This window comes from Lemur catta, chromosome 1 (genome assembly GCF_020740605.2).
Source record: "Lemur catta isolate mLemCat1 chromosome 1, mLemCat1.pri, whole genome shotgun sequence".
Classification (NCBI taxonomy): Eukaryota; Metazoa; Chordata; class Mammalia; order Primates; family Lemuridae; genus Lemur; species Lemur catta.
Window position 1 is genome coordinate 162,789,286 of NC_059128.1, and position 576,716 is coordinate 163,366,001.

General features: G+C 44.1%; 5 protein-coding genes and 2 pseudogenes across 10 annotated transcripts; 4 read left to right on the forward strand and 3 right to left on the reverse strand.

Annotated features, from left to right (window-relative positions):
- Positions 1-18,037: 18,037 nt before the first annotated feature.
- Positions 18,038-18,566, reverse strand: LOC123643659 (annotated as a pseudogene).
- Positions 18,567-44,723: 26,157 nt separating this feature from the next.
- Positions 44,724-249,023, forward strand: RFTN1 (raftlin, lipid raft linker 1). The gene is made up of 10 exons (XM_045538264.1): positions 44,724-44,921; positions 65,298-65,450; positions 124,239-124,425; positions 146,298-146,406; positions 177,439-177,820; positions 185,424-185,627; positions 194,843-194,958; positions 236,903-237,006; positions 240,215-240,296; positions 247,656-249,023. Exons 2-10 carry the CDS (start codon positions 65,306-65,308, stop codon positions 248,058-248,060), a joined length of 1,734 nt encoding a protein of 577 aa, XP_045394220.1. The 5' UTR covers positions 44,724-44,921; positions 65,298-65,305; the 3' UTR covers positions 248,061-249,023.
- An 11,649-nt stretch (positions 249,024-260,672) lies between these two features.
- On the reverse strand, positions 260,673-293,792 carry OXNAD1 (oxidoreductase NAD binding domain containing 1). 3 transcript variants are annotated; one of them, XM_045538285.1, is made up of 8 exons: positions 293,637-293,792; positions 291,900-292,042; positions 291,554-291,617; positions 279,485-279,591; positions 271,330-271,471; positions 263,071-263,313; positions 262,170-262,278; positions 260,673-261,501 (listed from the first exon to the last, which is right to left on the reverse strand). In XM_045538285.1, the coding sequence occupies exons 2-8, from the start codon at positions 292,016-292,018 to the stop codon at positions 261,347-261,349; spliced, it is 939 nt and encodes a 312-aa protein (XP_045394241.1). In that variant the 5' UTR covers positions 292,019-292,042; positions 293,637-293,792; the 3' UTR covers positions 260,673-261,346. The 3 variants fall into 3 exon arrangements, with proteins under 3 accessions (XP_045394241.1, XP_045394226.1, XP_045394234.1); XM_045538270.1 differs by having other exon boundaries at positions 291,900-292,026; positions 293,637-293,721; XM_045538278.1 differs by lacking the exon at positions 293,637-293,792 and adding an exon at positions 290,964-291,152 and having other exon boundaries at positions 291,900-291,924.
- LOC123643173 lies at positions 265,845-266,274 on the forward strand (annotated as a pseudogene).
- A 5,250-nt stretch (positions 293,793-299,042) lies between the features above and the next one.
- Positions 299,043-352,193, forward strand: DPH3 (diphthamide biosynthesis 3). Of its 2 annotated transcripts, XR_006731695.1 has the most exons (4): positions 299,043-299,291; positions 299,816-299,890; positions 303,587-303,812; positions 351,855-352,193. XR_006731695.1 is itself a non-coding variant. In XM_045538316.1 (3 exons), the coding sequence occupies exons 1-3, from the start codon at positions 299,184-299,186 to the stop codon at positions 303,650-303,652; spliced, it is 249 nt and encodes an 82-aa protein (XP_045394272.1). In that variant the 5' UTR covers positions 299,043-299,183; the 3' UTR covers positions 303,653-304,036. The 2 variants fall into 2 exon arrangements, 1 of the variants encoding a protein (XP_045394272.1); XM_045538316.1 differs by lacking the exon at positions 351,855-352,193 and having other exon boundaries at positions 303,587-304,036.
- Positions 329,596-379,996, reverse strand: GALNT15 (polypeptide N-acetylgalactosaminyltransferase 15). 3 transcript variants are annotated; one of them, XR_006731689.1, is made up of 11 exons: positions 378,745-379,996; positions 359,664-359,830; positions 355,930-356,134; positions 349,261-349,428; positions 346,514-346,631; positions 344,654-344,848; positions 339,891-340,022; positions 339,400-339,504; positions 339,078-339,139; positions 336,777-336,920; positions 333,888-333,975 (listed from the first exon to the last, which is right to left on the reverse strand). XR_006731689.1 is itself a non-coding variant. In XM_045538309.1 (10 exons), the coding sequence occupies exons 1-10, from the start codon at positions 379,287-379,289 to the stop codon at positions 329,596-329,598; spliced, it is 1,845 nt and encodes a 614-aa protein (XP_045394265.1). In that variant the 5' UTR covers positions 379,290-379,996. The 3 variants fall into 3 exon arrangements, 2 of the variants coding, with proteins under 2 accessions (XP_045394265.1, XP_045394253.1); XM_045538309.1 differs by lacking the exons at positions 333,888-333,975; positions 339,078-339,139 and adding an exon at positions 329,596-329,657 and having other exon boundaries at positions 336,773-336,920; XM_045538297.1 differs by lacking the exon at positions 339,078-339,139 and having other exon boundaries at positions 333,635-333,975.
- Positions 379,997-527,914: 147,918 nt separating this feature from the next.
- LOC123643724 (PRELI domain containing protein 3B-like) lies at positions 527,915-538,811 on the forward strand. The gene is given in 3 exon segments (XM_045559443.1): positions 527,915-528,188; positions 538,256-538,582; positions 538,585-538,811. Coding segments are annotated over 3 exon segments (828 nt in total).
- Positions 538,812-576,716: the final 37,905 nt, after the last annotated feature.

Consider the following 576,716-nt stretch of genomic DNA (forward strand, 5'->3'; position numbering starts at 1 on the left):
TGGCTAGCTTTAACTCTATCATCTTGGTATTTGTTTTATGTTTGTTCTATCTGTTCTTTGTTCCCTTTTTCCTCTCTCTCTGCTTCCTTTTAGACTGATTGGATTAATTTAGATTGAGTGTTTTTATGATTGAATTTTATTTCTTTAATAGACTTATTAGCTTTAAGTCTTTGTTTTATTATTTCAGTGGTAGCATACTTTTTTTTTAAGGGGTAGGGGGTTGTGAAGAAGGGTGCTCAGTTGCTTTGTTTGTTTTTGTTGAGACAGAGTCCCACTCTGCTGCCCTGCGTAGAGTGCAGTGATGTTATTGTAGCTCGCTGCAGCTTCCAACTCCTGGGCTCAAGCAATCCTTCTGCCTCAGCCTCCCAGGTGGCTGGGACTACAGGCTCATGCCCCAATCCCCAGCTGGGTTTTTTTTCTTTTTCCTTTCTTTTTGGTAGAGATGGGGGTCTCACTCTTGCTCAGACTAGTCTCAAACTCCTGAGCTCAAGTGATCCTACCACTTGGCCTCCCAGAGTGTTAGGATTATAGGTGTGAGCCAATAGCATATATCTTTATCTTATCTTCAAGTGATATTATACCTCTCCACATGTTTGAACTGTACATTAACATACTTCTATTTCCCCCACCCAGGCTTTATGCTATTGTTTTCATTTTTTAATTTATATAGGTGATATACCCCTATGATACATAGTTATTATTTTTGTTTAATAGCCAATTATCTCTTATTTGGTAATTTTTATTGTGACAAAATTACACAAAATTTACTATTTTAGCCATTTGAAGTGTACAACTCAGTGATGTTAATTACATTCACAGTATTTCACAACCGTCACCACTGTCTACTTCCAACACAATTTCATTATCCCAAACAGGAACTCTGTGCCCATTAAGCTTGAGTGCTGGGCACTGTTCTCCAGTCCTTTCAGATGGGTCTTTCCCTGCCTCAGGTACTTTCCTCCTATGCATGTACGGATCCGCACTCTGCTGACTACTCGAGGGGGACGCTTTACACAGCTTTGGGGCTCTCTTTCCATATAGCCCTGTCTTCGATGTACTCTGTCTTAACAACTCTAGCTGCCTTGATCTCCTTGGACTCTCAGCTTTCTCCTCCATTCAGGGAGTTCCCTGTCCTAATTTCCCCTCCTCATGCTGCAGCCTGAAAAGCCACTCGAGGAAGTGAGCTGGTGCGATCGTAGGGCTCGCCTTATTTGTTACCCATTTTTCAGGGATCGCTGTCCTTCGTTGCCTGATGTCAGGGTCTTGAAAACCATTGTGTCATACATTTCATGTTTTGATTTTGGTGTTTCTAGTGGGAAGATAAATATAGTTGCTGTTACTGTATCTTGGGTGCAGGTGGAAGTCCTCCCTATTTATTTTGACAAGGAGGAAAGGTGCTTATTTCAGTGTGCGTAACAACAGGGCTGCCGCATACAGCTGGTTATACAAATTGTACATGGCAAAATTCTAGAGGACACTGTCTATAATTGGAGTCAACTGTAGATTTGTTTATTATGACAATCTCCCAGCAAGTGGCAGTAAAGTGTCTTGAGGAAGGAGTGGTTTGTACACAAACCTGCCATGTGGGCAATGGAAGGGTCTGCATGATAATTACCTGGGCCTGCTTTTATGGACTCTGACATAGAAAGTCTGGAGTAAGACCCTGAAAACGGCATTAAAATTTTGAAACAATCACAAATTGACAGAGAAGATAAAAGTACCGTACACTTTTAAAGAGTAAGTTGTTGAACTGATGTGCTCCAAATAGTTTAGTCTGTATTTCTACAAACAAGGGCATTCTTTCTTTCTTTTTTTTTTTTTTGAGATAGAGTCTCACTCTGTTGCCCTGGGAGAGTGCAGTGGCATCATCACAGCTCACTGCAACCTCAAACTTCTAGGCTCTAGTCATCCTCCTGCCTCAGCCTCCCAAGTAGCTAGAACTTACAGGCATGTGCCATGATGCCGGCTAATGTTTCTATGTTTTTAGAGATGGGATCTCGCTCTTGCTCAGGCTGGTCTCAAACTCCTGACCTCAAGAAGTCCTCCTGCCTTGGCCTCCCAGAGTGCTAGGATTACAGGCGTGAGCCACTGCACCCAGCCAAGGGCATTCTTTTATGTAATCACAATACAGTCATTAACATCAGGAAAATTAACACTGACACAATTCAACAATCTAATCCTCAGACCTCATTCAAGTTTCCCCAACTGTCCCAATAATGTTCTTTAAAGCAAAAGGATCCAGTTCAGAATCACACTTTACATTTCATTGTCTTGAGTCTTTAGCCTCCTTCAGTCTGGAAGATTTCCTCAGTCTTTCCTGGACATCTTGCTTATGACACTTTGGAAGATTACAGGCCAGTTATTTTGTAGAATGTCCTACAATTTAGGTTTTTCTGGTGTTTCCCTTGATTAGATTCAAATTATGCATCTTTAGCAGAAATGTCACAGAACCGATGCAAGTTCTTCTCACATCCTGTCAAGTGGAGCACAATTCCAATTTGTCCCATTACTGATGCTGTCAGCTTGAATTACTTCATTTAGGGGGTGCCAGGCTTCTCCATTGAAAGGTACTCTCCTCTTTCTGCTATATATTTTGTGGGGAGCAACACTGAAACAATATAAATATCCCTTCCTCCTGCCCAATTCATTCATTCATTCGTTTGTTTATACCTAAGTGGACTCAAGATTTCCTATGATATTCAATGTGTTATGAAACATTAATATAAATCTTTATCTTGATTACCCCATTCTCCCATCGATACCACACCCTCTCCCTGACACAAATGTCCTCCTCATCCCACTTGGGACCCAACGCCGTGTACCAGGATAGCCTTCATCACCCGGTTTGGCCTCTGAACCCGCGCTCTGGGCCGTGTCCCCTCACATGGAGGCCCACCGCACCCCACTTGGGCTTTAAAACCCCACGTCATGCAGCTTCTCTGCACAGATGCCCTCTCTCCCCTGCTGGGGATCTGCCACCCTGCTGCAGGCCACCCCCTGTGCACACACCCTGCCCATCCTGTGCAGGATCCGACACCCTGCTGGGCTGCCCCTCCCTCGAGCCCACTGCCTCACCCTGCGCAGGCTCTGCCGCTGTGCTGGCAGCACGCCTGTGTGGGCACCCTCCTCGTTGCCCTGCCTGGGCTCTGACACCCGCTGTGGGCCACTGTGCCACCACGGCTCACCCTTCTTCCACCCCGAGGCCGGTGTGGATGCCTGCCTTGCTCTGGCCCAGCTGACGGTGTGAGGTCTGAATGGCTTGTTAAGGGAAGGCAAAAGGGAGAGGAAACACGACTGGCATTTTTAGCAAGTTCCCGAGGTGATTTTTATGATTTTGTTACAGCTGATGAACACACATTACTTTGAAAAATATTGAATGAGAGGGATGGAACCCAAATCCATTGATATTAAAAATAATTTGGGAATGGGATTTAGAATGTACATTGACACATAGGTGAGAAATGGCTCGTTATTTCCTTTAAAATTTTTACCAGTGTTAAGAATAAGTAATAAGTAATATGAGATTAGGTGTACGAGAGGGTCCCAGATGTGAGCAAAGCAAATGATTACACAACAGAGCTATAGTTATTGTCAGTTTTCCTGAAAATTCCATAGCTAAGCTTTCTATGGATAATGACAAGGACTGACTGACTGTAGGTGCCTGATTTCATAAAATGTTTCTGAATTGGACTGTAGAAGGGCCATCTCCTGCCCAGGCTCAAAGGGTGATACTATCAAAAGAAACAGTAATCAACCATCTGGAAAGCATTTGGAAGTCATTCAAGTCTTTACTTAAATCTTATGCAGAAAGGCCAATGGAGAAATCACACGCAGGATGCACAGTAAAAGCTTTGCACCAGTCCGCTATCGCTGTGTAACAAACCTCACCAAAACTCAGTGGGGTAAAGCAGCCATCATTTATAGTTGCTTATCACCCTCTCCCTCCTCAAGATGCCCCTCATTAGGGTACCTGCTCTCCTCCAGAGCTTTCTCTTTCCTGAACTCTCTAGTCGACTCCCACTAGCAACCCTGCCTCCTTTGGCATGCTCTTCCCAGGAGAAAACCTGTTCTCTCCACTTTCCCATTTTCATTTGCGTCTCCACTCTGCTTCCTAACTCCAGCAGCTCACAAAGGACTCTTGGACCAAATGGGCAAGATACAGAAGTCTGTGGGGAGGCGGCTTGGGAAGGTTCACACGTTGCGATTCCTCCTCACCACAGTCCATTGCTAACTACTGACGTGTTTGGGGACTCATGTGTTTGCAGAACCAAATCAGAGTTGTGGAGGAAATATGGAAATATTTCCCCGGCTACGTAATTGTACCAAAGCTCCCCTTGATAAAGCTTAAATGTCATTTCCAGACTAGGCTAGGTCCCCTTGAGGTTCCTGTGTTCTATATCATCCATAGCCAGTACCACTAAATGCTTATTTGTGGATCTCCTAGCTGATGCCCTGTTACTTAACCATAAGCACCTCATGGACAGGGATTGTGTCTGTATGAGTCACCAGCTGTGTGTCCATCTTTCCCCCACAGCCAATCCACAGGCAAACGCTGTCAGCCCTGCCCCCACCCCATGCCCGTATCATCCGCGTCTTGCCACTGCACGGCTACCCCGAGGTATACCCCTGCACCTTGCGCTGGATCACTGCCATGGCCTTCTAGGCTGCCCCACTGCTGCTGTGCCCAGCTACTGCCTATTCTCCACAGGGTGGAAGAGGGACCTTTGAAAAATGAGCAAAATAGACAGGAGTGTTTCTCCCGTGCTCAGAATCCTCCTGAGGCTCCTCACTCTTGGGATCTGACCTCTGGCCCCAGTGGGCAATTTCAACCTTCCTTTCTCCCTCCCTTCCCTCCTTCCGTATTCCCTGCCTCCTACTCCAGAATTGATGACATTCCATGACAGGAAGATCTGCGTTTGTCTTAGTCATTGCTTGGAAGAACCTAGCACATAATAGAGGCTCAGGACATAGTTATTGAATGAATGATTGACTAAGCACAGGGATGATTTTTTCTTAATGCTGTCCCAGCATTTAAGAATTATTCAAAGTAGATGGCACAGTTTTAAAATAGCCAAATACTGCTCAGCACTGTCAAGTCCACAAAGCACTGCCTCACGTATCATCTCATATGACCTGGGTGCCGTCCTGAGAAGGAGCCAGGGAAGGAGGGTCCCTTCCTCCCCACTTTACAAAAGATGAAACAAAGACCCAGAGAGGTGGAGGTACCTGCCCAAGGCCACACAGCAAACGTGTATCCTCAGAGTCTGACTCTGAGTCTGGCATTCTTCTCAATGGTCTCCAGGGACTGTCTGGCTCTTGGGGGGATTCCAGCAGGGAAGGAGACTTGTTCCAAGGAAGAAGAGAGGAAGAGATAGGGATGAGGAAGGGAGAACTGACTACAGGGAAGAGGCTTTCCTAGGCCTCCTCCAGGCTGAGCCTCTCACCTCAGGCCCAGTACAATGGTGATTTCAGGCCACTCCCCTCCCCCACCCCAATTCACGTCACTAGATGCCCACTGCCCTCTCCCCAGACACAGGGCCCTGAGCCCCCTTCTCCACACAGCACCCCAGCTGGAGCAGGCTCCACACCTGGCACCCACCTTCTTGCATGGCTATAGAATGAACAGAAAGAGTGCAAGCTGGAGACCTGCAAGCTCAACTCAGTCCCCACGGATGATTTCTTTAGCCCCTGTAGTGTTTAAAAACTTGGGCCAACATTTACAAGCAGGAGATCCCACATGGTTGGTTTCTTTTGGCAAACAGGAAAATCTGGCCACACCTCCAGGCCGTTCTCCCCTGAGGCCAGACGAGTTCACCGCAGTCCCCACTATTTCCTACCACCTCCCCCACCCTGAGGGCAGCCATCAACTGCAGCTCATTTTTATGCTGATGCTATAATTTTTCCTAGGGTTGAAAAACATACCTCTGAACCCAAGCCTATACCAGAAGGAGGAAAACAAAATATGTAGGGCCGCATGATTTTATTACTTGGTGACTGTCAGTAACCTGAGTTTAAGAGCCTTGGTTACATCCCACTTTCAAATACACCCTTTCTTAATCCTCTCAACAATCTTACAAAGAATGCATCCGGAACCTCCGTTTAGGTGAGGATCCTTGAGTTCAGAGGGGTTAAGGGACTTGCCCGGGGTTATAGAACTTGCAGATAACGCCACCAGCGCCAGCATCCGCACGAATGGCATCCCAGCCCCACACCGGCAACCTGACGCGACCGCCCTGTGTGATCTGCCACATGCCCACTAGGTGGCGCCTTAAACCCGCAAAGCTTTCCAGGACAATGCCTTTGTGGAAACTGGTTTTCTGCCATTATTATGGGATTTTAAGTCAGAATGGTTTTTCCTTTCTTTCTTTCTTTTAAAAAAAATGGTCTTTCAACACACAATATAGCCTGGCTTTCAGGCTAGGCGTAAAATGAAATTTGCCTTAATCCATCGCCAAGGGAAAGAGTGTTTATGTGTCACAACTGACATCTGTTAAATTTTAAATGAAGTAAGAAGCAATAAGAAGGTCTGAAATACATTCTTTGTTCAAGAAATGGTGCAGACACTGATCGGCTGCTCCATACAATTAGGAATAAAACAAGCACCTTTTTCCCCTAACAAGCGCTGCTGAAAGCCCCAGTGAGGGGGGAGAAAAAGAGGATGGATGGACTTGCACTCCATGAAGTTAACACTTCTGTTTCAAGTTCAAGCAAATTGGCTGGGCGCAGCGGGGCTGGCCACACTGACAGCCCCATTGTACCTGCTCTGCCCTCTTTCCTGCTCCTTTTCCTGCAAGTGTGAGAGAATGCGAGGGGCCTCACCCCCAGTGCCAGATCGGTTTTGACCACCAGTGTGCTATGGTGAATCTATTCTTAAATCAAAACAATTTGTTTTTTTGTATTTCCCACTAGCAAGGAATTTTGACCCAATCACGCCAAAGTTAGCGCTTGCAATCTATTATTCACACTTCATTATTAGCAATAGACCGAGAACAGATATAATTCCAATATGTAGTTAGAATGGCAGTTAACAATTTGCTCCTTATAAAGATGTACTTAAGATCATCAAAGGAGAAAGGGAAGCCCTGCCTATACAGTTAATTATAATTGTGGAATGGTGTATTTTGAGTATTGGGATTTTTTTGATAAACATGGGGATTAGACAGAAAGCCCTTCAGTTTCAACCCTTTATTTCATCCTTTCCCTCATGCCTATGACAGTAACAATGAGCGCTTCCCAAAGACCCACATACATTTCCCGGCCTCCCCTGAGTTTGAGTTGAGCCGTGTGGATGAGTTCTGGCAGATGGGAATGTGAGTGGAAGTGAGGGGTTGCGGGCTGAGGCATCTAAGAACCAGTGTGTCTCTGCCATCCTCTCTTCCCGGCCACACGCTCCAAATGGTGTTCCTTCAAGATGGTGGAGTGGCTGTGTGGAGCAAAGCTCCCTTCCCCTACCCACCTGTGTCGGACATGTAACAAGACACAGAAATCATTTTTCTTGTGTTAGATGTTATTCAGTAATAAGAACTTGTTGAAGCATAGCCTAAACTGTCTGAGAAGACAGGACTGTGTCTTGGATCCTTGGAGCCTGAGCACCAATGCTTACACTGTACCTGGCCCAGGGTGGAAACTCAAGACATACTTGTCGAATACATGACTCCTTTTGACAATCTCTCCTTTGATTGTTTGAGACAGTTCAGTATCCTTGAATAAACGCTCCTTTCCGGTCAGGGTAGTTTGAGTTACGGCTTGCCATTTTCACTAAGACTTCTGCTTGACTTAGGGCAGCCAAGAAACGTTTACGATTCTCTCTTTCTGTCTCTCTCCTGTTCTGGAATCTTTTTTCCCCCCGATATATTACCCTTCTTTTCAATTTCCTCTTCATTCTTTTGCCTTATGACATCCCAGTTGGTCAAAATGAAGTACAAATGAAATACATACAGATATTATTTTTCATTTCTTTTATTTAGGATAATGTTTCAAGTTTAATAACAACTTTCTTATTTCAAAAGCATGATATATTTATTAAAGAATAATCAGAAAATACATATGGGCCAAAGAAGGGTGGGGAAAATACCTATAATCCCAAATGCTCGGAGAAAAACATGGTTCATACCTTACTGTGTGGCTATAAAAATGGTATGATTTTTACATAATGGTATCATATTATACAAACCATTTTAAAACCAGTTTTTTTCCACTTAATAGATCAAACATCTTTCCATGTTGGAAAACATATTTCAGTAACACTATTTCAGTGGCTACATGATATTCCATTCTGTGGCTATATGACAATTTTTCAAGTTCTATATTTGTTAAACATCATAAATACTTACCAGATTTTTGCTCATATCTTTTGTTATTTTCTTAACATAAATTTCCAAGCATGGAATTTCTGAGTCAATGCACAGGCACATGTTAAAGACTTTTAATACATACTGCCAAATTGCCTTCTAGAAAGCTTCTACCAAATTACAGAACACAAATGCCCATTTCCCTGCATTCTTGTTGAATATTATGACTTTAAAAATATTTCCAATTTGATTAAACTCATTGCTATCACTTATATTTTTTAATTATTAGTAAAGTTATTAGTTCTAATAATTTTCATATGTTTGTTCTGTTTTTCTATTGAGATATTACTGTTTTTTTATTGATTTATAAGATCTCTTTACATATTTTGGATATTCCTTATTATCATATGTATTGCAAATATATTCCCCAATTTTTCATTTGCCTTTCTTATATACAGACATTTATTTTTAAATTTTATATAGTCAAATGTATCTAGCAATCATTTCTTTATAATTTCTGCCCCTGAAGTCATGTTTAGCCAGGCCTTTCCTACCCTAATATGACAGAAAGATTTACTTATATTTTCTTCTAGTTCTAGTTTTGTTTTGTTTTTTCATTTTGTTTTGGTTTTTTAGACACAGTCCACTCTGTTGCCCAGGCTAGAGTGAGTGCCATGGCGTCAGCCTAGCTCACAGCAACCTCAAACTCCTGGGCTTAAGTGATCCTACTGCCTCAGCCTCCCGAGTAGCTGGGACTACAGGCATGAGCCACCATTCTGGGTTTTTTTTTTTTAAATATTTAGTCCACTTGGAATTTATTTTAGCGTATTAGTTTTGAGCCAGTTGTTCCCAGACTAATTAATCTATCCTTTTCCAAACTATTATAAATACCAGTCTTTGTATATGGTAAATTTTGATTTCTGGATTTCTGGTCCAATAATCAATTTTTTCATTCCTAGGTTGCTAATAAAATTCCCAAATTATAGTATTTTTGAAATATGTCTTACTATCTGGTAGGGTTGGTCCCTTTTAATTTTTAAAAATTATTTTAGTTATTCTCACAAATGTATCCTTCCAGTAGAATTTAAAAATCAATGTGTTAAGTTAAAAAATTAGAGACATCTTAAATTCTCAGGTTGATTTGGAAATAACTGATACTTTGACAGCCCTGAGCTTTCCTGTTCAGGTGCATGATGTTTCCCTGCCTGTCAAGTCTTCCTGCATGTCCTTAGGTCAAGTTTTGTATTTCTTCTGTATTTGGTCCTAAGTATTCCATGACTTTTGTTGCTTTTGTGAATCAGTTTCCTCATTATATTTTCTAATTTTTTATGGCTGAATATTATTCCATTATTTATCCATTCATTCACTGATGGATATATGGTTTGCTTGCGCCTTTTGTGGGCCATGGTCTATCTTTTTTAGAGAAATATCTATTCAAGTCCTTTGGCCATTTTTTAAGGGATTGTTTGTCTTTTTTTGTTGATTTCCTAACTTTTTGAAAGGGAGAATGTTAGCTGGCAGTTGCTCTTTTACATAGGATGCTTTCAAAAGCAAAAACTAGAAGATTCAACACAAAATTACTTAAATGATGAAAATTTTTAAATGTTTGAGCGGTTAGGTATGGTTCTAGCATGTATTAATTTGTTTAATTCTAACAACAATACTACAGGGAGGTATTATCAGTGTCTCCATTTTACAAACCAGAGAAGTCCCAATTCACATAGCTAGGAAGTGGTAAAGTTGGAATTTGAACCTGGAAAGTCTGATTCTATAATCTTATCTCTGAGTGACTCCATAAATAAAAAGATTTATTTTCTTGGCCAAGTGCAATGGCTCACGCCTGTAATCCTAGCACTCTGGGAGGCAGAGGCGGGTGGATTGCTCGAGGTCAGGAGTTCGAGACCAGCCTGAGCAAGAGTGAGACCCCGTCTCTACTAAAAATAGAAAGAAATTATCTGGCCAACTAAAAAATATATATAGAAAAAATTAGCCGGGCATGGTGGCGCATGCCCGTAGTTCCAGCTACTGGGGAGGCTGAGGCAGTAGGATTGCTTAAGCCCAGGAGTTCGAGGTTGCTGTGAGCTAGGCTGACGCCACAGCACTCACTCTAGCCCGGGCAACACAACGAGACTCTGTCTCAAAAAAAAAAAAAGATTTATTTTCTCACATCATAATAAGTCTATAGGGAGGCAGTATGACCATTGATTGGTTTATCAGCTCAACATAATACAGGACTCAGGATTTTTCCATCTTGTTACTCTGCCACCCTAAGCATGTTGCCTTGGCCTCAGGATTCTCTCCTCATGGTCACAAAATGGCTGCAACAGTTCAAAGCATCATATTCTCTCCCAGCAACATCCAAATGACAGAAACAGAAAGTCTTATTGGTTTCTTCTTTTTTAAGAATGGAGAAAACTTTTCTAGAAATACCTCCAGCAGACTTCTTATTGGCCAGAATTATGTCACATGCCCCATCTTAAACCAATCACTGACAAGGGAAACAGAATTATAATTATGGACACAGACTATTCAAGATTTGAACCCTGAGACTTCAGTGGAGTCCAGTCTTCCAGAACTATCTGCTGCTCAGTTCCTGAACAGAATTAGTTTCCTGTTAACAAAGAAGGTAATAGTTGGTGGGTTGGTGACCAACAGCTTCTTCCATAATTGTCATTTACACTGAGGCTGAAGGCCAGTGACATTTTCTCTGTGGGATGGTGATTCCTCACCTTTGATTTCTCATAGGCTCTTTGTCTGATGTCTTCTAGGCCACTGAAACAATACATGCATGAGAATTTGAATTTCTGCTGCACAATTGTTCACAAAACTGTTTGCCAGCTTCTCTTTTCTTATGTATACCTCTACAGATCACAGGGGCCTGCATCTCTTTAGGCTGACCTTTGCGTATTCATATTCATTGCAAATTTAAACGGTGAACCCTAACATTCTTAATTTCCTAGCTCCCCTTATAAAAATCCCCCAAAGCGGTACTTTATTTCACATGCTTGCCAGACCTTAATCCAAAAGTGAAAACTGATTTACCTTCATGCTGAAACTAAAGCTACACAAAGTTCTTGGCTTTAGGGACACACTTCAGTGCCCTCAGTGGCACTTCATAGCACAGATTTAAGTTAGGAGCTTCCCTGATATTTTTTTAAATGTCTTTGAACTATCCTGGCTAAGAAGAAATGAACAGAGCTTTCTTTCACATTTATGCAGGTCACAGGAGACCCTTCTAAATGGACAAAGTGAAATAATCTTGGGACAAAGCATTTTACTCCACGTTCGTATGATGAATACACTACCCGAACATCTGTGAATTTACCTTTCCATTCATTTTTCTGAACAATGCCCCTAATCCATTTTAATATATTTCTGATAATGAAAACAAAAACAAACACACTTAACCTTCAAAAAGGGAGATGAATGACAATCACTTCAGGTTTTAGACAAATAGCTGTAAACATCTGGCCAACCTGATCTACATGATGATCCTTCTGCCGTTGCTGGGTGAGCAAAGTTCACCCTTCCCGTTTACTCTGGAGCTTATGCGACGTGCCTGTGATTTAACCAGAGCAAGCTCAAGTCATAAAGCTTGGTGGTAGTGAGTGTCCCGTCCTAGAAGGGATTCAAACAGAGGGTAGATGACCTTTTGTCCAGGATTCCTGCATTAGTAGAGGTTGGACTTAGAGAACTTATTTAAGGTTTCTTCCAAAAGATTCTAAGATAAGTCAGGAAAAAGAATACTTACATGGTGCTTTACAAATCATAAAACCCTTAGACACACATGTTACCTCACTTAAGCTTCCAAACAACCTTATGAGGTAGGTAGGTTTATTATTCCTATTTTATAGATGAAGAAATGGAGGTTCAGGCAGAGGTTAAGCGACTTATCCAGGGTCACACATTTAGGAAGCGGGATGTCTGAGGGCCTCTGGGTCAGTGATATGTCCGTACTCAGGACAGGACAGGCGTGAGGCAGACCCATGGCCGCGTGGCTGTGGCATCGCCAGGCAGGCAGCTCACCGCTAGGCACAGAAAACCGGCTGCTCTGGCCTTTCTCTCCCCCTACGCCCTAAGGCTGGTCCTCGGCAAATCTTTCTGTCTTCAGGGCCCCCTATGTACTCCTCAGTTACTGGAGGTCGGGGCTGTCCTGCCTCCTCAAAAGCGAAGAGCGTGAAGCCTCTGGTTTCGACTTGCTTGGTGTCTCAGCCCATTCCCAGGGTATTTCCCCTTTAAAAGGACCACAGGCAGAGACACCACAAAGAAGGGGGCTGTCATGTGGGCTCTCGGGCTGCGACACTGGCGGGAGAGGGGGACACTCCTGCTCAGAGGGGTCTCTGCAGTCATGCCCCGTGGGCTACTCCACCTAGTCTGAATTGTGAATTGTGTGAGAACACAAAGGAGAATGCCACTGCTTGGTGGGGAAAGAATGCTGGTGGAGGGGACAGGATGTCCCGTTTCAATTCCCTCGCAGCCCCCAGGCTCTGGCATGGAGGGGAGGACAAATCCCCTTGTGTAAGGGCCTGGGAACCGGGCTTCCTTCCACGCAGTCCTTCCAATCAGATTCTGCCCTATTCTGGTAATTCAATGGGAAACGAATCCACCCAGGAGTCTGGGCTGGCCCCCGATAGGAAGGTAAATATAACAAAGAGAAAGTCATTGCCAATTTTAGAGACCATGTGCTCACAGGAATAAACAGGAATACAGCCCGGTGGGAAAATGGGCGTGTCGCCACACCTTACATCTTACAGGCAACAGCGGTGCCAGAAATGTGCTTTGTGTCCTCTTTCATTTGGGCTGGCGGGGGGGCGGGCTGGGTAATAGAGTATACACAGACTGCTTCAAATATACTATCTTGAGGCTTTTACAAAACCATTCAGTCTTGCTACTCCTAATGCAACAGGAGGTATGTACATTTTCATTGAAACTGGAAGACTTTCGTCTCTCTGCCTAATTATCTTTGACCACACAGGGTGAGCATTGGTCCATTGGCGATGTTTTTTAACCCTGAAGGCCTGAGGAACTGGCTGTTTGGAGAAAGGTGCAGGGCCCGCCTGGGTTGCACAGCTTGGGAAACTGAGGTCGGGACTTTCTCTCACCCAGTCTTCTGACTTCCTGTCCGTGCTTTCCACACACCTGGAGAGAAAGATAACGTGCTGGTACAGACTCTGCTAATGATTTTTACCCAAGGGCTTGCTCCCATTGGAAATGCCCTGGAAGGTATCTGCTGTCTCCTAGGAGGGATGCTCAGGTGTAGAAATAGAAACTGAGGTTTTCTGTCTCCCACACCAAAGCTTTTGGAATGCAGGAGCTTAACGACCTGAGCCTTAAAGGAGTTAGGCACCAAGCTGCTGCCAGAAACAACAGACTTGAAAGAATGAATGAGGTTGCAAGAGCTGGTTCTTCTCACTCCAGAGAGTGGGAGAGAGAGGAGGGACAGAGGGACCATGAGAGTGTGGGTGTTGTAAATCCCATGGGAAGGGAGACTGTGCCTTGCTCCCACCATGGATATTTCACAGTTCCCCAGGGGACATGGGAATCACTGTGAGGGGTGCAGCCTCAGGGAGGCCGTGCAGAGGGGCACGGACCATGAGGAGGTTTTCATGGGCCAGTGGTGATGGAGGGCATAGGACAGTGGGGACTCTTAGAGGCATGACAGAGTGGGCAGCGATTGGGGACCAGGTGGTCCCTGTGAACATGACTGCCATGCAAGATCCCTGGAACTTAGACACAAACCCTGGGGGCCACAAAGCCAAATTGTCCTTTGAACCATATATAGTTGCCATTGTTTTTGTTTGGAAATAGTCAAATAGCAGTAACTTCATATTAGTCAGTGTGATGTCATAGGAAAGCCTGAACTGTCTGTGGTTTAGTTCCTACCGCCCAGCAGAATAAAAGTTTAAAATGGAAATCAAATTCAGTCATAGTCCAACAAAGATAGTTAGGCTTCTCACTCACTTGCTTGGAGGCTGCACGTGGTACTCACTACACTGAATTGCCCCGACAGCACCTTAACACCAAAAAGTCCTTGAGGTGCTGATGGTTCAGGTCTCCTTCCCCAGGACAAGCCTGGGCTGTCTCCACAGCACTCGGCTCTAATTAGAGTAGATTCTCCCCCACTCTCTACCATTTAAGACCAAGGCAGTTTCCAGTATTTGGATGGAGCATACATGGAAGCAAGGGAAGCTTGTTCCTAAAGTCTTATTAAGGTCATATGCCTGTGAGCACAGGATAGAGGAATGTACACAATTTCAGAATACATGCAGGAGCCTACAAACCATCACCTTTATTTTTAAATGGGTTTTGCTTTAGGCTTCTCACTGGGTAAAGTGAACAGGTTGAAGAACCTTGGTCCCCACTGGCTGAGAAATGGTAGTCAAGAAATTGCTGGTTAAATCATTAGCACTCCTCCTGCCCAATACCTGGGCTGATATGTAATGACAGGAATCTGGGAAAGGCAGAGGAAGTGATTGCCAGGGAGGTCAGAAGGCACTGCTCCTCCCGAAGAGCCATATCTAGCCATAGCACAGTGACTTGTGCAGCCATGGGACAAGGATAACACTCTAGGGCCATGGTTCTCAAATCGTGTGCCAAGGCACCCTGAGGTACCTCAGTGAACACAAAGGAACACTGCAAGATAGTTTAGATTTCTGAAGGAAACTCATTAACATCTGTTAGATACTGTGCAAAACCACTAGCTTGAAGTAGGTCACAGTTTCAACATTAGCTCATGACATCATGTCTTTGTGAAGCTGGGTTTCAGATGGTTGCTATGATAAAAAAAAACATGCATTGTGAAAAAAATCAATGTGGAGTAGGAAATGACTATGGCAGTATCCAATCTGAGTCCAAGGTTTGAGCAACAGGCACCCACACAATTAAGAAATTGTGGTGGCCAGGCGCGGTGGCTCACACCTGTAATCCTAGCACTCTGGGAGACTGAGGCGGGTGGATCGTTTGAGCTCAGGAGTTCGAGACCAGCCTGAGCAAGAGCAAGACCCTGTCTCTATTAAAAATAGAAAGAAATTATATGGACAGGTAAAAATATATATAGAAAAATTAGCCGGGCATGGTGGTGCATGCCTGTAATCCCAGCTACTCGGGAGGCTGAGGCAGGAGGATCACTCGAGCCCAGGAATTTGAGGTTTCTGTGAGCTAGGCTGATGCCATGGGACTCTAGCCCGGGCAAAAGAGTGAGACTCTGTCTCAAAATAAAAAAAAAAGAAAGAAAAGAAATTGTGGTTATTTAAAACAGAAATAAAATATTTTTATTTCAATCTATTTGTGTTAATTTTTTTCCAAATAGCTACTAAGTTGTTAGAATATAAATAATTATTAAATTATTTGGACCTGATTAATTAATAAACACATTTTCTGGGTATTTCTTTTGACCTACAGGTTCCATGAAAAATTTACTGCAATACTAAGACAGCTTTGAACTGAGAAAACGTGGGGACCTCTGCCTTAGAAGACGGTAGAGAAGCAGCAACAAGCTAAAACGAACTGGAGTCCCTGGATCAGCCATCCTGAACTGCCCATGACCTCTGGACTGTTGAGAGAGAGAGAAACAAACTTCTGTTTTGTTTGAGGGTCCTTTTTGTACATAGGGTCTCTTTGTTACAGCAAGTTAGCCGTTCCCTAACAAATACAGCAGGGCGCGCAAACATTTGTTGGTGAATAGGCGAGTCAGTGACTTCTTCCATTCTTACAGATTGTGGATTTGTTACTGGAACAATAATGCGAGGTGGCTTACGGAAAAGAAAAAAAAAAAAACATAGCAACAAGGGGCCATGGGAAGTAAAAGGAAAAGAACACCGGACACTTGCTGGTGTTTGACCTGGGGTAAGTTTCTTCAGTGTCAGGTTCCTCATCTGTAAAATGGGAGCCATTTATTGACCTTGTATACCTTATGGTAGTGGAAATTGGATAATAACCATGAAAATATTTTGAAAAGTATTGTGCAAATATAAGTAGTCTTCATTATTGAAACATTTATGAAGATATTACTGACTCAAGGGACTAGCTTTTTTTTTTTTTCTTGCTCTAGTGCCAGGGCTAGAGTGCAGTGGCATAATTATAGCTCACTGCAACCCCAGACTCCTGTGTTCAAGCGATCCTTCTGCCTCAGCCTCCCGAGTAGCTGGGACTATAGGCGTGTGCCACCACATCCAGCTAGTTTTTTCTACTTTTTTAGAGATGGGGTCTCACTCGTGCTCAGCCTGGTCTTGAACTCCTGGCCTCAAGCAATCTTCCCACCTCCACCTCCCAAAGTGCTAGATTACAGGCACCAGCTACCATTCCTAGCCCCAAGGGACCATCTTAAAAGAGGCTTGTTGGTAGGAAGGAAAGCCTGAATTAGTATAGGGTCTGAATAATCAAATCTCTTCTTTCCTTTTTTAAAAATCAAATTTTATTTATTCAAAAGCAGTCCAGAAATACATTTAAGGGTCATCACTTAGAGGCTAAGTTTTAATGAATAAAGAAAGTCAAATTCTAGCCCCAATAGCTTACCTACTTAGGTGGTTTGACTATCAATAAATTTATTTTTTTTCCTTTTGTAATTGAGATTTTATTGGTTGTGTTGAGGATTAGTACAGACATTTCAATTTGCGCACAGTTCTTAACATACATATCGAAAATCTAAAAAGCCATTTATTCTAATTCTTTTTCAACCAGTTATTCCAGTGACTTTCCAGCTTAAAATTTGGAGGCAAATTTTCCTTAAGAGGATATCAAGTGCCAATATCTTCAAATGTTAAATGTTGATAAGCTGTTATGTAAGTCCCACCAATTCGCAATTGACTATCATATATACTCCATACTCAAATTTTCAATCTTTCACAGCACACTAACAAAATTATTAGGAAAACAGGTCTACCACGACCAAAGATGTTACAGAGTATATGAAATTCTGACAGAGAAAACCCTGATCAAAGAGTGATTTTCTTTAGGAAACAAGTCTACTAAAAAACAACATGGGAATAGAAGTAATTTAAAATGTTCAAGATATTAAACACAACCCTAGGACTCCACATTGCCATTTAGTATGCTCTGTATTATAGGATATAAAAACGAACCCCATCTATGGAATGTTAAGCTGATACCCAAAACAGTCAAAGCCTCCCATCATTCAATATCCCACACTAATATTTTCAGATTGTAACAAAAAATAAACAACAGCAAATGATTTCACCTCTTAAAATAAAAAAAAATTTATACTTAAAAAATGGGATGAGGTGGGATTCCCTCCCTTTTAAAAATGTTTCTAGGCCGGGCGCGGTGGCTCATGCCTGTAATCCTAGCACTCTGGGAGGCCGAGGCAGGAGGATCGCTCGAGGTCAGGAGTTTGAGACCAGCCTGAGCAAGAGCAAGACCCCGTCTCTACTAAAAAATAGAAAGAAATTATCTGGACAACTAAAAATATACAGAAAAAATTAGCCGGGCATGGTGGCACATGCCTGTAGTCCCAGCTACTCAGGAGGCTGAGGCAGGAGGATCGCTTGAGCCCAGGAGTTTGAGGTTGCCGTGAGCTAGGCTGATGCCACGGCACTCACTCTAGCCTGGGTAACAGAGCGAGACTCTGCCTCAAAAAAAAAAAAAAAGAAAAAGAAAAAAGAGTCTAATAAAAAAAAATGTTTCTAGAGCTACTAAAAAACTTGCATTTACAAAATAGTTGATAAAAATATTCCTCTGGGTTGTACAAGAAGGGAGACAGGGAGCATGAATAAGACGCGTGAATGATGTTAATCAGACCTGGCTTCTCTCTCTCCTGCTTCAGCAGAGGCTGGGCTCGCCTCAGTTTTAGCTTCTCCATTTTCTGCAGGTGCGCTCTTTAGTTTCTTGGTTAGCCACTGCGGCCTGTTTCCCCTTTGCTCCCCTTTTCCCTTTTGGTTGCACATTTTTTTTTATTTCAGCTCATCATGGGGGTACATAAGTTCAGGTCATATACATTGTCCATGTCCCGCCCATCCCCCTGAGTCAGAGTCCCAAGCGTGTCCATTCTCCAGACAGTGCGCCTGGCACTCATCATGTAGGTTGCACATTTTTGCCTGAAGACTTATCCTTTGCTGCTGCCTTTTTGGGCTTCGTTTCCTCTTTCACAGGAGCGGGTTTAGCTGACACCCGCGCAGATCTCTCGGGCTCTTCCTTCGCCGCACCCTCGGCCACCGAGCTGACCTTCCTCTCGGGCACCCTGGCGGCGGGGAGGGCCGAAGCCGGGCTGCCTGGCCACTGCTGTTGCTTCCGCTGCCGGAGCTGCTGAGACCCCACCATCAACAAATGTATCAAGGTCCCAAAACGTTTAATTCTCCTAAATAGTTAAACGGTCTTCCATTTTATCGATGCCTTTGTTGAGTAAAAACATTTTCTTATCTTTGTCAGTATCATTGTTAAACTCCATTCCTCCTTCCGTGTGCATTGTTACATATTAATAGCAAATTAGTAGGATCTGAGTTAATAACTGTTTTGAGTAACTCTATCAAATTCAAGGAACCCGGTAAAAAACAATCTGAGAGGTGGCCCTGGAGTGAAGATGAGTCCTGTAGTCAACCTTGGTCTCTCGGAGGCTGCCTGGCATCCTCTCCCCTCTGCGACTGTCCCCCTTGAGGGAGCTTCCATCGTGTGGGGCCTTGGGAGGTGGGAACACAGCCAGGGAAGAAGGCTCTGGCTCGCGGGCTCAGCTTTCCCTGAAGACTTTGACTCCTGCAAACCCTGGAGCAGGTGGCGGTCACAGTCTATGTCAGGCCGAGGAGGAGCGTGCATCAGGGAGTTCCGGGGACGTGGTCCTTTTCAGAACCTCCTCAGTTCCGGGATCCCCTGCCTAACATCAAGATATCCCTCCAGTTACTCTCCTTTCCATTCGAGAGAGCCAGAATCAGTTTTCATTTGTATGTAGATAGCCTGACTAATATGCTGCCGTTTTCCAAACAGTTTCTTATCCACACACTTTTTTTTTTGTACTGATCTATAGTGTTACTGAGGCCAAGTGTTTAACAGGAAAGAAAGCAGAACGATTTTAGAAACAAGAGCTCTCAATTCTATCTCGATCTGAGTTGAAGATCTAAGATGTATTTGGAAAAAGGCTGTGTTCTCTTAAAATGTAGCCACGTTTTCATAACTGATATATTGTACCTTTTTCAGAGTCTTCATCTGTGTGCGGCTGTAAAAATTATAAAGAAAAGTTTCAGTCCCCAAAGGAGAATTCCTCTCTGGAAAATTGTTTTTTTTTTTTAAAGTCATAATCGTGTTTCTGAGAATGTTTATCTCACTTTACTAAAACATCATACAACCCAACCTCGTGGGCATTCCTTATTCTGACACTTACAGCTCTGAGCAAGAACGCCATCCATCTTGGGAGAAAAAGCAGAAAGAGAATTTTTCTTTCATAAATCTGCTTAATGTTTCATTCAAAGTGTGGCTGTGGTGGAGAAGGGGGACAAAGGATTCTTCTTGAAAATTTTAGTAGGTGAGTTATTCAACCCAGGCTTTCTATTTTAAATAAACTTTATCATCTAAAAACATTAAGAATTTCGTCCTTTGCATACAGACTATCTTGAGCTTGGAAGCAAATCCCAAGGAAGTGGATGTAACACCAATGACTACATGTTGGCTATAATATTCACTCTGAAGAAGAGACATCTAATTGTGAATGTCATTCTGAATTTTTGGTGTGCAGAATTATTTTGCTTACCTTAGTTTTTGATGCAGCTTTATCTTGCTCATCACCCAGTTTAATCAATCCTCACGTTTTATCCGCTTCTGTCCAACACCACTGCCGCCGTCCTGGCACAGGCTGCCTCGTCCCCTGCTTGGGTTAACACAACCACCTTTTCCCTGCTTTGCCGGCCCCCTTCTCTCTCCCGACCCTCCATTGGCCAGTCCATTTTCAATAGCTACAGAGATCTGTTAAAAACACAAATCTGGTCACTTCATCTTCTGCCAAAGATCATTCAATGTCTTCCCATTGTTCTTATGATGAAAACCAAAATCATTAACAGGCTGAGAAGTCCAGCAGTATTACTTTGGTTTTCAACATTTAAAAAGACCTGAAAGGTGATATAGACACACATATAAATCATACAGTGGATGATTTCAAATTTAGCAGAGCTAAATTTTTAAACTCATAACTTGCAATAGCTTCATCTTTCACTATCAGTAAATAATCTGTCAAATTTCATACTTTTGATGGGAACAAAAACTGAAATGGCAAAGCAACAGAAACATCTGGTTTGATGGAAAGAAGATGTCGAAGCTAAGCAAAAATATGTAAGTTGGCAAGAATTTGAGCCAAGAAAGGATGGAGAAAGCAGCCAAGCCCATCCATCAGGCAGGGCCTGGTAAGAGCCCACATCCAGACAGGAATACACCATCCTAAATGTTGAAAAATGTGTGGGCAAAATCTAACTTTGACCAATAGTCACTTTTTTTTAAGAGAAAGGGGTGTGTGTGTGTGTATGTGTGTGTGCGTGTGAAATAAAAACAAAATGATATGATTTTGGAACAAAATTGTTCAGGCTGTAATAGCTTCCTTGGTGGGCAATTGGCCATGCATCATAAAGAATGCGGTGCCAGAGGGAGATCTTTAATACCAGATCTTTAATATAAACAACTCTATTAGCCTTGGCTTCAGATGGATTGGCCATGGGGTTGACTTCCCCCAGAGCCCCTGCCTGCCTACAGGAAAGGACTTATGCAAAACTCTTTATTTTTTATTACTGTAGCAGGAAGGTATGTATCAAATGTGCAGAGGTCCACTGCTTGCTCTAGGTTGAGGTTTGAATCTGTAAAATCAGCATTTGAAAGGCCTTTGATCTGTGCTGAGGATGCCTTCTTCACAGAGCCAATGAAGTATCTTGACTCTCTGGAGGAAAGGTTCGGAGACTATTACATATTAGGCACTTCCCAAATGCCACACTGTGCTCTGTGTTGTCTCATTAAATTTTCAGTGTAGCCACACTTGTTCCCATTTTACAGAGGAAGAGATGGAGTCCTAGGGAGTCCTAAGAGACACCTCTGTCTCCTCCATGCTCAGCATCTTTCTCTCCTTTCCTGGTGCCAGAACCTTGGTTTTCTTTGAGGAACATGCCTTCCACTGTGTTGGTGGACAGATACCGGGAGACTACAACTCATGGTATCCTTCTCTTCCCTGGACAGTCCTATGCTCTTCCCAAAGAATCAATCTCAGTGGGGTAACACGCAGATAGAAAATGGTTGTAACTGATTCATATCTCCCCAAAAGTATCTGCTACCACGATCCCCCTTCTTTCCTTGCTGAGGCTGGGTCCTGCACTTGTCTTCTAATACTTCCCTTCTGGCTTAGGTTGTACACAGTGGATTTCTGTTGCTTGCAATTAGACAACCCTGGATGAAACAAGAGGGTTAATAGCTTTCCTGCCCCCGCATGTTCCCACTGCTAGTTGCCTCACTCTTTCTGCCTCATCTCCCTGCTGCCTGTGGTTATGATTCCCGGGCACTGGGTGCATATGGGGCCCGGCCTTCCTTCCTGCACAAGGGGGTGGAGGAGGTGGTGCACGCTGTGCTGCCTGGGCACAAGCAGCCCCAGCCCAAGGCTCCGGGTTTGTGTTTCTCAGTGCAGCTGGAATGCACACCCACTGAGCTCCCATCTCAGTGTGACTTGGAGGTGGCCAAATGGTCTGGTGGCCTCCGTGTATTCAGTCCCTAACTTGTTTTTGTGTCTGAAGCTCCACCATGAGAGCTACTAGCTGTGGGACTATTTCTAAAAAGTTCTTGTTGAGTGGCATTAGCTAGAAGTTTGTTAACCCTCGCACGACAGTAGGTATGTATTTAGTATCTATTGATTATCTTATGCTTTATACAATGCTTTTTAATAAAGTATTTATTCATCACAATAACACGTATATACATTTGAAAAATAGTGGTATGACCCTGTGGGAGACACAGAAAAGACTGAGTCCATGGACACTAGGCATGCCAATGGATTTGAAAATCATCTTGCAAAAACTCTGTGTCCCCCCAAAAATGGCTCCTGGCCTATAGATGGAGAACCACTGCATTAATCTGTGTCATATTCATTATCACATCGGAAGGATTCATTTGACAGAGAGCAGGGGCCAGGGAAATAGCACCCAGACAGATGCCTTGTGGCGGAGTCTCCACTGCTCCAGCAGACCCATAGGGATGGTCCCTGGGGACCTGCATGTGGGTTCTGCAGCTACCTTTGAGAGGGCCTTTAATTTAGGGGATGGCTTTAAAACAAATTTTGCTGCCTCATGATTTTGGGTTTTTTTTTGAGCCAACTCTTTTTGAGAATGAGCAGTGGAAATGTAAGAAATGCAAGCCCTAATTTTAGCAACACCAAATTTCTTGCTAAACCTGTCTTGTGCTTGAAAACTCGAGCCCATGGCTAGGGTTTGACAACCATACCCTGCATGCTTTGTTTTCCAGCTGAGTCTAAGGTGCAGTTGATCGTGTGGGAGCTTCATGAGGATGTAGCTGAGGGCAGGCTGAGGGAGTGCGATCTGCAAGGAGAAAGGGAGCATTTGTTTAACCTTGTTTGGGGAGGAGGCTAGAGGGTATAGGCCCCAAAATGGAAGAAAGGGAGATATGGAAAAAAATAATTGAGGGGTCTGACTCCAGCCCAGCCCCAAGGACTGATAATAAAAACTCCCATATATTGGTCAATTAGTCAGCACCAGACACTCTGTATCCTCTTGTTTAGAGCTCCCAACCACTCTGTCTTAGGTACTATTACTATCATCCCATTTTAGAGAAGAAGAAACTGAGGCTTGGATGGTAAGTAATCTTCCCAGAGTCATATAACCAGATCTGTTACTCTTTGAAACCTGGCTTCACACACACAGAGATTTGACGTCTCCCCAGGGCTACACTTCAGGGAAAGTGTGTATCTGTGGGCACACTACATGGCTCCAGGGAGTGAAACCTGAGAAGGACATTATTTGGCCCTTCAATGTTATCAGCTTTGGTAGTTGAGTGAATCAACCAAACTCAAGGAAGGGGCATTATTCTCAAGGAACTAATGTGCCCCCTGGCTATGGAAATTTGAGACTCAGTCTGTAAAATGGGATGGCAGTGCCTCCTTTATCAGAATTAGATTCGGCTAGAACGACAGAAAACACAGAGTAACAGTAGCTTAACAAGAAAAGTATATTTCTCTCTGACATAAGCAAATTCTGGAGATTACAATCTAGAGCTTGTACGGTGGCTTCATGGTCAAGTGCCCAGGATGTCTATATTTTTGTTCTGCCATTGTTTGTCACCACATTTCTTCCACCTCATGGTCTTAAATAGTTGCTCTAGCTCCAGCCACCACATCTGTGTCCATTCACCTGGAAGGCAGAAGGGGCAAAGAAAGGAACACCTCCCTTTAAGATTGCTCCCTTCCTGGACGGTGCACGTGTCCCTTTGGTTGATATCCCATTGGTCAGAATTCAGTCCCGTGTCAAACCTAGCTGTCAAGGAAGCAGCAAAACATCTTTACTATGTGAGGCCAGATGTCTACTAAAAGTCAGGAGTTCCATTGCTAAGAAAGAAGGGGAAAGGGGTACTGGGAAGATAAAGTGAGTTAAATGTATGTAAGTTATCCAGTGGGGGGCTTTCCTGACACTTAGTGTGCACTAGATAAACACCAGTCATAAATCTGTCCTTCCTTCCTCTACAAGTTTCCTGGAAAAACTTTCTAATTTGGTCATCTCTGCTTTTATATAGGGACAATAAGCTGATCAAGCACTTATCTTTTGGAGTTCTGATTATTTCCTAGTATTTTGTAACAGGAAAATTTTTTTAAATGCACCAGTAATTTTTTTTAAGTTCCTTGCTGTTGGTGAAGATTTCTTAGTAAAGTGATGGTCTATATTTTTAAAGTTGTAATCCTTGGCTCTTCACTGTCCCTTATTGTAATTAAGGCCCATTACAGAAGGCAAATAAAAATGACATCAGTATCATCATAAAATGTGATAACTGAAAAAACAAAACAGCATACTAATCTTTTCTTGGCTTTGAGATCACTATTGATGTTCACAGCACTTTCCAAAAGGCAAAATAAGGTCTGCCATGTGTAAGCTATTAAAACTTGTGCAAGTCAGTTCCCTTCCCTAAGCCTCAGTTTGCTCATCTGGAAAATGGGGCTGGGAGGAGTGAATGGAATGATTGACGGAAGAAAACTCTCAGCAGATGGCCTGGCACATCGTAAGCCCTCCACAAAGGGTTGCTCTTATATATTTGTTTATTTTTCTATCCAAAGGATATTAGGCTTAGTTGGAGATTTTTATCCAGGCTTCAAGCTCATGACATTTTCCTTTTGTTATAATAAAAAATAAGCACTTAACAAGCTTTATTCATTATAGCCCAAACCGGGAAACAGCCCAGTCCATCAACAAAAGAATACATAAACAAACTCTGGCCTATTCATACAAAAGAATACTGCTCAGCAATCAAAAGGAATGAGCAAATAATATATGAAACATGGATGAATCTCCAAACCATTATGCTGAGTGAAAGAAGCCAAACACAAAAGAGCACATACTGCACTATTCCACATATTGAAAGTTCTATAACAGGCAAGATTAAACTATGGTAGGAAAAAAACCCAGGATAATGGCTGCCTATGGAGGGTAGGGGAATAGAATGGCTGAGAAGGGATTTGAAGGAAATTTCTGGAGTGATGGTAATCTTCTGTACCTTGACAGAGTTTGAGATGCATGTGTCAGAACTCATCTAATGGTACAATTAAGATGTGTGCATTTCATCATACGTACATTTTACCTTGAAAGGAAAAAAGAGGCAAAAGACTTCAAATAGACATTTCTCCAGAGAAGATACACAAATGACCAAAAAGGGATGTGAAAAGATGCTCAACATCACTAATCATTAGGGAAATGCAAACCCAAACCACAGTGAAATACCATTTCACATCCATCAGGGTGGCTACTATGAAAAACAATAACAACAATTGTTGGGAAGATGTGGGGAAAGTAGAACCCTTGTGCACTGTTGGTGGGAATGTAAAATGGTGAAGACAAGGTAGAAAACGGCACAGTAGTTCCTCAAAAAATTGAAGGTAGAATTACCATATGATCCAACAATTCCACTTCTGGATATAACCTGAAGAATTAAAAGCAGAGACTTGAACAGGTATTTGTGTACCCATGTTCATAGCAGCATTATTGACAATAGCCAAAAGGTGGAAGCAACCAGGTGTCCAATGGCAGATGAACAGGTATGCCAAATATTATATACACATACAATGAAACATTATTCAGCCTTAAAAAGGACACGTGCTACAGCATGGATGAACTTTGAGGACATTATGCTAAGTGAAATAAGCCAGTCACAGAAGGACAAATACTGTATGATGCCACTTATATGAGGTATCCAGAGTAGGCAAATTCATAGAGACAGAAAAGAGAACGGTGGTTGCCATGGGCTGGGAAGAGGGGCCAATGGAGGAGCTATTGTTTATTGAGTGCAGAGTTTCAGTTTTGCAAGATGAAAAGAGGGAGATGAATGGTGGTGATGGTTGCACAAGAGTGTGAACGGACTTAATGCCACTGAACTGTACCCTTAAAAATAGTGAAGATGGTAAGTGATGTTATGTGTTTTCCCACAATTGAAAATTTTTTTTAATTTAAAAAAGAAAAACTATTCGACTCTAGTTAACTATGTGCATGATGAACTTTTTAGGGGGGAAATGTACTGTGTGTGCAACTTTGCAATGCATCAAAAAATATGATGTATGGATGGATGGATAGATGGGTGAACTGATGGCTAGATATGTGATAATGCAAGTATAATAAGCTATAAAATTAGAATTTAGGTGCAGAGTATGTGGAGATCACTGTGCAATTATTTTAACTTTTCAGAGGGTTTGAAAATTAAATTTTGATAATAAAATGTTCGAAACGAATCAGCACTTAAGTAGGACAAAAACGTGACCTGTGTCAATACTTTCATTCACTCACTCAGTGAACTTTTATTGCATTCCTACTATATGGCACTGTGCTGAGCTCTGGCAATACAAAGGTGTGTACTAATAAAACAGTATCTCTGTCCCTTCTATGGAAGCCAAAAGAGATGCCTGGACATAGGGAATGGAGAAAAATTAATTTCTCTAAAAACCTATTCCATCCCTTGCACCCATACCTGAGACCACTTAATCAGTGGCCCCCAGCATGCTGTGCTGAGCCCCACTGCCCCCTCCCCCTGGTCCCCGTCTCCCCTAGCCAAGCCCATCCTTCACAGCTCTGTTCTATTACAGTTCTATGTCTCCAAATAACCCTCTGAGCCCGTTTCTGCACAAGGAACTCTGTCTTCCTCTTTGAGGTCCGCTCACAGGTCTTGACCAAACTGAGAAGGACCAGGCCCGAGCTTGCAGTAGAAATCCGAGATCTCGGGCAGATGTGAGTACAAATATCTGGCTCTGTTAGGCTGTCTGAGAACTGCAGAGGCCTCAGAAAAGCAGAAACCCAAAGTAACCGTAGCCTATGTGAATTTGCATTATATGCACTCTAAACAGCAACATAAAAATGCAAAGTCTCATTTTATATAAACGACACAAAATAATTCACTCTCTTAATTTTAAAAGCTTGCCAAGAATCTGGTAGTATTTCTGAGCTGCAGACCTAGTGGGTGAGAAGGTAGGTTTGTGCTGCTGGCACGGGGAGAAGCCACTCCAGCCACGAAGCAGTCGCCCGTCGAGCTTTGGAAGGACAGCTCTGGGATTACGTAAATTACTCCAGGTCTTCAGGGATCCGTGACTCCTATCACAGGCAGCTTCCCTGGAGGCCGAACCCAGAACACTGACAGTGCAGCTGCGGTCACGGAGCAGCAGGAGGGGAGCAGAGGTGCTGAGGCTGGCAGAGGGCAGAGGGCGTGGGAAAGCGCGCCTGTGGGGAGAGAGCGAGGGTGCTGCTGTCCACAGGATGAGGGGACCCGGCAGGGCGGTGCTTCTGTCTCTCTCTGCACTCCCTGCCCGTGTCTGGCCCTTCAAGGAGCGTTGGCCTGGTGCAGCTGGGGATGTGGAGGCATCCCTGTCACCGGTCACGCCCACGTTTGTTCCGTCTCTGGGTTCTATCCCTGTGGCCTACTCAGTCTCCCGCTTTGCCATTTCTACCCCTTTCCACTGTCACCGCTCTGTCACTCCCAATGACTTGGACAGTCAGTACCCCTACTTCTCCTCTGTCCCCCAACCCATCCTCCACACCGCAGGCAGTGCAGCCTTCTCAAAATGCAAATCTGATCATGTCGACCCCCGCCCAAACCCCTGGGGGTGTCAGGAAGCCTTCTAGGCCCTGTGTGCCCTGCCCACTCCCCCACCTTCTCCCAGCGCCCCACTCCCCCGGCTTCGCTCAGTCTACCACATCTGAGCTTCGGCTCAGGTCCCTGCCACCTCCCAGAAACTCGCAACCTGGGCACATGCTGGTCCCTCTGCCAGGAATATTTTTCCCTTCCCTCTTTACCCAGTTAACTTTGACTCATCCTCCAGATCTCGGATCCAGATCTTTGGCTCAGAGACACCTCCCCTGAGCTCCTAAACCCACTCTGTTAAGTTCTTACCATCCCCAGGCCCTCCACTTGGGAGCATTTCCCACACTGATCACTCTGCATCCTCTGGTGGAATTTTTCCTTCATATCCGTGTCCCCACCAGACTGTGGGTTCCAGGAGGCGGGGACTGGGTTTGGCTCACCGCTGTCTCCAGTCTCTGCTACAATAGCCGGCCTGGGATGGAAACTCAATGTCCCTTGAAGGAAGGAGCAGGAGAGGGAGGGAGAGGAGGAGGAGGGTGTGGCGGCCATGAGTACACACCCAGCAGCCCTCTGAGCACAGAAGCCCGGGTGGTCAAGGGCCCGCTGCTGGGCTGTGAGGCCCGGCTCCACACTGCAGCTCCCAACCCATGACAAGCACAGCAGGGACACTGAGGCAGTCCTGTTCCTGGGCACATGGGACTTCTTGGATGGCATCTTTGCCTCAAGGGCTCAGCCTTGCCGAACCTTCTTCAGACTACACAGCAGTCTGGAATGCAAGTCGTCCTACCCTCTCTCCTTCACTACGTCAGACTTGAATTACCAAGTGACAATTCTCCAAGCCTTGCCTAGCTCCCTCCCCATTTTCTCCAGCACGGGCATTTCCCCTAATAAAATCCTTCAAAGTTTAATCCCATCTTGGCATCTGCTTCTCAGAGGATCCCACTCACACAGAGGGAATGAATGAATGAATGAATGAATGAGCCAGCACTGACTTGGCCCGAAGTTACATCCTGCTTGCCTGGTGACACCTAGGTGGCTGACTTACGTCGCGCTTGAGCTCGTATGCTGCTGTTGATACTTTCATTCCTTCAATTTCTTGCCTCTGCCGTTAGCTCCCTGAGGGGGAATGAGCTTCACGTAGTTTTTTCCCAGGACAGGGAAGCAGCACCCACAGCACGAGGCACAGAGGAGGCAAAGTCCTAGGCATTCGACAAACAGCTACAAAAAGTCTGAGAAGCAACACTTTCTGAAAGGCGGGTTGTGACCCATTACTGGGTCGATTCAGTGAGTCTCAGCCACCATTTAAAAAAATGGAGACAGAATCAAAACAGAAAAGAACAGAACAGAGTGCAACTGTCAGAGAACTTCACACAAAGTAGGAGTCAGTTTTGCATCCTGAATGCTTTGTTTTAGTTTTTTACACGTAGCCGTGTTTGTATATCAGGTCATGAGTGAAATGTGTTTCTTATTCTGGGTCATGGTCAAAAATGTTTGGAAAACTCTGGTCTAGAGGAATCATCTGGTTCAGCATTTCTCCAGGACGCGTTCACCAACCCAAGCATGCCTTTCAAAAGGGATTTCCTCGTCAAATTGCAGAATCACCCTGAGCAAGCGGCTGATTCTCATAGAAGAAAATCTATGAGAATCTCTGTCTGCCCGGAGATACACAAGGAATTAAGGGTACTACAGTCTCTGTCTGCATCATCAAATTTATTAAATGAAGAATTTTCCAAGCATATTTGAGCAATTAGTGCCCCCCACCCCGTATTTGTAGCCACCCGGGAGAACCCGTGACTCTTCTCCAGACACGACTGTGGAGGGACATGGCCCTGCCTCAGTGCATTGGTCACTATGCTGTGGGGTGAGGGAGGTGGTGGCACACCTTCTTTGCGTCCAACCAAGTCTCTTGGTGGCTGGCACCTCCCATCCAACGATGATGCTTTATGCCCCTTCTTGATACACTCAGAGACCCACCGCCATGGCACGTGGACACCAAATGGCTTTTTCCCCATCACACCCTGATAGGCCTCCAGCATGCACTTGCATGCTCTCTCCTGGTCCTTCTGTGCCAATGGCATGCGTCGGTGAGACAGCGGCCAGTCACTGAGGGAGCTCCTGGGCCATGAAGGGAGGGAAGTTAAGTGGTCTACACGGGGACCGGGTTTGGGATCTGAGCTTCATTCTTCATGGTTTGAAAAATGGAGTAAAATAAGATGTTCTGTAATCAAAGAAAGTATGTCCTAATAACCCAATAGAACCTTGCTTCTCTCCTACAATTGGCAAGCAAGTCAGTCTGCCTAGAGGACAGCCTGCGAGTCGAAGAGTAGGTTCCAGACTTGTCACACTAGCTGTGTGACCTGGGAAGCCCCTGGACCTTGCGGCATTCAGTATTACTGATCATATTGACATAGAACAGTGGAGGTGAAAGGGACCTCAGAAGGCTTTTGGTTCATGCCTTTGGTTAAACAGGTGAAGAAACTGAAGCCCAGAGAGGTCAAGTGACTGGTACTAGTCCACACAGCACTTAAATAGCACAGCACAGAAAGGAACTCAGGTATCTGGCTTCTATTCCAGGCCACCCCCATTTGACCAGGCTGTCCCCTTCAGGTCCTCTCTAATGCAGCATTTCTAGCACATAAAGTGATGACAGAAGAGGGGCAGGGAGCATGTGCAGCTCCTCTTAGAGATCCTTACATGGCCTCTAAAACAGACAGAAAACAATTATGGAAATGTAATTGACAGCAGCATTTGCATATTCTGATATCTCTAAGTGCTTAAAAAACCTTATTAGCTTTGCATAAATACATGAGGCATTTCCCTGGTTTCCCCTTGGCAAACTTTTTCCTTAATTCCAAACAAATGGCATTTGCATTATTGGGTGCTTGTCCAACCTATTAACTAATCAAGACTCTTACATGCAGTGGATGGAAATCTAACTACTCCAGTCTGAGAAAGAAGGGGGAATTTATGGGTCACTTAAGTGCAAGTCCATTCACAGTTGGATTCAGAGACCTAAACAAAATTGTCGAGATTGTATTACAGTTCATTCTCTCCCTTTTGCTCTCACGTGCTCTCTAAACTCTGTGCATCTCTGTGTGGTTGTGGACTAATTTTCTCACTCTAAAGATACGTCTTCCCCACATGGCAGGGAAGATGTTTGCCAACAGCTCCTGTTTCCAGCTCAACCACCAAAAATGAGAAGACCTCCTTTTCTCTAAAGGAGAGAAATAAAAAATCCTGGGGAAGAATACTGGTTGGCCCTGCTGAAGCCATCTGATCACCTGTAGACCACTGGGACCAAGGAATGGCTAGGCCCAGGTAATGTGCCCACACCTATGGCCAGAACATCTATCTCCTAGGATCAATAGTGCCCCAGAATCTTATGATTAAGCTTGGGGAGAAGCACTCCCAAAAGCAAAATACAGAGCCAATTTTGAATGGTCAATTAAATTAGGAAAGCTGAGATTGAGAGACAATTGGTCTGCTCAAATTCTAAGAATAAGACCATTAACTAGGGCAAATATTTACTTGTCCACACGTTGTTCACAGGTATATATTTGTAAAAAGAATGCAACACTGTGGATTGGGTTGATTTAACTCCCATTCTCAACCCCTTGCCCATAGCAACCTTTCAGTTAGAGGTGGCCAAGCTACACAATTCTCACCAATGAGATACAAGTTTATGTTTACTCTGTGGTTCTTAGGCAAGCACATCTTTCCTTGATGTGCATGTTATCTCTTCCCTCTTCCTTCTTCTTTCTTATGGAAGATGGTTGTGATATCTGGAGTTTCAGCAGCCATTTTGCAACCATGAGGGAAAGGCCAATAGCATCATGAGTTACAAACCAGGGCCAGCAGCTATTGCCTTCATATATTTGCTATATAAAAAAAGAACCCCCCCTATTGTTTAAACCACTGAAGTCAGGTTATCTTGTACTTGCAGTCAAAATATTCTTAACTGATTCAATGGATAAATCAGATTCATTTGTAGCCAGAAATAAAATCTTAAAAGTTACAGAAGCTGGTATAGGTCTCTATCTCTCTGTTTTACTCTTAGAGTTTTCAGTTCTCCATCATTTCAAACTTTGGGGAAGATGAAGAAGACGCAATTCTTTTACCCAGAGGAAGCTTACAATTAAATAGAGCTTAAAATTTAGGCCAATGTTGAACAAAAAATTCCTTCTCATGTTTAATTCCCCAATGTTTCAATTAAGCCCATTTGCTTTTTATTTCATCCTCAGTAGAGCTCAAGAATGGCTAGTTACCATCTTTTTCTTAATAGGGAAGATGTCTTAATTAAAATACTTTTCCATGTCTGTTGGGTGGGTGTGTATGTGCGTGTTTCAGTTTGTTTTTCCTGTTAATTAGCACCATTTCTTTGACTTTCTTCATAGATCTTATTTGTCAAACTTCTAAATCTTTATGTGAGATTTGATCAAACAAAATCTATAGGCAGAGTTTTTAAAAGCCCGTGTGGTCACTAAAGACCTCTAGTCTAGCTGGAAAACAAAATTGTAATGACCTTTTGGCCTGCTTTCAAATCCCCCGGCCACAAAGCCAGAGCCACACTGCCTCTCCTGGGTGATTGTCCTCACATCCATCACTCTTGCTCCAAATTCTGGAGTCAAGATTATCCCTGGGCGGAGGAATTGGATACAACTTAGGCTCAGGGATGTCTGGCTCCGAATGGGGTCACCTCCAATGGGTGGATCATTTTAACCTTGCTGTTCTAGTTCACCAGTGACTTCCAGGGTTTTTACTTTCCTTTGTTAGAGGTGTTTTCCTTTTCTGATCTTATCCCACTCCTTCTGGTAACCACTCCCTGATTTCCCTGTGACATTGCCTTTCCTTTACTCTCAATCCTTGCTGTTCTAGTGGAATTAACTTCATCTTCGGCCCCAAAGGTGGGTATGTGACCCGGGCCTGGCCAATTTGAGCATCACATCACCTTGGCCACTGTGGTTGGGTCAGAGATGGCCATGTGACCAAGTCAGGCTACTCAGAGCCACTGACACTCATTGATGGGATTTCTGTAAGCTTGATTGGGAAAGGAAAGCCCTTTTGTCACAGGGGTTGCTGAGGGGAGAGGATATGGGCCTGGCATTACTGGCAGTCATCCTGTCATCCAAAGGGAAAAAGCCAGGCCAGGCGTGGTGGCTCATGCCTATAATCCTAGCACTTTTGGAGGCCAAGGCTGTAGGATTGCTTGAGGCCAGGAGTTCGAGACCAGCCTGGGCAATAGTGAGACCCTGGCTCTGCAAAAATATAATATTAGCCAGGAGTGGTGATGCACGGCTAGTCCCACCTACTTGGGAGGCTGAGCCAGGAGGATTGCTTGAGCCTTGGAGTTGGAGGTTGAAGTGAGCTATGGTCATGCCACTGCACTCCAGCCTGGGCCACAGAGTGAGACCTGGTCTCAAAAGAAAAAAAAGTGGGGGGTAAGGGAAGCCTCCTAAGAACTCCATAAAAAGAACTGATTGAAGAAGAGGTGATAGACAGGGAAAGCCATTCCTCAAAGCCCTGGATCCAGCCTAGATCTGTGTGTTCTATTGACTTTCTCATTTCATGAACCACATATTCCACTTTCTCCACAAGCCATTTTAGTGGATTTCCTGCCCTGAGCCCCAGGTATCTTCTGAGTGGGTCCCTGAATCTTCTTTGGATTAGATATCTTGGATGTGCCAAGCATGTACCCTCTGCTCAACCCTTTAACATCTCCCATCCTAAGGACTGACCTGGACTTCCCTTGAAAGTCAGGTCCTTACCTGCTAGTCCCTGTAGAACTCAGCCCTTGAGTATGCCCTCATATCCTATGGTAGCTGAGGCTCTGACTGATGTGCGTGGACAAAGCTCTACTTCCTGCCTCAAGGAAAGACATATGTTGCAGACAGTGTGTGCTCCAGAGCTCCCTGGGAGCTGAAGCTAGACTTTACTTGAAAACACAGTCTTGCTTAGCTTCTCCCTTTCTCTATTCCTTAATAAATGACTCACACAAGAATTCCTATTTCAACCTCTGCTTCTAGGGAACATGACTTGTGGCAAGTTGTAGTTTCCATAGATAGTAGCCACATCTCACGTGCTCTTCTTACATGTGACTCCTCCCATTGGAGCAGAGGAGTCTATGTCCTCTTTCCGTGAATCTGGGTGGGCTTGTGACTGTTTTGACCAACAGAGTATGGTGAAAGTGACTCCCTGTGACTCCGAGGCCAGGTCATCAAAAGTGGTAGAGCTTTTGCTTCTGCCTTGCTCATGGGAGTACTTGCTATGGAACCTTTGGCCTTCACTTGAGGGCTTTGATTAGCCCATGTAGAGAAAACCCTTGAAGAGGCCCTGAGATTACAGAGGGAGAGAAAGAGAAACAGAGAGAGGCAGAGAGCGCTCTGGCCAGCCCCAGCTGCTCAGCATCCCAGCTCCAGCCACCATCTGACTATAGCCACATGGGAGATGCTGAGCCAAAACCACCCAACTGAGCCCTTCCTGAATACCTGATGCACAGAAACTATGAGAGATTTAGAAAATGGCTGTTGTTGTTTTAAGTCAATACATTTGGGAGTGATTTGTTTTTCAGTGATAAAATCTGAAACACGACCTAAGACACAAATCCTCAGCCTTTATTAAATGTGTGTTTTGACCTGATTTTCCCTGGTCCCGTTTGGCAGCTCGAAAGAGTCAAGTCTTGGCAGCAGCTGTTAATGGTACTGCTGACAAACACATGTGGAGAAGCTGCGGCTTCTGGGTTTCTACCGTCTGAAAATGAGACAACACAGGCGCTTGTGGGTTATCATTGTCCTTCCACTGGTACCCAGGAGGGCTTATGTGTCAGGAATAGAGGGCACCCTACTTGCTGTGTGGTCAGGCAGAGGAGTCAGGGGCTGTAGTTTCCCTCCTGAACACATTTTACTTGTAATATTCATAACATTTTCCAGGAAATTCCCAGATGCCAGAGAAAATCCTGAAGCAGCTGCTAACTGTGCTTTGGTTTTCTTTAAGTAAAAATGCTAATGAAGGTTTCTTCTAAGTGTCATAATGAGAACCCAAAATAGGAACTCGAAGCTGAGGTAAGCAGTGGTTCTCAACACGTAGCAGGAACACTTTTTGCCATTGTCCCCTTGTGGGCCACAGGGCTCTCTCTCCAAATGATCTGAGGGTTGATGAGTTTTACTATAGAGGTCTTACAAAGTGTGGATACATGGGTGTGCATGTGTTTGTGTTTTAAAGGGCTTAGAGGTATTTTTCTTGTATATTTCTACCAACATTTTTAAAACATAAAAATGAACGTGAAAAAAATACGGCCCCCTCTTTTAAAAAAAGATATAGTCACAAAATAGGTGCCTATTCAGACAAAACAGTGCCTGATGTCTTTGGCTTAGTTTTGTCTATAGTGGGGACAAGTAAGAAGGACAGGAGGGGGAGATGGGGAGAATGCTTCTGAGGACTTCTTTTTCTTTCTTTCTTTCCGGTTGTTTGTTTGTTTGTTTATTTGTTTTTTGAGACAGGGTCTTTCTCCGTCACCCAGGCTGCAGTGCAGTGGCCCCATCATAGCTCCCTGCAGCCCTAAACTCCTAGGCTCAAGTGATCCTCCTACCTTGGCCTCCCAAACTGCTGGGATTGCAGGCATGACCCACTATGCCCATCCTGATTTTTGCTTCATATTATTAACTTTACACTTAAGAAAACAACCTGTATGCCACCTGATAATTCAGGGTTTACATGCACTGCTCGTTTTCTTGTATCTCTATAGGACCAGGGACTGAGCAGCATGAAGTCTGGGCGAGGTGGAGGGAATGAAGCTGGTCCTGTTTGAGGAAACCATTTCTGAGCCTTTTCTTACAGTTCTTTGTTCCTGACTGTTCTGCTTGGCTATTGCTGCCTAATCAGTAACCTCAAAACATATGGGCTAGAAGCAACAACGATCATTTTGCTATTTCTCATAATTTTTGTGGCTTAGGATTTGGGGAAGTTCAGGCAGCATGGCTCTGGTGTGGGTCTCCCATGCAGTTTAAGTCAGTGAGGGCTGGGGCAGCCGGGGTCCAGCTGGGCAGTTCTCTCTGGCTTCATGGTGTCCCGAGTCCTCTCTGAGGGGGCCCCATGTAGGATAGTCTGGGCTTCCTCAAAACATGGTGGCCTCAAGGCAGCTGGACTGCTTGCATGGTGGCGGAATGTTTCATTAGTGAAGTCCAGCTATCTAGGTGGAAGCTACATCGCCTGCTAGCTTTACCTGTGCCACATTCTACAGGTTCCAAGTGTGTCACAAACTGCCCAGATGAAGAAGAGGGAATTAGACTCTACCTTTTGATCTTTTGAGGGAGAACGGCCACACCTCACAAGCCTGCTTCCTTAGCGTTACCATCTATTCTGTGAGCTACCCAAAAGTCTTCTTATAATGTTCTTTATACCTTAAGGGGACCAGAGCCCATCTCTCTGGTATACAATAAGAACCCTGGCTGGCATACTCTTCATTATTTAAATAGAAGTTCACTTATAGGCTCTGGCTTAGAGCTGTTAAAGTGTGAGTTTCGTGCCGAAAAATCATTAATCTGCCATTCTGCTTCTGTAAAACCTGCTTGCTCCTGCTTACTCAATATAGTACCCCTAACACAGAAATTCCTAAGTGACTACAACACCCATGTTCTACGTAAAATGATTAAAGCACTCACGTTCTGCGTGAAGCGATTACAACCCCCACGTTTTGTGTAAACAAAATATGGCCCGGAGCCCAAACTGCCCAGATCCTGTGACACCAAAGATAACAAAATGATATAATGCTTACTCAAGGCTTTTTGTACACGTTTGCTCAATCTTAATAATTTTCCACCCACAAATTCACAATATAAAAACTTTCCAGGCCGGGTGCGGTGGCTCATGCCGGTAATCCTAGCACTCTGGGAGGCTGAGGTGGGTGGATCGCTAGAGGTCAGGAGTTTGAGACCAGCCTGAGCAAGAGCGAGACCCCGTCTCTACTAAAAATAGAAATAAATTATATGGACAGCTAAAAATATGTATAGAAAAAAATTAGCTGGGCATGGTGGCACATGCCTGTAGTCCCAGCTACTTAGGAGGCTGAGGCAGAAGGATTGCTTAAGCCCAGGAGTCTGAGGTTGCTGTGAGCTAGGCTGACACCACGGTACCCTAGCCTGGGCAAGAGAACAAGACTCTGTCTCCAAAAAAAAAAAAAACAACAAACCTTTCCGTTTCAAAGGCTCACTGCTGCTCTCTGTGCCACCTTTGGCGATGCAGAGAGTAGTTGCTGGCCAGCTAATAAAGACTCCTGATTTGGCTCAATTTGATCTTTAGGTGGTCATTTCTCGCATCTCAGGCCATAACAAGAGCCTCAAACTGGGGTTAGAGAAAACAGGGGAGAGGTTTCCCTCCTGAAGATAATCAGTATAATGACCTTGAGAGGAAAAGAGAGATGGGAAGAAGCCCTTTCCTTGTTATGTCTTGACCACCAAGGTCCTGTCCTGTGTGACTTAATTAGCTGTCTTTTCAAGAAGTGATAACACTTGTAAAATATTGATAATTCTTTAATGATAGCATTAGCAGAGATGCTTGATACTAATGCCTGGAGAGGAAGGCAGATGTTTGAGCCTGGCCTATTGCCATCCAGCTGTTTCTCAGCTGAGGCTGGGTGCCAAAACCGAGGTGTTAGGGCCATTAAAAAGCCTCTCATGTGCTTTCCCCTGCCTGCCATGGCTGTCAGCCTGACTCCATATTTGGTCCTGGAAACTCCAGGGCCCAGAGAAGAGGCACCGTGGTGATTGACAGGGACCTCTATTCCACCACGCCCATTTCAGCTGAGTAGCCAGGCCACTGACAATGGGAGGGAGGAGAGTGGGCCTGCAGCCACTGACCTTTAAACCCTCTAAATGGGATTCAGAAAGGGATGGGGAGGAAGAATAAGTCAGGAGGAGGGAAAGAGCAGGTTTGCAAGAAACATTAATCCAGGAGATAGGCATTAGCTCCTGGTATGAGACGTATGCATTTGTTTATTCACTCATTCAGTTCTTTGTTCATTCATTCATTCATCATATTATTTTATATTTCTATTTCTCATTCTGAGAAATGGGGAAGTGACTAGCTCAGATGACAGGTGTGGTTGGGGAAACAGGAGAGAAAGAAATGGCTACTGCATCAGGCAATGCAGTTATATCTCAGTTAACAAAACCTCTTGGAAGGAAGTCCCTTTATGCAAAGTCATATTTGATGGTGGGGGTTGGAGGAGTGGGAGTGGTAAGCAGATATCTTGAGAAGCTGTGCTCACACCTTAGAGCCTGAACCCTGTGCTAACAGTTAAGGGGGAAAAAACTCTAAGTAGAATTTCCATCTCTACAGCATGGGAAGGGGCCCTTATGTTTGTCTGCTCATAATAAGTGTCAACATTCAACTTTCTAATCTCCCCGTCATCTCAAACACTCATTTATCTCATACTAGCATAGTGGATACTCAGATGCCCTAGGAAGAAAATATACCTTACGTTTCTATAACATTTCAGAGGGTGGAAGAGGTGACAGAAAACTTATTCCTAGTCAACTACAGGATTGGTTCCAGCTCCCCTAAGTGTCATGAGAGTTATGCATAAGTTCTGGGGGGCTCACATCATGCCAAGGCATGAACAGTATTTAGCTCGTGGATCTACATCATCATCGTCCAGGATGGCATCTGTGGGGACATCTTCGCATCTTCTGGCTGCCTCCTGTTTCCACCTGCTCTCTGCAGTGTTATCCCCGGTGTTATCCATGCCAGAGAGGAATGTGCTGCCTTCCTTCTGAGTAAACTACAGGGGCAGGATATTGGCTCATCTTCTAGCAGGGACTTAGGATGTCCACGCATTCCTGCTTGCCATCACACTCCTTTATCCCTCCCTGTGGTAAGAAGGTGTGTTGTGCACTCTGAGAGGTTGGGGAGACTTTTTTCTGCCTCTTCAATTCTTTTCCTAAATTTGGAGTCCCCTTGGACATTTAAAATTCAAAAGTCCAAGCTTTAGAGACCTCAAAAACTGCTTTTCTGCTGAAACAACCATGCCACATAGTTCAGTTGGTTCCCAATTTGAAGAAAAGAGGAGAGATAACAGGAAATATTGGGATTTTAAAGACTATCAATTAATATTTCAAAAAAAATTGTTCCTCCAGATCAGATATAACACCTATTGTTGGCTTCTGGCTTAGTATGAGTGAAATTGAGCAAATCTGGTATTAAAATCAACAGTTGTGATTATTTAAGCCTTCTAATTCATTTATTCATTCAAGCATGTTTTGCTCATTCAACAAACATTTAGAGTGCCTGTTATTTGTCAGGCCCTCTTCTAGGTACTAATTATGGAATGAAAGTTTTGCACATTAAGGAGATTTCAGGTATCAGCAAACATTAAGGAGGAGGCATAAGGCAGCTTGGAGTTAAATTCCACCCACTCTTTATAGCAGACTCGAAGTTATACTGAGTGTATCATTTTTAGGTGGTTCGGAAAAGTGAAGAAAGCACAAAATTTAGACTCAGAAAGCTCAAGTTAAATCCCAGTTCACAATTTATTAATTGTGTCATCTTGGGCAAATCTCTCAATTTCTGTAGGCCACAGTTTCATTTCATACAGTAAACAGCTGTTGAACTCTACAAGTTTTGTGAAGGTAGGAACAGTGCCTATTCATTCCCTGCTGGATCCCCTGTTTCTACTGTAGTGCTGGCACGTAGTAGACCCTAAATAAATACACGTTAAATGAATGAATAAATAAGAGCTCTTATAGCATTTTTGATCATGGGCTTCTCTGACTAGACACCTTGAGAATTACTAGGATTCCAGGTTAATGTGGGAAATGTTCCTCTAATTGGATCCTTCCCTTTGGCCTTCTAGCTCCCAGATATGCTCACGATGCCTTCCAGAACTTTTGATGCATTCTAGTAGGGTGTATCAGTCAGTACAGGCTGGGGTATGCCTCAGAAGCAGAGAACTTGTAGTCGCAGTGGCTGAAAAAGCAAGTCATTTCTTATTCATGTGACATAAAGAGTGCAGGTCAGATAAGGCGCTCAGCTGCTCACAATCACTCAGGGACCCAGGCTGATGAGCAGGCACCGTATGGAATGTTGCCAGGGGCCTTGCTAGAGGGAAGAGAAAGCCCTGGAGGGTCTTGTCCTAATAATTAATTGCTGAGGAAGTGATACAGACTACTTCTGCTCACGATTCATTGGCCAGAACTAGTTATAGCTTCTCCCAAACACCAGGAGCCAGGAAGGGGAGGACCAGAAATATCTGGGAAACGGCACTGATGATCAGCACAGTCCCGCCTTGTGAGGGCATCCTGGACTGGTCCACCAGGTTGTTCTAAGTACAGGCGTGAGCATCTTTTCATACCCCTGGGTCTTCTCACTGCTGCTCAGGGGCCCAGGGCCCTACCCTCCATCTCAAGAGCTCACCAGCATCTTAGGCTATTAAGTGAGGCCTGAACTCGTGGACTAGGAGTTAGTCTTTCTGGATGGTGCACAGGTAGTGCTGTGGCTGCTGTTGATGGGAGTTCATCCCCCATTGCCAGTGGGAAGGATGAACAGCTATTCCTTTCTTCTACTGAAGGTCTGTAGTGCTTTTCCTGGACAAATTCCAAGAGCTGAGCAGTTGTCCATGGGGCTCCCAAGTGCTGTGCATGGATGATTTTCACTTGAGCCGAGGGCAGTGGGTTTCTGAACTCTGACTCTCGCTAGTCCCTGGGTCCTACCAGGCACTGTCTGTGGACGTGTCCCTTCTGCCTCTCCTTACTCCCCTTTTTCCAGTCTTTTACCCATCCATGGAGGAGGTGTGTGTATGGGAGAGCAGGGTGGGGCAACAAAGGAAAAAAAGATATGAGAGGGGACAATGGCTCTGCTTGATGTCCTATTTTTCCATTATCTTTGCATTTTACATTTGGACATTGACTTTTGAAACTCAAAAGCAAGAATTTGACTTTTCTTCTGGCATTGTTAAGATAACCCTCCCTGTGACAACTGTGTCTCTTCCAGCTGTCTAAGTTGATGAGAAGAGGGTTGGCACAGCACAGTGAGAAATACAGCGGGGGTGGGGTGATGGGAAGGGGGAATCAGATTAATTAATATATCAAAATATTACTCCACCATTCATTTAATAATGGTTTATTTCCACAGTCTTCTTTTTTGACATCTGTGGAATATATAGGCTTCACACACACACACACACACACACACACACACACACACACGTGTACACTTCCCCCTTCTCCCTGGTAATAAACCTTGCTCACAAATGCAAGTCCACAAACATGTCCCACGAATGGAATGGCCAGTAAAGGGGTGTGGGTGTGGGTGGTTAGGCTGCGTGAGGGAAACAAGCCGCAAACAGCAGTGCGCTGCACGCGGCATTCCTGAAATTCAGTCTCTAATGGCTCTTTGCTCCAGAGAGCAAATTCTGTCTCCGCCACAGGAGGGCCCCTGCTCCCCTGAACTGCCTGACTCAGACTGGGAATTCAGAAGGAAAAGGAGGAGTGGATTCAGGAGCAGAATAACAATAATTTTTTTTTTTTTCTGTATGGGGGTGAATGAAAGATTCAGCTGCCATCCAACATTTCCTCAAATTGGTGATGTCCGTGGGTGGCATTTTCAAAGTATTGGTTTGACTATACTTTAGACAAAATCCCTGGCGTTGGCTGATCAATGCATATGCAAAAAATACCATAAGGAGCTCTCTACCCCCACCCCAGTTCACACTCCCCCATCACTGGGAAGTCAAAGGCATGTTTTGACACTGGCACAAGTGTGCCCTGCTCTAGCGCGACCAGGAGCGCCAAGGTCTTCCCAGGGCTGTGCCTGTGTGGGCTGTGCCCGTCACGATGAACAAAGGCCGGGGGCTCCTCCAACACCACTGGCTCTGGGGCACGGAACTCCGGCCTCGGCTGTCAGCCTCCTCATAGGCACGAGTGTCACTCTGCGTGGGGCCAGCTTCCCATAACCGTTCAGTGTGGAGCAGCTGGCCAGACTGTCATCTCAAGGGGCTGCAAACCTACTTGAAATATTAACTGTAATGATAAAGATGAATAATTCTTGCACCTCCGGGGCATAGATGAGTTCAGTTATCTCTCCCACCAGCCCTGAAACGTTGCAGTTCAGCTGCCATGTATAAGATCTGAGTTTTAGGGTCCTGTAAATAAACAATTAGGACAATAGCTCTTCAGGTTCCAAAGCTTTTGTTGGGTTCATTTTCTGCCGTAAGTTGTTATTACTCTCTATAGAATAAGGGGGAACTGAATGATTTTGAGCTAAGTTAGGAGCAGGGTGGGCCTGAGTGGGGTGAAACTGTAGGGGTAGGGTGGGGGGGTGCGGGGAGACGGTGGGCAGAATAGCAGGTTAGCTGGGATTCTCCTTCCCTCCAAGCCTCATAGCTAGGATGCAGCAAAATTGCTCCAGCTGCCGGTACCCATGGCCTTAATCATCTCCAGAGTGGGGTGGTGCTGCCGAGGCCAGGAAAGAATTACTCCAGCGGGTGGGGGGCAGGAGGCTTCTTTCACTGAGCTGTTACAAGAATTGTGCAGTCTGGCCACGGCGGGCTTCTTACACTTGCCTAGGCTGGCTTAACTCCTCTCCTTTCCACGGGGGTGTGAGGGGAACCAGCTTCCCCATTAACTTGGGGCCTGCATCTTATCGACAGCGAACGCGTGGGATCCCACTTCTGGGGCCATCTGTGACCTGTCATGCAGTAATAGCTTGGTTTTCCCCGTGTTCGGCTCCCTCCCCAAGTACTTAGTGTTAAATCATAGGGGGAGGAAGTGTGAGCAGAGGAAAAACAGCACTATTACATGACCCCCGATGAGACCGCTGTGATAGAATTAAAAGCTGCCGCCCTAGGACATTCTAACAGATGACATTGTGAGGTTGCCAAGGTAACCCACTAGGATACAGTTCCAGCATCTTTGGGGTTGATGCTGGGTAGGCGAGGTCAGTTAGAGGTGAGGTCCAGCTGCCCAGGGTCTATCCCCTGGCTGGCCAGTCCATGGCAGCCAAGTGAAAAATCAAGGCAGCTCTCCACACAATGCAAACAAAGCCTACGTTTGGCTCCTTGTTAAATATTCCAGGTGAAAGAAAATTAGAACACTCTGGATAATTGTATAATGTAGGTTACACAGAGCCTTAAAAGATCTGGATGCCATAGGCTCATCCATTCATTCCGTAAATGTTTATTGAACACCTACTATGTGCTAGATAGGAAGCATCAGAATATCTGGCAGGAAAGGCCAAGAGTTCTAGAAAACCCTCAAAAATGCAGCTCCAAGCAATGAAAAAAATCATTTAAGACCTTTATACACCATTAGTACTCAGGAAAACACTGAGTGAGAGAAAATGGAAACAATCAGAATAACATATTAACCTAAAGGACTTGGTGTCCAAAAAAAAAGACACCACCAAAATCCAAAACCCAACTGTGCCAAAGTTTTATAGAATGAAAATGACTTGCTTAAATCAACCACCTCCCCCACCACAACCAGAGTATGTTACATTTCCCCCCTTTTTCTCTTGATCTTCTTTTAAATACCCTGGATTTACTTGTGAACTACTGGTTAACATCTATAAATGTTCTTTTTTTTAAAAAAAAAAATGTGGTATTATATATACACACACCATGGAGTATTATTATTATAAATGTTCTTTTTTTCTCCAATCTAGTGGCCATCGAAGGATCAGAACAATTTCAGATGGGCCCTGACTTGCAGCAACTCAAGTCCCCAGGCAGGTAAACAACATGAAAACCCCTCCCTTTGGCTTCATAATGGGTGGTCACAACTATCGGTGCCACTGGACACTTGTCCTCACACACTATTGTTTGAATCTGGACTGGGCCATCACCTGGTCTTGTTATTTTCTCCCAGAGGGCACGCTCAGGTGTTGGGGGGAAGGGGGTACACAGTGGGGTGGTGGAGAGTGATGTCAGGAAGTGGTGGGTGGAAAGGGAAAGGAAAAAAACCAAAGCCAAAAGCAAAACAGTGGTGGGGGAGTGGGGAGGAAAACAGAACTGGGATGGCAATGAAAAAGAAAACAAGGAAGAAAATCTCTGAGAAACTGTAGCAACAAGAAGAGTCTCCCAAAACAAGAGTGCTTCCTTACCCCCTGGGGGACTGTTATTAGTAACACTAGGACCTCATTAAAACCAGCCCTGCACCGGGTAGGCTCCAGCGCCTAAGGACCCTTCTTTGCCCAACCAGAAAATGGAGATAATTAACTAGATTATTTCAGTCTCCTTGTTCCAGCCGCTTTATCGTAATGATAATAATAATGATTATAGCTAAGTTATCGAGTGCTTCCTAAACCCTTTACTTATAATACCATGAGGAAGTGCTATTTGACAAATGAACAGGCCCAGAGCAGTTAAGTCACTTACCCAAAGTCACACAGCCGGTAAGTACAGAAGCCAACTCTGATCATGTGGCTTTAGGGCTCCCGATCTTAACCCCTACAACTGTAATTTTGCTTTAATAGTTTCAGGAAGAAATCTTTTATAATGGGTTCATTGTCTCACATCTTCACTATAATAATGCAGCCCTGTCCCGGCGCTTTATTTATATAATTTCCTCCTTGGGCGCCTCAAGTTGCCAGGCAAGATGATTTCCCGGATCTTCTCAAATCTGTGGACATCTGAAGTAGGTGGAATGGGGTGTGGCAAGGGGGACCGCAGCATTTCCCTTCTCCTGAAGCCCTAACTCACAATAAATTACTTCGGCAGCACCCGAGATGTCCGGGGACGCTCCCACCTGTGGAATGGGGTCCGAGGAATGGTCTCTCTTAAGTCCCCCCCACCCTGCCCCCAGCCATCAGCACCTTGGTGGCTCAAATTCTAGGGGATCCCAGCCTCCCACGCGCTCTCCTGACAGCACACAACCTTAATTTGGAAGGGTCGCGAGGGAGGTTGGGCGAGGCTCAGAGCCCTGGGCGTGAGGCCGCGCGGGTCTCAGTGCGTGGCGCGGAACTCGGCGGGGCGCAGGGCGCGGAGGGGGCGCTGGGCGGGCCCACCGCTCCCATGGCGGCTGTCAGGGGCCGCACGGCTTCCCCTGAAGATGCAGCGCAGCATATTTTGCACATGAGTTCAGAGGAAGAGGAAGTGTAGCCGGCGGACGCGCGGCGGCGGCGGCGGGGGCGCGTCGGGGCTGCAGCCGGAGCGCGCCGGGCGCGGGGCTCAGCGAGCGAGAGCGCGGCGGCCGCGGGCTGCGCCGGGGGACTGACGCGCCGACCGCGGAGGGACCGACACCCGAACCCGCTGCGCCGCCCCCCACCCCGCCTCCGCCCACGGGCGCCCACGTTCTCCCCGCGCCGCCTCCTCTGCATGGCACAAACTTTCCTCCCGGGACAGAACACGCCGTCTCGGGGAGCCCGCGCCCGCGCCTTCTCCTCCGCCGGTCCCAAACGGTAGGTAGGGGCGCGACAGAGTTTGCGGTGTCGGCGGGCACAGGCCTCTTCATCTGGCCCTGCAGACCGGTCCCCGGCGGGCAGGGCGAGCCCCACATGGTGCCGCCCCGCAGGTTGCTCTGCGCCCAGGGTCCGGAGCTTCCAGAAGAGCCCACCCTGGCCCGGGTAGGAGGGGACAGGGGCCAATCGATAGGAAGCCGGGGTCTCGGGCCAACTTTTTTGGGGGGACGGGGGGGAAGTCATCCCTGGCGCGCTGTTGGGAGAGGCACTCCAGAGCAGCCTGTTGGTGATCATGGGCTGTGCAGGCTCCGGGGCGCCTAGGAAGGACGCGGAGGGAGAGCTTTGAGGCTACAGGTGGGTCCAGGACACATTGCTGCAGGGCGTCCTCGGCAGGGATCCGGCAGGAGCTGGCCACGGAGTACAGGCTTCACGGTGCGCGCGGCCGGGCCGGGCTGGGCTGGGGTGGCGCCGGCTGCCCCTCGGCGTGTGCCCTGGGAGGGGGTTTGCTCTGGGGCAGAGGCGTCCTCGCTCAGGGGAAGCGCCGCAGACACTGGAGGCGCGGAGAGTCCCCAGCACTGAAAACGGGGATCCCCTCTTCTGTAAGGGATTTTCTTCCCTTGTCCTAACGCACTTTCCTAGGCTCAGGGGACGCCAGGATGGGTCTGGGTCTGGGCAGGGAGGCGGTGGCGTGTATTTCAGGAAGCCGGCTTGTGGCATGGGCACCCTGGTACTGGGCCAGGGCTGGTGCCCTTCACCTCGGGTATCGCTGTCTTTGGCAGCGCCAGCCGCGTGGAGGCCAAGGTTCTAGACCCAGGCGCTCTCCCTGCTGCCTGTCTGTTGCTCACCCTCAGCCGCCCTGTGTGGTTGTGGGTAGTCCCCAGGGACGCTGGGTGGTGTCAGCGAGTTTCTTTGGGTGCTTAAAAACAAACAAAAAGTATTTTTTTAAAAAAGTCTGGCACAGACTTCTATCTGTGAATGGCCCACCCCAGTTTCCAGCAACTGCCCCCTCTTGCAGTCGGGACAGCTGTTTTCAGATGCTGGACTCGCAGTCACACGGCGTCTTCCAACCCCTGCCATCGTGTGTCATCTCAGGATAAGTAAGGCCTTGCCAGGAAGGAAGCCGGGTGTAATGTGAGCGACCTCTGGGCCTGTGGGTAGGGCCACTATGCTCCCATGGGCCCCCGGCTGCCGGGATTCCTAACTTGTACCTCTGAACAGCTGAATTCTCAAGAAGTTCAGGTGATCCTAGATGTCACCAAACCCCACCAGAAGGGTTAAGCAGCAAGCTGTTCGGGGCTCTTTGGTGCGTGTGTGCTATTCTCAGTGAAATCACTGTTGACTGAGATCTGCATCCTCTTTTGCCTTCAGTGGGGTTTCTGGCCCGCCTGAGTAATCCAAGCCCAAGAGCTGGGACGTCATTCTCTGGCTGCATTTGTATAAGTCACTGGATTGGTTTTTCTTTGTTTGCTTTTTGGCTGCATAGACATGGGGCAAATGGAAGTGGAGTGCTGTGCAGTTAGCTAATAGATTTGGTGCAGGAATTGAAAGAATAAATTGGGAATACAAGTCTGTGAGTTCTTTTTCTCCCTCTTGAGCAGGAATTTTTGGCTTCCATTCAAATAATTGCTTTGTCTGTAGGGAAACAGGCAGAAAATCTTTGGCATGAGTGATGTGAGTTCCTGTAAAGCTGCTTGTGTTCCTCCAGTCTTCACTTTTCAGCAGAATTGAAATTATGTGATCCCATGGCTTGGTGGGCATGGGTGCCTTGCCAAATTTCTAACTTAAGGAGAGAGAGGACACTGTGACTCTACCCCCTCCATCCCATTTTTTAAGATACAGAAAAGTTGCAAGAATAGTGACCACCTAAATACACATGCCTGGAGGCTGTAATTAACATTTTGTTTTAGCGGCTTTATTACACATCTGTCCATCCATCCATTCCTCTATCCATCCATCCATCAGTCCAGATGATTGTTCTATGCGTTTTCAAGTAAATTAGAGACATTGGTACAGGTTGCTCCTAAACATTTCAGCATACATTTTATTATTTAAGAGTTCAATATATGTTCATGGTTTTCTTGAGGTGAAATTTACATACATAGTGAAATGCACAAATCTAGAGATTTGCATAATGTTTTGACAGATGCGTGCACCTGTGTAACCCCAGTCCCTGTCAAGACAGAGAACATTACTATCACCCCAGAAGATTCCTTCATCCCCATCCTCAGTGAATCCCTGCCCCCACCTCCCAGTGGCAACAACTGCCCTGTTTCTCATCATAGGTTAGTTTAGCCTGTCTATGAACTTCATATAAGTGGAATTCAATAGCATTGTGTAAAGCTTTTTTCACTCAGCATGTTTTTGAGATTCATCCAGGTTGTATCAGTAATGTGGTCTTTTTTATTGCTGAATTATATTCCCGCGTTTGTCTGTTCCATAGTTTGTTTAGATATTGTTTTGTTCATGGGCACATGGGTCATGCCCCCCCCACATGCTTTTTGTTATAAACAAAGCTGCTGTGAACATTTGTGTATAAGTCTTCCTAGAGACATATGTTCTCATTTCTCGTGGGTAAATACCTAGCTGTGAGTTGCTGGGTCATAGAGGTGGTTTATGTGAACCTGGTAAGAAAACTGCCCCTTTTCCCAACATGGTATGCCTTCTTACACTCCTACCAGCAAAGAATACAAGTATGAGATTCCAGATATAACACTGTATCTTTCCTATCTCAAAGTCCAGGGTATGATTTGACTAGTGTTTTTTGGGGGCCAGAGAGACCCAGACATTGGGACCACCTGAAACAGTCTGGAGCATGTTGTTTACATAGGTGGAGGGGATGTAGGAAATCCCTGACCCTGCCAGCAAAAGGGTTTAAACTTAAATTATTGTAGGCGATCAGATGAATATTTTATTTTTAGATATCTCCAGAGAAGGGAATTCCATAGGGGAATGTACCCTCCGTTACAAAAGAAGATTGAGCACTTTCTATAAAAAGAAAAATAACCCCCAACCCCCACAGAATTCCACTAAACTTCTGCTTAGAAACTCCTGGGAGATTTCTGCCCTGTTGGTCTGGCTGATGTGAACTTGGTGAAGATTCCCCTTGGATTTCACTGGCTTGGGCGGCTGGCTGTGGAAACGGCTGTTTTTGCTTTGTGAGGCAAGTCAGTTTGGCTTTTTGAAGACTCAGAGAAGGCTCTCCTATAAAAGTGATTTGGCCTGTTAGTGAGAAACAAGGCCTGCCACTACCTCTCTTACTGTCCTGGCTGAGAAAATGGGTCTGTGCCCCTCGGTTGCCTTATACCTCAGTCCCTGTCTGTGGGGCCAGCTGCAGAACCTGGTCTTGGCTGGTCCAGGAAACAGGAAGTGCACCTTTCTGCCTAAGCGGGACCCCAGGATGACATTTTTGCATCCCATGAAGGTGTCCCAGTGCTTGCCATGCTTTGCAGGAGTCAGATGGCAGATGGTGCAGAGTCTTGAGACATTGATTGCACTGTTTGTGTTCTGTTCCCTCATCCTCCAGAGCCTAGTACAGTGCCAGCCACTGGGTAGGGGCACAGCAAACATTGGCTGAATGACTTTTGTGACTTGTGCTACCCATCTTGGTTATTGCCTCTCTGGAGCTTGACAGTGGGTGACAAGATGTCAAAGCCCCAAGATGTATTTCACTAGAGGCCACTTTGCCATAGCCTGGGAAATGCATTCAAAGTATGTGGGCCTAGGAAAAGTTTGTTGACTGTAAACTTTCATTGTATTAGCACCATTCCTTTTTATAGCAGATTTTAAAGTTGTTATTAACAAAAATACTAGTAACTATAGCTATCACTTGCTGAATGCTTACTCTTTGCAAGGCTCTGTTGGGCACTTTATACACATTATTTGGGAGTACTAATATTATCTGCACTTTAGCCTTGAGGAAACTGAAGCTTAGTGAGGTTAACTTACTCTGAGTTCACATTTTCATGTTTCCAAGGACCTTAAGGGGAGAGACTGTGACATTCTGGTTCAGCAAATGCAAGAATCCACCTGTAAGCACAGATTTCCAAATACGCGAAGCCATAGTATAACAATGTGAACTGGATAGTCAGAACAAAGTTACAGGAAATGCCACATTGGAATAATTTTCTTTAGTCTTTGGAGTTTCTTTTTCTTTTTCTTTTTGTTTTAAGCTTGCTGAATTTGGTACAGCCAGGGACCTGTACTCATTTTGGTGGTAATTTAAGATATTGTTGGTTGATTAGGATTGTAATTTTATTGTAGGAACGAAAGCTGTTGCCAGCTGTTTGGTTTGAGTGTCTGTAGTGTCCAATACAGTAACTGCTAGCTACATGTGGCTGTACATTTAACTGTAAATGAAATAAAATTAAAAAGTCAGTTCCTCAGTCTTACGGCCACATTTCAAGTGGTCCAGGCCACATGTGGTTAGTGGCTACTGAATTGGATCGCACAGATCAAGTATTTCCTTCACTGCTGAACGTTCTGTTTGATAGTGCTACTCTAAATAAGCATTTCTTTTTTTCCCCTCAGTTTAAGAATTGGTAACAGACTTGGCTAAGGCTTAGGCTATTTTGCACTGACAAAGAGATAAATTTAGCCAGACGTTTCTTTTATGTTTACCTTTTAAAGATTTGTGTGTGTGTGTGTGTGTGTGTGTGTGAGATCCTTCCATCCACATCAGTTTTTGACATGAATTTCAGTCTCCCTTTTCTCCTTGGCCCCCAAAGAGGCTTTTGTTATTATCATTGCATATTTTATCAAAATGCTTTCTCATAAAAGATCTGTGTAGCCAGCAAGCGATAGCCACTGCTTGAGCCCTGCTAATTCCTTGCTCTCCAAATAAGAATTTGGTTCAGCTTTTAAATATGCATTTGTGTGACTTGCTCCCTACCTGGGCTGAATTCAGGAAGAAAAATCGCTCTCAGTGGGTCAGAACCAAAGAGCTGGAAAATCAGGTCACATTCTGCAGTGATGGCTACCTGCCAAGACTAAGATGGAGGAGACACCATTTAGGGTACTTGAAGGCTCTCTTTGGGATTTTCCTGGGTCTGACCTGCCTCTGGGGGGCAGGCAGTGATGGCAAGGGCTGGCAACTGCAGTGTCCCAGTTACACAGGACAGTGGAGGGATGGTACCTTGGGTCTCCCTCTTCTATGGTGTGCACTACTGCAGAATCAGATTCAAAGGAAGGGGGGAGCCAATCCTTGAGGGTCAGTGGGCAGTGAGGCTGGCCAGAGGTAGAAAATCAACTGAAGCTATGTTTTGTTCAGTTTGTTTGAGGCTGACCCACTCATATGCTACTCTATGATCCTGTATTGGAGATTTCCACACTCTTTCAGCCAGGAAGCCAGATGCACCCACTGACAGCTTTCTTTGGCTTTTACACCTGAAATGTCATTTTGTTGTTCCATAGGCAGATCTCCTTGAGGGTCAGAATTTATTCTTTACAGAGGATTATCAGCTTCCATGCTTGTATGTGTGTGTGTGTGTGTGTGTGTGTGTTTATGTGTTTTGAAACTCCCTACTTTGCATTTCACCCTTCATCCTGAGGAATCCTTCAAGTTGTATGGAATAGCTCTCAACTTCCTCAGATTTGGGGAAACTATTGTAATAGATCTTATTCATAAAGTTGGATGAGAAAAGATTTGGTTGGCCGGGTACTGTGGCTCACGCCTGTAATCCTAGCACTCTGGGAGGCTGAGGTGGGAGGATCACTTGAGCTCAGGAGTTTGAGACCAGCCTGAGCAAGAGCAAGACCCTATCTATACAAACAATAGAAAAATTAGCCTGGCATTGGGGTGCACACCTGTAGTCCCAGCTAGTTGGGAGGCTGAGGCAGGAGGATCGCTTGAGCCCAGGAGTTTGAGGTTGCAATGAGTTATGATGATGTCACTGCACTCTAGCTTGGGCTACACAGTGAGACTCTGTCTGAAAAAAAAAAAAAAAAAAGAAAAGAAAAGATTTGGTTAATAACAGACTTCGGTTAACAGAACATGTCCATATCATGTACTACCAAATTTTGGAAACATATATATAAGAAATCAGACTGTTCATTTAAACACGTCTTTAATTTAGAGAGGTCTTTGGGAATAATCCAATATCTTGTGACACCCTAAGATCACCCTTTTCAGTGTGGTGTAATGATGACTCCAGGCCAGAGCAGGTCAGAAGGAATCTTTATAGTGGATAAAAAGTAATACTAATACAGTACTAAAATAGTTAACATTTATGCTGTTCTTTCTATGTGCCTGAGCTCTTCTAAGCCCTGTTAAATATTAACTCACCTTACCTTATTTAACCCTCACCTACGGGTAGATGTTGCAGCTGTCCCCATTGTACAGATGAGAACATTGAGGTTAAATGGCTTCCTTGAGGCCACATAGCTAGGAATAGGGGCACCAGAAATTTTTTTTTTTTTTTTTTTTTGAGACAGAGTCTCACTCTGTTGCTCGGGCTAGAGTGCTGTAGTGTCAGCCTAGCTCACAGCAACCTCAAATTCCTGGGCTCAAGCGATCCTCCTGCCTCAGCCTCCTGAGTAGCTGGGTCTACAGGCATGCACCACCATGCCTGGCTAATTTTTTCTATATATTTTTAGTTGTACAGCTAATTTCCTTCTATTTTTTTAGTAGAGACGGGGTCTCGCTCTTGCTCAGGCTGGTCTCGAACTCCTGAGCTCCAACGATCTGCCCACCTCGGCCTCCCAGAGTGCTAGGATTACAGGCGTGAGCCACCGTGCCCGGCCGGAGCACCAGAATTTGAACCTAGTTAGTGTTGTCCCCAGAGCCTGTGAACCCAACCCCTGTGCTGTACTGTTAAGAAAGTGAACTTGACAGCCACAGGGGAGTATTCCAAAGGCCGTTTCCATCCTTTATCAGATAAGTGCCTTCCCTATTCCTGAAGGGTGTTGACTGAGTGGGTATTTATTATGCATCTGTTAGGGTCAGGGCATTGGGGTAGCTGCTGTTGGGGATGAAGAAGATGCACTTGCTGTCTTTGAGAAATTTCTGTCATGTGGGAGGTGAGGATTTACCAGAATCTCCAGGGCTCTCCCTTGAACTCAGGCTGGTATATCCCACTGCCCACTGTACACATCCGCTTGGACGGAGTCGACATGGCTACAACAAACTCCTGGCTTCCTCTCGCTCCCCACCTCAGAAGATGGCCGCCCCAGCCTCCCAGTGGCTCAGGTGAACAACTCTACAGGTGGCTTGGACACCCTCTTTTTCTCATCCCCTATTTCCAAACCATCAATATATCCCGTTTTCTACCTTCAAAAAATATCCAGAATTTGACCACTGCCCACACCTCTACCCACTGCCATCTGGTCTCCCTGTTCCCATGGTTGGTCACAGCCGGAGGGACTCATGTCTCCACTCTGCATAAAACTCTCCAGGGCAGGGGTCCCCAGCCTATGGCAGTTGTATAATTATTTCATTATATATTACAATGTAATAATAATAGAAATAAAATGCACAGTAAATGTAATGTGGTTGAATCATCCCAAAACCATCCCCCCACCACCAGTCCATGGAAAACTTGTCCTCCATGCAAACTGTCTCTGGTGCCAGAAAGATTGGGGGCCACTGCCAGGGGCTCCCAGCTCAGTCAGGGCAAAGCCAATGTCCTTAACTCCTGGGGATGCAACGCCCGGGGTTGTTTGCCTTGCCTGGCCTTGCCTGGCCCACCCTCCCCCATATCCCATGGCTCCCTCTGGTACCTTTGTCATGAGTTTGCTTATATGTCACCTTTTGGATGAGGCCTTCCCTGATCATCCTGTCTTTAAAAACTGTCCCTCCTTCCTCTGTGATTGCTATCTCTCCTGACTGTGTTATTTTACTTCAAACATTAAATTTCATATCATATTTTTATTTTTCTATTGTCTGCTCTTCTGATCCTGAATGTAAGGTCCCCAAGGGCAGGGTTGTTCTTTTTAGTGTGTATCTCTTTTGTTTTACTTTGGTATTGCCAGCATTTAGAACAGGCCTTTCATATAGAAAGTGCTCAGTATGTATTTGTTAATGAATAAACAGCTTGGAGTGGCAATCTGGTTAGAACCCAACCCTGGAAGAGGGTCTGATCGTTCATTTTCTGCGTCCGCTTGGTTAGGCCATTGTGCTTAATTTCTGGTCAAACACCAGTCTAGGTGTTGCTGTGGGGGATTTTTTAGATGTGATTAATAATTAAATGAGCAGAATTTGAGTAAAGCAGATTATTCTCCATAATGTGAGTAGGCCTCATCTGTTCAGTTGGAGGCCTTAAGAAGAAATACTGAGATCCTCCAGGGAAGAAGGGATTCTGACTCCAGACTACTTTTGGACTCAAGGCTGCCATGTCAGCCGGGCATGGTGGCTCACACCTGTAATCCTAACACTCTGGGAGGCTGAGGCGGGAGGATCGCTTAAGCTCAGGAGTTCGAGACCAGCCTGAGCAAGAGCGAGACCCCCGTGTCTACTAAAAATAGAAAAATTAGCTGGGTATGGTGGGGTGTGCCTGTAGTCCCAGGTACTCGGGAGGCTGAGGCAAGAGGATTGCTTGAGCCTAGGAGTTTGAGGTTGCTGTGAGATATGATGACACCATGGTACTCTAGCCAGGGTGACAGAGTGGTGAGACTCTGTCTCAAAAAAAAAAAAAAAAAAAAACAGAAACCATAAGACTGTAACATCAACTCTTCCCTGGGTTTCCAGCCTTCTGTCCTGCCCTGAAGAGTTTGGACTTGTCAGCCCCCACAGTCGCATGAGCCAATTCTAAGTAATAAATATCTCTCTTTGTCTCTCCCTGTCAATCTGTCTATCTGTCCATTTCCATCTATCTAGATATGCACACATATGTGTACACATCTGGTTGGTTCTGATTCTCTGGAGAACCTTGACTAATACAGAGGGTCAAGATGGAAAGGAAAGGAATGCCAGGCGGAGGTCCAGTAAAGGAGTGGTGTCTGGAGAGTTCTGAGCAGCTACAAAAGATCAAGGGGCTTAGCCTTGACATGACTCGGGTCGGCAGTGAAGGGAAACAGCGGGAGCAGGACTGGAAAGAAGGGAGGGTGGGGCGAGACAGGTGGAGATTGGGGGTGGGGTGAGATTGAGATTGTCCAAGCTGGACAGTGGTGTGGTTGTGCTTTTTGAGCTGCCTGTGTGGGTGCAGAATTGTTAACGTGGCAAAAGCTGGTGATGGGTATTAAGTAGAAGAGGGGGAGCCAGAGTCAAGGAAGGCATGGGATTGTCCTGGAAAGCCAGGTGTCTTGGAGAGTGAAGCGGAGGGGTGGAAAGCACCCGCCGTGCTGGGCAGGCCAGTGTCAGGTGAGCGTGGGGGCAGGAGCTGGCTGACACCTGGGGTTTTGAGCCTGGATGTCAGGAGGGCACGACACTCCCCACAGAGACGGGACATGCAGGAGGAAGAGCAGGCTAGCGGGGCAGGGTGTCGCGCTTTCTTTCGGGCATATTCTTCTGGAAGTGCTGGGAAAGTTCCAGGTGAGGATGTTGACACAGGTCCTTGGAGATGTCTGCTTGGAGCTGGAGAGAAGACAGGCTGGGGAGAGAGACTGGGGCGCTTCTGCCTGGAGTGGGTTAAGTTGGGGCAAGAGATGGTGTGTGAATGCTAAGGGGGGACAATATCATGCACGTGACTTTTTGAGCACACACATATTGGTGGTTTCCAAATTCTGTGCTTAGATACCCCAGGGTGTTGCAGCAAATCACAGGGGGGCCAAGGGGTATTTTACATTTTTGAGGGAGATGCAGCAATGCTTGATGTGTGTTGGACACCATGCTAACAACTAGCTTGAGCTACTTCACAGCACCAACGTTAGACAGCACCTCACTCCTGATGACATCATAGCTTTATGAAGCTGGATCTTGGGTGGTTGCTCAGAAAATCATTGTGGAACAGGAAGTGAGGGTGGCGGTGTCGAGTGTGGTTCGTGGGTTTGAGAAGTGGTGTAGTACCCAGCAGATGCACACAACCCCTTAGTAAGTAAGTGTGGTTCGTTAAGAATGAAAGAAAAAAAATTTTTTTCAGTTTATGTGTTCTGTCTTTTCCAGAAGGCTAGTAAATTGTTAGGCTGTAAGTATTAAGTTGTTTGGACCAAACTACTTAGTAAATGGAACTCTTAAGTATTCTTTTAGCCTAGGGGGTACCTTCAAAAACATACCAAGAAACTAAGCATACCACGAACTGAGAGCGTCTCAGGATCTCTGTCAGATGTTGTTCTGGGTGTTATATGTAGATTGTAAAATGGTAAATGCAGGGATAGGTGGATCGGGAGAAAAGGATGGGTGTGGAGGCTGTGTCCAAGAAGTCTTATTAATGCAGAAATAAAAGATGTGAAGCAAATAAAGTAAAATGTAAGCATTTGTTAAATCTAAGTGGTGGGTACATAGATGTCTCATTTTCTGTACTTTTCCATATGTTTGAAGTGGTTTGTAAGTAAAATAATTCTAGGAAAGTGGGGCAGGAGGAGGGCTGAGGATGGAAGTTTGGGGGTGTGCCTGTGTTTGGGAGGACAGCAGAGGGGCCTGGGAAGGGGGCGTCTGAAGTAGAAAGAGAGTCAAGAGATTGGGGGTGTGGAACCAAGGGCTCCCATGGGCTGAGTTCTGGACTGTGGTTCTCAGTCCTGGACGTGAGGCTTAGGGAAGCTCCCAGGCCCCGCTGAGCTCTGGCTGTCAGGCGATTGGAGAGGCTGGGAGTGGAAAAAGACTGGGTTTGCTCTACCGAGAGCAATGATTTCTCAGCCCTGGTTGCATGTTAGAGTCAGCTGGGGGATTTTAAAAAATAATGGTGCTTGGGCCCCACCCCAGATGCCTGGGCACCAGGACTTTGAGCAGCTTTCCAGATAATTCCACTGTGCAGCTAGGATTGAGAACCACTGCCATAGCCCAGGGGCTCTCAGACTTTACTCTGAGTCAGACTTCGATGAATTACTTGCTGTTCGAATGTCACTTGTGATTCAGGAGGCCTGGGGTGGGATTTCTAACAAGCTCCCAGATGCTGCGACACTGCTGGGCTGAGGGCCGCAGGTTGAGCAGCACGTTCTGAGAGGGAGCTGTGTCTAGGGGAGCGTGGCTGCGATGGGGAGAGCAGCAGAGCAGACGTGTCCTCTGGAGCAGACCCCCACTCAGACGTTGGTGGGTGGGGGGAGTGGTGGGAAGCAAGTGTTTTCTTTTTATGATGTGAACCCCACATGTATTAGGTATGTTTTGTTGTGTAACAAATTGCTCTGATAGATACCTAGAGGCTTAAAACAACAAACATGTATTATGGCACGTGGTTTCTGTGAGTCAGGAATCCAGCAGTGGCTTAGCCGGGTGGTTCAGACTTAGGGTCTCTCATGAGGTTGCAGGTAAGATGTCAGCAGGCCTGAAGGATCCGCTTCCACGTGGTGTCAGGTTGGTGCTGGCTGTTGGAAGGAGGCCTTCCCTGCACAGGGGACTTCTCCCCCGGGGGATAGTGTCCTTACAGCAGGGCAGGGGGCAGCCCCCAGAGATCTGTGAGAGCAAGGTGGAACCTATGACCTAGCCTTGGAATCACACTCCGTCATTTCCCCAGTATTCTATTGGCCACAGAGGCCAGTCCTTTTCAGCGTGGGAGGGGAACACACAAGGGTGTGGATACCAGTAGGATCGTGGGGGCCCATCTTAGAGACTGGCTATGACACCCCTATTGTTTTCAACTATGAAAATAATGCATGCTGAACACAGAAATCCTGGAAATGTCACCATAATCTCATGACCCAGAGGAAAGTTCTGTTAATATGCGTTCCCTGTCCGGCCAGTTTTTTAAAAATGTGGATTTTATATGCAGATAGATACACAGGCACTTTTAAAAAGTGGTACTGTACAATAATATTGTTTCATATAGATGGCTCATTACTTCTGGCATTGGATCAGGGACACTTTCCACAGGTACGTTTTACTTACCCTTGGATTTCTTAGACTATGTTTGCGGAAGATCAAAATTTGACACCATCTGAATAGTTTTCTGAATTTCGAAGTTTTCATTTATAATTCTGGATTGCCAGAGATGTCGTTGTCATGTAAAGACTTCTTAATTTGGATGATCAGTTTTTCCTTTGGACGACTGAAGTAATAAACACGCTTGAGTCTTCAAATATGGAATTTGAGTGTAGAAATAAAAAACGAGCTTGCCAGCTGATCCGGCATCGTCGCATATGATTGCCCCGTCTCTGGGTGCTTGTCACGAGCTGTTGGCATTTGTTAAAATTAGCTTTACAGGCTGCCTCCGATTAGCAGCAAGTGTGGTAAATGAGGGCTCACTCTTAATGAAACTAATTTGTATTTGAAAATATAACTACATTTATTGCCCCCATTATTTAAATGTGTGCATGCCAGTTGATAGTAAAAATGAATTTTTAAACTGAGGCTTTTATAAATTCTGGCTGAAAAAATAATCTTTTAAGAAGGCGATCCTTTTGACATGATTTTCCAGTGTTTCATGGGCATTTTGAGAAGCATTTCAGAAACAAATTGGCAATACTTTTAAAATAATAATTTCAACATTTCATCATTTAAAATGACACGGGACATTCATTATATCCCATTGCTGATCAGCTTCCTCTGGAGCCAAGACTATGGTGGTGTGCTTTGTGTTTCGTATGACATCAATTTTCTCTGAATGCCCTGTACTTTGTCCAGACTTCCAGAATAGCCAGCCCCACTGCACTGTGTGTCTCTCTGTTCATTGCCTTTCTTCTCCTTTCATCCGTGATCCCCTTGATGGCAGGACCTGGCCTTCCCAGTTTTTGTGTTTCCTAACCGAGTGCCTGACTCAAAGCAGACCTTAAGAAATGTGTGTTTGTACTCACCATCAAATTGGTTTCACTGATCAACACCTAAGAGCACATATAGGAATAACATTAATCGGGTGTCGGGCAGATGTGGGGGGAGGGGATGTGTGTACACATACATCATGAGTGCCATGCGCACCGTCTGGGGGACGGACTCACTTGAAGCTCTGCCTGAGGGGGGAGGAGGCGGGAGCAAGGGCAATATACATAACCTAAACTTTTGTACCCCCAAATATGCTGAAATAAAAAAGGATAAACTAAAATATATAGTACAAATTGGAATAAATTAATGGTTATAATACTATTAATGAAGTAGAATGAAATGTAAAAAAAAAAATGTGTGTTGAATGAATGGATGGAGGAATGAATTTGTTTTTTTATTTTTTTATTTTATTTATTTTTTTTTTTTTTTTTTTTTTTTTTTTTTTTTGAGACAGAGTCTCACTTTGTTGCCCAGGCTAGAGTGAGTGCCGTGGCGTCAGCCTAGCTCACAGCAACCTCAAACTCCTGGGCTTTAAGCGATCCTACTGCCTCAGCCTCCCGAGTAGCTGGGATTACAAGCATGCGCCACCATGCCCGGCTAATTTTTTCTATATATATTTTAGTTGGCCAGATAATTTATTTCTATTTTTAGTAGAGACGGGGTCTCGCTCAGGCTGGTCTTGAACTCCTGACCTCGAGCGATCCACCCGCCTCGGCCTCCCAGAGGGCTAGGATTACAGGCGTGAGCCACCGCGCCCGGCCGAGGAATGAATTTGGAACATAAGTTCCCTCCTCCTGGAGCTGACAGCTCCTGCGTGAAGCTGGTCCACCGTGTACCAAGGATACATCCTACTCTAGGTTTGATTTCGAAAGAATTGATTTTCTAAAACGTCACCATTTGAGAGATGATCTTTGCTTCGTGGTCATTTGCAATGTCTACTGTCCTCTTGCAGTTTGGGTCTCAGAACCTTCCTCTGATTACCTTACTTTCCTCCCTAGAAAGCATCTAGTTCCTAATTGCTCTTACCAATTTCCGCTAGAGAACTGTATGTATATTTTGGCTCTTTTCCCACTGATTCACCATAGGAATGTGGAAAGACTTCCTCTCTCTCCTCTACCTTTGAAGACCTCTTGGAAGGTTTTTCTTGGTACCTTTATACTAGCAACACCTATATACGTAGTTACAAGGGTGTCTGCTGAGAAGACAAAGATAAAAAAAAAGAAAAAGAAACACCTGTACAACTGTCAGTCAAAGCTGATCTGACAATCAACTTACACAAGAAATAATTAACCTACTTTACAATAAGTGTCAATGTGAGGTGACCATAGGAATTTGGAGGGGCAGAGCTATAGAAGTAGGATGTAGCAAGATAAAGTGCTGGGGACGTCTCATCAGACACAGGTGATTTTCAGCATGTGTCTTTTACAAAAGCAAGAAAAGAAGAAATAGCCAAGGAATAGCACCGCTGCTCCTGATTCCGAGGTGAGCTGATGCCCTGAGCGAGCGAGCGAGCGAGCAGGTGGCGGAGGGGCTCGTCTGCTGGTCTGTCAGCAGTCTCACTGCCCACGCACCTCTCATGGTGGCAGCATCTGGCCACCCCGAGGGTGTAAACAGAAGCCCCTGCACTTCCCATATAACCCAGCAACCCCGCTCGGGTATTTACCCTAGGGAATGAAAACTTATGTTCACATAAAAACCTCTATGCGATGTTTATAGCCACTTTGTTCATAATCAACCTGGCTGGAAACAGCCCAAATGTCCTTCAAAGGGTACATGGTTGCAGCAGGGCCCCTAAACGCAGGCTGACTTCGGTGGGGGCAGCCTGTGGGTGTTTTAAGCATACTTGGTGTATGTTACCCATTGTGTAAACAAATCACTCCAAAACTCAGAGGCTTAGAACAACAACACTAGTTTATTTCGCTCAGGAATCTGCGGTTTTGGCAGGGCTTGGTAGAAACAGCTCGTCTGCGCTCCGTGTGGCGTCATCAGCTTGACTGAGGCGGGGGATCTACTTCCAAGGTGGCTCACTGGCAAGGGGGCCGGCAGGTTGTCCTGGCTGTCGGCTCCTGTCCACATGGGCCTCTCCGTGGGGCTGCCCGGGCTTCCTCATGGCATGGTGGCTGCATTCCAAGAGCCCCCGTCCCAAGAGTCAGGGAGTGAACACTCCCAGTTTCTTCAGGCCTGGGCCCAGACACTGGCACTGTGTCATTCTGTCGTATTCTGTTGATCAAACAGCCATGGAGCCCAGATTGAGGGGAGGTGACATAGACCCTACCTCTCATGGGAGAAGTGTCAGTGCATTTTGGAGCCACCTTTAAAAGCTATCCCACTTATCATTTGTCTTCCACCCCACTGGAGACCTTGATCCCTCAGGGAGATGTGCTGCTACTGTGACATTCCCTGTGCAGCCCCTGTGGGCGTCTTCTGCCCGAATCTCGCGACACTGTTCCTAGACTTTTCCCTCTGCCTCCCCTCCCACTGCCCTCAAAGGCCACCCATCCCTCGCTTCCAGCCTCTTGCAGGATTCTAACGTGAGCATGGTTTGGGAACCTCACAGTCAAGTTTACAAAACTCTACAATGATGTAAGGCGCCGTTACATCTTATTCTTCCTCCTTTTTGTAAGCTAGATTTTTCTGATTTGTTTTCAGCGTGGTAGGGACTGTAATAGATATTTCTGGAATGATGTAGAAGTCTTTCCTATCTTAACAGGGGTGGAGGTTGGGGGAAGAATAAAACGAATAAATAAAACGAATGCAGGTGCACCAGCAGGGAGCAAGGTAGGGCCGCTACATAAGAGTGACAGGAACATGTTCACACGAAGATTTTGATGGCCAGCAACTGCTTGCTTCCTGCGTCTCCTTTCCCAGAGAGAACTGTGCTTTAAAAGCAGTTGCTTAGCAAGAGTTGCACGCACTCCAAAGAAATGAGTCTCTAAAGTTGGAGACCCCCAAGGATTCACTGATATTACAGTTTAGCTGCTGGCTGGTATTGAGAAAAACTTTAAACAAATTAAATTTACAGAGCTTAACTGAGCAAAGAATGACTTGCAAGTTGGGCAGCTCTTAGAACTGCAGCCTGCAACATGGTCAGGCAGCATTTGGGTACAGAAAATGAAAGTGAGGTACAGAGACAGCTCAATTGGCTACAGCCAGATTGGTTACAGCTCCGCTTTTGCCTTATTTGCACATGGTCTGATCAGTTGGCTGCCTACAATTGACTGAAGCTTGGCTGTGTGATTGGCTGAGACTCAGCTATTTGTTACAAAAGTTTACTCCTAAGTTAGACTCTCAGTAAGTTTACATACTGAGTTGTGTTGCAGACTCAAGAATGGAGGCATCCTCAGGCCAAATTTAGTTTAATGTACTGTTTGTCTTTTCTGTGTCTGATCACACAATGATTTTCCAAGAGTGACCTTACGTCCTATGATCCCAAGCACAGTGCCCTTTGGGGTGAACTTGGGCAGAGACCTCAAGTTTGGGATAGTTTATTGAAATCTTAAATTCAAAGTTGCGAATCAGAAGTTTTACTAATACTTCTTGGTATCACTCCCCCCACCACCTAACTTTCTCTGAGTCTTTCTTACTCATCCTGGTAACCTTCTCCTTTCTTCTGCTGTCAGGAAATCTCCTTTGTAGAGGAAATTAATTAAAATTAAAAAGTGATAGATAAAATTAAATCATGCTAAAGTGATAGTGGCTACCAGGAGCTTAGTTCATTTTCCTTACCTGGAGATATTTGTGGTTTCAGAGGAGATTCTTAGGAAGAGTAACTCATTCAAAGGAATGAATTTCTAATGCTAGAATTTATATAATAGGGTAACAAAAATGGGAGGATTATTGAGGAAGAGAATCCTTCTTGGAGGTCCCCAAACACTCAGCCTTCCAGAGTGAGACACATCTGCCTGAGTATGTGGCAGGGCACGGCATGACTGCCTTCCCTTGCTTGCCAACCTGTCCACTTCTCCACCTCGTGTCCATTAAATCCTAGGTAGGGCCCAATAAGGAGAGCATGCCCCCATCCCGACAGAGAGAATATTCCTTTCTCCTTCTCAGAGCTCTATAGTGTACACACAAGTGACTTTATTGGAAAAGCTAACATTAGATGAACTGCCAACTGTAAATGTTGCTTTCAGTTTTTATTGGGAAGAATTTACACCCAGTATGTGAACGATTTTGTGTTTTACCTTTATTCCAACTTAACATAGTTGAAGATGTTTCTGCACATCTATAGGGCCACATATTTGTTTATGTATTTTTGAACTTTTCAGTATAATGTAAATGGGAAAGCACACAAATTAATCAGCAGACAGCTCAGTAGCTCAGTGAATTGTCACCAATTGAGCACACCTGAGTATCCAGCACCCAGATCAAGAAACGACATGACTCGGACCCCAGAAGGCCCCTCACACTCCCAGGCAGTCACTGTTCCCCCCAGGGTAACCAGAACTCCGGCATCTAACACTAGAGATTGCTTTTGCCTGTTTTGGAACTCTAAACAAAGGGAATGAGAAAGTAGGTACTCTTTTGTGTCTGGCTTCCCCCCACCCTCATTCCTTTTTAATTTTGACATTCATGCATGTTGTCATGTGTAATCCTAGTTTCTTTATTTTCATTGCTTTATAATATTTAATTGTGTGAATATACCACAATTGATTTATCTATTCTACCATAAAGCATTTGGGCAGTTTCCAATATGGGGCCATCATGAATGGTGCTACTGTGAGCACTCTTGTACATGTCTGTTTGATGCCCATGTGGACACATTTCTGTTGGTATAGACCCAGGGGAGGAATTTCTGGGTCAGAGGATAGGCATATATTCAGCTTTCCTACATATTGCCAGTTTTCCAAAGTGGTTATACCAGTTTACACTCTTACCATCAGTGTAGGGAAGTTCATTTTGCTTCATATTCTTGCCAACACTCGGTATTATCAGTTTTTAAAATGTTGTTAGCTATTCAGGTAGATGCATGTCATTAATATATCTCATTGTGGTCTTCCTTTCATTTGTCTGATGAGTAATGAAGTTGAGCTTCTTTTCATATGTTCCTTGGCCATTTGCATACCCTCCCTTGGAAGTGCTTGTTCAGGCATTTTGCGTATTTGCTATCGGGTAGTCTATCTTTTCCTTGTTGATTTGCAGGAGTTCTTTGGTTTTGGGTGTGAGCCCTGTGTTGAATGGATGCAGTGGCATGTATGAGCCAGCACACACCGGCTCTGTAGAGCCGACTGTGGCATCTCTTCCCAACTCTGCCTTCAGACCTCACGTTGGCAGCTTGAAACCTGTTGTGGTGGGCAAGTTTATACCACAGAAGTTGGCAAACACTACAAATCAGGGCTTTTCCCCTTTCTCAGAGAGCTGTTTTACCAGTACGCCGCTAGATAAATGTATTGCAAACAGCTACTTTGAGGCCCTGGATTAACCTTTTCACTTTTTAAGGTGTGTTTTGAGGAACAGAAATTTTTAATATAGTCCACTTCATCAAGATTTTCTTTTTTGGTTAGAGCTTTTTGTGTTCTGTGTAAGAAATCTTTGCCTCCACCTTCCGGTTTATCTATGTGGCTATGTCACTTCTGAAATATTTTACTTTGCTTAGCTTTTCCCCTACTGATGGAGGACAGCCAGGTACAGTTCTAAAGGTTGTTCACAAAGGGGTAAGCAGGGGCTTGGATCCCGCTCTTGCTCCACTCAGGAAGCCATGGCTGGGACAGGACCGAGTTCCTCAGAGGAGGTGGCCCCTTTTCTACTTCTCACAGAGGCACCCTATGGGCTAGTGGTGGCCCTGGCTCTCTGACACCTGTAACCTCATGCTACCTTTCCAGCCTGTACTTTCCCATCACACGCTGTCCTTTCCTGCCTCCATGCCTTTGCTCTCGCTGCACTCTCCCTCCATCTCTGCTTGGTCACGTGTCACATGCCCTCTCTGGGCCCCTGCCATTTTCCCATCTTTGTTATAGCTTGAATGTCCCTCCTCTCTTACCAGGCTGAACTCCTTGAGGGCGAAGACCACACTGAATTGCTGATGGTGCTTTGCCCATAGTGGGCGTGCGGTCGATCTGCACGAATGAGTGACCCGGTGAGCCTTTGGGCTCTGCCGTTCTGGTGGTGATAGCGCCCCTCTGGCCAAGGTCACTGTTCCCAGCACTTGGAATCCTCCCTGTCCATTTCTCTTCTGCTTTGCCCCAGTGGAGGCCGGTCGGCTTGCTTTTTAGCAGCTAAATATGCAGCCTCTGTACATATCAGCTGTTCTATCTGCAGAACTACAGAGTATTTTGCAAGTAATCAGTTCATGCAGATTGCACATAAATCATGTCTGCTCTGGCCGTTTGGACACTAATGTTCCCTTATTAAGGCATAAGTAAGCCTTCCTGTTCTCATCCATTCTTTCAGACTTTTTTTTTAATTACTGAAAAGTATAGTCTGGTTGGTTGTCACTACTCCACCTCCTTCCACTCCCTCTCCCGCCCCCGCATTGCCTTTTTGAGGCTTAGTTTGTTTTTCAGGAGCTTGCCAAATTGCGTTAGGAAGCTGGGTACCTTGTGAATGTATTAAGCAAAAGGAAATTCTTATCTCTCAGAGGAAGCAGTCACCGCGTTTCTGTGTGTGATATTCTTGGCCAGTTAATATTTTTGTGAAATATGTTCTGATGGCAGCACTGGCACCCCAGAGGGGAGGGAAGTATTGGTGGGGCTCAAAACACAAAAGGAAAATATCTTCTGCTGAAGTTTAGGGAGTGGATAAAAAGTCATTTCATGAATGTCATTCTGTCTAAACAGAGAACTTTCATTGTTTTTAATCCCCTGAAAGATTGGAAGCTCAGCCCACCCTAATATGCACATTATTTTAACGTTTCTCCATTTTCTTTTCCAACTGTAGCTACAGATCTTTGCTCTAATACACGTGGATTTCTGCTTCCAATTTCTCTAGCCCTGCTATTAGTGTTCAGTCAGTTTTCATTTTGGTCTAAAATGACTCTAAGAGCATGGAAGCATACTATTATTCCCTGCTGTTTGGTCTAAAAAAGAAGAAAAGGGGGACTTTTAGACAAGGCCCATAAATATACCACGTCTACTTTTAGAGATGTTTTATGAATGTAAATTTCCTGTCTAAATAATTACTGTTGAGGGTAGAAAGGACTCTGGAGTTTGGAAATTGTAACAACAACCTATTCCCTCTTAGCAACCAGGGTGAAGGTGACACATCTCTTGTATTTTTACAGACAAGCTGACACCATAATGTGCCATGTTGCTTTTTATATCCCTTTTTTTAATCATGTATACCAGATTATAGTGGAACTGAGGCACTCTGAGGTATTATTTTCTTCAGATAGGGGAAAAAAGATACAAAACAGGTATGCTTTGGGTGTCATTTAAAAATCGCAGGATGGCTGGTAATGGTGTCTTAACAGAAAGAGAAGCCAGCCTGGATACTGCACAGAGTCCTCTGTGTTTGGGTCATATATTAAATTATACTCTCGATTTCATAAAGGCTGAAGTCCTTTATGTATTCTTCAGGAAAATTAAGGCGTCTTTTATACTATGGTGTTAAAAAAAATCTCAGAAAAAAAATCACACGCCTTTTTTCCCTTTTGCTGGCAGCTGCTGAAATGGGTTGCGGATTGAACAAGTTAGAGAAACGCGATGAAAAACGGCCTGGGAATATTTATTCAACTTTGAAGAGGCCACAGGTGGAAACCAAGATAGATGTGTCCTATGAATACCGCTTCCTGGAGTTCACGACTCTGAGTGCTGGTGAGTCCCCGGGGCGGGCGGGGCCTGTGGGAGCCTGGGAGGGGCAGGCTGGCTCAAGGGGACAGCTTCCAGAAACCCAGATTTTTATGTGAAACCTCTCACTTTTTAAAAGATAGCAACTGATTAAAATTTTAACAAATGAAAACCATGTGTGAGCCAAGCAGTACACATGGATAGGTTGAATGTGGCCCATGGGCCAACCAGTTTGCAGGCTCTGTTTCGTAGCAAGCCCCGTGGAAAAGAAAGGTTTGCCTTCTCTCCTTGTACCAACCGGCCCGTCCACCCGAATTCCCCTGCCTGTTGCCCACCGTCTTGCAAGAGGGCTTGTCCCTCTGGGCTTGGCCTCACTTCACCTGAGCCAGAGGCAGTCGGGTCACCTACCACTACCACTGTCCAAGGTCTGGCCCCAGGGTGACTGGCAGGGGATGGTCAACATCTAAAGCATTTGCTGAGCACCTACTGTGTGCAGAGTGTTGGGCCGTCATGGGGGGGGGTGGAGGACGTTGGGAGGCATGTCCTGGTAGGGGAGAGAAGACTCATACACATGAAAAGGAAAAGAACTCAACAGGTTAAAACTGTCATTTGGAAAATATGTCAAATGTATATTTGGAAGAGGAAGAGGGCGCTCGCTCTTCTTTTTGGGTCCCAGGAAGTTGAGAGCGAACATTGGGCACTACGTAACTAAGGCATCTTCAGACACTTTCTCCCTGGGCTTCTGGGCAGAAGCCTAAGCTGCTATGAACAAAAAGGAGAATGAGTGGGAGAAGCCCTCAGGTCGGTGGGTTGGAGTCCTGGATCTGCTGCCGAGTGACTGGGTACGTTACTGAGCCTCTCAGGCCTGCGGTGTCCTCATCTGTAACATGAGCACGCGAGTGTCCGCCTCATGGGGCAGTGGGGGAGAGCAGGAGATGGAACGTGCAGGAAGCTCTTAGCACAGTGTCTGGCATGTGGTGGGGACTGGGCATCTCTGCAGGGACACTGTGTGTACCCTTCCGGGTCACCAAAACCACACCTAGCATCTTCCTCCTCAGATTGCTTCCTTCTGCTGCCCTGGAATCATGTCACTGCCATCCTCTTAAATGGCCAGACATCGTGTCCATGCCTTCTCCCCACCCACAATTGCTGTTCCATCACCCACGCCTATTAAAACCATGTCTGAAGACACTTCTAATATAGCTAATGTAACACAAAATTATTTGTAGCACTTGGTCATCCATTTCTTTGTTCAGTGACTATTTGAATGCCTGCAACGTGCTGGGCATTGTAGGATGATTAAGGAAAAAACAAAAGCATGTCTAGGAAAAAAGACAGGAGGGAAGTATACCAAGATGTTAGATATTGATTGTTAGGATGTTGAGATTATGGGGGAGTTCTTTTTCTCTCTTTTATTTTTATTTTTTTTTTTTTACGTTGTGGTTATTTTGTTTTACTAGCACAAAGAGTGATTTTGCTCATAAAACCTCCATGAACATGTGCCGTCCTTGGCTCTCCTGCTGCATTGCTGTCCCTAACCTCTGTGTTTGCTTCCCTGTTTCCCTGCTGTTCTGCATTGTGCTTTCCTTGCTGGAATTATCTTCTGTTTTCTGATTATGCAGTGAACACATACCCATCATAAAGAGCTAGGACAGGACTGGGGAGACCCCACCTGGCCCCCCTGCCCCACCCGTGTCCTCCCACAGATCCCACCACTCCTCTGCTCGGAGCCGTCTGAGGCTCCCTGCACACCGCGAGTGGCACCAGCTCCCTCTGCTGTCATTCTCCCTCCGTTTGTCTTTGGTGTTCTGCTGCTTGCGCCTTGCCGCTTCTCAAGCCCACAGGCCTCAGGACATTTGCACTGAGTTCCTCTGCCTGGGAGTCCTCGCTGGCAACCCCTTAGCCGTCTCCTTACCTCCTTCTCCCTGAAACTTTTCCTGGCCACCTACTCAGCATTTCTACCTCCCCTCACCTCCCCGATCTTTGCCTTAATTTTCTCCAGAGCACTTCTTACTATGTAACATGCCATTTATTTTGCTTCTTGCTATTTCTTTCCTTGTTTGTCTGCCTTCCTTCACTAGCAGTTAGACTCCCTTCCTAGGAGTGAGAGGATTTTCTCTGTTTCATTCTCTGCTGTACCCTCTGTGCTTAGAACAGTGCCTAGCACTTTATGCATAATCAGTACATATTTGTTGAGTGAATATGCAACATATCTTTTTGTATCCTGCTTTTTTGCGACTTAGGACTTAGTGAGGCATGCACCCTGCCATTCATTTGCTCTGAAAGTATGACTTAATGGCTACATATGATTTAATCACTCAGCATACCATAATTTATTTAGCAGTCCCCTTTTATTGGACATTTAAGTTATTTCGGGCTTTGGGCTATTATAAATAATGTTGTGATAAGCGATGTTGTACATAAATCTTTATGCACATTTCTAACTATTTCCTCAGGAATTATTGAGTTGAAGGATGTGAATGTCAAGACTCTTGCTTGATAAGTTGCCAGATTGCTCTCTAGATAGGATCTGTTTGTGTAAAACACACATCTGATTATGCACAACTCTGTGGCGGGTTGCCCTGGATAAATGAAGTTGAAATCCAAGCCAGTATTTTGTGGCCTCTTTCCCACTTGTCCCCTGGAGGGGAACCCCTTCCTGCCTGTCAGGGTCCCACCCACCTGGAATTGTTCCTCCTTGACAACCATCCCATCAAAATTACTCTCTTCTGCATGCCTATAGTTTGTCAATACCATACTTTTGACACTTTTATTACATCATATATTAAAACTATTTGTGTTTCCTTCAGGGCAAAACCCAAGCCTTATTCATCTTTCTATTTGTCTTCCTTGCCGATGCTTTTTCGCTGAGAAGAGCCTGTCTAAATAGTTGGGTCCTCGTAAACCCACCAGAAGTAAATGTTATACATGCTGACTCCTTTTCTCTGGCGGCTTTAAGTGTGTCCCAGCAGTTCTAATGAGATCATTTGTTCTTCTCCACAATGGAGCTAACATTTGTTGAGTGCCTACTGTGTGCCAAGTCCTGTGACAGGACATTATATTCCTGATCTCAGGTGTTTCCTAATTTTTTTTAAGTTTATCTAAGTACAATTGAAGCACCCTGCACTGCACTCGCTTAGAGTGTTCAAACCCACAAAACCATCGCCACGTCACGACGCAGAACGTGTCCATCGCCCCAGCGTTTCCTCATGCCCCTTCTTCACTCCTGCTTTTTCCCAGCCTCGAGCCCCAGACAACCACTGATCTGCTTTCCGTCACTGATTTCATTTTCTAGAATTTTATATAAGTGCAGTTGCATAGTATGGACTTTTTTTGGTCTGACTTTTTTCACTCACCCAGCTTACTTATTTTGAAATTCAGCGTATGTTTTTTGGCTTGTTCATCCCTGTTTTAGTGCTGAGTAGTATTCCGTTGTATGAATGTACCACAGTTTGTTTTTCCATTCACCTACTGGTGAATAATTTGGGTTGTTTCCAGATTTGGCTATGACACATTAAGTTGCTGTGAACGTTCGTCTTTGGCTTCTTATGTCATTTTATCTTTGCAGTGACCCAGTGAGGTATATGGATACGTTTTTGCAGTGTACTTGTATTTCTTTCTTTTTGCAGATGAGGAAACGGATGCTTAGAAAGGTTAAGTAACTTGCCCAAAGATGCAGTGCCAGGAGCAACAGGGGCAGAATGGAAACATAGAATTCTAGAATCTTGGGCACCAAAGCTGTAGTGATGCTAGACTGCAAGATGCTGGGCAAATAGGCATTAATACCAATTGGAACATCGTTGTTAGGAAACTTGCATTGTCATGTAGAAGGGCATACAGATACTCCTCTTCCATAAGGTTTTAGCCTGGAAGATTTTCAGGTGGCACTTGATATGCCTATTTTTCATAGAGAAGATGCTCATTTGGCTCTTAAGCAAATATAAGTCGGGGGAAGCATGTTGGCCCACATCTACCTGGTGGCTTAGGCATGAAGAGCATCATGTGCATTTAAAAAAAAAAAAACAGGATCATAGTTAACACTGTTGTGTTTGTCTCTTGCTTAAAGCTTGTGTCATTGTGGACAATATTGGAACATGCAGCCTTACTTGTAGGGTTGGCAGAGGCAAAAGCAGCAGGAATCTTACAGTGAAGCACATAAGCTGCCAAAAATCTCAATTCTGGATGATTTGATTGGGTCTTAAATTTTCAATTAACTCTGGTCACCGAGGGATGAACCTGCCCTGTGATGGGTTTTGTCGCAGACGGAGGCCCATAAAGCATCACAGTTTCTGCAGACGGTGCCTCATTATGCCTTTTATGTGTATGTTTTGCCAGCTTCTCTATGCCGGGCCACTCCAACGCCACTTGAAAGCTACCTGTGTCAGCTCCGTGGAAATTGGCTGTGTTTTATGTATGTTTGGTGCCGGGGACAGTTGGCACAGTGAGCGATCCGTGCAACGAGGCCAGTGCTTGGGCCTTGCTCGAACTCTCTAGTCCTGCACTGTCCAGCGCAGGAGCCACCAACCACGTGGCTATGTAAGCGTAATCATTAATTAGAATTAAATAAAATTAAAAATTCAGTTCCTCTATCACACTGGCCACATTTCAAGTGTTCAGTAGCCCTTAGTGGCTGGTGGCTGCCATAGTGGACAGTGCAGATAGAGAACATTTCTGTCATTGCGGAAAGTTCTGTGGGACAGTGCTGTTCCAGTCTGTTTTCAAGGGAGGAAAACTCAGTTCCAGGTCAGAATCTGTGCCTCTAGTTTAGAATTACATACGATTTTATCATGAATATTTGCCCTTGGGTTCATAGTGACCATAGGATGATGATTCATTGATTTCCACAAATATTTACTGAAGGCCAACCTTGGGCCAGATGCTGTGTCCTGGGGACATGTGGGTAAACCAGACAGATTTTCCTGGTGGCCTTAGTCACCTGGGGCTGCCATAACAAAGGACCACAGGCTGGGTGGTTTAAACCACAGACATTTATTTTCTCACAGTTCTGGAGGTTAGAAGTTTCTACCTTGGAGATCAGGGGGCCAGCATGGTCAGCTTCTGGTGAGGCCTTCTTGGCTTGCAGACGATAGCCTTCTCACTGTGTCCTCACTTGGAGGGAGAGAGGGAGAGAGAGCCAGCTCTCTGGTGTCTCATCTTATAAGGACACTAATCTTATCAGATTAGTGCCCTACCCTTATGACCTCATTTGACTGTATTACATTCTTAGTCCAAATATAGTCACATTGGGAATTAGGGCTTCAACATATGAATTTTGGGGGACACAATTCAGTCCATAGCTCTGGTCTAGTCCACTACTCTAGACTGGTTCAAACTCTCTTACAGATGAAGAACCAGTACTTGATGTACCAGTACAGTGATGGTGACAGAGGGGATGGTGGGAGCCCCCAGGCTTGATGGAGGAAGGCTTGAGATCCTCATCTGGATTTGGAGTTAGGCAAAAGACAGGAAGAAGAAGAGGGTGGAAGGAGATAATCTCTCCATGCAGAAGGGACAACCTGTGGGAGGGACCAGAACCCAGAGTCAACATTGCATATACAGGGAGCTACAGGCAGTTCACTTTGGTTGGAGTGTGGCTTTTGAGAAGTAAGTGGGGTCAGATGACAAAAGGTCTTATGTGTTGTGCTGAGGGGTCTAGGCTCTCTCAAGAGCACTGAGAGGTTTCAGCTCTCTTCACACAGGGCATGTCCACTACACATGAAAGAGAGCTCAGTGCCGTCAGTCCTACCGAATGGTGTCTTAGTGGTATTTGTTTTGGTAACTTTATTGAAGTATAATTTACATACAATGAAGTACATGCATATTATTAAATAAGAATATGGGTTGATGAGTTTTGATAAATGTAAACATCTGTAGAACTACTACCACACCACACTCAAGATAAGAGAATTTTCCGTTACCCCAGAAAAGTTCCTTCATGTGCTTCCCCTAACTCTAGACAACTGCTGATCTGCCGTTGCTGTGGATTAGTTTTGCTTCTTTTTGAATACCACATAAATGGAATCATGAAGTACATGTGCTTTTGTGTCTGGCTTCTTTAACTCAGGATAATGCCTTTGTGATTCATCCATGCTGTTGTACGCACCAAGAGTGCATTCCTTTTTGTTTCTGAGTACTATTCCCTTGTTTGGATGTGCGGCAATTTGTTTAACCACTGTCTCGTTGAACATCTGGGCTATTTTGAGTTTGGGGTTGTTAGGTGAAAAGTTGCTGTGAATATTTGTGAACAAGTCCTTTGCATGAACACATATTTTCATTTGTGTTAGGTATTAATAAATGTGTAGGAGTAGAATTGTTGGGCTGTTTGATAAATGTGTGTTTACCTTTATAAGATACTGCCCAACTGTTTTCCAAAGTGGTTGTACTGTTTTACATTTCCAGCGACAGTGTTATGGGAGTTAGTAGCTCTGTTGGTCCCTACATCCTCTGCATACTATGGTGGGTTTAAATGAAATTGAAGGGCTTCCACATAAAAAAGTTCAAAAGTAACTTCTGCTCCATTCCCTTTCTCAAGCTTGTCATCCATTTTTCCTCTTAAATTCTTTCTTACAAAACATTCCCATGATGCACGTTTCAGTTTCTAGGATCAGTCCACATTGCCACATTTTTAAAATTCCCATCTCTGTGGTTTTCCTGTATAAGAGGTCTTTAAGAGCTGACCCTTGGGATTCTTTCTTCCACATTGTGCTGACCAGGCTCATACTTGGATTTTGGCTGCCGGCATTTCAGACTTCAACTCTGTATATAAATTTTGGGTGGTCATGATAATAACACAGGATGACATTCCTTACTGCAAACAAGCACATTGTGCAATGAATCATTTACGGGTCCAGTTTTCCTTTAACCTCCAGTCTGGGTGCCGTTAGCCCCAAACACAACTGCAGAAGCAGCTGATAATCATTGTCTATAAAATATGTCCTTTTAGTCTTCCTTCACAGCTGGGAAAGAGATTCATCGAAAAAGATGGATCATGATTTACATGATGTTCTGAAAATTGAGAAATTAAAGTTTTGAGGGGCTAAGAGCTCGGGTGCCTGATGGCTAGTTAGACATCCTGGCACCGTTAGCCTTTCTGATTTCATGAAGGGAGGTGACAGGCAAGTTCTAAGATGTCCAAAAGACTATAAGCCTTTAAAATGAATCATTCCCTTAAAGTAGTAGTTCTCAAACTCAAGGGTGAGTGAGAATGACCTGGAGAGCTTGTTAAAACACAGATTCCCAGGCCCCGGCTTCAGAATCTCTGAGTCAGTGGGTCTGGGGCGTGGCCTGGTAATCTGCACAGGTAACAAGTTCCCGGATGATGCTGGTGCTGCTGGGCTGGGGGCTGCACTTTGAGAACCTTAAAAGGCCCTGTGGAGTACAACTTTTTTTTTTACCTGCATGGAGAAGGCAGAAAAAATGATACTGGTGTGATTTTTTTTTTTTGAGTATAAAATAAATTCAGTAAATACATACCTACCTATATATTACGACCAACTCATAACTTATGTCCTTAAAATGGCTTCTAATATATTTAGAAGGATAGGCCAGAGTTCTAAAAAAAAATAATAATAATAATGTAAGATGGCACTGTGATTCTCAAACTTTGTTTAAAAAATCCCTCTTCCCAGGCTGCACGATAGACCAATTAAGTTAATCCTGGGGAAGGGACCCAGACATCAGCGTTTTTTTGAAACCCAGGGGATGCCAGTGTGCAGCTGAGGTTGGGAACCAGCGAGCGGGCATGTGTGAAGTGCCAGGTGGTTTGTGTGAACGTGGGTGCCCCAGCGGATGACGCTCAGGTGGGTCGCCGTGTGTGGAGACTTTGTTTCCGTTTAGCCCTTGGGGCTGTGTGAACATCCTGCAGGGCGCCCCCAGTTCCCAGAAACCTGGTCTCTTTTGCTAGAACGTTTCACCAATGTGTGACACGGCGTAGGCTGGGAAGCCCGGGTGCAGTCAGTGGTCTGGAAACTTGGCCAGCCATGAAGACGAGCCACCTCAAGGCTGGGCTCTCAGGAACAGCCCCCAGAGGAGGCAAAGCTTTTCTTGGACCTTGAAGGAGAGGAAGGACCCAGATTAGCCTTGGTGGGTGGCAGAGGAGAGGCGGCGCTCCGCACGGGAAGGGAGCAAGGAAAGACAGGAGTGGGATGTGGGGTTCTGTGTCAGGAATAGCGAGGAGGGGAAGGGCGGATAAGAAAGAGCCAGTATGAGAATGTCAGCTTTGCTCATGGGTGACCATGTAGGGTTTGAAGGTGCCCTGGGTAGGTGGCGTGTGTCCTGGGCATAGCTGGGTTTCAGTGGCACCTGAGATTCAGGGACCCAAGTGAAGAGGACGTGTTTGTCTGCTAGAGAATTTACTCCCTATGGTCTAGCCCAGTGGTTCTCAAAGTGTGGTCCCCAAAGTCGCAGCAGCAGTACCTGGGAACCTGTTGGAAATGCAAAATCTTGGGCCCTACTCCAGACCTGCGGAATCACAAACTCCTAGGGGTAGGGGCTCAGCAGTCTGTTTGCACCTGGCCTCCAGGTGCTTCTGATGTTGCCAAAGTTCGAGAACAACTGGGCTGGGGGCTCTGCCAACCACAGTGGAAGGGGACAGTGGAGAAACACACGGGAAGGATGGATTTGGGACTGGAGAGCCTGAGTGGATGGGAATGAGTGTTTGTAAGGTCGCTGGGGCTCAGCGGAAGGAAGAGTGAGAGGTGGGTTTAGGGGACAGTTTCTTGCTGGCCAGTAGTTTTGCAGCCAATGGCTTGGGGCTGTAGACAGCCTCTTCTTGGCTCAGGGGCCTTGGCTAGTGAATATCTCTGTGCCTGTCACCCTCATCAATGGCCAGAGGGTGTAGCCCAGCTCCAGGAGCAGTCGGAACTGTGGCGTGGTGGGGGCCCAGTTACACCCCAACATCTAGGTAGGCCTTTATTTTCAGTTCCGTGGCTCATGGCATTTCACTCTCACTGCCTCTCGGTGGAAGCAGGCCTGTAGGCTGTGGTTGGGCCCCGGCAGTCTCGTGGTCCAGCCTCCTCCTTGGCTCTTTTCTGGAAGCCTTTGCCCTAATTAGGTCTCCTACCCACTCTGTTCCCTCCACTCCAGCTGCCCTTTTCAGCTCCTTTGCTTGCTCTTGCCCCTCTGACCAAGCCCCACAGAAATGACCTAGAGTGGACAATATGGAACAAGTGTTAATGGGCTGATCTTACGTCTGTGCTGTAGCAGGGAATTGGCCAGGATGCACACCTGGCTGCAGGTGCCTGCAGGTGCTGCCCCCTTTACGGGGAAGACCAACATTGGAAGCTCTGCAAAGCAGGGGAAAGAATTGTGGGGGATGGGTAGTTATTTGCATTACAGGAGGATTCTTGGTTTAAAGTGGGTTTCACCATGGGGTTCCTTTAGATAGAGCCTCAAGTGCCCTGAAGTGTTTGTTTTGCCATCCTTTAATGAGGTATTTATTACCTCTCTCTAAATATGATACCTGCAGTTTTAGAACATAACAAATTCATCTATAACATTTGCAGCTCTTCAGCAGAACTGAGCATAAAGTCACTGATGTTGATGGCATTTTTTGTAGGTAAAAACAAACCAACCAACCTTGAAGCGAGATGTCAGAAGCCCTGGAGGAGGGAAGGTGGGTGGCTAGAAGGAAGGCCCAAAACATCCCTTGATATTATAGCATAAGGCAGGGGGCCCCTGTCTGAGCTGGATGAGGGGTGACTTTTTATATCACTCACACCTTAAGCTCTCCCTGGAGGGAGGGTCCTCCTGGTACAGCCTTTCTTCTTAGTGGCAGACAGGCTGTTCTGCCCTGTGCCCTCTCTGGCCGTGCCGGGGGTGCTTGCAGATGCCGTTGTTATCATCATTAGCAGTAGCAACGGTAATAACAGCGGACGTGCCATGCACCTGTGCACGTTAATTAACCCTCACAAGGATCCTGATTTTACAAATGAGACAAGGCTCAGTGAGGTTGCCCAACACCCCCATGGTCCTGCAGCGAGTACGCAGTCGGCTAGAATCAGAACTCGGACTTGCTGACTTCAAATCCTTTGCTCTTTAGCAATGTGGACTGTACCAGACGCCCCCCAGCAATGGCTTTGAGATTTGGTAAGCTCTGGTCTGTCATTCAAAGGCCCCAGCTGTAAAAGTCCTCCCTTCCGTTGAGCCCTGCTCTAGGGAGAATTTGCCTGTATGTTTTGGAGAATATAGGTGGTAGGGATGAGAGTCACAGCTCTGTGTTGTCTTATGCTGTACGGTTTGCAGTGCAGCTTCATATGCTTTAGCTCAATTAATCCTTACAAGTCTAGAGGTGATGTTTTTAGTTTAGTTTGACAGATAGGGAGGCCCCATTGTGGGGTGGTTCTTCCCAGTCCACGTGGCCTGTGCCTCTCGCTGCTGCCTAGGACCTGCAGGGTCCCTGAGTGTCGCAAGCCACATTAAAGGTCACGCTGCCCATCATCTGTTGGGGACCACTTTTCTTATGTACCAAGAACTTGATTGTTGGTTAATAACCCGCTGGAGGATAGTGTTGGCTTCTGTTTGTTTCTGGTTTTAAAATAGGGCTAAGTTTGACCTCTAGCTCAGATTTAGAAGGCCGAGTCTGAACTTAGTTATATGTGGATGGCTGCCACTTGGTCCCAGTTTTGTAAATATGCCAAAATCAGGACTTATCCTGTGCTGAATATAGACTCCTCCTTTGCTGAAAATAGTATGCACAGTAGGGTAGGGAAACATTTTTCTTTCCTAGAAAATTGCTCCTTTGCTCCTCTAGGTATCATCGACGTCTGTGGGACCATCTGTTCCTTCTGATATAATTCCCAGACTATTAGATTAAACAGTTCCTCCTGACCCACTTTCAGCTTCTGTTTCTTATCACTGTTCATTAATAAATTGTGTAGCAGTTTTCAAGGGAGAGTGTGTGTGTGTATTTACTTGATTTCGGTTTGGGTAAAAGCAATTGTTGGTTGGGGTGAAGTTAGTTAATTTCCTACCTGTTTCATTTTTGTTTCCGGTTTCTATAATTGCTAAGAGTTGGTTTTTGTTTTCAAGATTCATGCAAGGAAGTCTATGGCATGAGTTATGAGTTGAGGTCCTGGCTGGGAGGTGTGCTAAAAACAGACCCTGTTTTTAAACAGAAGATGCAAAGAGTGGTGAGGAAGTCGGTTCCCATAAAACATGTCTCAAGGCAGATAAATACGCTTTTACGGTTTGCAGGAATTTTTTTTTTCACAAGATAAATGAGATAATATGTGTGACATGGCTTTAAGCTTTTCTGAGCAAAGCTACTACATACATCTTCCATATTGTTGCTTTTGATGTTGCAACCAGGTCTATTAGCATTAATGTTATTGTTAAATATTCACTAATGGGGGTAATAAGATTAGATTTAAGTGGGAGGAAGGCATTCTTTGCATTCCTTTCTTAATGTAAAAACTCTTAATGCTCTTTTCCCAGCTACTTTAAATCCAGACCAAGAAACAACACTCAGTCTTGTGTGAAAATGGGCTCAGGTGTGTGTGTGTGTGCACGTGCAAGACCCAAGCAGTAAATTTCAACGACTTAAGGCTGCCTTCAGTAAAATGAAATTCCTTGGTGATGACTGTTATCTGTCAAAGCAAAACCAAATTATTTTTCTGCAGGGATTCATAAAAGCAGCCCTGTGGTAGTGGTAATAATTTTTATCTAATTTGGTTAAAGCAGAACAGCAAACAAGTTAATGTGCTATGCACCCTACTAATTATTATTAGTGATATTGCTTCAAAGTATTTTTATAAAATGGCTTTCTCCAGTTTCATTGGGGTCCAGCACATTTTCTAGTTTGACCAGATTTCAGAAGAAAAGAGGCCTATTGAATTTTACCTATGAAATATTTTCTAAAGCAATTCTGGTGTGAAAAGGTAGGTGATTCTGGCTTCAAGTTGCATGCCACCATCAAGTCTAGAAAGTCACTTCCTCAGTTCTGTGTTTCAGACATCCTGTTCTGTGTTTACAGGTCAGATCTCCTGATAAGTAAAAATTGCGTAGACAAGGAGTATCTGCTACCCTTAGCAGTAGCTGAGATTTTTTCCATTCTTGTGCATAAACATGCTTTTCAGGTGCATGCATAGGATTGACTGGGAGGAATATACATTAGCTGACAGCCTCACTGGGCCCTCTTAAAAGAGGAAGGGGATTATTTCAGTCGGGCATCCCGGATAAAAATTCAGAATTAGTTTGTAAGCATGAACACAACATGGCACCGTGAGGAAGGAATGTTGTTTTTGACACAAGATTGGTAATATATCCCTAAGGGAGCTGGAATGCTTATTGGGTGGACTTTCCTTAATGGAGAAAGCAGTCTTATCTTATTTAGCAAGGTTGTTTAGTAAAATAATTCATTGAATATTTACTGATTACCTACTTCTTTTTCAGGCTCTGTATTGAACATGCAGTGGTCAAAAAGATGAAGTCTCTCAGTGTAGGAAACTGTGTCTAAAACACCCCACCAAATTCCCGAGTTATTAATGTCCTAGTCCAGTGTCTATTCTCCCACATTTGGAAACCTGTTGTTTGGGCACATTCCCGATAGATTCTGTGTGTTATCTTGGAGAAGTATCTGCTTTGACTTACCATGATTTCTCCTTTTCCTGGTGGCCCCTGCATGGCTGGGGATTTGTCTGCTGTTTTGCGGGTGCAGGAAAGCCCTGGAAATCCTAAACCAAGTCTAATCCTTGGGCCCACCAAACCGCAGCTTGGAAAACCCCTGGGTTAGTGGCTCAATCAAGCCAGCTTCCTGGGGGTTGGGTGGACTCATCTGAGCTGCTAATGCCAACAGGCTGAGCTTTGGGGGGCTTCATAGGTGCGTGTAAGATGCCCTGGGTGTGTGCTCGTGGTCCATTTTGGCTTTCTTGGTGAGAAATGGCTTGTTTGGCCACAGTGAGATGAGATGAGGCTTGTAAAAGAAAAATTGCTGCTGCATCTACAGCCTTGGCCGAGATAATGCCAGAAGGATGGACAAGGCATGGGGAGAAGGGTGTTTGCTTTTTCTGGACTGTCTTGCTTTATCCTCCAAACTGGTGGCCCAACTGCTCTGAAAATTCCACTGTTTCTTGCCGATCTAGAAACTGTAAATAAAAACAAAATTTACTCCCATTGTTACACAGTGACTTTTTTTACTACAGATGTCATATAAATGTATTAGAGCAAAACAACTAAAATTCAAGAAAACTTACCTTTTCTCCTAATACCCTTCACATTCTTGACTGTGAAGTGTGAAGTCCGAGGTGGCTTAAAGCAAGTGGTGGCACCAGTATCCCAGAGAGGTGAACCAACCAAAGTTTTGTTCTCCAAACTGGGAGGAATGTTGAAGTACTACACAGAGCTTGGACTTGGGAGCCAAGTTAACTGAGGAATAAACAACTTTAAACTCAGCTTTTCTGCTTATTATAAATATTAATAGTACTGTGAGATTGAGCAGCGTGGTGGCCACCTGCCAGGATGGCCCTCAGTGGTCCCCACCTGCTGGTATTCACAGCGTTGTATGACTCTTCTCCTGGAGTGTGACGGAGCTACTGACTTGCTTCTAGTGAACATCCTGGGTACAGCCAAAGTGATGGGTTGTCACTTCTGAGATTAGGCCACAAAACGATCATGGCTTCCGTCTTGGGCTCTCTCGCTGTCTCTTGCCCGCTCCCTCTGAGGGAGGCCGGCTGCCATGGTGCACTGCCCTGTGGACAGACCACTTGGCAAGGAACTGAGGAAGGCCTGCTGCTAACAGCCAGTGGGCAACGGAGGCCCTCAGTCCAACAGCCCTGGAGGAAGCGAATCCCTCCAGCAACCACGGGCTTGAGCTTGGAAGTGGATCCTCCCCCAGTGGAGCCTTGAGATGACTTCAGCCCTGGCCTATGTGCTGAGGCACCCTCGGGAGAGACCTTGAGCCAGAAGCACCCAGATAAGCTTCATCTGGATTTCTGACTCACAGAAACTGAGATAATGTTTGTTGTTTTAAGCCACTAAGTTCTGTGGTAATTTGTTATATATCAGTAGATAATTGGTACAGGTAGTTTATGTTAAAAGTCTGCTCCTAAATGAGAGGCAGCACTGTGGAGTTGTCAGAAGCACAGACTCTTGAGCCAGACTGCCTGGCTTCAAATTGTGGCTCTGCCGCGTATTAGCTGTGTGAGCTTGGGAAAGTCACTTAACCTCTCTGTGCCTCAGTTTTCTCACTGGAAGATGGGAAACGCAGTTTGTGACTTCCAGCCTCTATATTCCAGGAAGATTAGGACGGGTGGAAATGGGTTTTAATTGACACAGCCCATGGTCTGTGCTGCAGTGAGTATAAAGAGGGGTCACATTAGGAGTTTTTTGTGATTCTCTCAAGCCTCTTAAACTCCTGGACCAAGAAGCTCCTGTCTGGCTGAGAGGAATTTTCCACAGGAAGGGGCAGCTGTGAGTCCTTAGCAGCCAAAACACGGCACCTGGGAGATGGGTGCACTGGTCCCTTAAAGGTCTTCGACAAGGGTCTCTACCATGTTCTGCTAATCTGGAAGCAAATGATCACTGTGTTCATTTTTCCATCCTTGTCATTTCTTTGATGCCATAGAGACACATCCATAGCATCTTTTTCTAATTTCATGCCACGGGCCTGTTGAGCAGAGCTCATCTCTTCTCAAGACTAAATTATATGTTTAAGAAACGCCTTCTGCCTCGACCGCAGTTATTCATCAGCCTGGTTGTAAGTTGCTAAGCCTGGCTTCCAGCTGTGAAAGTCAGGATTTGTGACATTTAAACATATTGATGAAATGCAAATGCCCTGTGGTTAGCCTTCCACGGGCCCTAGCAGTCATTTAAATAGATGAGGAGGAGTCGAAAGGGGTGGGCAGCAGAGCCCTCCTTTGAATTGGAGAACTGTTATTCACTGGGTGCTGGCATCTGGTCACCGCTGTCAGTAGTAATGAGGTTTGGCTCTTCCCATATGTCCGCAGTTCATTGTGGGTTGTTTACTTGTAGCTACGACGAGTTTTTTTATTTCTTCCTTTCTTTTTTCTAAATCTGTGTACCTCTAATTCAGTCCCTCCCCTCTAAAAATAAGCATTAATTTTTTTGTCTAGGGAAATATTTATATAAATGACACTAGCACTCCTCAATTCATAAGAGTTTCTTGTGTCTTCTTGCTGTTTTCACTTTATTTTCTCACTAGCAGGAAAATAAAATTGCCTTCGATTGACATGTTCTCCTGCTGGGAACCCAAGACATATTATGCCCTTTCTGTGTGTTCCTACTTGTGATGAAATGGTGGAAAATCCCCAGCAGCCTTAAATGAGATAGGTGCTGACGATTAATCCAGTATCAGGGAGAAATCTAATAATTTCCTCATTTTTCCCCATGAAAGAAACATCATATGAGTTGAGGCAGCTGATGCCATGTGAACAGGGCTGTGCTTTAATGGAGCCACCATTAATAATTTACTTTAATAGTCTAATAGTTGCTGTTTTTGTGACCAAAAATTTGTTTCAGCCCTCACTTTATGGATGAAATGTAGGATCAATTAATATTGAGTGATGACAGCCTCCCTGTGGAGAGAAAATGGGAAATCTTGGTGTCGTCATCCGCCTTATGACTAAGAAATAGCTTTTCTTAATTGTATGGAACAGAGAAACCCAGGGGGATGTAATTCATTTCTCTCCAGCTTGCGATGTAAATTGAAAGTAAAGAAAAATAACCGCATGCCAGAGTGGGGACGTGAACTCAACCACTGAGCTATGTCTGACTTGCGGGGTTCGCTGGATACGGCAGACAGCTCCCCCCAGGGTGGAGCGTCTCCTTCACTGTGGCGTTGCTCCAAGTACCTCTCTCATCACATGCCCCAGGGTGTTTCCCTCTGAGGGGTGACAGAGCCCCTCTGCCTGCAAGCCTTGGCCCCAGGTCTTCTCCCAGCTCATTCCCTCCTGCCCTCCGAGTCTCTGCCCAAATGCCACCACCCCAGAGAGGCCTTTTCCTACCGCCCTGCCCCAAACAGCCCTTCCCTTTGGCCCACCTTTAGCCTCCACTCCCTGCCTTACTTTCTTCTTGGAACTTGTCAGCATCTGAAATCATTATATTTTATTGTTTAGTTGTCATTTACGGTGTCCCCCAGCCATACCTCATGTATGCTCCACGAGGGCGTGACTTGGCCTTGTTCCCTGCCGAGTCCTCAGAGCCTCAGTGCTGAGGGTACTTGTTGAGTGACCGAATGAGTGAATGGCTAATATAAAAACTCCATAATGCAGAAGAACTTAAAAAGTCCTGCACGTGCACACTAACCTTCTCTAAAGGTATATTGACTTCAGGCAGATGACACAGTCTGAGTTGCTCCTCTGAATGTGGCTTGATGCCATTATCCTTATATTTGTGCCGATGGCCAGAAGTCTCGGAATGTAACCATCCCATGGATGTCAGTCAGAGGCAGTGGGCTTTGGAGCAGACCTTCTGCAATATGCCCTCAGAGAACCTAGACATCTCATAGTACCGATCACAATTCCTTATTGGTTCAGTCTTTTCCCCTGCTGGATATGAAGTTCCTTGAGGATAGAGACAATTTCTATCTCATTAAGTGCTCTGTCCTCAGCCTCTAGCACAGAGCTAGATGAGGCTGGTTCTGAGAGTATCAGAAGATGCTGGAGGTTGGCACCAGCTGCTGCCACCAGGATGCAGTGCTACAGACAGAAGAAGATGGCCCTTTCTTGCCTCTCCTGCCAACCAATCTCCACCTGGAGGCCCTACTGGCAGAACCCAATAGCACTTCAGCTGGCGAAGGAGCAATGCAGTGTGCAGAGTCCCAGCCCCACCACACGGGTCAGAGTCCAGAGGAGCGGACTTGGATCTGAGGGACAGCAACTAAATGACCTGCACAGTCCAGCCCTTCAGATTCGCAGCGTCCATATGTCCTTCTGCACATTTTTAACTTGGGACAACAGCAAGACAATGTTGTTTCCGCCTATGATGCATCCATGCTTCATACAATGCGCTTGCTTAAGAGGAGACATAAAGTCCCAATTGGCCTAGTGGGTCAGTTTCTGGATGATGAGAGCTATTTTCTTGGTTTGGTCTTTATGATACAGAATATTCAGATGGGACAGGTGGGATGAGAAGAGGCGTTAGTGTTGCTCAGATATGGACACTGTGGCTGCTGGACTTGGCCTTTGCCCTCAGCCAGCACCTCATGTGGCTGAGGTTTGTTTATTACTTGGCAGTATGATCTGGGGATCCAAATCCTTGGTGGTTCTGTCTCTTAGCTGCTTTAGTTTTCCACTGAGACTCACTCGTGGACATGGAGGTACCAAGCGGTACCCCAGAGGCTCCCCTGGGTGCCAGGCATATGCTCTGCCTTGCCCCCACCATGTGGCAGCAGTTCGGCTTCCCTGCGGAAATTGGGATCATTCAGCCTGGCCAGTACGGTAGTTGCCTTCTGTGCCTTTGTTTCTGTGGCATTCATAACCTAAAATGGCCAAGGGGGAATCTCAGCTTCCCGTTCATGGAGACCATTGCTGTGTTCCTGGAGGAAGCATTCCTCTCTTGGGAACCAACACCTCCAAACCTGCAGATCCCAAAATTGTGGGGCCAGTAAGCAAAATTCTGAGTCTCCGAGGTTTGAGAGGGGAGGAGCTGTTCCTGCTTCCACCCCTCAATGGCCAGCCCTGCGTATTCTGGCTGTGGAAGAAATAGAACTGATTGAGCTTATACTCTTTGTCCTGAAAGAGTGAACTCCAACTTGTCAGGATGTCGTCTCCCAACTGGCTCCACAGGGAATTTTGGACTAATACGTGGTACTTTTAAATACAATGTATGGAATCCTGCAAACACAGTGGTGGCTAGGGCTCTTTTGGCTTTATCACTGCATTGCATGGTGAATCAGTGGTTAAAAAGTGGCATTGGAGGGAATCCGATGCCTATTTTTTTTCTTCATTTCTCTTTGAGCACTTTGAAGTGGCCATCACTTCAAAGCCTATAGACATCCAGGCCACTGTTCCCAGCTTCACTCATCACCCGAGGGTTGTCTGGCTTCCTGGGGGTGTGCTGGCATCTTTCTGATGGGCCCAGGACCAGCCTGTGTTTATCTTGCGGGGAGGAGGGCAGATAGCAGCAGCGTTCACAAGTTAATCAGCGGCTGTTCATCAGTCCCTCACTCTGCACGTCAGGGAACAGCGCTGGTGGGGTGATGAAAAGTGTGGGCTTTGGTGTGTAGCGCAGATCTGGTGGGACACCCATCCCTCCCATTTGCTCTGTTTCCTCAGGTGAGTTACTTAGCTACTCTCTGTCTCAGTTTCTTATCTGTAAGATGTGATATATTCCCTGGAGTTGTTAGAACTGAATGAAGTCATCACATAAGGCATTGACGAGGCCCATAGATAATTCTCAGTAAATGGTAGCTGTTTTTATTATACCAGATGCAAAGAGGAGTCAAATATGAGTACAGGATTTCCTACCTAAGACAGGAATGATTTAAACAACTCTTTGGACCTTCATTTCCTCATCTGCAAAATGAGGGTGTTTGCCCTAATTTATCCCTCTCCGAGGGATGTTGTTCATCCTGTTGGGTGGGTACCTGCATGGTAGGACAGTGTGGGATGTGGCTCAGACCAGGTCACTAGGACCACAGGCATCGGTCAGAGGGGAAGTCAGTGTTCACAGGGGTGAGGGCAGCCCAGAGGGGTAGACTTTGGTGTCCCGAATGACAGGGCAGGGTAGAGAAATGTGGGGAGGCTTTGCAGAAAAGCTCCCTCTCTGAGGTTAGAAGCCAGCAGGGTGGGAGAAGGTAGTAATACTTTGTCTTAATAGAGTGCTTTCAAGAATACAGTGTGTTTTTGTGGACCTTATTTAATCATCTTCGAATAAGGAACTTCAATTCTTACTGGGTTTATCAATGGGTGTGATAAGATGATCAATATGTAGAAATTTGGCACCCTAGTGACCTGGTATTATGGCATGTGGCCCAGTTTCAGGGGTGGGGGTAGTGGTGTCCTCTGGCCGGCAGTGTTGGGCTAATTGTGCTGAAGGCATAGACAGGGGATTCCAGAAATTATCTGTGAATGTGTGTACGTGTATGTGTGCCATGGCTGTTCAAAGTCACTTCCTCAGAAAATCTAAATGGGAAACGGGTGTTATCGATGAGTTCATTTATGGCCAACAGCTATTTCCTAGTAATGTTTAGAAGGGAGAGGGGCCTCTGAGGTCACCCTGCCTGTCTGAACCTGTGCAGATGAGGAAACTGAGGCCATTGGTGGAGAAAGAACTCCCCAGGGCCAGTTAACCTGGTGGCTCCAGCCTCTGGAAGAATCCAGATTTCTTGGCGGCTTCTGGTCTCCCCATGGTTTCACACTGGCCACTTTCCTCAGATTTTGATTGTTTAAGATTGGCATTAATCACTTCAGCTTTAGACGTTGTCACTCCTGGGTAATTAGGAGACAGCTTTAGACGTTGTCACTCCTGGGTAATTAGGAGACTGGAATGTAGGCCTGTGAAGATCATCATGTGTTGGGCCAAAGCCCTCCTCTATTTCAAGAAGGAAGTCACGTTCTCCTGGAATTGGAAACGTAACTGAGAGTTGTCCCTGCCTTGCTGAGGTTCCACACCTTCCTCAGGCCGGTTGTTCCTTATAATTCCAGAATGTTCCAGCTGAGTTCTCCTCAATGCCTCCTAGTCCAGTCCTCTCACCACCCACCTGTCAGACGATCCTGCAACCTTCAGGCTTCTCCAAGTTGGTTAGGGTCTTGTTCTGAGAACTGTTTTAAGGTTCTAATTTCTTCTTCTCACAAAACGAGAACCAGGCCAGAGGCTCCTGGCTCAGGTTTGTATCTATCAATAGATAGATGGATGATCTCAGTTTCTTCCTTATATTCAGTGTTTAATTAATTCCTGTATGTCATTGCTCAGGCCATTGACTCAGTCACAGGGAGGAAAGAGGGCCATGTGGGGAAGGACACGTTGCCTTTCTCAGTGGCTTCCTGTCCCAACACCTGTTGTTTTTTTTTTTAAAGGCAAAGTCCCTTCTAAGCTCCTCAGGCAGTTTACTTTTTTCCCCTTTTTTCTTTTCTTTTTCTCTTTCTCTTTTCTCAGCTTAAACTTCTTTAACCCTGTGCCAGCTGTTAGGGAAATGGGAAGAAAGAAAAGAAAGATGGTGAATACAAGAACCATATTCAGGAGGTGCCTGGCCTCTGCTGACAGAGGCTGCAGTGAGCCCCTCATATTTGAAGATGCCACTGGGGGTTATGTGTGGGGGCGCTTCTGAGGCTCAGTGTGGGTGCCAGCGAAAGTGATGAGGGAAAAAAGGTGCTTGGTGTAAATTTCCCAGGATCACTTTTTAAAAAGGATAGTGAACTTCTAAGCCACATCTTAAGAGCTTTCAAATTCCAAGGAATAAAAGAGTTTAAAATTATTCAGATTTCTATACATATTTTTTCAATCAAATTTGTGCCATAAACTGTACTTTTTATGTTTTTTGCATGTTTTTGAATGCCTAAGGAACTTGGGATAACCAGTTTATAGTGCATGTGTAACTATTTAAAAAACTTTTATGTAGTGTTTTAGCAATGGAAGAGTGGATCCAGGTTCTGCTCCCAGTTCTATAATTGGCTACCTGGGCCATGCTGGACAAGGCACTTCCTCCCCCTGACCTCTCTTTCAGTGGCTACTGTTCATTTAGTACTTGAGTATGCACCAAGTTGCTACATAGGCCTGTATGTGAATTATTGCTGCAGTTCTGAGAGGCAGGTACTATTATTATTGAGATTTTCCAGTAGGAAACTGAAGTGCAGAGAGGCTAAGTAACTCATCTAGAGAGACAGTTTTTATGTTATGAGGCTGGGATTTGAGCCCAGCCTTTAAAGCCTGTGATGATACTGTGCCTCCCACTGCATAAAATAGACTATGACATGCGGTCCATTTTACTTTTAAAAATTTGTGGTATATGGGCATTATAGACCCTGATTTTATAACATATTTTTGTTTATCTTTGTGATTTATTTAAAAATAGGGTTTTGATTTGCCCCAAAGATGGTGCATATTAAGATGGTTTGCTTTATTGTGTGGTTTCTAGGAACAGATGTGAAAAAGTAGGGGACCCCTTCTATATTTAGTTTTTAAGTGTAGTGTATATGAAACTTTTCAAAGCACTTTTTGCTTGCCTAACCATATTGTAGCTTTGAACAACTCTATGAAGTAGGTTAGACAGATATTGAGTTTAGTTATAATAGTTGCTTTAAAATTCTTATTTATTCTAACATCTGAGGTAACTTGGGATTGGTCTTCATTAATTCCCATTTTTCTTGAGAGTGGGTAACGTTTTTGATGACATTTTGTAATTTGGATTGTACTTTGGACATTATGACTGTTACGTTGTTGAGACACTAGATTCTGTTATATTCCTCTGATGAGTGATTTTTGTTTGTTTGTTTGAGGGAACAAGGAGTTGGACTCCAATTTCAAACTCTGTCTTTTGGGTGGCAGCTAAAATTTCTGTTTGTTCTTTTAGGCTTATCTGGGCTGCTTGGAGAGTACCTTGTGCATGCTTGGTTGAGGGGTCAGATAGAGATTTGGGCAGAGTTTACACACAGTTTGGGGTTCCCTTTATCTGGCTCTCTCCATTCTGGGGTTCCCCCTTCATGTTCCAGCAGCTGAAGTAGCCCTGAATTCTGTCTTCTGTTTCTTCAGCCAGTAAGACTGTGGGCTTCTGTTTGAATTTTAGCTGCCTCCTTGGTACAAACTGGGGCCTGCCCTTGGGCTATAAGCCATCAGTAACAAACCCCCACCCATCCCAGTACTCTTCTTGCAAGCATTAACCCCTCCACCATCTGCCTGCCTTGGTGCACACTCCAGTGCCTCAAAAGTTGCTTTGTTTTGGATTTTGTCCAGAGTCTGTAGTTGTTATCTGCAAGAGAGTCAATCTGATAGGCTTCATCAGTCATACCAGAAATGGAGCTGGATGGACAAATGTTACCACTCCCCACTTTGTTTTATTTATTTATTTAATTTTTTTTTTGGAGAAAATTGTGAAACCAATAAAGAAAATTTTAACAGTCAAATGTCCAACATGAGAATAGCCTGCATCATTTCAGCTTGTCTTCTTTTAAGTCTGCGGTTGCCCTTCACCTGCTTCTGGTAGTTTAACGTGCTCTGGATTCAGTGGACTCTTCCCCTGGACATCAGGACCATCTCCACGCTAATACCCAGTCTTTGGCTGAACTAGTTCCTGGAATCCCCATTTTAAAGATGGACAAATGAAGGTGCCAAGGGATCCCATCTCTGGTGACAGAACACAAGTTTCTGGGTCTGGAGACTGGTCCCCTCTCTTCTTCTCTGTCGCTGCCCATCTCCTTCTCCACTCGTGTGGTTGGCTTAGCAGTTGTCCAAGGGAAATTTCTTTTCCACTTCAAGGGCTCTGAGAATATACCAGAGGCCTTCCTGCCAATTCTGATGAACTCCTTGAAAAACCGTTCCTCAGTGTGGGGCAGGCACTGCCGTGTGCAGTGGAGAGGGCATGTTTTAGAGTCTCTGACAGATCCAGGTTCAGATTTCACTTCTGCTGCTTGCTAACTCCATGATCTTGAACAAGTTATTAATACTTAACCTTTCTGAGCCCCCAGCTCCACCGGGTGGTTGTCAGGGTGGAATGAGATAACATATCTGGAGTGGCTGGGGCAGAGTTAATCTTCAGGAAATGTCTCTGTCAACAGAAGGGGTCCTTGGGGACATATTTGCTGTGATTTGTCCCATCTTCCCATGGGGTCGGCCTTGGCTCTGTGTCCAATCAGTGTTGTTGTTCAAGGGGGGAAAAGAAGCAGCTTCACGTTCAAGGTGAGCAAGTGTCTGCCAGGCCCAAGGCTGTCCTTCCTGGAACTCTTGGAGGGGCCTCAGACCTGGGGCGTGTCCCCAAGCTCTGAGTCTTCTCTTCTCCCTTCCCTCTGTGGAGCTCATCCTCCCACTCTCCCTGGAGTCTCACTTCACATCTCCAGTTCCTCACCTGGGCTTTTGTGGAAGGCGGTGGCCCTACCTTTGCATTGTCTCTTGGCGTTGGCTTTTCTCCATTCCTGTAACCAGTGCCCTAGATTTGTCCTGCTTGGATGAGGGTCACAGCTTCACAACTGGCTGCCGATGGCAACTGCTGGTATTATGGAGTGCTTCATATTAGTCAAGATACTGTTGTGGAATACATAATAATAACAACAGAAAGCTTTGCAACTGGCTGCTGATAGCAACTCTTGCTGTTGTGAAGTGCATAATAATAATGATGATGATGGTGCTATTGGGAAGTACCTAATAATAACAACAGCAACACCACCAGCCAACTCAAATAGCACTTAATATATGCCAGGCACTGTTCGGAACCCTTCATATATCATAACTCTTTCAATCCTCATAACACTGAATGAAGTATATACTAGGATTATGCCCATTGCACAGATGAGAAAACTGCTAGGGAGTAGCGCAGCTAGGATGTGAACCTCAGTGCCTACCTCCAGAAGCTGTGCCTTTAACGCCGCAATCAATAGCCAGATATTTTTACATGTAACCTGTGGGGTAGGGACGCTGTTATTCTTGCACTTATTTGGACGTGGGGTAGGCAAGGAACTCAAGGATTGTTCGTGGCCTGTTGCCAGAGGAAACTCCACCTCAGTGGCCTGGTGTCGGATGTGGTTCAGGAGGCTGTGTGATGGGTACAGACCGGCCTTGTGCCCGTGGAGAGATGGCTGCACGCCTGCCCTTACGGGGCAGCCACAGGAAGGGGAAGCGCATGCACCCTGTTCTGACTGCGTCTAATTAGGTGGCAGTTTTTGGTCTCAGTTATAAAGATTTAATTGCTCTATTGTACTGGGGGATCGGGGCCTCTTCTAAGTCATCTTTTATTATTGGTGATAATTGGCTCAGCTTGAATTGGCTTCAGCTAGTCGCAATTTCCTTGCCATTTTAATCTACGATCTCATTTTAGCCTTATCTTTTTTCCTTTTTTTTTTTTTTTTTTTAGCTCAAGTGCTGGGTTGTATGTGAGGAAATGCTTCAGCCTTTCCCCTACTCCATCACTCTGCTTGGGCTGATTTATGCATTAAGCATCAAATCTAAAGATAGCAAAGATATGGGAAACATCTTAAAGTGTTTTAGTGGCTTAGACGAGGAAACCCCACCAAGGGGAGAAATGTGCTTCTTTCCCTCTGTTGGTGCTGTTAGGATCTGATGCCTGATTTGTGGGGGGCGTATTTGACCATCACGGGGTGTAGGCAGACAGCATCTAAGGAAGCCCTGCTTATCCCTGAGCAACTCCAGACAACGCAGCACATCAAAATTTAACGACAGCGAGGATTTGGAAAATCCTAAAGATAAGTTTCCGAATGAAAGAGATAAAAAGCTCATTGCCTGAAAGGGAATGAGGTATGAGCCACATAAATTAAGTGGACAGATTTCTAGAAAGTGAAAAGTGCACAGAGGCATCGGCAACTGTGGGATATAAATATGTCTCCGCCATTATCATTCTGGGGTTGGCAGTCTCCATGTGGATGTTTCTATGCTATGAGTAAGCACTTCCTGAATGCCCCAGTCTTTGAGTCTGGCAGACTTGATTTATGAAGAGAAGATGACAGTAATGAATGGGAAAGGTTTGCTGAGGAATTAGTCTGGGATGGGTAGGAAGAGCAAGGCTGCTTCTCCCGCCTGCTTCCAAAAAGCCTGCAGGTGGGCGCTGCTCAAGTGCACTGGGAGGGGACGAGGACAGTGGCTTTCCCAGTGTCCTTCTCCGTGGGTCCGCTCCCCGCTGTCTGCCAGAGCTGTTGGTTGTGAAAAACCGTCACCCATTTCTTTCTTCTTTCCTTCCTTTGTTGAACTGAACTTTGTTTCCACTCACTGTTACAGGCCTGAAGCTTTTGCTGTTCGTGAGCCGCAGTTAGCTTTGTGAGGGTGGCACTTCCCGTCTGTGGTGCTGTGCCATTCGTCTCTTTCGGCCACTCCTCTTCAGGTGGTTTGCTCTGCTCCGCCCTCAACTCTGGCCGTTCCCTGAGGCACAGGCCTTGCCCAGCTTCTCTCCCCAAGGCTCAGCCTGGGCGGGAATGTGTGTGGCATGGCGCATTTGAGGATCAGCAGGAAGTCCAATGTCTGGGTCAAGTAGAGCTAGGAAGAGTAGTTGGCAGCGACGCCCCCACATCCTGCATGTCCTCCAGGAAAGTCAAATGTGCTAGAGATTAATCTACCTCCAGTAAGCGCCAAACCCCCGTTTTCCTGTACCCTTTATCTCCCACGGTGGCATTTCTCTGCTGACTGCCAGGATTGAACTTAACTTCTTACCTGGTTACTAGTCACTTGTATTTTTAGAAATAAATGGCTGTTTTTGTCTTTAACATTTTCTATTGGAATGCATGTGTGTTGCTTACTGATTTTTAAAGTTTTTTATATATTGAGGATTTCTAATCCCTTGCTCTCATCTCATAACCTTTGTTCAGTAGTTAAGATGCTCTTTAAAATATTATTTGTTATAATGGTTAGATTTCATATATTTCCTTTGTCTTAATTCCTCAACTACATCATTACTTCCTTGGGCTCAGAGACCCGTTTTTATGTTTCATAGTATTATTATATCTTATAGGTGCTTAAATTAAGTCCTGAACTGCCTTCCATGTTTTCAGCTATGAGAAGTGTGTGTGTGTGTGTGTGTGTGTGTGTGTGTGTGTGTCCTTGTATGTCTGTGTGTGTCTGCGTATGTGTCCCTGTGTTCCCGTGTGTCTGTATGTCTGTGTGTGTGTGCTCATGTACATGCACACGCCTGTACCTACCTCAGTATAGTCCTTGCTTTGTGGAGCGGGCACTCTTGTTTGGCAGATAAGAGGTATGTTTTTGAAATTCTCAGGTAATGGGTTGGAAGAAACTCCTGCCTATAAAAAGGAGTGGTTTCTGAGGGTGGTTGATTTTTTTTTTGTATTTTTTTTTTCTTTGAAAATCAGGGGTTAAGGCCCAGAAAGAAAACGGGCCAATGGCTGGTTCTCTGCAGCCGCCTTCTCTGTGGTGATTATCCGAGAGCAAGAGGAATCCTCTGCATTCTTCGTGGCTTCATGAACCACCAGTTGGGGGATTTGGAGTAGATGATGTTGGAGGTCTCTCTGAGCTTTATAATTAATTTTCAATGTTTTTACTATTATAAATAAACAACTATAGAGATGTTATAGCTATTACATCTTTAAAAGTAAAGTAAAATACCATAACATTTTAAATGTAAAATTCTGGAGTAGGAATGTGGTCTTCCAGTATAACTATTCCTTTGTGAGTTGGGGTCACGGGTGGATGCATTTTAAAAGTGTTCTTCATTGCAAGAGCAATTTTCAGCCACTCTTTAGTGGCTGCAAACTGAGTGTGATGCGAGATACAGGATGGTGGAGCATTGTGTATCCTGCTCCCAGAGGCTTGCACTCCAACATGGGGCACTGGGGAGCCATTGAAGAATTCAGAGCATGGCAGTGACACGGAGGGATGGGCATTTAAATGGTTCATTCATGGGAATGTAGCTAAGTTCTGCTTTCACCTTTCTATCTCTGAAGAAATCTAGGCACTGTGAGAAAAAAAACTGTGGAATTTGTCAGGGAGGCCTTGAGAGCCTTTCCTTCTTTGGTATAGGAGTTTGTTTCTTTAAGGGCATGATTCCCTCACTTTTATAAATTATTCTTTCTCTCTCCTATACCGTGCTTTGCCTTCTCAAGCCATCCCTGGGCAAATAGGACTCCATATCTGGCAAGGTGCAGACATGTGCTGTTCTACCTTCTGCAGGCTTTTCTGTGTGTGTGTGGTAATTTTGGTGTCTTGTGATTCCAAAATTTTTAGTAGCCATAGTTGACACAGCGGGGGTGGGGGCTAAATCACACCACTCATTAGATTGCACAATTTTATTAAAATGAAGCAAATTACCATGTGCTTGTATTGAACAGAAGAGGGGGAAAAAGGAAAATGAAACAAGTGGCCTTTCTTTTAAGTCATGTTAAGTTTGGAACTGTATCAGTTTTTTTTTCATTTTTCAATCAGGCATTGTGTGTGTGTGTGTGTATGTGTGTGTGTGTATGTGTGTGTATGTGTGTGTGTGTCCCTCTGAGCTGCCATCCTCTGTTGGGGGTGTCTTTTCCCCAGCTCAGAGAATTGCCTTAATGGAAGCTGTCAGCAATCAAAAGGGTAAAAACTGAACGCATTCTTCAGGATATTTTTCATTGTTCTTCCTAACATGTGCATATTCTGAACAACAACAAAACCTACTATGAGATATTAAGACTTTCTTAATGTCAAAGTGGCATCCTTGAATAGTTGCCTTCTATTATTTGTTTTAGAAGATTTCCAAGGTGACTGCCGAAATTCCCTGAATAGTCCAAAGATAGAAAGACCCCTAGCTGTGTTCCCTGGGACTCTTCCCTTTTCCTTACTGGTACTGTCTGCTTCAGACTCATCCCTCTCTCCCTCTTTCCTTCCTATAATCTTAAAAAATGATTATAATAAATCATTGTGATGGGAAGCAAATTAGAAGAGTAGGGAGGTGGCTGGAGTAAGAATCAAGGGGACCTTACATGCTGTCTTCTCTCCGACGTTAACTTGCAAGTCACCGCCTGTGTCTGAGCTCCAGTTTCTTCCATATAAAACAAGGGCTGGCAAACTTCTTCCGCAAAGGAAAAGATAGCAAATATTTTGGGCTTTGTAGCCGATGTGGTCTTCATCACAACTACTCAATTTTGCAAAAGCTTTTGTCGTGCCACAGCAGCCATAGACAATATGTAAATGAATGGATGTGGCTGTGTTCCAATAAAACTTTATTTACAAAAACAGGCAGTGAGCTGCACTTGGCCTGTGAGTTATAGTTTGCCCACCACTGGTCTAGAATATCAGAGTAAAAAAGACTGCCCTCTTTTTCCTTTTTCCTGTCTTTTTTCTATAGGTATATAACAGGAGAATTCAATGTTGTAGTGAAAGTGCTTTGAAAGATATAAAGAAGGGATTTCTGTTTCTGGCTAAGATTGGGTAATTTGAAGCAAACTCATGATCTCTAGAAGAACAAGAAAAGCCATATAAACTATATATTAGAAAAAAATCTATGTAAAGGCGTCTGAGAAGTGTTGAAACAATGAGGAATAGGGAGGCCGAGATTCCAGGAAGGGGGGAACTGTGGAGAGGTGACCTGATGACCTGCAGCTACTTTGTCCCTGGGGGATTTCTGATTCTGAGTGCTAGCAAGAGACTAGGGACCCACGCTTTGCTTGGATGGAGTGCCGCTGCTCTGGGGAAACCGGCCAGCAGGGCTTTTGGTGGGCTCATGGGACTGGACTGGAGGGACAAAACTGGAGACTTGAGGAGCCACAAATACACAGTTGATTTTACCTTCAAGACAGTTGCTAAGTTCTGAAGCTGTGTGGGATGGGAAGTTCAAAAGAAAAGCAGAAGGCCTCTGGAAAGCAGGAGTGTTCATCAGTCTACGGTGCTGAGACGATAAGGATTAGAGGTCAGGACCTGCTTTGTGAGGGTAGAAGGGCTGGGGGCATGGTGGACACACCTGACCCTCAGTTGAAAGTCCTAGGAGGCCAAGTCCTAGCAGCAGAGATAAACTAGGAGTAGCCTGTGTCTTGTAATAGTCCCTGATTGCTTTAGGTGATCAGCTCCCGTCCGTATCCCCAACTCTATCTGCATGGCAGAGAAAGGGAGAGCCATCTCTTGAGGAAGATAACTTCATCAGAAATCCCTTTTTTAAATACATGATGCCTGATTGTCAAATCAAAAATTATTAGGCATGCCAGTATGACCCCCCAAAATGAGAGAAAAACAAAGAATAGAAATAGATTCATAGGTGATCCAAAATTGATAGAATTGGATTTAGCAAAAAAGGATTTTCAAAGAACTATGATTAATATGTTCAAGAAAATTTTTTAAATGGAGAAAATAGATGAAAATGTGCGAAATTTCAACAGAGACTTGGAATCTATAAAGAAAAATCAAGTGGGCATTCAATTACTGGGAAGAGATATCTGAAATTAAGAACTCAGCAGATGGGGGTTTAACAGAAGATCATATAGCAGAAGACAAGACTAATGATCTGGCAGAAAAGTTCATGGAAACTGTTCAAACTGATAGTGCAGAGAAGAAAAAATGAAACATGTAGAAAGGAGCCTAAGAGACAAGTGTGACACAGTGAAAAGTCTAAGATACGTGGAATCGGATTCTCAGAAGGAGAGGAGAGGGAGGGAGAGAATGGGCAGAAGCAGTGTTTGAATAATGGCTAAGAATTTCCCCAAATTTATAAGAACCTATTTTTAGGTTCCAAAAGTTGTGCAAACTCCAAGCATAATAAATACAAAGAAAAAGCTTAGAGCACTGAATGGATAAACATGTTATTTAAAAACAAACCGTACACTGGCATGTTAGATTTCTGCCCCTGGCGGATGCGACCCATTACAGGGTGAGCCGCCATCCTCATGCTTCGTGCACTCGCTTCCCTGAACCCTTTCCTCCAAACGGACCTCTTTGCTCTTTCTCTCTTGCAACTTCCTGCCTCTCTACCTTTGTCAAGCTCAGTTTGTAACACCAGCCCTTGGTGTTTCCTGTTTCCAGGCACCCTTCCCTTTGGCCTTGTCGTTGTCTTTGTTAACATCATCAGGCACAGTTGAAAGGTCAAACAAGAGCTGTACCCATTAGGGTGATCTGTTAGTTTCCTGGGGCTGCTGTTACAAATAACCACAAACACGGTGGATTAAAGCAACAGATATGCATTCTCTCACAGTTCTGGAAGCCAGAAGCTTGAAATCAGGGTGTCATCAGGGCCATACTTCCTCTGGAGGCTCTAAAAGGGGAATCCATTCTTTGCTTCTTCCAGCTTCTGGCAGCTGCCAGCATTCCTTGGCGTGTAGCCACATCCCTCCGTGCTCTGCCTTCATATCACCTTCTGCTCTGTGTGTCTATGTCCTCTCCTGTGTGTCTATTTCAAAACTCTCTCTGCCTATTATAAGGATGCATGTGATTGTATTTAGGTACCACTGGTATAATCCAGGATAAGCCCCTCTTCCCAAGATCCTTAACTTAATTTCATCTTTTTCCATACAAGGTAATTTCATAGGTTTTGGGGATTGGCCCATCAACATCTTTTGGGGGAGCACATTAAAGGTGTTGTTGTTATAATAATAATGGTAAGTGCTTAGAAACAGTAGTTATGTGCCAAGAACTGTGCTAAGTTCATTACATGCGTTATCTCATTTGATCCTTGTACTGACTCTGTGTTAGGTTCCATTATTATTACCATTGTACAGATGAGGACTGTGAGGCTCAGAGAGGGTAAGGCACTTGCTAAGGTCACACAGCTAGTAAGCAGTAGAGCTAGGATTTGAACCCAAGCACTTGGGCTTTGAACCTGCTTTCCTTAACTGCCATGAGTCAGTAGGCTGGATTTCTGGTTGGACTGCTGCCAGTAGCTGGCTTTTAGACTTTGGACCCTGGACTGTGCTTTCTCATTCTAAAATTGTATGGTCCAGTGAGCTTTTGTCAGGGAAAAAAAATTCAACCTGGATTATTAAGAGTATAACAAATTGTAATCTGCCAGGTAATGAAGAGAATTTGCTTACACTGCTTATAGAGGAAGCTGATGTGAGTTTGCCATTGTGCATTTTGATATTTGCTGATGGTAGAGGAGTTCTGGAAGGAAAAATTACTTGTGGATGCACAGGCCGGATCTATACTGTCTGAATGCATTGAGGTAATTACTCAGATTATTTAGACCCTGGCTGCCAGATAATTGAGGTAAATGGGGTTATTAATTTGAAGTAGCGAGGTAATTTGGTCCGCCTCCCTTTGAAAATGTAAACATGGTCATATTATGTAATTGTATAATTGGCTGAAAGGGCTCTATTCTTTCTCCTGAAGCATCTGCTATTGTCTGTAGCCTGGCCATCGGGTTATAGTGTGATAGTGTGTTCAATTATCACAGACAAATCCTAGGTACTTAGCTTGGGTTTCCTAGTGGAAAATTCATACATATATTTGTATGTACTTATGTGTGTGTGTGTATATATATATATTTTTAATTAAAAATGGAAATATAGGAAATATTTTTAAAGTTTGATTTTTGCTGATAATTCATGTAAGAGTTTTAAGGAAACATGTACCTCCCAGTTAAACCCTTGGAGTGTATTTGAGGAGATTGGCTCCTTGTAAGAGGAAGCTTTCATTGAGCCCTACTTAGTGTCTACATTGGAATGGCCTCAGGAACTCATTATAGCACAGCTAATTCCTCATCAAAGATGGTCAAAGCAAAATTAGATTCAGTTCATTAGCTTCTACCTAAACCTTGTCTGATGGGGCTCATGTTGTGGTTTTGCTGTCGGATCACAAACATTTAACTTGGTCCTTCGTTTCTCTGGCACCGCCCGTGCTGTGCTGCCCAAGGGCCTCCACCATGTGGCCTCTGCCGCGCAGTCTCAGCGCAGGGCACGGTGTATTCTGAGACTTTTCCCGTTTATATCGGGGCCAAACCTGCTCTATCCGTCATTTGTTGAAGAAGTCTGTCTGGTCTAGAGTAGGGGCTGCCTTGTGAAGGGTAAGAAATTCTGGGGTGAGTAGGTGGGAGAGAGTGGGCCATGTCACAGCTGTGGTGGCCACATGTCTTAGATTTTCTGGAACCATCTGGCTCTAAAATATGCTTTACGGTTTTAGACCTTAAATCCTGAATTTTGGCATGGAAAATGAGGCTCAAGTGACGTCTGCTCACATGTCTCTCACATTAGTTATCTGTGTAACAGGCCTCTTACATGACATTTCTACCCTAGCCAAAAAAGGAGAAAACTGGGAAGAAAATTTAGGTTAAAAAAATATATTACCCACCCAACCTTTGATTGAAATGTAAGGTTTTGATCTTGGACAGTGGTGTTGGTTGCTGACATCATCGATCAGATTTTTATTTCCTGCTTTGCTTTGCCTGCCCAGGTGTGGTCCAGAGAGTATGGGGGCTGTTAAGATAAAACCAGGCTCAGGAAATTCATATGACGTATTTACCTGAACCTCCTCAAGTCTTCCCTCTGGGCTATGTATTTATTTATAAGCCTATTGGGCTTTGGGGGAAGAAAAAAAAAAAGAGGGGGATTTTGTTCCTAAAATGAAAACCAAATTTAGTTAATAAGAAAGCTCTCATGTGCAACCATCCTGCCAGCCCCCAGTAAGTGCACAAATATCAGAATAATACAAGAGATAAAAATCACCCTGGGAAAAAAGAAATTGAGATAATTTTGATTTTTTACAGGGAAGGAATTATCCACATAATTTACTCTTTTCCACCATGTGTATTTTACAAACTGCATTATCTGGTTTTATGTAATGTTTGCATGTAATTACTGGACCAATTCTAAAACTCATAAAAATTTAGAACAAAGCTGTGCACACTCCAAGTGTTGAAATAAGTCAATCATTTGGAAAATTCATGTCCTTAAAAACATCTTGGCTTCAGTTATCCGAGAAGAAAAAAAATCACATTGAATTTTCTTAGTTTTCCATTTTAGTTGGCAAATGTCAAATAGCTAAAAGTTATAGGAACAAAAAATGATAAACTCTCTCAACACTTACTGTATATAAATTTTAGAGTTTACTTTTTTTCCTAGCATTTAAATAAGTAATAATGGCCAATAATTCTATAGTATGTTAATTTTTTCATCTTCTTCTCTATCATGATGATATTGACTAGGTCATTACAGATATAAGTGACAGCTATTTAAGGAAATGAATTCAGAACATGGATGAGAATTTTTAGAAAAATTTTAAGAAAATTTTAAGTGTACAGTTGAGTTTGATTTTTAATTTTCAATCTTTTGAGATATGAGAAAATGCAAAATGGTCTTTCACTAGGACAAAGATCTCTTCGTGTAAGAGTTTAGATGTCCAAAATACTTTGTGGGTGCTACTTAGTCTTTTCTGGTTCTGTTAAGACTAATTTCATTCAGAAAACCCAGTAGCACTGGTCTGTGACTTTAAGGGACTTCATGAAGCTGAGCATCATATTTTCAAATTACTCTCCTGATTTTTGTACTTTCAATCTGCTAGAAAAAAAGATGAACAAATTCATTACATGTATGTATAAAATAAAAATGGCTATGGCCTGGGGGACTGTCCAAAGAGAACTGAAGTTTATGGTTTCTGAGAATTATTTGGCTTCTTGTTTGTGTTAATCTGAGTTTCTAGTTACTGGAATTTGACATCTAAATAAGAGGCTGCTACTATGATATGTAAATAGAATGTGTGGGTCGAAATGCTTGTCGTTATGGATGTTGAAAGGACAATTTACGATTTACGAAGACGGAAAAGCTCAGTAAAGATCCGCTATTGAAGAGCTGGTGCAAAGGCAAGCTGCAGATAAATGGGCTTCTTGCGGATGAACAGAATTAATGACAAGCGAAAGGAAAAATTCACCTCACTGGCAGGGAAAATGTTTTTCAGATGTCAGCAAGGACAGTACGTTTCCCTTTCCTCTCTGCCGTAGCCTGGGCAAAGGACTCTACTACCTGAGGCCCCAGCACCCTGAGTATACCTGGACCTTCATAATACAGCAGGACACATGCTCCATCCATCTAACATGCCCGCCCCTGCCGGACTTTGTAAACCTCTATTGAATAGATAGCTCATCTGGTTTCTTTTTCTCTTCCTAGTACCTAGTACAAGCTTGGCACAGAGTAGGTGCTCAATCAGTGTTTGTCTTAGTCTACTTTGTGCTGCTGTAACAAAGTAATTGAGACGGGGTAGTTTAGAAAGAACAGAGATTTATTTCTCACAATTCTGGAGATGGGAAGTCCAAGATCAAGGTGCCTGCAGGTCTGGTGTCTGGTGAGGGCCTTGTCTCCACTTCCAAGATGATGCCTTGTGGCTGTGCCTTCCCGAGGGGAGGAAATGGTGTTTGCACACAGTGGAAGGCAGAAGGGCAAAAAGGACCAAAGTCCCTTCACCAAGCCCATTTATAATAGCACCAATCCATTCATAATGGCTGAGCCCTCGTGACCTGAACACCTCCCAGCACTGTTGCCTTGAGGATTAAGTTTCCAATACATAAATTTTGGGGGACACATTCAGACCATGGCAGTGTCTACTGAATTAAGTCTTAATGGTAAAAAGTATTCTTTGTGTAAGAATTATTTTTATACTCATTCCCTACCCCACTGTGAGATGAGCAATTTAATTTTTGTTTCAGGTAGCACTTGCCATTTTTAATCAGAGGGACTGGGAAAAAATTAAAATTTTATTCTTTAAAATTTATAGAGATAAGTAAATGGTTTGGGGGGTAAGTTTATAGTGCTTATACTTCCGAAGTTTGAGCATAAAACGGTATTGAGACTTTTGGGATAGCTGGTATATAGTAAAAGAAAGTATGATAATTAGCATTTATTGAGTACTTGCTATGTCCCATTCCTCGGTGAGGCACTGAGAGATTATGTGATCTCACCTAAGATTCTTGGCAAGAGGCCAAGCCAGGATTTGAACCCAGGAAGCCTAATTCCAGAGCTTGTGTCTTAACCACTAAGCCAAACCACTTCTTGAGAGCAACCTGCCTGCATGCAGTATTTGTTGAAGGGAATGAATTTACCCAGGTGGGCCTGGCCCTTGGTGGAGACACTGCACAGCTCTGTGTAGAAGCAGTTAGTCATCTGTACTTGCAGAGGCCGTAAAACAGATGTGGTGAACTGTAAAAGATGAAAGAGCCAGTTTTCCTGTCAGTTACCAGAGAGTTTCACATATACTTGAAGTTCTCACAGAGCTGGCATCTGTCATTTTTAAAAAGTTTTTGTTGGCACTCAGTACACAGTGTTTGTGTATATGACAGAAGTGTTTCTTGAAAGAGTTCAAATCTCTGTGACTCTGACACTGTGGTCCCCAACCCCCGGTGGTGGACCAGTACTGGTTGGTGGCCTGTTAGGGACCGGGCTTCAAAGTTCCACCGCCCCCACGTCCCCCATCATCCATGGAAAAATTGTCTTCCATGAAACTTCAGTGTAGGGGGCTGCATGGCAGGAGGTGAGCAGTGGTACTTACAGTCCCTCCCCATCACTCGCATCACTGCCTGAGCTCCGCCTCCCCCCCACCCCAGCCCCCTTCATCCTTCAAAAGATTGTCTTCCATGGAACTTGCCCCTGGTACCAAAAAGGTTAGGGACCACTGTTCTAACACATCTCTGTGTCAACGAGACAGGCCTCTAGGCCAGCAGTTCTCAGAGTGTGGTCTGGGGAACCCCTGGGAGTTCCTAAGGTCCAAACTATTTTCAGGATGATACTAAGATATTTGTTCACCTTTTCCACTCTTATTCTCCCACAAGTGCACAGTGGAGTTTTCCAGAAACTACGTGACACATGATGGCATCACCACTAATGAATGTGTGCTTGGATATTCTGGTTTTAAAAATGTCTTAGTTTTAAATGTTTTAATGTTGATAAATACTGATAGATACAACCCATAAAAACAAAACCTGTTAGGGAGTCCGCAAGAATTTTTAAGAGTGAAAAGTGGTTCTGAGACCCTTTTTGAAAGAGTTTGGTCACTGGAAGGTATTTATTATTTTTTCATAATAAATTTATTCCAAACATACCTGAGTTTACAATTGCCTTCCAATGTGTAAGAAGTTGAGTGAGATGAAATGAGAAAGATAAACTGATTTCCTTTTTGAGCCACTTTACGTCTTTTAGGGTACTCTCAAGTTCCTGAGCAATGCATTTTCTAGAAGGAAGGGTAGTCTTTTTACCTCAGTTCTCCAAAGGTTGGGTCTTCATTCTAACTTGCAGGGCATTATTTTGAAAAGAGCAGCCTGAGTCACTGTACTATTAATAAGGCCGCCTGCCGAGTTCCAAGTCCATTTTTCTGTGTGATCAAAACCAAGCTGCTTTCCTCCTTCCTCGCATTTCATCCACCCTGCGTCGAGGTTTTCAGAATTAGCTGTTCGTAGATGAAGTGCCCTTAATCAGTTCGTCTCACATTACAATGTAAAGTTTCTCTCGTGTTCCGCAGAGAACTTGATTTTCATTTGCTGTCCGTGATCACAGAATAGTAAGTGGGTTCCCAGGAAATTTCATGAAGAGGAATAATAATGCAGAGATGGGGGAGGGAAAGGGGGATGTTGACTAATTTATTAGTTTAGAATCTTCTAATTTCCATGAGGGATGGAGGAGCTCAGTTTGTATTTCTTCTTGGCATCGTATTCTCACAGATTGTCTGCTATTTCATTATCATCTTGACAGAACAGCCAATGTATAATTCTGTTGAATAGGATATCTGTTGTGTTTTTGCCATGTGCATTAATAGTTCATGATTAGATTATTTTGACTTTATTGGCTGATGATCTGGGAGCTCAAGGAGTGATTTAAGAGGACAGTGTCTCTGAGTCCTGAATTTACAGTGCCACTGTCCTTTGGACACAGTGGACACCTCCTCCCCCAGCACTAATATACTGGGCTTTGAGGCCTGTAAGTGGCTGGTGTCACGTCCTCGCCTCATAAATCTTCCAGGCAGAATGCTCCCTGATTCAGAATTTCCCTAACCTTTACCTATGGCCAGCTTCATTGTTTTCTGTCGGCACTGGTTCTTTGCCTGGTTCCAGGGTTACTTTGCACACTTCTCATCCTGGGGTTTCTGATTTCCTGCCCCCACCTGTTTATGGAGTCTCTTCCCAGTGGATTTGAAAACTCCCAGCTACTAGCGTGAGGATTTTCACACACGCATATGAAGCGGAGGTGAACAGATTGTACGCATTTGCCAAATAAGCCTCCTTGGTGTCCTCCCACCCCCTAAAAATAACATCACTCCTCCAAGTGATAGTTAAAGAAAACCCCCCCCAGAGCAAGTTTTCCTCACAAACACACGCCACCTAGACAGACGGTCATGCGCGGCTGTCACTACAGCTGTTCCCTAATCCCAGTAGGGTCCTTCTCCTGAGCAAGGAAGGAGGTGTTTATAGCGCGGAGATGGAGCCTGGCTGCAGCGGGAAGGTTTCTGGCCGCCCGTCTCCATTATCATCCTGTCTTTCCCTACCCTGGGGAGACCTGGGGATCTTCATGGAGACAACGTGGTGGAGAGGACGAGGCTGGGTTTTGCTGTCTTGTCCTTCCCAGTAACTAGCTCTGTGTTTGCTTTGTCCTTTTTTTTTTTAAATCACGTATTGATTTGCTAAATATTACTGAATTCTACTTATGATCTGGCATCACCTTTAACTATAGAGGGAGTTTTAAATGTAAAGACATTGGCCCGGTCCTTTCCGAATGTGCCATGGAACCCAGAAGCCTTAAAGTTTTGGAAGGTTTGACCACATGCAATTTTAAAAGCTTTATGCAGTGAAAAGACAAACAGAATCACAATATGTGTAACAGATAAAGGGCTAATGTCCATCTTATGTAAAATGTTGCTACAAATCAATTAAAACAAGATAAGCTGGGCTGTGGAAAAATGGACAGAAGTATTCTTAGCTGAAGAGTAAAAAATATATAATTATATATATACACACACATACATAAGAAGTATCTTTAAGAAATATATATACATATCCATACCTACGTGGGTAAGAGTAGCAAGTACAAGAAAAGAAAAAGAAAAAAGAAGAAATATATAATATAAAATATCTAACCTAAGAAATGTATACTCACCTAATTACTAGTTGTAGAAATTCAGATTAAATCAATGAGACCATTTTTCATCTATTAGGTTGGCAATGTTGTGGGAGGTAGATGTGGCCTCATTTCATATATTGGACTGTGAATTGATAAGACCAATGTAGGGCAATTGGCAACTCCTATCAAATCTTGAGCCTGTAAAGATATATGAGCATGGGTTTTTAGGAAAGCATTACCATGATAGAAAGCACCAGAAACTATGGGAGTGATTACCATTAGGAGCGCAGAGAGGCGTCAGGGGAGACCTGGTTACCGTGGCAGCCTTCTTAGCTAGGGAAGCTCAGACCAGATAGTACTCATACTCTTTGCAGATGTCTGGCATGACACCCCGTTCACCTCTGGCTTTGACTCTTGTCCTCTGCCTCCCATCTCTGCACTGTGGGCAGGAAGTCCAGGGACACGAAGAAAGTCAATAACATGTTATTGCATTTACTTGCCTGAATTACATTGGCCTCTCTTTGAATAGCACTATTAAAATTTAAACTTGAAAATCAGATTTGCTTTTAAACACTTACTTTATTTTCTGGGTTATACCCTGAAATTAGCATGTCTGGTTTATGGTGGTTATTTATAATCTCTATGTAGCTATTCTTATTTTACTGGTTCTCTCCTTCTAGACTTCCATGGCAGTAAACATGTTGCATACATTCGTGCTTTATTTTTTTCCAATGACAATTATACCACCACATTCATTGAAGAAAAATAAACATTACATTTTAAAGAAAGGTTTTTTCCTTAGCTGTGATCAACCTACCAAGGAAACGTGGGCCCAAGCAGTTGACTATTGATGGAACCTAAACAGATGCAGAGCCTGCCTAGGAAGGAGCACCTTGAGGCACGGACTTGTGTAGAAGCAAGGAGACAGCACTCCTTGGGTTTTAGGAGTCATTTTGTTCTGATCCTGCTGCACTCATTACAGCTGTGGTATAGTGGAAAGAGTACAGGATTGGAAGTCTAGGATTCTTCTATAGTTCTGATTCTGCATTTCTCTGTAGCCAATTGTTTAATCTCTCTAGACATCACTTTACAATCTGTAGAATGAGAAGATTGGTTTAGTTAATTATGGAGACTTCATAGTGTAGAGGGTAAGAGCATAGGTTCTGAATGCCTGAGTTTGACTGTAGGGTCCACCACTTACTGCCTGTGCAACATTAGGAAAGTTACTCAACTTCACTGATCCAGAGTTTCTTCATCTTTAAAATGGAGATAGCAGTGGTACCTAGCTGAGAGACTGAGAATTAAACAAAGATGCCTGCAAAGCACGTAAAACAATGTCTGGTGGACAACAAATGTTCAGTGGAAGCTAGCTATCTTGTTATCATTGTTAATATTATTTTTGTAATACTTCTATTCTCATCATCATTGTCATCATCATCTTTGAGGGCTTTCTCAGCTGTAAAATCCTTTGAAACCATCTGCTCAAAAAAGCAGATTCAAAAGCAGTATTTAAATTCTAAAATACTAACTGGAAAAGAATATGATAGTTGGAAAAGAACAGATAGTGAAGTCAGATAACAGTTGACTCATCTCCATCCTGACTCCGTCGTATTTTCCCACTCCCAGCTATCTCTGAATGCAGGGGGATATCTTCCATTCCTCATCTCACTAAACTGCTTGGCAACACTGACCACTACTTCATGGTCACATCTGAGACCATAATTGGTCAGTAAATCAAAAAAGTTGGTTGGAACAGGAAATTACTTAAAAAAAAAAAGAGTGTGTGTGTGTGTGTGTGTGTGTGTATATATTTATACATTTTATTTTAGCATAACACACAAAACGTACATTCATTCACCAATCTTTAGGTGTAGAGTTGGGGTCTTTGGTAGTGTTTCTGCTGCCTAGAGATCTGTGTCATCTTTCTGCATAAATCCATGCTATAGCATCTAAACATTTCAATTAAAAGTTTTTAAGATGGAGGGAGACTTTAGATGGTCACAAAGAGATCAGAGTGTACCTTGCACATTTTAAAATTACTTTTCCCTTTGCCCTTTATTATTTCCTTAGTTTCATCTACCTTGGCAGCCACTTTTGTTTAGTAGCTTTCTTATGGAATCTTAGGTTTCTTAGGAATAACTCTTGTTCACTACTTATATAGTAACACTCCCCCCCATTCCTCGATTTTGTTTTCCAATGTTTCAGTTACCCATGGTCATTCATGGTCTGAAAATATTAAATGGAAAATTCCAGAAATAATTCATAAGTTTTAAATTGCAAGCCATTCTTATTAGCGTGATGAAATCTCGAGCCATCACTCTCTGTCCCACCTGGGATGTGAACCATCCCTTTGTCCCCCATCTCCACGCCATCCACACTGCCCACGTGTTAGGCACTTAGTAGTCACCTCGGTGATCAGATCCACTGTCTGAGGATCTCAGTGCTTGTGTTCAAGTATCCTTATTTTACTTAATGACGGCCCCAAAGCACAAGGGTAGTGATGTGGCAATTCCCACATGGCAAGGAGAAGCAGTCAAGTGCTTCCTTTAGTGAAAAAGGGGAAAGTTCTCAACCTCGTAAGAAAAGAAAAAAAATCGTTTGCTGAGATTGCTAAGATCTATGGTAAGAGGAAATCTATTTGTAAAATTGTGAAGAAGAAAAAAGAAACTCATGTTAGTAGTTTTACTGTCATACCTCAAACTGCAAGAGTTACGGCCATGGTGCCTGACAAGTACTTAGTTAAGATGGAAAAGGCTTTGTGGATGGAAGACATGAACAGAAACGTGTTTCAACTGACAGCAGTCAGCTTCTGTACTATCTACAGTTTCAGGTATCCCCTGGGGATCTTGGAACATATTCCTTGGATAAGGGGGGACTACTCTATTTCAGTTTGTGTAATATTTTATTAATCTTACTCATTATAACCAGTGCAATTGGCACAACCAGGTTTGAGACCATACCCAGCTAGCTGTGGTAAGCCTATAGGCCAGGTGGTGAAGCAGAAAGTCGTGGGTGTGCTGGAGAGGACCCTACTAGTCTGAGTGCCCAGCATGCAGGGAGCGTCTGCCACGTGTCCTGGAAGAAATGAAGAGCTTTGGTTAATTTGGCACACTGGGTAAGAGGAGGTCACCTGCGAGACTTTCTGCTGTTCCCTCTTCCCTTGGCTTCTACCACAACACTCTCCTGGGTTGCTTCCGACCCCTCTGGCTGCTTCTCTGTTTCCTTCGCCGACCTGCCCGTCTCTGCCGGGCCACTGAATATTAGAGTAATGCTCGGGTGCAGGCCTGCTCTTCTCTGCGTGTTCTCTCATAATGAGAGTTTATCCAGGCCCAAGGCCTCAATGAGCATTTATGCTCAGGTAGATGATTCTCAGGTTTATATTTCCAATACAGAGTACTCCTGAGCTGCAGACCCTGTGTCAATGACCTTCCTGGTGTTTCCTTGAGGATGGCGTGGAAGCCCTTTGCAGTCAGCATGACCAAAACCAGGCAGTGATAGTCACCACCATCCACTCAGGTCCATCCAGACCAGAGCCCTAGGAGCTGCCTTTGCTGTCACTCTGTCCATCATTTCCCGGGCATCTCTTTGGCTTTGTTTTCTTACAGGGTGCAGGGTTGGGGGGTGGTGAGGAAAGAGACTTAAAAATAGGGTCTGCTGAAAATGTAAAAGAAGGCAAAATAACACCTTCTCTTACTGATGTGGAACAGACACTAAGTTAGTTTTATAGCATTTGTTAAACTTACTGTTTTGATTCTGGGTTAGCAGTTAGAGATATAGGTCAATACCTGCCTTAGTGTTGATGAAGCTACTTTGCCTGTGCCAGCCACGTGAGGCAGCACACATGGGGGAGACATGTTAACCTCGACAGGATGCTGGTGGGCTTCAGGTCATGCAGCATCATGGTGCAGTGGGAGAGCCCTGGGGGAGTGGAGTGGAAGCCTCAGGTCCCCAGCCGCCTGCCCTCCCTCTTTGAGACTGTCATGGCTGTGTGCCTGGGCGTGGCCACACACTCTCTCTTCAGCCTCCCCTTTGCTGTAGCTAAGGACAGACATTTAGGGTTTATTTTTTCACTTCCAATGTTTTGTCTGAAATGCTTCCAGGTAGAGCTGCAGGCAAGGTGGGCCTGAGATGGGAGGAGAATTTAGGGTATGAACTCTTGTTCTAGCAGTTAGAAGAGGAATTCAGAAAATGTGAGTTAGTAAGGAAAGTGGAGAGGCTGAAATTATATGACTCCTTAATAGACATATTTTGTTTGCACATTTAATTTTACAAATTTGGGATGGATTCTAGACAGCCATGGAGGGTGGTCAGGGTGGAAGTGGCACATCTTCTGTCTTTGCCTTGTGTGCTGTGCCCTAAATGTGTCCCTACCGCAGTTCTACCTCTTTCCTCTGTCGCACCTCACTGGGGCCTTCTGCTGTCCATCTCCTGCTGGTTCCTGGTCACTCTCAGTGATGGTGCCATTTTCTAGAACCAGTACTCTAGACTTCTTCACTGCTGTTGCAGAAGTGCCCGGCCCCTTCATTCTGGCACCCTATTCCCTTAAGTATCACAGACACCGATAGTAGAGTCCGGTGCAAGTCAGAGAGGCAGCAACCTCTCAATGTAACTTGTGCCTTATTTATTTTTCTGAGTCTTGATGTTCTAGACCCATTTTGGCTTATATTCAGAAATGAATAAATTATGCTCACATTTGGAAGAGAATTGCAAAAAAAAAAAAAAAAAAATACGCCGGTCTGTGGCTTAGGTTAAAAAATTAAAGTCAGGTATGAAACTGAAGAATATTGATGCAGAGCTGGAGTGATTTCAGACATAAGGATCAATTTATGGACCTGATGATCTGTCATGCTTGGTAACAATTTGTGAGGGGATTAGGGTTATTAATAATACTGATGACAATAATGATTTTAGCAGCTCCCTGTATAGAAGAGCTGTGGCTTCTAGGCCCAGGTCTAGTGCTATATATGCGTTATCTCAATCCTCATATTAGCTGAGGAGATAAGTGTTATTTTTATCCATATACTACAGTCCCCACCTCCCAGGCCCTGGCCTGTTAGGAACTGGGCCGCACAGCAGGAGGTGAGTGGCAGGCGAGCAAGCGAAGCTTCATCTGTATTTACAGCTGCTCCCCATCACAGGCATCACTGCATAACCTCTGCTTCCTGTTAGATCAGTGGCGGCATTAGATTCTCATAGGAGCACAAACCCTACTGTAAACTGCGCATGCGAGGGATCTAAGCTGTGTGCTCCTTTTGAGAATCTAACGCCTGATACTCTGAGGTGGAGCTGAGGCAGTGATGCCAGCACTGGGGAGCAGCTGCAAATACAGATTATGGTTAGCAGAGAGGTTTGACTGCACAATAAATGTAATGCGCTTGAATCATCCCGAAACCATGCCCTGGTCCATGGAAAAATTTTCTTTCATGAAACTGGTCCCTGGTGCCAAAAAGGTTGGGGACTGCTGCTCTATAGACAAAATTGAGGCCTGTAAGGGCTCATGACTCATCCCAAATCATACAGCTAGTAAGGTGTGGCACTGAGATTTGAACCCAGGTAATCTGGCTCCAGAGCAGGAACTTTAGCCAGTACACTACCCATCTCTCTGCCTTAGCCAGATTTGATAAATAACCAGCTTTCTCCCCTATAATTCAATTCCAGACTTCTATTCTTTATTTGCCTAATAGTATCTGCATAATTTAGAATGAAGACAAACTGCACTCCGGTTAAAACAAAATAATATTAATACTACTACTCAATTCTTACTAATTTGTGGGAATTCCAGATAATCATGAAGCCTTCCCACCCGCTCCCCAAGGAACCTGACAAGGAAGCACAAGAAAGGAGAAAGCTATGTTAAGTTGAAACATTAAAACCACAGGCACTTATTAAGTGTGTGAGGGAGCAGTTGCATTTCTGGAGTGTAGCATAAATCATTTGGAAAATCTAGTACAAAGCACTTCCAGGGACTCGACATACAACTGACTGGAAGGTCCACTGTCTATTGATATTTCTGCTATAAATGATCTCAGTGGGGTGCTGGCTGGCTGGTTGCCTCCAGCAGTTATTTCTAGTTTTGCTAGAGCAGTAATTCGAAGCCTGTGATCCCTGCATGGGGTGAGAGGTGTGATTCAGGAGGATGTTATGGACCTGCCAACAGGGTAGGGGCAGAAAAGGGTCAAGAACCCAGTGGCTCCAGAGAGGTAAACACTTCAGAAGCTGTGTGATTATGTTACTAGAGATGCTTGAAGAGCAAGTATTTATGGGGCACAGGGAGCAAACCATCAAACGTGAAGGCAGGAAGGAGTTTTGCCTTTTTACTCCAATTTGGAATAGTGACAGCTAGTAAAAAACAAAGATTTAATATGCTTGACGGAAGGTTAGTCATCTGATCCCACACTGAGAGATTTTGGCAGCGCTTTTCCCTTCATTGGTGATACAGGTTTATTTTAGGAAAAAGAAGTGACCTGACTCGTAGCTGTAGCTAAAGGATCCTTAATAAGGAATTAAATTGGCACCTTCACAAACATAGACAAAATACCATGTTTTTATGGACTGTAATAAAATGCATTTAAAAACAAAAGGCTCTAGTGCAGACCTGTCCAATAGAAATATAATATAATGAGACCCATGGATGCCATTTTTAAATTTGTTAGTAACCACATTAAAAAACAGGTAAATTAACTTTACTGGTTTATTTTATTTAACCCTGTATATTAGAAAATTCATCATTTCAACACGTAATCAATATAAAATTATTGTTGAGTGATCACAGTCTTTGTTTTTACTGAGCCTTTGAAATTGTGTGCATGCTTTACACTTTGGGCACCTCTCAGCTCCTATGGGCCGTGTGTCAAGTGCTCAGTGGCCACATATGGCTGGTGGTTACTGGAGTGGAAGGGAGGAAAGAAGAAAAAAAAGGAAGGAAGGAAAGAGGGAGGGAGGAAGGGAGGGAATAAAGGAAATGTCAGAGAAAAATCCAAGGAATCCTTATAAGCACATAATACCTACCAGATCCTCATGGGCAGTCTCGAAGACTGGACTTCCCAGTGGTCCGTTTCATGAATGATCACTGGCAAGTCAGGAAGGTCCATTGTCCTGCCTGGTTAAACATTCCTCTTACCCTTCTTGTACCAATTGTTGACAGATTGCATTTTTCTGGGTGTAAATAGAAATGATTTTCACCAAATTTCTTCTCTATTTTATTATTCTGAAGAACACCCCTGGCCATTTGCCCTCACCTAATCGTTCTATTTGATCTCATTCTCCAGCTTGTCTCCTTTTCCACTGGAATACATGAGAAGGCAGCTGGGGGGGACATGTGTGCATGCATAGACCCCAAACACCAATTACAGACCCCCTTTTTATAGTGGGGAATCAAAATACCTTTTAAGAGCGGCCTCCCAAGGCAGCATAGACACCATCTCTTACACGAGCAAAAAATAAACCGAAGAATGCTGATGACAATTTTGCATGCAAATTGGTTAGTGGAGCCGGAGCCGTTCAACTCGTGTGCACCATTTTCTATTTCCATGCACCAATTTGGGAGTTTGCGCATGAATGCGGTAATTGTTTATGCGGAGCTGAAAATGCAGGTGTGGAAGCCTTTTTTAGAGTACTAGAACTGTCTGGTTCTGTTCTGATTTGACTGAATTTTTTTTTCACTCTTTCATGATGTCATACGTGGAAGAATATTATTCATTAAAATGCATTTTCAATGTGTGGAATTTTTTATAAGCTTCGGAAATGCTTTATATAACTGTACCGCTGAGTATGTGGTATGTCTCCAGTACAGCGAGAAAAAAGAGAAGTCGCCGATGGAAATTTGCTGTTGTGTCTCGGGGGTGGCACCTTTGAACACACAAATGGGCTTCTCTTGTGGGTGGAAGTTGTGCTAAGCCCCCAGAGTGGTTTACTGTCATAAACCTCTTGAAACTAGTCTTGCACATGGTGAGTTTTTATGCTTTCCAACAGTATCCACAGTGAATTATTTTATACTATTCAGAAAATTTTAAAAATTCTCCTAAGTAAAGACTTTATTGATAAGCCAATGTGAAATTTCATCATAGAGTTGAGACCCTGATTAATTACTCAGGAGAAAAAGAAATGATAATATTATATCATGTCTTGTATAGATGCCAAACTGAAGTGAGCGCCCACCCTGGCATACCGTGCTCCTTGGGAAATTTCTCGTTTTCCATTTTCTGGTGTTTGAGGTTAAGATTCCCAGTCATTCCTTGTATACAGGTCTTTGTCCTGTCATTATTTGGTTATCTCTACAAAGTGAAATTGTTATGTTCTTCCTTTGCTTTCCTTGTCATATCAACCTTGGATTTTTCCAGTGGCATGTTTGTGAATTATTCTGACTCTTAGAAGTTTCTTTTTTCTTCTTGCTGCTCTTGTATATCTTGCTGACACCAGTGGGGACAGAGAAAGGACAGATGGTGAACTGGAGGTGAGGTGTCCTTTCTCCGTGTTGGAGCTGAAGTGTAGGGTTGCCTGGGAGATGCAACTGATGCTGCTGTTTAAAAAAGGCTTCCTGGAGATGGGAGATGGTGATGGTTGCATGACAACATGAATATACCTAATGCTACTTAGTTAAAACAGTAAATTTTATGTTATGTATTATATATTTTACCACAATTTACAAAAAAGGTTTCCAAGTTTCCTCTGAGTTCTATACTGGCTGACAGTTTTTTAAGACTCATTACAGTTTTTTCATCTTGGCCTCGTGGCTAACCTACTTTGGGGCCCACAGAGTGTGGAGACCTCAGAGTTCGTCATCCTCCAGAGTGACGGTAGGTGGCAGTTCGCACTGGACTTTCTCTGATGGAAAAGGCGCTGATGCAGTCATGATGTGGGCCGTGGCCTCATGGGAGAGTTTCTTCATTTAACGATGGCTGTTAATGAGCCTTCCCCAGGCACTCTCGGGTTGGCCAGCTTGTTGGTGAAGAAACCCAGCATGGGGTCTGGCCTGGTGGAGCTTATTTAGTGGGGAAGACGGGAAACAAGAAATTCAATGAATAATTTGTATACTTAAGCGTTGTGATAGATGCTGTGAAACAAATGATTGGGAAGTAATGATCTAGAACAGCACTGTCCAATGCAAATATACTTTGAGCCACATATGTTAAGTTTACATTTTCCAGTAGTCATATTTAAAAAAGATAAAAAGAAAAAAGTAAAATTAATAATTTATTTAATCCTAATATACCTAAAATATTGCCATTTCAGTGTTATTAATATAAAAAATTCTCACAGCATGAAAGAAATAGAAAATATCGAAGTCTTTGACATTGGATGTATATCTTACACATGTAGCATATGTAGTTCAGAGTAGCCATATTTTGAGTGCTCAGTAGCCACTTGTGGCCACTGTCCTGGACAGCACAAGTAGAGGGCTGCGTGTATATCAGAGAGAATGAGTGCGTGTGCGTGCGTGTGCGAGAGAGACAGGCAAACAAAAACAGGGAGAGAAAGTTGTGCGGGAGTTAGCGGGGGCTCATAATTAGGTGGTGTGGATAAAGAAAGCCTCCCTTTATCTCCTTTTTGTCTTTTTCTCTCCTTGAATTTGTTAGGCCCATGAAATTTAGAGGATGATCCTGGTCCTGACTTCGGCTACCGAGAAACTTAATAGTCTATTCCACTGTAATTATCCTCTTATGCAGTTCTGTCTGTATTATTTATTTTTGTTATTCTTAAATGAAATTGTGAAAATAAGTAATAAAAAAAGAGTTGATGATCTCTGCTTGCCCCGGCTCCAGTTTCCACCCTCCAATTTCATGATGTTCACCTGCTAGTCGGGGCTCCTTCCACACCTCTTTTGTGTCCCTACGGAACTAGACACATTTACAGGGGGTTGGTTTGGTTTTCACAAAATTGAGCACATATAATGTGTTTATCGCTCTACATCATGCTTTTCTCATTCTACAGTGAATATCCTTCCAGGTCAGAGCTATGAATCCAACTTGTTGAAGTGAAATGAAATATAGAGAGAAACCTCTAAATTTAAAACATTTTCGGGAGGGTGGGGGAGGAAGAGCAATATACGTAATCTAAACTTTTGTACCCCCACAATATGCTGAAATAAGAATTAAAATAAAAACAACATTTTGTTTGGGAAACAAAAATTGCAATTTGGGGCATACATACAGACTGGGGTCATCTTCGGTATGTCTGAAAAACAAAGAAAAAGTTGGAGGTGTTATAGAAAGGAGAAATGTATTTTGTCTTGAAAGGAAGTTCATTGGCACAGTAAAGTTTTGGAGAGCTGGCAAGCAGTGATTGGTGAGTGCCAGTGGTGGGTAAAACTAGTCTTAGAGTCACAGCAGGTTGTGTATTAGATAAAACTGGTTTCAGATTACAACAGACAGTTTCCACAGCCAGGCTTGCAGGGAACTGCATTCCTGGAGCAGTGTTCTGTGCCCAGAGTGCTTTTTCCCCTCGCACCTCAGCTCTGATTTGGTTGAGTATGACACGAATGACCCAGTTTGCGGGATGAACTTTCACAAACTCATTTAAACATTTTCTACTTAACAGTCTATAATATGGAAGAACTGTAGCGTCTTCAGCTATTCTACTGTCAACAGACTGTGTCGCATGGATGTGGGGAATTAAAATGGCACTTGGTTGTTTCAGGCTTGAAAAATGCACCTTGTCCCTTCTTGTTGTGAAAGAGCTGGTGGCCTGACTGGCTCTTAGTGGGACTTTTCAGATGATGGGTGGGCTTTGAGGGGCCACAGGGAATGCCAGGTCAGAATGTGTTTGCGGGCTTGGTACCTGCCATGCACTGGAGGGCTCGTTTACTGGGATCTTCTGCTTTCAACACACCTGTCTGAGGACTTATCAGAGCAATCATTCTTGTAGTTGAAACTGAGACCCCCCCCCAAAAGCACCTTGTAACAATGCATTACTTTTTTGATGTCTTCTTTAAGAACTAGGCCACAGCAGTGTTGTATTTTCAGTACTGATTATTTCTGTACAGTAAGGACTCAATGCCATCAATAGGTTCTTGGAAACTGTGACCTTAGTGGAAATGAAATATAGCGAAACCAGTTTTACCATAGGCTAATTGATATAAACAAGAGTTAAGTTCCTACAACATATTTCTGCTCAGAAAAACATCAGCAAACTTTTAAAGAAAGACCAAAACACTTCTAATATTAAACATTGAAATAACTGTAAGCCATACGTATATTTAAGAAAGATTAATAAAAACCAGTCAGATCATTATTTACCCAGTTACGCCAGTTCAGGGTTGCAGGTGGCTGCAGCCTGTCCCAGCAGCTCAGGGCACAGGCGGGAACCCACCCTGGACAGGACGCCACCCCATTGCAGGGCCCACTCACACACACCCCCACATCACTCATGCTGGGACAGCGTGGACACAGCAGTTAACCTAACGTGCACATCTTTGGGATGTGGGAGGAAACCTGAGCACCTGGACAAAACCCACACAGACGTGGGGAGAACATGCAAACTGCATGCAGATAGCGGCCCTTGCCTGGAAGCTATTTTTTTTCTCATCAGTGTTATAACTAAATAATATTGAAGAAAATGACCTTGAGGACCTGGTGTACAAAGTCTTGAGACTTTGTCATGGAAATCCACATACCACACTCATGCTATCATACTCAAGTAGGAAAACAGCTTAAAATATTGGTAACTAGCTTCCTCTGACTCATGATAAGCTCTTTCTGGATTTGGTGTGTATGGGTTTCGTTAGCACTTTTGAATTCTTGGTGATCCTTTGTGTCTTCCTTTATCAAAAATACTTTTAAATGTATGAAGTATTTTATTAATGCTCTGGGTTCAGTTTCTAGCTGGTTGCTTTTAATATTTGAGTACCCACTACTAAATCTAAGCAGCAGGGGACCTGATGTTTCTTACAAAGCCTGATGAATCTTAGCCTGCATCTTCTCTTACAAAATGGAGTGGCGAGATGAGCAATAATGCCATCTTCTGGGTTTGATCAATGGGTACAGTCAATGGGAATTATTCAGGCAGTCTCTTTCCAAACACCTGGACGCTGAATTTTTTACAGTACAATGTTATGTTTGTGTGTATAGGTCACTGACTATGTGTAACCCTTTGAAATGACAAGCAAACCAATATCAACGTGCTGCTTTCACTGTTCCCCGTTGTCATAGCAGTCTGGCAATTTACCATCATTTGTGGTCTGGTGGCCTACATCTTAAGAATGCATTTGATGAGGTACCTGTTGCTTTGCCAATTACTCCCTAATGGACCTGCAGAATCCTAGCTTTTATATAGGCTTAAAGAAATTCTTTTAGTCTGAGATTCCTTTGTGTGTTTATTCGTGATTCAATTAAGGTATTAAGAATAGTGTTTTAGAGCTCCCACAACTCAATAGTAAAAAAACCAAATAACCTGAATTTTTAAATGGGCAAAGGACCAGAATAGACATTTCTCCAAAGAAGATATAAAAATGACCCACAGGTATGTGAGAGGGTACTTATTGACATCACTCATCATCAGGGAGTTGCAAATCAAAACCACAGTGAGCTATCACCTCACACCTGTTAGGATGGCTACTATCAAAAAGATAAGAGATAAATGCTGGTGAGGATGTGGAGAGAAGGGAACCCTTGCACGGTGCTGGTGGGATGGAAAACAGTATGGAGGTTCCTCAAAAATTAAAAATAGAACTATCATATAATTCAGCAATCCCACTACTGGGTATATATCCAAAGGAAATGAAATGAGTATGTTGAAGAAATACTGTCACTTCCATGTTCTTTGCAGCATTTTTCACAATAGCCAGATGTGGAAAGAACCTAAGTGTCCATCAACAGATGAACAGATAGAGGGGGAAAAAAGTGGTGTATATTCATAATGGAATATTATTCACCCTTAAAAAGAAGGTGATCCTGCATTTGCAACAACGTGGCTGAGCCCAGAGGACATTATGCTAAGTGAAGTAAGCCAGACACGGAAAGAAAAATACTGCATGATCTCACTTATATGTGAAATAAAAAAGAAAAAAATCCATAGAAACAGAGAGTAGAACAGTGGTTTGGGGGCCAGAGAGATGGGAAGATGTAGGACAAAGGGTACAAAGTTGCAGTTATGTAGGATGAGCAAATGTAGAGATTGAATGTACAACATAAGGACTATAGTTAATAATACTGTATACTGGAGATTTGCTAGGACAGTAGATGTTAGGTACTCCTGCCACACAAAAAAAGAAAGGGTAACTGTGAGGTAATATGTTAATTTGCTTGATTGTAGCAATCACTTCGCTAAGTATGTGTATATCAAAGCAACATGTTGTATACCTTAAATACCCACAATAAAAAATTAAAATTTCAAAAGTATAGTGTTTTATGAAAACATACTGGTGGTTGCCAAGGGCTGGGGGGACAGGGAAATGGGGAGTAACTGCTTAATAGATATGAAGTTTCCTTTTGGGGTGAAGATGTTTGAGAACTAGATGGAATTGAGGGTTACACAACATTATGAATGTACAAAATGCTACTGAATTGTCCACTTTAAAATGGTTAGTTTTGTGTTATGAGAATTTGACTTCAAATTAAAAAAAAATACTTTAATGTATGTGGTCTCCTGAGCCTGGATATGTGTTTTCTTTCTTTCCTTTTTTTTTTTTTTTTAAGTTTCAGAAACATGAATTGGTTTAATTAGAAGGTGACAGAAATCTAAATTTTAAAAGCCCTAAAATAAAAGTTTCAACTTGTTCCACAGATTAGAAATGATACGTACAGAAGCTATGGGCTGAAAATATTTAAAAGGTTGAATTCCTGTTCCTTACCTATATAACAAAAAGCCCCACATTGAAAAGCGATTGATTTTAGTGTTTTGCTAAAATTGGATCTGCTGCAAAGCCCAGGCAGATTGATGTTATAGCAATAGCAGTCTTGAAGGAACTTTAAAAAAAAAAGAGAGAAGATTTGGTTGAGGAGTGTCACGGGGAGCTTCACCTGTGAGGGAAATTACCCGAGGGCGCTGTTGTCTCTCATGTTGCAGTCCTTCGCATTGACAGATCCATTAGCGGATGTAATTAGAAAAGCAAAGTCGGACTCTGAATAATTAGGTTAAAGTCACAAATGATTGCTGGTCAAAATAATAGAAGCTGTTGCTGTTCAGCCTATTTCCTGCTTTATAGAGTAGATTGTAACGTGCAGTCGCTGTGTGCAGTGGTTTCTTTCTTGTGTTGGAGGCTGGTACTTTCCCAGTAATAAAGTTTGAAATAGCAAAGACATGGCTTTGGCTCTTCTGCAGATGTCTTAAGGGCTTCGTTTCCAGGGAATAGATAAGGCTGCAGAATGTTTTTGCTAAACAGAACATAGTCATAGCAAAAACCAAATTTACTTTATCCCAGGAGTGTTAAGAAATGTGTGGTTTTGTGGATTATGTTTTCCCCCTGCTTTCATAACTTTCTTTTTTTTTTTTACTCTTGGAATAATGGCTTATTTATTTACATGGAGTTATTTTCTGAGAGAAAAACAAAACATTTATTTCAAAAACCTTTGGACTCCAATGCCACTCAAAATACCTTTTCACAATAGTTTCTATATTTTGATTTTAGAAAAGCCTGTTATGAGTCAGGAGAAAAAAATAAGATTTCCAAAAGGTTTAAAATATAATCATGTGGTTCTAAACTCTTTGTTCATCTTAATGCTAATATAGAAAAGGGAGGAATTAGGAAATAGAGGCCATTGTCAAATACCTGCGGATGTGTCCCTGAAGCCTTTGATGGAAATCGGGGTGATGTGGGAATGAGCGGAGCCGCAGGCTGGTCAGTACTAACGCCTGTTGCCCAGTGCCGAGGTCGGGGTGGGAAGGCGTGTGGGGTGTTTATCCCCCACGTTTATCAAAGGCCCCACCTGGACTCCAAAGCCTGACGGGTCTTGACTTTGGCCTTACAGGGTTGAAAATAAAATTACAGTAATTTGCCTGCTTAAAAGATGAGGAGAATTAACATTTCTGACTTCTTGAAAGTAAGAATTAGAAGTTCTGGCACCATTGGACCCACATGCCCCTTGGCAGCATCTAGGCTAGAAGGACAAAGCACTGCCCCCTTGGGTGGGGTCGGGCCTCAGTGTTCATGGCTCTTTCCCTGGCTTGCGTTTACTTTATCTACCTGGCCGCCCCGGGCCCCGGTTCCTGGCCTTGGGGTCAGCACCAGACCTTCTGACACGTCAGGAGGTGAGACGCAGCCCCTGCCAGCTGGGGAGGAGCCCCAGAGAACTGTCCTGTGCACTTTGTCCTGTGACAAAACCCCATGTGGGGTGAACATGCCGCATTGTGGGAGCACTGTGGGAGCACAGGCTGAATGAGGTTTGCGGTCTGACCATTTTGGATAAAGACGAGGGAACGTGACAGCTTAGAAAGTGGAGAGAAAAGTGTGATCAGCCCTCACTCTGAGCAGGCTGGCTATTTCCTCTCTCTGGGTAGCAATGGCTAAGACAGCCCCATCAGTGTCTCTCGGTGAGGTGACTTATGTGGTTCAGCCCTAAAGTGGAGTCCTGGTCAAAGGCCAGGAGGCCAGAGTGACTTCAGCATAACTCACACCATGTCCTTGTAGCTGTCCTTTAGGATGAAGGGGACCTATTGTCCCCAGCGATCTTCCTTAAAGCATCCCTTTTCTCCCACCATCGTGCAGGCATCTCTTCCCTAGAACTCCCCTGGAAGGCGCTCCATGTTTCTGGGGGTAGTTAGAACAGCGCAATCCCCCACCTAGTGCCTGGGTGGCGGAAGGCTGGGATCTCAGGCAGCAGATGTCTTCTTGCTTCTCCTTCCTCCTCTACCCATCCCCATGTGTGGTTAGTCCTTATTCCCACGTGGGCTGTGGTCTCAGGTAACTCTTTCAGTTCACATTGAAAACACTTACTGTATTATCTGCTGTCACTTTTTAGTTAGAAACTGGTACCTTAGTCTCCAAATTGAAATAACAAAATGACTGCCTTCTAAAGTTTGAAGCTCCTTTTGCAACTGCCTGTTCAGAGTCCTCATTTTATAAATGAGGGACCCAAGAGATGGGGAGGAACTTATATGGCTCGCCCAAGGTTATGTAATTTGTAAACGAAATCAAGCAACTATTTACAAAACAAAATAGTAGAGAGGTTACGCTGGTGGGTAGGGTGAGAAACAGGCTACAATTGGTATGTCCATCCAAACAGATAAATCATCCCTTTGTTTATTTTTCCAGTAATAACATTAGGGGATTGGTCACAGATTTTTTTTTTGGTTTTGTATTTTTAAGGTTAAGATTCAAATAGAATCATGAAATTAAGGCCTTTAATCATATTTACAATAGGAGCCTGTTTTTTTTTTATTGCTTTGAGATTGTTGAGATTCATTTTTATTTGTTTTTTAACCATGAAGCTAAACTTACTTTGACAGCATGCATACCAAAAATTAAAGCCATAAAATTGCTTAGTTTTGACAGGAGATACATCTTTAGATTTTAAGATAAAAATTTAAAAGATAGTATGTTTTATTCAGGAAGCATTCAACTATGAAGCAGTTGATTTGTATTTCTCGTGTACTGATTTGGAGTGTGGAGGTTAAGGGGTGTGGGTGGTGATGGAGAACAGTCTAGTGGCCCTAGCACCATAGTGTCATTACCATCCCCAGATGACCAGTCCCCCTGGCCAGGCACCTGTCCACCATTGCCAGAGCCGCTGACGGTACTGGCTTTGGGCCCTGTGGATCACACACACATCAGCGCATTTCATCCTCACGAGCGCTCTATGACGGATGACAGGCTGCTGTGTTATCTCCACTTTGCACCAGGAAACTCGGTGCTCACATGCCTGAGGCTAACAGCTAGTGAGGAGCACAGCTGGTATTAGAATCCTGTCTTCTAAACACATGGACTGCTTTTATTTTTTATTATAGTATGATGCATAAAAGGAAACATTTTATATAAATTATCAAAATCTTAGTAAAGGCTTATTTTATTATAGCAGGAAGAGTTTGAAAAATTTAACAATATTGAACTGTAGAGGCTGGCTGAGTTTGAGGGCTCATATTTGATGACTCGCAGATGATCTTTATATACAGTTTGATCAAAGAAGAAGAGATCTTGGTGCTGCATAGTATTTTTAGGTTTGATCGATAACATGCAATTGCCCTCCTACCAAAAGTCCATTCAGTTTTTCAAATAAAACAAGCATTGTGTCTGCCGCATGTGGTTTCACCCTTTTGGTTCAGTAGCTCCGTAGTCTCTTGACAGCAGAGGAAGTCTGCGCCTGCTTCTGGTTTCTATAAAGCCCACACCTAGCGACTGCAGGGCCTGGGACTAGAGTACCAAGGGAGACCTAGGGCCCGAATTAGGGTGAGGGGAGTGAGGTGAGTGAGGCAACATTTTAAATAAAGACAGGCACAGTAACAGTGCTGCTGAGTGAGCCATATTAGAGCTTGAAGTGAAAGGAAAAATCAATAATACTGATCTTAGTTTTATTTAAAAAAATGTGATGCTATATTCATCATGAGTTTTTTGCATTAATTTTTATTTTTTAACATACTGCATTAAATATTTATCCTGGTCACTGAGTTTTTAATGCTCCCTTAAATTCTGCACCTGTGGTTAGTGTCTCCTTACTTCCTTCACCCTAGTCTCACCCCTGTCTTGGGCCCCGGGGTGTGCACATGGAGGCACCGTCTACCCTTGCTGCAGACCGGGGAGAAGCCTGAGCAGCTTCAAGAGGGGGCCCGGGGCTGGCAGGGCAGGGAGTTCCAGGGCCTGGGCTGTGTGAGGTTGGGTGTGGGTCCCAGGTGGGCACATGTGCTTGGATCAGTTCCCTTGCCTGTGGAGAGGACAGTGGTTGGAGGAGGCTGAAGCAAAGCTCTGCAGAGCTGGTGAATCTCCGGGAGGGCTTGTGTGGAGACACAGATGGCTCAGATTCTGACTTCATAAGTCTAGGGTGGGGCCCAAGATTCTCCATTTCTAACAAGTTCCCAGGTGGTGCTGCTGCTGGACCATGGCGCTGGACCAGAACCCTTGCTCTGAAGCTCAGGGTGCAGGGTTGGGATCCTTCTAGCCTGGGTCTGAGGAGGTGCTGTGAGACCCCTTGACAGGTTTCCGTGCATGGGGAACTCGGAGGGGCTCAGCATTCTTTACTAGACTTGACTTTGGATTTGTTTATCTAGCAGCATATGCAGAGTGAACCCTTCAAGGGAAAGAGTGCATATTTTCTGCTCTCCTGGCCAGTCTTTTGTCACCGTTATTAATGGCGCTTTCTCCAGGATGCTGAATGCTTTAGAGTGAATCATTGCTATAGATTTTTTTTTCCTGTAAATTTCTTGCGTGATGTATGGAAATGAGAGCTACAGTTCTGATGTTATGTGGTATTTATTGTTAAGTACCCCTAGATTTTGTTTATAAATTTGTTTTTAAAAACAACAAATTATTTTTTTAAAAAATACATTAAGAACTTTTAAATATATATACAGAAGAAAATAAAAATGTGTCATAAATCCTCCATCTAAACAATCCCTGTTGAAGGCAATAGTATTGAAAGTATAAAATAAGGACAACCTTTCCACCCTTTCCTTCCTAGTCCCTCTCTTCAGTTTTAATGTTTTTGTGATTTCTTCCAGAAAAAATATTTTTATTTATGTCTATGTCTGTCCATCCTTCTAACTTTTTTTAAATGCAAGAGTGACCATACCATTAACACTGTTAGGCACTTTTTTTTTTTTTTTAACTTAGCAATGTATCTTGGACAGATTTCTTTATCAGCACTTAACAGATTTACCTTAATCTTCTTAATGGTTCATAGGAGTCATCACTGGGGTGTCCCAGTGTTTAGTCCTCCAGTGAAGAACTCTTTGGTTTCAAGAACAACCTTTTAGTAAATACCTTTGTCCATATATCTTGAAAGACTGTTATGAGTCCATCCACCAGAATAATACCAGTAGCAAGCTTGCTAGACGAAGGGTGTGTGCATTTTTACGATTGAAGACAAACACCCCTGTCCTCCAGAAAGGTTCACTGCTAACAACTGTGACGCCTGTTTCCCCAACACCCTTGCCCACAAATGGATATTATAGAAGTAAAAAAAGAAAATCTGTTATTCTCATAGTGGCAAAATATAAAATAACTAGGAATAAACTTAATAAATTTGTAATATCTGTGTGAAGAAAACTTTAATATGCTCCCAAGGGACCCAAAAGAAGACTTGAATAAATCAAAGTTATGCCATGTTTTTCTTGGAGGTGAATTTGCAGCATGGTGAAAATATTCTCCCTCAGTTAAGCCATAATTTAAACATGATCCAATAAAAATACCAACACAATTTTTGGGAGAAGGGGAAATTCGATGAGCTGATTTTTGAGGATCATTTAGAAAAACAAATTAGGAAGATTCAGAAAATAGACAGGAATATAGGAAGATTCAGGAAATAGCCTAACCCTCTGTTAAAGCATAATATGACTAAAATTGTTCAAAGTAGTGTGTAAGGTTAATGGGTCACAGTCATAAACTTAAATATATTCAGGAATGGAATATATGATAAAGATGACATCTGAAATCAATGAGGAAAAATGGATAAACTTCTACACGGGGGAAATGTTGAATTCATCTTACATACTTTACATGGGATAAATTCCAAATAGATGAAAGATTTACATGCAAAAAATGAAATAAGTATTACAAGAAGTCACAGAATTGTTTTTATAATCCCAGATCTTGCTGCCGTGACATATAACTTAGAAGCCACTGAAAGCGAGATCGATAAATTCAACTTCATATCAAAAATTCTTCATGGCAAAACCCACCTTATGCAAAGTCAAAAGGCAAACAAATTGAGGGAAGATATTTGCAACTGGTATCACAAATAAGAACTGAATTTCCTAATATATAAAGAGTTTTTACAAACCAATAGAAAAAAGGACTAGTAACCCAATAGAAAACTACACAAAGATTACACACAGTTCACAGAAAAGGAAACATAGTGTTAAATATGAAATGCTTAATAAGAAAAGATACAAATTGCATAATAAGAGAAATAGAAATTACCACAGGGATCATTTTTTTTAACCATGAAAATAGCCTGGGCATGGGAAAAGAAACACCTTTATATGTCACTAATGGCAGGTAAATTGGTTCTGTTTATTTGAAAAATTACAATGCATGTATCTTTAACCCAGCAATTCCACACCTAGGAATTTATTTTTTATATATACTATATGTGCACATGTGAAATACATGTAGGAATGATATTTTTCATTAAAGCATTACTTATAAAAGCAAAAGTTTGCATAATCTATGGTACATCACAAAATGGATCTGTGTAAAAGCATGAGGAAGAGCTCTGTGTGCTGCTATGGAATGTTCTCTAAGAAAAGTATACTGTTAATTGATAAAAATTGATAAAAAGCCAGGTGTATAATCTTACACTGCCATTTGTGTAAAACGGGAGGGAGATGTATTGGCCTCTTTACTTGAGTATGAATTCAGTGATTTTTAACACGTATACAAAAAAATAAATAATGTTGGTTTCCTCTACGGGAAAAAAACTAGGAGGTGGGGGCTAGGGCTGGGATGTAGATTTTTCACTGAGTATACATTTGTACCTTTTTTTCTTTTTAACCTTTTTTACCCTTCTTAAAAATAAGTAAATTTAAAATCCAAATTTTAAAATAATTCAATATGTAAAAAATTACCTTTCTTGATTTGTGTAGTTCTAATGTTAAGTTAATGTGAGTGTCTTTTCAAATATTGATTAGCCTTTTACCTTTTTAAGGCAATTTTCTGTTCATATATTTTGTCTATTTTTCCATTTTTGTGGGGGGAGGGAGTGGCTTCTTTGCAAATTGAGGAAATTAGCTCTTTGTCTTAAGTGTCACAGAAATTTTGTTCCAGTTTGTCTTTTGACTTTGTTTATGCTGCTTTTTGCCACCTGGCATTTTTATATCATATTTGCATGTGGTTCTTTTCTTCTTTCCCTCCTCTCCCATCTCCTCCCCTCCCCTTCCCTTTTTTTTTCTTTCTTTCTTTTTTTTTTTTTTTTTTTTTGAGGGGAGTGGAAATGACTTTTTGATTGTGGTCACTGAGAAGACTGACTCTAGATTTAAGACATCCAATTATTAACACCCTTGGATGAGTTGGAAAATGACAGTCTGCTTATAAAGGCTCTTTGGAGACAGTAAAGATGGGAACAAATACATACTTAGCAAGAGATGACCTAGAGGCCCCTCCCCTAGGGCAAACGAGAGGGACCTGGGTGGGGCTCGAGGGTGGTTTTGGTGGGTCTCTGATGAGCCTCTTCTCTCTCCACTGCAGCGGAGCTCCCACGGTCCTCAGCGGTGAGGCTGGCCTCCCTGCGTGACCTGCCCGCCCAGCTCCTGGAGCTGTACCAGCAGGGCTTTGCGCTGGCGGCCCTGCACCCCTTCGTGCAGCCCACTTACCAACAGGAGAAGACGCCCCTCGAGCACATCTTTAGGGCCATCCTGATCAAGAAAACCGACAGGTAAGGCCTCCGTGGATGAATGGTTAACGTCATGCAGTGGCTAAGGTGTGTTGGATGGAGGATGGGGCAGGGGTTGAAATTTGCATGCTGTTCCCAGGGCCTCTGGCCTCTGACAGCTATAGCAAAAAGTTAGACAACCAAAGAGAAGCTTCCTAGTGTCTCTCGATGAAAAGCAAATGCCGTGTCCATCTACAAGTAGAGAGTTCTATTTTACATCCTTTCTCTTCTTTAGTTTATTGGATTAAACTCAGCTGGAAAAACACCTCCTCGGAAGAAATGTACTCCCAGAATGATGCAGCTAGTAAAAGTATACTTTTAACCTAAAAAGCATGGCTGGAAAGCACAGTAATTTTCTTAAACATTGTATACAAACTTAATGTCTTTTCCCAAATTCTAGAAACGCTTTAAAATTACGAACCCACCGTAAGTTCTGTCAGTCAGAAAACCCCATCTGAATCAAATGCTATAAATTGGTTTGGTCTTGATAAAGATTTTTGAGGCTTACCCAGTTGAATGCTTGCTACTGTGTTTCTATTGGGCCTAATTAGGAAAAGAGAGGTGGTGTTGGTCTTTCAAAAGAAACATTATTATTATTATTATTATTAAGACGACAGGGTTTCACTCTGTTGCTCAGGCTAGAGTGCGGTGGCATCATCATAGCTCACTGCAACCTCCAACTCCTGGGCTCAAGTGATCCTCCTGCCTCAGCCTCCCTAGCTCCCCAGTAGCGGGGACTACATGTGCGCCACTACGCCCGGCTGATCTTTCTATTTTTTTGCAGAGGTGGGGTCTTGCCCTTGCTCAGGCTGGTCTCAAACTCCTGACGTCCCAAAGTGCTAGGATTATAGGTGTGAGCCACCACACCCAGCCTGAAGCAGTATAATTAAAAAAAATTTTTTTTTAAACATTGAGAATGGGATGGAGAGTGCAATATGTTTTTGCTGCTTTCATAAAAATAAAAATAAACATTAAAATGAAGTCTGGGAAAGGAAATCCGATTTGTCCTTTGGCCAACTATCGTAGAAGGAATAACAACATGTGCCACATTTGGAAGGGAGGAAAAGAGTGCAGGGCGACTGCTCCTCTTCCTCTTTTTAGCAGTCACTTTGCAGGAAGACAGAGTATTAGGCTGGTGTGCTCACAAGGGACAGCTGTGAGTCATGAGGTTGCGTGACTAAGACTGACTTTTCTTCCCTCTACTTCTTCGTGGTTGGTCAAACGCTGGGGCTCTTAGTCTGCGTCAACACGCATTAGAATTTGAAGTGAGAGGTGATGCGTGTCTTTGCTCAAGTCCAGAATTAACGTGGTTTTGGTAGGGGTGAAACTTTCTCAGTGTCTGCCTTTTATGCATATTGTTCCTCATGTTGATTGGCTGCGGGTCAGTATGTGGGTCCATCCCAAGAGGAAACCATTCTGGGGATGTGGTGGTTTTAAGTTACACTTGACACATGGGATATATGTAATGATGGTAGCTCACATTAATTGAGCACTCACTGCATGCCAGGCTTTGTACACAGTGCCAATGATAAGTATCATTTTATCCTTGTTATCAACCTGTGAAATAAGTGTGATTTTTATTTCCACTGTAAAGGTGAGGAAACTGAGGCACAGACATTGAGTTGTCAAGGTCGCACAGATGGCAGCGAGCAGAGCTTTGACTTGCTCTCAGGAAGGCTGACTCCATTACTTGTATTTTTAACCCTGGCATGAAGCACTTGCTGTGTTCTGTAACCACAGTTCTTTGGAGAACCCCTTTATGAAAAAAAGTGGAGGAGAGGGTATCTTTGATCTTAGTTGAGGTAGTACTTCCACTGCTCAGCCTTTCCACATTTTACCTCCCAGCAGTCTTCAAATAACTCAGAATTCCAAAAAGAAAACAAAATAAAACTGATTTACCATGTTCTGTATAAATGACATGAGGCATCCACCGGGCTCCGTGCTTCTATTCCGCAGATTGTTCTTTTGGCCTAAGTGTTTAGAGGAGACCAGGCCACTTGGGTCAGATCACAGAGTATCTGAGCACACGGCTTGACATGAACTTGACTCAAAAAGTGAAGATATGTCTTTTTTCTCGCCTGCTGTGGAACAACACTTCTCAAACTGTAATGTATCTGTGAATCCTGCAGAGATGTTGTTAAAGAGCAGAGTCTGATTTGGCAGGCCTGGGACTGGCATTTTTAACATGTTCCTGCCCGAGGCAGACACTACTGTTTCCTGGACCACACTCTGAGTAACAAGGGTGTAGAGGACCTAATTCTTGTCTGGCTTCATGCCTGGCACTCAGCATGTTGGAGATTGCCACTTTACTCCCAGGGAGAGCTTCTCTCGCCAGGAATGGTGAGGAATAACACAGGACTCCTGGGTGGAAGGCCTGTGTTCTAGGCTGAATTGGCTACTAGGAAGTGCAGCTGGGAGTGGTGGGAACATCCCTGGATTTTCTAGTTGGCACAGCGAAGGGTTGGGACTACCTGACTACATGATTTGCAACTCTGTAAGTTACCTGATGGGATGAGATGGGTGAGGAAGCTCTTCTTCAGGAATAAGAACCTCCGCTTTGGGGACTAGACCATTCCAAGCCAGCAGTGGAGCAGGGGGTTCTTTACTTTTACTTTGGACAGTGCATGAGTGAATGAACCTATTTTTCAGAAGAGAAAAAATGAGTAAAGCTATTGACAAGCGTGAGACAGTGGCATGCAGGAGGGTTTTCAAGAAAGGGAAGGTGGCAGTCCCCTTGGGATTGAGTTCACTCTGGTCTAGAGTGCATGAGCTCCCCGCCTGGTGTCTTTAATGAACGTCCCAACTCTTTGACAAGCAGACACAGAGAAATTCCTCACTTAACTTTGTGTTGGTTCTTTGCAACTGCCTTTTTTTTTTTTTTTGTAAAGAAAGCAGCAAAAGCTTGGTAATTTACCATGTAAAATAAGGCAAAAATGACCAAGAGGCTCTCCCCCCACTTCCATCCCTGGTAGAATTGGGTGGGGAAGTGGTGGTAGTTGGGAGCAAGGTCATTTTACAATTTTAAAGTACAGGTATTTTCTCTCCTAGCAAATTCAGTAACCGTATCTTTTTGTATCATAAGTAAGAAACCCCCACACTCTTGAAAATAAACAAACAAAGAAACCCCACAACTTTTTCTTTATCATTAGGGAGTTTAAGTAGTAAAAACAAAACAAAGAAAACCTTATGTAATTAATTTTTAATATGACAGTTAAAGTGGTGTTTTTCATAAAGTCTGCCAAACTTCTGACAGCTATAGATGCTGTTAAGAGAAATGACTTAGCTTTTTAAAAAGGAAGTAAATGCCTGGTTAATATTTTTCAAGTAAAGCACAGTGAAGGAGCTGTAGATACACTGTCTAGATTACTGTCTGTCCAAATGAAGTTCATTAGCAAGACTCACCTTGGGATGACTGCTTGAGACTTGAATATCAACTTAATGTTTTGGAAAGGTGAACATAGTTTTTAGCAAATAACTGGGCTTTGGGGTATGCAGAAAGATCAGGAAAAATAACAGAACCATTCAAGCCTGTATTTATTTATTTATTTATTTATTCGTTCATTCATTCATTCATTCATTCAGAAACACTTGCTGAGCTTGTACTCTTTTTAAGGTATTGTGCTAGGAGCTCCGCTTGTGGGATGGTACGGAGCACAGGTGCGGGGCTCCATGAAGCCTGGAGCCTGCCTTTCAGGGACTGACAGTCTAACAGAAAATAGGTTATGTATCTTATGCTATGGGAGTTTGAAAAAAGGAGATGTCACCTCCCACTAGAAAGCAAACCAGGGAAATGTTTCAGGAGGAAGGTGCTTTTTAACTTGGGCCTGATTTCTTCTGGGAAAACACAGGAGTAATGAGCATGAGGTGGGAAGAGTTTATTTAAGTCTTACAATGAAATGTTTTCTAGTGGTGTCTGAGTCATTTGAAAGCATCGTTGACAGTCTGAATTATTAATGAGTCATTCCAGAAGCAGTACTCAGTGTAGTAACGTTCCTCTGAGCTCTCTACCATTTTGACAAATTTAACTCAAATCCATGAAAAATTGCCTGATCCTTTCTTTTGAAAATTCTAATAACTGCCATTTCATTTTAAGATGGCAGGGCAAACCACACATCTAACTGTAAACTGTTCTTGATTCTAAGTACATTGAATGTAGTCAAAGTCAGTTAGGATGAATAGCTGAATATGAAATACTTAGTGAATAAGAGAGAGTTTGTACTTCCTTTTCCCAGCTCTTTCTTTGGAGCACTTAGTGATTGGTAACAGACAATGTAGTTGCATTCACTCTGAATTCTAAGTACAGTTAAGTGATCCTTCATTCTTTGAGGGCAGTTTTCCTTGGAATGAATTGCCAAAGATCTCAAAACTTCATGGCTAAGAGAAGTCAGTTATTAAAATGTCACTTCTGATGTTTCAGGAGTGTGAGTTTAATCTCGGTCATTTTATGGTTGTAGTTGTACGTACAATACAACAATACACGGTGCTGGCCGTTTTTCAGCTGTTGAATTGTTGTTCACACGTGGAGCTAGGGTGTCACTGATGCGTTTTTCATCACTAATGGGTTGCAACCGTTTGGGTACAGCTCCCCTGGAGTAATGCCTCATTGGCACAGGAGCCGGGACACTGGGCAGCTCTGTGGACGTTTCTCAGGGATGCTTTGGCCTAGGATTGAGGGGGCACCTGGGGGAGCTGCAGTTAATGCAGGGGGCGCAATTATAACACTCTTGTGGAAGGTAGAAAATGTGTATAATCAAAATTGCTCTTGAAAATCTTCTTAAGTACCCATGAAATGTACTCATAATGTATTAATAGTGCAGTGTCTCTCTACCTGACCAATGTGTGTCTTCCTTCAAGGCTGGATCAGCTTGCTGTTTCCAACAGTGAACCCCATGGGGTGCTCAGTTGGTTCCGGTCTGTAGTGAATGCTCATTAGAATCACACGCAGGGTGGTGAGGTGCTTGCACCTAGCGGGGCATTTGTGGAAACTGAGATGGAGTGAACAAGAACTCCGCATCTCCTTCTCAAGTCCGTTCTGGGGCACATCTGCCTATTGGGTAGAATAAGTGGCATAAACGTTCCTCCCTTTTAGTTTGATTTTCCTAAGATAAATATGTGTTATGTAATTTCACTGGGCAAAGATGACTCTAAGGAATTCCTAGATCTCAACACACTTACCTATCTACTGCAGGGCTATAAAACATGTATGCAAATTATGTAATTGTCTAGCTAAGTCTTTAGGTCTTGGTTTGCATCTCTAACCCAGAATTTGTTAATGGGGGTGCCTTAGAAAAGGAGGCTCCGTGGCGCTCATGTGCTCTGGGTTTGGGATGATGGGTAGATTTGAGCAGGAGAGGAGTGAGAAGGGCCTCCCAGGCAAGGAGACTGGCCCTGGAGAGTCTGAAGCCTGGAAGAGTAGACCAAGGGTGATGAGGAGTAGCTGGAGCACAAACCTCAGAGGGGAATGGTGGGAGGACATGCGTGAGAAGCCTGGGGCTGGAGCCGGGCCCGGGGGAGACTGTGTGTGGAGTCGTGGTAAGCCCATGAGGACTGGGTCCACTTCTCCATCTGCTGACTTAGCCAAGGCTGCTGAGGTCCTTGTTCTAGACCAGATTCCTCTGATGATTCTTAGAACAGATGCAGTGGGTTGCTGAGAGCCACAGTGAGTTGCTTTGTTCCAAATTGACCATATGCTTGGTGTCCCTTAGACCCTATCAGCAAGCTATACTCCCAAGTGCTTACGGGCAGCCCAGATTATGGAATGAGTCAGCTCTGACCACTCAGGGTCAAATGATACAGAGAGAGACAATTCTTTTGGCTTTTGGCTGTTTTATTTCCAGGAAAGAAAATCTCAGAGAGTGCTGGCTCATTACCCTTTGTTTCCTCTCTTGGGGCCCAGAATCTAAAATCCTGAAGACTCTGCTTTTATTCTAAGACAGGGCTTGCAACAAATTCAAGATGCCTACTGGGGATTCTTGGAAATTGGAGAGCCAATGCCTTAGCTCTGCCCTGTGGTTGCTAGATCTTATACTTTTTTTCAAGAAAAGCCAGAAATCTGGATTTTTATGTGGAAACTTCTCTTTTTAAAATGTTGCCTCACTTTTTTAAGATAGCATTGTGTATCCCTAACCACGCCACTTGCTGCCATCTTGCAGCCTCTAAGACCCTGTGATGCTGACATCAGTGGAGTTCATCATGCCCCCTTTGACCTGCCGATTCTGCCGTTGGCACACAGCAGTTGCTGCACCTCTCAGCCTCTCCTGTTACTGTTTTTTTAATGTCTGCCCACGTCCCCTCCCCTTGCTAAATCTTCTTTCGTCTTTGGATTCCCATTACTTTGAGTGCCAGTTCTGACTGGGTATTGCTCAATAGAATTTTCCTGAATCAAGTAGAGTAAAACCATGCCTTTGGAATTTTGCTTCGATTGTTCACTAAAGGACCATTAATTCATTAAGAGGTGGATCTGTCTTTTGTTTACATATTCACCAGTATCAAAAGTGCATCTGGATAATGCAGCCACACAGCACGGACCCCAAGTAATGGAACACACACACACACACACACACACACACACACACACACAAACATACACACACACATTCTCTCTCTCTCTCTCTCTCTCTCTTCTTTCATTGCCAAAATCACAGTGACTTGCCGCAAGAATATATATCCATTATTTTTCACTCTTCTTTTTCTTTTTAAAAAACATCCAAAGGATGGCCTTCAAAGAAAAGGAAATCTTTGTGGACCTTAAGGGAAGTACAAATGCATTACATTGCCTTTTTTCCCTACCCTACAAGATAACATGAACATTTTCTTTGGCATTTGAAAAGGGCAAAATTGGGAAAGTACAAAATTATATTGGAACCAAAAAGAAAATTCTTTTAAAAATTATAGTCGAAAGTGTCCTCTTCAAGTGGCCTCGTATCTCTTCATGTCTAATTTTTACCAATTACTTTGACACTTGGGAGAATTATAGGGCTTCTAGAAAGAGGTTTCATAATTAAGTGAAATGCACAGGGGGTGGTAATGCCTCCCGGGGTGTGCCCTAGAAAATGCTCACACGCGAGGCCGAGGATCAGCCCTGGAGCTCGCTGATTGCTGGGATCACACGTGGGGAAGAAAAGCAACGGTGGGCTCGGGGATGATTGACACGTGCTGCTGTGATGGGGAAACTGCAGCAGCCGGTTGAGTTCCGAGAGCAGAAATCAAGGAAGGTGAATTCAGAGCTCTTTCTTAAATCAGAGCAGGGAATGAGAATCTGTTTGCTCAGCACAGGAGTCGTTATTTTGGATTTAGATACAAGAAGGACGCCCACTCTGCTGGCGGCTGCCCCTCCGTCTGTTTCTGGCGTGGTATCATCCTTCATCGGTTTTCTTGAGCTTCCTGAGGTGTGTGGAGGACTTGATTAGCTCTCGGGCTGCCACCGTGCCCCCCAAGGAACTGTCCAGCAGTGCTGAGACTGCCTTAATTTAGTCCTCCTATTTTCCCATCTCCCTCTGGAGTGACACCCTTTTCTGGTGTGTTGAAGTTTCAGGATTCACTGTTAATTATTGTGTTTGCACTTTCCAATCTAATATGCCGGCGTAAAGCCACATTCTCTTGGGGAAAGGGTTTTTTTCCCTCCTCCACAACCCTAACTGGCTTGCCTTGTTGCTCCTGTTCTCTTCTTCCAAAGCGCCGGCCCTCATCCCGGTGGAGAGAACGAGAGAGACGTGCACAATTCTGCCTTCTCCGTGTGAGAGCTCATTTTCCCCGCCCCCGTTTAGTAGCTGGCCTTGATTGCCTGTGTCTTTCCCCACATTTTATTATTTTTATTTCTGTCGTCTCTGAGAGCATTAGCATACTAGTGATTTCCAGTCTTTCCCCAGAAGTATTTTGGAATGGCAGAGAATGGTGAGTAGGTACTCAAAACGCAGAAGCACAAGCACTAAATTTCTTTGAAATTTCTTATTGATCTTAAAACTTATGCAAATACTACAGTGCCATGAAATGTCTGTGTTTATTTTTTAAATAAAACAAAGGCCCCTTCCTCCCACATGTACATCCAATCTTTATATAAAAATTGATTCTAGGAAGATTTATTCTGTAGCAATGCAAGGTAGACTACAGGGACACTTAGACATGATTTTTCAGGGCTACATGCATACAGTGTAGGTAATTTCATTGCAAATAATTTTACTAAAGTGATAGAGTTTTGTATTTACATGTCTATCTCATATTAAATTTAGGAACTCAGATTGTCTTTCTATAAATTTTCCTGGCAAAGTCCTTTTTATCTTTGTCAATCAGAGGTAACTTAGATTTTGTGTATTTTTCAGGCAGAAAAGACACAATGGTCATTACCAGCGATGGGTTGTGGGAAAGACTAGTACTAACTGAATTTCACATTTTTATGTACGAATGTAGAAGCAGGTGGTAAATAACTTTCAGATGTATATAAATACATTATTAGTGATTTAAATGTTCTTGAGATTTTCATATGATTATCTCTATAATCTGTCCAACTGGTTTTTATCATAATTTTAATGTTTGAAAGATGGAACCATTTCACAAAGAGGTAAATGCCGTAAATATGATTTAGTGGAGTACATCGTTTCATCTGCCTCCTATTCATCAACCACAAGTTGGAACTTAAACTGGCAATGGAGACTTTAAAAACAAAATTAATAACTCATATTCATGTAACACCTGTTTCTGAGGGTCTGAGAACACTTTGCTTCGTTCCTGCATGTGTTAAGTATTATAATTAATTCTTACTATGTCCTCATGATTGTTGTTTTTGTTGTTAGTATTTGCTGAAAACTTTATGTGTTCAGCAGAGGTTTTACACATAACACTATTTTGTAGCTGAAAGGTGCCATTATCTCCACTTATCTCCTCTTTCTCATTTTAGAACCTAGAAAATAAGACTGAAGAAGTCACTAATGACTTCTCAGTGCTGAAATTTGGGGTGGGTGCGTGGGAGTGTGTGGTGGGTACAGAGCTTAAGTTCCCTCTGGAGACCCATGGTGCAGAAATACCATCTTTTGGCTCACAGGCCCTGGAGCTTATAGCAGTGTCCTCAGAGAAGTCTGAGAATCCTCTGGGCTCTGCAGCACCCCCAGTCCTGGTGGCTGCACTGTGGGACCAAAGGCCTGACTAATCTCCACACTGGCTTCAGGACATAGAGTTGCCGCTGCAACCTGGAGCTCCCCAGGTGGCTCCGTTGAGCAGGCTGGCTGGCCGCGCCTTGTCAGCTTCTGCGCTAAGTGGTTGTGTGCAAGTGATGGTTCTAGGGCCATTAGTGCGTTATTTTCTCTTTCTTAAAAACAAAATCAAAATAAATTTATTAGGTGTCTGTTGTGTCCTCTAAGGTAGTAGTGGCCTTTGTTAGCGAGAATGAAGTGAACATGATCCCTGCTCTAGGGGGGTTTATTATGTATTTCTATAGTTTAAGTCCCCCAAAATTGCTCTGTCAAGCAACCTGGATCTTATTAGGTACAAAAGCCCCCTTTTCTTGTGAAGAACATTTATATGTTTGCAGGCCCTTCTTAGTATGATTTATTGTTTTTGGTAATGGCCATAATAGCTACCATTTATTTATGCTGTGGCTGGATAGAGTCCTTGTTCGTTGCTTCATGATATATGTTATCCTTATTCCAGAAAGCCAAGAAAATGAGCCTCAGAGTGGTGGGTTGTCTAGGTCAATGTTTGCACATTTCATGAGTAGAGGAATCAGGATTTACATTGTCTACTTCCAATACCATTCCTCTTTAATTTTTGAGCCATTAGGGTTAGGGTAGGGATAGAATTTCTCAACCTTGGCGCTATTGACATTTTGGGCCAGATAACTGTGTGGGTGGGGGGAGCTATCCTGTGCATTGTAGGATATTTTGCAGCATCCCTGATGTCCACCCACTAGATGCTAGTAGCAAACCCGCCACCCCACAGTGTGACACAGTCTTTGTGCACATACACACACACACACACACACAAATGACCTGGCTGACACATCTCTCGCTGTCGGTAAGGGCTTTGTTGGGCATAGTGTGAGATTAAAACATCAGTGCCCGCCTATTTGGATCTGATTTGAAGAAGTTTGAAATTATGAAGAAGAATTTTTCAAATGTGGATATACATCCATTATTGTTAACAATGAATCTCATTTCAAGTGTATATTATGCTTTAAGATATTAGCTTATTAATAATATCAACTTATTGTGATCATTTTAAAATATTGCCTATTTCTTCTGTTTTTCATCTTTTTACATTTTCTGTTTTGTATGTTACCTTTTATAATTCATGTAAGATGTTAGTGTAGTGGTACTCAGTTTTTTTCTGATGGGGTGTGTGATTAAAAAAATTTGCTTCTGGATCACATTGGTGGTTCCTGAAGCAGTCAGAGTCTTGCTGCTCAGAGTGTGATCCACAGACCAGCAGCCCTGGCATCACTGGAGGGCTCCCTGGACATGCAGACTCTCCGGCTCTGCCTAGACCTGCCAATCAGAATCTGTATCCTAAGAAGATTCCTGATGATTTGTGTGCACATTAAAGTTTGAGAACAGAGTTAAACTGTGCTTTCCTATAACATAGCCATTAGCCACATGTAGCCATTTAAATTAAAATGAATTAAAGTGAAATAAAATTAAAAACACAGTTTCTCAGTTGCACTGGCCACATTTCACGTGTCAGTAGCAAAATGGGGGTAGTGGCTACTTTATTGGACAGTGCAGATATAGAACGTTTCCATCCCCTAATGCAGTTAGAAGATGTAGGTAGGATGATCCAGAAAAAAAGGAAACAATAAGTAAACCTTAATTTGGAACATATGAATTAAATGCGGGTAGAAAGGAGACTTTCTGTCACTCAACGGGACATGGTGCATGAGAGAGTCTTGTGAAGACCATTCATGTATAGCTATTATTGTTATTTTTGTTTGCAGATATGTAACTTTTCTGAACCAGTAAATGTCAGGCAGAGCTGCTTTTATTCAGTGTTCCCTTTGTGATAAAATATATTAATTGTGCATTACTACTAATACTAGTTCTTTCTATGTCTTTCAAGGTAAAGGAGTAGCCTTGCAGGATTCCAGGGAAAATGGGACCCTCCCCTAAATTCCATTCCTTGGGGCTGCTTTCCTTTTTTCTATAGCCCAGCTTACTGGGGACTGAAATTCTTTCATAGCTACATTATACCGGGAACACTGAGGTACAGTTTGTGTGTTTGTTTCCCTCTTGGCCTTTTAAGGTTAAGGGTGAACTCCTCGTAATGCATAGCTGCTAATTGTTTATCTACCAGGGAGCCAGCCCTGCCTGTAAGCTGCGAGACAGGATGTGGCAAGATTTCTCTAGAATAAGTAGCAGGATTGGATAGTCAGGTGCCCTGGTGACGTGCACCCACTTGGCCGTGCCCAGCTCCCTGAGACGGTGTGTGGTCAGAGCATCACTTGTACATCCCCCCCCCCCCGCCCCGCCCGCGGCATTTTCAGAATGTTCCCGGAGATACCAAACCCTTTTCAACAAAAGTGGTGAGTGTCTCTGGTGAAAGAGGAAGGGAAAATCAGAAGAAAGAGCAGTGTCCCATCTATGGGTTAATTCTTCTCCTTCTTTCTGCTTCCTGCTTCAGAACTCCCCTGATGTACTCTGTAGTTAGGTATTTTGTTTAAAGATCCACTAGAATTTGTTTATTTGACTTTTCCCCCCCAACTATAATATTTGTTAAGCTTTATTATTGGGGGAATCTTTTAACTCCAGCAGCTGCATTTTATTTTTGTAGATTTGGCTCATTTTGCAAAGAGGGGTCATAAAAATTATGGGAAATCTGTCCCTTGTTGTTCTGAGAGCATTTTTGGGAAGCAGCAGTTCATTCCCCTACTCCAAACCACCACTACTTGCAGGGACAAGAAATACCTAAAATCTCTCTCCCTCCCATCCATCCACTTCCAACACAAAAATCTTAGCTCAGCTCTCATTTCTACTCTCCTAAAATATTCTTCGCCTCTTCCTATGTCATACATGGTGCCACCTACTTAATCTTCCCAAATCTGTATCGTAGTTATTTTCTTCTTTCTTAAAGACCATCCATGACTCCCTTTAATGTCAGAATTAAGGCGAGTCCCATCCTTGTTTTCCAGCGTTGTTCCCACTGTTCTGCTTGGCCATGGCAGAGCCCGCAGTCGCAGGTCCACTCTGACAGTGAGCTCTTCCATACGTCCCTTAGGCTGTGATTGCTGACCCAGCGGAGCCACAGGCACCGTCACCTTCATGTACCCTTTGCCCAACTGACCAGTTTATTATTTCCATCATATAACTCATGCTTTTTTTTCAGTTGAGATCTTTACTAATTTTTGTTCTCAGTGCCTAGCATGTCCTTTTGTCCATTATCTCATGACTAATTTCCACAGAGCCTCAAAGACTCAGCTCACATGCTTCTTGCTTTTAACAATTCCCCCTGATCCCTGACACTGGAAATAACTGAAGTCTCATAGCACTTGTTTACATTTGCTTCCTCACCTCTCGTAGACTTTCAGTTTCCAGAGGGCAGCATCTAACTCAGTGCCTTCAATTTCTTGTACGTGGTCTGTAGTCAAGCAGGCGATGGACAGATGAGTGAATAAATATTAACAGATTTTTTATTGTCATTAGTTACACATGAGTTAACTAGGAAGAGCCTTCTTTTTCTTTCATTGACAGATCTTTTTCAGATCTCTTGCTCATTGCTCTCCCTACTACTTAAAAAAAAAAAAAAAAGAGCCATTCTGATTATTCTCTTTGAACCTGGTGTTCTTTTGGAGAGGGGGAACTCTTAAAATTCCTTCCTGTTTCCCAGGGATAGAGAATTTGTTTCTGTCAACTGACATTTAGTACTTTTTTTTTCCTGGTTGGAGAAGTGCCTAGTAATCTAAGCTTGTATTTGTCACGATTCCTTTTGATTATTTCTAAATGAAGCAAAAATAACCCTATTGATAAACTGCACATTCTCTCTCCTTTTCATAACTGAAGTTTAAACTATGCCTGATATCCTGGGAAAAAGAAGACGTTGTTTAAACTCATGGTCTTTGAAGAGATCTAAGGGATTTATGAGCTGAAATGAGATCTATTACATGTTTATTATTTAAAGTAATGTGTATGATAGTTTTAGTCACATGCTTATATTACTTAAAAGTACAGTTTGTAACAGTTTCCTGACAGGCATTTGTTTTTTAGTAGCCTCATTTCAAGTCTTCCATGAGACCAAAATAAGTGTTCAACTTACTAGTTGGCATTTTGTCAGAATTAATTTAAGGATTAACCCTTTTGCCTCTGGTAATTACCAACATTTAAAGCACTCTTAAGTGTTAACAGTACTTGTTGCAAAAATGTCCTTTTAATGGCTTAGAAAAGTATTATGTCCCAGCCACCAGAGCAAGTGAGGACGGTGTAACCGTGTTGGCCTTGGTCTTCCTGGGCAGGGAGGAGCTCTGAGGGGAAGAATCTGCCGAGTCATTGCAATGGTTTGGGGGTTCGCTATTTTGCTTATGATACATTTAGATAACCTGTTCACTCTTATCTACACCCTGGCATTCAGCCTTCTGTGACTCACATAGGAACTTTGTGTCTATAACCACAGACTAGTGGCTGAGAGGTCAAACAAGCCCAAAGCTTTTGGCCTATATAACACTAAAAAACATTGTTTGGAGCCAAAATTTGACAGTTATGACCTATATAAAAACACAATTTCGTGGCTTCTTTAAAAAAATTGTAAGATTTGGCAACCCTGGCCTGTAATTCCTAGTAACAGTTAGGATATAAACTGCCCGGTTTGCCCGTGGTTTCCACTGATCCCGTTGTCCCCCAACACCGGAGAGAAGTGGCACTTGCCATTTGTCATCGCTTTTGCACTGTGACTTTGCTCATGGTGAACTTGAGTTTCTCTGCCACCACAGCGCTTTCAGAAATGAGAATGTGAGAGGGAGTCTGACAGCACTGGGTGTTTGAAGAAAAATAGGAGAGTGCATATTTCTTGGTGGAGGTTCCTATGTAATTTATATGAGAACAATGTGTCTAGATCATGTATTTTGGTTAAAAAAAATCCTTTGCTCATTACCTGTGGCCCTTGAGTTTGCAACCTTGTTTGACCCTCTGGCCCTCCGCTGCCAGGGAAGCGACCACACAAGCCTTGGCAGACGTGACAGTTGTGACGAGTGAGGATCTCCAGGTATGTCTCTGCATGTTGTGCACAGTTTTTATCACAGTGGCTGTTTGTGTATGAGTAATGAGGTCAATGTGACACAGAATAGGTGGTCTTTTATTAGGTTTTTAAACAACTCTGACATCTGTGGCCAGTTGTGTTGACATTTGCATTTCTTTAGCGTGGATCACAAGGGCCCTTTGCTCTCCTGCCTTGCAGTTAGGAAAGGTTTGTGTACAGATGCTCAGTGTCTGAATTTACTTTTGTGTGTGTGTTTGACAAATATTTATTTATTTATTTATTAAACTTGCTCACAGTCAGTTTTGGCCCAAGTTTTAGTTAAAAGCTGTTAAAGAAATGAGGACTGTTTTGGATGACAAAAAAGTTCTGGAGATGGGTAGTGATGATGGTTGCACAACATTATGAATATACTTAATGGCACCAAATTGTACACTTAAAAATGATTAAAATGGAAAATACTATGTGATACATATTTTACCACAATAAAAAATAGAAAGGAGTGAGGAAAACAAGAAGTTGGAAGTACTTTTGAGTTTTTCTGACCAAGAGAAATGTAGACCGCATCCTTATATTTCATTTATCTCTGGTCTTTTTTCTTGAAGGTTTGCTTTCCTCTTAGAATATAGGAGGCTAAATTGCTGATCTCTACAAGTCATTCTTTCTGTGTTTTCCCTTTTCCATGGATTTGCTCCGTTATCTCCCAAGGCAAATCTCTAGGAGAGTGGCAGATAAAATGTACCTGGCCTAGGAAGAATTTTATTATTTTATTATTTTTATTTTTTTGCAAGCATGAAACAAAGTTTATTGAGGAAGGGCGAGATAGGTTCATAGAGCAAGAGCAAGATATAGGTTCACAGAGCAAGAACAAGATATGACGAACGGCCCTCTCTGTCGAAGGGACCCCTCAGTTGTAACAAAAGGACCAATAATTTTAGATTTAACAGAAAAGTTGCAAAGATATTACATACACTCTTCACCAAGTTTCCTTCCTCCATTAATATCTTACATTACCATAGTATATTTGTCAAACTAAGAAATTGACATCAGTATTTTACTATTAATTAAACTGCAGATTTTATTTGTATTTCAGCAGTTTTTCTATTAATGTCCTTTTTCAGTTCCAGGATCCAGTCCAGGGTGCCACAGTGTATTCAGTTGTCATGTCATGATGGCTTTTAAAAACTTAACCAAGCTCTGATGTCTTAGCTGCTTCTCCACTGTCTGCAGCAATCAGAACCACTCTGTTTATGTGCCTTGTTAATACTGTGTTGCTACACTCTAAGAATTTGAGTTCATTTTGTCTTATTCATTCTTGATTTTCAGGGAATCACATCTGTGCTCAGTAATATCCTTTTATTCCTGCTTCCTTTCGGAAAACCCTTTAGAACGCTTGCAAGTAGATCTCCCTCAGCTCTCCAGTGCTATGTATAAGTGGGGGGCCCCAATATGCGAGATGGGTTAGAGCTCTGTTTAGTTAATTTTACCCCAAGCTGTTTCTAAGAAATGACTCTGAAGTAGGATAATGATTTTTTTTTCAAGGAGCCAAGCTATTCTGCACTCAAACCAACATATGAATTTGATAATCTGCCAATTTAACAGAATAACCATATATTAAAGGTAAACAGATTTCTTCACTCCTGTTTCCATAGGGTGGATGAAATCCAGTTTCCCTCTTGGGATTTCAAGAGGATACATAAACTGGAGAGAAGACTATAAATTAGTTAATTGAAGCAATTGCTAGGACGACATGTGCTCTTGGTTTTCTTCCTCTTCCCTGCTTACTCCTTCTTTGTCTCCTTTACTGCTTTCTTCTCTTTTCTCCCCAACCACTTCATGGTAGAAGGTCCCAAAATTAAGCCCTTGACCCCTTCTCTATATTAATGGAGATCTCATCCAGTCTTGTGCTTTAAATACCACCTGGAAGCTGATGACCCCCAAATATACACCTCTAGACGCCTTTCCTGAAGCCCGCACTTGAATATACCTCCAACTGTCCACCGTACATCTCCACTTGGATGTCTTCTGGATCTGTCAAATCCAACATATCTGGAACTAAATTATCAGTCTTCCCACCCAGCCTGTGCCACCCAAGCCTTCCCTATCATAGTTGGGGCAGCTTCATCCATTCTCCCAGTTGCTAGGGCAAAGATCCTTGGAGTCATCCTTGTTTGCTTTCTTCCTTTCACACCCCACAACCTGTCCATGTGGAAATCTTGAAGGTTCTACCTTGAAAACATAGCCAGACTCCAGCACTTCTCAACACTACTAGTACACTGTTGCTAACTCACTTTGAGCCACCATCATCTTCCACCTGGACCACTGAGGTGGTCACTTAGCTGCCCCCTACAGCCAAAGGGATGCTATTAAAATAAATCAGATCATGTCACTTCTCTGTTCAACACCCTGCAAGGACTTCTGTCATTCTGAGTAAAAGCCTCTGTCTTCACTGTGGCCTGGAAGGTCTACGTTATCTAGTCCTCCGTAGGCATCTAACTTTGTCTCCTGCACTTTGTCCTTCCTCCCGGAGCTCCGGCTGCAGGGCTTCTGTGCATGGCCCTCCTAGCTTAGGGCCTTACACAGCCCGTTCCCTCTGCCTGGAGAGCTTGTGTCCTGGACATTACCATGGCTGACCCCCTTACCTCCTATAAGTCTTTGGAATACCAGATTTCACCTTCTCAATGAGGCCGTCCTGACCACCCTCATTAAAACTACAACTGCCTCCTCCCCATTCTCCTTGCCCTGCTCTGTTTCTTCTTCCTTTAACACTTCACACCATTGAACATACTCTGTTAGGTGTTCATGCATGTCTGTTGTTTATTGTCTTTCTTGTATTAGATTGTTAGCTCCACGAGGGCAGAGATTTTGTCACTTCTATCAATGAATGCTAAAGAATAGTGCCAGACACAGAGTAGTAGTGTGATCCGTATTTACTGAATGAATAGTTATAAACTGTGAAAAGTGCTAGGAAGGAAAAGTAAAGAACACAGTTCAGATGATCATAACAGATCAGTAGCAGTTGATATTTGTTGAGCCTGGATCTTGTGCCACTCCCTCTGCTAAGGGCTTTACACATTTCTTTCCTGTTTAATTCTTACAATGATGTTAAGAAATAGCTACTTATAATATTCCCATTTAATAGTAAAGAAACTAAGGCACAGAAAGTAGATTGCCCAAAGGCTCAGAGCTGGTAAATGACACACCTCTAGTTAGCACTAGAACCTGCAGCTTCTAACTAACAAACCTAGTGGAATGTACCAACTTGGCAATAGTGATGGGGAAGCATATTTCATTGTTAGCCATGCTATTCTCAGAGTGCCTTTATTTAAGTGGAGAGTGTTTGGTGTTAATTTTCAGATAAGGTAGGCTGGGAGGCTTTTGCTGATAGTTAACCCTGTATCTCCAGAAATGCATTCTGTGTCCTTCTTTTTTCTTAGTGTTTAAACCCAGATCTCTCTGTCCTTTCCAGAAGTGGAAGCCATCTGAGGAAGTTTGGTGGTTTCCCATGTACTTTTCCAGGATGATTTGATGACATGGCCTTTTGGGAACCATAACTGGTATTTCCCCGCCCCCACAGGAGGGTGGCAAGTGCCTGCTCAGCTGAGAGTTTCAGGCTGATGTTTGCTCCTTAGAAACTTGATTATAGAATATTTATCCCTTGTCCTGTGGTCCCTTCGATGGCCAAGTCATGGCCCCTGGAGGTCACTTCTCGAAGTCTACTTTTGTCTCCCAGGGTGGTCTCTGCCCTCAAGGACACAGAAAACTCCTCACCCAACAGAGGCTGCTGTCAGGTGTCTGACTGGATCCTGTGGGCCTGGGTCTACACCTGGCCAACAGTGAGTAGCTTGTTGTGAGCGTGAAGCTGCCATCTTCCTTTTTGGGAACTGTATTAGTTTTCTTTTTTTTTTTTAATGTTATTTTTCTATGCTCTGTAATAAATTATGACAAACTTAGTGGCTCAAAACAACATGCATTTATTATCTCTCAGTTTCTGTAGCTTATCTGGGTTCTCTGCTTCTGGATCTCATCGGGCAGCAATCCAGGCATTGGCTTGGGCTGTGGTGTCATCAGAGGCTCAACCGAGGCAAGATCTGCTTCCAGGCTCCTTCAGATTGTTGGCAGTCACAGGACTTCCATCCCCCTTTTATTGCAACTGTTGGCCAGGGGCTGTCCACGGTTCCTTGCCATATGGCTCTCTAACATGACTGCTTCCTTCTTCATAGCCAGTAAGAGGGTCTCTTGCTCCAGTCTGCTTATATGTCTTAGAACATAATACAACATAATGCAATCATAGGAGTGGCACCCATCACCATTACCACATTCTGTTGAATAGAAGGAAGTCACAGGTCCGGATTGTACAAAGATGTGAACACCAGGTGGGGGTCATTGCGGGGCATCACTTTAGGTGTGTTCACCACAGCAATCATGGTCCCCTACCTCCAGTGCCGAGCAGCCCAGAAACTCCCTCTGGCTGCCCTGTGGGCAAGCTTTGCTGGTGGATTCCATGCTGTTTTTCATAGGATTAGTGGCAGGGAGAGAGTTTCTGTGTGACTGTGCCCTCCACCCAGCTCTTGCCATTGTCAGGCTGCAGCGGCACCCTCACAGAGTGCCAACTTCCAGCCTGGGCAGCCGTCCTCGGAGGGTTCAGTGATCCTTCCACCTGCGCTCCCCTTAGCCATTCTTCAGTGTTATAATCTTTTTGTTAGGTAGATAGCAAGAGGCATCCGGCTCCCCCAGGAACAGGGCACAAGCACCCTCCCCCACCCCCGAGATAACCACGACATATGGAGGGAGGAGGAATGCACTGCTAATCAGAACTCAGCAGATAACCCAAAAGCAGCCGGGATTCCTGGAAGAAGAAATTCCTAGAAAGCCAAGCAGTGCAGGCACACTAGGTCCTGAAGATGACCAAAAGTAACCTCGGGACAATTATCATGTCATAAGCATAAATCTGCATTGCAGCTGCCCCCTTCCCCCACTGCTTTCAGAGAGGCTCACGGGGGAAATCTGCATGCGTAGTAAGACTCAGGTTATATAACTAACAGCCGTCTAGCAAGGTGATGCATTAGCCATGCCTGCCAGGGAGGGTCCAACCCAGACAATATAAAATGAAAACTTTAGTTAACAGTCAGTTCTTCTGTAGCAACAGGGACCCATTTGCTATCTGTTGGGAAGATATCTTGCTTTTGCTCAATAAACTCTGCTTCTGGCTTGCTTGGCCATGGGTGTGTGTTGTCATTCTTCGACAAGAGTGCACCAAGAACCAAGGACAGACTGCTGACCTGCTGTGGTGTGGTGGTTAGGATTCCTGGTTTTTACCCAGGTGGCCTGGGTTCAACTCGCGGTGTGGGAACCAGATTGTGACCTGACACTTTCATTTTAGATTGTGGAGCTAATTCCTAAAGGCAAGGGGAAAACCTATTACGTGCTCATCTATTCCCCTAGTATGCACTGAATTTGCTTTTCCTGGAAACAGTAGGCTGAGATGTAATTTTTCATGGTTCATCTAGAAAATTCGTAATGCCTGTTTTTCTTGATCTTTTACGCTCCTTTCAGTTCATTTGTAACTGAGTTAATTATTTGATGAAATGAACCAGAGCTTCCTTTCTTGTTATAGAACTTCTTGTTCCAGAACAAAAGATGGTTCTTGTTAGGTCCTGTACTAAAGATTATTCCTTACGAATTGATCTGGGCTATGAGTTGCTTACGGCCTTATCACATCACAGCCTTACAGTCACCTTCCTTTTCATTCATTCTGTGAATATTGTACTGAGTAGATACAGCGTTGACTTATTTAAAATGGCTACAATTTTTCAATCTAATCATTTAAAATCTCAATGAGTATTTATAAATAACCTCATACAGTCTGACGTTAATCTCCACGTGTCAGAGCAGCTGGGATTTTACATTTAGAACTCCCTTCCCGCCTTGATGTTTGTTGTTTGAGACCTCACATAATACACATGACAGTTGTCTTGCCCAAGTCTTCTCCTTCAAACATCTGGAGTCTTCTACCTTAGTTCCTGTTAATATGTCTTTTGTTTGAGGGGGAGGTGATGAGAACATGAGTCTAGTCTCTAACTAAGTTTTAAGGCAAGAAGCCTAGGGTTCAGAATTGGTTTATTCTTTTGGAATTAGTTTATTCCAGGCTTACCAATTTGGAATCGGTTTATTCTTTTACATTTCAAATGTATGCACCTCAGTGCCCTACACCTGAAAGGATATGTTAGAGGGAAATAAAAATAAAAATAAGCTATTAAAGTTTGCTTACCAAATCACAGCTGCACACCTGGGGAAAACCAAATCCTCTGGGTTTTTTTTTTCATTTTTAATTTTCATGTAAATCATACCCAGATGGTTAATAGTAGCATAAATTATTTTAATGCTATATAAGAATCTGATAAATTCATTACAAAATATTATAGCAAATATGCACTTAGAAACCGTTCGGTGAGATATGTGTGTCTCAGGAGTTCCGTGTGACAGTGTCCACCTGAAGCATTTTCTGGCCAGACCGTCTCTCACGGGGGCTGGCAGCCTGGAAAGTGGGCCGGGAGGGCCCCGCTCACTCCCCTGCTGGTGCAGAGTGACTGTGTCTGTGCTGTGAGCCTGGGACAAAGAGCCCAGAGCCCTGGTCACTAATTTCCCCTCCCCACCACCAGCCTCCCCCAAGAGAGAGCACGTTCTGCCAGCCCTTAGCTGCAGTTTCCCTTCTTGTTGCCTTACGCCTGGCTGGACCAAGGAATCCCCTTCCATTTCTGGCGACCATGCGGCTTCCAGGAGTTGCCTAGACCCACGTTCATGTCATACAGGAGCCCCGCCGAGGAATGGCTGTGAGGTGGTAGAATTTCCTTTTGGTGACCACTCGCTGCTGGTCCTCCAGAGCGAGCACCGCTTTGCTCGGTGTCATACCAAGGGCACGTCTGTGTGGCGACAACACGGAAAGCAGCCCCCCATCCGCGTGTGGAGATGGCGGGCGTGCTGGGAAGAATCCACGTTGACTGCAAGACCGCAGGCCTTTACCTCAGACAGCCCTTCTTGGCCACTCTGTTTTCCCAGAATTTCTAACGCTTAGTTGCCTGGTAGTCTTTCTTTAATGCATCTTTCATTTTGATAGATTTTGCTAGGTTGCCCTCTGTAGGGGTTGAACCCTTTTAAAGTCTTTAAAAAATTAATTTTTAATTTTCTAAGTGATATATGAATATATTCTCTTCATTTAAAAATGAAAAAAATTAGAGATTATAGCTAAAGTCACTTTTGATCACCACTACTCCCACCCCACTGTCACCCCCCCCCCCCGCAGTTCCAACACAGGCCCTCCCCATCTGCCACAGGTAACGGCTGTTATTGGTTTAGTGCACGTTTTACTAGTTCTTTTTCTATGCCCTGGCAGATATACACCAATGGGAAATGGAGATTACTGGAGTTTCTGTGTGCATGTGTTGTTTGACTATGGTATGAGTCCTATTTTACTAACCCCATCATTCTGTAATAATACATTTTATATGACACTGTCTTGGAGGTCTTTCTGTGACATAGATCTATATATATTACTTGAGTTTACCATAAATTATTTTTCAACAGTGCCTTTTTGGCAGTTACTATCAGGAAGGAATTTGGGGCTTCATTAAACATCTAGTGGTTCTTTTTAAAAAAAATATTGTGCAAAATTTTAATCTTTGTATGCGTGTGCTTTTCTTTTTCTTCAGATCTCAGAAAACTGATCTTCACAATGAAGGCTACATCTTGGAATTAGATTGCTGTTCCTCCTTAGACCACCTGACAGACCAAAAAATCATCCCAGAGTTCATCAAGAAGGTGAGCACTGCAGTCAGGACACAGTTGGACAGGCTTGCAGGTGTTGACTTTAGTGAATGCACAGGGGAGCTGGCTTAGGGCAGATCAGCCGCACGCGGGAGGCTGTGGCAAGAACCATGACCTAAACTTTTGGGCCGCCCCACGGGGGAGCAGCCCCTCCACAGTTAACTCTGGAACAAGGTGGCTTCACCCATGCCCCCAGGCTGGTGGGACCCTGGATCTTGTCATTTAGGACTAGAATGACATTCACAGCTGACAGGCCAGCAGCCCTACTACCAGGACTCTTCTCAAACCCTCTAGATGGGGTGAGCCCTCAGATCCCGCCCTCCTTTGTCTATGGGTCCTTATAGCCATGGGCCACTCCCTCTCCCAGCATGGGAGCGTGCCAGAGTCCTGCGGCCACAGGCATGTAGTTGTTCCAGGGAAAATTGCCTAGTTGCAGAGAATTCATATCTGCCCAGAAATGTGTCTGGTTTTGAACTTTTCTTTGTGCCATCTGAGGTTTCTTGCCTAATTGTAGGGTCCACTTGAATTTCAATGTGACATTTATTACTGAGGGAATGTCCTTACCCCAAACTGGCGCTGAGCTCATTGCTTGATGTTTTTATTGTTCTCCCTTATCCAGTCTTCCAACGTAATTGGCAATTCCCCACCCTGTACAGATGATTGTGATTTGTTTGAGGTCCAGTCAGGCAGTCAGGGAATTCATTAATAAATGTCATCGGTGGTCAACTTGGGCCAGGAATAGTGCTAGGTGCTGGGATACAAGAACAAAATAGCCACAGCCCCTCCCTTGGGAAGGCAGAGCTTAACCAGGCAGGGAGCAGCTGGGGCTGAGGAGCAAGAGGGCTTTAGGGGTACAGCTGCACCTGCACTGGGCAGGTTGGGGAGCCCTCCCAACAGGGAACAGCATATGTGAGGGCCTGAGGCAGGAGGGAGCAGATGGAATCCAAGGAACATCAGAGGGAGGTGAGGGGTGAGAGAAGGGGCCAGAGAGAGCCAGACTGGGCTGTAAAAGCAATAGGAAGCCACCATAAGGACTTTGCAGAAGAGTGAAATGATTAGAGTGTCCCTTTAAAGGACATTTGTGTCCTTCTTGCCTCCCTCCAACATTTACTAAATGTTCATCCCCCGAGGCTCTGAGAATAGCTGCTCACGCATGGTGGGAGCCAAGAGCCGTAGACTAGGGGTCAGATGATCTCTTAGGTCAAAATGTCTGGTAATTCTCCTAGGATGATGGAGGCTCCTTCTACTCTGGTAGAATTCACATCATTATTTAAGAATTGGGAATAAAGTAGTTTTTGTTCACACGTGCATAAACCTGAGAACACATGTGTTTTTGTAACCTGTGTATCTAGATATCTATAGGGATATCTTCTTTGGATTACAACAAATAAAATACTCTAATTAGTTTGGATAGGGACATCCTAGAGGTGGAATTTACCCCCTGATCTGAATATTGGGGAAAAAATAATTTTAGAAATGGTTTTATAATTAACACTCAGATGCTTGGAATATTTGAGGTAAGTAAGAAAACGAAGGGATGAGGCTCTGTCCTTTCCTTCATATGTGCTCTTTTAAAAACACGTGATTTGGTGGCTTTGTCCCAAACAAACTAGATCATTGTGTGACTGACCCATTGCATTGGGCCAGTCTCGGGTATTCAGGAAACACAGCCTGATTTGTGGGCTACTCGGTTGCTGTGTATTCTGTAGTAACCAAGTGGACGTCTGTCTAACAGAGGAGAACCTCAAACGTAGGGTTTTATGCCCTGAGGTCATTAGCTAGTTTTTATTTAACTTTTTTACTCATATCCCAGCATTCTTTTTTCCCCACTGATTATGAATGTGTGTGCACCTCAGCATCTGATGATTTGTTTGATAATGTGCTAAATAAATAGTTGATGTATGCTCATTTTATATTTGTATAGTAAGTCCTCACTTAACATTGTGGTTAATAAGTGGCATGATGTATGGCAGGTCCTCAGTGTGATTTCATTTAATGTTGTTTCGTTATAACTTTTGTTTTGTTTTGTTTTTTGAGTCAGGGTCTTGCTCTATGGCCCCAGGTATAGTGCAGTATTGTCATCATAGCTCACTGCAACCTCCAGCTCCTGGGCTCAAGCGATCCTCCTGCCTCAGCCTCGCGAGTAGCTGGGACTACAGGCATGCGCCACTGAGCCCCTATATAATAATGAGAAAAAAATTGGTTTAGTTATTTGTTGTTTCACAGTTGCAGTTTCCAAGAATCTATAGACAACATTAAGTAAAGGCTTACTGTATAAGAATTCTGTTTTTAACATTTTGAAAGTGATATACTTTAAAGCCCACCATATCATCCTGCTCTTGCCATAGCCTTGCTTCTTCAAATAAAAATTACTGGACTCAGACGGACTAAAGTGGCAGCACTGAGATTTCTGACCTGGATTTTGTCTGTGGATGTGTGTCCCACAGTCTCTCATCTCTGTTCCTCTAAACAGAAAGGTGGTTTATGGTCATCCTGCCTTGGAGGAGCCAGGTGTGATGAAGTTGTCCCACCATGACCCCCTACCATCAGTGGATGAGGGCTGGACTTGGAAGGACCCAGCATTTCTGGCTGTTGGTGATGCAGCTGCCATGAACAGCCAGGAGAGGAGGGACAAAACAATGGGACTAGGCCCCCTTCCCTCTGCTCCTCTGTTGTGTTGCTGGACGTGATTTCTAGAGAAAACCCCATCTCTATATTCAAAAAGCAGAGGGTCCTTGAATGGCCCTCTCCAGGGTCCATGGCTATTCCAACTGGTGCCAGAATTTTACATGTGTGTAAATTTTTCCGTCACCATATAAGCAGAAGACCATAGGTGCTTCCCGGTGAGAAGTATACTAAAAGCCATTTGTTTTTTTTTTTCATTGTAAATATATAATGAATAGCTTGGGCCCTATTTCTATACATGTAATAGTGACACTTGTTAATTGCCATTCAGTTAGGCCAAGATGAATCTGTGTCACTGGTTGCTACAGCTTGTAGTCATTACTTTTTTATCTAGGTCATTATTTTGTGTGAAATAATGGCTCCTGTTCCTATGACAAGTAGATTTGTCTTAGGATGAGATGGTAATTAACTCATTTTGTCATTGTACCATCACACAGGATAAGCTCATATCCTTCTGTGCATATTAGAATTGAACTCAAACCGATTAGAATTTTTTTTTATAGGAACAATGCCCTCGTATTATTTTTCCACCAAATGTTTTAAATTAGCAGAACCTCTGGATAGAGGAAATAGATAGGAGGAGAGAGAAGAGATTTTATTATTTCTCTCAATTAGGAAAAACAGGGTCATTTGTGGCTGTGTCACGGAAAATTACCTGAAGAGGCGTAATTTACGGCCCCTGCCCATCGTGACTTTTCAGAGGCTGAAGGGGCTGTGTAAAGATGACTCCATCCGTTCACCATGGTCTTTGGATTTCTCTGAGCGCTTTGGCTGGTCCACTGAAATCTGGGTTTTTCCCTGCTGTGTCCTGCTGTGCTCTGCTGGGCTCCACCCAAGTGGCCCTTATGTAAATTAACCAAGGGCCACAGAACATTTGAAATGCAGAGTTATGGGCAGACTTGGAGAGACTTGCTTGCCAAGTCCTAGAGCCAAGTGCTCAAGGGATGAAGAGTTCTGAGGCTATGGGAGGGATGAGGTGCTGCCAGAATTCTTTTGGGACGAAGGCTCGGTGCATCAGGTACATCGGGAACCTACCTATGTGGCTGGCAGATCTGTGGGGCCCTCTGGGATTTCCTGTTATTCAGAGTTCCCGGAGGATTGTAAAGAAGGCAGAGTGGTACAGAATGAAGAGCCTCCATGCTCATTTTCAAATTGCTGTACATTCTTTGGAGTTTCTTGGGAAAGCACTTACATGTTTTGAAACCACTTTTAAGTTTTTAGAGTCGTTGCGCTTGTTTTTCTGGTGTGTGCTTGACAATCTTTCCATTCGAGGGGCCAGACTGGCAGTGATATCTCCCTTCTAGACACAAGGAAACTGAGCTCGGAGGGGCTGAGGACTTTGCCCAAGGGATGGGACTGCTACATGAGGGAGCCCGGGTTGGAGCCTCCATAGGAGGGGCACACGAGTGGGCAGCAAGGGACTTTGGAGCAGTGAGAAGGTTCTGTGGGTGGGTGGGCTGGGGAGGGCTGTGGGGAGGTGTGGTGGGAATGAGGGTGCTGCAAAGTGAGGGACTGAGGAGGCTGAGGGTGAGGCGGGCAGTGCCACTGCCGTGTGGACAGGAGCATGGAATGAAGGCCAAGGCTAAGGAAGAGCCAAGTCCTGTTTGGCTCGAGTGTGGGATGGACAAAGGCAGGAAGCCTGTTCACGGTAGGGTTCTTTTGATTACATGGAGCAGGCCCTACTCAAGCGAGCTCAAGTGTGTCAGGCAGGTGTACCATAAGGGTGCAGAGAATAGCATGGAGCCCCAGGGCAGAAATATAAAAAAAGCAAAAAAAAAAAAAAAAGATTGATGTCTCTCTCTCTCTCTCTCTCTCTCTGATATGCTGCTGGCCCACATTTATGTATCTATACGTTTATTTAAATTTAAAATGAGGTTTTACTGCACAGAGAGAATCTCCCTTATGTGCCAGGCAGTGCTGTGCTGAAGCGCTTTATGTGCACTGTACCCTGAACCCTCCTCACACCCCTCTGAAGGCTTCTCCCCATTTGACAGCTCAGCGCAGAAACTATGCAGTTTTCCCGAAGGTATAACTGAACGGCAGAACTGGAACCCAGACCCAGCGACCGCGTCCATGCCCGTTTGGCCATGCTGCCTCTTCTACAGAGCTTGTCTCTGCGGGGACTGACGCTGAGGTCGGCTCGGGAGGCAGTGGGCGTGACCCGTGTCTGTCTCGGAGCTGGGTTTTGCAGTGCCTTGAGGGCCTCCCCTCAGTGGAGGCTGGGGCTCCAGGCCTTGCTGCCCAGGTTCTCCTGATGGAAGGGGCCTCATCATGCTGGGGGAGGGGGGAAGCCACACTCCCTGGGCCAGGCGAGACTTGGGGCCTTTGCCCTCGGGCCCTCAGCTCTGGGCTCTATGCCTGAGATTCACTCCCTTTCATGATGGAGCTATGAGCACTGGCATAATCCACGTTTGCCTTACACCGGGCCGCTGGGCCTTTAGAATGAAGGCAGTTGAGGAGGCCAGGGCAGACCCCTGCCTGGCCCTGTGGGGGCAGGAGGCCTGGTCACTCAGTGGCCTGGGTTAAACTAGGTGCACTGCCCTTCAGAAAACAAAATGATGCTGCTTATGCTTTAACCTAAAGAAAGGAACCTGACAGATTATTAAAACCCCAATGGCTCCTTTTAATGAAACAGAATATCCTAGATTTCCAGGATGATGAAACTTTGCCTGTGGTATATAAATGACTCATCATTCACTTTCCGGCTGATTGTTGAGTATTCAGAGCCTCATTTCTACAAGTGCAGTGCAGAGAGTCTAATTTTAATTAGTACAAGATGCCGATGCAGAATGAAAAGAAAATTATGTTAAAAAGGCTTCCCTGTCCTCACTGCAGCCCCACCCACCCCCAAACTACGAGAATGGCGACATTTAAAAGAGGCAAGTCTGGTGAGGGGTGGGCATGGGGGGGCAGTGAAGGCAAAAAGTGGGGTGTCATCCCAGCAGCGAGTGTGCCCTCGGTGCGGAAGACCATGAGCTGGGGGCCGGGGGTGTCCTGCTCACTGCTGCGTCTTCAGGACTTAATAAATATTTGTTGAGTTAGTGAATGATTTAAAAGAGAAATTCGGAGGGAGAATCATTAAAACTTTGTGTCATTGAGGGGAAGAGAGGAGACTAAGATGACATCCGGGTACCTCAGGTGTGAGGTGGGGTCATTTGTGAGGTCGGGGAGCACACAGCATGGGGAGCCATGGGGGGCAGAGGTAATGAGAGTGGCGATGGTCCTGTAGAGACGGAGGGGTTGGGGACACTCAGGGAACGTTCCGGAAGGCAGCTGTGGTTGTTGGGCTGGAACTCATGAGGAGATTGGTGTGGAGATGCGCTGTCTGAGGGGGCACTCAGAGGCCCTCAGGGGCCAGGCAGGTGAGGACAGTGAGGAAGCCCTCATGGGGGTGGGGGGGACAATACCACTTGGCCTCAGCTCCTTGCAGCCTGGTGGAATATGGCCCCAGTGTCACAAGATCTCCTGTTGTTTGGTTGAGCGGTTGGTTTGCTTTGTTTTAGAGAAGTTAACATGTTTCTGTTTTCTTGTGGAGTTTCTTGGTTTTTCAATGTGAGCAGATATATCAATTTGGAAGACTGCAGGATCTAGACCAGCGTGTCTCAAACTCTCTGTGGTGTGGGACCTGTTTTCTCCCAATTCACTACAGAGGAATATAGGTGTAAAATCCAGAGAAGAGTAGAAAGGAAGAACTTTTACAAAGTAGGGAGAGAACTGGAAAAGTGTGACGTCACAGATTCTGTGGGAAGAGCATGCTTCAAGAAGAGATTGGAGAATAGCATCTAAAGCAGGCAAGAGGTCAGGTCGGAAGGGCACACTGGGTTTGGCCACCAGAGTCCCCTGAAAAATCTTCAAGAGCCATTGTTGTGGTGTGGAACAGGCAGAGGCCTTCCCGCTGTGAGTTTAAGAGTAAATGTGTTTAGAAGGAGAGAGAGGGAGTGGTTTGTTTTATTAATAAATAGGAGACTTGAGCAGGTGTGAAAGCTGCAAGTTACCAGTACAGTGGGGAAAGTCAGTGGACCTGAGAGGTGATAAAAGATGGAGGCAGGTGTGGGTGGGGCGGGCCTCAGACGCCATCACCCTCCCTCTGAGGCTGGGGGAGGAGGGAGAGGAAGGGTACAGGCTTAGATGTTCCCAGTGGAGGAAAAATGCAGAGCTGCTGCCTGGAGGCAGCTGTTTTCTTATGAAGTTCCTCTCCCACCCTGGCCTCCCTTGATCCTCTGTCCTCCTGCTATTTTTATTGGCCTGTGATCTTCCAGTTCTGTCCAGGGAGGTTAGCTGAAGTTAATTTAGGCCTGAAGGAAGGGAGGGGGTCATCTGCTTGTCTTGATCACTCCCCCAAAAAGGAGATACATTCCTGTGCTTCATTTTTCCCTCTGCAGGAATCCACAACCCAGTACTGGTGGGTTAGGCTTCGTGCACGTCTCTTTGAACAGATCTTTGAGGGCCTGCTGTGTGGTCGTGTCTGGGAATACTGTATGAGCTGGCCCAGGGAATGCCCCTGGTCCCATGAAACCTAGAGTCCAGCTGAGGACACAGACGTGGAGCAGATGGGCACACAATGGATGTGTGACCACAAACAGGTGTGCAGTCTCAGGTGGAACACAGCAAGGGCCCCACTCCGGGCTGGCAGTGCCCAAGGAGTGCTCCAGGAAGAAGTGTTTGCACTGAGATTTGGGGCCAGCAGGGGAGGGACAGCAGGGGAGGGACCGAAGCAGCTTGGACAAGGGCTGTGGGGTGGGAGGGAGCATGTTTGAGGGACAGAAAGGAGGACACTGTGTAGCTTACCTGCAGAGGACAGAAGGGTGAGTGAAAGGGGATGAGGCTGGAGGGTGAGCCAGGGTGACAGAGCAGAGTCCACAGGCCTCTATCCTAAGTGCAGTGGAAAGCCATTGGGGGGTTTAAGAAGCAGCTGGAGAATGATTCCAAATTTACATTTTGGAAAAATCCAAGTGGCTGCAGGGGAGCTTCTGAATTGGGTGCAGGAGTGGATGTACTTAAGACCCTGTTGGAGTAGTTGTTTGTGGATGCCTAGAGATTGTAGCTCAGCCTCAGTGGAGAGGCAGTGGGTTTAAGGAATATTGAGCCAGGCAGACCACCAGAGTTGTGTCTGGACGGGGTGACGAGGTGTGGTGGGGCAGGAGGGGACTGGGATGGTTTGGATTGTGCAGCTGGATGAATGGGGTTCTTTGCTGAGATAAGGAGGACTGCAGGACAGGCGCGGTTTCTGTGGTGCGGGAGCTCAGGCAGAGGTCTGGGCTGGCAGACGGTAGCTGAAACCATGGTCATGGAACAATCGCCCAGGAAGAAAGGGAGGGTGTGAAGGAAGAAGGCCTAGGGCTGAGCCCTGGGTAATTCCAGAATTTACTGCTGAGCAGAGAAAAGAGACAGAAAGTCAGTGGCGAGAGAGATTGGAGGGAAACTAGGAAAGTGCAGGTGATGGAGGCCGCGGGAAGAGGGTTTTCAGCAGGGAGGAGTTGTCTACCCTGTCGGTGCCCCTAAGGCAAATGTCAGAAACAGCCATTGCCGCAGTGGCCTTGAAGTCACTGGCAACCTCTGTGGAAACTGTTTTGGTGGCCTCTCCCCTCCCAGTAGATATTTTTACAAGGCCTGATCCAACGTGTCTTTGGGTGACGATGGAAAACCATTGCCCTTCACCCCGCAGAACTCGTGTGTGTTCCTGTCTTACTGCTAGGATGGGTCCGGGGTTGGTTTTATTTATTTATTTTTTCCATTTTAAAATCTAAGATGTTCTTTCTTTCCATGGGTTTGCTGAATCATCTAATTTGTTCTCCTTAGTGTCATTTTAAATTAAGCAACTGAATTTTAATACCTGACCGGGAGATTAGAACTTGCCCATGTAAAACATAGCAATTTTATGTAATTTTTAGCATTTGGAGCACATGTTGTGTAAATCATAATAAAAGAACTTATAGTTAAATAAAAAAAGTAACTTGGTATCCCTAAATATGCCCCTGAGATGTGCACAGAACAGAGGAGCGGCCTGTTCTTGGCTCTGTGGACAGCCCGCGGCAGTAAGGCTGTGCTGCTTTGTGGTCTCTGCAGAGAAATTGCCTCAAAATTGAGGAAACAGAAACTATCCTAGTGGCCGGTGGGGCAGGTAGGTGACTAGAGGAGAAGCAGAAGGTAAACCGAGAGAGGTGGCAGCTCTGTGCCCGGGAATGCTTTGTTCCAGGGAGAAATTAGGCCTGGGTAGAACACGGGCAGCTCAGGGTGACTTCCCAGCCTCCCGGGATGTCCCCTCCGTTCCACTTGGGAGGTAGCTGATGGTGCAAAGTTCATGTAACTTCACCTGAGGCCTGGTGCTTGGCTTGTGGTCAACCTGGGAGCTCCTGAAGCGGAGGGGCGAGTGGCTGCTTCTCCAGGATCCAGCTGTGGCCATGGGGCACCTGGATGTTACCTTGTTCCTACGCCATTGAGGTGGGTCCCGGAGGAGTCTGGCAGTGGACAAGCCGGGGTCACCACCGGGTTCTGGCTCCCGTTGCCTCTGAGCCGCGCTCGCTTACAGCAGGCAGCAGTGTTCCTCTGTGGCTGAGGGTGAAGCCAAAAGGGCTGAAGGTTTGGAGTTTCTTCTTTCTAAGCCAGTGGATTTTGATATGTGCCCTCTCTGGGATGTTCCTGGGTAAAAGAGCTTCTGTAGTCCAGTAGGTTTGGGAAACACCTCCTCACAAGCCCTCTAGGAGAGTCATGATGTTCCTTAGAATACAGAGTCAAGGCTCTGAACAGGTCCACAACAAGAAACCTGCTTACTTAGTTTAACTTGGCATTTCTGAAATATAGTTTGAGAACTTTCCCCTTGCTTCTCTGCCTCCCCCCAAAACCTATCTGTATTATGGACCATACTTTGGGAAATGCACTAAATTAATGAAGAATCCATTGATCACTTGCCAACCATGGAAAATCACAGGTGGTCAATAGAGGGTGGGAGTCAGTTTCTTCTGTTTTTATTTTTCATTTATTTTTAAAATTTTACTTATTTACTTTTGATTGTACAGTATGTATTTAAAGCGTACAACATGATGTTTTGGTATACATAGTGAAGTGGTTACTATAGTTGGGCAAGTTAATATGTCCATCATCTCGCATAGTTACCTTTTTTTGTAGTAAGACCACCTAAAATCTACTCTGTTAGCAAATTTCCAGTATACAATACACTATTATTAACTATAGTCCTCATGTTGTACGTTACATCTCTAGCCTTACTCATGCTACATATCTACAACTTTGTGCACTTTGACCTACATCTCCCCATTTCCCCCTCCTGCCCCTGGTAACCACTGTTTTGTTCTGATTCTTAATCTTTGACTTTTTTTTTAATTCCACATATAAGTGAGATCATGCAGTATTTTTCTTTCTGTTTCTGGCTTATTTCACTTAGCATAATGTCCCTCAGGTTCATGCATGTGGTAACTGGCAGGATCTCCTTTTTTAAGGCTGAATAATATTCCTGTGTGTGTGTATGTGTGTATCACAATTTTTTATCATTCATCTGTTGGCAGGTTTTCTTCTCTTTTTTAAAATGGGTTACTACTACTGACTGTTCTCCAGCTATACAGGTTTGCCACAGGCTGAAGTATCTAGTACTTTATTGTATTTTCTTGGTTCCTCTAACAAGTCTTTCTGGCCCAGATGCTTGGTGTAACCGTGTTTTCTAATCCTCACCCACACCTCTAACAGAAGGAGGATTTGGAGCAGAGCAATTAAAAACTCCCTCCCCTCTTTTGTCTCTCTAGAAAGCCATGTGCTCGGCACCTCTGCCATTCTTCCTGCTGCTTTAATAACAGACATGGCAACTCATAGTCAGCAAAAACTAGGTCAATTGGATTTGTTGACAGCTGTGGAATCGCAGATAGCGTTTGCTCTGCTGTCTGGGTCAGTCTCAGCTAATCTGACCACTGTCTCTTAAAAGATGCACTAGCTTCTCCCCACCCCCACCCCCTACCCTTTCTGCTTCCTCATCTTTCTCCCTACTCCTGGACTTTTCCACCACAGCTGTTAATCAGATTTTCAAATATATCGATTTTTCCAGCTTTGATTTCTCTTTCATCTCCTCCCTAAGGTCTCTGATCAAAAGTGACATTTTATTCCTTAGCAGGTCTGTCCAGTAGAAATATAATACGGATCACCTATGTATAGTTTACATTTTTGAATAGCCATGTTAAAAAAGTGAAGAGTGAAATTAATTTTAGTATTATATTTTATTTAACCCTATACATCCAAAATATTATATTTTAATACATGGTGAGATATTTTACATTCTTTTTAACCAACTAAGTCTTCAAAATCTGGTGTCACTTGAATCACATCTCAGTTCAGATGCTAAATTTTTAATAGTTAACGTGAAATATCCTACAAAATGAAGTTATGCTTAGCAGAAAAATATTTCATACTGCTTTGGTTTTTAAACTTAAATTAAAATTAATTAAAATTAAATAGTATTAAAACTTCAACACCTCGGCCTCATAAGCCACATTTTAAGTGCTCGATAGCCACATGTGGCTAATAGCGACTGTCTTGGGCAGCACAGTTCTGTAGAATTCATTTATTTAAACAATTTTTAGTTTTCCATGTTTCCTAAGTTGACACAAAGCATTTGTGATTATGAGTCTTGTCAGCCACAAGGGAAGGCGGAGCACAGAGCAATATACAGCATATATACCCAAATATTAATATAAAATAACCGAAGAAAATTTTCTATTTTCCCCATGGAAAAAATTTAAAAAACTGTTTGGTGCCAACTTTAACATACAGCTTTTTAGGAATATATTTGAAATAATTAAATTTCTGCTTCTAATGCCATTAATATTAATTTGGTCTTACGTGCATATGTTAAATTATATAAAATGCATGAATTTGGAAATAGTGCTTTCCCTCATGTTTACATCTCAGGAAACAACGTTATTCCTATACTGCTTTTTTTTATGCATCATTGCATTCAGTGTCTTTATCACCAGCATGATTTTTTTTGGCCATCTCGCACAGGTTTCTAGCTCATCCTATTTGCTTTCATCCAAATTGTTTGGGATTCAGCACTTTTAAAATTCATGAATGATGCTATCTCTGGAAACTATCCTAAGTCATAAGTGCTCATTCATTTAACATTAGAATAGTTGTTTTTTCTCCACCAGCTCATACGTGAATAAGAAATCTCCATAATAGAACCACTTACTCTGCATTGCTCTTAAAAAAAAAGAAGAAAGAATGAAAAAAATCTCTTTTTGTTGAAGATAACATAAATTCAGGAGCATGCATAAATCACAAGTGCACAGCTCAATGAGTTAGCACAAAATGAACACACCTGGGAAACCAACACCCAAGTCAAGAAATGGAACAAGAGCAACAACTCACACCATCCCCCCCACTCCTCCCAAAAGAAACCTCTAACTTCTAACACCAAAGGGTGGCTTTGCCTGTTGGTATAAATGGCATCTTGTGCTCAACACTATCTCTGTGAGATTCATTCATGTCACCATGGTTTGTTAGTGTTCATTTGTATGTAGAATTCCCGAATTGCTCTTTAAAAACCATCTTTAAGGAGATTGCCTATTACAGCACTTCCAAGTTCTTTTTCATGCTGTAGGAATTATTTTAAATTTTTGTTAAATGTATTTCCTTCCTTTAAAAAAAATCAAATCCGTCAGATTACTTCAGGAAATGTCCCAAACTAGCTTTGATTAATGTGTTTTCCCCAATAAGCATTTTGCTATTTTCAAAATAAAGTGACTGAGAGAGTCCCTGTATTGTGAGAGATTTTGTAGAAGTATATAAATGTAAAAGGCAATTCCCTGTCTTCTGAGAAATAACACTTTGGGGAGTAAAATCCAGGAGATACGCAGGTTATATCCAGGCTGTCTAGTGTACGAGTATTTATGGACTATGGATTGTGCATTGGATCATCACGTTGTAGTTACTGAATATGGGTCTAACTCTTGACAGTGGACATAATTTCTATGGTGCTTCTTTCCCCAGATGCCTACTTGGCTAACTCCTTCACTTCTTTAACTGTCCGCTCAAGTTCACCTTCTCAGTGCATCCGCCTTGCTCACCCATTTTTAAAAGAGCAGCTTACCCCCTGCCAACCTCGTCTTGCTGATTCCTTTTAATCTACTCTACTTTTCTTTTAACTACAGTTCTTTTCACGTCCTAAGATAAGTACTATTTTTACTTAGTTATTATGTTTAACAGCGTCGGTCATACAGTAGGTGCTCAGTGAACGTCTGTGGAACGTAAGAGCGAGAGCCTGTGTGTTTCCAAGGTTTGCGGGGCGGACGTCAGAACCGTATAAGAACAGATGCTTCGAAAGGGGATGCAGGGAAGATGAAGTGGACAGAGGGTTAAGACTGTCATACATTTTCTTTTTTCTGTAACTCACAGAAGCTTTTTTTAGTGTTTGGGGTGGTTGAAACTTGTTGAGTAAGCCCTCCCTGGAAGTGACTTGTGAGGATTAGATGTCACCTGTTTCTACTTCATCCTTCCCAGCAGACACGTTTACAAATATGGAATTTGCTGTTATCTCCAGGAAAGTTTCCAAAGTGATTTTATATATATATATGTATATATATATAAACTTTTTATGAGCTGGAACATGTTTTGAGTGCTAATTATGCGCTGTCAGTGAACACATGTGGCAGCTGACGGGTTTACAGCACAGGTCGAACTTTCGCGTCTGCGTGTTCAGAGGTGCTGAACATCCCCCCTCGGTGAAGCCTCCTGTCTGCCGGATTTGTCTGGGATCCAGCACAGATAATGAGCGTGGGAATTTGGACGGTGCTCGCGGCGTGCAGAGGGTGGGGTGTCTCATCTGAGAAGGGGAGTTTATCCTGGCAGGCGGTTAGGCTGCCTGCTCTATCTTCCCCTGACACTGGAAGGTTTCATTTTTATTGCTTGCGATTATGTGAAATCTTTTCTGAGGGTTTTGAGAATTAGTGTGATAGGATTACAGCCCACGTAAGGTTTTCCCCTTTTCTGCCTTTGGGAGAATTCCCAGTCGGAGAGCCAGATGCCATTAGGATCCGAGTGGTGTTGAAGGTGGCTGGAGAAAGCACTCAGACACCACCAGGTGCCCTGTTACTGACACTGACTTGCCTCCTGGAGGAGAAATCTGGAACTTTAAAAGCCCCATTTCAGAGTTTGCTCCTGATTCCGATGAAGGACAACTGCTACCTAATAACTTAGGTAGCCTTTTGGGCAGGGCACTTCCCTTTGTCCAATTCTTGGTTTTCTTCTCTGTAAAACGCAGCTTTGTGCTAGAATGATAACCTTTAAAATTGCCTATAGCTCCAATATTCCATGATTCTATGACCGATCCAGCTTTTAAATGACTTCCCCCTTATTGTCAAAGAGCCTTTTCTGGTTAGTTCGGGTTTATGACAGTGGCATGGTGAGTTTGGTGCCATAGGCCCTCATTTTGTGAATTTTGCTGGGCAAAACTTGGTATTCCCTCTGCTCTTCATCCCATACAGCGATGTTCGTTGATTTATTGGTAACTGCTTTTGCCCCCCTCCTTAACTAACAGCTGTAACTGGAGCTCAATATAAGGGCTGTTATTTTTACAAAGTTTTTTTTCTTTTGTCCTTTAAGGTTAAAAATAAACATTGCCTTCTGACATTCCAGTGGAAAAAATCTGTTGTGAGGAAAATTTCTAAACTTTATATGATTCATTTGTTGGATCACTTTTGACTTCTTAAGTGTTGAAGAGAATGAAAAATAGATTACCCTTATGGAGGTGGTGCTATTTGTAGAAGTAACCCAAGATATGCATGTTGGACAGGAGGCCCAAGTATTAATATTTGAATAACTCTTTATTATAAATTTAGCCTAAGCAATGGTGAAAATAGAATTAAACCAGTGTTTACCATCTAATTAATTACTTCCCAGTCTACATCTTCATTCTGTTATCCTAATAGCAGCATTCCTAGGTTTGAAAAGGTAGCTGGGGGAGGTGGATAGTAGGGATGCTATTGATGGGGGGTGTAGGGGCATCATTAATGGGGGAGATAGGGATATGATTGGTGGGGCAACAGGGATCTTATTGATGGGGGTGATAGGAGTAGTAGGAATATTATTGGTGGGGGTGATAGGGGTGTAATTGGTAGGGTAGTAGGGATGTTATTAGTGGGTAATAGCGGTGTTTTGGTATGGGGTAGTAGGGGTGTTATTGATGTGGGTAGTAGGGGTGTTATTGGTGTAGGTAGTAGGGGTGTTATTGATGTGGGTAGTAAGGATGTTATTGGTATGAGTAGTAGGGATGTTACTGGGCAGAAGTTCTTAGAAAGAAAACTTCAGGGAGAAAAAGGTTGTGATATGGAGGATACAGAGAGGAGAAGTTAGAAAGAAAATACCTGAAGGGATGGAAAAAGTTTAAAAGAAAATGTTGAAATATATTCCTGGTAGAAATAAAGTTAGTTTTTTGATGGAACTATTCCTTGTTCCATTGGTGTAGAAATTTTGTTTTCAGTGACTTCCTATTTTAAATGAGGTGCTGTGTCTACTCTGACTTCTGAGACGCTCCCCAGAGGGCAATGGAGACCTCTCTTTGTGATGCCTTAAGAATAACACAGATGGATTTTTTTCCCTAAGCCTCAAGCACAGGAGTGACTGTGACCCTTTCTGACTCCGATGGTGCCTGGGAATGTGGGCATCATTTGGTGTCGCTTTTGAATAGTAAAGTATCATCATTAATTCATGCTCTGCACATTTGTAACTTGTGATAAACAAGAGCTGAGCCTAAGTTTGTCTACACGTTTGCTAAGCTGATTAATAATGTAAGCCAAGCTGCAGGGACAGTGTTTATTCACCTCAAGGGTACCTGCTTGTTCCAGCAGTTCGGATGCACCATCACAAACTGAGAGGCTAATTACAAATTGCTCTTACCTCTTTATTAAAGCAGGTCCCTGAAGGCCCACTCCTTGGGAGCTTTTGTGTTCTTTGTTTACATTTCTGCATGTTTGAGAGTGCCGCTGACTGCATCTTTTATAAAGGATTGTGGATTTTACACTTTAGGAAAATCACTACAGTCTGGTGTCTCCTTTGGGTACGAATTAATGAAGATTACTATATTTTAAGAGATGTCTATTGCTGTGTCACAAACCAACCCAAAACATACTGGTTTAAAACAATAACAGTCATTTATTTTGGTCTTAAAGATGCAAAGTGGGCAGGACTTGGCAGAGGCAATTAAGCTCTGCTCCACATAGTGTCAACTGGGTGGCTGGATGGTGGCCGGGGGTCTACTTTCCAGATGGCACGCTCACATGCTGGGCGAGTTTGTGCTGGCTGTAGGCCTCTCCACAGATGACTCGGGCTTCCTCAAAACATGCTGGCTGGGTTTTAAGAGCAAGCATCCCAAGAGAGCAAGGTGGAAGTGCACAAAATTTTTATGACTAGGCCTCAAGCGTCACATAGCATCTTTATCACCTTACTCATTGTTGGGGGCCATCACAAAGACCCATAGTGGTTCACCTAGAGGGGACATAGGCTTCCCTCCTTGAAAGGGGAATGACAAGGTTCTAGCAGACCAGGTAGGACGAGAGATATCATTGTGGCCACCTTTGGAAAATACAATCTGCAACATACATGAATTCAGATGTGTTCATTTTCAGTTTATTCTTCTAGGAGAGAACTTTGAGAATACATAAAAAACAAAGATGAAGGCAAGAAATGGAGACAAATTGGGTATTGAATATAAGGGTTACTGGGCACTAAAAATAATCTTTAAATTTGTAATTCTCCCTAGTTGTAAATGCAAGTCCCCCTCACTAGAAAAAAAATAGCCTCTTATTTGTGATTCAGAGGGATCACATATCTTCATGAGATCTGAAACTCTCTCAAATGATTTCCATCTTCCAGAAAAACCATCCCAGGGTTCTCCAGGGTATTTACAAAAGAACAATAAAACATTCATTTCTTTAGCACATTGTAATGAAAGCCATCCCCAAGTACTTAGTTTAACTGCTTTGTTTACCATGGGAGTTTCAAATGCCAGGAGGACCCTGTTACATTTTTGTTGGTCAGGAGTCTTGGGAATAGACAAGAATTTTTTAACCAAGGGTTAAAACTAGGATAGCAGTGCCCAACCGCACCATCTCGACATTTTGTTAAAGTGCCTTTCGTTAGTGCTTTGGAAGCCTATGTAAATCAGGGAGTGGTGGGAAAAAAAGTCACGAATACTGGATGTTAAAGCAGTGTGGTGTGAAGGGAAACATCTGCTCCTGGTTAAATTCTTTAAACTTATGTTCTTTTGCCTCACTCACTTAACTGTGGTGCTGAGATTTGAGTTCCATGAAGACTCTAAAGCTGGTTTTCTACAACATTCCCAGGAGTTTTAATGAGCCCTTGAGGTTCTTAGACCAAGCTTGTAATTCCAGGGTCACTGATATTACCAAAGTATAAAATTGGGGTTGTCAACCTCAGCAACTCCAGGATTCCAGCTGGGTTTTTTAAGTTTGTTTTTATTTTTTTGAGGAAAAGCATTGTGTTATCGTAGGTAGTGCCTTTATGAAAGAAGGCCCATGGGAATGCCTGAGTATGAGACGTTTTTTTACCTTGATAGGAAGTACTGATATCAACAAATTGTTTATTGCTGCCTCCTTTCTTTTTCCTGAGGGGAAGATTGACTTGGTTTATTAAGAGATGGACGAGAAACCCAAGGGCTGCAAATAATTTTAACAAGGATTCTTTCTTGAGACTGTGAACTGAAAATAAAATCCTAAGCTCTCTGCTAACTGAATGGACCCCTCTTGGCCAAGGGGACCCCAGAAACACTTTAAAACTGAGTTCCCAGCCATGATGGGATAGGAGAGATAAAGCACAAATACATGCCTAGGATTTCCCTTCATAAATATTCATGACTCCTCCTATATTTGTTGAATATGTATATTTGACCACCCCCTCGCTCAGTATAAAATCCTGTTCCCTTTTGTCTCTTCTCTGAAGCACACATGCCTGGCTTCTGGCCTGGGCATGGCTTCCCAACCCGTTGGAATGGCCACCCAGCAGGTTACTGTGCTTTATGAGAAATAAAGCTCTCTTTTTTCCAAAGTATAAACTTTGTTAAGTTTTTTTTTTTTTTTTTCGTTAACAAGATGTACCTTACAACCACCTTAATTTCTCTAGGCCTCAATTTTCTTTGCTGTTAAGATGATAGGAGTAGCAAATGATGTGCAAGTTTTCAGAGTCTCAAATGAGTATATTTTCAAAATGTTATTGGCCCCAGATGGATATTTCCTGAATTGTAGACTCACAGAAGTTTCCACGTAGGGGTAACCTCAAATTCTGCAAATTTAATCTTGTAACTATTTATTCCTTTAATAAGTATTTGTTTATGTGCCAGGAATGGTTCCAGGTGCTGGGAACATAGCAGGGCACAAAATAGACAAAGTCCCTGTCCTCGTGGAGCTCTCATTCATCTGGGGAAACCCATCATGGGGAGATTGAAGGGAACAGCGTCCCAAACAGGGATCTGCCAGTGCTAAGGCCCCCTGATGAGAACAGACTTTGAATGGTAAAAAAGCAAAGGCTTGTTGAAGGAGTCAGGAGTGAACGAGGTGTTGAGCTCTTACTCTAAGTGGGACACAGTTGGAGAGTTTAACACAGCAGCATTAACTGACTCTCATCTTTCAGATGGTTTGGAGCCCAACCTAACTGCTGTGGGGCTGTAAGCAGGCCAGCAGGCAGGAGGAAAGTCAGCAGGGGGCTGGTGGCCAGGCTGGGGAAGGGCATATCCAGGAGGGGGGACTGCTTGATTGTGAGCCACACCAGAGAGGATGGGGTGGTGAGGACTGGAAGGGCCTGTGGGATGTGGCACATGAGGGTCGCAGGGGATGGCTGTGGGGAGGTGCCGGTGGGGCTAGCGGACACACAAGATGGACAGTGAGTGGAGGGGAGTCCATCAGGTAGGGGTGGGTAGAGGGGACTTCCTGCTGTTGCTGATTGGTTTCTTTGCTTTTTTTTGTTTTTTTAAAGATAGCTTGAATTTAATTGTATGCTGGGTGGAAAGAGCCAGTAGACAGGGAGAGATGAAGGATATAAAAGAGAAAAGTGGTCCTTAGTCAAGTTGGGTCCTCTAGGAGGCTCCGTGACCCAGGTTTAGCCTTGGCCAGGCCCCACTGATGAAGGGGACAAAGAAGGGAGGGGTGTGTTTAGAGGTGGCCGGAAAAGGACATAGGGTAGGGCTTCTCAGCTGTTGTCTGATTTCATCTCTAATTCATCTCTGGAGAACGATGGGGACATGGGAAGGTTGGGGGGGGTGCCCAGGAGAGGGGAGAAAGCCCCTGCGGGTGGAACACAAGACAGGTGGGTAGGGATGATGGCAGGGTACAGGCCAGCTGTGTGGCCACAGCCTAGGTGGAGGCCTTGAGCCTTGCCTGTCGTGGCCCTGGGTGGATGGATGAATGTGACATTTGTGGGAGGAGCCAGGCAGAGAAAGCCAAGGAGGTAATAGCAGGAGGGAGATGGAAGAAGTGGATCGCATGCTGGGCAGGGAAGGCCAAGAAGACCCATTCATCTGCCATCTTTTCAAGCAGCTTTCTGGGCCTTGACTGCTGGTCATGTTGAACTAGGTGACTGTAGGTCTCAGTTTGCTCGGACAGTCCCAGCTCTTGCCTGTCAACGCAACATAATTACTCATTGTTTCACCTTTTGCTTTAAAACACATCCCTCTTTGGATGATGGGCTATGGGTTGTGTGACCCGTCACCTCAGTCAGCAGACTGCTGTGTCTACTTTAGGTCTCCCGTGGACGCCTCACATCCTTTCCCATGGCGAGCGCAGCTCTGTGACCTCTCCCACGAGCTCTGCAGCGGCTCTTGGGCCCCCAGTCACTCTCCTGGCCTCCTGCCTGCTCGCCGCTGTCACCAGCCCCCACCTCGGTCCATACCACATCCTGTGGGCAGATCCATTGTCCTTTGGGTGGGCCCAATTGTGCCACACTGCTCAGACACCATGACGGCAGCTCAGTGCTCACAGAACAAAAAGGTGAGAGTCTAAAGATTCAAGACTCTTTGCCATCTAGCCCTGGTATTTCACAGTGTGGCTCAGAGCACGGGATATATTCTAGTGAATATAGTGCTAAGTGGTCTGGCAGGTAGGAACTTGGGCTCTGAAGCCAGCTGCCTAGGTTTGAATCCTGCTTGCCCTTTTACTAGCTGTGTGACCTTGGGCAAGTTGCCCAACCTCTCTGTGCCTCAATTTTCTAATCTGTAACATAGGGATAAAAAAGAATACCTATCGTTATTTTAAGGATCAAATGAGTTAATTGATGTACAGCCTTTAAAATGGTGTTGGGTGCCGAGTAAGCTTCCAGTAAACACTAGCTGTCAACATTATGGATTTTCCACACAGGCACACTGAACGTGTGCTCTTCCCTGGATAACTTCTGGCACTTTCTTGCCTCTTCACATTTGCTAGTCTTTCCTTACGGGAATCCTTCCTGCAAACCATTTCCGTATGCACAGATTCCACCTGTCGGAAAGGTTATTTTACCAACCATGGCTTTAGGCAGGCACAAAACTAACAGACTGTGAAGTCTGGCACACATCCTTTGACTCCCACGGGACTGTGATGAGAGTGTCTTTAAATACTTTGCTAACATAATGTTTTGAGGTTTGGTTTATCCACTTCCCCTGTGGGTGTGCGGGAGTATTAATGGAAGCCTGGGGGTCTTGCGGCCGCGGTGGGAGGTGGCAGATGCTCCTGTCAGTTCTTCTCCTCAGTGCTCCCACCTGGATGATGGCAGTTTGCTTGTGCCGAGGTCTCTGCCTTGCTCCAGGACCCTGGTCTGAGCACAGGCAACCACACACATGCCGAATTCTGCTGACGGGCAAACTTTGAGGGAGACCGGGGATTTGCCGGGCCAGTAAAAATCTGCCGGAGGAGCCTCGTGTCTGCTCTGACATGTTGAATCTTGGCATTGTGTGCCTTCTGGTCTGGGTGTGCGTCTGTGGTGCCAGACTGCTCTGCGGAGTGGGAGGCTTGGGGGTTGGACAGTGATTCCAGAAAGTGTTCTTCATAAACAATTTTGAGCAGACCTGATAACCTCTGTGAAGTGAAAGAATGCTGTGTCTGTGCAGACAAATAATCTAGAGCACTGATGCCAAAACAGTTTTGACCAAAATATATCAACTGTATTGTGACAGATAAGGGCTGACTTCCTTAGTTTTATTTGGCTTAAATATCAGTTGCGTTATCTAAGATTGGGCTTGTGCTTTGGGAGGCTGAGGTGGGAGGATGGCTTGGGGCCAGGAGTTCAAGACCAGCTGGACAGCATAGCGAAACTTTGTCTCTACAAAAAATAAAAAAATTAGCTGGGTGTGGTGCACACTCCTGTAGTCCCAGCTACTCGGGAGGCAGGATCTCCTGAGCCCAGGAGTTTGAGGCTGCCATGAGCTATGATCATGCCACTGGACTCCAGAGACCTGTCTCAAAACAAAACAAAATTTGGCTTATATTTTCTTCCTCATTTTAGTATATGTGGGTCATGAGCAAATTTCAGATTTTATTCACATTAAATGGTGTATATACATGATAGATATTTACATATTTATTTTGTCTGCCCTGACATTCTTCTTCTGAGAGCTTCTTTATTTCCACAGTCCAGCTGTATGATTTCCGTGGGAGCCATCTTGCACCCTGGCCAGGGCTGATTGGCCCAGAAGTGGACATCTGACCTAAGCTGGGCCAATCAGAGCCGTTCCCTGGGATCTTTTGCTTTGGGTAACCAGGAAGTTTAGACATTGTAACTCCAGTAACTAAGCTGTTAGTAGAAAAACTCAGGAGTTGGCAATGGCCATATTTTCTGCTACATGGAAAAAATTGATCCTAGATAGGAAAAAAGAATGATGCCAACAAATAAAGAGAATAAACAAACTTGGAGAAAGTTTCCAAACAGTGCTGGAGACACTGGTTCCAGGTTCTCCTAAGTTTAGCTCCAGCCCTACTCTGCTGGCCACTTGGCTGTTCTTAGAGAAAGCAATGAGTTGTTCCTCACAGGCAGGCCTTTCCTTGTTCACTTCCCTTTTGTATCTTTGATTTAGACTTTTGACATTGAGTTGGGATCTTCTGGTGGGTTGGTTTTTAGGGGGTACTAGGAGCTAGTTGAAGGTCTGTGAGGGATGGTAATTTACTAGTACCCTCTCAGTCCTACTGACTCCTAACTCCCAGGCACTGTATTTTCAATGAATTGTGAAATTATAGGTACAGTCTAAGTGAAAGAACTGAGTCAACACAGATAATTCAGGCAAAAGAAATCCTCTTGTCAGTAATACCTGTCCTGAACAGAGCTACCAAAGGATGGATCCTTTCTCTACTTCTAGTAGAACTCTGGGCCCCACCTCTTTCTTTTGCTTTTATTCTTTTTCTTTTACTTTTTACAGTTTGCTGAGTTCTTACAGCATTTATTAAGTTTCCTGCCAAATCACCCCTAATAACAGAAAAGAATAAAGGGATACCTCTTCCCCTCAACACCAGCCCTGCCAAACTGAGTGTAGACAGTTTGAGAAGGATGGAACAACTTAACTCTTAGTCTCTCAGTTACCCCTCAAGTCAGATCAATACATATTAAATACAATAGGGCAGGGATAGTGCCTGTTTGGCTCACTGCCATATCCCTAAAACCTAACTCCCAGAATGTTATAGGTATTCAATAAGTACTTATAGAATGAACAAACGAATGAATGAATGAATATTATTATTCCCGTTGTATAAATGAGGAGACTGAGGCTCAGATAAATCAAATGATTTGACCAATAATGTAACTAGTGATTAGTAGAGCCAAGTCCAAAGCTTTAGGTCTTCAGACTCCTTGTCTGAGGCTCACTGTAAGACCTCTCAGTCACTAAAAGAGAAAACCAAAACACCAGAAGGTCCCCATGATCTTTCCTCGTGGCCCCATAATGAAGCTGAACACCCAGCAGCGCCTGGCAAAGCTTTCAATTCCTGAAGCTAAGTGTTAACACATCAGAACTAAAGGCAGCTTCAGATGAGAGCTAAAACCCATGTTATTTTTGAACTTCTCCTTTCAGAAAGCTGTACGAGAGTTTAGGTGACAAAAGATGGGAAGGGTTGTGTATATATGATAAAATATTCACCGTAAAGATGCATGTGTAACCGTGCAACCCACGACAGTGTTTTTGTGCCTGTTCTTGACATATAGTACATGCATCTGTTTGTGGGCTCCCTGTGTATGTCATGGATCCCCAAAGTCTTTAAAATGTCGGCTGTCATGGAATGGTAGCCTGTGAGTTATGGGGGCAGAGGGGTCAGAGTGGACAGTGGTCTGGTCTAGGGTGTATTTGGGGCATATGTGTGTGTGGGTCTTGGTCTTTACCCCATGTTATATGCCTCTGAAATCATTGTTGAAAACTCTATTTCCATTATTCAGTATTTATGTGATTTATTATGCTCTATAATAGTGCTATCCAGTAGAACTTTCTGTGAGAATGGAAATGTTCTGTATCTCCACTGTCCAATAGAGTAGTCACAAGCCACCAGTGGCTGAGCACTTGAAATGTGACTAATACAACCGAGCAATGGAATGTTTTGTTTTATTTTATTTTACTTAAGTTAATTTAAATTTAAATAGCCACATGTGGGTAGTAGCTACCATATGGGACAACACAGCTCTGTATTCTTACTAAAAAATAATAAGTTTCTGATTCCCAGCATTAATGAGCCCATTAGTAATAGGCATTCCATTAAGTTCATCATATAACTTGTAGAAAGTAAATCAGTTATGGATGTAACTTCCTTTCCCTTTTCCTCAAAACATGGTGGGGGAAATTTCCTTGACTGGAAACAATGGCAGCTGAAAATGTTCTTGCCTCACATCAATCTCTCCCCTAGGACCTGGGACCGATGCCAGATGAAGTCCTAGTTGTCTTGCTTCTGTTTGGGGCACATCCTCTCTCACTGTCTTTTGGGATCCCGTAGGCACCTCTTCATTTCACACTGAGTTGGGTTTAGATGTAGAGACCTCAGCCAGCCTGCCTTGTGCTAGCTTATCTCCCTCGCCCCTGCCCCTGAAGGAGGAATGTGGGGGGAAGGGAGAGAATTGACTTATTCTAAGAAATTGGCTTATATGATTATGGGGGCTGGCAAGTCTGCCATCTGTGGGATAGTCTCACAGACTGGGGATTCAGGTAAGAGCTGATGTTGCAGTTTTGAGTCTGAGGCTTGAAAGGCTAGGCAGGATTTCTGTGCTGCAATCTGGAGGCAGAATCCTTTCTTCTTTGGGAAATCTCAGTCTTGTTTCTTGTAGCCTTCAACTGACTGGACGAGGCCCACCCACATTATGGAGAGTAATCTCCTTTACTGAATATCAACTGGTTATAAATTTTAATCACACCTTTGAGAAATACCTTTATGGCAACATCTAGACTAGTGTTTTACAAAAAAACTGGTTACCATAGTTTACTCAAGTTAATACATAATTTTTTTTTTTTTTTTTTTTTTTTTTGAGACAGAGTCTTGCTCTGTCTCCCGGGCTAGAGTATGGTGGCATCAGCCTAGCTCACAGCAACCTCAAACTCCTGGGCTCAAGCGAGCCTCCTGCCTCAGCCTCCTGAGTAGCTGGGACTACAGGCATGCACCACACCCAGCTAATTTTTTATTTTTTAGTAGAGGCGGGGTCTCACTCTTGCTCAGGCTGATCTCGAACTCCTTAGCTCAAGCTGTTCTCCTGCCTCGGCCTCCCAGAGTGCTAGGATTACAGGCGTGAGCCACTGGGTCCAGCCAATGCATAAAATTAACCATGACACCTTCCTCAGTAGATTCAGCCAAAGCAATCCTGAAACTGTCTCTGACCCTTCATCCATGCCTTCTAGAATGACCTGTCAGCACTCCAACTCCTACTGACTTGTCAGCAGGAGGCTTTTTCGCTCCTTTTCCCATGTTGCATATAGTTTCTGTTTTCACTAAATCCAACCTGTGTCTCCCTTCTCCCTAACTGGTTTCACTGTGACTGATACATGATCTCTAAAACACAAATATGTATATTAGCACATACATAGACACAGTATACATTTGTACTCATCATTAGCAACATTACATTCATTTTGAAAGTAGAGTAATGAGCAATTCCTCCTAGATTTTCTGGAACTATCCCAATGTCATGTTGTTATTTTTAATAAAAGTGATTCCTCAAATATATAACCAAAAATGATTTTTTTACAATGAGTTGAGACTTTTTATATAACAAAATTATTAAAAAAAAAAAAAAGGCAGGCATGGTGGCTCACGCATATAATCCTAGCACTTTGGGAGGCTGAGCCAGGAGGATTGATTGAGCCCAGGAATTTGAGGTTGCAGTGAGCCATGATGCCGGCACTGCACTCTAGCCAGGGTGACAGAGCGAGACTCTGTCTTAAAAAAAAAAAAAAGCTTTTTTATCTCATGATTCTTGATCACAGTTACCATGGAACTTGTTCTTACTTATTATAGAGCAATTGAATGACGTCTTGGATCAGTCAAAATGCCATATTTAATTTCTGGTGCCTAAACCAGCAATCGTTACTCCTTTAATTATTTGGGGTAAGATAGTTCTTAAAGGCAGCAGAAATGAGAAGAAGGTGAGTGAGGGTGTATTTCAGTTTAAACTGGTATCCAGCTGGGCATCTTGTTGCAGATTGGATTATTTAATGAAGTGGAAAGAATGATATTGTTGAAGGGCATCAGGTTGGCTTAGAATACACAGAGTTAAATCCAGGCATTGCCTTTGATTAGCTCTGTGAAGTTTGACCAGGCACATAATCTTCTCTTAACCAGTTTTCCCTTCTGTAAGGTATTATTTTGAGACCCAAATCAATGCACATGAAAGTTCATTGTAGAAGAGTTGTACAGTGTTAATAGTTGTTTTCACTACTCGCAGTTGTTAGAGAAATGTTGTAGGCATGTGTGTGACAGTCCACGTGGGCCTCCATGGCTAAGCTGACCCGGCTACTGTGGTTTGTTCTTCCATATTGGTTCGGTCCCATGCTGATGAAGACGCTGGTGTAACTTGACGTCATGGTGCTATCCAGCAACACATGCTGAGGGCCTGAAGTAAAGTAACCTTGTGGGTGTATGGAGAATGGGAAAGAGATTTCAGAAGCATTGAAGGATAAGTCTGGCAGGATGTGGTGAATGGACACATAGGGTTAGAAAAATGGAAGAGCTAAGGAAGAAGATGCCTGTGTCTCCAGTTTCAGAGACCAGGTTGAAGGGAGACCCATCAGCTGTGATCATCGACCATGTGGGTCTGAAATTCCAAGGAACGCCAGGAATAGGGGTTCAAATTGGGGAAGAATTAATGTATGATTAGTGGCTAAAGCCATGTTTGTAGAAGAAGTCACCAAGGGGGAGTGTAGAGTTGAGGGCTCCTGGCCAAGGATGAACCCTGTTGAGTAGGAGCTAGTGCCGGCTGTTGTCATGCATGTGACTTGCTCAATGGAGGTGATGAATGAATGAATGAGAAATAAACAGGACTCAATTTAGCTATACGTACACAGTCAAATGACTTTATGAAAAAGAGAAAAGAAAGTGCTTATGCTAGGGTAAGGCAGAAAACTACAAGTTTCAAGGCCCCTAGGGTCTAGCCAGATATTGATCTTTATAAAATCTAAATGTGGTCTTCTAGTTAAAAAGGACTACTCACCCTTTCGGGTAAACAATTTGGCAGCCTGTATTAAGCCTTTGAAAAGTTAATATCCCTTGACTCATTAATTCTACTTCCAGGAATCTGCCCGAAGGATGTAAGTAGAGCTTCAGATAAAGATTTATGCACAAAGATGCATCTTCTTCCTGTGGTCATGAATTTCCCTGGATGGCTTGGATGAGGGGAGCATTTAACTTAGGTGTCTTTTTAAAGGTTTTGGTATTATGCAGTACTGTGATGCATGATACAAAGTTTGCATTCCTGTTGAAGGTAAAAGATTGATATTCAAAGAAATCTGGAGCTTTGGCCTGGTACTCCCGCCCTCCTCTGCTCTTGAAGTTATAATACTATGGTGGGAGAGCTGGGGACATGCAGAGCCTTTGTTGGCATGGTATCCATGGACATATGTGATCTAGTCCTTGTGGTTTCTAGTCCAGCCTCATTTTTGGGCACTCCTGGCTTCTCCTGTCATGTTCCAGAAATAATTCTAGAAATTTCCTTCACACACTAGCCTATTGCGTACCATCAAGCTTTTGCCATGATGATGCTTCCTTGCCTTTACATTAATTGCCCTTCTCCTTTTCCCTCACATATCTGGTGAACTCCTATTCATCCTTCAAAGCCTCCTGCAGAGTTGGTTCCCAAACAGGTTTTGTCTAGTACAGTACTTTGGAAGACAAAAATGGATATGAATGCTTTAAGGTGAGGCATGTACACTCCAATTCCATCACGCTGCTCACCTCTTCCTATTGTATTATACCTCTCATTTATTCCACCTCTGACCTACTATGAGAAACTTTTCTCAGCCTCCCCTCAGGCAGAAACAATCACTTTTGTCACTGTCATTTCTATACCTTTACATCCATTATTGCATTTATTACTCTCTATGATAAATTTTTAAAATATTTAATTTTCAATTCTAAAAGTAACATACATCAGGTGCGGTGGTTCACGCCTATAATCCTGGCACTGTGGGAGGCCAAGATGGGAGGATTGCTTGAGGCCAGGAGTTCAAGACCAGTCTGAGCAACATAGTGAGACCCCCTTCTGTACCTACCCACCCCCAAAAATAAATAAAGTAACATGCATGCTCATTAAATAAATTTTGAAAAATTACACAGAAATAGAAAAAAGTTGGGCTGGGCATGGTGGCTCACGCTTACAGTCCCCAGCAATTTGGGAGGCTGAGGCAGGAGGATCGCTTGAGGCCATGAGTTTGAGACTAGCTTGGGCAACATAAGGAGACCCCATCTCTACAAAAAATTAAAATAAAAAGTCACTCGCAGCCCCACTGCCCAAATACAGTGCTGTTTTCATTTTGGTGAATGTTTCCATGCGTAGTTTATGTATGTATATTACATAGTTGTTATAATACTATTCCATAAAGTTAAGAATCTTGACTTTTTGCATAATGTTATAAACATTAATTGTTCCATGTTAGTGTAATTATTTTTAAAGTTTGTTTACAATAATTGGATGGATTTTCTTGAGGGTTGGAACCTCCTATTTTGTATCCCAGTACCTAAGGGCAGTTTTGGTCTGGGCCAGTGTAGGGATTTAATAAATGTTTCTTGAATTCTAGAGCTGAAAAATTAACCAGTTTCCATCCCTACCTTCAAGGAGCTCATTCTGGGAGAAGGAACATAACATACTCATCCATTATTTAGTGTATTTATTCATTCATTCAACAGATACTTATTGAGAACCTGCTGTATGCTGGTATCTCTGGGGACACAGCAATGCCAAATGCCCCGGCCCTCATGAAATGTGTATTCTATAACAGTGATTCTGAAACCTTAGGCAGCGTTGGAATTGCCTGGAAAGCTTGTTAGAGCACTCATTGCTGGACCCCGGCCCCAGAGCTTCTGATGCAGTAGGTTTGTGGTGGGGCCTGAGAATTTGCATTTCCAACAGGTTCCCAAGGGGTTGCTGACACTGCTGGTCTGGGGACCACCCTGAGAACCCCTGGTCTGGAGGTTAAATTTACAGTACAATATGGCAAAGGAATATGGTTGTCCGGTTTGTTGTGGGAGAAGGGCAGAAGTCTATGTCTAAGCCTCTCCAATTCTTCAAGTCTCAGTGGAAAGGGGAAGGCTAAGATAATGCCTTGTGTCCAGAGTCCTTGCCTCTTCCTCTGAATGACTTTCAGCAGTCTCTGCAGGGCCATGGAAGCCCAGGCCAGGTAAGGAGACAGGTTAGAGGTATCTTTTCCTGTGCCCTGTCCTTTGGTGCACTTGCCATACATAGTATCTGATCTTCAGAACAAATGGGGGGATTAGGATTCCCCCCATTTTATAGATGTGAAAACCAAGACACAGAAAACTTAATGTAACCCACCCTGGTTCCCCAAGCCAGTTAGTCACACATCTGGGGCTCCAAGCCAGGCCTTTCTGAAAGCCTTCAAACCTCATGCAGTTTCTAAGACTCTAGTTGAGACTGGCCTGTGGTTGAGCCCTCAGTTTTTAAAAATGCTTCTGGCTGGGTGTGGTGGCTCATGCCTGTAATCCTAGCACTCTGGGAAGTGGAGGAAGGAGGATTGTTTGAGCTCAGGTGTTTGAGACTAGCCTGAGCAAGAGTGACACTCCTGTATCTAACAAAAGAAAAGAAAGAAAGAAAAAACCCAGTCAGGTGTTGCGGTGTGCGCCTGTAGTCCCAACTACCCAGTAGGCTGAGGCAGAAGAATTGCTTGAGCCCAGGAGTTTGAGGTTGCAATGAGCTACAATGACTCCACTGCACTCTACCCAGGGTGACAGAGGGAGGCTCTGTCTCAACAAAAACAAACAAGGCAACTGAACACCCCTCCTTATAACCTCCCACCCATTCATATTAAAAAAAATTTTTTTAAGGAAATTAAAAATGCCTCAGTAGTAATATCTGTTTTCTCTGTGGTAAGACAGTAATAGCAGGACCTAGTACAAAGCTGTCTCCACATTTCATTTGAGAACTATAAAATCTATTGCCTTTCTCTTTTTGCATATGTTGCCAGGAAGCTCAAAGGTAACCTTTGTATGCAAAAGCTTCCCTTAACCTAATGTTCTTTGGTATAATTTCTTTTAAAACTCTTTTCTTTTAAAATTTTTGTTACCTGTGTCATCTTTTAGAAGCTTTTCAAAATAATTTCTAAAATGGGTGGATATCACAGGTTAATGAGTGGAAAGTGAATTTTCAGAATGAAAAGAATGATTTTAAGCACTTTTTTAACTTTAAATAAGAGTAAATTGAGCCAACCATGGACATATGAATGGACATGTCCATGTCCATAAGCATAGGTATTTGATGCCTTGAGATGTGTCTACTTGGTCTTGTGGAGAGGAGAATGGACTTTGGCCCAAGCCAGACCTGACTTTGCACTCTGGCTACTCACTGCTTGCTTTGTGATTTTAATGTCTCTGGGCCATGGTGTCCTCATCTGAAATGGAGATAATGATACCATGCAGGGTCATTGAAGGATTCATCTTAACAACTTAAGCAAAATGCCTAGTTCAGTGCCTGGCACATAGGTCTACACTAGATGGCAATTGCTACATTGTTATTGTTGTCTGACACAGGCTAGACTTTGTAGAAAGACCAGACTTCACACTTGCAACTGCTGTGGACTTTCTCCTGGAATGTGCAGCGTGGAACTAAAATTACATTAGGGTGGTTCACCTGAGGAGAGCTGCCGAGGATTGCTTTTCCTGTAGAGAGAGTAGCTCCATGCTAATGAAATTAATTCTCAAATGGCGATAGATGATTGATATTTTCTGAGGTTATCTGCTTAGGGGTTGGTGACTAAGACTTAGACAGCTCTGAGGCCTCTGACCGCCTTATGCATTTGTAAAGCGCCTTGAGCATCCTTGCCTGGAAAGTCCCCTAAAACCCGCCTTCTAGTTTTGGCTGGCTCTTGCTTGATTTTATTAGGCTATTACCTTCAATTTTTCTTTCCAACTGATGACTATGAAATTCAATTGCTTGGGGCTGTTTTTTAGGGAGAGTGCCACAGTACTCCACGTAGGTGGGCATCCCTGTCCCACAGGGGCGAGGAGGGAGAAGGGACAGTTACCTTGTTGGTCTGTGGGCGCCTTGGCCGCACCCTAGGCCTGAGAGACATGGAGCACAGCAGGGTGTCCGTCGAATGTCCCCTCAGCCTTTGCACAGGAGTGATTTTCCCCACCTCTGCTCTTCTCTGCCAAAACTATTGTCTAAAAAAGGAAGCTCTTTGGGCCATAAAATGCCACCTGGTGTTAGTGTACAGTTATATAGACATACTGTATTTACATAGTAGCCCAATGGGCAGGAAGTAGGTGATTCATCAGAAAGATAACAGAAAAATAAACTCTTACCAAAATGAACTTCCTCTTTCAAACTCTATTTGTTCTAGCTTATCCTTTAAGAACCTTTTTTCACACTCCTAAAAAAAAAAAAAAAAAGCTAATAGGGACTAATGGACTAACACAGTGTTTCAAAGAGAGGTGATCCCAACCCTTCATAGCGAAATGCTTTACTTTTCCCTCAGACAACAGAATTAAAAGGAACAAGCCCTCGCATTTGTCAGGCCGGGGCGAGGGCGCGAGTGCCCTCGAGGACGCGGAGCTCTGCCGTGCAGGCGTCCTTCCCGCGCACACTGAGGCAGCCTCGCCGGCCGCGGTGTACACGTCTGTGCCCGTGACCGACCGTCCCATTCACTCGGTGCCCGTCGTGTTGTTTGCCTTGCAGATCCAGGAGGCCGCGAGCCGGGGCCTGAAATTTGTCGGTGTTATACCTCAGTACCGTTCTCCTGTGAACTCGGCAGGCGGCAGCCCTCGGGTGCCCACTGCCACCAGCGCCGAGGACGCCAGAGATGCAAAAGACGCACATGGGGACCACGCGTCGTTGGAGAACGAGAGCCCGGGGGCCGCAGACGTGTGCAGTGCTCCCCTCGGGAGGGACCAGAGCCCAGAGCCTGGCACAGGCCTGAGGGAGGAAGTGCCCACTGCTGAGCAACCCAGCTCACCCTCTGGAGAGGGAGATGGAGAATTTTCGCCACGGAGGGTGAGCAAGACCCTGGACGGACCAGATGGCGACCCCTTCGGTGTGCGTGAAGAGCCACTGTCTGGGAGTAAGTATGTCAGCGCCGGGGGTTTCACCCGCTTACAGAGAGAGGCTAACAGCTTTTCAGTAATCTGCACGGCATCTTAGGGAAAAATAAATGGAATTACAGTGTAGAGACAGCGGTCCATCAAACAGCAAAAACTTTATCAAGCAGTTATCTGGGCTGCCCGACTGTTTACTTAACTGAAGTTGTGACTTCTGGGGAGAGCGGAACCACATGAAATTGACTGACAGTTGCTTCAAAATGTCACGTTTCAAGTGGATTCTAGACTGTGAATTATTTTATCCCCTGTGCTCTCAGATTGCCCTTGAATTACCTTTCCTTCACACAGGAAGTGTCGGTGTGCCAGGCACCAGTGAGAACGTGCCCTCCACTTTTTAAAACCCTTCCTGAAAGCAAGACAACGAGAAAGCCAGCTGAGAGCAAATGGTGCAGGAAACTGGTGTTTCAACTCATTAGCATGTAAACACCCAGGTTTCGGGGAGTTATATAGCTGAGAAATCAGCACTGTGGAGAGAACACCCTGCCAAGGAGAGGCCACCAGTCTGTGAGTCCTCCTAATCACGTTGCAGAGGCCATTAGAGCATGCACCTTAGGTTGGGGATTTCAAATAACAACACGGTAACAGTGGTAATGCCAGCGTTTAGTTGTGCTTCCCGTGGACCAAGCCCTGTGCCAGTAAGCATTTTAAATTACTCCTCTCTTCATTCTCCCGATACCTGGTGATGTGGGTGAGCTCTGTTCTCATTGCCCATTTTACAGCTGAGTGGACAGGGATTTAAGGAGCAAATGTGTTGCCCAGGCTGGAAATTGGCAGATGTGGCGAGGGAACCCAGGTGGGCCTCACCACCGTCCATTACGTCTCTCTGCATGGTCTTCCCTGTGTGACAGGCTAACGACGTTTACTGAGGCCCTTAACTTCTCCTACTAATTCTGGGAAATCTAGCATCTAGTCATTTCCTGAGAGCGAGGCACTTGCGTTAGCCACGTGCCCCTCTAGCCCTGGGAAGGTGGACAAGTGTCAAGCCCCCCGAGCCTTAGTGGGCTTTCTGTTTAGGCCTTTCTGGATCATCTCCCTGGTTAATGTTGTTATTATTTATTTACTAATTCTTGAAATTAGCCTCTTCCAAGTGATAAGGAACAGTTGATGCTTCGAGAAGTGAAAACAAGCAGAAATAGTTTCTTTTGTTACATTAGAACTTCTCGAGAAGAAAATTAGGAGATGGTTAATTCTGAGGGCTTATTTGCAAAGTTGATTTAGAGGGAGAGGCTGGAGCTGCCTCACTTCTGGGATATATGAAGATTATTGTTTAATCAAGGCCTTGATCTTTCTTTACTATGCACTGGAGCAGAGCCCTTCATTTGTGTGATTTTTCACTCGGTTTAGGGCAAACTTCTGCTCCCTTCATGGAGTAGCTGAGGGCACGTTTAGACCCAGCTTGTGCCTCTGTGGTGAATGCCCAGGTGTTAACCCAGAAAGCTCCATCTTCTCATTGAGAGTGGGCTGGATGTGCGCTCTGAATCCTGAGAACGGAGGCAGGCCTCAGGGGACCCTCTCCCTACAATCCAGGACTGCAGGAGGGTGAGGGCCTGGCCAGGCAGGGTCCCCCCAGGAGACCGCGGCAGGAGTCGCAGAGAGGCAGGTAGCGCAGTGACTGGCAACCCAACCTGTTCACATTCCAGCCTGCTGCCTCCCACCTGGGCAGTAGTCACACACTTACCCTCTGTGCCTCAGTTTCTTACCCTGTAAAATAAGGATAGAATGATCGCTTATTGAAATGTTAGAGGAGATGTACATTTAAAGCACTCAGCGCTGCTCGACCCGTGTGTGTGAGCTGCTGTTGTTGGGGTGCAGGCCCAGGAGCCCTGACCTTCGACCTCCGCCTCTCCTGGAAACCTAGCTCTGAGAAAGGAGGCTGTGGAGCCTCCCTGTGCTCCAGAAACCTCCTTCCTCCAAGACTCCTTTCAGACTTCCTGCCTTCTGTGGTTAGCCCAGGAAGAATTATTCACCGGGGAGACCTGTCCTAACAACCTCCCCAGGTGCCAGGACACTCCTGCTGCCTGGTGGTGACTCACTCTGGTGACTCCCTCACCCAGAGATGCCCCCATGGCTGAACACACGGAAACCCCAAAACACCCACAGCGCCTTGGCCTCTACCCCATCCCCTCAAGTGCCTGTTCTCTCCTAGAGAACCAGGTCCTGCCGCGGAACGGTGGGTGATGTGTGTGTTTCTGGAAGCGTCAGCCCACCAGTGGGTGGGACCTTCAGCTCTGGGAGGTGACAGGCAGCGGGTATGAAGGTGAGGCTGCCCCTTAGCTGTCTGCTCAGGCTACGGGTCTCTCTAAAATGTAGGCAGCTCACTGTTACCCTTGTTTCCTCTTTTGGTGGCATCAAGGCGCCTTTGGATTTTTCATCAGCTGTGGAACACGTGGGGGTACTAGTGGCATGCAGGCCTTTGGGGGATGGACAGGAAGCTGTCACGATGGTGGTCACCCTGAGTGCACTGTTCTGGGTCCTTCCTATGTGTCGTCTCAATTGCTCCTCACAACAGCTTTGTGGCAGAAGATGCTGCTGTTATGCCCATTTCACAGATAAGGCAGGTCTCCATCCCTGCCCTCACACCGTTAACTTTCTCCCTCACAGCTTCAGCATCTGGCCTCCCTGAAGGCTGGATGTCCAGGACCCTGTACCCATTGAGCATGACCTCGCCTGACCCCTGGCTCCTAGTTTCCTTCCCAGGACATCCGCTCACCATCACCCCCCTGCCCGCCGCCCCGCTGCTAGCTCAGCTCAGCTCCGCTGTCTCAGGGCCCCCTAAGGAGGGTGAAGTGTTTTTACTCCCCTTCTGCCAGGTGGGCTTAAATAGGCAATCACAGCAAGACAATTAAAAAAAATCCAGAGGGAGTCTCCCTCCTCTCCCCTCCTCCTCAGTTAATTTATTTCCTGCATAGGAGGCCTTGGGGAGAGGAGAATCTAGGCAGTGACTGCTCAGACAGGACTTTCCAGTGGAATCTCCATCCGGGCAGGTTCCCCCCATCCCTGCGGGCTGGCCCGGCAGTGATTCCCCCTCACCCCCGCAGGTTCTGGGGGAGCCCCGTCCTGCGCTCCTCCCCCTGCTCACTGACTTCTGTGTCCTGGTCTGGGGAAATTCCTTTTGGTTTGTGGTCCATGCTGAGCAGTGATCACCTGAGCCCATTCAGGGACAGCCCCAGCGTCTCTGTTGCTACAGCTTCGGTCAGAGACACACACAGAAACCAGACAGGTTCACAAAAATTCCGGTTCTCATTGCACCAAAATAATAAGCCTTCCAAGCACTGCCCTTCCTACCCTGCACCTCCTCACTTAAATGTCAGCCAGAAACCTGAGCCCGGGATCTCTGTTGCATTGCGGGCTGCAGGCCTCCTCCGCTGCCAGCTCACTGTGAGTGTGTAAAGCTCAGGGCTCGTGCTTTCTGAAATGCAGGCTCCTTCCTCACTGGGTCAGTACCCTCCTCTCCCCACGCCCTCGAGATAGCGGGCCCCACGGTGCCCCCCTCCCAGATCTGCCACCTGCCGCTGCCTTTCTGGCCTTTCACTCAGTCCATTAACGAACAGCTATTGAGCTCCCACCCATGGGCACCAGCGCTTACTCCCTGTGTCCCCACGAAATTAGCCTCTTGTTAGATTTGGGAAAGAGCCCAGGGTTTGGGGTTTGAAAGACTTTTGGCTCTGCTGCTTACTGGCTTGTGATTTCTGGGGGATCCACTTAACGCTTCTGGGCATAGGACCAATGCCACCCCCTCCCACGGAGGTTGGGAGAGATGATGAAGGAGAAAGGCCCTTATAAATACGGAACACGTGCCCTTGGCTGCTGTCATGCTCACAAGTGGTTTCCCGTGGATTGCCGCACATGTCGGGGTTCCTGCACTTTGCCTTTCCTGCTGCCCTGTCAGACGGGCCTCACGCTGGCCCAGAGGTGTCCTGCTATTAGTACCCAAGCTTGATCGAAGTCTGAGCAGCTTGCTCAGATCTAGCAATCTGCATGGAGCAGCCTGAGGCCCTGTTGCCCTCCCACCCTGCCTCCCCTCTGCGGTGCCCACAGCCCAGCCTTCCCAGTGTAGACCCTTCCTCCTCCTCCCCTGCTATGACCTCAGCAGCCTGCATCCTCACCCGGCCCTGGCTGCCCAGCTAAGTCTCACCCACTTGTTCCTTCCAGCGCAGCTGCCTCGCTGCCTCCTCCTTTTCCTACATCTAGCCTTTGCAGCCCCACACGTTAAGCCACACGCAGAACTCTCTCTTCCCTCCAGGCCAGAGGTTTCCTTGGACACCAGGACCCGACCAGCCCCCCTGCTCACCTCAAGTCCCAGGTCCCTGGGCCATACCTGCAGACAGACTGTCCCCTGCCTGAGTCCCTACACCAGGCGCAGGCCGCAGAGCTGGACACCTGCCTCTTTCCTCCCTGAGTAGCCTAGCAAGGCCTAGTGGACCCAGCTGGTATCCCTGCCCACCCTGGCTTCCCCCTCCTGTCTGGCTTACGTCACTCCAGCAGCCGTGTATGCAGCACCTCCTGTATCACAGGGACATTGCTGGGCATGAGGGGTCGGAACCCGATGGGCCAGGCCCCTGGGTGGGGGAAGGGGAAAGACAAGGAGACAGTCTTGACGCCGTGTGGGTGCTCTGCCAGCGCAGGCCTTCAGCCGTTCCCAGAACACTCAGAAACAATGCTTTCCCCACCCCTCTGGGACTTTCTGTCCCACGTCTGGAAAAATCTTCCAGTTGGGGTCATGGCACAGTCACAGAGCATCTGAGAAAATTTAAACAAATGTGGGGCTTTCTTTTTGGAGTCTTTGGTGCCTGCTCATGTGAGGCTGTGTGTTGGAGAATCAGAATATTAAAACATCAAAGAATATCATCTTTGGACAGTTTCTCTTGGCAGGTTTCCATGTGAGTAGAAAGAGGATCATGCCGAGGAGACAGTGGGACAGGGTTTACTAAAGGGTTACGCATCTGAAATCAGGCTTCTCCAATATTTCATTCCTACGAATGCTTTGGAGGCTCTTCATTCCAACAGCGTTTCCTTTTCCTTCCTGAAAAGTTTATTTCTGTCTCTGGCTTCGGTCCTCCCCCCTGGGGAAGATCGCTGGGAAAGTGGGATGCTGTCAGCACCGGCCACCTCGCCTGGCCGGCTCGCCTTCCTCCGCCCACCCCTGCGTTCTCACTTCTCCTTTGGCCTTCCCCTTTTTCTGTTTCGTTACGCATTTGGGAAAGTCGCGTTTCTGTCCTACCACGTGAGTGGGGATCCTTCTGTGTGATCAAGTGTTACCATGTATTTTTGGACTTTGGCCATTTCCAAATTCCCCACTCACTTCTCCCATGCAGAGGCTGTGGGATTTTTTTCTTTTTAATTCTTTTGTGTTTGGGCTTGACTGGAGCAGATTGTAGCAAGTGGTGCTCCAGCCTCACCTGGGGTCACCTGCGGACAGTTCTGGCCAAGCCCACAGCTCCCTACTCTCTGCCTAAGGTAGGCTGTTCTCGGGAATGGGAACGGCCCAGCAGGCCATTGGCCCTGGGGAATTAATGCCTCAGGAGTGACCTTCAGTCCGTGAGGGTAAATGCCCCAGCCTCCTTGCTCTTGGTAGGCCACCCTGAGGTGTGTGGCGTACGGTGTCCCTGGCAGGATTGAGCCCCAGACGCCCCAGCTGCAAGCTGCTCTTTAAGGCACCCGTCATTGGCTTCATCTCCTCCGTGTTCCCATCCCTACCCCTTCCTTCTGTTTCCTGGGATCACTTCCTAAATAAACTACATGCACAGGAAAGCTTACACAGTCTGCTTTTGAAGAAATCCAAATAAAGCTAAGAACTCACTCAGCCCTGCTTGTCCTCTTAGTAACTGCAGCTTTTATTTGAACCCCTGGCACTTAGGGCTGGAAAACACCCATCCTCTAGTTCACTTCCTGCTCCCCCAGGTCCAGTCCGTGGCTCGGGCCCCTCCATTACGAACCTCCTCTGCATCGCTCCATTCCTGAAGTCTGCCTTTTGAAGTCCTGAAGTAGCCTAGTGATTGCCGTACCCCAGGACCTAATTTCTTGTGTGGAACCATTTCCTGGCTGCAGATGACTTCCTGGGAGTCAGGCAGGTGGACTGAGAAAGGCGGTGTGGGGTGGGGATGATGGACAGGCTCGGGTTGGTGTCTAGACTGCAGGTGGTCACTTCCGAAGATGCCACCTTCCTTTTCTGATTGGTTGTGCTGGATGGACTTGAAGTGGCTCCCCTGTTAGTTTAACTGTTGCTGATGACAGAGTCTTACGGCCCAGCATTGATCTCTAGGAATCAGATGGGGCTGTGAGAAGACTTCCTTTGTCCCCAGATGCAGTACCTGTGTGAGCTCATTTTAGATGTTATGTGAGTGAACATCTTTGGTGTCGATGTGCCTCATTGCTAGCTACCCCTTGTTCGTGGCAAATGGCAGTGGTTTGCCTTTAAAGTCATGAAGCAAAGTTTCATTCTTAAATGCATTTATTTAAACAAAAGAAAGTGACTCAATTTAAAACAAAAATGATTAGCTAGTACCTTGGATACTGCAAAAAAATGTTGAAATACTGAAATTTGGGAACTAGCATCCCAGAATGTGGGTCCAGGTGTCTCACACTTGAATGTGCTTTGTCCTTATTGCTAATGTCAGCCATTGTTTATGACCTTTAAATTTTTCTTTGAAAGAAGCGTGGGGATTTTTTTTATGATTCAAGAAGATATTTTTGGAAACCAAAGCATATTCCTGACTAGCCTGTGTAAGCAAAGCTTTTGAAGCTGGGTCAACTCTGATTGCTTGACTAAATGAGTAACACAAAAATAGACCTTCAGACTTAGATTGAAATTCCAGGTATTTGCTCCTGGAGGCTGCCGCTGCTAACTCATGCCCGGCAGCACGTACGGCTCAGCTGCTGGGTGTTTGTGAGTATTGATTTCTGAAGCACCGAGCTATGAATGAAGGACCCGAGAGCTCGGCGCCTCACTTCCAGTGTCTGCTCGGCTGCTGGGCCGACCTGCCACTCCAGGCAGGAGCCCTCATTTACGGGAACATATTTATTTTTACATATCAGTGATGTATTTTTGATGTACTTGATTAAGTATTATGGGTCAGGGCCCAGGAAACACCACTGCAGTTTATAAATAGTGAGTTCAGGGGTGTACACAATTCCTGGAATTAGAGCAGTATTTTTATCTTTGTGTGTCTCTATACTTTTTAAAAGAACAACTCTCACCCAAATATATCTGCTTTTACTTCCAAAACACATGTTTGTATGAATTTGTAGAAATGTCTACTGTGTTCTCTCAAACACCTAACTGTACAAAGAAATCGCAGATAACAGCTATCCATTATGGTCCAGATTCAAAGCTTATGTCCCCCATCTGAAGCCCAATAGTTGAGGTCCACGTTACTTTAAGGCAGCCTCAACTTACCTCTTGGAATCAGGCTTTATAATTTGGCAACAATACAACCTCACAGAGACTTGATCCTTAACAATGTCATTTCTTGAGGTCCCTGAGAGATTCCACTAAATCCAAGGAGGCAGATTTTTATCACCAGTTGACCTTTTTTCTCTCTCCACTCCCTTTACAAACCCCAACAGAAATGGAGATCTTCACCCTTTTCAACAAACCGAAGAGCCTTCAGAAGTGCCGGCAGTACTACCCTGTCACCATTCCTCTCCGGGTCTCCAGAAACGGCCAGGCAGTGAGCGGATTGGACGCCAACTGGCTGGAGCACATGAGCGACCACTTCCGGAAAGGAGGCGTGCTGGTGAACGCGGTCTTCTACCTGGGCATGGTGAACGGTAAGGAATGCACGGCCCTCATGATCTCTGCTTCTTACTCTTGTAATCTCAGCCCTTCCTCAGAGCCTGTTCCCTTCCAGAAGCTCTGCAGCCAGTAGACACGCTGCACTGGATTTCTAATTAACACATCTTGAGGAACTTTCCGTAAAGCCCAGGACCTGTGCCCTCTAGACCTCTCTAGGAGTCAGCCAGGTATCTTCTGAAATGACAGAGAAAGGGGAGTGGTTCCATTTCAACGGGGGTGGCCTCAGTCTCTGTTGTTTTTAAAAGCTTTTAAAAAGATTATTCCCTGGGTTTGTTAATTACCCCCTGGGATTGTGCCATTCCAAAAGTGCAAATTGTTTGTAGACACTATTACAGTTTGAAGTAGCAGTAGCAGCACCTTGGAATTAACAGCAGAGAAATAAATTGAACAGCCTGGTTGCTGTAAGCTCCATGGAGACTCACACTATTCCTGGGTCTCATGGCACCCCACACCCCCTCCCCAGTAATGGGTTATCTCCAGGGGTTGCTGCACAGGGTAGCGCTACTGATGTCAGCTTTCCTAAGGCAGAAAGAAAGTCTGCCCACAGTGGGAAATGTGTCACGCAAAGAAAGGGTTTTGGGTTAACAAGAAGGCAAGTTGAGTCACCAGGGTGTGTCAAGGCTGGGAGGCAGTTTGGGGAGCAGGGCTGACACGCCGGCACGTGCAGATCCTGAGGGCTGCCAGTCAGCAGGATTCCTCAGTGAAACATCACACCAAATTTGTCTATCCCAGCAAAGCCTGGCAGGGGGCATTGACAGCGACAGCACCGAGTCTTGTAGCTGAGCGGTTTTCTCTCTCAAGAATTAAGAGTGTCAGGAATGGAGTCTGGATTCTACATTGTTTGCAATCCTTGAAATGCAAGCAAGCATCCTTAGGATAGGGACATCATTCTTAATTTTGAATGTACATACTTTAAATCATCCCTGATACAGTACAGACAGGTCTTCATTTTGGATGCAAGTTAGTAAATATCTAAATATCAATGGCTAATATTGACATGTTATTATAGTAGCCACAGGCATGGTATAGCATAGTGGTTCATAACCAGTTGTTGAATGGATCAATGACATAAGAGAAGTGATTGGCTTGTTAAGAATACATCTGGAGCGGGGCTGTCCAACAGAATTCTCTGTGATGGTGAAAGTGTTCTGTATCTGGGTTGTCCAGTGTGGCAGCCACTAGGCATTCTGTGGCTACTGAGCACTTGAAATGTGGCTCGTGTGACTGAGGAACTGAATTTTAAGATTGATTTAATTTTCATTAATTTAAATTTAAATTATTAGATGTGGTTAGTGGCTGGTGTTTACATTTCTTTAATACAACTAATGAAGAGTCACTTCCATGCCCTGGAATGGCATGGTCCATACACAAGGAAGCCCTCCACTGGTGCCTGCAAAGTTCCCTGACGCCAGGGATTGCCACAGTCTGTCCTGAGATGCATCACGAAACACCAGTGGCAGCACATGCTGGGGACAGATACTTACAGCCCTCCTAATCAGCATTAGGGGAGGCCAGGGAGAACCCTCTGGCTCCCCACTTCCTGCAGAGACACCCCTTCACTGCCTCTGGGCTGTGGCAACAGCAGCTCCTTTTGTCCCGAGGCTGTGCATCACATTTCTCCCCGGGAAACTGATGGGTCCATTGTTAAAGCTGTGCAGGGAGGTGCTGGAGCTCGCAGATACACAGGTGGCCCCTGAGAACTTTTCCCCTCTTAGGAGAATTGGGGCAGCAAAAGAGAGGTCTTCTCTTTGGCCCCACTGCCTGAGCATTTCGGGTGCAAGCTGAGCCCCAAGAACACCTTGAAAGTTCACAGAGCTCTTTGCTGTCTCTCTAGCAGCTGTGGCTGTGGCAATCAAGGCTGAGTTAACTTCCTCTCCTCCCCCCTCACCCCATTCTCCAACCTGGAGTCCAGACACAGATAATTTATACAGTTTTTTCCTTCAGATTTGACTTGAGCGTTTGAAATGCTGTTATATCCTCCCTCGGCTTTAGCTGCACTAAACCCAGCCTTCCTGCCTTGAAGATAGAACGTGAACTTTCCCCTGGCAGGTGCAGCTGTGACGTCCTCCACGGAGCTCTGACATATCCCTCTGTGCAGCCCGTGTCTAGAGCTCCACCGTAGCGGCAAGGGTCCCCCTCAGGGAGGGCTGCAGAATTTCCAGAACAGAACTAATGGAAACCCGCTGTGATTTTAAATGCGATTCTACCCTATATGTTTCTGTTGGGAGGCAGAGTGTGGCTTGGGAGCAGTGCTTACTGGGTTAGGGAGTTTCTGCTCTGGAAAAGCCCAAGGTTTCCATTGGCCGGGGATGTAATATGCGTATGTGCTTTTCCCAGAATTTTAAAATAAACCAAGCTAATCATAATCATAAAAGGAACCTATTTCTAATGAGATAATTAGTGTCCTTAACAAATAAACCTGGCAGAGCTAGAAGAACATCTTTAAGCTGTTTGCCATCTGGAAAAGCACCAGTCATGACTCTTAAATAGATATTTGTGGTGCAAAATATTTTCCACAGAGTCATAAAACTCCTGAGAACTTTGTCCCATAAATAAGGTGATGTTTCAGCTCAAATTATCCAGTGAAGACTCCAGCTTCTGTTTTTGAGGTTTTACCCACCGGGACATGGAAGGACTCGTACAGTGCTCGCCTTTGGGCTCCTGCTTGTGATGTCCAGGGCTCCTCTCCTTGGGGTCGTTCACTGAGCCTGAGAAGGACTGGGCATCTGGGCAGAGAGGCACGGTGAGGACCGTGGGCACCTCGCAGTTGTCTTGTCTTGGTGCTGATCTAAGCGGTTCAGACATAGCAACTCATTTCATCCTCACAACCCAGTGAAGCAGGTACGGTTATTATCCCTGTGTGATAGCTGTGGAAACCGAGGCACAGAGACATCATGTCATTGTCAAGGTTACCAGCTAGTGAGTGGTAAGAGAGTGGCAGGGAGAAAGAAAGGCGTGGGTAGAGAAGAGCACTGTGAGGAGGGTGCGAGAGGAGAGGAGAGAAGTGGCTGTGTTGGCGGGAGTAGTGGCTTGTTGGCTCTCTGGGTGGGGAGAGGAGGGCTCCAAGGTCACCCTGGGGAGGTGACAGGACCCAGTTAGAAGCAGGAATAGTCCAGAGACCACACGGCAGAGCAGACAGGCACTCAGGAGCACATCAGCCAGAGTCTGCATTTCTAGAGAGCAGGAGAGGAAGCCCAGGAGGAGAGGCCCCCGCGAGCTGGCTGTGGAGAAGCGGTCGGGTGGGGGGGGGGGCCTGGGAGGCAGGGTAAGGTCTTGCTAGAGCTGGCTGCCCACCAGGGAAGACCCAGCGGAGCGGCTGGTTTCTCAACAAGGCCTTCTGGGCCTGCAGAAGCCCTGCTGCCCTCACCAGCCACGACGCTGAGGCTGCCACCATCTCGTCCTGCCCTGAACCCCCCCCCGCCCCGCCTCCTGTCTTTTCCTGCCCTCCCCAGCCCTCCTCCTGCCCTCGGCCTGTCCTTGCCCTCTTCTACCCTGGCAGTCCTCCCACTCTTTGTTTCAAAAATGTCACTTGCAGCTGACTGTCCAAACCAGGATCCACTCGAGCAACCGACACTGCTTATGGTGACCATGTCCTCACTTCTCTTTTTGCCCACAAGAGTCCTTTTTTCTGCCCCTGGTGGCTTGGAAGGAACCTCGCCTCTCCCCCTGCAGTGTCCTGCATTGTGGATCATCTGGTCAGTGCCTCATGAGCTGGAAGTTAGTTCTAAGGCCTTTATAAACTAAGAATTACGACTAGAATGCATTCCAGGGGATGTTGTATTCTACATGTTGCATGATATAGGGGTCACATTATACCCAGATGTGTCTCCATTGCTACCCTCTTAAAAGATTATCCTCCTTGGGCTTTGCCCAATGCCCCAGCTGCATCTAAATCCAAATAACACTTGGCATTTGCACCACACTTAGCATATCCTTCATTACCTTATGTTTGCAAAATACATATGTAAAAAGCACGTACATATTTCAAATAAAATATAGATGTAGGGATATATATTTTATACATATATTTTTTTTAACCCCCAGGCAGGTTGTACATCCTGTACTTTTGCATCCCAGGGCCTGCATACAGAAGGTGACCTGTAAAAGTTCAGTAATGCCGGTGCTGTTGAGGGAAGAAGCTGATTGGGGTGTGTATCACCAGGAACCTGCAGATTTGTTGCAGAGATGAGGTCTCACTCTTGCTCAGACTGGTCTGGAACTCCTGACCTCGAGCGATCCTCCCACCTCGGCCTCCCAGAGTGCCAGGATCACAGGCGTGGGCCACCGCGCCCGGCCCAGTAGACAGAGTCTCAGAGGCTGCAGGAGAAGAGTAGTTGCTTCATAGAATCTACCTCTTGAAATAATACAGCACATTCCCTTTTCCCACATCCTTCTTATAAATCATAAGCTTGGAATATTAAGATGGCCTTTTGCCAGAAGACTGGCATCAAATATTTATACAATACCAGGGCAAATAGCTTTTTGTGCACAGTAGGGAAGCATCTTTACTTTAATAAAAAATGCAGTGATAATGGAATGTTTTCCATAGATGGAGGGCAGTTTAACCTTTTTACATGGGGAGCCTCTGCTCTAAGATAGACCTATTTATACCCAACTCGGTGCACATTATAGTGATGCTGAGCCGTGAAGGTAATGAGGAGACAGGGAGTGGACGAGACCGTCAAAACATGGGGCTCTCTAAAAGCCCAGCTGTCTGCTCTCTGTGGTTCATTGACTTTTTGCTGTTACAGATGACCAAATTTTGACAGCCATTCTGAACTTGCTTTGTGGCTAAGTAGGTGAATCAGCACTCTGGATCCAGAATAGCAGAGCAGCGGCCTGGGCAGGCAGTGGGTGAGGTGGGTGGTGAATAAGCCTGGGTGTGTTCCTACTTCGTGCCCCCTAAGACGGCCAAGCTCTCCCCCTGATCGTACAGCCCTCCTCCCCCGCCTGTGACTCACGAGGAAGGAGGGGAGCCAGGGAGCAGTGGAGAGAAGGTCTGGGTGGGCTGCGAGGGTCTCCTTCCCCCTTCTGGACCCCAGCTCTGCTGTATGGTGCTATTGGCAGGCCAGTGCCATCATAGTGTGCTTGTCAGGTTAGGCACTATAGTACTTAGAGCACAAGGTGGGCACATTTAAGGGGCTTGAAGGTTTTTTATTGAAGAAATCTGTAGGTAGAGACATTGGAAATTGAATATAACATATTTTTGGAGAAGCCTTGAAGAAATATGTGCTGTGTTGACATAATCGTGAAGGAATCATTGAGTGTCTCTGGTCTTGAGCATCCCCAGGTCAGGACTTGGGAAAGCCCCTGCGGTGATCAGGCTCCAGCTGGACCCCTGGACTGTTGGCCAGAACTTCCAAAGTGAGCTGGGCTCCGGTCCATGCTTGTCCTAAACCCCAAAATACTTGAGATATAGTTCAGCTGAAGAGCAGCTGTTTTTCCCTGGTCACTTGTGTAACATGTCTCTTAGGAGGCCATTGAACTAGCATGTGGGCGGGGGGAGCTTCTCAGCAGAGCAGATGAGAGGCCGGCTCAGCACCCGCGGGAGGCCGTTTGCTTACAGACCCTCAGGGTAGGTAGGAGACAGGTAAGAACTGAAGCATGTTACTGGTTTACCCACAGGGATCTCACTTGAAATGGAGTATTATCGTCACTGGATAATATCCGGACAAGGCTGCTGTGCTTACTGCCCTCACAGCTGTGCTTTGTTGAACTGTTCAGACCTCTCAGTTGTTCCGGGATAATCAGGAATATCCCCAGGCTAAGCAAGGTCCACTGCTCTCACGTTTCCTAGGTCTGGGCTGGGCATTATGTCAGTTAGCTATTGTCATAGTAATGCTGCGTAACAAACCACTCCAGAACTCATTGGCTTAAAACAGTAATAATTTATTCTGACGGATTTTGGGGTTGGCTGCTCTGTTGAGGCAGCCCTGCTGGTCTCAGCTGGGCTCTCTCACAGATCTGATGGTCAGCGAGTCTCAGCTGGGCTCCACTGGGACACCCAAGCGTCTTTCATCTTCCTGGAACCAACTGGCCAGCTGGGGCATGTCCTCTCACAGTGGTGGTGGAGACACATGAGGGCAAGCTCCACCACACAGGTGCTTGTCCAGCCTCTGCTTGCACCACACCTGCTAATATCCCATTGGCCTAGCGAGTCACATGCATCAGTCAGCCCCTGAGGGGCTGGTCTCCCCACCGGTCAGGTCAGTCTTGACTTCCTTCCGTCACGACTCTGCTGCTCATCTGGTCCTTGGCTGCCTCTCACTCTCTCTGCATGTCTGAGCACCTGTGCCCTCTGCCTGGAATTCTCAGACCTGCAAGCCCATGTCCCTTGCTTGCCTAGTTCAGTCATGTCTCTACTCAAGGCCCTATTCTGAATGCCCCTTTCAAAAATAGCCACCGCCTCCACCTTCACTCTCTCCCTTGGCCCCTTTATATTTTGCAGTGTTTATCACCTCTGACATTGTGTTATTACGTCCCCCCTACTGTCAGGTGAGCTCCACGGTGGCAGCGACTTTGGCTGCTTGCGGGACCTCCAGTGACTGCAAGAGTATTTGGCACGTGATAGGCACTCAGTCGGTGCTGGGGCGAGTGAGCCAGCGGCTGAGAGGTGTTCAGTGTGAGCCTGAGCGTTTCCAGTAGCGTGTCGCTCACCCTTCTGACGCCCCACCTTGCATATTTAGACTGCGCTAAGGAGGTCCTTTCTGCTTAGATTGTACTCACATTGTCTCCCCATGGTTTCTAAAATTCATTCATTCTACTTCTGCCTTCAAGAGTCATGTAGAAGAGAGAAAAGGAAAATTCTTTTTTGTCTGTGTTGTCTCTCTACTTGTGTTATGCCTGTATTAACTCTTGCAGAAAAGGATAAAAAAGAAAATTCAAATTATACTTAATTCCACCACTTACAACTACTTCTAGCATTTTGTATATTTCCTTAAAGTTTGTTTGTCTAAATATTTTTAACATTTTTTAATTTAAAAAAAATTTAATTTTTTAATTCATGTAGCAGTTTTGTATCCTGGTTTTCCCCCATACTATTGTAGCTAAAGCATTTTTCTGAATCATTAAATCCCCAATGGTATTTTTGGGGGGACAGTATAGTATTTAATAGTACTTAACTATTTTTCTATGTTTGAGTATTTGTTGAACATTTAGAGTGTTTAGGTTTTTAAGTAATTTTATAAGTAATGCTCATAGATGAATATTTGATGATCTTGATGGTTATTACCTCAGGATAGACCAAAAGAGGTAGGATTTCTGGGTCAAAGAAGATGAACTTTTTGTGGCAAACTGGTGAGACATTGTTACATTGCTCTTTAGAATGACTCTGCAATTAAAATTCCCTTAAGCACTGTGAACTTTGCCGTATCACCATACCTTTACCAGCAGTCAGAATTTACTTTTCAAAATTTGCCAACTTGCTAAACAAAAGAGGTTGAAATTTTTTTTCAATATTTACTGGCTATGGAGAGAGAAAGAGTGAGAGAATTAATTAATTGCTCGTTCATGTCCTTTGTTTCTAATGGTGTTTTAGTATTTTCAGCTATTGATTTGAAAAAGTTTTGTATATATAAAGAATATTAAGCTTAGCCTTTTACTTTTGTTGCTGCAAATAATTTTCTCATGTTGATGACCTTTTAATTTTGTTGCTTTATTTTTTGTGACTTCTGGAAATTACTGGCAGTTCCAGGAACTCCAACATGATTCAGAGGACTTTCTGAATTTGTCTCCTTTCCCTCTCTTTGGGAAAAAAGGTCACATTATCATGGATTTTCCCTATTAAAAACTGTCCTTTTTTGAAAGAACATATGATTGAAATGGTCTTTGTATGGGTGTTAGTTTGCCAGGACTGCCCTAACGACATACTACAGAGTGGGTGGCTTAAACAATAGATGTTTATTTTCCTTCACTTCTGGAAGCTAGAAGTCCATGATCAAGGTGCCAGCAATTTGGTTTCTGGTGAGGTCTCTCTTCCCGGCTTGCAGATAGCTACCTTCTCACTATGTCCTCACATGGCTTTTCCTTTCTGCACACACAGGAAGAGATATCGAGAACACTCTGGTTTCTCTTCCTCTTCTCATAGGGATGCCGATCTATTGCACTAGGGCCCCACCCCATCCTAGTTAAAGAGGACTAGGACCTCATTTACCTTGGTACCTCCTGAAAGTCTTTGTCTCCAAATATAGTCACATGGGGGGGGGAGGTCAGGGCTTCAACATATGAATTTTGGGAGGACATAATTCAATTCATAACAGTATGATTGAGCAGTGTTTATAGAATAGAATCTAGGGACCAGGAGGGATTGTCTGTCCATAACCCCATTTCACAGATGAGTGACCAGGGCTCTGAAAGGGTCACTTCACTTTTTGTGATAGAGCCTGGACCCACCTACTTCTGAGCCTGTCCTCTTTCCCATAATTTCTTATCGAGATGAATCTAGGGCATTGAGAAGCCATGTACCAAAAAAGGGCAAAAGGTACCTCCCTTTGTGTATTCTGCATGGGCAGGGACCCTGTTGTATTTTTCTTTATACCCCCATTGCCTAAGACAGTTCTTGATCACGCTATACGTTTCATGTGTACTTGTTGAATTGTACAGAGCTCAGACTGGAGCAGTGCCCAAGGAAACATTGCTAGTGGTCAACCATTTGGGGAAATTCCCCTCCCCCAAGTCCACCTTTGGACAAGAGCTGCCTAAAAGGTCTGGACAGCAGCCCACATCATGCGACCTTCCAAGAATCAGCGTATGTAGGGTGCATCTGATAAGTTCGGATCTGGTGTGTTATATCTATCCCCCCTTAAAAAAAATCTCTCTCACCTAAATATAGTTTCTTTCTAAAAGCTGTCTCTAAATGACTGTGCTTTACCCTGGATAAGTTCTCCCCAGTGTGCATCCTGACACGGGAGCGTGAAAAGGAAGGTAAACGCGTGAAATCAAATGGTGATTGCTAACAATGAAATTTGGGCTCATAAAATCAAGGATATTATTCAAAACCGCGAGGTAAATTAGTCTCATTCATTCTGATGGGGCTAGACTCTATGGCTGTGTGTGCCTTCTTTAATTAACATGCTGAAAAGATGTTCTGATTGGGATTATTAATGAATGCAGTGAAAATGTTTGCTGCTTATAAAAAGGCTTCTGCCACAGACGGTTTACACAACCCCCCCGTCTTTTTCTTTTTCCACAGATTCCTTACATGGCTTGACAGATGGAGTATTCATCTTTGAAGCTGTTTCCACAGAAGATAGCAAAACCATACAGGGCTACGATGCTATTGTTGTCGAACAATGGACGGTCCTGGAAGTAAGTATGGGGTTGGCAGCTCTGCCTCTTTTGTTTGGACAGCGATTGTTTTATCCACTTGCTCCATCCAGCCGTGGGGCTGTTGCTCAGCTGAGGCTTGCTTCGGAAGGGGAGTTGTCCTGCTAGCCCCTACAAGGACCCCCTTAGTCCCCTCAGGCCTGCCTTTCCCACCCCCAGGTAGGAGTGGGTCCTTTTCCCTTTCTGCAGGAAAAACACTGTGTGTGTCCAGCCATTCAGTGGAAAGAGAGTTGTCTTTCATCAATTTGCATATAACTGAAAACTCTAAGTGACATAAATGAGGCCGCATAGTTTGTGGCCTCTGTAATAACCAGAGCAACATCGTTATTGGAGCCAGACCCCATGGCTCCCTCTGCCAGCAATCCTTCGAAGAGATTCATGCACATGAGTTCGCTTAATCTTCACAATGAGCATGTGAGGTAAGTACTGTCATCGCCTCTGTTTTACACATGAGGAAACTGAGGCACAGAGAGGTTACGTCCCTGGTCCAGGGTTACACATTAAGTGCTGAAGGATGTATTGGAGAAATGTTTAACCCATGAGGCTACCAAATTGCTGTGGGCAGGGGAATTCGTCAAGCCACTTTCTGCTGGGACTTTGAGGGAGCTGATTTACTGCTAAGATTCACTGGAGTGTACCTTGAAGGCAGTTGTGTGACTGTGGAGGCATGGACTTTTTAGACTAGTCTCTGGTACACACAGCATCTGGGATGTAAAGGGAGACGCTGTTTGGACACAGAGGACTGATTTCTGAACGCCTTGGAAGAACACAGGATTGGTGTTGCTCTGAGGCCCGCACCCATCTGGGCTCTCCAGGCCAGAGCAAGACAGAGGGGGCTGCAAAGACAGGGGCTACAGTTCTTTCTTAGGCGTGTGGGGACTGCCCCCACCAGACAGCTAGTGCTTGCTACACCCTTGTGCCTGCCAGAACCGTAGCCTTGAGGCAGACCCTGGCCTGGTTGCTGTGGGGGTGGGGGTGGGGAGACGGGTGTCAGACGCCCCCAGGACACTGTTACTCCGCTTTGAAGCTGCAGCAGTTGGGAGCAGGCATGAAGTGCGGAGGGGCATGCCTGTGTCTGAGCAGTGGTGGGAAATAACTGCTTGCGAGTGTGACGGCAGCAGAGTGCTCGGAGAAGCTGGAGTAATCAGAAAAAGGAGCTGCAAAATCCCAGCTCCAGGCCCAGTTAGTATGGGGGCCAGAAGTCCCGAGGGCATGTGTAGTGAGGGAAGTGAGGAACAGGTGGCAGCTGGTTTGCTATCACGGTCCACCAGTTACCCCCACGTGACCCTGGTGCCCATGGACCTCTCCACCCTCCATGCCCCTCACTGGAAAGCAGAGCCCAATGTGGGCAGGTCACGTCACCTCTCAGGGCCCTAAACTTCCTCCAGTGTACCATGGGCAGTTCATCCAGCCCACCATGTGTGGTGGTGACATACGAAATACCGGGAGTAGCAGGTTTAGGATCGTAAGGACTGAGCAGCCCATGTGCTTCTGCTTTCAGTTTACTCTGTGACATTTGGCTATTAACAGTAGCGATGCATGGCTGGCTGCACCCCAAAACATGTGCCAGTGCGGCGTGATTGGCAGGCCCTGGGGACTGTGTAAAATTCCTGCTGTCTGCACGTTAAAATGGCTGTTAAGGGAGGGCTTTGTGGTTTCCTCAGAAAAGATGACTTGATGGCAGGGATCCAAAAACAGTCTTTAAAAGTGGTTCTCAGAGTGTGGTTCCAGGACCGGCAGCGTCTGCATCACTGGGAAGTTGCTAGGAATGCAGATTCTCGGGCTCTGCTGAATCGGAAGCTCTTGGGGTGAGGCCCAGCAAGCTGTGTTTTAACACGCCCTGCAGGAGACTCCGACGCTCACTCCCTCTAAGAACCAGTGTAGCAACGTGCCAGTGTCACCACGTGTCTGTGGCCGGACGCTGTTTGGTGAGACGGGTGAGGGGGAAAGTATCCCCGTGCTTTGTCTTTCTTCAGCCTTTTAAACTACTGTGGTCTTGATGGGCAGCTGAAGTGAAGGCATCCTTTTTAAAGTGTTTGTGGGAGGAAGACAAAGTTACAAACTAAAATAAGGACACAGTCCTCTTTTAAATTCATAAAGAGATCAATGTTACGGGTTAAGAAGTTAGATCGGGAAAGGTTAACATTTATTCGGAAGCTTTTCCTGAATATGCAGATTGGGTTCCAGTAGGTTTATTTGTCAATTTTATTTCCTTCTCAGATGTTTGGCCTTTTTTCCTCTTGCCCTCTTATTTTTATGCATTAAATAATTTGATGTTATTAGTTTTAGGACCTCCACCCCTTTAGGAATGCTGTTTCACTGTTCCCCAGAAATCCTTGGAAATGGGGTTTTAAAGACCGGTGACGGGCCCAGCAGTGTGCAGCACTCACACAGCCGGTTCTGTGCGTGTCTCCCCAACTCCATGCTCAGCAACAGCAGGTTGATAGTTTGAAACTGACCATGATAGAAGAATTTACACCATGGAAATTGGCAAACACTAGAAATTGGGTTTTCTTTTGCCTGGAGAGCCAATTGTAAGCATTTACCCGTGTACCCTGGATGGACCTTTGTTTCATCACATTTCAACACTATAAAGGTGTGGCTGGTATCCAGGTAGGCAGAAACAGATTTTCTTAACTCCCATGAGAGTGATGACAAGAGGATTGATGGTTTTGATGATGTTGTTCACCACGTTTCCCTGCACAGGTCTTCAGACTTGCTCTCCCGCCTGGTGTTTTTGGAGCATCCCCAAATTTCCCACAGTAGAAATAGACTCCTACCTTCAGCAGCACCAGCCTCCTCTACGGTTTGAATGTTTGTGTCCCTCCAACATTCATGTTGGAACTGTACTCCAAGGTGATGGTCTTAAAGGGTGGGGCCCTCAGGCGGTGATGAGGCTGTGAAGGCTCTGCCTGCACGATGGGATTAATGCCCTTATGAACGAGGCCTCAGAGAGCTGCCGCCCCCTTTTGCCTTCCTGCCTTTGCTGTGTGAGGACACAGTGTTTGCCCCGCTCCATCCCTCCCTCCATTTGAAGCACCTAGATGGCACCATCGGTGAGGAACGGGCCTCGCCAGACACCAGACCTGTTGGTGCATGGTCTTGAACTTCCCAGCCTCCAGAACTATGACAACTAAATTTCTACTATTTATAAATTGCCCAGTCTGTGGTATTTTGTTATAGCAGCAGGAACAGACAGAGACAGAAATTGGTATGGAGAAGTGGGCCGTTGCTCTACCAAACACCTGGAAACATGGAAGCAGCTGTGGAACTGGGTAATGGGAGAGGCTGGTAGAGTTTGGAGGTGAACGCTAGGAAAAGCCTAGATTGCTGTGATGAAGTGTTAAGGCGATTCTGGTGAGGGCCCGGAAGGGGAGAGCTGAAGAGGGGGCCTCAGCCTTCTCAGAGATGATCTAAGTGGTCATGTTTAGAATGTGGGTAGAAATATGGAAATGAAGGCCATTCTGATGAGGTCTCAGATGGAAATGAGGAAGAAGGTATGAAAACTGGAGGAAAGGCCATCCTTGTTACAAAGTGGAAAAGAACGTGGCTGAATTGTGTCCATGTCCTAACGCTTTATGGAGGGCAGAACTTACAAGGGACAAAACAGGATATTTGGTGGACAAGATCTCTAAGGAAGTGTCCAGGGTGCAGCATGGCTTCTCTTGACTGCTTATAATAAAACACAAGAAGAGAGAAACAAATTGAGGATGAAGTTTATAATCAAAGGGAAGCAGAACTTAACGATTTGGAAAATTCTCAGCCTGGCTGTGTTGTCAAGAAAGAAGAGGCATATTCAGGAGAGAAAACCAATGGTGGTCAAGCTACTATTTGACAAAGAGATTGGTATGGATAGAAGGAAGCCAGATGCTATTCACCAGGACAATGGAAGAATGACCCTGAGGGCATTTTCAAGGTTATTGAGGCTGCCGCTCCCATCACAGGCCCAGAGTACCAAGGCCTGGGTGACAGAATTATGTCAAAAGGGGGACCTAGGCATCCTGGGGACCTCAGGGCTCACTGCCCAGTGCTGTCTCAAGTTTCTGCCCCATGTATTCAGGCTAAGACAGCTTCTGAGATTGGCATCTCCCAAGGGTAAAACGAGGGGAGATTTCTTCTGGGAAGACTGTACCCCTTGGTTTGTGGGTCTCTCTTCCTCCTTAAAGCTGGTGGAGGCAGCCTTTAGGGATCAGCTCATAGGTCACCTTCTACAGCGTCAAAGACCCCTCTTCTGTGTTACCATATCTGTCTGTGTAAAAGCTGTCATGGCTCCTTCTGTACTCTGTCATTGCTATTTATTTGTTGTATTTATTTATTAATATTTTTTTGAGACAAAATCTCACTCTGTTGCCCTGGGTAGAGTGCAGTGACATCATTGTAGCTCACAGCAACCTCAAACTCCTGAGCTCAAGGGATCCTCTTGCCTCAGTCTCCCAAGTAGCTGGGACTACAGGCGCGTGCCACAGCACTTGGCTAATTTTTCTATTTTTAGTAGAGACAGGGTCTCATTCTTGCTTAGACTGGTCTCAAACTCCTGAGTTCAAGCGATCCTCCCACCTCGGCCTCCCAGAGTGCTAGGATTACAGGTGGGAGCTTTCGCACCCGGTAGTATCATTGTTATTTATTTATCCACCTCTCTCCCACCATTGTGAGTTTGGCCTGGGAATATTCATCGTTGTTCTCCAAGGCATTCTAGTAAATGCTTGCTAAATTGTGTTAAAGGCCTGTTGGTTCAGCTCAAGGTAGACCACTTCTCAAAATTGAGCCTGTATCAGAATCATCTGAAGAGCCTTTGGAAACACAGATAAAACTCTACCTCCAAAGTTTCCCATTCAGTAGGTATCTTAGGCTGCTTGGGCTGCCATAACAAAATACCACAGCCTGGATGGCTTAAACAGCAGACCTTTATTTCCTCACAGTTTTGGAGGCTGAACAGTCCAAGATCAAGGGTCTGGCAGGGACTGGTTTCTGGTGAGGGGGCTCTTCCTGGCTTGCAGATGGCTTCCTTCTCACTATGTCCTCGCGTGGCCTTTCCTCTGAGCACGTGTGCACTCAGTGCTTGGGGCCAGGGGCGGGAAGCACAGAGAGAGTGCGCAGCAATCTGGGGCCTCTTCTAATCTTAGAAGGACACTAATCCTGTCAGATGAGGGCCCCACCCTCACAGCTCCATTTACCCTTAATTACTTTTTTAGAGACCCCATCTCCAAATACAGCCACGCTAGGGCTTAGAAATTCAGTATATGCATTTGGGGAGGATACAAAACATTTAGTCTATAACAGTGGGTCTGAGATGGGCCCAATAATTTGCATTTCTAACACATTTTCGAGTGTGCTGGTGCTGCTGGTGTGGAGGCCACACTTGGAGAATCCCTGCCTTAGAGGAGCTGAGTGCAGACAGCCACGTCACCAGCACAGCCCAGCAGTGCACAGACCAGGACAAGTTTGCCCACAACTCAGCATCTTGCAGAGGCTCCGTCAGACCCTGGCTCTGACCCACAGACAGCCCCTCTCTGCACGCCCTGCCCCAGGGCATGTGGGTGTTTGTCCAGCTCTCACACCTTCCCCCCTCGAGACCCAACTGCTCCGCCTCTCCCCCACCCTTTTGGCCTCTGGGAAAGGTCTTTCCTTTTTAAGCCCTGGTCAGGTCCCTTTTGGCTTCTGGTTGACCCTGCTTTTCTGACAACCACTGTGCTTGCAGGCCAGCCCATGAACTCCTGGGCTCTGGGCAGCTCTCTCTGCTTTCTCCCAGGGGAGCCTGCGCTGCCCCTTTGCTGCCTCTTTACTCCCATGCCTGCTGCTCAGCCCTGCGTGTGGCTGTGCCATTCCAGTTCCAGCCCTCCTCGCTGGCCGCCCTCTCTGCAGAGCCACACGCACGCGCACACGCATGGCATGCGTGCACACGCTGTCACCAGAAACCTGACCCAGCTCTCAGCCCGGCACACAGCGCTGCAACAGGCTGGCCAGAGACCATAGATTCCGGAGCCTGGCCGGGGTGTGCGTCCTGTATGAAAAGTAAACATCCCTTCTTTGTTTTTCTACTTTTCAGTTGTACAAATGGAGCAACTGGAAACAACCTCTCAAAATTGATGAGAATTAAAAGAGAAAATAAGTTTAAAAGTTGTCAATGCAGTGCCTGGCACATAGTAAGCCCCCTGTACCTACTGCTTTCTCTCTCAGTCACCTGCTGTCACCAATGAGACAGCCTCTCCCCCCTCCCCCTAGAGGAGGTTGGTAGGGAACGTGTGGAGTCAAATGCAAAGATTGCGTTTTCTCAATTGGAAATGCACGCCTAACTTTAGCTGAAGTTGTGAGTAGGATAAAAGTCCATCATTAGTGCATTTATAATAGGTATTGTGTTTCCTTTCGTTGAGTTTGCAATGCAGAGTGTGAGCGGAAGGGGCGATTCTTTGAAAGGACAGGGGGAAAGCTATGCAGCCAAGCGGGTGAAGGGCGAGGCGGAAACAGACCCTCTTCCTCTCTCTGAGTCTGTGTATCCCGGAGCCTGACAGCCCATCGGAGTCGGTGGACGCCACTGGGTGCCCCTCGGGCAGTGAGGCTGCTCCATCTTCATCCCTTTCCTGGAGCACGTTCTAGTTCGTCAGTGCTGCTTTTGAAACGTAGTGCCAGAACTGAACATAAGGCAGTAGAAAAAGCACTTACAGCTGATGCAGTTGATACGGTGGCTGGTGGGTTAATTTAAAAACTCAAAGAGCACCAAAAAAAATCATACTCATATTTTATACATTTTATTTTAACATAAAAGATGTAAATACATGTCCACTTGCCAATCTTTTTGAGTTTGGGGTCTGCTGATTGGAATTCCACTTCATCCTTCTTGTATAAACCACACCCAAAGTGTGCTATCTGCGATGGCCAGTGTCAGTTTCTTTAAAGTGCCAAAGGGATATGGCTGCAGAATCCTTCTGTGTCTTCATGATTTTTTTCTAGTCTTTTCTAGCTTCCCCCCACCCACGTCTAATTCAGCCACAGTTATTTTTAAGTGACTATCCTTTGTTGAGTCTCTTCAAAGGATTCAACTTAGTTTTCTGAGGAAACAAAAATTTTTGCACTTATAGTTTATCAGTTTAAATTCTCTAAATTAACACTGATATATACAGGTCTGGGAATGCATAAGAATCACCCTCGATGTGCTCGGTTGGTGAGGTCAGAAGGGTATGGGCATCCTCGAAATCAGCTGCTACCTGTGAGGGCTTGACCCTCCTGAAGCTGGACTTGGGCTCCTGCTGGGACAGCTGAAGATGGAATGGCTTGGGGGCGCCCTTTACAACCTCTCCAACCCCACAGATTTTGTCACTTGTGGCTCAGTGGAGTCAGTTCCTCTCCATCTGCACCTGCATACTCAATCTTTTATTGAACTGATTCCCATTTTGTCTCATCCTATTAGCTTCTTCGCATTTGCCCAGCTTATTAAGACACTTCTGCCCGGGGGTGGTGGCTCACACCTGTAATCCTAACACCCTGGGGGAGGCCAAGGCAGGAGGATCGCTTGAGGTCAGGAGTTTGAGACCAGCCTGAGCAAGAGCGAGACCCCATCTCTACTAAAAGTAGAAAAATTAGCCGGGCATAGTGGCACACCTGGGTCCCAACTACTCAGGAGGGTGAGGCAGGAGGATTGCTCAAGCCCAGCAGTTTGAGGTTGCTGTGAGCTATGATGATACCACTGTATGCTACCCCAGGCAACAGAGCGAGACTCTGTCTCAAAAAAAAAAAAAAAAAAATTCTCATGATTATATCGTCTTACATCTGGGGATCATCTCAGCTTTGGCCTCCCTGAAGGTTTCATATGTAAGGTGGCTCCTGACTGGTCCCAGTGTTGAACAGACTGCACCAAGAACCCAGTCCCGTGTCATGCTGCAGGGATCTCTCCTCCAATCCCTATCACTAACTCAAACCCTTCTGCAGTGGTGTCAGATGGCTCTATCATGCCACCTTACGTTTCCCTATCTTATTTGTCCCTAAGGCAGTCATGAGAGGCTTGGCCAGATACATTTCTGTAACTGAAGTCTACTCTGTCCTGTAACTTGTGACCCTGTCCTGTAATCCTGTGCTACAACACCTTGGCTCTGATTTATTCTTCATGAACTTCTGCAAGTTTCTGGGGATCAATCTTTTGTTTCCAAAAGCTCCCAACCATCTCTTTAAGAATCTACTCTAGGATTTGCCAGGCAGTAACATCAATTTCTATGGTATCTAGAATTCACCACCTTCTGCTCTGGCAAGGAAGCCAATATTTGTTCTTTCTAAACCATCTGGCATTTTTTTCATTGCCATGGTTTCACCAAGATAATTATATTGGCTCTGAGATCATCGCCTTTAGTCGCCAAAGACAGTAGTTGTCTGCCTTTTCCCTGTGATGTGGATGATTCTCCTGTGAATAATCACTCCCATGAAAGGACCAGGAATTAGGACACAAACCCTTCCAGGCTGTAACTCCACCCTTTCCCCTCTCAGAGCAAACCACAGCACAGGTGAGCCCTGCAAGGTGGTGGGGCTAACTGCAGGTGTATTCTAGAAGCTCTGTCAGTACTTTTATCAAATTCTTGTGTCCCACCTCACCTTGGTAGTGACACACCTGTGTGCTGAATAGCATGGCTGAGCACTTCTTCCTTAAAATGTGATTCATCTAGGCTTGAGCTCATTTAAAAGTTTTAGGTTTGCTATGGAGGGCATATTTCCAACATTTATTAAAATTTTAAAGTGCCCACCCTGTCCGTAACTCAGCAATTCCATACCTCATGTCCGTCTCTTATAGAAAAACAAGTGCTTTTGTTCACGAGAAGGCACATGCAAGGGTATCCTCTCAGCATTGCTAGTAATAGACAAAAAGGAAACAGCATACCTATCCATCATTAGGGGAAGGGTTGAACAAGGGATGGCATATTCTTGTTATGGATGAGGTCATTCTGTATAAACTCATATGGAAGGAATTTCAGGAAATGTTAAGAGAAAAATCCAAGTTACAGAATGATACTGTGATGATAATTTTATGTGTAAGCTTCACTAGGCTATGGTACCTGGTGGTTTGGTCAAACACCAATCTAGTTGTTTCTGTGAAGGTATTGTTAGATATGATTAACATTCAAATGAGTAGAGAGCGGTAAAGCAGATTACTCTTCATAGTGTTGGGTGGGCCTCACCTAATCAGTTGAAGGGATTAAGAGAAAACACTGAGGTCCCTAGAAGACGAAGGAATTCTGCCTTCAGAGGACTGTAACATAAACTCCCGCTAGAATTTCTAGCCTGCTGCACTTTGGACTTGATAGCTTTGGACTTGCTAGCTCCCATAATCTCTTAAGCCAAAGATATAGATATCCTATTAATTCTCTTTCTTGGGAAAATCCTGATTAACACAGATGCAAATAGTGTGGTTCCATTTATGGGGAAAAAATAAAAATCTCTCAGACTTTAGTTATATTTATCTCCTTGTAGAAAAGAAAGTAAAATAGGAGCTGAATAATTCCACTTTTTATTGTCTTCAACATATTCTTTTCTTATATAACTTTTTGTTTTGAACATAATTTTAAATGGAGTGAGTGTGAGTGTGTGTGCGTGTGCACGTGTGTGCGTGTGCGTAGGCCCATACATCTCATCTCATTCTAGGCTTAACCTTTCTCTTTTGGGTTTGCCTCACTTTTGTCACCATCCCTGGAGGGTCAGGTACCCGCTCTGTCCTTGTAAATCCATACTCATCATTTCTGCAGCCACATTGGTTTCCTTAGCTGCCTCCAACTTTTATTTTAGGGTGACGCTTCCGCCTGGAGCCAGCTTTCCTGTGAGCATTTCTTGCCCCAGGGCCATATTGAACTTTCCCCTGAACTTTTGAAATCCTTTTTCTTCTTGTCTCTGGAGAGGGCCTCGAGTGCTCTTCCGCTGTGAGGAACTTGACAGAGAAAAGCATGCTTTGTACAATTTGCGTTCCCCAAGTAAGTAATTTCCCTTGCCAGAATGATGGAGAAGAGACTGTATTTAAAAATAGTGACCCAAAAAAGCCACTATCAGATTATCGAGTCCTGACTTCTGATCTGAAACTGTGACACTGTGCTGGGGCAGTGGAGCCCTGGGTGGCTGGCTGTCCTTTTATTTTTTCCAGCCAGAATTTTCCCTCTGTCTCCTCCTTAGCGGCAGCCGCTTGACTGGAGGGTCCCGAAGTGTCGTGTGGATTGTAGCAGTGGCGGGATGTAGAGAGGCTGGGCTGTTGGGCCGCAGCCAGCCCTCCAGCCTCCCGGTGGGGGTGGTGGGGTGGGCTGGCACCCCTCCATGGAAGACTGCGTAGGAATGAGAATAATTTAGGATGGTGGAGATTAGTGGTTACACAACAGCGAACTCTCAGGGAATTGGGAAACCCTGTAGGGTCAGAGAGAGTGACCTGCTCCTTGATGCCCAATAACAAGAACAAAAAGGGGTGTTTGCTGAGGCCCTGCCCCGCGAGGAGCATCCAGGTGAGAAGACAACTTGCTACAAAAGCAGCAGCGAGGCATTCGATGCTAATGGTGTCCTGCTGCCCAGAAGTACCCCGGGAGAAAGCAGAGACTGGCCTAGGCCTCCCAGACACAGTGAGCTCCAGCTGGGTGTTGACAGTTGGGTCAGGATTTGGATGAGTTAAGGGAATTGGGGTGGGTGGGGGAATTCCTGCTGGTGGGAAATGGCAGGGACAAGACAGGCTAGAAAAAAAGGCACGTCTATTAATTTTTTTTTCACAACTAGAATGGTTAATGGATAATGTCCATGTTCTCCTAGATGCCCTGATACGTTTTTACCATTGTGCTTTCTCCTCTATGACCCAGCGCCTGGGCCTCCTTGGGGAAGCCTGTTCCTGGTACTGCAGCCACAGCGCCCTGGGTTAGTCCTCGTCAACCACGGAGAAGTGTGGGTGTGTGAAAGCCCAGCTCCCTGGACTCAGCCGGGGACAGCTCTGAGCATAACTGACCCTCCAGAGCTCTCCACGGGATCACACCGAGTTACTGGTCAAGGGATATTGCTTAAAACTGTGTCTTTGCTGGGCTTCTGCTTTTCTGTCCAGCTCCCCCCACTCCCTTACTGGTCGAACTTCCTTAATAAGTGACTTGCCCATAAATCCTTGTCTTAGGGTCTCCTTCCGGGGAACCTGGCCTAAGACAGAGCGTGTTGTTTTTTAAAAATTCCATGCAGTAATATGAATTACGTTTCAAATTGGGATAAAAATTACTGGGGAGTTTATAATAATTTTAAATAAAATTCTTACAGTACAGAAGTATATAAAGTAAACAGTGAATTCTCCTCTAGCTTCTGACCAGTCACTCAGTTCTCTGGTTCCCCTTTCCTAGAGGCAGCTCCTTCCAGAGGTGACTGAGGTGCGTGTGCACACAGATGTGTGTGTGGTAGGCTGAATAACTCCCCCAAAGTATCAAGTCCTAATCCCTGGAAGCTGTGTTACATTATTTGGAAAAAAAGATCTTTGTGGATGTAATTAAAGTTAAGGGTCTTGAGATGGAAGATTGTCCCGGCTTACCTGGGTGGGCTCTGAATGCAGCCACATGTATCTGTATGAGATGGAGGCAGAGGGAGATTTTACATACACAGAGGAAAAGACAATGGAGACTTGAGAATGCTGCTCTTGGAGACTGGGGTGATGTGGCCACAAACCAAGGAATGTCGGCAGCCACCAGTGCTGGAATGTGCAAGGAATGGGTTCTCCCCCAGAGCATCTAGAGGGAGCGTGGGCCTGTTAAAAGCTTGATTTGGGCCTGGTGATACTGATTTCGGACTACTGACCTCCAGAACTGTGAGGGAATAAATGTCTATTGTTATAAGCTACCAAGCTTGTGGTGACTTGATACAGCAGCCCTAGGAAACTGATACCACATGCACGGACGTCCCCCCAGGGCTGCCCTGTGGAGTGTACTGGACGGTGCGTCTGCATGTGAAGAGTCTGTGGTCGAGGCAGGAGCCCGGGCTTCTTGCAGTGGGTTGAAGGGCACCGTGATGGGGTTTCATCCGAGGGCCGTGCATCAGGGCAGTTGGCCCTGGAGTGATGTGGCTTAGAGGATGGGCCACAATGGGGGAAAGGCAGGCAGAAGCCCAGGGGCAGGGAGTAAGGTGCTGGTCTTGGGTATGGGTTAGGATGCTTTCCACTGTCCACGGCAGAATATCCTACTATAAAAGTGGCTTAAGCCGTGGGGATTTTCCATCTCATCCCACTAAGCAGGAAGTCTGGAGGAAGGCGGAAGAGGTCGCAGTTTTTTCAATGGCTTAAGAATGCCATCAGGGCCCGGTGCTGCCACCGTTCTGCACTCTGGTCCTCAGCTTGTCTACAGGTCTGTCCTCGTGATCCTAGTCGCCAGGTGGCTGCAGCAGTTCCAGGTGTCTCCTGCAGACATGATAGCTGTGAGGAACAGGGGCATTTTTTTCCCCTGCCATGTGTCCCTTTTTAGTAGCAAGTAAAACCTTCCCCAGAAACACCCAAGCAGAGTTTCCCCCAGGGCTCATTGGCCAGGGCTGAGTCACAGACCCGGGTCACTGTCAAGAGTCATGGTTGTGTGGGCCTGGAGGGAGTGTCAGCTAGAAGTGGGGGCTGGGCCATCGAGTGGCTGTCATCGGCGTTTGACACTGAGTGGAACTAGAAAGCAGCGGACACTCCTAGAGGTGCTTTCAAGAAGACTGGACGTGCTGACAGTTTGGATAGTGGGATAATGAAAGAAAGAATTTGACTTTTAATCTCTATCTGCACTTTTTTCTTCCGTAAATTCGATCGTCCTATTCTCTTAGACATCCATATTTCACGTCATATACAAAATTTAGTTATACAAGTAAGTCAGACCTTTTAAAAATTTATTCAAGAAATAAATATCGAGTTCCTACTGTGTGTCAGCCCCTGTGAGAACATGACGGATGGAGGAAATTCAGGCAGGAAGGATTGATTCCCTTTAACTCAAGGGCAGGAGTGCCGTCATTAACGATGAATGCCCATCCCCTGGCCTTTCCACAGTCATCAGTATTTCTCTTCACTGTCAAGCTTCCTGAGGGTGCTGAGGACCCTGAATCACAGGAGCCTTTTAAAGCTGGTGCAAGGGGAGAAGCGAGCGTGCTGTTCTGGTGAAGACTGTAGGGCAAAGTGAACTTAGAGTCTTGCTGCAGAGGAAGAGAGGGTGAAAGAAATGATCATGTTTTCAAAATCCTGTGACAAGTGCAATTTTAAAAAACAGTATGCTTTATAACATTCACTGTATGCCACAGAATGATAAGGAGGAGGTGTATTAGGGCCTTCCAGTAAAACAGAACAATAGGAGATTTTATACATCTACTGAAAGTATACGTAAACAAAGAGACTTATTACAAGGCGTTGGCCCATGTAGTTGTGGAGGCTAAGAAGTCCCACAGTCTGCCGTCTGCAAGCTGGAGACCCACGAAAGCTGGCAGAGTAGTTCAAAGGCCTAAGAGCTGGAGGGCCGATGGTGGAGATTCCAGACAGTGGAGATTCCAGGCCTGGTCCCACATGCTGAGCACCAGGAGCGCCGATGTTCCTGCATTGTCTTCCTCTGCCTTCTATTCTGTTCAGGTCCTCAGTGGTTAGGGGATGCCCAATGGGGGAGGCCACCTGCTTTACCCAGTCCACCCAATCACATGCTAATGTCTTCCAGAAACATCCCCACAGACTCATCCAGAAGTAATGTTTAATGAGATAGCTAGGCATCCCATGGCCCCACCAAGTTGAAGGGCTTGATCTTTAGGCTTTTTCCAATGTGTTTGATATTAGAAAGATGGGAGATAATTCTATGAGAGCTTTAAACGCTTTCTCTTTCTCTCTGTCTCAGTTTGCATAGGTCAGAAGTCCAGGTGGGCTCGGCTGGGTCCTCTGCACAGGGTCTCAGAAGACGGAAAGCAGGTGTCAGCAGGGCTGTGTTGCTTATTAGAGTCTTCAAGGGGAGAATCCACTCCCAAGCTCACCCAGGTTATTGGCCAAATTCAGTCCCTTGCAGTTGTCGGACTGAGGTCCTTGTTCTCTTGCTGGCCGTCAGCCAGGAGCTGGCCTTGGCTCCTGGGGGCTACCCCCATTTCTTCTCGTGCTTTCCATGTGGCCCCTATAGGAACTTTCCAAATTCATAGGCAATTTGAGAGCCACACATAGAGACAGGGCAAATGGCTCTCCAAAGAGAACTGAAGTACATTAAATCAGTGAGCGCAGTTAGAGGATGTTCTTGCAGTTTAGTATTCATTCATTGCCACTCCTTGGCATATGTTCTTTTTGAAATTCAGGAGGCCAAGAATTTTAATGAAACTAAAAAGGAAGGACCTGTGGGTGGAGCGTAACTGGTTGAGAGGCTACGCTCAGCAAGAACGTGCTTTCATTGAGGGAAGTCTTTGTACGTGGGCCCTGTGATCCCTTCCTGTGCCTTGTCCTGTTTCACATCTTTTTCAGGGGCTTGTGCAGAGATCTAGAAGGTGCTGGACTTGAGGAGATCCAATGCTGGGAGCTCACAGAATCTCCTGGGTGGCCATGAGGATCCGAAGAACATGAATGGTCTTGGGCTCACAAAATCCTTCCAGCTGGGCGTGGGGGTGGGGAGGCATGTTTAGGAGCGGGGAGTGCGGAAGGCTCTGGATAACCCACCCATGCCACTGTCAACCAGACCTGCTTCTTCTGAATTTACCTGTTTTTACATGCTGGGTTTCTAAATTAGATTATAGTTGGTATTTGTGGAAAGCATTTCACTACTTTTAAAAAAGAGGAAAGAAACAAAACAAGAAACCTTGAAAATTACTGATCTAATGCACTTTCTTTTTTGGGTAGGTTTCCCTGACTTCTTAAACGCCTTCCAATCTCATTATCTCTTAGTTTATGACTGTTGGACCAAAACCAGCCCAATAAAATGTAACAGAGATATGTTTAGATATAAAAAAATTGTATTTAATTTAAAAAATCAATAATACAGAATGAGAATACCTGATTTGATAGCAATTCTAATGAAAATGAGTTGAATACAGGCCAAGAGTGTCCCTACGACTCCCCTCCAAGTGGAGATTTCCAGATCACACCCCGTGTTTCTTTGTTCTTGTGCCCTCTCTGCCAAGACCCTCCTCCACCTTAGGTCTTCACTGTGGAGACCCTCACTCCCTCTTCCCAGCCCAGCTCTAATGCAACCAGCTTACAGGACCATCTGTTACATGATCACTGGATTAGCTCTCCCTTCCTTTAGAAGTTACCGCATTTTACCTTACCTTAGAGTTATTTACAGTTTGAAATTGCTGTGTAAACCCCTTGAATCAGGGACCAGCCATTCCTGATATTTCATGTTCCCTGGATCCAAATTAGTTCCTTTTGTGTTACAGGTTTTTAACAAACATTGGTTGAATGAATAATATGAGGTTACTACTGCTTAGAAAAGATGTCTTTGGCCATATTTATGAAAGTGCACATAGGAGGTACTTTTCCCCCTGTTCTTCCATCTGGAGTTGGCTGACTTGGAGCTTTGTGATCTACCATGACTGCTGTGTCTGATGAGAAATGTGGGTAGACTGGTGGGTACAGAAGAGGTGACGGCTGTGGGGACACACCTAGAAATGGCTGAAACAACTGGGCATATTCATCTTGCAGGAGAAAAAGACAAGGGCAATCAGGTTCATGTCTTTGAAGGGCTAATTGATGATGAAGGAAATAGACTGTATCTTGATGGTAAGGGAAAAACAATAGTAGGTCCAGTGGGAGAGTTTATGTGAACTCTTCAGGAGTGGGAGTGGCTGGGGCCCAGATTGTCAACTCGCAGTTACTGGTGTGGTTCAGATGTTTCCTCACCGTCTCTCAGAAGTGATCCTTTGGGCAGGACAGACTAGAGCAGTGGTTCCCAGACCTTATTGATCCCTGAGGCTTACCTGGTCACCTGGGGACTTGTTAAATATATGCATTCCCAAATCACTCCGCCTCCCTGGAGATTCAGTCAGTAGGTCTGGGGGTGGAGATTAGGGATTTGCATATAAAAAATTCAGCCATGCCCAAGAGCCACTGGACAGGAAGACCACCCTGATCCCTTCCAGCTTTAATAGCTGGGAGGTGTGGTTGACCCGCGGCTTTTAAATCAGTGGCCTCTGGGGCAGAATCCTTAAGTATCCTCTTTGGCAGAGGTGGAAGAGGGTCATCTCTTTGCTTTGTATCACTTGGCAAATTAGATTTAAGAAGGCCCAAGAACTAGTCTAAAGCCAGAAGGGCTCTGTTTTCATTTTCATAACTTTTTTCTTTTTACAAAAGTGATATGTGGATGGATAATTCCTCAAAATGTTAAACCGTATGACCCAGCAATTGCATTCCTAGGCATGTATCCAAGATAAATGAAAGCATATGTCTACATAAAGACCTGTACGTTAATGTTCAGAACAATTTTATTCATAATATCCAAAAATTAGAAACAACTTTAATGTCCATCAAGTGATGGCTAAATAAAATATGGTATATCCATATAATAGAATATTATTTGGCAATAAAAAGGAATAAAATGCTGATAATATGCTACAACATGTATGAACTTTGAACAGATTATGCTAAGGTGAAAGAAGCTAGTCACAAAAGACCACATACTGTGTGAATCCCTGTATATGACATGTCCAAACTAGGCAAATGTGTAGATACAGAAAGTGGATTAGGGGTTGCCTGGGTGGGGGTGGGGAGGGCGAGTGGCTGCGAATAGGTACAGGATTTGGGGGGGAGTGACGAAATGGTCTAAATTTAGTGGTGATTGTTGCACAACTCTGTGAGTATATTTTATTTTATTTTATTTTTATTTTATTTTTTTTTTAGTTTTTCAAAGTGGCTATTTTATTTTATTTTTTTTTTCCTTTTTTTTTTTTTTTTAATTTCAGCTCATCATGGGGGTACATAAGTTCAGGTTATATACATTGTCCATGTCCCGCCCATCCCCCTGAGTCAGAGCCTCAAGCGTGTCCATTCTCCAGACAGTGCGCCTGGCACTCACCATGTACTCATACCTCCATCCCCAACCCCCCCACCTCCCCGAGTCAGCACCTTCAAGCATGACCATTCCCCAGACGGTGCACAACGCACTCATCTTGTAGGCATACACCCATCCCCTCCCCCCACCCCCCATCTCAGTCTGATATCCAATTGGTATCCTTCCCCGATGTGCTTTTAGGTGATGATCAGGGAAACCAGTTTTCTGGTGAGTACATGTGATGCTTGGTTTTCCATTCTTTGGATAGTTCACTTAATATAATGGGTTCCAATTCTCTCCAGGAGAACCAAAGAGATGTCGTACCATCGTTATTTCTTATAGCTGAGTAGTACTCCATGGTATACATATACCACAGTTTACTAATCCATTCGTGGATTGATGGGCACTTGGGTTGTTTCCACATCTTTGCGATTGTGAATTGTGCTGCTATAAACATTCGGGTACAGGTGTCTTTGTTATAGAATGACTTTTGTTCTTCTGGGTAGATGCCCAACAATGGGATTGCTGGATCAAATGGTAGGTCTACTTGAATCTGTTTAAGGTATCTCCATATTGCTTTCCACAGGGGTTGCACTAGTTTGCATTCCCACCAGCAGTGTATGAGTGTTCCTGTCTCTCTGCATCCACATCAACATGTGTTGTTTTGGGATTTTTTGATAAAGGCCATTCTCACCAGAGTTAAGTGGTATCTCATTGTGGTTTTGATTTGCATTTCCCTGATAATTAGGGATGTTGAGCATTTTTTCATACGTTTTTTAGCCATTCTTATATCTTCTTTTGAAAAATTTCTATTCATGTCATTTGCCCACTTTTTGATAGGATTGTTTGATTTTTTCTTGCTGATTTTCCTGAGTTCTAAATAGATTCTTGGTATCAGTCTTTTATCTGATGTGTAGTATGTGAAAATTTTTTCCCATTCTGTAGGCCGTCTGTTTATTTTCGTGACTGTTTCTTTGGCTGTGCAGAAGCTTTTTAGTTTAATCAGGTCCCATTCATTTATTTTTGTTGTTGCTGTGATTGCCTTAGGGGTCTTCTTCATAAATTCTTTGCCTAGACCAATGTCTGTAAGAGTCTTTCCAACATTTTCTTCTAGAATTCTAATCGTTTCCCATTTAAGGTTTAAATCTGTTATCCACCGTGATTTGATTTTTGTGAGAGGTGAAATCTGTGGGTCCTGTTTCAGTCTTCTACATGTGGCTATCCAGTTTTCCTAGCACCATTTATTGAATAGGGATTCTTGTCCCCAGAGTATGTTTTTGTCTATTTTGTCAAAGATTAGATGGCTATATGAGGATGGTTTTATATTTGGGTTTTCTGTTCTGTTCCACTGGTCTGTGTCCCTGCCCTTGTGCCAATACCAGGCAGTTTTAAGAACCACAGCTTTATAGTATAGTTTGAAGTCTGATAAATCAATACCTCCCATTTTGTTTTTATTGCTTAAAATTGCTTTTGCTATACGGGGTCTTCTCTGATTCCATACAAAGTGTATAATTATTTTTTCTAAATCTGTGAAAAATGATGTTGGTAATTTAATAGGAATTGCATTGAATCTATAGATTACTTTGGGTAGTATAAGACATTTTAACAATGTTAATTCTTCCAATCCATGAGCATGGTATGGATTTCCACCTATTTACGTGTTCTGCAATTTCCTTCCTTAGTGTTTCGTAGTTCTCTTTATAGAGGTCCTTTACCTTTTTAGTTATATATATTCCTAGATATTTTATTTTTTGTTGCTATTTTGAAAGGTATTGAGTCCTTAATTTGGTTCTCCGATTGAATGTTATTGGCATATATGAATGCCTCTGATTTGTGTGTATTGATTTTGTAACCTGAGACTTTACTGAATTCATTAATTAATTCCAGGAGTCTCTTGGTTGAGTCCTTAGGGTTTTCCAGATACAACATCATGTCATCAGTGAAGAGTGAGAGTTTGATCTCTTCTGTCCCTATTTGGACACCCTTGATTCTGCTCTCTTGCCTGATAGCTCTCACAAGGACTTCCAATACTATGTTGAAAAGTAATGGGGACAGTGGGCAGCCTTGTCTGGTTCCAGTTCTGAGTGGGAATGCTTTCAATTTTTCCCCGTTCAGTATGATGTTGGCTGTGGGTTTGTCATATATGGTTTGTATCATTTTTAGGTAGGTCCCATTTATGCCTATTTTGTTAAGTGTTCTCATCATAAAAGGCTGTTGAATTTTGTCAAATGCTTTTTCTGCATCCATTGAGAGGATCATATAGTCTTTATTTTTGCTTCTATTTATGTGGTTAATTGTCGCGCCGCACTCGCCTGCAAGGACGACGCAACAAACTGGAGTTCTTCCAACAGCAGTTTAATGAGGCATCTAGTCTAGTTACATGGCGAGAGACCCTGAACAGGAAGGACAGTGGGCTTATATACCATTGCAGGTAGTCGTGGCGGGAAGTGATTGGTAGAGGGCCCTGACAAGGCTCCCAGCAATGATTCTATTGGCTATGTGCTCACCCGTAATCAGAGACCGCTCCCAACAGCTCCCCCTTTTGTTTTGCAACACAAGCTTTGGGGACTCCAACCTCAAGGTCCGGATCCAGGGGTGGAGTCCCTGAAGCAGGTGCAAAGGCCACCGTCTCCCGTGCAATGAGCAGAGACTCTGGGAGGTGCAACGGCTGGTAAGGGGGTGACACGCCACAATCTGGTGCAATGGGGAAACCCCTCAGAGTGCATGGGCCATGTCACGCTGTGCGAGAGGGGAGGCGGTCTTGACCTTCGGAGCGTAACATTTGTAGCCAGATGCCAGGGGATTGACCACACTCGAGGGCGGCTAGGGCTTGGGTAACCACCACTCAGTCCCTGCGGCGCTGTGCACGAACGCGCAGGAACCCCCAGATCACGAAACCTGCTCCCAGGATCCCCATGAACCCTAGGGACCCCAGGCCAGCCCAGTCCCGCAGTCCTCGGACTATTGACTGAAATGTAGGAAAGAGACCATTGGTCACTGTCAAGTCCAGGCGTGTGGAGTTAATGTGGGTGATCTCCAATTGCAACTGCCGGGTCAAGGCGGTAAATTGACTAGACCAGTGTCCTGTCAACATAACAGATAATTGACGAGACTTGTTGGCCGCGGCGGAAGCATTATCAAACGGTACCGCGGTAATGCATAGTCCTGTGAAACGCCATTCGCAGCCCAGCTGTGCCAGCTGCCATAAGGCATCTATTTGCTCCTGGACCAAGTCCACACGTTGGTTCAGTATCATGATACCACCCTTCAGGTGCGCGTTGACGGCGGATTGTGTGTCCAGAGCTGTAGCCACAGATGCCGATAGGTTGTTCAGCGTCTGTGCTGTCTGAACAGAGCCTACCGCTGCAGCCGTAGCGGCTGCCAGTGCGGCAGTCACTGCCAATGTGGAAATTACAGCTGCAGTAACGCCAAAATCTCTTTGCTGTCGGAAAAGGGTCAAGAAGCTAGGAGCCTCCACCGGCCAAGGAATATGCCGAGGCATACGGGCAACAATTGCCATGGACTGGCTGGAGGCATTCCAGCAACGGGCATAGGAGCAGTTTGCCGTGGAGCAATTGAGAACACCAGGACCAGAGGAAGTAGCAGTGATCCAGATAAAAGGGGGCCAGAGGCAAACAGGTGTGGAGGGGAAAGACAGATTACGCTGCTGAATAGCGTGGACCGACGTCTCAAATGTTGAGGAGGAGTTCCATGTAAGATCGGCAAGGCCCAAAGAGGCATTAGTAGCGAACAGCCGGGGGAAGATCTGGGCATCATGGGTCACCGGCATCGGTCTCGGGAACACCGACAGGATGGCCCAGCGCCGATCCGTCGTCACCGATGCGGCCAGCAGCAGAAAGGTCAGGAGCAGCAGCATCCCCGGCAGCGGACGCCCCATCATCTGCATCCTCCACATCCGCCAACCACTGCACTCGCCGCGTTAAGCGTGCCGGGACCCACACTGGATCAGGAGTGTCCTGCGGGAAAACACAGACAGCTTCCCTGGACCGGCTCACAACCGGATCTGGGCCTTTCCATTTGTTAAGCAGGACATCCTTCCACAAGACCTGCTCTGATAAAGGGGAACCGGGGTTGGCGTGGCGGTCCGCAGCAGAGCGCCCCTGATCATCCAGCAAAAGAAAATTTAAAGTGAACAAGGTGAGAGAGAGCACAGGCTTAGGGGTACGTAAGCCCAAAGGGCTCGTCCCCGTCTCCCCCTTTTGTTTTTTGAGATAGGCCTTTAAGGTGCCATGGGCACGCTCTATGATACCCTGGGCCTGGGGGTTGTAGGGAAGGCCCGTGCGGTGCTCCACGCCTAGGCGTGTGCAGAAATGACGAAAAGCTTGTGAGGTATAGGCAGGGCCATTGTCAGTTTTGATAACCTGAGGTTTACCCCAGGCAGCCCAAGCCTCTAAGCAGTGGGTGATGACATGACTTACCTTTTCACCTGTCAAGGGAGTGGCATGAATTATGCCAGAGCAGGTATCAACAGAAACATGGACATAAGAAAGAGTGCCAAAGGAGGAGTAATGAGTGACGTCCATTTGCCACAAGTGGAGTGGCCGAAGACCACGAGGATTGACACCTACATGAGGTGCTGGACAAAAAGGTACACAGGCCGCGCACTGCAGCACAATATCGCGTGCGGCTGCCCGCGAGAGGCCAAATTTGAGACGTAACATCAGTGAAGGAGTATGGTATAGAGAATGAAACTGGCGAGCTGCCTCCAACGGAGAGCCAACCCAATAAGCGTGAGTGGCATGATCCGCCAGGGCATTGCCGCGCGCCATGGGGCCCGGCAAAAGGGAATGGGCCCGAATGTGCGTTATAAAAAATGGGGACCGGCGCGAATGGATGGCAGCACGGATAGCACAGAATAAGGAGAACACCGTGCTGCGAGAGTTAAGAGAATGGGCTGTTTCCAAGTGACGGACAGCCTGAACAACATAAGCAGAATCAGAGATTATATTAAGGGGCTCTGGCACGGTTCGGAGAACCAATTCAACGATAGCACATTCAACGTGCTGGGGAGAAGAGTAAGCGAAGCGGGCCGTAAACACCTGATCATTGATTACATAGCTACCGGTGCCTGTGGATGACCCGTCAGTATAAACAATGGTAGCCCCAATTAGAGGCTCAGGGGAAGTCAGATGAGGAAAGATAAGCTGATTGCGAAGTGCAAACTGAAGAAGGGGATGTTTAGGGTAATGGTTATCTATGTCTCCTGGGAAGATACAACAGAGTACTGCCCAAGAATTTAAGGAAGAGCAAAGGACTTGAGTCTGGGACTTGGTGTATGGGCAATGAATAACTGTAGGGTAAATACCGAAGTGGGAAAGGGACAACGAAAGCCCAGATAAGGCCAAATCCGCAACCTGCGTAGGATAATGTTCTATAGCACGCCGCAGAGAAGCATGTGAATGAATCCACAGCAAAGGCCCGTCCTGCCAGAGTACTGCCGTGGGCGCCACGGGAGAGGGCAAGAGGCACAAGGAAAAGGGGCGGTCCGGTTGGATGCGGACCAACTGAGCTTGCTGAAGAGCTTCCTCGACCTTAGCGAGAGCCTGCCGAGCCTCAAAGGTGAACGAACGGGGGGACAGTATATCAGGGTCACCCTCCAATATTTGAAACAGGGGGCGCAGCTCAGAGGTTGGGAGATGTAAGAAGGGGCGAATCCAATTGATGTCGCCAAGTAATTTTTGAAAATCATTTAGAGTGTGCAGAGAATCTTTTCGAATTTCAATCTTTTGGGGTCGAATAGAAGAGGGACCGATAGGAGCCCCCAAGAAGGTGCCTACATCGCCTTCCTGGACCTTTTCTGGGGCAAAAGTTAGGCCAAAAGAAGATAAGCTGTCACACAAGGCAGCATAGGCTTTGTGCATCACTGAGGTGTCAGAGTGGCAAAGCAAAAGATCATCCATATAATGGAGAATCTGGACACAGGGAAAGGCCTGCCTCACAGGGAAAACTGCTGCCGCCACATACAGCTGACACATGGTAGGACTGTTAGCCATCCCCTGAGGCAGGACCCTCCACTGGTATTGCTGATCAGGCTCCTGATGATTAAGGGATGGAAGCGTAAAAGCGAAACGCTCCCGATCATTGGGGTGTAGCGGAATGGAAAAGAAACAGTCCTTAATATCAACAATAAGAAGTTGCCAATGCTTAGGCAAAGCGGACAGAAGCGGGAGGCCGCGCTGCACTGACCCCATCAGCTGCATCTGGCGATTGATTGCGCGGAGATCGTGTAAGAGCCGCCACTTGCCAGATTTCTTTTTGATAACAAAGATTGGTGTATTCCAGGGAGAGCGAGATGGCTCCAAATGGCCCATGCGGAGCTGCTCAGAGACTAACTCTCGAGCGGCAGTAAGTTTGACTGAAGGCAGGGGCCACTGAGGCACCCAGACCGGCTCCGCTGTTAGCCACGGTATGGGTATAGCTTGCTCCTCAGTGACCCCTAAGAAAAACCCAGCCCTTGTCGTGGAGGTCGCGGCTCAGGTATAATGGGCTCCGCTCGGCCCTGTAGCCGGGGGCCCAGTCCTTTTCCAGGAACGCAGCCCATAGCACGCATCATCTGTTGACTCTGTGGAGAGAACTCATTAGTCAACCGAAAAGACATTTGCTTTAACACTTCCCGTCCCCATAGGTTGACAGGTATAGGCATAACATATGGCTGAAATGAACCCTCATTACCCTCGGAGTCCCGCCATTTGAGACGGGATGCACTCATGGCCGGGGCAGAGGCATATCCGAGGCCTTGCAGACTATGTGTAGAGGGAACAGTGGGCCAGGAGGAAGGCCACCATCGACTGGACATAACACTGGAATCTGCCCCGGTATCCAAGATACCTAAAAAGGACTTGCCCTGAACTTGTAATGTAAGTGTTGGTCTCTCTCCCAACTCAAGGGTCACATATGCCCCTACACCCCCCGAGGAACCAAAGCTCCCCTCCCCCCGAGGACAGGGAGCACTGGGAAAATGAGAATGAAGACTGGGTAATACTAACAGCTGAGCAATCCTGTCACCAGGGCAGATAGATACTACACCTCTGTGGGCCGAGGCTAAAATCTGAACAGTGCCTGTGAAATCTGAATCTATAACTCCTGGGTAAATAACTAAGCCTCGCAGTGTAGAGGAGGAACGACCTAGCACTAACCCCACCGATCCCGACGGGAGAGGACCGCGAAAATCAGAAGGGATGGGCTGACATCCCATCCCGGGGGTTAATACTGAGTGGGTGGTGGCACAGAGGTCCAGTCCTGCGGAACCCGCAGTGGCTCTCCGGGCCCTGGGGGCACCAGGGACGGCAGCTGCATCTGCGGGGGCACCAGTGGCTGTTGGACCGGTGGCTGCTGGAAGACCCCATACATTCGTGGGCCCTGGGGTCGAGGGCCCCTCCTCCCGTTTTTTGGCTGGTTAAATGTTTTAGAACGAGCACCAGGTGTGGAGGTTAAAGGCTGCAGCCAGCGTCCGTGAAGGTCCTTGACTGACCGACACTCGGAGGCTTGATGACGGCCCTTACCACACCGATGGCAGATTTCCAGTATGGAAGGCCGGGACTCCGACCGAAAGCGTGGAGGTCCCATAGAGCGGGTATTTTGGCTTTTGCACTGTCTCCGAATGTGTCCTTGTTGGCCACACTTAAAACAAGTCACTTCGGAAGTGTCCTTAGCGGCGAGGATGGCAGCCGCCAAGCCTGCATTGGTGGGAGGGCCTCCAATTTCTCTGCAAGCTTTTAACCATGCACTGAGGCCCTTTCCCTTCCAAGGGGCAATAGCATGACGACACTCTCTTGTGCACTGCTCGAAAACCAACTGTTCCACTAATGGCATAGCCGAGTCGGCATCGCCGAAAATCCTTGCAGCGCATTCCACCATCCGAGCCACAAAGTCAGAAAACGGTTCTGCAGGGCCTTGGATGACCTTGGTTAAATTACCTGCAACTTCCCCGCGATTAGGCAGTTGTTGCCAGGCTCTTATAGCCAATTGATTAATCTGGCCATAGACCTGAATGGGAAAATTAAGCTGATTATTCTGCCAACGACCCTGTCCTAAGAGCATATCGGCATCCCAGGCAGGCTGGCCCTGCTGCGCGTTCTGCCGAGCTTGATTAATACAGGCTTCTTGATATATGGATTTCCAATCTAAATATTGCCCCATGGATAGACAGGCCCACGCGGTACCAGCCCAATCACTGGGGGTCATGGCATGCGCACTTAGCCGTTCCAGTAGGCCACGGGTGTAAGCGGCATTGCACCCATAAGCCTTGACAGCTTCAACCAAAGCTTTTAGTTGCTTGTAATCTAGGTGTTCGTGAAAGCGATGTTGATTAGCGTCCTCAAAGACGGGGAAAGCAAACTCCCTCTGTATCTTCTTTCTAGCTCGGGGAGGCACAAACGAGGTTCCGCCCTCCATATTTAGAGGGGCGGATCCCGCAACGGGAAAAGGAGGGGCAGTAGCGTACGGGGGCCGGCGATTACGCTCTGCCTCATATCTAGCCGCCGCCTCCTCCAGCTCCGCCTTCTCCTGCGGAGACAGCCCCTCCTCCGCCTCACGAGAATGCGAACGGGAAGAAGAGCGAGACGATGAAGAAGAACAGGAAGAAGAAGGACGAGAGGAAGAAGAGGAAGAAGAGGAAGCCGACATGTGGAGGGAGGCCATTTTGAGAGCCACCTCCTCCATGTCCCTTTCAGGCGGCGGGCGTCCCCGCCGTTCCTGTTTACCCGCGGACTTACGTTTCTTTTTCGGCCTTTTCCTCGGCCGCCCCGGCCGAGCCGGACCCACTTTGCCTCTCTCAGACATACTATCTTGATAATCACTGAGTACTTGCTGACCTTCCCGGACCGGACCGCTGCAACGGTCGTCCTCTAAACAGGAGCGCACCAGTGCCCACACAGGGAGAACACACTCCCAAAGGGGACCAGACTCTCGGGCACGGCGAAGGTCCTGCTCTAGCTTATCCCAACTCGGAATCGTTAAAGACCCCGAGTGGAGAAACCATGGGGCCACCCGGTCCACGTCCTACACAAAATGGCGCAGGACACGGTCAGGGATAACTAGGAGAGTTCCCCATGGGGTAGGTCACAAGCACCCGGTGCCGGCGTCAGAAGAGGGCAGGGGTCCAAAATAAAGCCGCCCCAGCTGCTGTGATTCTGAACTCACCTCCAAAGAGGTCGTCTCCGCCGGTGCGAGAAGTTCCCGGGTTTCGGCACCACTTGTCGCGCCGCACTCGCCTGCAAGGACGACGCAACAAACTGGAGTTCTTCCAACAGCAGTTTAATGAGGCATCTAGTCTAGTTACATGGCGAGAGACCCCGAACAGGAAGGACAGTGGGCTTATATACCATTGCAGGTAGTCGTGGTGGGAAGTGATTGGTAGAGGGCCCTGACAAGGCTCCCAGCAATGATTCTATTGGCTATGTGCTCACCCGTAATCAGAGACCGCTCCCAACAGTTAATTACATTTATAGATTTTCATATGTTGAACCACCCCTGTATCTCTGGGATGAAGCCTACTTGGTCATGATGAATTATTTTTTTAATAAGCACTTGGATACAATTTGCTAGGATTTTATTGAGAATTTTTGCATCTATGTTCATGAGAGAAATTGGTCTGTAGTTTTCTTTTTTTGTTGCATCCTTTCCTGGTTTTGGTATCAATGTTATATTAGCTTGGTAAAATGTGTTGGGGAGAATTCCATCCTTCTCGATATTGAAGAATAGTTTATGTAGGATGGGCACCAGTTCATCTTTGTATGTGTGGTAAAATTCAGGTGTGAACCCATCTGGACCAGGGCTTTTCTTTTTGGGAAGGTTTTTTTATTGCTGTTTCAATTTCAGTTCTTGATATTGGTCTACTCAAGAATTCTATTTCTTCCTGATTGAGCTTGGGAAGGCTGTGTGTTTCTAAAAATTTGTCCATTTCCTCCTCATTTTCCAATTTGTGTGCATAAAGATTTTTGTAAAATTCATAGATGATGTCATGTATCTCTGTGGCATCGGTTGTGATTTCTCCTTTCATGTTCCTGATGGAAGTTATTAGAGATTTTTCTTTTCTGCTCTTGGTTAGTCTAGCTAGTGGTGTGTCTATTTTATTTATCTTTTCAAAGAACCAACTTTTTGTTTTATTAATTTCCCTTATAGTATTTTTATTGTCCTTTTCATTTAATTCTGATTTGATCTTAATAATTTCTCTCCTTCTGCTGGGTTTGGGGTCAGTCTGTTCTTCTTTCTCCAGCTCTTTGAGTCTATTCATTAAGTTGTCTATTTGTAAGTTTTCTGTCTTTTTGAAATAGGCATTTATGGAAATGAATTTTACTCTCAGGACTGCTTTAGCTGCATCCCATAGATTTTGATAAGTTGTGTCACCTTTGTCATTTAATTCAAAGAATGTTTTGATTTCTGACTTGATTTCTTCCTTTACAAAATTGTTATTCAGGAGAAGGTTGTTTAGCTTCCATGACTTTGAGTAGGAATGAGAGTTCCTGTTAGGGTTCATTATTACTTTTATTCCACTGTGATCTGAGAAGATGCATGGTATGATTTCTATTTTTTTAAATTTTTTAAGACATGCTTTATGTCCTAAGATATGGTCAATCTTAGAGAATGTCCTGTGAGCTGATGAGAAGAATGTATAGTCAGTGGATTTCGGGTAGAATGTCCTGTAGATGTCAGTCAGGCCCATTTGTTCTAGCATTCTGTTTAAGTCTACTATTTCTTTACTTATTTTCTGCTTGGAGGATCTGTCCTGTGCTGTCAGTGGGGTGTTAAAGTCTCCAACTATTAAAGTATTATTGTCTATCATTTGGTTCAGATCAAGTAGGGTTTGCTTTATGAATCTGGGTGCGCCTAGGTTGGGTGCATATATATTAAGTATGGTTATGTCTTCTTGTTGAATTGTGCCTTTCACCAGTATGTAGTAACCGTCTTTGTCTTTTATTACTTTTGTTGGTTTAAAGACTAAGTTATTGGAAATTAAAACTGCCACACCAGCTTTCTTTTGGCTACCGTTTGCTTGAAATGTCAATTTCCATCCTTTTATTTTCAGTCTAAACGCATCTTTGCCAGTTAAGTGACTTTCCTGAAGGCAGCAGATACTTGGTTTGTGTTTTTTTATCCATTGGCCCAGTCCATGTCTCTTGAGTGGGGAATTCAGGCCATTGACATTTAGTGAGAGAACCGATAAGTGGGACAGATTTTAAACCATTGAATTGTAGACATTAAATAGGTGGATTTTAAGATATTTTAATTATACGTCAATAAAGATGTTGAATAAAAGTGGCATATGGTCATTGAAGATAATTTAGGAAATAGAAGTCAGGAAAAGAAGAAAGCAGAAATAACCCTACTTTCATTGTCACTGAGAAGATAATTCTTCCACTGTGTTTTCTCTCTACATTTGCATATTTTTTTACAAAAATGTGATCATATAAATTTTCATATGTAACAGTATTCTGAAAAATGTTTCTGTGTTACCAGGGCTTTTACTTCATCATTTTTAATGGCCATAGAGTACTCTAATATATGAACAATTGTATTTTAATTTATCAAGTTTTTCCACGGGCAAATTTTTGCTGACTTCAATTTTCTTGCTCTTGTAAACCACAAATAATTATTTGGCTTTATTGTTGTACTTCATAGCAGTTTTGATGCAAAAGCCCTTGTTTTTTTTTTAAATAAACTGTATATTTTAGAGCAGTTTTAGGTTCACAGCAAAACTGAACTGAAACTACAAAGAGCTCCCCTGTACCCCCACCCTCGCTGCCCGTCTTCCACCACACACGGCCTCCCCCACTATCAACATGTTGCACCACATTTGTCACGACTGATGAACCTACACTGACATGTCATTATCACCCAGAGTTCATAGTTTACATTAGAGTTCACTATTAGTGTTGAACATTCTGTGGGTTTTCATAAATGTATAATCACGTGTCTAGCCTTATAGTACCACACAGAGTAGTTCTACTGCCCTGAACATCCTCTGTGCTCGGCAAGTTCATCCCCGTTGAACCCCTGGATACTACTGATCTTTTTACTGTCTCCATAGTTTTGCCTTTTCCAGGATGTTGTATAGTCTGAATCACACAAATTGGCTTCTTTTCACTTACTGAAAGTTCCTGCATGTCTTTTCATGACTTGGTAGATCAAGTTCTTTTTGGTGCTGAAATGTATTCCATCGTCTGGAGGTACCACAGTTTATTTATCCATTTATCTACTAAAGGACATCTTGGTTGCTTCCACGTTTTGGCAGTTATGAGTCAAACTTACATAAACATCCACGTGCAGGTTTTTGTGTAGACAAAAGTTTTCAACTCCTTTGGGTAAATACCAAAGGGTATGATTGCTAGGTCATATGGTGACAGTATGTTTAGTTTTCTAAGACACTGCCAAACTGTTTTCCAAATTGGCTATGCCATTTTGCTTTCCCACTAGCAATAAATAAGTTCCTATTGCTCCACATCCTTGCCAGCATTTGGTGTTGTCAGTGTTTTGGATTTTGGCCATTCTGGTAGGTGTGTAGTTGTATCTCATTGCTGTTTTATTTGCGTTTCCCTAATGACAGATGATGTTGAGCATTTTTCATAGCTTATTACTTTCCATCTGCATATCTTATTTAGTGAGGTGTTCAGATCTTTTGCCCATTTTTTAATTGGGTTGTTTGTTTTCTTATTGTTGAGTCTTATGAGTTCTTTGTATATTTTGGATAGAAGTCGTTTATCAGATAGGTCTTTTGCAAATATTTTTTCTCAGTCTGTGGCTTGTTTTCTCATTCTCTTGAGGTCCTTACTTTTTTTAACTAGTGAATTTTTATCCCATGGAAACAAATTTTGCCTTTGATTTCACCTTGGAAGTTCTTTATGTTGTTCAGAAGGGGATTTGGGCAAGAAGGTGAGGGGTCGTGATTAGCACAAAAGCATCATCATCCCATTTAAAATCTATTTGGGCCGCAGGATTCTGCAGAGTTACCTTCCTATATGGAGACAAAGTCACTCTGAAAGAACCAGGTAGACTTGTCTCTAAATGTCTGTTGAATGTTTTGTTTTTTAGTCTCTACCAATTGGTTTTTGCTATGTAGTAAACCATTCCAAACATAGTGGCTTCAAATAACCATTTATTTAGCTTATGATTCTTTAGGTCAGCTGAGCAGTTCTTCTACTCTAAGGTGGCTCGGCTGATTTCTGCTGGGCTTTCTCATGTGTCAGCTGATGATCTAGATGACCTAAAGTGGCCTCATAGTCTGGCAGCTGGCTGGGGCAACAGAGCTTTGTGTGTTTTAACATCCAGTAGGTAGCTCGGGCTCCTTCACAGGCCGGCAGGCACGCGGTTCCCAAGAGCCCCAAGCAGGCAAGCCCAAGTGTGCTAGCTGATTTCATGCCTTGGTTTGCATCACGTTTGTTAATGATGTGTTGGCCCAAGAAAGTCACCAAACCAGCCCAGAGTCAAGAGATGGAGAAATAGACACTAGCTCCTGATAGGACCATCTGCAACACACTGCAATGGCACAGAAGCAAGAAAGGGACAAATTTACATGTGGCCAGTTTAATCATTTACCAGTCTTTACTAAAATACCCATTGGCCTTGGTGCCAGTATATGAGGCTCTGTGTTTAATTTTTGTACATGAATATACTTCCAACTTACACATGAAAAATGCCCAGGAAAATGGGAATGCAGCACCCTTGCAGATTAACTCACGTTTTTTGTGGCAAACTCAACGCCTCATTATTTTTAGATGTGATTTACAGCAATTTTGGTAAGACTTTGAGAACACAAAGACAGTGGTGGAAGAAGCTACCCCAGAAATGCTAGGACAGGTACATTCATTCACTCACTCAACAACTAATTATTGAGCAGAAACTTCCCTAAGTGCTTGGGATTCGTCAGGAACAAGATAAACTCCTTGCCTTTGGGGGATGGTGTTCTAATGCAGGAGATAGCAGTGAACAAAAAATAAGTGTCAAGCGGTGATCAATGTGCTGAAATGATAGCGCAGGGAACAAAGGCAATGAAAAGGTTTTCTAGAGGACCCCAAAGAGAGTTGGCCAATCTCTCTGAGACCATTTTAATTTTCTTAACTTTGGTTTTTTTTTCATCAGCTCATCTTGATGGGTCACAGTCGAGAGGTTGATGGGAACCCAGCAGCACACCTGCACCAGGCTCTGGTGTGTTTACCACTGGGAGATCAGAGAGCCAGGAAAAGTGGGAGGTGGATTGCAGGACTCAGTGGCAATGGGGGGATGAGCAGCCTGGGGCCTGGTGTGTCCCGAAGGCAGGATATTGTAGCTGGAGCTTTCTGCCTCCTAGGGAGCCCTATTAGAAGTTCACTTCCTAGGAGCAGGGTCCTCAGAGGACATGCTGTGGGATTAGTGCAATGTAATTGGTTTGAAGCGAGGGGAACATAAGGAGAGAGGGTTGAGTTAGAATTGTGGTAACTATAGCAACATCATGTTGACAGTTGAGTCTCCACAAAGAGAATATTGACCAACTGTGATTGCCCCAGCATTGACTGGGAACGTGACACCTTGAATTTACCAGGTGGAGAAAGTCAGGGTGAGGGAAATCTGTCAGGCCAAGCCTTGCCCAGCGTCACGTCTTACCCACTTTCCTGTCGTCGTGAATCAAGGCTGCAACAGCCCAGCGCACGGGCGTTTTGCGTGGCTCCGTTCGATGTTAGCCTGGACAGTGGAATAACCCTTTACATTCCATTTCCTCCTCTCTGAGATTTTGAACCAGCCTTTATTCAGAGATGTCTTCTCCTGGGTCAGCATTTTATGGTTACTGGAAAGCTGTCAGGACTCTACTGCCAATAGATGGTTATAACTTTGACATAGTTTTAAGTTCTAGAATTTCTGCAAACTGGCTCCCTCCCCTGGTCCCCTGACTCCAAAATAAATATATTTTAATTATATACTTCAGTAAAGCTTTTTTTTCAATCCCCTTTCTTTTTTCTACATAATAGATAAGGTGAAAAATAAGAAAGAGCTTAATAATATGATCCCTTATCCACCCAAAATTGTCTAAAGAGAGAGTAGTAAGGTGGCAAATCCCACTGACTCCCAGAAAGTTTCCTCTCACTTACCAAAGCGAGTGGGAGGGACTTGGCAAGTGCCTGGATGGAGAAAATGTTTCTTGTTTAATTGTTATCAAACAAAGCTGCTTCCAAGTCTGCCGGGGAGGACGCGCTCACCCCGATGCGCTCAGAGCGTGTGGGATGCCAGCTTCTGGCGGGTGGCAGCCTGTGGGCGCAGCATGCCTCCCGGTGAGCACGACAGCACGGTCACTCTTTGCACTCAGGACTACAGCGTCTGTCCCCACTGATGCTGAGGGTCTGCCCCAGCCGATGTCCGGCTTCATTACCTTCCCTGTGATCTGGGAGCCCTACGCTGTCAGACACCTCGCCTGGCTCTCATTCTGCCCATGCAGGTGGGGGTGGGGATATATCTCTGAGAATGGGGACAGCATGCCATCTCCTGCCATAAGCCCTTCTTCTTTGCACCGTCAAGTATATGACTTCAGAGAAACCGCGTGTGCCAGGACCAAATCACCCAGCGTGGCCCAGAATCCAGGAGAGTGTTATCTTGCACATGCAGGTTCGGGTTTCCTGCCAGCTTGGCGTGGTACCTTAGGACAAGCCAGGGCCACGTCTCGAGCTGGGATGTTCTTCCCCAGTGTGGGTGTTTGTCTCTCCCTCCCAGGGTATGCCGGTGGCACTACTGGGCCTCACAGTGGGTTTTCCTAAGTTAGACTTTGGGGCTTCAGAGGTAATTCAAGGTTGTAGAGTGTCTGGCGTGGAGGAAATGAGGGCGAGGTGTGCCAGCCTCGAGTGTGGTGAGGAATCAGCAACGCTGAGCCCTCTTCAGTAGTAGCTGTTAATACTTTATCTCTCTCAAATCAAACAAGCTGACTTCCGCTACAAGTTTCCTCCTAAAGGTTTGCCTGGGTGTTTGGCTCTTCTAGGAAAAGTAACGTACCAGTTATCTTCTACTGTATAATAAGGCACCGCAAAGCTTAGTGAATTCAAATAACAACCCTCACAGGTCCACAGGGCAGCTGGGTGACTTTGCTGATCTGGGCTTGTGTAATCTCAGCTGGGCTCACGCAGGTGTCTACAGTCGCCCGTGGGTCCAGTGGTGGCTGGAAGCTCCGAGATGGCTTCTCTCACACGGCTGCTGGTTGGCTGGGCCACCTGTCTCTCCTCAGCCACCAGGCTAGCCTGGGCTTGTCCTCGTGGCATAGGCAGGGTTCCTCAGAGTGAGCGGAAACAGCAGGGCCCTTTGAGGCTTAGGTTCGGAACTACCACAGTGACACTTCTGCCATATTCTGTTTGTCACAGCAAGTTCCAAACCAGCCTGGATCAAGGGGCGGGGAAATGGACTCTTCTGCTTTATGGGAGGGGCTTCAGGGTTGTGTTGGAAAGGGGCCTGGATACAGGGAGGTCATAATTGAGACCATTTTTTGCAAACAATCCACTTCAAATAATAACAATTCTTATTATTTTGTTGTCCTTCTAAAAGGTACAGAGTTTGCTGCCTTTCTGGCATGATAGAGAAAATCAGCAGGGGTGAGGAAGGGGCCTCGGAACTGAAGCTTTCTGTGTACCCCATGTGTTTTCATCTTCCCCTTTTCTTCATCTGAGAACTAAACTTTTGTCACTTTAAACTTATTCTCTTTGAACGTTATGAAAGCCAAAGTTGTGTAAAATGAGATGACTGCTCTCTTAGACTCTATTATGTTGGCCTAATTACATATCTGGAAAATGTTTTTCTGGGGCATTGTGTGGAAAACAAAGAAGAAAACAACATCTCCAGCGGCCAGCTTGCCTGTCCCTCCCTTCTGGGGAGGCCTGGGAGGGCTGCAGTGACTTCAGAGCGTTTCGCTCTTTCTCCAGAGGAAACGAAGGGGCGTGTCCCTTCCTCTCTCCCTCCTTTCATCCCACCCCACCCCGGGACTGGGACCTCCCCGGGCAGAAGGAGAGGCTTGCGTGCCTTTGCTTCCCACGTGCCAGCACAGAGCTGGGTTGACTGGATGTGGAGACGTCACGAATGAGTGGTGGTAGCGGGCACAGTCTTGCCCGCCAGCCTGCAGGGGGCCGTGCCAAGTTTTCTGCAAGGCTGCCGCCGAGTTACCCCGTCCACTTCCCATTTGATAAATGGAGGTGAAACGTCCCTTCTTTCCAGGGGGCATTCCCCTCCTGCCCCACCTTTGGATCTCCACTTCCCACTGTTGAATGAGAGTGTGCCCCTCATCTGCCCGGGCGCCACTGTGGCCGGCGTCTGTGCTGAGCGAAGGCTGGGCACCCTGAGAACACCCTTGCACGCTCTGCCTCATCCTCGACCTCACCGCAGCCGCTGCTCAGCCCTTGCCCTCACCCCTCCCTCCAACAGTGTCCCACCTGGGGCCTCCAGAGACCTCCCTGCCCATCCGGAGATGGCTTTTCAGGCTCCTTGTTGCCTGCCCTCCTGAGACATTTGATGATGTGAACCAAGCTCCATTCTTCAGCCTGTTTCCTATGCTGGACTGTCCAAGGGCTGATCCCTTCCTGCCCAGTCTCATTTTCATTCGTCTTCTGCTCACCCCTCACTAGGAAATCCTCAGCCTCATCACCCCGTCAGGAGTTTTCATCCACCCTGTGCCAGCCAGCACTCCAAGCTCTTGCCTCCATCCCAGCGTTTTCCTGGCTATGGATTAGCTTCCTGTTGCTGCTGTAACAAAGCATCATATATTTAGTAGCTTAAAAACCACACGAGTTTATTATCTTACAGTTCTGGAGGTCAGATGTCTGAAATGGCTATAAAGGGCCTAAAATCAAGGTGTTGGTGGGACTCCATTCTTCCTGGAGACGTCATAAGAAGGCTTTTCTGGTTCCCAGAGGCTGCCCATGTTCCTTGGCCTGTGGCCCTTTCCCGGCAGCGCTCCCACCTCCTCTGGCTGCGACCCTCCTGCCTCTCTCTTACAGGGCCTTGTTTTTACGGTGGACCCACCGGGACACTCCAGGATCAAGGCTCCCTCTCAAGGTCCTTAGCTTAGTCACATCTGCCAGATCCCTCCTTGCAATGTAAGGAAACATTTTCACAGGCCCCAGGGGTCAGGATGGTGACGTCTTTGCAGGCCACTGTGGGGTCTACTACAGGCCGTTTCATTTAGCTGCTTCCTGGACATTTCCACAGTGTCCTCAACTCAGTGTGTCTAGAACGGAATCCATTCGCTCTCATCGTCCCTGCGTACCATTGTGCCCTGGCTCAACACACCAGCGGCCGTCACCCAGTTCCCCAAGCCATTGTGTGGATGAAACGTAGAGTTAAATACAAGTCCGGCATTGATGGGCACTTGGGTCATTCCCAGAACCTTGCTGCTGCAGAGTTTTCCAGTGAATAACTTTGTACAATTTTCATTTCTTATATGTAGGATAAATTCCCAGAAGTGAGATTGTTGGGTCAAAGGGTAAATGTATTTGTAATTTTGAGAGGTCCTGTCACATCGTTCTCAGTGTGGGTTGAATCAGTTTGCCCTTCCACCAGCAAAGTGAAAGCTGCTTGCTTCCCCACAGCTTTGTCAACAAAGTAGGTTGTCAAACGTGGGTTTTTACCAATTCCATAGGTGAAAAAATAGTATCTCAGGGTAGTTTTAATTTGCATTTCTCTTATGAGATTCTGTATTTTTTTCATGTGCTTAAAGGCCATTTGAGTTTTCTTTTCTGTGATCTCTATTCATATCTTTGTCCCTTTTAAAATATGGATTATTAGTTTTTAAATCAATTTTTAGAAGCTCTTTATTTGTTTTTGACTTTGCATATGTTGTCTTATGCATGTGGATTTTTATGTCATCAAATTTGTTATTTTTATTTTTTGGCTTCTGGATTCTAAGTTATTTAGAAAGGGCTTCCAGTGGGCTCTTTAAACATTAAAATAATAAAATAGTATTAAACAAGGGTGATTGGACACAGCATCTATTTCTTTTCTGAAAAATCCCAGTGAAATGAAACCAAAGGAGTGATATAGTTAGATAGATATAATTGAACTTCATATTTGCTTGCAGATGCCATATTTACATATTCACTTGCTCACTAAAATTGTAACCCCAAGATCAATGCACATGGCATTTTTGTGGTCATTTTCAGACATGTGCAGAACAGCAAAAAATTTGTGTCACCTATGTGTACGTTTCCAGCTGAAGTCCAACAGGCGATGCTGTGCCTCCTTGTTTCCACGCCCGTACTGAAAACAAGCGTCCTTTTTGTGGTCCACCTAGTGCCACATTTTTCACATTTCTGTGCTTTTGCTGGTGACTTTACTGTTAGAAATAGTTCCCGAGCATAGTGCTGAAGTGCTGTCTAGTGTTCCTAAGCGCAAGAATGCTACATCGTGCTTTACAGAGCAATAGGAGTGTTACATAAGGTTCATTCAGGCATGAGTTGTAGTGCTGTTGGTTGTGAGTTCAGTGTTAATGAATCAACAGTATATACTAAACAAGGTGTCTTTAAACAGAAACAAACGAAACAAATCTGTTGACAAAATTGTTGTGATCAGAGGCTCGCAGGTACCTAATCCTGTATTTCTTTTAGGGGAAATGGTTCAGTATCCACTCGTTCCAGTGTTTACAGTGACTTTATAGAGCTTAACCACCAAGAATAATAAGGATCATTTGTAGATAGATAGATAGATATCCACAAGAACAAAGAGAAAGTAGAAGAGCAATTTCTTCTAAAACTAAATTTTTAGAAGATGGAAAGTGGATGGAGGAATCTAGCTGATTTAGCAGAATGGAGGAGGCTGCAACTTGGATGAGAACGGTGCCACTTGTCTGTGGCAGAACCCAGGAAAAGCTCTGGCTTTCAGAGCATAAATGGCCATCGGAGAGGGGGAGTGAACTGCAGAGCTGAAAACCAGGGCATTGGTTTAAAGTCCTAGCTTGGTGTTGTAAGGTCCTTAGTTCCCCCCCTGTTAGGTGCAACCTGGGAAGAGTAGAAATAATGTAGGGATCAGAACAAACCACCTAAAATAAAAAGATAAAATATGTGTATCCATGACACAAAAACAGGATGCTATAAAAAAGAAACAAAACAAAGAAAGAGCTTTAGAGTCTTAAAAGTAGGGCAGCAGAAAACTTAAAAACATAATAAAAAGCCTGGAAGATAAAGTGAAGGAAATCTCAGAAGATAAAATTTCAAAAAACCAAAAACAAACAACAACAACAAAAAGAGAGTAAGAAAATGGGGCGCAGAGGGAAGGCAGTAAAGTTAAAACATCAGTCTCCTATTTTGACTAATAGGAGCTCCAGAAAGAAAGAAGACAGAAAATGGAAGGGAAAAATTTATCAAGCAAAAAGAAAACACTTTTTAGAACTGAAGGACAAGAATCCTCAGATTGCGAGGCCATCAATCGTACAGTCCTTTGAGTAAAAAAGACCTACAATGATAAGGAAGACCCTCATCAACCTAATACTAACTTATTACCTGGCTTCTGCAATCACTCTTACCTATTGCATCAGCCACCTGAGACCCCACCCCTCGGACCACCCCAACCTAATAAAAGTAGGAAAAACCTGTAGACGGGGCTCAGAATTTGGTGGGAGACCCCTCTGAGCCCGCCGGCGAATAAACCTTGCTTCTCCGACTCCGTGTGCCGCTCGATTTGTCCTTGGAACCACCTGCTGTAACAACACCAAAGCACATTGTTGTGAAATTCTGGAACTTCTTTAAAAAAAAATCCTAAAAACTTTCAAAGCAACACAATGGTTACACTTAAAGTATTAGTAATCAGAATAGATATATCAATAGCACTGCTGACCTCTAGGAGCTAGTGGAGCAATCCTTTCAAAATTTTGATGGAAAAATGGATTTCAACCCAGATTTCTGTACCGAAACTATTAGTTAATCATTAGACAAAGGCATTTTTAGGAATACAAGGATTCAGATGACTTCCAAGGCAGTTTCCTAGGGAGCCACGAGAGGTGTGCTCCCGCAAAATGAGAAGGAAACCAAAAAAAGAGAACACACCAGTCACAGACACCAGCGTAGGAAGAACCCAGGCGTGGAAAGCGGCCAGACCAGGTTGGAGCAACGTTCAGACAGCTCCAGAAATGATGCTTCCAGTGGGGAAAAAATGGAACTAAGGTATTTAGGCACACAGGATATTTATTGATGGGCATAAACTAGAGGTATTGCAATGTGTGGAATAAATTAGTGATGGGTTCATGTACAACCAGGCAAATGGAAAAAAATTGAAGGAACAACTCCAAGAAAAATGAAGGGTCATATAAAAAAGACAACATGGTCACAGAGCATTGCTTGACCCAGCATTGAGCAATTTTACAAAGTTGTAACACAAACACTGATTTTTGGTTTAAATTAAAATTACAAAATAACCATTTGGGGCACAAAGAAAGAAGAAATAGGAAGAACATACAGGAGTGCTACATCTTTATTTCCCATGGTAGAAAATCAAAAGGTAACTAAAATTGATAAGTAAAATGAGAGTAGTATAAACATACTCTGCCACAAAGTGTTGGGCATTAGTGATTTGGCAGCAGTTTTACAAAAGGTACAGAAGTGGTTTTTGCAGGGCTCTTCCTTGACGTGCCCTCTTGGTGAAAGGTAAGGGCTCAGCACTGTGGATGTCAGGAACGGAGGCAAACTGTCCCCAGTCACTGTTTCCGGGTACAGAGACCATCTGGGCCTGGTCCTGGGCACCTTTGAGACAATGGAGTTGAATTCCTCTCTTCATTGACAGTCATGTATACAGAGCAAAGTATTTTCTTTAATACTGCATTTCTCCCAGATTTTCCACAGATTGAAACACATAGAAAAAGAGAAGAGCAAACTGACACTCAGGATACAAACTTTCTCACCGGACCAATATGTGAGCTCCTAATTATTTCCTTGTACGGAGGATCTTTTAAAATGATCAAAAGACAAATGCATTTCTTAGTAAACTCTAGATTTTTTTGTCCTGATTTTTGGAGGGTAAGAGAAGGTTGTGTGGGATGCCTGTTTCTTTAGTTGATTTGCAACCACTGGAGAAATTACAGGGAACAAAAGAAAAAAGAGCCATAAATACAAATGAATTCCTTTTATACAAGTTGAAAAAACCACAGGACGTGCTCCATTTTTTTTTTTTTTTTTTACCACTCCAGGTGTGATCGCAGATTACGTATCCACCACAAGAGAGTGGAGAGTTAATTAAAATTTTTGCTTCTACTCACAGAAAGAAATGTCTTTCCGTTTGATAGTCAGGCTGGCTTTTGAGTGCTGTTGGTGCTTTCTTCTCTTCTGGCTGGAGTGTCACAAAAAAGCAGATCAAAGAGAGCCTTCTATCCGATGTTTCCTACCGTCTTTCTTAGCTAATAGACTTAAAAGCATCTCCCACTGACTGGCTTGTCTCGTGTTTTCGAAATGCCATCTTATTATATTGATAATATGCAAACCGGCTTTGATAGGTGCTTATGGAAAACCACGTTTATGTTAATAAGTCAAGACAATCCCACATAGTTGGAGTGGGACAGTCTGGCGGAGTACAACCCTCGCCACTAGCGTTTGCATGTTACTTGGCAACTCTCCATGGGATGGCCAGAAATTGACGCTTGAGATTGAACTCTCAGCTCTCTCAAGAAGACTTAGGTTTGGTTGTGTTTTCCCTTTTCCTTTTGGTTTTTATGCTTGTGCACCCTCTGGCTGACATCGCCTACCCTAAAGGCAAAAACTGTTTGGGAGAAATCCTGCTGTTTTTCTGTTTAAGATAGTGACAAAATGAAATAAAATGCAGCAAAATAGAAGCAGCCAGTTCGAGGTCTGTCTAAGCAGGCGGTCAGGCTGGCAGGGGTCGTTCATTGTCTTGCAGCTCTGGGTGCCTGGGCGGAGAAAACCCGGCCAGGATACAGCCACCAATAAAAGGACTCCATTCTGCCACTCAGGGCTTTGTGAGGCGCCAAAGCTTGTCCTGGTTGCCATGGCTACTGTCTGATTGTGGCGGGTTTGTCACAGTGCTTGATAAAGTGGGGAGGTTATTCTTGATAGGCCCAACTAATCATAACCTCGCAAAGCTTGAGAGTGTGGATTTAAAATTGTTTTTTCCTTCTTTCTTTAACTGGGAATGCAGGGATGGGGGCAGGGGTTCTCGGGATAAAGCAACCACTGGGCTCTTCCCTCGGCAGGTGGTGAGGGCGCTGCAGCGCAGGAGGGTGCTGGCTGTGGTCTGGAAGGGGGTGTCCATGTGCCCAGAGGCCAGGCAGAGGGAGGGCCGTAGGGTCAACGGTTGTGCCATTTCTGGCCTGATTGGGGCTTCAGGGAAGGGGCTAGAATGGTGTTCTCTCCTGAGAACGATGTTCTCCCCTGACCCCTCCTGCAAATTGATTACCTGCGCCTCTCTCTCCTTTCCTCCCTTTCCCCCGGGTTCCCCCTTCCTTTGCTAATTTTCCTTCCTTTCCTCTTTCTCTCTCCCCTTTTCTTCCTTCCTTAGTCCATTTTGTGCTGCTATGACAGAATTCCCAAGACTGGGTAATTTATAGTGAACAGAGATGTATTGGCTCACGGTTCTGGCGGCTGGGAAGTCCGAGACCAAGGGGCTGGCATCTGGGGAGGGCTTTCTTGCTGCGTTGTCCCGTGGTGGAAGGGCAAAGGGGACAGGGGGCATGAGATTGAACTTGCCGGCCAAGACCTTTCATAATGGGCATCAATCCGTTCACGAGGGTGGAGTCTTCCTGACCTGACACCCCCCGTGAGGTCCCTCCCAACACCACTGCATTGGGGATTGAGCTTCCAACACACGGAAGCTTTCAGGGGGCACATTCAGACCAGAGTGCTGTCCTTCTTTTCTCCCTCCCCCCTCCATTCTCTTCTGCTGCAGCAGTATTCCTGACAGCTGATCCTCTAAAAGTCCATCTGGGTTTTTCCTCACATGGAGAGGGATAGGAAAGGTTAGATTTGAGGTAACACCTGATAGATTCTGGTCACTGAATTGTAATTGTAGACTCTTCCCTTTTGCCAGAAGGGACGAGGCAGTGGTTCTCAGACTGAGCTGCATCAGGACTACTGGGAAGGGCTTTTTAAAACACAGATTCTGGGGCCCTATTCCCAGAGGTCCTGATTCAGTGGGTCTGGGGTGGAAGGAATCTGGGTACATGTTTGAGATTTTCTGGAGCCAACTATAAGAAGCCAGACTGAGAGAGACGGGAGTCCAGTATATACACAGGGCAGGGTGGGGGCCACGCTTGCAGCGTGAGTGAGGAGTCCAGAGTAGGACATGAGGCCCTTTCAGTGACAATGTCCCCAGTAGTGACACCCAGAGCAGTGGCCTCATGTTAGGGTTCTCTCCCTGTTCTAGTAGGGCTGAGGTTTTAAAATGAAAGACAAATGTCACCCCCACCCATTCCTAATTTGAAATAAAACGGGCAGCATTCATTTATGCCGCAGGGCAGGATGCATCGCATAGGTGAAGCTGCCCGTGTGTGTGTGTGTGTGTGTGTGTGCGCGCGTGTGTGTGTGTGTGTGTGTGCGCGCGTGTGCGTGTGCACGTGCACAGACATGCGTGTGTGTGTGTGTGTGTGTGTGTGTTGCTGCTGTGGCTGGATGCAAATGACTCAGTCATTTGCCAAACGTAATTTAACTCCCCACAACGCACTCTGAAATCGTCCAGAGCAGTGTGTTGTCATATCCCTGAATATGTCTTTGAGGCGAAGTAATTGTGCTTCGTCAGTGAAACTCACAGGAGGCTATTTGTCCAGACAAGAATAAAACAAAATGAATGGATTAATCTTTTGGCTCTAATTCTTTGCCGACTACACAGACTGAGTCGGGGCCTGGAAGGAAACCCCACGTTGGCAGTCTGGCTACAAACTTCCTAACTCTTCGCAGGCGCTGGAGCCGGGGCCTGCAGGCTGTAGGGCGCTCCCGCCTCGTCCCTGTTCTGCTGGGTTGGCGGGTGGCACAGTCCCTCTCTTTGCTTGGGAGTTGGCTTCAGGTGGCAGCAGCCCTAACGATGGCCTTTCTCCCCAGGGTGTGGAGGTGCAGACAGACTACGTGCCCCTGCTGAACTCGCTCGCAGCTTACGGCTGGCAGCTCACCTGTGTGCTGCCAACTCCCGTCGTCAAGACTACCAGGTAACAGTAACAGTAATTATTATTCCTATATTGAACGTTTAACTCTGTGCTGGGTGCTGTTCCTAATAAGCACTTCACGTATATAACTTGTGTAAGCCCGTGACAAGCCTATGCGGCTTGGTGTGGTTCCGTGAACTCCCAGCTGGGAAGGGCCAGAACTGCACGTTCTCCACCCCGCCCCACCCCAACTGCTCCCCTGCACCCGTCTTCCCACATGGGGCGCCTTGGCCAGCAATCATTACTCCTCAGCAGGTCACAGATCAGCCACCTGGGCCAAGGGGGCCCAGGGCCCTCCAACGCAAAGGAAATTCAGCACCTACTATATGCCCTGTGCTAGGCTACATAGGCACTTTGTGTGTAAAATCTCATTCTTCAAAAAAAGAAAAAAACCTATAAGGTGAAATTTTTTTTTAAATTAAACCCATGTTATAGCCAAGGAAATTGTGGCCAGGGAGGTTGAGTGACTCGCCCAAGACCATGACATTGGTCAGCGGCCCCACAAAGGGGCTGTGAAGACTGCAGTTTGGGCCCTGCTGTGGCATTCCTAACAACTCCACGTTCACGGTCATCTGTCCACCCTCAGCTCGGCCCACCATCCCTGGAGCCCAGTCATACCAAGCGTACAAGGCCTTCCATCTGGATTTTGGATTTGCTATCTAAGTTACAACCCCTGTGGGGCTGTAACATAGCTATGATTCCCAGTTGTCCTCAGATGGGGAAACAGGCTAGGGAAGCTCAGTGACATACTTGAGGCTGTGAAGCCATTAAGTGGCAGAACCGGGCTTCTCCTGCACCAGGTCGCCCTCCGCTGACCTGCAGGAATGCCCATCCCGTGGCCCGCAGCACCCACCCGCCTTCCTCGCTCCCTGCTGCACATTCCCTGCTGCAGGGTGATGGGCAGCGCTAGGTAAGGCTGGTGAGAGGGCTGACTGAGAGTGGAGAATGACCAGGATGATCACTGCCTCTCCTGGGTCCCTCCTCCAGCTCATCTGGGCCCTCAGCATGACTCCCTCCTGACCCTGGGTCGCAGTGGGTCTGTGCACCTGCAGGAGCCAGTGTGTGGCCACCTTTCACCCGTGCGCCCCTGTCCACGGGGAGTGCCATGGTGTTTCTCAGCAAAGACTTTCACAGGTACAGGGCAACGCAGCGGAGTGGATTTGGGGCCTTTGAACCCAAGCCCTGAGTCTACCACTTGCTAACTGTGTCACCTTGCTCAAGTCACATAGCTTCTCTGAGTCAGTGTCATAGTCTGTTTCCAGAGGACAAGCCTCAGGGTGAGGATGTATTTGAATGTGAAGCTCCAGCTGGCTCTGAGGCATCTAAACCCAGGGGGTGCAGACAGGTCCCTGTCTCATGCACGCCTGCTGAATAATCCTCCCTAATCCTCCACTTCTTGCTCCTTAAATGACCCCTCATGGGAGTGCGTGGAACCAGGCAGAGGTGTGTGTGAATCCTTGTGTGGTCTTTAGCCTGCTCCTGGACCTGAAGTGAGTTTTTGTTTCCTTCTGTACAAGCGCCAGTCAATTGCTTGGAGCACTGTGGTGAGGCTTAAATGAGCCATTATGTGTGAAATCACCCAGCCCAGCCCCTGACACAAAATAGGTGCCGAGCAAGTGTTAATTCTCTCCCTCCTTTCCCGCTGAGACTTTGGTACACAGGAATATATTTGCAAAATAGAGGTCTAAGAAATGCAAATTAAAAGCATAATGAGCGATCACCTCACACCTGTTAGAATAGCTATTATCAAAAAGACAAAAAATAAATGTTGTTGAGGCTGCAGAGAACAGGGAACCCTTGTACACCATTGGGATTGTAAATGAATACAGCCATTGTGGAAAACCATGTGGCGCTTGCTCAGAAAACTGAAACCGGAATTACATATGATCCAGCAATCCCACTCCGGGGTATACATCCAAAGAAACCGAAATCAGCATATTGAAGAGATGTCTGCACGGCCGTGTTCTTGCAGCACTATTCACAGTAGCTAAGATATGGAAGCCACCTAGGCATCCGTCATCAGATGATCGTATAATGAAAATGTGGTATATATACGTAGTGGAATACTATTCAGCCTTAAAAAGGGGGAAATTCTGTCATTTGTGACAACAAAGATGAACCTAGGGGACACTATGCTAAGTGAAGTAAGCCAGGCACAGAAAGACAAATACCGCATAATCTCACTTATATGTGGAATCTAAAAAAGTTGAATTGATAGAAGTTGCCAGAGGCTGAGGGAGGCGGGTGGATGCAGAAAGGAGAGATGTTGATCAAAGGGTACAAAGTTTCAGCAAAACAGCAGGAATGCACTTTGGTGATCTGCCGCACAGAATGGTGTCTGTTATAAATAATAACATACTATGTATTGCACAGTTGCTAAAAGAGTTACTTTTAAATGTTTCCACCACATAAAAAAGTATGTGAGGCTATGGATTTGCTAATTAGCCTGAGTTAATCATTCTACATTGTAAACGTATATCAGAACATCACATTGTGCCCCATAAATATATACAATTATTATTTGTCAATTAAAAATAAAATAATAAAGTCATCAGAAGGGTGACTTCATCAGCAGGGGAAACAACAAGGGTCTCCTTCACAATATTTCTTTCATCAGGAAAGGCAGCTCCGCGGGGTCCTGCCTCCTGGGAAGGAAGAGCCCTCGCTGTGTCTTAACAAGTAGGCAGCCTGGCCCTTTGGTTAATGTGAGTCAGAGCCGAGGAGCAGACCCCGCCTGGTGGCACGGTCTTTGGCACGCCTGCGGAGCCGTGCCCGCCCCGGCCTGCTGCCCTGTAGCCGCTGGTGGGCTGAGCCTGTCACCCGGGTCCTTGCCTACTCCCCACCCCGGCCCTCATTCCCAGAGATAAACTTGGGAGAGGACCCTGCCCCTTTGAGATTCACCGAAGCAGCCAGTCACTGTGTCCTCATTTGGCCAAGATGCTGCTATCACCACGTGTCAGGGGAACGGGTGTTCCCAGCTGGGAAGCCGACTCTGCAGGGACCCCCAGAACGCTTGTGTTGGGCATCTGAGGCCCCCGGAAGCAAGGGCGATGGCTTGCGAGTGGGACAGAGAAGCGGCTGCTTCTTCACTTCGAACCTCTCCCAGTGCTGTGGGCGGCCTGCTTTAATGAAGTCAGGGATGGCAATGTCTGCACCAGGCTTTGGGTTCCTCCAGGTATGACGTGACTCATGTCAACTCCGTGTGTTACAGGGAAGGGAGTGTGTCCACCAAGCAGATTGTCTTTCTTCAGAGACCGTGCCTACCTCAGAAAATCAAGAAGAAAGAATCAAAGGTAAGAGACTTTCCTTGCCTGCCTTGGTTTTCCTCAGCAGGGCTTCATCTGCCAGTGGATTTCTGACAGCAGTTGGGCGGGCAGCCTCTTCCCACTTCCAGGGGCTCTCAGAGCCCCAGGAACACCTGAGCCCCTTGGCAAACTGGATCACACCTGAGGCTGCTAAACTGGGACGGCTGAGGGCCTTGTCTGCCAGTCTCCTGCCGGGCGAGCCAGAGGGTGGAGGAGAGGGGCTCTCCTGTGCCAGCCCTTCCCGCCAGGCTGAGAGGGGCAGAAAGTCAGCTGCAGTCTGGCCAGGGGTGGGGGTGGCGTGAGCTCGGGGCCAGCTTCTCTGTGTCTTCCTCTCATCACAAGCTGGCTGGAGCCCTGGCCTGCCCTGTTAGATCCCTCAGGACGTGAGAAGTTTGCTGATCTTGGCAGACAGACCCTACCAGAGTCCCTGACAGGACCCGACCCAAAGGCCTCTGAGTGACAGCTGGTGATGCAGATGGGGGCCAGCCTTAGCCCATGGCAGCAAGTCCTCGGCCAGGCTGTGCTGGGCGTCCTCAGGATCCTCTTCCCCCCTCTGGACTTCACGTCAGCTATCCCAGAGACACAACTGCACAGAGAGACTGTGGCGATTCTCAGAGAATCTTCTCTGTACTTCCTGAAGTTTAGTGCGAGTCCTCCCCTTGTGCCAGAAGATGCTGATACTTCACAGCCCCGTGCTTTGCAGGCTGTGGGTGCTTTTCCTGTGGGTGTTTCACCCATTGCTCAGGGCGAGGCCAATGAGTCGAGTGAACCTACCACAGCCCGAGTCAGGTGTCACCCAGATCCAGCTTGCTCCACCTTTGATAGCTAAGGCTCCACTCTAGGCAGAGCCTGTCTGACGGCTCCACGTTCCCCACTCTTGGCTCCTCACGCTCATTGGACACAGAGCCCCAGACAGGAGCGTCAAGCCAGTGAACAGATTGGAGTAGCCCCTCACCAGCCAACGAATCCAGGGGGAGCCCACTTGTGGAAGCAATGCCAAGGCAGTGGTGACTTGAAGGCAGATGGACGGGAGTGCAGAGGAAGGTCTCTCTCTAGGCTCTGAGATCGTAATGTGACAGGTGACAGCAGCAGTGGACCAGAAGGCAGCCTCCTCGGATCCATCATTAACCACCAGGAGCGTCAGGCGCGGGCTGGAAGATGGATTGGCCGTGAGCTGTCAGTCGCAGCTCCGCTCAGCCCGGCCCCAGGCTTTGGGGCCTGCAGGCATTCGGAGAGAGACGGCCAACAAGCACCGCACTCCGGGGCTCCTTCAGACGCTGAAAGGCATCCGGCCGCGGCCTCCCGAGAGGGAGATGCTGCTGCCGTTCCTGGCCAGGTTCCTGGTTGTGGCGCAGGCAGATTCCAAAGGAGAGACACGTGGTTTGATGTCAGTAGGAAGGTCATGGCATCTCACGGAGGGGACACATCGTAGAGACTTGAGCTGGCAGGGAGGTAGATTTTTAAAAGCTGCTGTATTAAGGAAGGTAGAACTGACTTTCTTCAGGGAAAATCCAGAGAGGATAGGAGTCATCTGCTAGTCAGCAAGACCTCCCGATCCCAGTCAGCCATACAGGTATGGACGGGCTGCGTTCTCTTTCCACGTACCCGTGTATTTCCCGCCTCGTTCCAAGACTGGAGGCGGCAGGTGTTGAGCACTTGCTCTGTGCAGACCTGGTGGGCCACCTCACTGGTGGAGTCGCACAGAGAGGGGACAGGACAGCCACACTTGTTGGAAGAATGCTCTGGACAGGGTCCCGTCCCTCACTCCTCAGTAGACTCGGGGCAGTGTCCTGCCCCACAAGGTCCTTGCACCCTGGTGACCATGACAGTCACTCCGTGTGATCCTCATCACGCCTGAACTCCTGTAGCCCTGGCCACCCTCCACCTCTTGAAGCACCTCTTCTCTTGGTTCCATCCCACTACATTCTCTTGGTTTTCCCCTAAGTTCCTTGGGGTTTCGACCCAGCCCCATTTGTCCTCTCATTCTTACCTCTTCCCTGGAAAATCTCCTTCATCCCTGGGCCTTCACTCTCTACCTCTGTACCTGTTCCCTCTGCATCTTCAGCCCTCGCTTCGCCCCTGAGACTCAGCTCCACCTGGCCTGTGGCTTATGCCACCTAAGAGCGAGCTCAGCACTGCCCTCGGGCCTGGCCCGGCACCCCATGTCTAGAGGAGTGGCACCACCCCCCTGTATCCAGTCTGTCCTGAAGACCTGTTTCGGGTCCTAGAGACGCTGGAATCCCTCCACTTCTCTCCACCATCCCTTGCCGTGACTCCTCCAATCTCCTCATAACAGGTCTCCCTTCAAATATGTTCTTATTCAGAGCCAAAGTGATCTTTTTAAAACATGAATTCAGTCACGTCACTCCACTGCTTAAAACGGTTCTAAAGCTTTGTATGACTCTGAAGATAAAGACAGAAGTCGGTACTGCAGCCCACAGGGCCCTGTGGCATCCGATCTGTCTTATGTCCTCTGCCAGCTCCCACCCCCATCCTCTGGGGTCCAGCTCCACCAGCCTCCAGGCTCTTCCACGGCCCCTCTGCCGACGACACTCTCCTCCTTTCTCTCTCTACTCAACCATCGTTTTCTCAGGACAGCGTTCTTCCCTTTAAACCAAACCAGGCTCCTTTGTAATATACTGGAAAGGAACCATCTCATTCCGAGCTCTCCTCTGGGTCTCTGATTATTTGTGATCAGTGGTTTATCCTCTCTTGGTAGAGTCAGACATCAACTCCATGAGAGCAAAGACTTCTTCCCTCCTGACTGTTGTACACTTAGTACCTGGATTTTAGTCAGTGCTCAACAAATATTTTTTGATTCAATGAATGTGTAATCAAACTTCCAAGCCTGGGATATATGTATTATGTCTAGCATTGAAATTTAAGAAAAGAAATTGCAAGATTAGCACACCAAGGACATGGCATATTTAGTCCTCTTTTAATCAGCAACCTGGACGAAATTCTCCAATCAAGACTCTTCAGCATTTGAAAGAAACCTCTGTGTATGTGAGTGTGATTTTCAAAGCAGATATTCAACTCCTTCAAAGGGAATCGGTGATTTCTACACCACCAGAGAAATCTTCCAACTAAACTACTTGAAGTGGACACATAACGGATGTTTTTTAAAACGTGCAAATTAAATCCATTAGCCCCTGCTGACACAGAACTCTGGACCCCACTGCTGTAAAGTGAGGGATTTTTTTTTTTCTTTTGCACAGTTATTTCTGAATTGGGTGGCTCGTTTGATTTGGTGGCACACCCAACTGCCACAGAGACTGGCTTGGGAAGGCCCCCAATTTGGTGCAGGCTGTTTTACCTGTGGCTTGTTGGGTGAGCTCAGGCTGTCCCTGGCACTGCGGGACGCAGGGACTGCATGCTCCCGGTGGGATGCCTGCCTGCGCCTGGCATGGGTGTCAGACCTCCCGGCACGGGCTCAGCCTGACAGGCTGCTGGTCCCAGGTGTCGCCCCTCCCTGGCCTCGCCTCTTCTTGCTTTCCGAGACATCTGCTTTTGGAGCCGTGGGATCCGGAACAGTTTTTGGTGTGTGTTAAAGACTGTGACTGTGCCCGGCTTCAAGGAGACAGAGAGGCCTGGGTGGCAAAGCAGGAGGCAGGTGAGGGAGATGAGGAAGCCCCCTGTGGGTGGCAGAGCTGGGGTGGCCGGGTTACTGGGGAGACCTTGCTTTTTCTCAGCTGTTTAAGAAACAGCTAAATCTTGCCCAGCTGTTTTTTGGTTTTAGTTCAGTTTTTCCACGGGCCGGCAGTGTCAGTGTCCCCTGGGAGCTTGTGGCAACTGCGGAGTCTCCTGCTGAGTCAGCAGCTCTGGGCCGGCCGGGTGAGCTGTGCTTTCCCTCCAGGTGGCCCTGATGCCCACCCAAGTCTGGGAGCCAGTGTCTCGGCTGAATAGTTTAAGGCCCTTTCCAGGGTCACCTGTGGACCTCCATTCAAATTTTATCATAATTGATTTTTTTTAAAATGAGCTTGTCAGGGAGCCTTCAGTATAGATACTTGTTTTTAATAAGTAAAACCAAAGTATCTTTAATGGCAGTTAAATGTGGACTTCCATTAGCTGACCACTCAGCCTAATGAGTCAAGCACCTGACCTAGTAGATGCATCTTGTCGTCATAAAGCCTGAAAGCTCAGGCAGTTGTGCGCAGGACTAAGCCATTCCAAAGGTGTAGCCTCTCCTGTCACTTTCTCTCCTCACTTCTCTCTGGAGCAAGAGACCAAAGCCTTCTGCCAAGGACTAGAGGCTGGAAGGATAATTTGGAGCTGGAGAAATCCAAGTTGGAATTTCAGCTGTGTTATTTCCTAGCTGTGTGGCTGTAGGCAAGTTACTTAACCTCTCTGAACCTCTATGTGTTGATCTTTAAAATGGCACTGATAGTGCCTGTTGAGAGTTTTGCTTTGGGAATTCAGGGAAATGTGAAACCCTGTCACATTGTGAGACACACAGTAGGTGCCTCAGCTTGTTCCTTCCTGGGCAGGCATCCTAAGGCTGAATGTCTCTGCAACTCTGAACGAACGTTCAGCTTCTACACTACCTAGTCACTGAGTTTTGGCCACTGCTACTTCCCTGCTTCATGGGAACCTCCCCTTGCAAAGGAAAGGAGGAAAAGGGAAGGCTCAAGTGCGTCCTCCCTGAGTATCTGGCTGACAGCTGTGGGGGGACAGGGGGCCCAGGCAGCACCTGGGTCAGCGAGGTCACCCACAGCCCATCTGAGGACACAGCAAACAGTGTAGTCCTGGAAGGCATTTGTCCTGGCAGATTTTTCTGTGATGACTCTGAAGGACAGAAAATGGCTGAAAACACTTCCCACCCAGCTCAACACTGATGGCCCCAAATCCTTCTCTGCCCAGCAGTCCAGGCAGGTTCCTGGAGAAGGTGGCTGGTGTGCCTGGCACCGCCCCTTTCCAGTGTGTGTTCTCCTGTTGTGTCGTATCAGGGGGTCCACAGAATGTGATCTGCAGGACATTGGATGTGGCCGGGCATCTGGAGGACACTGTGGAAGCCCTGTTGTTTATTTAGCAAGAGCAGCCGCTGCAAGGCTACGTGGGCTCATGTTAGAAATGAACAGATCTCAAGGATGGAAGATCCGGCACGTGGTGGAATTGTCCCCCATAGTACACTGCACAACGGCAGAGGGCGCTAGTCACATCAGATACAATGTGAGTGGGGCCCGGAAGTGTGCACCACTGCTCTGGAGGCAGTGACAACTATTTTAGAGATGAGGAACTTGAGACGCTGAGAGATTAATAACACGCTCAAGGACTGACAGCTAGCCAGTGCCAGAACTGGGATTTGAACCTGCGACTTAGCTGCCGTAGTGTAATGCTTTGACATTTTAGCATTTAAGGCCTCTTAGGCAAAAACAATCTCACCACTTCTTTGGCAAAAGTAAAACTTCCTCTGACTTCCCCAACAGCTGACTGCCTCTTGGAGTACTATATATGGGCAGGCTTAACTGGTCTTCTTCTAAAAAACATGTAAAATGTGAACAGGTTCTGATTATTTTTGGGCATCCAAAAAAAAAAAAAAAAGCTCCTTCATTTGGGCTGGAATTAAAATGCAGTGGCTGCTGCGTATCGCAAGGCAGCAGTTACAAACCTTAGCACGGTGTGCAAGAGCTACGGAAGGTTGGCAAGGTCTGAAATCTGCATCCTCCTCTGGTGGGTTAGAGATCCTTAGGGTGCCCGCTTGGCAGTCTTGGCCTGTAGGGTGAGTCCATTAACTGGGAACTTATAGCTCTGGTGGAAGAGGCTCCAACCATCCCCAAAGGGAAGTCTGTCAGCTGCAGTATGAGCACACAAAAAGGGGCATGTCAAAGGGGAAAACCCATCCAGCATTATAAATGAACTCATTTGGGGATGTGTGTGTGAGGGGGTGGGGTGGGGGAGGACAGGATAAATGTTAAATCCTAACCTCAGCATGTATTTCCATTTTTCCCTACTTTGATGGAATATTCAGGTTTACCAGTCTTGGCCAAAAGGTTAAATCTAAGGATCCTATTCTGTGTTACATCTCAGATCTCTGAGTGTTTAGGCAAATGTTTTATGTGAAGAAATAGATCTCTACCACGGCAAACTCTGCAAAGGTGGCAGATTTTTAAAAATTTCCATAGCACGTTTTTGGTTTTTCCTAGCAAAGCACTCAGAATTATTTACAACATGGTAAAGCCTTAAGAAGTCGTTTCTGCTGATGGTGCAACTGCATTCCTGGGCTCCCCTCTGCAGCCCAGTGAGGAACTGTAGGAACTGAAGGCTTTTGCTTTTCTTTCAATCACAGACTGTCAAAGATTTAAGTACGTATTTGGTGAAACCAGTGTGATGCCACTGAAGTGGAAGGAAGGGACCTCGGTGGTAACTTGAAACTGAAACCCCCGTGTGTACTTGAGGTCACTGGGAGATGAGAAAACAGGTTGAGAAATGGAGCCAACCAGTGGCAGAGCTGGGACTCTGGGTCTCGATCCCGAGCTTTGATAAGACCCTGGTTCCTCCCAATTCTATTATTGGCTATGTGACCTTGGGACTCTCTGAGCCTCTGGTGACTTGCCCGTTACATGGGGAAATGCTTGGTTGCAGGTCTGGCTCCCTGGGAAGCAGCCTCCGCGATAGACTTGGGTGGGATTAGTTCTTAGAGGGAGCGAGCACCCTTAGGACAACAGTGGTGGGTGCAGGAGCCAGCAGAGGAGTTGGGCTGTGATGCAGTCGCCACCCCCCAGGTAGGTCTGGAGCTGGGATGGCTTTTCACAGTTGTCCCAAGTTGGGACAAGGAGGTGGGCCGTTGGTTGTAGGTTGCCCCGGGAACGGAGTACGACCTTCCGTGGGCTGGTGCTGGCAGCTGTGCCTGCAGCTGGGGGAGCGAGGCTGCCAGCCCCGCAGGGGGCTCTGAGGAGGCGCAGGACAGCATTCGCCGCAGGTTCTGACCTCTGCATAACTCGGGGGACCTAGTGAGAGAATGCCGGCCTGGTGGTTGGTAATCCACAGCCTGCTCAGAATAGAAACAAGTGGCCGCAGCCCTGGCACTTAGGAGGGACGCACCTCACCTCTCTCTGCCTTGACCCTCCAAATGATAGGACTTCAGGAGCCCCTTTCCCGTGTGGGCCTTTGGTATGCGCCAGTCAAGAGAAACACCCCTTTCCTTCACAGGACCTCAAAATCCACATCTAGAACACCTGCCATGGAAGGCAGGGGGCAGACCCTCGGGCGGGGGGGACTCAAGTTTGCCTCAGCTCTCGGAGTACTGAGAATTGCGTCTCGCCCAGAGACAGGATGGGGGTGGGAATGCAAACTACCTTCAGGTTCACAGAGGCTGCGTTACTTATCCTCATCCTCTCTGATTTCTAGTTTCAGTGGCGATTCTCCCGAGAAGACATGCACAACAGGCAGATGAGGAAATCCAAAGGTAAAAGTGCCAGAGACAAGCGACATGCAGAAGAAAATGACAAGAACTTAGAAGACCAGTTTTCCAAAGCTGGAGACGTGGGAAACTGCGTGCCCCTGGGTGGGCAGCAGGAGGGCGGAGCCTCTGAGATGAGGGTCCCTGTCCAAGAGGTCAAGGAAGAACAACTGTCCCCTGTCGGCCAGCTGTGCGTGGGGGGTGTGGAGGGCCGGGCCGTGCAGAATGGTCCTGCCGGCCATAGCAGGGTCCCGGCAGGGGACTGCACTGGGCACTCTGATCCTGGAGAGGAGGCCAAGGACGGCGGTGCCGAGGAAGTCGCTGGGGAACCAGCTACAGCGGAAGAACACTGAGTCTCGGGCCACTGGTGATGAAGCTAGATGAGCTGGCAAACCCGAGGCACCTTGCTGACAGCTGGTTTGGGGGCTGGTTTGCCCTGGTGTTGTGTTGCTAACTTTTGGCTTGGCTTGACCTCCCCTTGTGAGCTCTCTGGGCCCTCTGAGGGCCGGGGCCCCGACAGTGTTGGGTTTTGCACATCCATTGGAAGGGTGTCATCAATGACCCTGTGTTAGAACACAAGAGGCCAGGTTATTTCCTCTAGAGCTCGCGGCTAGAGGCCCAGCCCTGACTCCATCATTCCTCTCACGGGAGGGTCTGGACCATCCAGTGCCTGTGTCCACCCTGCAGGGCCTCCAGGGAGCATTCAGGTCAAATCCATGGACGTCCTTGGCTACAAACCAAGGCTGTTGTTCACTCCCACACGCTGTCGGGGCAGTGTCCATCCCTTGCAGCTGCTTGGTGACTTTTAACCCCCGGAGCTCTGTCAGCTGCCCTTCTCCACCTAAACCCCTCAGACCCTGCTGCTTTGGCAAAGAAAACGACATCCGGGAGAGGAGGTTCTCAAAGTAGTCCTATAGATACTGGTTAATCTGGAAGTAGGTAATTCTGTGTCTGCACCTGCTCTTGCAGAATGTTCAAGAAAGTATTCTGTGTTAGTATTAATGCCAAAAAATTTTTTAAAGGTTTTGTATTCAGCACATCGTATGAACACACGTCACTTTTGTCATTTCAGGGCATCCAGACTGGTTGGTGCCCTTCTTATGTGCTATTTTAATCAGTGTATCATTGGCCAAGTTGTTACCCATGTATGCTGTGTCTATCATGTGTTTATATTGTCCAGAAAGTATTGTTAAGGCTTTAAGTAGGTGGAACTGGTGAATCTTGGAGAGAGAATGCCGATTGTCTTGACCAAAACAACAGCTGTCTATTCTCTTTCTTGTTTGGTTACTTAAAGCAATAAATCATCTATGAGTTTAGTGCATTGTGAGTAGTATCTATCATGTCACATGAAAAGTCCTGCCCTAATGTCAAAAGGACTCCACCCTACAGCCCCCAATCGCTTTTTATAAGTTTCTAACTCCTGGCAGCATGATGATTTTGGGGGAGAAAAATGAAGCTTCTGTGGAAAACTGTAGAGCAGGTAAGCATGCTGTGCGTTGTCGTCATTTGTAGAAAGACGACGGAAAGTGGAATTCGGATGCACCACGTAAGTAAGGGGCTCGGTCACCTCCCATGTCTTGGGAGTGGAGGGTGGGGTTGGAGACAAACGCTGTTCTAAAACAAACAAAAAAACCCACATCAACAAATTATTTGAGGAAAGTCTCTTTTGGTTGCAAGTTTATTAACATAAACCACATTTGTAACATATGTTTATAGAGCAGAGTTGAAAACCCTGTACAGTTATTTCCTCTTGACAAATTCCCCACCAACTCTCAGAGCTTAAGAAGGTTAAAGGCCGTGTTCAGAGAACTATTTTAAAATGACATTTTCCATAATTATACTCAGTTAATATCTGCACAGCATTTTGACTTAATAAAGATATCTCTTGGTACATATTTTAAAGGATCATGACTTTAAAAAATATGCTAGTCAGCAACAGGCTAGGACGAAAAACTGCCCACAACTTTGAAAAAGTTGGGGGACCTTATATCACTCAGCTTTGGGTACATTTTTCAATAATGAAATGACATTTACGTTGGCTGTATTTGCTATGGGGGAAAAAAAATCAAAGGTGACTATAACTAATTTGAATTCCTCGGGAGTTTGGCCCTAGTGTCAGGCTAACAATTCCTGAAGGTCTCGTTTTTTCTCCCTCGCTTCTCCCCATCCCTGCTGATTCTGGCAAAGTATCAGTCCACCGTGGAGGTTCTCAAATTGGCAGCACCTTGGAATCACTGGGGGAGCTTTAAAAAAGCTGCCCAGGGCCTACCCGCCGAGCCCTGAATGGGTGGGCATTGGGATTTTTAAAAGCTCCCTGCGGGGTCCTAAGGTGCAGCCAAAGTTGAGTACCACTGGCCACAGGATCTCTGTGAATTGATCACAGCTTGTCGCTTGTGAAATAAAATGCTTTTTACAAATGGTAAATAACCAAGGTCCTAAAACTCAATCCCAACATCCTGCATGTAATTTCAAATAGGGTTATTCTGAAGGAAGTTTTATTTTCCTGTGATTGCCAATGGGGTAAAAGGCCATCGTTTGCACTGACAAGGTTGCAGGAATAGTCAAAGCTGCGAAGACTTGTGTTTGGCACAAGGAGCTTATGCACGTAGCAGTCAGTCTTTGGGGCTGTGGCAATCACAGTGGGTCTGCAGGCAATGTGGAGTTCTAGGGGGTGATCGAGTGATTGAAGCGGGACGTTCCTACGAAGCTGTGGCTGAATTCCAATCTAATTCTTTCACAGGGAAAGTGTTTTCAACCTCTTGACCTCCAGAGGTTCAGGAGAGGGCAGTGGATGGAGTTTAGTGTCACTCACAGGGCAATGAGGGGAAGGAGAGGAATTCTTACCAGATCTGCTTAAACAAACACAGGTATATTGCTCTCAAGCACAGACAGCCACAAGGTCAAAGTATTGACATATGGAAAGCCTAAGGCAACCTATGTTATTGGAGCAGTAAGACTTTTATATTGGGCCTGGTGTAGTAGGAAAGCCCAGCTGGGCTTTGGAATTGGACAGAGCTGGTAAGGAAGCTAACTGGACACAGTCTATACATACAACCTCAAGTTAATGTCTTCACACCTCTGAGCATCATCTCTGCAAGTGTGAAATAGGGCTAACGGCACTACATCATTGGACTTTTGTGAGGACTAATAAGATGTGTGTAAAGTGCTTGGTCCATGGGAAGCACCCCGTGGGTAGCAGTTAATCATAATGCTGACAGGTGATCAATGTGGCAGAGACTGTTAGTGCTCACCCAATATCCATGGACGTGTATCATATACTTCCCAGCCCCTCTTGCAATGTGGGGCCACAAGACTGGCAGTGGGACGTGAGCAGATGTGATATAGGCTACTTCTGGGCCTGACTTTTAAAAACATCCCAGGCACCCCCAGCCCTTCACCTCCAACACCCTTGGCATACACAGTTCAAGATGGACCATGACATGGGCATTACATAAACCTTTGCTATGCTAAGCCACTGAGATGTTGAGGTTTAATTACTAAAGCATAGCATATGCCATCTTAACTAATGGAATTACTATAGTAATATTTATAGAGTATCAATTTGTTAGTGGTTTATAAGTAACAAAAAGATAAACACGAGTCAAATCCTGGTCTGGGTTTTTTCAAATCTCCAAATTGATGATACTTCACTTGAGTTGTTGATGCTTAGTGGGAGCAGCTTCCAAAAAACATTAGCAGGAGGCATTCTAATTTATTTCTTATGAAGCACATTTTATCAGAACGCTAATCTAAACATATTAATCATGGCCCGATCTGAACCACAAACTGTCTTTCAGGAATAGCTCTCAGACGTAGCAGTGCTTATTAGGAGGAATACGTTGACCCCAAACTCATCACTCACGCAACACGTTCTGGCACAGCTCTTCCCCGGTGTGGGACAGTGTTGCAGCGCAACCCAGGCTCCGTCCTGCTGGGGCTCACAGCGGCCTGGGATTAAAGATGAAGTCCCCAAAGGGTTGGCAACAGGGGGAAGAGGCGAGGACACTGGGCGTGCGCAGCCGGGAGCTCAGCACCGACTCCCTGCCAGCAGCGCTGGGAGCTGGCTGCGTGAGTAGTGCAGGGTGGGCCCCTGGTGATTAGCGCTCTGCCCGCTCAGTGACCCGCCTAAACGACTGGTGCGGCTTCCCAGGAGAGTCCGGGTTTCCTGTACCTGGCTCCCGGCGTTTGGAATAGGGAAGCATGTTGCACGTCAGACCTAAGGACAAGACCCAGCGAGCCTTTGGCTGGTATTTCTGAGGTGGCTGTTGCCAAAGAAGGAAGCAAAGTGATGTTCACTACAGGTTCCTGTTGATAACAATCATTTCTGTGGCCAGACGAAGAAACTAACCCTGGCTGGCGAGTGCTTGCTTCCCCAGCCCTTGCAAACTGTGCGGTGTGGCGCTTCCCTCCAGCAGAGGCAGCCGGACTGCGAGAGTATTCACTGTAGAGATATATATTTTTTAATTCCTACGCCACTGTGCTAGGTGCTGGGAAGATGGCAATGCAGAAGGGCCTTGTGAACCACGGTAAGGATTCTGGTCCTTGTGGTAAGAATAATGGGAGGCCACTGATCAGTTTTAAGCAGGAAAATAACCTAAGATTTGAATTTTTTAAAGGGAGGCCATTGATCAGTTTTAAGCAGGAAAATAACCTAAGATTTGAATTTCTTAAAAACATCTTTCTGGCTACTGAATGAGAATAGTGTGCAGGGGGCCCAGAGAGCGTGCAAAGATGCAAGTTAAGAGGCCAGTGTTTTAGTCTAGGTGGGGTGTGCTGGTGGCTTGCACCTCAGTAGAGAAGGGGACAGACATCAGAGTTACTTAGGAGCAAAAACTGACTGGATTTTGCAGATGATCGGGGAGCGAGGGAGGTATTAAAGCTACCAACCTATCAGAACCAGATAAGCACTGTCCTTTTCAAAGGCAGTTCCTCAGAGTAATAAATACTCCAGTGATATTGCTGTTGTTCGGAACTTTTCTAGAACCTCTCACATGGATTAGTTTTCAGAGCCTGAGTGAATTCAACATTAGTCAACAAAGTCATTAAACCTGAAGTCTTGATACCTTTCTTAAGACCCAGTGAACTTTGTCTTTAATTTTTGGAAGGAAGGGAGTTGTTGGGAGACAGCAGCGGCTGGTGGGGGAGGTGCCAGTTATGCGTGTGGTAGGACAAAGGGAATTATCTGTCTTGGGTCTGAAGGGCAGAGCCTGAGCTCTACCCCAAAAGGATTTTTAATAGTAATGCTGCCAATTACAGCCTTGTCTTCAGTCAGGCATACGGGAAAAACCACCCCCAGGACTGTGGGGACTGTCCTGGAAAGCAGGTAAAGGGATTCATTTATCCAGAGATGGTTTCAAAACATGGTCCCATGTTGGTTGACTAATGAAAGAAGAAAAGTTTTTCACCCTGTAACAATGCAGTAAAACTTAACACCTCTGTATTTAAATGTGTTGTTCCCTAGTCATTAAGTTCAGTATGGATTTGGATTTTTCTGCTGCCTCTAAATAATATAAAGGCTTAATGATAAGAAATATATAACGATTGTGTGGTGTGCCTCACGCCTATAATCCCAGTACTTTGGGAGGCTGAGGCAGGAGGTTCACTTGAGGCCAGGAATTCGAGACCAAGACTGGGCAACATACCGAGACCCCATCTCTATAAAAAATTAAAAAAAAAAATTAGCTGGGCATGGTGGCACGTGCCTGTAGTCCTAGCTACTCCAGAAACTGAGGCAGGAGGATCACTTAAGCCCAGGAATTGGGGGTTATAGAGCTATGATGATGCCACTGCACTCTAGCCTGGAGGACAGAGACCCTGTATCTGAAAACAAAAAAACAAACTATATTTCACTTATCAGGATAAGCATTCAAATGTTTCCTATAATGGACCTCTGTGTTCATGAAACTCCATCCTGGGTACTTCCTATCTTGTTGATTCCTCAACAAAAAGAACAAGAAAATCATTTTAGAAGAAAGAACCACCAGCAAACTCAGCAGTTTCTGGATCTACAAAATGCCTAAGAACAGTCTAAAATTCCTTTTTCTGAAGCTGGGGAACTATCAATCCAGCCTTGTCTCAGTCCAGTCCACCTTAAACCCCATTGGGCAAATGTCAGTTTTATTTTTTATTAGTGGTGATTCCACCATTTCTCCTTGGGCCCCAACTCAAGAATTTAATCAGCAGTATAGTCCAAAAGTCCTCTACATCAAACTAAACTCTTCTCTTGCTTCAGTCCAAGACCATTTCTTCTTATTCTGTCAACACTGGAAATACAAATAGTCACTGCAAAAATTAATCAAATATTTGAAGACAGTTAAGATATTCCTTCATCATCTCTCACTGGAATGGTCAACCTTGATCTCTCTCCATCGTGAAATTGTAAAGGGATTTTAAATTGCATCGTTTCACCCACGTGACAGAGGAAAGCAGGTTACAGAGAGAGGCGGAATGAGTCATACAGGCAGCAGGTTGTAGAATGGGGGATGATTTGGGGCTCTTGAAGTCTGGCACCGAGTTCCTTCCACCACAACACACACCCAACCAATCTGTTTCCTGTTCTGTTTCTTCTCTCTAGGCTCCTACAGTCTCTAAGAACAGATAAGCCTCGTTGGATTTTTACTCTACTTGCAATATATCTAACAGACAAAGGATTAGCACTCATTTTATTTTTATAAAGAGTTACAAATCAGGCCAGGCGCGGTGGCTCACGCCTGCAATCCTAGCACTCTGGGAGGCCAAGGCCGGCGGATCATTTGAGCTCAGGAGTTCAAGACTAGCCTGAGCAAGAGTGAGACCCTGGCTCTACTAAAAATAGAAAGAAATTATACAGACAGCTAAAAATATATATAGAAAAATTAGCCGGGCATGGTGGCGCATGCCTGTAGTCCCAGCTACTAGGGAGGCTGAGGCAGGAGGATTGCTTGAGCCCAGGAGTTTGAGGTTGCTGTGAGCTAGGCTGACGCCACGGCACTCACTCTAGCCTGAGCAACAGAGTGAGACTCTGTCTCAAAAAAATTAAAAAAAAAAAAAAAAAGTTACAAATCAGTAAGACATTAAAATGGACATATAACAGGAATATGCCATTCTCAAAAGAAGTAACAGGAATGGCTAAAAACTTCAGGAAAAAAAATGCTATAGAACAATCAGAAAATTGTTAATTAAAAGTCATCTTCAACTGTTTTGGGAATAAAATATTTAAAGACTGAGAATATCTAATGTTGGCCAGAAATGGGCACTTTCATATCCTATTAGAATATAAATTCATTAGCCATTTTGTAGGATAATCTGGTGCTACCAGTCAATTTTTGATCCAGAAATAACACTAGTAATTTTATAGGAATAATTACAGAAAAGTTGTAAGAACAAGTTTGTTAACTGTAATATTGTTTGTAATAGCCAAACACTGAGGACATAATTTGGAGTGTGTTAAAAAATGAGATGCACAACACAAGCGCACGTGGCTGTATATGTATATACGGTTAACACACTAACAGATGTCTAATGGATACCTAGCAAGCTCTTCATACAGAGGTTCCTTCTAGGTGAGGGAATGGGATGGGGGAGAAGACTTCAGCATTTTACTGTACACACTTTGATATTTAATTTTTTACAGTCATATGTATCAGGTCATCAAAAAAGAAAAAAAGGAATAGATGAAACTTTGTTATGCTCAAGTATAGCAAAATGGTACATGGGGATGAGATGGAAGGGACAGGATAGGCTTATAGGCTAATGCAAGGTTTTAATAACTCAAAACAGACCAGATTAAGGTGGCTGTTCAATAACTAGAAAAATTTGGATTCCTGAGCACAAAACATTTAAAAATGCATGCGGGTTGATGGCGGGTTAGCAGGTATCTTTACATGTCATCACCACACTGATAGTTTATGTGCGTATTAGGAAAGAGTAATATTAAAGACAAGACATCTCGCTATTTTCTCTAAGATGAGAACAGTACACTTCTTTGAGTTTTATTTAAAATAAATGAAATAATAGCTCTCAGGTTAAATTATCAGCATATGATCATCTGCAATACCCAGGTATGAAGGAAATTGCTGTTTTCCATTCAGAAAGAAAAAATTCTCAGGAGACACATGACCTTGGATTGTTTGACATTCACTGCACGCACTCCTGTACTTGTGCTGTGTGTCCAGTAATAACAACGCCCCTGAGCATTGCCTCCAGCGCATGGGTGCGGCATTCCCCACTGTCCCTCCCACCTATAGGATCCATCGCTCTAGTGACTCGCTTAGTCACCATCCTCTACAGCTTCTCCTTCAACCAGTGATGCTTGCAAAAAACACATTTTTTTCTCTAGAACATTTCCACTTTTAATCTTGTTGAAATGTTCTCAGTGCATAATACATTTCTTTCTAGAACATATTTATCACTCTTTAGGTTCATAAAAAATACTGTTCCCAAAGTATTTAAAACTTGCTCCTCAAGATAACCTTTCTTGGCTGGGCATGGTGGCTCACGCCTGCTTGTAATCCTAGCACTCTGGGAGGCCGAGGCAGGCAGATTGTTTGAGCTCAGGAGTTCGAGACCAGCCTGAGCAAGAGCGAGACCCCGTCTCTACTAAAAAAATAGAAAGAAATTATATAGACAGCTAAAAATATATATATAAAAAATTAGCCGGGCATGGTGGCGCATGCCTGTAGTCCCAGCTACTCGGGAGGCTGAGGCAGGAGGATCGCTTGAGCCCAGGAGTTTGAGGTTGCTGTGAGCTAGGCTGACGCCATGGCACTCACTCTAGCCCGGGCAACAGAGTGAGACTCTGTCTCAAAAAAAAAAAAAAGATAACCTTTGTCTTATACTTTCCTATCTTCAATGTCTACCTCAGTGATTGCACATAGCAGATGCTCAATAAATGACAGTTAATCAATTTGTCATTCCCTAGAAAAAGTTGTAACTTTCCCAACTGTAGTCCCACTGAATGACTCTTCCATAGCTTTCCTTATAATCAGGCTGTCATTTCTCTCATATTAGAAAAACTGTGGTTTAGTTAATAGTACTGTACCAATTTAACTATACTGCTCATTTCTCAGTTTTGATAAATACACTATAGTTATGTTAAACATTCAAGGAAGTTAAGTGAAGGGTATACTGGAACCCTGTACTAACTTTACAACTCTTCTTTAAATCTAAAACTCAAAATAAAGTTTAAAAAACAAACCAATAAACCAATGAGTAAAATAATTGTGTTCTCTGGACCCCACTTCCCTTCCCAGCTACCACCCCATCTTTTTCCTTCTCTTTATAGTAAAATTCTTTGAAACTGTTATCTATACTCATTCTAATTTCTTTCCTCTCAGTTGTTCCTAAACACCCACTCCAACGTTTTCACTCCCACTATCCAGCTTATCAAGATCACCAATGACCGTGCAGTTGCCAAATCAACACTCAGTGGTCACTCATCTGAACCCATCTTTCCTCCTGTCAGCAGCATCACACAGCTCACCAGTCCCTCCATGAAACGCTTTCTTCATGTGGCTTTCTAACATTATACTCATCTCCTTTTCCTCCTTCCTGTTTATTAAGGCACTTTTTACACTTCTTAAGAGCCAAAACCTCATTGGCCCCATGACTTAGTATGGGCCACTGACACAGCAGGGGCAACCTGAGGTAAGTGAGCATCAAACAATTAACTGCAATAGATAAAAACAACCAAATCCATAAAAGCCTTGAGTTCATAACGATACTTTAAATAATACCAACTCATAACGTGCTAAAATTCCCGGGGACTGGTTTCATGAAGACAATTTTTCAACAGACGAGGCGGAGCTCAGGTGGTGATGCCAGTGATGGGGAAGCCTCACTTGCCTTCCAGCCACTCCTGCTGTATGACCTGGTTGCTAAATTTCATGGAAGATAATTTTTCCATGGACATGGTGGGGGCGGGGGCAGGCAGCGGGCATGGAGCCTGGGCGGTGATCCACGGCCAGGGACTACAGTGCTAATTGAGGAATAAAAGGAAAGAAATCAAGCATTGATCCTACCTTTCCTTTACAGACTCATTTCAGGTAATCCAAGCTGATGAGGGACAGTTATTTATAGAAGAATCACAGGCAATAAATGCAGGAAGAATAGAAATGGATAATTAATCCTTAATAAGAAAATAGATACAGGCAATGATCAATGGCTGTTTAAACAATTAGGTGGAAGTTTGATGGAGACCTTTAATATTGGATGAATCAGGCTGACAAAAGCTGAAACCACTGATCCATCTTAACAACATTAAAACTGGGACAGACGTTATATGTCTAATATAACAGGAAGTACACCACTTTATAATTTGGTCTTGCAAAAAAAAAAAAAAATCTTGAATCTGAATATAAATAAGCTCTCGGTCTAATTACCAGTTTACCTGAAATACAGAAGAGTGGAAGGCAGGTGGAATTGACTTAAAAACCCTACACACCTAATACAACGTGCGGACTTTTGAGGCCACGGGGGAAGAACACAACAGTGAAGGGACTTAGATATTAAGGAATCATTGTTACTTGTGTTGAGTATGATTGATGACACTGTGGTCATGTTGAAGTGTATATCTGTTAGAGATATATACTGAAGAATTGACAGGTGACATAATTTCTAGGATTTGCTTTAAAATACACCAGCAAAAAGAACAGCAACAACACAAAGAAGTTGAGGGCAGACAGAAGCCAACAGCAGAATGTTGACAGTCACTGAAGCCAGGTGATGGATGCATGCCAAGTCACTTTACCATCTCCTCTACTTTGCTGTGTCTGAAATTTTTCACAGGACTTTTTTTTTTTTTTTTTTACAGTAGAGGTCACTGACCAGATCCAGGGTCCTAGGGAACATCCTTATCTCAGGGCTCCACATCCACCCATCTACCTGTGGACAACCTGCTGGGGATAAAGTGCACCCTGCCTCATGGAAAGCCCCCTTGATGGTAAACTTATGGGGAAGGCCAGGCGTTTGCTCCATTTTTTGGTGACAGTGGTGCTCATACTAACATTTAAAATTTGAGAAAGACACATATATCAGACTAACCTAATACCTCGAGTAGACTGTGAAAGGGTCTCATGTCACAAGAGTAAATAATTTCTCAAACTCACAGGGCCAGGAGATACTTAAGAAGTCCTTTAATCCAGCTCATCAGCTCTTGGCAGGCCCTTTCACCCACATAACAAATATTTATGAAGTACTTCTTATGTGCCAAGCACAGCGCTAAACAAGACAGGACCCTACCCACATGAAGGTTACAAGTTAGTAGACCAAATCTAAGATATCCAGCCACTTGAAATCCTTTCCAAACAGGACAAGGAATACCATATTAAAAATAACATGCTTATGTAGTGCTCTAAACACTGTACATGTATGATCACATTTAATCCCCTGTAACAGCCCTATGAGGTAGGTAGTAGTATTATCCCCTTTACAATTAGCTGCAAGTGTGTAATTTTATTAATAAATGAGGCACAAAGCAGTTAAGTGATTTGCTCAAGGTCACCTAGTAATTGGCATAGGTGAGATGTGAACTCAGGCCGTCTGGCTCAAGGGCTTTCTCTAGCCTATACTCTCGGCCACCACATTATAAATTCTAAGCCACCCTGGCTGGAGTTACTCAACTTGAGTAAGGAAGATATATGGATGGACCTGGCAGACAAGGGCAACAGGACATTATTGGTCAGCAGACCAGAAAATGCTGTTCACCACTTTGCACCAGAATGACAGAGCTGAAAGGAACAGCCTTAGTAGTTCACAGACGGTGACAGTGAGTTGGCAGCAGGGTGGCAGGTAGAGCTGGGTTCTCCAGGACAGGTGGCCCTTGCTCTCTGACAAGAGCAGGCACACAGCCATGGTGCTGATTGAACAGAGGCAGTGGGTGGCACCTCACTATGCTCCCATCCCATGTGCACTGAAGATGGTCACCTTGTACCTCCATTCCTGGCAGACAGAGGCCTGGGCTGGGCACTTTCCCCATACCTGTGGGTCTTCTCTGCCCACTGCCTTTGGCAGTTGGCAGAAAGGCCTCTTGATGATTCCACATCTCTGAATCTCATTGTGCTATGCTCGTACACCTCTTATATACTCAGCCAGGACACTCTGGGGCCAATCGATAAGTCAGGGTTCCTTGCGGGAGCCCAGAGCTTCATACATTCATTCCTCTCACCTCTGAAATACTGGTGATCATTTCCTTGACTGAACTGAGATATTCCCATCAGATCAATGGCTACTCCCTTCCTCCCTGAATCTGGGATCAAAATAGTTGACAAATGATCTCTGCTTAAAACTTGACAAAACTCAAAGAGGGCAGAGGCTAGAGTAGTGATATCGGCCATCTTCAGGTCCTGTGAATCAACTGTGTTTAAGCCCAGAAGTCCCTGGCAGGCCTGCAGCAAGAGAGATAAGAAAGGGCAACGTGTCTTCTCTCATCAGCTCAACAACAGAATCTCAAGTGGAGCTCCTGGGTCTCCAGTACCGATCTATCCTTCTTCCCAGGCTCCCTTCACCCTCCTGCATTCTCTAAGCAGGCAGCCTAGGGCCCAAGACTGCTTATCACAAAAAGAATAGCCTCACCATAGTCAGCAGATGGGCTTCTTTTGGATTTTTAAAATCCAAACAAAGATAAGCATTACAGTCTGCCTTCTAGCACTTTCATCAGAGTAGCTTTGGGATGAGGCGCTACCATTCTTTCTATCTACCTTGGGAGACTGCCTCCCAAAACCAGACTTAGCAAGAGTTGAAACATTAGTTGCTTTCTTTCAGTCATTCAACAAGTATGTGTTAAGTAGCTGCTGGTCCCAAGAATAACCCTGGTGAAAGAATGAGATAAAACGTAGAGAAGCAGGATTTGGAAATGGCTCTATACGCCCTAACCGATCCTAAGCATATTTCCACAGGCAGCCAGCCGAGTCACTGAAGACAGATTCTACATGGAAAGCAACAGTTACCAATGCCTTTGTCCCAAACGAGAATCTACCTCCACCAGCGTGTTAAGGCAGGCAGCCAAGACATAGAAGGCATTTTATTTGAGAAGAAACTAACAATTAGGATACATACTTAGGATATTCATTAACAAAAAAGCAAATATGTGAGGTATTCAACACCCTAAAGCAGTTTTCCTAACAATTTTCCATTTGCAAACTCAACTCTGATGATCCAAATAAGGCTACAGGCCATGGTAAAGTAAACAAAGGCATTAAATATGAAGAATTTTCAAAGTAAAATTAAGAATGTATTTAAATTATAAGTTTATCAAACATAAGATACATAGATGGCTGTCAAAGAATTTAAAGCTAGCCCACACTTCACACACAAAACCACATTTTCCTATGATTTAATGTTAAGTATATATCGTTCTATTGCCTAAGGGCAAAAAAAATCTATATTAACTAATTCATAGGACATGATGAGATAATTAAATAGTTATTAATAAAGAAAATCAATATAGTAAAATATAGTTTGATCAATGAGGTTCTTGAAAAAAGTTTACCATTTAAGTCTGTTGGCTGGCTTTTCTTTGATTCTCCAGCTGGTCGCTTAGTTCACAGCCTTAAAAAACAAGACAACTAAGTAGAGATCAATTCATCTTGCCACCATGACATCTCTCTCTTACTATCCTGAGCAGATCTCACCACCTCCTTCTCTTTTCCGCCTTTGCCTGCTTCTACCACCACTTCTCAAAGCAAATATGTTCTTCGGGAACACGGCTATTTTCCAGTTGCTTGGAGAAAAAGTCCGTCATTGGAGGTGGGCCACAGATGTAGAACAAAGTCTCTTTTGAAATATGATCTCTTATCTCCTTCTCTGTTATTCTTCCTTCTATCAAAAAGAATAAACACCAAATTAAGCCAGACATGTTTATATTCTTAAATGAGGAAGCACTAACCACAACTCAGCCACAGTGTTTATTTGCAGTAACTCAAGCTCAGTGAGTCTAGTCCTGAGCCATTCACACAATGGCTTCTGTTGGCATCCAGGGCCAGACCCAAGCAGAGCGCATCTCCAGGCCGCCTAACCCATGGCAAGCAAAGCGGGAAGCTAATCACAACGCACTCTTCAGAAGGGGCCAGCTAGCTTACTGGTCTGTGGTGGAGATGCAAAATTGCCTTTACCAAAGTAAATAAACTTCTGTAAAAATCCTTCCAAACAGGGGAAATCATGAGTAATTTACATGACCATTAATGGCAAATGGAATCAATTCAGTCAAAGCTGGAATATAAATTCTTCATATGTACACTACAGTGATAACACAAAGGGACCCTAAAAACTATGGAAAATAAATTTTTAATATGGGCAGTAGAAACCTGTACATAGTAAGTAAATCCAACTAAATATCTCCTTGTTTTTCCACGAGGAATCGTTTCAGTTCCCCAGGTAGTAACATTCCCAACCAGCAACTCTCAACAATAAAGCATCTACACTCAACCAACTGGCATGTCCATTAAATAACTGCATGGAGACAGTCAAAATATCTTTAGGGGACTCACCCGTGATATATGGCTTCAGTTCTGCACTGACTGGTGTAGTCTGTTTTGTAACATGCAAACTGCATGCAATCTTCTCAGGAAATTCATTTACTAAATCGAGGATATTTTTCTGGAATGTCAAACATATTTGGTCACACTACAATTTTAAAAAATAAAAACAGATGTGCACAACCATTGATGCTGAACCTCGACTCCCATTCTGCACACGTCTGCCGCTCTTGCTCTCTACTTAGAGAGATATTGTTTGCAGCCTAGCAGGCCAGAGCATTCAAAGTACAGAGGGGCTATTTGGCTTTAATTGAAATCTGAATATGCTAACAAGCATATTACCAACTCTCCGGGAGTTTTTTCTTTTTCCTTTTTCTCAAGCATTGGCAATTAAGCAGCAGTTTCACTGACCACAGTTGTGTCTTTTAACTGTTTCTGTTCTTTTGTTCATTCCTGCAGCTGCAAGAGCAATCCCCAGTGAAAGCCTTCCCCATCAAATGTACTTAGTTTCAACAGATGCAACTGCTGGGATTTCATTTACCCAGCTGGGTCCGAACTGTCTTAAGTCTTACCTACTCCTGTGACACACAAGCCCACCTGCAGGCTCTTAGACTCTCTCCAGAAACTCCAGGCCATGGTGATGTCTCTGTTTGTCCAACCTCCAGATTCCATCCCACCAAAACCTACCCTTTCCTGTCACTGAACTGGAAGCCTCCTCACTACTAGCAGTTTTAATTGTCCTCAGTAAAATGTGTTGGTTAATTCTCATTTGAACATGATTAAACCTTGCCAAGCCTTTCGTTTGAACCTTTGCAGAGAAAATAGAATGTAAAGAAGAAATTTTCATGAACAATTAATACCACTATACAAATTTGCTTACAGCAAGATACGAAACATACACTTCCCCCCTTACCTTAAACAGGAGTTCACTGGTATTTTTTGCACTGTAGAATAATTTTATTGTTCCTATCTTATATCCACTTCCTTTGTTTGCCCACTGTCTGTGGAGATCTGCTGAGTGCCGCAGGATGGAAAGCAGGGGGTTAATTCCAACTCCTCCTGCAATCAACACGAGGTTTCTAGAGGGATCTGCAGGCTGAGGGTCAAAGAAGAATTCTCCACCCACTCTCACAGCCACTTCAGAGTCAAGTGTACACTAAGGCAGAAAAGAAAAGATCCTTTAGTCCTTTATAGCACAGGTTTTTAAGCCAAAAGTTCTACTTTAATAAAATTAACTGGGTCCACTGCATGCACTTTTATCAGTATTTAGGACTATTTTTACAGCTTGCTTCTAATTTTCCTGGGGCCCTGTGAATTGATTCCACTTGTCCATTATATAGGCATTTGCTACCCTGCTTTCATAATCCATACTGCACAGCCACTCCAACATTAAGAAAAAGAGACACGCTTCAGTTATTCTGCCATTTGTTAACTTCTTAAGTGATGAACTGCATTGAGGAAAGAGGCAATGGACTCACAGGCAGGCGACAACTCTGAAGTATGGATCTCCCTTATCTGAGTGCTGCTCCTGTGTCTGATCAAAGCTGAGAGGCAGGATGGCGTGAGTGTCACTACACTGGCTGCCCTGGGCTCATCAGGTCTGAGAAGCCTGAGTGTAGGGGACTCCAGCCTGATCCCCCGTGGGGCACAGCCAGACCAGCTCTATGGGCTTAGCTCAGCACTGCAGTACTGATCACTGTTGTTCCCCTCTCCCTGGAGCAGCAAGAATAGGCAGCCAGAGGCTTCACATTAGCGGGTGAGTATCACAAAGACCTACCTAGGTAAAGTACTTACTGTTTGGTCAGTGATTTGGGGAACCCAAATGGCATTTAGAGGGCAGGGCCAGAGATGCTAGAGATGCTGAAATTAGTGGTGTCCTGGAGCTGGCTCCTACTAAGCTAATGGTTAAATGTGCAGGAATTCTGTGAGCCTGTTTCTACTGGCAGTTTGAAATCAGCCATTGTGGGAGTATTTACAGCACAGAAATCAGCAAATGATACAAGTCAGGGCTTTTTAAAAAATTCAGATAGAACACTCATACACTGCTGGTGGGACTGTAAACTAGTGCAACCCCTATGGAAAACAATATGGAGATACCTTAAACAGATTCAAGTAGACCTACCATTCGATCCAGCAATCCCATTATTGGGCATCTACCCAGAAGAACAAAAGTCATTCTATAAAAAAGACACCTGCACCTGAATGTTTATAGCAGCACAATTCACAATTGCAAAGATGTGGAAACAACCCAAATGCCCATCAATTCATGAATGGATTAGCAAAATGTGGTATATGTATACCATGGAATATTACTCAGCTATAAGAAATAAGGGTGATATAGCATCTCTTTGGTTCTCCTGGAGAGAGTTGGAACCCATTCTATTAAGTGAAGTATTCCAAAAATGGAAAAATAAGCACATGTACTCACCAGCAAACTGGTTTCTCTGATCATCACCTAAGTGCACATTTGGGAATAACACTAATTGGGGGCTGGGGGGAAGGGATGGGTGTATACCTACTTGATGAGTGTGATGCGCACTGTCTGGGCAATGGACACGCTTGAAGTTCTGACTGGGGGGATGGGGGGGGGATGGGTGCATACCTACGTGATGAGTGCGATGAGCACTGTCTAGGGAATGGACACACTTGAAGCTCAGACTCGGGGGGATGGGGGGCCATGGGCAGTATATATAACCTGAACTTTTGTACCCCCTAATGAGCTGAAATAAAAAAAAAATAAATAAATAAATAAAAATTCAGATAGCTGGCTTACGAGCACACCATTATCTGTGCTGCACAGGACTTTCCTGCACAACAACTTCTGAACAGCCCACAAGACATTCATGTAGGTGCAAACTGGTTGGTGATGATCTGAGACCAGACCCTAACTGATTTTACAAATAAACTCGAAGTATTTTTTGCACAGATCTAATTTGGTCCTAATTTTCCAGGATATTAACTACCATGTAGACTGTACTTTGTTGTGTTCAGAACTTTACCAAGCATGTTCAGTGTTCTAGAAACACGCATCAAAGATGGTGTCATGTGTGGTCCTCCTGTTACCCACACAACACATATGCAGATGTATCATCTCCATTTGTAGACAATGTATTCACGGTGATTCTATGATTAGGAACAATCATCTGACCATTCATTCTATATTCTAGTTTAGATATGCCCAATCATTTGTATATTGAAATACATATGCTTTGATTATAGATCACTTTCCTTTACTTCTCCTTTGCATTACTGTTAGACAATTATGTTGTAGTTTTTTTTTTTAATTTCATGTGTTCGTAACATTAACTGTGAAATTCATTTCAGGATAGTTCTAGAAAGGGGGCATTGGCATTAATGGGATTGGTCACCCCTCGTTTGGATAAAAGCACACTGACCTACGAGTCAGAAGACTGATATTTTAATCATAGCCCCTATGAAATCCAGCAAGTCCCCACCTTCTCCAAGCCTCTTTGCCACACCTGGAAAATGGGTAACAGCATCTGCCCCGCCCACCTCACAGCGTTGTTGTGGACATCAAATGACTCACAGTGGGGGAAAACTCCCTGCTGGTATCAGGCTCAATATAAGAGGGTATTTTAGTCACTGCGGTTGTTACAGAAGAGGAAGTGCTAGGGGTGCCTGCTTCCTTCTTCCCTGTCACTAAAAAACAGAATCCAGGGCCTATGGGACAAGATGGAGTTACTGCAGGTCCCGAAGCGTGGGCTACAGCAGGTCTCAGGCCACGGCGGCCTCCTCGGCTATCCACAAATCTTATTCAGGGCAAATGACGTGAGGGTTGGTATATTAGCAGGGAAGACAAACCTGGAAACAAATATTAGGAAAACAGCAAGCAATTTTTTGGCCGTCACTGATGGGTTATATATACCACTGAAATGAATGGCAAAAACACATTCTGGGATGTGGATGGAAGCATGGTGCCTCTTCAACGGCATCGCTGGCTTCACTGTATGACTGATGATCCTCCAACAGCAAAACCACATACGGCTTATAAATTCATCTGGACAAACCATAAATTCAATGTGAGTGGCACTCCAGAACAATATGTACCTTATTCTACCATTACAAAGAAGATTTAGAGTGGGCCCCACCTTTATAACCCCTTGTAAGTAAAGACAATGAAAAATAGTTTAAACATGAGGCTTTTCATGTAAATTGCACTTTTAATGCTTATCATTACTTTGATTTAAAAAAAAAAAACAGAACCCAAGAAAAAGAAATTTTAAGAGCACAGATTTTTCCTTACATGTTCCTGGGATAAATCAACTAAATTAACTCCCTCCTAAGAAGTAATAACATATCACATGCTTTTTGAGGACCAAATTTTTAGCATTCATATCTTGGCATCTCACATGGTAGGTGAGCAGTAGTTTCAGATATGAATTTAATTCAGCCTCTACAACTTAAAGATGAGTTAAACTTAGAGAAAATCTCAGAAAAAATGAAAATTATCTGAATTCACAAAACATGTCTTTTTTGGTAAAGAACTGTTAATGGAAACTCTCTGATTGGAAAAAAATGTACAAACTTAACTATTTTAAATATGTAGGAGATTTTTACGTGAATTATGGTAAGTGGGTTTTCATTTTTGACAAAAGAAATTAGCAGCAAGGGAGCATTCGGTTAGGAATAACTAAAATCTAGGAATTGCTACACTGGCTAACAAAGTGCTTTAAAATGCTCCTTCCTTTCAAGTCTCGAAAATAGAATCTAAGACACAAGAGGCTCTGCCTAATGATAACAATGGATTTCATCTACCTATGAACTCCCTCTCCCTCCCTACCTCTCTCTTGCTTGCCTGTATACTTCTCTCTATTTAAGAATCTGGGAGTGAAAGATACTGAGAAATGAGAGAGAAATAATTTTCTCCAGCGGCCATCTCTGGCATGCTTAGTAATAACAACAAAGAAAGCCTTTAGGTTACTGCTTTTAGAAACTAGAGTATTTTCTACCCTAAAGTTGGCAAGAATATGTGCTCCAGGGAAAGATAATACTCAAGAAGCCTGTCTTCTCCTTAATGACAAAATAATCTCCGGTAGGTCTATCTTCTAATTTGGTAGCATCTGGAAACAATCAAAAGTCACCTTTGTCTTTTGTTGATCAATAAAAACTGCCAGGGTAGCATGAACACAAGGCTCAAAGTACTGCACAGTATAATATGTAAGTGAGTAAAGGGGCATTACCTTCAATTACATAGCAATGTATCTAATTTGGGTATAGATTTTCTACTTGTGAAATAAACAACCTTTCCACAGCAACTGGAGCCAACCACACAACAGTTGTCTAGAACCCTTTGCCCTGCCAGGAGTTTGAGCCAAAGCAGATAAAATAAAGGAAGACGTTTATGGCACTTTATTCCATGTCCCATCAGAGCAGCCTGCTGCCACCCAGACACTCACGTGCCTCCATTGTCCACTCTAATAGCTTAATAAGACAAATCCTCAGGAGAAAAATAGCCACCTGGAAATGGTTCCAAGAAAAATCTGCCCTCATAAAGTCTGTTTGCAACTCCCACTGGGCAGAGTAGAGCAGGCACTACAATCAGAATGTGCATTCAGGCAATGCCACTTTGAGATTTTCTACAGCCTCTAAAAATAAATTCCTTCACTGAAATGCCAATGAGGCATGAAACCAAGCAGGGAGCTGTGGACCAGGACCTGGCCAGGTCACGTGAAGACCACTGGGGATGGGTAGGGGGAGGTTGCTCATGGCACTAGGAGCTGGGATGGCCATGCTCATTTCAACTCTGAGCAAGGGGCATGTGGACACCTTGTTGGTCCACCCCAGCAGCACATTTTAGAGCCTCAAGAGCAGCCTAGAGACAGTAATGGGTGGAAAATCCACAGAGAATCTAAAAAGGAATGAGGCAGCTGAGGCAGTATTGAAGGAGAGACTCAGAGGTTGGTGGGTAAAAATGTGACAGGATACATTTACAATGGAAATGGCAATGCAGGTACCTGGGGGTTACCTGAACAGCCACAACTTGACATGTAAACCATAAGAATGTATTTTTATGCCCTTATAAAATTTTTAAAAAGTATTTTTTAAATCCTCTTACAGTTAACACTTTTTTTCTTTTGGTGTACAGTTCTATGAATTTTAACACACATATAGATCTGTGTAACTATCATCAAAAGATATAGAACAGTTCCATTGCCCCCTAAAACTCTCCTGTTCTATCCCTTACGTTCACAGCCTTCCCTACCCCAACCCTGCTCAACCACTCATCTGTTTCCCATCACTATATTTTTGTCTCCCAGAATGTGACAAAAATGGATTATACAGCATGTAAACTTTTGGGACAGGCTTCTTTCACTCAACATAATGCCACTGAGATTCACCTAACTTGTGTGCATCAATATTTTTATTGCAAAACAGTAGCCTATTGTATGAATACATCACAGTTTATTTATCCATTCGCCTGTTAAGGGACATTTGGGTTGTTTCTAAGTTTTGATAATTATGAATGGAACTGCTATAAATATTCATGGTAGGCTTTTATATGAACGTAGCTTTCATTTCTCTGGGATGAATACTCCAGAGTGGTATTGCTGGGTCATTTGGTAAGTGTATATTGAATTTTATATATGAAACTGCCAAAATATTTTCCAGAAAGGCTGTACTATTTTGCATTCCCGTTGGCCAGATAAGAAACATATGAGAGTTCCGGTTACTTCATATCCTCACCATCACTTGGTATTATCAATGTTTTTAATTTTAGTCATTCTAATAAGTCTGTAGTGCCCTTCCCTAATGGTTAATGATGTTGAACATCTTTTCATTGTTTATTTGCCATCCTTAAATTTTAGCCAAGTGTCTATTCAATCCTTTACTCATTTTTAAAAATTATGTTGTTGTGTTTTCTTTTTGTTGACTTTTTAGAGTTCTTTATACATTCTGGATACAAGTCCTTTGTTGGATATCTGATCAGCAAATATTTTCTCCCAGTCTGTACCTTTTTAATTCTTTTAAGTGTCTTTTGAAAAAAATTTTAAGTCTTATATATGTTTTTTCTTTTATGGATCTTGCTTTTGCTGTTATGTCTAAGAACTCTTCATCTACCTTCCAGTTCCAACTATTTCCTGTGTTTTCTTCTAGCACTTTTATAGTTCCATGTTTTTACATTTAGATCTACAACCCATTTAATTTTGAATAAAGGATGAGGTTTACGTTCTTTTTTTTTTTTTGCATGTAGATGTACAATTGTTCCAGTACTATTTATTGAAAAGGCTATCCTTTCTCCATTGAATTACTTTAGCGCCTTTGTTAAAATCAAATGGACGTATGTATGTCAGTTTATTTCTGAACTCTTTATTCTGTTCCATTAATTAATGTCTATCCTTTCAACAATACCACACTGTTTTGTTTACTGTAGCTTTATCTTATTTTATTATTTATTTATTTATTCTATTTTTAGTTGCCTGGCTAATTTTTTTCTATTTTTAGTAGAGATGGGGTCTCACTCTTGCTCAGGCTGGTCTCGAACTCCTGAGATCAAGCAATCCTCCTACCTCAGCCTCCCAGAGTGCTAGGATTATAGGCATGAGCCATGGCACCTGGCCTGTAGCTTTATTTTAATCTTAAATTTGAGTGATATGATTCCTTCCATTTTATTCTTCCTTTTCAAAATTATTTTAGTTATCCTGGGGCCTTTTTATTTCCACATAAATTTTAAAATCATCTTGTATGTATCTATAAAAAAATTCTATTGAGATTTTAATTAGTGTTACATTAAATCTATAAATCAATTTAAGGAGAACGGACTTCTTTAGTATATTGTCTTCTAATTCATGAACACAGTATGTCTCTCCATTTATTTATGTCTTCTTTGATTTCTTTCATGAAATTGAGATGAACTATGATTTTATTTGGATCAACTATTTTCAAGAAGGTTCTATATTAGGGGATGGGCCAAGAAAATGTCCTAAGCAGCTGGTTTTCACAACACAAAAGCTCTCTTCAGCCACTACAAGGATAGATTATTAAATATATCCTACAGATATGGCTTGTTTATGGAGTTCTTGGTGTGCCTTCTCTCTTAACTGGGTCTAACTATGTCCAGGTGGAATTTCTGCAGCCATAAAACTCTACCTTGTTTCCACACCGTCATTGGCAGACCAGGACAGCAAGTCCCACGCCCACTCTCATGTGTATTTTTGTAGGCGCTCTCTGAGATCTGCAACTGTTGGCCTCTCTCCTCTACTTAGTCCCAGGTGGCTCCTGCATAAACACAACAATTATCTACAACCTTTAAAAATATACTGAAGTGTGTTTCCAAGTGCTGCTGAAAACAAAGTTAAGAGTTTTTATTTTCTGTTTTCCTTTGTTGATTCTCAATGACTTCCAGGAAAAGAAGGGAAGAACGCTGAGTTTTTGAAGCCATATTGTATGGTACATTTCTTTTTGGTAAAGGAGGTAAGAAAACACCTGGGATGGGATGGAGGCTGTTGGTAACTACAGACAAAAGACATGCTCTAGTAATGAAGAAGATGGCAGTGAAAATGAGACAAGGGTCAAAAACTAAGACAAGTAACTGATCTGTTCTGAGTTCATTCTCTGTTATCAGAGTTCTCGTAGGTAATGCCAGGCAGCTTATATAGGACTGTGTTGAGCCCTGTGGTGAAGCATGAGTTATTAGCAGCCGTCAAATGTGGCTTCCCTGTCAGAATCCCGTGTGAAGAGCTCTCTAGGGACTGAAATGGAGAGGTAATGGCACCACTGATTTAGCTGTTCTCATCACTGGGCAGCAGCAATACTATGTAATCAGATAGTTTCCCCTCCAAATAATGACAGAATGATAATTTAATTCCCTTCATTTAGGGTGGTTAGGAAAAAATAACTTGATTTACAGATTTATCATTTACATGATAGTGAGACCCAATTTTCAAAAACTTGCATAAAATATACAATATTTTAATTCTATTAGTATTCAGTAAAGTACTGTTTGGTGACCTGGAAAATATTTCCAGACCCCAAAGTCTCTTTGAGTCATACTTAATGCACAAAAAAAATTCTGTTTCTTTGACCTTTCTGGAAAGCTCTATGTGAACATGTACCCTTTTTACTCAAGCCCAGGTTTCTTAGGTGGATCAAGCTGAACACAAATTTTGTGTGAGGCAGAGATGCCCAGATCGCCAAGCTTAAACAGGCTCACCTTATTGTGAATCCAGAGGGCAGGAGGGTGATTTGCATATTTCACTGCCAATTCTATCATTCTCTCTTGTTCTAGCAGTCTTGGGCTGGAGCATATTGAAAATCCGCCAACCACAGAGACTCCTGGGATAAAGAAATCAACCCTAAAAGGAAAGACAAATAAATGATTATTGTTGAAACTATTTTACAAATAGGCAGCAAGATAAACAAAACTGACAAACTTTAGCTAGACTAAAAGAAAAGATAAATTAATAAAACCAAGAATAAAAACGTGGACATCATCACCAACCTTATAAAAACAAAAAAGATTATAAAGGAATTCTATAAACAATTGTATGCCAAAAAATTAGTTAGCTTACATGCAACACATACATTCCTAGAATGACATAAACTACCAAATCTGACTCAAGAAGAAACAAAACCTGAACAGACACATAACAAGTCAATGGACTCAATTAGTAATTTTAAACTTCCCACAGAGAAAAGCTCAGGTCCAGATGGCAACACTGGCAAATTCTACCAAATATTTAAAGAAGAATTAATACTAATCCTTCACAACCTCTTCCAAAAACAGAAAATAAGACTTCCCAACTCATTCTATGAGAATAGTGTTACCTTCATACCAAAACCAGACAAACACAAAGCAAGAAAAACTACAGAGCAACATCCCTTCTGAATACAGACACAAAAATTGCAGGAATACAAGATTGGTTTAACATCTGAAAATCAATGTGATATACCACTTAGTAGAATAAAAGACAAAAACTCACATGATCATATCAACAGACACAGAAAAGGCATTTGACAAAATTCAATGGCTTTGTGTAATAAAAGCACTCAACAAATTAGGAATAAATAGGAACTCCCTCAGCCTGATAAACAGCATCTACAAAAGATCCACACTAGCATCATCCTTAATGGTAAGAGGATGAAAGTTTCCCCACCTAAGAACAGTAACAAGACAAGGATGTCTATTCCCACCACCTCTACTCAACATTGTACTAGACGTTCTAGCCAAGGCAAGTAAGCAAGAAAATGAAATAAAAGGCATCCAGATTGGAGAGGTGGAAGTTGCAGGCGGCATGCTCTCATATATAGAAAATCCTAAAGAACTCACTAAAAACATATTAGAACTAATAAACAAATTCAGATAAGGTTTCAGGATACAAGATGAATATACAAAAATCAACTATTTCTATACACCAGCAAAGAACAATCCAAATGTGAAATTTAGAAAAACAATTCCATTTATAATACCTTATAAAAGGATAAAATAATTGGGAATAAATTTAACAAAAGAAGTATAAGCCTTGTATACTGAAAACTATAAACACTGTTGAAAAAAAGTAAAGATCTAAATAAATGGAAAGATGTCCCACGTTCATGGAGTGGAAGACTTAATATTGTTAAGATGGCAATACTTCCCAAATTGATCTACAAATTCAAAGTAATACCTACTAAAATCCCAGGTAGTTTCTTTGCATAAATTGACAAGTTGACCATAAAATTCATATGGAAATTCAAGGAACCCAGAATCATCAGAACAATCTTGAAAAAGCAGAATACATTTGGAGAACTCACATCTCCTGATTTCAAACGGTACTACATACAAAGCTACAGTAATGAAGATATTGTGGCACATCAATGGAAAAGAATTGCAAGTCCCAAAATAAACTCTTAAATTTATGGTCAATTGATTTTTGACAAGGGTGCCAAGACAATTCAATGGCAAAAGAATAGTCTATTCAACAATGGTCCTGGGAGAACTGAATTTCCACATGCAAAACAATGAAGTTGGCCCTCTACCTCATGCTACATGCAAAAATTAAGTCAAAATGGAGCATAGGCTTAAATGTAAGAGATAAAATTATAAACTCTTAGGATAAAACACAGGAGTAAATGTTGATGGTAGTGGTTTCTTAGATATCATTCCAAACCACAATGGTCAAAGAAAAAACAGAGAAACCAGATTTGATCAAAATTAAAAACTTTGTATCTATAAATGGTATCACTAAGAAAGTTAGAAGACAACACACGGAATGGGAAAAAATATTTTCAAACAATGTATCTGCTAAGGGACTTGTACTCACATTATATAAAGAACTCTTACAATTCAGTAATAAAAAGACAATCGAAATAAAAAATAGGCAAAAGATTGTAATATATCTTTGAAATATTAAGATATATAAATAGCTAATAAGCACATGAAAAGATGTTCAACATCATAGAGCATCATGGAAAGATGTCCCATGTTCATAGGTCATTATGGAACATAAAACAATGAGCTACCACTTCACACTCACTAGGATGTCTACAGTCAAAAAGACTAACAATAGCAAGTGTTAGTGAGGATCTGGAGAAAGTGGAACCTTCATATATTGCAGGTGGGAATGTGAAATGGTACAGTCACTATTGAAAACACGTTTGTGGGCAGGGCGCGATGGCTCACGCCTGTAATCCTAGCACTCTGGGAGGCCGAGGCGGGCGGATCGTTTGAGCTCAGGAGTTTGAGGCCAGCCTGAGCAAAAGCAAGACCTTGCCTCTACTAAAAATAGAAAGAAATTATATCGGCAGCTAAAAATATATATAGAAAAAATTAGCCGGGCATGGTGGCACATGCCTGTAGTCCCAGCTACTCGGGAGGCTGAAGCAGGAGGATTGCTTGAGCCCAGGAGTTTAAGGTTGCTGTGAGCTAGGCTAACACCATGGCACTCACTCTAGCCCGGGCAACAAAGTGAGACTCTGTCTCAAAAAAAAAGAAAGAAAAGAAAAGAAAAGAAAAGAAAACAGGTTTGTGGTGCCAGAAAATGCTAAACAGAGTTACCATATGAACAATTGCACACCTAGGTTTATACCCAAGAGAAATAAAAGTATACATCCACTCAAAAACTTGTACACAAATGTTCAGAGCAGCATTATTCATAATAGCCGCAAAGTGGAAACAATCTGATAGTCTATTAACTGATAAGTATATGAACAAAATGTGGTATATCCATACAATGGAATGAAGTATTGATACATACTACAACATGGATGAACCTTGAAAAATCATGTTAAATGAAAGAAGCCAGTCACAAAAAGATCACATACAGTATGATATGATTCCATTGATATGAAATGTCTAGAATAGACAAATCCATAGAGATGGAAAGTGGTTGTCTAAGGGGACAGGAGGATGGGGAGTAATCAGTACAGGGCTTCTTTTGGGGATGATAAAAATGTTCTAAAATTTGATTGTGCTAATGGCCACAAAACTCTGTGAATATGCTAAATACCACTGAATTGTACATTTTAAATGTATAAATTTTATATGTGAATTTTATCTCAATATACTTTTTTTAAAGTGTAAAAAAAAAGGGCAACAGAAAAACCAACAAAAACACTCTCACTGTCATTTGCCAGAATTAAATGGGCTGATGTAGCCTCTGGGTGCCAAAAGTTTTCTGTTTTCTTCTTTTCTTCTAATGACACTCCTATAGTCTAGAACTCTTATGAGTTTCAAGCTTTCAATAATTCCATGCTACAGAAACCCTTTTTTAGTGGAGATTCTAGAAATTACAACAAACCTAGTCACATAATAATAAGATTTATTAGAACCTGGGACCACAAAAATCATCCCCATGCCTAAGAAATGTAAACATCCAGTCCAGGTGTTAGCCATCAAAGAGCAAAAAGTATCATCTTTTCCAAGCTGTTTTCCTACATGCAAGCTTGTATGAAAAGCCTAAGATGTTCTCTACTGATGTGATCTATGACCTTAAAAGATATTCTCCTCTAATCTGCGGCCTTAAATATCCAGCCACTTATAACAGTCTTAAAAAATCAGTTCTGGATTGGAAGTGCTCCAAAAAAGGTCACTAGTCTACTTTCACTTGACTCTTTTCCATGAATACTTTAAATTTCCTTTCATTTAAAAGCCTATCATTAGCATTTATTACAACAGCTTCTATATGCTCTCAGAGAGGAGGTATACAAAATGTCTACTATTTCCATGTTTAAAAAAATAAATGAGCTACTTCTGCTACTTCATCTCCTGAGTTACATCGCCCTCTGCTGCTCAATGCTGATAAAAACCTTTCTTTCGGGTGAGCAAAAGGGAACTCTTTTCTAGTAACTCTGGCAAGCTACCTTTGGAAAAAAAGAACTCCTTCATTAAATGATACAGAAGAATTCAAACTATATAAAAACCCTGTTGGAATGGGTTTAAGGAAATACACACAAAACATATTTCACAATACATCTGTCCAAGAACAAATTAAGCTTTAAGCATGTATCTTTAAAAATGCCCTGTGCAGGACCGGCACTCTTGGAGCCACAAGTTGAGACACCCACTGCACCCAGATAAGTGAGCATACGCACAACTGAGAGGAGGGGCCTAGATGTACAGTGAGGCAACATGGCCACATGTGCCTTGACACACCAGGCAGCCATGTCTGCCCATAGAGGCAGCCTCAGTGCCCAGCACACAGTGGCCATGCAAACCATGGCCGAATGACAATGTTATATTATGAGATCCCAAAACTCCTCAGTCTTTGGCCACATTATTCAGAGCTCCTCCCTCATTCACTTGTGCAAACACTACAGAGAGCACTTGTCTACCATGTATGGCACTGCTGTATTTGCTGGAGGTACAAAGCTACATGTATGTTCCTGCCCTCAATAAACCCACTCAACAAGGAGGAAAATTAACAAGTAAATACAATGAAATGGGCTATGATAAATCTGCTTAGAATGGGGGAAGGCAGGGCAAGAAGGGAAGAGTCAATTCTACCAAGAGTAGAGGAATTAAGAAAGACTTCACAGAGGAGATGTCCCTTAAACTGAGTCTAAAGAGACAGAGTGCTTACCAGATAAGCAATGGAGGAGGATATAGTCTGAAAAGATGCCAAGGAATGCAAATACTTTCTATGTGTGGTCCTATAAGTCAGGGCTGCTGCACACAGTGGTATAGGTCATATAATGTCTACAATGCAGCAGCCCTGCTCAAGGGTAAGGATAAAGTTTTATTTCTCTAATCTTGCTCCTCTAATCTGTTTCTTTTTGGTGTCCACCTTCTTTCAATAGAGCCCAAAGTTCTTTCTAGCATAAAAACTTATCCTGTAGAAAGTCAGAGACACACAAGGACCAAGAATTCCTTTTCTCTCTGCAGAAATGCTTTGGACTTGCTTCCCCTCAGGCGGCACCCTATGCACAGCCAAATGTGGACTGAGGACTGACCAGGGCATGAGCAGTGTTGTGGTGGCGACATGCACCCATCTACTCTTAACCGGGACTGCCACTCCTCCAACCAACAGCTTCACTGCAGGCAAACTGACCAAGGGGCTAACAGTTGGAATCTATCCCTTGGACCTCACCAGCACAGATGATCTAAATGACTGAGTGAAATACTTACTAGCAATACCAAAAAGTAAAAACAAATGAACAAAAGGAAGTTAACATTAGGCATTGTGTTAAACACATTAAATATCCCAAAACACAGGAATACTATTGTTCCCTCTTTAAAGCTATGAAAACTGAAGCCCAGAGTAATACGGCAACTGCCCACATCACAGAGCTAGCAGGTAGAAAGGAAGCACATGAGCTGGGCAGTCTCCAGAGCACGAGGGGGACATGGCCTCCCTCTGGGGAGGGGTCCCGCCCACAGCAGCACAGCCATTGCAGGAGGCAGGCAGCGAGTGCCACAGCGAAGTGTGAATCTGGAAACTGAGGGCAGCAGCACATTGCATGCGAACTGTTGGTGACATGCTCCAGTCCCAAGAGGGAATGCTAATCTTTCTACCCCCAGGAGGAGGAATTCTGGTCAAAGGCAGGACTCACCAAAGAGTTGCTAAGCAAGCAGCAGGCCTACTGGCAGACCTCAGAGCACAAAGGTTTTAGCACTGCTCATGTGAGAAATGTTTTGAGGTGGTTTCCTCTTTTGGCCTTTCTTCCTGGATTGGATTGCTAGGGTTCTTGGAGCTGGTTTCCCAGTACAGGAACCAGTTCCCTCTGGAGGGCCCAATAATTACATAGTGCAGGACAAAAAGAGCCTCCTATGACCTATATCTGGTCTATGCTGAAAGTATCTATCTACGTGGGGACCTGTGGCCAAAGCTCCAGCTAGTCAGAGAGCATCTGTTCATTTATTTATTTATTATTCATTTATTTAGAGTTGGGCCTGTAACCCCATCCTCAGAGTTTGGTAGGCGTCAGAGGAGGCCACCAGTCAAGAACGCAGAGATGTGGGAGTGTGGTCCAATCTCTTACCCCAAAGATGAGCCCAACAGTGATCCTCTATCTCCAATAGCTCTCCACTCTGATAATCCTAACTACACAAAATGCACGGCAGCCATACCCCAACTCGCTCTCCCTAATCCTTGCCCTCTTCTCCAAAGTGCCACATGGAGATACTACTGAGCTGATGATCTGAGAGAGCCGGGAGCACAAAGCCATCCTAGCAATAGCACAAAAGTGATAGACACTGCCAATCTAAGCAAAATGACCATTCTGTAACCGTAAGGTCAAATATCAAAAGGAACTCACAAACCCTGGAGCCATACAATAAGTCAATGGTAAGGGTGCCATCTTTTAAAAGGGGAGGGCCCAGGCAACAAGAATGAATGCTGATTGACACCTGGCAGGGAAAGGGTCACCGCTAACCAGCCAGTGATAATCACCCCACAAATCTGCCCTCTAAAGCAGGAGTGTGTCGGGCACATATTAAAACTAGGCCCAAAGTTAGGGAAATGATCAAATCCACTCACTGGGGTAACATACATAAGCCTCGAATAATCTTATCTTGAGAATCACAATGGGACTCCATTTCTACCCCTATATTACTAGGGAATAATGACATTTTTCTTCTCAGGTAACTGCAATTTGCAAGTGCTAATATACTTGCAGGCACACCACAGTGGCAGCACTGTAACACCAGGAGACTAGGGTCTCAGTCTTGGCAAAATTCAGAGTTGAAGGCACAAAGACAATGCTGTGCACAGGACCAAAACACTTCCACAGAAGGGAAATATGGAAAAACAGATCATTGCAATTAAAGTTTCCACTTTCAATGTAATAACTGCTAAATCACTTCTGAAGGGTAAATATGTTGCCCACCCCCTAAAACAGCCAAAATGCATTTAATATGTATCATCGAACATGTGCAAAGATTACAGTAAATTGCTTCACGAACGCAAATTATTGCAATCAGCATCTTGTTTTCTAGTTCTAAATTCAAAGGCAAACTATTAACACAAGACTGCTAACTCTTGCTATTATCACACTTGCTATTATCACACATCCTCCTTTTAACAAAACCACATTTCCAGATGGACTGCCAAAATTAGTCAAGTGACTCCTAAGACATACTATCAAGACTGACATGCCAGAAATTCATTTAGAAATGAATGCTTTATTTAAATAAAGGACACACACACCCAAACACACCTTTCCTAGGGAAATTCAAGTTGCTTTCTTTTCAATTCAACTTGAATTGCAGCTCAGCAAGGCCATCTGAGGAACAGAGGGACAGCTGGGCTGTTATCCTATCAGCATACTGATTAGTCCTCAGAGTCAAATGGGACACACTTACGATTTCTGTGTGTGTGGGCTGGGCCTAACTGGGAAATCCTAATAAATTAAGCAAAATATTTAAACTCAACCCAGACAAGGAATGAGGGACATAAGAATCCAGTCAAGAGTGGTCAGCTCTGTGGTGACATCACTGGTTACTCTCCTTTGCAGGCTGCTTTGTTTACTCTGCACTGGACATAAGACTAATTTGTAAAAATGTATGAATATCCAGCAACACATAACTCAAGCAGATTAGATTACTGCAGTGCATTCTGTTAGCAGCCATTCCTGCAGAATGTAATTATCAGTGCTGTTTGTTCCATGGACTAGAACTAGCTGCTTTGTTTGAATCTGGAAAATGCAAGACAGCAATTTTCATATATAACTGAGGAAGCTGTGGGCTCAAAACTGAAGCAAGCTCTCAGGCCAGGAAAGGAATCAGATTCTCCATGCCAAAAAAGGCTCATCCTGAATGGAAATGATGTAGAATTCCTCTCCCTTGGGGGAATGGCTAGCCACAGAAGTCCTTTCCAGAAGAAAAAATAATCCTTTCTATCTAATGGCACCTTCCTGAATGTACGCACTTGGAAAAAAGAAAACCCACTTACCACTGGCCAGCTTTAAAAGAAAAGTCTTGATCAGCCACAAGCAAGTGGAGGCTCTTCACTGACGGTGACTCATTGGCAGCCGCGCACACCTTAGCTGCTGACACAATCTAAAACCAAACGATGAACAGTGGCTGATGTTAGTACATACGTGATGCAAGGGACAAATGGTGGATTTCTGGGAACTAACGTTTTCTGAAACCTACTAAGATGCAGTTTTTGAAAACTGCCAAACAAGCTAAAGTACACTTTGCTTTGGCTTTGCCTACCACCAGGTGAACAAATTTTAATTAACATTGTTTTGAGAGACTTCCTATCATACTAATTTAATTTTATTCTGCACACAAAAATTCTCTCTTAAAGGGACCACTTAACAAGCATTTATTTGATGAGTATCATGTGCCATGCACTGGGCTAGGCACTCTGGGAAGAGCTCAGGGAATGGGAATCTTGCAAACAACCCTGCATGGCATCCACAGTCTCCACCAGTGAGGGTCCCTGTTGCTTCTGAATGCGTAAGGGGTCCATCACAAGCTAATTGCAGAAATTAAAAGTAAGCACTTAGAAACTTTTTTAGCAATTTTACAGAGTAATTGTGTGTCTTTTGAATCTAGTATTAGAAAACAAACTGGGTTTGTACTCTTTATTTCTTTGGTTTTTTTAATTCATTTTTTTCTAATTCATTTTGTATCATACAATATTTTACAAAATACAGTTTACAACCTTAAAACAACAAGAGCCCTTCCCTACAGACTGTTTGAGAAGCACTATTCTAAATGACATCTCTGATTTTTGGAAAGCCCTGAATAGGTCTGATGCAGGGGCTATTCAGGTAAGTGTCATCCATGCTTCAGCACCCCTCAAATTCAAAATGTCCCTATTTCCTTCATTCATTCTTTCTTCTGCTTTGTGTTTCCCTTCCTCCCCTAAACCTGGGACATCTTCACAAGTAGGGGGAAAAAAGACAACATGACTCTTTCCTCAATCTCCTACTTTTGTTCCACTTGTGGCAGCAAATCAACTCAGTAGCAGCTGACCAAAATACAGCCCTCTCCTTGGAGGCTGTTACCTTCAAGGTTCCACCAAACAGTGCCTTGGAAATCTGTCAAGGTCGAAGAATGTCCCACCCTAATGCTAGCTCATTCAGGCCCTTTTCTCCAATAGGACTACTGGGTCTAATTAAACTATCAGTGGGAGAACATTTTTAAAAATCCGCTGAAAAATTCTCATGATGGACAGTGGCCTCCCTCACCACCTCAAAATATCTCCTAGATCTGTCTACCTTTCCATCTCTCCTGCAAAATCTCTTGCCTTTTTCCTTCTCTGTATTTTTGCCAATCCTCTCTTCCTCTCCCATAGAGCAAGTGGTGTGATGTTTCCATTACTGACCTCTCTGCCTGTGCTCTTGATCCTCTGAAACACTGCTCCATCAGCAACCACCAGCCCCTTCCTTCATGTTCAATTTTCCTCTCTTCAGTACCTTCCTGTTTCATTAGACATGACATCTAACGGCATCTGCTCAGCCTAAGCAATTCAGCAACAAAATAAAGGAAGTAGCAGAATATGGCTGTTGACAGCATGGGCTCTGCAGCTGAACCGGCTGGTATTTAATCCTGGCTCCACCATTATCAGCCATGTGACTCTAGCAAGTTACCTAGGCACCCCCAGCTATAAAATGAGAACACCTATACCTTATGGGGTTGCTGGGAGGATTAAATGAGATAATATATGCAAATGCACTTGTAACACTGCTGGCCTACAGAACTCATTAAGTGTTGGTTATAATGTACAGTCATGGTCACATAACTTATTCAGTGAACAATGGGCCGCATACACGATGGTGGTCTCATGAGATTATAATACTGTATTTTTACTGTACCTTTTCTGTTTAGGTACACAAATACTTATTATTGTGTTACAGTTCCCTATAGTATTCAGACAGTAACATGCTGTGCAGGTTTGTAGCCTAGGAGCAATAGGCTACACCATATAGCCTAAGTGTGTAGTAGGCTATACCATCTAGGTTTATGTAAGTACACTCCACAATGTTCATACAATGACACTGCTCAACAACGCATTTCTCAAAACATATCCCGGTCATTAAGCAACACATAACTGGTATTTTATTGCATTAATTAGAACTAATTTATTAGTATTTGTTTTACATTATGTATTATACTTTATTCATTTTTTTAATATATATGCCACTACACCAATGCTGCTACATAGCACCTTACAGGCTTAAGTGCACCCCAGGAGGACTGCTCACATGGACAACAACAAAGAGCTGTGCAGAGTGGTGGGCGGGTACCACAGGTACACCCTACCCTATCAATTATTGTGCTAGTGCAAATTTCAAAGCTATACTGTCTTTAAGATATTTTATTTCCATGCAAGAGATGGAGATGAAAAAAAAAACAAAAAAGAAAAGAACGTATTTTAGAAATCTTGCCTTTCATCCCTTCCTCCACTGAGAGGATCAGCTCTTCCTTAGCCTGCAGAACCTTCCCTTTTTCCTTGATGCTCTCCTTAACCACAGGGATCCTGGCTTCTGCTCTCCTATAACTTCTCTTCCAAGGTTGGTCAATGTCTTCCTGAACAACCAAACTTTAACGTCTAGTCTCAGTTCTCATACTCCCTGATCTCTCTGAATTTGGTACTTTTCCACGCTGAAGCAGTCTCCTTGCCTGGGATAGCCAACATTGAACTCTTCAGGTCCCCTCCTGTGTCTCCAACCTGGTCCTTTTCTCCTTTACCACTCCTTCTCCCACTTCCTCAGTGGGAGCTTTCCCTAAACTGCCCCACTCCTACTCCCACTCCCACCTCTAGATTCAGGACCTCAAGGTCTCACAGGCTACTGCTCCCAACACCCAGTGACAATTCATCATTACTTTTCTGCCAATCACAGGCTCACATCTATTCTCCCCATAAGTAAAAACAGTTAATGCCTGAGGAGTACTTATCTCATGTATATACCAGATGTTAGGTTAAACATTTTATGTGTACTAATTCATTCTGTTGATATAAGTAACCATATTATATCCCAAAAGATAGTTTTGCTATCTTCCATCTTGTAGAACTTGCTCAAGGTCTCCTAGCTAGGAACTGCCAAGTCAGGATTCAAATCCAGGTTGGGTAGGCCCTTAATCATCTGACAGTTGAGTCCCAATAGTAAAGTCACTTATGCATACAACTCAATCCACCACATTCCTTCCTTCCAGATTTCTTAAGCATAGTGCCTGAAACTGGGGCACTCGGGATGCAGAGATGGAGAAGGCTGCCCCATCCTCACAGAGCCCTGCAAAACGAGCTTCTTTCTAGCACCAGAATTTCAATTCTTGGACTCAATACAGTCAACTATATTTCTGTTGATATACAAACATACACACTCTTGACTTTTTTGGCATTTTGTCCCTAACACAGCCACATTCCATGAATTCAGTTAATGTCTTTCCATTCCCTTGCCCACCTGCCACCATCCTAAGTCGAGAATTTCTTTCTTCTCACTTAAACTACTACCTTGGCCTCCTTCTTGTGTCTTGTAAAGCAGCCAAGAGGCAAATACTCTTATGTTCCAATTTCACTGAGTTATTCCCAGCTCAAAAGCTTTCAAGGGCTCTCTACCACTCAACTATAAAAAAATTGCTAAAAGGCCTATTTAATTCATATCAGCTCAAGCTCCTGCTTGTGAGGTAGTGGTTTGCCAGACAAATTGGACAACCTGCTGGTCCTCAAAGGTACCTAACACCTGCCCACCTCCCAAAACTCTGCCTAAGTCCTTCAGCATGCCCCACGCTCTCTCAGTTCTGTCTTCCGACCTCCTGCTCACCCTTAGGCCCTGTTCAAATACTCCCCCTGCCTGCAGTCTTCCCTCTTCTGTCTATCCTCTCAACTGAACTAATGTAATATTGCCTTTCTTATCATATTTGGCACATACCATATCATATTTAGCATGTAAATTACAGATACTCATAAACATGTCTTTCCACCACATGGACCATAGCCTCCTGTGGTCAGCTACTGGATAGAATGTAGATCTGAATCAACTCCCTAGATCAAGCACAGGGCCCAACATACACTAAAGCTCAGTAAGGATTTGCAGAATGAACTCTAACTTAAAGTCACTTAAAACTGGTTTCCAGAACAATGATTGGTAGACATTCAGCTTTTTGTTGTTAAAAAAAAAAGTGTGTGTGGGGTGAGGGGGGAACAATACAGAAAATCCAGGTTCATGTTCAATAATGTGGAAGAGGTCAGAGAGGGCAGAGATTTCTTGAGCAGAACTGGTATCTTCCTCTGCCTGCCACACATTCTAAGTATCTCATTACAAAGACAAGTAATAAGAATCAGCAGAGGTCTCACTATTACTTTATTATTCCCATTTTTTATGTTTACAAAAAAGAAATGTTATTTTATAAGCATTCATTATTTTCTTTCAATATTATAATCTGTTAAAACATAGCCAAGAACAAGATTATTTTATTTCTAACAGCTTAACTGGCATCTATTGGATTCCTTAACAAAACTAGGTATGTACAAGTTTTAACAAATCCAGAAGAGTCACCTGGTGGCAGGGAAATCAACCTTCATAATCACTGCAAAGGGAGCAGAATTTCAGCTGAAATACATGAGAATGTTCATAATCAAATGCTAGACTATGTGAAATGAAATCATTTCCCAACGTCCAAATATAAAATTCAATGAGGAAAAAGAAAGCTATAATTTTTATTAAGCCATATTTTCATTTAGATACTATTTACAATGAAAAATCTTCCCAGATGCATTATGTCTATTGGTATTACAGGTTAAGTATCCCTTATCTGAAATGTCTGGGACCAGAAGTGTTTTTTTGGATTCTAGATTTTTTTTTTGGTATCAGAATATTTGCATTATACTTACCACTTAAGTATCTCTCATCCAAAAATCTGAAATCTGAAATGCTCTAATGAGCTTTTCCTTTGAGCATCATGTCGGTGCTCTAAAAGTTTCAGATTCTGAAGCTTTTTGGATTAGAGATATTCAACCTGTAATACAAACAGTAATATACCCATTGCTATTTGTCCTAATAATCTGGAACACAAAATGCCTTGCACAATTCATGATTTTTAAAGACAAGCCTCCTTCTTATTTGTATTAAGCAAAATTTTTGCTTAATACAAATACTGTATCCTATATAAATATTTCTAGCAATATGAATTAAAAACATTAACAAAATTTTTTTGAAGACCAAATATTTATTTTATTCCAAAGTTAGTTCATATAATTAGCATTTATAATTGTGGCCTTGTTACACACCAATCTTTCATTACTTTTATTGAATAAGCAAAACGTAATGGAGAAACTACATATTTTAACATTTGTATTTGCTCTTATACTTAATAGATCAAAAGATTTCGCAACCAAAACCTCAACTAGCCATGTCCTAAGTTAAAACACATGGCAGGAAATGAAGTTTCCCATAAAATAACATTTAGACTCTTCTACTGTTCAATAAAATAACAACGTATTTGCCAATTTTTACTAGTACACATTTTAATGCTTAGACACAATCAGCATCTGAAAGGAAATTCAATCACACTTATTTTAAAAGCTGGTTTTATGTAGGATATTTTGATGTTACTGCTGATGCAAAAGTCTCTGTACAGGAAATAGGTCTTTCTTTGGAAACCTGGCTAACTTTCCTTTCCCTGTTCACTCCTATTCCTTCATTTTCTAGCTTAAAAATTCAGACAAAGGCAGGATTAGAGATAACCTAAGACAAAAATGCAGTTTTGGCTGAGAGAATTTTAGAATTGAAAAAAACTTTAGTCACTATCAAGAATAGCATGTCATTTTACATGTAAGGACACCAAGACCCAGAGACATTACTTAAATGGTGGCCAAATACCAATCTGATGTGTAGGAATCTGATTTTAAAAAGCTGACTTTACTCAGGTGATTTACTGACCAAAAAAGACCACAAAATTCTCTGTCAACCAAACAATTTTACTTGTTCAGGGGCTTATGCTGGTCAACACTATACCCTGGAATGATGAGTGAACTCACCTTACTCCTACCAAAGGCTAACCTGTCCACCTGGGCCAGTCTCCTCTCTGTTTTTCCAAGCCTTCGCTCTAGCAACTATCCTCTTTCCTGCATCACTCCCTCCCCTCCTCTCTCCACCACACATGTGAGCTCTAGGATCTCCCACTTCAGAGAACAGCAACACCAGCAGCAAACACCTATAGACGACAGCCTTACAGGTTTACAAATGCTCATTCATTCAATCTTCACAACAACCCTAGAAGACAGGTATTAATTACTATTACCCCATTTTACATATGAGAAAACTATGTAGGCCAGAGCTAGCAAGTGGTAAAGCAGAGATTTGAGTCCAGGCACTTGAGTGCTTTGCTGCTTTCAAAACACAACAAACAAAATAAGCCTCTCCCTTAATCCAGTTATCACCCCACTTCTCTGCTCCCATTCACATTAAAACATTTCAAAAGTTATATATGGTCCTGCCTCTACTTTCTTATCTCTCACTCTCTCCAACATAATCCCGTCGGGCTGTCACTCTCAGCAATGTACTAAAGCCGGCCATTCTGGTTACCTAATTCCGGTTACCCATTTTGGTAAATTTAATGATGACCTCTCAGCCAAATTCAGCATGGTTGGCCACTCTCTCCTTTTTGAAACACTTTTTCCCCTGGCTTCAAGAACACTCTGCTGATTTCCTTCCTGCCTGGCTGGATATTCCTTCTCCATCTCCTTTGCTGGCCCTTGCTCTTCTGCTTAGCCCCTAAGTGTCAACACACCCCTGGGCTGAGTCCTGGGCCCTCTTCCCCTACTCTCTACATGGCTTAAACTTTTTATTCCCAGCAATGAACTCCAAACTCATATATCCAACTGCCTATTTGAGTTTCCATTTCAAACTTCACACATCCATCACAGAACTTTTTTCTCCCCAACATTTTTCCTTTTTATTATTATGAAAATTTTCAAACAATACAAAAGTGTACAAAATACTATAATGAACCCTCATGACTCAGATGTCATTCAATATGAGTTGATATGAGCTAAGAAAACTCATGCTAATCTTGTTTCGTCTGTAACTCTGTCCACTCCCGCCCACCCCCACCCAGATTATTCCAAAATCGAACTCTTTATTTCCCTCCTCCAAACTTGTTCTTCTCCATCTTAGCAAACAGATGCCACCACCATCACATTATCTACCAGATTATTCAAATCCCAAACCCTGGAAATCCATCTTGGCTTACTCACCTCTCACAAACCATCCCCCCCGCACCCCATCACCCTCTGTGATACCCACCAGCTCTACCTCTGCCCCGGATCCATCCCTACTGCTACCACCCTACTGGAAGCCACCACCACCTCTCTTGAGACTATGTCAATAGCTTCCAGCCTGGTGTCAGGCAAAGAAAAGACCCATTTAATGTAAATTACTCATTTCCCAGCTTAAAACCTTCCATCACCCTTAGAATAAAATTTCAACTCCTTATCCAAGGCCACAGCAATTTATACCACCTGGCCCCTGTCTAACTCTCATCCTCTCTCATACCTACTCTCCTCTGAACATGCCAAGCTCATTCCTGCTTCAAAACCTTGGTTCTCACCAGTTCCTCTGCCACAAATGCTGTGCACATGGCTGGTTCTTTTCCTTATTCAATTCTCAGCTCAATGTTATACACTGATTTAAAATTGCCCCCGCCCCAGGCATTCTTGTCTCCCATAACCCTGTCTTATTTCCTTCCCAGTGTATATCACACCTGCATTCTCAGGATTATCTGCATCAGAATGAAGCTGCACATACAGCAGAGGCCTTGCCTGCCTCATGCACTGTTGTATCCCCAGTGCCTAGAACGAGGCTGGGCACACAGCAGGTACTCAGCACATGTCTGTTGAATTTAAAACAAAATTCACTGCATTTGACTGGGTCCCTTAGGGGAAAAATGGAAAGAGGCATACCTCTTAGATTGCTTAATTTATTGAACAAGTTTGTCAGTGAAACACACTGCCACTATATTTTAGACACTACCCAGTTAAATTCTGAGCACAGCTAAGTAGTAGAGGGCTAGGCAACTTTCTCATTGTTTATGACTTTCAACTGTACAGAATGACGGAGTACACTTTTATCATCACCTCATCTCTTGAGGTGGATAATATCACCATTCCTACTTTACAAAATGATTCATCCAAGGAGGTACAGGTAACCAGCTACAGAGTTGGGATTAATACCTGTTTATGCTATTAATACTCAATGAGGCATGTATTGAGTACCTATGATATGTCAGCACTGTGCTAGATACTGTGGATACAGAGCTGCTAAGCTGGGCCTTCCCCCAAGGAGCCTCCCTGTCTTTGTAGGCTTCAACTCACAGCACGGTGAGTTATATACCCCAAGGAGACAGAGGCCAGTTGCCAGAGCCATTAGACTATACTTCCCCGGGAGCTTCTCCAAAAGGCTGTGGCCCAGCGGCCTTATAGCTCTTACAACTACCTCTGGGCAGTGGGTGCCTGAGGTTTCTCTCCGCCTCCTCTGCTTTGCCAGTGCTGACAGTGTGGTGAGGCCAGGAGCACCAAGCACTGCTCATTGGAGGCTGGATAATCTCTAAAGGTTTTTTGACCATTGAGCTTTAACAATCAAAGCAAATGAGGTGTACAACTGTTGAGAAACAATGTATGTTAAAGAGATGTCCCCCTTCCTCAAATTGAAGAAGACTACTCTAGCATACAATATCCTCAAAATGTGTACAGAGGTGCTGACTAGCAGAGAATTGTAAAGGCTAAGCTTGGGACACAGTCCACTCTCCAGCTAAGCAGCCCATTCCATTCAAACCCAAGCCTCAGCAAAACCACAAGTCAAGCAAATTGTAAGCACTCAAAAATCTGTACTGGGAACCACAGGATTGCCGAAGGCCTCTGCCCCAGGGTCCCAGCCATGTGACTTTATTAATTAACTGTGCCATCAGTAACTCCACACTTTCTCATCCCCAGTAACACGTTGCTCTATCTACACCAAGTGCCACATTCTGTTATTAGAACACAAGAAAAAGCTAAGGGGATTATCGAAGATCTAAGTTGAAGGACTGAGTCCTCCACTTGCTTGAGCAAATCCTTTAAACTCAGGCTGACAATATATCATTCAAGACAGGACATTGAGAGTGAAAGTGGGGTGCTACTGATAATTACAAGAGGAACAAGAGGCATAAACCAGGACTATCCCAGGCAAATCAGGAAGCAGGGTCATCCTATCTCAATCTATGAGTCTTAATTCCCTCAACAGTGAAATACGAATAAGGTTCCCTGTACCACCCTCCAAGGATGGTTGTAAGACTCAGGCAACAACCTATTGTATTATTATATATAAGCGAGTGGTCTATAAACAAAAAGGCAACAATATATGTAAGATATTATAGGATAAGGCACAGGCTTCTATTAATAAATGCAAACTAGTATTAATACAATTGAAAAAGAATTGGTAGTTTTACCAAAATCAATTAGGTACATAAAATCAGTCCACAGAAATCTGAGGGCAGGGGCTTGTCAATCATTATCAATGCTGAAATCCCAGGAGCCAGCCCAGTATCTGACATACCTTGAAATGAATAAATGGATACCTAAGAATTAGTAATTTAAAAATTCTTTCATTGCCAAACTCGCTCATCAAATTGATGAATAGAGTATATCTTGCTCAGTGGGCTAACCATCTACTGCAGCCAAGCACGGAGTGACTCCTGCATTAAAATTTTAGTCTTGCCTGAACAAAATTTACAGCATGAAATATTTCTACTCTTATCTCCTTGACATTTCTAGGGTTACTCAGACTGCTTATTCTTTGATTCTTAGGAAAAAAATGTGGACTTAAACAAAAACAGTCAAATGTCATTCAATTCAGAGTTCAGTTTCCTGCATCAGCATGACCTCAGACTGGTTACATTTATAGTCTCATTTTATCATTAACATCATAAAATGGTCATTCAGTAAGTTTTCCAGAGAGACTACAAAGACCAATACTGCAAGGACATTTCTAGGTGAGTGCTCTATTCTCTACCCACTCCAGGAGTGGTAGCAGGGTCCTCTGGCCTAGGAATTCTGAGCTGGAGCTTCCCTTTATACCTGGGAAACATCTCCTAGGCTCTGCTTCCTCTTTGCAAAATCAGATGAGGCTACTTCATGAACTTAAACTGAAGAGCAAATGACGTGGGGAGTTTTGTAAAACACACTTGCTATACAAATTACAGGCAAGAGAGGAGAAGTTCTGTTACAGCCTAACCTACTGTTCACCTCAACAAGTCCAAGGTTGAGCCCCTCCTCTATGGCTAGGAGCACCCTCTGGAGAAACTGGAGGGCGAGCCTCTGATGACCATACACTGCTAACATGGGAGCCCCAGACATCATCTAGCTTTCGCCAGTTTCTCCCATCTCTTTTCAGTTTTCATTCTGTTTGGGAGAGGAATGGAAATTAGAAATAGAAGAGTTGCAACTTAAAAATTCTTCCTCCAAGGTACTACTATGATTTGAATTTTCTGACTTGTGGGCACTAAAATTCACAACTTTTCAATCACACTATTAGAGTTTACATTAACTTTTTTTGTAGTTTACCTAAACTTGGCTCAAAATGATCCCCCAAAAGTCTCAATAATCTTGTACTGTAAAGTTCTGAAATGACTACTCTAATTCAGGGGTAGGCCAAATCTAGGTGTTTGGTAAATAAAGTTTTATTGGAACACAGCCACACCGATGTTTACATATTGTCTATGGCTGTTTTCAGACCACAAAAGCAGAGTTTAGTAGTGTTAACTAAGACACCATGGCCCACAAAGCCTAAAACATTTACTATCTGGCCCTCTATAGAAAGCTTTTCAACCCCTGCTCTAATTCTATCTGCCTCAAAATACAACAGGAAAGAGTATAGTCCAAGCCAATTAAATAAACCACTTTTTCTTCACAACCAACAAGGACTTCACTCTTTAAAAAGAAATCCCCACAAGTTCCACATTTACAGAATCAGCATTTTTGTGTGTGGAACAAACCAAAAACAAGTATTTTCAGATTTATCATCATTGGGAAAAGTATATTTTCCCACATGCTCATAAATCAACTCTTCTGAACTAATTTTACAGACTTTTCAAAAAAAAAAAAACCAAACATTGACTTACGCTGAATCAATGAACACACCACCCTCAGTCCCAAAGCAATTTTCTGAAAGTAGAATTGGCTTTAAGACTAGAGCCTAACGATAGACCTTTACATTAAAGTGTATCCTTCTATTAATACATAAAATGAAACTACCATGACAATACAATTTCTGACTATGTTTGTTGAAGTGTACAATCCTTTCTAATATGAAATAGTTTTTTTACTGTTATTTTAAATAGCCCTACAACACTAAGCTAAATATATGTGACTATGTGAGAAAGTCAAAAAAAGCAAAATCAATATCAAATTTATGTTTTTAAATAAAAATGGGGTTACTCACTGAGGTAAAGGGTGAGGATCCTTTATTTATCAGCCCTTGACACCCCTTCAGGTAGTAGATTAGTTTTCTATAGTCTGAATATAGTAGGAAAAATCTGTACATTAGAAGGGTAACAAAAGTTCGTCCACCTTCCTTTCTCAGATGTTAGTGATTTCTCCCTTGATGAAATGAGATGTTCTAAAGCAAAGACTTTGAGACATGGTATCAAAAAAAAGAAAAGAAAGAAAGAAAGAAAAAGAAAAGGTAAGCCATTCATAAAATGTAGGCTCTAAAAGTAATTCTATCCCTAAAATAGAACCCTAAACATCATACCTGTGAGGATGGTTACCTCAATTGCTGCTATATTCCCTTCCTTAAAAATTAATCCATTCATTTCACCTTTAAAAAGAAAAACTTAAGTACTTCTCTGTCAGCTTTTCAAATTAGTTATCATATGTCTTGCTCAGAAAATTTCTGAACAGAACAATAACAAGCTGCTCCTGACTGTCCTTCAAAGGGACCAAACTCATCTAATGTCTTACTTCTAAACCAGTCATAACTGTGCACAAACTGCCCAGCCAGAAAAACCTCCACACCCCAAAGACACAAACCTCACGGCGAATGACACTTGCAGTTCTCTCCAAGTGATCGGTTTTCCTTATGGATTTCATTACACTTTAACAGAAAAGAAAATTAGGTTATGAAATATTATCCTCATAAAAATAATAAAATTAGTTTTTCCTATATCATGGCTATCCAAAATACAATATAACATTACGGAGCCTACAAAATGGCCAGTGAATATTTCCACTGAAATAAAGTTTAACGATCTGATGGCATGCCCATTTAAACCAAGATGTTACCTCTTTCAGGAGTTTCACATGCCTCCCACAATCACCAGCAGGTCCGATCTCTTTGAAAATCAAACTCAAATGACACTGAAGCCTAATGACTTACCTGGTTAGAGTAAGATGGCGCAAAGTGCTGGGTGTCAATCTTAATAAAGGGGCCTGAGCACAGATGGCTCCAACAGAGCCTCGCAACAACCCAGGAATCAAAACAGCAGGACAGGCCATGGTACTTCCTGGGCAAACATAAAACTGAAATTTAAAATTATTTTAAGAAAAAGTGCAGAAATATCAGATTATCTTAGGAGACAGTGAAGAAGAGTTTGGATTTCTGTTGGTAATGTTATGAGTTGATCCACTAGCAAAGCAACCAAGAGCCTAACCTCACCTTGACAAGGTTTCTGCCACTATTTAGAGTAGATTCAGGGTATTGCCCTGGTACATAAGTATGTAATTTTTGGTGCTGTCAAATATTCATTTTCTCTACTGGTTTCCAAAATCTCTGACCAAGTTCATATGACTAATCTTATGCTATTATAGAAGAGGAGAGACTTTTATAACTGCCTGTACTCTACCTAAAGAGCACTATGTAACTCTTTAATATTTCTTGTTATATAAAATGCAAAAGAGAGGCAAATTTACTGAGGTTCCCAAACATAAAATGCCTAAGGTTCCCAGATATTAAAAACCAACACAGATAATAGTAACACTATTCATAATAGCCCAAACTGGAAACTATCCAAATGGTCATTACTAAAGTAGATAAACTAGTTGTGATATATACATACAATAAGATATACTATACAGTAATGAAAATGAATACACTGAAATTACATGCAGTAACATAGATGAATACCACAAATATATTGAATGAAAGAAGCCAGACTTGAAAGAACACATAAAAGAACATGATTGGTTCTAATCATATTAAGTACAAAAATAGGCAAAATGAATCTACAATGTTAGAAATCAAGTTAGCAGCTTTCCTTAGGAGGTGGTAGTGATAATGCTGTTTCTTAGTCTGGGTGCTGACAGCATGTAAAAAGTGATCTTAGAATTTGTATACTTTACTGTTTGTATATTATACTTCAATAGAAAGTTAAACACACACACACACACACACACAAAATAAAAATAAAAAGATTCCTCAACATTTCAAGTTCGAGTCAGATGATACATTTTTTTGTTTCTTTCCTATGTCAATTTTTAAACATTTCTTTGCCTAAAATGGCCACATTTAACATGTTATATTGCCATATCTGTCCCTTCCTATCTCATTTACTAGAAGAATAAATGAAAATATATGTGAACACTTTTTTTTCTGAGCTCTTTGGAAGGCATTATGTAAATTAATTGTAATAAATTTAGTGTTAGGAAAATATTCAAGCTAAGTGTGTTTACATTCCTACTCCATACTCATTAATTTAGTCCTTCATTCAACAAATATTTACTAAGAGCCCAGTATGTGGCAGGCATTGGCCTAAGCACTGATGACACAGGCATGGAAAAAACAAAGGCTGTCTTAGAGAGCTTGCATTCTAATAGGTGGCGACAGAAAATAAATAAAAGTAAATAAATGTAATTTACTCAGCTATAACCAAATCATATCAAAAAGACCACTGCTTCATAACTTGTCTTTAGATAAAGGATCTATATCCTCTTGTCACAGTATAATACGGCATCATTGCAGATAAACACATTACTTGCTATTTTTCTCTCTAGTAAGTGATAAAAATATAAGGCCTCTTTCACCTCACACAAGACGACTAACTGTAGTTTTTCTCTGTTAAATGCACTCAATCAAAGATGGTATGTTAATCACTGAAAGAAAGAATTTGAAACTTACTTTAGAAGTCCATGAGATTTCAGGAGTCAGTAAGCGTATAGTTGGCTGGCTGACTGACACAGAATGTTTTGGTCCTGGTATTATACTGAGACCTTTGGATATACACCAGTTGGAACATGGACAGTTTTTCAGTACACTGAAATTCTCACAAAGTTCCTGCAATGGCACAGACAACATAGAACGTTGTGGGAAACTGATGAAAAGCACCACTACCTCTTAGCTGCAAAAGGAAAGGCTCATTATCATCAGTAGGCATCACCCCACAGCAAGCCCACTCTCAGTTGCCCCCTTTCCATCCTTTCTCCCTTCTTACATTTCTACTTTTCTTTTTTGATTATTTCTCTTCTTTATCTTCCTCAGCCTGTCTTTAACTCCTGCTACTTAGGATATTCACCCCAGGAAACAGCGGACCAAAGGCTAGAATGATACAGTTCCATGTCACTTGAGGCCAAGTTCCCTGATAAAATTTAACTGTGATATAGTTATATATGGGAATACTGTTCTGCTCAAGGGTTTAGACAACAATTGCTAAAATAAATTGTCCTCACAATGGGATACAACATTTTGTGATTATGTTGTTTGAATGGTCTCCTCAACTAAACTAGAAAACAAAGAAATGTTAATTTTTAAAAGCTGTTCCCTTTAAAATTCTAAAAACTTGTTTTCTAACAGTAATCATGACTCAGAGTGCCACCTACTGGTAAATACAGGACACTTTTATAAACTTCTGTTCAAAGTGTATTCCAAAGCTTTATGCCAGTCCTCTGAATAGGTATTAAAAAAAATTCTCATTTTTTGAAATATGTCCAATGGTTTCATACATTTCATATGAATCAACCACAGCAGATCAATAAATATTAAGTAATTCCTAACACCATATAAAGACTATTCCATCAATGTACCCTCACAGGCCTTACCTTGCCAAAAATCTTAATTAGCTTTATTTCTGAAACACAGAAATTATCATAAATGCTAAATAAAACTGAAACCATTAAATAAGTAGTAAAACAAATCACTGCAAGCACCAGATTAAATTTAGGATTTAAGATTAATTACACTTGTTTTGGTTCAACAGGTACCCTCAGCTCATTCAACAATTACAGAAGATGCACTATTTTAGGCCTTGGAGATACTATAAAGAACCAGATGAAACGCCCTTGCCATCATGAAGCTTTTATTACAGCTTGAGAGACAGATAATAGTAAACATAATTTATGAGATAATTACAGATTACGAATGTGATAAAGTAAGAGTGATGGGGTGGGAGGGGTAAAATCAGGAAAAGCCTCTCTCAGGTGATGATGCCTCAGCTGAGACCTGAATGAGGAGGAAGAGGCAGCCAAGCAGATGTTAAGGGCAGAGCATTCCGGCAGATGGATTAGCAAGAACAAAGGCCCCCCACAGAAACAAGCCTGGAGTGTTAGAGGAACCATGGCGTTCCTGACTGGAGAGCAGGAAGCTGGGTGAGAGTGAAATGAGATGAAGTCCAGCCGGCCATGGTAAGGGTATGAACTTTACCCCAAGGGCAATGGGAAGGAATTGAAGGTTTTGAAGAAACCGGAAGAAGGACATGACTTAATTTATATTTTTAAAGGATTGCTCAGGTTACTGTGTGAAGAATTTTGGATCACAGAAGGGAAAGAGTAGAAGAAGGAAGTTTAGTTAGAAGGCTCCAGTCTAAGATTATAGTAGAAAAACAACTACAGAGATGACAGAAATAGATGAACATGGAATATATTTTGGAATTAGACCCCTACAACTTGCTGATAGACAGGGTGTGAGAGGGCAGCAAGGCACAGAAAAACCAAGAATGCCTCAATGAGCATGAATGCACTGAAATAAGTTCAAAGAACAATCATGGCATCTGTCATTCATTCAAAGATGGGGTCTCATTACGTTGCCCAGGCTGGGCTCAAGTGATCCTCCTGCCTCAGCCTCCTGAGTAGCAAGGAATACAGGTGTGCTTAACGTGGTGGCTTCTGTCAATTTAGAATTCTAGGTGTCACTGAGGAAGCAAGGGGGCTCCTAGCATTTGGTAAACAAGTGATGTACAGTGTTTGACTTGAATCAGTGGAACTAGGCTCAGGTGTGACTCCTTCCTGCTTTTTAGATCTTGAGCAAGTTACCTCTTACCATTTTAACAATACTCACGCTACCACATTGGATTGCTAAAAAGTATAAATAATGTTTATGGAAGTAACCGGCAATCTAGAATGTTACTAAAAATCAATCCTAATACATAAATATCTTCTCTTCCTTGCCAAACAATCTAGAGAGGTAAAGGTTTGATATTGCCAATAAATAACTCCCCCGGCCTGATATACAATGGCACTTACTAAACAGCTTCCACTATACAATTATGACCCAGCTCTAAATCTGATTTTATGCTAAAAATTCTGGACACTGTTATTTTTTGGATAAGCAATGTTAACGTTTATGATAAAAAAATAAAATAAACTTGTGATTTCAACTGACTATAGCAACCAGTAAATATGCTTTTGTCACACTGTCAGGGTCCAAAAGTGTGTCAGTACAAAATGTTTCTATTCCCTTTCAGGAACAAATGACAACTACCTTTACTAGACGTTGTAATGTTTTATTTAAAAGTGCTGGGTACAGTTAAAAAAAAAACAAAAACCTACATTAAATGTTTGGCTATGGTTTTATTTTCTTTAGTACAAGCTCAAATGGAGCAGAATCATTTGAGCAGCCACCTCTGGCTAGACAAGGGGGACAGCCAACAGACGGCAGGATGAAAGCTTACGGAAAGCCAAGAAGATCCCTCACCCCCAATCTAGTTCTCAAGGGAACCTGCACTGCAGCACTGCTCATCGGAAGATCTCAGTAGTCTGCAGAGCTACAGTGCTGTTTGTTTAATCTAGTTGTCTGAAGTCCATACCCATCACAAATGGCATCATAGGTTCTATGGTTGACAGACATGAGTTCTCACCATTGCTTACTGCCACTTACCAGCCTTGCCTTAGGCAAGTTCCTTAACCCCTAAGCCTCATGTTTCCCAGTGTTAAAGATGGAGTTTAGGCCAAGTGTGGTGGCCCATGCCTATAATCCTAGCACTTTGGGAGGTCAATGTGGGAGGATCATTTGAGGCCAGGAGTTTGAGACCAGCCTGAGCAACACAGGGAACCCCATCGCTACCAAACATAAAAAATTGGCAGGCTGTGGTGTACGCCTGTAGTCTCAGCTACTCAGGAGGTTGAGGCAGGAGGATCACTTGAGCCCAGGAGTTTGAGGTTGCAGTGAGCTATGATGATGCCATTGCACTTTAGCCTGGACAACAGAACGAGACCCTGTCTCAAAAAAAGAGAAAAAATGATGGGGTTTAATGATATTTATACCTTATTGGGCTGTCTTAATAACATAATGCATACAAAAGATTTGGTACGGTGCATGGCACATAGTGTCAACTATTATTAAGAGGTTATTAGTTTTTCTTTTTTCCATTTTCCATATAGTCAAAGAAAAGTTGGAAAATTACAAAGAAAAACTACACAACTACCCCTGTAACTTTTAGGACTACTAATTTCAGATCCCCAGCAAATTGTTTTTGGTAGATACAAATTGCTTTCTAAAAGATCTACCAATTTATACTTCCCTTGAGCTAAATATGACTGCACCCATTTCTTTCATTTGTAGGTACTTACGCTGAAGCAGTGAGGAACTAAAGCCAGTTCTCAATCTCAAAATGATCATTGGGACTACACAACAGGTACTGTAGAATCTCCCTTTTCCTTCTGTCTCCAAGAGGCTACCTAAGAAGTATTTGTGTCAACCAAGGTACAGGGAGCAGCCACTGCTCTGTATAGGCTTGCTGGGATTTCTCCTTTGCCCAGACAGACCAGAGTCATCACATTTAATCTTTGAAAAGTTTAACAAATGTTTCCTAACTGCTGCGTAGATCTCCAATTATGCAAAATGAAGTGTTTGTGAGGCCTCCGAAATAATCTTCCACAAATTCCTTTAACGTAACTTCTGAATTTTCTCCCCAAAACTTCTCTGCCTGTAGGTTTTCAAGCTTTAAAAAAGGGCTAAACTGGGTGGAGGTTCATCTCAGTGCACACAAAACTGGTAACTTCACACAAACATCTGAGTGCGTGTACATAAGCACAGGGATGTATTTTGTCTATATATTATGTAAATGAAAACTAAACATGGTATATATTAATTGCTAAACCAAGTAAACTCATAATTTCCATGCAAAAGTAGAATGTGAGATCCAAAAGAGATATTATAATCATCTCAAGTACAACCCTTTCTTATTTAGAAGAGAAATAAAGGCCCCCAAAATGTAAATATCCAGTTGCCATAGCTAATTAGCAACTCAGACTCTGAGCACTGATCTTCTGCAACAGTGTTTTCCCCTTACAATACCTTCCTTCTCTACCAAGATATTAATATGCCTAGTAAAGGAGCAATACCTGATGGAATCTGATTTTTCCAAGACAAGCACTAACACTGCTTTCATGACAAACCACCTTTATTTTCATTTCAAGACTTCATACTGATAACCCTGCCCACTGACACCATTATTATTACAAAGAAGAAACTGGGGTTCACATAAGTAATTTGTTCCTGGGCTTTGGAGACAGACAAGCTCTTCACTGATTTCCCTGGCGGGTGATCTTGGCGAAGATGTCCAATTATCTATACCTCAGTTTGAAGAATAATAAAATGGAATAACATCTAAGTCCCCAGAGATGATGGGAGAATTATACTTAGCGCAATACCTGGTGCATAATAAACCCCAATTTAAAAAAGGTAATGTTATTACTGTTACTACAAATCACTGTAGTTACTAATGTTACATGCCTTCCAGGGCTTAGTCTTTCAGCAACACAATTTAAAATAGTTGAAGATGTCTGGGATGAGGAAAAAGCGGGGATGTACCTGCAACCAGGAACAGTAACGAGCTGAGCGTCGTCCTGAGCCCAAGGTCACTTCGTGAAGCTAAATTCCACAGGAACTGTTCGGCCGGCACCGGAGAGGGAAGTCGAGGAGGCTAAACTGCTCCCGCCACCGCCTCTTGAGACCAAGCAAAGCGGTGCCCTACTTTTCCCGAGCACCGGGTGGATGCTACCCGGCGCCGGCTGCAGCCTTCAGCGGACTGTTCAAGGCTTCCCTAAGGCCCGCAACGTGAAGCACGGACACCGCCGCCGCGGGTACCTAGCCTGCAGAACCGGCCCGAGCTCCGCCGCCTGCGCGTGGGCGCCTCCGCGGGCCCATCGTGACGTAGCAGCTGCGCGGCCGAGCCCCACATTCTATTGGTCGCTGATGTCCAATGGGAGAACTGGTGCGCGGAACTTTCCAGTGTCTCCGCCCCTAGCTCAGCCATCTCCATGGTGACCGCTACAGGTCACCCATTTGGCCGTCAAAGCCAGGATTGCGTCATTGTCTATGCGCCGGAAGCGATAGTTCCTGAACTGGCATGTGGTAACAACGCAAGGTCGGGCTGGCACCCGCGAAGTTAAACCAAGTGAGGAGGTGTGTTGATCGGCAGGGGCGTTAGCCCCTGGCCGGCTTCTGGTGACCATGGCAGTGTTTCACGACGAGGTGGAGATCGAGGACTTCCAATATGACGAGGACTTGGAGACGTATTTCTACCCCTGCCCGTGTGGGGATAACTTCTCCATCACCAAGGTAACTTCAGGGCCCCTCCTGGCGGCTGACCCAAGCAGGCGCGTTTTCAATCCGCCGGATGTTCGGTCGCACTTGCGCCGCTGAGTCATCCACCCCCTCTTTCCTCTGTTTCTGAATCGCCTCCCCTGCCCCCTCCCCTCATTAATATCCTGAGCTCTCAGTGGACACTTAGTTTTGGACTTCAGTTAGGTCGGGGAGGGGGTGGCGGGGAGCGTCGGCCTTCCTGCCGGATACCCCTCCTAGGGCGCCTTCCCAGGATAGTTTGGTGGAGGGGACGTGTTTTTGTTTCCCAGGGGTTTTGAGGCGACTGAACCTCGCCTAACCTTCCTGGGTGTTTCCCTAAGTGACGCTTGTAGGGAAAAAAGGGGTTGGCATTTCAGGAGAAAAGCCCTTTTGGCTCTCTCACCCACTGTGAGGGGAGGCAAGCCACCAGGAGATTTAGGCATAGGGGTGGGAGACGTGGGGGGGGAGGGAATGGTGAAAGGAAGACTATGCTAACCGCACGATGTTTGATTTCGTTGTAGGAAGATTTGGAGAACGGGGAAGACGTAGCAACGTGTCCTAGCTGCTCTCTCATTATAAAAGTGATTTATGACAAAGTAAGAGATGTAATTTTTTTTTCTTTTTTTTGAGACAGAGTCTCACTCTGTTGCCCAGGCTAGAGTGCCGTGGCATCAGCCTAGCTCACAGCAACCTCAAACTCCTGGGCTCAAGCAATCCTCCTGCCTCAGCCTCCTGAGTAGCTGGGACTACAGGCATGCGCCACCATGCCCGGCTAATTTTTTCTATATATTTTTAGTAGTCCATATAATTTCTTTCTATTTTGTTAGTAGAGACGGGGTCTGGTTCTTGCTCAGGCTGGTCTGGAACTCCTGAGCTCAAACGATCCACCCATCTCTGCCTCCCAGAGTGCTAGGATTACAGGTGTGAGCCACCGCGATGGCCCTAAGAGATGTAATTTAAAAAGAGGGAAAGGGGGTTGTGAGGCAATGGCAAGGACCTGGAGCAGCCTGTCAGTGATAAGTGCAGGAAAATGTTTCATAACAGTGTGCTAGGTAAAGTGCTATATTTTTAAAAACAAGTTTTGAAAACTATTGACAAACAGCTGAATAGTAAGTTGAAATTTTAAAAGCTCAAATTATATGACTTATTTTAGCTTTGGAGAGGGTAATAAAGCTGCTCTTTATCTAATGAAAAGTATTGATTACTTATTAAATAGAAGGAAAGTAATTATAAGTGTTATTTTAATTGACTTTATTCTTCCACTATTTAATGTGTAACTAAAATTGTTCAGAGCTCCTAGGTTTATTTTGAAGGGAACAGTTGTATAATACTTCTTGCCTGATTTATACATAGAACTCTGCATTATCGTGTTTGAAATACCTACTTGCAATTTTACAATTTCATTTTAGTCTTTAGTTGTCCTATTGTCTTTCACACAAGAATATTGATAATAGAAAAACAAAAATGTTGTTACTGCCTATCCCTGCCCAAAGTTTTGGTCAGTACTTTGAATGGAGTCTTAAGTAAGGAACTTAACACTCTTAAGCATGAACTTTAAAATGAGAATGAGGAAAGTGGGGATGAGGCACAGAGCCTCAAGAGAGAAGCAGGCTAAAATTTAGACTGTAATTTAGAAATGTAATGTTCACTCTTTTATTAAAATGTGCTCTGGAGCAAAAAGCAAATAGGGTAAGGGTAGATCAGGAAGGCTGGTTTGGGAGGAAGTTGAGATTTTAAGTAGGGTGATCATAGCAGGTCTTATTGAGAAAGGCCTTTATTAAGTAAAGATTTAAAGTAGGTGAGGGAGTCAGCCAGGTACATATGAGGGGTAAGAGAGTCCAGCAAAGGAAACATTCAGTGAAGGAGCCCTGAGGCAGGAACACGCCCAAGGAAAAAGAAAAGGCCAGTGTAAGAGCAGAGTAAAGGAGGGTGAGAGTAGTCCAAGATGAAATTAGTGGAGTGGGGCAGATCACAAAGGTGTTTGTGGGACACCTTAAGGACCTTGGCTTTTGTTGTGAATGATATAGGAACCATTGGAGGATTTTTGAATAGAGGAGCGCCATGATCCAACTTAAAATTTAAAAGCATGATTCTGGCTGCTGTGTTGAGAGTAGACAGTGAGAAAGCAAAGATAGAAACAGGAAAACCAGTTAGGAGGCTGTTACACTAGTCAGAGCAGATGGGTGGCTTGGACCGGGCTGCAGCAATGGAGGTGGTGAAAAGTGATTGGATTCTGGATACACTGAATAATAAGGATTTTCTTAGGGTTTGGATATAGGGTATGAGAGGAGTCAAGGATGATTTCAGCATGTGTGACCTTAATAACTGGAAGGATGGAATTACCGTCAGCTGAGGGGGAGGTAACTATAGGTAAGGGGTGAGAGTTGGACATACTACGTTTGAGAGGGTCTCTTTGTCATCCAGATGGAGCTGTTGAGAACGCAATTGGTTATGCATGTCTGGAGTTCAGGAGAGAGAACTGGCAATGTAAATTTGGGAGTTATCAGTAATAGCATATAGAACCATGAGATTAGATGAAGTCACCAGAACTGTGAATGTAGATAGAGATGTACAAAAGAAAGGACCGAGCCTTGGGGCGCTCCAACATTAAAAGGTCTTGGAGGGAAACAAAGAATCAGCAAAGCTGACTGAAAAGGAGCAACCCCTGAGGAAGGAGGAAAATCAACAGTGTCATATCCTGGAAACCAGATGAGAAAAAGTCAAGGAAGTGATGATCCTTTTCAGGTGACACTAATAGCAAGAAATCAAGAATTAGCCATTGGTTTTAGCAACACAGAGTTCGTTTGTGATGGCGGTGAGAGCAGTTTCTATGGCGTAATGGGGACAGAGCTTGATGGGAGAAACCGGATGGGTGGAAAACTGGTTGGAGAGAATGGGAGAAGAATAGGAGGCAGCAGGTGTACACATTTCTTTCAAGCAGTTTGCTGCAAAGGGAGCAGAAACATGGGGCAGTAACTGGTGGTGATAGAGGATTAACAGAGAATTTGAGGTGGTAGACATTCAGCTCCATGGGTGAATGTAGACACTGGAAGTTAGATTTAACTAGAGTTGTGGTTTTGCCAGGTGAATAGGAATGAGTGAGAGAGGAGTAGTTATGATAATTGACCATACATAGAATTTGAACTAGGTAAAGAGAACATCAAGGGAGTGAGGGGCAGTGAAAAGGTGGTTTCAGGAATAGAGGGGAGGTCCAGAGGGTTGGAATGTGGGATCCAGGTGGGTAGATGACAGCAACAGAGAGGAATAGTAATGCTATAATCTCATGACATAACATTCAAAGTTGGTAGGTTTTAAAGAGGGAAGGAGAATAGTGGCAAAAAGGAGCAACCTGCCCCACCTCTAAGGCCTGTGGTACTAGGGCTCTGGAATCACAGAGCCACCACTAGAGGGAGATGTAGAGAAAACAGTATCCTTAGAGTGGCTTTGAGTCAACCTCAGCATTATTGACATTTTAGGTTTGATAATTCTTTGTTGTGCCGGGTTATCCTGTGTATTGCAGGATGTTTAGTGGCATCCCTGACCTTTAGACATCAGTAGCACCTCCTAGTCGTATCTACCCAAAATGTTTCCAGACGTTGCCAAATGTTCCTTGGGGGCAAAGGGACATTTTAAAGAAGAGGTTGAGAATATGGAGCATTGTGCTGACAACGGGCCATGAATTCCAAAGAGCACAGTGGAAAGGTTCCAGATGTTGGGCAACAGAGAGTGATAGGGATAGAATAGGAGTTGATCCTCCAGGGAGCATATTCAGGAGATGACAGGTAACTTGGGAGGCAGAGATTTCTTGTGGTAGCTGACATAAACCAGGGAAAATGATCAGAGATTGAACTTCATTTACAAAGGAACTAACATTGCAGATTATCTGTTTTTGGAGACAAATAAAGAACTATCCCTTTTAGTTGGAGGAAGTAATTATTTTGAAGAAGACAGGTATTTGAATGACCAAATATTGAAAGTGGAGAAGTTTTAATGTAAGTGCTAATTACTACACAAACTAAAAGATGATTTCTGAGAAGTAGTTGCTCTGTAATAAAGATGGGCATGTTTGTTTGTAAGATTAGGTACTTTATGTTAAATAAGGAATTCCGGACTAAAAACCAATATACTTTTAAGATTCTAATTCTGATGCTGACATTGGCTCTTTGAACAAGGATGAAGCGATAATAGCAATGGAAAAACTAACTGGATTGATTCTGTAACAAAATGAAAGTTTAATATTGATGCATTTGTGACACAAAAACTCAGTGGTTAATGTCATTTCTCGCTCTTAGGATCAGTTTGTCTGTGGAGAAACAATCCCAGCCCCTTCAGCCAACAAAGAATTAGTTAAATGCTAAAGAAGCCTTCAGAAATCCAAATCGTGAACAGTTGAGAATGAACCAAGATGGAAACGTCAAATACAAAGTTTCTGGCTTCTTCACTGAGACAACCATTTAGTGGCTTGCTGTTGTTAGAGTGTGGCTTCTTCCCATCAGCTGCTAAGTTCATCTTCAAGAAGTGAGTCCACAGCATGACATACTTGGGTTTCGTGCTTAGAACTTTGAATTCGAAATGTTCTCAATTATCCCATCTGGATTTAAAGGAAGATAATTTCAGATCAGTGCTTTCTTTCCCTCAGTTTCGTCATTTTTATATCTTGAACCTAATTTCGTTAATATCTGATAACAGCATTATCTACCTCAGGCATTAGGATTCCTTAATAAAAAAGAGATTTTTTTTTTTACTTATTTATTAGGATGATTAAAATTAGCCCTTCCTTTGAAATTTGACATCAATTTTGTTGTTCTATATTTAAAATTATTTGCTTAATGAGTACCACACTTCTAGCTCCTATACCAAGGAGGTCTCCTCAATCATGCCATTATTAGAATGTTCATGTTCTGTTCAGCATGCCATTTCTGTTACACTTAATGTGCAGAGTTTGGACGTGATATTAAAGAGAAAACATAGTGAGGTCACAATTTCTCCAGAGCTAAAAGCTAGTGAATAAGAAAGAAAACTCCAAAGTGAAATGATCAAGGAATGTGGAGTTTCCTAATATTCTGCAACTTCCTTGGAAGTCAAGATAAGATAAAAAGCAAAAAAAAAAAAGATAAAAAGCAAAACTGCTAAAGGAAGTGAAATTGGTAACAGAATGAGAAAAGCAAAACATGCCAACTTAGTAAGTAAAATACTGATTTTGCCAGATAAGAGCAAATTATATTTCTGTGTCTGGATTCTTGTTTGTTTAAGGCTAATGAAATTGCATTCCAGGTAGGGTTAATGTCGGGTCCTCATGGCTGGCTGGTACTAGTGCTTTCAGCATATTGCGATATCCTGTCACTACTCCTAAAAGGTAAAGCATCTACAACAGAGAATGAGCTTGAAAATGGGAGACCTGTTCTGAATTATTATGCCCATGAGGATACATGGGCATAACAAGCCTCTGTAATGTGCAGCCAAACCAGACATGCATTCCTGCAGAGAAATGTTGCCTTGGAGAAAAAGAAACATAAACTATCAGTCTTCCTTTGCTACAGTGTTAAGAGTAGCAAGAAATTAGAATCATTTACATGGAAATTTGAAAATTCTCTTTATACACAACTTCGCTGCATATGTATAAAATTTTTAAAATGCACTGATGTCTGGCAGGTTGTTTTGGGAATGGCTCCTACAATTAGAGAGAAAAATAGCTTGCTAGAATGTGAATGTTTTGTTACTGATCGATAAATGTTCTGCACATACTCATTGAATCTTTAAATAAGTGAGTGGCTTTTTTTACCTGCCAGCAGCACGGCTATGTGTAGCCATGAGACTGAGATATAGTAAGTCACCAAAAATTGGATGCTGAAAGTGCTTGGTATGTTATATGGCATGTTGTTGATGCGATGAGAAATCTTACAGCTGTTTGAGACACTTATATCCCAGAAGTAATCCACAACTGCTTTGCAAAAACAAAGTGACTGCTGGGAATAACAGAGCAGGGTACTTGCTGACTATGGTGGGAATGAGCTACAAAGAGAAATGAGCTCTCCCATGCTCATGTTGATAGTTTTCTAGATATTGTAACATGTTAGCTCTCTCTGCTGCTGATGAATTTCATATGAACAGACATCCCTGATGTAGGTCTGCTATGAGCATAGAAAAATAGGAACAAAAATTGCCGAGGTCAAATGTCTCATGTACGGCAGCTCTGTGTGGCATGTATGCCTTATTTATCCCAGGATATTTCTGGAGCGCTTCTAAGAACTGATTTGTAATCCAAATGGCCTCTTATTAGCTTTGTAATCTTTGGCAAAGCCAGTAGATTCCTCACTTCTACAATTAGGAGACAGATCAGGTGATTTCTCAGCTGTCAGTTCTCTAATTTCAGGCTTGGTAACTTAGAGGAACAGAAATGGCAATTGAAACCTTTATAAACTCAAACTATCTAAATCATGAATTACAAAGAGACTTCATTCTTCAATAACTTGATGTTATCACACTTCTGAGTTTGAAAATTATGAAGTCAACTATTTAAAGGATTCTATATATACTTTAGTGTACACATTCACAAAAATTTTTCTTAGAAAAAGCACCCAACATGTTTGATAACTATATTTATTACCAGAATAAATTATATTGGCATGCTAAATAAAGTCAGATAATTAAAATCCATTTGTTTTCATGTAGTTTTTCCCTAGATATCAACATTTTGAATTAAAGAGTTTTGTTGTAATGATTTTATATGAGGTAGAAATATTTTTTAACCCTGTTTTGGGGCATTGTAAGTGGGTTTCTTGTGTGGGCAGTAGAGTTTTTAAATAAGGAAATTTCCACTGTTTCTATCATTTGGGCTCTGGGTTTTTATTGTTATTTGGGGGAAAAAAAGCTGAGTCAAGTGATAGTATGGCAAAGAAAGTTGACATTCTTAGATGTGTAATTCAGTTTATTGCTAGGAAAGAAGGGTAATATTTTTTTTAAGGCTACTGATCAATTCTTGGGTTGGTTTGAGAGCCCAGCTCTGGTCAGGACACAATTTTAATCTTAGTGTCTCCACTATGATCTTAAGTTAGTTTCTATGTCCTAGTATGTGAAATGTAGACCTCAATAGTACCTCTTTCGTAGGGTTGCTGGATGAACTCATCCAGCAAGTGTTTGGGGAGTGCCTGTGCTAGGCACTAGGTGAAGAAGACTGGGTTTCTGCCATCTTGGAGCTTACACGCAACTGGAAGAAACAGGAAATAAGATTAGACTGTGTGGTTAGAGCCCCCTAGAAAATGCAACCGGGAAATGTGAGAGAGTAACTGGGTCAGATGACTTTTTAAAGAGGAAATAGGAATCTGAGGTCTGGCACTTTTCCTGAGACCTGAAGGATAAGAATGAAATGGTCTTGTGAAAATGATTAAATGAGCTCATGCCTAGAAAACATTTAGCACAATGCCTGTAATATGTGCAAAAAAAGGAATGTGTTAAGTATAGTCTTAATCCACGTTCTGTGGCTGTAATAATACTTGAGACTGGGTAATTTATAAAAAATAAAGGTTTATTTTGCTCATGATTCTGCAGCCTGGGAAGTTCAAGATTGGGCAGCAGCGTGTAGTGGGCTTCTGGTGAGGGCCTTGTGCTGTGCCCGCATGGTGGAGAAGTGGAAGGGGATGCAGTTGTGTGCAAAGATACTAAACAGGAGAGGCTGCCTCGTCTTACAACAATCCATTCTCCCGGTAACTAATCCAGTCCGGGGAGTGGGAGAACTCCCTGGCATTAATCCCTTCATGAAGGCAGATCCCTCATGACCCAAATGCCTCTTAAAGGTTTCACCACCTCTCAACACCATCACATTGGGGAACAAGCCATATTCAAACCATAGCAAGCATTCATAGTATTCTTAGAATAAATGTGAGAAGTGCCAAGTTTTAGACATCCCTACCACCCCCCTTGCTGAATCTAGGGGTGTTTTAACAAGTCCTATAGCTGATTCTGATGAAGCTAAAGTTTGAGAACCACTGATTTTCAAATTTGGCCCCCGAGTCTGATTTAATTAAGTGCAGCTTGTGCTTTACGATTTTTAAAAAGTGTCTCTAGTGAGTCTAATGTGCAGCCAAGGCTGAGAACCACTGGGCTAAAAAAGCAGAAAATTCATAATCAATGAAGTAAAAAGCCAGTTTTAAAAAATGGTCACACACACACCTGGTTTGTACATGGAACAATGAGCTTGGGCTCAATTGGCCACAAACTGCATTCAGGCATGCAGTCGTCCCTAACAAATGACCTGGAGAGCCCAGGCTGGGCTAATGGACAGTGTGGGAGAGCCCTAATCTGGGTCGCCTTTGGGCTGTTTCCCCTATTTAAACAGACAACCACATTTTCCAGCACACACCCTGGCTGCTAATTACATACCTTACAAAAGTGATGGCTTTTGCAGGTGTAATTAATTAGTATTTCTTTACTTCATTTGAGGATGCCTGCCATTCCCTGCTTCCTACTAAGCAAATTGCTTGTGATTACATATTTGACTGGGAAACCATTGTACAAATTATTTCTTGTTCAGTGTTTAAAACAAAAGACATAAAAAAGAAGCCACAGTTAAAAATGCTATCCCCTAGCTCCAAAAAATGCTTAAAATGGGGGTGAGGCGTGGGGTGGGGGAATCTTCACCTTTTTCTACATACTGTATGCAGAGATGCACTTGCAGAAGATCCCTAGAACTCAGAAGAAAACAATTCTTAGATCTCTGAATGAATATTGTTAAATTCTAGGAAAGCAAGTTAGCATCTTTAAAACAAAAATTGATTTTTTGGTATCCAGACTTCATCGCTAAAATTTGGAAAGAAAAGTCATTAGCCAATCTTCTTCAAGCCCTGGTGCAGGTGAACAAATTTGAAACTTACAGGGAAACCTGAAGTTAGGCACGACCAGCTACTTGAGTGGGAACCATGGAGGGAGCTGGTCTAGAAATCTGGAAAGGACATTGCTTCAGTGTTGCTATAACCTCTGTGGGTTTGCAGCCAAACATTGGTAGTGAGCTTGGGGTTGCTGTTAGTCGGTAGAGCTGGCAGTCAGGAAAAAGCTAGATCTACTGCAGGAAAGAGGGAGGACAAACTAACCTGGCATCTCTCCATCTGTCTCTCACTACCTTGAACTGCAGCACTCTTCAGAGTCATGGCTGCTGCCTCCTTTCTGCCTTCCAAACCTTGCACAAATTTCTCCTTTTTAGTCAACTGTAACTGAGAACCATATAGGGAAGAGAATTCTAGGAAAAAAGTTCCAGCTTGGCCAAGTTAATAGAGTATAGAATTACCATACTTAATTGAATCTGAAAAACCACTCAAATCCACTTGAATATTTTGATTAGAAGTCCCAATAACTAATCTTTGTACAATCCAGAAGACCTTGTCACAATACCTGCTTCCTGAGATAGGACAAATGCCAGGAAACTAACGTAGCCTCCGATGTAGATTGCAGAGGCACAGGTGGGCCCGGCACACTGTTTGCAAGGAAAGCAGTCCTGGACTGGCAAGTGAGGGGTACTTGATTTGGTATATGAAGTGGCTCCCAAATAGGGTCACATGCCCAGTAAGGAGTGGGAGGTACAATGAGTGCATAGAGCTACCAGCATTGCTTCAGTCCAGGAGGATCAGCACTTGGGGTTGAGGCAGTTCCCATCTGAGACCTGGCCATGGTAGCAACACCTGGTCACTGGGCAAAGATTTGGGGCCAAACTTTACACTTCGAGGGGAACTAAAGTGTTTGGATAGGGTCAAAGCTTGTACCTTTGGACAAAAATTAATGCCAAAGTTGAGGACAAAGAAGAAGGGAAAACAAACCCTTAATGGGCATCACCTGTGTGCCAGGCTTTTTGCATGAGGACAGTACAGACCACCGGGGTCACTTCGGAGGTATTGGGTCCCAGTGTACAATCCCAAATGGCAATGAGGACTCGGAACATTACTATAGCTAGCAAGTATCTCTGGACTACCAACTGATGATGAAACAGTAAAGCAGACTGGGTGGGGATGTGGGACCATGTAAAGAGATTAAATGAGATAATGTATGTAAAGCACAGTTTTCGCACACAGTGAGGGCTCCTTAAACAATAGTTTAATCTTACACATTTCCTGCTCTATAAGAAATGACTTAAGATGATGTTCTGGGGAACTTGCCTGAATTTACAGGTTAGGACAACAGTGGACTCAGCCATAATGTGTCCAGGTTTGATCCAGAGAAGCAGAAGCAGCGCAAGTGATAAAGAATGAAGGATTCGTTATAAGGATTAGACTTTATATGCTGTGGGAGCTAATGGAGGCATCAAGGAAAGGCTGTTATCTCTGAATCTGATGTTGGACCTAAAGTAGCTATCAGTCAGCCAAACTGGTAGTTGGAAAAGAAAGCTTGGGGTGAACAAGAGAAAATACAAACCAGAACAGAACCTCTATCTGTCTCACCACCTCTGACCTTGATGCTGGGGGTGACTTCCAGGGGAAGCTGGCATCTCTCCCTGTGGAGTTGTTATAAATTCTGGCCCAGAACAAGGCAAGCCAGCATATAACAACAACATGCATGAACACCCACTGTTCCTAGTGTCCTGCTCCAACCTTCAGAGCATAAAAAAATATGTCTGCAGCTTTATTTCTGGCTTCCAGAGCTTGCACAAAATTTCTCTTGTGGTCAATGCTGACCCAGGACCACCAGGGAGGGGAATTCTAGGAAATGTAGTCCCCAGTTTAGCTAAATTGTCACCACATACAATGTTGAGGAAGCCAAAGCAGGGATGGGGCACTATTGGTCTTAAATAGGTAAAGTGATAATAGCATCACATCATTTATATCACATTATGAAATTGATATCATAATCCCCAGGTTAATGGAAACCAAGTATCGGCCATGTATCAATCAGGAATTGTTGGGTTACACACCACCTTGGAAGATAAAACAAAAGTCATTTATCCTCCCTTAAGTGTCTGTTGGTCAGCTGGGGATTGGCTGGTCCTGGTTGGGTTTGGCTGGGTGGCTCTAAACTGCAGGTTAGGTCTTAGTCTGGTCCCATGTTTCTCTTCCTCCTTGGACAAGTGGACCAGCTGGGACACAGGTGTGAGAGCTAAGTGCCACTGCACATGCACATTTCAGGTCATGGCTGGCATCATATCTGCCAATATTCCATTGGCGAAAACAAGTCACATGGCCAAGCCAAAGTCAAGGGCAGGGAAATGCAGGTTTCCCTTTCAGGTGGTGGAGGGAAGGAGTGAATATTTTTGAAAAGTAACTTAATTTATCCCAGTCATTAAATGGCAAGTTTGATATTTCAGTACAATACTTTTGACTCCAATTGCCATTTTCTTTCTTTTTGGGTAGTATTTTAATAATTGAAAACCTTTCCAAGGGATAAAATGGAAGCAGTTGAAACATTAAAACAAGTTAGTCACTCTCATCATGCTGGCCAGACAGCAGACAACAGTCCCAGTGGGAATAATTTTTGCTACATTTGCATTTTGAAATGAGTGAGGCTTTGGCTATGTTTTCCATATTGAAATTCAGGCTTTACCTCCAGCAATATAACTCTGGATAATAGCAGGTTAATATTCCAAACTCTACCATAAATATGGACTTGAAGATATTTATTAGCTCTAATTATAGAGAGAAGTTGGGTCATATACTCACAAGGTATCATTAAAAGTGAGATAGAATACCCATGGGAACCTAGACTACTCACCTTACTATGTCTGTTTCCTGGTTGCTGGAACTTTGGGATGACTGATCTTGAGTGTTTTCATTGCAACTAGTTCCCTGATACATTTCAATGGTACCCACCAGTTCGTTGTGCAGACTTTCAAATCAGGAAAGCAGCTTTCACTTCAAGTCTGATATGATCCACATGGTCATAGCTAAAACCTTGACTTTGGACCTTGAACAAAGTCTAGCAGATATAGCTTGCATATTCCTAGCAGAATGTGGCCTACTAATGACTTGTCCATCTGGCTTGGCTAAGCTCTCTCCATTCCATGCTGAGTCAGAGGGGGGAAAGTCAGTGAAGTTGGACATGAAGGAGGATTTTTTGCTTGGAAAAGCATTAAGATTGTTAGTACTATTTACAGTGTCATGCAATCAATAAATATGCTTTAAGCATTTTTTTTATTTATGAAAGCTGGATCTAATCTCTGTGCAAGGGAGGGTTTAAAAAATAGAATTATCTATACAAAGAGGGACAGAAATGCTTTTCCAGCAATAAATGACCCAAATGTATGCATTGGCAGTTAAATGATTGGAAGCTTTTTTCTCTTTACCAAATACAAATCTTACTCATCATCAATTTTAAAAAATTACCATGTGGACATAAGGAGGCAGAAGGAATGCCTGACCTGGACCAGATGGTTCCTGTTTTTCTTGCCTGCACACGTGTTCCTGCCCCATCTGTGGACTCAGTGGGTCAGTGCCCTGGGCAAAGAGGCCAAAGACAATACCAGTCACCTCTCTAGGTTTTGGTTTTTCAACTGTAAAATGGGGTGGGGGCAGGTATTCAAGTAATGACCTCTAAGGGCCCTCACAACTCTGTTCTGAGGTGACTTTGAGCAGGCAGATGACTATTTCTACTCCTGGATGAAGTTATCCTGGCTTGTCCTGAAGGGGCAACCTTGAGAGGACAGCTGTGCTTTTGGGCTGGGGGGGAAGGAAGAGAAGGAGTGGAGTGGACAGGAACACTCTCCAGAATGATTGTGAATGGACAGCACCGGGGCCTGTGAGGGGAGCCCAAGCCCATGGAACCTAGCGTTGGCAGGCCCAAGCCCAGGCCAGCTTGCAGTAGGGCACGTGCAGCCAAAAACTCTCTGGGCCTATGTGTCCTCTTTCCCAAGGGGCAGCCCATATAATGGGAATGTGTGGGGCAGCTGACATTTGCGAGACCTTCACCCCAAGGTCTGAGGCAAACACAGCCTGCTGGTTACCGGCCTCAGTGACATCTCGAGATGCACCTTGCAGGGCTTTTGCATTCCCAAGCTGCACTGTCAAACGTGGTAGCCACTAGCTACATGTGACTTTCTAAATTTAAATTTTAATTAGTTAAAATGAAATAAAATTAGGAAGTCAATTCTTCAGTAGTCACACTACCACATTTTAGGTACATATGTACACAGGTGGCTGTGGCTTGTGGACGGTTCAAGTAGAGACCATTTCCATCATCACAGAAAGTTCTATTAGACAGCTTTTCTAGAATGTGGCATGGTGCTCACATACTGGAGAAATATTAAATGAGTCTCCTCATTTCCTCTTTTTCTTATATTACCTTTCTTTCTTTGCTTGATTAGAATGTCCACATACATTCTTAGGGGGTAGAAAGGATGAGACATCTGATGTCAAAGATCTGGGTTCGAGCCTCAGCTCCCCCACATCAAGTTTAGGAGTATTACTTAGCACCTGTGTCTGCATCAGTAAGGGAGGGTAATAAGCTCACCACCCAAGGTTGTGGAAATCAACACGACGTTTTGGTAAGCCCTACTCATGGTACAGATTCCCACCAAATGACGCACAGAGAGAAAGAGGAGGGGAGAATGCTATTAAATTTCTGTTAAAAAGGAGGTGGTTTGGGGGAATAGTATTGCTGGTTTTTCAGAAGAGACAGTAAGGATAAAATGATCCTACTTCCTTTGAGGAGGGAGGCACCCTTTAGGGAGTCTTCTTGACTATTTGATTTTTATCATGCAAAGTCTAGGGCCTTCTGCCCCTTGGAACTATAAACACATACCTGGAAATTAACTCGGAAGTCTCTGGAGGTCTACAGGAAACAATCACAAGGCCCATCTATTTTCGTTCAAGGAGATAAAAAGAGAAGTTTTCATTGTTCTTTCTTCTACTTTGCTGTATAAATTTATATGAAATTCTGTCCAGACGTCACCATCACCTTTATGCTACCCTATGTGCAAGTCTGTTAATGCTTACCCAATAACAAATTGTGCCCTCTCACTTCTGTGTTGGTACGAAGGGGTCTTTTTGTTGGCAAGACTGTTTATTTCCTCTATAGAACCAAAGGATACTTGAATTTCCCATGTGGCCTGGAAGTGCCAAGGGGAAAGCTCCTCTCAGGAGGAGAGACAAAGGCTGGATTTCCAACTGACCTTCGCTCCCCAGAGACCAGCATTTGAGACACAGGCCAGAAGAGAGTAGCTGCTCTAGTTTGCAGGGGCCCATCAATGCCATCCCCTGACCCACTTTCAGGAAGAGAGCACCCTGCCCTTGCCCATGCAAGGATGCCCCAGATGACTTGGAGAGAGATGGTGGGGCCCTTGCACCCCTCCCCATCCTACCTCTGAACCTCCAAACAATCCCAGGATGCTGGTTGTCAGAGACCAGTCAGTCGGCCCAGCTGGCATATAGGACAATGCTGGACACTGCCAGGCTGCTTCCTGACAGCCTAACAACTCACTTGAGTGGGCAGGTTTTGGGGGGACTAAGCCCCTATCCTTATATCTGGCAACAGATTGTTCTTGGTTTAAATCCTGGGTCTGCCACTTATTAGCTGTGTGTCTGTAGGAAATGGTTTAACCTCTCTGAGCATCAGTTTCTCCTCCTGTAAAATGGGGATAATGATATTCTTTCACAGGGTTGCTATGAGGATCAAATGAAATAATGAATGTAAACACTTCGCACAGCCCCTGTTTCATAGTCACACGCATCCTTACTGTCTCTTTCTGGCTTGGTTTTGGGCACTCTAGCCTCTCTCTGCCTAGTTTTCCCATCCATAAAATGGGAAGAATAACAGCACCTGCCTCATCAGGTGTTAAAAGGATAAAATGAGTTAATGTAAGCAAAGCCTTTAGAACAGTGCCTGGCATGTGGAAAATGCTAAATAAGTGTTTGCTACTATTCATTTAATAAATATTTGTTGAGCACCTACTGTATGCCAATAACAATGATTGGAGCTGGGGAAATGGTGCCTGTCATCAACCAGTCTACCTCCCATGCACTCCCAGGTGGTGAGGAAGTTCCGCTGTGCCCAGCCACAGCCTCTCAGCACACACACTGAAGAGGAGCCATCCCTAGCAAAGTTTCTGTTTTGGGCCTATCTGGGGCTCTCTTGCCTCCATCACCTCATTTCCAAATGGGGGAAACTGATTTCAAAGATGGTACCTGTACACACTGGAGAAATTGTGCTGGAATAATGACGTCTCAGAGGAGATAAATCCAGCTGTCAAACAGTACCCAGGGATGCCGCCCACAGGTGTACAGAGGTCACTGGCATTGAGGTGCATTAGAATTCATCACCCACTGGAGGTGAGCAAATGCATTTAAAAATGCAACCCTATTTCAAGTAAAAACAGAGTGAGGACTCATTTTCATTTCTGTTACTCTTGCAGTGATTTGGTGTTCTCTGTCTTGTTTTCTCTAAGAAGCTGAAGACCCTTTTGACCTGGGATTGTCAGCGTTCTACGCTGTGCCCAAGCTAGATGCAGTTCAGAGAAAGGCCCATCACCTGGGCCCAGGAGGCCTCTCGCCAGACAACTCCAACCGTTCTGCACTGCTCACTCTCAGCACACTTTTCTACTCACCTTGAATTGTATTCCAATATCCTTAGATGCGATTTTATATATGTTCTTATATCACAGTGTGTATGTGTGTTTCTGTGTATAAAAGACAGAGATGCAGATACAGAGACTGAGGGAAGGAGGGGAAGGAGAGAGAATGAGACCCTAAATGCAGAGGATAGACCATGAGGATGTTTACCTGCCTGCTGGCTAAGGCACCTATAATATTTTCTAGGGCAGGATAAGTTTTCACAGGTTTTGAAGGAGAGCAGGAGGCAGTGAACAGCAACTTGAACAGTAACTTTTCAGTAAATATTGTCGGTGGACTGCATGAAACAGAACGCTGCCCCTCCTCAAAACATTATAGTAAAAACAGCAGGGGGAACTGCAGCCAGGAGGGGAATGGATTGGTGGGTGGGTAGGTTGTTAATGACAGGGCTGGAGAGTTATTTATTGATTTATTTTGAGACAGGTTCTCTCTCTGTTGCCTGGGCTGGAGTGCAGTGACATCGTCATAGCTCGCTGCAGCCTCCAACTCCTGGGCTCAAGAGATCCTCCTGCTTCAGCCTCCCGAGTAGCTGGGACTACAGGCATGCGCCACCGCGCCCAGTTAATTTTTTCTATTTTTAGTAGAGAAGGGGTCTTGCTCTTGCTCAGGCTGGGGCTGGAGAGTTATAATCGCCAGGGTAACCCAGCTGATCACACGTGAGCTGGAGGCCTCCCGCGCTGTGTGTGCACACCACTGCATTCTTGGGAAAGGCCTTGCGTGTGCTGTGCGAAGCATCACCAAGCCAGGCCTTGTGAGCACAAGGTTAGTTCCTCAGTGTTAAAACAGTGCTGGGTCAGGGTGGGAAACAGAAGACTGAGGTCCAGGGAAGCCCTGAAAATGTTGAGGGGATGGGGGGATGGTGAAGGGAAAAACACACTGTGTTCCCCATGTAAGGGAAAAATTATATTTCAGTAGGAAACCATGCTTCATCTAGAGTACACCCTTCCAGGTTATCTGATTCTAGCCTTGTGTTGTCTTTTTCCGGTCGTGGGGTTGGGGTGAGGGTGGGACACAGACATGCTGGTTTGTCTCTCCAGATTTCACAAACGCCTCTGGGGCGGCGGCTTGCTGCTTTCCTGTCTCTTGTACGCCGACCTGGCGCCTGCCTGAGTTCTGCCACTAGATGGCGCAGGTTGACTGTTCAGGGCTACCGCAGCCCAATGCAGAAGGCGAGGGCGTGAAGGTCCGACGTTCCTGGATTGGAATCCTTTGTTAGGTTTGTGACCTTGGGCAAGCAAGGTTTCTCCTCCTGTAAATTAGGAATGATGGAAATCACCTTGTAGTGTGCTTGTGAGGATGAAGTGAGATGACATGTGCTAAGCACCTTGCTTAATAATTGATGCTCAATGACTGCTGCCCTTCTCTTTCCTCATTCGTTCATTCAGTACATGTTTATTGATCCCTATGTCTGCTGATAAGGACTTTGTCCTCAAGCATCCTACAATATAATATAGCAAAGTGTCTTACACACACACACACACACACACACACACACACACACACACACACTACTCTATTTGCTGGAATGTAAGACATATCTTCCATCCTCCAGTTCAAATCACCCAAAATTTACTCTTGTTCAAATGCATTTGCATATGAAAAGCCACATTATGAAGAGGCAAATAATGGTAGAGTATGTGGCAACGACAAAAATAACAACAAAACACTGTGAAGGTACTCATTTCACACTCTCTAGATTTTTTAGAGAAATTGTTATACAAATCATGGGCCACACAACTTTTCACATACAATTTCAATTTTCTCTCCTAATTTTTATTTAAAATATTTTACTCCTATAGCCTTTCATTTCTATTATTCATTGATGGAAATACTTTTCTTTTTAGCTGCATAATATTATCCTTTTGCCTCCAGAGTTAGAAGAGCATTACAGAGCATGCAGCCTCTATTATTCCCTACTAGTTCTGCTATAGAGTGTTGCATGGACAAGATATGTTTCCATAAATCCAATTGAAAATCTCTTTCAAAACACATGATGTTTGTCCCAGAGGAAAGCACAGTGATACCATCTCAGGACGGCCCTGGGCTTGTGGATCAGTGTGCCCTGAGTGGAGGGTGTATGCAGTGGTGACTAGAGCCAGCTTGTGGAGGAATTGCATGTGACACTAAGGAGGCCGGTCAGTTTTTGTCCACAGGAAATGGGGAGCCACAGCAACCTTCTTAGCCGAGGAATGATGGGACAATATCACCAGCCATTATCCCTGGAAAGAGCAGGAGCCGTCCAAAGCTAGAGGCTACATAACTTTATCCTCAATGCCATCCCAAACCTTCTTCCCCATCCCACCTCCTCTCTTTCCCTTCTTCTCCCTCCACTACTAATTCATTTGTTCAACAAATATCTATTAACTTTATACCATATTGCAGATAATACTTTTGGCACCGGGGTTAATCCCTGAAAAAAGATTGACAAAGCTTCTTCCTTCCTGGAGCTTACAGAGACGCTGTCTCATCATAATGTTTGCACATGTATTTGTCTTTTTTCACGTGGGCCTCCTGAGCTGTTTGGGGCCACATTTCTTTCCCTGTGGAGGAAGCCAGTGGCATGGTTTGTCTCCTGAGGCCCAGCTGCTTCTCTGCCCTTCCCATGGTTTGGTTGCCCAGCCCTTCCATCAATTCCATGAGATGCTTCAGTATTCTGCAAATCTCCCCTGCCTCTGCAGGACCAGACTGGTTCAATCTGAGTTTCTGTCACACACCACTAGAAGGTTCCTGCTGGAAAGGCTGACACATCCAAGAAAACTGGAAAGAACTTTTTGAACACATTAGGTGCAGGACCTCTAGGGGGCCAGGTGCCCTGGGGCAGGATTCCCAGTGGCATCTGGATGGCTGGGCCCTGTTTCAGTTCTGTGGCTCTAAGTTGGAGAATGAATGTGGTATCAGCCACGTTAGCCTGAAAAGCCTGCATGATAAAAGAAGACTATGCTCATGTGTGGTTTAGTTTGGGTTCCCCTGAAAGCAGAGTGTGAGACAGGACTGAGTGCAGGTGGTTTGTGTGGGAATTGAACCTCAGAAGCAGGAGTGTGGGAGTGGGAAATGAGACAGGGCAGAAGGAAAAACCAACATAAGGACACGTTATTGAGGTTGCTGCTTGATTCTGCTGACCCCCCTGGAAATGTACAGAATGCTTCCCAGACTTATCTACCTAAAAGACAGAGGCTGGGACATCTACTGGTTTTTGTCCCCTCGGTGACTGAGGGTTGCCCTGGGAGTGTTAACTGTCCTAGCAAGCCAGGGTGCTTGCTCCCTGGCTGTGTGAACAACTCTGCCTTCAGAGAGGACCCGGCGGCAGAATGCAGAAGACCCGTAGCACGAGGCTAAGGGAATCTCAGCCGGCACAGAACTGTTCAGCAGCCACGGCTGAAAGCTGAACATGTGCTGCAGGAACTGCAGGTGTTTCAGCAGTACCTTACTGAAATTTGTAGGTATATTGTAAATTATATGGCCCAGATTGGGTGTGCTCCTGGCCTAGACAAGGTGGTCTCTGGCTCATATCTAGAATATTAGCCTCCGCTCAGGGGTCCAGTCTTCAGCATGGGCCTACTGAGAAAAAGTTGAGCTTCCAAAAGTTCTGATGAAATCCTTATTCAAGTTTGCACAGTCTAAGGGCCAATGATAAGGCTGATTTCGGGCTCAAGGAGTCTCTACCTCCTTTAGAACATGTAGCTTTCTCTACTGTGTGCCATGACTGTGCTGATTCCCTTAAACCTTTGATTTGGCCAGTGGTGTTAGTATGCCTGGCCTGGCCTGAGTCAGACTATCGGCGTTGGTCGATGGAGGGTCGTGCACAAATCCTGCTATGGGAACTGCTCTGCCGGCTCCGAGTCCCCGTTAAAGTTCTGTGTGGCTACAGCCAGTGGCAGAGTCTACAGCACATGGAATACCTGTCACTCTCCTTGCTGGCAGCCAGGCTCCATTTAGTTCAACAATTTTGTGGCCAGGAATATTATCTGAGCTGTCACCATTATGCTTTGTCACCCTCAAATGAATGACAGGAAATGGATCGGTGAGCCCTGTCAGTTTCCTTGTTGCTGGCATCACTCCCAGTTTTACCATGAGCATGTTGCTGTGACTCACTGAAGAGGGAGAGAGAAGCCACTCAAACGTCTCAGCCAGACTGTGAAAGAGCTCCTCGGGAGACAGAAGAGCAATATCAGTCTGCCCCGTGTTCTCCTTGAGTTGATTGTTGCCTAGAGCCACGCAGCTGGGCTAACTCGGGTGCCTGCCACTCACAAGAGGGCACAGAGCCTGTGTTGTATGAGAAAGCAAAAGGCACCAAGCACCAGGCCTGGCACTTATACTGAGGCTGTGGAGTTCTCTCCCTAATTAACACTCACAATTTCACAGAACACCAACATCAGACAAGGTGGCTCTGTGCTGCGATGGAGAGGGATGACAAAGTCACACTGTCATCATGTCTGAGTAGAGACAAAAACAAGAACACTGGGCAAACTGCAAAATGACCAAATGGCCCCCTCTCCTGGCAAACATGAGTGGTGTTTATCACAGCTCCAGCCCTGCTCTGTTCTTTCTACAACTTTCCAGATAAAAATTATTAAGATGCCCAATCACAAAACTGTTCCACTTTCTGACAGCATTCAATCCAGAGCTAGACCATGCTTCCTAACCCTTCCGCAAATCACATAACCTGAGCACTGAGCTCCTGAGAAGCCCCTCTTGATACCCTCTTACTGAGACATCGATGGTTCCCCATGGTGGGTGGTCTCACATCTTGCAAAAAGTGTCAACAAACCCAACTTTGATGACCCACAGGTGTGTTCCTCATGGTGTTGGCTGGTGGGCATAGGCCTGGCTAGTGCCAATCCACTGCACAGGGAGGAGGTTCTCCCTGGGAGCCCATCACATCAGCTACAGGTGATTTGGGCTCTGACCCTGAGGGAAGCCTTGTGGGTTGTCTCCTATTGCAGATGTTCTTGGTGCCCAATGTGGCATCCTTGGGCTTCCTTGAATTTCAGGCTCAACTCTGGTGAACACTGCCATGGAGGCTCAGATTCATCTTGCCCAATGTCCAGAGGAAGCCCAAGCACGCCACACTTCTGCTGTGGGGCTTTCTCTAAAGCCTTGGAGCCTGCTCTGCCCTTGTAAGTACAGCCCGCAAAGTGTATTGTGGGGAGTTCATGGTCCCGGGCATAACTTTTAACCAATATGGGATGAGAGCTGGTGGAAAAGTGTCCCAGCATGCTGTCTTTTGAGTGGACAGTTCTGGAACATGTTCTGTGGGTATCTCAGAGTAGAAAGAATCAAACCCCATTGCTCACAACACCCTTATCTTGGGTTTTCTTCCCTCCCTATCTTTCTCCCTTCTCCCTCACTCCTGCTTCCTGGGATCACCTCCCAAATAAATCACCTGCATCCAGGGCCTTATTCAGGCTCTGCCCTTAGGTTACCCTAAACAAAGACAGCTCCCAGGAATCCCTATCACTATCTCCTTCCTACAGAATTTCTTAACCATAACATTAGCTGGGATTGTTTCCACTCTGGCTCCAATCAATATTTCCCAAGCTCCGAGTCACAGATTGGTTCAGAGGCAGGCATATTTCCCAAGTCAGTTCAGTGACAGTGAACCTCAGAGCCTTTGCTGGGGTTTCTGGAACACAGACTTAGTCTTAGCCACAGTGGCATAAAGATAGCTACACATTTTTGCTGTTCCTCCCTTTGATAGGTGGGGTCTGTTTCCCCTGCCCCTTGAATCTGGCCTGGCCTGTGATTGCTTCAAGCAATGGCATATGGTGGAAGAGACACTATATCGTTTCCATGTCTGGCCTTTAAGAGGACTGGAGGCTTCCACGTTGGTTTCTGGGTACACTGAGCCTGCCACCATATAAGAAAGCTGGCTACCCTGCTGCAGAGACCACAGAGGGGAAGTCCTGAGATTATGTGGAGAAGGGGAGCCCAGTTGAGCCCAGCCTGCCAGGCACCCCTTCCATGTGAGATGTTCTTTTGGAACCTCTTGACTAGCCCAGACATGGGCTGACACCACCAAGTGACAACAGTTGGAGCCACATGAAGCAAAGGAATTGTGTAGTTGAGCCATGCCCAAACTCCTGACCTGCAAAATTGTGAGCTATAGTAAAATAGTTGCTATTTTAAGCCACTAAGGTTAGGGGTAGTTTGTTATGCAGCAATAAATAACTGTAACAGTGTAGTGGGAGGATGTGAGGAATGGAATTGTTGCAGCCACACGGGTGGAGTCTAAAGCCATCTAGAAAGTTATCAGGAAAAAATCCTCTTCAATTTGACCTCAAATAAGAGCTCTTAGGTAAAAATTTAGGTCTAAATTTAAGTTCTGTAATTTTTCTTTTCTACTTTCCTTCTACTTGACTTTAGGCATAAAAGACAGATGTTGTTATCACTTCAGTTGGAGTTTAACAATCATGTATCATGTGCCTATCGAGAGTCTGATACTGTGCTAGGACTCAGGACAAAAAGATAAGCAAAATTTGTTTAAAGTCTAGTGGAGGAAACATCTGTGTGATAATTTTAACACAAAGTGGCTCATATTAGCGCAGAGCTTCATATACAGAGCTCCAGAAAAGGGACAATTAACTCAGCCTGAGAGTTTGGGGAAGAACCTCTGGAGAGATGGTGGGTAAACTGAGTCTTGCGTAATAGATAAGAACAAGCTGGTAAAAGGCAGGAAGGGCACTCTGGGCAGAGGGAACAGCATGGCAAAAGCAGAGACAAGAAAAAGCGTGTTGTATTGGGAACTATTAAATGCAAATAGTTTGGTGTTGTATTGGGAACTATTAAATGCAGGGAGCTTGGTGTTCCGAGATGGCACAATGAGTGGCAGGAGGAGAGTCCTGAGGCATGAGGCGATATTAGGGAGGAATTTGTGGGCAGGCTGAGTTGGGGAGCCAGGGCGTCACTCTGAAGGTGATGGGGGGTTGGGGAAGGATGTCAGCAGGGGAGTGCTTTAGAGAGATCACTTAGGCTGTACTGTACATTGAAGGTGCTCGAGTGGGTGAATCTGAGTTCAAGGGAAGAATCAAGGCTGGAGAAACACCTGGGAATTATCAAAAGATAGGTGGATTATTACTTCACAGATAAGTAGTTTAAGGATCACTATATGCTGGGCACGTCCCCATGGCAAAGTTGGAAAAAGATTATTATTTACAAATCTAGGTCTATTTTGTGTCCCACTTGGCAAATGCATCAAAAGACTCATTCATTTGGTTTCCTGGAATTGTTTTTGAAATATCTCTGGCTTCCCAGAAACCAGAGAGTACGTGTTCAACTCTGTCTGAGTCTGTGCTGACATAAAATGCAGTGAAGATGATATTTTGCAATTTTCTGATTCATGGGTGATTCATCACATTGTCCAAACCAATGGTTCAGAAAACACATGAGACAAGTACCTAAATTGTCCTCGGTACATGATAGATATTCAACAAATATTTATTGTTTTTAAATCTGGAAAGAGATCCTAAGAGCTGGAATCCACTCCGGAGAGTATTACAATCTGAGTTGCTAATAGTAAACATATCATCCAGAAACTTGACTTTGTGCCTTGCAGGCCACCCAAAGCATAGACCTTGAAACCTGTTGCAGCACAGAGGGATTTTCACTTTGCCTACCCAGCCCTCATGGGTATTGGTCAGATGCACTCTTTGTGATTACTGAATGGACTAAGAAGAGGAAGATTAGAACTAAAGGGTTGGAGGATTTTGTCTTAAGCACCTGCCTCATGGGAAAGCCTTGAGAAAATCCAGAGGCCCCTTGACACTATCATGTAACAGCCTTTCCCACTAATGGGAAGCAGATGGGGTTAACAGGCTGTCACTGTTGTTTTAAGCAAGATTCTCACACAACTTCTTATGTCATATGCTTCCATATGATATACAACGAACAAAGAAAATCACCATAAATCCCATGGAAAGCCCATCCCTCCCCCACCTCACTTTTAGAAGTCATACTAACTTGCTTTTTATGTTTCTTCTGGAAAACAAGTAGAAATGTGACTCTCAGAGGCAGGAATAAAGTAAAAGAGTTCTATTGGTTGTGATGCCTGGGCTACGATTTTTGCTGGAAGATACGTAATCAAAGAGATCAGAACACCTTTGCTTCTCAGAATGTTTGACCAACTATGGTGGCAGAGGCTGAGATCCAGATGACAGGCACCCTTCTGCCCTCCTCATACCCCAAACTGAGTACACTGAGCTGGTTCTGAGGCCCTGAAGATTCCTGCCTTGGGCAAAGGGCAGGAGCTGAGTAGATAATATCTAAGAATTGTGAGCACAGGATTGTGTAGGTCTCTGTCTCAGTGTCCTGCAGTTTTTATCTCCTAATGATACAAACAGAAGCAGAGCCCAATCTTGCCCGAGAGAGGAGGCACCCCCCAATGCCTACACTGTTACTGGCCATCCATCAGTCAACCTCCCAGCTTCTTGGCTTGCTGAACCCCTACATCCGGATGGTAATGTGCCTGGCCCTTTCTTCCTTTTTTTCTTCTTGAGACAAAGTCTCACTCTATCACCCAGGTGAGAGGGCAATGGTGTTATCATAGCTCACAGCAACCTCAAACTCCTGCCAGGGCTCAAGTGATCCTCCTGTCTCAGTCTCCCAAGTAGCTGGGACTATAGGTATGTACCACCACATACAGCTAATTTTTCTATTTTTTATAGAGACAGGGTCTCACTCTTGCTCAGGCTGGTCTTGAACTCCTGGCCTCAAGCAATCCTCCCACCTTGGCCTCCCAAAGTGCTAGGATTACAAACATGGGCCACTATGCCTGGCTGTGCCCAGCCCTTTCTTCCTTTTCTGGAGTATTTTCTTAGCCTCCCTTGCTGCTAAGGGTGACCATGTGACACAGTTCTTGCCAATGAGACAGAAGTCTGCTGGGGGGGCTTCTGAGAAAGATCTTGTTTTCTCAGGAGAGAGAGATGTTAGAGGACAGCTTGCTTCTGCTACCCCTCTCCTTCCTATTTGGGGTACTAGAGCCAGGACACAAATGTTTGGCATTGTGGTGGTCATATTGTGCCCATGAAGAGGTAGATACCAAGGTCAAAAGCCAACAGGGATGGTGAATGGAAAGTTAAAAAGAGCTGGATCACAGATGTCTGTGAGCTGTTGCACTATGGAATTACTTACCTTTGGACTGGGCATGGGAAATGACTAAAGATCCATATTTCTTAAGCCCCTGGGAGTTGGTTATTCTGTTCCTCGCACTGAACTCATCCAAACTGACGCACTTAATTTTGTCAGATTCTAAAACAACTTGTTTTCACCCTTTCCTATTTGAACAGTAACTGTTTTCCTTTATTTTCTTTACTCACAAATACTGGGAGGCAATCAAATATGAGGGTTAAAAGTGAAGGCCTTGGAACCAAATCAACCTGGGTTGGTTATCCAGCTCCATCACTTTCTGGTTGTATGGCCTTGGGAGAATTATCTATGGAAGCCTCACTCTTCAACTATAGAATGAGACAATATAAAATGGAGATAATAGTAGTACCTACTTCATTGGCCTATTGTGATTATAAGAAGAAATAATGTGGATAAAGGGCTTAGCCTAAGCTTAGCACTTACGGTTGTTGTTGTTACTATTATTTCTGATGATGGGTATGTATGTTTGGTCACAGAGATATTAGTATCTATTGCCCAATTGGCATCCACATTTTTGTCTACTTGGTTTTCCCCCAACTCTTAAAATGTCATTTTTCTCTATCCTAAATCTCTGCTTTTTCTCCTCCATAGTGGAATCCATGAAGTCAAGCATCCAGCCCCATAGTAAGTGCTAAGGGGGAAATAAGGAACTATGGACCATGGCTCTTTGCTAAATGAAGCCTGTTGCTTAGTCTGGAAGATAATTTTACCATGAACCATATTGAAAACCAGTGTAGGACAAGAGCCATCTTAAGGTAACATGCGTCATGTTTCCATCTGGATCCCATCTCAAGGCTAGAGCCATCTGGGTAGCCCAGGGGAGGAGGTGGCCGATAGATTGGAGGAGGGTACTGTGGACCAGACTAGTTGGGAGGGCCTTGGCCTAAACTGGTCTGTGAGGGGATGTTATTTTCAGAGGCACAGAGCTGAAATGTCGAGGAGATGGTGGTGGCTCCACCATCAGACAGACCAGCCCACTACCTAGAGCTGTGTGCAAGGGCCTCTCATTGAGAGTGGTCAAGGGTATTCCCAAAGAGTTAACTGGAAAAGGAAATAACCTTCCCAATGAATAGTAAGAATAGGGGTTTCTCATTCTTCCTTTATATTAAGCATCTGACCAACCTGGGGAAAAAACAAGATCTGTCTGAGATAAAAGTTAATAGGCTCAACTATAGCTTCCCCTGAGAATTCAGATCTCTGAAGCTGTCTGTCCATTGTGCATGGTGCAGGCTCACTGGACAGTAGCTACTGGAGTCAACAGCGTGGAGAGTAGAGTAATAGAACACAAAGCGAAAATGGTTCTTGAATGTGAGAAGGGGAGGTGCCTCAGGCCATTTGTTTTATCCAGAGACAGCCCTGGATATGCCGACACTGACACTTGAAGGGGCATGATGGGCTGGAGGGTAATAGGCAGGAGGTACCCTGGGCTTGGCTATGAAACATGTTTTGTGAGCCTGTGTTGGCTTTGGAGCACAAGGAGTGAGGTTTGTAGGGCTGGCATAGCCCTGGCCTCAAACCCTGCAGTTGGAAGTCCCTTTCCTTGGCTTGACTCCTACTGTTTGTGTTTGAAGTCTGGCTAGATTGGATGCTAGGGATCAGAGTTTATATAAATACACAGAAGTCATTGCTCTTGCCCCACACGAGTTTGTATCTGATTGTCCTTACATCTGATTTTGGTGGGTTGGAGAGTGTGCATTGCCATTTGTGAGTGTCTTCACCACAATAAGATAAACACTAGAGTGTCAAATTTTATCTGTTAGTGCAATTTAATCCCTTTGGCTTGGCTAAAGTGTTGCGAGTTACTCTTGGCTTCTGAGCATCCCTCCCTCCCATGCTGATGTTCTCACTGCAGCTTGTGATTGTGTTAAGAAAGCTTGTTCTGCTCAATTTCTGTTAACAGTGAAGGCCTCGGGCATCTGTGCATCCCCCAAAGAAAGAAAGCCATGGGTTACGGTGTCAACATTTCATTATTTTGATTTTAAAACATGATTTATTTCTGTGGTCATTCCTACTTCTTTCTACAAAGGACTGGATTCTGCCTACAATGAGAACATATGCTATATGCTGTTTCCCTCTTTTTTCTTTGCTTTTTTGTTATTTATAACGGAGAAACACTTAATTTTTATATTTTCCAAGCTCATTCATTACTTTTTGGTAATATTTCTCTATTTATTTTTAAAGAATCTGTAATTTATATCCTTCTACAGCTGAGTCAGATACTATAGTTCAGGAGGTGGCAAACTATGGGCATCTGGCCAGCTACCTGTTTTTGTAAATAAAGTTTTGCTGGAACACAGCCATGCTCATTTATTGATTATCAGCCATGGCTCCTTTTGTGCTATAATGTCAACATTGAGTAGTTGTGCCAGAGACCGTAGGGTCCTCAAAGCCTGAAATATTTACTTTACAGAAGAAGTTTGTGGACCCCACTCTAGTTCATATCTAACATAATTTTGAAATGTTACCTTACGTAAGTGAATTTATCCTGATTGGCACTATGTGGTGGTATGAGACAAGAATCTGTATTAATTCTCCATTCCATTGTCACTCTGACCTTTGAGCTCCTGCTTCCACTACATGCCCAGTCGTAGTGGTGTCTGTCTGGCCTGCAAAGGCTGTTCTGTTCCTCTCTGTCGCATGCAAGGAGCTCAGCCCTGTTCCATGATTCCCATCTGACAACACACTACACAAGTCAGTGTGGAGATCTTAACTAAAAGTTTTTGGCAATGGAAATAAGGCCCAAAATACCTTATACTGAGGACTAGACACCTAACTCTGAAAATTGCTCTGGCAACCCCCTCCTGCCCTCGCTAGAGATATCTTCCTGATCATCTCGCTCTTTATGTCTTCGCCACATTGTTTTACCTCATCTCTTCCTCAATACCCACCCCACATCTGAATCTCCCTCACTGTGTCATGGACGGCAATCACGCACTTCGCTCTTAACTTCCCTGGTATGTCTGCACATCCTCTAACACTGGTACGTACCAGTTATTGGAACATAACAGAACTATGAGAGGGAAATTTTTTTGTGATGTAGGCTTCAGGTTTCTTCAAGAAGGGACATCAATTAGTGGAACAACTCATGGCCTCTCTCCACCTCTCATTCACTTTTCCCAGGGAAGAAGGATGTTTCGCATTATTGATAAGCTTGGGATAAGGACTGAGCATGTTGCCCCTTCCTTCGTCTCTTTCTTTTGGACACAGCTGCCTGGTATCCCGTACACTGGTCTTGCGGTTTGCTAGGATAAGTTCAACTCAGGATAGTAGAGGTACCTTGTGCCTGGGGTGGAAATACTGATAAATAAAGACTGAAATTTGATGAGCAAAATAATTCTTGTAGATGGAAGCTTTTGGTGGGCCAGGCCATGTGTATTTGGGTGGGTTTCCCCATTAGGAAACACTGAGACAAGGATTTGAGTGTAAGTGGTTTACCAGGAAGGTGAGCCCAGGAAACACTGGTAGGGGAGTAGGGAAGGAAATATAGCCAATTAAAGATGCATTGTCAAGCCAGCTACCACTGTGGGTGACCAGAGCTTAACTCCACAGTTAACTCTGGGAAATGGTGTAGAACATACACCTCAGAGTTATCCTCTGGGAGGAGTGAGGAAGCTGAGTATTAATTTATACACCAACTCTTGTCAGTGCAGGACTCCTTCTGGGGGATGTGACTTCCAAGGCATTTCTGGCCTGCCCCATATCATAAAGCAGCTTCCTTTGGCTTTGGGAAAAACCCTCAGGCAAAGAAATGCAGATACTGACAGTTAGAAGTTCTTCAGGAAGAAGCTGAAGCTGTAGGACCAGGGGATGTGAGTAGGGCCAAAACACTCTATGTCACTGCTATAGCCCCTGGTGTTAGAGGGTGAACTCCGTATCTCTTTCTTAGTTGCATTGGCTTTAACTTTACTGCAGGATTTAAGGATTGAGAGAATCAAATTTGGGGCTTTGGTAGGATTTGTTTTCCAGTCATCTAATTTCACATTTGCCTATTAGATGCGGCTATTCTCAGAGGCCACAGGTCCTGGCCCATCTCTGGTGGGAGGAGCCATAGTGCTGCCTCTATGCAAATCCACTATACGGGGCAATCTGCCTACCAGAGCCCCAGCCACCCCCCAAGATGCAGGCCATATTACCACCACCAGCAGCACCTCCAGTGGCCCTATTATCCCAAGTCCATATTAAATGACATTTCTGTGCCTTTCTACTATAGATTCCCTCAGGAAAGGAGCTATGGCTGAGAAGAGCTGAAAATCTGAGCTATTATTTGTTCAGTGCTCCAAAAATCCTCCAAAAATCCTTTGGAACATTGTTCAGTCCCTCAAGACTGGTCAGTTGAAATTGGTGCTAGAAGGACAGAGAGGCCCAGATAGAGGAAAAGTGAGAGTGAAATAAAAGTCACCATGAGAACATAGTGCTGGAAAAGCAGCTTCGAACAAAGATGAGAAATGGAGGGAAGTTGAGTGCAAGATGAGGAAAGTGAGGGAGGCACAGCAAAACCACAGGAAAAGAGCAAAACAACAAAGCAGGGAAAGAACCCTCCCTTGGTCAAAAGAGCAGAACTAGACAGAACGAGAAAGAGAAAGAGTCCTGAGGGAAGAGAAGAAAATGAATTAACAACAATTATTGCATTAAACAATGCATTGTCCTACAAAGTATAAGATCAAATCATCCTACTAAGTGGATTCAAAAAGATATCTGTGAATAGCAAAAGAAGATAGTCCAAGAACTTGTCCAGGGAGGACTCTCTGAGCTCCAAGAAACAGTACAAACACTACTGGAATAGTTTAAACCTTTGCTGCTCAGACGGTGGTGTGCAGACCCGCAGCACCAGCATTACCTAGGAGCTTACAGGAATGTAGAATCTCAGGCTCAACACAGACCTACCAAGTCAGAATATGCATTTTAACACAGTCCCAGGTGATTTGGGAGCACAGTAAAATTTGAGGAGCACTGGATTAACAAAAACAGCATGGAGTGTCTCATGGACTCTGAGAACAGGGATCTAGCAAGGCCTGGGGGACAAACTGGAACCAGCAGCTTGAATACTATGAAGATGCTTTGTTTCTTTCCTGCTCCTGTTTGTATATTTCCTTCCCACCCCTACCCTCCACCCCCATTGTCTCTCCAGACTGGATTTATCTGCCTCATAGAGCCATATACAGAAAACAAGGCTGTTGAGAGCTCATAAATTTTCACATTATCTAAGTCACTTGTAGAGAAACTAATTTCTTAGTTTCATTAACAAAATTACTGGGGAATGTGATGAATGGCCCAGCTTGGGTCAGGTGTTCTCTCTGGAACCAACCAGCTGGCAGAAGGGGGCAGAGTCCTGCTGTGGGAACAAGGCAGCTCCCACTGTACCGTGTGGCTAGAGTTTGAGAATTGTGCTGACTGGTATTCCAATTAGCTGCCCACCTCCCCCACCCTCTAAGCAGGGTCAGCATCGGTGCATCTGGGTTTGATTATGACTTTAAAGGTGGTGGCTCAGGCTCTCTTGGATCTTATTTAAGTAAGACATTAGGCAATACCACCCTTAACCCATGCCTAAAAGAGAGTGGTCAACGGTGCCTTCCTGAGGTCCTCTGAATGAAGAAAAGTGTGTCCTACCTTCTGGTCACACTTTACTGAAAAGTTAAAAGCCTTTTATAAGCTTCAGCTGCAGCAGCAGAGTTGGCCCCGTCCTCTGAGAGAGAGAAAAAGAGAGAGAGAAAGGGGGACATTTTTCATAGGTTCTGGAATGTCAGTTGACTATGAGTTGGCTGAACACTGGGAATTGTTGGGGAACTGTAATTTTCAAACATGAATCTAGTCTGTTTGGGCTGAGCTCGCAAACTATCACACTAGGGGTGAAGTGACCATGATGAGTCTGATGATTCTGTTTTTAAGCCAAATAGGCAAAGTGTTTATATACTGTGATAACTTAGTGTATTGGTTCCATGTAGAGCCTTTGGTGATGAGAAAATATAAACACCCACACCTGTGGAAAGGACTACTATTCTAGCAAAGAGCCTCATAATATTAATATTAAAATAATGCTTAGGACACACCTCCAAATCCAAAGAACACATTTCATGAAAGAAGAAGCTGAAACTAGAAAGAAGATTGGAGCTTGGAAGGACTATTATTAATACAGAAATAGCAGGAGGCTCTAGAATCCTGGAAATATCACCTTTTTGATTATTGTGTTTGACATAGCATTTGAAATATGCCCAGATTGAGGTGTTTGAATAATCAGGGCAGGATTTGTAGGTGTTTTGGGCTTTGGCCAAAAGTAGTCACAAACAAGTTGCACTTTTAAAAGAGCTTTTCAAGAACAAGCATAAATAGTGTACATAATAGTGCGCATAGTAAGTAGCATTGTGCCTGGCAAGGTAGCCCATGTCAGTGTTTTGCACAATGTTTGCACAATCATGTACATATCATGTACATTATTTATCCTTGTTTTTTAAAAGTTTTTTTAAAAATGCAATTTCTTTGTCCAGATTTGGTGACTGCAGATCACTTGGTATCCAACTGACTTTCTCATGGCCTTTCAGTAGAAGAGAATCCTGTCAAGACAGGCACAATAACATGACCTCTAAAATCTCAAGTTCTGGTGCAATGACATCATCAGCATCATGACCTGGAGGACCTTTCACTGCCTATGAGGGCTGGAATTCTGAGCTGGCCAGTGGGCTCTATGGTGCTGAGACCACAGAGGAAAGAGATCGGGGCCCCTCCAGGGAGGACATCTGCTTTTACTGTTGTGAAACAGCATAAAGAGTGTGGGGCTTTAGACCACTGGCCGAACACTTCTCTCCATTCTCCCCAGTGGGATACTTAAAAATGATGGTGAACTTGGTGGGGTTGATGACAAAATTCAATCTCAAAAAACAAATAATAAAGTCCAATGATAAAATTCAGGTGGACAAGTGAAATTGAACTATTGGGAATCAGATCTCTCAATTGCCAGGATTCTCTTCTTTTAAATTGATCCCTATGGATAAAATAAATGCTGAATCCATAGACAAGAAAGGAATTGAACACTTGGTTACACTATAAGAAAAAGGTTCTTTTAGAACTAAACAGAGGCATCTGTTTTGTTTAAATTAAGGGTCTGTAAGTACCAGCCAGGGACTGAGCTGACAGCCATTTCTGTAATAAAGTAATAAATCATGGGGATGGTTAAGGAAGCAAGAAACACCACATTCTTGCTTTGTTCAACCAATTAAGCAATAAGCCATCTGGGTCCTTTTGTTAATTACCACCAAATACAACTTATACAATTACAGCCTTTTATTTAATTATATTAATTTATCCCAGCAACTTCGAACACCCACAATGCCAATAATAAAGTTCATTAAAAAAATAGAGGTCTTGTTCAATTTTTTTCTTCAACCATTAATACCCTTCACAAGGTTGTCATCTGAGAATTTTTAGCTCCATCTTAGCCTTGGGGTGTTAGGGAAATTTGTTTTAAATATAGATAGGTATGAAGCAAGAAGATGGTGGCTAAAATCTCTTCTCTAGATGGGATGATGACTATCTAGAGAAGTCCAATAGAACTGTTTGTGATGCTGGAATGCTCTATGTTTGTGCTCTCCAATGCAGTAGAGCCCAGCCACATGTGGCTATTGGGCACTTGAAATGTGGCCAGGACAATTGAGGAACTGAGTTTTAAATTTTCTTTAATTTTAATGAATTTAAATTAAAATGGCCACATTCAGTTAATGGCTACCATATTAGCAGAGGTCTAGAGTGTATTTGGAGGAAGCAGAAATGCAGTGGGCCCTTGACTTAGCAGGTAAAGAATAAATACATAATTATGATAGGTATTGTTTGGGAAAATCAGATTCCCACCTAGTTTTTCTTATTTGAAACATGCTATGTTGTGAGACAGCACAAAAGAGATCAGCATTTTTTTTTTTTTTTTTTTTTGAGACAGAGTCTCACTTTGTTGCCTGGGCTAGAGTGAGTGCCGTGGTGTCAGCCTAGCTCACAGCAACCTCAAACTCCTGGGCTCACGCGATCCTCCTGCCTCAGCCTCCCGAGTAGCTGGGACTACAGGCATGTGCCACCATGCCTGGCTAATTTTTTCTATATATATTTTTAGTTGGCCAGATAATTTTTATTTCTATTTTTAGTAGAGACGGGGTCTTGCTCAGGCTGGTCTCGAACTCCTGACCTTGAGTGATTCACCCGCCTCGGCCTCCCAGAGGGCTAGGATTACAGGCGTGAGCCACCACACCCGGCCTTTTTTTTTTTTTTTTTTTTTTTTTTGAGACAGAGTCTCGCTCAGTCACCCAGGCTAGAGTGCAGTGGCATCATTATAGCTCACTGCAACCTCCAACTTCTGGGTTCAAGGGATCCTCCTGCTTCAGCCTCTCAAGTAGCTAGGACTATAGGTACACACCACCACACCCAGATAATTTTTCTATTTTTTATAGCAATGGGGTCTCTCTCTTGCTCAGGCTAGTCTTGAACTCCTGGCCTCAAGCAATCCTCCAGCCTCAGCCTCCCAGAGTGCTAGGATTATAGATGTGAGCCACCACTCCTGGCCAGGACCAGCATCTTTAAAGGGAAGTTTCTAAGCTGACCATGTGAAGAGCTAACTCCATCTGGGAGAAAAATGGGTATAAATGGTGGTTTTTTTTAATAGCAGAACCAACACCACTCAGCAACTCTTATGGCCGATCTAGGTAGATCAGGTCACAACAAGGAGAGCCACTGGGCTCTTGTTAGTATTGGCTGTTCTCTATTTGAGGTGTGTTCTTCCCACACTTGTGAATGTTCAACTCGTGGGCATGTTTGGGGGTTCCAGATAGCTACTATGGGCTCAGAGATGGCTCTGTCAGCCCTCATGGAAATTAACACCCAACTCTGTTTCCTCTCGTAAGAATTTTGGCTCATACTCTGGCATTCTCCTCTCAAGGAGGTTTGCCCCTTTGCAAAGGTTGCTATTTCTGATCCAGTCAGTGCAAACCCTGTAACAGGGCATCAGGCGAGTTTCTCAACTGTGAACACCTTTGTTAATGGGAATGCTCAGTCTGTGCTGATCCTTCCAACACCAACAGCTAAAGAGAAATCTATTCCAAGAGAATCTGGTTATGGTTAACCAAGTTAGAGAAGGGCTAGGGCAGGGTGAATGGAGGTAGATTCTCATTATGGAAGAAATTCTCCACACTGGGGGAAATTCTCATTAACATAGAAATGTCTTATCCCAGGTCTACTGAATCTTTTCAGCTGTTAGGTTGAGTTGGAGAATTGGACCAAAGATCTCTTCCATCTTCTCTGCAACCTTCCCCTTCTCTTCTCTGTAGTTTCCTTTCCTTCTTCTGAGCTGTGGCTCAATCAGTGAGTGTGAAATTTGTGCTAATAAACTTAATGCAAAGCTTTTGGAATGTCAGACCATTATACCCTCTTCACTCTTTAATTTTCATGGTTGGGTACACAGACGATTCAAGTGAAGCTTGTTTGAAGACAAAGAAATTGATCCATTGGATTTATGTATCCTGCAGGTGATGCCAGTGAAGGTCCACACCTCTTACCTTAGTCAGAGAGAAAAGCAATTGTTAAGTGCTCAGTGGAAAAAAAATGAAGACTCTTCTGTATTATGTAATAATCATCTCCCACTGATGAAGACAATGATACAATGAATCATTTTTTTCTTTTTCTTTTTAAAAAACAGCCAGCAATCAATGAAATAAGGTGTGAAAAGGAAAAACTTTCTGTATTTTCTCGTGGAGCTTTCCTCTCTCCTATCACCAGGAGCACAAACACAGAAGAGTCTGCTTCATGAAATATGCATGCTCTTTTAGTTCCTTTGGGGCTGAACTGTGATGGTCAAAATTCTCTTTTCCTTCTGACACTGGCATTCATCGTTCATCCACAGTGTTGACCTGGTCAAATCGCCACAGCTGGCTGGCTTTTCCATCACACTGACACAAGTACAAATCTTTATTGTTTTCCTGCACCACAGCTTCCATGCATTTCCCAGAAAGAACGTGGACAATCATTCCATTCTGAAAAGAGAAGTGAAAGAAAAAAATAAAACCAGTTTCCCACAATCAGCCAGCAAAGAAGGATATTTTCAAGATTTGTGCTAATCATTAAGGGAATAATAGAGGTGGTGTGAACTGGCCTGGAAAGAAACTGTAGTATTCTGGTTAATATGAAATATAATTTAAGTAGCCCTAAAATTTGGATGTTACTCAAAGCCTTGGGGGCTATAAATCCAATTATCTTTATTGTGGTTATGTGTGCCATTTCTTAGAAAGTTCTGGTTAGTACAATTCCAGGGAATAGAGCATGTTCAGTCTTTATGCTGTACTTGTGACATTCATTGTTATCACTGTACTTGTAAATTTCTGCTTTCAAAAGGATTTCATCCCTTCTATCCTCTGTTAATCCCGCAATTTAGCACTGCTGCCACCAGGTGGCAGGAAAGAGCAAGACCCAGTCCTAGAGGATATACTGAAGACATAAGCCAGCCATGTTCAGAATACTGGCTGCTCCCTGCTCAAAATTGAATCTAACCATCTCCTTTTTAAGAAAATCTTGGTTTATTTATGAAAAATTAAACAACCTTACCCACACTGATAAAAATGCCTACTTATTTATTTAGAGATATACCATAATATATTTTAAAGCATACAAATTCGTGAGTTTTAGTATATTCACAAAGCTGTGCAATCTTCACTACTATCAAATTTTAGAATATTTTCATCACTGTAAAAAGAAACACACTACCCATTAGCAGTCACTCCCCATTCTTCCCTCTCCCATCTGGAAATCATTAATCTACTTTTTGTGTTTATGGATTTGCCTATTCTGGAAATTTCATATAAATGGAATTATATAATACGTAGTCTTTTATAACTGGCTTCTTTCACTTTGCATAATATTTTCAAGGTTCATCTATGTTATAACACAAATTAATACCTCAGTCCTTTCTTTTTCTTTCATTTTTTTATTGTGGCAAAAACACAACAAAACTTACAATCTTAACCATTCTTAAGTGTAAAGTTTAGTAGTGTTAAATATATTCACATTGTTTTGAAACAGATCTCAATAACTTTTACATCTTGTAAAATTGAAACTCTATACCCATTAAATAACAACTTCCCTTTTCCTCCTCCCCTCAGCCCTTGATAATCACCATTCTACTTTCTGTTTCTATTCATTTGACTACTTTAGACACTTCATATAAGTGGAACCACACAGTTTTTGTCTTTTTGTGACGGGCTTATTTCACCTACCATAATGCCCTCAAGGTTTACCCATGCTGTTGTAGCATGTGACAGGATTTCCTTCCTTTTTAAGACTGAATAATATTCCGTTGTATGTTTATACCACACTTTGTTATCTATTCCATCCTTAGATGGACATCTAGGTTGTTTCCACCTCTTGGATATTGTAGACTGTGCAGCTGTGAACAGTACCTCCTTTTCTTTCCTGACTGAATGATAATACCTTTTTAAACACTTATTTCTTAATGCCTGAGACATGCTAGGTGTGATAAGCTTTTACTTACTAGTTTTAAATGCTGTGTCTAAAATGTATCTTATTCACAGGACTTGCTTAGAATGATACTTTATGATTATTCATAAGAGACCTTACTTCTTTAAGTATGTGTGGGCCCCTGGGTCCTGGGTTCACTTATCACCAAAGCCCCAAGAGCTTTGTTTTCAACTGCTTACTTTGAGTTCAGCTAGGTGTTCCAGTATGCCTTTCATCTTTCCAAGTCTTCTTTCTTTCTTTTTCTCTTTTCTTTTCTTTCTTTCCTTTTTTTTTTTTTTTTTGACAGGGTCTTGCTCTGTTGCCCAGGCTAGAGTACAGTGGCATCATCATAGCTTAGTGCAATCTCCAACTCCTGGGCTCAAGAGATACTCTTGCCTCAGCCTCCCAAGTCGCTGGGACTACAATAGGTGCATGCCTATTGCTATATTTCTGTTTTTTGTAGAGATGGGGTCTCACTATGTTGCTCAGGCTAGTCTTAAACTCCTGGCCTCAAGTGATCCTCCTGCCTCCCAAAGTGCTAGGATTACAAGTGTGAGCTACTGCGTCTGGCCTCAGAGCCTGCTTTAAGAGCACCAATACACAGGGTTCTGCTTATTTTACCCTCTTTTCTCCCAAGCAGAAGTTGAAGAAAATAAATTTTTTAAAAGTGTGCATTTATTTCTTTAGAGTGTGTATTTATATATTTGTTATTTGTTCCTTTACCTTCCAGTCCCAATCCTGTGTCTGGGACCTGCTCACTCCCCCTAAGTACTTACATTCCTCTTATTTCCTCTCTAACCTCTGGAAAGGAGCTAAGCTAGGGCTTTTCTCCCCTTTGGGTAAAAGCAGTCAAAATTTTACTAAAATGATGAAATTCTCACAGAATTTGCATTAAAAGGGAGCAAGTTATATCTATATCTATATATCTACACCTACTTCTATCTCTATGTTTTTTTAGTGGCAGAGGGACTTTGCATTGCTCCTAAAACCACACCACTGAACCATCATAACATGCCTCACCATCGTACTTGTGACCTGAGCTAATAAACTTCAAAAAAGGGCTGATCCCTCTTTTGCCATGATCAAGGTCAGAGCTACACAGAGATGTGGCAAATTAGTATATTTCAAGGTGCTGGAGGCCCAACTGTGCTGCTGGGCTGCCTTCACCTCCCTCAAGGCCTTAGTGCCACAGTGTCACATTCAACAGCAGAAGCACAGTCTGTATGGTAACACCTGACTTCTCGGAATAGCCCAGGATGCAGTGCTAACCAGAAGCTCCTTCTAATCATCAGCACTGCCAAGCTCTTCCTGAATGATTACTTACCTCTTGGAAGTCCCAGTGCTGCTGGTGGATGGTGGAACCTTCCTCGGTGCAGTTCTGAAGAATCACCTGCTCGCGCCTGACATCAAAACACAGGTGCCGTGGGCCACCAAAGTGGATCTCCTTCCTGCTGGTGTGCTCCAGGTGCTGGGACAGAAGGGATGGTTGTGAGCACAGCTAGACAGAGATCCTCTCCAAAACTGGGGATGAGGTAAGAACAACCCACAGTAGAGCCGAGGTCTAGGGGCAATCTTCAGATTCTATTGGGGTCAGCAAGATGGTATCTGGTGGTCAAGTCCACAAACATGCTGCTAGACTAGCCCTGGCCTCTCAAGTCCCCACATTCTGGCTACTCTCACATTCATATTTATACATTCTGGTGTGTTCCTCTCTTATTCTACATGCTGTGTCATAGGTTAGGCCATAGAGAATGCTGTGTGTTCTGTGAGTGCACAGTTGAACATACACCCTGAGGCCCAAGCTGATCTCTTTCTGGAGAGATCTGACCTGCCCCTGCAACTAATTTTCCTGCTGTTTGTTGTGTCTGCTGACTCTTGCTCATGGTTATTATTTCCTCCAGTGTGTTGCAGTCCTGGGTTGTGCATACCTTTTAACCATGAGAAGCCTATGCAGACTAATTGGAAGGCAAGTCCTGACAAAACCATTTTCTGCTTGTTCGTGTCAGATGCAGCCTGAACTAATTTTTGTGTTAATTTTGTTGCATAGAGACAGGATCATCTTCATGGGCATGCAATCTGTGCAGTCACACAAGGCCTCATGCTTAGAAGGGCTGAATGCTCTTGGTTTAATGTACTCGATTTAATGCTCTGCTGTCACTGTCCTGAAATTCTTAATAATTATTGAATTAGAGGCCCCACATTTTTGTTTTGCACTGGGCCCTGCAAATCAGGTAGCCTGTCCTGTTTGAGGATTCCCAAACCACACAATTAGTATAAATTTGAACCCTAAACCCATATTAGATGCAAGCTTTTGGTTAAGAAGTCTCAGGGGAAAGTAATTTTTTCCTACTCAAAGCCCCCATAGTGACAGACCAGCTTTCTTGATATTTCCCTGTGGCAGTGGGTGAATATTCCTAGTCAAATTTTTCAAGGACAAGTTACCCTTTGAAGGTCAAAGCTGGCTTTATATGGGAGTCTCATTTCCAACTTCTCAACTCTCATGGGCTGAAGGTGGGCTCTTGTCGGATATCCCTGGATGGAGCCAACACTCACAGCTTCCTGAGGTTGGTGGTAACCATCCTCTCACACCTGGCAGGCAGCTTGGCCCATGCCCTGTGCCCCTATTTTCAGTTGCCTCTTGATTTTTTGGCTGTGGAGATTTCCCTTTCTTTTCTATAGACTTGGTTACTTATGAATGAAAAAGAGTGTTTCATATTTTTTTTATCTGGTATATCACATCTAGGTGTTTATAAAGAAGAGTTTTCATCTTATCTAGTTTGCAATATTGCTGGATCCTTGCTAATTTATAAAAAAAAAAAAAGAAGAAGAAGAACAAAAAAGATCTAATATTCTGTTTGCATGAGGGAGGCTGCATTATCCTCAATTGTAGATGAGGGAAACAAGGCTCAGAGAGGTTAAGAAGCCTGCTGAGATCACACAGCTAAAAAGTGGGGGAACTCAGATTCAAACCCAGCTATGTCTGACTGCAAAGCTTGGATAGTTTTCACCTTCCCACGTGGCTTCCTCACTTAGCACTTTATATTTATGTTGTCATCCCTTGTGCCAGGTGTGAATGTCTATCAGTGTGTTCTGGAAGATGGGTAAAGGGCAGAGCTGGAAGAGGCCACACGAATCCTGAGCATCTCCTTGCCCAGTGTCCTCCAGGCCCAGAGCCTGCCCCCAGGGCCCCACGGCCTGCGCTGCAAAGCCTGGCCTTGGCCAACCTTCCTTGCAGGGCTGGACCCCTGGCCTCCCAGAGATGTCTGTCTTTTGCCCCCACGATCTCTGGTCCTCACCCTACTCATCTGATGAGTATGTCTAGGAACTTTTACTTTGTTGTTTGTTTTTATTAGGGGTCTTTGGAATATGATAACATAAAGACCCCTTTCACAGCCTGAAAGGAGAAAGATTTGGGGACAGGACAAACTTTCTAGATTATCATCCAAGTTGTGAAAAGAAGTGGACCCACCAGCCCTCAGCTAGCCTCAGTGGAGGCTTTCTACCACCGTGGGCAGTTATTCCCATGGTGAAAATTTTGAAGAGAAGAAATATCCTAAGATATAAGGAGACCTTCGTAATGACCAAGGACCCTGCACAGATGTTGCGTCTATATCTTAAGCCTGACCTGATTGTCTTCTTCTCCTCTTCAGACACTTGAAGAGAAGTTTGCAGCCTCAGTTTCTTCATCTGTCAAATGAAAGAGTTGGCTAAACAGCCTCTCCATTCCCTCTAGCTGAGATGCTCTTGTTGTCTGCAATGGTCCCTGTCTGTGCTTATGGCTGGGGTGGGGCGGGCAGAGCTGTGATGGGCCGTTACGGGCAGTAAAGGGGCATGGGACCATAGAAAGGAGATACCTCAAAGGGAAGTACGGAACATCCCAGAAAAATGTTACCTACTTGCAAGTCTTCTCTGGGCTGTTCCTTATCCTGAGAAGTCTGACCACCCACCTGTTGCTGCCGGCTGTCACTGCAAGGAGCCAGTGTCATGGGACAGCCCAGGATATCCCCGTCTGCCTGGCAGTCTGCACAGAAGCCAAGTCCAGTGTTGTGGAGCTGAAAATGGACATCCACACAGAAGTGAATCCCAACCTCTATTGTAAAGATGCCTCGGTCAGGCACCAGTCCTCTCCTTTACTCTCTGGAGTGCAGGCCACTACAACCAGGGGGGGCGAGCTGAAACCACCGATCCTAAAGGGCAGGCCTCCTGAAGGAAGCAGACCACACCTGTCCTGGTAAGGGGCTCTGGGATGGGTTATGGGGCAACCCAGCTACCTTCCTCTGGCTGACATGGAGCCAAGGGATGGACTCATGGCCCCTGAGGCCCTGCTGAAGTTGTGACTGGTTGGCCAGGGTCATGGAGCATCTGAATATCCAGTTCTTGTCTTGGGAAGTTTCCCTCTCCCCTCATTCCTCCCCACCTTCCCTGGGTCAGGCCTTGCCTTTCCAGAGAATCTGGGCCTGCGTTCAGATGGGTACAGCTCAGGGTAGATGTTGGCCAGAAACCAGTGGAATGTCCGACAACCCAGTCTCCTTTGCAACTGCAAGCGTTCCACGCAGTCTGGCTTCTCAGCCTGGGGGAGGAGAAAGACACCAGCAGTCAGATGGTGAAAGCTTGTTAAGACAGAATTCACCTGGTAGGGAAGACAAGAGCAGCTGGGAAGAAACTAGCTGAAGGATCACACAATGGAAGGAGGAGCCAAGACCACAGTTCCTCAGAGCTGCAGATGGGGCTGGGGAGTGTCATGTGTTGGTAAAAGAAGGTTTGGAAGGGACAGAATAGGCTGGGTCTTCCCTAGAGAGAACTGTGGAACCAGAAAGACTGGTGGTATCACCCCCTACCCACAACCCCTCCAGTGTTCAGTCTACAAACTATGCTGTCTGTGCTTTGATGACTTTTCTGTGGAAGCTGGCAAAGTGGTGGGGCTTTGCCCCTGGGTTGTGCGGTGTGGAACCATCACGGCCCCATGGAGGCAGGAACTGACCCGGAGGCCACTGAGATGGAGTCAGCTGGGAAATTGTGGGCTGAGGGTTGGGGCAACGCAAGTTTATCTTTCTTCCCCTCCAGGTGCCATTAATGAACCATTCTTTTGGGCTACATTGTCCCTTTTCCTTGAGATCCTCCTAATAATACAATTGTCCTAGGACGGATATCAAGGTAAATCCTCAACACTAGTATCAATTAATAGTTTTGGCTGAATGGATGTTACAAAGTACCCCACTCAGAATTTTAGTACTAAATCTTGGATAGTTTTAGGAAGAGAGAGGTTCTAAGGTGGGGTTGGAATGACCAAAGACAAAAAAAAAGAGATAATGCTTTCCTGGTGTGGGGAGAGGAAGAGAGATGGCCATGTCAAAGTTCCAACTTGATGACCCCTGACCTGGCAACAGGACACGGTCCAACAGGCTATGTGAAGCCAGTTTGGATTGATTCTGCTTTTCCCCTCTTAGTCCTCACACAGAAATGTTGGGAAGAGTAAGATCTAAGTGGGCCGTACTGAAATCCTCCCTGCACACTTCTCGAAGTGTGATTCCCGGAGTACCTGCCTCAGGAGTGCCCAAGGAGCTTGTTCAAAGTGTAGATTCCCGGGCCCTGCCCCAGAGACTGTGATTCAGTTGGTTGAGTTGGAGACCCTGGAATCTGCATTTTAACCATTTCTGAGTCTTATATAAGTCTTCTTTATGGTCTTTTGGCATCCTTAGTGTTTATTCTAGGCCTCTCAGCCCCTCCTTAGGGTTGGACTTTGCTACCAAAGCAGAAACATTCCTTCATTTGAGTTCCATCACCTTCACCTTTCTTGGTGTTGAGATAAATTGGCAAACCTACCCAACGCTTGTTGGAGCTCAAATGAGGGGGCTTGCTGGCAACGGGTTTTCCCCTCTGTACAACTCTGCCTGAGAGAGGAGAAAACAAGGGAATGCCGACTCCCCCAGCAGTGAAACTCTGACCTTGTCTTTTGGGTGCTCCGGATTTCTGTATCTCAAAATCCATATGTGAAAATTTGGGGGTGAGGGGAAGGGGGATGGAGGGACAGAAATCTTTAGAGCAAAATTAAGTTTTAGCTATGTAAATTTTAAAGTAAATGTGTGCTACCAAACACCTTCAGGGAGGCAGAGATGTCACTAAAATCTTGAAATCAAAGCAAGTGGTAGGACATTTCCAAAACACGAATTAGTAGAAATGTTCAAAAGAGAGAACAAGAAAGGAAATCCTCTGCTAAAGGTCTTCGCAATGGCCAGTAGTGGTGCCATTCTCCTCGCAAAAGTTACCAAATGAACAAAGAAGGACGTCTGTGGATCAGAGAATGGATACCCAAATGTATAAAAGAAGAAAAAGGTCTCACCCATAGACTTTGTGAAAGTAAGCCTTGTATTTGTTTGGTAGTTTATATGTTCCAAAGCACCTTTTCACATTTTATTTTATTGTATCCTCATAACAGTCCTTGAGTTCCCAGAAGTTATTTTCCCAGGGTCAATAGCTTCTAAAATGTCAGAGCCAAAGCTTGGCCTCAGGTTTAATAATCTTTTTAACCACCATCCATTCCATCAATGAATATTAACAGAGTACCTACTACGTGCAAAGGGTTTAAGTAGGCATTGGAAAATTCAAAGGAAAGCAGAATAAATGCTGTTACTGCCTTTGTTGAGAATGTAAGTCTGTGAAACATTTATTGAGCACTTTCTATATAGCAAACACATCCCTGCCTACCCCCAAATTCAGACAGAACCATAGAGGAGAGCTGCTTTACGGAACTGCAGCTAATTCTGGAAAAGGGTGGTGTCTACATTTGAGGATTAGTATTTCCAGATGTCAGGGAGCTAGGAGGCAGAAATTAAACTATAAGGTTGGACTTCTGGTTCTCTCTCTATTTTTCTTTGCTTCTCTCATGGGGCCTCAGTTTTCTGTTTTATAGAATGAAGGGCTTGGGTGAACACAACAAGCCCTAGAAAATCCCCCAAATGCCAACTGGAAAAGAAAACTGGATTTTCTCAGAAGCAGACCAGTCAGGTTCTAAAATAAAACATCAGCATCACGCCAGTTCCCACTTCCTGTAATTGCCTGGAGCCAAGTGTGTATTCACAGGCACTTCTAATTACACCAACAATTGTGGGGGAGGTCAAGTTCTGTAAATAATTTACATGCTTTGGCATTAGGCTGGCTACAGCAAACATGCCATATTCTAGTGAGCCTGTCTGGGAGAAGATTAGTCTGGTGCATCAGCAATTATGCTGTAGTTAACACTTCTTTAAGAGTTCTTTATACATGCAGTCTGTGTCAACATTAAGCAAGTGTCCTTTGAGAGAGCAAATAAATACTGAACTGACATTCCAAGAGAGAAAAAGAGATGCTTTGCCCAAAAGAAAGCCAAGAGATTAAAAACCAGAGAAGCTCTGTGGACCCCTTTAGAACTCTGTAGAATACTACTTACTCCCCATTTCCAATGGGATAAAATCTAAACTCTTTGGCCTGACCCTCAGGGGCTCCAGAATCTTCCCCCAACCCCTCCTCTGGATGTCTGAGTTGAACCCATTCAGCCACTGTTCAAATGCCACCTCCCCTGAGAATGTGTCCCTCATGAACACATCTAGAATACATCGCTCTCATCTTTGCAAACATTATTCTTTCTAGAGGAGCCCCTGACCCCACCAGGAACCTGATAGGGTTGGGCTTGGTTCTGCGTCCCCTGCAGGACCCACACAGGACCTGGCACAGAGCGGGTGTTTGGTTGACTTTTATTGACCATTAGTAGCCATGACAATGATGGATGATAGTAAACACTCATGCGGGGCTTAGTCAGTGCCAGGCACTCTTCTAAATAATAAATCTTCTGGATTTATTAACATAAACTTATTTGATCATCTTAACAACATAAGGAAGGCTTAACAAATGAGGAAGCAGAAACACTGAGTGGTTACGTAACTTTCAGGATCATACAACCAAAAAAACTAATATTCAAACCCAGACAGTCTTTCTTGTTCTTGGAATCCATGGGCTTAACCATCAGACTATACAGCTTCTAGAATTGTGTCTAGAGTTGGACACATTCTTCCACTTTCCACGGACAGAGAAGGAGAAGGAGACTACATAAGAATAAAGATGTTAGCCAAGAATTGGGGGAGTCTTTGTGAGAATTTTCCTTTCATTTCAGATCCCTTCCTGGAGTAACTAAGGAGACTGCGTTACCCCCGAATGGAGAAACAAGCCAATGCCACTCTGTGTAATAATGTGCCTAACACACGGGGACAGAGAGAAGACTCTAGCCAGTCTAGACCTCGGACATTACTGTTGAGCACCAGGACTTTGTGTATCGCTAACACTTTCCCCAGTTCCCTGGAGGCCATTCTGACTTAGGGAAGTCTAGAGTGGGTCTAAGATGGGCAGGAGGCAAAGCCCTGAGGACCAGGAGGAAGGGGAGGCACTGGGGCTCCTCCACGAGGCTACCCTGTCACTCTGCCCTGCACTCAGGGAAAGGCCTGTCCTGTGGGCACAGCCACGTCTCTCCATCGAAGGGGCCCAGGCTTCATCTGTGGCATGCCATCCTCACATTCGACTCACACCCCAGCAGTGTGGGCTGGTGAGAGGCTTGTGGGAGCTGTTCCGGGACCACTGTGGGTCCTGGGAATCTTACCTTTGGAGCCCCCACTCCCAACACAGCAAGCATTACTGTGAACCCACAGCCCACATTAAATAGCACCTGTGTGTCACTCCGTAAGAGTTGAGCTGAGCAGCAGTTGACCAATTGATAATGCACTATTCGTAGACATTTATTCAAATGTTTAAAATTTTTATTTTTCTGTGGCTTTTTTTGGAACTCTCTATTTTTGTACTTAATATTTGTTTCATGTCTTAGATAATTTCAGAACCTTGAGCACTTTGCTCAGGATGAAAGGGCCCTTGGAGACTTCTCTCACTGCTTATCAGTGCCAATCCCCCCTCTGGCCCATGGCAAAGGATCACATCCCATACATGTCATCCCGTAGACATCGGGGAGCTTCAGGCCGAGGCCAGCTCCCATGGAGTTGCTGGGAGAGACAAAGGACAGCCCCACCAGGTGGAGGAGCCGCTTGAGGGGGGCAACTCTAGGGAAGCTCAAGCCAAAATCTTCCATTTCCCCTCCAGTCGGAGGAGGGGGCATCCCTGGCACAACCTCCTGCCGGTGCCCCTGTGCTGGGCACAGCGTCCCCCACCCAGCTGTCCCCTTACCTTGCTCAGAGAGAAGGCCTCTGGGCTGTGCCTGTAGAAAGTGTCTTTGAACGAGCCCAGCCAGGTCTCAGCAATGCGAACTTTGTTCCTCAGGGTGGCCTCCTGGTCAGGGGGGCTGTGGGCACCCTGATTGTGGTAGACGTGCCCCACCCGAGAGCAGGGAAGGATTTCAACAGAGCCGCCACAGAGCCAGGCCTGCCGTGAAGGGAGAAGATAAACATTTCTGAATTCCACTTCCAAGAACAGTGGGAAATAAGGGACCCTGTCTGTGAAGGGCGGGCAAAACACACAGGAAATCATCATTGCAAAATGGGCAAGATGATCATCCTCAGGGTGGAGTAGAGTTTCCAGATCTAGGAGTTCTGGGCACGGGAGCGACAAGGTGGGAAGGATGGGGGCAGTTGTCCCAGGACGAACCTGCTGGGTGAGGGGCCAAACCCACGCGGCCACCTGGATGTGCCGCCCTTGAACCACGTGCACGGATCCAGCACTTAGGGACGTAGCCGTGTGAATAAGCACCTACTCCCCAAAGGGTATGTCCTCGGGAAGATGCCCTGAGTGGCCAGGGAACTTCTGAAAGCTTGTGGGGTCTGCTGCAAAGGCCCCAGAAGCTGTTTGTAGTGGAGATAAAAGCAAGCTTCCCCGAAACACAGTCTTTCCTAGGTCAAGAAGGTTCCCTCGGCTCTCCGCTGACACTCCCTCCTGCTCCCGAATGCCTGAAGTTCATCTGACAGGAAGCCTTTCATGCCACACTTGGGGCTAAAGGGTAAAGTGAAAACAGTCCTCGGGTAAGCAGCATATAAACTGTAATACACTAGGGCTGGAGTTCCCAAACTGTGTGCCAAGGTGCCCCAGGGTGCCGCAGCAAACATTTAGGGCCAGGTGAGATATGTTACGTTTTTGAGAGAAACATAGAGACATCGATTGGACTTTATACAAACTACAAGCTCGAGGTAATTCATGCTTTCAACTTTAGATGGTTGCCCTTTTGATGATGGATGTCATTACCAGGTTAGGTTTTTGGAGGTTGTTTTGATGAGAAAGCAAGTATCATGTTAAAACCAACGTGAAATAGGCAATGAGAGTGGTGGTGTCCAATTTGATTCCAGGGTTTGAGAAGTTGTGCAGAGCCCAGCAGGTGCTAAGTTGTTAGGACAAATACTTACTAAGTTGTTTGGCCCAAGCCACTCAATACACAAAAACTGTTTGGTATTTGTTTTGGCTTGTGGGTGCTGTGAAAAAATTAACAAGACACTAAGGGTGCTACAAAAGGAGAATATTCAAGAACCTCTGGAATCTCTGCACTGAGGTGTAAATGACTGACGCATGCCCTTTCCTGACAGCAGGTTTTGAGAGTCGAGTTTATGAGGGTGCTGAGAGCAAAATCAAGCATGGGCACAAGAGATAGGAGTGCAGAAGAAATGAGAGGTTTGGCTCGTGACATGGCAATGACTTGATGACTTGCCTGCAGCCTCATCCCTTTCCAGTGACATTTTCTTTTTTTTAATTTCAGAATATTACGGGGGACAAACGTTTTGGTTACATAAATTGCTTTTGTGCCATTTGAGTCAACGTTATAAGTGTGCCCATCCCCCAGATAGTGTGCATTGTACCCATCAGGTGTGAATTTACCTACTGCCTCTTTCCCCCTCCCACCTGCTTGATTTCCAATGAATATTATTTCCATGTGTGCACATGTGTTGATCAATTAGTTCCAATTTAATGGTGAGCACCTGTGGTGTTTGTTTTTCCATTCTTGTGACACTTCACTTAGAAGAATGGCCTAATGGCTGCCTCCAAGCTGTGACCACACACACCACACCAGAGACCACCCGTGTCCTCCCTTGGTTCAGGACATACCTTGAAAGACAGTTCGAGGTTTTCTCCACCCCGCAGTGACATGAGAGGGTCATACGCTCCAGTGTTTTGGAAGTAATGTCTGTCCATGGCCACCACCTCTCCGGGCACCACAGGGCTCCTGGACAGAGAAGATGGGCAAGAGGCTGCAGTCCAGAACCTGGAGCACAGCAGACAGGGCTGGGGGCTGGGGCTGCCCCGCCGGGGCGCTGGTGCTGAGAGAGGGCTCTGGGCTCAGAGAGACGGCAACTTTTTTAATTGCAAGACTGGAGCAAAGTGGCAATGTCAGAAATCCTAGTATTTTTATGAAAACAGAGCTATGGCTACCTGAGCCTTTTATACTCTGTTCTCAGGTGCTGCTCCTATGGAGGGCCCAGGGGTCACACCTGAGACTCCCCTACACTCTGGCTTGAGTCCCTCTGGAGAGATGTTTTAACCAAGGCCTTGGTTAAAATAAGATATCCCAAGGGAGGTAGCAGCGGGCGGGCCTGGACAAGGGGACGTGGTCAGGCTATTTCCTCCTCTCTTTTCCCTCACCCTCTTCTGTTTTCTTAATGACAATCCACCCTCTCCCCAATTCTGAGATAAATCCACCAGGGACTCTGGAAGTACCTAGGTCTCCACCTGTCCCGAGGGAAAATTACATGACTTATAAACACAGGAAGCTAGAAATCCTGAATAAGGAAATTAAGATGACAGTAATATCCCTCACAAGGGTTTTAAACAAGAGAGGGATGTATTCAGAAGGCTTTTGAACAAGGGTCCCTTCATTCAAAGACAAATTTTAATGCAGCCAAACTGTGGGTATCTCAAGATGTAAATAACTCAGAGTTCAGATTTTTTTAATTACCAAGGAGAGTGCATTAACAAAACTACAGGCCTTTAGGTTATTAAAAATACTACATTATACCAGAATACTAAAAACTGATAGTGTAATGATTACTTGATACAATTTCAAACTCTGCCACTCACTATAAGATCCTGGGTGAGATATATAACCTTTCTGAACTTAGTTTCCTCACCTCTAGTTGGGGATAAAGTAGTGTTTCATAATTGGATTTCGAAGAGATTAAAAATATGTCATGTCAAGTGCATAGCACTGTGCATGCCATTTTTTTTTTTTTTTTTTTTTTTTTGAGACAGAGTCTCCGTCAGTCACCCAGGCTGGAGTGCAGCTGCAGCATCATAGCTCACTGAAACCTCAAATTTCTGGGCTAAGTGATCCTCCTGGCTCAGCCTCCTGAGTAACTACTGGGACTACAGGTGTGCACCACCACATCCAGCTAATTTTTTCACTCTTTATAGGGACAAGGTCTTGCTCTTGCTCAGGCTTGTCTCAAACTCCTCCTCAAGCAATCCTCCCACCCCAGCCTTCCAGAATGCTAGAATTACAGGCGTGAGCCACCACACTCAGTCTTATTTTTATTTTTTTGTAGAGACGGGGACTCTCTCTGTTGGCCAAACTAGAGTGTAGAGGTGTCATCATAGCTCACTGCAGCCTCAAACTTCTAAGCTCAAGCAATCCTCCTGCCTCAGCCTCCTGAGTAGCTAGGACTACAGGTGTGCACCACCATGCCCAGCTATTTTTTTTATTTTTTATAGCAATAGGCTGGCATGCCACATCTTAAATGCTTACTGAATTTTGGTATTACAGGCTCACCATTCCTTTTCGGACACCTGTGGGGCCAGTGTGTTTTATAATACAGAATCTTTTGGATTTTAAAAAGGGGCACACATCATATACTACATATCAGCCCTATGGGGGGTCTGGGCCAGCATATTAATATTTCTTCAATGAAACACATGAAAAATCACAGCAAGGCCTATGATAAATAAGGCCTATGCAGACACCCATATCAGTTCAGGGCAGTTTTTGCTGCCTAAGGAATTAATTAAAAATGCTTGGTTTTGAGAGCTCTTTGGATTTTGCAATTGTGAATAATGGACTGTGGCCTGTATTTAAAATACAGCCTAGCATAGCAGTGAAGCTGGTGGTCTCAGGGGCATGGCTGTCCAGGTTTTAATTTGGGATTTACCCCTCATTAGCTTTATGGTGTTGGACAACTTTAAAAATATCTATGTACTCCAGAAACCGGGGAGGCAAACCAGCAAGTCCACTGCACCCTTTCAGAATTCATGACCCACGGAATCCCTGAACTCAATAATAAAACAGATGTTGTTTTACACCACTAAGGTTGAGGTGGTTTGTTATGCAAAAAAGATCTAGTACATCTACTTCAATAGAATAGTTGTTCAAAAACCAAACATGGAGAAGCAACCCATAAAATCGGATATATTTGAGATCTGTGCTGTCTTAGCATTCATAGGGTGGAATTCTTCCTTCTTGCTGAGAAGAGACCTGAGGCCATGGGATTCCCGCTGTGACCCAGTGAGGGAGCTGGTCAGGATCCCAGTTCAGGTCCTTCCACTTTCCCACGCTGGGGCATCCACTGAGGCCCCAAGGGGGGAAAGGCCCACGGATCTTACTCCATTAACACAACAGGACGGCGCTAACACCTGCACCCGAGCGCCTGGCACACCCTTAGTGCTTTCCATGTAGTGACTTGTTCAATCTTCAAACAGCCCTACTGAGTAAATACTATGATTGCTCCCGACTTACTTATGCGGAGTCTGAGGCACAGACTGAGTAACTTGCCGGGAAACCGTGGAGCTGGGATCAGACCCCAGGCCGTCTGGCTGCAGCGTCCGTCCTGAGGAGGCAACGACAAGCAGGTGTGTCATGGTCTCACCTGATGGGGCTGACGGGGGACCGGAGGGCCTTCCTTTCACGCTCCGGCAAAGGCTCCCGGTAGAAATCCAGCTTCCAGTCCAACACCCCTCGCTGCAGGTCCTTGGAGGGGTAATACTGGAACGTCTTCCAGTCAATCACATCTATGACTGGGGACACCACCCGGCTCCTGGAAAGAACGGTGGAATGAAACAAGGGATACACACCTGTCACTTGCTGGGGGCTGGAAACACAGTCTGCATGTGCGGCCCAGTGTGGCAGCCACCAGCCACCTGTGCCTGTCGGGCACCTAAAATGTGGTTTGTCCGAATTGGGATGTGGGGTAAGTGGAAAATACACACTGGACTTAGAAGACTGAGTGGGAGAAAAAGAGGTAAAAATCTCAACAATTTTATGTTGATTACATGTTGAAATGATAATATGTTGGATATATTGGGTTTACTTAAATATATTATTAAAATTAATCTCATATGTTTCTTTTTATTTTGTATTGTGACTGTTAGAAGTTTTAAAATTACATATATGGCTCATATTTTATTTCTATTGTACAGTGCTGTTCTAGAAAACATGTTTTTCCATGAGGAATTGGGGCCCGTTTTATTAAAGCTTTTGTCTGTCCCTTTCTTTCTTTCAAAACCTCTTTTAAATTAGCTGGGCATGGTGTGCGCCTTTAGTCCCAGCTACCTGGGAGGCTGAGGCGGGAGGATCACTTAAGCCCAGGAGTTCCAGGTTACAGTGAGCTGTGACTGCACCACTGCACTCCAGCTTGGGCAACGGAGCAAGACCCTGTCTCTAATAACAATAATAATAAAACCTCTTTTGACAGCACTGAGAGACAGAGGAATGGGGTTCTAGGCTCAGCTCTGCCACTAATAAATGAGCTCTGTGAGCTTGAGATAGCTATTATAGCTCTCTGGGCTTCAGTTGCCTCATTGGTAAAATAGGAGGTTGAACTACTTCCCATAAAAGTCTTTCTCAGCTGTGATGCTCTAGGACTGTGGTTCTGAACTTTTCGGGGGGCTTTTGATCCCTTTGATAATCAAGGGAAAACTATGGATCCCTCCTGAGAAAAATCTTCATATGTCTATGTAAAAATATTTGTGCACAATGTCAGAGGGTTCTTAGAACTCTACTCTAGGGTCTAGTTCTTGTTCCTCCGTGTATTATAAAACTTGATTGGCTTGAGGAATCAGGATTGCCAAGCCCTAGAAGTGTCCCTGATGTTAGTGCATGTATATATGAGCATAGGGTGTCTTTAAGCAACCCTAAGTCCTAAGTCTAGGTTTACTTGCTCATTTCCTGCTATTGTTGGCGATTGTATTTTATCCCAATTTCTTTGCACAGCCTGGAGATATTACCACAGAGAGAGTGACATGGGAAATTGATATAGGTTGGAAATTTCACCTTTTAACTAAATAGGTGATCACTTAGGTGTGCCAGGAGCTGCTATCCACCTAGCAAGTATCTCAATCACATTTTTTTCTGGCTTTTCACAATGGTTACTTCTCAAATATGTGCAGTAGAATGGATCAGCCCTGAACTTAGGGGTAGCTGGCATGGACCACTCTAAGACCTGTGAGATTCCTGGGAGGAGAGACACCAGCCACGCTATGCTCACACTGCCATCGAGTTCCATCTCTGTTCCACCATCCTGGAGGCAGCCGGGGCTGGAGTGAGCACGGGCCAGGCGGGGAGGGCCGGGGTAGTCCTGGGATTCAGTTATCTGCTTTAATCTGTGGCCCTAAGTGACTGACGTTGGTGTGAGTAGTGGGGCCTATACTTATAGCAAGGACCTTAGTATGCTTTTCCTGTTCTTTCTGCATTGTTTCCACTGAAAGCCAAGAGTAATTTAATCCATCTGGGTCTCTGCTATTTTGGGGTACCCTGAATTGACCTAAGAAAACTGAGAAGTAAGACCAGGGAGGAAGGGAGGGGACCCGGACCTCCTCCCAAGTCTCCACTTATTGTGGAATCAGTCAGGCAGATGGGATGGATTTGGCTATTGGCAAAGCATTTTGTGGAATTATGGAATCAAGAGCCAAGGAAGCGTGTGGCTGAATTGTGAAGAATCACATGAAATTTGTGCCATCTTTGGCAGTCACAATAGGACAAGAAAGGAAGTTACATTCGAGCATCCACACGATCAATTCATCCTAGACCTTTGTGCTGTGTACTTCTTAACACAGGTGTGCATTACTTTTTATTAGAAAATGAGAACTCCAAAATTCATTCCATTTCTCTTTTTGCTTTGTCTTTCTGGAGTTATATGTAAAACTCACTTTTAATAACTGTATTACTCCTGATTCCCAAAACCCTCTTTTCCTTTCTGAAATTTCCTTTCTCCTCTATTCAACTGTGTACATAAGTGACTAATCATAAGCCTCCTTGAGTACATTTTGGATAGAGATGAAAAATAAAATGTCAATGAATGAAGTGTGATATGTTTTCTGTTCTGGTTTTTATTCCCATGGACACACTGGCTGCCTAAGCAGGGCTGAATTAGTAAGTAATTGTAGTCTAGTGATGCTGAGAGAGTGATTAATTAAAACAAAACCCCACAGTCTTATATTTAGCTTTGTGTTTTTGTACCTACAGATGTGTCTGGTGTTCTTGGAATTCACTTAAAGCAAAACAGCAAAGCTACCCCATTTGCCTTGGAAGGAGCTAGAAGAGTCTGCTTACTCCATCCTTCTTTCACTTGGGAGCTGAGTTTTAACTCTCAGGCGGGAACACGGTTGATATTCTGTTAAGCCTTTCTCAGTTGCAGGAGATCAAATGTTTGGGATTCAAAAGACAAACAGAGGGACTGAAGCTGCCAACAAAGACTGGTTCACTGAAATATGTGAGATCGACTAAAATGCTGCTGTCCAGATACTCAAACGCTGACTGCAGTTTCAGCCTTCCTAACCAAACCTTTCACCACAATAAAGAAGAAGCCCTAGTTTATTTCATCCCTCTTTATTTTTTCCTGTGCCTGGATATTCCTCCGAGTCCACAATGCATAACCCACTTTGAAAGTTCATGGATATTCACAGTGTTTGAGAAAATCTCTTATACTGAGAAGCAGAAGGCTCTAAATTCTCTCCTCCCAGAGCTCTTGCTGCTCAGGTGTGATCCCAGGACTGGTGCTGGCTCTTTAGGGACAGATTCAAGGATCTGTCATGCCAAAGGGTGTGGAGTAGGACGGCAGCTGGAGAGTTTCCCTGGGGTATCAGACCCAAAGAAGGCTGTTCCTCTGGGGGGCCGGGAGGCATCCTGACCACACACACACACACTCACACACTCACGCTTACACACTTACACACACATGCTGACACATACACACACAGGATTCCTCAGACTGCCACCCATCATTTAACCCTTTGCAGGCAGAGGGGTCAGAGGTGTTCTGGTCCCTGTCCCACCGTACTTCTCATTGAGCAGGACCAGCCCCGGCTGAGATCTAGGTGACCTTAAGGACTTGGTGTCTCTCAGATAGGGGCCAGACCGATCTTCAAATGGGAGACAACTTGGCCAGCTTCTTGAGGCAGTTCATCTTTCAGCCCCTAAGACAGTCCCTTTCCCCTCAGAAAGCTTCATTTTTCTAGGGGTACGACCTCTACTCCTTGGCTTGGGTACTAGAGCCGGCAGCCAGGACAAGGCAGCTGGGAGCTGGATACAACAGCTACTCTTGATTTTCATCATTGTTACTTTATGTAGAAACTGGCCACCAATCAATACCTCCCAGGGCTTCCCTAAAATCAGTTTATCATAGAGAGACTTTGTCTAGGGTTGCCATGTACAGTTATGAGGGTTGTGTACTGTTTAACCCCTAGAAAACACATCTAATATCATAGATACTATAAATTTGCATATTTATTTTGATAATTTTCTGGCAGTTGGGATTAAAATGTTTTATTCTAACAAACTCAGTATGGTATGACAAATTTTCTGAGGAATAGGAGATCATGAGGAAAGGATTTCTACCAATTAAAATAGGGTTGCCATATGGCTAGAGGTAGACCTGCTAGGTAGGCCATGGGCAGGGACAGGGCAGGGCTGGTGACCAGGCTCTGAATTCCTTGACCAGGGTGTAGAGGAAGTTGTGAGTCTTTGAAATAGGTGATTTGTGTCTTATAACGTTGTTCACTCTCCACTCCCACTCTGCCTTTCTAATGAAAGCTCTTAAAGACCTTTTCCTGCTTTGTGGGCACTGAGTCCTCATCTGGTGACAAGATGTCTCGGGACAGGAGCCTCAGAGGCAGCTGGGTTCCCTCTCCTCTCTCTATTAGGAGCCGCGCCTAATGGTTTCTACAGCTTTGCTTTACACGAGGCGCGCTGCCTTGGGCGGCCCAGAAGAAACACCTGGGCAGAGTCCCCGCGGGCGTCAAGCACACTTGAGAGCACGGCCCGGGGGGGTGGAGAGAGACGAGGACGCAGACGCCAGAGAGGTAGCTTTGCTTTCAGATCCACACCTGCCAAAGCCTGCAGGCTGCACACTGGGGCCCGGAGAGGACACAGTGGACACGAAGACATGAATGAAATATGGGGATGACAGAAAGATGACATATCACATATGCAGGAGGGGACATGAAGAGGAAGCCAAGCCAGAAGCACACCAGGATCAGAGGCCCAGTGTGTGTGAGAGACAGAGACAGAGACAGAGACAGAGACGGGGGAGGGTGGAGACAGGTTTGGTATAGAGGAGAGGGGAAGAGCATAGGAAATTAGAATTTCTTCCTTATCGTAGAAGGCTTCCCCAGGGGCCCCATTTTATTTATAGCCGAGGCCACCGAGGTTTCGCCAAGTCTTCCTCCCTCGGCCCAGATCTGTGCGACGGTCCCAGCGTGAGAAGCAGACCCGAGCGACCCCCAGCAGCAGTGTGTGGCTTTACAACATGTGTCTCACAGCCAGGGGCGGGCTGGGGAGGACTAACGTTTCTCCCTGATAAGCTTCTCTGATTCTTAAAAAGGAACGACATCTGATAGTAAGAGCCCTGCACCCAGAGTCAGAGAACCCGACTCAGCTGCTAACTCTGTGTGCCCTCACGCATCACTTCACCTCACTGGGGCTCAGTTCCTCCTTCTCTTAAATAGAAGCAAAAATACCTGCCTGAGGTATCTCACCAGGGCCGGGGGGAAGAATGCGTATGAAAGAAGTCTGCTAGGGCTATATATACGTAAGGTTTAATAATATTAATTACCAGGCTTCTAAATGTCCACATGAAAGAAACACGGGAAACAGCCCGGCTGTTAAGTGGCTGTGTGGCCCTGGGGAGGAGGGTCTCTTCGCCCTCCCTGGAACTCGGGGCTTTCAACAGTGAAATCATGAGGTAGAACGAGATGGTCTCCAGGTCCCTCTGAGAGCCATCTGTCTGTGGTCCCATGGTGGCAGTTAGATGGGGAATGGGTGAGACCAACTTCAGAGTCTGGCTCAGTGATAATCTAGATTTTGAGCTGGATGAAACAGAATCAAAGATGGCAGCCTTGTGGGGCTTGTGCGTTTTCTCATCCTACTCTGGTCCTGAATGTACACATGTCTCCTTTTCTTATGAGATGTGAGCCAGGAGTGGGCAGTAATCTGTCTCATGGAACTGGGTAGAAATCCACCTTGATTTCACTAGAGTTCTGATTGTTCTTCTTTGTTAAAATGGAATCCCTGAACTATTAACAATTTACTTTATGTTGTTGAAACGTCCTCCAGTTGGTGGGATGCTAACTCCTATACCTCCAGGATCCATGCCAATGTAGTCCCGGAAATTTTTCTTATATGTGATCATCCCCAGCTTCAAATGAGACAGCAAGCATTTAACCGTGGGTAGGCGTGCAAGAGTAGAAGTCACAAGGCTTGGTTCCAGCGTCAGCCCTGCCTGGCTGGGCGCCATCACACAACCATTTCCTGAGGTTGTGCTGTGTGTCAGGGCTGAGCCCCAAGGGATATGCCTGAGGTGGTCCAGGCTGGGCTAGCCACCAGGACATTCAGACTGAGGGTGATGCTTGACCACACATGCTTAGGAACTGTTTGAGTTGAGCAAGGAAGTGGAAAGAGTGACAGCGAGGTGGGGGAAGGACAACAGAGAAATAAATGGTCAAGAAAAATTGTAAGATGTCTGTCAGTGCGGTGTGTAATGCAGCCCTCTCCAACGTCACACTTCTAATTTAGTTAGAAAATTAGATACCCCTTATACAAACCAGAGAAACAAAGAAAGCTAGTTCTCAGTGAAGCTTTAGTGATCACAGAATCTAATGCTTTCTTTTTATGGATGAGTAATCTGTGGCCTAGTATAGTGTAGAGATTTTCTCCTCGAGGTTATGTTATAATCTTGATTAAGATTGCTGAATTTCATCCAAGGTAATGATAGCCATGATAAGGTGTTACCCTTACCATGCAACTTAATACGATTTTGAGTATTTACAACTTCACAGAAGCTGTTCTCCAGGCCTCAGTTTCTTTAGTCTATAAAACAAGGTAGACGGACTAGAAGGCCTCTAACCTCCCTTCCAGCTCTAACTCCTGTGCTTCTTACTTACAAGGTCAAACATCTGAAAAACCCAAAGGAATAGATCACTGTCTAATGAGGGAGACCCGGGCACTTTTTCCAGCGGTGGGTAGAAGTTCTGTGCATGGCTGAGGCTGGAGACTCTTTCTCCCAGTCCCATTTCTCGCTCTGCAGACCCCAGGGGTGAGTTACCTGTCACCAGCTATTCTGCTGAGGAGGGGCTCCAGCCAGCCCGGGTGGCACTCGCAGTGGGCATCCATGAAGACCAGCACATCCCCTGTGGCCCTGGTGGCCCCCAGCATCCGTGCCCCGATGGCACCCAGCCTCCTGTTGCTCCTGAGCAGCTTCACCCCCTCCAGCTTGGCCACGTATTCGCTGAGAGCAGACTTGAGTTGTCCTGGAACCGACAGGGTTGTGGTCAGTAGAGTGACAGGTGCCATAGCCAATGAGATCGTGATGACCATCACTAAGATCACTGTCAGCAATTCTCCCTTAGAAGCTGTGGTGAGCACGAGGGTCCCGAGAATTGAATATGTTATTGCAGTGTGGCTGTTGCTAAGGTGTAAGATGCTTCCTTAGTTTGGGATGGGCCATGATTCTGTCCAGTAAAAACTAGGAGGGATGGTGTCATAAAGCCAGGAGAGGAGAGAACTTGCTAGCATTCTCTAAATATAGCAGGAGGTTGTAGCAGATACCGTTGGTGCCCTACTCAGATTCCCGGGGATCCTTTAACTGGTTTGGTTTGGTTTGCACATCCCAAGATGCTGTGGGTGCTAATTGCGACTTGTACCCCTTCCTGGGAGACTCACCTTGGGGTGTTAGAACTGCCTCTCCTGAAGGTGCCAGGGAGTCTTTCAGGACACGGCCCCTAGCCCCAGGTGCCTGGGGTCAATGGCTGACCGTTGCAGGGTGCAAAAGCAGGACAGACTCTGCAGTGCAATTTACACCCCAGAGCTCCCCACAAGACCAGGCTGTGGCTGGACTTCACCTGAAACCACATCTTTGTTCAGCTCCTCCCTCTGTCTCTCCTGCTTCCCTCACTCCCCTGCAGGTTTCCTCTGAGTACAGCCTCAAAAAAATCACAGGCACGTGAATCCCCTCTCAGGCTCTGCTTCCAGGGAACCCAACTTGAGACAGCAGGCAAGGAAGTTAAAGGCAGAAGGATGCATCACATTTGGTAGCTGGTAGGTGATCGGTGGTGCTGGCCAAAGAGGCCGCATTGCAGTGGGAGGGGTGAGTCTGCAACGCGACGGGTTGGAGAGAGAGAGCGGGAGGCGAACCAAGAGTCCACACTGTTTTAGGAAGGATGGCTCTACAGAGGAAGGGAGAGAAAGATGCCTAAGGGGAAGGTGATGGAAAAGATGAGAGAGGCTTGTTAAGTTTTGTGTTTAAGATAAGAAAAACTTGACTTCGTGTGTGTAAGAGTGTGCACGTGTGTGTCTGTGTACACAGTCACATGCCAACGGGAACAAACCAATGAAGATGGAAGAAATAATGTGTTCGCATAGAAGCAGTGGCCTCCATGAAGACATGGAAGTGGGAGCCCCCAGCCCACTGGACTAAGATGTCCCCAAGGGCAGGGATCGTACCTCTTGCATCTCTTCTGCTCTAGCCCCTAGTGCAGGGTCTGGCTCACAGAAGGCGCTCGATACTCTGTGTTGAACAGAGCTGAGCCAAAGAGCAAGAATTTCCCCCAGTTCCCCAGTGCAGAGGCAGTCTTGACTGTGCACAGAAATATCCTGGCTGCCTTTGTGGCTGGACCTCTAGGGAGGCCGGGGAAGATTCAGGCAGCCTTGCCCCAGAGCCCCCCCCAGACCCCCTGTGCTCCTTCCCTGGGAAGCTGTCTTCTAAGTATCCATCCCCAGCTGTGGACATCAGCATTCCCAGTCATTTGGATATTGCAATTCTCAGTGATAAAATGTTGTGCAGATTTTTACTTTATAATTATTTTTCTAGTAATATTGTTAACTCTGGTCCATTCCCTAGAGAGGGACCTCTGTTAGTTGAACTATTACAATTTCTGAATTTACATGTCTGAGAACCAGCCCTCAGCAACTTCATTGTATCGAACTGCTAGTCATCTTCCTCAACACTCATCTTCCCCTTCCACCTTACTGAGAGAACTTCGATTTTGTTCAGGGCAGCTAAAAGCACTTATCTCCCAAGACTTCCTTGCTGGAGGCAGCAGCTCTGGTAGAAATAAACTGGATGAGAGGATTCTGGGAAAACTATTGTTTTACTGATTTTTATTCTAAAACGACAAACTTGACTGACCTCTGCTTATCTATTCTTTGCCCTTTTCCTACCTGGAATCTATATGTGATGTCCAGAGATAGAGCAGCCCTGTTGTGATTATGAGGCCAAAACCACACTCTAAGTACAGCTAAGTAGAAAGCAGAAGAAGCTGGGTCCCCGATGGCATTGTGGAACTGTCATACAGTCCTGTATTGCCAACCTACAGGCTTCCTGTACTGTAAGAAAAATACATTTCTCCTGGTCAGTTAAGCCACAGTAGCAGGTTTGTATTCCAAGCAGTCAAGCATAATCCCTCACGAATATTCCCACCAGACATTACTTCAAAAGGCCCTGCATGGGCTGACCACTGAACTCTCTTTAGCTATAATCCTTGTCAGAGTTATTTAGGACAGAATTCTTGCAAGAGAGGTCCAGAATAGATTAAGGAAGAACTTCCGGACTTCAATGGTGGTTTGACATTCTCAGAGAGTTTTTGAAGCAGGTAGGAAGGCCACATGCCTGTCTGGTGCAGTGCTCAGAAGGAGCTGGTGTGTTCCTTGACCCATTCCTCCCAGGAAACAGCGGTAATAATGACTTCCATTTATAAAGGGTCTCCTATGGGCTGGGCATCATGTGCATTTTCTGATTTAATGATTCAGTGTGGGTATCCTTACCCCAGATGTATAACCTCAAGCACGTCTAGCTGATTCTACGACACTATACTACACTGTGGTGACCATCTGCTTGACAACACTCTGGGCAACCCGCAGCATCTTTTTGTGTCTCAGTTCTCCTCATATGTAAAGTAGGGTTGGCAAGCCCTGCCTCCAGGGTGGCCATGAGGATTAAACAAAAATTATGCACGGTGGCCCTTGTCTGGGCTCTGGGTCTCAGCAGGCACATAGAGGAGTGACCTGGGGACAAATGAACCAGTGCCACCCCTGGATGTGGCACGGGCCTTGTGCCCCACTGTCAGCAGGAGACAGGGGGCCACTGGCTGGTGAGGGCAGCAGCTGGATTGCTGGATTGCCAGGCATGGGGTGCAGGTCCCCACTGGCAGGAATGGCCAGAACTGAGGGTGTTGGAGGCAGCCCACTTCCCTGCAGCCCAGCTCCTCCACTTCCCACGCCCCTGCGGGACTCTGACATGACACAGTTCATCAGCTGGTGGATGATGGACCACAGGTGTGCTCTCGGGAGGACTCTGCCCTGGTCGGGAGTTTGGAGAGTCTCTGGCCAGCCCAGCCCAGTCCTGCACCTGTTCCTCAGTCCTGCCTAATACCCAGCCAGCTGTGCCTCAGGAACCTGTGCACTCCCAGAGCCTCCACTGCCATGGCCATGCTGGGCAAGCTCCTGGCATGAGGACCCCAGAAAGAACTAACAGAGACCCCTCACTGCTCTCTGTGATCCCCCTTAGAACTCAGGCCTCAACCAAAGACTAGAGCAGCAATTCTCAAAGTGTGGTCTGTGGACCAGCAGTATCAGCATCACCCAGGAGCTTGTTAGAAATGCAAATTCTTGGGCCCAGTGCCAGATCCAGAAACCCTGGAGGTGGGCCCGCAATAAGGGTTTTACTAAGCCCACCAGATGATTCTGATGCACGCTCAAGTTTGAGAACCACTGACCCGGAAGTCAGGCAGGGGGGCTTCTCTGACTCCAACTCCAGGAGCCTGGGGGGAGAGCCACAGCTACCTTGCTGGCTGAGGTCGTCCACCAGGATGATCTCCCTCAGGAAGGCCCTGGGTGCTGTGTCCAGGACGCTGTGCACGGTCCTCAGGAGGGTGGACCAGGCCTCATCATGGAAACAGAGGATGACGCTGGCCGTGGGCAGACTGTCCCCGGGGTGCTGCTGCAGACACCTGCAGGGAAGAGAACCAGGGAGCCATGGGGGAGGAAAGGCTGTAAGAAACACTCCACATGCTCTAACTCATGCCCGGGCCCTGGCTGAGGCTGCTCCCAGCGTATGGGCCTCCTTCCAGCGCAGCAGCACTCCTTGGGGGGTCTTAACATTTCCGTATAAAGAGAGCCCATGATACCCCACAGCAGCGCTGCCTACTGTCTTCCAGGCCTCAGATCCCAAGAGCGCCTCTATTGTGTTTAATCCACGCTCTTGTCATTGTATAATAGTTGAGGGGTGTTGCCACCATCCTCAGCAGACGGCTGTCCTCATCTGTGAAATGGGAATGCACGACAATATTGCCAACCTCACAGAGCCGTGGTCAGGCTTGAATAGGAGGATGCACACAGTCAAGCGCGCTGTGAACACTAACTGTCATCCGTTCAAAGGGAGGACACTATTTGCTTTATTTTTGTATTTCTACAACCCAGTGCAGCTCCTGGCACAAAACAAGCATTTGTTCTTGTTATTATTATCTAAAAAGGAACAATAATTGAGTGTTTATGAGTGCCAACAACATGCCAAACACCCTGTGAGGTCCCTTACACGTATTACCACACATTCATCAGGTAAGAAATCTGTGGGTTGGGCTCTCTCACTCCTATTTTACAGATGGGTAACCTGAGGTTCAGAGGGGAGGCAAGACTCGGCAAAGGTCACACTAATAGTAAGTGGCAGAGCTGGAAATTATCCCTTTGAAGTTCTCAGGCCCTTTCCATTTTGCTGGTTCGTGGCTGGACACACTGGCGAGCACGGAGTTGCCTCTGGCAAGAGGCTGTTCGTGCTCCGCTCTCTCCTCCCCAGGTGAACCGGATGCTTGGTATTGGCTTCAGTGTGTTGGCAGCCTGAGTGGGTCCACGGTGGAGTGAATTATTATAACAACCTGCTACATGGAGCAGTGTGTGGCTCACACTTGCTCACAAAAGGCACTTCCCTAAAATATGTTTCCAAAACTCTTCTTTTTAGGTTCCAGCTGCTGCCAAAACAATGTCCCTCCTCAAAGGGACATTTGAATTGGGGTTATCTCAAGAACCCCAAACTTTCGACATCTAAAGCCCCCTGTGAAGGTGGAACTGTGAGTATGGTGACATCCAGACTAAGGGTGGCCACCTGAAGCAGTGTCAACCCATGCTGCTCCTTAGCTGAGCGTCCCTCCACCTGGTGCCCATCCTAACCGAGGCTGAAAACTCTCAACGCACAGGCAACCTGTGTGTGAGTTTCAGTGCAAATTCTGTGTAGAGGGGTAGAATCGGTGCTGGGTAAGTGCTTTGCGGTAACAGTAAAACAGAATTCCTAGATGATTTTTAAAAACCACACAAACATCTCATAAACTAGCTAATGGTTTTGTTAGTTTATATATTTATACTCTATATCTTTTCATAAAGTATTTGAAACCACTCACAAGAAATATATACAACACGAATACTTAAAATGATGGTAACATAAAAATAAGGAGGAAACACCAGGATCCAGGGAAATATAAGTACATGTAGAAAGTCAACATGTGGAGAAAGAACATAAATATATGAGTTATAAGGGCCTATGTATTTCTAGAATGAATTTTAAATTTGACTCTGAGATGCCTGGTAGCCAAAGTAAAATGGTAAGTTTATTCAGCAACAGAATTATCACCATCAGAGAAAGTATTTTAGGGAAGGCAACACTCTTTTCCTAGTAATTTCTTTTCTTTCAATGTATCACTTTTTTATTTTGAAATAGCTTAACACCAGCAAGAAGTTGCAAAAATAGTACAGAGAGTTCCTGTGTTCCCTTCACCCACCTTCCTCCAATAATAATATCTTACATAACCATCCACAATAAACAAAACCAGGAATCTGACATATTTCAATACTATTAACTCAAATACAGATGAGTTTTTACATCTAACACCAATTTTAAAAAGAAATTCCTATGGACTTTAGAAAGCAGTCCCTAAATGGATGACAGTGTCCTTAGAACCATCCTTAAGACAAATAAAATAATGAACATTTGCAGTCTGAGGTCAGGGCTGTTCAGATAACACATCCAAAGTGGAACCAGCTTCCCTGTCAGGTTGCAGGAAGATAACTGAGAGTCCCCCAGTATATGCTACCGTCTTTGCTGAGGTCTTTTTGTCCCCTCCGTTGCGCCCTCCCCTGGTGGAGCTTTCCCCCTCCAAGCCACCTGGCTGTGAGAATTGCTGCCCTGCCCTCAGAGTCGCTCTAGACTGTTCACAAACAGGTTCAAAATTTCCTTTGTGTCCTCTCCATTCCCCCTGTGTGTCATGGGTGTGGGGCAAATCCAGGGCTCCTGGATTAGGGTCGGTGGCTGTGCAAACAAAGTTTGTTTCAGTGAATTCAGTGGATGCAAAAAAAAAACCCCTAAACTGTTACTTGGGCATATTGCCGGGAGGCTGGCTGTCTGTAAGACAGGAAAGGAGTTTGGGACGGAGAGGCCCGTGGGGGCAGTTTAATAGGGAGCCATGGCTGTCACGTCTGCTCTCAGGGCAGCACACAGCCGTGCCTGCCAGCTGTGCCCGGCTCCTTTCTCGGTCCCAATCTGCAGAATATGAGCATTGGAAACAACACAAGTGTGTGGCATGCACACTCATGCATGTGCGTGTGTGTGTGTGTGTGTGTGTGTATGTGTGTATCCCTGTAGCAATGTGGTCAAAAGAACTTAGACTTTGGAATCAGACATATTTAGATTTAAATCTTTACCCTGCTTCTTCCTGAGTTCTCTTGGGTCATACATTCAATATTTATAGGCATCAGTTTCCTCATTTGAAAAATAAGGATAACAATATTTACCCTTCAGGCCTGTTGTGAGCATCAAAGAATAATAATAGGATACAATTAGCATGAATATTATATTTCTGATCATCTTTGTAAACTGCAGCTATATTTAAACAACTATGCTACAGTATAGCATGAGACACCTGCCGAACTCCTTTCAAGTGTGGTTTCCATCTGCACAGTGGCAACGCCAGCAGTGGCCACTTCAGGGCTTTGGTGAGGAGTAAGTCTGAAAAAGTTCTTAGCACAGCGCCCGGTGCATCGCAGGGGCTCCACCAGGAAAGAAACCCTTGTTTAGACTCTAGCTCTTCAAGACCACGCTCCGTGCACGCTCCTCAAGGTCAGGAGACGTGAGAACTTCCTGCTCTGCTAAGTAGCTGGTGACCAGGGCACCCGACCCCCCACTTTGGCCTCACAGAACGTTCTCTGCAGGGCCGCGGTCTCGGTCTCGCCTGGTGACTCAGGTGGCGGTCGCTGGAGCTCCGCCGCTTCCTAGCTGAGTCGATGATCCTGGGCAAATCACTTAGCTTCTGGGTGCCTTGGTTTCCTCAGAATGGTAGCGACAAGCACCCACTCCATAGGGCTTCATGGAGATAAAATGATCTTTATAAAGCACTAGGAACGTGGCTGGCAGAGCAAGCGCTGTGTTTGCTTTATGATTAATAGATGCCCCATTACCACAAGATGTTCCTCTGAGGCTCTTCCAGCCTTGCAATTCTGCGCTTTTTGATTCTCTGGGGCACCTTCCTGCGGGACGGGGCAGGAGGAGATGGACTCTCAGGAGAGCAGGCATTTGAAAGAGAATTTCATAGGTCCTCTTGCCCCAGGAATTTCAGGGTTTTATGAATGGATACAACTTGTTCTCTCTTCACAGAAGAGAGAGCAGATGGGCAAGGAGGGGGAGTGGGGTCCACTTAGGCTGCTCAGGGGTGAAAGGCCAAGTGGGCTCCTGAAAGCTGCCTCCAGGCTGCGGGGTCCCTCCCACCTGGGGGGGGATCTCCCAGCATCAGCTCGGAAAGAACCTTCCTTCCCTCCCAGGAAGATGCTCACACGGCCTTCGAGACATGAACACACAGCTGCCGGCCCCTCTCCAGGCAACTGCAGAGCTGCCAGGAGACAAGAGCTGAGAACAACTGTGGAAATAACCTGGCATTTCAGGGGAGAACCAGCGCGGCTCTGAGCAAACCCAGCCTGAGGTTTGTGAGAAGGCCCAGCGCCCTCACAAGGGATCTGGAGTGCAGAGCCAAGTGTCATGAAAGGCCTTGTGTCTCAGGGCCTGTTAGATGCTTTTAAGAGGAGCCAGGGGTTGATTGTTTTGTTTCTGGTGGGCAGTGACAGGAGGAGGGGCCTGCGGATGGTGCAGGCTGTGTAGCTCCTGGACACAGTGGAAGGGGGACGCCAACTGTGTGTGTGGGCTTGTGGGGTCCATGGCCGTCATCCAGGGATGGGCTTTGTCAGCCCGTGGGCAGCAGGCTCCTGTGAGGATGGGCAAATGGGACAGTAGGTCCAGGTGGCAGCACAGAGTGGAGAAGGAGGGTGTGACATGGGGATTCCCTGAGAGCCGCCAAACTGCAACTCCACCCACCTCGATAAACTCGCTGGAAAACGTGCTAGGTTAGCCAATGTTATGTCAGGTGGATAGGAGACAAAGCTCTGGCCTTGGGTTCAAATCCTGGATCTGTTCTGATGTGACCTGGGCAAGTGGCATAGCTCTCTGACAACCGTCTGTCCTTTTAACAATTTCCAGAGGCACAGACCCCATACTGTCTTCAGGAATTAATTCTCATTTCTCACAATGCTTTTGATTCCATTAATTCTTTTCTGAGCATGCAACTTACTTAACCTCAGTTTCCTCATCTGTAAAATGGGCATGTTGGGAGGATTGAATGAGTTAATACATACGAAACACTTAGGCTGTATGCCTCACTCATAGTAAGAGCTCAAAGATGTTAGTATTTCTTGCAAGCCTCCTCTTGTTCCTGGATACCTCTCTAGGCCTCAATTTCTTCATCTATATGACAAGAATAACAAGTAAAGTCACTATAGAGGGATATGTAAAGATTATATAAGCAAAGAGATGTGTTGTATGTTTCGCCCACTGCGAACTTTCAGTAACTGCGTGCTGTTTCTGCTACTTGGGTAAGAATGTGCTGCCAGCTCGGTGTTGTCGAAGCGTGCCTCTGAGGTTGTCCTTCAGCACAGCAAAGGAGCTGGTTAGATATCCTGGGAATAATGGTCCCTGGTATTTGTAGGATTTTCCCAGTAATTTAATCCTCATCCCCACTATTGGGGCTGTTGCATTGCCCAACTCCAGTGGGTGCCAGGCTCAGAGAACACCACACGCTGCTGCCTCTTGGAGTTGTGCAACGTGGCAGCACCGTCCACCACAGGGGACCACAGGGCAAAGAGGCCAAGTGAGTGATTGCGGTTCAGACAGATCCCCTGCTGGACCTAACCTCCCCGGAGCCCCGGCCTGACAGTGAATGTTCTCCATCATTCAGGCAGCCATTGGGAGCAAAGGCCTCCAATCTCCTTGCTCACCCAGGGGGCTTTGGTGGCTTCCATTTCATTGTGTTAAAATGCAGGATGATTTCCCTTCAGGAGAGTAAATCTTGTAACAGTGAGCATCCATTAACCCCTTAGGTGATGTGAGTGCGTAAGGTTAGGGAGATGCCGAGGGGATGACCCTAGTCATCTATGTTTGGGGCCCCTGGGCCCCTGATGTCACCGTGAGGCACAGGAGGGAGGTGGGAATAAGGGAGATGACACTAAGGACTGGTCATCTGCTTTGCAGTCCACCCACTCTTCCTGCCCCCTCCCCACCAACCTTACAGAGCTTTGGGCAGTGGGGAATGAGGGCTGGGTAGACCACAAGTAGGGAGAGAGTTTGAGCAGCAGCTCAGAGAAGCCACTGGATGCCTATGAAACTCTCTGAGGTCCAGCCAAGGAGGCTCTTTGCAAAGGGCCCTAATGTGCATCTAGGCCACCCCCTCCTTAGAGCTCCCAGCCCTCTGTCCAGGTGTGGAGGGAGCACAGACTCAAATGTCAGCCAGTGAGACAGTGATCTGGCCCTGGAGGGCTATGGTGAGCCAGAGACCACACGGCCCACCTAAAAGGAGCAGCCATGTCACCAGGAGGAAATTCAGCCCAGTTTTGCTAGATCTCCCTGGTTTTCAGAAAAAGCCAGAAACCTGAATTGCTTATGTGAAATCTCTTGATTTTTAGTTATTGGCCACTAATCCAACATTTTAAAAAAATACTATGTGGCCAAACAAATGTGTGTCTGTGACAGGGCACGACCTAAGGCTGCCATTCTGTGACATCTGAGTTCACATAACTTCTCCCTGCCACCACTGGGGCGCGACTCTTCTTCCTTCCCCCGTAGGCAGCACTCTGCCCCTGCGCACCTTCCCCTCTGAGACCCCCTCGCGAGTGGAGCCGGCTGTGTGCACAGCCTGAGCCAGGACAGTGGTCTGGGGGAGGAGGGGGCGACTAGGTGTGAACAGAGGTGTGTCACCTGTGCTGGAAAAAGACCCTCAGTCGTGCTCAGGCCTCCTAATCCCCTTGAGGGAAGGGAGATAAGGGACCTTGGACAAGTCTGTCACTTCTCTCCTCTGGATCCCAGTGCCCACATCCGATAATGGGGGGCTCTGGATCCCAGTGCCCACATCCGATAATGGGGGGCTCTGGATCCCAGTGCCCACATCTGATAATGGGGGGCTCTGGATCCCAGTGCCCACATCCGATAATGGGGGGCTCGCTATGTCATGTCTTAGGACTGTTCCACCTTTGGGGCTATGATCTGTTCTCACCACTGGAGAGCAGAGGAACCGGGGTGGCACCTGTGATGTCAGCATCTGTTAATATCCACCATAGCCCCCACTCAGTGTGTGTTCCTGTGGACCAGGTGCTGTGCTAAGTACTTTACATGCACGATCACAGGTAATCCTCCCAACCGCCCTTTGAAATTGGTGTTTTCATATGTGCACAGATGGTCACCGGATTCTGTCCACCCTTTTATGCATGTTCCTTTGCAATGTGACTCTGCCACTTTTTGCATCAGGAGATGGAATCTAATTCCACACCCCTGAACCTGGCTGGCCTTGGGACTTCCTTGGACCAATCGAACGTGATGTTCTGGAACTCCCACGATTAGGACTAAGGCCTTCCATTTGCTGTCGTAAAATGCCATGTAATGGGGCCAGGGTAGCCTAACGGAGGATTAGAAGCTACCTGTAGAAAGACTAAGGCACCAGCGAGGACCGGCACCAGCTGCCGGGCATGAGAGTGACGCGTCTTAGGTTACGCGGTCCCAGCCAGCCTCCAGGTGATGGCAGCACTGGGGAGATCAGCAGAACTGCCTAGCTGAGGCCAATCCAAATTATATAACGGAATCTTGAACATATAAAGGGTTACTGTTTGAAGTCACTAATTTTTAAGAACAATTTTATTGAGATAGAATTCACACACCGTAATATCTACCCTTAGGCGCCTTGAAAGTGCAGTAGGTAGCACATCAGTCTCATCATAATATCTACCCCTACAAAGTGTACAATTCAGTGGTTTCAAGTACACTCACAAAGTTGTGTGGCCATCGCCACTATCTAATTTGAGAACATTTTCAACACCCCCAAAAGAAACCCACTACTCACCCACGCTGCGACCACCCCAGCCCCTGGCAACCGCTAATCTACTTTCTGTCTCTATAGGTCTGCCTACACTGGGCACTTCATACGAATGCAATGGTATGGTATGTGGCCCTTTGGGACTGGTTTCTTTTACTTAGCATCAGGTTGTAGCATGTGTCAGTACCTCATTTCTTTTTATTGCCAAATAGCATTGCATTGTTTGAATACACCATGTTTTGTTTATCCATTTGTCAGTTGATGAACATTTGGGTTGTTTCCATTTGACTTCTATTAGAACTGATGCTACTACGAATATTTATGTATAAGTTTTTTGTGTGAACATATGTTTTTAATCATCTTGAGTATACACCTAGGACTGACATTACTAGGTCATAGGGTAGCTCCATGTTTAACGTTTTGAGGAACTGTCACTCCCTTTTGCAAAGCACCTGCACCATTTTACAATCCCACCAGCAGTGTATGAGGGTTCTGGTTTCTCTACATCCTTGTCAGCACTTGCATTGTCTCTCTTATTTTAGTCATCCTAGTGGGGGCGAAATGGTATCTCACTGTGGTTTTGATTTGTATTTCTCTACTGACTCATGATTTGAGCACCTTTTCATGTGCTATTCGCCATATCTACGCCTTCTTTAGAGAAATGTCTATTCACATCCTTTGCCCATTTTTAAATTGTATCTTTTTATTGTTGAGCTGTAAGGGTTCTTTATGTATTCTGGATACAAATCTCATCTGATATTTACAGATTGTCTTTTTCAATTTTTTGCTGGTATCCTTTAAAGCACAAAAGTTTCAAATTTTTTTAAGCCACTAAATTTTGAGGTAGTGTGTTATGTGGCACTAGACAATGGAAACACTTTCCCATTTTAAAGATGAGGAAACTAGAGCCAGAGAGCTTAAATGACTTGCTTAAAGTTATACAGCAAATAGCTGATGGTATAGTGATATATATATGCATATATATCACCACCACTAGCTATATCTAGATAGATGTAGATATCAATATCTAACCTTCTTGGACTACAGTGCTTATAGTGCTAGCAGAATGTTCTGGATTCAGAGTCATAAAGTGACAGTGATGGAGGGTTATTTGAAAAACATGCAATCTATTGGTTCCTTCACACATTCTGAACCATCTACACTGATTCATTAAGGTCCTCAGAGCAACTTACTTGGACCCCACTATCTTGGCTGCCTTAGAAATTTGCTTACATGAAGTCATTTTTTGCATCATGCTCTCAGCTTTCATCAGAGGACAGTGCAAGGATTAGTTTTATGAAACCTGTTTTGCATCATGGAGGGAAACTGTTGAGGGTGTTGTCCCCTCTATCACTTGTTATTTCCCACTATGAAGCTTTGGAAGGAAATTCCTTTCAAATATAAGCGCTATGAAATGCTTTTCTTCTTCTGAGGAACTGGTGTGTTTCCTTCTCATGAACAATAACAATTATCGTATCTATCATCTTATCTTTTTCACTTTGGCTGCCAGGAAGCTCAGAATAAGGAAGTAGGATATTTATTCATTGAGAAGGCTCCAGCTAGGCTCTGGATAAGATTTCCTATCTTCATTCATCTTCATGCTCATTTTCTCTTTGATCTTGACCTTCCATTTTTCTATCTAGTCATTTAACAGATATTTACTGACAACCTATTATATGTTAGAATTGAAAGGTGAATTAAATGAATAAGATCCTTGAAGCAGAGTCTGTGGTGTCCCTGCCTATATCCCCTTGGACCATATCACTATAATACAGGGCAGCCTCACTTCCAATTGCCCAAGAGCTTTCCCTGGCTGCCATAGGTGCCCTCCCCAATCACCAGCAGACTTGAGAACTACCCCCTACCCGCACCCCAGTGAGCTGCCCTTGGCCAATGACTAAAAAGAGTTGGTGTATTATTAATAATACCCAGCACCTTCGCCCCTAAGGGCAGAGGGTGGGTGCTATAATTTGAATATTTGACTCTCTAAACCTCATGTTGACATTTGATCCCCAATGTTGGAGGTGGGGGCCTATGGGAGGTGTTTGGGTCACAGAGGCAGATCCCTCATGAATAAATTAATGCAGGAGGCAAATGAGTAAGTTTTCACTCTGTTGGTTCCTGTGAGAGCTGGTTATTTTAAAAAGAGCCTGGCACCTCTCCCCTCTTGCTTCCTCTCTCACCATGTGCTCTCTACGCATGCCGGCTCCCCTTAGCCTTCCACTATGAGGGGAAGCAGCCTGAGGACCTCACTGGAAGCCGAGAAGAGGCCAATGCTCTGCTTTCTGTACAGCCTACAGAACCATAAGTCAAATAAGCCTCTTTTCTTTATAAATTACCCAGCCTCGGATTTTCCTTTATAGCAACACAAACAGACTCAGACAGCGGGTAATGCTGAGATGCATGCTCTACATCCTCTCCCAGAGTTTCCCAGCAGGGCTGAACTCCAGCTGCCCACAGAGGCAGCTGCCTTGCAAACGTGCCTTTCATTGGCTGCCTTCTATTCTCTGCTCCACTTCCCTGGGGCCCTGCCAGTACTTCCTGGGATCCCCTGCAAATTAGACCCTTGTCTCGGGATCTGCTTTGAGGAGAATCCAAAAATAGTCCCTGATATCATGGAGTTTATGTACTATTAATCAGATAACCAAATCATTATTCAACAGCTGTAATGAGTGCCCAAAGGAGGCATTCAGGAGGTGGGAATGTGAAATCAAAGCCAAGACCTGGAGGATGGGTAGGACATAGTCAAGAGAGAGGGTACAGGTGGAGAATGACATTCCTGGCAGGTGTCACAGCCTCTGCTAAGGCCCAGAGGTGGGAAAAGGCTGGCATGTACCACGGAAAGAAATTCTGAAATGTTTCCCCTTACCTTGACTAAAAATTACAATAATAATAATTTTTCTATTTTATGACACTTCTTCTAAGCCACTTCAAATCCTTTGAGGAAATAAGGTAAGTAGGTAAACAAACAAGTGAGCCAAAAAGTAGGTGATCGAAGCAAGGACTCTTGGGCAAATCATGTCACCTCTCTGTGTCCTAGATTCTTTGTGTTGAGTGGGGTGAACACAATCTCTGCTCTCCCTGCTGAGTGGATCAGTGGGGCAGTGTGTAGCAAAGGCTCTTGGACATTGTAGAGCAATACCCAAAAGTGACCAGTGACTCGTGCAGAAAATCCAGGAAGAAATGCATGTTTTTATCATTAAATAACGGGGCTACTTTCTTCATGCTTCAGCCAGATATCTGGTGAATATTTTACTATCTCAGTTTGTATGTGTCACCCAAGGGTCCAAAAGCCCACCCCTGACTGCCTTTGTCCATCCCCTGAGTGGCAGGAGGGGAGAGGAAAGACCAAGGGCTTTGGAATTAAATCGACCGGTTTGACTCAGGCTCTGCTATTTACATCCCCTCATTAGCCAACGTGGGGATGCTGACACCTTCTCCAGCCCAGGGGTGTGGCCTGGATTGAGAGGGACAATACTGGCCTAAGAGAGCTGTTCAGTACAGGCTGGCTTTATATCTTCGTACTCAAGATCAGGAGTCCGGGTCTTGTGTTTACACACAGACGCACGCCCTCTTTTCACGCCACTCCAAGATCCCCCATGAGGTTAGAGAATGTATTTGGATGCCGATTCTGAAGAGAATGAGTCACAGCATTGCACCAGATGGCCTGGCTGTGATCCTAACACTCCTCCACCCTCCCTCGCCTGGCCAGAGTAGAAAGGTTTCCGCAGGGTTTTCTAAAGCTGCCTGGGGGCTACTGACTCCCAGCTCCTACAATTCAGCAGAGGCTCCCCACTCAGGTGGGCTTCCATAGCTCAGCCTGAATCCCATTGAAGTAACAGACTGGTTGCCTGTCTGAACCCCCCCCAGTGTACCCCAAGCTTCTTGGGCTGGGGCTGGGTCTTGCGCACCTTCTTACTTCTGACAGTTGTTACATAAATATCTGTCCAATGAATGAAGGAAGACACTGTTCTTGCTCTCCAGGAAAGTATAGGCTGGTTGTCAATATTAACAGCAGGGTAATACCATAGAGCCAAGTTCCTATATTACAAGAAAATCCCAGTGTTCACCCTCGCTTTTCTGTAATTAGTGGGACTGACCTTGGGAATACCAACTTCAGGGCTGGGACAAGCCTGGAGGGGAGCCCTTGGAGGAGTGGCCAAAGGAGCTTATGGATGAAGGAGAAGGGAGGACAGGGCTGGAGTCTGCAGCTGAGGCTGATGCTGCCAGCCTGTCATCCTCCATCAGTGGACACAGGTCACAAAAGGCGCGTGCCTTTGCAGGGGTTCTCCAGAGTCTTGGGCAGGGCCTGAGATTCTGCATTTCTCCTGAGCTCCTGGGTAATGCTGATGCTGTTGGTCCCTGGACCACAGCTTGAGTAGAGGGCAGTGGCTGTGAGTGGTAAGACCATAGGAGGCGAGTTGACGTGAGGGCAGAACACCTGAGCAGGTGCTGGGACACCTGCTGCTGAAGGATGTCATGAAGGCCACGTTCCCAAAGGAACCATGGATTGGAGTCTCCCTCCTGTCCATTTCCTCCAGTCTTGCCTGGGCAGTTCCCTGCTCCTTCCTTACTTCCAGTGTAAACTTGCAATAACCCCATCACCCTAAGCAACTTGAGTGTCTCTGTTCATTTTCACCTAAAACGGCCTAAATCAGTGGTTCTCAGCCTGGCTGTGCATTCAAATCACTTAGAGAGTGAGTCCCAGCAAACTGTATTTAATTGGTCTGGGTTGGAGCCTGGGCATGATGATTCATAAACTTTCTAGCTGATTCTAATCAACTGCACCACCGGCCTCATCAGTGTTTCTCAAGCTTTAACATGAAGGTAAATTGCTTGGGGATCTTGTTAAAAGAGAGAATTCATCCAGTAGGTCTAAGTGGGGCCTGAGAGTATGCATTTCTGATGCTGCAGGGCTGAGGACCACACTTTGAGTGGCACTGGGGTAAATGATACCAGTTGTCCCCCCTAGGAATGACAAAAGACAAGGCACAGGTTGACCACCTCTAATCTCATCCCTAAGGCCAGCTGGGTTTGTCCTGAAGTGCAGAGCCAGACCCTACCACACTGGCTGCGGCTGCGGTGAGTGCATTTGACCCAAGGTGTTATATGTACTCAGCCCTGTCTATACCGCAACCCCATCGAGGGGCGACGGATCTAGATGCAGATCCAGAAGAGGTACTGCCCCGCGGTGGTTATACTGGACTCGAGAGTTGGAAGCTCAGTGCTGCGGGTTCCCTTCAGGACTTGGCCAGCCAGGCCCCATGAGCACCACTCACACTGACCACACTGGGTCCTTTCCCCTCTTTTTAGGAGGGCCAAGCTGAGTTCCAGCCGCAGGTCTCAACTCCAGCCTGTTCCTGTTCTTGTCCTTCCCTCACCACCCCTGAATGGCACATCTGCCCTTGCAGATCTCTCTATCTCCTTTCTCTTTTGCAGGCCAGGCTATCGGAGCCAACAAGGGGTGCGGGAGTCATCCTGGGGTGACTCACTGCCTGGCGGGACAGTGGCTTCACGGGGAACTGAATGGACCCAGCGTGGATTGCAACACAGCCTTCTGCTTGACAACAAAGCTCGTGCCAAAGTGATTGTCCTGCCCCTGCCCCTGCCCTGGCTCCATGCCTAGCATGGCCTCTCGGGCAGCAGAGAGGGAACAAAGGAGAAGCTACCCCTTCCCAGCTCTGCCCACCGGCTGTGAAGCCCATCAGCCGTCTGGGGCCCGCAGCCCAGGTTCTCAGCCCCGGCTGCATGTTAGAACCTCCCGGGGAGCTGTGAACTCTCGATGCCCAGACCTCACTGCAGACCAACTAAATAAGAATCCCTGGAAATGGGCCCTGAGCATGAGTAGCTTTTAAAACTTTCCAGATCATTCCAGTGTGCCGCCAAGTTTGTGATGATTTGGTGGCCCCAAGGGCCAGGAAATAACTCTTTGGTGAGAGAAAGAACGGTGATGTCATGTGCACAGCTCCATCGTCTCTCCGTCTCCCCAACTCACTCCTGCACAGGCTGTTTACTCAAGAATATGACGAGGGCACCTTCAGTTTGGACTTTACTACCGGGGGAAAAGTCATCCCATATTTTATCTCATTTTCTCTACAACCCTATGGAAGGGCGTTATTATCACCCCACTTTACAATTGAGGAAACTGAAGCTCAGAGAGGTTGAGTGACTTGTACAAGGTCACACAGTAAGAGGTGGTGCCAGGATTTAACCCCAGGTCCACTGTTCAATGAACATATGATTTAGTGACAGTTGTGGATACGTAAACCAGGGAAGCACAGGCTGAACCACAGATGGAAGTTGCAAGCTGATGCATGCTGGGAGCACACAGCCAGCTACAGCTGAGCTGACATTTATGTTTAAGTACAAATACAAACCCCTGGGGTCATGAGGGAGACCTTTCTTCTCTGTTTTCTGATTCTGGTGTAACTTCTCAATGGAAACCTCCTGAACTCTACTACCTCTCCATTCAATTTCTGTACCAATAGTTCTCCAAACTAGCATCAGCTTTTAAAAATTCATATTACCAGGCTCCAACTCAGAACTACAGAGAGTGTCCAATGACAGGGTCTGAACATCAGTGTTTTTAACGAGCAGTATGGGGGAATCAGAGGTGCACATACTCTTGGGAACCAGTGGCGTAGCTCCTCGCTGTTCAGCAGTGCAGCCTGTGGACCAGCAGTGCTGGTTCCAACATTTGGTAGAAATGCAGCACCTTGGGCTGCACCCTTGACCTACTGAATTAGGTCTACTGTGTTTTTGACAAGGTGCCCAGGTGATTTGCATGCACGTTAAAGTTTGAGGAGCACCACTCTGGCCAATCTGTTTGGCATAAAGAGCCAGAGCAGTGGTGGTCAAGGTGTCCCAGGTCAGCAGCAGCAGCACCCCGGGGCTTGTGGAGATGCAAATGCTGAGCCCCATCTCAGACCTACTGAGTCAGAAACTGGAGGGGCACACCCAGGAGTCTGTATTTTAACCAGCCCTCTCCATGTTCATGGTGCACACTCAAGCTGGAGAGCCGCTGCCCCAGACGCAGAGAGTACGAAGCACTTGTTCACACGAGAGCCCCTTTGATCCTAGGAGTGCAGGGCCCCACGCTGGACGCTGCACAATCAAAGGAGAGCTGGGGCCCGCAGGAGCTGTGAAAGCCATGGGTGCTACAGGAGGCTAAATGGGCAGAGCTTGTTCCTCCCGCCCCTTCTTTCACAGCAGCTTTGAAGGGCTGAGTTAATCCTTTTCAGTTTGTGGCTGCATCATGGCCCCTTCTCTTTATTTCATCTGTACATTCATTCACTTTCATCCCCACGCCTGCCCCCAGACCCTCCCCTCCGCACAGCACAACCGTTCCATTGAGTTTGCTCTGTGCCTGCAAAGAATGGATTCGTTAGTGTGCGTGGATTTACATTTCCCCTAATGACACTGTGCTGTAAGCTCTCTGTGTCTTAGTGCTTTCGCTCAGCAGGGCATTGCTAAGGTCTCCCGTCATTGTTGGACGTGCATTGAGTCTGTCGCTTCTAACTCGGGCTGAGTATTTCACAGGGTGCACCCAGAGCCTCCCGCCTCGTGATGAGACACCCGGTGGCTTCTGATGCCTCATCCTTCCAACCACGGATGCCGTGATTAGTGTCTCCAACGTGTCTCCCATGGACCTGTGTGAGAGCTCCCCATTTTAAGATGGCAAAACTTGAAATACTTTCAGCCATATGACTTGCCCGACCCCTGGTCCGAAAAGTGGCAGAGGTACAAAGGACAGAGGGTGGTTAAGAGCATGACTTTGGTGTCAGACACACCTGGTCAGATAACCTGGCGCCAGTCCCTCCACCTTTCTGTGCCTCAGTTCCTCCTCCGTAAAATGAAGCAGATTTGTTGTGAAGATTAACCAAGGGAAGAGCCCGCAGCAGAGTGTCCAGCACATAGTAAGTGCCCACTAAACGTCCAGTATAATTTTGCCTCTCTTTCCGGAGATTGTCTTTTGGCCTCTTTCCAATTGATAGTTTTCTGTTTTGCTCTTGCATTATTGGTAACTTTCCTACATGCCCGCTGTTCAAACTGACCTCCAGCAGCGACCCTAGAGGTACTCAGACAAGGCCTGTGGCCCGGGCAAGGGGGAGCAGGTGCAGGCCAGGGCTGGCTTGGGGGTTTGGGTGTCGGAACTGGGGCCAGAGAGGCTGGTCTAGGTTAGGAGTCAAGGATGGGCTTGCAGGAAGCTCTGGGGCGGTGATGGCACAGGGCGCTCTCCGGCGGGAGGCAGAGGCCCCGGATGTTCTAGCATCTCCTGGCCTGGTAGGAAGCCGCAGTGCAGGGCCTGCACACAGCAGGTGCTTAATATATGGCTTTCTCCTATGTGTTGTATTTTGGCCCAGTTTTAAAGGGGTGGGAGAAGAAGAGTCCTGTCACCCTGGAGGGAGGGTGGGGGTTGTTGCCTCACTTTGAAGTTTTTCAGGGACTCGCGTGTGTCCAGGAGAGGGACCCAGGGAAGGAGAGCGCTGGTGCTTAACGGCCAGTGGCAGAGGGGAGCCCGGAGCCCGGCCGGGGCGGCCCAGGGTGCACGCACCGACACGGGCCAGCAGAGGGCGCTGCGCACCTCCGCACAGAGCGGGCGCTGCGCTGAGAAAAGTCTCGCAAGCTGGGGTGGAGGGTCCGGCTGTCCCCATTCGCCTGGACTCAGGCATTTCCCCGACTGACTAAGGTGACTTTAAGTGCTAAAATCAGGAACATCCCAGGCAAATTGAAAGGTATTGGTTGCCCTGGATGGAAGAAGCAACCACAGAAATGGTGCACACATGCATAAACACACCTACACACACATGCACATCAAACACAGAACGCACAGACCACACCCAGGGTTGCACCACACGCCTCATGCATGCACATCACACACTCATGCACATCACACTGCATGCATAACACTACATGCTGGCGCACATACACATGTATCACATGACACATTTATAACACACATGTGACACACACAAAACACATGCAACACACAACACATGATATGCACACATGTACCACACAAACATGCAAAACAAACACTACATCACAGCACATGCAGGCACACCCAGGCACACTACATGTGCACATCACACCACATGCACAGTATACACAATATACACATGTATTACACCCATGTGCACTGCACACTCAGCACACACACAGATGTGCACAGCACGCATGCCACAAAATGCACCCACACTTGTGCCACACACACAACACATCCATGCTCTTCATACCACATGTGTAACATGCAACATACTTGCACATGTATACACGTACCACTCACGCAATGCATTTATAACACACATGCAACACATGCAATATACACACATAATACACAGAGAAACACATCATAAACATGCAACACAGTCACAACACAATGTTTGTACACATGCACCACACAAACATGCAAAACAAACACCACACTGCCACACACGTGCACACATATACATGATGTATGTGCACATGACCCCCAACACACAATGTATATGTGCACCATGTACATGCACATCAGTACATTCACAACATGCATACACATATGACAACACAGCACACAACTCATACCTGTGACATCATATCACATACACAACATATACATGCACCAGGCACACAGGGACTACGTAATGCACTACACACATGTGCTACACACAACACATATGCACAACGTCTATTTAATACATACACAACACAATACACATACAATGCAGAATATATATACAACACACACATGAACATACATACACAGTGCCCCACAAATATACATATGCATAGCACACGTGCACTATGCAGACACACATAGTCACACACACACAACCTTTTGGTAGCCAGGGGCCCTCTTGTTTTAGGCAATGTTTCTAAGCAAGAATATTTAGAGTGAGTATTCTAATGAGGATACTCATTCTTGCTCTAGGGAAATGGAAAAAAGTGTCAAAAATTTTGAAAACCATATATTCATTCATTCAACATTCATATCTTTGCTGTGTGTTAGGCATTGGAATATACAAAACTGGCTTGGTCCTAACCTTCCAAGGGGCTCACAGCATGGCAGGGGAAGCAGGCAGTCAGCAAATAAATACATCAGTGATCATTTGACTTTGGTTGTAGTAAGCGCTATGAGTTAAAACTCCAGGGTACAGACAGAGCATAAAACTGGAACGGGGTGGGAGTTTCCTGAAAAGAGCTTTTTAAGCCAAAGCCTGAAGTCAGAGCAGCAGGGTTGGGGGCAGGGTGGGGTGAGCGAGGTTCCCAGGGCACACAGTTTAAGGAGGTGTTTGCTCCCAGGTGCTGAACCTGAGCTGGCACACCCTGAGCTTGAGTGGCCGAGCACCCCGGCTGAGAACTAGATCAGGGACCTGAGCGGTACGTGGTCCTGCTCCCAGCAGCTGCTCTACACATGCGCTCTCACCTCCAGGGTTAGAGGATGTGTTTGCTTTCCAGAAAACTCTCTGGGCTCTGGGAAGAGCAGTGGCTTATAGGGAAGGGACCTAGATCACCAGCTCACTGGATGCTGGTAACCAGGCCCCCTCCTCTGGCCAGCCACGGTGATGGGAGGGGAGGGCAGGGGTGCAGGGGCTACGCCCAGCATCTCCCTGGGCACAGCTCTGAGTGTCGTGCTGAATCCCAGCTCACCTGCTGGGGTTGGGGCCATGGCTGGGTGAGCGGCAGTTGGCACAGTATTCTAACCCTTGGGCACTGGAACTGTTTCCTTAGTCTAGTGGACCAAGGAGCGGGGCATAGAGCGGTGGTTCAGGCACACTGGAGCTTGCATGCCTGAATTTCAATCCCTGCTTTGGCACTAGCTAGCAACGTGACTGTGGGCGAGCCACTTGGCCTTCCTTTCACACCCATAAGGTAGGCATGAGGATAACACTAGCACCCATCCTGCAGAGTTGTAAGGACTTCCCAGGACTTTATGAGTTAACACAGGAAAAACTCTTAGATTAAAGCCAGGCACATGGCAAGAGCCACATAAATGTTAACCACAATTGCTATTTTGATCCCAAATAAAAGCAAACAGTCACAAAACCCTCATATCAAAATGTACTGGAGGCAGAGTGTTAGAACTGGAAGGTTCCTTGAGAACATCTGCTCCAGCCTCCCTTTGGCGTTACAGAGATAAGGCTGTTGGACCTGATCATCCAGAGACAACAGGACTAGAACCCAGGACAGAGACCGTGCACAAGGAAGAGTGCTCACTTTCTGTTCTCTAGGACGGCGCTTTTCCCTGGAGGGCCTGGTACATGCAGATCACGGGACCCCACCCAGGGTTTCTGATCCAGCTGGTCTAGGAGGGGGCCTGAGAATCTGCATTTCTATTACGTGCCCAGGAGGATGCTGATGCTGCTGGCCCAGGGACTGCACCTTGGGTCACACTGCCCTAGGGACATGGGAGGCAGCGTGCAGAGTTTGCACCTGCAAGTTTGCTGCCACTCGACCAGAGCCGGCTCTCAGGGAGGGAAAGCAAGGGCCTTACTCACAGCGGGTGCCGCACCTCGGGCAGGGCCCTCTGGAGGGGGATGCGGGCACTGAGCACCTCGTGGAGGCCACGTGGGTCCAGGCCGAGCGGGGTCAGCTCCTCTTCTTCAGACACCTCCCAATCCTCCTCCTCAGCTCCCCAGTCCCTCTCTGGGGCTTCCTCATCCTGCCTCCTGCTGGGCTGCTTGATGAGCCGGTAGTTGTTGCCTCTCCTGCCCTGGGTCTGGTTCCTTCTGCCTCTGGGCGAGGCCACGGCCACCAGCAGCTGGTCCTCCCGCAGTGAGACGAAGGGCGGCAGGCCCTCCAGGGGGCTGTACTCTTCGGCCTCGTCTTCAGCCTCCAGTACCCACTCCTGGGATTCCCCAAAATCCAGGCGGTACCCAGCTTCAGGGCTGCGCTTGCTGGCCTGGGCTGTGACAGGCTGGTACAGGGGGTGCGGGGGAGGCTGCAACATCGTCACCATGAGCAGCACGCAGCCCAGCACCAGGAGCAGCACAAGGAACTGAGGTCTGCACGGTCCATGCCTGTATCGCTTCCTTAGCAGCATGTTGCTGGCACTTGGCAGATGCAACAGGTCATGTTCAGGTTCGCTTTCTCCTGCTCCAGGCTCCTTCAGGCTTGCAGCAGAACCCGGGTTGCTCGTTCCACCTGGAAGTTTTTTGTCAGTCACTTAACCTGCTCCTTTTTTCCCCGTCTGACATTTGCCAACAGCATGTGCAAGACCTGCTTCCTCTTATAATCAGAGGCCACAGGACGCGAGTCCCACCCCACGTTTTCTCTGAGTGGATTTTTAGTTACCTTCCAAAAGCCCATTCATAGGGACTTCAAACTGAATTGTTTGCCCCCCTTTATCCTGTTTTTCTCCTTGGGAAAAAAATAATGATTCCATTCTGCTCAGGTGTTTAGTCCCATGTGTTTCTTTCCCCCTTTGCATAAATAGTCAGGTTGCTATGAGATGTCTGGGGGGAGCTGCTGGGTTCTCAGTCAAGCAGAGCTGACAGCCGTCCTTCCTTGGACGCTTCCAGTCAGGTCAGATCAACAGATGTAAAGCCGGCAGGCAGTGCCTGGTTTCCCTTCACACATCGCTCCGCTCAGCAGAGCCCTCTGCCAGACACAGCCCCAGCCAGGCGTGCGCCTCGCGCCTGGTCCTAATGCCCTCACTGTTCCCGGGCTTTGCACAACTCGACGGCGTCACGGCTAGAAGCAGATCAAAACAGGAACATTCCCAGGAGTTCAGATCTGAATGTCATTCGTAGGAAGAATTCTTTCCCCACCCAAAGGAGCAGGAAAGAGTATTCCCTCCTGATTTAAAAAGGCTGTACGCATGACGTAGATGCAAGGACTGGCTGGCTGTTTGCACCCTCTGCCTCCCACAGGGGATCTGCCAAGCTAGGTTGGACTCCCCTGCCCTTCCCTGGGCACACTGTCCCTGTCCTTCGGAAAAGGGGGGGCAGCTGGGACAGATGCTCTCGGAAGCCCCTCCTGCTCCCATGAAAGCAGCTGCAAGGATGCCTGTTCTGCACCAGCCACTGAGCGATACACTGGGAGAGGAGAGCCTGCTCCTTCAGCCATCAAAATTCCTTCATTCGGCCAATGCATATTTAATGAGCACCTACTAAGTGCCAGAACTGTTCTGAGGACTGGGAGTATAGCAATGAGTAACACAGACAAAACATGTGCCTCACGGAGCTTACATTCTAGTGGGAGACAGACAGACAATTAAAATGTCCAGTGGGTCGGATGGTGATGAGGGCTAAGGAGGAAAAACAGAGCACGGCTGGGGGCTGGGAGCGTGGGCCGGGCTCCGACGCTGCCAGTGAGCGGGGGGAGGTTTCGCGGAGGAGTTAGCATTTGCGGAAGGGAGAGGGCTGCACAGCTATCTGGGGCTGAGCGTTTTGGGCAGAGAGAATGACAAATGCACAGTTTTTGAGGCAAGAGTGTGCCTGGCATGTCTGAGGAACAGCGGGGGAGGGGCCAGTGCAGTTGGGACAGAGCGGGAGGTGGAGGAGCATGAGGGGATATGGGATGAGAGAGGTGAGCGGGTTGGGAGGACCATGTGGGACATCCTTTACGGGCATTCATGGAGCCCTTGGAGGAGAGACACAAGCTGATGGGTTTTAGCGGGTCACGCTGGCTGCTGGCTGAGATTAGCAGGGGGCAGGGAGACCAACCGAGAGGTTCTCAGCTTGAAGAAAAGTGGCAGCCGTGGAGATGGTGTGAGGGGTCAGCGTCTGGAGATATTTTATGGAAGAACCTACAGGATTTGTGATGAATTGACATCTGGTATGTGAGAGAGAGGGATCAAGGCCAAGTTCAAGTTATGGGTCTGAGCAGTTGGAAGAACAGAGTTGCCATCAAGAAAGCTGGGGACGGCAAGGGGCAGGTGGAGGGAGGTGAGTATCGGTGGCTCAGCTTGGGACATGGGACATTTGAGAGGTGCTCTGGGCAGCCGACAGGGGAGGAAGTGTGGGCGGTGGGATGTGTGACAGCTGGAGGTCCGGGGAGCGGTCTGGCCTGCAGAATGAAGGGGGACGCCAGCGGCACGTAGACGGTGCCTGAAGTCGCTAAGACCTGAGCTCGCCCAGGGAGGGAGGGGGCTAGGAGAGAGAAGGGAACCCGGCATCCTCCAGGTTCTCGGGCTTCTGGCTTGAACAGGTTGATGGAGGATAACTGACCATTACTGCGGTTTCTTCTGACGGGGCAGAGCGCAGGGCTGTCCTGTAACCAGGACTGGAGTGGGGAAACCGCCAGAGGGGAATTCCTGCGACAAACTTGCTCATTGGTTTTGTTCTGATCTCAGAATGTGAGCTTAAAAAATTCATAGAAAAAAGTGTTCGGACTCCGTTGCCCCTTCCAGTGTGTGTGTGTGCACGTGTGTACATCCATATACGCATGTATGCATGTGTGTTTTCCCTAAAGTCGTCCATAAAGTCAGACGTGAAATAGTGGGTTAATGCGGTTGTTCTCTGGACAGGGCATCACGGTGCCCTGGTGGGCGGCACCATGTCTTCCAAATCTCAAATCAGAGTGTGTTGGGGAAGGTGGTGAGTGGTTTCTAAATTCAGGACAGACACATGGGGAGATGCAGTTCAGAATTTCTGGGACATTTTCAAGTTAATGAGGGTGACGAGCTAGGTGGTTTCAAATCCAGGAGGCCTCCAGAAAACACGTATTCACAGCCTCCATCTTCAGGGGCAGAGACTTCACCTGCTCACTCCTCTCCAGCAACTCTGGCCTCGAACTCCAGGAACTTCCCAACGCAGGCTGTTCACCCTGGACACCTTGCTGGTTGATCACTCCGTCCCCAGAATCCACCCATATAGCTCACTTCTTCACTTTCGTCTTTACTCCAGTGTCACCTATTCAGTGAGGCGTCCCCAGTCCCACCTTTCTGCGTTAAAAGTCCCTCCATCTATGTGGGCTCACTCTCTACTCCCCCCTTGCTTTCTTTGAGAATCTCTGTGGCTCTTCTCAATGCCTGACAAGTTAAAATTCTTAGGCCTTATTGTCTGCTTCTCATCCCACTCCCATAAAACGCATCCTCCACGGGCAGAGATTCTGTCTATTCACTGCAGATTCCCCAGGGACAGAACCTGTGTCTGGCGTAGAGTAATTACTCCATAGTTGCTGAATGAACACAGAGCCACCTATATGGCTATTTTGATTTGAATAAAACAAGGTCCGGGTGTCCTCTGAGACTCTGGGATTTGAGTCGCCCCTGAAAGGATTCCATACAGCCCATAATCACAGGATGACATTTTCAGGCTGCCCTAAAGCAAGTAAAATTCCCGGGTACTCCAAAATGGACAGAATTGCCTCAGAATGCTTGAACTGGTCCACACCCGCTGGAGTGGCTCAGGGCTGGAATCGACCGCCTTGGCGTGAGCACCATGGAGGGGCTCAGCCACAGTGTCCTGCCAGGCTGCTGGGAAATTCACTCTACTGGGCCACTGAGGGACCCACCAAGGGATGGTCCCACAGCATGAAAGGAGACTTCCCAGTCGTGGGCAACGTAACGAGGGCTGCACTTCCCGGCCTACAGGACCCAGACGCCCACAGACTCCCGGGCATTTCCAAGCCAGCCAGACTGGCGGGAGCAGGAGGCTTTCCCCATCCCGGGCCAGCTCGACCACGCATGCTGCGCTGCCCATCCCAGCTCCCGGGCCACAGGGTGCTACTTACTGCTCATACGTCTTCTCTTGGCCCGATCGCCCCCTTGTCACTATTTGTCAGCAAGCCACCATCAGTCTACAATCCTGTCTCACAGCTTCTGTCCTTGTGTAGTGGGAACTTCTCTCTGTCCTCCTCTCAGAAATAAAACTAAGCAAGCCATGGATCCCCTAGACACGACACAAGGTCCTTTCCACCTCCACCTTATTCCTCTCAACCTCAGAAATGGGACACCCTTGAGGGACATCCCTTCTGTTACTCACAGCCCCAAGCCTCAGGGGGCTGTGCCCTCCTGGGGTGCCATCCTGTGGCCCTGCCCAACCCCTCCCCCACCGTCACCTGGCACAGGAAGCTCAGACCCTGCTCTCCCCTCTCCCTTTCTCACCTTTGTTCCTGTTAGGGGTTGAATAGTGTCCTCCAAAAAGATGTTGAAGTCCCACCCTAAGTACCTGTGGATGGGACAGAACATAGGGCCTTTGCAGATGATCAAGGGGATTGTAGGTCATTAGGGTGGGTCATTACAAAAGGGGAAGTTTGGGCAGTGACACGCACGCAGAGGGAGTGCCACGTGAAGACAAAGTCTGAGATTGGCGTGATGCGTCTGCAAGCCAAGGAATGCCGAAGATTGCCAGGACACCCCCAGAAGCCAGGGGAGACATGAAACAGATCCTCCCTCACAGTCTTAGGGAAGAACCAACCCCGCTGACACCTTGATCTGGGACTCTCTGTCCAGAATAGTGAGAGAATAAGTCCCTGTTATTTAAGCCACCCACTTGTGGTGCTTTGCTATGGCAGCCACAGGAGACGGATACAGTTCCTTTTGCTGTCCCGACCCTCCCACCCACCTCTTCCTTCTCTCGACTCTCCCTCTCCCTGTGTCTTTTCTGTTCTCTGCTTCTCCCATTCTGCGTCTTTCCCCGCATCACACTAACCTCCTCGGTCCAGGTCTGAGCCTGGTCTTCCCATGACAGAGACAGCCCGTGAAGAAAGGCTCCCGTAACAACAGGGGCTGGCTTGGCACTAGCTGGGAGTCTTGGCCCCAGTTCAAGGTAAACCAGATCTGGTGGAGCCTCGGGTGCAGCCCGAGGTGGGACTCAGAGCATCACTCATCTCAGCTCTGGGCTGTCTCAGCGCGCAGAGGTGAGCTGACCAACACCCCAGGTAGACAGCCGGTGGGGTTTCTGCATGCGTCTCCCTTTAGCTTTTCCTCTATCTGTTTTCTCATGAGCCATGGCACCTTTGGTGTTAAAAATTCTGTTATTTGCCTAGGAAAAAGTTAGAAGTTTTCTGTTCCGTTGGATAGCAGGTTAAAGTGCCAGAACAAATCAGACACTGAGGGCATTCATTAAAGGAGCAGTGGCCATCAGCTAGTAAAAAGAGAAGAGAAAACCAGTCTGCAATGCAGCAGGAGACCTAGCCCCAGCAATTCAAGAAGATGTCGGCAACAGCTGTAAGCCCGTCACTGTCCGGGTCCGGGTTCTCATCTCAAGCTGAGGTGAAAAGAACAAGAAGCAAGCAATTCCCCAAAGTCCCCACAGAGCTTAACCCCGGGCATTTTGGTTTTGTCTTTTTTTTTGGGGGGGGGGGGTTGCTGGTGTTTGACTTAGTCACAACACGCAGTGGTGGCTGTTTGCTTGTTGGTCTCCCCTAGTACTGGTAGCTCCATCTTTGTCTCTCCCACTCCCAGCACAGCACCCAGCCCAGCAACACGTCATTGTCAAATCAATGACTGTCAGAGATGAGATACGATATAAACTATACATCATGCAATAAATGAATTAACAACAAGGTAATACCCCAGCAGTGGTAACTCTGTTTGCCCTTAGAAAGGGAGGAAGGGAAACAGGACGAGATGCAGCCACACATCCCAACAGCCAGCCCCACCTCCGCCCTTCCTAGACCGCCCCAGTCCCCAGCTCTCTCCTTCTTGCTCTGGGTGTGGGCCGTGCTGGGAACAACGGTGCTATGCGTTCAGCTCCGACCGTGTGTCTCAATGGCACAAGGGCAAGCGTGGACGGAAAGCGGCTCTTACACAGGGCTAACCTGGGGAGGCCTGGTGTCCACGGTGCTTGAAGTGCCCTCTCTGTGCCCAGCCATGACCTGCAGGGCCACCACGGAATGCAAAGGTAACCAAGAACATAGGCCCTTCTTAGGCCCATCTCAGACTGACTGAGCTGGACTCTACAGGGGTGGCCCAGGCACCTGTGGTGTAACAAGCCCTCCACGTGCTCCTAGTGTGTGCTAAGGGTTGAGAGCACTCTTGTAAAGAATGTATCTCCCCTCACGTGACAAAAAAGAGGACCAAGCTCAAGTTACTTCTCTCTAGTCCCAAGATAGTCCTGCTCGGGTGTGAGGGGAAGCAAAGGAGCTCTGTTCCGTGAGTATAGAGGCCACGGACTCAGATGTGCAAAGCCAAAGCCGGATGAGGGTTTTTATTTTTGCCATCAGTGAACTTATGAACCCCTTCTCCTTGCTGGGGGAGCCAATCTCTGGAGGCTCAAGCCTTCCCCATCTGCTCCCTCTCACCAGGGCAGGGTCCAGGTTGTGGCTGTCACACAGGGCTCTGGCATGGGACGCAGCACACCTGTCCTCACCCCTCCCGTCTGTCTCCATCGGAGTCCTCTGAAAGGGCCCTGTCCCTGTCTGGCCTCCAGACACTTCTCTGCAGAGGTTCTGCCGTAGCCACCTGCTCCCCACAGGCTTTCTGTGACGCACCCAAGCCACTTCTCTCGGAGCACGGGAACTCTGTGAGGCCGCCACACCCCCACCAGCCGGAACCCCCGAAAGACGTTTCTTCTGCCTCCTCACTGTGCCGTTGGGAGGGGCCTCTGGGATCTCGTCACTGCCCTGGGCTATGCCTAAAGGTGGGGGCTCCACCTGAGGCTCTGCCCTCCATACTTGGTGTCTGCCCCGGGGCTTGGCTTGGGGAGGAGCCGAGGACGCTTTCCAGGGACCCACCAGAACCTAAGACCTCTTTGCTTTGCCTTTAACGATCCCTCTCCCGGCACAGGGGATTTAAATATATAATATTTAGACATTTTTACGTTCCCAAAGAGATTGCAGAAGCCATGGTGGATTCATTGCTCTCTATCCCCTCGTCCCAGCTCTGAGTTCGCAGGCAGCTGCAGAGGGACAGTAACCGTGTCGCCACCTCAGGGGCCTGCATCGCTCTGCCCGAAGCCTCCTCCAGCACCGGGACTCGCTCACCTCGCACAGAGCAGGCCAGACGTGCCAGCGATTTAATTTCAGGGGCAGCCTCAATCATTAAGAAAAGGAAATTGGTGGATAAATGTTAATATGCAGTGGAAGCTACTGAAAAGGCTCGGTGGGGCTGTTCTGAGACGTGGTCTACACAACGTAAAGCGTCCCTAGCAGGACTGAGGCGCGGTCAGCCACGGTGGTAACCTGCTCATCAGTGCTCCTTCATTCACTCCCTGCCTTCTCTCGCCTACTCCCCCACCCTCACCGTGCATCTTCAGTTCTCTTCCCAAATCAACCACCTGCACCCACATTCTTGTCTCAGGGTTTGCTTCCAGAGGAACCCAAACTGAGGCAGAGATGCCAACCAACATCAATGCTTTATCTCTTTATTTGTACTTGTGGAGTAAAGCAATTGGTGAAAGAAATAACTTCCTATAGTATTCAGCAAGATTATTTCTGCTCTTGTTATACAGATCTGACTATGACAAGTTTCCTGATCCGTGTTCCGTGCAGTGACGTGTGTAACTGGGGATCAGTGCTCTCCACGGTATAAGGTCCCATCAGGCGTCACACATGCTTCAGTGGATTCTGTGCTGTTCCTGGAATGATGTGCTAATGGGTAACAAAAGCCAGGCTTCACATGTAGAGTCAACCTGTCCTGAAAAGCCAGTTAATCCCAGTGACTCTGGCAGTATTCTGGGATTGACTCTAATTACCCAATTCCACTTTTTTTTTTTTAAAAAAAAAAGGGAAAGGTTTTAACAAAACGTTAAAAAATAAATCCTGTTATTTTGTTTTCAAGTTATGGTTAATCATTTTTATAAAGCAGTATTTTTTCTCCTAAGGACAAAACTTTTCAGAAAATTACTGCTTTTGCTCAGTAGACTTCTCAGTAATGCCAGGCGAGTGTCCAACTGGGAGGGACGTCACATACACTAAGCCCACCCAGATGGATCCATCCTTCCGGGGGGAGGGAAGGCAAGAACACTCCTAACACTGCCTGGCTGGGGGGTGCTAGATTTGGGCCATAGCTGTGACCAAAACCAGCATCTTGCTGAGCCTAGAAACAAAACTCCAGGTGGCTCACTCCTGCCAGCTCCCAGCCATGGAGGAACCAGAACAGTGAGTCCAGAAAGATTGAGGTGGCGAGCTTTTCAGTTTCATGCTGGGGACACTCCAGGAAAGATTCTCCCCCCGTTTCCATCTTCCATCTTTTCATCCACCAGTGATTCTTTTGTTCCTCTGAATTAAGACCCAAATTCTCATTGTCACCATCCTGAGACTGGTGACGTGATCCTTCTCTGGGTAACATCAGACAAGGCTGATGCCGCAATCTCACCCTCAGCAGACTTTGCTCAGGGAAACTTTGACTCTGGTGTGGAACAGGGAGGCTCTGTCATTGCTCTTCAGGTATTCTACCAAATTCTTTTGTTTATGTCCTGATCGAGTATGCTGAACCTCAAAAGCCAAGCATTTGATTCCTTTTGCTATCAGCATCCTGCAGTGCCATCCTTTCCCGGAGGCAACGAAGACAGATACCAGCGTCAGAATGAGGAAAGGACTAGGGTGTGGAAGAAAGTATGAGAACAGAACATATCAGTTAGTACCTGAAAAATCTTATTTTACTATTTGAGTTCCAGGTGTCTTTGAAGGTCTGAGAGGTCCAAGAGAATCCTGAGAATAAAAGTCCACTCCTGGTCTAGAAGGCAGGGTGAGTGCACCTGTGTGTTTGTCATGTGTGCATTTGTAGGACACATTTGAAACAGACTTTGCAGGTAATTACACTGCCTGGAAGTGGGGTTGAAGGGATTGAAGATGCTGCCAAACTTTTGAGACTGTACCTGGAAGAAAAATAACACAGGGCTGGGAGTAGATGTTGGGTTACGTTAACAGTATTTAAGGCTTTCAGTACCTATAATTATTCTTTTGGAAAAGCACTGTGGAGCCCTACTGGGTCTATTTATTATTGTGTTGTCTTCATTCATTCTGCAAATGTTTACTGAACATCCACTATGTGCCAGGCACAATGCTTGGCAAGGGAATAGAATGAATGAATAGGATATGGCCAGTAAGGTCCATGAATAATTACAGCCATATAGTGTGCTGAGAGCAATCACAGAATGTGTACAAACTAATATTTGGAGACCAGACACAATGGCTTACACCTGTAATCCCAGCACTTTGGAAGGTCAAGGCAGGAGGATTCTTGAGGCCAGGAGTTTGAGACCAAACTGGGCAACATAGCAAAACTCCGTCTCTAAAAAAAATAAAAAATTATCTGGGTGTGGTAGTGCACACCTGTAGTCCCAGCTACTTGGAAAGCTGAGGTGGGAGGATCACTTGAGCCCAGGAATTTGAGGTTGCTGTGAGCTATGATGGCACAACTGCACTTTAGCACAAGCAACAGAGTGAGACCCTGTCTCAAGAAAATAAACACAAATTAATATTTAGGTAAATATGAAGAAAATAAAATGTAAATATCTGATATTTCTCTAAGTCTTTGTTCAACAAAAGTGCAATTACCTCTCCATCCCTCCATGGGCTACAAGATCTTAGACAGCTGTGAAGAACCTCATGTTCTTGGCATCTGCTGATGCTGTGACTTCAAAAGGCTTTTTAGTAGTGTGTTAATAATGAATTAAAGCCAAATTAACTCCAACTTTGGGGCTGCCACTATCAAAGCTTCGCATGTGGCTCGTTAGACATAGACAAGGCTGAGACAGAATTTGCAGTGGGTGCCTTTCGGGAAAGAGGATGATCCTGCCATAGTTGATAAGACTTTGTTTACAGGGATCTCCCATTGGGTCTGTAATCCATGGAAGGTGGGTCTAGAAGGAAATTTTTTATCTCCAGCAGCTCCTTTTAACCCTAGTGTTCTGATCATATGGAGAGTTCTCTCCTTGCCAGCCTGGTTCCTGGACTTTTTGCAATGCAGATTCAGGAAAATGGGTAGAGATTGAACTAAAGGGTGGATGGGGTAAATTCTTTTTTTGGGGTCAGTTCTCAGGTTCTCTTTTGTTCTGGGAGAATCTCAATGCTGGAAAAGTAGAGAATAAAGAAAAGGAGGAAGAAAAAGTGGAGAAGCTACCATGGCAGAGGCCAAGTTGATCTATATAATAAAGAGGAGGAGAAAGGAGAGGAAACAAAGAATGCCCCGTTCTGTGTGTCACTGTTCTCCACCCATCAATAGCAAAATACACGTTCTTCTCAAGTGCACATGGAATACTCGCCAGGAGAGACCACATGCTAAACCATAAGACAATCCTCAATAAATTTAAAAGGATTGCAATTATACAAAGTGTGTTTTTCTACGAAAATAGAATGAAATAGAAATCAATGACAGAAAGAAATTTGAGAAATTCACAAATATGTGAGAACTAAACAACATACTCCCAAATAACCAGTGGGTCAAAGAAGAAATCATGTGAGAACTTAGAAAATACTTTGAAATAAATGAAAATGAGGACATAACATGCCAAAACTTATGGACTGCAGCTAAAGCAGTATTGGAGGGAAATTTATAGTTATAAATGCTTATATTAAAAAAGAGGAAAGATTTCTAATCAATAACCTAACCTACTGCCTTAAGACACTGGAAAAAGAAGAGCAAACTAAACCTAAAGCAAACAGGAAAAGAAAAAAATAAAAATCTTCCTTATTTTCCCATGTAAGTATTAATAAACTTGCTTCATTAATGGCCACACAGTATTTCACTGAATGAATAAACTAATCAATGATTGATTTAACCAGTCTTCTACTGATTCACATTTATGTTGTTGCCAAGTTTATGCTTTATACTAATACTGACTTAAATATCCTCATACACACATAAATTTCATATATGTATGCATACATTTGTGAATTTCCTGGAAGCAAAATTTCTGGGTCAAATAATATATGCATTAAAAAGTTTAGGGCTATTGCAAATTGTGCTCCAAAGAGGTTGTATTAATTTATACTTGTACTATTAAATTATTAGAGTGTCTCATTTCCCATAATCTTACCAGCAGAGAGTTTTATTAATCTCTTTGATCTTTGTGTATCTGCTAATTAAAAAATGGCATCTCAGCAACAAAAACTCTAAGGTACTTGGTAATAAATCTCACAAAAATTATGGGGGGAAACTATAAAATGTATTGAAGGAATAAAAGTAAACCTAGAGAGATATAGCATGATCCTGGATGTAAAGACTTGTTATCAAAAAGGTATCAATTCTCCTCAAGTTCGTATAAAAATTTACCATCCTTACATTCAAAATCCTAACTGAGCTCTCCATAGATCTTGACAAGCTATGCTACAGTTCTTACAGAAGAGTAAAGGACCAAGAATTAATACAATAATTATGAAAAACAAGGAGGTAAATCTCTCTTATCTGATATCAAGATTTAAAAAGCTAAAATAATTAAAATAATGTGGTATTGGCACATGAATGAGAAACAAATCAATAGAACAGAATTTCCACTCCAGTTTATACAGATTGATTAAAAATGTTAAAACTCTGATTATACCAATTCAGTCATCTGGGAGGAAAGAGACTGTTCATACCCTGTTGGCAGATGTGTGAATTGGTATCCTTTGATGAACATTTTGGTAAAATCTGGTAACATTGAGGATGCACACACTCTACAACCCAGCATTTCTACTTCTGAAGGAAATTTTGCCCATGTTCACAAGGAGGCATGTACAAGGATAGTCACTGGAGCACTGTAATAGCAAAAATAGGAAATAACCTAAATGTTCATATAACATCATATAATGAAGCAGTTAGAATGAATGGACTAATCTTGCTATTGTAAAATACACTGTACAAGGAGTTTATTTGGGTGGTAAAAAGAACTCTGGCAGAGGGGAGAGGAAGAGAGATAGAGAATGTAAGGCAGCCTTTAAAGGGCACGTTATCAAGTCAGCTGCTACTGTGGGTAACTAGAACTTAGTATCGGGGAACTCCGGGAGTCAGGATGCCACATGTGTCCTGGAGTCATTCCAACCGGGGGCAAGAAGCTGGGGTATTTATACACCAGCTGCCATCAGTTGAGGACTGCTAGGAAGGGGAATGTATGGCTTGCTGGGGAGCAGACAGACAGGGATTGGCTGTCAAAGACAGTCCTCCGCTGTCAAAGAGGTAAAGGTACTGGCAATTTGAAGTCCAGTCTGGGTTTGCACTACAATGGGAGAGGATATGAGCAGGGTGCCAGAAAGCATCTGCTACGGATGGGAAGACCAGGGCTTGTAAACCCAGATGCCTCCGGAAGCCAGGCAGGTAACATAAGAAAAGCAGGCTGGGTGGAATGGCACGAGCTGAGAGTGCCTCTCCCTGTTTACAGAAACAGCTGTTACTCAGCTACAGCCAATCTTTGCCATGCAAGAAAAAAGACCTATATTTGCCAAATCTGATTTTTCAAGAAAAGTGGGAAATTTAGATTTTTTTAAAAGTGTGAAATCCCCTATTTGTGAAAGTTGGCAAAAAATTCAAAAAATTTAAAAAACTCTTTTGAGGCCAAACAAAACATGTTAGCGAGCCAACTTCAGCCCACGGGCTGCCAATTTCCAACCTCTCTGATAGGAGATATGCAAAACCCCACCTGTTGGGTTGGAGCCCAGAAAACAAAAATGTTTCTTTATCTTATGTGCACACCAAGGGATGCGGTGGCTGTCTAGAAATACATATGGTGAGGGACCCCTGTATCTGTCTAGTGATCTGACCTCACTCTCCTGCCTCAAGGTTTATTAGATGTACAAGGATCACCATTCTTCACAGCCAGTGGAGTTCTCCAGTGATTTCTTGTCACTGTTTTGGCATTTTCCTTCTTGTGAGAAATTAACCGAGCCTATTGGCTTATCCATCTGGCATCTTTCAGCCTGCACAGCTGACTAGCCCACTCCACAGCCGAGAACAGGCTGCCTGCCCAGCCTCCCACCTGCATACAGGAGAGAGATCATCAGAAGGAGCCTGCAAGTTGAATGGCAGTGTTTGCAGAAGCAGAGTCTAGGGAACTGGTCACCATCTGGCATTTTCTACAACACAGAGGGAGAAAGATGCCAATGGCTGGACTCCCAGAGAGTGGCAGTGTACCTGTACCAGTTAGGGGTCAGAATTCAATCAGAGAAGTAGAACCACTAGGAGACAGATATACACACACACACACACACACACTCTCACGTAAAGATTTGTTGCAGAGACACAGCCTTACATGACTCTGCGAGCTGGTTAAGCAGTCTCTGTGAGGTTGTTGTCTTCACATGTGATGCTGGAGCTTGAAGGCCCCAAGGCAGACAGTTGGGAAGGAAAGATGGATGCAAAGTGGGGAGATCAAGAATAAGCCAGAACCCATCGGTACAAGGTGAAGGCCCACAAAGATGAATTAAAACCCGTGTCAATGCTTGTTGCCTCCCACACAAGTGGTATGGGTGTCCTAGAAAAACTGTGGCCCTCTGTCATGGAGATAAACACAGACACCTGGCCCAGAAATAGAAGAAGAGAAACTGAATGAAGATCCAGGAGAAGGTAGAGCAGTTGCAGGACCAGCAGCTGCTTCCTGCCAATGAGGCAAGTCAGCAGATCAGCGACAATGTGTGCGAGCTACAGAACGGGGGCTGCTTCCTTCTGCCTTCCAAATCTCCCAAGAATCTCTCTTGTGTCCCACTATGGAGATACTGGCAAAGCTCTATCTTTATCTCTGGGGATGTCTGAATATCTAGTTTTTGGATCCTGACCAAGATAAGAACAGGTGGGGATGCATGATATACTGTTTAAGGTCCGAAACTCTCCCAACAATTCCCAGTGTCATCTTCTTCACTGGTGGTTTGCAACTGGCCTCACCCATTTGACCAACCTGGCTTGCCTACTTAAAGAGCCGCCTAGCTCTTTGCGGTGAATTCTCCTGAATACAGATCTTGGCAGTTCAATCGAGAGATTCAACGTGATCTGTGTGCACAAAGGTTCAGCCCTTGTGCACAAACCCTGTGCTGCAGAATGTCTCTCAGACTCATACTGCTTCCTTTCTCTTTCTGTCCCCGTGCAGTATCCTTTGCTTTGAAAAAAAGTCTATGTGGATTCACTTTATGGAATCTGAGGGACTCTTTCAAATAGCTGAACTAGGGGAAATGATACACTTACGCTAACTAAAAACATTTAAGAAAGAGAATTCTGGAAACTGTAGGTTGGCCTAGCTAATTGAGATATTACAAAGTCACCATAGCATCCAGGGGTTTTGGTGCTCTGTGACCACTGTCCTGGTATAGACAGACCTGCTGTTGGTGTTGGGAGCAAGGACCCCAGACCTAGGGCTTTTCAAAGGAATCATTCCATGGACAACCGGGAAAACCAGAGCAGATGGATTCTTAGAGGAAATAAAGATGTGTTGATTTCTTGGAGTCTGCACTTCTTGTGACTCTGCAGCTAAAAAGTATGGAGTTTCTTGCTAGTTTACAATGCTAATGAAGAGAATGAGAATGCATAAAAAGTCTGCCTTGCCTTTGGAAGGTCTCTCTAGAAAGAGCAGGAAGACAGAGAGGGGAAAACGAGAACTGCCAAGGGCAAGGTTCAACATGACAGATTTTGGCTCAGTGGGAGAACTTTGTGACAATTAGAGTAAAGATTTAACAGCTCAAAGAATGGCCTTCTGAAGAACTGAGTCAAGGTTTTGACTTGCTACTTTTAAGCAGAGGTTTAACATCATCCATCCATCCACTTATCTTTCCGTGTATCTGTCTATCTAGCTATTAACTTATGAATGTGATCATTCAACCAACATTTATTGACCACCTATTATGTTCCAGGTGCAGTGCTGGGTTCTGGAATCACAGCCCAGTGGGGAGGCAGCTGGGGTTGTTGACCACCTACTATGTGCAAGGCACTACCTTGCGTGCTAGAGATTAGAGCCTAGGGTAGAAGACAACCTAGGATCACTGTGAGATTCTTCAATTCCAAGCCACTGCTCTCAACTGGATCTTACAATTTGTGATCCCCTGTCTGGCTGGTCCTATCAGCTGTGATTCCTTGCCTTAGAGCAATCTGTAGGGCTTCTGTAGCCATTGAGAATGTTTTTTCTTGGCTGGGGCTAGGAGGGCTGGGCTGTTCTGAGCTGTGACCTCATTGTTTACCATCATTTTTGAAACCTTCTGCCTCCCTTCTGTAGGCTGGATCAGAGCCGGAGACAGCAGGGTGGATGTGTGAAATAAACTCAAGCCAGCATTACTATAATCTCGAACACCCAAACAATGGGTCACACACCTACAGCTCGTGACATCTTGGCAGCTTGTCGGGGCCTGAGCCCTTTCACTTTTATCTGCCATTTGAGATGGAGAGGCATTGGAAATAGCTAATTTGTGAGCATTTACAGTGTAAAATACAAGTGATTACAGAGGATATGAATTTATGAGCACTCAAAACTTAGCTCTCTGGGAAAGACTAGAAAATACTTTAGCCTGGTATTTAAATATCTGATATGATCCAGATGCTGTCAGTTCACAATGCACAACCCTCCCTAAATGCGTGCGGCACCTGGAAGGGTGGGGGGGTGAGGTAGGAAGTTCCAGGTTTAGGAAAACGATGCTGACAGCAAGCCCCGAGACAGGCAGGCTGGGCTTTACTTCTCAGATGTTCTCTGTGCTGTGTCCCAGTTTGCAAGGGTGGGGTTGTCTTTAAAGGAAGCTTTTGAAAACCTTGTGTAATCTCCTCAGAAACATGAGATGATCTCTGAAAGGAATCGTGTACAAGGCTGGAGATGGCTCTTAACAACAGTGCTTTGCTAATAAGAAAGGAGTCTGGAGGCCAGAACATGGGCCTCTCCTGACTTTAGAGAGGGGCAGGGCTGAGTTCCCAGGCAGAGAACTCCGGTTGCCTGCAGGAGCCTTGGATTAGGTCTCATGTTCTAGTATGTGTCCTAGGCTGTGTGTCCACACGGTTTGGGGCATAGAAGGCATCATGAGGATACCTTGAATATATCGAGTAGGTTGAAAGTAGACTAAGATTGGAGGAAATTTTTGAAAGTTATCTTGGGAAGCTAGAATTGGAATTTATGCACCTGATTCTGGCTTGGGCAGAGTCATAAGGAGATTGGATCCCAGTCCAAACTCCATCATTCATTCTCTGTGTGATCCTGGGCAAGCTCGAAGGGGCTGGATGAGATGTTCCTCCAGATAATTTTCAGAACTAATATTCCATGATGGAAAGTGGACATACAGTCCATGAACTGAGTCGTAAATGTTGCTTATAATATGGAGATTTTGCCTGAGACGTTTGTACAGAACCTCTGAATAGTCACGCAGGTGGAAGGGAGTGAAGACTCTTGAACATCTCCACAGCCTCCTTTCTTTCTGAACAAGAGAGTTCTTGGAATAACCAAGCTCCTGGCATCTGCAAGTATACCCCATGGAGAACCAAGTCATTGGTCACAAAGAGCCACAACTTCAGGTGTTTAAGACGACCCTGCATTCCAGTGAAAAATGCCCATGTTCTTGGCTCAAAATATTGATTTAGGCTTTAAATTATATTTGCATATTGATTTCAAAAGGCCCTCTCATAACCCTGCAAATAAATCAAATAAATTAATTAGAACAACTGACTGTGGCAGCGCTCTAACCCAGCAGCGAAATCACTCTCCTAAGTTCAGAGTTGAGCTTGTCAACCAGTCGAGATAATCATGGCCTTAGAGAGGACAGTGTGTTGTTGAAGACAGTTGTCTAACTCTGTACTGCTACCGTGTGGAGAGGTCAGAAGGCAGTTTCAGAGAGAAGGTGGAAGGGCATTCCCTGGGTTGGGCATTAGTACTTTTTCTGCATGAGCTGGGAAGAAAAGCATTGCGTCCTGAGTAGGTAGCTTTGCATCAAAGATCAGAAGCTCTGTCTCTTCCTGATAATAGCTATTACCATTTGCATTTTATTTGTTTACATTTTATTCTCTTGTTAACTTCTGAAAGGATATATGGCAGCTTGTGGGTACATTCAATTCAATAACCCAGAATAGATAGCTAAGGAAACTGGGTTGAAGGCAAAGTAAGCTTGGGAAGTAAGATGAAACCAGAAGTAAATTCAGCTCACGAAATGTATGTCATAAAGTCTGCACAATTGCTAGAAGTGAGCTACAAATTGACTCTGAGCTACCTAGCAGCCAATATAAAGAAGGGAACATGATTAGTCATGAGATTCACAGTATCCATAGTACAAGAACATTCCAGTTGGACAGTCAATAGATCCTCCTGGCCATTGTCCATGAAACCTGGAGTTTTCAGAGTCTTAGTCTTAAAATGACAAGTAACTGGAGAGAATATCTCTAAGCTAATAGTCAAGGGAAGTGCCAAATGGTTTGACAATCAGTAAAATGGAATAGGACTGATATTAATTTTGGTTTTAAAAAACTTGCTTCAGCCAGGTGGGTGGCACATACCTATAGTCCCAGATACTTAGGAGGCTGAAGTGGGAGGATTGCTTGAGCCCAGGAGTTTAAGTCTAGCCTGGGCAACATAGTGAGACCCTGTCTCTTAAAAAAACAAAGCAAACAAAATCTTGCTTAAACTAGGGTTTATGCCTGTTTAGAGGCCCACCCTGCACTTGCAGATAGGTGGGCTGCAGGAGAGCCTGGGCAGAGCCATGATTTTTCTCAGAATGCTGCTTTGGATAAAGAGGGAGTTAAGTGCCCAGTGTTCTAGGCCCTAGAGCAGTGGGTCTTTAGCCCTGATGTGCATCAGAATGATCCAGGAGCTTTGAATAACGCGAAGCCTAGCCTCCCAGGCGATTCTAATGTGCAGCCAGAGATGAGGACCACTGCCCAAGGCACGGAGGAGGTTTTTCCCTCGAAGGTGGGAAAAACTCAAAGCATCTGTTAGAAATCACCGGCCACAGCCCTGGTCAGTAAGAAGCCCTCGCTCTGTGTGACGGTGGGTGCTGTAAGGTCCCGGGGGCACTGCGGAAAATGGACCTGCAGGTAGGGAAGGAGTTGACCTGCTGCAGCAGAGTGTTGGATCTTAGCCCATTAGCCTTGGGGGACACCTGCCCGCAGAAATGCCTTGAGCCCTTTCAGAACAGGGACACCTGTCCTCCTGTGGACACCTGCTGTGACTGCTTTGTGGGGGGAGCGGCTGCCCTGGCTTGCCAGGCTTTCCAGGTCGCAGGGCTTTCACTGCTAAAGCTGGAGAAGTCCCGGGCAAACTGGGATGAGTTGGTCACGCTACTAGTCCAGCTTCTTCTCAGGGCAGGATCAGAGACTGGAAAGAGGTGACTTGACCGATAAGAGTCAGGCCTGAGACACTTGGGGCTGGTTCTGGGCAGGGCAGGCTGTGGCCCTCTGTGGATGTTGACCTGGTCAGCTTGTGGTCTCCCATACAGCTGGGCTGCCAAATTTGAGGTCCTCTTCTTCCACTCCTGTCCCTATCTCCCTGAGACTTTTCTGCACCCATTTTAGGTCCAAGCAGGGATACACGCAAGGCTCTGGAGCCTCGGGGACCTGGGATACAGTGGAAGTTCCCTAACCCCTAAAGATCTGCTGTGTTGGACCCTCCAGAACTGTGTCTCCTCTTCAGAGTCAGAACAGGGGCCTGCAAGACTCCCTGCCTTTTACCTGGAGGACCTAGAAAATCACGTGGGCAGCCCTTGGATTATAAATACTCAAATAATACCACACCCTCACAAGCAATGGTGACCTGCTACCAGGGCCAGCTCCCTGGGCATGTGCCTGTGTAGTCACACAGGCCCCATGCTCAGAAGGGCCCATGCCTGGCTTAATGTTCTGCTATCACTGGCTTGAAATCCTTGCCAATTTTTAAACAAGGGGCCCACATTTTCATTTCACATCGGGCCTCACAAATTGTGCAGCCAGTCCTGCCTGCCACACCTGCCCCAAGGCCACCCCTCCACCTTCATTCTGTCCCCAAAACTGGCTTCTGTTGCCTTTTTGAGGGGTGCCATTATGCGAAAAACTGACAATAAAACAGAGAAATTTTACCTCAGGGACTCACCATCCTGGCCAATGCCCAGGCCTAGTTCCAGAGCCTCTTCGTCACATTTCCAGCGGTGTTGCTCCAAATCTGCATTTTAGGAGACGTTCCTAGGGAATTCTAATGCACAGCAAGGATTAGGCTCCAGGATTTTGGAGCAGAAGTGAATTTTAAGTCAAAAAAAAAAGAGAGAGAGAGAAGAAAAAGGAAGAAGCTTAGAGGAAGGAACAGCTTGGATTTACTGATCCTGGAGGCGGAACTTCAGGCCACTGTGACTACAATTCCCCCATTTGGCCCAGATCGTGGGGACTTTTCTTCTTCATGTGCTTTGCTGCCTGATATTGAGAGAACAGTTTCTCCATTGTGCTGTTGGGAGCCCAGCCTGCTCTCTGCCTGTCTTTGGGGCTCTTCCCTCTGCCCCTGCCCCCCAGCAGCCAGGCCAGGCCATCTGGGAAGAACTTGCAGCTCAGCTCCGGAGTCTTCCCGCTGCCCACACCCCGCTCAGGTCTGACGGTCTCCCTGGTGCCCACCTGTTGTCTAGCCCCTGCTGCAACACCCGTGTTTGCTTCTGATTTTGACTGACCTTGGCCTGTTGTTCTTGGCTGATTTCTTCAGGTACTTTTCCAGAAGACTCCAGAGAGAACAATTACCTGTACCCCCTGGGGCCAAGTTGCGTCCATAGGGTATCTTTGTGAGAGTGGGTAAATGATGTCGCCAAGCAAGTCTTGCATTGGTAACGAGTACAGCAGGCTGCCTTCAGGCATAGCTGGATCTAGTGCTCAGAGCTGCGTCTTTCCATGCCAAGTTTTGTGTGGGAAGGTTTGGTGACGGACGCCCCCTGCCCCACCACAGGCGGCAGGAGTGAGCTGTTACACTCTGCCCCTCTGAGGCCACTGTCATCTGAAGCAGTGGTGTGCTGGTAAATGCTTAACAACTGGCTCTCAGTGGATGGGGGTGGGGGATGCCCTGACTTGCATTTTCCAATTTCTGTGATGTAAATACTGTCTTTGTGACCTATTTCAAGTTACCAGTACCTATCACTGAACACAGAGTTGTGAAAAGTTGTAGAGTAGTATAGCATTATACAGTATTTCCAGATACCATAGATGTAAATAATCTCAAAGCCACAGATAATAGTGTTAGGGTGGCCTTGGATCTCCCATTTTCTAATAACAGTTAAAAAACAATCTTGAGCTCTCCCTACTCTGGCTGTTTCTCTCCCAAGCTAGCAGGCAACCTGCTGGGAATCTGTTTTCACAAATACCTGAGAAAAAGCCCAAACAGGAAATGCGAATCTTTCTCTTCACCTTTCACTAACTCATTGGCTTTAGAATTTGTTTTGATGGCCTCAAGGTGTTCCTGAGAAGCTTACCCTCTGTACTGCAGGGGGATAAACTCCAGGCCTTTGCTTCCCGCCCAAAACCATATCTCTGGGGCAAAAAATCACATCCCCCGTGATAGGCCAGACTACATCTCCAGGAACAGAAGAATCAAGAAAGATGGACAACTGACGTCTCACAACTGCCTGTTAATTACTTCACAACAATTACTATTTTTCTCTTTGTCCCTATAAAAGCAGCAAGCCACTTGGCCTCGCTGCTGTGATCTCCCTTCTCTTTCTTTGGGATGGCAGGCCATCTCCCTGCTCTCCCCACCCTCTTCTTTCGCTCTCTCTCTCATTCTCTGCATCCTTCTAAAAATAAAAAAATTAAAAAAGTAAATTTTACTTATGTATCTTAATCTGCATGAGAAATCTTTCTCCACCTGCACCGTGAGCACCTACCAGCTTTCCACCCTAAAAAATAGTAAAATATAAAATACTTAGGAAGTGATGAATTTGGGGTATACATTGGATAGATAGTGAGGGATTCTGTGTCTCCTAGGGATGAAAGTGGGTGCTGTTGCCCTCATCTTAGTCCTGCCCCACCCTGATTCTCCATACCTGGGGGAGGAGGGAATACCCTAAGAATCTGCAAAACAGAACTTGGCATGCCAGCTGCAAAAGAATGCAGAGGACTCTCTAGCCCACTGGCCAAGCCACATGTGTACCATACAGTCTGGAAAGTGACCCAGAACCCACAGGCATAGTTAAGGCTCAGGTCATGTGACTCCCAACTGTCCAATCAAAGTGATGCCATGGTGACCTCTGAACCACGAGGTAGGTCCCTATCTGGACACTATAAAATAAGATGCAGACAATAGCATCTCTCTCTTTGCCCTTCCTTTTGCTTTCCCTTCTGTGACAGTGGGTCTGGTCGTAATCTGCAGCGTATGTACCATGCTCTGTAAACCTATCTCTTGCTTTTGCCCTACAATCCTATCTTTCTCTCCTCAATAAACTTCATTTTCATGCTTGCCTAATTTTGGCATGTCTGGTCATTCTTCAGCTATGGGCATGCCAAGAACTAACAATTTCAAACTAAAACCTGACATATTACCTTTAATATAATGCATTTAAGTATAAGTTTATATAATTTAATTTTTAATAATGGGTATGTTTAACAACTGGGTAACAAGGAAATTTAGCAATGGGCTCCCACAAGCTAGCACCAGCTGAATTAGCACATCATTGATTCTGGAACTGGGCTTAGTAATTGACAATGCGGTGATCCATTAACAATGCCTGCTAAGGACACAGGAGGGAAGACAAGTGGCACATATTCCATGCATTTACCTTTTGTAAGACGTAGTGATTTTATGAAAACAAACTTTTGAGTTTGTTGGGGTTATTTGGTTGCAAAGACCCTGATGTCACCAAAGAAAATGGTCCATTTCTCCCTGGGCAGGAACAGGTAGCTCTTGCCTCAGTTTACAGTGCTTCTGAGGTGGTGTTTGGTTGCATCTCATTAGCATTGCCAAAGTCCTGGAAAGAAAGTAGTGGGAACCACCTGGGGAAATTTTCTCATTTTTGTCCCAAGGTGCTAACAACTCCATTGATACTGCACAATGCAGAAAAATCAACTGCTAAAATGTGGGAGCAAATTGCTGTCCAGCTTCTTTTGCTTGGGTGTAGGGAGTCTTTAAGTTCAGAATTGCACAGTTTAAAATTGATAAGGAAGACCCCCATCTATTACCTGGCTTCTGCAATCATGCTTACCAATTGCATCAGCCACCTGAGACCCCCACCCCTCGGATCACCCTAACCTAATAAAAGTGGAAAAAAACAGGTAGATGGGGCTCAGAATTTGGTGGTGAGACCCCTCTGAGCCCGCTGGCAAATAAACCTTGATTCACCGACTCTCCATGTGCCACTCGGTTTGTCCTCGGAACCACCCTCTGTAACACTTGCTGTAACAAAATCTCGTTAAGACTTTCTGCACTGGCTTTCTCATTTCCTTTTTGTTTTTCCTGGTGGTACTTGCCAGCAGCTGAGCAGATCTGGGGTCTGGTTGGTTCTCAAAGGAACCAGGCAACAGCCACCTCAGTGGAAGCATGAAGGAGTTAATGTGGCTTCCCGAGTGTCAAGACGTCTGTTAATGAGCTATTAGAGCTGTCAGCATTTGGTACATTCTGGCTCAGGGACTGTGATTTGAGGACTTCCAGATATTGCCTTTGGAGCTAAGAAAGGCTCCCTGAGCACTAGGGACCAAGGCTGTTGCTACTGTTCCACCCTCTTGCTGTACCTGTGATTAGTGTAAGAATCTGTATACAGTGGGTGCTTCACAAATCTTCATCCCAACTTGATCAGAGAGGTGTGAATCATGGTGAAAGAAATAATCATCCTTGCCAACAGACATTTCTTTCCAGTTCTTTATCAAGGTATAATTTACATATAGTAAAAGGCATACATCTTAAGTATACAACTCAATGCTTTCTTGCATATATGTATAAATATCCCAGTGATCATCACCCTATCAAGATGTAGAATATTTCTTTTACCCTAGAAAGTTCCCTTTCCAGTCAATAATACCTCCCTTGACATAATCACTTGCTATGGACCATTTCACGGTTTTTGGAGAAGGGGCCTTTGGGAAGTAATTAGGTTTGGATGAGGTCATGACGGTGGAGCCCCCATGTTGAGATTAGAGTCCTTATAAGGAGAAAGGGACCAGCAAACATTCTTCCTCCTCCCACCTCTTTCTTTCTCTTTCTCTGCCACATGAGGATTCAACAGGAAAACTGCCATCTACAAACCAGGAGGAGTGCCTGGATCTGCCAATGCCTTGATCTGGAACATCCCAGCCTCCAGAACTGTGAGAAATAAATGTTCGTTGTCCATGGTATTTTTGTTATAGCAGCCCAAACTGACTAATACACCGCTATTCTGACCTTGTCTTAGTCTCCTCATGTTACCATGACAAAGTACCATAGACTGGGTGGCTTAACCAACAGAACTTTATTTTCTCATAATTCTGGAAGCTATAATAGAAGTTCAAGATCAAGGTTCTGGCCAATTCAGTTTCTGGTGAGGACTCTCTACCTGGCTTGCAGACTGCTGTCTTCTCTTTGTCCTCACATGGCCTTTCCTAGTGCATGCTAGCAGAGAGAGCGAGCTCTCTGATGTCTCTTCTTGGAAGGGCACTAATCGTATTAGGGCCCCAACCTCATTTAACCTTAATTACTTCCTTAGAGACCACATCTCCAATACAGCCACAGTAGGGGTTAGAGCTTTAACATATGAATTTGGGGGAGATACAAACATTTAGTCCATAACAGACCTCCATCACATAGATTAGTATTGTTGGTTCTAGAACTTCATATAAACAAAATCATACAGGATGTACTCTTTTGTGTCTGGCTTCTTTTACTCAGTGTAATATTTTTGAGGTTCATTCATGTTGTTGCATGTGTCAGTGGTTCATTCCTTTTTATTACTGAGTGTAGTAAAAGTACTAAAATTAATATTTTGTTGTACAAATAAACCACAATTTATTTATCCATTCTTCTGTTGATGAACATTTGGGGTGGTTCCAGTTTGTCAGTAGATATTTATTCTGCTTAGGGCACTAGGTTAGCTGCTGGGCTATAGAGAAATACAAAATATGTCCCTGCCCATCAGGAGCTTATGCTTGGGACCTGTGATTAGAAAATACCAAAGGATGCATCAACATATAAAACAACATATGACTCTGACTCACTGCACAGAGATGAGTCGGGGACTCAGAAGGAAGAAGTTTTTTAAGGAATACCAGTAAAGTCTGTTTGTAAATACATGCACTTGGATGATCAGTCAGCTTAAAAACATCAGCTGCCAGAGAAACAAAAGCAACTCCAAGTGAGGTTGGAGCTGGCAGGTACTTGGTCCTGCTGTACGGATACCTCCGGGAAGCCTCATAAGTGCCTGTGTTCCAGGCCAAAGAGCTTCATGAAGTAGGAGCAGGGTAAAAACATTCCCCTTGGAATAAAGCTGGCTCCTGCTTTGTTTTTGTGGTTTTCTCCAAGAGGGTGGGGGGAGGGAAAGGTCTGTCCTTAAAAGGACAGCTAGGTGCTACATCCATGGTCGGGAAGGGCTCTCCATGGCCACGTGTGGATGGTCTGAGTGGAGGGAACACAGGGTGGGCAAAAGGGTAAGGACCCTGGAGCTCCAGCTTGGAGTCTAGTGGCTGCATATTCAGCTGTTCTGGCTCAAGGGTGGATTTGGGTAAGTTAGGTAGAATATTTGGCACCAAGGACACAGCAGTGAACTAGGGGTGGCCAGTTGGAACGTGACAGCCCCCAAGCCCCAAGGGAGCCTGAGAGCCTGGGGCTGTGGGCAGAGCTGTTACTATCCCTGTGCATGGGTTGCAGAGTCAGGGTCTCATGGGTTTTCAGCCACCTTTGGAAGCCCCCCCCCCCTCAGGTCCTACCCGACCAAGCTCCATCTGTCATCGCAGGACTTGGCCTTTTCTCATCATGGTCATACAGCATGAAAGAGTCGTGACCCCAGAGCTCCTGAGTTCTCAGAGGTGAGGGGTGATATTATAGAGAAGTATGGGGAGATTTCAGGACAGTTACTCAGTGCAATCTCTCAACCACAGTTTTATGACCATGTTGGTTATAACTATCTCTGGATTATCATTAATATTACATAATATTAATGTTCTGACTCCTCCAGTTTTAAACTTGCTTTTTTTACTTTTTTTTTCACTGAAAGGACAAAAACCATATTAAATATAAGTTTGGAAAGAAAAACACAAGACAGCTTCCTAACATAGTTTCATGTTTGTCTTCCTTTTAGTTCATATTTTATGTACTGTTCTTTTCACAACAAGTTAGTTTGCACATTTTCCATGTTTCTGTGATAATCTTTACAATTACACTTATAGCTACATAATATTAAATGTAAATGTACCATAATTTTCTATTTTCTATTGCTGGACATCTTATTGTTCAGACTTTTCCTGCTATCTATAACTCTGCAATTGAATCATTCCTCTTTTAAAAGAATTTTTTACCCAAAGGTGCTACTTACCACAGCCCTGAGGAAGGGCCGGGTTTTCTCTGTGTTTGAGGGACAGAAGATGAAGAGGACTTAAGATTTAGAGCTGTATTTGTGTAGGTCCAAAGGGACCAAAAAAAAATGGGTGTGCAGTGGGAGGAGTGGCCAAAAGTATAATTTCCAAAATGTTTTCACAAAAAGCATGATTCTCATACAAATCCGTAATGAGTGCATGTCAAGGTTTTATTTTAACTCATTAATGATAGAACCAAGAACCAAGTATACAAGAGAAATGGATGTACATGTGGTCAGTAAAAGAAAAAATTATGGAACAAGATCTTTAAGTTAGATATAAAACTGGTTGTTTTTCTTTAGGGCAATAAAACTATAACCTTTAGGGTTATCTTCTCTACTAAAGAGAAGTCACTTTTATCTCTATAGGACAAAAAATTATTCACACTGGATAAAAATCACCATTTGTATCTTAATGGCTTTCAGCAAATTAACAGCTAGCCTTAGAGAGTTGTAAAATATTGAATCAAGAGTACATAGTAATTCTTCTAGAAAGTAAAATGATCCTTAGGCAGGCTTGACAACAAAGGTCATGCATCTTTTTGCCTTTTTTCCTACTTTTGAATAATTTTTTTCCTTGAAGACAGAAGAGACCTGGGGAGGAGACTCCATGAAGATATTAAGTGTCCATCCCCCCACCCCCACCGCCAGGTATTCAGTGCAAGGCAGCACAGCAAGATTGGAAGCAATGTGGGGTATGGAGGCTCAGGGAGGACAGAAAGGAACTTGAACAATTAATGCCCTACCACCGGGGTGCAAAGAGAGGGAGGACCTAGAGCCTGTGAGAGGAATAGGAATTGCACCCTGGGCTAGAAGTCAAGAATCAAGGTGCCAGTATATTCAGGTTCTTGTGAGGACTCTCTTGTTGGCTTGTAGACAGAAGCCTTCTTACTACGTCCTCACATGCCAGGCAGTGGGATATGTGCTTCAGTGTCTCTTCTTATAAGGGCACTAATCCCAGCATGAGGGCCTCACCCTTATGACTTCATCTAAACCTAATTATCTCCCAAAGGCCCTATCTCAAAATACAATTGCACTGGGGGGTAGGGCTTCAACACATGGATTTCAGGGGAGCACTATTCAGTCCATAGCCATTGCTTACCCTAAGTCCAATCCTGCTTTTGTTCTGAGCAGCTGTTGGGTCCTGCTGTTTCCACCTCTAGTAGCTCTTTTAACTGTTTTCCTTTGCTTTCCTAGTCTTAACTCTTGTTGTATCTCAAATATATTCTTAATTCATGAAGCCCAGACCACAGCCCAGGACTCATAAAAGTTTCCTGTGTATTTCAGTCTGGGACAGAAATGAGTACAAGTTTTGTATTTTTGTTTTCTAGCAAGGAGATATTTGTGGAAGCTTCCAAAAAACAAAGGGAATGGAATGGGATGGAATGTTTGCATTCATGGATTAGAAATGAATCACATTGCTTTTTTTCAGAGTTGTAGAGTCTTAGGAAAGAAACAACAGAAAGAAAATGTTTTGTGGTGGAGAGCCTTAAAAAAAATAAAGCTTTCTGAGTGCAAGACCCAGGGTCCGGAGAGAAGCATTGACCGTAGTTGGACTCTTGAAGGACAACAGACCTGCTGTGCCTATTTACACCTGAATGCTGTCAACAAATGCTCTATCTAGGCATTTATTCTGCTCCAAGGTCTTCAGAAAAACAGGTTACTAGCGACCAAAGGGAAGGGAGGGGAAGGAGGACTGTGTTGGTGTGGAATGGCCCGATGGCTGAACTCCCCTTAGGGCTATAGGCAAAAGCAGACCCTTGGATAAGGGGTACCATGTACAGCTCTGAAAATAAAAAGTTATTGGCTTGAGTCTGAAACTATCACTTTCCACTGAGGTGGAATATATTACTCAGAAGACAGAAGCACCAAATATTATGCAGTCTGCCTTTAGGGAAAGAAAAAAAACACCCACTTCTTATAAAAACACGTTTTTGGGATGAAGGATTTGATTTCAACTGATGAGTCATCACTGTGTTTTTTTACCACTTAGCCAAAAAGTGAGGTTTTTTAAAAAGCATTGCTTGAAGCAATTTCTTCCATTGCTTAGGCTTCTCTCATCTGAGAGAGCAGGCGTCCTAAGCATAGATGTCCACAACGCCAGCGGTGGCCCAGTTTGCGTGAAAGATACTGTGGGACGAGATTTGTAGCTCCCAGGTTCCAGATTCATTGTGAAAAAGCCACCTCAAGATAACATGCATGATCTAAAAGCAAGAAATTGTCAAGAAACAGAAAAAATTTAAGACATAAATTTCAATGAGTAAAGGATATGTTTAAAAATGATACCATGATGTCAGAAAAAGACTGTAAGAGAGCTTGGTGCTCTCAGTTGTGTGGACATTGCAGCTGGGGGGACCATCTGTCTTGGTTTACCAAGGACAATCCTAGTTAGTGCTTGAAAAGTCCCCACCTTGACTCTCCAAAGTGCCTTGGACAGTGAGTTGTGTGGTCACCCTAGGTGTGGTAGTTTTAAAATGCATCTGTAAGTTCTTTGACACCCCTTTCACCTATGTCCCTCCCCCAGGACAATGGGTGGGCTTTTGTGACCATCAGAATGAACAGCATGTGACAACAGTGACACTGCTTGATTTCCAAGTCTAGGTTAGAAAAGGCCATGCAACTTCTGGTTTGTCTTGGGATACTTGCACTGAAAGTCATCAGCCACCTTCTAAAAGTCTGACTGCCCAGGGGCCGCTGTGCTGGGGGGACGCCTTGGAGAAACCAAAGAGTGAGAGCAAGAGATGAGTGAGCAGCCACGGCTGTTCCACCCCAGCTATCTGAGTCTTCCCAGTTCAGGTACCAAACATGAGTGAGGAAGGCATTGAGGTGACCCCAGCCCGGCCACCATCTGACTACAGCCAAGGGAGAGACCCCAAGTGAGCAGTATCTGGCTGAGCCCAATCAATCTAGAACAATGAGAGAAATTTATAACAAATGATGTTGTCCTTGTGTGCCAGGAAGTTTGAGATGGTTTGTTATGCAGCAACAGATAACCAAGAGACTAAGTATTGGTTGGTTAAACACCTTGAGGGCCTCTACTGAGCACTTTTAATTTGTTGCAAGTTTTTTTATTATGAACCTTTGCTCACTCATTTTATTATGAATGCTGCAGCTGCACTGGCTTCCTTTCAGTTCTTCCTATAGCCAAGCTCCTTCTGAGCCAGGACCCACTGTCTAGAATATTCCTCTCCTCCCCCACTCCTTTTCTCCTGAACTGTCTCTCACCCACCCTCCGGGTCCTAGCTTAAAAACCCCCTCTTGGTTCCTTCTAATAAGGTCTTAGCCTCCTTCTAGCCACTTGTGAGAAATTGTATTTTCTAAAAATCACCACAGCCATACTTTTGATCCTACATGCTGTTCCAAGACTTTACTATCCCCTTATCAAGAGGTGGCATCTATTTCCCCTCCCTTTGAAATTGTGCAGGACTTTGGACTGCAATATCAACTAGAACATGGCAGAAGCGATGATCGGTAACTCTGAGTCTAGCTCATAAAGGATTATGGCTTCTACCCTGCTCCTCAGGGCACACACCCTGGGAACTTGGCCACCATGTTGTGGGGAGGCCCAGGCCATGTGGTGAAGCTGCGTGTATGTGTTCTGATAGCTCTAGCTGAGGTCTCAGCTGTCAGCCCTTGTTAACTGCCAGACAGGTGAGTGAATTTTCCTTCACATGATTCCAGTGCCCTGCTTTTGAGCCACCCTCGACAATGCCAAGCAGAGCAGGGATGAGCTATCCCGGTTGAGTGCTCATCAATATTATGCATTCTGTTGTCATTGTTTTAAGACTAAGTTTTGGGATGTTTGATATGCAGCAATAGATACTCAGAGCACTATTGCATTCTTATTTCTTAGAACTGTCTCAACTGCAATTATATAAACATTATTAAAATGATGTGCTCAAGGTCTGTTTCTCTTTCTAAATTGTGAGATCCATGAGAGCTGGGACTCTGACTGCCTTGTCCATTGTTGTATTTCCAGCCCCTTACTGTGGCTGCTACACAAGATGAGCTTCAAAATATATTTATGGAATGAATGAATGAATGCATATAATGCTAAAAAGTCCATGGGAGCACCACTCAAAGTGAAAATGAAAATCAAAACTGTTCCTGAGAATACAAAAAATTATTTTGCTTATTAGAAAAATGAAGAAGGATATGCTGCTTAGGTAAGACAGCTGTTGGGTTCAGATTTGTTTTGTAACTTTGCACTTATGGACCTATTACTTTATGCCTGTTTTCAACCACACATTAGTTTGGTCACATGCTATCACATTTGGGTGTACACAAACACAATATTGCAACAAAGGCTCTTTATAATCTTTTGGCACCTTTAAGGGTGAGATTCAGAATAGATCCTTGGTTTGTGCAACTTCATTAATACATTTAGAAAATATTTAACTATAATCACATACCAAAACAAGTATCACCTCTTGTGGATGCAAAAGTGTGTGTCAATTGAACTCCACAGAGGAAAAGTTGTTTGAAGATGGATATATTCAAGCCAGCAAAGTGGGAAACAAGAAGTTGACAAGTGTTATTGCAAAACACTTAGCTATTATTTTTGAAAACATGTGAAAGACTGAGGTCCCGGGGGAGGAAAAGGCTACAACCGTGCCCATCTTTGCAAAACTTCTCAAGAAAGGAGAAAAACAGAACAAAACACCAATTTATCAATTTGTGAACACCAGGCAGGACTCAAGTTCCTGAGCAATGAGTTTGGCCAGAAGACGGATTCAGGGCCAGACCAGCTACAGGCCTCTGGGGAGAGTGACAGGCTGTGCAAATGATCACAGAGCAACAGACGGCTGTACTGGGGCTTCTGGGGCATTTGACTGCAGGTGAACAAATCAAGTGCCTCTTCAAATAAGTGGGCCTGAGAAGATTTGATAAATATCTCCTACTACTAGAGGAGAAACTAACACAACTTTGTGTGCCCACTCAAACGTCACTGGGCATCCTCTTGTGTACCCTGGTTGGAGTTCTCATCCATCCTCAGTTCAGTTCCTCCAGTGACTGTAGCTCCAGTCTCCTGCAAGATGCAGGAAGGGTAGACATCAATTACCCAAGATGGGGCAGGGATCCTCGCCCTCTGATACGAACTGCTGCCACACATATGCCCCCTTCAAAAAATCCGGTGTTCTATCTATCCCACCTGTATCAAGCCACTTGCTCTTTCCAAATGCATCATGTTCTCTCTTCCCTCTGTAACTTTGCCCTAGAATGCCCTACCATTCCCCCTCCCATATACTTTCTGTTGCACGGATGCATCCTCTTTTGAGTTTCTCTCCGAGAAACAGTGGAACCTCCTTGCAGCCACAAGGTGACTACAAAGTCTCACACCACCTGCTTGCCCGGAGAAGACAAGATAAGCGATACTCCACCACAGACCATGCCCAAAGGCCCACTGAGCCTGAGCACAAGGCTGAAAGAATGACCAATATTAACCCCTAGCTCATTATAATCTTAAAATCCCTGCTCTGGGAGGCACTTATCCATCACTTTTTGATCATGGGACGTATGTTCTAGTATGATTTCTCACTGTGCCTGCGTGTCCTGCACTCCACCCCAAACACGCAACGATGCTCACTCCCCTCATGCATCAGTCATTTTGCCTCCAGAAAAACCTCTGTTGGTTGGGGAGGCAGATTTAAGGCAGTTTATAACCTCCCCCTCCCAGAAGACTTAGCTTCTGCAATAAATCCTTTCCTCCTTGACAATCCTCATCATCTCATTAATTGGCTTTCTGTGTGGCGGGCAACACTGAATCTCCCTTGTGGGTCTGTTAACACTCTCAGGCTCTGCTTCTAGGGAACCCAGCCTCAGCTGCTATTGCCTCTTCTGGGAGACTTTCTCTGAACATTTCCCACCCAAACTAAATTGGGGTCCCTCTCTTGTCCACACAGCCTCTCACTAAATATTGGAGTCACTGATTTACTCGTCAGCGTCCCTGACCAGTCTATTGAAGAGCAGGAACCCTGACCTGTTGGTGTTTTCCTCCCCAGCACTCAGGACGTATAGCTGGTACTCAGTAAAAGTTTGATGAATTGCGTTTTGCGGGACCTTTTTGAAGAGTGCATGTTCATGAAATATACAGAGGTGAGTGGGCAAGCCTTACTTTGGCTGCCCATACTGAAAGAGGGTTCAGGAAAAAAGTCACAGAGATGGTTACTGAGGTAGGATATGGGCCCTAGAATGTTGGGTAGCACCACTGAAAATGGAATGTAATCTGGGATTTTGGTCAACGAATGATTGTCAAGTCAGCTACCTAACAAGGTACAATGGAAGATTTTTTTTAAAGATATAATACGTGGGCTGTTTCTTCAAACAACTTAAAATCCAGTTTGGGAAAGTTAGGCCCCTAGCCTTTCACAGAGACCAGGAAACAGGGAGACAGGAGCGCTGTTTGTCCTGAGGACTACATTTCACAGTGAAACGTCTGATTATAAATACATGAAGAGCCATAACGAATGGAACATAAGCCAACTCCCCGTACAGAGTGGAAAGAAATAGGCTTAAACTGTAGGGAGAAATTCGGGAAACTATTTTAATCAACTTCTGACAGTTGGGGCAGTGGAAGTGTCATCGGCACTGACAAAGACTCTGTCATTGACCACACTTGGGGGTCTGGCTCCCCTGAGCCCTCTTCTCAACTAGGCCCCAACCTTGGCTTATGAGAATGCAGACTCGGCACAAATTATTCCATCCACCTGCAACACTAAGAGGCCTGAACAAACACTAACACAGTTTCTAACAGCTCAAGGCCACACCCCTAGGATGACAGCCCTAGTTTTAAGTTTCTGCCTGAGTGAGCTCAGTGCTGTCAAAACAATTTACTGTTTGTTCCAAAACCTGACTGTAGCCCCTGACCTCTTTTTTCTTAGCAGCATTTACTTTGAGCAACTTGCCATTGTAAATCCTTCCTCTTCCCCTTTGTGATGTATCTTCTACAACTCAGAAATGTCCTTCTCAAGGACCTCAGAGCCATCACTGTGAAATGTAGTCATCAGGAAAGGCAGTGCTCCTGTCTCCCTGTTGCCTGGTCTCTGCGGAAGACCAAGGGCCTAACTTCAATAAGCGTCAGTTAGTAGACACAGGGGCCAAGTCACACTGACCATCCCTCTTAATGTCCTTCAGTGTTTTTTCTTTAGCACATCTCAGCTTTTAAGAAGCCCCCATCATTTGTTTCAATAGAGTTGAGCTCAAGTTTTATTGAGATCTCTCCTCTACTGCAGTAGCACTGACTAAAATCTGTCTACAGCCTTTGACTAGTGTCTGGCTTTGCTTCTCTCTGACAGCACCCAAGGGAAGCTGTCACTTCATCATTAGTAAAAAGCTTTGAGGAGAAGAGCAATGAAGTTCTACTTCAGAGGGTCCTGGTTTTGTCCTGAGATAAAGCAGGAGGTGGACAAATGGACAGGTGACCCCTTCAAGGCCCTTTCCTGGCCAATTTGCCAGATCATTGGTAAAATATCCCTTAATGAGCTTCATGAGTATAAGCAAAGATCAGGCAATGAATTAAGTCCCGAAAGTAAGTAGAGAAGTACTTCTATAATAAATTAAGAACAAACCTGTTCCTGACTCTTTCTCCCTTGCTGGGCAACTTTACACAGATTACGGAAGCTCTTCTGAGGCTCAGTGTCCCCATCCTGTAAAAAGAAGGGATTATACTAGTTGATGTTCACGTTGCCATCCAGCTCTGACATGTTATGACTTCCAGGACCCCCACATTTCTGGATTAACTGGAAAGTGCCTCCTGCCAATCACCTTTGATGGTTGTGTAGAAATGCCTGTCATCTGTGTGTTAAGATGGAAGAGGAGCGCTCTGCCGTGTGCCAAGAAAGAGCTCTCATCCTCCTTCCAGGGCCATATGTGGTCAGGATCCCCTGGGAAACCAAGAGCACATATGGTTGCCAAAGAGTCTAACTTTGTGACTCAGAATTTGCCATCTGCTAAACAGCTTTTAATTGAAGCTCCAAGAGGCAGAAGCTGGCTGGAAAAATCTTGTAAGTTGATCCAATAGGATTATCTTCCCTAAAAGAGGTTTCTCTGTGTTTAATTAGTTGGAAGCCATTTTGTCACAGACAGATTACTTGGATGTCACTCCTTTTGGTGTCCTGCTCCCACTCCCTCCCCCATGTTTGAGCACCACAGGTTCTTTATTTAGCACCAACCTCTGATGTTTTTTATTCCTGGAGGCTACACTGCCCGTTCTCTGAGGCATCTGGTGTTACCAAAGCCCTTTTTACACCTCTCAGGATACAGGTGAGTTATTCAACTTGGATGGAGAAGCCAAGTATAACCAGTTCTCAATTTTTGTTGTCTGAGTCAGTTACCACACACTCAAGAATCATGTTAACCTACACCAAGACTCAGCAGGCAGGCGTGAGCCTGGAAGGCAGCACTGACCAAAGGAAAACCCAGTCTTTCCAGGGGCAGAGTGTTAACCCTTTGCTCTCAGGGGTAGAGTGGACTTTCCGTGGCCTGGACCAGCTCCACCTGCTGCTGGCAGGAGGTGGGAAGGAATAAGTACCCAGAGTAGGCTTCCTCCAGTCTGGGATTTGGACCACTGCAATCCCTTGTCTTTCCTTAGGGGGTGCAACATGAGATTCTGGTGTAGCCAAAAATGGGTATGGCCAGGAAGGGGAGACCCTGTATTGGAACCAAGGTCAGATGGGGCTGCAGCAAATGAAGATACTGTTCAAAGCGCTTCTCGGTTTGCAACTGGTAAAATACTCAATATAAATCCACAAATAGGTAACATTATCTTCATTTTAACCTTTTTATTATAGAAAATTTCAAAACATACAAAAGTGGAAAGAACAGTTAATGAATCCCTATATGCCCATCACCCAGTTTCAACAATCATCAACTCAAGGCCAATCTTGTTTCACCTGTGCTCTCACCAGTCCCCTGCCCAGTGCCCCATATTCTGTGCTCACATTGTATAGATGAGGTTCAAGTATATCAGAAAGAATGAGTTGAGTCAGTTATCCTCAATGGAGGAGGGAGGGGAAGGGGGTTGGAGGAAGTATATCACATTCTTTGGGGTAATGTGTGTATTTTGGAAAATGCAAGGTCAAAAATGCACTGTTAAATAATTATCTATAATAAAAACAAGAAACATGAAAAACAATACTTATTGTTTTCATAATGAAAATTACAGAAGGCAAAGCAGGACAAAAGCTTTCTCAAAGCAGAGGGTGGGGATTAAATCAAAAACTCTCAAACTGTGATATTTTTATGTTTAGCAGAAAGAGACCATGGGTTGGGATAGGTTATAAAATACAGGATTAGAATATGTCCAAGGTCCCTTTCCTCTTTTACCCCTCCAAGGTCAAACCTAACCCTAACTCTAGGATTTGGAGGCCGTGACTGTTTCCCTTTATAGCAACTGGTTCAGTTCTATATAACCAGGAGGTTTCAACAAATGCTTTGGAGAAGTGGCCTTCCTTGTAGTTGTAGTTAAAACATGACCTAACGGGAGACCTAGAGGAAATTGCTCATAAACATCTTCGACATGGCATTTCCAAAGAAAAAGACCTTGAACAAACCCCATAATTTTCAAACTCAGTTCCCTGGAACCTTATGGCTGCATGAAGGGTTTGGCAAGCATTGGCACATCCCAGTCAACCTTGGAAGGATTAAACTTCCCGAGAAAGCCCTTTATTGAGTTTATTTTATTTGGGGGTTTTGCTGTAAAATTTCAGTAGAATTTTTTTTTAAAAGAGTTCTGCTGCTGACAAATCACTGACAATAGTGTCCTCTCACAGGGGAGGAGTTGATAGTGCAGAGAGAAGCTGTGACTTGCCCAGGTTCACACAACAGTTTAGTGGAATTGGCAGGTCCAGAGCCTGACTCCATATCCTGGGATCTATGGGCAGTTGACGCGACTGTTGGATTGGGAGCCACAAGAAATTCCCAGTGTAAGAAGAAAAAAACCCCTTTGGAATAAAAGGATTGTCCACACAAGTTCTCCTGCTCCCCACTTCAGGTTGGGCTCAGCAAACAACCTTCCAGCTGTTTGCGCTGCGAAGATTCCAGCGAGCGAGAGGCACTGTGGTCCAGGAAAATGCTCCAAAGCACCAGCGGTTTCTGTGCTACCAGCCAAGGGACCCCTGGTTTGCTGTGGCATCCAGGCCCAGCCAGCAGTTTACCTTCACTGAATAGTCCTGTCTTGCTCAACTAACTCCCCAGAAAGGAGACTGTGGACATATAGCACCACTGAAGAACAGTAGAGGCACTTTGGGCTGGGCATTTGGGAGGATTCCTGCAGAGGAAGCCATTGTTCAGGGAACCTGGCAGCACAGTCAGAGCGCAGGCTCTGGGCTTCTCCCCTGGCGGCCTTCACAGCATCCTGCTTGCTTAGCTAAGTCCATGTCAGAGGCTGCAAATGAGTGGTCAGTAGGCTGACTACTATCTCCAGATATGTTTTCTTTAGCTTGAGTGGTGTTTAAATATTTTTTGAGTAAGTCACCAACTTTTTAAAATTGGGAGATTTCATATTAGAAACTTCAGATTTCTGGTGTGTCTTGAGAAAAAAGGAAGAAAGAAAAATCTGACAACACTGGGCAACATCAGCAAGACATTTTTGTCCCAGTCAACTGAAGGCTGGGGCTTTAAACTGGGCATAACATTGTCTCCTTTGCTTTAGTCCCCGCCACTCCCTATTGCCTCACACCAGCCTGCTTCCCTTGTTCAGGTTACGCCCTGGACCCTGTAGCAGTCTGGATGGGTGACCTAATGCCTTCTGACTAGAAATTCAAGCAATGATGCTCAAATACGAGCCTCAGAACCCTCTGTGGTTCTTACCTGAGGCTCCACCACAGAGATCCTGATTCCTGTGCATAAATGAGGCTCCGGATTTGCATTTTAAACCAGCAGCCCAGGGGGTTCTGAGGAGGGTGGTTTTATGGCCACTGTCTAAGAAAAGCTACCCTAGAATCAAGGCCCTCAATACTGGGGACACATTTGAATCACCAAGGTACAATTTAAAAATATACCAGTACTCAGCTTTTATCCCAAACCAATTAAATCGGAAAATACTAGAGGCAAGGCCTAGCATGGTTATTACTTATTCATTTATTTTGAAAAATTCCAAATCTACAGAAAATTTGAAGGAATCCTGTGAACCTCTCATCTAGATTTACCATCTATTAACGTCTTGCTGCACCCACTCCTTCGCTCTAATTACACACACACAAATGCGCACACGCATTTCCCTTTAGCCAAACCATTCAAAAGTAGGCTGCAGGTATTTGACATTTAACCCCTAAATGTTTCAGCACCCCTCCCATAAGAACAGGGGTACTCTCTTACACAACCGCACAGCATTGTCAAGCCTGGGGAAATCACTATTTCCTCTTGACTAGATTCGGTCAAACATTTCCAGCAAGAACCCCACATAGATGATATTGTGTGAAGTTGTGTACCTCCTGTTGCATCAGATTAGGAGGCAAAAAATGCAGAGGTTCACAAACTTCACACGCACTTGGAGGACTTGCTGAAACCAGCTTGCTGGGTCCCACCCCAGCTTCTGAGGCGGGAGGTGTGGGGTGAGGCCTGAGACTTGCCTTTCTCACAAGTTCCCAGTGGATGCTGATGTTGTGGGCCCAGCGACCACACTTGGAGAGTCACCCTCACTGTGGCAGGCCATCCCTCCATTGGCAACAGGTATTGGTATTTTTAAAAGCTCCACCAGGTGACTGTGACTACAGCCAGCATTAAGCACCACTGCTAGCATGGCCCTCAGTGCTCAGATACTGTCCCCGAGCCGGCTGCATCAGCATCCCGCAGGACCCTGTGAGAAGCGTGGACTCCCTGGCCCCACTCTAGACCTACCAAAACAGAATCTGCATCCTAACAAAATCTGCAGGTGGCCCGTGCACACATTCAAGTTTGAGAAGCACCTCTCTAGAGCACCTAGGGCCTTCTCCTACCTCTAACTGGGGGTTTCACTGGGCTGGTCTTTCCAGGACACCCCTGGCCACTGGTGGCTCTGTAAAGATGGCGCCAGCATGGGTGAGTTGGTGTCTGTGAATCCGTAGGAATGAGCCGGAGCTTGCTTCCCAAACACCATCAAAATCTTTGACCCAGGTACAGTCTGGTGGTGATGGGGGGTGGAGGTGAGGGAACTGGTGCCACTTTAAGGCAGCCACAGCCCCAACCCTGGAGCAAGCAGAAGGAAAATGCAGCCTGCAAGAGTCACTCTGGGCCCACTCTCCCATCCCCACTTCAGCCTTCTAAGGTCTTTTTAAGAAATCTCTTGCTTCAGTCCTATCTCCAGTTTTAGTGCCTTATTTTAACAGTTCCTCACTCGTGGCTTTGCTTTGTCTTGATATTTCTGAGTGGGTAGCATCTCACTAAGTCCTGAGGATATAAAGGGGTCTAAAATGAATCCCCACTCTCAGGGAGTCTGGTTCCCTGTGTCCCGACTTGCCACTTGCCTGGCATTGTAACCTCCCCATCTCAGCCTCAGTGTCCCTGTGGGGTGGCCTGTTATTCCCACCCATGCCTTGGCTCTGGACCTGCAGGGATGGGTTGGACACAGAGGTCTTCTGGCATCTTCTTTCTCTTCCCAGTTTAGCCCTGACTTTCAGGGGCTGATGCTATTAGAGGCCGTCTACCAGGTATCATGGAGCAGTCAATGAGGAAACTTTTACAGGGGACCAACTGTGCCCTAAGCCTTGAGTTCCATGGAGGAGGGGACAGATGTGGTTCCCAGCCTTAGATTACCTTCAACATGGAGAGGAAGGGGGGCACTTATAGAAAAGGAATTAATACCAGGAAAAATGCATTTGGAGACATACATCATGTTTCAGATTGGGGAAAATTCTTCCACTAAGGGATTAAGGCAGGCTTCATGGAGGAGGTGACACTTGGGAAGAGGCAGCTGACTCTTCAGGGTCAGGTAAAATAATCAGGTGGCTTGGATTTGCTTTGAGACGGACCCAGGTGTTGCTCTGACTCAGACCATGTGTACCGTGACACCACCTCCACAACCTGGCACCAAAGAGAAGTCACTGTATTTGCTCTTAAAGTGTTTTACAAGCCTGGGAAATGGGGCTTGGATTGTCAAGGGCTCTAACTAAGTCAGCGCTGTGGTGGAAATAGCCTCAGCATGGAGGAGAACCACGTGGGTAACGTGACACGTGGGGACTGGGAACAGCAATCAGGACTGATCTGCACCTTCCACTCCTGGCAGAGAGCAGGTTGTGGTGAGGCATATAGCCAGACGGTTGGGCCTGGGAGTCTCTGAAGCAAACCTGGGGCTGCATAAATCATTGTCTTGGGTGAAATTGGTTTGGAGATGATCAGGCGAAGGGGACAGAAAAAGAACCAGAAAGAGTGATAGAGGAACCGTCTTCCTATCTCAAAGCATTAGATGAGGTGGGACCATGGTTCATTAGTTTTATCACCATCTGTCCAAGAGGAGGCCCCCACCTTTGCTGGGGTTATCAGGGAGGGCTTCACGGGGGAGGGAAATCTTGAAGCTTGAGCTGGGACTTTCTGGGTAGGTTGAAGAACGGGAATTGTTTAAAAAAAAAAATGTGTGCTCTCTTTGATTCTAACTGATGCTATTTGCTTCTGTAAATATGGCTTGCTGGCTTAATGGAGCCGTGACAGGCTTCACTAAAGTTAAGGGGGAAAAAAAAAAAACAAGGCCCCCCGGGGAGATAACTGCAAGTTACTTCCTGATAAAGGGCTGGAGAGCCCCGGGGCCCTCCAACCAATTAATCAGATAAGAAGGGCAAGGCATAATCAGAAGCCTGTCCTGCAGCTTGAAAACCAACCAATCAGAAGCCAGTCCCGCAGCTTGGAAAACAACCAATCAGGAGCCAAGACAATCAGCCACTTTTGAAGGAGCAAATGAATTAAGGGAAGGAGGGGGGATGGCATGCCCCATGCATGTAATCTGCTGAAAAGTATAAAAGACATGCGCCCCCGCTGTGCGGGGTCCCTGCCCATGGAAAGATACCACTGCGTTGGTGCTCGGGGCTTGGATCCTAGCTTGAGCTAGTCAATAAAACTCCTTTGCCTTTTTGCAGCCTCAGTGACTCTGTCTTTCTGTTCCTGGGGCCGAGGGGAACCGGCTCTAACAAGGTAAGGGGGTGTGGCAAGGTAGAGAACAGCACATGGAATGTACAGAGGTGTGAGTAAGCATGTTACGTCCTGGGAATGACGGGCCACTGTGGCTGCCTGTGTGCTCGCCTGGGCCTCACCCCAGGTGGGGCCCGCATGGTGAATTGCATTAATGGCCCTGTTTGCTCACCTTTCTCTGAATCCACACCCTTCACTATATGGCTGTAGTGCCCTCCCACTCTGACCCTGGACTCAGCCTAAATCTTTCCAGAACCAGCCCCTCATGCTGCAGACAGCTGAGCTCAGTTAAAGATGTGTTTTATGTAAACCCATGTCAGGGGCTGAAGTCACTGATGGATCTTTCCCAAGCTCTGGGTCCACATGGCTGAAAGGCAGTGACGGCTCCAAGCTGAAGAATCTAATGAAGTTGTGGGGGTCTTTGCAGAACCATTCTCTGCTGATGTTTAACCCACAGCTTCTATGGACTGAACCGGAACTTTAAGGAGGAAGCCTGGGAGAGGATCCGAAAGGGGAATTGTCCTTCCCTTCTTGCCTTTGCCCTTTGTGTTCATGCCCCCTGTGTCCATCAGACATTAACTTATCAGAGCCAGGTTGGCTCAGACTAACTGACCCCTTCTTGGAGACAGGGATTAGTCAGGTAGACAGTGAGTACAGGTGCACTGATAAGTACCCCAGTGGGCTGTGTATTAGTTTGCTGGGGCTGCCATAACAGAATACCACAGGCCGGGTGGCTTAAACCACAGAAACCTATTTTCTCACAGTTCTGGAAGCTAGAAGTCCAAAAGCAAGGTGTTGGCAGGGTTGGTTTCTGCTGAGGTCTCTCTCCTTGGTTTGTGGATGGCCACCTTCTGGCTGTGTCCTGTTTGTGGGGTCTTTTCTCCGTGCATGTATACACCCCTGGTGTCTCATTTTGTGTCCTAACCGCCTCTTATTATAAAGACTGAACGAGTCTCATGTCCTGGTTTTCATGCTCCCATGCTGAATAGGGCCAATCTATAGAACCAATAGTATTGAGGAAATGATGCTCTGAGGCTAGTTCAAAAAAGATATTGTGGCAAAAAAGGGCATGTTTAGTCCCCATTAGACAGGAAAAATTAATGTGAAGAGAGAGAGGAATAGAAGGGGCAGAATGGGAGATAATGGTGTGAGAATTACTATACAATCTGTCAAGATAGAAGTACTTGGACATTCTTTTATTTCCACAAATTCTACAATAATTATTCTGCTCCAGCAGAATTTTCCATTCATTTTGGGCTGATCACGCTTATTCATCTTCCATGCAGCCTTATTCTCTTGCCATAAATTGGTATTTCCTTTTTCCCATTTATTCTGGAGCCCCACAAATAGTGGGCCAATTGTGGGTCAGACGTTCCCATGGTCTGCCTTGTCTTGGTGGTCCTCACAAAGCCAGGAGGAATGGTGCCGGCTGGGCCATGACGATCAGTGTGGCTCACGTGTCCACACACGCGTGTCTGTCTAGCTCTGTAGGGCTGTCTTTGGTCTGCATAGATGCATATTTTGATGACATTTTTTGGAGAGGCTTTTTGATGAATGATTCTGGAAAATCTCAGAGCCCTGAGAACATAGCATATTGTGGGGGGGGAAGAGCAGGGATGGGAAGAAGGGGAGATTAAGTTCTCATGGAAAAACATACAGCTGATCTGAATTATTCAGAGCTTCCATATTTGCTAATTTGCCTGTTCCCTGACATTTATTTGTAACCCCAAATCAATATATGCAGTGCTCTTGTGGTCATTCATGGACACGTGTAGGGTAGCGACAGATTTGCGTCGCTCAAAGCCCACATTCCCAGCTGAAGTCGAGCAAGGCGGTGCTCTGTCTCCTTGTCTCAGCACTCATAGGGAGGTGACCAGAGGGTGGAGATGGCAGGGGCAGTGCAGTGTAGGGCAAGAAGCTCAGCTCTGGGCCAGCTGGATGGAGTCTGAATCCCAACTCTGGCAGCAGCTCATGGGGTGATCTCAGGATAGTCATTTATCACTTCTGAACCTCAAGTCTCTTTTGCAAAATAATATGGAATCTACCAGATTATATATAGAATCTACCAGAATGAGTTGTTTTTAGGATGTGAGCTTACAATCTGAGATATATATGTGTGTATGTATATGTTTATGCATGTGAGATATATGTCATATATGTGTATACACACATACACAATACACATATACATATATATCTTACATAGATAATAAACTCACATAGATTATATTACATGTGTATATAGGTATGTGTATGTGTATATATATTTCCCCTAGGAGCAGCGTTCATGATGACTTTATAAAACATAACTGTCGTGAATAATGAAAATCAACTGTATATTTGTCTGAACGAATGGCTGCTCTGTCCAGCCACTATAAGAAATTACCATAATAAGGAAGTCCTGTGAATGGTATGTGCAAGGCAACTGTCCCAGACCTTAGTTTAAAGGCTAGAAAAATTGTCCAAGAAATCAGAACATTATTTTTCAACGAGTAAAGTGTGGCCAGAGCAGCCATCAGAGCAGCGGTTGAGCTACACAGCCTGGAATCAGACCAGTAAGAGACGCCACGCAGAGCCTGCCCCAGACAAATTGAAGGGGAGTCAATACAATTCAACAGACACCATCTTGTTGCATGTCCTCATCTCTGCCGGGGACAAGAACTAACTCTGTGGTTTCCAATCCCGGCCAGAGGCACAATGGTGCACAGTGAACCCCTCAGGTGATGCTGCCAGATTTTTAGCCATGTGAAAAGTTTACAATTATTGGTTTTACAATAAGCATACCCACTACTCCAGTGAAAAGTCTCCGAAGGTGGAGTTTAGTGATTCGAGTGCTATTGTGTGCCTCAGGGTATAGCTGGCTCTGAGAGAAAGGGTGGCTCACAAAAACAGAGAGAGAGAAAAGAAACCCTGCTCGTTTACTGCCATGCCTCCCGATTATAGGAAAGGGTGCTGACAGGAGGGGACGCTAAGGGAAAGCAAGTGCACAGAGTGATAACCTCACATAATCTAATCCCTTCAAGGGTCACTGAACATCCTTACATTTGACACTGTGGGCTTGCTGGGTCACAGGGTATATATGTATGTGTTGCCCTAGTAGATACTACCAAACAGCTTTCCAAGCTTTTGGTACCAATCCACACTCCCACCAGCATTGTAAGATAGTTCCCGTTGCTCCACATCTTCACCAGCACTTGGTGTTACCAGTTTTCTCAGTGGCGTCTTGAACCTTGAGTGGAGATCTCAACAGAGAACACAGTCAAGGTTGTTCGTCGCAGTGAGGGCCCTGCTGGGAAAGCTGAGCAGTTCTCATGCACAGTGCTCAGAGCACCGTCTCTGTGCTTGGTTCTCCTGCCTTCCCAATAATTCTCTGAGCTCCCTAACATCCTTCCCATAAATTCCATCTTGGCTTCAGCTAACTCGAGTCAGTTTGTGCCACCTGTCACCAAAGAACCCAGTTAATGCATTAGTCCAAGCTGCTGGGCACTGTAGACCAGCTTTGTGGCCTCCCCTGACGTGGGCAGCAAGATAAAGCACCACGTACCACACTCTAGCCACGGGGAAATGCTTCCTATCTCCAAGCTCACCAGGATGGCCCTACTGCTCTGTCTTTTCATGGTGCCAGTTTCTCTGCCCAGAATTCTCTCCTAACTCTCTCTCCACTTGGAGACATATCTTAAGGCTAAACTTAAATCACCTCCTCTGAGAATCTTCTCTGGCCACCTTATGCGATTGCTCTCTAATCTGCTGAAGAGAATTCTGGTCACACCTGAATTATGTCTTCCTAAAATTCATAGGTTGAAGCCCCCTAGTACCGTATAATGTGACTTTATTTGGAGATAGGACCTTCAAAGAGGTGATTAAGGTAAACTGAGGTCATATGGGTGGGGCTGAATCCAATACGACTAGTGTCCTTATAAGAAGAGGCGATTAGGACACAAAAAGAAACACCAGGGGTGTATACATGCACGGAGAAAAGACCCCACAAACAGGACACAGCCAGAAGGTGGCCATCCACAAACCAAGGAGAGAGACCTCAGCAGAAACCAACCCTGCCAACACCTTGATTTTGGACTTCTAGCTTCCAGAACTGTGAGAAAATAGGTTTCTGTGGTTTAAGCCACCCGGCCTGTGGTATTCTGTTATGGCAGCCCCAGCAAACTAATACACAGCCCACTGGGGTACTTATCAGTGCACCTGTAGTCACTGTCCACCTGACTAATCCCTGTCTCCAAGAAGGGGTCAGTTAGTCTGAGCCAACCTGGCTCTAATCAGTTAATGTCTGATGGACACAGGGGCATGAACACAAAGGGCAAAGGCAAGAAGGGAAGGACAATTCCCCTTTCGTACCCTCTCCCAGGCTTCCTCCTTAAAGTTCTGTTTCAGTCCATAGAAGCTGTGGGTTAAACATCAGCAGAGAATGGTTCTGCGAAGACCCCCACAACTTCATTAGATTCTTCAGCTTGGAGCCGTCACTGCCTTTCAGCCATGTGGACCCAGAGCTTGGGAAAGATCCATCAGTGACTTCAGCCCCTGACATGGGTTTATATAAAACACATCTTTAACTGAGCTCAGCTGTCTGCAGCGTGAGGGGCTGGTCCTGGAAAGATTTAGGCTAGTGGTTCTCAAACTTTGGCATGCACCAAAATCACCTGGTAGGCTTCTTACAGCACAGATGGCAGGGCCACCCCCATAGTTCCTCACTCAGTAGGTCTGGGGAGGGGCCTGAGACTTGACATTTCCAACAAGTTGCCAAGCGATGCTGATGCTGCCAGTCCAGACACTAACCCGGGCAAAGGGAAGTAGGCATTCCAAGGAAGGCAACAGACATGATTGAAAGGCTATTGAAGGACATCCAGGCAGAGTAAGATAAAAGGTGATAGAAATGTGTGATTTGGCCAAAGAGTGCTCAGCATGTGCTGGGCAAAGCCCTGCGGTGGTTACATAAGCCACAGGGTAGGTGATAGAAATGGGTGCCAATGAGCTTCTGAGACCACCTTAGTTAGGGAGCCCAGGTTCAGTGGGACAAGGAATGGACACCAACGGGCAGTGGAGAGGATCCTAGTTCGCCTTCAGATCTGCAAGCACTTCTGGGAGTCCTACAGTCTCTCAGGTGGACACTGAGCCAGGTTGTAACGAGAGGAGTAGGATGTGAGTCCTGGCTTGGTCACTACCAACTGTGGGCCATGGCCATTTAACTCTCTCTGCAGCCTCAGCTGCTTTGTCCTCAGCAACCCCTCAGGATTGCTGCAAGGATCAAGTGAGGTTTGGGACAGAAGCACTTTGTAAACTGTGTGATTGAGAGCACAGACTAGTTAGGTCTGCATGGGATGTGGACATGAGCAGCCCACCAGGCAGGCTCGCTCTGGTGCAGTGGGTTCTCGTGCCTCACACCTCTGAATCTGAACAGGATTATCTGACTCCCTCCTCTCCTTGGTTGCCAGCCTGGCCTAAGCTGCACCATCTCCCTCTCAGACTACTCACTTATTTCCTATCTCCGGCCTCCCAAAACAATTCTTTATAGAGCAACAAGAGCAATTGTTTAGGTTATGTCACTCACAGACTTAATACTTTCTGATAGTTTGTTCCTATTGTCTTGAAATCAAATTTAATTTCTGTCCATAAACTATAAGACTGTGCACAATCAGGCCCAAGCTCGTCTCTCCTACCCCAGCTCACACCACTTCTCCCACAGACTCCAGCCTCCCTTAGTTCCTGGAAGGCAACAAACTCCTTCCTGTCTCAGGGCCTCCGTTTGTCTCTGTCCTCTGCCAGAAAAGGTATTTCTCTCCACTCTTGGTCTGGTGTATGCCTGCTCAGCCTTCGGATCTCAGCTGAGGCTTCCAAGGGCCTCATACTCTCAATTAGATCATCCTGCCATTCTCTTTCATAGCACCTGTTCACGTACTTGCAATGCTTCGTAATTACATATTTTCATTTGTTTGGTGTCTGTCTCCTCAACCAAATTGACAGGCTCTGAAAGCCAGGATCAGGTCTGTTTCATTCACCTCTTGTATTATTCAGGGTGCTTTGGATGTAAGCAACAGAAATCAGTCCAGCTAATCTAAGAAAAAAAGAGTTTTCTGGAAGGAATCTTGAGTTTATAGTCAGGCCAGAGAAGAGTGCTTGGAAACAGGCAGGAATAAGGCAACTCTAAAAGCGAGGAAGCTAAAATAATAGAAAATGTTCTGATTAAAAACAGTCTGATCGGGTGTGGGAATCCCCAAATACCAAGTTGTTTTCAGTCTCTTTTTTAATTTTTGTTGATTCAAAACACAGAGTGAGAATATTTAATTGATCTGGCTTGAATCATGGTGAGCACTGTTGGTTTAGGGAGGGAAAGAAGCCTCAACAGACTGGATTCAAAAGGAAAGAATTACTCCTCTGCTCTCCACTGGGCCATTGTATACACAGTTCCCTGCTGCGTACCCAGACAGGGCAGCCGCTCGGTAAAATATCTGTTGAATGAATGAATGAAAACTTGCTTCTCGGCAAAGTTCAGGGTGTTCAAGGAGAAGAGATTGTTAATGTTGGTCTTGGTGCTTTGGAATATAAATCTCTTGGTACATTTAGACAATAGTTGAAACAATGCATCCTGAATTAGTGTCACAGAATCAGTAAGCAACTGGGGATGCTAAGGGGTCATACTGCCTTCAGCCAGTGACAAACCCAAATTACTCTATGCCCTGCAGTTGCCACAGAGGATGAGAGACATGTGGAGCAGAGCCTGGAGAGGCAGCAGCTGAACCCAGCCTGATTAGCCAAACTGCAGTTGACCTGTACACCCAAGAGCATGAGAATACATGTTTTTGGTGTAAGTCATTGAAATTCCAAGGTTGTTTATTATGCAATATTATTATGCCAATAGCTGATTAATAAAAATCTCAATGTGGAAGGTCCTGGTTGGTCAATGCTCTGCCCCACTGATCTTTTGGGGCCTCAATCTCCTTCATCTCATGCTTCCACTCCTAGAATATTGTCCTCATCTGCATGTTTGGGGTCCAGTAACAGGCCTATTCGGGTTCCAGCTTTTGGGAGAGGAAAAATCGATGGAGAAGTGCACGGGCAGTATTTAAAGGCCAAAATTCGGACGTTGCGTGCATTATTTCCACTTACATTCAGTTGGCAAGAATGTAGTCACGTGACCACACCTAGCTGCAAAGAAGGCTGCAAAATGTAATCTCTAGCTGAGCAGCCACGTTTGACTACTTTGGAAGAAAGGGAAACAGCTTTAGGCAAGCAATTAGCAATCTCCACTTACAGATGGCAAAAAATGGTTTAAACATCTATAGAGATTTTCATGGATAGCAAGATAAGATAGTGTAAGTTAGCTCAGTGACAGTTTCTGAAAAACTAGACAGGGAAGCAAATTTGATGCCAACTTATACAGAGGGCAGTGAGAAAATGTGGTAAGCCTGTTTTGGCTATGCTGTTTAACCCTCTCCCACTGTAGAATGACCAATTCACGGTCACCTTTCAGGAGGTACACAGACAAAAAAATATGTGTTCAGAGGGAGCACACAGAATGATGGAGGCCTCACAGCAGACCATAAACAGAGTAGTTGAAGAAGATCTTGGGGGCTTTTTCTTGAAAAAAATATTTAGGAAACCAAATGTCTGCCTTCAAGTGTTTTAAAGTATGTCATGGTGAAAGGAGATAAGTATTATTCTGTCAAGACTCCAGGAATAGATGTAAGTTAATAATAGGAAGCTACAGGGAAATACAGTTCATTATAAGAAAAGGAAATGCTAGCAGAAAGATCCAAAATTATTTGCCCCTCAAGTGCATTTTGGACTAGAAGAAGAGACCAAAAAAATGCTAGCATTTATTGAGTACCTATGATGTGCGAGACACCACTCAGGCACCCACGCAAACTTTATTCTTTCCAAATCTGAACATCTCTAAATTGGTGAGGCTACATCCTACATCCTTCTGAAGTCTTCTGTGGAGGCCACTGTCTTCCACTTACGTCAATTTATACAAGTGCCTGTCTCAGTGTCTTCTCTTTTCCCACTTTATCTCCAAATTATAGAGACAATTTATGACATAGCCACATACTTTTCTTCAAGCCCCGTGTTTCAGGACTCACTGACGATCCTACAGAGATGATATATGAGTTAAATTCCTGGGGAAGACCATCCTAGGGAGAAAATCCTGGGGCTGCCATGCATATACCACACTGTGGGTTCTGTGGTGGATGGAGCAGTTGGCCAGGGCAGGGAAAGAAGGAAGCCTATCACTTAGTCATATTCTGCTTCCCGGCAGAAACCTGAAACCTTCGAGAAGGGGGTTAGTCCTGTCCAGCGCGGCTTTGTGGTGGCCCTCCCATGTGCTGCTTTACCACATAGGCCGGTCTGGAGAATGCTGCCAAGAAGGGTGAGTGGGCTGGTTGGAAGCTCTGTCCAGTGGACAGGTGTCCGGGTCCTCCACGTTCCTTCTTTCTAACAAGTAGCGAAAGATGCCCTTTCTGATATGTTAGGAGTTCCTCTTTCTTGACTGCAGTCAACAAGAGTTCTTTTTTATTCCTTGTACCTCCTGAGCCAAAGTTTCTGAATTTCCCCCATGTTTTTACTTGCCCCTCTTTAATTCAGCACTTACCCAATCAATGCCAATCTCTAACAGCGTGTTATTTTACCAGTGGGAATCCCAGGCAAGGAATAGAATGTGACATAGAGTAAGAAACTCTAAAGCTGTTGATCTTCTCATAGCTTGTGATAAACTTTAATGTTTTATATGCACCTGCAGTGAGGGAAAAGAACTCTGCACATTTTGTCGGGGGTGCAGGGGGAAGTTGAGGAAGAACTGAGGGGGGAGGTAGGAACCTATGTGGCATGTAAATATTCCAGTTAAGATGTGAGGAAGCTGCACAGAGGACAACTGAAGGCCCCTGGAGCCATCAGGTGGCATGACTGGGGAGACCGCCTGGAAAACAAGGGTGTCCGTCCCTCACACCCACCCAGCCCTGTCTCTTCTTGTGTCTTCTGGACCCTAGTGCCCCAGGTTTGTCAGATTTTAATGGAGGTTTGCTATGCCCTGGATTCAAAGGCCCCAAAATGAGGTTGGGAGGATTCCGGTCTTGTGACCCTGCAGAAAAGTGTTCACAATCCAGTTCACCCTCTCCAGTGATTAGAGCTCCAGCCAGCTGGCTCCCAATTTACCTAATGGAAAGCACACTTCACCACAGAAAACAATAATTTTTCCCCCAAGATAACAAAATGTAGATTCAAATGAGAAATGTGTTTTCTTCCTATGAGCTTCCTAAGGCTCTCTCACCTTTTGTCTTCAGCCTACTATTGTAACAGATGTTATCAAATTAGCCAAAAACAGCTCTGTCTGAGCACTGGAGAAGAGTGGAACCAAAGAGACTGGAGTGGGTATGATGTCATTCTTCCTCATTAGGATTATGTCCTTGTTGTAAATTCCAATAAAGTGAAATTACTAAGTTTAAAGAAATGATTATGGTTAATGACTTTGATACACATTGCCAAATTGCCTTCCAGAAAAGTTGTACCAGGGTCCAGGCCTTGTTGTCTTGGGCTATTTTTCATATATTAATACCAGTCTCTCAGCAATGTCTGTTTCTAAAGCTAATAGCTACACAATATTCCTGAATCATACCACCGGCCTCCATCCTCAGAACAGAATCCCTCACTTTGATACTTAGAACTCTTTGCCCCACTCACTTGACAGACTGGGAATATTTGAAAATTGAGTTTAGAATAAACACTTATTTATATGTGAAGTTCTCACTCCAGAATTACACCAGCTCTATTACACACCCAATATACTAGCTATACCCTTGACATGAACTTGTCTCATTAACTGGCAGCATTTTGTTAGTGAAGGAAATAAAAGAAAAGATATCTTTCCTCAAGAAGAAAGAAGTGTCTCTAGGGAATCTCAGGTTTCTTCCTATAGATGATTTTTTTTTATGTTCCCATCATTAAAGTATTTTCATTGTCTCTACTGTCTTCATGGGGCAATGGACTTGACAATCAGGAAAAAAATATTGATTTCTCCATTAAATTACCCTCCAGTTTGGGCTATATAATTAATCTAATTTTGGCCACAAGTAACAGGAAACCAAACTGAAAAAAATAATTTATGATTTCATAAACAAGAAGTCCAGAATCAGAGCAGCCACAAGGTTAGTTATTAGGATGGCCTAACAATGTCTTCAAGAACACATACTCTTTCATCTTCTGCTCTGCGGTTCTCGACGTGTCTCCATGCTGGTCCTCATAGTCACAAGACTGCTGTGACCATATATTACTACTGTGGCCTCAGAAAGTCAGTTTCATACATGTTACATTTAAGATGTCTGTCAGACATCCAAGTGGAGAAGTTGATAAGGCCTGTGTCTCCATATCTCTGGAGTTTGAGAAAGAGACCGTTTGGGGTTTGGTCTGTGGATGTAAATTTGTGAGCTCTTGGCATATAGGTGGTGTTTCAACCCATGAGACTGGATGAAATCACCAAGACAGTGAATGTGGAGAGAGGATGGGACCAAAGACGGATGGCTAAGCCACTCCATGCTAAAAGGTTAGAGAGACATGGCAGAACCAGCAAAGGAGCCTGAGAAAGAGCAAACAGAGGTGGGAAGAAACTGGAAGAGTGGGAGGGCCTGGAATCCAAGAATAGAAATGGTGTCAAGGAGGGGGCAGTTACTGACTGTGCCAGCGCTGCTGGTGGGTCAAGAGAAAGGACTGAGAACAAGTACTGGAGTTAGCAATGTGGAGGTCACAGTTTTCCTTGACAAGCACACTTTTAGTTTAGTGGTAAGGCAAAATCCTAATTGGAGTGTTCTTAAGAGAGAATGGGAAGGAAGGAATTAGATACTGTGAATTTAGAAAGATCTTTCCAATTTTGCTGCAAAGGGAAGCCAAGAAAATATAGTCAAAAGAAGATTTTATAGAGGAGACAGACAAATGGTTGGGGTGAGGTTCTTGAGTAGAGGAAAATAATTGGGAATTCCTATACAAGTGGAGAGATTTCTTTCAAGAGGAGCATAGACGATCCATCTCGTTATTAGGCAGGAAGGCAGATGCTGGCAGGTGGGCAGACTGATGCAGCAGTGGGAGTTCATGGAAGCTCTTCTCCAATTGTGAAGCTGGAAACAAGGTCATCTGCTAAGGGTGAGAATGGCTGGGGGTGGAATCGGAGGTTTGAGGAGAGAGGAAAGGATGTGAAGTTGTGTAGGAGAGTAAATGAACTAGGAAATGTAGCATGATTGGCAGCAAAAACAAGGGCACATTTGAAGTTCATGGCTATAAAATGGGGGCGATAATAAAAGTACTTACTATATTAGGCTTTTGTGAAAATTAAATGAGTCAGTGTATAGAGAGCAATCAGAACAATGCTTGCCATGTGGGAACACTGTGGAGCCTTAACCATTGTTATCAGTAGAAAGGGAGAGATTTGCTAATTAAGCAGAATTTGGCAGTGGTTGAGATTCCAGTTAAATTGTATTATTTATCATCAAGTGGCAGTCTAATAGAATTAATAGCAGTAAGACTAAGAGGCAGAACACATTTATCTTGAGGTGAGATGACTTTGAAGCATGAGACAGCTCCTTAATGGCTGCCCTTTGTTCCTTGAGGTCAAAGACTTTTCAGTCTTAATCATTGCAGTATCTTCAGCACCAAGCACAGTTCCTGACACGTAAAATCTCAATAAGTATTTGTTAAATGATTGAGTAAAATGTTCCTTCTATTATTGAGGTCCACAATTAGCTCATGAACCATTGGGTTGGGTAGTCTCTTCAAAAGGTTTGTATAAAAGATGCCTATTGGGATAGCTCCCTGCCCCCCTCCCCGCCCCCCAAGGAGCCAGCTGACTGCGTGGTGCCAGGGCTGCTCTCTCAGGAGTCACATTTGCAGAGCACAACCCAGCCCCATTACAGCTGATTGCCCCTTGTGTGACCACCTAACCTGTGTGAGCCCACTCTGGCTGCCATAACAAAATGCCACAGGCTAGGCAGCTCAAATAGCAGAAATATACTTATTTTCTCATAGTTCTGGAGGCCAGAAGTCCAAGATCAAGGTGCCATTAGGGTTGGCATCTGGTGAGGCCTCTTTTTCTGGCTTGTAGAAAGCCACCTTCTTGCTATGTCCTCACATAGCCTTCCCTGTGTGTGTCGTGGAGAGAGAACTCTCAGGTGTCTCTTCCTCTACTAATAAGGACACTAATCCCACCTACCCAAAAGGACCCATCTCCAAATACAGTCACATTGGGGGTTAGGGCTTCAACAAATGAACATGGAGGAGGGGTAGTACAATTCAGTCTGTAACATGGCTCCAGTGGACCGTTCAGATTCCCTTTCTTTTATTTTAGAATTGGCACTAAGAAATTTCTATTTCTGACTGAGCTGGTCTGAGCTGGACAAACTATTAGGAAATGGGAGTAAATCATGGTTTTCTGCAGATGAAATGGAAAACAGAAAAATAGAGACAGACAGAAGAGTAAAGGACAGGTATAGCAAAAAGTGAGACTAGGTTCTACTTATTACACATCCACAAGAATTGCTAAAATGAAAAAGATAGACAATGCCAAGTGTTAGTGAGGATGTGAAACAAGTGGGATTTCTATCCACTGCTAGTGGGAATATAAAATGGTACAACTACTTTGGAAACCAGTTCGGCAATTTCTTATAAAATTAAACATACACTTACCATATGACCCATTAATCTTACTTCTCATATATTTCATGTGTGTGTGTGCGTGTGGTGCCAAGAGACATGTACTGGGATGTTGACAGAAGTATTATTTATAATAGTCCCAAACTGGAAATAACCCAAATGTCCATCAATAGTAGTATGGGTAAATAAATTGTGGTACATTCACACAATGGGATACTCTCAACAATGAGAATGAGTAAATTACAGCTATATATAACAACATGGATGAATCTCACAAATAAAATATTGCAAGAAAGAAGCCAGTGTAAAAACAGGTGAAATGAATGCATGGTGTTACATGTCAGGATAGCAGATAGTCTGGCGGGCTAGAGAGGGGAGTGGGGTGAGCAGGGCTTGTGAGATGCTGACAATGTTCTGTTTCTGGGTCTGGGCTGATCAGAACACGTTCAGTTTGTGAAAATTCACCAAGCTGTACACATGGGATATGTGTACTTTTCTGCATGTATGTTATACTTCAATAAAAAGTTCAAAGTATGTAAAATTTTAGTTTAAAAATTTAAAAAAGGGGAAGGAAACAGATGAGTGCTGCTAATGTCAGCAGCGTTCCTTAGAGAACAAGAAATTTTACTCTTATCTAAGTTTTCCTGTTTTGGACTTAGCAAATCTTGAGTGGGCTTCTTCAGTCTGGGGGAACAGTCAGTGCTTCCTAAGCCCCTTCTGGAGGGGAGCCCTCCTCACCGACAAATATCAGGGCCTCACACTCTCCCTGTCCCCTCCCCTGGTCCTGGCCATCTTCAAAACTAGATGGATTTGTTCTCTGCAGAAAGTTAAGTACATAATCTTCACATTTTCAATCTCTAGTCTCCCATCAAGATCAAACCTCAACATTTATCAAATTCTGTTAGGAATCTTGAGTTCATTGAGGAAAGACACCCTGAATATCGAAATCACTGGCCACTTTCTTTTCTGAAAAATCACTGCAAAATAGAGGCAGGGCCTAAGGTTGCAGACATTTTAGCCTCAACTAGCCCACCAAATCCTGCACCTCCCCAGACAGGAAGCAGCATTGCTCATACGCCTGGGAGGTGAGATGGGAATGCTGTGGCCAGATCGTCAGCCAGCACGGCGTCAGGACACTCGATCTGCGATGTCTCATAGCCAGCCCACACGCTCTGGACTGTAGTTAAAGCTGCGCTTCAGAAGTTTGTTGATTTAGCCCCCAGATCATTCCCCTAGGTGGTTTCATGAGAAAATAGAAACCCACTCAGAGTCCAATTCCTCCCACACAATTTGAAGGGGACAGACATCCAGCCTGTGGAGCAGAGGTGGCAGAGCGATGAGGCGCTTACAGCCGTGTGGAGCTCGGAGCCTGGGCACTGATCCCTAAACCTGTCCAGATGGTTTGGCTGCCCAGATCTAATCCAAACACAGATAACTCAAGTGGTATCTTTGCTAGACAGGCTCAGATTTATCCAGCCTCATTCAATATAGTAAATAACCACTGTGAAGCCAAAGCTATGGAAGCTTGACTCTATCTGTTCTTCATGCAGTCTTGTATGACTATTTCTTCGCTGACCTTTCTTCTAAGATGGAATGAATGACCTCACTGACCTCCAACCACAATGACTAAGACTCAAAGACTGTGTCTTGTTGGAAATAAAATTTGGCTTCAGTAGCATCTTTCTGCCTCCATGTGGATTATGTGTCTCCAAATCTCCCTGTACTGTCTAGAAGACAGAGGGAGACTTGCAGACTGGGTGCTTTTGGAAAGTCCACTTAACATCATGGAAGAGTGAGAACTTTATTGATGTACTGAACAATTCTTTATTGAGTATCCATTTTGTGTCACGAACCACCCTATTTACTGACACTATAGTCATGAACAAGATAGAAAAATTTCCTTCTCTCATGGAGTTTACATTATAGAGAGAGGGAGATAGAAAATAAACTAAATAGATAAATTGTAGAAGATAATTTCAGATATTGATAAGATCCATGAATACAAATGAAACAATGTGATGAGATAAAGAGTAGCTAGGGTGGGAGTGAGCTGCTTTGGTAAGGTGGTAGGAGAAGCCCTCTCTAGCGAACATCACAGGTAAACTCAGACTTGAATAACAAAAAGGTGCATTCAGCAAAGATCTGGAGGAAGGGTGTTCCAGGAAGAAGGAACAGCAATGCAAAGGCTTTAAGGCAGGAACAAGCTTGGTGTGTTCAAGGACAGAAAAAGGTCAGTCTGACTTTTGATTTGAGATGAGGCCAAGGAGGTCTATAGGGGCCAGATCATGTATGAGTTTGGACTGTGGTAAGAAATAAAATCTGCCTGCCTGACGTGGACAGATCATTCAAGTGTGTTGGAGAAAATACAATATTGACTGTGAGAGAAGCCATTCAGCATTGTTGTCAGGGGCTTAGCCTCTGGAAATAGAATGCTCTTGGGCTATATTCTAGCTCTACCAGTGGGCTGTGTGAGCTTTGGAAAGTGGCTTAACCTCTCTGGACCTTAACTCCTTCAACTTTAAGTTGTAGATAACAAAAGTTTCTATCTTATAGGTACTATTTTGTTTTGACAATTAAATAAATTTATATATGTAAGGGGCTTAGAACAATTCCTGGCATATAGTAGTGCTTGAATTTTAGTTAATTCATTGCTGCTGTTGTTACTCTTGTTAGAGACTTATTGCTAAGGACTTTCAGTGGATTCTTCACCATGTTATATTTTAATTTTTAAAATGATTCAAAGAATAACACTGTCATAGATCGCATTATCTTAATTCTTCCTTCCCATCCTTCTCTTGCCAGGCCTCTGTACTAGTTTGCCAGAGTGGCTTAAACAAAAGAAATTTATTTTCTCCCAGTTCTGGAGGCGAGAAGTCTGAGGTCAAGGCGTTGGTGGGGTTGGTTCCTGCCGAGGGCTGTTAGAGGAGGATCTGTTCCAGGGCTCTCTCTTTACCTGCCAAATGGCCATCTTCTCCCTGTGTCTTCACTCTGTGTTCCTTTTGTGTCTCTTTGTCCAAATTTCCTCATTTTATGAGGACACTTGTTATGTTAGATTAGGGCACACCTTGATGACCTCATTTTAAGTTGATTATCTCTGTAAAGATCCCATCTCAAATAAGTCACATTGTGAGGTAGTGGGGGTAAGAACTTTGACATATGAAGTTTAGGGGATGTGATTCAACCACTTCCTTGGGTAGAGGACACCTCTTCTTCCCACTGTGGGCTTGGTCATACAACTTGCTTTGGCCAGTGGAGTGTGGGCAGAAGTGACACATTTCAGTTCCAAGATGACACCTTAAGAGACATCACATACCTTCACTTGCCCCTCTTAATTTTGGGATCTCTGCTATGAGAAAGCCATGCCCCAGGTCACCATGTTGTCTGCAGCCAGAGTCTCAGAAGGAAGCTACGTGGAGCAGACCTGAGCCTAACTAAGTCTGGAGCACAGCCTGGCCAAGCTGACCCTCATCTGGCCTACAATCAACCTGCAAACCAACTGGCAAGAAATAAATACTCATTGTTATAAGCTTCTAATTATTTTAGAGTTATTAATATTTGTCATACAGTATTACCACAGTAAAAGCTCACTAATACAAAACATTAAAAACATTTAAAACAGTTTCACTCAGAATGTAATAATCAGCTGTCTTTATTTCACACCTCCATTCTTCCAATCGTGATCCTGATGCCTACATACCTTTTTAGTGTTACTTAATTATGTGTCATTATCATTTCAGGCTCTGATTTTTTTGTTGTTGTTTATAAACACCACATCAGACCCTTTCATGCTACTGCACAATTCTCATAACAGTCAAATATTTTATCTCTGTGGCACCTCATCCATCTGCTCTTCTCTGGGGACCACCTGTGAACTCAGGCCATCTCTATGGCAGTTTGCTTAATCCTGAGTATTTCTACTGCTTCCAGATGATTGCAATTATACACACTGTCATTGTGTGCTGAACACAAAAGGGAAGAGGTAAATTCACACTGCCTGCAGGCCTGCCTGCTGACTACCAAGACACCTCCAGGATGGCCCAGTATGGGTGAACTTGCTGCTGGTCAGCAAGTGGTCTTCAGCTTCACTGAATTTTAGGAACCCAAATGCGTTGGTGCTCCAGAACTAACCAGATGCGGCATAAACCAAACCTAGACATTTCCAGCAGAATCTCCCTAAGCCAAGGATTCGATGATTTCTATCCCTTAATAACCAGGGTTTCTATTTTCCTAATACTGTTGACTTTGAGAAGTTCAGTTTTTCCTAAGATTGGCAAATTTGGAATCAGAACAAGAGGAAAATGAGGACTGTTGAGGGAGATCTGATGAATGGCCATTCTGTGTGGTGCTTGAGACCTATGGCTTTTTCCTCAGGCCTGTGCTAGACACTTGTTGAGTCTCTTACTCTCTGATCTTTGGTGTTTCTATATTCTCTCTAGCGGAATCAGAGGGTGGAATTCAGATGAGTGAATTCCCTTTACCAAACTGTTTCTGTGTAGCTTAAATATGATTACCACCTCTTGGGATATTACATTTGAGCTAATCTAAAGTAATACACTTGAAGAAGTATTTCAATAATATCTAGAATTGGAAGATCTGAATTCAAGTTTTTGTCCCTTACCAGCTTCCTTGATGACCTTGGCTAAAAAACTTAACCTCTTTGAGCCTCAGTTTCCCAGTATTTAAAATAAAGATAATAAGTCACCTACCCTGTAGAGCCAGACCCTCCAAGGTCATCAAGCTGAAAGTGAACACATTTTGAGATCTCACAGTGTTGCATAAATGTCGGGTTGTTTCTATTCAGGATGGCTGCCTCTTCCTTCCACAGAATCCTCCAGGCTCTTGTAACTCCTAACAGGTAGCCAAATTAGAATACACCGATGTCTACTGCACCCCAAAGAGGCCAATAGAAGTTTCTCAGAGGGGCGGGTATGATACTGTGATACAATAAGAAATAAGTATTTGGTCTCTGCCTCTGGCTCCCAGCACACAGCTCCTAAAACCTTTGGAATTTTCAAAGTGATGAGTGTCTTTTTATGTGCTAATGAGATGACAGATGGCTGGGGGCTCCTGGATAGCCTCAGGATTTGGGACTCTTTGCCAGGGCAACCACTTTATGATGAAAGATTGGGATTTTTAGCCCCAGCCCCCAACCCACAGGGCAGGAGAGAGGGGCTGAAGGTTGAGTTGATTACCAATGGCCAGTGATGTAATCAATCAGGCCTATACAATGAAGCCCCCATAATAACCTAAAAAGACAGGGTTTGGAGACCTTCCAGATTGGTGAAAGCATCCATATTTCAGAAGGGTGGTGCACCCCAGCTCCACAAGGACAGAAGCTGCTGCACATGGGACCCTTCCAACCTCACCCTATGTATCTCTTCATCTGCCTGTTCATCTGTGTCCTTTATAATATACTTTATAATAAACTGTTAAATGTGTTCCCCTGGGTTCTGTGAGCTGCCCTAGCAAATTAATTGAATCCAAGTGTCATGGGCACCCCAGTTTGTATCCAGTTAGCCAGAAGTGTAGGTGACAACCCACTATTTTCAATTGGCATCTGAAATGGTGGCAGTCTTATGGGAATTAGCTCTCACACTGTGGGATCTGACATTATCTCCAGGTAGAAAGTGTCAGAACTGTATTGAATTGTAGGATACCGAGTTGGTGTCCACTGGAGAATTGCTTGATGTGTGAGGGGAAAGCCCCATATATCTGGTGTTAGAAGTGTTCTGTGTTGAGTGTGTGAGAGTAAGAAAAACAGTCTGGTTTTTCCTTTCTGTCTCAGAGCAGCACAGTAGTAGGAGATATAAATAGCTGCCCACCTTGCACATACATTTCCACTGCTCTGTGATCTGAAATTCCATCTTTTTCCTTCTCTCTTCAACTTTAGGCAAAGAATGGCTTTATTTTGGGGGGTCCAGAGTGATATTGGTAATGATATGAGGATTCTGAGGAATGTTAGCATATGCAAAAGTAGCACGGACAATGGTAATAGTAGAAGAGTTACCAGTAATTGAAATAAACAGACCTTGTGCCTTTCATTTCTCAAAGTACTCTTGCAAAACAGTACAAAGTAATCGTCATGATTTTTACACTGGGTGATGTCTGTATGAATTTTTCTGCAGTTTTTTTCATCTTTAAGGTGTGTTGCGTGTTTCACCACTTGATTGTGGTGAAAGGATGCAACAAAAAAAGAAAACTGCAAACCAATATTCTCAACAAAATATCAGCTAACCAAATCCACTAGTACATCAAAAGGATAATTTACCATAATCAAGTGGTTTTCATCCCAGGGTTGCAAGGATAGAATGTTCAACATATGTAAGTCAGTAAATGTGATTCACTACAGAAACAGAATTAAAAATAAAAATTATACAATCATCTCAATAGATGCAGAAAAGACATTTGATAAAATCCAACATCCCTTCATGATAAAAAAAACCTTCAAAAAACTCTGCATATAAGGAACATACCTCAAAATAATAAAAGTCATATATGCCAAACCCACAGCCAACATTATACTGAAGGGGAAAAAGTTGAAAGCATTCCCCCTGAGAACTTGAACAAGACAAGAATGCTTACTTTCACCACTTCTGTTCAACATAGTACTGGAAGTCCTAGCCAGAGCAATAGGGCAAGAGGAAGAAATAAAGGACATGTAAATTGGAAAATAGGAAGCAAATTATATTTGCTAATGATATGATCTCATGCCTAGAAAACCCTAAAGGCTCTTCCAAAACATTAGATTTGATAAATGAATTCATCAAAGTCTCAGGTTATAAAATCAATGTACAAAAATCAATAGCATTTCTATATATCAACCATGACCAAGCTAAGAACCAAATCAAGATTTCAATCCCATTTACAATAGCTGCAAACAAACAAACAAACAAACAAACAAATTAAATGCCCAGGAATAAATTTATCCAAGAAGGTGAAAGATCTCTATACAAGGAGGACTACAAATCACTGATGAAAGAAATCACAGAAGACCAAACAAATGGAAAAACGTCCCATGCTCATGGATCAGAAGAATCAATATTGTTAAAATGATCATACTTCCCAAAGCAATCTATAGATCCAGTGTAATTCCTATCAAAATGCCAATGTCATTTTTCACAGACTTAGAAAAAACAATCCTAAAATTCATATGGAACCAAAACAGAGCCCAAATAGCCAAAGCAATCTTCAGCAAAAAGAACAAACCTGGAGGGATCACGTTACCTGACTTCTAAACATTTTACAAGGCCATAGTAACCCAAATAGCATGTTACTGACAAAAGTAGATATATAAATCAATGGAACAGAATATAGTACCCAGAAATAAAATCATATACCTACAACCAACTGATCTTTGGCAAAGCAGACAAAAACATACACTAGGGAAAGGATATACTATTCAATAAATGGTGATGGGAAAATGGCATAGCCACATACAGAAGAATGAAACTGGATCCTTATCTCTAACCATAGACAAAAATTAACTAAAGATGGAGTAAAGACTTAAATGTAAGACCTGAAACCATAAAAATCCTCAAAGAAAATGTAGGGAAAACTCTTCTGGACATTGACCTACGCAAAGAATTTATGACTAAGACCCCAAAAGCAAATTCAACAAAAACAAAAATAGACAAATGAAATTTAACTAAACAAAAAGTTTCTGCACAGCAAAAGAAATCATCAAAAGAGTAAATAGACAATCTATAGATTGGGAGAAAATATTCACAAACTATATGTCCAATGAAATGCTAATATTCAGAATCTACAAAGAACTCAAACAACTTAGCAAGAAAAAAAAAATGACCCTGTTAAAAAGTGGGCAAATGACATGAACAGGCTTTCTTCAAAAGAAGATATACAAATGGCCAGCAAACATATGAAAAAATATTCTACATCATTAATCATCAGAGCAATGCAAATTAAAACCACAATGAGATGCCATCTTACTTCAATCAGAATGGCCATTATTAAAAAGTCAAAAAGCAATAGATGATGGCACAGATGCTGTGAAGAGGGAACACTTATACCCTGTTGGTGGGAATGGAAATTAGTACAACCTCTATGGACAATAGTATGGAGGTTTCTCAAAGAACTAAAAGTAGATCTACCATTTGATCCTGCAATCCCACTACTGGATATCTACCCAAAGGAAAAGAAATCATTATATCAAAAAAATACCTGCATGTGTATGTTTATAGCAGCATAATTCACAATCACAAAGATGAATTCAACCTAAGTGCCCATAAGCTTATGATTGGATAAAGAAAATGTGGTATATACATATATACATATACACCCCGTGGAGTACAACCCAGCAATAAGAGAGAATGAAATAATGTCTTTTTCAACAACTTGAATGGAACTTGAGGTCCTTATCCTAAATGAAATAACTCAGGTACAGAAAAATAAATGTGCATTTCTCACTTACAAGTAGGAGCTAAACTATGGCTACCCTAGGGCACACAGAGTGGTAATAACGGACACTGAAGACTCACAAGTAGGGAGAGTGAGAGGGGGTGAGGGATGAAAAATTATCTATGGTATACAATGTACACTACTCGGGTTATGGGTACACTAAAAGCCCAGACTTCACCACTATGCGATATATACATGTAATGAAATTCAACTTGTACCGCCTAAATCTATTAATACAAAAACCAAAGAAAAAAAGAATGATGAGGTAGGCAACACAGCCCATGCTGTATCATTTAGGATTATTTACCTCAGCCAAAAGTGAAAAATGTATTTTTCTTTTAACAAATGGAAACAGAAATGAGACAAGTTCAGAATTTGGAGAAAAATAGGTTGTCACCATTAGACAAAATAACATTGTGCCTTATGATAAAAAAAGGAAATGCAATTTTATTAGAACATCTGGAGATGATCATGGACTAGGAAATTGGTTCTTACTGTCTTAGCCCATTTTATGCTGCTATTACAGCATACCACAGACTGGGTAATTTATAATGAACAGAAATTTATTGGCTTATGATTCTGGAGGCTGGAGAGTCCAACATCGAGGAGTTGGCATCTGGTGACAGCCTCCTTGCTGTGTCATCCTATGGTAGAAGGGTGAAGAGGGAGAGAGAGAGGAAAAGGGGGCCAAAACTTCTCCTTTTATCAGGAACCCTCTCCCAAGATACTGGCATTGATCCCTTCATGAGGGCAGTGCCCTGTATCCCAAATTCCTTCCATTAGGCCCCACCTCTCAACACTACCACATTGGAGACCAAGTTTCCAACACATGGACTTTGGGGGACACGTTCAAACCATAGCACTAATCAAATTCAAAGGATGTTGATAAACTCCAGAATGTCACTTCATTATCTTAAAGATAGTAGCTTTCCAGTGCCCTCTCCTGAGCTCTCTGTTCCTGGATGCAGATTACATAATTAATATCAAATCAGAACCCAGCTGAGTCCTGTGGGACATTTTGACTACCCAGTGGAAGGGCCTAGACTCAACTTTCTTTCTGGCCAAATTCTTGTTTCTCCTTGTGACTTTCCATGGGGTAGGCACTATCATTATGTCAATTTTTCAAAGGTTTGTGGATACTAAGGAATTTACAGAAATTCAAACTTCAGTTTGACTGACTGCAGGGCCTGAAGACATAACAGATGTGAGAATGGTTAGAAGCACACCTGTCACATGGTAGACACTCTAGCTGCCACCTCTGCACTAGATGCCACCACTGTGCTCAGGGAAATGGACAATTCTTGCCACTGCTGTCCACGTCAATTCTCCATCATCTTTGCTCTTTGCATATCTTGGTTTGGCTGTGGATTTATCTTATTAACTCAGACTAAGTCATTTGTTAAAGCTTCCAGAATGATCTGGGAATTACCACATGGTGGACAGGAAAATTCCTAACCACTGATCCTGGCCTGGTACACAGAGCATGTTCAAGCAGAGCAGTCACTCAGTTGAAACACAATGATACAGCCAAAATAGCTGTTAAAATATTGAAATACTTCCATATTGGTTGCTAAAGTCATCACTAATCCTAGCCCCTAAGTTCCCCACCACCATCCAGGAAACCCCAACTCTCCCCTAAAATATCCTGGAACAGTCCCTTGATCCAGCAATTAAAGGGCTGATGGCACAGCACAGAGTCTTTGGGAGCTTCCTGTGGCCCTGTGGCAGAGTCATTGTGAATAGCCCTCCACTATGTGTGGGTCTCCCACCGTATCAGGTAACAGCACCCCTTGAAGGCACAGGGAAGAGTGGAAGAGGAGCCATGGTTCCAACCTTCTTCCACATTATGCCAGGTCCCAGCCATCTTGCCCCAGGCTGCTTTCCTGCCAGCCCAGCATCGCAGCCTGTTTGTCAGGACTGAGCCAAATGCTTCAATAAGTCATTGCCATGTATGAGTGAAATCTAACGAGCGGAAATGGGCCGCAGTCAGGGTATGAGGCAGGGCTGTGACTGTGATCATTTGTTTTGCAATAGCTTGGTGTTCTAGATCCAGATCCCAGTACCTATAAAACCTTTCACCAAGAGCCCACAGGAAAGGAAAGCTAAATGTCTTCTTCATTCTTGCTAGATCCATCCACACACAGGCTTATATGGGCAGGAACTGCATGATTTTTTCCATTCCGAATATATTTTTTTCCAGCATAATCAGATGGAGAAAAATGTATTTAATTCAATAAGGAAGTTAGTCACAGGAAACTTGCAAGGGAGGGGAAAGGACTCAGACAGATCACAGGAAAGGAGACGAACGCCCAAGTTTGTGGGGGAGGTGCCGTTCCAACATTCCTCCTCCTGTAGCCCATGTCAAAAAGTGGTCAGAGTGTTGTCTAGGATCCCTGCCCACATGCCATCGCCAAAGTGTGGCCTGGTGGCCAGGAGGGTCCAGTTTAGCTGTGGTCCTAAGGCCCCTGATTCTAGTCATTCTGTCCAGAGATGTGTTGAAAGAGTGAACGTGCACGTCTCTGTGTGTGTGTGTGTGTGTGTGTGTGTGTGTGTGTGTGTGTGTGTGTGTGTGTGTGTGTGTGTGTGTATGCGCGCGCTGGGATAAAAGAGAGAGGAAGGATGGGAGTAGGAGAATATGGAAAACAGAATGAAGCAGCATTTGAAACAGATGGAGGAAGAGGAGACTAAGAGAAATTTTCTTCCTTGGCTTAACTAAGGCAACAGATCAGAGCTGAGCATTCTGCACCTGCAACCCACCATGTGAGGGAGATGCACACGCTCGGTGGGAGAGCTGGTCAGTAACCAGGGAGCTCTCGCAACCCAGCCAGGGCTCAGCACCGGGGCCTGGAGCCTCCTGCATTGGCCACTCTCTTCCCATCTTGTCTCTAGGGCAGACAATGTGACCTGCAACTAACACCTGGCACTTCCTGACAAGCCTTTATCTTTCTGCAGTTTTGGTGTTTGTCTGATCCCACACTCAGGGAATGACCTAAGCAATCCTGTTGGTATCAAGATGTGGGGCAAATTCCAAATCCAGGGGTCTTGGCGGGCAGGTGATGGTCATAGGATGCCAGGAGCCCCAGAGAGGAAGAACAGACTCTAGGGAACCCCCAAAAACAAAGATCACCAAACCGCAAGCAAAGGTTGCATAGGCTCCTTCTGTCTCACCTCATAAATGTTCTAGGATGTGGTGATGAGAAGGGAATCGGAATGGAATAGGAGTTTCATTGGCTTAAATAAGCCTTCAGCTGGACTTGATATCTCCTTGACATGCTAAAGTGTTGAGAGTCATTTAAGCTTCCCATAGTTCTGCCAGCCAAAATAATCCCTGACTCAGAGGAATTTTCTAATACCTGTGATATTAATATGACATAAAAAATTATCTCTCCCTCTGAGAAGAGGGTAGGCTGTGGTAAACTGTATTTTTAAAAAACAACTGCAACATCTGCCATTGTACATATTCTTCTAGAACAGGGACTGGCAAACTATGGCCTGTGGACTGCCTGTTTTTATAATTAAAGTTTTATTACTATAATACTCATGTGACAAATTTGGTAACATAAAACGGAGTCCCTTCCCTCAAGAGTTGACTATCTGGCTGAGAAGATAAGGCTAATGCAAGTGAAACATTGTTACAAAATGAAATGTAATGTGGATTATTCATTACAGAAACTATATGGCATGCAGTCTAAAACCTTTACTATATGGTCCTTTAAGAAAAAGTTTGCCAAACGCTTTTCTAGAGCCTTGCCATCTCCCACCCTCAACAAGAAGCAGGGGGTGTATGTTCCCTCCTGTTGGACCAGGGTGGAAATTTGTGACTGCTGCAACCAACAGACCATGGAAAAAGTGATGCTGTGGTGATGTCTGAGGTTGGATCATAAAAGAATCATGAAGTTCCATCTTGCTTTCTTAGGATACTTGCTTCTGGAACCAAGTCACCATGCTGGATTCCAAGCTGGGATCCTTATACAGGGAATCAGAGGGTAATCTAGTTAGTCGCGGTTACATTGCTAGGAGAGTGAATCAGCCCCCTGAATAACATTGTTCGTACTCTCTTGGACTCCCCTCTCTCTTACCTGAGAAGCAGGCTCTTCTGATGGAGGGCAGACATCAGTCAATCAACCAATGTGGGTCTTTGCTTGTACTCAGCAATATGTTGGTAGTAGGAACAAATTTGCTAACAAAAGACAGAGTTGACCTTCCCCCTAGAGTTGACCATCTGGCTGAGAAGATAAGGCTAATCTTATCTGGCTGAGAAGATAAGACAAATGAAACATTGTTATAAAATAAAATATAACGTGGAGTATTCATTATATTTCATAAAATAGAATATATTCTAGTTGTGGTTATAATGACTACTAATAAAATGTAACTTTCTCATATAGCACTTTAGTGCTTACTGAGCATTTTCATACATTTTGCTTCCTTTTTCCCCCTCCCAGGAGCCCTATAAAGTACAGAAGAATCTTTGCTGTGAAATAAATTTCATATATTACAGATGTGAAACTGGAGCAGAAAGTTAGAAGAGGAGATTGGTGCTTGAGCTGAGCCTTGTTGAGGGGCCACACTGGAAATGGAGATGGGGGAGGGAGAGGGAGGCTGCAGCAGGTCGAGATGGAAGTGGGTCCAGGGGCAGAAGGGTCGGGTGCCTGCAGTCACCAGCCTGAGCAGAGTGGAGCGTGAGGGCAGAGAGCCAGGAGCTGCTGGGCTCAAGCTACTTTGAGAGGAGCTTCTAGGCAACCTGACTTGTCTAGAAACCTGGATGTTGGCCTTCTGAACTCTTCACATATTGAATTGGTTACCATGGAAATGTGGGTACCATGTTCCTCCCTGTACCCCAGGAGACCTCTTTGCTGTCTGTATGCTCTGGGCGTTGTGTGTTTCTGCAGCTCCATGTTACATGTTTCATGTCCCAGATTTGATGACAGGCAGTGGGCATGACAATTGCAGGAGAGGAAAACCACTGTCTGCCCCTGTCTAACATAGATCCCTGGCCTCATCGGCACCCCCCAATGGAACTCCTTCCCGACTCCTGCCATCATTCTTCCAGACTGCTGTGTCAGCCCCTCCCTGGAAGACAACTTTACCCTGCACTCTTTAGGAAAGTCAGGCTGAGTGGGGCCTGCTGTCATACGACTTCATGTACTCCTAAAGAAGTGAGATGGCTATTTTATCCCCTAGATTTCTCAGCCCCTGACTTTACCCCGTCCCATTCAGCCACTGGAGGGAGGTTCAGGGCAACCATCATCAGGCCTGGGCTTCCATGGGCCTTCCAGCAGGCCAGGCCATGTCGTGTCACCCGACCACGGGAACCAGGGTGTCAGCAGCTTCCCAACTACCACCAACTGAGCTCCAGCAGAGTCACACTGCTTGCTGCCCGGTGCTGGGACAAGCCCTGGGCGTCCGAGCACCACCCTTGCCTCCACTGGGCTTCCTCCATCTACGAGGCTCCGCATGGGCCTTGGCCTCGGATCCCGATCTCCACTCCAGCTCCCCCAGAGCCCACGTATTTGTCTGGGGCCATCTGCCTAGCCCTTCCCTGCCGCCTCTTTCCCCTTCCCCACTTCCTATCGCTAGAACGCAGACGTGATGGTGCGCCACTCCCTAGGGCTCAGACGAGGCAAAGAAAATCAAGAAAAGAATAAAACCAGTCACTGAGAATGAGGTCACAAATTTAAAAGATGCCTTTCAGACTGGGAAGAATCATAGGATTTTCCCCCCAGGGCAGCTTTTAATTTAAATTACTTCCAACCCATAGCAAGACTTGCCTTTATCCATGATGGGTCATTTCCCAGGATGGCCCACGGCAAGGTCCGCGCAGCCGAAGGGTTGAACTATCTTGGGAAGCCAAATGGACAGCTGCATGCACTCAGAGATGTGCCCTCAGCAATGGACAGGCTGCAGGAGTGCAGGGACACGCTACCTCCTCGCCCCAAGAATTACAGATAATTCTGGAGGATTGACTCTGTGGAGAGGCACGTGGCTTCATCTGAAGGGTGATGGACCAGGCTTGGCTGGCAAAAACAGCCACTTGATTTTTATGACTTAAGATTTAGAAGCTGTTTCAGCTGATTTAAGTTGGTTCCTTCAAGCATTTAGCAACTGACCCCTTCTTAGAATGCTCTGGAAAATGAAGTGGCTTACAGGGCCACTGAGCATTGGGCTCAGATCCACAGGCTGTTGTTCACAGGATTCCTCACAACAGATTAGAATCTCCAGCAATTGGCAATGGCATCTGTATAAAACAGCTTAGGTAAAACTCATTGATTCATGCCCTTTTGTGAAGTTTCCCCAGGTACAAGGTTTAGTTGCTGTCTTTAAAGAATTAATTGTACTTGACTTTTTCATTATTAAGGGTAAAGAAAGAGGAAGCCCATGAGTGTGAAGACCTCAGGCCTTGCCCTGGATCTGCAGGGAGATTTACGCTCTTGGCATCCCACTTCCCTTATCCGTAAAGACGATGAAATTACCTACCCGACAGGGATACTGTGAGGATCAAATCTGGATGAAAGACCTTTGTAAGCTGCAAGTTGCTAACGAAAAAGTAAGAGATTATTGAAACTAGTTTTTCTCCTCTCATATGCTCTCTCCTCCTTCCACACACATAAGCTCTGTGTTTGCTGTTAAAGTTATAGGATATCAAACCTGGAAGTGTTTAATCTTATTCCTGCAAATAAGTTTATATTTTCAACCAAAAACCAAGCTATGATCAGACCGAGGGCTCAGGCTAAATGAGTCACAGATTTGACAAGCTTTGTCTCCAGTGTTTTGACAAGAAAGTGCGTGTGTGTGTGTGTGTGTGTGTATGTATGTGTGTGTGTGTATGTGCACATACATGTTTAAACCTAAATGCCAGGTGTAACAACTGTAATCAATGGCATTTTAAAAAACAATAGACTTTGAAAATATGTCCCTCGGAGACATTCGATCAGGGGACGTGCATACCACCTTCATCTCTGTATCCTCTTTCCTGTGGACACTCAGTAAATAGCTCATGGTGGACGATTCTGTGGGATCTGGGTCTGGATGCTCCATCTGGACCCAGCTTATTGGACTCTTGCATATTTGCTGCACTTAGGGTGTCTATGGCTTTACCTACTTTCCTTTCAGTGTACTATTGTTATGCTACTAAGCTGACACTGGTTCACAGCCCCACACAAAGCTGTCTGCCCTCGCCGCCTGGCAAACCTCACTTTGCTTTGTGTCAGGTCTGTTCTCCTCACATGTCCAACACGGATCCTTTCACTGCAGGACAGAACTTCCCGCTCCCAATTCTCGAGACAAGGAGGAAACATTGTAAAATCATAAAAATGTGCTTGGGATCCTAAATGTGAAATTCCTCCACCACTTCCTTTTTGTTAGAGAAATATGTTTTGGAAAATGAACTTGGGTGGGAGGAGGGAAAGAGTGGAGGGGCATGGGCTTGACTCCTCTGACCAGATAAATTTCCACCAGCTCGTCCTTGGGAACTCCAACACTGCTTTCGGTTAGGAACACAACTGGAAGAAGATCCAGGCAAACATCTTTAGTGCATGAGAGAGTCGTGCCCTGGCTGGGCAGCTTCGGCACAGAGCTGCAAGGTCAATACTCCCTGCGCATTCCTCACGCTCATCCTGATGGCATAAGCCTTGGAGGGGCAGAGGCCATTTGGTGAAGTCCACAAGAGGGGCACAGTGGAGCAATTTCAGGAGAGGTGTCTCCAATGTGAGTTCAAGATATGTTTTCTAACCTCATTTGTGATCAAAGGATTATAAGTGGAAATCATTTTTAAATACAAAAATTATTAGTGGCAGAGCTATTAGCACTCTTCTTATCCCCTTTAAATTTTTATCTCCATGTTACAGACTATCAGATGTCTCAGTCTCTCAGATCAACTCTCATCCCCAAGACCACTCTCCCTACACTGCTCTATGCACACACTGACCCAAGCTACCCCTCTCTGCCCCCAAGCCCTCCCAACAGGGAGCTCACATTCTACCACCATCAAAAGTTCCTGGAGCCCTGTGGTCTTCTCTGAGCCTTCGTTCAGCCTCTTGCCCTAACCCTGGAACGTGGGTCTGCCCTGCAGACACCGCCTCCTTCAGCCCAGGAAGTGGCAGCTCTCCCGTTCTCTCACCGTTGGCCTCCTTGCTTCCACAACCACTTCCAAGCCATTTGTCACCCAACTACCTTCAAAAACCCCAGCTCCTTTGAAGATCATGCTTCCAAACTAGACCACTCCAACCCCTCTTTGATCCCCTAAGTGATCCCCTGAATCATGGAAGTTTCTGGCAACTGACTTCCTATCTTTCTCCCCACCCTGGCTCTGTAACCCTTCTTGGCAATGGCTCATGCAACACTTGGCACCTCTATTCTTTGACTTCTTCACCTCTATTCCTCTTTTTCTCCAGTGGCCCCCAACCACCCTCTCCCATTGTCATTCGGCTGACCTTGTAAAAGCACTGTCTCAGAAACCCTCCTGCTCATCTACTCAGCCCCTTCCAACCCAACAAGCCTGCTTCTTCATGGAGACCTTCAGTCCAGAAGCCATGTTTCCTTATCCATGACCCTTTAATCCTGACCCTCCTTTTCCCCAGATCACATTCTGTGGTCCATATTACACTCACTACCTGGCAACCTCCCACTCCCTTATCCCCTCTCTCTCTCCCATGTGCTCACCTGGCTGAACCCCAACTCAGATTAAATCTAACTATGCACCCACCTTGTACATCCACCTGAGTAGCAGATTCCTGCTGGAGAAAAATGCACAACGTGCCAACTCATTTCATGTTTCATTCCTAAGGACCACATGTTCCAAGTGGGCCCTTCCTGGAGAGCCTAGCGCACTGGCATGGTGTGCCCCACCACTCTTCACTGCAACTATCGTAGGCTTATTTCTCTTGTCCTCAAGATGCCTACATCTTCTCCTCTTGTTTGTTCACTCCCAGATGAGTATCTTGACTGATATTTTACTTAGAAAATAGAAGGAGCAATCAGACAAAAACTCTCCCATCTTCCCTCCACCAAATCTCTCAATTTGCCTGAATCTGTCTCCAAACCCTCTGCCTTCCCTCCTGCTAAAATGGATGAAGTACCCCTGCTCCCATGTGGAGCCAATGCCTCCCTCTCGCCTTCTCAAGGTTGTCACCACTGCAATTATTCCTTCTCCCTTACTCCTTGGCCAAGCTCAAAGTCATGTGCATGCACTCGAGTATCCCCCAGAAGAACTTGGGGAGCCCCTGGTGCCTCTCCTGCCTCACTCCAGCTGGGGCCTCGTCTCTAGGTCCTTCACAACAAAACTCCTCAGAAAACTTGTCTGCTCTTGTTCTTATCATTTCCCAGTCTGTTTTTACATATTGTCTCCAGACTATGGCAAACTCCCATTTCCTTTATAACATTCATCACAATGATAATTAAATAATTATGTGATCATTCATTTGATGTCCATCTCCACTGCCAAAATATAAGCTCCCAGGAACAGGGAACAGACCTACCACATTCACTGCCGTAACACCTCTCTGTTCCTCAGTTTCCCTATCTATAGAATGAGGATAATAATATATCCAACCAATTTTGGTTTTAATGATTAACAGTATCCCTAGCGTCTAGCAAGCTCCCCGGTAATCCATCAATAATTGTTGAATGAATCAATAAATGAAAGAATAATTCCAGGACTCATGCATGGATGAAGACTCAACAGGGTTGAGTACTTTTCTGCCAGAATGTGTAGTACAGCAGCGGTCCCCAACCTTTCTGGCACCAGGGACTGGTTTCATGGAAGACAATTTTTCCACAGACCAGAGTGGGAGTCGGGGGCTGGAGGCGGAGCTCAGGTGGTGATGTGAGCTATGGGGAGCAGCTGTAAATATAGATGAAGCTTCGCTCACTTGCCCATCACTCACCTCCTGCTGTGCGGCTCAGTTCCTAACAGGCCACAGACCAGAGCCTGGCTTTGGGGACCACAGTAGTAGAGTATGAAAAGGTGGCAGTAAAATGACCTAAGGATATAAGTCTCCTCATCTCTTTTTTTAGGGTGGTGGTGAAACCTACTCCCTATCTTCCTCTGCCATATTATTGGTTACCTTCATTCTGGCACCTAAGGTGCCTATTATCAAGTCAGGTCTAACCTGCCCTCTCCTTCCCAGCCCAAGAGAGCCCCATGGGGTGAAATCTTTGGCAAAGCAAAATCATTAGTGCAGGTTTCCACTGGCACACTGGGAAAAGCTTACCACAGCTCCACAGGGAAACAGAAAGGCAGGGAGACATCTGCTGTTGCTACAACAGAGGTGTTACCATGGAAACAGCCCCTTCCCCTCTCTGGCTCCTGGGATCTTCCCGATTCCCCCAAGGCCCACAAGACTTTCTTGAGCTACTCTGTCCCCACTCTCCCCTTCCTGTCTATGGAGAGGGAGAAACAGGCACCAAGCGCTGGAGGCAGGAGAAACCCAAGGAGGCCCTGCAGAGAGGCGCCGAGTCCCTCACAGCCCGTCTGCTCTCAGAGGCCTTGGGGTACAGAGCCAATCCCTCCCCACACCTCCCCCTCTCCATTTTCCTCCTCATAAAACCCTTGGCAAGCGCCTCCACCAGTAAATGCCGAGATGCAGGCTTTACGTAGCCCTGCCGGCTTGTTACAGATTCCCCTGCCATTTGCCCGGAGGGTAGAAATAGCTACAACTTGCTCATAGTACCACAAAGCAAGTGGCATTTAGAGGCCACTCCTTGGTCTCTGGCTGTGATTTTCCTCTCAGCTTGGCAGCCTGGATTACAGGGCTTGAAGGAGTCCTGTCAGCACAGCCCTCAGATCCTGCGGCTGCATCTGCAGGAGCTATTTTCTTCTATTGCTGCCCCTCACCCGCTGTTTCCCACCGCCATCTGCAACTTTCAACAGGCTTCCTTTGAGGTCAGGCTGTCTAACATTTGGTCTCACCTCAAAGGTGCCATGGCCTTCCCAACTCCCCTCTCTTGTGTTGGCCCGTGACCCAAACCCAAATGGCTGCTAAACTGGGAGTGGGGAGAGCAGCCCCATGTTTCCCAGCTTTCCAAAACTGGCCATTGTCCGTCTCCCTCCACCCAGAAGCCCTTGCTGCGTGATGACCTCGGTCCAACACCAGGCTTGGCAGACGCCTCCACCCTCAGCACCCACTCCCCGCCCTAGGAATACCTGTGGCTTTGTTGTGATGGAAGATCTTTTAACAAAACGTGTTGCAAATAGCTCTTTAAATATTTGTTTTAAAATAGAAATTCATAGAAAAACATGGACTCTTTCCAAACCAGCCTTTCCTCTATGTTACTCTGGAGGTACACTCCGGGATTAAAAGGAATAGAAACTTTTCACTGGGAGGAATTCCTGAATGACTTGATTTTAGTCACAGAAATATCTCTTTGATTTTTCGGACAGAAATTCAGTGTTGGCTTTTCCAGGACATTGAAGACTCACATTCACAGTGGTGGCTCCTTGTCTTTCTGTCTTTGGTCCTTCACAAGGGGCCCCTGCTAGTACGCTGGGACTTTGGGCAGACAAAAGCCATTACTGCCCCAAGCACCGTGGCTAGGCTGGAGCATCCTCGTTGGGTGTTTCGCTCTGTGATCAACTGAACTGTAACAATGAGGTGAGCCACAGTAGTGTGTGCAGGGCCTTTCCTTACACACACTTATTGCTTACACACTTGGTAGCTGTGTAATCATAGGAAAGTTACTGCTACTCTCTGAATTCTGGCCTCTTCATCTTGATGATGGGGATAATATTCCTTTTCTTACACCATTATTGCTATGAATTACACTGAGATAATTTATGTGAAACACCTAGCATGGTGCCTGGCACATAGTAGTCAGTCAATGAACGGGAGCTACAGCAAGAGATACAGGAGAAGTGGCTGGAAGCAGGTTCAGTCCGGGGATGCAGAGAGGTGCTGGAAGAGACTTCTTGCCCCCAGAGCACCAGACTCTTCATTACACAGTCATCCGTTAGGCGCATCCTGCTCAGGCCCACTATCTTTAATACTCGAAGAGGTTTACTCATTCGGGATGTTATTAGACAAGTACAGGCTTGACAAGGGACGTCTGAACCCATAAAATGGAATGGAAACTATATATAGCCTACTGCGGTGAACTAAAACTTGGATAGTAGGGTAGCAACCAGGGATTTTTTTTTCCCTTCTTCTTCAGCAAAAGAAGCTGTCAAGTTAGAGTTGAGCAGTTCTTCAAGGCCACTCCTTACTATGAAGCCAGGGATGTCCTCATCATGGAGAAAAATACACTTTCTTTTATTTATTTTATTTTTTTAGAGACAGGGTCTCACTCTGTCACCCAGTCTGGAGTGCATGGCCTGATGATAGCTCACCGCAACCTCGAACTCCCAGGCTCAAGCAATCCTCCTGCCTCACCTTCCTGAGTAGCTGGGATTACAGGTGCACGCTACCAAGCCCAACTAACATTTTTACTTTTAGGAGAGACAGGTTCTCACTGTGTTGCCCAGGCTAGTCTTGAATGCCTGGGCCTTCCAAAGTTCTAGGATTACAGGTGTGAGCCACTGTGCCCAGCTGAGAAAAATACCTTTTATTTGACTAAGGATGCTGCTCCTCTTGTGGCATGCAAAGGTCTGTGGAATACTTTTGCACAATTTATGCAAGAATCTCAGGGATCTCCTGGAAGAGAAAGGATTGATTGATTGCACCTCACTACCACCACCAATGGCCAACATCAGCTCCAGCCACCACTGCCAATATTACCATCCCACCACTACCACCTCTGTTAGACAGCACACGGTTGCCAGCACCGCTGTCACATCACTGTCACCATCAGCATCACCACCATCATAGAAGGTACCACCACCACTGCTCTCAACCATAACACCCTCACTGACCCACCCCCACCCCCACCTCTGTGCACAACCAGTTCCTCCCCCTTCACCATCGCTCTGTCCCACAAAAGCCAAACCTCTAAGTCTGGAAAAGGGGATCTTGGCCTAGCCAAGATGCAATTTTATGGGATCTTGACTTTGAAAAGCAATCATTTCTGAGCATAAATACCTTCTTGTCCAGCCCCAGTGAGGGGAGCTCGGGAAGTGGTCATGGCTAGGGCAACCACACGTCCCAATTTGCCCAAGGCAGGACTTGTTTACACCTGTTGTCCTGGCATAATTATCATTATTTTGTAACCAGATTGATATCGTGGTTGAGGTATAACTTACATATGTAAAGTACACACCTTTTAGAGTATAGCACGAGAATTTTTACATGTATACACACCCATGTAACTATTCTCCAGATCCAGAATTAAAACATTTCCAGCACATCCCTCCTCAAGCGTAATTATTCATAGCACCTTTTTTCACCCTTAAAAGCATCTTGATTTGGATGACGAATTCTTTGGTCATGCTAGTAAAGTCTTGCCAGGGTTTCCTCTTGGCCGACCTGAAGGTGGGTGGATTTCATTGTCCATTAACATTATACAGTCTTGTAGTCTTTGAGCAATACTTTATACATGCTGGAGAATCAAAGTAAATGTATTGCAGCTGTTTGGAAACGAAGGCGGGTTTTAAATTACATCAGCTTGACTTGATGGGCTGTAAGGATCCACATCTAAGGATATGTGGATTCTGGAAGGTGGAAATTATTAGAACAAGCATCTTCATGGAAATTACCATTAACTGAAAGTGTCTGAACTTCCCTTTACCCCGTCTCTACGACTCCAGCCTTCCCCTGCCAAACTTTCCTTTCATTAAAAGAATGAGTCATCCCCATTAGGAGTCATATAGGAACTGTGAGAAAAAGTATGAGATTTGGAGTTGGCCAGGCTTGGCCTTACAACTTAATTTTACCATTTGCTAGCTCTGTGTCTTCAGGTAAATGAGTTAACTTCTCTGGTCCTCACTTCCTAATCTATAAAAGGAATAATATGACCTACTTTGCCAAGTTGAGGTCAGGATTAGATTTAATGCATATAAGGTACCTGCCACATGGATGCCAAATGTGTAATAACTAATATTTAAGTCAGATTTAAGGATCAGAATAAAAGCAAGGTGTGGCAGATTAGATTTTATACAAATAGACACAGCAATATTTCAAGTCCTACTCATTCACAGAAAGTTGTCACTCCCCATCAAGAGGCAAAGTCTATCTTCCCTCTCCTTGGACCTGGACAGAGCTTTGTGACAGCCTCAGTGAATAAAACATGGCAGTAGCAATACCCCATGACTTCCGAGGATAGGTGAAAAAAGACCATACAACTTCTACTTCTCTCTCTCCCTCTCTCTCTCTCTCCTTCTTTCTCTCAGGATGCTCAGCCTGGGAATCCAGCCCCCATACTTGTGAGGAAGCCCACCTGACCCACATAGAGAGATGACACGCAGAGGCCCGTGTGAAAGGAACTAAGACCCCCAACCAATAGTAGTTATCAACCATCAGACTTGTGAGTGAATAAGCTTTCAGATGATCCCAACCTTCAGCTGTTGAGTCTTCCAATGAGGCCTCCAAAATTGGGAAACAAATACAAACCATCCCTCTTGTGCCCAGTTTAAATTCCCGGCCCACAAATCTGTGAACATAATAAATGGTCATTTAAGCCAGCAAGTTTGGGGATAATTTGGTATACAGCCATAGGGACTGGAATTCAGTATCATCAGGGTTTTGTGGAAGGGGCTAGTGTTTAATACACCTGCTGAAGACAGAGTAAACATGAGCGCAGCTCTTTGCTTTGGTCACCCGAAACTCAAAGGTGAAGAGTTTGCTATACAGATTTGTCCTGTTGCTTCTGATTGGAGCCCCGTGTGTATATTCATGCTCATAAAATAAATTGGTTCCATTACTCAAACTCGAAGTAGTCTCCTGCATCCAGACTCCTAGAGCCCTGTCTGTTCTTTAACACTGACCATTTACTAGCTTGAGGGAAATGGAACTATAAACTAAAACAACTGTTTTATAACCAAAGATGTCTGAAGTTATACAGGCAAATTTCTGCTATCTTCTTCAGACAGCAGTTGTGAAAGCTCTAATCCTATTTTGTCATTTTCTGAGTCACAAAGATGGAGATTTTATCCAGCGCTATGAATGCATCTGGAGAAGAAGAGTTGTGGCAAACGAGCAAGACTTCAAGCCGCAGCCAAGAGCTGCGAGGAAAATCAGGACAGAAAGTTAAGGTGGCAGCAAGACCAGCTTTCCCAACTGGCCCAAGCCAGGAAAAGTGGGTCTATGTGCAGACCATGTACATAGAGCCCAACTATGACTGGAACCTGTTGCCTGGTCATGGCGAGGAAGTCAGTGTGAGAGTGATGAGAGTATGGGCTTCGGATCAGTGTTCAAATCTGGTTTCTCCACATACTAGCTCTGTGACCATGGGTAAGTTCCCTAACCCCTCAATTTTGTCACCTGCAAAAACAGCACTATTTGTGACAGAGGCAGCTAGTGGTCTACCTAAGCTTTGTGTCCCTTTTGTATAGTGCAATGTGGCTGGGAAGCAGCTGCTCAGCATGTAGGGTGGTCCATGTGACTAGAGGGGCCAGTGTGACAGATGGAATATGAGCAGAGGTTATGTGTGTCACCACCAGGTTGAGGTGGCTAAGTATCCTGTGTGCCTTGTCTACATTACCATCCCCTTTCATGGTGACCTTATAGGCCACAAGTTGAAGATGGTGACATCGCAGGACAGAATGAGCCTATATCCTTGTGTCACCACTTGAAAGAAAGCCACTCAACCAGGAACAAGTATATTAGGCTTTGTGTGAGTGAGAAATAAACTTTAACTATGTTAAGACACTAAAAATTGGGGCTGGTTGTTATAGCAGCTAGCCCACCCTGACTCATAGATTGTTTTAAAAAACTGTTACATGCATAACTATAGATGATTATAAAGGGTTGTTTACCACCTGTCTTCCCCATGGGACTGGATACTCCTTGGGACCCTCGTGACTCTTTAGACCCTACTGACCCAATCCCTTGCAAGTATCTGGTACACACAAAGTAGTGAGTACATTTCAGCTGGTTTTCTTAAGCTTGATTAAAAGAAGAAAATTAAAATCTGGACTCTTTAGCAATAGGAGAAAGAAAAGGTTGATGTTGAAAGAGAATATTACATCAACACTTCAGTACCAAAAGTAGTTATTTAAACGGTTGTCAAAGTATAAAAAAAAAAACCCACTAGCAATAAAGTCATAATTTGCCAATTTGGCACTTTGATGCCAAGTGGGACCAAAGAAATGAGTTTTCCTATTAGAAAATTTTGGAAACCAATTTACTATTAGATTTCCTTTAAAGTTCCACAAAACTTTTATAAGTTAATTAAATGGTTGGCTTAACCACTAGCTCATGTTTCTAGCAGATTAAGTGGTTTTATCTAGGGAAGAAAACGACTGTGTAAATGCAAACTTCATAGCAGGAATTGTACCTGAACATGATACCTTATTGGTAACATCTGAGTTTTCTCTTTGAATTATCAATGCCAACAAATATAACTTGCATTTATACAGCACTTTTCTTTTTATTGCTCCCAGCGTGTTCTCACAACTGTGCCCTAAGAGTTAGGGCACATTTTATTGTCATAATTTCACAGATGGAAAATCCATAAAATAAAACGAGCTGTGATTTGGCCCATGTCCCACGGCTCATGTGAAAATCAGAAGCCAGGTCCCCTGCCTCTCAGCACAGGACTTTTCCTCTGCCCGACCTCCCAGGCTGATATGTGTTCAACATGGATGGTAGCCTAGTAGGAACCAAATCAAACAGACAGTCTGGGCAAGGTTTCATGCTTGGGTGTCTTGTGGGATAAAAATTAAACTAAGACACAGCACTGCAGTCCAACAACAGCCAAGCTAAGGAGAAAACAATCTAAATAGGCAAAGAGTAAAAAAATAAATAAAATATTAAAATAGCAATTCCTTTTAAAACAGAAGAGTCAAGGTAAGACAGTGTGTGACTAAATGACAAATAAGCATCACATCCAAGAAATGTGATGGCCATTCAGAGAAGGGAGAGAATACACAGGGCTAGAGTACCAGAAAAGGCTGTATGGAGGAATTAGGATGTTGGAAAAAGGTACAATGATGTATTAATAATACAGATTGCCTTATCTGCTCGGCACTTCTCCTTTATTCTTCTGGAAACATGTCCCCATTTCTTTTGGGAACCATCCCCTCCCATTCCAATCATATGGGATTAATTCTAGATGAGGCTGCCAATGTCAGCAGCCTGCACCGTGCCCACTGGAGTAGGTATAGGGCCCAATTCTAGATCACTGGAATTCTTAAAAGCAAAACAAAACAGAACAAAACTAAGAGAAAGGAGCCAGTCCTGCTTGCATGATATGTGAGGAAAATTGGCTGGGGGCCATGGGTCCTGCTCTAAGAGGAGACAGGATTGAGAAAAGGCAGCTAAGATTAAATATGGAGCAAGAGAGTGCTGGTGACATTGGAGATCACGGTTCCAGTTATCTCAGAAGCTGAGCAGAACTCCACCTTCCCTGCAGGTTATTGCAGTGGGCCAGTCATTTTCTCTTTCCCCTGATGGTGGTCAAGCAGGGATCACGTCGCTTGCAAACACAGTCTTGACTGTGGGGACAGGTGGAGAGGAGACGGGAAACTGCCCAGGCAGAAGCTATTAAATGAGCCTGAAAGGGAAGGCAAGAGGCAAAAGACTTCTTTGGGGGACAATAAAGAAACAAACGTTTCTAGATCTGAGGACTGGCATACCTCAGTCCTCAAAGTTGAATATCAAGCTTTGAACACACTGAATTTGAGACTATAGCAGAACATACCAATGAAGACACTGAGCAGGAAACCAAGATGAGGAAGTGGGTCTCCAGAGAGAAACTATGGCTGATGCACCCATAGTGAAAAGAGCACTAGACTCAATGAGAAAGCGCTTCTGTCCAGATTAAAGAAGTTTATGAATTTAAGAAATATTATTAACTTGGGAGCCATCCACATGGAGATAACCAGTGAAGTCATGGATATAGAAAATTATCAAGGGAAAAAAAAAAACAAAACGAGAGCCTCTGATACATGCTCACAATTAGTTAAAGACAATAGAAGCATCAAGGAATTAGGAAAAAGCAGGGTCACAAAAGCCAGGTAGGCAAAGAGTTTGAAGAGGGACAGGTTGAATAGCAGTGAAAAAACCCAGATACACCATTGAGAAAATTGAAGAGAAAATTTGTTGAATTTGCAGAGCAGGAAGTTATTGGTGAACTTGGAGATGGCAGAACGCCAGCCAAATGATGGCAAGCGGGGTAGTTAAAGATGCAGTGATGCAGTAGATGCCGTTAGTACCCACCGACATTTCTCAGACTTTCTGGTGGACCCCCGCTGACTTTCCAGTGTGGAACGTGCCTCTCTGTGCCCGAGAGATTTTTTTCTCAGAACCACAAAAGGCTACTCTGCTCACACGGCAGGCCAGGAGTGGGAGGGAATTAGACCTCAGGAACAGCTCTTTGAGTCACGAGTTGGTGTATGAATACCCCAGCTCCCTTGCCCTGCCCCTGGAGTGAGACCACTGTAAGCATGCATTTTGCACCGTTTCCCAGAGGTTTCCCCCTAGAGTAAGCTTCAGCTGTCCCCTCGGGTGACTGGTTTAATAGCACACTCTGTTAGCTGTGCTGCTTTCCGTGTTTTACTTCTCTAGTTTCCTAGCAGAGTGTTCACCGTGCTTCCCAAATAAACTGCAGTCATGATTCACTTAATGACAGGGATATGTTCTGAGAAATGCATCGTTAGGTGCTTTTGACGTAGTGTGAACACCACAGCGTGTGCTTGCACAAACCCAGACGGTGTAGCCTGCTACACAGCTAGGCTGTATGGCACAGCCTGTCGCTCCTGGGCTGCAAACCTGCACAGCATGTTACTGTACTGAACACTGTAGGCAACTGTAACACAGCGGTAAGTATTTGTGTATCTAAATATATTTAATCATAGAAAGGGTACAGTAAAAATACAGTATAAAAGATTAAAAAAATGGTACACCTGTGTAGGGCACTTATCATGAGTGGAGCTTGCGGGACCGGACGTTGCTCAGGTGAGTCAGTGAGTGGTGAGTGAATGTGAAGGTCTAGGACATTACTGTACACTACTGTAGACTTTGTAAACACTGTACACTTAGATTACACTAAACCTATTTAAAAATATTTTTCTTTCTTCAATAATAAATTAACCTTAGCTTGCTATAACTTTTCTACTTTATAAACTTTCTATTTTTTTAAACTTGCTGACACTTTTGTAGCAATACTTAGCTTAAAACACAAACATAATATAAAACTGTACAAAAATACTATCTTTCTTTGTATCCTTATTCTATAAGCTTTTTTCTATTTTTAAATTTTGTATTGTGTTTTACTTTTTAAACTTTTTGTTAAAACACTAAGACCCACACATAAGCCTAGGCCTACACAGGGTCAGGGTCATCAATATCACTGCCTTCCACTCCACGTCTTGTCCCAGTGGGAGGTCTCCAGGGGCAATAACTCCCATGCAGCTGTCATCTCCTGTGCGAGCAGTGCCTTCTTCTGCAAGACCTCTGAAGGACCTGCCTGAGGCTGTTGTACAGTTAGCTTTTTTCTTATAGGTAGGTGGGTTATACCCTAAGATAACAATAAAAAGTATAGTATAGTATAAACCAGTAACACAGTAATTTATTATCATTACCAAGTGTTATGTACTGTAGATAATTGTATGTGCCAGACTTTTATACAACTGGCAGTGCAGTAGGTTTGCTTACACCAGCGTCACCACAAACACATGAGTAATGCACTGCACTACGCTGCAATAGCACCAGGCAATAGGAATTTTTTGGCTCCATTATAATCTCATGGGACCACCATCGCATATCCGCTCGTTGTGGACCAAGACATTGCTATGTGGCACACGACTGTAATTGCACTTGAATCCTTGTCTCAGTGTCTGCTTCTGAGGGAAGCCAAACTGAGACAGGTGATCATGTGATTTATGGTGCAAACTAGGACACCTGTGAGAGTGAAACAGGGCGGGGCCCCAGTTAATAACCACGCCAGGACACCTGGTACAAAGCAGACCTTTCTACACCTGAAGGGATGGCCTCCCCGGTACTGTGCCTCTCCTCTGAGAGGATGGAGTGGGACCAGAGAAGAGAGAAGTAAAATTCAAGTCCCAATTCCTTATCATAACAGAGAGTAAAGACGGGCAGAGAGTGAAGATGCCTTTTGTTTAGTGAGCATTTGTGCCTTATGCACCATTACCTGGAGGGCTCTGGAAAGGAAAATGTCAGCTCAAGAGCAGGCAAATATCTCAGAAGGAGAACAGACCATAAAAAGTGGGTCAGTGTCCGGCTCAGCTCGTGTATTTCTGAAGCCCTGTGGTACGAGGCCCGGGGCTGCGTGCAATGCTGTGAACCGTGGTCAATGAGACAGTCAGCTTCAAGCACCATTGGTGCCCCCTTCCTGTTCCCCGCTCTTTCCATTAGTGACTCCAGTGCCTGCCCCTCTGCGGCAGCTCGGACAGACAAACCCCCTCTGACAGCACATTCGACCTCGCTGGGGGGCCCAGCAGCCCCCAGGATTCCGTCTGGAAACCTGATCCCTCACTGCCCACAGCCTTTCCACTTCAGACGCTTCCACGTCTACTGTTTCATCATCTCTCCTCTAAAGAGATTTTCCTCTCCAAGAAAAGCTTTCAAGAAAACCACTCCATTTTCTCACATGGTTGAAGAGGAGCTGGTACTTTGGGGAACAGCTCCCTGGATGTGACGGTATTGAGAAGGGGAGTCAGGACACCAGCATTTCTTCTCCTTCCCTGGGCACGTATTTATGCCGTCCCTGGACTGGAGATAGGACTTCCAATGTGCCGCCAGTGCTGTGGCCTCAGGTCCCTGCCTGGGAAGGGTCCCTGCTCCCCAGCACCAGGCGTGCAGCTGGCCTGGGGCACTGGCTGTTTCCAGCGGTCCCCAGGATGCCCCGTTCCTGGGAGACGTGTCTGATCCTCCCACTCCCTGCTCTTGACCATCTGGCTTGCAGTTGCCCCTCTCGAGTCTGCAGCTGATATATAACTAGAGAGATCGCCATTCGGGGTGCTATGCGTCATCTGTGTATTAACTCATCTCAGCTGTGCAACAATTCTATGAAATAGATCCTGTTACTAACTCTGTGTTACAGGTGAGAAACCGAGATACAGAGAGGCCGTATGTTAATAGCTGCTCCAGTTCTCTCAGACAGTAAAGTTTGCAGTTTGAGCAACTGAACACAGAAAGGCCCCTGGGATACCCCCTAGACACACAGCTAAGGCTGGGCTGGTCAGCTGGGTTGGCCGAGGACGGAACTGCTCTGAGGGGTCTCGATACCACAGAGATCCCACCACCTTTAATAGATTAACATCCATTCTGTAGCAGGCACCTGGGGGATGCTCTCCCATAGACGGCCCAGGGAGAGTTCATCAGGACACCAGTTGTGCCCTGGCTTCCAGTCCCCGGCTCCTTCCCTAGCTCCCAGCTCTGCCTGGGCCGCATCATCTGTTAACAGCACCCTTGTCTTTGCCCCTGGCTCACAGGCCAAATTCATTACTCCTCAGGAAAGACCCTGAAGACTCTTCTACCCTCTCTCTGCCCTAGATCTTACACTCCCGGGTCCTTCCCTGCCTGACCTCTGCTTGTCGTCCACCGCGAGGGACAGCAGGCAAGTGGGTGTCTCCCGGCCAGACAAGCAGTGGGTGAGCAAGGTCCCATCTCCTGGTGTCTCAGGAGTGCCCTCTCCACATTCGGAGGGCTGCTCGCCGAGCCAAGCCACTCGGTCATTATTAGCCACTACCCCCAAAATCTGCTGAGAAGGTATGTGGCTTCCAAAAAGTGAGAGATGCAGAGCCTGCTATAAATCCTATGTAATCAATCCAACATCAGACTACTCTTTTTAAGAGAAAAATTAAAGAGGAAGTATGAAACCCCTGGAGTTGGTTTCTCAAAATTCCACTGATTTTTAATTAGAAAGGAAAACAACTGAGAAAGGAAACTGAGGAAGTTTGGGCTGTGAAACAACTCCTCTCAATAAATACCTTTTGCCCCCTCCGATAAATAATTTAATTAAACATAGAATCTACTCTTTTAAGTGGAGAGCTGATCTGTTTGATGGTTTCCACCGTGTTACGATGCAGCGAGAAGGCCCTTGCCAGATGTCTGCCCCTCGATCTGGGACTTCCCAGCCTCCAGAACTGTGAGAAACAAACTTCTGTTCACTATAAATTACCCAGTCTGCAGCATTCTGTTACAGCAGCACAAAACAGCACACGTTCACAATTTCCTGCCTCGATGTCTCGCTGATGCTGTGCTCTCTGCCACGAGTGGCCCTCCGCTGGAGGCCTAATGCCTACCTATTTGTCAAGGCACGGTACTATGCAGCCACCACTTGGTGCCTTCGTGAGCCCCTCCCTGGAAGTCTTCCAAATTGCCTCTGAACCTCTGTAGGCTTTTTGTCTGTACCCCTGTTAAGTAGTACATGTGTTGCGTTCTATGAGATACGTATATTTATGTTCACACTTCCTTTTCTAGTCTGTAAGTTCATCAAAGGCTGAGTCACAGCGATTCAATTATGTATCTTCAAATTTGCTTAGCAGAGAGCCTGGCATGTGGGGTGTTTTCGAATGAAACAGGAGGGTACACTTACACAGACAGCATGAAAAAAATACTATCTGATAAGGGAACTTTTGGGAATTACAAATAACCTATTTGCAGAACAGATGATGTACTTGATGCATCAAATAAAATAATATTTATATTTCAACTCCTGTCCTTCCTTGGACATGTGGTCTTGTCCTTCTCTATCTGAGAATTCAAACAGATCAACTCTCCACTTAAAAGAGTAGATTCTATCATTTAATTAAATTATTTATGGGACGCGGCAAAAATTATTTATTGAGAGTTGTTTCACAGCCAAAACTTCCTCAGCTTCCTTTCTCAGTTCTATTTTCCTTCCTAATTAAAAATCAGTGGAATTTGAGAAACCAACTCCAGGGATTTCATACTTCCTCTGTAATTTTTCTCTTTTAAAAAGCGTAGTCTGATGTTGGATTGATTACATAGGATTTATAGCAGGCTTTGCATCCCTCACTCTTTAGAAGCCTCATACCTCTTCAGCAGATTTTGGGGTAGTGGCTAATAATAATAATCACCAGCACTTTTTAGAACACATTAGTCAGGGCACTTTGGTCACAATCAGCAGAAACTAACTCTGGGTAATTTAAGCAGAACAAGGAGACGTTGGGAATTGCAATAGATGCTACTGGTGCTCCACCCAGACCTTACCTGTGGCGAACTCACCTGCCAGCCACTGTGAGTCTTGGTCACAAACAGCACATAGTTGTTCCCTTCTGCAGAAAATTGCCCTCTGCCACAGATGTCCACTCACCTCCACCTCCCATTGGACAGATATGAGAGTTTTAGAAGGCCAACCATCTTGCCTGAAGGCAGAACTTACTCTGAGATGCAATTCACACTTCCAGCCTCTCAGGCTCTCTCCTCTGCCCTGTCCTGCTTCCCTCACTTCCTTAAGATTTCTCCTGAGAGCTTCAATATGGCAATAATCCCCCCTTAGGCTCTGTTTCTAGGGAATCCAACCTAAGACAAAAAAAAAAAAAAACACTGGGAAATTCACAGAACTGAGAGGGACAGGACCCATGGTAGCATGGTAGCACCAGGAGTCTCAGAGAAGGAACAGGGATGGTCCCTTAAGTCTGCCTCCCTCAGGATGAATCAGCCCCAGCCATTTCAAGTGTTTTTGTCTCTACTGAACATTCAGATTTCCATAAAAATGGTCTAACTGGCTTATCCTGGGTCACATGCCCACCGTAGCTCAGGGAGAAGACAAGGGATCTCCTTCAACTGTCTAGCAAACCCTCCAGTTTCCCTGTGGTCATGTTTGGGTGATTTACCAAAAGAACCACAAGTGTCATCTAGACAAACTCCATCTCATTCAATCCTTAGGACAGCCTGTGAGGCAGGTGCTATTACAGTTTTCATAAAAATGAAGAAACTGGGGTACAGTTCAGGAAAGGCCAAGGAGCTAGCCCAGCCCCCTCCCAGATTTCTTGTTTTGAAGATACGACTTTGTAGAGTTGACTCCCCAACATGCATGCCACCCCCACATGGTTAGTAAACCCATCATGGCAATCCCATGCCAGTCAGTCTGTTCTGTGCTGTTTTAACAGAACTCCACAGACTCGGTAATTTATAGTGAACAGAATTTTGTTTCTCATAGTTCTGGAGGCTTGGAAGTCCCAGATCGAGGGTCAGACATCTGGCAAGGGCCTTCTTGGTGCATCATAACATGGTGGAAAACATCAAATGGCAAAAGGGCAAAGAGAGACCAAGAGAGAGAAAGAGAGGGAGAGAGAAAGAGATGGAGAGAGAAAAAGAGGAAAAAGAGGCCAAACTTCCCCTTTTATAGTGAACCCACTCTTGTGATAACTGCGTTAACCCACTCTCTCCACTCTCATGGCCTAATCACCGCTCATTAGGCCCCACCTCCCAACACTGTTGCATTGGGGATTAAGTCTCCAACTCACACTCTTTGGGGAACACGTTCACACCATGGCACATGCCGCTTGGCAGCTGTTATTGGCTCAGAAAAGAAATGTGTCTACGTTCTGGCCAATGGGACATGAGGGGAATGTTCCTGAGCCTTCTGGAAACTATCTCCTTATTCCTAAGGAGACACAAAAAGAGACCATCCCCCAGTCTTCCTCTAGACATTGCTAGGTCTGCCTCAGACACCTTGCTCACCCCTGAGGTCTATGCCAGCACCAGGGGTGGGGCAGGACAAAGAGAGTCACACAGAGGTGGAGCAGAGCCCTGGCACGTCCTACCTGAAGTTCACTGAACCTCTGCTCTCTGTTATGTGGCAATAAAATTCCCTATTGTTATGACACAGCTCAACCTTAGGATTTCTCTTACTTTTAGCCAAAAGCATCTTAGCTGATGCACTCACTACTCTGGGTTGAATGACAAAAGAATAAGGACATTTTCAAAGATTAAGTCCCAGGGCAACTCATGATTTTGAGAATTACCATTTACTAGCTGTGTAACCTTGGACAAGTCATCTAGCCTCTCTGAATCACAGCTTCCTGGTAAGTAGAGGTAACACAGTCGGCCCTCCATGTCCATGGGTTTCGCATCCATGGGTTTCGCATCCATGGATTCAAGCAACTATAGATCAAAAACATTAGGAGAAAAAAATTCCACAAAGTTCCAAAAGCGAACCTTGAATTTTCCACGTGCTGAATTGTCCATTGAATCCATGTAAATGAAGTGATGTACAGGCATTGTATTAGATGTTTTAAGTAATCTAGAGATGATTTAAAGTGTGCAGGAGGATGTGCATCGGTTATATGCAAATACTAAGCCATTTTGTATAAGGAATTTGGGCATCTTCGAAGGTCCTGGAACCAATCCCCTGTGGATACCCAAGGGCTATCTACTCCATAGCGCGGTCATAAGAATTAAACGGGATCAAGCATTTAGAACAAACAACGCACCACCAGGTACATAGTAAGTGCCCAATAATAGCTGTCTATTAGATACACTCTTGGAAGAAAAGTTGAAATAAAATCAAAAAGTATCTACTGGTTTAACACTGTAAGTGAATATTTAACAATTTTTTCTGCATCCCCCCATCATTTCTGATATTTATCCACATGTGTCCCTAACTCAGCCATCCCATTCTCTCCTGTCATGCGGCATAATCTGTCAGTGCATCCACTTACGTGTCTGACCATATTTAAATTGTGAAAAGGCAAAGATTCCTGAAGTTTGTTTGTTTCAGTAGCCCCTGGCATGATTCCAAGAACATGTGGACACTTAATGTATTCTTAGCTCAGTGCCTTTTAAAATCAAATTCAACTGCAGCGGTTCTTAAACATTTTTGGGTCATGAACCCTTTTTGAGAATCAAATGAATGCTGTGGACCAATTCCCAGACAAACGCACCTCCAAGCGAAATGTCTATACACTGGATGCCTCCTCTCCCCAGGCATGAGGCTCCCTGAATTAATGTTTTTAAGATAAACCATAACAAAGCAGTTAATAAGTACTACCATGTACCAAGGGCTTTACAAAATACTCCTGGTATCTAATTTTTACATTTCATCATTCAATATAGACATTCATTTACCCATTCATTTAATCTTTACAAAAATACCAAGGTGAAGGGCCTACTCCTGCCTGTTGTGCAGGTTCAGAGATATTAGGTGTCACCCATGCGGTCACACAGCTAAGTGGTTTCAGTATCCTAGCCTGTAAGCCCTCCTTGTTCCCTCTCAACCTACCGAAATCACAGGCAGGGGCCAGCATTTTCATGCCAGTTCTGCCAGTGAGGACACGGAGGCCTTGTAAGTAGAAGACCTCTGAAAAGTAAGGATGTTAAAATAAAGTTGATAGAGATGCCAGCCTGGCAGGGCCTCCATTCGTTGGCTGCTTCCTTCACTCAATCATTCATGCCGAGCTTTGTGTTGAGCCAGGCACTATGCCAGGAACTGGCATCGTGTGGCATTATAGAAAGAACCCACGGCAAACAGGCCTGGGTCTGAATTCTAGCTCCATCGGTTAGTTGCTGTGTGACCTTGAGGAAACGAATTAACGTTCTGAGCCTCAATTTCCTTATAGGTAAAGTGGGGTCAGTTGAATCCTCGCTGCAGGGCTGTCCTTCAGGTCGGATGGGCCTGTGCCAAGACCACAGCCTGCTCAGACCCTGCACAGAATGGGCACTTGGCAGAGGTCAGTTGCTGCCAGATTTTATCCATTTTAGGTCAAATAGAGACCCTTAGAGAAAAAAATGAAGACCTTCCTAGGAGAGGGGCCCAGTAAAAAGTGCGGAGCAGAGGCCTGAGCGAACACAGGCGACATTAACTTCCCCTTCTCCTTGGACCACTGTGCTAACACTCCTCTTTGTTTTCATACCGAAAAGGGGAAAATATTTTCCTGGCAGTTGGGAGGAAAGTTTTTCCATTAATCTTCCCTTTGCACGATGTTTCACCAAGATCCAAAGTGACACAGAACTAACCCCAGAACTTCACACCAAGGAGGATGGAAAAACACACCCTGCCAGGGCTGGGCAAAGGAGCTCTCTCCAGACCAAGAAGTAAGGGGCCGTGTCGTCAGGAGAAGTGTCAGCACTACCCACAGCTGTAGCCCAAGAGCGCACACCGAAGCCACTTCCCACAGAGCCCCCAAAGTATCTGAACACAGTCCTGAAAAAGTGCTTTACAAATTTCTGGACATCAAGTAGAACGACACGCCTAGGAAGTGTGCAGACTGCACAGGGGTGCGGCCAACCACGTGAGCCCTGTCTTCTGTCCCAGAGCCTCCATCAGGGCTAGACCTCAACTTATTCAGTTTCCTTCTGGCCATGAAGGACGATCTTTAAAGTGGACCCCTTCAGCCAGCCCAGCCGATAACCCATCCAGGTGTGGGTACCCGGGTTTTGACTGGATACCCTCCATATTTATAGAACCAAATAAACAGAGAGGGAAGGACCAAGCAAGAACAGCTGGCCCAGAATCCAGCCAGGATTGACCAGAATGTGCACTGAAGCCTTCCCGGTGTTTGGCAGGCAATCAGCCTCCTTGATCAATGGGATGGTTGTTTGGAGGCTGACGAGCTCACTATTGAATGTGCCATCTGGCCTGTCCTTTCACGCAGGGGTGGAGCTGGGGGCAGGGAGAGTCAGTCAGTCGTCTGGAAGTAAGTATCTCGGCTCTAAACACTGTTTTCTGCCTCCAGGGTGCTGGCCCAAGGGGACACAGAGGAGGAAGCAAGATGCTCTGACCTACACGTCTCTCCCTCGAAGGGCAAGTGGTACAGGCAGCGTGGGGCTGGCTCCAGTCCAGGCCTCACAACTCACATTACCCGGCTTCTCTCTAGCTCATCCCCAACTGCCCTCCCAACCCTTCCCAAGAAACTCATCTCTCCTTCTTCAGCCAAAGAATAAAAGCTTTCATGCTTGTTGAATCAAGGACAGATACCCACAAAAATCATAAGCTACCAGTTCCACAAACAGCCAGACTCCAAATCCCAGTTCGGGCTCATGTGGGACACCCTGTTGTCTTTTTGGGGGGGTGGCAGGGGGAGACATCTCGTTGCTGTTGTCTCTGTATCCATAGGGCCTGTCCTCTGCCTCGAGCGGGTAAGAGCACAGCTAAGGTTTACAGAGCATTGATGCCTGCATATGCATACACATCTTCCCATTTACTTGTCACCCCAACTCTAAGAGGATGAGGAGGAAACAGCGGCAGAAGGAGGTGACCTAGCTGGTAAGAAGGGATTTGGACCCACCACAGCTGAGCACTTCACCACCACGCTCTGCCGCCCCCACTGGTTGGATGAGCGAGTGGCCCCTCTGAGATGCAGTTTTCCCATCCGTGAGATCGGTTGCTCTCACGTTTGTGTGAATTCATGTTCCTAAACAGCCTCCCAATGCTTGGCATATAGTAGGCCTTTTCTTCCAGTCCAGTAAGTACAGCAGGCCTTCGAATAACCATCGTTTCATTATAATGTTGATGAGGAAAAAAAATCAATTCCCAGCTAGGGCCACTCTGTCGTGTGGAGTTTGCATGCTCTCCCCGTGTCCTCGTGGGCATCCTCCCAGATCCCACAGATGTGCACATTAGGTGAACTGGCCTGTCTACGCAGTTCTAGTGTGAGTGAGTGTGGGTGTGTGTGAGAACCTGCCAGGGAAAGGCCTCCTGTCCGGGGCTGATTCCCGCCTTGCACCTGAGCTGCCAGGATGGGCTCCGGCCACCCATGACCCTAAACTGGAATAGGCAGGTTGGAAAATGAATGAATGAATGAATACACGTGATTATAAAGCAAAAATTCGTAAAGTCTATGATAATCATACCAATGAATAGCAATGAACGATGCTGTACGAAAGCACTCACAGCCCACCGCACTGATCATTGTTTGCTTTTGAATTTCCTGTGGTGGGAGGTGCTCCTGACAATTTTTGCTTTGCAAACATTTCTGCCCTGATTTAACCTACCACCACTAAGACTCCCCTCACTCACTGATTCCCTCAACATTGGGTAAATAACTACCTTACTTGTTATTAGTCTTTCTTAAATGTGTGTATAGCTCACATTTATTTCAGTGTTTAATATTAGAAGTGTTTTTGGTCTTTATTTAGAAGTTTAGTGATGTTTTTGTGACCAGAAATATGCTGTAGGAACTTAACTCTTGTTTATATCAGCCTGTGGTAAAATTGGTTTCATTGTATGTTGTTTTGCTTAAAGTCACAGTTTCCAAGAACCTATCAACATTAAGTGAGGACTTTCTATATGTGAAAAGTGGTAGGAGGTGTATGTTGAGTAAGAAAATTGTCAAGATGTTAAGTGCATGAAACTTACTCTCTCTGCCCCAAGCCTGCCCTTTTAGGACACGGTTTATTGGTTCCTTTCACTGCCCACCACCCTCTACTGCTCAGATGCCCAGTGTTTTCCTCTGTCCTGCCCTTCTGCCACAGAAGGAAACATCTAAGATGTTACTCCTACTAGATTGTTGGAGAATTATGTTGTTTATCCTCTCTGGGATGTGCATTTTTTAAAAGGCCATGGGAGAGGAATGCTGGATCTAAAGGATATAATTAACACTTGTGGTGGGATTTCAGACACTGAGGCATTTGGGGCTCTGCCATTTAGATGAGACCTACTCATAAAGCTAGTTCCAGAGCAGTTGTGGATCAGATGTATCGCTGACCAAGAACCACAATGGCCCATTGGTGAGAAGTGCAAGTCCAGTTAGAAATAAGGGTAAAGAAGGGTTGACTCTGTACTCCCAAGTTACCCCCACTACCAGGAAAGATTCCAGTAAGGAGAGAGTGAAATGAGACCCACCCTGGGCCAAGAAGCAGAGGACTCGATTTCAAGTTCTCCATGCTTAGCCCAGACCTGGCCTGAGCCCACACTTGCTCCAACCTGCCAGACTATCCAAGTGGTGTCCCACTGACGCCTCACTTCCAGCAGCACGTCCAGGATGAGTCTGTCTACCCAATCCCACCACCCTCCAAACCACACCCCCTCTTGAATTGCTCCCCCTGTGACAGACTGATCTGGAAACCCCTTTGTCATCAGTGGCTCCTCCCCCTCGAAACTTCCATCCATAGCGTCTCTGTCAAAGACATCAGTCAGTCATCCATCTGCTCAGCCAACATTTAAGGAGACTTGACCTCTGCAGTGAGTGAGACCAATGTGACCTTGACTCATGACCCCTGCATGGGGCCTCCCTGTGTCATGCCTGGACCATCCCACTGGCAGGTCTCCCCACTGTCACTCTTTCTCTCTTCCCTCTAATCTGTCCCCACAGCTGCCAGAGGAATCTTTCCAAAGAACTGCTTTGATCACAGGACTTACTCCCTCCCTCTTAGCCCAAATGGTAACATCTACAAAAACTCAGAAGGATAAGAGATTCCACAGAATTGAGGTGAAGATTAAAGGAGATTTTATTCTGTGAAAACCCTTGGCTACACAGTAGGTATTCGAGAACAATTGGTTGAATTCATCCCACTTGTTTGGCTTTTGTCAGGCTAGTAGGATGCTGGGAGCCAATGGCAGACTGGATATCAGGTGCTGGGCCAGGCATCACCCCTTTTGTCTTCTCATCAATCCTGTAAGGAAGGTTCTTTCATTATGCCCATTCTGTACCTAAGAAAACACAGCCCAGAATGCTAGTCATCTGTCCAGAATTTTTGAAAAGAAAGGGCAGAGCTATTAATAAGTCTCAAATCCAAGTTCTTCTGGTTTCAAAGTCTAACCATGATGCCACAGAGCCTCTCTCAAGGCTTCCTTCTTTGTGAACATAGAGTTGGGAGTCCTCTTCCTTCACAGAAATGCCTGGAGAATCAAATGAGTTATAAACCCAGAATGGTAATCCCGGGAGGGGCCCTGGAAGGCGTTGTTTCCAGCCTCCTCATTTTACAGATGTGGAAACTGAGGTCCGGAGAGGCAACTGACCCACAGAGCCAATAGCTGGTGGCAGAACCTGCAACTGCAGGTCCCCTGACACCACCTTGTTCTAGTGTGGAAAACAGCATGCATACAGAAAGTAAAACAGCTTCATGGGATATCAAAAATGAGCACTCTTATAACTCCAGCCATATCCAAAAAGAGAACATTCCCACATCCCAGAAACCTTTCCCTCTTTCTCCAAAAGGTAAACGATATCCTGACTTTCATGGGAAGCAGTTACTTGCTTTTCATTATAATATGATACATATCACATATATTACCAAAATATGCATCCTTAACACAGTAGTTCAGCTTTTCCTGACTTTGAACTTTATAATGTAATATCAGTTTTGTACATACTCTTTTGTGCCTAACTTCTTTTACTAAATATTATGTTTGTGAGTTTCATCCATGTTGTTGCATGTAACTGTAGTTCATTTGTTTTCACTGTTGTGTGGTATTTGTACTGAGTTCAATAGTGTCCAAATTCATGTCCATCCAGAACCTCAGAATGTGACCTTATTTGGAAACAGGACCTTTGCATATATAATGAGTTAAATTAAAATGAGGTCATACTGGATTAGGGTAGGCCCTAAATCCAACGACTGGTGTCTTTATAAAATGGCCGTGTGAAGACACAGAGGAAAGCAGGGAGAACGCCATGTGAAGACGGAGGCAGAAGCTGGAATGACAGCAGCTACAAACCGAGGAATGCCGAGGATTGCTGGCAACCACCAGGAGCTCGGGGGCAGTCATAGAACAAATCCTCCCTCAGATACTCCAGAAGAAACCAACCCTGCTGACACCTTGATCTTGGACTTCTAGCCTTCTGAATTGTGAAATAATAAATTTCTGTTATTTTTAACTTGTTACGTCAGCCCTAGAAAACTGACACAGTATTCCACTGTATAAACTGGCCACAGTTTGCTTATAAATATATCACCATTTCTTGATGTGTTCTATAGTTGAGGTAGATTGGTTAGTTTCACGTTTGGAGCTGTGATAAATAATGCCACTGTAAGCATGTGGCCTGGTGCAAGGACACACATTTCTCTGGATGACACCTCCCCATGGCCACACTGCTTCCTGAGTGGTTATCTTTCCATGGCCACGGCGGTAGAAACTCCTGGGCCTGGTAATGAAGCACACTCAGTTGGAGGGGAAAGGACAGTCGTGCAGCCAGCCAGAGCCCTGCTGGTGATGCACCCTCTGATCCGCTGCAGTTCCAGCCCACACTTCTCCTGCCTGAATCCTCCTCCCTGCCTCCACCCCTGGCCTTCCTGTGGCCCTAACCCCAGCCATCACTTCCTCCCGCAGACCTTGGCTCTGCCCCTGCCTCCCCCAGGGTCTCTGAACTCCCTTTCAGTCCGTTTCTTCTTTTGGTGGTTGGCTGAGTTTGGGACTGGTCTATTCTCTGTTGCCCCCTGGACTCAGCCATAGCTTCTCAGACCAAAAGTTCCTAACAATGGGCCCCTCTTGCAAGGGGAAGCTTTCTGAAGTTCATCTCCCCACCTATCAGGAAATCCATTGAATTTAGAGAATGGCCACCCCTAAGGACTGCGGGAGGCTGAGGGCAGAGAGCAGGAGGCATCACGGGGCAGGAGAGGTGAATGTCTTTGTAGTGGAAGCCAGAATGTCGGTGCACGTGGCTATAACAGCATCTCCAAGTGGCCAAGTCCCAAGTGGAAAAAAAGAATGTTTGTGTCAACCACGAAAGGGCTGAGGTAAACATTTGCCTTCGCTCAGTGCCCATTCCTGAAGATGAGTCACTTCCTAAACTTCCAGGGCTGTGACTACGATTGTTTATCTGACACGAACATTGAGCTTGTTTTCGTTGCTGCAGCACCATCCCGAAGCATGCTGGCTCGCTTCTTTTGAGTAACAACATCCTCTTATTATGAATTCCGTATTTCATTTGGAGCCACCTTCATAGCATTTGTATTACTCTGTACAACTCGTTCTGGGAGATTGTGAAAATAGCAATACTGAGGTAAATAGAATTTTTTTTTCCTTTTATTTTTAGGGAAATTCTACTGCTTTGACTTTAAAATCCAATGACAAATCTGTGGTCAACCCCACCCGTCGGTACACTGAAGCTAGAAATTGGATATTTTTTCTGTGAGGATTTCAGCAGTCAAAACACATTGCCTGTTGCTGAAAGTCCTCCCACAGAGAAGTTCTGGGAAAACGAAAGCGGGGCGGGGGGAGTTGGGACCCACCATGCTTAGAGTTATGGTAAATGCAAAATTTTTAAAAAGAACCCTGAGGCTTCATTGATTCTTATGTCCAACTCCTAAGGCCGAGGGGGAGGGGGTGTGTCAGCCACGGTTCCATCAGGGAGGCATCCGCCAGATGAGTGACATAGAAAATGCAGGTTTGCAGTAGGGATTAGACCTTGAGGCACGGTGGGAGCTGGTGAGGACGTCTGTGCAAGGCTGTTACCTCTGCATTTGGAGGGTCAATCTTGAAGTTGCTGTAGGTCAACAGGCCTGGAGGTCTGGAAGGAAGGCTGGACAGGAAGTTGGGAAGAAAAAGGATAACGAAAATTTCTGAAGACAAACAGGAATCCATAAGGACAAACTACAAGCCATATCTGTCTCCCACCATCTCAATCTCAACCACACAGGTGGCCTGCAAACTGGGGCCCGTCATCACGGAGCTACACACGCACCTGGCCAGGACCAGAGCAGCTACAGGAGGAGGTCCGGGAGGGGTGGAGGAGATGCGGCCCCGCTGCTGCCCTGTGCCATCGGGAGGGCCTGCAGGTCATTTAGGAGTGCAGACCGCAGGGCTTTGTGTACCTGACACTGACCTCCAGAGAATAACAGCTGCTGCTGCACTGTCACCTTCCCAATCTCACGCAAATTCCTCATGTGGCAGTCCTAACCTAGATGACAGGGAAAGGAACACTGAGAAACTGACACAGTACAAAACTATCACAAGAATTTAAAAATCAAAAATACCAGATGGATGTCAAGTATGGTGCACTGTTCTAGAGGCACCACTTAGCTAACGTGTACCCGCTGCTTGCAATGTGTCAGGCGTTCTTCTAAGCACTTGACACATATCCACTCATTTAATCCTCTCAGCAACCCGATGAAGTAGTTACTTTCACCATCCCTATTTCACGGATGAAAAACTGAGACGTGGAAAAGATCCCAAAGCTAGTAGGTGCCACCCAGTGCTAGTGTGATAGCAGTAGTGCCAGATAGTTTTCACTCATCCTATTTTTTATGACCTGCCATTTTTAAATTTTGAATCCTGTTTTCTTTAATTTTCTATTTTTAATATTTGTCCCCTCTCTGTGGGATCCGGAGGCCCTGACTGAATTTTCTTATAAGTGAATTATTCTTGTATGATTGTAGATCTCCTCTTTCCTATAATCCATGTGAAATAAATTTATGTGTTCTCTCATCTTCTCTTCATTCCAGGATAAAAACCTCTGCCTAGAAAGAACTCACCAAAGTATTAATTAGGTTCATTTCTCAAGGTCATATAAGGAGGTGATTCAGAGCACAGAATTTAAAGCCAGATTCGAATTCCATCTGCATTGATCACTAGCTGAGTGACCCTGGTCAAGTTATAGGCAAGTTGAACTACTGTTATCATTTATATCAGTCAGTTATTGCTTACAACCTAACTTAGTGACTTAAACAACAATCATTAATGCTTGCTTGTGTATCTGAAGGTTGGCTGTGGTTCTGCTAATCTAGGCTGGCAACAGCTTGGTGGCTCTGCTTCAAGTTGAAGATACGGCTGGGCTTGGGCCTTCATTGATTTGGGGTTTACGTCTGCTGCATGCATGTTCTTGTTGCTAGGAAGTGACAGCTACCCAGGATAAGGTCTTCTTGTGGTAATGGCAGAGATGCAAGAGAGGCAAGCAGCATGAGACCTAGGCTCAAATCTGCCATCCCATCACTTCTACCTACTTTCCATTGGCCAAGTCTCAAGTCTAGGTCAGGAAAGTGCTAATATAGACAGCAGAGGGTATGGACAGAGGGAAGGGAAAGAATTGGAGCCAATAATTTACCATATTATTATTATTAAAAAGCAAATAACTAGACTGTGCGCGGTGGCTCACATCTGTAATCCTAGCACTCTGGAAGGCCGAGGCAGGAGGATCACTGGAGCTCGGGAGTTTGAGACCAGCCTGAGCAATAGCAAGACCCCGTCTCTACAAAAAATAGAAAAATTAGCCAGGCATGGTGGCACACACCTATAGTCCCAGCTACTTGGGAAGGTGAGGCAGGAGGATCGCTTGAGCCCAGGAGTTTGAGGTTGCTGTGAGCTATTATGTTGCCACTGCACTCTAGCTGGGGCGACAGAGTGAGGCTCTATCTCAAAAAAATAAAAGCAAATAACTATGCTCAGCTTCCCTTTAAATATGTTTCTAGATCTCAGAAGTTTAACTTTCAGAAGAAATGCAGAAGTGGGTGGCTATTTTAGATTTGGACAGTTGACTCAGTGAATGTTCTTCAAAGGAGAGTTTTAGGCATGTTTCTCTGCTCTCCTCCCAAGACCTCTAGGTCAAATTCTGTCTTGTGATATCCACTCTAAATTCCTGTGATCCACCGACAGAGGTCCATTTATAGAGGTTGTCTATATATTGGAATCTTTCCCAGCATCAGTTCCACGCCTTGACCTAGGGGACAGCAGGGCCATCTTTCATTTCCTTACTAAACATCTCACCCAAGGACATTGTATCCCACAAACAGAATTTGCACCATGATTCTTAAGGATTTTAGGGACAGACCGTGCCTCTAGGGAGAAAAGTCGGCTCCATCCTTGTGCCTGAGGTACGTCACAAACACAGCTTGAATTTCCTGACTTATGAGTGTCTGTATCCTGTATCTTCTTATTTATTTGTTAACGTATCATTTGTTTTAAAATATGTTTTGTTCCCACAATAAGGAGTTCTTCCACATTTATTCTCTTGGCTGAGCTTTATGCATTTTTTTTCTTATGGGAAAAAAATTTTAAACAATTTTTGGAGCAGAATTAACATTGGTCAGCTGAGTTCCCGGTGAGTGAGCCCTCCCCAAAAGAACCTTTGGCTTGCAGAAGTCTCAACATCAACAATAGCATCAAATCAAAACCAAATTCCGTTACCAACTCCCCACCACATTACATGCTCTTTGAGGAAAATAAGTCATGTTGTCTTCATGTTTAAATATCCACAGGGCCTGGCACAGTTGAAGCTCAAAATATCTTTATTAATTAGATGAGTAAATTCCAAACCTCTGTGACACAGTGTCCAGCATAGCAACACTTGTAAAAACAAGAACACTGTCTTGAGTTGCTGTGGATTCAGGTTGTCATGGAAGGTATTTTTTAGGGGAGGATGAATTCTATGCAAAATTATGATGTGAACATACAATTGTCTTCAGGTCTCAGGGTCTCAACTCTGGGGGCCCTCACCTCAAAGCTCTACTACACTACAGTCCTCTGGCTTCTTCCCATGATGCAAAAATATAAATGGGGTTTAGGGGTATTTGTTTATTTTTTAATTCCTAATGGTGTATCAAGCATCTATTATAAGCCAGGTGCTATGTGTTAGGTTTTAAGCATTAAAAAATCAAATACAGTATGGTAACTGCCCTCAGGGAGTTCATAGTTTAGTGGCAGAGACATACGTGTAAACTGATGATTATTATTACATGACATGACAAATTCCCCAATGCTGTAGGAATTCAGAGGAGGTATTCCCAGTCCTTCCTGGAAGAGGTGCCATCTGAGCTGATCCTTGGTGGACAAATAAGAGTTGGGGATGAGGAGCAGCTCCAGGAGAAAGAACAGCATGTACAAAGACTTGTGCTGGAGAGCAAGGAACATTCTTGGAACACCATGAAGTTTGATGTGACTCCGGAAATGGGTGTGAATTTGGGCGAGGCCAGAGATGTGGCCAGAGGGGGAATCATAGCTGGGTCATGCCTGTCAACTCTTAAGGCCTGCCAAGGAGTGTTGATTTATCCTAAGGGCAGTGGGCAGTCACTGAAAATGTGTAAACAGGAAAATGACCTGATCAGATCTGTGATTTTAAAAAGATAGAGATTTGAATCACAGAGACCAGTGAGATCACAGTGAACAATGAGATCACCCCAGTTATCCAAACAAGAGGGGCTGTCTAGAGGCCCCTGCCCAGTGCCAAGTCAGGTGCAGTGCAGGGTCTCACCCTTGCATGCCCTGCACGAGCTCTGGTCTACGTGCTTTTAACACAGCACAAGCGTTGGCTACTTTACTCACACTTGACTTGAATTTCCTCCTTTGGTGATCATTTTATCCTGCCAAGTTTGAAGTTGACAGCCTCCAACGTTTGATAGCTTTTCGGTACATAGTTTTCAGACTTTTTATTTCTTTTTAAGTGGAAAACTGTGGGGCTTTTTCATACTTGAAACCCAATATTGCATGAATGACTTAGTTCAAACTTCTCCCAAAATATTGACTTTGGGTTAAAACCAAATATCTGAATTTGAGGCTTGAGCACAAGCACAATAACAGGTTTGAACATCTCTCTTGTTTCTTCTCTTAAAAAAAGAAAAAGAAAAAGAAAAAGGAATGGTGTGGGCAAAGGAAAGAGAAGCAGAAAATGGAAGGAAAGGGGAGAGAGAGAGCAGGAGGTTTCTTATTTCACCATTTGAAGAATTCACATCTGAATAATAAAATAATATCCATGTGAACTTCCTTCATCCTATAGGAAACAACAATGTCAAATTCTGAACCTTCAGATCAAAATGTCACAGACCCAAAGAGTCCCCATCTGCACCTGAATCTGCTCCTGCCCTCTCCCTTCCCTTCCTTGCTGTCCCTGCAGTCTCCCCCCCAGATCGCTGCCAACTCCAGACTATGGTCAAGTGTGGCCTCAGTTACTTGTCACTAGGATACAAAGGAGTTCTCCTCTAATGACTCTCCAAGAGAAGCAATTATCAAGTAAAATGAAAATTTTGCTTGCAATTTTCTCAGGCCTACAGCCCTTGCTATCTGTATCTGATTTTGAAGTTCTATAAGGCCAAGTGTGATGCATTGGATATAACCTATGTGCTATCCCTTCACAAGGGGATAATACATAAAACCACCCTAAAACCAGGGACTTAGAATGAAACAGTTTACTATTTCTCACAGTTCTGTGGGTTGTCCAGGAGTTCATATGCTTCACTGGTGTTGGCTGGGGTATTGGGATGCTTAGAAGGTCCTAAGCGGCTTCACTCACATGACTGGCATTGGTGCCAGCTGTCAGCTGGGAGCTCAGCTGGGGCTGTTGGCTGGAGGCCTCAGTTCTCTTCCACTTGAGTCTCTCACATGGCTAATTGGGCTTCCTTACAGCATGGTAGCTGGGTTCCAAGAAGGGATGTTCCAACAGGTATAGGAAGAAGCTGCAGTTCTCTTAGATAAAGTACTTCTGTGTTCTATGTATTAAAGCCAGTCACACAGTCAGTGCAGATTCAAGGGGAGGTGAAACGGCAAGGATACATTGCATAAAATCCTGTAGGGATCAGAGAGATGATTGTGACCATCCAAGGCAGAAAGAAGAAGAAAGCTAGTAAGAAAAGGCTACGTTGGATAGCTGACTTTCAGGTGCCTAGATCTGGATGGTAAAGACTCAGACTCAGTGATCCCTGGGGAAGGATTCCCTGAGGAGCTAAGAACTAAGCCCATTGTAAAGAACCCTATTTGGCTCATTGCCTGGGAGGTAATCATAAATATCCTTCCTGTAAAAATTCTGTCTGTCAGCATCTTTAATTTTGGCCCAGCACACAAACTGATCCTGAGGAAAGCAGTCATTATAGTTTCCTCCAAATAAGTTGCCAAGCTATATAGATCATGAGACCCTGGCCACAACTGATTGAACCCAGAGCCCAGGCCAGAGACGCTGGCCCTAAGGGAGACCAGCAGCCAGTGAGAAGGCCTCATGTGGAGCTCCGTCCAACAGGACCACTTCTTATTGGGTAGTGATTAACCAACATGCCCAGATCCTCACCCCTGGAAGTTTTTAATATTTAATACAAAATAAATTGAGAGAGGGATGGAAAAGCAGAAAAGTGTTGATGATAAGGCAAACAGAAGCACAAGCAAAAAGCAGCCAAGTCATTAGGGTGACAGAGCCAATGGAGTGGGAGGAAATGGACTCCCCACTCTGAGGGACAAGATGTTTGGGCACCAGAGCAACTGTCGGGCCGATCAGTGAACACATCGTGGTTTTCTCTGAGTCTGACCTCATCTCCTAGCACTCACCCTTGCTCCCTATGCTTCTGCCCCACAGGCCTGCCTTGTGTTCCTGAAACTTGCCAAAGTTCTCACTTAAAGGGCATCAAGCCAGTTGTCCCCTATGCCTGGGGAATTCTGCCCCGAGATCTTCTCCCAGCTGGCCCCTTCAGCACTTTCAAGGCTTGGTTACAACGCTGCTTCCTCAGAGGCCTTCCTGGACCATGCAGTCTAAAGTAGCCTCACATCCTTCGCCCTTATCCCTCTTTATCAATCACTGGACTCTTTTCTTCATGGCAGCTACCGCCATCTGAAATCACCTTGTTCATTTATACCCTTTGTTTATTGTCTGTCAACCCTCACTTGAGTGGAAGCTCCATGTGAGCAGAAACCTTCCCTGTCGTGTTCATGACTAGAGTCCCCAGAGCCTGGGACACAGTCGGCACACAGTCGGTACTCAACAAATGTTTGCTGAACAGATAACAATGCACTTGCTGAGACAAAATAGCACTTCTCACTTTCCTTGTGTGCCCTTACAATGAATGCCCGTCATTTAATTGCAGCTGAGCATTTCCCTCCATTCCTCACAAGTTGAGAGAGTCTCACACCAACCATAAGGGCCCCGAAGACCTTCATGGTAGGAGACTTTGTGATGAGGGAACCATAATGCATTTGACCAGGTGGCCAAAGTCATAGAACCCATCGATGGGAAGCAGCCTTAAAAGGATATTTTAGAGGAGCTCTCTAAAAATAAAACAAAAACTATTGCTAAAATAAGGGCAAACCTAAGGACATTTGTTCCCCTTTAATTAACATTATTAGGTACTTTCCATTCACACCCAAAGAGGACAGTTGGGATGGGTCAAGTCATTTCTGCTCCCTGGAAACTTTTGAGAATCCTTCTTGCCTCAACAGCCCATCACCTGCCCTCCCAGCACCACAGACAAGCATTTTAAGGTTGTGTTTATAAATAAGTTTGGGTTTGCAGAGGATATGCTGATGCAGTGTGCATATTTTTCCATGTCCGGTCCTCTAAGCTAGCGTTCAGTATCCACGGCATTTTAGCCACTGGATACTATAGGCAGAATGTTTGAGGTCAAAAGCTTTTGAATGCCCTAAAAAGTACTTGAGACCTGAAAAAAATATTATCTCTCAAACAGAATAAACATAATTCAATAAATGTTTAAGTTAAGTGCATGTCGAACATTAAATGATGTCTACTCATGTACTTCCTCAGGAGGTGGAAATACTTTTCAGTACATTTGGGGTGGTGGGGATGCTACCAAAGGCAGTGTTCCTGGGGCTCCAAACATCTTAAAATGGCTCTCACAAGACTTGGTGTCCCTAAGTCACAACTGACATGGCCGCATTTATGTGTGAATTCATCTGCGAGTGAAATCCTTGCCACGCTGATAAACTCTAGAGATGTGAACCAGCATATACTTGATTTTTTAGTTAGGGGCTTAGAGTGTGACCCACCATCACTAGGAGTCCCAATTCCCAGAGACTGAACCGGTCTCAAGTTCACTGCATCCCATTTTGCCTATAAGCACATTGTGCTTGTCAGATCCCAAGTCCTTGCTTGGGTTCAGAAAACATGGCCAGGTGCAGAGGAAAAGGGTCTCAGCGTGTGACTGGGGGGAGTCAGAGGGAGTGAAGGGCGTCTCGGGTCAAGGTTCCCCTGACTGTCTCCCAGGCTGCCTCTCTTGTCCCACTCTCCCGTGTCCCTGTTTCCTGTTAAAGCAGCAATAGGAGATGAAGGCCCATCAAGGGAGTCTTGTGGAAGTCTCGGGGCCTAGGTTAGGAAGGAGGTGAGGACGTGAGGAAGGAGCCTGGGGAGAGGGTGCCGAGGTTACAAACTCCCTGGTACAATTAAATGGAGGTAGGAGGTTACTTAATACATTAGCTGCCATGACAGTTGTATTTAACTCACTTTAGTTTTGACCCTGGGGCTGCAGGAAGAATATAAAAAATCTTATTTGCTGATATTCTTATTATTATAATTAATATTGACAATTTAATTCTAAAAACATGGAATAAATGAATAAAAGTCAGTAAATTTTGTTTTTCTATTTATGTTCACCTTCAAGCTACACTCGAATTTTTTATTCTATTTTTGTAATAAAACACTGTGGTCCCAAGGAAGTTTCTGGGTTTTTTGTCTGGCAGTCAATGTGTTAATGGGGGAAAATCCTATCAGTCCCTCAGAGTTCAGTTTTGAACGTCTATTTGTGTGGTATTTAATTTTCTATACCAAGTTTGTCCCTGGGATTCCCTGACAAATATTAATTTCCTTCCTTCACATTGGAGCTCCCATATCTGGGCGTGTTGCAAAGCATCTTCAATATGTCTTTAATATCACAGAGGCCATCAAACAACGTGAGGACTTGTAACAAATCTAAAACAGCTTAAAATCAAGCGTTGGTGTAAATAAAGAGCTTTGTGGTTGTCATGTTTGCAGTTTTTTATGGGCTGTCATTCCAGACCATTCCAGAATAAAGAGAAGTCATCCTATTTCTAAAGACCTCCAAAGTAGACTCTGCTGTCTTCCTTCACAGCCTGTTCTGGTGTCTGCGAGCTCTCAATGTTGGCAAGTTTTCCTTGGGATCTCACTAAATTCTGTCTGTGGAAACTCGGGCCACCCAGCCATGGAAGGCAGAGGAAACTTCCACTGCCTTTGACAGTCTGCCTCAGGTTTGCAAGATGGTTACTAAGCCATCAGAGGCCCGATAATTCTAATTTCCACAGCCTCCTGTGGGATGTGGAGAGTCTGTTGTTGTGGAAGCTCATTGCTGAACTTCCCCCTCGCAGACCAGGTCTCTTCACGCACCAGAGAGGGGGGAAGCCAGCGTGAAGCAGCATCTCCCGCCCTGCTGAGATTACAGGGAAGAGGGGGAGGGAGCCATCCCTCCCGGCCAGTGCCGTGCAGGCTGCCCGCTCACAGCTGAGGCCTGCCAGCCGCTCTTGACCGCTCCCCAGAACCCTGCTCTCCACGTCAGGGGACTGGCCCGCCCCCTCCCCAACAGGGTCTTCTGGCCTTCAAGGAATACAGGCCGGAGTGCCAAGGAAGCGTGGCCTCACCCAAGAGGAAGAGGAAGCTCACAAACTACGCCAGGGGCTGAGATACTGCTGGGGGAGAGGATGCATCTGGCCTTCTCGTTTCCGAGGAAGGAGGGGAGAAAAGGAAATCAAATGCCGGAGCCTTCTTTTTTTAAAAAATACTTTTTTTATTTCAGAATATTATGGGGTACAAATGCTCTGGTTACATAAATTGTGCCTTCTGAAGGCTGCCCGGCCTCTGAGATTTTCCCCATATGCGTCCAATACCCAGACTGAGGTTCAAAAGTGGCTTAAAAATCTCTTCCAGCTCACATCCTAATCTCAGTACAAGGCAACACGAGAAAGAGAATGGAAGTGATACGCAGGCAGGACCCTGAGAAACAAAGGTGTGGATAAAAGCTGTGTCTATGTGGGGCAGACTACCTGTGCTGGAAGGGCATCCCCGGACGTGTGCACAGTTTAGGAGTTCCCGGACTCCCCCACTGCCTGTGTGAAGGATGTCTTTAACAATGAAAGTCACGCTAACTTGCAGTTGTGGGTGGGAAGAGCACTGGTCTTGAGGTGAGAGGTCTGGGTTCCACCCCATTCTCTGGGCAGCCACTGGGAGTCAGGGTTTTCCGGGCTAGATCAGTGTTTCCACTGAGGGCTCCTATTTTGTGCCAAAACGTGTCATAGTCCCTCTGCATGTAGAGTAGCATCTTCCATGGTGAGTTGGGTTCCAAAGAGAAAATATAAAACAAAACTTTGCTCATATAAAAACTCCCATTTAAAACTCCTTAAATTACTTACAAATACAGAAATACATTACATTTTGAGAGGCATTGGTAAGATCTGAGACCCACTGAAGGGAAGCAGTCATATCTACCGATCCATGCTCAGCCTGGGCAGCCCTTCATAGAGCCAAACCACCAGCTCCATTACATGATTATGAGGCTAATTTTGAGGGATTTTGTTGTTGTTGTTGTTGTTAAACCCATATAATCAAATTTTCGTAGGCTTAATATACATATAATGCAACTCTACCCTAAATGTATTTTTTTTGGTATTTGTTGATTCAAAAAATACATTATGATAAATGTAACTAAAGACTCAGGAAAGTTTTTATATGAGTTTGTGTGTTTTATTTATTGCAACAGCATCTATGCACATTTGCAAAAAAAAGAATGAAAGAAAGAAAAGATATACATGTGTAGTGGTGAGGTATGTGAATTATCCAGATAGAGATGATGCTAGATGCAGGTGGATTAGCTGGCCCCCGGCAATGTGTAATAGCTGAGATGGTTGAGTGGCAGCCAAATGAATAAAATGGTCTAAATGATCCACGGTTTGAGATCTGCATGAATCTATGCTCTCGAGACCAAGTCCATGTTCATCAAAAGTCCATGTTCATACCTTGGCTTTCAATTCACAGTTTAGAAAAACTAATTTTAAACAAGGGAAGTTGAAGTTATTTTTATTCAGCCCCTTGATTCTAATTATATTTTATTTGTTGCCTTGTCATTGTTCAGATGTTCGTGTACATTACTACATGGGTCTCTAAACATTCCTGGGAGACAGAAATGTGCACATCGCCCATTTGTCAGATTCGGAAACTCAGTCTCCAAAATCCAGGGGTTTTGTCTGAGACCAGACAAGCTAAATAATGTTAGAGGTGGAACCAGAATCCAAGTTTTCTGATTCAAAGTCTGTCTAGGTTCAAAAATTTTTTTATTTTAAAAACCTTAACTATCACTATGTTTACCTGGGAGGCTTTGTTTATTCTTGTCTAAAATAGAAGAATGTGAACCAGTGAACTTCCGTTCCAGCCCAAGAATCATTCTTTAAATTCTCAGCCAGGAGTTCCTCTAGATGGGTGCTGTTCACTGGACCCTGTTCGTCTGCCCCCCTCTGGTGGCTGTTACACAAATAACAGATTGTAGAACAACTCCTGGGGCAATGGCTTCTTTCTTTTTCATCAATCTTTCATTCAGGCAAACAGCACCTAATATGTGCCAGGCTCTGTACTAGGACGTACAAGAATAAACAAGACAGAGCCCTACCCTCAAGGGTGGTAGACAAGCAAGTGAATAGCTTGTGATCTAGCCCACAAAACAGTGGGACAGGGTCGCGCAGAGGGGTACAGACAAGCTGAGAGTGGACAGAGGATACCTGGCCTGGTGGGAAGACGGGCAGACAGGAAGGGCAGCAGCGCCCAGGCTGAGTTCCGAAGGACAGGTAGGAATAGGGGGTGGGAGGAGGCATCAGGATTCAGGGAGCTGCCAGGAGGCCAGTTCAAGATGGTAGAATCCAGAGCACAGGTTTCAAGCGGGGAGAGCAAAAAGTATGGTCAGAGAGATCAGCTGAGCCCGATTAAGAAAGGCTTGTTATGTTGCAGTAGTATTTGAACTTATATTCATTAGGCTAGTGTCCCCAAGCTTTTTGATCACATTCCCCATCAATAAAAATATCTGAGTATGTGTCCCCAATATGTGGGTATTTATTCCTTTGTACATTTTATACCCAGGCAGTGTGTATAATGGTTAATGCATGGGCTCTGGAGTTAGAATGACCAGGTCCAAATCCTGACTTCACTACTTATTAGCAGTGCGACCTTGAGCAAGTCACCTCTCTGTACCTCAGCCTCCTTATCCATAAACTGAGGATAATAGCAGACCTACCTCCTAGGGTTGCAGGAGGACTAAATGAATTAATTCACGAGGAGAACTTAGGACAATGCCTGGCACATAGTAAATGTTACATATCAGCTAGCATTATTGCAGAATTCTACTATTTGGTGCTATTATAAAATTAGGGTTAGGAATTACACCATATAGGGGCTCCACCTATACCCAGAAAGTCTGTTTTAACATAAATATGCTTCAACATGTCAAGAATTACTCCAGTCTTCAAAGTCTCCAAACAGAAGAGCCGACCACTCGCAACCCCCCCACCTACCCAGTCACCTAAGGGCAAAGTAGGTTTGTCATCTCCTGATGGTTCTTATGCCAAAACTCACTCTTGCAGGGATGTCTCTATGTAACTGAAGCACTGAGGTGGGGCTGGCACGGGGTGTGAGAGTCTGCATTCCTGACCAGTTCCCAAATTCCACACTTTGGAGTTTGTAAAGGAAAATGTAAATATCAAATAAATTATTTTTTAAAGCATGTTCATTTTAATTATTAGAGGACAGCCTATTTTTGCTCTCACTTTAAAAATGTGTTTTAGCAAAAGTAAATATGCTTGAATTTTTTTTTTTTTACAATCTTGATTTAACACCGTGTGATGTTGTTATTCACCTCATTCTAAATTCAGATTATTCCAGTACTTAGTTTTGAAATAACTAAACTAACTTCACCAGCATGCATAGATACCAAATGAAAGAAGTGCTTTATGGGCTATGCCTAACAAATAGTGAAAATCATTTTCAGCCTCATTCACCAATTTTGCAAAGGTCTTTGTTGAAATTCAGCTAATAATCTCCATTTTTGCTGATGTCAATCGGTTGTTCTTGCAAAATAATTTGAAGGTGATATCTTTTCACATTGTTAACAAATGAGTTTATTTTAGAGGGTTTTTATAAGGTTAGAATATCCTGTTTCCAAGTTTTTCAAGCAAACAGATATGATAGTTTTTATAGGTGGCCCGTTTTCAGCCTCAAAATCACATAACTCTGGAGACACTTCCACTATTCATTTCTAGTGTATTCTTTCCAAAGTATGAGTTTATTTTGAAAGGCTATTACTTTCTCACACTTGGTTGCAATATAACCTTTGCTTTGAAAATACAAGCATATTTATTTTTCCAAATATTTTAGGTACATTTTACTGGCACCACTTTCATCACAGAAAAGTTCAGCAAATTTGGAACATTGTCTATTTACAAAAGAAAAATGCATGACATATTTAAGGTTGATAACTCTTTTAAGCACTTTGCCACAAGCAAACCCTTTTTGTCTTATCTGGTACTGATTGTGTGATCATCTGTATTCCTCATCCCCATTTATTCTACTTCTAAGTAGGGAGCTGTAATTTGGTTTTCTCCCTTTTTGTTGAAACATACGTGTGCACACACACACACACACTCGTATGTAGAAGAAATACATATCACTCATTCTAGCATAATTTTAACCCCGTGATGTGCTGTTAAATATTTCAAAAACTCAGATTAAATTCTTTTCAGATATCTGAAAAGAAGAAAAGACCTTGATTTGTAGCATTTGCCAATTTCTATGGTCTAAATAGTCCCACCATGGTCAATTTCAAGCTGCTAACATGAGATTGTAGAGCTGGGAAGAGATACGTAGCCACACACCATTATATAACATGTCCACCATCTGATACAATAGATGTAGATGACCTCAAAAACACGCATAATAGCAAAATGTGATAAAATAATTAGAAAGTAATTAGGAGTCTTAAGAATTTATTACTTTTGTTTTTAAAATAATGTTTATATTATTTGATTTTTAATAATGGCTATGGGCTGGGTGCAGTGGTTCACACCTATAATCCCAGGACTTTGGGAGGTCTAGGTGGGAAGATCATTTGAGGCCAGGAGTTCGACACCAGCCTGAGCAACATAGCCAGACCCCCTCTCTACAAAAAATAGAAAAAATAGCCAGGCAGGGTGGTGAAGCTACTCAGGAAGCTCAGGCAGTAGCATTGCTTGAGGCCAGGAGTTTGAGGTTGCAGTGAGCTATGATGGTGCCACTGCACTCTAGCCCAGCAAGAGAGCAAGACCCTGTCTCACTAAATAAATAAATAAATAAAATAATGGTTATGTTTATCAACCAGCTCACAAAATTCCTAAAAATTTAGTAGTATGTTCTCATGTCCCAGTATAAGCCAACTCCACATGCTACTTTGACCTTATTATGCTGAAAGAGCAGGGCTGTGTGTGTGTGTGTGTGTGTGTGTGTGTGCGCGCGCGCACGTGCGTAGTATGAGAGAGAGGGGGAAAGAGAGAGAGAGACTCCATAGAATAGTGTTTACTTCTAAAGAAAATGTTTTTGTGACACACTTCCGATTTTTAATGAGTTTTTAAATTATTAATAAATGTTTTTCTTAAAAGAATAAGTTGGTAAAGTTCTGAAAAAATGTTATTAATTTTGTTTGGGATTTACATGATATTTATAGATTGGTTTCAGAATAATTGACATCTTTTCAATATTGATTTCCAAGCTATAAATGAACATGTTTCTCCCTGTATTCAAGTTTTCTCTTATCTCTCAATAAAGCTTTGAAGTTTTCCTTATGCTGGTCCTTTTTAAGTGTGCAGCTTGATAGTTCTGGTTGCTATGGTGTATGGAATGTATTTTTCCTCTGATATTTCCAAATTGGCTGTTGATATTCTATATAAAAGCTATTGTTTTTTCAAACACATTTATTCTACATTGACCTCTTATTGGAAGGTACTCTCTGGCTTTTAGACAGTGTGTGGTAGGCTGCAGAGTCTCCAGGAGGCTCCAGACTTGGGAGCTCAGGCTGCACCCCGGCCTCTCCGCCTCACCCCTCACTTCCTACATCACATTTCTGGAACCTCATTTCCTTATTGGTTAAATAGAAACAATGCCAAATGTATCTCATAGGGTTCTTGTGAGGGTTAAATGAGATCATGCCTATGAAGCACTTAGCAGAGGGCCTGGCGGGCAGGAAGCACTTGGTATACGGCAAGTAATTTCTTATTGTTGAGCCTCTTGGGTTTGACATGTAGATTATCACACCTGTGAACAGTAATGATTATACATTCTTTCTTAACACTGACGTCTCTTCTGTCTCTCAACACTACTGGGTTCTTTTTCTATTCCTGTTGAGTTGAAATGGCCAATATTTTGAAAAGAGTGTTAAATACTAATCCTGTTATTGACTCCTAAGCCTGACTTTAATAGCTAAAGCTTTCACCTTTCCCTGCCAAGTATGATGATGATCATCATCAGCTTAAGAAAGATATTCTTGATCCTATTTGCTTAAAAAGCTTTTTCTCTTCCTTCCTTACTAACATGTTTTTGAAGGAATAAGTAGAAGATGGAAGCTTTTCTGGAAACCATCAAATGAAAGAGTTTTTTTCCACTACTGATGGGATGCATTATTATAAAATATTTTCTAGGATTCTTTATTATTTTAGTTACACAAGTAACATTTGAGCTTATCCTCATTGTAAAAAATGTTAAAAGATACAGAACTATACAGAAAAGATAAAAGTTCTGTCCCTTTGGCCTCCACAACTCTCTCCATTAATCCCATTCTCAGCTTTAAATTATCTTCTGTAGACAAAGCTTCTTTCTATTCATTTACATATTCATGTGTAGATACACAATATATAGCTCTATTTTTTAACATTAATGAGATTATTCTATAGTATGATTTAGCCCCCAAATTTGGTTCTTTCGTTTTGTTGTTTTGTTTTGTTACTTAATGTATCTGAGATTTTTCTGTTTCAGTATATAGAAAGAAACACATTTTTTTTAAACCACTACCTTGAATTCTTTAGTAGGGAGGTAACATTGTAATTTAGTTATTTTCTTGCTGATGAATATTTAGATTGTTTCTCTTTTTTTGTATTAGCAAAAAGAAAAGCTGCAGTAAAAACATTCATGCACAAATATCTTGTGCCCATATTTCTTTAGGGTACAGATAACTATAAAAGGAATTGCTAACTCACAGATTAGATGTATATCTAAATTTGATACATTTCAACAAATTACCCTCCCCAAAAGCTGTATCAATTTATCTCCTCATCAACATTTGAGATTTTTCTGTTTATGAATTATGCCTGCATTCTTAGAAAAACTTTACTTATATTACATTGTTCTTTTGTTGTACTATTGAATTAAATTTGTTAGTGTTTTACTTTGTATTTATGTCTGAGATTGTACTCAATTTCTGCTATAGGTTTTAACATCTAGATTACGCTAGTTTAGTAAAATTAAGTGAAATGTGCTCCATCTTTTTCTATGCTCTGGAAGTCTAAATCACGTGGCAGTTATGTGCTCCACGAAGTTCTAGTGGAATTAACATATAAAATCTAGGCACATTTTGGGAATGCTTTGACAAATTCTAAAATTTCTTCTAGAGTCATGGACATGTTTATGTTTTATTCTTTTTTAATAAATTTTGATCACTTATGTTTTATTCGAGAATCCTGTGTGCAACTTGATTTTACAGCTTTTAGCACAGAGTTCAGTATAGTAATTTACGTGATAAAACCTGTAGATCACACAATTATCTGTGGTTATATTCCTCTCCTCAATCCCTTTGCTTGTTTTTTCCTCTTATTCTTGATTAGCTTTGCAAAAACTTTTTTTTTTTCCTGGTGTTTTATAAAACCAACTCTTTGATTTATTTATCAAATTTACTAATGTTCTCTTTTCTAAACACTCATTTCCGCTTTAATCTTTATTAATTCCTTCTATTTTCCTTAGTCATATTCTCTTGGCTCTCTTTTTAACTAGTTGAACCGTTTATTTATATTCTCTTTCTTGTTAAATTATAAAAACCATTAAAACCTCTTGCTGTTCTATGTACACAACCTTGGCCTTCTCACTTATGTAATGTTCTTGTTATCATTGTTTTCTAAATAATCTATAATTACAGTTTTGGTTTCTCTCTGATCTGAAAGTTATGTAGGAGTGTGTTGAGTTTTTATTCTTTCTTAAGTTTTGGCATTAATGTTCAGTTTCTCTGCATTGTGGTCCAAGATTGTGGCCTGCACGATTTCTTGTCCTTGGAATGTATGAAAAATTTTCTTTTGGCCTAGTAACTGATCACTCTTGGTAAATGTTTCATGGGCCTAAGACAGAGGATAAACCCTCTTCAGGGAACAAAGTGTGATGTATGTCTGCAGTTGGGAAAATATTTTGATACAACCTGGTTCAAGTAAGTCAACTGAAATGCTGAATAGAATTTTTAACTTGCAGAAGACATAAAGTGGTTTTTTGTTTTGTTTTGTTTTTTGTTTTGGTTTTTTTTACTGTAAGAGGCAGGCCTTCTTGAGATTTTAGAAGAAGACAAGGGAGAAAGACAAGGAGGAAGAAGAGTGGAAGGAGAAAAGGAAGGAAGGGAGGAAGTTAGTTTGCTCAGAATTCCAGAAACTAGGGTTTAAATATCAAGAGCCAATCTCAGAGGAAGAGCTAACCACAGAGGTTCATACTGTGAACCACAGACTTGAGAGGACACAAGAAATGATGGAAAAGTGATTTGGTTTTCGACTGGAAGCGGGACGTGGCGGGAAGGAGGAGGATTGGAAGGGTTAAGAGTTAAATGCAGGTAAGCGTTTCTGGTGGAGGGGAGGCTCTGGTTCTGCCCCTGCTGGTGTTGAAACTCTGAAAGGGGGAAGGTGGGACTTAGGTTTGAGGGTCTGAAGAAAGCCCTGCTTCTCCCCTGGAGCCCCAGGAGGAAACAATCTCTCCAAGTGTTCTGTGCCAATGCAAAGTGACCCCATGGAGTAGAAACAGTGGCAGAGCTGACCTAGACAGAGAGAGGGTCCCAGTGGGTCTCGGATGAGAGTTGAGAAGGCTAGTAGGGGAATTCCCCAGGGCAAGGGGTGCGAGACCTGCATTAGAGGGCCCAGGCCACGCACAGACCCAAAGGGATCTGGCAGAGCTGAGGTGAGGCCCCAAAACCCCCAGACACCCTTGGACAGAGGTCAGGCCAAGAAAACAGACCAGCTGTGACCTTTGGCCACCAAGCAGGATGAGGCTGTGCAGCAGAGCCAGCCTTGTGTCACACAGCCCACAGACAAGATATCCATCCCCAAGGCCGTGAGAGCATCTGAACCTCTTAAACCCAAAAGAAACCCAGAGAATAGGAGGAAAACTTGAAATATGCAAATTTTCTTCACATTTTCATGTCTCTGAGTGGGGTTGCTAGTTATAATCAATGGCCTCTTAAAACAGCTCTTAGTTGGCCAGTTTGTAGTCATGATATAGTTATCATTGCCTATTAATGTTTAAGATTAATTGTACTAGCTTCAAAACTTGCAAAATTAGCAGTTGGCAGCAACATGGAAGGAAATTCCAAAGTAACAAGGAAGCAGTCATTTCCCTTAGGAATAAAACAGTTGTACGGATGAGTGAGAGAAGCAGTCTATAAAACATTCCCCAAACAGGAGTCAAAAGTAGGTGTTGGCTGGGTGCGGTGGCTCACACCTGTAATCCCAGCACTTTGGGAGGTCAAGGTGGAGGATTTCTTGAGGCTGGGAGTTTGAGACCAGCCTGGGAAACATAGCAAGAGCCTATCTATACAAAAAATTTTGAAAATTAACCAAGCATGGTAGTGTGTACCTGTAGTCCCAGCTACTCAGGAAGCTAAAGCAAGAGGATCATTTGAGCCCAGGAATTCAAAGTTACAGTGAGCTGTGATTGGACCACTGCACTCCAGTCTAGGCAAGAGAGTGAGACACTGTCTCTTTAAAAAAAAAAAAAAATAGGTGTTTCAGATTGGGCTCCCCAGGAAGTAGACTTTGAAATAACCATGCTGAAGGTTTATTAGGGAATGGCCATAGGAGCATCACCCAGGGAAGAAAGCAGGATGGGAGGGGAAAAGATAGGGCAGTGATACAGCCACAATGAAGGCCTCAGCCCCACCCATGGGGGGTTCTGAAGCTGAGAGGATCCTTTCCAGCAAGTTCCTACTTGGGACAAGGGCCCAAGCTGTTACCCATTTTGTTGGCCAGTTTTTGGAAGGAAGTACAACCTTGGGAGGGGTGGCCCTCTCCAAATGAGCCAATCCCTTAAGGGGACTGACAGGCAAGGGCTGTCTGCCAGCAGCACTCCCAGCAGCAGAGGGAATATGATGAGCTTCATTGCCAAAGGAGAATCTGGGTAGCACATCATAGCTTCCACCACGGAAGGCTGGCTCTGCTACCTCATTCAAACCCTAGAACCAATGGCTTTCATTTTTTTATGGATTCTTTTTAAGAAATACTGTACCACCAAAGCTCTTGGCACAGAGGATGACATTATATGGAAAACACAACATCAATGACTCAGTTAAAAAGTGATACACAGCAGTTGGACTCTGAATGAGGAAGTGTTTTAGAAATCCTTAAGCAATTTATTTTGCTTATATTTTCCCTTGTCCACATGCAAAAGACTCTTATATGATAAAATTCTGTGTCTAGTGATGTCACAAAGAGCTTTTTCAATAAACATAAAAATTATAAGTGATTTTAAAAAGCATAAAAAATCTGAGATTTTCTTTCAAGCTTCTGAAACTACCCTTTTTGCAAGTTTTGAGGCTTGATGTTCACACATATACAGGCAGCAACAACTGCATCATGATGACAACCACATCATGACCACTATCAATTGTAACTCATAATACCATAATTGAGATGTTAAAATAGGAAATATGTGTGTTCTATAGTCAGTGAAGCACAGTACCTAAATAACAACTTTCTTAAAGTTGCACCTTAAAATCAATGAGTTTAGATTTCTATAAACTTTTTATTAAAGTACAATTTTCTGCATACAGAAAAGTGCATATATCACAAGTGTATGTTCAATAAACTCTCAAGACTGAACCCCCATGTAATCAACACTCAGATCAAGAAACAGAACATCAGCAGCACCCAGAATCTCCTTCACGCACCCTTTCAGTCAAAACCTCCCCACTCTGCACCTAGGCTAGCCACTCTCCTGGCTCCTGGCAGCATGGATGTGTTTTCCCTGGATTAGAACTTTATACTGATGGAATCACGTAATATGTGCTCATTTGAGTCTGGTTTCTTTTGGTCAACATTACATGTAAGATTCAGCCACCTTTTTGCATGTTTGTAACTCATTTGTTCCTTTTGTTGCATAGTATTCCATTCTGTGAATACAGCACAATTTATCCATTTTGCTATTGGTAGACATTTGTACACATTACGCTCTTTTACTACAGCTGACTCTTGAATAACATGGGTTTTAACTGCATGGGTCTACCTATAAGTAGATTTTTTTTCAATAAAATTTACACTGAGTGTTCCTGCCTCTCCTTCCTTCCTTTCTAGCTCCTCCACCTCTTCTGCCTCTGCCACCCCTGAGACAGCAAGACCAACCCCTCCTCTTCTGCCAGTTCCTCAGCCCACTCAATGTGAAGATGATGAGGATAAAGATCTTTATGATAACCCACTTCCACTGAATAAATAGCAAATATATTTTCTCTTTCTTATGATTTTCTTAATAACACTTTCTTTTCTCTTACTTTATTGCAAAAATACAGTATATAATACATAAAACATACAAAATGTGTGTTAATCAACTGTTTGTGTTATCAGTAAAGCTTCTGGTCAACAGTAGAATATTAGGGTAGAGTTAAGTTTTGGGAGAGTCAATAGTTATAGGCAGATTTTCAACCGCGCAGAGGCGTGGCACCTCTAACTCCCATGTTGTTCAAGGCTCGACTGTATTATGAATAGTGCTGTGTCTTAGTCTGCTCGAGCTGCCATAACAAAATATAATACTATAGGCTGAGTGGCTTAAATGACAGAAATTTGTTTCACACAGTTCTGGAAGCTGGGAAGTCCAAGGTCAGGGTGTCAGCATGGTTGAGTTCTGGCGAAGGCTCTCTCTTTCTTGTTTGCAGATGGCTACCTTCTTGCTGTGTCCTCACAGTGTAAAGAAAGAACACGAACACACTCTCTGTTTCTGTCTATGAGCGCTAATCCCATCATGAGGGCCCTACCCTCACAACGTCATATAAACCTAATTACCTCTTAAAGGCCCCTTCTCCAGATACCGTCACCTTGAGGGTTGGGGATTCAGCATATGAATTTCAGGAGGACAAAATGCAGTCTTTAGCATGCTGCTATGAGCACATTTCTCATGGATATATACCTATGAGTAAATTGATGGATCATAGTGAATTCAAACGGTCATCTTTCATAGATATTCTCAAGTACATTCTGAACTAGTTGTAACAATTTGCACAGCTACTAGATGTAGTGTATGTGAATTCTAGTTGCTCCACATCCTTAAATGACAACTTAGGTTTGAAGAAACACATTATTGGCTTCAGAGAAATTAAGTTTACCTATAATCCAGAAGGAGCTAAATTATGGTGTAAGTTGAGTCTTTGGAAAGGGGATACTGAGACAGAATTAAGAGGTGTGAGATCTATTAGGGGTAACACTGGTAAAGGATAAAAAAAAGAAAGAAAGCAGGATTGGGAAGAAAAGACTTCAGATTGTGATGCATACCTTAAAAGAAAGAAGAGAAGAAGCAAAATTGGGCCGGGGGGTTCTCAGATCATAGTGCACAACTGCCAAAGTCTTAGTCAACCCAGAGGAAACTAAGATTGACTGTTAGAGGAATTCTATGTTGGGCAGAAATGGCAAGGCCTTAAAACCCCCTCCCCTGTTTAGTTATTGGCTAGGGCCTGCCAAGAAGTGTGTCATCTAGACTTGAAAGGTGAGGCAAATACTGAAGGTATTGACAGCTGGAGTCTATCAGCCAACTGACCTCCTGATGGCTGGACAGTAAGTTCTTTCACAAAGGAAGACCTGGGCACCACACCTCCAAGACTACCTTGTGCACGTGATTCCACTTCTCCACAGGTGTTCAGAGAACAGCTCTTCTGGAGTTCCCATGGGCCTTGCTTCCCAAGGGAAAACTAAGACAAGGGAGGTTAGTGGATGAACTACAGCCCCTCTCACTATTGGTAAATGATACAACAAGTGAGGTCTGTGATCATGGACTCACTGCTACAACTCCTTCACTGTGAAGTTTTTCTCCTGATCCAATACCACATTGGGATCCCATGCCTGTGGGGCAGTTTCTCCATCAGCCACTGGGTAATGGTGCTGCATTAGGCTCTGCAGGCATGAAAGGCAGACCCACTCCCAGAATATGTGTCTATTGCTTTAAGAACAAATTGCCACCAAGTGATCAGTTGGTGTCCCCAAGGAGCAGCGTCATGTTAGGGGCTCAGTATTGGTCTCGTTGCTGGCAGTTTGGACGTTCTGAGGGGCAATAGCTATATTAGTCCTTATGAGTGGTAGTCATGCAGTTGGGTCCATGTGGGAACTCTACCTCTGCCACCATGGCCACTCCATTCATGGGTCCCTTTGACAATTCATCATGCCAGTTCTGAGGGAACTAATGACAAAGCCTGGCTAACGTAAGCTGGCTGGGCATTTTGTCTGTTCGGATGTTCAATGTCACTTCTGCAATGGATGCTTTCTGATGGACATTAACATGTCCCACAAATATCTTCACACTTTGCACTCACTCCCATAGGTCTGTACACGTGCCTTTTACCCCAGACCTCCCTGTCTCCAATTTCCCAGTCATTTACTTTCTAGACCTCTAACCAGTCCATTAAGTCGTTGGCCATTGCTCATGAATACATATATATTCTCCTCTTGGGCCATTTGTTTTCTGAAGCAAAGTGGATGACCAGATGCACTGCTTGCAGCTCTACCCATCAACAAGATTTTCCTTCTCCACTTTCTTTCAGAGCCAACCCTGAGTGAGCCTGTTTGACAGTAGCTGTTCATTTTCAGCCTGTATTCACACACTGAGCCAACCCAAATGTACACCAAGCTTTTTTCTTTCCCTTCAGCTGGTCTTATGGAATCCCGCATATGGCTGTAGATGTGAGCTGAGTGAGGGGTGCTGGCGCAATCGTGGTGGGCCACATGGGGATCTGAGCTCCCTGCCCATGCAGGTTACTCATGCCCTCTGCTCTTGCTTGCACTCAGTCCCAGAGGTACCTTTCCCACCTTACAGTAGATTTTTGCTTGGTTTACCCAAATTTATGATTTGGCAGATCCAACAGTTTCCTATGGGAAACTTAATTCCATGTCAAAATCAAAGTAAGTGGGAGCTACTCAGTGGGAACCAGATTTTCTCCTTATTTGCATTTACAATAATTAGAACTTTTATAAAGGTGTCCCAGGGTTCCAAGTTTCCAGAAGAAGCACAAACAATGGGGATGAGAGAAGTCTGTCTGTGAGGGATTCGTGGTGATAGGACCTGGGATTTAGGGAGCAACTTTAGTGGCAAGACAGACTGGTTCCCAATAGAAGTAGGGGACAGAGATGGAGGCAGAGAAATTCCTAAAGTCAGTGCTTGACTAAGGTGGGGGCATTCGTAAATAATAAGATGCTTATTTTGGATGCTTATGTGCTCAAGTCTCCTTGAATACATCTTCTTTTTTACACCTTTTATTTACATTTTTATTACATGTTTTTTTAAGCAGAGAAGCAAGATAAATCACAACTGAAAATGGGAACTGACTGCCTTGTATTTGGTTATGTAATAGATTAAATACAGTCACAAATTCTTTGCCATTTCCCTAATAAGAAGTAGAGTCCCCTCTCCTCGAGTATAGGCTGGCTCTGTGTCCTGTTTTGACTAATATAATATGGTAGAAATGTCACTGTGCAACTTCCAAGGCTGAACCTTAAGACCACCATGCTGTGAGGAAGCCCAAGTTCCTGGAGAAAGAGGGTCCCTATGGAAGAGTGCAGAGACACCAAAAATGTGCATGAATCCAGACTTAGAGCTGAGCCCAGACACCATCCAAATGCCTCCAGTGAACAATCCCAGATGACATCATCTAGAGCAGAAAGACCACCCAGCCGAGCCCTGGGTTCCCGACCCACAGAATTCTAACCACATTAGATGCTGATTGTTTTAACCTACTAAGTTTTGGGGTAATTTATTATGCAGCAATAGATAATTACAACAAGTTACTATAGTGGTTAGGGATAGAGGACCTTACAGAAACTAATCTCAATGACTCATAAGCCCCCTTAGATAAATTAGAAATAAAATCATCAGCAGTCTGAGGGAGAAGTAGCAGAGAGGGAATTCAGAGATGATGACTCAGTCAGTCTGTCTCTTTAAAGGAAAGTAATTTTCTGTTTGGTTTCCCAGGGCTCCCTGTCATAAAGGAGGCACTGACTTTATTAATAGAGCATTTCACATGATTAGGCTAATGTTTCTATGTTCTGCCTCCTCAACCACACCTCCCTCTTCCCACCTCCACCACTGCCACCACCACCACCACCACCAACTCCTTACTTGAGATTTATTCTGCAAGTGTTGACATATGCATATAAAATCATCCAAATAAAAGGACATTTTTAAGAAAATGAATTTAACTGAAAACCACATTTTAGAGTTTTCACCTGGCTTTCTTGACCTTGATAAGCAAGTAAATGCAGAAAATTCCAAGGACATCTGTCTACTCAGTTCTAGAGTGAACTCCCTGGAAATTCTCCCCTCACCCCCAAGTCCAGTTGTCAATGAAAGGGACGTGAGGATTAGGCGATGGATGTGGGTTCCAGCATGGAGGAAACCGATTTCTACTCCCAGATGCCTCAATAATGTTTGTGACTTTGAGTAGGCCTCAGATTCCTCATTTCAAAATGGGGGATATGTCATTCAACAACTATTCATTGAGCTCCTAAAATAGGCCAAAAAGTCAAAAATCTATGTCCTCTTAGAGCTTACATTTATACAGGGAAGAGACAAACTATAAATGTAATAAATAAGTAAATGGTATGTTACGCTAGAAGATGATAAATTCTATGGAAATAATAGGACAGGGTGAGGAGAAACAGTAGTGGAGAGGAAGAAGGCAGTCTGCAGCACTAAACCGCACCAGACGTGGTAGGGTGGACACACGGAGAAGGTGATGTTTGCACAAAGACCGGAAGGAGGTGAGGGAGCAAGCCCTGTGGACATCTGGGTGAGAGTGTCCCAGGCAGGGGGAACAACGTGGGTGGAGGTCCTGAGATGGGAGATGCCTAGAGAGTTTGAAGAAGAAGATTACCACGGCTGTCAAGGAGTGAGCCTAGTAGGAAATCAGATGCATGAAGGATTGCAGGGAAGGGCTGATCATGCAGAGCCTTAAGCCGTTGTACGGTTCAGGCTTTCCCGCCGATGGAAGTGGGAGCTCCTGGAGAGTTCGGAGCAGAGGAATGTGCTTTTTGATGGAACTCCTCCTGCCTCTGAATTGAGAACAGACTTGCAGGGAGCATGGGTAGAAGCAGGGCATCTACTGTGACAATCCAGAGTAGAAATGAGGACCTGGGCTCGATTTCATTTTCCTACTGCAAGGCTCGAGCAAATGGCAAATAAGACTTGAGGAAAAGGATGGGGGGAATATAAGTGATTTTTCTTGTTTTTGTTTTTTTGTTGTTGTTGTTTTTAACATGCCTACCCTGTGCTGGGCTATGGCTGGAGGCTGGACAGGTCCTGGCTGACGTTTCCTGGGGGTTATGACTGATGTGATGGAGGTAGTGAGGGAGAAAGGAAGGCCATTTGCTTTCTGTCTTCCAAGCTTGTTGGCAACTGCTCATTGTAGAGGAGTGGCTGGCTGGCTGAGGGAAATCTGATCCTGGCTAGATGTGTATTTTGGGGAGATGGGTGATTGTGCACTTTTTGGAAAGGAAACTCAGCTAGCCAGCCAATAATGGCTGGGATGTAAAGACTGAAAACACTTCTCGACTAGGAGAGGTGGCATCCAGGTCCTTCCAAAAGGGTGTGGGGAGGACCTCACAGACGGGACATGCAGGAGGACTCAGGGGCTGGGAGGGGACTAAATTCTCCTGGGTTTCTGGTGTTCCATTGTCACCTCCCTTACACATGATGCATAGAAAATCCAGTGCCTGCCTCATTCAAGGAAGTGTTCATTGAACATTATAAGGAAAATTGTTTGGAAGGATTGGCCACTGAGCTGAATTCACCCAGGACACACATCAAATACCTGGAGTGATATGATTACTTGGCAACTTGTCTTGCTCCTCTAAACACGTGATCATCCCCAAACAAATCCATTTCATCAAGGGCTTTTATTGGTAGTGGTTTGGTCTTTGGTCAGTCAAAGTTTGCTGCAGTTTATACAGACCTTTAGGAACCCTATGGATATTTAAATTTTAAGAGGTGATCTATAATATTCTCCGCTGTACTTTTTCTACACGTGTAACCCCCTACTTCTCTTTTCCCTCCCCCACTCCCCTGTCCCATCAACCCACAAGACTCTTGCTGTTTCTTTTAACTAATACCTTTTGGGCACCTCCTATGTACCAAGCACTGAACTCAACTCTAGATGATCAGAGCTGAATAATTCAACGTCCCTGCCCTTCAACTGTACTTGTCCTGGGAAGTAGAGTGACCTGCATGGAACTCCAGTGCGCTGGGAACAGGGCTGCAACAAAGGACCCCAAAGAAGGGATAGATTAGCCTCTGCATTGGGTTTTGGAGGAAGAGATAAAGAGAGAAGTACATTCATGGCAGAGGAAATAATAGCCAATAGTTATAACTGGCTATAACTCCCCCAACTCCCCCAAAAAGTGTGTATACATATAAGTTTATGTAAATTTTATTGATAGAAAAGATGTGTAGCACATAATTTATAAATAATAATGAAATATGCACTACACATTGTAAATTCCATTTAGCTGATTAATTCTCACGAAATGCTTTCAATGATTTTGCTGAACTCTTGTATCCACAGCCTACCTATGGTTGCAACTAACAAATGAGTGTGGCTATGATACAGATATGTTGATTGATATTTTTGTTTACATTCATAAGATAAAAGTAAAACAAAATTGTATGTCAGAACTTAACTCATTGGTCAGTAATATGAACAACTACAACTTCTTTGCTGAATCAGGTAATGGTTTCAAATACTGGAATATTTTCTCCAATTTTTGCGCTGTTCATAATATAACAGCTATAAACATGACACATTTTTAAGTTTAATCTGTATCATTAACATTTTCTCCATCATTTTAAAATCTAAACAATTAATAATACAATAAATCATGCCCTGGTTTGTAGCATTTGCTGATTTCTGTGGTGTAACTACTCCCACCATGGCCAATTTCAAGCCACCAGTGTCACAGAGATGCACAGTAGCAAGTTATCATACAGCATTTCCAACATGCAGATACGATAGACACAAGTGACTTCAAGAGCATAAGCAACAGTAAAATGTAGTAAAATAATTAGAATGTAATGAGTGTATTTATTACCTTTGTTTCTAGTATAATTTAATGATAAATTAATATATTTTAATTTTTAATAATGGCTGTGTTTAGCAGCTGTCTTGCAAAATTCCTGGAAATTGAACTGGCTCTCAGGAGCCTGTCCAAGCCGTCCTCAGCACTACTGGCCCCAGCACACAGTAAGAATTCAATAAATGACAGTCGACTTTCTTTCAACTGTCAAAAAATAGAAATGGATTAGCTAAAGTGGGTAAAATAATGATTGGCATGAATCCCTGAAGAAAGGGCATTACTAATGTTTGCCCCTCTTCTGTCTGAGTGCTTTCAGTGTCAATTTCTTCCAGAAGTGTCAGGCCTGCTTTGCTCTGTGAGGGGGAAAGGGCTCCGTGGAATGACCCACATGTGTCAGTCTTTCTCCTGAGCAGCCTGAGCACGATGGGCCTCCCCACAGAGCAGATAATGCTCTAGCTTTCTGTCCAGACAACGGCGTTCACCCCAACCTGACCTCACACGCTGTGTCAAGTGACACCGAAAGATTGTCTCCAGTGGCTCAGCCATCTTTACGCCCAGCAAGAACTGGAAATATTTGTGACTTTGCCACAAAGAGCACTCCTAAGGTGTCAATCAGGAAAACACTCTGTCCTCTGAAACGAATGTGACAAAACCCACAGAGAGTAAGCTGCTAACATGGAAATAACAAAATCCATATGTTCCCTGACAGCAGCTTGGTTCTGAAATACACGTCGCCATCTTTGTGAGCTGTACTTAACTCCTCAAGACACCTGCACCGAGCTTCAGTGTGCCTGCTCTCAGGATGACAGAGGACCACAGTGTTCCCAGGATGGTCCTAAGGGCTTTGTAAAATGTGGCTGCACAATTCACTTGGAAGCCTCAGCAAGCCTTCCTTTGCCTACAGGTTGGGAACTGGGCCCAGGTAAAGAGAAACAGGGAGCTCAGGGGAAGGCATGTTCACATGCTAGGTGAAGTAATGGCCAACCTGGTAATCACTGCCCACCTCCCTGGAGCAGTGTTCAGGGAAGCCTGCTCCACCTTCTTTCTCAAGGGACACAAGAAGATGGCAGGGGACCAGCCACACTGGACATCTATTACATCGTCTGTCCTACCACTGTCCCTACTGTTCTGGATCTTGCCTTCCCTAGAACCAAGCCACATGGTGTCCATGAGAGCCACTAGTTCATGCAACCTTATCCTGTTCCTCTAGCTCCAAGTTATCAATTCAGAGGTAGGCACCATCCCAATTTAAGCTAATCAGTCTTATCCCCTGGGAAAGTTTGACTTTGGGCCTTGGAAAAGGGATGGGTCTCTTTCCAGGTTGCTGAACCTACTACATATATTAATAAAACTTCAGTCTAGTTGGTGACCATGTTCCTTATATAAACTAAGTAGGAGACAAAACCAGTCACTACAAGAGAGGAAAGAGAAGAAGACCACAGAGCGAAGTGGAGGCATGCCATGGCAAGAAAGCCTATTTTCAGGTTCATGGTTCCACTGGGATCCTGAGCCCAAATGCACTGCTATCTCTAGGCCCATATCCTTTTTATAAGGCTTTTAAAGCCCTGAAGAAAGGATAAAATAAAGAGCTAACTTCTCCAGAAAATACTGTACAGCAGTGTCCCTTTGTCAGTTAACTAGTACATAATATTGCTTCCTGTTTACCACTGTGAAAAATGGTTATTTTTGAACTGCCACCAATGATAATAATAATAACAAGATTTATGGAGCATTTATATGAAAGCTGCACTAAGTGCGGTACAAGGATTAGTTAATTTAATCCTCTAAACAATCCTATGAGAAGGTATTATTATTATCCCTGTTCTACAAATGGGTAGCACTGAGTGACTGAGCTTTTCATAATTAAGTTTTAACCCTCGTGGGTCCATAAAATAGAGTTTAATGTGAAAGATATTTATCACAGCATCATTTATAATAATAAAAATTGGAAACTAAATATATGTCCCCCCTGAAGAGACAAAATAGATTATGGCACATCCATTTGATGAAATATACCACAAAATCAAATTAAAAACCTTGGAAAATACAATATATTTTTTCATGAATAAAATGGAATATGCTGTAACATTAAGTTTTGTAAATAAAGGAAATGGGAACAAATCTTAGGGCATAAATTCAAGTCTGCAAGAAAATACTTTTTCCCCCTTTTATTGATATATAATAATTTACATATGTATGAAGTACATGCAAGTGTTTGTTACATGCACAGAATGTATGTATACCAATGTATGTATGTATACCAAGTCAATGTACTTAGGGTATCCTTTACCTTGAGTGTTTATCATTTTTATATGTTGGTATCATTTTAAGTTCTCTCTTCTATTAATGGTTACTTTGAAATATACATAATGTTTTTGCTAACTACAGTCACCCTAGTTTGCTATCAAACATTAGTTCTTCTATTAATATCTGACTGTATGCTTGTACCCATAACCATAATCAACCTCTCTTCATGCCCCCATATCCCCAGTCACCCTTCCCAGTCTCCGGCATCTGTCATTCTATTCTCCATGTTCATGAGATCAAATATTTTAGCTCCCACAAATGAGTGATAAAATGCTATATTTGTCTTCCTGTGTCTAGTTTATTTCACTTAACATAATGATCTCCAGTTCCATCCATGTTGCTGCAAATGACAGGATTTCATTCCTTTTTATGATTGAATAGTATTCCATTGTGTGTATATACCACATTTCCTTATCCATTCCTCCATTGATGGGCACTTAGGTTGATTCCATATCTTTGCAATTGTAAATAGTGTTGCAATAAACATGTGAGTGCAGGTATCCCTTTGAAATACTGGTTTCTTTTCCTTTTCATTTGGTCTTAGCCAAAAGGCTGAGAAGTGATTGATTTCTTTTCCTTTGGATAGATACCCAGTGGTGGGATTTGCTGGATTGAATGGTAGTTCTGTTTTTAGTTTTTTGAGACATCTCCATACTGTTCTCCATAGTGATTGTACTAATTTACATTCCTTCTGACAGTGAATGAGTCCCCTTTTCTCCATATCCTCGCCAGCACATTTTTTGTTTTTTTGGATTTTTTTTTTTTTGTCTTTTTAGCAATAGCCATTCTAACTGGGTGAGATGATATCTTTTTGTGGTTTTGATTTGCATTTCCCTAATAATTAGTGATGTTGAGCATTTTTTCATATACCTGTTAGCCATTTGTATGGCTTCTTTTAAGAAATGACTATTCATGTCATTTGCCCATTTTTAATGGGATTATTTGTTTTTCACTGTTGAGATGTTTAAGTTCTTTGTATAATTTGGATATTAGTCCCCTGACAGATGAGTAATTTACAAATATTTTCTCCCATTCAGGAAGTTGTCTCTTTACTCTGTTGATTGTTTCTTTTGCTGTGAAGATGCTTTTTAGTGTAATTTAGTCCCATTTGTCTATTTTTGGTTTTGTTGCCTGTGCTGTTGTTACCTGTGCTTAGCCATAAAATCTTTTCCCAGACTAATGTCCTGAAGAGTTTTCCCTATGTTTTCTTCTAGTAGTTTTATAGTTTTGAGTCTCATGTTTAAGTCCTTAATCTATCTTAAGTTGACTTTTGTGTATGGTAAGAGATAGGAGTCCAGTTTCATTCTTCTGTATATGATTATCCAGTTTTCCCAACAACATTTATTGAAGAAGGTGTCCTTTCCCCAACATATGTTTTTAGTGGCTTTTCAAAGATCAGTTGTCTGTAAATATGTGGATTTATTTCTGGGTTCTCTATTCTGTGCCATTGGTCTATGTGTCTATTTTTATACAAATATCATGTTGTTTTTGTTACTATAGCCTTGTAAAATGTTTTGAAGTCAGGTAGTGTGATGCCTCCAGCCTTGTTCTTTTTGCTCAAGATTGCTTTGGCTATTTGGGCTCTTTTTTGGTTCCATATGAATTTTAGGATTTTTTTCCTATTTCTGTGAGAAATGACATTGGTATTTTGATAGTGATTGCATGTAATCTGTAGATTGCTTTGGGCAGTATGGTCATTTTAATGACATTAATTCTTCCAACCATAGGCCGGGCGTGGTGGCTCACGCCTATAATCCTAGCACTCTGGGAGGCTGAGGCAGGTGGATCGTTTGAGCTCAGGAGTTCGAGACCAGCCTGAGCAAGAGTGAGACCCCGTCTCTACTAAAAATAGAAAGAAATTATATGGGCAGCTAAAAATATATATATTTATAAAATTAGCTGGCATGGTGGCACATGCCTGTAGTCCCAGTTACTTGGGAGGCTGAGGCAGGAGGATTGCTTGAGCCCAGGAGTTTGAGGTTGCTGTGAGCTAGGCTGATGCCATGGCACTCTAGCCCGGGCAACAGAGTGAGACTCTGTCTCAAAAAAAAAAAAAATTCTTCCACCCATGAGCATGGAATGTCTTTCCATTTGTTTGTGTCCTCTTCAATTTCTTTTCTCAGTATTTTGTAGTTTTCCTTGTACAGATCGTTCATCTACTAACGAATAGATACTCAAAATATGGTATATACATGCAATTCAATGTCATTTAGCAATAAAAAGGGAATGAAGTACTGATACATCCTTCAACATGGATGAATTAAAAATATAATGCTAAGTGAAAGAAGCCAGTCACAAAAGGCCACATATTGTATGATTCCATTTATATGAAGTGTTCAGAATAGGTAAAGGCATAGAGACAGAAAGTACATTAGTGGTTGCCAAGGGCTACAGTTTGGCAGGGGTAGGAGGAGGCAGAATGGGAGTGACTGCTACTTTTTGGAGTGATGAAGATGTTCTAAAATTAGATAACGGTGATGGTTGCATAACTCTAAGAATACTAAAAACTACCGAATGCCACACTTTAAAAGCTTGAATTTTATGGTTCTGTGAATTATATCTCAATAAAGCTATTATATTTTTTAAAAAACTCAGCTTTGTATTAAGGATTATAATAAAGGGTATGATCATTATAAAAAAAAACAAAGAAACTATGTCTTAAAAATTGAAGATGCATACTCAGCACCTCAAAATAAGGCTAAGTACACTTGCACAATGCTTTGAAGGTGAAAATTATTAAGTATTTATGGGTAAGAGCTTGTTCTAAAGTGTGTGTAATTTATCTTGGCCTGAGACAAGAGAGAGAGAAGGTCACATGTTGAGGGTCTGGAGCCTATACTGCCACTCGTGCAAGCTGCACAGTCAGAGCCAGTGTGATGAACAGAAGCAGGATCTGGATGCAGATGAGATGCTGACAGGAGAAAAGTATCCCAGAGCATGGAGCCACATGTAGTTGCTATGAAAAAGAAAAAGAAAAAAAAAGAACTTTTTTTTATAGTTGTCTCTGACACTCTCAGGTTTTCTTTTTTTTTTTTTTCCCTAAAAATAGGACTATTAATATGTTTTTTAGATTGGTACTAATTTTGTCAATTGGTTGCTACCAAAGGGTAAATCAAAACTTGCCACCAAATATTGATATAACCACCAATTTCTCCCCCGTCCACTTTTGTTAATTAGTCATATGACTTATCAGCTGTAAGGAAATTTCTAGTTGATGGTTTTACAACATCTTAGCTGATGATGCCTATTTTTTCCTTTAAAAACACTGGTCAGTCAAACAGTGGAAAAGAAATTTTATGTACATTGTGCTCCTTTTAAGCATTTGTCTGTCTTTTGGAATTTGAGGGGCTTGCTTTTTAGAGTTAATGAATGAACTCTAAAGCAGTTTCACAACTTTTGTGTCCTCCTTTGCATTTCCTTATCAAATGTATAAACACATACAGCAACATAGCTACACAGACTTGCAGATTCCTGGCATCCTAAGAATGTGAATGTGATATTCTAACTCTTCCCTTCCTATACCTTCTCCCCACTTCTTCTGTTCCTGATGACATAGACACTTATTTTGGCTACTTTAGAATACTCAAATAGGAACAAAAATTTATTTGAAAAGATACATGTCAATATTATCATAGAGTACATGTTACTTTGAATCATTAGTCCAAATTTGTCATTCTCTTGTAGTAGAATTATCCACCATTTTGGTACAGCTTCATGCAGGGTGCTGTATAACTACCTCCTAACTTTAGGTTTGACCATATGAAATGAACAGAGGCTTGAAATATGTTTGTATGGCTGGGCTGCTCTTTTGTGCTCTGGTGATCCACCATGAGAAGGATATACTCCAAGTAGATGCTGCTCCTTTGTCCTGGGCCCCAGAACAAAACATGTGGAGCTGACCTGAATCTAATCTATAGCCTCAAAGCTGGAACAGAGTGCCAGCCCAGCTAAGTTGTAGCTGACCCACAGACAATGGACATACAATAAGAGATTATTGCTTTAAGCCACTGAATCTTAGAATGGTTTGTTACACAGCATTATTGTGGTAATAGCTTACCAATACATGTATGCCACACACCCCAAAGCACTTCTGCTACAAGAAAACCACTGGATCCAACCCTTTAGAGAAGAAGAATGTACATGGGGTCTTTCCAATAAAGTTGTTTGACATGAACAAATGTCTTTGATGTAGTTTTTTTTTTTTTTTAAGAGGTGGGTTCTCACTATATTGCCCAGGCTGGTCTTGAACTCCTGGCCTCAAGTAATCTCCAACCTCAGTCTCCCAAGTGGCTGGGATTACAGGCACGAGTCACCACACTCAGATGAACAAATGTCCTTGATGTCTTTCTGACTTGGTCTCCTTCGCCATCCTGAGGAATCTATTCAAAGTGTGTCCAGAGAGGAAACAAATCAAGGTGGCCCAGCGTGACCTCATCACAGTTACATGCCAACTATAACTGTTCACGTAAACATCAAAACATTTGTCAAAAAAACCTAAACCCCAGGGTATCTTCCCATTTGGACAGTGACTGACTTCTGTCGTTAGTCCAAGGACAAAAAAGCAGTCCTGTGTCCCTCCCAGGGAGGGAGTACAGCGTAAAAGTTCAGAGATAGGACTTGGAGATGAAACCGACTTGTTCTGAATTTTAACTGTGTCACTTACTTGTTCAATGACTTTAAGCAACCCCTTCAACCTTTCTGAATTTTAGTTTCTTCTTCTATAAAATGGAGATGATAACAACTTCTTCAGAGAGTTGTTGGGAGGATTAAATTCAGTGAAGATTGTAAGTGCAAAGTAAACGAAAATAAATATCAATTCTTATTATCATTCATAGCTCGTTGTCCATCAGCACTGTGCACTTCCCCCTCTGGCAGACTCTGGGCAGCTGTTTGGGTCAGAGCCCTCTTTCCCTCATCAGTGAAACTTGGAAATAGACATGTTCCTTCCCCTTGGTCTCCTTGGGATTGCCAGAGCTTTTTCATTTTTAGAGTCAGTTGATAACGTTGACATTCTTCATTGATGTGTGAGCCTGGCAGGGGAAACCAGGGCAGAGGGGCAGAGGAAAGTGAAACAGAAGGGGCCTCTCCAATCAAGAGAGTGTTAGTAAAATAGCAACCAGCATGGGCAACAGTAGCTTAATCCCAGGAAGAAACTCTGGGAAAAGTATAAAGTGCATGCCTTGGAGTTCTACCACCAGAGGAGCCATCAAATCTCATCAATCCTTGGTTAAGAGCTACTCTGAAGGAAGGGTAACATTAATTTTCTGACACTTCTGGCCTGCAGAGTGGGCAGACAGAGAGGCCTCCCATAGTTTCAAATAAAGCCCTCAGGCAAAAGATATAGATACTGCCAGTTGGAATTTGACCTGAGGCACATGAAGGACCTAGGGAAATAGGAGAGACAGTTCTGTAGAATTTTATCCTGGTTTTCCAAACCAGCATCCCAATGGGTTGGTGAACCTTCTTATTGAGAAAATTAAAGCTGAGCTTTAACAGCCGATGATCCAGGGATCAATATCACAAGAGCCACCAAATTAAAATAAAAACTTACAGAAAACATCCATTTCTCATTAGCAGGAGCACTGCTGCCATAAGGCAAATTCATTATCTGAATGGTCCAGGGAGCTCCATATGGGATTGGGATCATTAATGTCAATAAATCTGGTGTCAAAAAGTGAGTGCCAGTAGCTCCAGGGCAATGGCCCTTTGCTCTGAAGCGCTTGGTATTAGGTCTGGGTGACTAAGGGGGCCCAGGCTAATTATGAGCAAGTGGATGTCTTTATTGTTTAGAGAAATGTTCTCACAAAACAAACTTGTGGACTCGTGTTCCGGACCCTTTTTTCAATCCCTGCAGTGCCTTTTCTTCCATCTTTCTCATTTAGCAAGAAGTTTGGATGTAGGTGATGACTGGATTTGCATAGGCAAAACCTGTGTCCCCAGGCTAAGTTCCCCACTCCTTGCCCATCAACCCTGTAGAAGACACCTCATCTGAACACTTGCCCAGAACCCACTTCTGCTCTGCCAGGTGACATCAACATGACACAGTGCAGCAAGCAAGAGACCATAGAGTCCAGCTGAAACACAGAATCCCTTCATGTCAGCCCTCCTTGAAATGGTGATGGGCTGCATTAGAACACTAAGGTCTCCTTCTCTACACTGTCCATTCTGTCATTTACAAGATTATTGCCTTACATATTCTCTTAACTCTCATATTATTCAAATATCCATGCATATGTTTTGTCTCTACAAGCCATCATTAAATCCTTGAGGGGAGAGACTATGAGTTCTATGAATTGGGGCACTCCCATACTTGTCCCCGCTTTTTCCTCACCAGTAGAATCCTAATTTTATTCAGGTGGCAATGTGCCCAATTTTGGACAGTGAGACCTATGGAGACCTATGGATAAGTCCATTGTGAGGGCTTCTGGGAAAACTTTCACCTTCTGACAAAAAGAGGTAGATACAGTTGGTGTTGCCATTCCCCTTATCTATTTTGTTTTTGTTGTTGTTCTTGTTGTTCTGTTTCATTTTGCCTTGAATATAGATGTGATGGCTGCAGCTGCAATAATGGCCTTGTAATCATGAAGAGAAGTCCAAAAGAATTGCACAGATACTGATCCTGATTGATCCTGAGTGAATTGATCCTAAACTCATGAGCGAATCCAGTGATTGCCTACGTCCAAACTTCTTGCTGTATGAGAAAAATGAGCTCCTATTTGTTTAAGCCACGGTAGGTGGGTTTTCTATACTTGCAGTTTCACAACCAGGCTTGCCAGAAGCAGCAGTAGAACAGTGGGGACACAAACTCCACCTCAGTATGTTCATTTCTATTCCCCAAATCTCACACAAGAACATCCACTTGGCAAAATCAGTGTCTCCTGTGAAACCTGAACTGAAAATGGGTGTTTGAGAAATAAGGAAAGATCTTTGGATTTTCACAATTTACCTTGCACACCATAAAAGTGTTGGAATGGAAGCGAGTGAGCCAGGCTGCAATATCTGCCGTAGCATCCACGACGAGTAGAGAAATGCCTCCTCCCCAAGCAGCATCCCTGCAGTATTAGTTCAGGTAACATACTAGCTGCTGTAACAGACAAACACCAAAATCTCAATGGTTTAGCACAATGAAAGTTGATTACTTAATCCTATAAAGTCCAAAATGGATCTTGGTAATAGTGGAAAGGGGGTGGGAATGCTGTGTTCAATACTGCAATTCTGAGATCCAGACTGACTTCTTCAAAACTCAATTGATAGACAGGAGAAGAAAAAAAATGAAGAAAGCATGTCCACTTCTTAAAAGTCATGGCCTGAAGGTACATAAGTAGGTAAATGGCCATGATTCCTATTAAAAGCAATAACCAGCAGTCCAGCACGCAAGGCGCTTAGAAGTCGTCACTCCATCCTAACAACTAGTAAAAAGCTGAATAAACTGAAAAATGAACAACTCTTCTTAGGAAAGTGAGGTCACAGGGCAAACTGCTGCCCCCAAAATTGGAGAGGCAGACAGGAGAATACAGAGAAGTACATCTTACCAGTGCAGAAATCCACAAGCAGAAACCTCTGCAGGAATCAGTACCAGGGTAGGAAAACCTGAATTGTAGTTGACAAATTGCTGGAGGCTCAGTGTGGACACTGAGAGTTAAAAACTCCAGGGAGACCCAGTCATAGGGGAGGCCCCATGCTTTTGTGAGTTTTACCTCCAAGAGCTCAACCAGGTTTTCACAATATGATGAAAGAAAAATACCCTTGTGCTTCCAGCAGGGAAAGGGGAAAAGGAACCATTTTGAAATACACCAGAGCACTCTGCTCTTCTTAACAAGGTCTGCCCTGAAGAGAAACTATTTGACCAGAGTCTAAACTATTGAAGTTTTTTCAGAGCCTAACTAATCTAGGGGAGTGAACACGCTCAACTCCAGTGCTCTCTTACCATCCTGCCCCCAGTAAGGGGGAGAGGCTAAGAAGCACTTGTGAAGTTCAGAGTCCAGAGACACAGGCTCACTAAAAGACTGAGACCAAATCACAGGCGTATAAAGTACTTCCCCTCCTCCCACAGCTCACCACCACATTACTAGAAGCCTATTTACAGCAGCTCCTTTCACCCAGTACATCATGTCTAGCTATCAAGAAAAAATTAAAAGCATACAAAAAGACATAAAACACAGTTTGAAGAGACAGAAAAAGCATCAGAACTAGACTCAGACAAGAATATTGGAATTATCAGGTTAGGAATTTAAGACAATTATAATTAATATGCTAAGTTCTCTAAAGGATAAAATAAGTAGCATGCAAGAAAAGATGGGCAATGTAAGGAGAGAGATGGAAATTCTAAGAAAAATATCAAAAACACTGAAATAGAAATGAGGAATGCCTTTGATGAGCCTATTAGTAGACTGGACATGGCAAAAGTCCATGACTGGACAACTACAAAAGATATAACATACATGTAATAGGAATACCAGAGGGAGAAGAAAGGAACAGAAGAAATATTTGAAGCAATAATGACTGAGAATTACCCCGGATTAACATTAAACACTGAATCACAGATCCAGGAAGCTCAGAGAATTCCAAGCCGGACAAATATAAAAGAAAAACACCTACTAGTAGGCATAGCATATTCAAACTACAGAAAATCGAAGATAAAGAAAAAATCTTGAAAGAGGCCAGAGTTGAAAAAAATCTTACCTATACAAGAGCAAAGATGAAAATTATATCTGACTTCTCCCCAGAAATCATGCAAGCAAAAAGAAAGAGGGATGGAATATTTAAAGTGTTGAAAGAAAAATACCACCAACCTAAAATTCTGTATCCTGCAAAATTATCCTTCTAAAGTAAAGGAGAAATAAGGACTTTCTCAGACAAACATTGAGTGAATTTGTTGCCAGTAGACCTGCTTTGTAAGAAATGTCAAAAGAAGTTCTTCAGAGAAAAGTAAATTATATAGGTAATAAACTCAAATATTCATAAAGAAAGGAAGAGTATCTGAGAAGGAATAAGTGAAGGTAAAATAAAACTTTTTATTTTTCTTATTCTTAATTGACCTAACAGATAACAGTTTGCTCAAAATGACTATGGCAACAGTATATTCAATTATGTATGCCATATATGTGTGTGCATATGTGTGTGCATGTGCTTATGTATGCTTAGGTATAATGAAATAAGTGACAGCAATGTTACAAGAGATTGGAGAGAGGAATTAAGATTGTTTTGTTGCTATAAGATACCCCTACTATTCATGAAGTGGTATAGTATTATATAAAAGTGGACTTGAATTAGTTGTCAATGTATACTGTGAACTCTAGGACAACCACTTAAAAAAAAAGTAAAAAAAAAAAAAGAAGAAGAAATATAACTAATATGCTAAGAAAGGAGAGAAAATAGAATCCTATAAAATGTTCTATTAAAACCACAAAAGGCATAAAAGAGTAGAAGACAAAAATAGGAACAAATAAAAAAGGCAACAAGTAGAAAACAATGAGAAATATGGTAGATATTAATTCAACTATAACAATGATCACTTTAAACATCAATTGTTTAAATATACTAATTAAAATACAGAGATTGCCAGAGTGGATCAAAAAAACAAGAAAACAAGACCTAACTATATGTTGTCTACAAGAAATCCATTTTAAATAAAAAGATACATATAGATTAAAAGTAAAGGGATAGAGAAAGATATACTATGCTAAAAATCAAAAGCAAGTAGGAGTACTCATGTTATTTTCAGAGAGAATACTCTTCAGAATAAGGACAGTTATCAGGGATAAAAGGAGCATCATGTAATGATAAAGGGGTCAATTTTCCAAGAAGATATAACAATCCTTAATGTGTATGCGCCTAACAACAAAACATCAAAATACATGAGGCAAAAAAATGATATAAATGCAAGGAGAAATAAATGAATCCATTATTACGGTTGGCAACTACAACACCCATCTATCAGAAACGGACAGATCCAGCAGGCAGGAAATCGGTAAGGACATAGTTGTACTCAACAATACCATCAATCAACTGGATATAATGGACATCTATCGACTACTTTATCCAACAGCAGCAGAATACACATTCTCAAGCTCACATGGAACAGTAGATAGATCATATTCTGGGGCCATAAAACATACCTTAAATTTAAAAGAATAAAAATTGTACATCTTCTCTCAGACCACAAAGGAATTAAAGTAGAAATCAATAACTGGAAAATCCCAAAATACTTGGAGATTAAATAACACACTTCTATTAATATTTAACACATGGGTCAAGAAGAAGTCTGAAGAGAAATTTTTGAACTAAATGAAAATGAAAGTACAATTTATCAAAATTTGTTTCTCCCTAGGGAACTAGAAAAAGAAGAGCAAATTAATACCAAAGTAAATATAATAAAAGAAATAACAAAAATTAGAGGAAAAATCAATAAAATTGAAAACAGGAAATCAATAGAAAAAATTTAAAAAAACAACAACAAAAGCTAGTCCTTGGAAAACATCAATAAAATCGATAATCCTCTAACTAGGCTAACCAAAGGAAAAAAAGAGACCACAAATTACTAATATCAGAAATGAAAGTGGGTATATCACCACAGAGCCCATGGACATTCAAAGAATAATAAAAGAATATTATGAACAAACTATATGCCCACAAATTTGATAACCTAGATGAAATGGACCAATTCTTTCAAAGACACATTCTACCAAACTTTCAACAAAGAAATTATACTGATTCTCTTCCAGAAGAAAGAAGCAGAGGGAATACTTCCTAATTCACTCCATGAGGCCACAATTATGCTAATATCAAAACCAGACAAAGATGTTACAAGAAAAGAAAACCACAGAACAATATCCTTCACGAACATAGATGCATAAGTCCTCAACAAAATACTGTCTAATTGAATTCAACAATGCCACAAACAAGTGGCTTTTACCTCAGGTATGCTAGGCTGGTTCAATATTCAAAATCAATTTATGTAATCCATCACATCAATAGGCTACAGAAGAAAAATTACATGATCATATCAATAGCTACAGAAAAAGAATTTGACAAAATACAACACCCATGCGTGACTTTTTAAAAAACTCTCAGCAAACTAAGAGTAAAGGGAAATTTCCTTAACTTGATAAAGAACAAACATCTACAAAAACAAACAGCTATCATTATACTTAATGGTGAGAAATCCAAACTTGCCCATTAAGATCAGGAACAAGCCAAGGATGTTCCCTCTGACAACTTCTTGTCAACATTGTACTGGAAATGCAATAAGAAAAGAAAAGGAAATAAAATGTATACTAATTAGGAAGCAAAAATTAAAACTATTTACAGATGATATAATTATCTATGTAGAAAATCTGAAAGAATCTTCAGAAAACTCCTGGAACTATTAAGTGATTATAGCAAGGTTTGCAGGAGACAAAGTTAATACACCAAAGTCAATCACTTTCCTACATACCAGCAATGAACAAGTAGAATTTAAAATTAAAAGCACAATATCATTTACATTAGCATTTCAAAAAATAAAATACTTAAATATAAATCTAACAAAGTATAGAAAAACATACATTTAACAAAGTACATAATTTTAACCACTAGGCCACGAAGTGAACTGGCATATCTAACAAAGTACAGATGTTTCTTGACTTATGATGGGGTTATGTCCTAATAAACTCATCATAAATTGTAAATATCATAAGTTGAAAATGCATTTAATACACCTAACATACCAAATATCATAACTTAGCCTAACCTACCTTAAATGAACTCAAAACATTTACATTAGCCTACAATTAGGCAAAATCATCTAATACAAAGCATATTTTATAATAAAGGGTGAATATCTCATGTATTCATTATTGAATACTGTATTGAAAGTGAAAAACAGAATGATTTTATTAGTTGTTTACCCTCGTGATCACCTGGCTGACTGGGAGATGCAGCTTGCCACCACTGCCCAGCATTGCAAGAAAATATTATACCACATATTGTTAGTCCAGGAAAAGATCGAAATTCAAAATTTGAAGTATGGCTTCTACTGAGTGCATATCACTTTCTCACCGTTATGAAGTTGAAAAATTAAGTCAAACCATCATAAGTTGGAGTCATCTGTATGTATAAGATATATATGAGGAAAACTACAAATGTCTGATAAAATAAATCAAATAAAAACTAAATAAATGGAGAGATATTCCATGATCATAGATAGGAAGATTCAATATTGTCAAGAAGTCAGTTCTTCCCAACTTGATCTATAAATTCAGTGCAATCCCAGTCAAAATCTCAGCAAGTTATTTTATGGATATAGACAAACTGATTCTACATGGAGAGGCCAAAGACCCAGAATAGCCAATTCAATATTGAAGGAGAAGAACAAAGTCAGATTGACACTACCCAACTTCAAGACTTACTATAAAACTCCAGTAATCAAGATAGTGTGGTATGGGTGAAAGAATAGACATATAGATCAATGGAACAGAACAGAGAGCCCAGAAATAGACCCACATAAATACAGTCAACTGATCTTTGACAAAAGAGCAAAGGCAATACAATGGAGCAAAAATAGCAAATGGTGCTAGAAAAACTGGACATTCACATACAAAAAACAAAAAAATCAATACACAGACCTTATACTGTTCACAAAAATTAACTCAAAATGGATCATGGACCTAATGACTATACATAAGACTATTAAAAACTCCTAGAAGATAGCATAGGAGAAAACCTATGACCCTGGGTATGGTGATGATTTTTGAGATACAATACCAAAGGCACAATTCATGAAAGAAGGAATTGATAAGCTATAATTCACTAAAATTAATTTTTTTTTTTTGCTCTGTGAAAGACAGTCAAGAGAATTAGAAGTCAATACACAAACTTGAAAAGAAAGGCATATTTTCTCCCACAGACTGGGAAAAATTTTTGCAAAAGACATATCTGATAAAGGACTGCCATCCAAAATATACAAAGAACCCTTAAAACTCAGTAATTAAAAAATAACCCAATTAAAAAATGAGCTGAAACCTCAACAGACACTTCCCCACAGATATATGATTGCAAATAAGCATATGAAAAGATGCTCCACATCATATGTCATCAGGGAAATACAAATTAAAACAACCACAAAATACCACTACATACCTAATAGAATGGCCAAAATCCAGAACACCAACAACACCACATGCTAGTGAAGATGTGGAGCAGCAGGAACTCTCATTCATTGCTGGTGGGAATGCAAAATGGTACAGCCACTTTGGAAGACAATTTGGCAGTTCCTTACAAAACTAAACATACTCTTACCATAAGATCCAGCAATTGCCTCCTTGGTATTTACCCAAAGGAGTTAAAAACTTATGTCCCCACAAAAACCTGTACAAGGATGCTTATAGCAGTGTTGTTCATAATTGCTAAAACTTGGAAGCAACCAAAATGTCTTTCAGTAGATGAGTGGATAAATAAGCTCATACACCCAGACAACAGACTATTACTCAGCACTAAAAAGAAATGAGCTATCAAGGTATCAAAAGACACTGAGGAAACTTAAAAGCATATGACTAAGTGAAAGAAGCCAATCTGAAAAGCCTATGTTCCATATGATTTCAACTATATGACATTCTGGAAAAGGCAAAACTATGAAAACAGTAAAAGGATAAGTGGTTGCCAGGGGTTAAAGGAGAGGAAAGGATGAACAGGCAAAGCACAGAGGATTTTTAAGGCTGTGAAATTACTCTGCATGAAACTACAATGGTGGATACATGTAATTATAATAACATTTGTCAAAACCTATAGAATGCACAACACCAAGAGTGAACCCTAATGTAAACTTTGGACTTTGAGTGATAGTGATGTGTTATTGTAGGTCCACTGATTGTAACAAATGTACCACTCTGGTGGTGGATGTTGATAGTGGAGGCGGCTGTGTATGTGAGGAGCAGGGGGCATATAGGAATTCTCTGTACTATCCTCTCAATTTTGCTTGAACCTAAGACTGCTCTAAAAATAATGTGTATTAGAAAAAAAAGTCTTGGCCTGGAACAGGAACAAATCCTTGGTGGACACCTAGCTGTCTGCCATCAGCAAACAATATCACTATGGATGGTTTCATCCCTAACTTGGCACATCAGTGCTCAGTAAATCCTTACTAGATAAATGGATGGCGGAATGAATCTTTGCATCTCAATTCAATTATTCTAAAGAGGCATTAAAAATCTTTTAAATGTCTATGTCCATAAGAATAAGTTTTTCATAAAAATCATTTTAATTGTTGCTACGTCTTTGAAGCAAGGGAAGCACTTATTAATAACCTTGAATGTATCTTTTTTTTTTTTTTTTTTTTTGAGACAGAGTCTCGCTTTGTTGCCCGGGCTAGAGTGAGTGCTGTGGCATCAGCCTAGCTCACAGCAACCTCAAACTCCTGGGTTTAAGCGATCCTACTGCCTCAGCCTCCCAAGTAGCTGGGACTACAGGCATGCGCCACCATGCCCGGCTAATTTTTTTTTCTATATATATTTTTAGTTGTCCAGATAATTTATTTCTATTTTTAGTAGAGATGGGGTCTCGCTCAGGCTGGTCTCAAACTCCTGACCTCGAGCGATCCACCCGCCTCGGCCTCCCAGAGAACTAGGATTACAGGCGTGAGCCACCGCACCCGGCTGAATGTATCTTTTTAAATCCAGTTTTTGTCATTGGTAAATGATACTAGATAAGGGGTTCTTAACTTAGGGGGTGAGAAGGTGGGAAATTTGTGAACTTGAATGGGAAAAAAATTACATCTTTATTTTCACTAACCACAAACTGAGGTTAGTTCATTTCCATTTCCTTCTATTATGAATGTAGATAACACAACACAGGAAAACTAGTAGCACTTGTGACTGTCAGCAAAATCACAGATATATTTATATTATATTATGGTTATTGCAGATATCTTGAGCCTATGCTCATTATTACAGTCTTTGACTTAGATGTTTCTGCTTAATATTTTTCAACTGTACATGGTACAAAAGCTATACACCTTCAGTAGAAACCATACTTTGAGTACCCATAGAGCCATTCTGTTTTTTACTTTCAGGACAGTATTCAATATATTACATGAGATATTCAACACGATTATAAAATAGGCTTTGTGTTAGATGATTTTACCAAACTGTAAACTGATGTAAGTGTTCAGAGCACATTTAAGGTAGGCTATGATGTTCAGTAAGTTAGGTGTCTTAAATGTATTTTCATCTTACAAAGGGTTTATCAGGTTGTATCTCCATCATAAGTCGAGGAGCATCTGTATTTTGAAAATCTTACAGTCATAGGATCTGCCACTGGATCTTGGTATTTCGTGTGTTAGTGAAGAAACACATTTGTTACCATATTATATTTTAAATATTTTGGTAGTTGCACTTTAATATAATACCACGTGTGTGTGTGTGTGTGTGTGTGTGTGTGTGTGTGTGTGTGTATGTATAGTGGTTTGTTTTTTTTTAAGACAGAGTCTCCCTCTTTCCTCCCAACTAGAGTGCAGTGGAGTCATCATAGCTCACTGCAACCTCAGACTCCTGGGCTCAAGTGATCCTCCTGCCTCAGCCTCTAGAATAGCTGGGAGTACAGGTGTGTGCCACCATGCCTGGCTAATTTTTCTATTTTTATGTAGAGATGGGGTCTCACTCTTGTTCAGGCTGGTTGGTCTTGAACTCCTGAGTTCAAGCAATCCTCCTGCTTTGCCTCCCAGAATACTACAATTATAGGCGTGAGCCACCACACTCTGCCTATATGTTATATTTTATACATTTTTTTTTTACTAATTACATTTTTTTTATTTTTGTTTTTTTATTTCAGCTTATTATGGGGGTACAAAAGTTCAGGTTATATATATTGCCCATGCCCCCCCCATCACCCTGAGTCTGAGCTTCAAGCCTGTCCACTCCCCAGACAGTGCACATCGCACTCATCACAAAACTTATTCTGAAAAGAGATCCATAGGCTTCACTAGACAGCCAAAGGGGTCCATGGTTGAGGTAAGATTAAGACCCTCTCTCTGCTCTAGAGTTAGCAAGACTATTAGTGCAAACAACTTTTCACCATTCTTTTAAGTAAGGGTTTGTTTTCTTCTCCCTCCACCCCTCCCTCCCCCCGTTCCATCCCCTAGCTTAGCCCTCTCTTCCAGTGCTTTGGGGTGTTGGGTTGTCCTGATCTCTTCTCAGAAACTGGTGGGAGGACCCACAGTTGTACATTCAGAACTCATTAGGGCCGGGACCAGGCAGCGAGCGCCCCGAGGGACGGGGAAGCAGCGATTCCTCCTCTCACATCAAATCGCTCCTCAAGCCTGAACTGTGTGGACACTTTTCCAGATGACCTGAGGGCACCAAAGCAGCCTTTCAGTTTCAGCTTCATTCTGCCCTCCCAGCGAGCCCAGGGTTTTTCGCCTGACCAGACACGCTTTTGCAATGGGGTACACAAGTGCTGCTTTCCTCTCTGGCAAGCACTCACAGCTTCTCCTCACACGGTTCCAGGAGATGTTAATAAGTGCTATTAAATGGGGCCTAATTTGCATACCGTATGGATTATTTGCGGTTTGTAGCTAATGGGGATCAAAGCTTGCACATACAACCCCACCCACTATGCAGGGGCCTAGAGTACCCCAATCTGCTCCTCCATGCTTAGGGAGAGCAAGGGAATAACAGGTTTATCTAGGGCCCAGGGCTCCCCTGGAAATGGAATTGACGCACCCCACCCCCCCAATCCTGCATGGCACAAAGGAAGCCCTTCCGCAGCACTGGGAGGCTGGCTGCATGACGTAGGCGCTGTGTGATTTAGTCAGGAGTAGATTTGTGCCAGCACCCCTGCCCCAAGCCACACAATCACAAGCATGATGGCATTAGCATTCTGAAGAGGTTTTCAGGTTTTTTTTTTTTTTTAATCTCAGCCTTTAAGTGCTTTGTGTTTATAATTAGTCATAAGCCCTGGGATGGCTCAATTCGCATCATAGGCAGGCTTCGCCCCCTTTGCTTGCCAAAGTGCTGTTAATTAGCCCTGCAAAGATAGGCAAGCCTGATTGGCAGCAGCTTTTGCAAAAGACTCCCAGCCCTCTAGGCAACAAAGAAAACCATCTTAGCCTCTCCGGCATTGTAGCTGTCACCGGATTCTTTGCTTTTTCAGTCTGCCACTGCTGAGGATTTCATGGATGCATTTATTTATTTTGAAACGTGAGCACTAGTGTTTTGGTAGAAATTTGTAAATCTTCCTTGTGAGAGTAATGTCATGTTTGAGATTTGTCACAACTCTTAAGAAGGGATAGAATGGGGCAGGAGCATTCACTTGTTTAAGAATGGGGCTAACAGTTTGGAAATCTGCTTAACAATATCCCTAAAGCTAAACACAGACATACGCTGTGACCCAGCAATCCCACTCCTAGAAATGTGACGCGTGCATCCCCTGACAAAAGCACTAAGATGTGCCTAGATGTGTTATTTGTAATAGCCCCAAACTGGAAACTGCCCAAATGCCCATCAATAGTATAATGAATTTTTAAAATTGCAGGGAATTCATACAATGGAACACTATACAGCAGTAAGAATACAAACTACAATTACACACAACAATATAAATGAACCCCATAAAGTTGAGGGACAGAAGCTAGACACAAAAGAGAATATATTATATCATTGTATTTACTCAAGGAACAAAAATGAGTAAAAACTAATCTATGCTATCAGTCCACATAGTGGTTAAGCTTGTGGGAGATGGGGCAGTAATGAGAAGAGGGTTTCCTGGTTGCTGGTAATGTTCTAGGTTCTAACAGAGTGTTAGTGTATGAAAATGTATTGAGTTGTAAGCTTATATGTGCCTTTTTCTGCATGTATATTATACATCAGTAAATAGTAAAAGAAAAAAAAATTTGAGTGGGGCCAGGAAGCTTTCTTCAGTAGGAAGCTTTAAGATTGACCCGATCATTTAGTAATGGGAATTTTGCCTTCCTGGCCAGCTGAACCAGCCCTGGGATATGGTATCCTGGTCAGAGACCTGGGTCTGCTTTGAGGGCTGGGTTCCCTCAGCCATGGGCTTTGGTTCTGAAGGCCAAGAGAGTCATCCCCGAAGCAGCATCTCAGAGAACAGCTCATGTAGAAACCAGTTAGATGATCCAAAGAACTGAACTGAAAAGTCAGGAATTGGAGCCAAAGGGGATGTGACTAAGTGCAAAATTTTCCAAAGTCATCCCCTGGGCACTCTAGGCATGGTGTCAGGAGCCTGGGAGTGTCTCAAAATCCTATACAAATTTTTGTGGGCTTAAAAGAATGTATAACGATTCCAAAATGCAAAGCAGAAAAACTACATAATCAAAATCAACAAATGTTCAATTAAATGTTTACAAAACGGAGGATTTTATCAAGGAAGTCAGTGTTTCTCAGACATTAATATGCATACAAAACACCTAGGGATCATGTTTGACTACAGATTCCGATTCAGTAGATTTGGGATGGGGCTCAAGATTCTACATTTCTAACAAGCATTCTAATGCCAATGCTTCTAGTCCATGGACTGCGAACAGCAAAGAAATAAATAGTTCACTGAAGCTCAACTCAGCTCATACATAGCTATAAATATAATAAATACCACAAGAAAGTAAAATGAATATTTTATTTTTATAAAACACTAAAAATTTTTATTGTGATAAAATATACATTAACATAAAATTTACCATTCTAACCATTTTAAAGTATACAGTTCAGTGGCATTAAGTGCATTTACATAGTTATACAACCATCATCATTATCCACCTCCAGAATATTTCCATCTCCCCAAACTGAAACTCTGTCCCTTTAAACAATAACTTCTTATTTCCTTCTCTCCCCAGCCCCTGGTAACCACTACACCAGTTTCTGTCTCTACTAATTTAACTAGTCTAGGTACCTCATATAAGTGGATCATACAATATTGGTTCTTTTGTGTGGCTTATCTTACTTAGCACGATGTCTTCAAGGTTCATTCAGTTTGTAGCATGTGTCATAATTTGATTCCTTTTTAAGGATGAACAACATTCCATTATATGTATCTATCTGCTATGGTCTAAACGTTTGTATCCCCCACAAATTGATATCCTAACCCCCAAGTGATGGTATTAGGAGGTAGGGCCTTTGGGAGGTAATTAGGTCATGAGAGCCATGAATGGGATTAGTGCCCTCTCATGAGACCCCAGAGAGATCGTTCACCCCTTCCACCATGCAAGGACGTGATGAAAAGATGGCTCTCCAGAAAGAGGGATCTCACCAGATGATGAATCTTCTGGCACCTTGATATCAGACTTGCCAGCCTCCAGAACTGTGACAAATAAATTTCTTTATAAGCCATCCTAGAGCTCCAGTGGCGAAATTGGTTAGCACGCGGTACTTATGTAAGCCACCCAGTCTATGGTATTTTGTTATAGTAGCCCAAATGGACTACAATACATTGTCTTTATCCATTCATCCATCAATGGACACTTGGGGCTGTTTCCACCTTGGCTATTGTAAATATGCTGCCATGAACACAGGTGTACAAATATCTGTTTAAGTCCCTGTTTTCAATTCTTTTGGGTATGTACTGAGAAGTGGAATTGCTGGGTCATATGATAATTCTATGCTTTTTGAGGTACCAAAATAATAAAAACTTGTCATAAACTGTTATTTTGATGATCTAGATGAACACATCCCCCAGTATTTATGCCTTTGTGTAGTTCCTTCCTACATTGACTGTGGGCTGGGCTTAGTTACTGCTTTGAGTAACAAAATGTGGAGGAAGTGATACTATGCCAATTTCTGGACTAGCCCTTAATCAACCTGGCAGCTTCTGCTTCCTCCCCTTGAAATACTTACTCTTGGAACAATCTTTCTTGGAGCTCAGCCACCATGCTGTGAGGCAGTCCAAGCAGCTATGGGGGGAGGTCCACATGGAGAAGAACCAAGGCCCCCAGCTGACCTCCCAGGAAAGCTCCATCTGACTCCTGAAGCCCAGACTTTTCAGACTTTTCAGGTGATTGCAGTCACCCACTGTCCCAGCTAATAGCACTTGAAGCAGAAGAAACACACCATGAAATATAATACCTTGTTGTTTTAAGCCACTAAGTATCGAGGTGATTTGTTACACAGCATTAGCTAACTGAAACAAAACCCTTTCAAATGTTTTAGAGCAAGAGCAATTTACATTATGCCTAATATGGGTAGAATTTCAAATATTTGATATAGAATGACGTAGACCCAGAATCTTCAAAGACCTTAAATATCTCAGGACCTAACAAAAGAAAGACGCAAAGCAGCTGGTGAGAGATGGGCCCTTGAATAACCCCAATCGCTAGAACCAGCAGCTGCAGCAGATTTTTGTAGTTGTTGTGGTTGTTGTTTTGTTTGAGTTAAAGGCCCAGCTGGCCCAGAGCAGCATGCCAGTTAGCTCTTATCATCCTTACACCAGAGAAGGCAGCCAGGGATTTTTTTTCACATATGTGGCTTGGCATATGGCTTCTGGGGGATTTGAACTCTTAATTAGAAGCTTCCTTTTGCCCAGAAATTATGGTGCAGCTGAGTGATAAGAATGAATTCAACCAAGTCTGATTCAGATTCCCATAAGCACAGAAAATAAGCAGCCCAAACACGAAGCTTTGAAAGGGGTGGCTGAGGCGTGATGCTCATTCATCCAGTCCCTGAGACCCTGAGCCCTCTCTTGCTGCCTGACTCTGCAAGGAAACCAGCTTCTGCCTCCTCTGTTGTCCCCAGCTGAGGCCCTGTGGCCCACACTGGCAGGAAATGCCCTGACCTTAGGCAAGAAGAATGGTGGGCAGAGGACCATTCATTACTCAATAATATACATTCAGCATGTACAATGTGCCAGGCAGGCGCTGTGCCAGGCACTGGGAATATGTTGATGAATAAAATAGACATAGTCTCTCTTGTCATAGAGATTACAGCCCAGTGGAGGAGATGATGAAAACAAGTAAACACACAAATACAACACAAATGGCGCATTTGTTTCTGCCTCAGAGGCCCTTTGCATGATTTCCTCTTCTTGAAGTACTTTTATTCTAACACTTTCGTCACTTAGGTGTCAGCTTAAATGTAATCTCCTCAAAAAGGCCTTCCCGGTCACCCTGGTGCACCCCTCTGATCTCATTCACTGAGTAGCACTTGCTATTATCAGGTATTTTCTTATGTATTTACTGGTTTCTTTTTTTTTTTTTTTTGAGACAGAGTCTCGCTCTGTTGCCCCGGCTAGAGTGAGTGCCATGGCGTCAGCCTAGCTCACAGCAACCTCAAACTGCTGGGCTTAAGCGATCCTACTGCCTCAGCCTCCCGAGTAGCTGGGACTACAGGCATGAGCCACCATGCCCGGCTAATTTTTTCTATATATATTTTTAGTTGGCCAGATAATTTCTTTCTATTTTTAGTAGAGAAGGGGTCTCGCTCTTGCTAAGACTGGTCTCAAACTCCTGACCTGGAGAGATCCGCCTGCCTCGGCCTCCCAGAGTGCTAGGATTACAGACGTGAGCCACCGCGGCCAGCCTACTGGTTTCTTTATTATCTCTTTCTCCTGCATAAAAGGTAAACTCCAGGAGGGCAGGATCTTGTCTGTGTTGTTCACTGCTATTTCTGGAGTTCCTGAAACAGTCTTGGCATGTCAGAGGTGCTTAATAAATTTCAGTAAATGAATAATGACATAAAGTTGGCAGTTTGCCTTCCTACTAACAAAGAAAACATTTATTTAATATTTTTTTATCATATGCAACTTAGCTGGTGATTTTACTTATGCTTCCCCATGCCCCCAAAACTGCACATCTGTGATCATTTGAACATTTTTTAAAGAACAAGTGTATACTAACAGCCAATTACATCTTCATGAAAAAAAAAAATGGGGTTAATCATAGACGATTAAAGAATTCCAGTCATAAACAATGCAAGCAAGCATTTTTGCCAGGGGGGTTTCTTACCCAAGTCAATGTGTGATGCCCAATGGACATTTGGAAATCTTGAAAATTGTACACAGGCCCACATTACTATCATCACAATCTCCAGGTGGGCTCAGGTTGAGGTCTTCCAGCCAACATGTTAGAATTTATTATCAAGGATTTCAAAGTCATTGTCCCTGAGCTCCTACTTGCCTGATGTGGACCAGGCACTGTGCTAGACTTGGGAGTACCAGGATGAACAAGACACAGCCTCTGACTTCAAGGTGTTCAGACACCACTGAGGAGTCTAAGACCAAAACCAACGAATACTATATATTGTGATTCACGCAGTGATGGAAATCTGCAGAGGTTGCTGTAGGAACACACTGGAAGGACACCTAATACAACCTGGGAGGGCCAGGGTGGAGGGCTTCCTGGAGGAGGCATTTTCCATGTTGAATGTTAAAGGATAGGAGGTATCCTTTAGTGGTCAGAAATGAGGATAACAGACAGAAGGGACAGCAAGGGTATGGGCACAGACGGAAGAAACAGCTTCAGTATTCAGAGGGCAATAAGCAGCTCGGATTGCTGTAGTAGAGAAGGGGAAGAGGAAGAAGGGGAGCATGAGGTTAGCCTGCCAGCAGGAACCATTTGGTACAACACTGGATCCCAGTTCTAATTATCAGATCCTATCTTGCTCCTTTTATCCCCCCCATCTTTGCACCCCACATGGGACCTAGTAACCCACCATACGAGAACCAAGGTCCAGATTCGTGAAGAGCAGCATGGGCATTTTTGTCATTGTTGTTCATTTCTTTAGGAAGGATTTTGCCTACCTTGGAGAGTCTGAAGGTAAGCATTTTTCTCTTATACTTCTTTTTGACCCTAGTAACAGCTAGTTTTTTTTAAAGTTAGCATATGTCCATTAACTCTGAGAAACTGCAGCACAGAATCCAGGAAATTTCCATTGTTTAGACAACTGGCAAGAAAATAGCTTTCTCCCAGTAGCAGGCAACCATTTCAACCATGCTGCAATTAGATAGAAGGATAGAGAGCAAATTAGAGGAAGAGATTAGCATTTAATGGAACCCATTTTTTTCCTGGTTTATTAGGAACCCCGGATATCCAAATTTTGTTTTCCCCTTTCACAATGAAAAAGTGAATATTTGCATGGTTCTATCTGCTTTGGCAATAAAAAACAAAAACAAAAACACAACCACTAAAGTAGGATCCATGATACTCTAAAACCTGAAAGAGCAATTTGGGAGAAGCCCCTGCAGGGGAAGATTTCCAACCATCTTCCCAAGCTGCTCACCAAGGAGCAAATTAAATCCCTTTTAACACGAACTGCTCGGCAACAAATGTTTTGCCCAGATTTAAACCCATACCCAGAGCCCTCCTCTAGTCTCAAAATCTGATCTATCATGCTGGACTCACACACACACTCACACTGTGGGTGCTTAGAGACTTGGAGGCACAGCATTCCAGAAGGCCAGGGTGGGGGCCAAGTGCTATTGAACACTTGGGGAGAGAGGGATGGGGGGGCTCAATGACTGTGCTGAATTGTCTCCCCTGATATACTGTCCCTGGTGGCTGTGGGGGGCTGGTGACACGGGGACTTTAGGACGTGAGGGCGGGAGGCAGAGAGCAGCAGATGAGGGAAGGATTAACGTCAAGAGCATGGCCATCCTGAAAGGCATGAAGCCCCTTTAGCCCCACAGCAACGTGACCCTCAGAGATCAAGAGATTATAACAAGTTCCAGGAGGAAAGAGAGATTGACTTTGTAGTAGGGTTGCCAGATTTAACACATAAAAACACAGGACTCTCAGTTAAATGTGAATTGTAGACAAACAACAACGTTTAGTGTAAGTATGTCCCAAGTATTGCATGGGATATACTTATACTAAAACAGTTTTCATTGTGTATCTGAAATTCAAATTTAACTGAGAGTCCCATATTTTTTATTTGCTAAATCTAGCAATTCAAATTTAACTGGATGTCCTATTTCTTATGTGACAACCCTACCTCGTAGGTCTCTAGCTCACCCGTTCCTCCAACTGTTCCACCCCACCCCTGCCGCTGATAGCTTCTTTCCCTTCCCTCTCTTCTGGCTCTCATTCTTCCTCATTCTTCCCCATCAATACAAGAAAGGCTCTAACAACAGGTCCCAAATAACTGCAGCTCGTTCAGTACCAATATGTCCCCTAGCCTCCATTTGCATGTTCACTTTTTTGTTGTTGTTGAAAGTTGAAAGATATTATTCCCTGCTAAAATTACCCCAAGCAATGTGCAACTGGTGTGGGGAGATCTGTGTACAACCTGCTTTAATAATTCCAGTAGACTATTCTGATATGAGAACAGTTTGAGCTGTTCTCACCAGGCCCTTCCTATCTGAGCACCTCCCTTAAGAAATTCAGTTCACAGCCTCCTGATCCAATTGTTGCTGCCTCAAGCCCGCTGCTGCTCAAGAGTTTTCATTTGGGGAGCAGGGAGAAATGGAAAAGACTGGGAGGAAGGATGCAGAGGCAAAGCACGCATCGGGGTGCAAGGTACTATGTAGGATCTTTGTAATTTAGCTTATGTGTCAGAGTTTCCATGTGGGGTGATAATTAAGTGGTAGGTGGTATTGCAGAAAACTATCAATGTGGAGGCTGATGATAGATACTGACGACCCAAACAAATGGGAAGAGAAAAGTGAAATGGATTTGGCTGTGTAGAAATAATGCTAATTACAGTCATTTCGGTGAGTTTTCTACCACACGATGCCTAATTACCATGTGGCACCATAATACTTATGTGTGTCATTATATATGCTTTAAATTAGCTTTGTTATAAAGCGTAATTTGATTACAACAGGAGACTCAACATGTATCGAATGGAGCCTTCCTAGTTTGTTACTTGTGTAGAATGGCTACCTGCTACATTTAAAAGGTTAGTGGGAGCAGTCCCAGAGAGCAAGGCCACTGTGGTGAGCAGCCTCCCACGTGGCTGGAGGTGCTCCCACTTCCTCGTGTTCGTGCTTTGTGCAGTCCCCTCGCCTTCAAAGCCACCCCTCCGCACTCGGCCATGTGCCGCTCTGGCTGCAACTCTGCAAACCCAATTCCGGCTGTGCCGGCGCCTCCTCGCTGGGCTCTGCCGACAGGGGGCGCTAGAGGGGGGCCGCGGGGAGGAGGCAGGGGCTCGCTCCTTCCGGTTTGGTTTCAGTTTCTTCTGTTTCTTTGAGCACCAGCCGGCGACTCACCCCCGCAGCAGGACCAGCTCCTGCAGCGGCCACCGAATCCAGTTTGCAGTTTCTTCCACACTTGTAGAACTGGCTTCGTGGTGCCGCTTGGGACGCCAGCACCAGCCGAGTAGGTGTGGGCCCCAGCCCCCGGGACCCTCCTCTGAGTCTCTGAGTTTTAATAATTCCGACTTCTTGCTTTTGTTCCCTCAGCCCTGGTAGTAGTGGCTGCTACCTGCAGCTGCTACTTCCTTGACACGTTAGAGTTCCAGTTCGCCTTTAAGTTATCCAATTAACTGAAACAATTATAAACCCTTCCAAAACAATTACTTCTATTAAATCCTTTCTGTCAGAAAACAAGCTGGTGTGATTTATCTCCTAATTGCACCCTCTAACATAGATGGGTTACTTACTCCTCTACCCCTGGCCTCCGGCCCCGCTCAGTCCCAGCTTCCCGCCTTAACTCTCCAAAGAGCTGCCCACCCTGCACTTGCACAACCTTACGAGTGAGTGCGTCCTTAACTTGTGTGACCTAGGCTCCTGTCGTGCCTCACCCTAAAGAGCAATCCAGGGAAGAGTGGAGCAGGGACACCAGCCTCCTCAGAGCCACGCGGAGACAGTGGAGAAAGAGGACGAGGGAGGCCAGGGCAAGGCAGCCAGACAGCCCGGGGATGGATCACTGGTGCCGAATATGTACAGGCTCAGCTGGGGCCACAGGGACAGCTGAGAGCCAGTGGCGATGAGGAGCGGCGCTGGCCCCCCTGCCTCAGGACCATGGGGACTATGGATCACCTGCTGCTTGCTGGCTTTACTTCAGTATGCTGCATCTCCGCTGGTGATCCCAACACATACAGTCGTCCCTCGGTATCCGCAGAGGATTGGTTCCAGGACCGTCGCGCATACCCAAATCCGGACATACCCAAGTCCTGCAGTCAGCCGTGCGGAACCCGCAGAAATGAAAATTCGCGTGTTTCCCATCTGGAGAATACTGTATTTTCCATCGGGGTTAGCTTGCGGATGCGGAACCCGCCTGTGCAGAGGGCAGACTGTATTTTTTGAAAAGCATCTGCATATAAGTGAACCCACGCAGTTCAAACCTGTTTGTTCAAGGGTCAGCTATATACATACACACATACATACATATATACACACATATGTATGTGTATGAATTAAGAGGCTCACTTATAAAACAATTGCTTAGGAGGCGAGGCCAGAATATAAACTGAGGTTTAGATGTAAAACTCAGTATATCAGGCAGTGTCTAACCAGGAAAACAGAACCTGCTTTAAGTATTTTGACAGATGAGGATTTAATTCAGTGAATTGCCTACACTGGCAATACAAGGGCTGAGTGTCCAAACAGGGCATGAGAAGGCCACCCAGAGAGTATCACCAGCAGGAAGCCACTACCCTCTCTAGCCGGAAGGCAGAGGGAAGAAGTGGCGTGGCAGGGTGGGTTCTCCAGAAGCACACACTTAGACATAGAGTGGAGTGCAACATATTATGAGGGTTGAATGCCCCCAACTTGGGACCACTTTGAAGGGTCATCCTCACTTCAGAGCTCCTGAGGGTTGGTGGGCACCCTCACTGAGACTGCACCACAGCCCAGCTCTCCTCTGCCTGATCTTGCTGCCTTCCTTCCCCACAGGCGTTGATCCTGAAAGCACCCTAATAACCTCCTAAACGCAGCTCTTCATCTTCCAGTCTTCCTGGGAAGCCCAAGCTGTGGCACTCACATTAAGCTCCTTAACAAAGTTAACTTTGTTTCAGATCCTTTTGGCCTTTGGGGAATCTTTGTCCCTCCCTCCTCTCATGCCAGGGAGTGGGGAACCTTCTACCTGGCCTCCATTCAGGCATCCATTCATGCCTGCAAAGTTGTTCCCCCCAAAATTCAGCTGACGCAATCCTTTACATCATTTAAGTCTCTGCTCACATGTCAGCCACCTGTGAACAATAGCCTTCTGTAGCACTGTACTCTATTTTTCCTTATGGCACTTTTCATCTGACCAATTATTTATAATTGTTTGTTGATTGTGTGTCTCTACCCACTCAAGCAGGGAATATGATCTTGCTCATAGCTGTGTACACACAGTGCCAGTGTTTAGGACACAGTGTGAGTTCAATGAAATTGGCTAGTGAATTCATTCACTTACTAAGTGCCAAGCCCTGTGCCAGACACTGATGATGGCTTTGGAAAGTTCCAGTCTAGTGGGGGAAATTAAACAAGCAGAAAAACAATTATAAGTGGCAAATGCTGTAATGGAGCATAGTTGACAACCAATGTGAGCAACCTAGGATGCATGGGCAAAGCTTCAGAGAGCAGACGGTAAGGGATTGGCTCTCTAAGAAGCATCCCTGGAACGTGTAAACTGTAGCATGGTCTGGGCAGGCAGGCAGGTAACAAGGGAGGTCTCTAGGACATCAGGATCAAAAGGATAATGAGACAGAGGAAGCCAGGCATACCTTAAGATCCAGCACTGCCCCTCTGAAAACTTGCTCCTCAGAACTCTAGCTGGCGTGAATGAGTGAAGATTCATGTACATGGGGCTGGGGGTGGGTCACTGCCATATTGTCTACAATACCAAAAAAAAAAAAAATGACAAACAACATCAACATTGATCAGGAGAAAAAGAGCTGAATTAATAAAGGAAATTCATGCCTTGGAGTACTGACACTATTAAAATGAGATCAGTCTATGTACTGACATGTAAAGATGTACATGATATATTAAGTGCAAAAGATTACAGAACTGTGTGAACATGTTGATACCCATTTTGTTCAAAGACATATGCATACATATGTGTTTATATAAGCATGGAAAATCATCTGGAAGGAAACTTAACTGCTCGACTGTTGACAGTGGGACTGTACGATTGGAATGGACAAGGGAAGTCTTTCACTTTTTGGTATGATTTGAGTTTGTTACAACTAACATGGATTAACTCTCACATTAAAGAAGAAAAGAAAATCCAAGGGGCTTATGGTCACCAAGCATCAGGGACAAGCTAAAGGTCCATAAGACCATATAGATCAGGATAATTGATCTAAGCAGGTCACAAGGGTTATGGCAAACAAGAGACCTGAGTCAAGGTGAGTCCATTCAGGACAAGGTCACTGGCAGGGCGGTAGAGAGGGACAGAAACATAGGTGGCCTGATTTCAGGATAGGCACTGCTGACAGACCTTTGGCCTTGCGGCTACTTCTCACAGGCCTTAGGAGTGTGCAGATAGTCAGAGCCACCTGCAGACATACTGTGACTGACAGGCCCAGGAACAGCAGAGTTAAAATGAGGAGGACATTCTCATCAGACAGGCCAAAGTCTTCTAGCTTTCCCTAACCCAGCCCTTCCTTCAAATATCCCTGGGAAAAGAGAAGATGTAGCATCTCTGCCTTTTCTCTCCAGCTCCATTCACCAAAAAGGTCTTTCTTCATTCTGTAAGGTTTTAAGAACGGAGTGGGCGGCGCCAGAGAAAGAAAGACGAGCAGAGTTGAAAGGGATAAGTAAAGAGGCTTTATTGGGGTGCTCCCGGGTGGGAGTAACGGGTCCCAAGACAGGGGCCCGGGCAAGCTCATGGTCCCACGAGTGGAACCAGAGAAGCCGCCCCGCCCAGAAGTCTGGGTGGACTTATATACCTTTTTAGGGGTGGGAGATGGGAGTTTCTCTGGAGGGAAGGTTTCGGCGGGAAGAGTGAGGAATTTCTTTGTTTCAGCTTTAGGGCGGGTATGGAGGAGTAGGAGGGGCTTCTTTTTCCATTAGGGAGGGGAGGGATGCCTGCCACCAGCCTTACACATTCCTTGCAAGATCTCTCAGAGCCTTCAGCAAGGTTTTTTTTGCATTCCATTGGAAATCTTCAAGAAGAGATGCCATATGCAGCAGTTCCCTGAAAGCATTTGACCACAGAGCACACCTTTGTTGCCATCAAGTTTTATTAATAATTATACAAACATTATGCCGATGCTTTCTCCTTGTAAAGAACTCCAGGTTAACTTATTGGAGGGAAAGGCCACATGGAAGAAAAGAGGATGAGACCCCACATGGAGAGAGAAGCCATGTGGAGACAGTCTGAGGATGCCTGGCCAACACCCAACTCCAAGGCCCCAGCCTTGAGGGTGAGGCCATCTTGGACACTCCAGCCCAGCCAAATATGGACACAAGTGAGCGAGATGGTGCTATATGGAGCAGAGACAAGCCGTCCCCACTGAGCCTTGCATGAAGTCTTGACCCAGAGAACCATGAACAATCATAACTGGTTGTTGTTTTAAGCCACTAAGTTCTGGAGTGGCTTGTAACACAGCAATAGATAATTAATACATTCTCCATCCCATCCCCAATGTCAGTCTCCCCCTTCCCCAAGGAAATATTATCTTGAAGATTGTTTTTATCATTACTTTGCTTGTCTAAAATAGTTCTATCAGGTATGCATGTATCTTTACACAATCCATTATATAATTTTAAGCTGCTTTTGAGTTTTATAAATATGGATTCATGCTACATGTACTGTAGGGAGAATAGAATTGTGGAATACTCAGTCAATGAACTATTATTACAGCAGTGAAAATGAATGTTGCTACACATAATACATGGATGGATGAAGCTTAGAGGCATAGTGTTGTATTGAAAACAGCAAGTTGCAGAATACTATAATATAGATCCTTCATCTTTTCTTATGATTATTGACCACTTCCTCTTCTTTGAGTTTCTGGTTCATTTCTTCTGTACAATTTTCTTTTGGGTTGTCTTTTTCTTATTAATTTATTGGAATTCTTTACATATTTTAAGTGTCCGCCAGGAGAAAAGTTCTAGGAATTGCTTAAATCTTGAGAAACATTTTCAAGAATACAATTTAAAATTACCAAACAAAAGACATACCCTAAAAGGTGTTTAAACAAACAAAAAAAGAGAATTAACATAATGACAAATTACACAGGCTCTTTCATTTCTTGGCTGAAAATTCCAAGGGTCAGAGACTCGCCAGAGCTTTCGGCTGTGTTGCCTGGTAAGAAGGCATTTACATAAATCCATAGTGCACAGAGGTACCTATTTCACATTTTTTTTTACTACCAATAGAAAATGCATCATTTAACTTGAGATATGGCTCCCTTTAAACATTTCCTAGGATTGACCAATGACTTACAGTTCTTCCTAGCAGTGAATTTATATTACACTAAGGAAAAATAGGCTCCTACAACCCCTGAAGAGTCACATTGCTTTCACTTGGGTCACTTGATAGGGCCATTATAGACTCAGATAAGACATGTGGGACTCTGTTTAATATCTAGCAATTTTCTTGTGCCTCTTCACTTATTAAAAGGATGTATCCATTAGCAATCATGTACGTCCTGTCAAGATGGGGGCTAAATTATCCTCAATGGCTTAAGAAAAAATGCTTTTTCAAGAAAAAATAGTGGCATTAATTGCCCGGTGGAATAGATATGGCTTTCTTTGCCATAACCTCTCCCTCCTCCCCCCAGGAGGAATCGGACACTGCTTACCTATGTCAAAGATCCAGGCCATTTTCTCCCTACCCTATGAGTCAGCTCTGTCACTCCAGCCTGTGGCCTCTCGGGTGACAGGCCACTATCCACAGGGAATACATAAAGCTCCTCAGTCCGTCACAGTAAGGAGCCTCAGACTAATTCTTCTTGCTCTCTAATTCATCCCAAGGAGAGAGAGGAAGGAGATGCCCCACTTAGCAAACAATCTCATTTGAAAGGGCTGTGTTTTAGCAACAGGAAGCAGATCACATTAGAGAAATAATCACCCTCCCGGAGCTCCAAACTGAAACCCATCTCCTTTTTGACCTTTCATTTGAAATGCAGGCTCTCTGGAAAATGCACAAGGTTGGAGAGAGGGAGATTGTCAGTATGTTGGTGGATGAAGAGTATGGCTTTCATGATTAAAACAAGTTTTCTATGCAGCTTTTGAAATTTAAAACTTTGAAGTTTAATTAGCCAAAATCTTCCATCTCCTAAATAGGGGTATATCTCTAGGCGTTGACTTTCTCTTCCCCCTTCTCAGGTCGCATGCATTCTCACAGGCATTAATAATTATATCTGTATCAGTTAAGATAACTTCAGCTGAAAGTAATAAAATAGCAACTAATAGTGACTTAAATAACATAGACATTTAATAAGGAAATGTGCAAGACGGAGCCTGGAGGTAGGTAATTCCAAACTTGGTTCAGCAGCTCAATTTGCCACCTTTCTGCTTTGGCATCATCAGTGTGTCCGCCACATTCCAAAGATGCCATGCTCCCCTGACAGGGTCACAAGGAAGGAGGAAGATGAGAGCAAATCAAACCCTCTCCCTTCCCAGAAGCCCTTCCGCCTCATTGGCCAGAACTGGATCACACTCCCACCCCTTGACCAATCAAAGGGAAAGGAGTTACCGTATCTGGGTTTAGGCCAGTCATGTTTTATTCTCTCCACCTGGGCACAGAGCTGTCCAAACACAGGTGGGATTCCCCCAGGAAGGGAGGAGGAGCAGTTATGGAGAAAGCAACTGCTCCCAGCGCCTGAGCTCCAGCCCTGACTGATCTCACCTCCCATTGCTTCTTTCCAGCTGCCTCCTAAGCAGCGCTACCTCATTGTTTTACTGTCACCTCAAACTCTGTCAGGGAACAGCTTCTTTTTCTTACCTCCTAACTCTGGCTCCCTTTTCTGCATTTCCTGATTTTTCCAAGGGCAGTTTCATCCACCTATGATGGAGGCTGCAAACCTTGAATCATCTTGATGCCTTCTGCATCTGGACTTCCTTTTCCAGTTGGTCCCCAAGAGCTGACGACTCTTTCTCTTCCTAACATCTCCCACCCTGGCTCATCATTTCCACTCTTCCTTCCACTCCTTCAAAGTGCTGCAGTTGCACACGGACCATGTCATCTAAAACAGGCCTCATCAGCGCCATGCACTCTGCAACCAGGTTCACCTTAAAGCTCTCACCCCTCCCTCCTAGCCGCTAGTGCTAGGCTCCCATATGTCTTCAGAAAGAAAAAAATCCAAAAGTCTTTGCGTTTTAAGATTTTCTACAGAATTATTTTTCCAAAAGGATTTTCCATTATCTTCTGCTCCAGCCGGACTGGTCAACTGACTGTTCCCTGAAATAAGCTTTATACATTCTCATCACGACACATGTGGTGCCCAAACTATTCCCCTGGATAAGAATACCTTTCTGCCTTCTGTCTCCCAGCTGAATCCTACCTGACCAACTCAGATTTCACTGCTAAAATCTACTCAAATGTTCCAGGCTACAGTGAGTGTTTTCTCTTCTGAAATCTTACATGCTTATTGTCCTTCTGGAATTATAAGTCAATTTTTAAGAAGAAACTTTAGGATTAAATAATTAGGCAAGTGTAACTCTGCTATGGCTATATTACAAGTGCTTTGCAATGTGTCACAATAATATTTACATAGTAAATAATGACGTACCTATTGTAATGTTGAGAAAAGTTTTTAAAATATTCCATTAGTGTAATTATTCAACTTCAGAAAGTTCAGAGCCCTTCTAAAAGATAGAGGTAGTAGGACTCAAAACTAGGGCTGCAACAGAGTCTTCAGGAGAGTAGTAGTAGATCTATACAATATGATGTCATCTGTCAAAGGAGAGATCATTCATTTGTTAATTCATTTGTGGCCAGGAAATTGTAATTTTAGTGCCTGACAACTGCCACCAGAATTCTTGGCAGTAGAAGTCTCTGTATTGAGAAAAACATCTTGACAAATTGCTTGGGGATAGAGAATGAGGTCCAGATAGAATTTGACTACATTATTTGTGTCAGGGTGTCATGCTCATATTTAGGCAAGTAGAGGTCTTATCTTCTTAACCATTTCTTCATTAAATTTAAAAAAAACCCAAGCCACTTAAAGAAAAACAGCAAAGTTATCAAGACAGAACCTTGTGTAGAAAAATAAGAAGACACGCAGAACTGTTTTCTGTTCAAATATTTTATAAAAAGAGTTGTAGGCCTTGGGCTTAGCTGTTAAGATTAGGCGAAGGGAGGGTCTGATATCAAGTTGCACACCGGGCTTCTCTGAAAGAATTTGTCAAAGTGCAGCTTTTTTTTATATCTTGGCTGTGCCGCTAACGAGCTTTGTTAAAACTCTGCGAACTTGTTTCTTCATTGGGAAGATAGAAGAAGGGAAGACTGTACTACATCCAGGCCTGCTCTGTCTTTTGTTTTCTATATGCACACACACAGTTATGTTTATATTTTATAAGACTTATTTTATGATTCACATTTCTTTGGTGGAAATTTTCTATATCGGTAAGGATGCTTTCGGCTGCGAGTAACAGAAAACTCCATTTCCACCGGCTCACACCCTAACAGGGATTTATTGGTTCATTTAACTGAAAAAGTCCAGATGCTGGGTAGCCATCAGGTGTAGTTCCATCAGCCCCAAATCTGCCTCTCTCTATGATTTGCTTGGCCCCTCCCTCTTCTGTGGGTTGGCAATGTCCTCAGGGCAAACAAAGTGACAGTAGCCTTTCCTGGCCTCATAATCTGATCATAGCAACATCCACAGGAAAAGGGACCATCTCTCCAGTAACACCACTCTTAAGAGTAGGAACACTTTTACCATGAAGCTCTTATGAAACCTTCCATTCCATCTCATTGGTCAGAATTTGGTCACATGCCCACTCCTGAACCAATCCGCTTGGCCTGAGAATGCCACCCACTGATTATCTAAGGTCTGGATTCCTAAACTAACCTCTGTGGCAAGGGAGTAGAATTATCCATAGACCAGCGCAGCCCCCACTGCAGCTGGAGGCAGGGTCAGCTTCCCTAAACCTCAGCTCTGCGTAGGGGTAGAGGTACCCCTAAACAAAAACCAGAGTGCTGTTAGAAACAGGCAGGAAGAAACGGATGCTGGGGAGGCTTTTCAAAGTTCATTCTATAGAATGAAAATTAGAGAACACACTCTTTCATCCAGAGGCCACTAAACAGGATACAGCCATGTCTGATAACCAAAGGCTGTAATGTTCACAAAGTTAGAGTCTGCCAGATCTTTATCTAACAGAATCTAAGAATTTCCACAAGGAAATGAGAAACATGTAAACACTTACAGCTCTGTGGGTAACTGTACACCAGCATACCTGAAAACAATCGTTTCCACTCCATATGGGATACTAATCAGCCTAATTACTTGGAAAGAAAAAACTCAAGAACCAAAACTGTTCCAATGTTTCATCAGAGGACAACAAAAGAAGCTTAAAAATATACTTTCTTCAAAAGAAAAATAGGTAAAATGTTGGAAAGAATCAATCAGAAGTAAAAAGATCTTTAATTGCTATTTTTTCCAACAGGGGAACATAAAAGAAGTTGGAAAATATACATACTCTAGTCAGATAGAAAAATGGGTGTAATAGGCCGGGTGCGGTGGCTCACGCCTGTAATCCTAGCACTCTGGGAGGCCGAGGCAGGTGGATCGCTCGAGGTCAGGAGTTCAAGACCAGCCTGAGCAATAGTGAGACCCCCGTCTCTACTAAAAATAGAAAGAAATTATCTGGCCAACTAAAATATATATATAGAAAAAATTAGCTGGGCATGGTGGCACCTGCCTGTAGTCCCAGCTACTCGGGAGGCTGAGACAGTAGGATCGTTTAAGCCCAGGAGTTTGAGGTTGCTGTGAGCTAGGCTGACGCCACGGCACTCACTCTAGCCTGGGCAACAAAGCGAGACTCTGTCTCAAAAAAAAAAAAGAAAAGAAAAATGGGTGTAATGTTGGAAAAGATCAATTAGACACTGAGCAGTTTTTAATTGTTATTTTTAATTGTCAATCATTAATATCCATTTTCATTCTGCCACCAGGTTTACACTCAGTATTTACTTAATGTTTTAATACTGGTATGTTTACCAATTTTGTGGGAGTGGAGGGTGTCAATCCCTCCTTGCTTGGGGCTCAAACTGACTTAGAAGTACAATCAACCTATTCTTCCAACAAACACCTATTGAGGGCCTCTGATGTGCCAGGCTGCCCCAGGCCCATGGCACAGCCATAGGTCAGCCAGCTGCCTTCCTTCTCTTCCAGAAGAAGAGGGCACTTCAAGACCATCACCTAATGTCCCTAGGCTTACATCCCTAGGGACAATATTTCCTTCTTTTGAGCAGCCTTAGTCCTTCCTCTGATGTCATCTCAGATGGATAACTGACTTACTGAGCTCCCATTACCAAGAATGAGCTGTACAAAATGCTGTACACCAAAGCATACAGAGTATGAGAATAGACGTACAGAGTGGGAGAATCAGACAGAAATCATTGACATAGCTCTTGCTCCTGAGAACCTCACAACTTCCATGGAGATAAAGCACCACCAAACTCTCTTTCTTTTCCTCCTTTATCTCCTTTCCTCCCTCCCCATCCATCATTCTGTCCCCCTACCCAGCCCTTTATTAAAAAAAAATTTAAAAAGCACCACCAAGAAAGGAAGAAGAGCACCTACATATGGAAGTGTTGATGAACAGAGCCCCAAAGGGAGGCTCTGTTCATCAAAGGAATAAAACAGGCTGGGCGCGGTGGCTCACGCCCGTAATCCTAACACTCTGGGAGGCCAAGGAGGGCGGATCGCTTGAGGTCAGGAGTTGGAGACCAGCCTCAGCAAGAGCGAGATAACCACCACTACTAAAAATAGAAATATCAGCTGGGCATCTTGGCATGGCCTGTAGTCCCAGCTATTCAGGAGGCTGAGGCAGGAGGATTGCTTGAGGCCAGGAGCTTGAGGTTGCTGTGAGCTATGATGGTACCACTGCACTGTACTCAGGGTGACAGGGTGAGACTCTGTCTCAAAAAGAAAAAAAAGAAAAAGAAAAAAAAGGAGTAAAACCTGTCTTCCAATTCCCAGGTTAACATGGTATGTTACTGGAAGGGAAACTGGCATGAATGGAGAACAGTGGGAATGAATGAATAGGATAAAGGCTAAATTGTGGAAGGCCTTGGAAGTCAGAGAGAATTAGGCCTAGTAGGCTAAGGAAAAGGGGAACAATTTACATCTTAAAAGCAGGGATGTGATATAAGTGCTTCCTTCCCGCTTCCAAAAAAGTCATGCCTTTTAAAGCAGCCAATGTGGTATAAGTAGAAAGAATAAAGCCTTCAGTGTCATATCAACCTGGGGTCGATTTAAGTTTCCCACGAGAAACTGTTAGTTACATCAGCTGCAATGCAGAAATACCCAAACCCTATGAACCCATGTCTGGTTGGAGTTGACGTGTTGGACAGACACATAGATCCCTCCGGAAAGCTGCACAGCCATAGACTTCTCAGCACAGAGTGGGGACTGCCTTCCATTGCGAAGTGTCTTATTGGTGCAACAAGAACCAAAACATATGTGCAAGAACATTCTGTAGTTGATCCTGGAAAGAAAACAGTGGAACTTAAATCTACTAATATTTCATTTACAAATATGGTTTCAGTAGATGAGAGACTTACATACAAACCACATCCTCAGGACCCCAAAAAACTATTTCGACTCAAGAAGCCGTAATCACTGTGAAAGGAGTCAGCCTTAGCAGTTACCTTGAAGGACTGATGGCAAGTACAATATCTTCAAATGCTCACAAAGGCCAAGAAGCAATGGAATGGGTAATACATAAATTAAATGCTGAGACTGAAGAACTGATGGCTTCCGCAAGAGGAAGCATAAGGTCTCTGACGGCGGCAGCAGCATTTGTAGAAAAATAATAATAAAAGTTGGTAGACAACATTGGGTCCCCCAGGTCTCTCCAAGGTGGCAATATATTCATTTGTTATTTTAAAAATACAACTATATTTTAGGTAGAATTTTTTTTTAATAAGCTGATGTAAAGCTATGTGACTTTTGACAAAAACAGAGAGATGCAGGGCTTCTAAATAAAAGGGAGCATCTGAAATTCGTGTTATTCAAAATGGCTTTCTATTTTTGAAGGTTCCAGTATTTATGTAAAAATTTAAGTTTTTTTAAAAGTACTTGGAAATTGGTCTTGACATTGAATCTCCTTTAGGTAGAATTTTTTTTTATTTCAGCATATTACGGGGGTACAAATGTTTAGGTTACATATATTGCCCTTGCCCCACCTGAGTCAGAGCTTCAAGCGTGTCCATCCCCCAGATGGTGCACACTGCACCCATCAGGTGTGAATATACCCCTCCCCACCTCCCCCTCCCATCTGCCCGACATAAGGTAGAATTTTAAAGCTTTTCATGCATTGGAACTCTACCCAGAACAGAGCAGAGCCACCGCTTACATACACACGATTGCCCTGCTGCTGTAAACTTCAACAGCTTGCATGAGGGAACTCACTTTACAAGGAGAAATTATATACTTTTAAAAGATAATTTGTATAAAATAACTTGCTCTGCTATAAACCACCATTAAAAACCACAGTGTTTTGATTTTGTACTTAAATATTTTTGGAGTGAAAATTACCTCTAAAGTAATATATGACACCAACAAAAATACGATTTTATTGTATTAAAGAGTATTATACTGATTTGCCAAAGTTTTGTAACTTAGTAAAGGTGTTACCTTCCTTGAAAAAAAAATAAAGAGGCTGGGCTCACGCCTGTAATACTAGCACTCTGGGAGGCTGAGGTGGGAGGATTGCTTGAGCTCAGGAGTTCAAGACCAGCCTGAGCAAGAATGAGACCCCGTCTCTACTAAAAAAAAAATGAAAATAAAAAAAGATAAAGAAATAAAGTCTATATTCTCAGGTGGTGCTATCCAGTGTGGTAGCCACTAGTTGCATGTAGCTATTGCACTTAAAATATAGTCAAATTCAGATGTGCTACAAGGATGAATATACACACAAGGTTAGAGAGTTTTAGTATTAAAAACAAAAACAAAGAAAGAAATCTCATAATTCTTTATATTGATTACATGCTGAAATGATAACATTTAATATGTTAGGCTAAATAAAACACAATATGAAAATTTTATCTGTTTTTTTTTACTTTTTTTAATGTAGGTACTAGAAAATTTTAAATTACAGAGCCATAATGTTAGGCAAAGCAGGAAACAGTTCTTTTTCTCTAATGGAAACTTCAAGTAGGATTTTGTTCCCTAATGTCTTTAAAATCAGTGAGTGTGGTAATTTGTAATCATGGCTACATTTCCTTCCGTGCTCTTTGTCTGTGTCCTACCACCCTGGGCTAGGTGTGTTACTTGCTTTGCCAATGGGACTTTAGCAAACATGGCGAAAGCAGAGGCTGTCAAACTGCTTGCACATCAGGGTTTGCTCTCCAGCTGCTCTTGGGAACCTTGCAACCTTTACTGTGTGAATAAGCCCAAGCTAGCCTGCTGGAGCATGAAAGATACATGGCCAGGTATCCCCACTGCCCCAGCTGACAACAAGCCAGCCACCAGACATGTGAGTGAGGCCATTCCAGACCATCTAGCTCTCATTGAGCTTGTCTGGCCCACCCACAAAATCATGAGAAACAATAAGTGTTTGTTGTTTTAACGTAAGTTTTAAGACTTCTTGTTGTGTAGCAAAAGCTGGTAGATTGTGGCTAGACCCAAGACAACCATAATGGTAGCAGAATCTTTATCAGAGTCTGGGAAAGAATGGAGACTGGTGAAATTCAGTTATTCTGTCTCTATTAGGGGGTGAGCTTTGCAACCCCATGCACACGTGCACGTGTGCACATACACACACACACACACTTTTCAGAGGAGAACTAGAAATATCAGTCCAGACATTGAAAATCTCACCCTGGTTTTCCAATCCTTTTAGACATAAAGACTTCTTTTTCTGACAGGAAAAATACTTGGACACCTGTATTCTAGTAGTTGTTTATTAGTATTTATTGATTGAGAACATACATAATGCCTACAGAAGCTCTGCTACTACTTGCATGCCTTTATAAAGTGAGGTAAAAGAGGACTTTCTAGATGGATCAGTTAGAAATGGCGCTATTTCCTCTCCGGGCTAACTCAGCCCCAAAGTAGGACAAATGGCTCACAGAGCATAGTGGGGCTGGCCTTCAGCCCCTGTATGAACTCCTTCACCTGGGTGCTCTTGGCTACAGCACAACTTCTGCAGCCCTGGCTGGAGTACAGCTTTGGCCCTAATGACTCAAAGACACTGTGGATTCAGTAAGACTTTGAAGTGAAATTGTGTTTGATTCATAACAACAGCGTCTGGATGAATTTGAAAAATAATTATTCCTTATTCTACAGACAAAGCTTTGGGTTGAAGTGGACTCAGTGTTCTTGCTGTAACTTTACTCCTTCTCATGGGTGTGCAGTCTACAGCTGGGTTTAGATCACTCAAGGTTGTTGAGTTTAATGGCCACAGTGGGCAGGAATCAGTAGACATTGTCCCTCTCTGGCCCAGACTCACAGTTCACAACTACAGATCACACGTGAGAACTGAAGAAGGAGGTAAGGTGGCACCCTATCACTTTGCTCCAACAAATAATTCACAAGATTAGGTGCTAAATTAATCCCTTTACATTTTGTTCACACATTTTTATGTGTGTGAAAAAAAAGCCTACAAATGAATAATTTTAACATAAAATTCTGAGTTATTAATAACTCTTAGTTTTAGCCTGGAGTTAATTTAGCCACTCAAGTATCCCAGCATAACCAAAATGGGCCACCTTAAAAGCTGCTTTGGGCTGTGCAGTGGCTCACGCCTGTAATCCTAGCACTCTGGGAGGCCGAGGCAGGTGGATCCTTTGAGCTCAGGAGTTCAAGACCAGCCTGAGCAAGAGTGAGACTCCGTCTCTACTGGAAAGAAAAAGGTAGAAATTAGCTGGACCTCTAAAAATATATATATAAAAAATTAGCCAGGCATAGTGGAGCACACCTGTAGTCCCAGCTACTAGGGAGGCTGAGGCAGAAGGATTGCTTGAGCCCAGGAGTTTGAGGTTGCTGTGAGCTAGGCTGATGCCACAGCACTCTAGCCCTGGCAACAGAGTTGAGACTGTCTCAAAAAAAAAAAAAAAAAAAAGCTCCTTCAAGGAAGTATCAAGTCTTCCCCTAAAGGCACAGTTTCCAAAGATGAGCACAGTAATGCTATCCTATCACTCCTCATCCAGCCAAACACTAAGGTAAAGAAAATAGCAAAAGCAGAAAATTTATTATTTTCTAGCTTCATGACTTCATATCTGTTAATTGTTCTCTTGAAACTGTGCAAGACTTTGTAATAATGCCTTGTGTTTATATAAGGTTGGTATGGGTTAAATGTGTCTCCCAAAGTTCATGTATTGGAAACCTAATCCCCAAAGCAACAGTGTTAAGAGCTGGGATCTTTAAAAGGTGATTAGGTCATGAGGAATTTGGCCTCAAGAATGAATTGATGCTATTATCACAGGAGTGAACTCATTACCTCTGGAGTGGCCTTCTTACGAAGGATGAGTGTGGCTCCCTTCCCTCTCCTATGTGTGCTCTTTCACCATGTGATAGGTTCTGCCATGTTACGATGCAGGGAGAAGGACCTCCCCCTTGATCTTGGACTTCCCAGCCTCAAGAACCATGCGCCACATACGCATCTATTGTTTATAAATTACTCAGTCTGTGGTATTCTGTTATAGCAATACAAGAAAGACTAAGACAAAGGTATCCATTTTTTGAAGCCCTTTCATTAAACCACAAGCCTAAACCACAGAACTATTTTTAAGAGCTAAAAATGAATTTTTGTTTTCACAATAACCTTATGGGATAACAAGGGAAAGTATTATACTTCTGCCTGCTTCAGAGAGGGGGGAAATTGAGGGACAGAGATGGCATTCTCAAATTATTAGCAGAACTGGTCAATGCATATCTCCTTCTACTTGTCTCTCCACTACACGAAGCTGCCTGACAGGGCAAGGATAAGTGACAAGTATCATATTTTTCAACTTTTTAGCTAACCAAAGCCAGCGATGTGCTGGTAAGTGTTCAATAACTGGATGGCCAAATGAAAAAGGCCTCATTTCTAGCACTTGCAAATTTCCATAGTGTAAGCACTCCCACTGGGGTTGACTTTCAGACACCATATGATGTCACTGAACACAGAGTTGGGAAGAGCGTATGGCCGCACACCACTGCCTACTATTTCTACCCCACAGATACAGCAGGTGTGAATAAACTCAAGCACATGATAATGGTAAAACGTAGTAAAATAATTAGGAAGTGGAGAACTTTAACATTTATTATCTTTGTTTTTAATATAATGTATTTAATTGTAAGTTTATCCAATTTAATTTTTAATGATGTTATATTTAATAAGCAGCTCACTAAATTCTTGAAATTTAAAAATCATCTCTCACCAGCTAGTAGGAGTCAACTCTGCATGTCACAGACCCAAGCCCTCCATTTAAGTCATTTAAAGTATAAAATAAAATAAATGACCCCTAGGGGGACTAGGTAACTGTATACCTTAATACTACCCTCCTCCACCAACATACATATTTTGAGAATTTTTGGATTACACAAGGGAATGTACCGTCACAGGGCAAGAAATGGCATGGCACTTTGTGCAGGGCCTGTGCTGAAAGTCAAAGTAAAGTACTAGAGCCAGTGAGGACTGTTGATAGAATTAAGGAATAAGGTAACTGAGCTTTGTTCCTGCAACCTTCCTAAAGTGCAGAGCAAAGAAAACCCACTCTCCTGTTGCAGAAAAAGAGGGTACTTTTGGCCTAAATTATTCAGCTCTTCTATTGACCAAACTCAACTGAGTAATTATACAAGCCTTACTTTGACTTGTTCTGTATTGGCCTAAGCTTTAGGTTTGGGACATAAAATGTTAGTGCTGGGAAAGATTACAGAGATAGTCAATCCCCTCTCCTCATTTTAAGATAAGGAAACTGAACAGACCTAGGGCTAGAGAAAGGCAAATGAGACACTTGGGGCACAAAATTTAAGCAGACACTCATTTTCAGGGTAAAGTAAGTGTAGCCAGCCCTAAGAGTGTCTCCTTAAATTCTGTGCCATGTTCATTCACCTTAGCCTTGCCCTGACCCTGAAACTAATGCCCAAAGAGGCCAAGTTCACATGGCTTGTTAACATCAGAGCTAAAACTATTACAGGTCTTCTAACTTCTGGTCTGTGCTTTTCCCTCTACAGTGGGCTGCCTGCAGCTTTGCCCACCCCTCCAAGGAAAGACCTCCAAAACTGAGCAGGAAGTTATGCACAGGTAGAGCAGTGGTTCTCAATGTACGTGGCACATAGACTATCCCAGGGGAGTTCTGAAAATTTGTAATTCCTGGGTCCTGCTCTGTGAGATTTTTAATTCAATTGCTCTGGGGCAGGCCCTGGGATCATTTTTGTTTGTTTTTAAAGTTCCTTTATGATTATTATATGCAGCCAGAGTTAAGAACCACTGCAGCAGCAGCAGCAGCAGCAGCAGCACAACAGTCATAATAATTTAAAAAACGTAAAAGGCCCATAAAATGTTATAACTGTGCTAGTAAAAGACCACGTTAGTTTAAAAAGGGCTGGTTTTATTTATGCCAGGAGTGTTGAAAATGTGTCTTTTTCCAGTGTTATTGTTAATTTAATATTCTTTCTGCATCCATAAAAACGATCTTATTTAAGAAAAAACAAAAATAAATGAGTAGGGAGCACCTTAGTCTGGATTAAGACCCTGGGCCCAATTTCATCATGGATAGTGACTCCTAAGAGCACAGGAAGACCTTACCCGTGACAGGGTAATCATGGTGTTTAAGCAGGCTGGACTTTCTCAGTGAGAAAAGTGCTTACGAGGCAAATCAATATGTGCAAACAAAGGAAATGTTTATCTGTCTTAAGAAGGAAGGACAACAAACTATTTTTAAGCACTTGTAAAATTATTTTGAATAAAGCCATTGTGAACAAAACGATGACTTTGCTAATTTACAAATCACTCCTCTTACTGATTGAAATACATGTAAGACCCTCCAATGCCTGGAGTGATTTTACCCTTTACATCAAGTTATGATGATTACCTGACTGTATGTACGTATTAAAACTCAGACTTCTACACTAAAAAGAATGAATTTCACTGCATGTAAATTATACCTCAAAATTTTAAAAATAAAAGATAAGCATAGATATCACATAAAGGTTTGCTAAGAAGAAAAAAAGGCAGAGACTTTTTTTCTCATATTCCTAAGTTGGAAAGTTTTCACTCTCTAAATTAAACAACCAACTTGGTCTCAGTTATTAAAATAGCTCTTCTGAGGGCATTGTTTGTACCTACTCAGCTGCGTTCATAATCATGGGTACAGTGTTCTAAGCACAAGCTGTTTGTCATTGAGAACCAACAAAATCTGATATTAGAAATCACACAGTAGAATAAATAGCCTGTTAATTTAAATAAGAAAATAATAATTAACAAAAAATAGAATGTTTACCATGTTCCGGGTACTGTAATATATACAATAATCCTATGAGGTATATGAAATTATCTAACTTACTTTTCAACAGACCCACTGAAGCTGCTATGTTGAGAACTGACTCTAGGTGTGTGTGGGGGTGGGATGCTGGATGGCAGTGGACAAGAATGGAAGCAGGAAGGTTTATTAGAATGTCAATGCAACATTAACCCAGGTGAGAGATGGTGGCTGGGTCCACAGTGAAGGTGGTGGAGGGAGTGAGACACGGTTGCATCGTGGATGTTTAGCCACTGGATTAGATTGGGGCTGTTAGAGAAAGAGAAGTCAAGAATGACTCATAGGTTTTGAGCTGAACAACTAGAGGGATAGAGTTGCCATTTCCTGGGATGGGGAAGGTGAAGGAAGAGCAAGTTTCCGAGGACAGAGGGTCAGGGGTTCAGCTTTGAGTATGTCAGGTTTGAGGTATCTACTAGCCATCCAGCACAGTTTCCAAGTGGGCAATTGGGTACATGAGTATGGAGCTCAGGGGAGGGATCAGAGCTGGAGCTTATTAGATGATCTCTACAGCCTTGACACCGGACAAGTCACCACTGGGTGAGGGAGGTACAAGAGAGAAGAAGTCCAAGGACTGGAATCTGAGACACTGCAACATTTAGAGGTTGTAGAAGTAAGAGAGAAGCAGCAAAGGAGATTGAGAAGGAACTGCTGACAATATAAGAGGAAAACCAGGAGAGGGTGATGTCCTGGAAGCCAAGGGAAGAGAGTGTATCAAGCAGAGGAAAGGGGTCTACTGGCAAAAGAGCTCAGATGTCAAATCTCTAGTAGAGCAGCTGGAGGGCTGAGCAGCCAATAGGCCAGTAGACACGAAAATGAGCAATTTCTACCAACCAGGGCTCCCCTCGCTCCCTAGAGTCAGTTGTTAAACATTTCCTGCCACACTACTGACTATTTCCCACAAAAATCTCCAATAAGCCAACTTTTCTCCTATGGGGGAAAAAATCATCCTCTGGAAGACAATATTTTCTTTTCTCAGTTTCTGTCTTTCATTTGTATGAATGCCAGGTGGACAAACAACCAGTGGCTTAACTACATTTTTCTTTTTCTCCCACCAGTGGTTTAATATGTGGAGACAGCTAGTCTTTAGCGCCATCAATCAAATAGGTTTCAACATCATCACTAATGACTTCTCCCCCAACCACCACCCTGCAGCCTCTTCCACTGGGTACTTCCGAGATAAAAAGTTTAGATTTATGAAAATCCACTTCATTATTATTTAACTGGGACAGTTGCTGAGCTGGTTATGAAATGTGTGTCTGGATCAGAAATGTGGGTATAAAATGCCAAGCTTCAAAGAATTTGAAAAGAACATATATGGCAAATGTGGGAAGAGTAGAATTATTCCCTTTGAAAGCTGTGCCTCCAGCCTGACTCCTCTCCAGGTTCCATCCAGCTCCCCAATGATGCAATTCAGCTCCCCTCTGGAGTGCATTATGCTGTCTTGAAAGACCCAGAGCTAATGGAATGCTGAGAAAATCAATCCCTTCTTATTATGCAGGGCTGCTGTTTGGTAAATGGAAAACAAATTCTTTCTCCTCCTAAGTAGGCAGAAATAAGCCCTGAGAGACACCTTGATTATACCCTCGTCGTGTCCTGAATGAGAGTCTACACACCATTACTATGCTTAAGATGCACTTCATTCAAAGAGGTCAGGTGCGTATCCACTCACAACTCAATAAGAGGACAGAGTTTCTTTCTCTTCTTCCCCTCTCCCACTAAAGAGGGTACATGCCATAACACAATGCTTTTTGAAGAGACCTATTCAATTGACATCTAACATTCATAATAATATCTATCATTTATTAAGCATTTACCATGCGCCAGGCATCATATTTTAAACACATTCTTTTTTTATTAATAGCAACAGCCTTATGAGGTACATTCTATTTTTATCTCCATTTTACAGTTAGGCAAACTAGTTGAGACAAATGGATGAAGATCATTTTAAGTAGCAGAGTCAGAATTTGAACCAATTTCTGTTTAACTCAAAAACCAGGGCCTCTAAACACTTTGTTCCATGTTGATGATCATATTAATATCTCAGAACTGGAACCAAGTGAAAGCTATGAGAAGTTTCAGGCTTAATAGAAAGTTCTCTGCTAAGGATGAAAATACACAGCCTTGTAAGATAATGAGTTCCCTGGTACTAGAGGTATTCAAGGAGAAGTTGAAAGAACATTTTCCAGTATAGTAGGCTTCTTGCTCTGAGAATGGTTGATCAAATCATTCAGCTGCTTGTCAAAGCTGATTATTCACCAGGGAAACAGAGAAGGTAATTTTGGTAAGAAAGCAGACTTGCTTCACAAGACAGGATTAGAAATGAGGGGCAAAATGCATGATGAGAAAGGGTGTCTTTTTCTTAATTTATTATTTTAATTGACAAAAATTAAAACTGTACATATTTATTGTGCACAACATAATGTTATAAAACATGTATACATTGTGGGCTGGCTAAATTGAGATAATTAACATATGTATTACCTCCCACATGTATCATTTTTGTGGTGAGAACACTTAAAATCTACTGTGTCAGCAATTTTCAAGAATACAGGTATACCTCAGAGATATTGCGTGTTCAGTTATAGACCACTGCAATAAAGCAAATATTGCAAAAAAATGAGTCCCTCAAGGTTTTTTGGTTTCCCAGTGCCTATGAAAGCTATGTTTACACTATATTATAATTTATTACATGTGCAATAGCAGTAGGCCTAAAAATACGTATGTCTTAATTAAAAAATACTTTATTGCTAAAAAATGCTAATAATCATCTGAGCCTTACACAAGTCATAATCTTTTTGCTGATGGAGGATCTTGACTCATTGTTGATTGGCTGCTGACGTCAGGATGATGGTTGTTGCTAAAGGTTGAGGTGGCTGTGGCAATTTCTTAAAATAAGACAACGAAGTTTGCCACATCAATTGACTCTTCCTTTCACGAAAGATTTCTCTGTAGCATGGGATGCTATTTGACAGCATTTTACCCACAGTAGAACTTCTTTCAAAACTGGAATCAATCCTCTCCTCTCAAACTCTGCGACTGCTTTATCAACTATGTTTATGTAATATTTTAAATCTTTTGTCGTAATTTCAACAAGTTCAGAGCATCTTCACCAGGAGAAGATTCCATCTCAAGAAACAAATTTCTTGCTCATCCATCAAAAGCGACTCCTCATCCATTCAAGTTTTGTCATGAGATTACAGCAATTTAATCACATCTTCAGGCTGCACTTCTAATTGTAATTCTCCTGCTGCTTTTACCCAATCTGCAGTTACTTCCTCCACTGGAGTTTTGAACCCCTCAAAGTCACCCATAAAGGTTGGAATCAACTTCTTCGAAACTCCTGTTAATGTTGATATTTTGAACTCCTCCCATGAACATTCTTCATGGCATCTAGAATGGTGAATCCTTTCCAGAAGGCTTTCAATTTACTTTACCCAGATCCATTAGAGGAATCACTATCTATAGCATTTATAACCTTAAGACATGTATTTCTTAAATAGTAAGATTTGGAAGTCAAAATGCACCTTGATCCATGGGCTGCAGAATGGATGCTGTGTTCGCAGGTGTCAAAACAACATTAGTCTCCCTGTATTATACATCTCCATCAGAGCCCTTGGGTGACCAGGTGCATTGTTAATGAGCAATCATAGTTTGAAAGGAATCTTTTTTTCTAAGCAGTAGGTCTCAACAGGGGGCTTTAAATATTCAGTGAACCATGCTGTAAACAGATATGCTATCATCATGCTTTGTTGCTCCATTTTAGAGCACAGGCAGAGAAGATTTAGCATGATTCTTAAGGATCCTAGGATTTTCAGAATGGGAAATGAGCACTGGCTTCAACCTAAAGTCATCAGCTGCATTAGCCCCTAACAAGAGAGTCAGCCTGTCCTTTGAAGGTTTGAATGCAGGCATTGACTTCTCTTTAGCTGTGAAAGTCCTGTTATAGACGGCATCTTCTTCCAATAAAAGGCTGTTTTGTCTACATTGAAAATCTATTATTTAGTGTAGCCACTTTCATCAATTATTATGCTAGATCTTCTGGGTAACTTGCTGCAGTGTCTATACTAGCACTGCTGCTTCACTGTGCACTTTTATGTTATGAGGATGGGTTTTTTCCTTAAACCTCATGAACCAACCTCTGCTAGCTTCCAACTTTTCTTCTGTAGTTTCCTCACTTCTCTCAGGCTTCACAGAATTAAAGGAAGTTAGGGCCTTGCCCTGGATCAGGTGTTGGCTTAAGGGAACATTGTGGCTGGTTTGATCTTCTATCCAGACCACTAAAACTTTCTCCCTATCAGCAATAAGGCTGTTTCACTTTCTTATCATTTTTGTGTTTGCTGGAGTAGCACTTTTGATTTCTTTCAAGAACTTTTCATTTGCATTCACAGCTTGGCTAACTGCTTGGCACAAGAGGCGTAGCTTTGGTCTATCTCAGTTTTTGACATTCCTTCCTCACTAAGCTTAATCATTTCTAGCTTAGACCTTACGGCAGTTCTAATCCTCATCACCCTGCTCCACTTTCTTTATAGCTTTTATTCTCTTATTAGTATCTCATATAATTAATTATATTTTGTTTGTTTTTAAAATTTATCTCTACCTCATAAACTCCACAGGAGCCTCTCTTTATTTTTTACCGTTTTGGTTTTTTTTAAAATCATAGTGAGTTAGAAGAGAGTCTGGCATATAGCAGTTACTCAATAAAATGTATTAGTTACATGAACAAAATATAATTGTTTAAAGAGCCATTGGTTTGAAAAGATACTAAAAGAATAGAATGAGAGACATAGGATTCTTCCTTTCACTTGAACACTTAGAGGCTATTGTAGACTAATTGGCCTAATTTCAATTTTGTTGTGTCTCAGGGAACAAGAATACGTGAGGAGAAAAAGAGGGACAGCACAACAGCCAGTTGGCAGAGCAGTCAGAACACACCCAACACGTCCATTAAGTTCACTGTCTTATATAGGTGTGGTTCATGGTGCCCAAAACAATTGCAATAGTAGCATCAAAGATCACTTATCACAGATCACCATAACACATATAAAAATAATTTTAAAAGTTTGAAATATTGCAAGAATTGCCAAAATGTGACACAGAGACATGAAGTGAGCACATGCTGTTAGAAAAATGATGACAATAGACTTGTTTGGCACAGGGTTGCCACAAACCTTCAATTTGTAAAACACACAATCTCTGCAAAGCACAATAAGGTGAAACAGCATAAAGTGAGGTTTGCCTGTACAACACAGTGTTATCAACTGTAGGCACCATATTGCTCTATAGATCTCTTGATTTCTCCTAACTGAAATTTTGTATCCTTTGATCAACGTCTCTCTAATTCCCACCCTCCTAACACCCAGCCCCTGGTAACCAATACTCTACTCCTACTTCTGTGAGTTCAACTTTTTTAGATTCCACATGTAAGTGAGATTATGTGGTATTGTCTTTCTGTTCCTGGCTTATTTTACTTATACTGCCCTCCAGATTTGTCCATGTTGTCACATCCATGTTGCTAAACAGTATTCCATTGTGTGTATGTACCACATTTTCTTTGTTCATTCATCTACTAAAGGACCTTTAGGTTGATTCTATATCTTGGCTATTGTGAATGATACTGCAAAGAACATGGGAGTGTAGATATGTATTTAACACATTGATTTCATGTCCTTGGGATATATATCCAGTAGTGAGATTGCTGAATCATATAGTAGTTGTCTTTTTAATTTTATGAGGAACCTCCATACTGTTTTCCATAATAGCTGTGCTAGTTTACATTCCCATCCCAAGGTGTGCAAAGGTTCCTTTTTCTTCATATCCTCACCAATACTTACTATCTTTTACCTTTTTGATAGTTGTCATTCTAACAGGTATGAGATGATATTTCATTGTGGTTTTAATTTGTGTTTCTCTGATGATTAGTGATGTCAGCATTTTTTCATATACCTGTTGGCCACTCATATGTCTTCTTTGAGAAATGTCCATTTAAGTCCTTTGCCCATTTTTAATCAGGTTATTTGTTTTCCTGCTATTGAGTTGTTTGAGTTCCTTTTATATGTAACCCCTCAACAGATATATGGTTTGCAAATATTTTCTCCCATTCAGTAAGTAGTCTCTTCACTTTGTTGAGGTTTTGGGATTTTTGTTTGTTTGTTTGTTTGTTTGTTTGTTGGAGGTTTTCTGTTTGGTTTTTTGTGTCGGTTTTTTTTTTTTGAGGGGGTGGTTTTTTTTATTTTATTTTGTTTTTGTTTTGCTGTGCACAAGCTTTCTAGTTTGATGTAATGTGCTATTTTCACTTTTGTTGCCTGTAAGGAAGAATTTCTTTTAATTAACATGCAGTGGATTAGGCTCCATGAGGCTGTTTATGGAAAAGTTGATGACCACACATAGAATTGCTTTGGCCTCTTCCCTTGTCCAGGACTTTGTCATCTCTCACCTGGAATCTTGCTCCTGTTTCCTAACTGATCTCTCCTCCAGTCTCTCCCCAGCCTAGCCTATCCTCACACTCATCTGACTTATTACCACCCCCACTCACACTGATTTTACTTTTCATTCTCCTGCTTAAAAACCTCTTAGCTCCCATATGTAGGCTGAGTTCCCAGGGAAGCAGAATGAAACAGAGACTATCATATAGGATGTTTATTAGGGAGGACTCTTGGGATTAACACCTGTGAAAGGGAGGGAATGAGGCAGGAATGGACACACAGGGAAGTTGAGCTCCAAAGTCATTGTGACAAGGCTTTAGCTAACACTACAGGGAGTTCTGAAACTGGGATGGCCATTCAGAATTCTCCTGAACTGGGGTGAGATGACAGAGTACACTCTTGTGTAGACCAGTAATTGGTTGTGGGCTGCCCCAGGAAGTTGGTATGAGCTTGGGCCAGGTGGCTGTGTGCAGAAAAGAGAGATTCCAGAGCAGGGCTGAGAGTAAAGGCCATCTGCAGCTCTCCCAGGAGCCAGGAGCATATAGTGGGCTGAAGGGCAATCTGTGTGGCACATCACAGGGGTCATCACATTCCTCTACACCAACAGAATACCACCCAACTCCTATGCATGGCATGTGAGGCCCTTCGCAATCAAGCCCCTGCCATCTCTCCAACCCCGTCTTTTCTCCACTCCCTACTGCTTAAGGCAGTTACATTAAATTTCTCAGGGGATTCTTGAATGTGCTGTCACTTTTATGATTTCTACATACTACTCCCTCTTACCAGGATGCCCTCACCTGCTAGATTAGCTTTCTGTGGCTGCTATAACAAACTATCACAAACGTGGTGGCTTAAAACAGCACACATTTATTCTCCTACAGTCCTGGAGGTCAGAAATCCAAAATCAGTTTCACCAAGCTGAAATCAAGGTTTCAGTAGGGCCATGCTCCCTCCACAAGCTCAGGGGAAGAATCAGTTTCCTTGCCTTTTCCAGAGTCTGGAGCTACATTCTTTGCATTCCTTGGCTCATGGCTCCTTCCTCCATCTTTAAATCCAGCAGCAAAGCATCTCGCTCCACTGTCACATTGACTTGTGCTGCTGCTGCTAAATCTACCTTTGTCTGCCCCTTACAAGGATACTTGTGATTGCATTTAGGTCCCCTGATAACACAGAATAATGTCTCCATCTCAAGATACTTAACTTAATCACATCTGTAAAATCTCTTTTACTGTGTAACCCCAGGTTCCAGGGATAAGGATCTAGGTATCTTTGGGGGTCATTATTCACCTGCCACATCTGCCTTGACCCACCTACCATTCTTTTAATCCCAGCTCAGTTGTCACCTCTTGTGTGAAACTTTTCCTGACATTCCCAAGGTAGGTAGAATTGCTACCCCTTATTTGTTCTCTGGTACTTTATCCATGTCTTTATTCTATCAATTGCCCTGTTATGCCATACTTCATTCATGAAATAAGGAATTCATTCATTCATTGAGCACCTTCTATGTGCCAGGCACTGTTGTTAGTTCTTGGGGCGAGAGCAGTGAACAAATTGGACAAAAAGCCCTGCCTTTGTCTGGCTTCTATTCTAATGAAGGGAGACAAATAATTTTTTAAAAAATAAAATAATGACCGTGCTTAAAAGAAGCAAGAGCTAAAGGGAAAAAAAAACACAGCAGGGTATAGGATACTAGGAATGCAGCAAAGGAAGATGGAGGTATTTGCAACTTAGAACAGGTGGCCAGGGCAGGCCTCATTGAGATGGTGACATTGAGGGAGATCAGGATGGATATCTGGCAGAAGAGCCTTCTAGGTAGAGGGAACCACCAGTGCAAAGGCTTTGGGGCCAGAGCATGGTTTACACGTTCAGGGAACAGACAGGAGAGCTCTGGGAGAGTTTCGAGCAGAGGAGTGACACAATCTGACTTTTAACAGGATTGTTTTGCCAGTGCTGCCACATGCCACCACACAGGGTGTGCATTTCATAGCACAATCTGGGGAGCTCCATTCTGATAGACTACACAACTCTAAAGGCTACTGTCTGAGAAAAAACAGAAGGCCAGGGTGGAAGCAAGACAGACCAGCTGGGAGATCTTTATAATAATCCGGGCAATCCATCTCCTTCCAGGCCTGTGGAACCCTCAGCACTAGAACAGTGTCTGGCACACAGTAGGCATGTAAAGAACGAATGACTGCCTTCTCACTGCAGTGGAGGCTAGACCTGAGGAGTCAAGGCTATGTATTTCCAGGGTGCTGACTGGTTAGTTGTTGGATTCATAGTTCTTGAATGAAGGAGTAGACCATATGATCTTTCAAATCTAAACTCTGTCAACCCAACTGCCATTTGGACCTCTCCACTAGGATGTGCCACCTTTGTCTCCAATTCTACATTTCTAAAACTGAATTTATCCTTTTTTTCCTCCCCACTTTTAATAACTTCCTCCTGGCTTCCCTCACCTGTTGATACTTTACCACCTAGGTTTGACAGTTGTCATCTTTACCAATCTTGTCTAGGTCCAAGCCCTGGGACACCATCTCTTTCAATTCCATTGCTCACATCCTAGTCCTGCTCTCACCACAGCTCTCCAGGAGCCTGCAGTGGCCTCCCGTTCTTCCTCCGTTCTCTACCTGCCACCAAGCTTCTGCATCGTGCCATCCCTCCCCACTCTTGGGCTGCACGCATGTCTTTTCTCTACCTCCAGGACTTACCTCCAAGCCCAGCTCCTTTGGTAGTCTTTACTGGCTCCATCTCTCCATGGTCTCATCCTTCTCAGATTCCTCTGTGCTTTATGATCTAAAGGACATAAAAATATTGCATTTGGCAATATCTAGGGAGAAGGCATTGGATAGAGAAAAGAACACAAGTTTTGGAGGCTGGCAGATGGGATAAAATCCCAGCTCAGCCACTTCCTAGTGTGTGGATCTTGGGAATTCACTCTTCCTTCCTGGGCCTTAGTCTCTTCATAGTAAAACGTTTTTAAATTATTAAAATTTTTAAAGTCTATTTTATAGACCTGTGTGAGTATCCAAATATGATGTTTACAAAGCACCTAGTATGCTTTAGGTGCTCAATAAATGTTGGTTCCTCCTTCCCTGGCCCCTTGCCCAGAGTTCTACTGCCTGAAGTTGGCATTTTGATTCTTTACCCTATTGCCTTATTATATTTAGTTAAAATTTTATTTATACATATATATTAGTAACACATTCTATTCCAGGTCATTGCAGCCTGTAACAGAACGCAAGATTATGGGAAATTTTTTCTGGGTAATTATCTACTTGACTGTGCATCAAAATCACCTACACAATTGTCTGTGTTGATTTTTTAATATTTACTTGGATATTTTCAGGCACAATCCACAGTGGAAGAGAATAGTGTAATGAACCTCCATGTACTGCTACCCAGCTCTAGTAACTGTCACCCTTAGCGAGTCTTATTTTATCTATCTGCTACCCTTAATTTTATTTCTGGAGTATTTTAAAGCAAATCTTAGACATCATATTATTCCACTTATAAATAATTCAGTAGGTATCTCTACTATATAAGGACTCATCTTAGTCTGCTGGGGCTGCCATAACAAATGCCATAGGCTGGGTTGCTTAAACAACAGAAATTATTTTCCTCTCACTTCTAGAGGCTACAAGTCCAAATCAAGGTGCCAGCAGGGTTGGTTTCCCCTGAGGCCTCTTTCCTTGGCTTTCAGATGGCCACCTTTTCGCTGTGTCCCCACATGGCCTCTTCTCTGTGCAAGTGCCCCCTGCCCATGTCTCTTCCTCTTCTCAAAAGGACACCAGCCCTTAGATTAAGTCCCCACCCTTGCGACCTCATTTAACCTCAGTTACCTCTTTAAAGGCCCTTCTAAAACAGTCACATTGGGGGTTAAGGCTTCAACTTATGAATGTGGGGGAAATGCAATTCAGTCCATAACAGGACTTTTTAAACATATGATCAAAAACCCATTATCATGCCTAACAGTAATAATAATAATAATAATAATAATAATTGCTTAATACTCTCTAGCATTCTGTCCATGTTCAAATTTATCCTAGCTGTTTCCAAAACATTTTTTATAATTGGTTTATTGAAATTGTTCAGAATTGTTAAATTATTCAAAAGATGGAGCAATTTCTTAGAAATACAAATTCCAAACCCCCCCGCCTCCCCCCACCCCAGCGTGGTGGCTTAGCTTTCACCTTGCTGACCCTCCATCGGGCATCCCCTGCGGGATCACGATAGTTTCACTGTTATTTTACCTGAATGGAAATTTGACTATAAACATTTTCATCTGAATTAAGCCAACATTGGTAGACTTCCATTAAAAAAATTGTCTCTAGAACAAATGTCGTTAGTAATAAAATTCCTTGATCGATTTTCTATACAGCACAGTTAGATTCCAGCTTTTGCCATTTTTATGTGTAGCTCATTGAAGTAATTTTCAATGGCATCAATTCTTTTTCTGTTTAAATTTTACAACAAAATTTGATTCATTATCAGGTTTTTGTCCATGTTAAATTTTACCAATTACAATACCCACCTTTGTGAGTTTCACTCTGTGACCATTATTTCTATCAAATCCAATTTTTCTTAATCAGATTTGAATGTCTACATTCTGTCAAGAAGATTTGATTCTTCAAGCAGTTTTTTTTCCTACATGCCTTCTTAGCTGTTGTCAATCTTATTTTGTGTTAGTTATTTCTATCAGTAATATTCATTATTACCTTGATAAAAGGCTGAGAGCTTGGATTTATTTCTTTACGTAGTCATGAAAAAATGTTATGTATCTGAGAGAGAACAAGGGAGATAAGGTGTGGGAGTCGGAAAGTGACAAAAAGACACAGGCACAGAGGGAGATGGAGCTGGGTTGCGAAAGAAGCTGCAGCTGTCTTGGGATAGTGTTTGCTAAGCTCTCTGAGGGGCCCAAATGTCTTGGGGGTCAAATGACAAGATTAAAACAATATGGAGGCTGCAATAGGGTTGGTGAGAATGGACTGGGCAAATAGCGCAGGACTTTCAATCCTGGGAAGTTAAACACACAGCTGTCATCCTGCCACCCCTGCCCCCTTCCGCTTTTACAGCTCTTTACATTTCCTTCCCATCCCTGTTCCCTCTCTTTCCATTGCCCATAAAGTACCTTCAGCACGGGTGACATTCCGTTTGGGTTTTATCAGTGCCTAGCATAGTGCCCTGCATACAGTGAGCGCTCAATAATTACTCGTTGACTGGATTATTTTTAAGCATCACCCTTATGATTTAAGCTCCCATAAGCTAGGCCACCGTTAGCAAATCAAAACACACAGAACTCGACCCACCACTTCCTGGGGGGTAGGTGGGTGGATGGAGCCAGATTCAGCAATTCTGAACTGTTGGGAGGCCTCTCAATCTGTCTGCAGAATTGAAGCTTGAAAAGTTTTATTTTTTGCCGACGTTCCCTAGCAAATGCCTGCTGCACACCCACACACTTAGCCAGCAAGAAAAAAAAAGAAGAGCTGCTGGAAGAATTATTCCCTCTGGGACCAATAATCACAGGAGCAGCCATCCCCCCAAGCTCCCCCTCCAGCCTGGGCTCCGAGCTCCTCCAGTCCAGCTTCACGGTTGCAGGGGGCTGGAGCCAAGGGGGAGGGAGGCTTTGAGGGAAGGGCTATACGTGGTAGCCCCTCCTGGGAGAGTGAGGCCCTGGGGGGTGACCCTGCATAGGACAGGAGGAGGGACACAGGGACACAGAGACACAAGCTAAGAGAGAGACAAGTAGATAAGAAGGGGACTACCAGGCTAAGGTTTTGGCTAATGTCTCAAATGGCTTGGAATGGCAGCACCCTGAACTCAAGCCATGTGCTTACAGTGTTAAAACCTGAGGATCAGCAAAAAGAAAACAGAAGGAGCAAGGGGAGGATGCTGGCCTTCAGAAGAATATGAGAAACAAGAGAGAGAAGGGAGCAGACCCAGTGTTTTTCAAGATCGGCTGCAGGTTGGAACCACCTACGGGACTTCAAATGCCTGAAGCCTGGGCCCCGCCCCCAGAGACTGATTTAATTGGACTGGGGCGGATTCTGGGCATCAGAATTTTGTAAAAGCTCCCTAGGGGGTTCTAATGTGCAGCCAGAGCAGAAACCAACTGGGCCAGATCACTGAAGAGAGAAAAGGAAACGAAATATGATCTTTCTGTGTCTCTATGACCCAGCAGTGCAGGAGAGAGGGACCTCAGCCTGCCTATCCACTAGTGTCCCTGTGGCAAGTTGTGTGGCTCAGTGGAAGGGGCTGGGTGTGCGCATCTCAAGGCCTGAGTTCTAGTGTCAGATTGACCTCTAGCTCCCAGGTGACCTTGAGGGTGCTGGACACAGAAAGCCTGAGTTCACTGATTCATTGAGTGTTGAGCTGGTCCCTTCCTCTCCCTGCCTGGGTTCCCTCATGAAAACTGTTGATCTCCAGCTCTAAAACATTCCAAATCTCTCCTTTCATTAAAATAGCCCAGTCACTTCTAGTTCAACAGATTTTTTTCATGAATTATTCAAACTTAGGAGTTGAATGTTGAAAATAACATGTTCACAGTGTCCTCATTAGAAAGCTTTTAGCTGTGACTCTCCTTTCTTCCACTCTGTTTCCAAAGGCTGACTGCTGCAGAGTTTGGGGGATGAACGTAGTCAATCATTTACGAAGTCGCTAGAGAACGCCCGGTGGAGCAAGGTAAGTAACAAACACCCACCCGACGAAGACAGAGAGCGTCATAAAGTGAGCAAGAGAAAGCAGCCGTGGATGCAGCAAAGAGTTCCACAGACTTCAGCAAGCCTCTCAGCCATGCTGGCTTCGGTGTCCCTCCCGCCCATGAACATCTATTGCATGCCTGCCTCAAAGAAGGGGAATCAAACATCCACTATCCTCGCCTTTTTTTTTCAGACAGAGTCTTGCTCTGTTGCCTGGGCTAGAGTGCCGTGGCATCAGCCCAGCTCACAGCAAACTCAGACTCCTGGGCTCAAGCAAGGAGCCTCAGCCTCCCGAGTAGCTGGGACTACAGGCACGCACCACCACACCTGGCTAATTTTTTCTATTTTTAGTAGAGATGGGGTCTTGCTCTTGCTCAGGCTGGTCTCGAACTCCTGACCTCAAGCAATCCTCCCACCTTGGCCTCCAAGAGTGCTAGGATTACAGGCGTGAGCCACCGCGCCCGGCCCATCCTTGGCTTTGAGAAGCCCCAATCTGCGGGATCAAGGCAGACACATAAACAGTCAATGGTGACAGGGAATGTACAGAATAGGCAGAGTGTGGTACAGGCTTTTAACTTCTGGCTTTCTCCTTGACCTTTAACCATCAAACAGAAAATTCAGAATAAGCAGAAGGTAGGCCGGAGTGATGACACTCCTAGAAGGGGCCCTAAGTCTCTGCCTGTGGGACGTCACGACATCATCTCAGACGTCACCACAGTCCAGACAACACAGGGCTTGGTTGTAACTGTTTCTAGAGATGGGATGGTGAAGGTGTGGAAATAAAAGCCTATTGATTTGTGTAATTTATGATAAAGCTACAAATATCCTGTAACTCCAAAGGAAAGGTATTTCTAGAGAAATGAAGTGAGAGCAGATTCATTTGCTTAATTTCCAAAATCATTCTCTTGTATTACTGCTTCATGATTAAACAAACTCCACCCAAGGCAGTTGAGAAAGTTACACATGGGTATCTCTGCAAGAATCAACAGACAATAATATCTGGGAATTTTCCCAGTTATGTGTCAAAGAGGTAAGGAATTTAAAATGCTAAGATATTTAGATTTCATTTTACTTTGCATTGGAAAAGATGGTTGTAAGCTATTAAAATGTAAGCCAGTAATTCCCCAGTTCTAGCTTGCATCTGAATCACACGTAAGGCTTGCTTAAAACGCTGATTGCTGGCCCCACTCCCAGGGTTTCTGATTCAGCAGGTCTAGGGTGAGGCCAGAGAAAGTGCATTTCTAACAAGTTCCCAGGTGATGCTGATGCTACTGGTTAGGGACCACATTTTGTGAAGCACTTATATGAACGCCTGATTTTGCTATTCAAAATGCTGCTCAAAGCAGCAAATAAAGTGCCCTCAAGGACTCTCAGTGCTCTACAGCTCCTTTTGCTCTACTGTATTATCTCTGTCTATTCGTGTTCTGCCTTCTGGGTTCTATAACCATAGCGTTAATGTGTGGCTGATCAGCTACAGAGAAATGTGTCCCTTCTTGGCCACCAGCATCTTAAATTATCATTAGCACATAGGCACTACTGGAAAATCGGAAACTTGGCTCATCAGTGCAAACTCTTTTTCACTCCAGTTTCTTCACCAGCAAATGAGTTTCTTCACCAGCCTAAGATCCCATGATTTCATGAAGTGATGATCTTAAGAAGCACTGTTCATTTGTTTCAGAAGGAGGAGGAAACCCACTTTTACAGAGCATCCATCTTTAATTCTCCCATAGCCATTTGAGTTGAGGGCTGTTTTAGAGAGAGAGAGACATAGAAGTCCAGAGAGTTTTGGTAACTAGGCAGGATTTGAACTCTGAGCCATCCTTGGTCTAGCCAGCATATCACAGGCTCTACTGCTGTGGGGGCAAAGTGAGAATAATGTCAGGGAAATGCTTCCTCCCATGGACTGATCTTCTGCTTCCAAACACCACTGACACTTGGTGTTTGCACTCAAGAGGGAGGCTTTGGCGCCAGTGCCCTTGTTTACAGATCTGGAATCCCACACATAACATAAAGTGAATGCGGAGCCAGGAGGGAGGGCGGAGGGCTAGGCTAGGCTTGGATGGCAGAAACGTCAGCACAGCAAAAACACAGGGAAAGGCAAGAACATTTCAAAAAATACAATCAGCCATTTTCTTCTTGCTGGAACCAGTAGCTTTTGACCCTCTATTTGAATAGGCTATTATTTTCCTTCCTTTAAAAAAAAATCTTCTATTTATAGCTCTCTTAATGACAAGGTCACAATATTCACTGGGATGAGAGGAAGAAACCTCTCCATGACACGAGCAAGTCTTACCAATCTTAGCATCCAGTAATTCAAAATCACAGGCTCGAGTGACACTCAGGAAGGGAAAAGGATCTCTTACCCAAATCTGACCATTAGTGAGAGGGAAGTGATAGCTGTCAGCTACCACTTACCCAGGGTTTCTTAGGGACCATCTGGGTTTTTATAAGCAGTCTTTAAATTATTGGCAGAGTCAGAAAGCTTAGTTGAGTAGGCCTCACAGGCTGCTGGAAGCTGAACCAGGTGACTTCTTGGAGAACTGAAGCCAGAATTATGAGCAGTCTATGTGCAAGAGGCATTTCAGTGTCTTCCTACACTGGGAAGGAGCCTACACAGAGCCAGTGTGTGCTCTATGAAATTTTGGGGGAAAGGAAGTAGAGTGGTCTGGCCCAGGGTTGCTAAAATTTTAACTTGCTTGGGAATCACCCTGGGATTTTGTTAAATGCAGATTCTGCCTCCGTAGGTCTGAGCTGGGGCTGAGATTCCGCCTTTCTAAAGTCTCCCAGGTATGCCAGTACTGCTGGGCAACAGACCACACATCAGGTAGCAAGAGTCTGGAAAATTTTCTATGTGGGATTTTGAGTAGTTTTATGGGAATCAGTTTCCAGATCCTCAAAGCCTATTTGTTCTCTTTCCTAAAATCTACCTAAGAAAGAGTGAGGTCAAGTTGTAGGTTCCCCTTTGACAATGGATTTCTTCCCACTTTACAGAAGAAAGGTGCTTCTCCCTTCCATCCCAAATCTTACAGTGGTGTGTTGCCTCAGGGTGCAAGAACCTCCAGGTTTCCAAGCAAAGTAACAATTTGAAATATTGGTGTGAAAAAAATTTTTTTTTTTAATCTGAGGAATGTGAGCCCCTTTAAATTCTCAGGCCCAGAGAGGCATTTAAAACATAACAGCATTCTTGTCTCACTCCCCTTCCAGACAAATAATTACCTCTTGAAGCCACTTACTGTGTAGCCTCTGATGCCAAGTAGCCACAAAATGTCATACGCTGGATAGTTGAACAATGTACAGCCAATCACTGACCAGTGTTACTTCTGTAAACCAGTGAGAATTCCTGGTAAACCACTTTTGTAATCACCGCTCTCCTCATTCATCCTTTTTTCCTTTAAAAACCTGAGCCTCTCCTTTGTTACCCAGAGCACTCTCCAAGGCAACCTGGGAATGTTTCCTGGGCTGCAGTCCTCAACCTTGGCCCAAATAAGCTCGGTATATTAATTTTGCCTCAGCTTCTTCCTTTTAGGTCGACAGGTATTATTGTTAAGAAAGTGACTAATAACTGGTTACAAATATTTTCACAAGTCAAATGGTTTAGATTCATTGCTCTCCACAAAGTGGTAAGAGATATGAATTATACACTGATGACTGTTTAAAAAGAATTTTGAGAGAAAAATCACTAAATGGTTTTTGTTTTTTAACACAAAAAGAATTCAAAGAATTAAATGACATTTCTACAACAAAACTTCCAATCCCATTGCTTAAATATGAACAAAATTTCTCAACATTTATTCCTGTAAAAAAATAAAAAATAGGGTGAATATTAATGCTGAATCTTATGTCACTCTAGCAATAAGTCAACAATAGATATAATTAATTGTAGGAAAAAAGGAGTGACAGAGAGCAAGAGAGGAAAAAACACTACCCATCTCATTAAGAGATTAACTTCCAATGAAAATCTTGTTCCATAATGATCAAAACATATATTTATGTTGTTTTGACCAATTGTATGCCAGTAGTTATTGTAATGACTCGATCCAGAAAAGATGTTTTAACATTTAGAGGAGGCTTATGGACTCTGAGTCTTTTTTTTTTTTTTTATAACAGAGAAATATGACACAAAGTATGTTTTATAGGAATAAAGTTCTATAAGATAAAGGAATAGAAATATGAATCCAAGGAGAAGAAAGAATGATGTAAAATAAAGAGCTTGTTCTACTATTTCTAAAAGGATAATTACACAAAATCACTTGGTATATAGATTCCATTGGAAACGTTAAAACATTATATCACAAGCTTGTTTTAAAATGTAGGTATTTGTAATAAATAGAGAATTGTATTCTTTACAATTACTTAAGCTTGTGTTGAAAAATTGTATTAAATAGACGTCAACATAAAAATTGGGAACAGTACATAGCTTTTCTGAGGTCCTTTAGAAGTTTACAAGCAGAGAAAAAGTTCAAAGACCACATATCTGAAAGCTTTTCCTCTGTCCTTCAAGAAACATCCAGACACAGTTATCTTGCCTGTGATGAAGCCCTCTCTGACCTCCCACAGGTTCCACCTGTGACCTGGTGCCCCCAGCTCTGCTGGAAGCCTGACTTCAATCTCACACCGTCATCCTGCAGTGTGACTAGCTCCGTCTTCTCTTTCTGTCATCTCCAGCTCCTCCTTAGCCCTGGCATAACGGACAAACTCACACTGGAGGAAAAATAAAGGATGGATAGATGGATGAATGGATAGATAACCTGCATGCACGCATAGAGGAATTCCAGGCTACGTAGCCAGCCATTCTGAGTTATTCTGAGCAAAAACATTTACTCTGAGAGGAAAAAACCAAAAAAAATAAAACAAACACAAGCCCTTCAAGACCCTGATTCCAAGGTTTCTCTCTGTATCACTGCATTTCCCCAGATAATCACCACCTGACGCTCACACCATACAGTACAGGGTACAACTATCTACGAAGAGTCAATGCCATGGCAGACCTTTCCCTCAGCCTTTAGAAGAGTATCTTCTGTCTGGTGTCTTGATTTTACAAGTCAGTTTTTTAATTTCGTTTGCTTTTTAAATTATTCATTCTACCCTCAAATTATAGATTATTTATTTATTTGGGCTGTTTCTGGTTTTGGCAGGGGGAAGAAGAAGGGATGGGGAAGGTTGATAGAGAAGAAGAGAGTGAATATTGGGCTGGTATCTCCAAAAGATATTGCTTTCTTGGGTTATTAAATACATAGCCATTCATTCCAGTCATCTTCACTCCATTTTTCTTTCTTATTTCATACTTACAAAATGTATAATATCTATATGGTATTAATAATAATAATATGAACCCCATATATACACCACTATGCTCAAGAAAGTGAATATTATCAGTTCTGTTGAAGTCCCCTCTGTGCCCCTCCTCCATGCCATTCTCCTGACTTCCCTTCTCCCAAAAGTAATTTTGTTTTATCATTCTATTACTTTTTTAAAAAATAGATTACCACACATCTTAAACAATATGTGGTTCAGTTTTTCCTGGTTTTGCACTTTATATAAATGTTGTGTTGTATATATCTTTCTCCAACTTGATTTTTTTCACTTGACATTTTGTTTGAAAGATGCATCCAGATTGAACTTCCACATAGCTGAAGTTCATTCATTTTCATTGCAGCAAGGAATTCATTGAATAAGTACAGCAAAAATGATTAATTCTCTTGTTGATAGCCATTTATTTCTTACTGTCTTTGCTACTACGAAAAAGGTTACTATGAACATTTTTGTACATGCCTCATGTTGCACATGTGCAAGAGTTGGTCTAGGGCTGCCATCCCCAACTCCCAGGCCGTGGACCGGTACCAGTCTGTGGCCTGTTAGTAACCAGGCTGTACGGCAGGTGAGCAGTGGGCACATGAGCAAAGCTTCATCTGTATTTACAGCCATTCCCCATGGCTCGCATCACCTCCTGAGCTCCTCCTCCTTTCAGATCAGTGGCAGCATTAGATTCTGCATTATGGGGAGTTGTATAATTATTTCATTATATATTACAATGTAATAATAATAGAAATAAAGTACACAATCAATGTAATGTGCTTGAATCATTCTGAAACCATCCCAACCCGCTCCAGTCTATGGAAAAATGGATTTTCATGAAACTGGTCCTTGGTGCCAAAAAGGTTGGGGACTGCTGATTTATGGTGTGTGTGTGGGCACACACGCATATGTAAATGTACACACACATCCTAGGAATCGCTGGGTCATAGAACATTTTATGTCTATGTTCAACTTTACTAGAAAATGACAAATTATTTTCAAAAGTGATTGAAATAATTTATACTCCTACCAACAGTGTATAAGAGTTTTGTTATTCTACAGCTTCACCAACAGATTTTTAAAATATCTTCTCAATTTTGGGGCTATAAAATAGTCTCTCATTCTGTATTAATTTGCATTTCCTTAATTATAAATGAGCTTGAGCATGTTTGCCTATGTTTATCAGACATTTGTGGCCTCTCTTCTGTGGAATGCCTTTTGTGTATTTTTTCAATTGCATTTTGCCATTTTCTTAATGATTTTTAATATATTTATTTTTAAATAATTATAAAATATATAATTATAATTATAAAATGCATGTACATGTCATTTATAAAATATATATTATAAAACATACATTTTTTTCTGGATAAAATTCCTTTGTTAGTTATGTGTTTTGCAAATTTCTTCTCCCAGATCCTAGCCTATCTTTTACATTCTTTCTGCCATCTTTGAATAAACAGAAGTTCTTAATTTTAGAAATTTTAATTTAGTTCTTAATTGGAGCTGAGTTTGACAATACTTTCCTTCATGTTTTACACTTTTTGTTCTTTGTTTAGGAAATTCTTTCCTACGCTGAGGTCAGACACATATTCTCCTATATTTTCTTCTAAAAGTTTTGAAGTTATCCTTTTCATGTTCAATTCTTTGATTTGCCCAGAATTGATTGTTGTGTACAGTATGAGATAGGAAGCCAATTTTTTTCAGATGGACGTCTGATTTCCTTTACGCCAATTATCGAATGGTCCATGCTTTTTCCACCAATCTGCAATGCCAGCTTTGTTGTATATAAAGTTTCCATCCACGCATGGGGCTGCTTCTAGGATCTATTCTGTTCCATTGGTTTCACTTTTTTGTATCCTTTTTTCCTACAGTTTCTTCCCAACTGTGCCTCAATCAATGTAGGGAAGTCATTCCATTATCCCTGTCTTGGCTAATGGTTCTTAGGAATATCTGGTAACACTGTATCTACCTTATATCATTTTTGTAAAGTAATCAAACAGGACAGTACATGTAAAGAGGTGAGTAAAATGCCTGGCACAGAGTAAGCCCTCAAAAAACTGTAATTGTCATTATCATATACCTTATAGTGCCCATAATTTACTTGCTTTAACATCACAGTAGCTAGACTCCTCAAAATAAATTATTTGAGCATCTTCAGGAATGGGCCAGCCATATAGCATAAATTGCCTGCTTATGCTAGCAAAACTAATTAAAGTAAAGGAAAAGAGGAGTTAAGTCATGAAAAAAATATGTGCTGTATGAATCAATCAACTAAGTGGAGGAGAGAGTCAACAAATAATTACAACACAGGCATCAACAATAATGGTTATCATTTCTCAAATGCCCCTGATCAACCAGGCAATGTACTCACACATTTAAAATCTTGATTTATACCAGCCTGAGCAAGAGTGAGACCCCGTCTCTACTAAAAATAGAAAGAAATGATCTGGTCAACTAAAAATATGTATAGAAAAAATTAGCTGGGCATGGTGGTGCATGCCTGTAGTCGCAGCTACTCGGGAGGCTGAGGCAGTAGGATCACTTAAGCCCAGGAGTCTGAGGTTGCTGTGAGCTAGGCTGATGCCACGACACTCACTCTAGCCCAGGCAACAGAGCAAGACTCTTGTCTCAAAAAAAAAAAAAATCTTGATTTATTGAGTTCCTATTGTTCCAAGAGCTGTGCTAGGCCTTACGAATATCACTTCTTGCTTCCACAAGAACTCTGCAAGGCAAATATTATCATCCTCATCAAAGATGAGGACTCTGAGGCTCAGAGAAGTAACAATTTATAAAAGTCTACTCGACCAGAAAATGGCAAAGCCATGATGTGAACAGAATAATCTTACTACAAAGACTGCATTTTTGCCTTATATCACATCATCTCTCTAAAACTTAGCAACTTACAAAAGACACAGGCTAAGATCAAATCCTTACAGCACTATCACCCTATTCTAACCAACAAATAAAGAAGCTGCTGTAACCAAGGGATATACAAAACGCTACAAAACATCCTGCACATACTTAATGAAATATAATTATATATATGTTAATGTGTTTATGTGCATGAAGTTCTTACCATTGTGCCAAACAAAACACTCAACAAGTGGTTACTATAGCTAAGAGATAGACTTTCAAGGTGGCCAATGACTTGGACTTTGGAGCTAGACTAAGATTGAATTTGAATTCTGGTCTTTCTAACTTACTATTTAGATGACCTTGGGTAAGTTGTCTCTTATCTCTGAGGCTCAATTTCTTTATAAGTTTGTTGTAAGAATTAAATGCATTTCAAATGCTTAGCACAGTACCTTGCATATGATAAATACCAATAATCAATAATTTTCATTGTTGTTGGCAATTGAAATATCACAAAAGATGTGCTTAACTCTCTTTGAGGCAGCTGCCTGCTGTGTTACCTGATGTTAGCACCTCTCCATTTCAGGGGTCATGCAAAGCATGGGGCCCATTGATGCTGCCCTAATTTACTTGGCCATGGGGCTGACTTTGTCTTCCTCCAGAATGTCTTCATCTTCATCATAGTTTCTGGAGCATGGATTGCAAACTGGTGGTTTCGTTTGGACCATATGGGGTATTGAAACTTTTGAATCTGTTGCCAACATTCAAACATCGGCAGATATATAAACACTATTAAATGATTTCCACCCTCTTTGAGCTATGTTTTCACTAGAAGCATTGGAAGAGGCAGTAGGTATTATCACCTATAAATTAAACATTATTGTGATAATTCACTGATTTACAATGAAAAATTTTAACAGTTTCAGGAATCAGGAGTCAAATCTTCTCATCAGTATGTTCTCTTCTACGAGGAAATGCACATGAGTGGCCAGACTATAGACAGAGGATTTCCTGGTGAAGAGGAAATCAGAACATGGGGAATGTTGAACAATTCCAATGGCCAATGACATCAATCTATGATGACCTCAAACAACCATACGCCCCATTAGGAGAGAGTTCCAAGGAGCAGTTATTCAAGTCTGCTCCTCTCTCTAATGGACAGCCCTGGAGATCACCACCAACTTTTAATTTTCTTGTACCCTTGACTCTTCTTTTTCTAGGCTCCATGCAGATGTAGTACAAGCTCTTGTATCTAACAAAATTGAGAAATGTAGTTTGTCAATAGAATTTTTAAAAGTAAATTTTAAGTTGGAAAAATTCTTATAGACATTGACCTAGGGAAAGAATTTATGAAGAAGACCCCAAAGGCAATCACAGCAACAACAAAAATAAATAAATGGGCCCTGATCAAATTAAAAAGCTTCTGCACTGCCAATGAAATTAACATTAGAGTGAATAGACAAACTACAGAATGGAAGAAAATATTCACATTCTGCACATCTAATAAAGAGATAACTAAAATCTATATAGAACTCAGGAAAATCAACAAGAAAAAATCAAACAACCCCATTAAAAAGTGGGCAAAGGAGATGAACAGAAACTTTTCAAAACAAGACAGACTAATGGCCAAAAACATATGAAAAAATTCTCAACATCTCTAATCATCAGGGAAATGGAAATCCAAACCACAGTGAGATATCACTTAACTCCAGTGACAATGGATTTTATCAAACAGCCCCAAAACAACAAGTATTGGTGTGGATGTGGAGAGATGGGAACACTCTTACACTGCTGGTGGGACTGCAAACTAGTCAACCTCTATGGATTTAATATGGAGATACCTCAAAGAACTCAAAGTAGAACTACCATTTGATCCAGCAATCCCATTACTGGGCATCTACCCAAAGGAAAAAAAGACATTCTATAAAAAAGACATCTGCACTCAGATGTTCATAGCAGCATAATTCACAATTGCAAAGATGTGGAAACAACCCAAGTGCCCATCAATACATGAATGGATGAATAAAATGTGGTGTATGTATACCATGGAGTTCTACTCAGCCACAAAAACAACAGTGATCTAGCACCTCTTGTATTATCCTGGATAGAGCTGGAGCCCATTCTTCTAGGTAAAGTATCATAAGAATGGAAAAACAAGAACCACATGTATTCACCATCAAATTGGCATTAACTGATCAACACTTAAGTGCACATATGGAAGTAACATTCATAGGGCATTGGCCAGGTGGGAGTAGGGAGGAGAGGATGGGTAAATTTACACCTAAGGGGTGCAGTGTGTGATGTCTGGAGGTTGGGCACACTTGTAGCTCTGACTTGGGCAGTGCAAAAGCAATATATGTAACCAAAACATTTGTACCCCTGTAATATTCTGAAATTTAAATAAAGGACATTTTTTGAAAAAAGTAAATTTTAAAAAGTTAATTGGAAAAAATGGGGAAATCATTAAAAAGATGTATTTAACATTTTATTCTAAAATACTTCAATGTATCTTAATCGCCAATCTTTTGATATAGGGCTAAGGTCATTTCTTTAAAATCTAATATTCTCCAGGAATTAGGGGCTTGGGTGAGGGGAGTAAACTCACAACGAATGGACATGGTGAGCATTGTAGAGGGGAAGGGCATGCCTCTAATCCTCGCTTGGATGAGGCAAAGACATAAAATGTAACCAAAATGTTTGTACCCTCATGATATCCTGAAATAAATAAAATAAAATAAATAAAATCTACCTCATTTCTCTTGCATAAAGCCCACCCGTGAGGCATCAGCTACAATTTCAGTTCCTAAACTTCTTTAAAGTAGAACAAGAAAATAAAGACCCCTGTGAAGTAACCTGAGAGCAGAATCCTTCTAGATTTTTATAATTCTCATCACAATCACAGTTGTCTCATGTATCACTCAATAGTAACTTTAGGCCGGGCTTGGTAGCTCGAGCCTATAATCCTAGCTCTCTGGGAGGTCAAGGCTAGAGGATCCCTTGAGCTCAGGGACTTAAGACCAGCCTGAGCAAGAGCGAGACCCCGTCTCTACTACAAATAGAAAAAGTCAGCCGGGCATGTGCCTATAGTCCCAGGTGCTCATGAGCCTAAGGCAGGAGGATTGCTTGAGCCCCAGGGAGCTTGAGGTTGCAGTGAGCTATGATGACCACATGACACCACTGCACTCTAGCTGGGGTGACAGAGCAAGACTCTGTCTCAAAAAAAAATGAAAGAAAAAAAGGAAGAAATAAAAAGAAAAAAAAGAAAGAAAAATCCCTTTATTTGTAGATTTAATCTAACACAATTATAAAAATAGCAACTTTATTTTAATCAAAACTTTTGTCAAGCTTTCCATAGCATCCAACTTATTTTTCATAAAAACCAGAACTATTTTTGCACTCATTAGTTCATTGGTTAACATAATATTTTATTTAACTGTGTGATTACAAAATAGTACAACCGGCATAAACAGGTATGGGATCAAGGCCAGCTGACACTAAGAAAGCATATAACATAACTGATAGGAGCAGAAGGCTGAGCACACAAGGGACTGGACTACTGGCCAGAAGCTTTTATTGAGATGTAGACATTCATCGGTATATTCTACAGAGAAAACAGCACATCTACTAATCTGGCTAGAATATTAAATGGGATCATTAAAAGGACACATTTTATAAACATTTCCCCTCCCCTTCAGATCATGTCTCGTATAACTGGTTGGGATTTAAGTTCTCTCAGATATAGTCACAATCCTCTCTTGCCTTCCTGACACTACACTCACCTCTTTAGCCACCCAATGAGTGATTATAAGTCAGGGAGATTTCCTCTTAGTTTATCACAAGCTCGTTTTATAGATGTGAGTCTGGAATTTACCTTGCTATAGCTATAGCCACCATGTGCTGCTTACAGGGACTGCTATAAGGATCAGATGAAACTGTATATGTGAAAACACTTTGTAAACTCAAAAGCCCTAATCTGAAGTCAGTTATTGTGTGTGCATTTATCACACCATCCCACTAGATTGTGGGTTCTTTTAGGATAGGAATAAAATCACAACTATATCTGCATGCTGGTGCAAAGCCAGCACAGTACTGAGGACATGGTGAGCATCAAGGTTACTGGGGGATTGATCCTGTCTGGATATATACAAATATATTGTCCTTACCTGCCAGATACAAGCACCCACGGGCAGAGCATCCCATAAGTCCTGGAGCATTGTCAGCCAACAAGAAAATGTTTAATAATCACTTACTGAATGTCAATGCCAAGAACTCTTCTTGCACATGCATGCACGGAAGCTTTCATACGTCCACCACACCTTCCTGACAAGACCCCCTCTTGTTTGTAAAATCCTGTTACTGTCAATACACCATAAATAGGTGGTAGTTCTAGACATTTTGAGTTTGAGAGAAAATGATTTTTCTAGTTCTTATGAGATCTTTCTTTTTACTTTTCATTATGCACAATTTCAAACACACAAAAGTAGAGAGAAAAGTATCACGAACCCACACAAATCCATCACCAGCTTCAACAACTATCAATTACAGCCAATCTTGTTTCACTCATTCTATCACCTGCTACCCCCATAGTGTCTTTTTTATTATTATTATTTTTAATTGACACATAATAATTATACATATTTATGGGATACAGAGTGATATTTTGATACATGTGTACAATGTGTAATGAGCAAATCAGGGTAATTAGCAAATTCATCACCTCATTTATCACTTCTTTGTTTTGGGAACATTCAAAATCCTCTCTTCTAACTGTTTGAAAATACACAAAAAAATTGTTCTTAACTATAGCCATTCTACAGTGCTGTAGAACTCTAGAACTTATTCCTCCTGTCTCGCTACAGTTTTGTATCTATTAACCACCCTCTCTCTATCTTTCCCTCCCCCCTACCCTTCTCAGCCTCCAGTAACCACTATTCCACCCTCTACTTCTATGAGATTAACTTTTTTAGTTTCCACATCTCATATTTTTAAGCCAGTCCTAGACACTGTATCATTTCACCTGTAAAAATTTCAGTATGTACTCGAATAAATTTTATAAAAATATAACCACAATAACTTGATTATACCTAAAAGAAATTATAAAAATTCCGTAATATTATAACACATTCAGATTTACAACAGTCTCATAAAAGTCATAAATAGTATAGTTATCTCTGTCTCTCTCTCCCTCTTTTTCTTCCTTCCAGTTTGTTTGCATCAGTATCCAAATAAAGCCCACAACATTACTATTAGTGGAGGTATCTTTTAAGTCTTTTTAATATGTAGGGTTCCATTTCCAGCATTTGCGCCCTCATTCTCTGTCTCTCTCTGTCTCTCTCTTCTTGTTGCAACTTATTTGTGAAGAAGCCAGGTTGTGCACAGAGTTTCCTACTGTGTTAGTCTGCTTGGGCTGCCATAACAAAATATAGTCATCCCTCGGTACCCACCGGGGATTGGTTCCAGGCCTTCCCATGAATACCCAAATTCTCAGATGCTCGTCCCATATATAAAATGGAGTAGGATTTACATATAACTTACACACATCCTCCTGTATATTTTAAATTATCTCTAGATTACTTATAACCCCTAATACAATGTAAATGCTATGTAAATTGTTATTATATTTTATTGTTTACAATAATGACAAAGAAAAACGTCTGTACTGCTCAGTACAGATGAAATTTTTAACAAAATATTTTTGACCCTTGCTTGGTTGAATCCACGAATGCAGAACCTCCAGATATGGAGAGCTGACAGTACCACCAACTGGGTGGCCTAAATAGCAGACATTTATTTTTTCATAGTTCTGGAAGCTAGAAGTCTAAGATTGAGGTGCTAGCAAGCTTGGTTTCTGCTAAGGCCTCTCTTCCTGACTTACAGGTTTCTGCTAAGGCCTCTCTTCCTTCTCATTGTGTCCTCACATGGCCTTTCCTTTGTTGGTGTGGGTGAGGGTGGGGGTCGTGCACACCACTTTGTTGTCTCTCCCTCTTCTTATATAGACCATAGATTGGATTAGCCACCCCACCCCCCGGCCCCATGATCTCATTTAACCTAATTACTTCCTTAAAACCCCTAACACCAAATACACTCACATTGGGGGTTAAGGCTTCAGTATATGAATTCTGGGGGAACATAATTCAGTCCATAAAGCCTATAGTCTGGATTTTGTTGATTGTGTCCCCATGGTGTTCTTTAGCATGTTCTTAGATTCTCTATATTTTCTGTATCTGGGTAGTTGGAGCTAGAGGCTTGATAAGATTAGGACTTAATTTTTGATGAAATTATTTCATAGTACTGTAAACTGCCTTCTATAATACTAATTTGTATAAATGAATCTCATGTGTATTAACATTATTAATTATCCAAAAATGGAATTTCTCAAAGCCATCAAAATACCAAATATATTTTTTGTATAACCCTGTCAAAATTTTCAAAGGTAAAATCATACACAATAATGATAGCTAGTATTTATTGAGCACCATGTGCCAGACACTTTGTGTTTATTCTTCAAACAATCTTGTCATGTAGGAATGTATTTTAAATAATTTGTATTTCAAAATATTAAGGGGGTACAAGTGTTTTTGTTATATGGACAAACTGTAAAACACTGAAGGCAGGGTTTTTAGTGTGCCCACCACCAGAATAGTGTACTTTGTACCCAATAGGTAAGTTTTTGTCCATCACCCCCCCCCAGTTACCCCCTTCTTAGTTTCCAATGTCCTTTACACCACTTCATGACCATGTATCCCCACCGTTTAGCTCCCACTTCTTAGTGAGGACATGTGGTGCTTGGTTTTTTATTTCTAAGATATTTCACTTAGGATAATGTTCTCCAGTTCCATCAAGTTACTGCAAATGACATTATTACATTCCTTTTTATGGCTGAGTAGTATTCCATGGCGTGTGTGTGTGTGTGTGTGTGTGTGTGTGTGTGTACATATATATACACACACATACACATATACATATATATATATACACACCCCTACAAATACATATACACTACATTTTCTTTATGCACTCATCAATTGATGGGCACTTAGGTTGATTCTATATCTTTGCAATTGTGAATTGTGCTGTGATAAATATTCAGGTACAGGTGTCTTTTTGATATAATAACTTCTTTTTCTTTGGACAGATACCCAGTAGTGGGATTACTGGATCAAATGGTAGGTCTACTGTTTTCCGTAGAGTTTGTGCTAATTTATAGTCCCACCAATAGTATATAAGCTTTCCTTTCTCTATGCATCCACACCAACATCTAATGTTTTTGATTTTTTAATAATAGCCATTCTGATGGGACAAATTGGTATCCCAACTTTGTGGTTTTAATTTGCATTTCCCTGATCATTAGTGATACTGAGCATTTTTTCACATGTTTTTTTGCCATTTATCTATCTTCTTTTGAAAAAACTCTGTTTATGTCTTTCACCCACTTTTTAATGGTGTTATTTGGTTTTTTCTTGCTGATTTGAGTCCTTTGTAGATTCTGGCAATTAGTCCTTTGTCAGATGTATAGTTTGCAAATATTTTTTCCATGCTGTAGGTTGTCTATTTACTCTGTTGATTGTTTTCCTTACTGTGCATAAACTTTTAAATTCAATTAAGTACCATTTATTTATTTTTGTTGTTGCTGTATTTGCCTTTGGGGTCCTAGTCACAAATTCTTTGCCTAGGCCAATGTCTAGAAGAATTTTTCCTATGATTTCTTCCAGAACTTTTGTGATTTCAGGGGTCTTACATTTCAGGCTTTAATTGTCATTAGAGAATTATTTCCTAATTTTTCCAATGGAGAAAATATGATTTTAGGAAATTTTCTTAAACTGGCTTTTTAAAACATCTTCTCAAATATTTAGTCAAATACCAAGTGAATTGAATTCTCTTTTGGAAAAGCTTTAGAATTCTAATTTGGTGGGGCATTAAATTATGAAAGATTCTCTCTGAGAGAGCTAGAGTAGGTTGTCAGTAAATAGTCACCAAGTTTATCAAGTTTCACCACAGCAGACTGATTCATGGTGAAAGAGAAATGCAAGATACAGATGGATACACCTCCCCCAATCTGATTCATTATATTTCCTGTTATTTGAGTTGCCACTACCTGTCTATATTTTCTTCCACTTTAATATACTTCTCACCAATTTTTGGTAAAAATCTTCATTTGGTTGAACACTAGCCCTGCAAAGTTTTTTAATTTTATTTCTATATAGTGATTACCGTGTATCGGATAGCGTTCTAAAATCTTCTTTGTGCATTAACTCACTTTGTTCTCACAAAAACCCTATGAGGTAGGTACAATTATTAGTACCACTATACACATGAGGAAAATGAGGCCCAAGGTGCGGGCCTCACAGACTGCTCTGCTTCAGGGGGTTATGGGGCTACCGGCACCACAGGCACCATGGTGCAACACTTAGTTCACCACTGCCTCTCTCGGTCTGTAATTTCTGGTCCTCCGGCACTCAGGCATGGCTCACGCTCAGCTTCATACTGGAGCAACGCAAACCTTGAAAACTGGCTTACACGTCCAGAACATTGACATGCAAGCGCACCAGGACCCTCCTGTTGGCCAGTTTTCCATTTTCCTCATAACAGGGAAGCCTCATTGGAAAAAGAACTTTAGGTCAGAAAACCCAGAGCCAAGGGAATGAACTATACAGGTTGCACAGGCTTGGGAATTGTAGCCCAGCACAGGGAGTTGAAATGGATTGGAGAGAAGGGTCTCCTTAGTATTGCTGGGAAGGAAGGAAAGAACCAATGAGATCCTCTGCTGGTCACTCTCTTCTTGCCTCCTGCTCTCCTCCATGCATGCTCTACTGTTCTCTGCCCTGTTTTGTGCTCAGGGAGGCTGAACCCAGTGGACTGTGTCAGCCAGCCCTGCAGGCCAGCTGGCTTCCAAATGGACTCAGCAATGAGGGGCACTAGCAGGCAGCTGAAAGGTGGGAGGAGAGAGAATTCAGGGTATTTCTCTCCCCCTCTCTCTCCCTCTTTGCAACACATCTCTGGCCTTGGCTGCATTCCTCCATAGCTACAGCTTCTCCATGGCTCCAGCTCACACAAGCTCCAGTACCACTCGCTTTCCCTCGCCCTTTCCAAGGCTGAAGGGTGCTAACAGCTTCCCACTGCTGCTAGTCTCTGGGTGCCTCAGCATCCTGTTTGTTCCCGTGGCCTCGATCATACCTCTCGAAGCAGTTCCTTCATTAAAGTCTCTTCATTTGTACCATCTGGGGTGAACCTAGTGTCATGCTAGGACTCTTTGGCGCACATGAACTTAGGCTGGGCAGGGGTGTGTCAGAAGACCAGTCCAAGGCAGACTAGGCTGGGATTGTTTGAGGGCTGGCCTTTCACCAAAGTGTCAGAAACTCTCTATTGGTGCTGGTTGGGGCCAATGGATGATTTTACAAGGCCTTACTTATCATCTACCCATTTTGGGAGCTTCTTTCTCCTATATAAGAATGACAAAATCCTTCTCCTATATAAGAATAAAATCACAAGCCTATTAAGATCCTTACTGTGGCTGGTGAGGACACCATTATTCCAGAATAGGGCTATAAAAATTATTACAAATGCTTTTGCTTTTGCTATGGCCCCAAACATTGCAACATGCGTTTTCTAGAGTAGAAGTTAGATGCACCAGTATGAGAACTGGAGTGCCTCAGTTCAGACCATGGCTGTACCTCTTGCTAGCCCTGTGACTTTGAATAAGTAGATAATCTCTCTAGGCCTTAGTATTCTCATCTATAAAATGGGGGTAATAATGGAATTGAAACAAGGACTAAATGACCTATTAATATAAAGCTCTTAGCACCACTTCTGACATCGGCAAATACTTTAAAAGTCTTATTATCTCCACCACTTATGTAGCCACTTGACTTTGGGCGATTTACTTCAACTTTCTATGCCTCCATTTCCTCCTCTGTAAACTGGGATAAAAACACTGATCTCCTGGGTTGTGTAAAGATCAAAAGGGAGAAAATGTCAATGAAATT

What these genes read in the sequence shown, in the direction of transcription:
- RFTN1 (XM_045538264.1), top strand. Translation starts at nt 65,306, where the DNA reads ATGGGTTGCGGATTGAACAAGTTAGAGAAACGCGATGAAAAACGGCCT. An exon ending in GTTCACGACTCTGAGTGCTG is followed by an intron (nt 65,451 to 124,238) that starts GTGAGTCCCCGG and finishes TCTCCACTGCAG; the next exon opens with CGGAGCTCCCACGGTCCTCA. An exon ending in CTGATCAAGAAAACCGACAG is followed by an intron (nt 124,426 to 146,297) that starts GTAAGGCCTCCG and finishes CTTTTTCTTCAG; the next exon opens with ATCTCAGAAAACTGATCTTC.
- DPH3 (XM_045538316.1), top strand. Translation starts at nt 299,184, where the DNA reads ATGGCAGTGTTTCACGACGAGGTGGAGATCGAGGACTTCCAATATGAC. An exon ending in ATAACTTCTCCATCACCAAG is followed by an intron (nt 299,292 to 299,815) that starts GTAACTTCAGGG and finishes ATTTCGTTGTAG; the next exon opens with GAAGATTTGGAGAACGGGGA. An exon ending in TAAAAGTGATTTATGACAAA is followed by an intron (nt 299,891 to 303,586) that starts GTAAGAGATGTA and finishes TCTCGCTCTTAG; the next exon opens with GATCAGTTTGTCTGTGGAGA.
- GALNT15 (XM_045538297.1), bottom strand. Translation starts at nt 379,289, where the DNA reads ATGCTGCTAAGGAAGCGATACAGGCATGGACCGTGCAGACCTCAGTTC. An exon ending in TCCCCCGTCAGCCCCATCAG is followed by an intron (nt 346,632 to 349,260) that starts GTGAGACCATGA and finishes TTCTCTGTCCAG; the next exon opens with GAGCCCTGTGGTGCCCGGAG. An exon ending in GGCCCAGATTCTCTGGAAAG is followed by an intron (nt 339,505 to 339,890) that starts GCAAGGCCTGAC and finishes GTCCATTTTCAG; the next exon opens with CTCCACAACACTGGACTTGG.
- OXNAD1 (XM_045538285.1), bottom strand. Translation starts at nt 292,018, where the DNA reads ATGGCCTGTCCTGCTGTTTTGATTCCTGGGTTGTTGCGAGGCTCTGTT. An exon ending in CGCCATCTTACTCTAACCAG is followed by an intron (nt 291,618 to 291,899) that starts GTAAGTCATTAG and finishes TTTCTGTTAAAG; the next exon opens with TGTAATGAAATCCATAAGGA. An exon ending in CCCTCTGGATTCACAATAAG is followed by an intron (nt 263,314 to 271,329) that starts GTGAGCCTGTTT and finishes TTTCTGCCTTAG; the next exon opens with TGTACACTTGACTCTGAAGT.